This window comes from Manacus candei, unplaced genomic scaffold, assembly GCF_025592945.1.
Source record: "Manacus candei isolate 608988 ecotype Guabito, Panama unplaced genomic scaffold, ASM2559294v1 h1tg000025l, whole genome shotgun sequence".
In the NCBI taxonomy this organism is placed as follows: Eukaryota; Metazoa; Chordata; class Aves; order Passeriformes; family Pipridae; genus Manacus; species Manacus candei.
Window position 1 is genome coordinate 1472582 of NW_026138073.1, and position 491178 is coordinate 1963759.

Below are 491178 nucleotides of genomic sequence, written 5' to 3' on the forward strand. Positions count from 1 at the left end.
GCCAGGGGAGACAGTGCCTCTGTCAAACACCCCCCACCATGGGGTCTGTGGTCCTGCAGTGTGTGGGTCGGTGTGGGATGTATCCAGCCAGGAGCTCCCAGGAGACCTGCTCGTCCCATTTCCCGTAGTGTCCAAGGCAGGCTCAGGGTGTCCCGCCCCCCTCAGCCGAAGGCTGGGTCCCAAGGGACATGTGGGACCTCACCGTGCAGAGTCTGAGGAGCAGCTTGACGCCCAGCAGGGCTCTGGTAGCTGCAGAAGTCTGAGTTCAGTGTGAAGCCTGGTGGTTTCAGCTGTGCCTGTGACTCACTGTCGATAGCACAGCTGACCGCGCTCGCTGCAGGATCACCCGCGAGTCGGGAGGGGAGATTTAATATTGCAAATATCTGCACCCATCGCTGCTTAATTACATTGGTTTAGGCTGCCACGGGCTCTGCTTGGATAAAGCACTGGGAAAACCCAGCGAGAGCTGTTGTCTCTGTGCCCTCCCTCCGGCACGACCCTGGAGCACTGCCGGGCACGTGAGAGCTGCGGGAATGACGCTGGCATCGCTCAGCGAAACTCGCCTGAGGACTATTCAAATGAAAGCCATTCCCCTCTTTGAGAAGGGATGTTTGCCAGCACCCAGTGCAGCAGTGGGAGGAATATGTAGGTGGAAACTATTTGGAAGTGGCAAAATTTGTGGACATTAATAAGAGACTTTAGCCCACTTTGATACTGTGTTTAATAAAACATGCCGGCTTCCTGGTGACATCCTGCCCTGCCAAGCCCGGGCAGCGGGGAGCTCACGCTGTTTAACCAGTTCCCTGCTGGCTGGTTGCACCATCTCGTGAGAAAGAACCCCGGGCGAGCACACCCGGCACACCCCGGGGCTGCGCCCGCACCGAGCACGGCCCAGCCTCCGTCTGCCTGGACAGGGAACAGGGAATGGGGGGCTGGAAGGGACCTGAAAGGTTATCCAGCTCCAACCCCCTGCCATGGGCAGGGACACCTTCCACCAGCCCAGGTTGCTCCAAGCCCCGTCCAACCTGGCCTTGGACACTCCCAGGGATGGGGAGTCCACAACCTAAGAGCCATTTCAGAGGTGACATCCGGGTGCTGCGCTGGCTGGGTGGTCTCTGCAGAGCTCAGGAGGAGCAGGGGATGGTGAGGGCTGATCCACTGTTTGAGGGGCTGGGAGGAGCAGGAGTCTCTTTGCCCGGTGACGCGTTGTCTGGTGGCTGCTCTGCACAGAGGGATCTGATCACATCTCTCCTCCTGCCTCACATCAAACAGTGAGTCAGCGCTGGAGCCCCATCAGATGTCTCTGCTTCGCCTTTCATATCTGGAAAGCAGAGAGGATGATGCTCTGAGTATGCAAAGCAAGGAAAGCAGGGTGCTTTCAGATCTGCCCCGTGGAAAATACCATGGTATTTATTCTGCACTGGCACCCACGTACCCCGGCAGGAATCAGCACCACCGGGGCTCAGAGTCTGGGGAGATGTTGATCTTTCTGGGGGATGCAGGTAACAACAGCCACGGGGCCAAACTGCATCACCTCTGAGTCAAATATTAACATAGAAAATACTCTGAACTTGCTAACTGGGTTAAAAAAATTAACACACACCCCTAAAAATAATAATAATAAAATAAAGGAGAAGAGCCTGAGAGTGTATTCTTCCTGCAGTTCATGTCAGGACATGGATGAGTCCTCTCGCCTTGACCTCTGAACCCCAAGGCTTTGGGACAAGGTCTGTGTGACCTGCGTGCTCACAGGGTGTGAGGTGCCCAAGGATTGGGCTGGGGGGCTTTGGTTCCAGCTGTAAATGCCATTGGCACAGTGGCAGAGCTTGAGCTGCTCACCAGGGCACGGGCAGAGGTGGAGAATGGGGCAGGTCCACGTGGGGACAGAGCCTGGCAGCAGCTGAAGCACTGCCCAGGGAGGTGGTGGAGTGACCACCTCTGGAGGTGGTCAAGAGGCATCTGGATGTGGCACTTGGGGACATGGTTTAGGGCTGGCTATGGTGGTTCTGAGTTGATGGTTGGACTGGATGATCTTGAAGGTCTCTTCCAGCCTTGATGATTCTGTGGTTCTGTGTGGTTTTGGGAGGGGGCACATGGGGAGCCCAGCTGGACTTCTGCCAGGATGCCACTGACTCCTGTGGCTGGAGATAAGAGAGAACAAGCCTGAGTGCTGCACGTGGACTTGCTCATCCCAGCCTGGTGTTTCTGTGATCCTATGGGATCAAGTACCTGCTTGCAAGTGTGTAGGATGCCCCATGGCTGGCCAGGGGCTGCAGTTGTCTGCGTTAACCAGGGTCTGCTTAAGGCAGGTGGACGTCTGGGTGGGAGAGGAAAAGGGATCATTGGCACTCCAACTCATCAGGACTTAATGAACATTTGGCCCCTTCCAATAAATGAGATGCAAAGAAAATGAAGTCAGAAGGGGAAGTGCAGGTGCACAAGCTCATTCGCACCAGGCCAGACAAATCATACACATTGTTTCCTAGTCAGGCAGACTTAAAAAACCCTTGGACAGGAATATCATTCAGCTCTGGGGCAGTCTGGAGCAGCCGTGGGAGAATGCAACCCGTCATTTTCTAAATAAGAAGCCAAACCTCTGAATCCAGATCCTCCTCCTCCCAAAGTCCCGGTCTGATCCCATGTGCATCACGAGCCAGATGTGGCTTGGGCATTACTGCTGCTGCAAATTCAGCTGAAATAAGCACAAACAGGAATTAAATGGAATAGGAAATATTCACGGTGGATTTGTGCCTAATCAAGATTACACACAGCTCTGCTGACTGTGCTCCTCTGGCAGGGAGCCGGACCCCTCCTGGATCCCTCCAGGATCCCTCCGTGACACACAGAGCCACCTAAACTGCACCTCGGGTGGAACATGCCCGTATTTGGGGAGAAAATACAGCCCACTAGGACAGAGAGAAAGGCAAAGGACACCCAAGGCATCCCTACGAGCAGTAGTAGTTGACAGGAATGTCTCTCATAGTGCCCTTCCCTCTGTATCAGCAGGGATCTGGCTGAGAAGTCCTGGAGCAAACCACAACTGAGGGTGTTGCTGTCTTCCCCAAATACTTTCTCTAATGAGGTTTTTAAATAGTTTTGCCCCGCCTACACTGGCAGCCAGAGCACTTTCATCTCCAGGTGAATGGGAACCGAGGTGGGACTCAGCTGTCTGCCGGGAGGATCATTTCCATATTGCAGGAGGCGGGAGGAGAACCCGCGCAGGGGCAGGGAACGCTCCGGCTCCTCTCGGAGCTCATCCCGGCACAAATATACCCCTCGTGCACCGCTGTTTGAAATGCAAAGAGCTCCCCGGCAGTGTGGGCCGGCGGGACAGGGGGTGCCTCTCGGTTACACCCTCCCGCCGATGAGAACGGCCAGGAGCCAGCAGGTACCCGCTGGAAAAATGAGGGTTGTGAGCAGGACTCAATTTGTTCCAACCTGCTCCGAGTAACCACACACCTTTCGTTCTTAGGTGGCAAAGATCACGTCTATCCCAGAGGGTTCGTGGTGGGTGTGGAAGTACTTTCCAGAGAAGCGCCTCTCGCCCCCTCCCCAGCGCTGGCTGCCGGCGGAGCGGCGCTGACGTCGCTGGAGAGAGTGCTCGCCCACCCGCTCTCACCAGCCGGGAGAGCCCGAGGCTCACAGATCCCACAATCACCGAGCCTGGAAAAGACCTTCAAGATAATTAAGATCACCCTGTGCCCGGTCTCCACCTTGTGCCCCAGCCCAGAGCACTGAGTGCCACCTCCAGTCCTTCCTTTGGCACCTCCAGAGGTGGGCACTCCAAACCTCCCTGGGCAGCCCCTTCCACTGCCTGACAGCCTTTTCCAGGAAGAAATTCCTCCTGATGTCCAGCCTGACCCTCCCCTGGCACAGCTTGAGGCCACGTCCTCTCATCCTGTTACTAGTTCCTGGGAAAACAGGCGGACGCCCCCCTGGCTCCACCCTCCTGTCAGGGAGTTACTGAGAATGAGAAGGTCCCCCCTGAGCCTCCTTCTCTCCAAACTTGCCTCCACAGACTTGTCTCCCATGGGGATCATGAAACTATAGAATAGCCTGAGTTGGAAGGGACCCACAAGTATCATCCAGTCCAGCTCCTGGCCCTGCACAGGAGGACACCCCAAGAATCCCACCAGAGTAGGCACCCTGTTGGCCTCACACAGCTGCTCTGCAGGGCTGAGTGTGGGGTCTGACAGGTCAGACGGGGCTCTGAGCACTTCTTCTAAGGGAAAAGGAATAATTTCATCCCAAAATATCCATGTGGGCTATATCTCAATCATCTGGGGAAATAGAAACGGCCACACAAGCTCATTACAACTGTCCCTTCTCATTTTATAAACTGCATGTCCGTGGGATGGAAATAAAGTCCCAGCCCTGGAAAGCTGTGAACATCTGCAGCTGCTGCCCAGATGTGGTTGCCTGGAGCCTGTGCAGAGGTTTCAGGGGAAAACCCCCATCTGCCTCTCACAGAACACCAAAACAGAGGACAGAGGTTTCGCTTCATAAACCTCGACCAAGGAGACATTAAGTGCCTTTGATCTCCAGATAGAAAAATGATCTTTTGATTTCAGATTATGAAAAGGAATAACCATCTGCTAAGGAACAGCTCCGGACCCACGTTTTATTGAGGCCAGATGGTGTCCAGGGTTCCTACGTATGAATTCAATTAGCTGCTTGTGTCTGCGTCAGTGAGTCTGTATCCACCCAGTCATGTTTTTGGAACAAATATTGTAATATTCCCATGGATCCTCCAGACAGTGGGAGGTGTTTCCTTCACTGTGAAGGTTTTGGGAAGTGATGACTTTGTCTCATTTTCATCTTGCCCTGTTCTGCATTTCTAGTCCCTTGGTTCTCAAGGCTCAGGGCTTTCCCTGGATCTCTGAGCCAGCTGTGCTGAGTAAAGACATCCCTGATTCCAGTTTGCCCATCAGGGCTGACATTTCAGCCCCAGGGAACCTCTACCATGCACCTCTCCTACCCTGGGACTGAGTTTACAGGGTTATTTGGAATATAATCCATTTCTAACCTAAGACGGACCTGCTCCAACCTCCTTTCCACAGTGCTTACCAGGGGTTTACTCAGGGCTTAGCTCTGCTGAGGGTAAGGTACCTCTTGCCACCACCTTGCAATCTGGAAGGGTGGCACGATGGGAAGGCCTTTCCCAGGATGCAGAGGGTGGGAATGACCAGTTGCCTGACCAGCCACCACCCCCGGCATGGACAGACTTCCTGCCCGGACAGCCTGGCTCTGCAGAACCCAATTAGCTCCTCTCATCTTTCCAATCTAATAATCTGGAACTCCCTGTTGTTTTTTTTATAAAGGTGTGGCTCAGCACCACATGATACACTCAACAAGCTGCATATTTGCACTGATTTCCCTCTTTAGTGTTGGAAGTGGGAGAACTCTGTTGTGGGAATGGGCTGAGCAGCAGCCCCAAGAGCAGCAGGTTGTGATTCATGGCTGGAAGGGCTTCACTCACAACTCACACCTTCCTCTGCATCCTGGGAACTCACCTGCACAAGAGACAGCCTTGCAAAAGGCCCCTGAGCAGGAAGTATCCTCAGCAAAGGGACCTCGCAACTTGTTGCTTTTTCTTGACTTTCTGGGGAGGGAAGGGGCTGTGAAGCTAAATTGTCATTTATAGACACATTTCTCCCAAGGTTTCCTTTTCCCCTCCTCTTTCTGTGCACACACAAGTGCACACAGACGCTGCAGGCCTCACCACCCCCAGGCCTGGCACAGGGTCTGGAGTCAGGGTCTGCCACTGCCCACAGTCTTTGTTTCAGGGTTTCTCACCCGTGACCTGTGTTTGACTCTGGTTTCACATCAGGGGGAATGCTGGAAGGTCCATCCGCTCCCTGCCTTTCCAGCCATGGAATCCATGGTCCACCTGGGCACGCTCTGGCTGCTGTGCCTGGGAATCCCCGAGGGGCACCTTTCCGGGCTGGCCCTGCTGCTCCCGCTGCACGGCTGTGATTAGAGCCTTATTACCAATTACAGGATTATAAGCATAATAACGCACAGAGAAACTACTCATGTCCAATGATTTCTCCTGTTAAAAATGAAATACAAGCCCTTTAGCAGATGGGTTCCTAAAGAAGAGCTCTGAAGGAGCAGCCGTGAGGGAAGAGCCGCAGAGAGGAGGGATGAGAAAATAGAGCAGGTTCTCATTAGGGTGCAGTGTGTGTGATAATTACTTGAGGAAGCATGAGGGAAGGCAGGGCTCATTTCATCCTGGATCCCACAGTGACTGCAGGCTCCCTGTGTGCAGCTGCTGCAAACCTGGAACACGATTTTGCAGCTCTGCCCAACCCAAGTATCCCTGGCTCCTTCCTTCCCAGGAACCCTTATCTGATCCAACATGCCACTCGGGGATTTTCCTTCCCCTTGATGCTGAACTGCTCGATAAAGCAGTTATTGCTCCAAAACAGGATTCCAGGCAGCTGGAATCATAAGTCATAAACACAGATTACTAAACTTCACACTGTACTCGTCACCTTCCATTGAAAAACTCCTGCTCATCCCACCATGCCATTCCCACAGATCCTGGATTTCCATCCTCACACTGTGTCTTATTCAAGAGACCCACCAAAGCTCCTTGGATCTGCTGGCAGGTCCTTTGGGATTCCCTTACCACAGCAGGTGGCAGCTTTTGGGCTCCCAAACCTCGAAGCAGAACCTTCCAGAAACGCTAAATCCACCCACCCCTCCCCTCTGCCATCACACGTTACCAACGTCACCCATTTCAAACCATTTTGAGGAAGGTTAAGAGTTGGCTGGTTGTAGCCAAAGCTGTGACTAATATTTTTGGGGGAAAGTACTTTATGTCAAAACAAGTGAGTAGTGAAGTGGAGACATGTGGTGCAGAGATGTGGGAAGGAGGGAGGGGCTTTTTGGTGCCAAATTTCCCTATTGCCTAAAGGGAGAACCCAAGTTGCCTTATTTCTTCATGTAGAATGAGACAGAGAAGGAAAACTTCCTGCTTGATTTCTTTTAGAACCTCATATTTCTAGAAAGCTGCTGAATCACCCCCTTATGATACGTCGTCATGGAAAAGGGTCCCTCGGCTTGCACTGGTGGCCTGGGCCAACCCCCCCTGTGGGTTCCAGAGCTGTTGGAGCCATCGGGGCCCAGCCCAGTGCAGGCTGGAGCTGCCACTGCCCCAGAACAATCCCTTTTCCTCATGGCTCCTTCCCACAGCCAGAGGCTGCAGCTTTCAGGCTTTCCAAGCCTTTTTCCCAGCCACAGCAAGGTGTGCAGGCACCTGGAAAAGCAGTCAGTGGGCTCCATCCCCAGGGAGAGCCGATGCATCCAGGCTCATTCCTTACAAGCCGGAGTCAGGTGTGTTCTACGGAAACATGTGGGCTCTGTGACTTTGTCAGTGAAATATAACCAATTAGTTTTAGTCATTTAGAGCAGGCAAAGGACTCAGCCCACAAAACTGCTTTGCTTCCCGAAGTTATTCAAGCCCTATGGAACCACATACATTTGCTTATTAACGAAGTGACTGTGCTGGCCGAGCCTCCTCCCGCCCTCCGGAGCAGAGTGTGGTGTGGGAAGAGGCAGAGCCCTTCATGTCCCGATGCCTGCGGAGGCTCAGCTGCAGAGCTCATTTCCTATTTACATCCCCAAAAAGCCCAGTTCAGCACAGGCTGCTGCCTCTGCAGCCAGCGAGGTGCGTTCTGCAGGTGTGGGTGGGTGATTCACCCACAGGTTATCTGCGTCCTCCGGCTCCCGGTGCTTCCCCAGCCCAGGCAATTCCAAGCACACCCAAATAAAGTCCCAAATCAGTCCTGTCTGGCCTCACCCTCTTTCTCAGCAGAGGGTTTGGATGGTTTCCACGTCTCATTTTGCCTTCCTCCCAGAGGAAGTCTGCCCTACAAGCAACTCCCTGTGAAGGCCTGAGCCAGAAGGTCAGACCTCGCCTGCTGTCCTGCTCTCCTGATTTCTCCTGATGAGAGTAACAACCTCCAAGTCTCTCCTACATCCCAGATGGGTTTTCCTCTTCCCCATACACAGCATTCCCTTCCCGGAGCAGCCCAGTTACCTCCTCCTGCCCCCATTAACCCCTCTCAGCCCCAACACTCCCTGCTCTCAGTGGCACAGCCTGGATGGTGGGAGTCCCAGGTGAGCTCTGGAGCTGGGGGGCTCACTGGGGGGCTGATACCTGTCCCCACTGGTAACTACAGTGAGACAGCAGGGAATGAGGAACTGCACGTGGAAGTGAAACATCCCATGGCATCCCCCTTTTAGCAGGGCCTGTTGTGACATGACAAGGGGGAATGGCTTCCCACTGTCAGAGGGCAGGGTTAGATGGGATACTGGGAAGGAATTCCTCCCTGTGAGGGTGGGGAGGCCCTGGCACAAGGTGCCCAGAGAAGCTGTGGCTGCCCCTGGATCCCTGGAAGTGTCCCAGGCCAGGTTGGACGGGGCTTGGGGCAACCTGGGACAGTGGAAGGTGTCCCTGCTCGTGGCAAGAGGTTGGAGCGAGATGATCTTTAAGGCCCCTTCCAACCCAAACTATTCCATGATTCTATAAACAGCTGCCTGAAGCCTGTCAATTTTGGCTACTCTTTCAAAACTCATCGGAAATACTAAAATACACTGATTTTGGTTTGCCATCCCTGGGGAACAGTGGTATTGTTCCCAGCCAGCAGTGAGGAGCTGTCAGGATGCCCAGACCATGACATGACTGGCTCAACGCCTCTGACAACCCCAGTTTCACTGGAAATGACAGGGCTGGGCTGGACATCCCGGTGCTGTGGCTTTGCCAGGCTCCAGCCCTCTCAGTGCAAATGTGCAGCAAAAGGCACTTCCTGGAGACGGATATTTTACAAAATGAACGTTATCACTGCCAGCTGACCACGACCAGGACTCATTCCAGATAATCTCCACAGAGAGGTACAGGGACCTCAGGAACAACCCACCTGAGCAGAGGTTGCTCCATTAATCACTTTGGCTACAACCCCGCGTCACCAAACCGAGCGAGGTTTGAGGTTCACTTCTCCATCTGAGACTCCGTGTCACAACTGTGACTGAATACTGTGCTGAAATGCAGCTGCCGGAATTATGGAGGTGGAAGACCTTTATTTAGCCCAATCTTCCATCGTGAAACCTCCCCCAGACTTCCAGCAACCCCCCTGCCAGAGCGCTGAGTAACAGGACCGGCGCAGCTGCCTGCCGTGACCTCCCCCGAGCCGCTGAGCCGTCTGCATTTTGGAGACCAAACTATTTCCATCAGAAAGTAACTTCCTCAGAAACTTAGTAGGAGATCTTTGGTTTAGTTTTCTTAGAGTTTTTTTTTTTTTTTTTTTTAATGCAGATAAATTCTGTTTGTTTGCACAGAAAACTCCGAAAACCTCCTTTATCCATAAAACAATCTGGAAGCACGTCCTGCCCTCGCTCCAGCGCTCCCGGCTCTCCCTGGGCCAGCCATGGCTGGCGTTTTAGGCATCACTTAGCAACGCCCATGAGCAAGAGCTTGTGCTGTGCCGGGGTCACCACACCCACCACCACATCACACATCCACACAGCCAACTTTCCAGAGAAATTAAATAAAAAAAAAAAAAAAAGAAAAAAAAAATCAACTCTTTTGGCGTCTCATTCCCACTACTCAAACGGTACCGATCTGGGGTGGAAATTCCCTGGCAGGAGCTTCTATTTCCATTCTGTGTGTTGTTGAGAAACGTGGTGAGGAGGGTTTTGGGAGATGAGCTGGGGTGTGCCAGAGCTGCAGCCTCACCCTGGACTCACTCAGGCTCTCAAACACAACCCCAGCACGCTGGGCACTGACGGGACCCTGGTGAGGTGCCCGTTGTTGCTGAGCTGCAGGTAATGGTGATCCCTGCTCTCCTGGACAGGGATGCCACGGAGCTGTGCTGGTGCCACCAGGGCTGGCAGGAGGTGACAGACGGGTCACATCCCCAGTGGGACACTGGTGACCCACCATCCCTTGCCACCCCTGTCCTGTCTTGTTTCTTTCCAATTGCAAGACACGGAAAACCCCTGGAGCCTGACCCGGCAATGTAGTGAGGACAGCTGGGGAGGAGAGCAGTGACTCAGAGGAGGGGGGTTCCAGGTCAGCACCCCTGTTCCCGGGGGAAGTGGGATGGGGAAGCGGAGTGAGTGGGCACCGTGTCCAGTGGGCACACAGAGGCACTGCTGGGATGGCTTCCAGAGGAGATTTGGAAAGAAATGCTCATCCTCGTGTCTCTCACGAGGGCGTGTGACGTGGGTGTGTACATATGTACGTCTGTCCAGCTGCCCCCTCCCTCAGCATTCAGAATATAAAGGTTTTCCTTACTTTTATTGCCGGTACTATCCCTCAATCGTCGTATTTTAGCTCCATGGACAATTTCTGTATCAAATTCTCTGCTCTGGGACTTTTTAGGATGAAAAGTCTGTGTAAGTTTAAAACTATCTCTCAGTGCCATTAAAATTATGTATAAATAATATAACCCCTTCAATTCTGGAAACTCATCTTGATGCAGGACTTAATCTTTACCTGTCCCTGGCCAAGCACAGTCTCATGCTCCACCAGGATGTCTGAGCACCTGCACTGAAGTGACACCACACCACAGTTCTGCTGTTGGGCTGATGATTGATGGGTTTTCACTGCTTGGGTAAATTAAGGAAAGGAGTGAAATAGTGAAATGAATAGAAGCAAACCCACAGCTTCGTCAGAACTGCATTACCCCCCTTCCATCAAAACTGTGATTTCTGCAGCCTGGATGGCAATGCCTCGTCACTTCAGTGTCACATTATGGCCCACGACACCCAGAAAACCACAGCAGTACAAATCCTGTGCTGTTCCCTGCCTCCCTTCCCCAAGGCAAAGAATTAGGAACAGCGAAAACAAAATCATGGGACTGAAATAATAAGAATTAAAAAAGAAAAGAAAGCAATCACAAGACCGGTGGTTTGGAGCCGGGTGGTGTAGGGGGGGAGCCCACAGCCACTGCCCCATGGACAGCACACACACCCCTCTGCCACACTGGCACCTCTGCTCAGGCTCCCACCACCTTGACACACCACACAGAACCTCCTCAGCTGGGATTTCTCCCTCCTTTCTGCCCTTTTCCAGCTCCTCAAGTCTGCTACGGAAAAGAAGGCACAGAGAAGCCAATCTGATTTACTGAATTTTATCCTTTCTTTGACCCTATAAGGAAACATCCTTTCCCCCCCCTGAACGTTTCAAACCCTGCACATTTTGGGAATGAAAGCTCCTCTGTGTGTCTACAGCTACAGAGAGACTTCGAGTCCCCACCTGCCACTCTGGGACTGCTGCAGGCAGGAGAGCGAGCGAGCCGACTCCTATTTCCCAGGAGACGGTTCAGCCAGATTTAGGAAAAGCTGAGCAGTCTCCTGTGCCAGGCCCCATGGCAGATGCTGGGGGAAGGCAGGGATGGAGCTCAGAGCCTGTGCTGAGGCTCGTTGCCAGCGATGCAGCACAGAGCCCATGCTCGGCAGCGCGCGCAGACACCGCGCTCGGCTCTCCCGGGGACCCAAACCCTCCGGGTCTGCACCCAAATGTGTGAGCTGGGGTCCCCTCACCCTGGTCTGTGTGGGGAAGAGAGACCTTGCCTGGAAGTCCTGTCACTCCCCAGTGACTATGGAGGGACCTCCATCAACCTTTCCCTTGCCCCGTGGCCTCTACGTCAGAGGACAAGCTTGGCCAGGTGTGTTGTCCACTTCATCACCACGGCCGGAGTCAGGGAAAGGGACGGGGTGACACCTCAGCCCAAACACACCTCACCTCTAGGGCAGGGTTTTAAGGTGAGACAAGCACTGGCCTTGCTTGGGATGCACGTGGAGACTGACTGTTCATACCTACTTCACCTCCCTCCCTTTGTTGCCCCTTATCCGTTGGTCCTGAGGGCCATTTTCCAAAACTGCAGGCTAAGGCCACTAAATGCTCCTTGGTTCCATCACAGCAGAGTTCATCACAGGCAAATTATTTTGCTAAGTGCCTTGAGCAGTTATTCCCTCCACAAGAACAGCACAAAGAACCCCAAATACTCTGCAGTAGAAGGAACCTGCACTTTCCCGGAGCGCCTCTGCCTCCAGAGGTGTCAGGACTCTTCACTCACATTGGCAAATCAAAGTCTGCAGTAACCCAGATCTCCTGACTCCTGGTCTTGTGCCTTGATCACAAGATGATCTTTCCCTCTGCAAGAGCACCGGGAGCGAGGGATGAAACACCACTTGTGTTGCCCAACACCTCCCCCACGGACATGCTCCACTTAGACCTTGGTAGGTGGAGAAGAGCCAAAACCCAGGGCAACAACGCACACGCTGCCCGGGCAGCCCGTGTGGGGCTCTGCCATGAGCTCCATCACCAGCTCGGAGCCACCAAGGGTTCTCACTCCCATCCCGGTAATCCCTGATATTTGCAGCACAGATTTGGGACTGAGGTGAAGCTCAGGCAGGCGAGTCTGCACAGTGAGCAATACCAGCTTTGGCCTTGGGAAGTCTTATTTTAGGGGAAAAAACCAAGATAACATCCTAGAAACTAAACACAACCTTCTGTGTTCCCTATTTTATTTCCTCTGAGGCCCGCGAGGCCTTTCTGCATTCTTGAACAAATGCAGTGCCCCAAATTAATTTATATGGAAACTGACCCCAGCCTACGGTCAGGATTCAGTATCAGGATAAGTTGCACTCAGCGGAGCATCTTTATAAAATGAAACCTGGTGGATTTGTCTCTTCAGGATATTCCTGTTTCCTGTCCTGCCCCAGAGCCCACTCGGAGGCTTTTCACTGGTTGCAGTGGACTTTGGATCAGATCAGCCAAACAGGGTGGTGATTCAAACTGCAAACTGCAGCAGACCTGTCAGCCCCAGGTCCTTAGGGGTCCTTAGGCACTAAACTGGGGCCAAACTGGTGAGAACTGGGGAGCCCAGCCCCGCTGTCCCTCCTCTGTGGATCCCAGCCCTGGTGCTGCACAGGCACGAGCTCTGCTCCTCAGGGACTAGAGATGCTCAGGCTCTCTGAGTGCCACTGACACACCTGCTCCTTCTTTGGTTTTAAGTTCTAAACTGTCCCAACATAAAATAAAGATCTATGGGGGCAGAAGCAAAGGCAAGGAATGTGTTGTTGGTAGGGATGCTCCGGGTCAGGTGCTCACTTTGGCTGTATTTACACGCTTTGGGGAGTTATTCCCTGCCTTGCAGAACTGCTTCCATGCAGTGTTAATATTTCCCAAGCATCCTGGAGCTCACTCCACATTCTTTCTCATTAGTGAAGTGACTTTTTCTTTCTGCAATCAATAATGACCCTCATTATCTAGATCATCCAGAACTAGATAATTTGATATATAATAAAATTTGATCATTTCAAAATATAAATGTTTTGTTGATCGCATTTTTACTGATCCAAACTGAACTGTCTCCTTAGGAGACAGACACCACAGCCTTGCATTACCCTGCTCTCTCCCCCTCGGCTTGACCCATTTTTCCCTCTCTTTTCAGTGGAATCAAACCCTGCAACTAACCTTTAAGGGTTCCTTAGTCTTTATTTTGTTCCTATTAACCTTCTGTTTCTCTGGATAATTCTGCAGCCAAGAGTAGGTGTGACTCCCACGGCACAAGTCTCGCTGTGCTGTTGACTCATGTGCTGTGCTCGCTCAGCCAGCTCCTGTGATGGGGAGGCTTATGCAACGTAGCGAGGTCTCCCAGAGCATATGCTCTTACTCGAGCTGTGAGATCTCGGCGTGTTCTCTCTGCTGGATGAGCCCCACGGCGCAGGCGGGACGTGCCGCGGGCACACGCGGTGCCACGAGCCCTCCCCGTGCCCTGAGCACGCACACGAGTCACCAGGGCCCCACAGAGCCCACGGGAGAGGTGCTTCGGACACATCCCCCCTCCCCTCTAGACCTGAAAAGCACAGAGGTGCTGCTTGGCTCTGCTTGGTGGTCCTGCAGGACACTGCCCTGCCAGGCTCCGGCAGCTCCCAGCGAGGAGCCCTCCCTGGTTTGTTAAAGGCCACTCGGTTCCCTACTGAGATTATATAAAGTGAACTTAACAGACGGTCAGATTTGGCCTGTCATGTTGGGAGGGCTCTCACACAGATTTTTTTTAGGAGGGAAACTAGCAAGACATGTGGTGAAAAACACCCTATAGCTTGTAACTCCTGTCTCTGAGATCCAGCCATCTGTTCCCATGAACTTCAAGTGAGAAGCAGCCACCATTTTGAAGAGAGACACTTAAAAAAGTGAGAGGATCCAGCCCTTGATTCCTTGGGCAGAAACCGGCCCTCTGCCCATCTGAAAGGCCAGTGCAGGAACTGCAAACCTCTCTGGGCAAGATCATATCCCTGCAGGGGTGAGCGACAGCTGGGCTGATGGCTACGAAATTAATAGAGCCACAGGATGGTTTGGGTTGGAAGGGACATTAAAGTTCATCCAGTGCCACCCCCTGCCATGGGCAGGGACACCTTCCACTAGCCCAGGTTGCTCCAAGCCCTGTCCAATCTGTCCTTGGACATTTCCAGGAATGGGGCAGCCACAGCTTCTCTGGGCAACCTGTGCCAGGGCCTCACCATCCTCACCTCCCTCAGGGAAGGATTTCTCCCTGATATCTAATGTAATCCCTGCTTGTCCTATCACCACCTGCCCGTGTAAATTCCTGATGCTTTGACCTCCGTGCAGGAGGGAGCGAACCGGGGTGGATGTGGGGGACACCAAGCCCCCGAGTGGGGCCCCGGGACCGGCAGCAGGCAGGACACACCGGGATCCCTGGCAGGCAGCTGGGGCCGAGCGAGCCAGGGCTGTGCAGGTCGGAGCAGCCTCTGCTATTTCCTGCACAACTCGCTGCCACCCAGCCCATAAACTCACAGGATTCATAAATACAGAAATAAAACCTCCTTGAAAGCCCCACTACAGAAAGGAAAAACCCCTCTCCTGCTGCCCAGCCCGCTTGGTTTTGGAGCGAGGTGTTCCCACAGCAAGGTTGAAACACCAGGTTTGGGGCGAGGTGTCACCACGTCACCGCGGCCCTTCCCTGGAACTGCTGTGAAAGGCGGCTGAAACATTAACCTGGGCTCGCCGTGGCACCTTTCCCACCAGGAGATGAAAGCCAGCAGCTGCTGATATGGAAACCAACTGTTGGAGCCGCCGAGCACTGACACATGCGAGCGCGGAGCCACCGGCTCCTGCAAACGTGCTGCAGGAAATGACTAAACATTTAGTGCTTGTTATTGAGCAGGATTCCTGGAGACACGTAGGTGGTGTGGACAGCGTGGTATGTGCATTAAAGTGCAATTTAGGTCAATGATTCTTTGAAAGGACCATTCTTCCTTTCTCCCCCCCCCCTTTCTCCCTTCAGGGACGTTCACTATTCAAAGATTAACTTTTCCAGTTCTCTTTTCCAAACAGTTCCCATCAGCACAAAATAAAATTAAAAAAGGGGGAAAAGACAGTAGGAATTACCCTGCTTTAATATTGAAATCTCTCTGCAGTTTTTTCCCATTTTATCTATTTTCAATGGTAAAAAAGAATTCCGAAGAAGCTTTAGAAGTAAGAGTGCGTGTTCAGACAAAACCAATCGTATTTCACGGGGTGTCTGAGACTCACTTTTTAACAGGTGAACCCAAAATGAGAGCCAACCCCGGGGAGACTGGCCAGATCCAGGCTGTGGGAAGTGTCAGCACAGCTCCAGCTCATGCTGTAGCGTGCCAGGGCTGCGATCCACCTTTTCCATGGACCCTCCGGTGCCCAGCGGTTCCTGAAGCACCTCCAAGAATGTGAGGCGGTGCCTCCAGCACTGCCCCAGCACACAGGGACCTCATCAGCAAACACAAATATTCTCCAAAAGCTGCTGAAAGCTCTGCTGCATAAATTCAGCATTATCTCATCGATCATATTCACGTTACTGCAAGAGGAACTGGTGCATCCACTACACTCATGGAGCCAGAGGCTCCCTGCCCTCCTGGGAGACACGGAGACCCAGGGGAATGCCACAGGGCTGCCATGGAAAACCACTGCATCTCCTGCACTGGGAGCAGAGCCATGAGACCCCCAGATAGCTCCTCACCATGGAGGGACCCTGAGACTGTTTTCAGTGGGAGCCAGAGAAATCCAACCTGGAATTGGTGGCAAATCTGCAGCAGGGCTGGGGAAGAGAGCTGGGTTTGCCAGAGGACAGGCCTCTAATGCCAAGGAAAAGGTCTCTTTGCTAAAGAAAGATGAATAAATTATTGATGGTGATGCAATTTCCTGCAGTGAGAAATTCCGAAGACCCTTTCCAAGCAGGAATGAGAGCAGGCAGAACACTGGTCTTCTCAGGACACCTACTTTTTTTCCTCCATCCAAGGACCAGCTAAACAAATCCCAAGAAAGCTCATTTGTATCCATTTAATTATTTAATCAATAGCTCTGCTTTCAAAGCTCCTCCTCACACTCGCTCCAGCAAAGCCTGGTGTCCCGCAGATCCTGGGATATCCAGGGGACAGCAAAGCTTGTTAGGTGGGGATTGTTATGGGAGGAAACCTAAATAAAATTCAGTTTAAAAGGCACTAAATTAAATAGTCAGAGCAAGGGGAAACAACAGCTGGAAGGCTTTCTGAGGCTGACCCGTGTGTTTGGGTACAACAGCTGGCTTTGAGGAGGGCAAGTGCGCTGCTGGGATGGACAGGTTATCCCAATGTCCTTCCCAAAGCTCCAAGGGTCCTGCAGCTGCCAAGCGGGCAGTGAGCAGGGCAGGCAGGAGGGGGCTGGGTGGATCATCTCCTGGCCAGGACATCACCTCCAGCAGCCTCGTGCCCCGGGCATGAACTCGCCCCCTCCTGACCCCGCAGATCCCAACACCAGTTGAGTCATCCTGACATTTAACGGCGCAGACTGGCCGGCTGCTCCTGGCTGTTGTTGAACCAGGAGAGGGATCACAACAAAACATAAATCCCAATAATTTTTAAAAGCTTTTTACTTTCTTTTGCAAGTCTCTTCCCCAAGTGTTTCCCACATTTGGAGTGAGGGAATGGCTGTGGCTGACTCTGAGGTGCTGCCAATGGTGACCAGGCAGTGCTTGTGTATCAGGGAATGTTTTCTGGGAATAATCTTTCAAATCATTGGAAAATCTCAGCTGAACTTGAGATGTGTCTCTGGAGGCTCCCATCAGCTGGGATGCACATTCCCTTGGTTAGGAGGCCCATAAGAGACTGTGAGAGGGAATTTGGACAAGGGCCTGGAGTGACTGGACAAGGAGGAATGGCTTCCCACTGCCAGATGGCAGGGATAGATGGGATACTGGGAAGGAATTCTTCCCTGAGAGGGTGGTGAGGCCCTGGCAGAAGTTGCCCAGAGAAGCTGTGGCTGCCCCATCCCTGGAAGTGTCCAAGGTCAGGTTGGACAGGGTTTGGAGCAACCTGGGATAGGGGAAGGTGTCCCTGCCCATGGCAGGGGTGGAATGGGATGGGCTTTGAAGTCCCTCCCAACCCAAACCATTTTGTGATTCTGTGGAGTCAGGATGGGTCAGACCTATGGTAAAGGGATTGTGCATGAACCACAGTTTCAATGGCAATGGACTACAGGGACACATTGGGTGTGAATCTCACAGGAGAGTCAAGGGGCATGAAAACCCACAGTAAAATGCAAAAGCCCTCAAAACAAGCCCTTTGATGATGCAAAACATAACACACAACTGTCATTAGTTTTCTCATGTCTGATATTTCCTTCCCCACCTCTCCCTTGCTCCCTAGTTTTGGTTTGCTCCTGATTCATATTGCTCCTGAGGTTGGGAACAGACAGTGGCACCACCAACCTCTCAACAGCAAGCTTTTCCTTGGCCAATTTTCCAGCACTAACTGCCTCCCAAGGCCATTTGTTCTGAGGCATAAAGCCTTTTTTTTCTCTGGGAATTGATCTGGCAATGCTTTCAGGACTGCTGCCAGGGAAAGAGTGTCCCTATTGCTCCTTCATTACCATCACAGCTACCAGGACCTTTGCTGCCTGTCTCAGGATCTTGGCTGCAGTTCCCGAGCCTGAACAGTCTTTCCAAATGCAGGGAATTCCCTTTGTATAAAGGGAGAGGGACATTCACAGGAAAGCTCTGACTGCCATTCCTCAAATGTATTCCTTCATGTCCCTCCAGGCAGCCACAAACACCACCAAAGCCAGTCAGCACCTCTGTGCTGGCTCCATCAGGCTTCAAGCTTGCCCAGGATATGAAGGTCAATAAAACCCCCAGTTTTACAAGTGCAGATGCAGAAATCACCTTGCACCAAAATCAAAGGAGATCTTCACTTTTTTTTCCTCTTAACCCACTTAAAGGCCTTATACAGAGAAAAAAGCATTACTGGAGAGAAAAAAAGATGTGCAAATACTGAGTATCATCAAAATAGGAGCAGCTCACACAAACGTGGTAAGGAAAAGGAGCTCCTCCATTACTCCTCCCAGGACAGGAGAAGCAGTGGGGATCACTGCAGAGTTTCTGCTCCTGGCAGCTCCTCACCCTGGTGTCTGGATCAGAGGAGCAGCAGCTCTCTCTCATCTGCTCTGTCACCACCCTGACCTTTCCCAACCACCGCTCAGTACCTTGCCTGTCACTGCCATGTACTTTTCACTCCAGACACTCTCTCTGGAGCAGTTATTACTCAGAGACATAATTGCTTAGTGCTCCCTCAAGTCACAGACGCAAGACATCAGAAGACATCTAAGACTCCTGCTTCCCTGAGACCCCAAAGCATGAAGACAAAGAATGCCTTTTCCTAGGAAAACTTAAAGAAAAACCATAGCTGTGCTACTTGATTAAATCACAAAACCGTCTCGATTCCATATTTTAAACAAGGATGACTTTGCAATAACAATTATGTTGCCCTTTTGCAATGCATCAGCTAAACACCTCGAGTTTGGGGTTCACAGAATCATCTAGGTTGGGAAAGACTTCCAAGATCATCGAGTCCAACCTTTAAGCCTTGGTTTGGGCCCAGGGATGGTGTGGAGCTCACGTGCTTCCCGGTAACTGTGCTTGACCACATGACTCAGCAGCACGGATCCCACGCTTCCCAGCCCCGCTCAGCACTCCACACACAGATCTTTGCTTTCATCTAAGAAACATAACATGGGTGGGATCTGTTTACACTGGGTGGAAGGATGTACTAGAGCCAAGCCAGGGACCGCAAGTGTTAGAAATTGGCAGAAAGGGCAGCAGCTGTTATGATGCAAAAGTACATATTTGCCTGAAGACTCTGGCTAGAAAACCATCAGAGAAATCCAGACTGATTCATGCTCTGCACCCTTCCCAGATGACTTCCGCCGGCCACGCCAGCTCCTGCAGCAGCCGGAGCCCAGCCGGAGCCCCGGGCCAGCTGTGCCACGCGGGCCATCGGCCACACCACGGCTGGGACAGGCACTGCCTCCCGTGCCAGTTAAACACGGGCCGCTGGGCCAGAGAGATTTCTCTGTAATCACAGTACAGCAGTGAAGTCAGATATTAAACGATGGTTTAACTACAGCATCAACAGCTGAATCACAGCGGCTGAGCAAGCAACCAGTGCCAGACAGTCCCTGCTCCCCTGGTGCCTGGGGAGCCCCAGGGGAGCAGGTGAAACCAGGCAGGAAGGCTCAGGGCTCCAGCACCTGCACTGCCAAACCCACCCAGAGACAGTCCCGTGGCAGGGCCAGGAGAGAAATGCCCACGTACTCCCTATTTGCAAGTGGGAGTAAAACACTCTAAGCCTCATCTCTGTGACTTGATGCAGAACAAACCTCCTCGTTCGAGGGACAAAAGTCAGGGGAGTGGGAGAAGTTGCCCTTCAAGATGTGAAGTCTTGGAAATGTGGGCTGAAGTTTGAGCTCATCAGGAGACTCCACAAGTTAATTTACAATCTCTAAGCACGCCCCTCCCTCACCCTTCCGAGGATGAGGAAAAGACAGAGAAACACTTCCCTGGGGTTTCTTTGAGCTTCCACTTCAGGTTTCTCTGTTTGCATGTGATATTAAATGAACATAAAATAGTGCCTGAAGAAGCTTTCACCATCATCTGTCCTGGTTTTGGCTGAGGCAGAGTTAATTTTCTTCCCAGTCACTGGTACAGGGCTGTGCTTTGGATTTAGGATGAGAATAATGCTGATAACACACTGATGGTTTAGCTGTTGCTGAGCAGTGCTTACATTAAGTCAATGACTTTTCAGCTTCTCACCCCAAAATAATTTCCCCTAAAATGTTCATAAATATGACAGTTAGCATGGATTGATGGGGTTTCCCAAGATTTGCAATTGTGGCTGCCACATCTCAACTCTCAGTGAAAGGTGTTTTTTTCCCCCCACTATCCATACATTCCAGTATTTCTTTGCTAGCAGCAACACTTTTGGGGGGCTTCCAATTCTACCCAGCAGTATTCTCAGAATCAAGCACCAGTCCTAGATATATCAGTATTGACCAGCAGTTCTTGTAGAGAAATAGCAGCAACCCTCTTGGAATGTCCTGGCTCTACAGAAACGAATGGGAAAGTCTCCTTGGGAATATTTGGTTTGAGTAAAACCTGCCCTAGGGTGACTTGCTCTGTTCTGTTGGTGGCAGAACGACCTGTGTGTGACAGAAGCAGGTTGAGCAAGACCACCCTGGCACGAGGGGTGAATTTTATGCCCATGTTGTGTTCCCAAGGTATCCTCATTCCCTTCAAGTCAGGAGCAGAGTTTGGGGGAACTGGCTGCTATTTTCTGGGGGGTGGCAGCCTATTTTTTCCCACAGTGCTCACAACAAGGCCTCTACTCACAGTAACGTCAGCAAACTCACCCAGCCAGGACTGAACGCCTGAGCATGTTGCTCAACCACACCACAGGCAACAAAGCCATCAGCTGACAAACCCTCCAGCACAGCCCTCTGAGCAGGATGGGAGAGGGCCAAACACCAGTGCCATCAGCAGCTGAACCGCTTGGCAGCTGCTCTGCCTTCCCTATCTGATGGGGTTTGCCTGCACAGACCTCCCCAGACCACCCGTGTGTGGAGAACCACCTCACCCCTGTGAGGGCTCCAGCACCAGCACTGGGGCTGAAAAGCTCTGGTTCTAGGCTTAGTTCTGTGGAGGGACATGCTGCCAGCAGGGCAGGGGACCCCTGGCACAGCTGCCCTGGTCTCCTCCACCAGTGAGGAGCTCCGTGCCCCACAGCCACCACATCCCCCAGCACGAGGCTGCCTGACTGCAGAAAGCAAGTGCTTGAGAATCAAATCACTGAGGGTACCACGTGCACATTCCCACATAACCATGGCCCTTTGGGTTGTGCCCTATGGAATTTGGATGAATTGCAATAAGGAGTCCAATGCACAATAAAGAAATGCAAGAATTTCCCTGCTTTTGTCTCCCTCCTCCTTTTCAGTTTTGCATCAGCTTTTTCCCCCTCTCCTGCATTAACTTCAAACTCCCTCCCTTTCCCTGCAATTACAGCGCAGAACCTCCCAGCAATGCAGTGATTTCTTTGGGCTCTCCAGCCTGAGTTTACTGCCCACACTGGATTTATGCTGTGTTTGTTTATTTGATGGCCCAGTTAGGAAACTTGGAGTGGGAACTGTGCACGGGATACACATGGATCACAGCAAGACCTGGCAAAAGCACCTGGGAACTCTCTGGCCTCCAACCAGTGCAGCGTCAGGCCATGCTGCATTCACAAGGAAAACAGGACAATATCGCTGCCATTCTCTGTGGGAAAAATCACCCATTTCAACAAGACTACAGACAGAGCTGGGTGACCAGCACCCAGCCTCAGGCCACTGACAGCCACAAGGTTCCCAGCCCTGGTTTCTCCATGGGCTGCAGCCCTCAGCACCAAACTTCACTTTCTTCATTTCTGTCTCATTGCCGTGAAAACTGCAGCAGAGAATCAGAGAATCCTAAAATAGTTTGGGTTGGAAGGGATATTAATGCTCATCCAATCTCAGCCCCTGCCATGGGCAGGGACACCTTCCACCAGCCCAGGTTGCTCCAAGCCCCGTCCAACCTGGCCTGGGACACTTCCAGGGATCCAGGGGCAGCCACAGCTTCTCTGGGCAACCTGGGCCAGGGCCTCCCCACCCTCTGAGTAAAGAATTTCTTCCAAACATCTAATCTAAACCATCAAGGATGCTGGTTCCATGTCTCCAACCTTTGTAACTAGTCAGTAGTTAATCACATCCACCTCACAGGCTTTGCTAGTGCTGACAGTCCTGCTCCTCCACTTTCTGTCCCTTCTGTCACAACAAACTGTTTGGATGCTGTAGGAAGCATCAAGGACATTTCTCTTAGTTTTATATAAACAGAAACTCCTGTGGGACTCTCTGCCTGGTTTAGTTTTGTTTTACATGACACAGAGCAGCACAACCAACAGAGAAGAACACAGAATCTGGCCCACAGGTATGAAAATCTGCCATGAAGGAGAGTCTCCATCAACCCTCCCTGCTCTGAGTTCAGGTGGTGGCCAGGCAGGCACAAGAAGAGGTTTCTCCTCTGGCCACCAGCCAGCATTAAAGAAAAGCCAAACTCAAGCACCTGGTTCCTACCACACTCGTACCATTTCTGCTCCCACCTCCAAGGCCCACGACTTACTTTGATGCTATTCCGAAATCTCCTTCTCCCAGCTCCAAACCAAGACTTGAAATTATTAGAGGGAGTAATGCCTCTCAGGGCAGAATGCAAATTTAAAACACTTGTCCCAAATAACAGGAGGTAGTAATTAGGCTCCTGCACTTCCCAAGCAGCATCCCTGAGCTACACCCTTTCCTGCTCTGCTCCACTGATGAAGGACATGTGCTATGCCATGCTGTTAAAACACAGACTGGTTTTCCTTATCTGTGTCATAAATCAGCTGCTCTCTTTTAATTTTCCTCCTTCCCTCTGTCCTGTGGTCTCTGAGCTTTGCTCTCTGCATGTTTCACCCTTTTGCTTCTTGTTGCTGTCCTTTATCCTGGTCCTACTTTTTTTTTCCTTTTCCCCTCAAGGTGCCTGCTTCCTTAAATAGTTCTCTCTCTCTTACTCCTTCCTCCCTTTCCTTATCATCTTCTCTTTCTCACAGTTACCCACTGTCTCCTTCCTCTTCCCCGGGCTTTCCTGCAAGGCCAATTTGCATTCTTTCTCAATCACATCAAACAGGAGATTTCAATTTAGCAGCAATCAGGGAAACACCTCAGACATCCACATGGCATCAAAGCCTTCTGCCACCTCCGTTTCCAAAATCCCACTGAACTCTTGGTTTGTGAAGCAGAAGCTTGGATTGACCTTACAAGGAGGTGATGCTGCCATCACCCCCTGGCACTGAGCCATTCCCAAAGCCACCCCTCTGCTCCGGGTGACTGTGTCTCGTCTGACCATACACACATCATCCCACATCTCTTCAGGCCAGGAAGGGCAGCTCTGCTGCTCTTGCCATGCAAAAAAAACGAAGTGAAAGATGCTGATGGCCAGAGGATGAGGCTGAGCTTGTGGCTGCAGCAGGACCAGATGCCTGAGGCAAAATAACAGGGACACTGGTTCCTTGCCCAGCTCATGCCTGTGCCCTCAGGAAGGACAGAAAGCTAAAGAAGACAAGTCTTTGCGTGGCTTTTTGGGAGTAAATATGTTCATTATAATCTGGTTACAATTCCTTACAAATACACATTCAGGTTAGCTCTGGAATCAGGGAATGGTCATGGATCTCCTCAAGCACAGGATTTGTGTTTAAGAAACTCCATTGTTACAGTAAATCTACAAAGAAAGTGTCCAGCTGGGGTAGTGCTGCTACAAGAGCCTCCAGTTCACATTGTTCATCCCCACTGCCACGTTAAAGACCAGCTGAAACTGAAATTCCAGGTAAAATATGTCAACCTAGAAACAGATGTTTTCAAAAAGGCAGATGGTTCTACATATCACTTTTTCACTCTCAAATTCTTTAAGGTAGAATTTACAGGGAAAACCATCTCCAGACCCTCTAAATAAGTCTCAGCCAAGGGTCCATGTACTGAGAAAGCAGAGGGGAAGCAGCCTGGTGCCAATTAAACCCACCCAAAGGTCCAGAACTTGTTCTGTAGGCCGGCCAGAAAATTCGCTGGAATGATGTATCAGTTGCTATGGTTTTTTTAAGTTTTCTAATTAATCTGTACATTTACTTGGTCTGACTTTTGAGATGCTCGCCTGCACTTTGATCCTTCTGCAGCCACCAGGACAGCTGGAAAACGGCTTTGTTTTAAGCTGAAAGCAGAGCTTTTGGGTCCTCACCCATCAAGTGTAGGGGCTCTGGACGTGCCATGGGAAGATCCATGTGCCAAGCATGTGCCATCACTGCCGGTACTGGGGGCAATGAGCTGTGTCATCCTTGTCCTGTGCTGGATGGAAGGGTAATGGTGGAGAGGGCTGCTCTGCACCCTGGAGTGAGGAGGAGGCATGGGGACACATGGGGCAGCACTCCAGTCTCAGCTGCAGCTGCAGGGGGGGTCTGAGGGACGCTTGTTCCAAGAGTCCCTGCCACATGCCTACTCCAGGACCGGCAACCTCCTCCCACCCAGCCCAGGGCTGATTTCACATCCTTCCAGCCCGGCATCCCTTCCCAAAGCTGCGGGAAGTGCTGTAACGCAGCTGCTACAGCGGTGCTTCCCGACATGCGGCCAGCCCGCTGCCCAGTCCCTCCTGGTGGCTCCCCGTGTGGAATCGTGGCCAGAGGCCCGTGTCCGCTGTGCCCCCGGGCCCCCCGGCGGCCCCGAGCCCCAGCTGGACAGCGAGCGCACGGGAGCAGCGCCGGCACCCCCGGCAGGAAACACAGCGCAGAACGCGCTCTATTTTAGTCCCGTCAAGGGTCTTCTTGGAAGCGAGGCAGAGCCCGGCTGCGCAGAGTTAAGAATGAATCCCTATTTTTAGCCTGTCCTGGGTGAGGTAAGTGCGCGTGAGTCAGACGCCGGCGTGGGATGTTGCATAAGCCGGGCCTGCGCCGCAGCTCCCGGCGCACGGGGGTGCGAGGAGGAGGATGGAGGGAGCCTTCCCTCGCCGCTTCCTGGCATTGTCGTTTCAAGACAGACCCTTCACGGTATTTAAATGCAGGGTTCTTTCTTCCCTTCCCCCCCCCCCCCCCCCGAAAAATTTAATTAGAAACAGCAGTAGGCTGGTTATGTAATGTGATTAATTGCAGCATTAGACTGAAAAAATATAGGGCATACAGGTCTTAAAGATTCACATGCAAAGTCATGTGTGGGAGTGAGAGAGACAAGGGTGAAACGCAAGACTTATCTGTTTGATTAGGTGCTTTTCACGGGGCAGTGATTTATTCCCCGAGTGATTTCGTCAGAGGAATCTGCAGATAGCTAAAGCAAAAAAAAAAAAAAAGAAAAAAAGGAGCAAATAAACATCCAGGAGACAAGGGACCAAAAGTGCTTTCACAGCACCTCTAAAGGTTAGTGCTGTACCTGTGAGCAGGATGTTCCCTCAGCTGCAGACCTGCCCCTTAATAGTGCTCACTCACACCAATAAAAAGGAGGTTTTCCACTGAGTCACGATGAAGAGCTGCAGACGCATGCAGACACTGCAGCGAACTTTCACTATGCTGGAACTTTATCCGACGCAATATGCGAAGCTTCAGGATGAGGTTTTTTTCCCCTGCCTTTTGTGAGCCTCTCTGCAGGGAAGCCCCGGAGCCCAGGCTGGCATTCCCTCCCCCCGGTGACCTCCAAACCGCCGGCGCTGGCGGGCGCAGCGCTGCAAATGGTGCTGCTGTTGATTAAATCCAACCCAGTTCAATAGTGGCAAGAAGTCACCAGGGTGTTTGATTGCTCAAGTGTCCTATATGTCCATGTCTCCGTTGCAAAACAACGGCTGTCTGGGTCTGACTGAGCAGCCCCACCACAAAAAGGAGCCTGGCGAGGCTGAGTGAGTGCTGCTGTGACTCGAGGAGGCATATCTGGCTGGATTTTAGCATTGCAGTTTTTCAGAGTGAAAGAACTGCTGTTAATATTCATGGAAGGGAAGATGAAAAGGCACCGGAGAAGGGAGCTCGTGGCAGGGTACCAAGGATGTCTCAGCAGGTTTTATCCTGTGCTCTTGCTGGGAAGAGGAAGGTTCACAGCCTAAGTGCGGCTGTTCTTACACTATAGATATTCTCCGGGATTGCCAGCTACCCCTAAACTCAAATCAGAGGCTCTGGTGAATGAAGTATTAATTTAAGGCAGCCTGAGCTCCCTCTGAAGTGAAGGCTCTCCCCTTGGTGAGCTCAGTCTAGTTCTACAAACCTTAATTCCTGGTAGCCTTAGCTGTAAAGCCACGGTTGGAAACACAGAAACCTCTAGACTTGATCTCTCCTGAATAAAACTTCATTTGCTATAGCCGTGCAATGATTTCAGAGGCTTTGGATTTGTCAAGCCGCAAAATGCCAACATTAATTTAAAAACAGCTTTAAAATTACCTCAGGTTTGTGTCTTGTTTCTTGCTTTACTAATAAGAAAAACACTAAATGATTCATATTAGAAAATAGATTTCAACAGTCTTCTCAGGCAGGCCCGGTGCTCACTCTGAGTCGAGGCACCCTGAGTGATAAACGCAGAAATTCCCTCCCACAAGGCTTCCAGTCTTACTGGAGCCATAATCTAGGGTGAGTGAACTGGCCAAGAAGTCCCAAGCCACGAGCTGGGTTGTGCAGCTACATGGCATTGCAATATTCCTCAGCTGCTCTCCTGCACTGCTAAAGCCTTCCTCCCCCTGCATAGGGTAGCCAAGCACAGAACACATCTGTGGAGTCAGCATTTGACTTCATCTGTCCCAGTGCACGTGTTAGGTATCACTTGAGCACATTTCCTTCTGCAGGACCTGTTTGTACAAAATTGTCAGGCCAGATCCTGAAGATGCTGCTCGCTGAAACTTTCCCTGGAACCATTTTCCAGTGGAAAGTTTTTCGTCTCTTAGAAACTGGACAAAGCAAAACTGTTCAGGTCTGTCAGTGCTATCTCAGTGCACAGTAAAATATCTCTTGAAGAAATCAAGATCAAAGCTCGTACAATTAGAGACAAACCAAAAGCAAGGGCACCTTTACTGAAGCTCATTAAAAACATCCTTTGTACTGTTCTCCTGCGTGGCACCCAAAGTCTCACGAATGTGGTCTAATGAGAATGCAGTGAGGGTTTTTTTCCTTCAGTATTTTCCTTTTCCATAGTTAGCAAATGTCATAGTTTAATTAAGGGATGTCAAAGGCACAGAGCGCTGCCCCGAGATAATCGTACCCTGCTGCTAAATAAATGCTGAGGTGAAGACAAGCAGGAACAGCCACCGTGCAAACGTGAAATCATCAAGAGAGGACAGAGTCCAAAAATGGAACTGACAACCCTTCACTTAGAGAGGTGGGAGATGCTTTTGCCACCTTTGGAACAGGCCCCTCCGCCCGCATCCCCACCACAGCCGACTCCTCTCCTGCCTGTTCTTGCTCCCACACTGTCCCTTGCAGGAAGGTTCACTCCCCAGTGTCTCCCAGGTGTCTCCAGCACCAGGTACACGCTGCTGCCACAGCCCTGTTGGAGCAGCCAGGGACAGGCAGGAACACTGGCTCCCGGCTGCCAGCGCTGCCACCCCTCTGCTGGGAGCCCTTTGCCAAACCCGTGCTGAAGTCTTGACCTCCAGCCTTTCAAATCACCACGAAGGCTCCTGCTGGCTCCCTTCAGGCCTTACCAACAGCCTTTAATTTAGTCTTTAAAAGCATGCAGGTCTTGATTTATCAATATTTACCAAAGCCCTTCCAGTCTTTGGCTCTTTGATTTTACAACCTTTTATGATTCTGGCTAGATAAAGTTTTCTTTTCCTGAAAAACAACCTAACCAACTGTCTGCTCCTCTCTCTTGCTGTGTGAGCTTGCTCTCATGGGACGGTTGTCTCCCTCTCCTTTCCCTTTTCCACTATTGATCTGATCCTTCCAGCAGCAGTTTTGAGCTAACAGCTGTCTCTGTGCTGTGCCCTCCGATGAATCCATGACCTGCAAACCATCCTTATTTCTTGCTTGTCGTCCTTGTCTGGGTTCATTCATGGGTGACTTCATAGAACATTTTTTTTAGAAGGGTGGTCTATGCATTATTTCACCAATTAATCCCATTTCTCAGCTTCTATGGGGAGAAGATGGTACAATATCTTATGGATTCCCTGTCTCTTCAAAATTATCTCAAAATTAATATACAGTTACTGTATTTCCAGCAAGTATTTTCTTTTAATAGAAAACGTGCCCTAAAAATAGCACTCTGTAGAAGTTCATCAACACAAAGTGCTCCGAAGATGGCTGGGCAGGGCTCAGGTCACTATTAGGTCTCAATCTCTATTCCTGATGAGGAGATCATCAGCCATGCAGAAATAAAAGAAAACATCTTTGTGGAATCACAACACCTCCTACAACTCCCTCTCAGCACTCCAGACAATGCCAGCATAGGGCTACAGCATTTCCAGACTCCACAGGGCAAGCAAGATGGATAATTTTTCTTGGATCCTGACTGTTTTCTCGCTGCATTATTAACAAACAGATGTATTATGTAAACTTTATTTGACCCACTGGTGAGGTTCTTCAAGTGGGACCACCCCACAGAGGTCCCTGGGCGAGGGGTTCATTAAGCGATTGTGCACAACAAAGAGGAGCCAAATTAATTCCTTCACACTGAAAACCAGCATGTCTTCTGAGCCAGGAAACAAAAGGATTTCCATGGCATTCCTCGACAAAACTATCAATCATTTCATTTCCGTGAAACCAGCTTCATAAAATATTCTGTGGTTTTACCAATAAACTGTGATAAAACCAAGCCCCCATACTGCTTAATTGCACTTATTAGCAAGCCAATTGTCTGTCAGATTTATTTTGTTATGTGAGCCACGCTCATCAGAAAGAGCATGAGATTTTTAATCAAATCTGTGATACTCGCCACAAGACAGACTTCTGAAGGGCACAACTTTACCCAAACAAGAACATTCATCATTTCTGGGCACAGAGGAGAGATGGCTGTATCTTGGTATATATCTGGTTGTATAAAGATTTATCTCCTCCATCATGCTCTGACTATAATGTATCTGCAGACCTGCTTGATGGACCTTCAGGTGAGCCCGAGGCTGACCTGAAGCAGCATCTCAGGTTCCTGCCCGGGTGGGGGGAGTCACAACACACAGCAAACCCCAGCACATAAATCCTTGACAGAAATGCAGATTTACAGCCACAACAAGTAGGACTTTTAGCAGAGTGCTGGGAATACTCAACCCAAGACTTAATGTGGGGAGTATCTCAGTAAGAACGGCTTCCCTGACACACCAACTGCTTCCACGGAGGACGTGCCACGGCAGGCAGCTTTCCGAAGGCACCCATCCCTTCTGTGATGCTCCACAGGGCTCTGTGGGCACCTCATCTCCCAGGGAGACATTGAATGTGCCTGCTGTTACCATGGCTTTGTGAGACCTTAGGCAACCACAGTGTGCTCACCAGGAAATGGTGCCATCGGTGCAGGCACTGCTCGGTGCTGAGCCCAGCCCGACGTGGCAGGACCACTGCTCTGTGCAGCCTCCACACCCCGCCACGGCACATCCCAGCACGGCCTCTCTCCATGTCCTCCCTTAATCATATGCACTTCAGTATCACTCTGCCTCCATGGGTCTTTCCCTCCCTCCCTGGTGTGAACACGCCCATGCCCAAAGACTGTCACTGTGCTTCTTTCCCAGCTGGGACAGCTGGATGGCTCACTACCTGTTCCACCAAAATTCGGCTCCACAGCTTGGTCTGCTCTGTGAAATGTGCCTGGTCCAGCACAGAGGTGCTTGGTGAGCTCACGGACACGGGCAGAGGTCACAGCAGCATTGGCTCCCTGGCAGACGTGTTCTCTGTTGGACTCTGGCCTCGCTCCCCGCTGGCACACAACCCCTGTCACTGTTGGATGGTGCCTGTCATTAAGATTTCTTAGGTCACAAAAACGCCATGATTGAACTTTCCTTCCAGACATTTATCTTAATATCCCACATGCATGTTTAGCATGCCACCCTGTTCTTATTGCTTCCACGAATGTTCCAGACAGGACTGGTACACTGATCACAAAGGTTGTCCAGCACTTTCCACCATAAACTCCCTGTTTTAAGTTGATTATAACTTTGAAAAGCTTCACTGGTTCTCTCAATTAAAGAAACAGGCGGGCAGGGATATTTTATCCATGCTAAAACAATTCTACAGTTGTTTTTTGTGGAAAAGTCGGATGCCAACATGCCTTGCACCCAAAGCCTGGCAGTGGAGGGATGGGTGAGCTCTGCCATTTTAACAACGCAGTCTGCCTGATGAGCTGATAACTGCTAAGCTTCTGAGAAGCTGCAGCTTGCTCACTTCTCAGCAGAGGTTTGCTAGATGCTCCCAGCTAAATTCTCCAAGGATTTCATCCATGTGAGGGCCAGCAGGCTCTACTCTGCAACTGCAGAGGGGCTGGGCTCAGTCCAGGCACTTGGACTAAAGATGGGACATTTAAACTCCTTGTGTTCCCGGGGACCCTTGGGGGTGGAACCTTCCCCAGCTGAGCAGCAGGAGGACCAAAATCTCCACTTGCATTTGAGAAACTGCCATTCGTTTTACCATAAACTCATTTTTTTCAGAAACTGGTAGAGAATGGTAGGGCTAGAAGGGAGACTGGGAGCCAGGCAAGGATGTAAGAACAAGCAGCCATGAGAGGCGAAGGCAGAGGAACAGTCTGAAGGACAGAGTCCTGATGTCCCCCAGACCAGTGCCTGGCAGTTTCCTTTTAGAGCTTGGATCAGGTCCTAAGACTTCCAACTCTCACTGCTCCTCCACCATCTGCAAGTGTCCATGAGACCTCCTGGCACAGTGCAGAAGGCCATGAGCATGGCAAAATGTGCCCCAGAGCTGGGCTGGGGGCATGTGGGGCTTTTACAGCCTCAGGCCACACTAAATAGCAAAGGTAAAGCAGAACACTGATCCTTATTCATTAAGGAGCACCATCCACTCTGCTCGTTGGCGAGACAGGGCTCTGTGCAAAAAGCGGGAGATGAATATCTAATAAGATTTCTAATCCATGCCCAGAGATAAGCCAAATTAATTTTGCACAGGCATCTCTTTTCAGTCCTGGATTTGGCAGCCACAGAATTGGCCTTTGAGGAGTGTTTCGTGTCTGTACATTAATCATCTGGGGCTTCACAGCGCCAGCTGTGGTACAGGTGGGGACAATAATGACCAAGGAGCCATTTGTGTGTGGAAAAAAACAAATGGTGGAGACAGCAGGACAGCGAGGTACCACAGGTGGGTGAAGGAGGGTCACCAATCACACCTGGAGGTAATTTGAAGGTTGTGTGGAGATCTCCAATATTGGAACCTCCCAATATCTGAAGGGAGCCTACAAGGAAGCTGGAGAGAGACTCTTCATCAGGAACTGTAGTGATAGGGCAAGGAGTAATGGGTAAAAATTGAGGGAGGGGAAATTTAGGTTAGATATTAGGAAGAAATTCTTCCCTGTGAGGTTGTGTGGGTGCAAAGAAGGAAATTTTACATCCATTTTACGCCATTTCTCGGAATTTCCAGAGCAGGACGCTCTTACATCAGCAGGAATGCTGCCCGTGCCAAACATCCACCATGTGTCCCTCAGGTGAGGAATTCACACAATTTCTGTGGAAAGCTGAGGGGGAGGGTGGTGAGATGAGGGAGCTGAAGGGTCCGTGAGGGTTTACACAGTGTGTGAGATGAGGGATCCCCTCCCGCGGGTCTGTGAGGGATCGCACGGTGTGTGAGGGATGGTTTTCCCTCCCGCGGGTCCGGCAGGGATCGCACGGTGTGTGAGGGATGGTTTTCCCTCCCGCGGGTCCGTGAAGGATCGCACGGTGTGTGAGGGATGGTTTTCCCTCCCGCGGGTCCGTGAAGGATCGCACGGTGTGTGAGGGATGGTTTTCCCTCCCGCGGGTCCGGCGGGGATCGCACGGTGTGTGCCAGCCCCAGCCGCCCCTGAGGCGGCCCCGCGGGCGGCGGTGCCGGCGCTGAGGGCGGGCCGGAGCCCCGAGCGTGCCGGGCCATGCGGAGCGGAACGTGACGGGGCCGGCCCGCGGGGGGAGCGGGGGAAGCGCCGCCTCCCCGCCCGTCCCGATCCCTGTCCCCGCACGGGGCCGGGCAGGCGGCCAAGGCGTGTCGCTGGCGGGCGGGCGGCCAGCGCTCCCTCCCTCCCTCCGTCCGTCCCCCGCGGGCACGGCCCGTGTCCGCCCGCCTTCCTGCCGCCCCCGCCGCCGCCTGGCAGCCGCCCCGCGGGGGTTTCCAGCCCCGCCGCCTCTCCCAGCCCGGGGGCAAAAAGAGGAGAACCCCCCCAAACAACGAGCTGGGTCCGCCCCGGGGTCCCAAAGGGCTTTGGGCTGACCCCCGTTCGACGGGGTGGGGAAGGGGGTGCAGCCCCCCAGCAGCCGGGCAGGGACCAGCTGCTTCTCATCGCCGCCCGTCCCTCGGGCCCGCTGCGAGCTGGGCTGTTCTCACCCGGTTTAGGATAAAATATAAACACAGCACTGCCAGGTTTTATAAGTCGAACCCCAGGACTGTCTCAGGGGCAGCGGGCAGAGGAGAAATGTCCCCCCGCGTCCCCGTGCGGAGCCCGGGCTCCCCGCACGGCCGCGAACGTGCCCGCTGTGCTGAGCCTGGCACGGCGCTGAGCTTCGAGTACAGTCGTGCCGAGTGTGTTATTTTGGAAATGTTGAGCTCACCTTTTGCTAAGCACATTCCCCAGAGACTTCGGGAGGTGCAGCAGGCATTTAAAATAGAAGAACATGTGAGACCTTGTTCTCTCCAAAAGGCCTAAGCGTGCGCTTGCATAATATTCAAGTGTTATCCCTGTAATTACATTAGATTTTACTTTTCACAATAATAATAAAAAAGTTCAGCTAGAACTTCAGTTTGCAGAAACTAATACTGCTTTTTAACATTTTATAGATAATCTGCTTTAAAAAAAAATAGCTTATTCATGAAAAGCTCTGTTTCTCAGGCTGTTACCTTGCAGTTTATTATTTATCAGTGCAGAACTGCAGAGGTGAGGTTACTTGAGATCTGACTGATCTACTTGATTTGGGCTTGCAAAGATGATGTGATTTTCCAGACTTTTTGTGGTGGGACTTATATATCTGGAAGCCAGTGGGAGATTTATGGCTGTAACATCACGTCTGATGTGTCAGTGCCATTAGTGGCATTCCAGGCTGGTCTTAGAGGCAGCTTCTGCCACAGTTGATGCATTATCGTGGTTCAGCAGGAATTGGTAATTTAGCACAATCGATGTCTTGCTTCCTTGAAGAAAGAAACCTTTCATGGTTTTTAATTCAGTGCCTCCTAATCTGCTGCAGGTGTTGTATTTCCCCAATGTAAGCCTGCAAGTTGTTCCATCTCTTAAATAAAATATTCTTAATATATAAGTGATGCCTTATGTAAACCTCCTTGAGCCCTGTCAGTGCATAGCAAAAGTGTCTGACACGGTCTCTCTTAAAAACAGTATGAAATGTAGTTCAAATTTGTTCATGTTTGTTCCAGTAATGAGGGAAAAGCAATGATGGTTAACAAGAACCAAGAGAAAAATCCCCAGCACAGTCATTTTTTAAATCAAACAGAGAGCTTGTGCCAAGCCAAGAGGGAAAAGATATTCTGCCGTATTTTCACATGACTCTGGGATATCGAGGGGGTTGAAGGAACTGCTGCTGCCCTTCCTTGCACCAGAACCATCAGTGGGTTAAACGTGGGCATACCTGGGCAGGTGTCCTGGCTGGATGCATGAAGGGGTCTGTGCTGGGAGCTGCTCCTGCATCCCGGTGTCCCCTCTGTGCAGTCAAACCTCCAGGGGGCTGGCCAGTGCCTGGATGTGCTACACAGGGGGATTACATCCATAATTATATCCATAAATACATCCATAGCTATTAATAACTGATTCTGTAAGAAAATAGAGCTGGTGGAGATGAGTTTATATCAATTCTTCTCCCTAGCAGCAATTAAAACTTCCATGGAGGCAAGCAGAGGTTTGGGAAGATATTTATATATATTTAAATATATATATTATATTCAATTATATAATGAAAATTATATAGTATATATAACTGTTATATATTAATATACTTATAGAAATATAAAACATGATAAAGGAAGTTTCGTGCAACGTGGGGCTTCTTACTTCAAGAGAAAATGTTGAAGTGTTATCAGCAAATGGTTACTGCAAGTAGCAGCGACTTTGCCAAAAGTGTTTTGGTAACTGTACCAGCTTTTCTACTTGATGGCCGCTTTTTATAATACATGTGTTTTCTGGAAGCAAAGCTGGCTGCTCCTGCAGTAGAGGACACAGGAGGCAGCGAGGCAGAACTGGCAGCGCTGTGCTCACCCTCACCCTGACCTTCGCTCTGCGGTACCCGGCGCCTTCCAGCCAACAACGTGACTAATAGTGAGCAATCCTACACGGCCAGAACAAACCAGGCTGGGGATGTACAAAGGATCCGAAACTCCTGCTCTAGAGCTGCTGGCAGCTAGAGAAAACAACCTATTAGAATCTACTAATTGCCCAGACAGTGGATCAGTGCTGCGTCTTCGTAATGAACTTGAAGCTTTTTCCGTAGTACAGGAGAAGGGAAACCCAAATCCCAGCAGTGCTGGTGCAGAGGTGATAGTAATATGGAGAAACCTGGTAAAAGTCTCTTAACATCCTATGCCAGGAATCTCCCTTCCCATCAAAACATGTGGAAAAGAAATTGGTAGTACAGGAGTGGAGAAGGACAAAAAAGGTCTATGAAATAATTGGCCATTTCATATTTAAATCACTTCTCTGCAGCTTCTGTGCAAAGTGTGAGCCAGATGCGAATCAACACTGCTGAGTCATGGCCAGTGTGGGGGGAAAAAAAGGTAATTTAAAATGGGACCCAAAAACTAATGTGAGGGAGAGAAAAAAAATCATCCTGAGCTTTTGAGTTTGGAATTTGAATCATTCCTTTGCAACAGTCCCAGGGTACAGTTAGGGGATGTCAATATATATATAGGGGACATCTTGATATATAGCATATCAAGATAAGAAATGCTTAAACAATTTAAACACTTAAAAAGCAAAAATTATTGTAAATATCAGAAAAGAAATAGTAAAAATATTTTTCATCTCAGCATCTTAGAAGAGCTTACAAAAAAAGTCTCCAACTTCTTAAAATCAAAACTACAGCAGAGTAGATGAGAAAATCTGAATAGTAGTGAAACCAGCTATCAGCTCTGGGGATGTTTTATATAAAATAAGAATGTTTCAATGAAAAGGATATGATTATCTAAGCCATTCTGGGTTCCTTTCTCTAAATATTTTGGGGTTCATCCTGCAGAGGTTCTGGTTTAAGATTAAGACAGACATAGACTGCAAGGTTTATCTTCTCCCTGTTTTTTCCCAGTACTGAGGACACAGGATGGTGTTTGTGGCTCCAGGGAGAAAATCTGCTTTGCTACTCCAGAAAAACAACACTTAGCTTTCCATGCGATTCCCCCTGCCCATCTCTGGGCACTTTCCGAGGTGGGGAGGCTGGGGCTGGCTCAGCCAAGGGCTTTGGTGCAGGGATGGATTGGGAGTGAGGGTTATCACTGCCCTGTGTGGCTCTGTCTCTCAGGAGGGGGACAAAGTCCTCCTCGTCACTCAGGCGTCACTCCACACTTATCTTCAAAGGCCGGTGGTTACGGAGCTGTAACAGGGCAGAGGGAGAGAGGTGGGAAGGAGGACTTTGGGCTGAACCATGGCCACACTGGCCAGCGTTGAACTTGGGGTGCTCAGGGAGCCTTGGCCAGCTCCCTTGAACTTGGGGTGCTCAGGGAGCCTTGGCCAGCTCCCTTGAACTGGCATGAACATTCTGGCTGTTGGTCCCTGGCACAGCTCTTCACTTGAATTCCCGTCCTGGTTGTTCTGGTGGCTGGGGTTTAGAAATCTGATTGAAGACAATCTTTATCTGGGTTGTTTCTTGCCAATCACATCCTTCCACTCGGGCATTTTCCCACCTTCCCCTCTTAGTTTCGGCGAGGCCACCTGAGGAGAAGCATCCCTGGCCAGGTTTGGGCAATGACTGACTCTGAGTGGGTGTCAGGAGAAAAACCCCTGAGCATTCAAGTGAAGGGCAGGAGCGCCAGCTGTAGTAGGGTTTATATTCTACCAATCATGGGACTTTGGGTCGTTTCCTATCTGTTTTTCAGTAACATGTCTGGTGGTTATAAAATGAGCAGTATTTATCTGACCCGGGAGGCAGAGACATTACCTCATTGTCACGGGGTCAGTGGCAATTAGACTGCAAAGCCCAGCCAAGCAGTGCCTCTGGGTACAATAGTCTGTGGCAGCTTAACCTTTACGGTCAGCGCTGCTGCGTGGGGACAGCCCGCTGAGCCAGGCTGCCACTGGAATGGCCACAGCAGAGAAGGCCCTTTCCTCCCCAAACCCCTCCCAGGCCGCTGACACACACTTACCTGCGTGTATGGCAAAAGACTGCAATATATTCATTTAGGCAGGATGGACGGGTTAGTGGCTTGTATCGACTCAGCCTCGATTTTGAGTTAAAAATTAAGTTCATCCCCAAGAAGGTGTAAGTAAGGACTGAGTGTAACGCAAGTACAGTAACTTATGGACGTCACTCATCCCATATTTACCGTAAACACGGTGTCCAAAGGTGAGGAGCCAGGTCAGCAGCTGTGCACAGCGTCACCAGCTCGAGGGGAGAGGCAGCCGAATTTAACCTGCCCCTGGAGAAGGTGACAGTGACAGTGGGGAGCAGTGAAGGGGCTGGACCTGCTCCTGCTGTGCCCTCCAGGGCATTTAGGACTGAAACCAGGTGCTTTTGCTTTCTGGAGGTGGCAACCTTACGTTTCCGGTCTGTTAACATGAGTTATTTGTCACACACAGTTCCTGTTCGTGGGCGACACGCTTGAATCACAAGCCAAAACCCAACTCTGAATTTAAGGGCCATTCCCTTTCAGGTAGCAGCACATTTAATAGTCACCCCAAAGGAGCCACCGGCTGGAGGATGCTGGTCACCAGCTTCCCACCGTTAGTCATTAGTGCCTGAGGGGGTTTGTCGGGCCGGGCGGGCAGGATGCTGTGGGAACGCACGGGAATGCACGCCAGGATGCTGCGGGAATGCACGCAGGAGGAGCTGTGCCTCAGCCTGGCTGCCTGCCACGAGGGCTTTCCTCCTCCACGGTGTCACCGGGCCCTCTGATTCATGCTGTCTGCCCAGCCTGTTCTTGCACAAGTTCAAGCACCACCTCTGGGGTTTTTTTTTTTGGTTCAGGAAAATGTAACATTCTGCCTCTTCATTTTTCCACTGTATAAAATCTGGGGTTTGGCACAGGCTGAGGTAACCCTGCTCTTCCAAAGAGAGAAGCTGGCAGAGAGGGGAGGGGGTAGCACTGTAGGTATTTTACAAGCATGTAATCATCCCTTTTGCTTTACAATTCCAGTTGCTCAGAATTAGGGTGAGGATGTGAGTAAGGAGCAAGGCTTTCCCCTCCTGCCCTGTCAGGCTGAGTGCTATACCCACAGAAAGACCAGGAACTAGGCCCACAAAAGCTCTGAAAACCAACAGTCTGAGTGTTTCAGTTCTTACCTTGTAGGCAGCAACTCAGGCCCCGAGTTTGGGGTCTTGGTTCCTAGACAGGCAATGGAGTGGTTCTGTTTGGGAGGCAGGAGAGCCTCTGGCAGAGGGATGCAGCCTCTGGTCAGCATGGAACACACTTCCAACTGCTTTTGTCCATGCTGGAATGAAAACTGGGAGCTCTGCCCAGGGATGAGGTGGAAAGCAAACCGCAGCACACGCTGGGCAGCAGCGTGGAGGAGCCACACAGCACTCCCAAAATGGGAACCAGGAGCAATGCCCTCTCTTGCCCAGGGAAGATTTTAATCTAGTTCTTCCAGGGAAAAGCTCTAACTAGCAAGATATCCCTGAGATAGGAGCTCCTTCATTCCTCCTTGGCTGTGCCCTCCTCTGAACCCTGTGACACTGCCCTGCTCCCCAGGTGAGCCTTGCTGTCTGAGCCTGCTGCAGGCAACAGCCGAGGGCTTTCATTCAGTATTCCCTGAAACAGCAACTGCACACAGGTCTGCTCCCTGGAGTGCTACCACAGCACTCATTGCCCTCTTCAGTCCAGTAAATGCTACCAGATGCAAAGCAGAACAGTTTCAGGAGAAGGTGGTGGCATCTTGTGGAAATGACTGAGGTTTCATAGAATCATGGAATCACAGAATTGTTTGGGTCATTGAGTCCAACCATTACTAAGCAAACCCACCACTAACCCATGTCCCCAAGTGCCTCATCTACACATCTGTTAAGTCCCTCCAGGGATGGTGACTCCACCACTGCCCTGGGCAGCCTGTTCCAGTGTTGAGGACTAGCAGCTGGTAGAGCATTCCCTTAGTAAATGGATAGTTTTATCTGGGATGGTGCAAGCCAGGCCCCCTCCTTCAGGGCCATCCATCCATCCATCCATTCACCCACCCACCCACTTGTTTTGTGCAGAAAATCTTCACAGGGCCATGAAGAAACTTAGGAGTGGCCGTGACTGCACTGACATCAAAGGACTGTGAAGAACCTGCATTTCTACCTCTCTTCCCAACATTTACATTGAGCAGGTTTTGGAGGCCACCATTTCCTTCTATTCCTCCCACTTCCTAATTTTAGGGAAAAAAACCAGAGCCATCTCTGGTTGCCAACCACAAACACACACCTTTGGGAGAAAGGCTCCTGACGCAGCAGAGCAGGATGTCTGGGAGCACGTTCAGGATGAGCCCATCAGCAGCATTTCCCTGTGGATGACTCATCCTGCCCGGCCAGCCCTGCCTGTTTGAGGTTTTCCGTGGCTCTAATCCTGCCTTCTTCCAGACGTGGAGCAGCTGTAGGTTTGGAGGTGTCTTCAGGGTGAGTCTGGATTTCTAAGCATCTGCATTTTGGGTTTAAATAGCTTAATCTTCTTGTCAGCTCTAAATCTAAGTGGACACAATCCAGGTTGCTCCCTGCAGAAGTCTCCTGACCATCAAGGTGACCTTTCATGCTGGAATGAGATTCAGTGGCAGCAAAAATTCAAATTAAAGGCAATAAGTACATTTATCAGTAAAGCCAGTCAGTCACGGGGACACATTGCAAAGGTCTACACCAAACTTACCATCACGTGGAAATGTTCTTCTTGAAGATGTGGGGCAGTTGTCCCACCAGTTTGGTGTTGGACACTGGGGAGATATTCCATGACTTGGATCCTGCAGGTGATTGTGCTACTGCACAACCTCAAGGTGCACCAGGGGAGGTTTGGATTAGATATCAGGGAAATTTTTTCATGGAAAGGGTTCATGAACAGGCTTCCCAGGGAAGTGAAGGAGTCACCACCCCTGGAAGTGTTCAAAAACACATGTGGATATGGCACTTGGGAACAGGGTTTAGTGGTGAACATGGTGGTGATTCTGGGTCGATGGCTGGACTTGAGGACCTTAAAGGTCTTTTCTGACCTTAACGATTCCATGATTCTACTTGATTATAGTGGTTTATGAATAATGAATCATCCTGCAATTAAACTGATATGAAAACTCCCATGGTGTGCAAACACAGGCAAACTGCAGGTTTTGACTCCTTTCGGGGTTGCCAACACCGAGGGGATGGAATTTTCTTCCTGTCATTTAACTGCACACGATGTTTGCACCCATCATTCATAAGGAAAAGTTCCTTACAGACTTAACAGATTGTGTTTCCATCTCTGTTGCGTAAAAACAGTGTTATGGACACAAGGGAAATGGAAATCATAACACAGCATCTCCACTATTTTAAGAGTCAGATTGGAACACATGGAACAGATATGGAATTCTACTCTGTGCTGCCTTCACATTCAGTGTTCTGTGTATTTACTTAGTGCTAGAAAAGGAAAGTGAAAACAAACCCGTGTCCTCAATAAGGCCAAGGAACAGGCTTTGCTCCTGCCCATCCCCTTGGGATCAGGCGCCATTTCCAGGCAGGGGAAGGGCTCTGGGCAAGCGAGAGCTGCAAAGTCATTGCTGAGATGAGACAACAGAGTGAAAGGGGAGAAAAAGGGCCGAGTGTCAGGGTGAGGAGAGCCAGCTGAGGAGCACTAATGGGAGAGAAAGCTGTGAGACAGGTCTGAGCGATGATAGTGCTTCTGGAGGGAAGGGCTGACTGGAAATGGGTCTGGCTGTTCCTGCTCCGTGGTGCTCCCAGGGAAGCACCTGCCTTGAGGCAATTTATCCACCCATCAGCTTGTTTTCACACAGACTGCAAATGCGTCCTGGCATCATGACTCCAGACAGGCACAGAGGGCTCTTCCCATCTCGTGACATTTCAGGTGAAATTTCAGGCCTTTCTCCTGTGTTGCACTGGCTCAAACTGCTCCCATTTGTCCCACGGAGACCTGAGTGCAGGGAGAAGAGGCTCCAGCTGCCAGAGCTGACCTGCAGCAGGAGCTCCAGGCAGCTGGGGACCATGGAGCACGTGCCATCACTGCATCCTCATCACAATCACAGGATCACAGAACCTTCAGGGTTGGAAGGGACCTCTGGAGATGATCCAGTCCAACCCCCTGGAGCAGGTGACACAGGTTGGTTTGGAATGTCTCCAGAGCAGGAGACTCCCTGGGCAGCTGTTGCAGTGCTCTCCACCCTCCACGGAGAGTTCTTCATGTTGAGGTGGAACTTGTTGTGCTTTAGTTCATGGCCACTGCTCCTTGTCCTGTCACTGGGCACCACCAAAAAGTGTCTGGAGCCATCCTCCTGATACCCCTTGGTGCTATTTGTATGGACTGATGAGATTCCTTCTCAGTCTCCTCTTCAGCAAGTCCTTGTGTAGGTTTGGGCGTTTCCCTACCAGCAGTTAAGCTCTAAATCAAACAGAGTCTCTGGGGTTTGTTTCTGAAAACTTCTCTTTTGTGCATTCCCAGAGTTACTTTGACTCAGTCCTGAGTTACTCTCATTTTTTTCCCCTCTAGCCTTACATAATTTCATTTCCAAGTGTCCCACTCACGCAGGTACTGCATCTCCCGTGTGCACATCAGGATCTGTGTGTGACTAAGCACATTAGCAGTGGTGTTTGATGGCATCTCTAGAGCACTGCTCCAGAGTTCTCTTTCCTTCCTCTGTTTGTCTCTGTTTAGAAGAAAAAAAGGGGTTCAAACACTCTATGCTGACAAGACTTGGCGACTGTGGATGGCAGGAGGGGTACGAGCTCAGCGCAGCCAAGGACTGGAAAGATATTTGTCACTGCAGATTTTGCTTGTCATATGCAGAGATGACATGCAGATCTCCCTCTGACAGATTGATAGTCATTCCGAGATGCATCCACCCACAAAAACCACAGACATGCTTCTTGACTCAAATCTTGACTTTAACCACAACTTTGTGATGCAAAACTGGTGGAGTTTTTGGTACTTTTTGTTAAAAATGAAATCTTTATAGGGGTTTTCCAGCATCCTTGCTAGTTACTAAAAACAAACCAACATCAGCCTACTGGATGGGACAACTCAGTTTACTCGTGGGTGGTTTTGACATTCAGCTCATTAACATGTTTAGTCTGAAAGAAGGTTGGAAAGGTAGTAAATAAAAAATTGGACACAGAAGTACAGCATCTCTCCAGAAGTTACTCCTTATGTCTCAGTTACAATGCCAGTTTCATGTAGACGGAGTCTTTGTCCTGGTTTTACTCCAAATATCAACAGCTCTTCCTGCCCAAGGTCAGACTGGCACCAGGGGTCAGCGTGTTTGTGGCAGCACATGCCCCCTGCTCAGTGTAAAGGTTACACCCTGCGCTCTTCGGGCCAGGAAATTCTCAGCTCAGGACGGAACTTCCACGGCGGCGTGTGAGAACCTGGGCACGCTGGCTCACGGCCAGGCAGTCTCCAGGGAAAACAAGGAGCCACCCCAGTCTGTCAGCAGGAGCTTACGGCCCCTTTGTGTCCATGTGGGAGCAGGTACTTGAGGTGGAACTTGTTCTGGCATGGGTGGGCTCCGCGGACACCCCCGTGGGACCTCGCCCGGGGCAGTCCTGTGTGACGTGCTCTGGGACGAGCAGGGGGGTTGGACCAGGCGACCCAGTGTGACCCCATCCAACCTGACCCGGTCTGTGATCCTGTGCCTGCCTGGAAGACGAGCCCGTGGGTCTGCAGAGCACAGAGAACACACACGGCAGCGTCTTCAGCTGCTTATGTTGGAAACGTGAAAAGGAAAGCACTCCAAATAAGTTTCTCTTGTTCGGAAATACAATGGGCAATTTAAAAACCCCTATTAAGCTTGTGTGTAGGAGCATTTCCCATTCGGGGAGACGACTGGAATTGTTCTACGGAGCTGTATTACGACTCCCCCGAGGTGGATCAATCAGGACCCCATTATGTGCTGAGGTCTCCATCACACGCGCCCCACGGCGCGTCCCCGCCGTGAGCGCGGAGCCTGCAATCCCCGTCCTTTGTCCTGCCCTCCGCCAATTTGCTGCAGAATTGAGGCCGAGGCTGGGATTTGCCATTGTGGCGGTGCCGGGGCGTGCTTTCAGAGCAGTTATTTGCATTGCCTTGATTAGCATGTCACCTGCTTCATTAGCGGAGAAAATGCTCCTCCACGGAGCCAGCCCTTCATGCAAATTGGAGAATGCATGGAGATCCTTCCCCTACAGGACTTTCCATTATTAGCAGAATTGGTAGATTCGGTTTGTTCCTTCCTCTTTGGAAGGTCACTTTCATTTCCACCTCCAAATGAAAGTTCTTATTTAAAAGACAAAGTCGTTGTCTTCCCAAACTTCAACAGTCCTGCTTAATGAAACCTGATGCCAAAGCCAAACTCCAGGTGTGTGCAAGGCAGGTGGAACCTCCCCAGCTTCAATCTAATCCTTACACCAACTGCCACCTGTCACCAAATCAGTAATGACGTCAGGGATGCATTTTTAGAGCCAAAAAGTTCCCTCCTGTGCAGGACCTAAACTTTCAGGGCTCACCTGAGCAGTTCCTTCTCACATCCTCAGCAAACATTGCCTCTGTTCTGAAAGCACATGGGACATGACCTTTTCTTACTCTGTCCCTGTTTTCCAGACTACATAGTCACAGTTCTTCACAAACCACCTTTTCCCAAATCCGGATGCCCTTCCTGCTTTCCCTTGGACATGCACACTCCATTTCACTGAAGGTGGGACCAGGTCTCCAGAAGGGCTTTGGGGGCACAAGCCAGAGCAGAACAGGCACTTTCTCTACTTATCCACACCCTGCCCTACACCCAGGAATGAGCCACCTTCGTCCACAGCAGCTCCCCCTCTCTGGTGTCCCCTGGATCTTCTCTGGGGGTGCTGCCCAACCAGCTCCCCTTGCTCTCCACCGTCACTGGCACCAAGAGGAGCTGGTTCCTCCTGGCCTCCCCAGCATGTGGGCTCTGCCTCGAGAGCACAGCCCGCTCCTGGGCCCTGGCTGTGGTCTGCAAGTGCTGCTTTTGTTCCTCGAAATTGCCTTGTGATATTTGTAGCCATTCCGCCCTGTTAACAGCACACACCGAACTGACACTGCTGGAGGACTCCCCTGTCTGATGTCCCTGACGTGCCACTGCAAACCTCTCTGCAGAGATGGACAGTGAGAACTATGTGCCATATCTTACAGCATCTCCAGAGGTGATGCTCCCTCTCCTGAGCTTAAAGAAACTACAGGTATCATTACAGATGCCTATCTCATGTTTTGGAGGGTTTTTTCACTTAAGAGTCACACGACTGTGAATAAGGCTTTTTGTGATGTCGATACTCAGCTTTTGTGGAAAAGAATACCCCAATGTGGAAATTAAACAGATCCCTCACACAGCTTTTCCTTGAGATCAGGAAGTTGCCATGAGGTGCCAGATCTCCATCCAGAATGGGAAAGTCCTGACACAGCCCTGACCTCGGAAGCTGCAGGGTCAGAACCACCACCAAACCCAGGGGGTTTCTGGCCGTTCCTCACCTCTGCTGCCACGATGGGCAGAGGAGTTCAGCCAGAAAGAAAAGTCCAAGAGAGTACTGAAAACCAGAGTGCAAGAAGAAAGAGGAAAAATGTGATAGTTATGTGTGAAATGTCATCGCAATAAAGACTCTGCAGAAGCAAAGGACCTGTTAGTGGGCAGAGGGGAAGAAGACACAGTCGCCTTCCTCTGCTGAGCAGCTGACACGGCTCTGCTCGGGCCAGGGCTGCAGTGTGACCACAGATACCATCTGTGCCACCCCCCAGAGCCAACCCACCTGCCCTACACGAGTGCATCCCACTGCCAGGGCGGTGGCCGTGCTCTGCTTCACTCACCACTGCAGCTGCACCAGAGGCACAAAACCTCCCTCTTTGCATCTCCCCACCCGTGCAAACACCAGGTTCCACCCCACTGCTTGTCACAGGGATCACTGAGCAGGCCAGGGCTGTGCCTCACTGAGGCACAAGGGGCTTTTGCCTTTTTAAGGTAAAGATGAGGCAATACTGCACATTCCTCTGGGATCCCTCTCGGGCTGTGCACAGCCACCTCCCTCTCACCTGACCGCTGGGCACTGCGGGAACCTGACAAATCTGTGTGTGTCTGCTCATCCCTGGATGGCAGGAAGGGAAGAAGTGAGTCAGATACGTGTCTCTGCTGCTCAGGGAAAATGAAATCTTGTTCCTCCATTGCACAACCACGGTGGCAGCTGCATCCGTCACGCTCCCTCCGCGTACACCTTGCTGCAGAGGGAAGACAGATTTACCAGGAGATATATATGGAAATACATGTGATTAAGAAGGCCCAATCTCTCTGATAAATCTCTGGCTTGGAGACGGCTGGTCAGGTTGCCCTCCTTCCCTTCCCTCCCGCCGCCTCCCGTGCCCTCATCCTGAGCTTTCCTGATGACCCGTGGTAGGGACACGCACCCACCTCAGACAGTTGTGTGCACTTACCAGATTAAAGATGATTAATTGTACCAGGTAGTTCCTGCTACATCTTAATCAAATAGACATAATCAGCAACGCTCCTGTGCACACCGTACTTGGAGCTGGAAGGTTTTTTAACTCTCTCAGACTCCAGCCTGAGGACCACAAGCCTAAACTATCAGTGTGAGGCATCCCCAGCCGGGGTGACCGCAGGTGAGGTTCCCTGGGTGCCAGTGCCCCTCGCTGCTGGAGGAGGAAGCACTCACTCTGGTTTTAAAATAACCAACCTCTGCCCCTGTGGGCTCTGGGAAAAGCCCCGTCCTTACCTGCCAGGCCCCCGCGACGCGTGGGAAGCGCGACAGCCACCGCCACACACCTCGGAGGGACACAAACCACCAGCAGCCTCTGACCGTAGAGTATTTTGCATCATTTATTTAAATACCTATATTTATGCATTTACAAATTTTCATAGCTCTGTCTGTAGCTTTTTTTCTTTCTTTTTTTTTTTTGTAGACAGTATTGCAAGAAGTCAGCTTCTGTAAAATGAGGTCCATGTATAAAACTATGCAACAGATTGGAGGAAAAAAAAACCAAAACAACAACCCGACAAGTTTCCTTTCACACTCTGGAGAATCAGAAACCAAAGTAAGTGACTGAATGGAAAGGGAAAGGGAGAGGAAGGGGTGGGACAGACCAGCCTCAAACCAGTGGCTCTCACACAAGCATTACACACGTCAGTGCTCAGCTACAGGACACGTTTCAGTCGGTGCAATGCCTGTTTGCTAAAGCTTTAGCAGGCACGTAGGTCTCTAATGAAAAAATAGAAGGAAAGGATCCTACACACTGAGAATGCAAAGCCTGGACAGCCTCAGGATCGGTTTTGGGAGACTGCACCGACTTGCCAGCAGTGCATCCTCATCCCAAACTTCATTTTGCATAAAAAGTTCCCTTTAAGAAATCTTAGCATTTAAAAAACCCGGTGTCTGAGCTCTTCTAGCCTCAGTACTCTAAAGAAGTCTCTTGAAAAATACCTCCTCTGCTTTCCTCATTTGGAAGCTTCAAAATAATGTTTTGCTTTACCTGATACCAATTGAACAACTCACGGAGTCCCAGCGTTATCTCTGGGAGGAAGAGGCAACAGATATGGCATTGCAAGATATTTACACACATGGTACAAAAATGTCCAAGGGTATGAAAAATCACCAGTTACACAATTTTGCAGCAGCCTCATTTACACCTGCAATTTTATACCATTTATTACATTGTACTAACACACCAGATCCAAAGATGTGCACTCCCTTTAGGACATTCAGGAGTTCCAAATATATTGTGATTGCATAATTCATATTGCACAATTGTATAAAAACATAAATACTAGCTATTCTATTTTTTCTTTTAAATACAAAATACATGTCACATAGTCAAATAATCTTTTCAAGTGCAATTCAGGTGCTCTCTTTAGTCCTTCCAAGAAAAAGGCAATTTTGATAGTTTTGGCACAAAGTTTAACCTCTGTCCCGTGCCAGCAGTTCTAATTACACTCCGTACGCCCCAAGCTGGATAGAGTAGCAGTCATATACATACAGTATAAAACCAGGGTATTTACAGGATGCACAGAAGGTACAGGGAGCAGCCTCGTGTGGGCCCGGAGCTGGGGGATGCTCTGGGTGTCGGGGAGGGGCCGGGACCCCTGGCCTAGGCCGGCTGCTGCTGCAGGTTCACATTCATGGGCGGGGGGTGGCCGAGGAGGCCGATGCGCTGCTTCTGCTTCCTCTGCTCCGTCATCTGGAAAATTAACAAGTTTGCTCATTAGGCCCCGTGCTTCCTGTGTGTCAGCTCGTCCAAGGGCCGGCCCTGCCTCTCAGGGTTGCACTGCTAAGGGAGCAGGGGCAGCTCCAGCCCTGTGCCCCCTCGGGATGGCCGGGAGCCCAGCCCTGGGCCTGGCTACTGTTCTGCAAGGGAAGGGCCCGGAGCCCGGCAGCCAGCGGGAATTAGAGCGCAGAGCAGAAACCTCCCCCGTTAGAAATTCCTTGTAACCGGTCCAGCAGCCGAGGCAGACGAGACGGGAGAGGGCGGAAAAAAGGGGCGAGCCCTCTAGTCAGGCTGGGAATACCCTTGCCTTTGCTGGAATAGACTCCAGGCTCCCGGTCTCATCCGGAGCGAGCCAACATCCCTCCCTATCTGCCAAAAGCCAAGGCAGGACTTAACCACCTCACTGCCAGGGAGCCCCACCTTCATCACTGCTTCCCAGCAGATAGAACGTTCCTCTGATCAGGGCAACCAGGAATGGAAAATGGTTTAGGTTTGTTATTACTGATCTTGAGAAACGGTCACAATCCAATGCTCCACTCTGGTTTTTTAAAAGCCTGGGAGGTTCCTGACAACTTACATAAGCCGACGGGCCACGTAAGGAACAGCTCCGGAGGGAACAGTTGGATCACTGCACAGCTGGATCACTGCACAGTTGGATCACTGCACAGCTGGATCACTGCACAGCTCCTGCTGTGACCACTGCTTGGCTGCAGCAGGATGGGAGGGGATGCCTTGTCCCTGGACCCCCGAGGGCACAGGGCTCCCCCAGAGCCCTGACACCCGCAGGGCTCAACACCCCACAACACGTGATCCATGGTGGAATGGAGGCAGCGTGCACCAACAGCCACACTCACATCCCACTCCTGCTGCTCCCCCCCTCGGGCTGAGGGTGCCCAGCAATTGCTTCTCCTGCAACATCTACATCCACCATCTAATTTTTCAGTTTTATGATACTTAATGACAAATGTCAGCCCATGTAACTGCTTGTGGCAAAAACAAGGGACATGGTGTGAGCACGTTTGGTTCACCTGTAACACACTTAGAGTCACAAATCTTTAAGGTTGGAAAAGACCTTTGAGACTATTGAGTCCAACCATCAACCCAGCACCACCACCGTGTTTGCCACTGAACCACTTGAGTGTATTTAAAACCCCCACTTTCAGCATTGGTGGATAGTTTCCCACCTGGTGCAGGGTATCCTGGCATACCGGGTGCCTGGTGGCTGACCCTGGGTCTGGAGATCATTGTGAGGAACGGAATTAGTCCAAACAGGCAGTTCTGGGCAACCTCCAAAAGGTCCCTGCGTGTGCCGCAGGCTGGGCAACGCTGTGCACCCCACGGCTCTCACTCCGTGTCCACTGACACTCATTTAACCACCAGGGAAAGGGCAGAAATACCTTAATTCTTCCTAAGACCATAATTAAACTTGACCTCAGCCCAGCACCTTGCTCGCTGCCTGACCCCAGGGGAGGCAGAGCTGGTATTTTCCCTTTCCAGCAGGATGACCGCAGGCTCCCGGGGCCAGGTCGCTCCTGCCGCTCCCCTGCACCACACTTCTGGAGTTCTCTTTCCACAAAAGGCTTCCAAGGCTTCACAGGGAACAGAAACAGGAGGAGAGGGACCTTCCCATTGCTCCCTGGACACACACAAGCTACTCCCTGCTGAACCTTCAACCATTCCTAAGATAACTCACAAGTGGGAATGCAAAGAGGCCACGAGGACTTGGTTCAAAATGCCCATTTACATTAATTAGCTTCACTGAGCAAACCAAGAGTCAGCACTTCACACCACCAATAAAGTAATTCAGAGGACACACGGAATGAAAATGGAAAGAAAAGAGAATAATGAAAAGGGACTGTAGTGGTTATTTTTCATGCTGTGTAGAAAAGGGACAATGCACCCTGATGCAGCTGTTCGTAGATGTGGCTTTAAAAAAAGGGAAGAATAAAGCAACCAAGCATAAATAAGAGGGAGAAATGCAATTGTAGTGTTAATGCAGAACATTATTAATGCTGCACAACACATATGCTTGTGTGGAGGGCACAGGGCAGCGCGAGGGAGCAGCTTACTGCCATCACATTTACCTGGAGAGTGAATCTCTTGCAAAAGCTTTCCAGTGACAGCACACCTGGGCTAACAGGCAATAAAAGCCACACACAGTGTATCTCCAGGGAGCTGCCAGCCCCTGGAATAGTGCTGATGGGATCAAAACACAGCCCCAGGGGCCTGGGGTTCATCTGGGCCGAGCTGGACTCCCCGATAACGCCTGTGACTGCACAGGGGCCACGGCCCCGCTCCAAAGGTCACGGGTGAGCTGGAGCGACCTGCAGGCACAGGGCACAGGTGAGGGGCACGAAAGGATCCCAGCTGGACTCCACGTGCCCACGGTGCTGCTCCAGCCCGAGTCACAGCTGTGCTGCCACAGCTCGGGGCTCCCGGGGGCGGGGGGGCCGTGCCCAGCGAGGTCGGAGTCCAGGAGCGATGCCTCACACCTTCCAACACCGGAGCCGCACCGGGGAGGATTTCTGGGTGATTACATCTAATCCCCTGCTGCTGCAGACAATTCTGGGGTAATCTTTTAGCACAGAATTAAAGCGATCAGGATTTTAATGGCTCTGGGTGCACCCTGGGAGAGCAGGCGGGCTGGAGCTCCGGTTCTGACAATTACAGTCTCCAGGAACCTAACGAGCTTGAAGAACAAATGAATGAGAGGTTTTCCCTTTATTTAATTACAAGAAAATAAATACAAATAAAAGTTCCCTGAGTTAGTTCCTTTTCCTGGAGACAGTTCCTGATCAGGAGGAGGGATATACTGGCTTTGGCACATAATTGGAGCATCCTACTTCTTCAGCAGGGCTCTCAATAATGGTACTTAGGGGAATTCCTAAAAGCTATCACCACATTAATGAAGCTGGTTTCCTCTCTTGCTTTTACAGTCAAATAGCTCTCTAAAAGCTAAACCCTTCATTCTTATTTTCACAAAGAGCGAGAAGGGGTTTTAGTGCTTGGTCAGCCAAGAGGGCTGCAAGCTTCAGAAATAAATGTGTCGTGAGCCAGCGCTGGCTGCGGCCGGTGGAAAGACTCCTGGTGACTGCAGACCACTTTGAGTCAGACCCTTCAGCAGGGAGACACAAGACACATGTTTCAAGATAATTGCTTCCAGGCAAAACAGCAAAACCACTGCCCGGCAAGTACTAAAGCCCAGACAAAAGAGCAACTGCCTCTGCCCTCCATCCTCAGACCAACTGGAGCAAGGGGCTCTGTGGCACAGTGCCTGAGAACTAATTACAGCCCAGAGCAGCGAGGCTGTCTGCTCCCAGCTCCCACATGTTAATCCCTTCCTTGTGCTCCACGGGGTGTTCGGGAAAAGGGCCCAGCTCCGTCCCCACTGCAGAGCGTGATCGGAAGGCAGGGAGCTGGGATCTGTCAGCACTGCCTTCCAGAGACTCATTCTCCCTGAAGATAACTGGCTTATGGAGCACCCCAGCCAGCCCGAGCAGAGATGGAAAGCAGGGGCTGGATCAGCACTGGCAGAGCCGTGCCAGCTGTGCCACAGTAGGCAGGGCACATCTGAGGAGATAATGCCCAAAGCTGCCAGGCCTTTCCTGCCCTGGGCAGCTCCATTGACTGCCCCAGGTGCAAGTCAGCAATTAATCTTATCCAGTGCTGATACCCATATAAATTTAACTAATTGAACCATCTGGCTCAGGTTATTAATGCACAAAGATAAGCAGCCACCACAAACAGCTCCTGCCAGCGCAGGCAACAGAATTTTCCCTGTTCCTCCCCATTAAGCTGCAATCCCTACGGACAACACGAGCTCAAGCCCTGCTGCCTCTGTGGCTCTGACAAAGCCATCGCTGGGCTTGGGCTGGGAACCAGCCCCATGATGCCCTCGAGCCCAGCCAAGCCAGGAGTAAACACAAGTCCTCAAAGCCCTGCTGCAGAAAACCTGCTGCACCAAAAAAACACCCCGAGGTCTGTGGAGCACTCACATGTTACGCAGCAGCAACACATGGTGCAATGCAAAACATCTCGTGGGGATGTCTATGCTGCAGTGTGGCAGCAGCCAAATCACATCTGCAGTGGCAGTGACAGCACAGAGGGACCAGCACCAGTAACCACTCGAGCGCTTCTCCAGTTTCTCGGTGGGTTTTGAGGTCCGTGCAGTGACACAGCCCCTGTCTCGGTATCACACCCTCTGACTGACAGGAGCCTGATAAGTCCTCGGGTTAAAACCCCAAACAACAACAACACACACACAGAGGCTCCCTGCCCCAGCCAGGACTGATTTAAATACATCAGTGCTGATTTTTTCAAGGCAAGTTTTCCCTCTGTGGAGGTGCCCACTTTGGAACACGCTGGTTGGGTCAGCACCAGGCAGGTCAGCTGGGGCAGGGGGCCCTGGAGGGACATTTGGTTTGTTCACTTCTTTCCTAAGTTACTTTAAACAAGTTGTCCCTAGGGTGTGCAGAAGCTGTGGAGCTGTGAAACACCCCTCGGTGTGAGAGGCTGGCAGAGCTGTGTCCTGCCCGCAGGGATGTGAGGCCGCCCATCCGCTCCCTTACCTGATCCTTCAGCTCTGACAGCTGGCCAGAGAGGTTGGTCACAAGCTTCATGGTGGACTCCAACTTCTCCTGCAAGTTCCTCAGCTCGTTCTGCTCCCCTTCTGAGTCACTGCTCACCAGGGACATGGCCCGCATCCGGGGGAACCAGTCCAGGTTTCTCTCCTAGGAATCAACGGCAGGTCACAGTTAGTGTTTGCCAGGTGAAAACCTGCACCCCAGAGAGTGCAGGGCCGAGCACAGACAGAGCTCTAATGACACATGGGGCCATTCCTTGGATACACAGCTCTGCAGTTTCTGAGTTAACTGCATTTGCATCTTACTGGAAAGTCTGCAAAATCACCTGCTCGGGGCAACGAGGCGCTGCAGCCACGACTGCTGGAAATTAGGGCTGCTCAGTGCCAGCCTCTCCTCCCAGCAACTCACCCCCAGCCCTTTCCCCTTCACAGACACTTCAGTATAAATACACTAACTCTGGATATTAAATCAGCCCAGATTTCACGTCTGGACAAGCATTTCCCACTGCTAGAAATCCACTGCCACCTTGTAATCTTTTCATTTGTGTTTGTGGAACATTTTCTGCTAATAAAGCTGGTGCGCTTTTTTGGTCAAGCAAAGCTTGGTTGTGCTTTCTGATGAAAGAAACCTTGTTCTTCCTGGAAATGCTTCCATGTTTGAAATACTTCCCTTTTAATGAAAAAGAAAATCATAATCTGACTGGTTCAGGCTAAAACAGGTACATCACAATGCATCGCTTATAGTAAAGTTTTCATTCATCCATACTAATATTCTAATATTCCACTTTGCAGTTACTGTTGGGAATGTCAGTGGACACACACTCAGTTTGATGGGCATGTACAGAGGCTCACACATGCACTGTGTACATGCCAGAGACGTTAAAAATAAAAGCAGGAGCGGAACAGAAAGCCACAAGAGAGGAGGAGGGGTGCACACCGCGCCTTGACACCTTACAGTTCAACAGCAAACTGGTTTCCCATCTAGTCTGGTTCTCCTCCCACGCTGGAGATATGCTCTGAAATGGAAGCTAAACTGGGGCTGGCTGAGATAAGGCTGTGTGTGGTCTCACAGGTGACACTGCAACAGCTGGTGAGGCTTTAAAGAAAGCAGAGCTGCTGATGGGCGACTGCAGTGACACCATGGGATGCTGGTAACCAAAAATAATCCCCATCGCTGAGTAACGGCGACCAAAGTTCACCCCACTGTGCTGGACAGGCTCTTTGCTGGGCTCAGCTGATTTTTAGGGCATGGCAAACTCTCTGGCTTTTTGCCATTCCCAGCCTAAATCTCCAGCTTGAACCCACTCCCTCCCCTGTGCTCCCCCATTCCCAGGAGCATCCATCCTGCTTAAAAAGCAGGGCTGTGCACCTCTCCACAGAGCTACAGTCACATCCCCTCTGCAATTCAGATGCGATGCCAAGACTCATCAGCTTAAATTAGCTGCTTCTGATGTGCCTGGAGTTTCCTCTTGCTGGGATGAGAAGGCAGAAAGCAGGCCCTTTCCCATGCAGGCACCACAGCAGCCCCACGTGATACAGAACTGCCAGCAAGGCTGTTTGCTCCTGATCTCTGTTTACAGGGCAGATGGTTTCTGCTAATAAAAGAAAAAAAACTATGTACCAAAAAAATATGCCTTTATCAAGACAAGTGCCAAAATATTTTGGACTTTAGGGAATGCCAGTCCCACAATTAAGGTTTAATAGTAGGAACAGGCAACATTTCACTGCTTTCTTCCAGCTGTAGTAAAACCCTCATTAGGGAGGAGAGGGCAGCTCAGCACTCGTGCTCGGGTCCAGCAGCTCCCCACCCAGGGAAAACAAATTAAACCAACTGTTCTCAGCCCTCTGTTCCTCCAGGCTGGAGGTTTTTGAGGACAAAACAAATTAGACTAAAATGCAATTTGTATTTGTAGGTTTGCCTGGACCCTCAGGCCCATGTCCTGAGGTTTCTAGGCAGACATGAGAACCCTGAAGTGCCTTTCTTGCTCCAGAAATATTATTATTCTCTTCCTTCCCAAAAAGGTGAGCTTTCCAAGGCCATCCCCAGAGCACTCCCAGGCCCCATCCTCAAGAATGATGAAGGGGGTGAGGGGAGCATCAACCTTCCCTACCTGCAGTGTGTTGTTAACAAATACCCAAGCACTTTCAGGGTTACTTTGCAATATAAGCGAATGCTGCTGCAGAGGCTGCGACTCGATCGTTCCAGGCCCCGGAGGAGCTGGGCAGTCTCAGCTGGGGAACTCAAACCAGCACCCACAGCTCCTGCAGGCTCCTCACGGGTTTCAGACTCTGGGTTTCTGAAAGCCCCAGCTCTCAAAGTTGGTAAATCTTGGCTTTGATTTGGAAAACCAACAAAGCACCTCTAGTTCTCACGGCAGTGGTCAAAGATTGAAACCAAAACTCCATGTGAACTCCGAGGGCTGAGGAAGGAGAATGCTGATGAAAAGGAGACACAGCCCTCCTGGGCCCCTGCTGAGATGGAGAACAGGGCTCACTGTTCACTTGGAACTGGCAATACCCCTGCTAAGTGCTGATCCACCCGTGGAAGAGTTAATGGGGCACCTGGAAAGTCCCTGTGCAGAGACAGTGACAGGCCTAGGGAAGGACCTGGACATCACTCTGCCCACCCATGTCATTGGGCTGTGTGTGATCTGCTTCCCCATTCCCATTCCATGTAAGTCATCAGCACCACTCAAACCCAGTATTTATCTGGACATGTCCAGCTGCCACCCAGCAAGAAATAAGGGAGTGTCCCCCCACACGGCCTGGGAAAACACCCTGTGTGAGGGGCCATGGGGACAGGGGTGCAGGTAACGCTGGCCCAGTGCTGCTGCCCTTGGCGGTGCCGGGACCCTCCGCAGAGGGCAGCAGGGAAGCTGCCTGCACACAGGGGCACACCTCCTCCTGCACACACTATCCTGCAATCCCTCCTCCATGGGAAACCTTCAGCCTGTTCTTCAGCCTCCCCCAGCCCTGCAGAGAGGAGCTGGATGTGACCAACCTGCTGACACAGAGTGCGGTCTGAACACCCGTCCCTGGCCCTGCTGGGGTACCTGGGGGTGTTTTCTTATGACCAAACAAACACTGATGCCTGAAGCAGAGCTGGTGCAAACAGAACTGGGAGGGAATGCTGGAAGGTCAGGGGCTGTCCATCCCCCAGCACTGCCCCGGACAACGCTGCCATCCAAGGATCAATCAAAGATTTATATCTCACAATCTCGTTTCTGCTGAACTTCAGCTCAACACCCACGGGGCGCCTTTAAAGACACAGCGCCCCGTCCCTCGCGGCAGCTCTGGAAGCGTTTCAGAGGCACCAAGCGAGCCGTGAAGGGAAGGGCTGCCCCGTGATCCCCGAGGGGCTGCTGGCACCCACACAGCGATGCTGTTCTGCACCGTCTGCTGTGCTCCTGCCGGGGCTCCTGGTGTGCCGGGCTCCTGGTGTGCCAGGCTCCCTCTTCCCAGCACCGGCAGCTCCCACTGCAGCAGCCGGAGCGAGCGGAGCCGCTGCCGGAAGCCCCTGACCGCAAGGGCTGGGTTTCGGGTTAGCTCTTTTCTAGGTAAAGTTGGAAAAGTCCCTCTTGTAAAGCAAATATCGCTCAGTCTCAAACACGGGGGTGATGCTGACCGTCCACGCCTGGAAATGTGAAAAAGAGGAAGCGGTGCTGCATGATGCACATGCGAATCATTCTGAGAAGTGCTGGCTCCTCCCGGCTTCTGCCGAAGAGTTGGTTCTAGGAAAGGCTCTGAGGCAAGCTCAGCGTGAGCCGTGCCAGGAGAGCACCAGCCCTGCTCCGGGGCACGGGACGGTGCTCACGGCAGGGATTGGGGCTCACCCCGCTGCCGGCGCCCCGAGGATTAGCTGCTCCTCTCCTGGGTCTCTATTTACCCAGCTATCCCTGTGCATAACAGTTATGGAGTGCTAAGGGCTAACTCAATGCTCTCCAAAATAAATCCCTACAGCTGCCAGCAGAAGGCTGCCCAGCAGCATCATTTACAGAATCACAGGATCATTCAGGGTGGAAAAGACCTCCAAAATCGAGTCCAGCCTATGACCCATCCCCACCTTGTCAACCACACCAGAGCACTGAGTGCCTCATCCAGTTGTTTCTTGAACACAAGCAGGGGAAGGTGAGAGCAGCAAATTTCAGTTTCTGTCATGTGAAGTTAAAAATCAGACTCACACATCTAATAAACAGCTTTGTGAAGCAGTTCGAAAATTAATCTGTTTGTTTGTGGTGAGATGGGAATCCTCCTGGGTCTTTTCTGTCCTTCCTGGAAAAAGCCCCACGTCAGGTTCTTTCTCTGCTGCAAAGGGCTCACCATCACTTCTTCCACACTGAGCTGCACTTCTCCCCTCTGCATAAAAACCAACACTTGACACTGTCCCTCTGTCCCTCCTCCACACTCAGAGCCTTTTCAACTCCTCACACGCTCCGTGTCATTAACCAGGAGGCTGATGACACAGGGTTTATGGTGTACCAACCTCCTCTGCACTGGTGCCACAGGTTAAATACCTAAGTGCCACTTATACTGGTGCAGAGCAGGGAACCTGGAGACAGACACCATTCCCAAGTGGAGGATGACTGTGTCCCTGCACAAAGTGATCCTCCCTGGCCATCCCTGGGAGTTCTGCTGCAGGTGACTCACTCCAGCTGAGCCAAGCACCACCCAGTCTGAGAGGCTGCAGGGCACGGCCCTGCTGGGGATCACTGAAGGCCACATCCTGACTCCTGCTGGAAGGACAAGGCCACCTCTCCACAGCAACCCCCTCTGGGTGGTTGGATCCCCGTTTAGGGTGGGCCATGTTACACCCCCACGTTCCAGGGGCTCACGGCTGCGGCACTGCCGGGAGGGAGGCGGCGGCAGCGGTGACTCAGGACAGCTCAGCCCAGCCCGGGCACACACGGCCCCCCGGGGCTCTCTGGTCCCACCCAGCCCCACAGACCCAGCAGTTCGTGTTCCCCATGTGTCACCCTCGATGGTTTCCCCTCTCCCAGGCAGGTGCTGGCAGAGCTCCAGCAGCGAGGACACGGCACCCACCCTGCCAGCTGTTTGGGACCCACCCAAACCCCAGCACATCATGCAAACATCCCATTCCCCACATCTAGCCCCAAGCTTTCCTCCTGCTTTCATCCATCCAGGCCCTTTTCTTCCACACGTTCAGCCAAAGGGAAACCTTTGCCTGGTCAGTGGGGATGCCCAAGATTCCCAGCATGGATACCGGGTGGCTTATCAGGGAAAACCAAGCACTAGGCTAATGTGAGGTTACTGCCAGCATCCTGCAGCCCACCACAGGGCAGCCAGCTCACACGCCTCCCAAGAATCTCTGGATGGTTTGGGTTGGAAGGGACCTTAAAGATCATCTCATTCCACCCCCTGCCATGGGCAGGGACACCTTCCAGTATCCCAGGTTGCTCCAAGCCCTGTCCAGCCTGGCCTTGGACACTCCCAGGGATGGGGCAGCCACAGCTTCTCTGGGTACCCAGTGCTGGGGAAGATGAGGTTGACCAACCATTTCTCCCTGTGCAGGTCCTGGTTTGCACCTTAACCATGATTCCAAGGGTGGAACAAGTTCTTTCGCTATCTGAACAAGAAGCTCAGCCCGTGCCTATGACACAGTGTTTCCAGCAGCCCAGGGCCTGCTGCCAAACACACCTCTTGGCTCTTCCGTGTCTCTGCCATTATTTGTTGATTAACCCTGTAATTATATTGGCTAATTCTGCCTAGATATCTCAAGATGCAGCTTGTTGGGAGGACACCACCAAGTTCAGCACTGTCAGCTCCAGTTCACATCCTGACCTTCTCAGTCCTCCTCCTCCCCTCCCAGTCTGCACCAGCATCACTGTGACTGGGAGCCCCAAACCCCCAGTTTCCTCATCTATAACAGTTATTTGCACGGGCTGTTCTCTACGGGTTTGCGAAGTATTGATATGACAAATCTTTCCTATTTGACTTTGCCCCCAGGTACAGGATTTCCAGGCACAAATGTCAGATGAACATAACTAAGTTTTAACACTTTCTCGGACTCTAATTTCATGTGTACACATCTGTCACCAGTGCTGCAATCATTAAGCCCCTTTTGAAATGTCTCAGTTGTGAAGCATCATGGCCTGTCCTTGTCATGCCTGCAGGTGCTGCAGTCCAAACCCAGTCCTGGCCACCTCCTGCTGAATTCTATTTCATGGAGAGCCTGGGACAGTCACCCTTCAAAGCCATCATGACCTGAGCCTCCTGCAGGTGCTGAATCCCACACTCTTGCTGGGTTTCAGAGCACAGAGACTGTCAGGGCCAATGATTAACTCCTTAGGAGAGGTTTCAACTCCAACTTGCACTTCTGGAAGGACATATTGACACTGACTGATGGAACCTTGTCTTTGATTACCAGGAAGCTCTGCCTTGGCACAAGTCACACTCAAACCAGGAATCAGAAACACTTTCCATTACAGCACAGACCTCAAGAGACAAGGAAAAAAGCCCAACAATAGAGTTAAATCTCTAGGATTTTACACAGGGGCGAATTAGGGCACAAAAGGAAGTCTGTAGCCTTCATTTCCATTCCAAATTTCTTGAAGGATATCTCTGCCATCACTCCTATTTGTAAATGGTTCATTTTCAAATGACAACACAATCCAGATGGGACTCAGCACCCTCGCTCTGCATCTTGGAACTTGGGCAACCCTCACACCTCTGCCTCATTTTTGTAATAAAGGGTGTTAATGACACAGATCCTGCCTGGATTAAAAACCTGTGGAAACTGCAGGAGCTCGGCAGGAAGCTTTGTGCTGGAAACTTTTCCAAAGCAGCCTTTATTTTTTAATAAGCACATCTGTGTCACAAAGCCCCCGACAGCGGCTCGAACCCACACGGATCAAGGTGCAGCTCAGGGTATGCAAGAGCTGGGCATGCAAATATTTGTCTGTGCTGTGACAGCCCGTGCAGCTGCCTGCAGACAGCTTAGGAATGCACACAAAACCCAAGTGCCTGTGTGGTTTTCTATGTATCGAGCTGCAGAGTGAGAAATTTTACATATTCTAAATGCCTGCACACAGCTGGTTGTGGCAGAGCTCTGCCAAGGCCCTGGTGACAGCTGTGCTGGCCAGGCTGCCACAGCCACTGCAGGCAAAGGCAGAAAACTCCAGGAGGAATTCTCAAGACAGGCTGGGAAGATAAGCCCTTTAAATGAACTAATCTGCAGGGAGTTGCAGCGAGTTCACATTAGTCATCTGGGTGTGGATGTCAATGTCTGGCCAAGGCGATAAGTGGATCCCCCCTCCCACACACAGGGTGTTATTCAGACATCACCTGATCTTCCCTGGTGACTACAAAGCCACAGGAATCGGGGGCCTTTGTTCCTGGGAAACATGGGAGGCACTGGGCTGCCAGCTCTGCAGCACCATCAGCATCCTTCCCACATAAACACCCCTCACAGGACATGGATTCATCCTGATGTCCCACTGCCTGCAGTGCCCATCTGCAGGGATGAAGCCAGGTGGGAAGTTCGGTCAGGAGAGCTTTATAAACACCGGGAATTAAAGAGCATCTCTGCTACCAAGAGATGTTTTCTCACATCCTGCAGCACTGCCTGTGCTATTAAATCCATATTAGGAGGTGGCTTGAGGATGCATTTCAAAGGGGAGCTGCTCCATGCCAAGCTGCTGAAACCCATTTGCCATCTCCTGACATGCACGAGGTTCCAGGGAAGGGAACTGCAGGGCAGGGATGAGTCAGGGCAGCAGCTCGGGTGTGACCACACGCTCAGCTTCCCCAGCAGCCCCCTTCCCCCCTGCACTGCACCAGTGACTCCCAGCAAAGATTCCTAAGATATCCCGAGTTTTACACAGTCTATCACAGCAGGCACATGCTCACCTTGCTGATGAAAGGGAATATTATCCCTATTTACAGGGGGAAAAGCTGGCAGTGAATTCCAGCCTCCGATCACAGCCTGGACGTGCAGCTACAAGCCCAGGGCAGCCCAGCCCACACCCACGGGACCAAAGCAACCATCCCGAGCTCACAGACCCACCAACACACCCACCCTGGCACCAGAACATCCTGGCACTGGGAGTTCCGGGGCTGCAAGGTCACAGCCACAGAGCAGCACTGTCAGTGCAGTGCATCAGATTCTGTTTTACACAATCCCAGAACCCCAGAATGGTTTGGGTTGGAAGGGACCTTAAAGCACATCCAGTCCCACCTCCTGCCACGGGCAGGGACACCTTCCACTAGCCCACGTTGCTCAGGTCAGATCACTGCTTTTTTTTTTCTAGTTTTGATTTTTTGGTCAGTCTCGCAGTGCTCAAAATGCTTCTGAAGATTCAACTCTGTTTTTAAGTGTACCTGTTGACTTCTTTCCACATGCTGTGTTTTAACTTAATGAGCTTCTGTCCATGAAGAAATAAAAAATTCATTAAAGAATTGTAGTTAATCATTGATTTTCAAGGCTACAATTTCTTTTCATGTGTGGTCAGGCTCCTGCACAGTGCAGGGTAAACACTATGGGCCTGATCCAGCTCTGCCATATCCAGTACAGTGGGAATCCTCCAAATTGCCTTTCTACACACATTATTTTTAGTCAAGAAAACATCAAAATTCAAGATCACTCAAAGCTCCTGAATATTCACTAACCTCCATAAATGAAGTTGTCCAGGATTCTTCTGATACCACAATGCTTAAAATATTTTTAAAGCACTGTACAAGCAGCACTGGATGCAACTCACAAACTGATGGTGGATATATTTTTAGTCTCCTAAATTCTTCATTTTTTTTACTCTTCTGTGGTGTTGGAACAACCCACAAATACTAAATGGCAAAGGGAATTTTTTGAATTCTATTTTTAATTTTTTTTCTTTCAATTGTTAAAGGGCATAAATCCAAGAGTTTTCTCAAGATATTTTGTTGGGAGTCGGAGCACAGGTGAAACACTTGAGGTGTGTTGTGCCATCACAGGATATGATCTGGGCATGTGATGTTCCCTACCCTCAACTCCTAAAAATGGGCATAAACTGCAGCTGAGCAATGGTCCCACCTGACAGCCCATGGCAAAGCCATGCCCCATCTTTGTCATTATCCAAGATGTTACAGTGCCACCTTCAGTCTGAAATACAGGAAGAAAATCCCTTTAAAACCCAGCCATGCCCTAAGGAGGCTTTCCAAGAGAATCTGGTGGCTGGGGACATGACCCAACCACAGGTTCCCATTGGATCCCATCACTTCCACAGGTTAACCTCAACCTTGGGAATCACACACATATTTAAGGCTTTTCCTTGGCCTGTCCTTCTGGATTCATGGGACTTTGCCCAGAGAGGCTGAGGTTGTGGACTCCCCATCCCTGCAAGTGTCCAAGGCCAGGTTGGACAGGGCTTGGAGCAACCTGGGCTGGTGGAAGGTGTCCCTGCCCATGGCAGGGGGTGGCACTGGATGATCCTGAGGGTCCCTTCCAACCCAAACCATTCTGGGATTTTATGAAGACAGAAGGCTTGAGTACCATATGGACCAGGCCCCAAGCCACCCCTAAATACATCTTAAACAGAAGAAAACATTTCTGACTCTTACAGGAGGATTTGAAACAGGTCTGGTACAGAAACAGATTCATCATGTTTTACACCCAGATTTTCTAGGGCAGAAAAGGATGTTTTTAATGTTAAAGGATAATGGAAAGAAATTGCTCCCAATTTGCAGAATAAGATTTGCTAAATCACTCCTAAGGAATACAAGGACTGCTGAGAACTCTGGAGTCAGGACACAGCTCCCTGAGCCCTGGACATGCCGGGGCTGTGTCGTGACCAACCACTGAGTTGCAAACCAAATTCCCTGCCTATTCCACACCCCACCCATTCAACAGCACCTGGGGAGACCCTGCTGTCAGTTCTCCACTGAAAACTGGCTCATGAAATGCAAAAACCCCACCAGCTACAGACACACTCCAAACCTCCACCTAGAGCACATGGTTACATCAAACTGCATCTGCATGAGACACTTGGGCTATGCATAATTTATCCCTATTCCCATCCACACAGTAATTAGCCCTTGCTGACACTTAATGAATGGGAACTCTGATAAAAGTTCTCCAGTTTTTGTGTTTCATGCAAACATATTCAATGACTAATTTTTGGCTCTTATCTAATTTGAACTGTATCTGAAGTAATCTGAAATAATAAATTGGTAGTTAATTGAAACTTTTTTTAAAACTAGTTTTAACAGCAGCAAAAACCACAACACAAAATTGTCTTTTCTAAGCAAAAAACCACAACACAAAATTGTTTTTTCTAAGCAAAAACACTTCAGAAGTGCAGTGCTTCCCCCTTGAAGTCATGCATGCTGTGGGGGGAATAAAGAAGGGGAGCAATATAATCAGCCAGGCTGGAAGGCAGCAGTGATGCACTTGGTTATCTCACTGTGCTAATCCTCTATCAGGTGACTGCTCACAAGATTTCTTTAAGCCCTCATTACTGAGGCAGGAATCCAGAACTAGGATGGACACTTTGGTGACCCCAAAATAACATGTTTGACCTGCCCGAGGTCTCGGGGGGATTTACAGCCCGGCCGGGACACGACGGGTCACCCACTCAAAGCCTGCTGGGACCTCTGGCAGGAGAGCTAAAGGCAAGTCAGAAAAGTGTTCTGCTCTTAAAAAAATCACTGCTTGAAATGCTATAAATCAAACAGCTTTTGCTCCCCAGCCAAAAGACACACAAATTAGTGATTGGGGTTTCGGATCTAATTCCACGAGCTCTGAACCCGCAGCTTGGCAGAGACAAGGCTTTTAATTCTCTCATTAAAAGCTCTTCCAATTGTGTAAATATTAATTGTAGTTCTTTCCAATAATAAGCTCAAATCATATGATAATAAATCCTACAAGTCAGTTGGAGGTATTTAAACCAGGATAGGTTATAACCTGTTTGTTGTGCTTCAGACACTTCCATCAGGCTGAAAATACTCTCTCTAAATGTGGATTTAAGACAGAACAGCTTCTCTTCACCCGATTTAAAACCAGGGAGGCTACCTGGCTGTCACTACTCACTGTCGCCTGCTCCAGCACACACAGACTGTTTTGGAGGTTGGGAAGTCACAGGTACAGTGACAAAATAAATCCAACATAGAGCACTACACCTACCAAATATTCCAGCAGATCGGGCTAATCTATTAAAAAACAGCAAAACTCCAAACTCACCTTGATCATTTCTGCCACGTAACTCTCTGGTCCTGTGTATTCTGTGGAATCTTTGACTTTCACTAACACAATAAAGCACAGATAGTGCCACATGTTGTGCTCCTCTTTGATGTGCTCTTCAAACGTGACTGTCTTGTTGTCAAACTTATCTCTCTCCAAACCTACGAGAGGGACACACGTACAACCCTCAGTGTTGCCCAGCTGGGGACCAGCAAAAGGAGCTCTAAAGGACAAAGCTCATTTCTACAGGCTGCTACACTTGTTAAAGTCACAACCATTCTGGAATGGACACTGAATAACAGGGATAAACTCTGACAAATGCCCAGGAAGAGAAGAGGGGAAGGAGAAGAGAAAGGGAAGGAGAAGAGAAAGGGAAGGAGAAGAGAAAGGGAAGGAGAAGAGAAAGGGAAGGAGAAGAGAAAGGGAAGGAGAAGAGAAAGGGAAGGAGAAGAGAAAGGGAAGGAGAAGAGAAAGGGAAGGAGAAGAGAAAGGGAAGGAGAAGAGAAAGGGAAGGAGAAGAGAAAGGGAAGGAGAAGAGAAAGGGAAGGAGAAGAGAAAGGGAAGGAGAAAGAAGGTATAACAAGTAATGCTCATATTTATTATATGTAACAGAAAAATGTTGGTTAAAAAAGGTAGCAGCCCTGTATGCAACCACTTTGTGGTTTTGATAACACATCTCCTATTTTTAGGCAAACTGATAGCAAAAGCAATGTTTGCTTTGCAGCATCTGCCAAAGGTTCCCCCTTGCCAGCTGTGTGTTATGCAACATGGCAGGACCATGTCAGTCAACCACAGCACCTTCATTCCCAATCTCCTGACGGGAAAAACTTTCACAGGCACCACTCAAATCCACCCTGTTCCAATAGGAAACTATTCTTTGAGGCAGAGGATGAACAGAAAGTAAAGATTTGAGGAAAAATGGTATCCTGAGCATTCCTTATCTCTTTCTGCTGCCAAGCTCCAGTGCATGTGGTACCCAAGGACTGGCTGGGAAATGCAAAGAGGAACAGCCAGTAATTCCAGACTTTTTTCCTGTGAGTTTGCAGCTCACACAGAGTAACCCCTTATTCTTAAGTGTGTCTCCACACTTACCACAAATAAAGCAAGTAGTTTTTAAAATTTCTTCCTTCTTCTGTTTTTCACTCCTTAAATCAGCAAAAGTGTCAATGATCACCCCAAAAATCAGGTTGAGGACAATAATGATGACCATGAAGAAGAACAAGAGATCATATATCACTCTAGCAGCAAAGAGAGGTTCCTGCAAGACAGAAACTTTAATTATTACCAACTCAAATAGGTGCCCACCTAACCCCTACCACTGCACTGCCCCACACCCCCTCCCCTCAGAGGCTCCATTGCTGATGCTCTCCAAGGGTAACTTACAACTCAAACCATTAAGTGGAACTAAAATGCAAAACCACTAAAGAAAAACCAAATTAATCAACTACCAGTGTGGGATCTCTACAGAGCTGCTCTTCCTGTGTCCAAGTTTTTGGACTGCTCTCATTTTCACAAGAGGAAAAACTCTTCTCACACACTGAAATTTGTTCTCACCCCTCCCTGAAGCCCATCCAAATTATACCCTTATATTACCTGCTGTATATCAACAGAGCATCAGTGTGGACCAAAATGTATTTTACTGGAATTTAACACCATTCACTGAATTTGCTCAGTCCCTTGTCCTCTCATCCATTCCATTTGACACATGACCTTTCCCTAGGGATGCTCCCACAGAAACTCGTGCCACTGGCACCTAGCAGCTACCACAGCATTTCCATCTGCTGCCTCTCACAAGCTTCTACCTCTTCCTTCAGCTCCTGAACTCCCAAAGCACAGACTGTTGGCTGCCCCATTTCTGTTCTTTTGGGCCCCGCTCTGGACAGCTCACAAGCTAAAGAATCCCTAAAATAGAATGGGCAGAAGCTTGTATGAACTGGCTGCTGTTCCACCTGATCCCACGGAGATGTAACCACGTTACAAAGACGAGCGTGGTCCCTCCTCGTCGCTGTTCCTACATGTGTTTCAAGGCAGTGTACACACATTTTCCCCAGCAGAAGATCCCAGCCCTACATGGTTATCACTCTTCCACCCCCAGCCAGTGCTAATTTACCTCTTTGGAAGGTTTCCTGAGCACATCACCTACTCCACCCCCGCTCCTGAGCCCGTGACTCAGTACAGTAACAATGCACATCAGCAGTGTCTCGCACGTATGCTCCTTGTTCTCTTCCTCCATTTCTTCAGTGAGCACTTCTGTGAGCACAGCAAGCAAAGACACGTTGCAAAGCCCAGATTAGCTCTAAATCATTCTCTCCATTCTTTGCTGGGTATGCTCTCTACCCCCTCAGACTGCCAGCCCCTGTTGCAAACCCCTGAGGTTCCCCCAGAGCATCCCAGAACGGGTGGGGTTGGAAGGGACCTCTGGAGATCATCAGTGCCACCCCCTGCCAAGGCAGGACCACCTGGAGCAGGTGACACAGGTGGGTTTGGAATGTCTCCAGAGGGGGAGACTCCTTGACCTCCCTGGGCAGCTGTTGCAGTGCTCTCCACCCTCCATGGACAGAAGTTCTTCCTCAGGTTGAGGTGGAACCTCTCGTGCTTTAGTTCATGGCCATTGCTCCTTGTCCTGTCACTGGGCACCACAGAAAAGAGTCTGGAGCCATCCTCCTGATACCCCTTGGGGACATTTATATGGGTAGATGAGATCCCCTCTAAGTCTTCTCTAGACTGAACAGGCCCTAAACAGTCTCTCCTCATTAGAGATGCTCCAGACCCCTCGTCATCTTTGTGGCCTCTGCTAGACCCTCTCCAGAGCCACCATGGGAGCAGATCTCATCCCTGCCCTCCTCTCCCCACCACTAGTTTTCTTTTGTGCTTGAACTGCTGCCTGTGACTTGGTTAAATCTCTCTTCCCATCCCTGTTCTCATGCACAGCTCAGATCACCAGATGCCTGTTTATACAGAATCCAAGCTTTTTGACAGCTCAGAGGACAAAGTGTTGCCTCTTCCACTCTCCCTTGGTGCCTGACAGATTGCACAGCCTTTGGGCTGCACTCAAAATGGCAACTTCCACTCAGAGCTTTCAAATGGCTAAAATATCACTGCTTGTGGAAACAGCATTTTGCTAGAAAAGCAACACACTTTTTTTGACCTTCTCTTCACTTGGCTGAAGGCTCCAACTTCACAGTTTCACTTGCAGAACTGCTAGAATTAAAATTCCCCAACCTCATATACTCTCCCTGTACCCATTAAAAGCCTCATGACCTTCATTTCATCACAGAAATGCTCAGGGAGCAGATCCCACCTTCCCACAGCCAGCCTTGGAAAGGCCCAAACCCCTGTGCAATCCTGAAAGAGCCAAAACCCAAGAGCAGTGGCCAAAGATGGGGCATCATGAACATCCCTGGCCACACAAGACTCTGGTACCAGGTTGATTATTTGTGATATAAAAACATCTCTGGAGCTTTCCTTCCTGCAGCCAGAGTATAGGAGATGAATAAAGCAGCTTTTCTTGTATCCAGGCTGAATTTTAGTTTCTCAAAGAGGACAGTGGAGCAAAGCAGAGCCCTCTCCTCCTGTGAGCAGGGGCTCGTGGCCATGGCTGACCTTCGATGGCCATGCAGGAGCTCCACTTCTGACAGAAACAGCTGTGCCCTGTCTGCCCCTCCCAGCCAGCACTGTAAATCTCCAACAAGGAAATAACATTTTCTAGGAAATAAAACTGAAATATTTCAATACCCAAGTAATATCTCACTTTTTTGATCTCCAAACCCCCCAAACCTATCCTGTCTACTTAATCCATTGAGTACTTCCTGATACGACATTAAAAACAGTTTCCTTAGTTTGCCAGATAGAATAATGCTGCCAATAAACCATATTTCACAGGGCATTATCCTCTGAGATCACATTTAATAGCCTAATGTTTTAAAATAATAAACTTTGCAAAGAGGCAAACTGCATCGCTTCCTTCTCCAATTGATGGAGAAAATTAAAGAGTATGGCAGTGTTTTATAAAGTCTGGTTTGCTCCTAAGTTTCTCTGGTTTAATCACTTCATGTAACAAATGTTGTTTATGCTGTTGGCCTAAATTAATGATATTTCAAGTTCATCTCATGATAGCTTTGTTTCCAAATTTATTACATAGGATTTTGTAAAGAAATTTATTTTTTTTTTTTAAATTGAAGGTGTTTAACTGGAAAAAAAAGTGAAAATTCAGGGTTTGAGTTAGGAATTCCAGAGTGGACACTCACGGTCTGAAGGAATGATGGAAGAGCAGTTTTCACTGCTCCCTGCTTTGCAGACATCTGAATAGAGGAACTCGCCAGTCATGGTCTCACCTGGCTCTGTGCGATCTAAAACCAGAAAATGGGCAATCAAATGGGTGGTTTGACATCTTGACTTCTCAGATACCAAGGTACCTCTTCATATTCAGTGTGTAATTACGAGGCATTTAGAGCAGTGTATTGTCCTTGAGTTTAGAAGGGCACAGGACTTTGATTTACACATTCAATGCTTTTAAATTCAACCATAAAAGCATTTTTATTTCACAGAATCCCACAATCACTGAGGTTGGAAAAGACCTTCAAGATCACCGAGCCCACCCTGTGCCTGATCCCCACCTTGTCCCCAGCCCAGAGCACGGAGTGCCACGTCCAGTCCTTCCTTGGGCACCTCCAGGGGTGGGGACTCCAAACCTCCCTGGGCAGCCCCTGCCAGTGCCTGACCACCCTTTCCAGGGAGAAATTCCTCCTGATGTCCAACCTGACCCTCCCCTGGCACAGCTGGAGGCCGTTTCCCCTTGTCCCATCAATGCCCCAGAAACAACAGCCCGTTACTTTCTCCAACATAACCCATGGAAACGAGCCACTGGCACCGACCTGGCAGCAAGGTTTCGTTAGGGAGCTTGTCCACTTCCAGGATGAAGTCATCTTTGAAGAAGAGGTACCCCACGATGGAGAACAGGTAGACCAGGATGAGGGCCAGCACGGCAGTGAGGATGATGGAGCGCCCGTTGCGGGTGACGCTCTTGATGACGTTGAGCAAAGTCTCTTCCCGGTACACCAGGTCAAAGAGCTGGGGGCAACCAACAACAGCACAGGTAGCACCAACACCACTGCTGGCACCATGTGTTGGCATTTCTTGTGCTGTGTGCACTTTGAAAAACGAGGGGTGGAGGCAGCTGTGCCTCCTCTTCATCAGCACTGCGTGGGCTCCAGGCCTGAGCAGCAGCTTGGGAAGAAGCCCCTGCCTGCTGAGGGCAGGTGTTTCTGCTTCAGTGCTAAACACACAAAGCTGCCAACACAGGCTGTTATTACCTTTTTTATAGATACCTGCCTCATCACAGTCTCAAACCAGCTCATTTCAAATTGCCATTAGTTTTAATTTATTGAGCGTATAATTGCATAATATCTTTCCCCCAAATTCTGTATTTAAATTTCTCTGCTGACATGTCCTTAATTTTTCACTGCTCTGGGTCGGGGACAACTCACAGCAGAGCCCAGGCAGGTTGTGGCTAAGCTGGTTGACAATGACAGAACAGGTATTTGTTAAACTGAACATGAACACAGAAAATACCCATTTTCAGGTACCAGAGGATGTGGCAAACACCCAACAAAGAGCCAAAAATAGCGTGTTCTGAATGGGATTTAAGGTTTGCCTCAACAATGACACATTTTCTCCACCAACACTAGATCTACTCCTTCAGTGCTTATTCTTAGCAGCATTGTGCTGTGCAGGATGAATTCCACTCCAAACAGGAGAAATCTCTGCCAGGATCCCTGTCCGTACTGTCAGGGCTGGAGGCTGGATACAACCTAAGTTATCCAGCTGCTCAAAAAGCAGGGATGCTGCTACAGTTATTGCTAATAACACAGTAAAGCATCTTAAAGACTCTGTGTCTCTTCCTCATAGCATGGTAACTTCAAGAGTGCCTCCTGTTCCACTAAAATTTCTATTTTCCTCTTGAGAAGAACTAAAAGGTCTTTGTTTGCCGGTACAAATCACAGAATGGTTGGGCTGGAAGGGACCTCAGAGCCCATCCAGTCCCACCCTCTGCCATGGGCAGGGACACCTCCCACTAGCCCAGGTTGCTCCAAGCCCCGTCCACCCTGGCCTTGGACACTTCCAGGGATGGGGCAGCCACAGTTTCTCAGGGTAACCTGTGCCAGGGCCTCACCACTGTCACAGGGAGGAATTTCTTCAATATATCTAAGCTCAATCTCTCCTTTCTTAGTTTAAAACCATCCCCCTTGTCCTGTCAGTATGTGTTCCTGCAAAAAGTCACACACCAGGAAGAAGGAATGTGGCAGGAATCCCAGAGTCTCCCACCATAACTTCTCCCTAGGAAAACCTCCCGTGTATGGCTCTTCCCAGTGCCTGCACAGCAGCTTCCCAGCAGCAAAGCAGAAAGTTTTTATGTGACATATCTGGATGTGCCAGAGATGGGACTTCACAAACACACAGACAGGAACACATTCCCAGGGCCAAGTGAACACCTACCAGGAGGCTGTAAAAGAACTCGTGCACGAAGAGCCCCAGGGCACAGATCAGCAGGTACAGCAGGTGATAGAGGAACTCCACATCCATGATCATAGCCTTGTATCCTCGAGTGAAGGTCCCACAGTTACCCACAAAACTCATCAGAAAAATGATTTTATTACAAACCTAAGGAAGAACAAACCGTAAATTAGTTACACCATGTGGCTTTTTGGGAAAAATATGCAGTTTTTCCAGGCTGGAGATAACTCCAGGATGGTACCAACAAACAGTGTTTCCCACATCAGTATAACCTGCTCCCTGTGGTGTTTTCTGCCCAGCTGAGACCAAGCCCAAACTCAAACTGCACATGTCCAGTACAAACTGGCTGCTCTCCCCAGCTTGGTGTCAAAGGGCATCAAGACTTAAGACAAAGAAGAAAGTAAAAGGTTCTAAGGACTGGAGCAGGTGCTCCAGATTCCCTCAGCAACTCCCTCTGGGATAACACACCCAGAAGTCCTCCTGTGTGCCATCAACACCAAGAAACGCTGCCTTAACTTACTGGGAACCTGCTAAATGCCACAATTACCAGTAACCACCCCCATCCCCCTCACACACATCCCCGACTGGGAGGGACCTGGCACTCGGGGACGTGTTGGAAGACAAGAAATGCTACTAAAAGATGTACTGAAAGCTGGGCAGTTGGTTAATAAAAACAAGGGCTTTGAAAAGATGCATCTTTGCAGAGTTGCTGCTGACTCAGCCAGAGAAACCCCTTCAGGCTTCCTCGCCACGAGAGACCACAAGTATCTGGGTTTGGGCACTCATGAAGCTGTGGTGGCTCAGCTCACACAGGACTGCAGCAGAACTGCTGCGTGGCAGGTCCTGCTGGCACATGGGCTGGAGCCAGGCCTTGGGCACATCACCCAATTGTTTAGGTTGGAAAAGACCTCCAAGCATCGAGCCCACCCTGTGCCCCATCGCCACCTTGTTCCCCAGCCCAGAGCACTGAGTGCCATGGCCAGGCCTTCCTTGGGTACCTCCAGGGTGGGGACTCCAAACCTCCCTGGGCAGTCCCTTCCAGTGCCTGACAGCCCTTTCTAGGAAGAAATTCCTCCTGATGTCCAACCTGAGCCTCCTCTGGCACAGCCTGAGGCCGTGCCCTCTCCTCCTGTCCCTTGTTCCCTGGGAGCAGAGCCCGACCCCCCCCCGGCTCTCCCCTCCTGTCAGGGGGTTGCAGAGCCAGAAGGCTCCCCCTGAGCCTCCTTTGCTCCAGGCTGAGCCCCCCCAGCTCTCTCAGCCACTCCTATGAGATACAATGCATCATTTAGTGAATCTCACACAACCCCATAAACTCTGCAGCTCAGTCCATGAACAGATTCAAGCTTGGGTGAATAACTGTGTGCTTTAGCTCACAGACTCCCTGTTTCTGGCTGGGGTGAGAGCTGTTTCTAGACTGAGCAAAACCTTAGAGCTCTGCCTCCATCCTGGGGAACCAGCATTAAATGAACAACAGCAAAGCACTTCTGGTAGGAAGAGCCCGAAGAGGGAATTACTCCTCCCACCAGTCCCAGCACAATGTCCCAGGCTATTTTTGCCACGCGCAGGTAAGGAACCCTTACGTAAGGTGCAAGAGAACATCAACAAAGCCCACTCAGTTCTTACGTTGAATGCACCCAGAAGAAATAAAGTAGGTTGTAAACCAACTGAAAATATCAGCCGCAATATGGTGGAGGCGATGAGGGCGCGGATGCCGTGGGGCTTGGGGAGGGCGATGACGATGGCCAGGGAGATCAGCATGGCTGTCCACAGCAGCCCGGACAGGTGGGGCTCCAGGGTGCCTGGGGGGGGGAAACAAACCCATTTCAACACCTCTATAACCAAACTAACCAAATAAGTGCCACTTATGTCATCTTTGGTGGGGCATCCTCCAGCCTCGTGTGCAGCCATCGCTGATTCCAAACTAGCAAGCGGAACATCTGAGCCCAATGCCTGCAGCAGCTTTTAATTACAAACTTGTTACTAAGTTATTATGTAAATGATATGTATTATAGGATTCTTCATTCTTGTGTTCATCACTGGTACACCTGAATACTGAGAGACCTTTTGCAGACGTGTTCTGCAGAGGTCCTGCCTGGGCAGGTGAGGATGGAGCCGACACTCCTCCGGGTCTGGAGCCACAGAAGAGTCTCCTGAAATCCTTTTGGTCAAACCCTCGTACTAGTTTTTGTCATCTCTTGCTATTCCTGGTTCTATTTCGACTGTCCCATGAGACTGGCTGCTTACATAACATCGAGCCCGTGTTCTAAAAATACACTTCCCTGAAAGAGCCGTAAAAAATGTTCAGCCAAAAATACCATTTACCCTGGGTTTATGCAGAATAAGACACTTCTTTCTTAAAACTGACATAATTTTTGTCTTCAAGCAACCTGTTCCTCAACAGACAGAAAGGCCAGACCCCCCAAATTTCACAGCACCCTGCAGCCCTTCTGCAAACATGTACTCAGAGAACTTATGTCTTACTGGCAGGATCCTCACTAAGGGCTTTATCCTCCCCCTCCCAAATTCAGGCAGCTTAGGAAATATTACTCTCATCTGACTACCACGAGCAGCCATTTAATTTTGTTCCAAATCACTGTAGATTAATAAAGACAGCAGAGGATAGATGGAAATTAAAACTTAATAAGCGTAAAGTTGAGCAGCTGTTTCTGCTGCCTGAAGGGAGCCTGGGATCCCGGAGCAGCGCTGCCGCCGGAGCTGTCACACAGCACAGGGTGCAGAGCCTGGCATGGACTCACCCGAGCGGGAACAGCCACAGCATGGAGAGGGGAGAGAGGAAAACGGGAGGCAGCTCGGTTAGGAATGACTTAGGAATTGCCAGGAGGGGCAGATCCTGAAGGATCCCACATGCACAGGTGTCTGAGCATCCCAGCTATTACACAGCTTGGGAATATATTTGCTCTCACGAGTTGCAGCAGTTCCCAGCAGGCCTGAAGAAATGCCTGGAGCTCATGAAGTCCTCAGGTGTTGCCTGAACACCCACCCAGGGCTGGCCTGGAACTCCAGGCTGTCCAGCAAGGACAATGCCAGGACTTCAGCAGGACCCAGGTCACTTCCAGGACAGAGCAGGGCTCAGGGCACAGGCTCCTCTCTCCTTCCCAGGGGCGGAGAGAGGCTGGGAACAGACTGGGAGCAATGTCCTTGCCCTTGGCACCTGAAGCCAAGGGCTGGTCACTCACCAACTGTCTGCACCCAACCCGACACCAAAGCCTTGCTGGGAGCACGGGGGGTCATGACACGACTGCAGGCAGGAGGAACGTGCAGCCAGTAGGAAGTTCTCCCTGTCTCTGGAATTCTCACCATTCCAGTACCGAATTCCAGGCATCCAGTTTTGTTTCTGCTCCTCAAGTCAGAAGTTTTACAGCTTCTGCTACTGTCAGATGCTCATCAGCTGCTCAGTTCACCGTGTCTGAGCAACTCAAGACACTGACAACTTCCCCCAAACAGTCTGTTTGGAAGAGTCTTTTTTTTTTTTAACCTAAATATAAGATACACATGTATTTATTTCACTTTTTTAATTCTAACTAGTAGAGGAAGAGATTTTATCATAATGTTGCCTGACAAAGAATTTCAAAAATGTAGGGAAGGGCTCCTTCAAAATGCCAAATGATCCCCCCAAGTCTTGCAATTTGTAATCTCAACAAACTCATTTAACCAGCAGCTTTCTCGGCAGCCATGAATAAAGACCTTTTAACCTGTGATCTTCGAAAGCAGAGAGAGAAAATTCAGTTGCTCTTTGGGCTTGTTGAAACCTTCCAGGCAGAAGGGATCTGGGCATCCCCACTGCTGATGGTAGCACAGCCTGGTGGCACTGATGGTAGAAGGTAAAACTATTCTCTTCCCCCTCTCAAGAACACGGGACTTTGGTCTAAAAGATCCTTCTGACAGGCTTTATCAGGATGCAAACCCTCTCAACACAAGGAAAAAGCTCCCACCTGGACATTCCCCTTACAACAATACACACGATAGATTCACTACAATATTTGAGTATTTCTCCAGATTTCCCAATTCCTGATGACACAACTCCAGCCCTCGACCTGCCCTGGGGTGCAGCTGCTGGGAGAGGCTGGATCTCATCAGGATTTACTGTGCTGGCTCCAAGAGCCACCAGTGTCACACAGACCCCCGGGCTGGATCAGAGGCAACTTCCATGGGACCTGTTACAGCGGGACTGTGAAATCCCACAGGAGCCACACGTGTTATCTCATAACTTGTGTCAGCAATGCTGGCAAGCTCTGCTGCTGCCTACTCATGGCAAGGGAGCTCAGAGCAGCAGGCTGGTCCTGAGCCAGGGGACATGGAGGCTCCTCATTCCCTATGGGAAACCTCTGCCCTCCATGCTCCTGGGGGTGAGGAAATCCTGGAGTTGGGCTCTTTTTCCACATGCTGCATCGATTTCTAATGGCACAAGGCAGGTCACTCCACCCCTGTACACCTCCCCTGCCAACACAGGGTAATGTCACCCAGCACTCAGAGGCCTCAGAGAACCAGGAAAACTGTGTGGAAAATGTCATTAATGAACTGCAAGCTCAAGGAAAACAACAAATATAACATTTTGCCTATTTTTAGTTCAATACTTAATTGCAGAACTTTAAACCAAAGTAGAACATTCAAGTAATTAAAGGTGGATGTTTGTCTTGGATAATTTTTTCCCCTAGGAAAAAGCACGGTTCTGTATTTTCCCTACAAATGCCTCAAGAAAGAGTAACAACAGCACAATTTAAATTGAGGCAATTAAAAAAGCCAATTTCTGTTCCCCTATTCCCACTGAAGCAAACAGTGATGCACAGAGTTTGGCTCATTGTACCTTCTCTGTTCACGTATTTTTGTATGTTAAATATTGGTACCTCCTCGAATTCCTTTGAAGGGATAGAAAAATGCCACGAGCAGGTTCATGAGGACAGCCAGGTTAAAGGAAATGCTGCTCCAGAAGGACATGTTCCGAGCACACCAGTACAGGAAAGGCTGAGCTGCAAAAGAGAAAAACAATTCTTTTAAATGGAGGGTTAAAAAAAAAAAGTCTATATAGAAAATTATCTCCACCAAAACTTAAGTTTCAGTTTGCCCAAAAGCACAGCATCAATAGTAATAAACTTCAGAACAAGCCATGAATATTACTTGATTATTCTTCATCTTGGGGGGAACTTCAAGTTTCCTAGATGGTGTTTTAAGGCAAAGGATTCATGGTTTAGCAGTGGCCAGAGAATAAGTTCAGAAATTGCAGAGACCAAGGACTTCAGGCTTCCCCTAATAATATACTTTGTACTCAGTCATCCCAAGAATAATTAGGAGGAGGAAAATGAAGGGTGAGGTTCAGCCCCATCCCTCTGTGTTCTGCTGCTGCCAGCAGCTCACCTGCATGAGACACTGCCCTCCTAAAAATGTATTTTTTGCTGGTAACAGCCCAGGATAGCCCCAGAATGATCACAGGTTGGAGCTCTCTGACCCTCCCTCTGCCCGGGGGCAAAGGACCCAGCACATCTGCAGAGAGCTCCATGTACAGTCCAACAGCTGCACACTGAAATTCTTCATGTTACACAGACATACTTTTCAAAAAAACCTCCTGATTTGAATAATCCCTGCACATCCAAGAGGCAGAAAGCAAAAAGATTCCTTGTCTGAAGTGGTCGTGGACTGTAAGTTGACAAGGAAGGGAAGAAGCTGCCTTGCAGTAATTCCCTCTGCATCCAGGCAAAATCCCCCTGATTACTGCACAGCAAATTGTGTCCTCCTGAAATCTAGAGCAGTGGAAAAAATCTATTAAAAATGCTCTCAAAGAAGAGATAGAGCTGTTTTCCCTCCTTGGAAGAAGGCAGAGTGTTTAGGTATCAGAGAGCAAAGAAAAAGCTCACAGCAGAATTCAGAAACAAGCTGAAATAAAAATCTAACAGAATACATGGATGATGCTGAAGTTGCCAATTTGTTTAGGATGGCATATATTCCCCTATTTCTTGCAGACCTCTTAGGTGATTTTAGGCAGCACTCCCACATGTGCCCTAGGAGGAGATTCCAGACCAGTCTGTGCTCTTAGACTAAAACCTGGAGTTGAGCTGATGCACAGGAGGGGAACAGCAGTGGTATCAGATGAGAGGGGCTGACTGGAGCAGGAAGTTACTCCTTATCTCTCACATTTCAGAGGGTCACTGCTGGCAAATTCTGACCACTCACCACTGCCCACTGAGGCTGAGCCTCAGATGCAACATTTGGCCCTCAGTAAAACAAGAAATCAGCTTTTAAAAAGAAAAAAAACCCAAAGCAAATGAGTTAGAAAGTTTATGGGGGACGTGGTGGTAGTGCATGAATTAAAATATCATTAAAAAGGATTTCCTAGCTGTCAATGGGAATCTCAGAGGGAAATCAGTGCTTGAAAATGCTTGCTTTCAGATATTTTATCATCACAGGGCTGGGAGTGACTTATTAACCTGTCAGTCAATTCCTTGCCCAAAGAAAGAACCAGTTCTACTTCACTGTCACTGGGAAATGCATGTTTAACCCGTTCTTAAACAGCTCCATTGCTGGAGATGCCAAAGTCCATAGAATCATTAAGGCTGGAAAAGACCTTTAAGATCATCGACTCCAACTTTGCTGCATCACCCATCCTCACCCCTCCCTGGAACACGTGGGAATTCAGCACAGGGAAGGAGAACGGGCCACTGCTCCCTTCAGCTGTGTCCTCTCCCTTTCTCCCTGCCACATTCTCATTTAAGCAAAGCCTCCACAGATTTGTTCCTTCCCACTGGATCTTAAAAAAGACGACCTGTGCTCCTTCCTCCTGCTCTCCCCTGGATCCCCTCCAGAGGGTCCATATTGCTCCAGCATTCATTGCCTGCATCACAGCATCTTGCCATCACGCAGAGGAGCAGCTCTTACAAACAATTATCGAGGTTGGTGCCACACTGGGAACCATCTGTTACCCAGCCAACGTTTCCGACCCCCAAACCCCGACCCCAGAGTTCCGCTGGCACCGCTCCCCGCGACCGCGCCGGCGACACCGACCCACCTCGCAGCTTCTTCTGCCAGTTCATCTCGTTGAAGAGGTCCTCTGATTTTAGGAAGAAGTCATTGATCTTGCTGCCCTGCTCGTCCCTCTCTGTGGTGTAGTAAATCCGCAGCTTGGACTCCTTGGTGAGGAACTCACAGATGCTGGGCACGGGGAAGACGATCTGCTCCATGGTACGGTCCGACCTGACAATCTGAACAGCAGCCCCATGAGTCCTGCCTTGCTCTTAAATGCTTGTATCTCTTGAGTTTCTGCCTTTTTTTCTCCCCTTTAAAACATGCAGAAACTTGGACAAATTTCTGTACAACAGCAGCCTGATAGAGGTTTCATTTAATTTACCTTTCAGAGCAGGTCTACATTTAGCCCCAAGGCTAATTTCTATGCCATGGTCTAATCCCAGCAGTACTGGTCTGAGCTGGGATTTCCAAGGGGCCCAGTGGATCCTGCACCAAAGCTGGGATGGATTTCAGAGCAATGTGGTTGCCCAGTTCAAGAATGTTGGTAAATTTTAGCCACAAGGAAGTATGAGGATTAACAGTTATATCTGTATTGTTTACTAGAGAGTTTAGTGAAGTCATATAAGCACAGAATGGTTTGGGTTGGATGGACCTTAAAGCCCATCCAGTGCCACCCCCTGCCATGGGCAGGGACACCTTCCACTAGCCCAGGTTGCTCCAAGTCCTGTCCAACCTGGCCTTGGACACTTCCAGGGATGGGGCAGCCACAGCTTCTCTGGGAAATCTCCCTGTTCATGAGAATTTTACTTTTACAAAGCTCTTAAATGGTACATGAGGCCAAATTGCCATCAGAATCCAGAAAGAGTGGCAAAAGCTCTGACAAACTTCATGGATTCAGCAACAGCACCGGCCAAATTGTAACAGAAGTGAAGCCACACTTGTGCTGCCAAGAGAGCTCTGCTCAGCTCCATCCCAGAGCCCACACACGACAGCTCAGGAACAGCTCCCCCCGCCGCTGCCAGAACACCAAGGGAAGAACTAAATGCAGGGATATTCTGTGTCAGGGATGGCAGTCCACACACAGGTACCAGTGCAGCCACACTGCCACGTGTGATGTCCAAGGGTTAACTGCACTGGTTCTCTCCCCAGGGGCTCATCCCACTCCCGGCAGGCTCCGGGTTCCCGTACCTCGATCTGTGCCGTGTGCTTGGCGTAGAACTCCAGAGCCTCATCCCCCTCGATCTGACCTCCCGGCTTCAGCATGTTCTGCAGCTCTTTGTTGTGACGAGCCAACTAAAATAAAGGAATGCACAGGGAGTGGGAGACACCAGATGTCTCTCTGTGATATTAAATTTCTGATTTTTGGCATAAAAAAAGAAATAGTACACAGTCAGCTGCTAGGAAAGGGCAAAGTTGACAGAAGGCTTGTTCTGTTCCAACCAGACACCCTGCAGCTCTATTTTGGGAGCAAGTCAGAATGATTCAAATATGTATTTTTTTAATACCAGTGTTGTATTCCTCTTTTCCCCACCCTCTCCTACCCTTTGCCTGGCTTGGGAATCTTTCTGAGCGTTCACATTCGGTCTGTCCTTCTCCACCCACCCTAACCCAAAGGGGTGCTCATCACCCAAAGATCCAGGCAGGGACAAAGAGAAAATCTGCATCAACTGAACAGCAGATGCACAGAGAAGTGCTCCAAAAATGCTGCTGGATGCTCCAAATCCATCCTGCAGCACAGTGATGGGCTGTCTGCTCAGATGCCACAGGAACGAGAAGTCTCTAATGCAGTAATAGATGCAGCATCAATGTATTAAGTAGATTTAGATATGTTTTTCTCCCCTTTGGTTTTTTACCTTTCAAACACACATTTTCTCAACACAACGGCCCTGCTTGGCTCCAGCAGAGTGTGGCAAGGACCGAGATTTCTGCTCACACTTTAATTGATCAGTGAGGAGAATTTCTTTGGGAGTATAAAGTAACCTTTGATACAGCTGAAAAATAATACATTGCTGCTCAGTGCTGCCAAGAATTAGTCACATGTCTTCAGAAACTCAGTCCAGAGCCTGCCTGCTCCCCATTATAAAAGAAAATTCCCCAAATTTTCTTGTATTATAGAATTTTTGTTTCTGATTAAGGATTGGGCTTTGCTCTGATAAGAAGGGAACGTGCAGTGAGTTTGTCCCAGAGATGAGCCATGAAAACAGTTCCAGGGAAAAGCAGACTCTGGCTATTCCCAGTTTGTGACTCATGGTGCTACAAAACCTGCAGGTGAAACTCTACCTGATGAGCCAAGATATAAATGTTGTGTCCCACGTTCCTTGGAGATGCTGCAACATCTTCCCCATTCTCTCCATCTTCAAATTCCACTTCTCCCTGCAGATAAGCCTTCTTGATCACTTCCACCTAGAAAAGGACACAGAGGCCACTGAAGAGGAGGCTCAGGTGAAGGGTGGAAGAGGGTCAAGGGGAGCAGAGCATGGACATGTCTCTCAACATCCAAGATAAACAGGCCTGACCAGCTTCAGCCCAGCTCATTGACACAAGAAACTAAGCTTTTGGTTCCCCCTGTTCTGGGCCACCCTCTCCTTGAGCTTTGTCACCTCCTGACCTCTGGTCACAGCTCCGAGCTCTGACACACATCAGCAGTGCTCCAGCTGTACTTGGCACCTCCTGGTTGTGTTTGCACCAGGTAATACATTACCCAGCCCCAAACCCTACCACGGTCTACTGGACAGCTCTAAGGGCACAAGAAATTTTCATTTCTCTGTCCCCTGTGCAAATAACTTCCACGTGTGGATACCTGCTCTAGTGGAAGGTGTCCCTGCCCATGGCAGGGGGTGGAACAAGGTGAGCTTTAAAGTCCTTTCCAGCCCAAACCATTCTGTGATGATTCTATGATTCCAAAGTGTCAGATGATGCTCCTTCCCTGCCTTACACAGGATGCTGAATCTCTCCTCCACAGCACTTGCCTAATCACTTGTGATACCTGGGAACTGGGCTGAGCCATTCCCTGTGGATACTGTGCTCGTGCAACCAGTCCCTTGAAAGGCTTTCCAGTTGCCAGTGAGCTCCTGCAGCGTCTCTGGGGTGGACATGGCCATCCCAGTGTCCCCAGTGCTGGAGCACCTGGCTTGAATGGAGTCAGGAGCTTGGGAGTGACCCAGGGACTCACCAGCTCCTTGGGCCTCATGTTGTAGAGGATCCTCTCGGCGTTCTCGCTGTCGTGCCTGCTCTCCATGATGGCCAAGAGCAGCTTCGAAGCATTGTTCTGAGGGAAAGACAACAATCACTGCCAGGAGCCAAAAAATGAGGGTACCCAGCTGGAGTGCCACCACACCCAGTGCCAAGAAGGGCTTCAGAACTTGGGTGCTACCTGGGTGAGTCACAGGAAAGTAAAACTGTCCCAGCCAGCCACCACAAGGCTCCTACAGCCTCACCTTGCCAACCTCCCTCTCCTCTAATTATTGCCCTATGCAACTTAATAGGATTTTTTACCAGTTTATTTCCAAAATCCTACTTATCGAGAGACACCAAATTAACCAAGACAAGGTTTAAGATTTCTAAAATGCTGCTGTTTCAAGCTCGTGTTACTTTGTTTTGTTTTAAGGATGCTGCAGCATCACCACAAGCTCTGAGCTCCCAAGTGGTGCAGCACAGCTTTGCTGAAGATGCTGCTGATTAAATCAAGGGGCAGGCAGGGCTGAAGTCACAGACATGCTGTGCTGCTTTTAACTGAGCTCACTCTGCAGCCTCCTCACGCCAAGAAAACACAGGGAGGAAATGGGAAACTACCACAAGGCACCAGACTACTTTAATACGAACAATTAAGATTAAAATCCATCATGCCTGACAATAAAACCCAATAAAAGTATTTAATTTTGAAGTATAATGCTAATTGAGTCTAAAAGCATTTTTTATTTACAATAATAAAAACCCCACATTACCCATAATAATGGTGTGAGTCGGCAACGGAAAACAAGGAGACATTGCAGTGTAAGGCAGGGCAATAAGTCAGAAAGGAAACATTTCTCAAGCATAGGCTGAAGCAAGAGTGCTCTGGGACTGCTGTTGCTAGAAGGGAACCTGCTCCTCTATTTTGAAACCAGCACCAGGGCTAATTATTTCAGCATTAACATGAACAGCCCTAAAGAACTGTTGATGATTTAACATCAACTGATTAAACAACAACAATAAAGTATTAGCAAACTAGTTGTTACACGAGAAATTTCACTTCCACTGTGTATGTAGAAGCTCAGCAACAACAGAAAAGTTTTCATCAGCTTTAAATTTTTAACAGGAAATTATTTTAGGATTCCTCAGCATATCTTGACTGCCTGCATCCCCCACGTGAGAACTGGTGGCTCCATGTCATCATTTAAAAGATGAAATACCTGTGACAAACAATCTTTGGGCACTGCCTCCAGCTCTTTGAAGTATATAGGTTTTTGGCACTTAGGAATATTGGGATATAATAAACACCCACATAATTCCAACAATAAAATTATGTTTCATCTTACTGTGAACGTGAATTGCACAAAACATTCACTTGCCTTCAGTTCCAACACGAGGTCCATCCTCTTCTTTCCCAGAGGGTTGATGTCATTGAGAATTAAAGCTGTGATGATGTCAATGCCGTTGGACTCGTGAGTAGCAATGCAGTTCTGGCCAAAGAAAATTCATCAGACTTCACTAATTGTCTACACCACAAACACAGCCCGGGCTGGTGACCCCGCCAGAACAGCAGAGTCCCCTCTGTCATCACCTCCAGATGGATAAACTGGACAGAAAGCTCCAGGCAGTGGAACAACAAAAGATTAAGGTATTTTCTTTCAAGCTTTTCCTCTCCTCAGCCATGGTCCTGCTGGAACCCCTCGACCTCAGGAAGCCCCACAGCTGATAAACGAGGCATTTCCATCCCAGAGTGCCAGGCTGGATGTGCAGCTACGGAAGAATCTGTTTTACTGAGATTAGGGAGAGCTTGCTTTATTTGAGGTGTGCCAATCAACACCTACTTCAGCCCTGTCTACCCAAAGAATGGGAATTTCCGGAACCTTCTGCTTACCCTTGAACCCTGCTTGTGGAATGATCTGGAACGAAAATGTTCCAACAACAGCAGCTTGCTGGCCTCAAAATCCAGAGCCCTGCTCTGTCATCGAGCTCCACACCTAGATCTAAAGGGTTTTAGTCCACCTGGTTGACATAAAGGACACTCTCATGACCTGGCATGCACAGCCTCATGTGTTCTCTCACAGAGATGTGATTTCATCTGACCATTGCCACCTCCACTCTGTGTCTGGCTTTGTTCTAAACTCCTTTGGAGCACTCAAAGAAAAGGCATTTCTAAGGACTGATATACTCAAAGACTTTTTGAAAAGTCATATCCAGTCTTTATGGATAATACTGTGGTTCAAATAGCATGGAAATGGAGAAAACAAGCAGAAAGTGGCACAGGTTGCCCAGAGAAGCTGTGGCTGCCCCAGCCCTGGGAGTGTCCAAGGCCAGGGTGGGGTGTGGAGCAACCTGGGATAGTGGAAAGTGTCTCTGCCCATGGCAGAGCTTGGAACTAGATGGTCTTTAAAGTCCCTTCAACCCAAAGAATTCTGTGAGATTCTATGAAATACAAAAATTCCCCACTTTCCTTGTCTGTCAAATCTAATAGAACAGCTTAAATTCCAGCAAAGCAGAAATATCTCTACTGATTTGAGAGGTTTGACTCCTCAGAGGAGGTCCTGAGAAAGGGAAGTTGATTATGATGGGTTTATAAAGAAAAAAAAATCCCCCAACCTGTAGGGCAAGTCAAGTGGGCAGCATTACAAGATAACACCAGTCTGGCAGACAGAGCCAAGCCCAGCAGAGCTGGGGTTCAGGGGGGAAGGGAGATGCTTTTCCCAGCTCTGGATGTGTTACCTGGTTCTCATGGCAGGGCCCCTGGCAGTACTCAGTCAAACTCTCCAGGGTCTGGTTGATGAGGGCCACGTTCTTCTCATTGATGTACAGCCCCAGCAGCCCAAGCCCCCCAGTTGTGCTCCCACAGATACAGTCCAGGAACTGCAGTGTCTCACACACCAGGTTGTAGTTTGTCTTGTTGTTCTGGCAGCGTAGGAAGTTCTGTGGGGAGAGTGACAAAGCCATAAGGGAAGGGGGGGAAAAAAGCATCCAAACTGCTGTTTGGTTGATAGTGTTTATTAAGTTCATCCATCCCTAACTGCACTGCATGGTGGATTGCTCTAGGTTCACTGTACAAGCAGTTTAAGCCTCTTCCAGGGCTTATTTTCAGTGTGCTGCTCTCTTGAGCAGCTTTTTGGCTTCACATTGTACAGAAGCCAAGTAGCAATAAAGTGAGTGCATCCAATAAACAGTGCATCCATTAGAGGCTGAAACCCAACACGGAGCAGGCCCTTCACTGCGGGTCACAAAGCTCTCCTGAGCCTGGAAGGTTCCCTCTGCCTGCTCCATTTCACTGCCAACCATCACTCAAGGCCCTCTCCTCCCCAGACCTTTTTCCAGGGGGGGAGCAGAAATCCCTGGCTGTGGCCTCCCAGCAGCTCCACCTGTTCAAAAGGCACCTGACTGCACACCTTGAAGGAAGGAGCCTTGAAACACCATCCTCTCCACTGCATTTCTTCCCACATAATCACTGTAATTCCTGCTTGAAGCTGCTGATTAGGAGCAGCTCCTCTAATGAAATGCCAGATGTATCGGTGTGGATTTAACAGGTTTCTGCCCTCCTGTATTCCAAAAGAAAAAACCCAACCAAATCCAACCAAAACCAAAGGACACTTAATGAACACCAGTTTCCCAGTGACTTGGATGTTGTCATTGCATTGCCAGCAGTGCTGCAAAGATGGACAGCCACTACCACTTTCTTTTCCTTGATGTTTCAGCAGGAAAACTCTTATTCTAGCAGGTAATTCTCTTAATTCTAGCAGGTAACAACACTTCCAAGGTGAAAAACCCCTCAGAGGAACAAGAGACGTGGGACTATGGAACCAGCAGGGTCTTTTCTGCCAGCTCAGAGAAGCCCTGGTCCCTGCCTGCCTCTGGTGTGTGCGTCAGACTAGTCAGTCTTTTAAGGCAAACAGAGGGAGAAACTGCAGATTCAATGGAAGGCAAAGCTAAAAAAGGAAAATGCTGTCTATGAATGCAGACTAAAGGTGACAGTGATTCAGCACATTTCAGCTGATTGCTCATTTAGTATCCTGACTTCTGATTAACTTGTCAGAATGTAGAAAGGTTGATGCTACAGAAATCAGAGTTCGTGTCTTCCCTCCAGGAAAAATAAAAGATAATACTGAAAGCGATGAAATAAAATGTTCCCTGGCTGCAGCACAGCATTTGCTCTGCTTACAGCTGGGTTTGTACCTTAGCTGCTTGATCCACAGTCAGTAAACACAAAGGAGGGAGGAGGAATGAGGCACAAGAGCAGGAGGACACTGTTAGATGGGCTAAAACAAGGAGAAAGAAAAAACCAGAAAACAAGACCCTGCTGCACTGTGAGAAATTGCCCCAGGGAGTGTCTGCTGCTGTCCCAGCCAGTAGAGAGAGAGCTCTTCATTTTCTGTCCTCCAGAGCATCTCACAGGCTACAGAGTGGGAACACAGAGTACTGAACGGGCCATCCCACTGCTGTCCATGGGAATGATCCTGAGGGATCTGAAAGACCCTGCACTCAGAATGAGGAGCCACAGAGATGCAGGTTCGGCTGGAACGTGTGGAAAATATGCATCACCTCATTCCTCCCAGTCCTTGCATTCATCTGAAGAAGGTATTGCAGCTCCTCCAGCCCCATGGAGAGAGCTGGAGGGAACAGCACCCTGTCTGGAGCTGTGTGTGGGAAGGGAAGCAGTGAGGGACACAGCAGGCACAGCACTGCAGCTGCTGGAGCACCTCAGATCCCTCCTCCTCCAAACACAGCAGCTCTCACGACCTGCCTTCCCCTGGGTTTGCACAGCAGCTCCTCACAGCTGCCAACAGCCTGGAAAGGCTTGGGGTGCCCGGCCCACACTGGCACCAGGCAGGTGATCCCAATTCACTGCCCATTCCAATGTAACCTGGCCAATTCTGGGAGAAGCACAGCTTCCAGAAGAGTCTTTCCTTATTCCTTCAGGCAAGGAGTCCTTTAGTATTATTGTAAGGAGCTCAGCTACATACAGTAGCTGCAGACACCAAGATTTTGGAGGATCAGACATCCTGCTTCTCCTTTGGGGCTGAAGGAGAAGGACAAGCCTCAAAGCAGTTAGAGGATTAGACTGGAAAAACTGTTCCACCTTTCCTTTAAAAAAAAATAAAAAAATCCTTTTTTCTCCCCAAGCTGACTACAACTACCTGCTGCTTGGGAAAGCTGATTGTTCAGGAGGGGGGAGAGCTCAGGCCAAGTTTCTGCACTGGCTTGACTTCAGCTCTACTCCTATAGCTGTGGGGCCTCGCCAAGGGCAGCACAGATCCTGTACATGTGGTTTGGAGCTGTGCCACAGGAACTGCTGCCTCCGACATCCCAACGGCACCAAAACCTCTGACAACACACACATCAAACAGCTTTTCTTCTTCAAAATGAGAGACACGCTGCTGTGTGTAACTTGGGCACTGACAAATGCTCTGGAGCAGCAGGCTGGGAGCACAGGGACGCCTCCCGGCTGGGATCCCACATGCTCCGGCAGCAGGGCATTCCCGAATAGAGGAAGCCACTTGGCAGGGCTGCAGAGCTCTCACACAGGGTCCCCACTGCTGCCGGGTGGGGAACAATGTGCAATCAAGGCAATTATTCCTCTTTATGAGGGCATTTAGCACATTGCACGGCGCCTCATCAGCTCCTCGGTTCCAGCCCAGCAGCAGTGGCTGCGCTGAACAAAAATCATCTTAATTGCAGCCCCTCTGTGGGCAGAAATCTGCTCTCATGTGGAGGCACGTGCTGGGGTACAGGGCCTGGGCTCACTGCTTAAAATTGTGCAAACACACCCCAGGGTATCACAGCTGAGGCTGCCAGGACCTTTGGAGACTGCCTATTCCAATGCCACTCACGGGGCAGCTGGAGCAGAGCCTGGCCCTGTCCTCTCCACATCCCATGTCAGGTATTTGTACACACAGTGAGACATCCCAAGTCCTCTTCCTCTCTAGCAGAAGCCCTGGCACAGGGTGCCCAGAAAAGCTGTGGCTGCCCCATCCCTGAAGTGCTCAAGGCCAGGTTGGATGGGGCTTGGAGCAACCTGGGCTAGTGGAAGGTGTCCCTGGCCATCAGATGCTCTAGTCCCTTGGTCATCTCTGAGCCTCCCTGCTGGACTCGGGAGCGCAGGACCGAACCCAGCATTCCACATGGAGCCTGGGGCATCCAGCTTGTTTAGATGCATGTCCAGATTGTTTAGATGTTTCCTATCCCAATTCTCCTACACCAAGGGGGATTCTTCCTTGCTCCACACCTCACCACTGGTCTTGGGCACATAGGGCTGCTGAAGGTCAGCCTTACCTGTAAATAGCAGGATGTAGGTGGCACTGAGTACCCTGACCTTCTCCCTGTCCTTCGTCACCAGGGTCTCTGCCCATTTCCAGCAGATCCATGCTCTCCCCCTGCTCTGAACACAACCTAGAAACCCTTCTCATTGCCCTTCCTGTCCCTCAGCAGATTAAACTCCAGCTGAGGCTTTCCTGACATCATCCCCATGTGTCCAACTCTAGACATGTGAACAGACCCATGAAAACCCAGGAGAACCTGTTCACTGGAAAGAAGCATATACTCAAGGGCTGCTTTATTTTCCTACATGACTTTGTTTTTTCTTTCCTTCCTCTCTCAAAAGCAGATCAGTAGCTTTACAGCAGGAGACCTGCTTGTTATAAGCACATACTTTAAAAAAAAAACCCCACGAGTGTTGGTCCCATCACCTAATTATAGACACTGAAAAGACCAGTGAGCCCTGGATAACTGAACTTCCTCGTATCAGTCCAGCAAGGTATAAATACTTTTTTTGGGATTAACTTCAAGGCCAAAGAAAATAGTTGGTCACATTTAAAAAGGCACAGGATTAGGGAGAGAAATGGGACCTGAGCACACCTGCCCAGGCGCCAGGCGGTACCTGCAGATCCCGGTTGTGGTTTTCACAGAGCAGCTGCAGGAACCGCAGGATGGGCTGCATGATGGAGATGACAGCACTCATCTCCAGGTCATCCTTGCTCTTGTCTGCTGCAGCCTGGGCCCCCTCCCCAGCAGAGTAGTGCTCCTCGGGGTCGGCCTCCCTGCGGTACGTGTTGTACGCCTTGCGCGTGGCCGCAGACGCCTCCAGCAGCTGATCCCGGACCTCCTCCGTGATCTGGGTCATGGGCTCCCTCACTACAACACACAAGAGCAGACCTTCCTTATGGAAACTGAATCAAGGGGACCACAGCATCTCTGCACACGTTCCCACTACAGCTTCACAGGCAGGCCAGCTCTTCACCAGCAGCCCTTTGGTGAGTACGTTTAGTGTGCTGTGAGGGTCTCGTGTCACACTCTGCACCTTGTATGCCAACCACAGAAATGTTATAAATTGGGTATTAATTGGTTAGGGCACACACAGTCTAGCTCTACTAGGAGTTACAATAAGAGGACCTGCTTTAGAAGAAAATTAGGATTTCTCCAGGTATTGTCAGAGAAGGCACTGACCACAACCCACAGTCCAGGGTTGTTACTAGGGATCAGATTTGGGCAGCTTGTCACGAGAGACAAGGCAGCAGAGTCTCATCTCAAACATTTTCATCGTTTCAATAGCACAACCTCCCAAATGGATGAAGAGGGGATGAAGCTCTTGAAATCCCAAGCCAGGGCACCACTGATCTCTGAACTTTGCTCTGTGGGATCAGAGATCAGAGTATTATTGCATCAGCTGAAACGAGTTCAAAACACACTTCACTCCCTTGTCACTTCAGAAAGGGAACGACTGGGGATTACCTCTTTTCCTGTTGGGTAGATCTCTGTCTGAGTCTTCATCTTTCTTTTTGTTTCCTAAGTCACTGGTGTTGACTGTGACAGTTGCCTTGATTTCTTGCTGTGCCACTTTCATGCGATCATAAAAAACCTTAAAGAACTTCTCGGATTTCTTGTCTTCCGTCAGTCGGCAGAAGAAGGAATGCTACGAGAGAAAATGAACAGGATCTGCAGCTGAATCCAGATTATCCCACCTTTCAGCACTGACTGGCATCCTGGAGGAACTGGAGGTTAATTAGTTGTCAGTAAACTGAAACCCAGAGCAATGGAAACTCGTACTTTATTGTTAAGGAAGCCCCAGTGTCTCAGCTTTGTTAACTCCCTTATTAACAACTTCAAATACATTATTAAAGAGAAGTGAGGGCAATAAATCACACCAGCCCTGACACATTTGGGCAGCACACCTCTCTCAACAAGGGAACTAAGGTAAGTACCATGAATGAAGGTAAGGAAGGTGGAATTTCCTATAATTTGATTCTCAGTTCAGAAATAAAAGGGTATGAGCAAAATACAGAGGAAAAAGAACTGTCTTGCCTTCCCACCCTCGAATCCAAGGGACTGTGAGTCATAACACGCCACAGCCAATGTTAATCACAGTCCAAAAATGTACAAACAGGGCGATGGCGTGAGGGACATCTCGTGCTGAGCTTCCACTGCCCTGCCTGCAGCAGGCTCCTTAAAACTCCTTTTAATTCCCACTCTAATATATCATAAGTGACAGAAAAACTCCAAGCACTGACTACTTTTAAGAAGGTTTATTACTCTTCTCCTTCCCATATGTGCACAGAGACAGAAAGTTCTTCCTAAAATCGAGGGGAATACAAATCATGTACAGGTCAAGCAGGAGCCAACACAGTGAGTGATCAGACAACTCTTGATGAAACCAATATGGTGTTACATAAATCAGGACCAGAGCTTAGACACGACTGAAGGATGAACTTGTAAGTGGGTCACCTTATGCAGAGCATTATGAAATTAGTTAGCATTCTGCAGCGGCTCGCCATCCAACAGCTTTACACGATGAATAGGAATGAAGCCTGATTTATTGAGAAAACAAATTAAAATGGGAATGGCAGTATCTCCTGCCTGCTCTGCTCCGAGCAGAGCACACGAGGCCGGGGCTGCCTTTGATCACTCCCCAGCAGCTGCACGGGAACACACCGAGTGACTTTGAACGCTCCGAGCTGTGTCTTTGATTACAGGCAGAGGAGGGGTGGGGCTATTTAAAGAACTTGGTCAATACCCACAACACCCCTCCCACCACTGTGACATCTTCCCCCTGCCCACAACAGCTCAGGTGAACTCCTGGTTGTTCTCACTTCTAGTGATTATCAGAGGAGGGAAAGGAGCAGAACCCAGCACAGGCCTCCCACATCCACTAAAACCAGTCACACCAGTACCCCCCTCCTGACACCCATTCAAAGAGCCCAGTAAAACAGAGCTCCCAGAGACCTGCAGGACTTGCCCTTTGCCCAAACAGTGCTGGGCCTGTGACATGCCAGAAGATGATCTGGGTGCCCGATCCATTTAATAGCATTTGTACAACTATTCTCTAATCCAAGACTTCATATCAGAAATTTTAATGTTTTCTCATCATGTTTGCTCATGGTTTTAAACTAAAAAAAAGGTCAAACTAGATTAGATATACTGAAGGAATTCTTCCCTCTGAGGGTGGGGAGGCCCTGGCACAGGTTGCCCAGAGAAGCTGTGGTTGCCCCTGGATCCCTGGAAGTGTCCAAGGTCAGGTTGGACAGGGCTTGGAGCAACCTGGGCTGGTGGAAGGTGTCCCTGGTGGAACTGGATGAACTTTAAGATCCCTTCCAACCCAAACCAATCTGGGATTCTGTGATCCTATAAAATACACCCAAATAAAAAACATCCTTGGCCTGAATAAGTTCACTTATCCATATTTTTTATTTTTCATTCTAAACTAGTTTTTAGACCTGACCAGACCCAATGAACAGAAGATTGTCAAACTACAATCAGAACTAAGAGATGCATTAACTGGTTTCCCTGTGCTGCTGACCAGTAACCAAACCCCCAGATAACTGCCAAGCCTAAACTAAGTCTGTTACTTGGTGGCTACAAGGACAGACAGAGGAAGACTTTGCACCTAAGGTGCATCTTAGAAATTTTACTCTACCAGTATTAAACATAATACTACTACTTTACAGACAGACCAGCATAGACCATGGGCTCTGGAAAGGGCAATCACTCTAAAACATCCCGTTATTTGCTCATCAGGCAGTGCTGAGGGTCACCTGCTGTCACCTGGCTGCACATCCCCACAGCCCAGACAGGAGGAGTTACCCTGTGATGAAGCTGTGGTGAAGGAAAAGCTTTTTTTAATGAACCACACTAAGGAAATACCTTGTATGAGAGTAATTATTGCTGACAGACTCAATTTTTGTCATCCTTTCAAGCTTCTTAACTGACTTTTCACTGCGCTTCAGAGAAAAAACCCAAATGAAAGGAGCATTTCCAGTAAAGCTTTTAGTGCATGCTGTGCATACACTCAAGGGGTGTCACAAAATGATTGTTTCAGTTTAGGTCAGGATGCCTAACACCTTCACACATATGAATCAACCACATGCCAGCTATCAAAGATACTGTATTTTAAGAGGTGTGATCTCACAAGTTGCGCTTGAGCAGGTAACGGGTGGTGATAATTATGACAGAAATCCTAAAATTTTATTTACAGATATAGCCTCAAAGCAAAAAGTGGAAAAGTCTCCCTTTTTAAAATGGAAATGGAGTGGCCATTTTAGAGCACCGTCTGCTGGGGTCCTGCTTGCACACAGACACCCTGCAACCACAGCAAGGCTGCTGAAAGAGCAAGTGTGGAGGAACAGCAACCTCCACACTCGTACGGGTGTTTGAAGAACAGAGCTCCCAACGTGCCCCTGACATCAGCCATCCCTGAGCAGTCAGTCACCACCAGGCTGGGGCTTGGGATCTCCTAAAAACCTACTGCAGGGCAGGGAATTGTGATCCCTAACATCCACATGGGGCTGTGTCTGGCTGGCCCAGTACAAGGTACCAGAGGAGAAGCTGCCTGAAAGGTAAGTGGAGATAAAAGCTCCATCTCATACCTGAGACACTGGCAGCAAAAGCTGGACACAGATTTGTGACAAGGGTCTAGGGGGACAGGACAAGGGGGAATAGCTTCCCACTGCCAGAGGGCAGGGATAGATGGGGTATTGAGAGGGAATTCTTCCCTGTGAGGGTGGGGAGGCCCTGGCACAGGGTGCCCAGAGAAGCTGTGCCTGCCCCTGGATCCCTGGAAGTGTCCAAGGCCAGGTTGGATGAGGCTTGGAGTAACCTGGGCTAGTGGAAGATGTCCCTGCCCATGGTAGTTGGGTGGAAATAGGTCCCTCCCAACCCAAACCAATCTGGGATTCCTGGAGTGCTAAAATCATGTAATATGAAACCACTTTACTTCAACCTTGTTTTGTTAATGACTGTGACAAGTCACTTCCATTGAACAAGTGCCATGACACAGCAGCCCGTGAGGTCTTCCCCAGGAACTCCAGGTTCAGCAGACAGCTTTACAAGTCCACAAACCTCAACAAAACACAACAGATCTCTAGTGCACATCGACCAGCCAAGTGCATAAACCACAACTGCTCGGAGGTGACAATATCTGAGATAATGTGATGGTCACTAATTACACAGCCACCAAACTAAACTGAAAACCACCTGCATGTGACACGCACAAGGGTCTAACAGGACAGCTGGGCTCACCATGGGCAAGGACATCACCACAGAGCTCTCCATCACCTTCAAAGATGGAGCAACCACCACCTGCACAAACTCACTCATTGTTTCAAGGGGATGGAAGAAGAACCAGCACAGCATCATGTCTGCAAAGCCAGTCACACCATTCCTCCTCCTGACATCAAAAGTGATCTAAAATAAACTGAAGGCCAAGTTTAAATTGCAGCACACTGACCAGCCACAGCCTGGTCCACCCTGGAGCACCAGCAGCCCCTCACTCTCCCTCATCAACTCAGCCAAAGCTGTGCTTAAGTCATGTGTTTTTTTGAGAAAAGCATCTGGTCTTTCTTTAGAAGGCAAAGATGATGAACTATGTCTGACTATAGGCTATTCCAGTGGTAAATAACTGTTAGAAACATGTGATTAGGCTCCTTTTTATGTCACTAACTTCCAGTCATTGGTATTTTTTTGTGTCTCTTCTGTCGTTATTCCCAGGAATTCGGTCTCCGATCCCCTTCTAACTATTTACATACTCTGTGAAGTGTTTACCTAATGTTTCTTGCTAAACTGAAAACACTATTTTTGCTTGCTGGCTTTTCATTTCAGCTTTAATATCATTTTCTGTGGTGGTTATTTTTTGGCATGTTCTTAAATATTGCAGATCATTAACAAGCTGGATTGCAGAAGCACATTTAAAAAAAAATAAATCAGCAAAGAACTGGCACGTTTCCTAGCATTAGCATTTCATTCCAAGACCTTTGACATATGTAATATACATAATTTCCAGTGATGAGTGAAAGAGAAGCTCAGCTCACTCCCCAGCGGTTCAGGGGAGGGGGATTACAGAGGCAGGATAACCAAGGGCAGGGACAAATGCTCCTTACTGTGATTCCTGTACCAGCAATCGGTAAAAAAATGGATTTTAACCAGCAGAACTGGCATCTGTCCTCAGGAGAACAAAGCCATAAACCCCAGCAGCCCGGTACCTTTGTGTAAGGTGCACAGAGTACAGACTCAGGTGACCAATCCACTATAAATATAACTAATCCACAATAAATTCAATGATGAGTGAGTTTGTGCCCAGTGTAGGATTATTAAATGGGAAAAAAACCAGGAACCAGCTAAGGCAGCTTATTTCCAGCTCTTGCCTTTGAAAGCCTGGCCCAGTTTGGCCTGTGTGCTGTGTCACCTTTACTGGGAACACCTTTCCCTGTGCTGTAACCTGGGTCTGCCCCGACGTCACTACTGTTTTGCCGGCCAAGAAAAGGAACAACTGTTGGATTACTTTGTAGGAACAGCTTGACTTTCTGCCCCAGACACTAATTCCAGGCTGGCCTGTCGGAAGGATCATGTGAGAAACAGAACCCAAACCTATCAGCAAGCACTGGGTTTAAGCAGCAGCATCTGCTCAGCTGTGTTTCCTCCCCAGAAGGGGTGGCCTGACTCGAGGCGAGCCCTTGGCTGCCGATCCCACACGGAGAACGCGGAGCACGGAGCGCTTTTGGGACCGCACCCTCTCAAAGCTGTTTCACCACACCACAGCACTAAGCCCTGCCAGACCATCCTACAGATCCCCAAGAATTCCCCAGGAGAACAAATATTTGATTACCAAGGAATAAGGAAAAGCAAAGCCCCAGTGAACACCTCGCCAATTAAAGCAGACTGTTGTCATGTCCTTCCCCATCTCCCTAATGCCAGGGAACAGAAAATACCCCGTGAACTTGGCGAGCCAGGGAGATTTCAGAGAGGAAAGTCCCTCCAGAGAGAGGAGAAAGATCAGTGATCTGGCTTCAACTCAGGACATTTTATTCCAACATTAGAGAGGAATTCTTACAGGGACCTCAGCTCGCTCGGGTTATCCAGCCAGGCTGCTAGCACCAATGCAAAACTTGTGTGCTACTTCATCTCTGCAGGAAGAGTTTGCCACCCCCAGACTAGTTCTTAGAGCTGGACTACTTCAAAAAAGCCACATTTTAAGGGGAACTGCACTAACACAAGCACTGAATTAAACACAAATGCCAACCCTCTACATTCTGCCTAAACATATTGCGAGGGCTTCCACCACAGAAAATTCCAACCTAACTTTGCTTTCTCTCCCTCCTCATTTATTTGTTTAAAATATCACTAATCCCTCTCTCTTGAAATCTCTCATACATCCTGGCTCGCTGAAGATCCATCACTTTGGGTGTGAGTGATGGATATCATTAGTCTTGCATAGCTTAAGGAAATTGCAGCTGAAATACTTCACGCTGAACATACTTCACAGTTTGAAATAAATCCATAAGGAAAATCTGCCAGAACACCTCAATTGCCTGCGTTTTTTTGCAAACTGTAAAATAAACTTCGTCCCGAAAGCAGAAGGAGGACTTCCCAGCTCTGTTTTCCACAAATAAGACAAAACTCTCTCTGCCATGGGCATCCACACACCATCCAGCATGGCTCTGGAGGTTCGGGTCCACCTTATGGGGTGTGTTTTTTTGGTGGGTATGAGGGTACAAAACCTGACCTGTGGAAATGCTCATCTGTCCCCACCAGCTGTAAATGAAGCAGCAGCAGAACTACAGCAGGAAGAGCCTTTATATCCTCTATGTTCTCCTACTGCAACACTCAAACTCTTGATGCAATTTGAAGTCATTTCACAGAGGAAAGCAAGAACAAGCCTCCAGAGAGGTTCCCTCATGCCCTTCCAGAGCCAGTACAACCCCCAGGAGCACAAGGTGACATGGGATGATCCTCAGGACGTGAAGGCACACTGGGGAACCACAGGTACCAGCATGACTGCGGGTTTGGGGTTTGTGCTCACAGATGGCCTCGGAGCGTGGGAGCCTCGGGGCCTGCCCTGCTGTCAGCAGGGAGCCTGATTTGGGTTCCTCTGCCCCCAGTGGGAACAGCTCCGCCGGGTCACTCGGCTCATCCGCGGGGCAGGAGCGCGGATCCCACTTCCCCACCAAACTGGCAAGCACTGTGTAGGTGTGAGAAACAGGGAAGTCTGCAGACTCCCCAAAAGAAAAAAAAAAGTGTAAGATCTTGTTGAGAGACAGAGGAATTAAAGAAAACCATAGCAACAAGTCAGTCCACCTACCCAAACCACCCACCCACCACCAGTTTCATTTGCTGACGCACTTCAAAAACAAGCTGGCTCCAACCCGCTCTGGAAGGTGAGCAAGCCCTGAGAGCTCATTAAATTCCCTTCTCAGCTACTCTTGTGTGCCTGCAGCTAGTGAGCAAGTGGGATATAAATAGAAGTTATATAACAGCGCTTTGTTGATTCCTGTGCTTACCAAAAAAAAAAAAAAAAGGCAGCATGACCTTGTTTTGCTGAATAGCTTTGCCTCTGCCTGCTCAGGGAGGACTTTAATCCTGCTAGGGATCATCTTAAAAGTTTAGGTTGGACCTGGATACCACAGAGAGGAACAGGGAGAATTAGTGATTTGTGTCCCTGCTCCTTGCAGGACCAGGATCATGGTAGAATGCTGAGAGGATTGACACACAGGAGGTGGTACCAACAACCATGAACAACACAAGGGCACCAAGACTGGAGAGCAAGACACGGCTGAACCCTGAGGTAGCACCTCTCCTTTTTTCCACCTACACTGCTCAGTCACACAGATGGGCACCTCAAAATCCAAGCATAAAACCTTCCTTTGGGCAAAAAGACTGGAAGATGCTCTGCTACAGGAATACTGATGGCCCAAATATACTTCAGAAAGCAGCATCAGCCATAGCTCAAGTGGAAAGTCCAGGTGGTACTGTTATCATCTCACCTCTTCCCCCCGGTACTCAATCTCACCTTTGTATCTCCCTGCCCTTACTGACAATGAAATCACCTCTGCAGGAAGGACTCCTCACACTGCATTATTAATGGGCCTTGTTTGTTTTGAACCTGGTGGTATCTAACACCTGTGGGAGATTGAGACTTCCCTGTGCTAACTGTATTAAAATATATGTGAAGGAGATGGAGCTCCCACAGGCTTGGCATCCTGAGTCTCCTCCTGTGGAGCAGCAGAGCATCAGGGCAGAGGTTTCCTCAGCACTGACTTCATGGCTAGTGCAGGTCCTGTGCCTTGTTTGGAAGACAACTGCAGTGTCAAGGACGTCAGGATTTGCAGAAGGTTTCATTACAGAGAGGGCTCTTTCAGCAAAGGACACAGCTGATCTTTATGATGCAGGTCCTTACCAACTCTGGCTTTTTATGTCATGTTCTGAAGTAACACACTCAATGTCAAAATAATTATGATGTACTTTAAATTGAGCAAAACTCATTTAAATGGTGAAAGACACAGGTAATTGCTTAACACGTGCTAAAAGCTTCCTGGTTGGGCAGTAGTTTCCTAAACAGGTATCATTAAAACAATATAAAAAAGATGTCAACTGTATCATCAACTGTATCAAAGAATTCTGGTTGCTATAAATAAACAGAAAATTTAAAATTTGTTTAAAAAAAAAATTTTGTTTTATCAATGACCAAAAGTTCTCAAGTGCTATTTACAGAAGTTTAGTGACCCAAAGATATTCTTGCCTCCGAAGCCTTTACCATCACACACAATTGTCTGTGCTCGCCAATATCTGTCACTGCTGCAAATCTTCCAAGTAATAAATGTGATTTAAAAGGCCCAAGCCACAAAGGCTAAAGCACCATTGTGTCACTAAACCTACATTTCATCCCCCTAATACTTCTGTGACATTTTGCAAAGCTTTACCCCCGTTTTGCAGGGCAATTGCAGCCACGGAGAAAAAGAAACAAAGTGTCTGGGCAACCAAATAGGACATTTTTGTGCTGGTATTTCAGAGCCAACACAACAGTGAGCTCAAGGACACAAACTGGTCTCAAAGTCTTTGCTCCCTCCAACCCAAGGGCTGTAGCTGACCTGTACCACTGGCTGGTACCTCCTCAGCTCACTGGGCTTCCGTGGGGCTCCTAAGTGCCAGAAACACAGACAAGGACCGGACAGCTCTGGATTCCTTTTGTGCAGCAATCCTGTAGTTACTTAATAACTATCCACCATCTCTGGACAGTCTGAGGAACAGAAAAGGAGACCACAGTTCACCATGGTGGCGTTTCCTCACTGGTGGCAATGCACGAGGAGAAACGCTGACTGAGTCCAAGTCTGAGTATGGCACAAGCCAGAGCTGGAGACAGGAGAGCTGTGTTAGTTCAGTGCAGCCTCTCCTCCCAAACCTGACCGATGAAGAGGTGGCTGCTGGGGTTTCTGTACCTTGCTTCTTCCAAGCCCCTCGTGGTACCCGTTTGATGGGCAGCACAGCCCCCAGCCCTGTCAGGCACACAAAACACTCAGCTCGTGGGTGCAGGCTGAACCAAAGAGCTCTGGAAGTTTAAGCAACCTGAAGCCACAAGGCTTTTTGCACAAAAGGAGCCTCACACACTGATGAGCTCCAAGCCACAATTCCACACTACACAGATTCACTGTTGCCATGCTGTGACAGAGACACAACTGCAGTCCACCACCACCAGCTCCTCGTGCTATCTCCACTCAGGGTGGCCCCTGGTCTTCACCCCACACTCAGTTGCTGCGGGACAGAGAGTGCTGTGTGCACTCTCCTCTGTGCAGAAGCTGTGACTTGCTTCAGCAGCAAAAGCCACTTCTTCCCTGAAAAATAATCACCTTTTCCCTTGGGTGCTGAGTGCCATCACCTCATTCCCTGTGTCTGCAGCCCACCTTGGGAAGAACTATGGATAAGGAAAATGAAGGCACCACTGTCCTTGAAGGGGCAGACGTGCCTCGCGCCACTTTGGGGCAGTGCTTAAAAAACGCCTGCAACAAAACTAATGTCACCAACCTCATTTTACCTTCCCTGGCTGAAAATATCAACATGTGCGTGTGGGAAATTTGTCACGCAAGCTGACTTTGGAGAAGATCCCTAATTAAAGGAGCAGGGTCTCCATGGAGAGGTGTTACGTAAGGGACTCCACTTGCCATTAACTTCCACCGACCAAGGAAACCCGAAACCCTGCGGAGGTGAGGCAGAGTAACGGCACATGGAATTTTTATTTAGCAAATGAGAGACAAGTGTTACAGGACAAGTCCTCAGCAATCTCCTCTGCTGTCAGTCATTTGCCAAGGTTGCTTTAGCAGAGCAGAGCTCCCTGTGCTGCCGGGTGTGCAGGGAATGGACCGAGTTTTATCCCTTCCTGAGGAGACGCAGTTCCACAAGCAAGGCACCTGCCATGCCAGCTCGGGTACAGGGAACCCAAACCAGCACCCCAGGGATAGGTGCCTCCCTAGATGCAGGGCATGCTCCCCCTCAGAGGAGAGCATGGGGCATCCTCCCAGGGCTGCTCCGTGCAGAACCGCTGACTGCAGCGCTCCCGAGGTGGATGCTGAGGGTTATATAAATTAATAAAGGGGTTGATGTAATTTGCAGTTCAGTGAGCTGCACTGTTTGTCAGGTTAATTTGTTGGCCGGTGCTGACCCTGAGGTTCCACCTCTGCCTCTGTGTCCATATAAATGAGGGCAGGCTTCCCACCGAGCTCCAGGGCTCCCGCTGAGCCACAAGCTCACGGGACACAGCCACGACAATGCCACCACCAGCCCTGCTACCAAAGAACCTGACAGGGTTTTTAAGTGAATTCCAAGAACTAAAACCCAGAAAGTTTCCATCCAGAGAGGCCTAAGTGGGCAAAGACCTTCCCAGAACAGCTCATTTGCCACATTTACCCCTCTAGTAGAACACAGTGGCGTGGGATTCACTGTGCCACATACCAGCTCAGCCTCCTTCCTAAGGGAAACCAGGAGTATTTTTTTCTTGTCCTGCTTCTCCCCCACATTAATCTTCTTAACAATGCAATAAAAATCCCTCCTGCCAATTAGAATAAGGAACATCTTTAGATTTGCTTTCTTGCAAGAGTTGGCAACCACCTACTTTGCCTACCCTTAATATTGGCCCTACCTCTACCTAATGAAACAGCAACACCTATTCCAGTTATCCCTTCCCAGCATCATGGGGATCTGTTCTCCCACTGAAGCTCATGGGAGTTACCCGGGAACTCCCATTATTAACCATATTACAATCATCATGTGCAAGTTCCTGTGTGTTGGTACAAACCCTCTGCTTCACTTCAGGCCGAATTAATTTCCCGTGTGAAAACCTGGAGTTAAGAAAATGCCATGCAGGGGTGACACATTTCTGGCCTTGCTGCCAAAAAGTCTTTTTTACATAACCTGTCCCTATCCCACCAGCTTCCTATTTTCAAAGGCCTGTAGATAGAAGTAATTGAAGTTCATTAAAAATTATTCAAACTGAGCACAGAATGAACTTGTTCAGAATACTATAAATCAAAAGCCGCTAATAATAGGGAAAAAAAAATCATGAAATGAAGATAAACTGTGTTAGACCTCAAAGAAAAGCTGGTTGGTTTGGCTAGGTCAACTTTCACAATGACAAATGGACGTGATGCAAAAAGAACACAGTTATTAGTCCAAAGACTGAAGATGACTCTTCGCTGGCAGTTACTGGAAACTGCTGAAAAACTTCAGCAAATCTACTCTGCAGGTTGCAGTCTGCCAAGCCCTACCTACCTACTCTGCAGAACTTACCAAAAGAACACAGATTAGAGAAAGATCGGGATAAAAGACACAAAGTATTGGGTTCATTTTTGTAAGTGCATCTAGTTTCCATAAGCAGACAAATGTTGCAGTGTATTTTGTAAAAATGAAATCCTACTAAGTGGGAGACCATCCCTTTGCTGCCCTCAGTAGATCTTGACTGTGCTGTAGCCAAAGGCTGCTGTCTAAAAAACATCAGCTTTGCAGACTAGCAAGTACCCACAGAGCTCTCCTGAGAGCTGGGCTGCACCAGAGCCCTCTGCACTCAGAGTACATCAGCCACTCTCATACGTGGAGACAGCAAAGCTGGATTACCTGAGTTCACTGTCTCAGGATACCAGTCTGACTTGGCCATCACATCATTCAGCAATTACTTGGGAGATACAGACCCAAACTGATGATTTTACTAAAGAGCAAGCCTCCACCTTTTCTTTGATTCCCAGCTGTTCTCCCAGAAGTTAAGCTTTGTGGTTGGTGTTTTTCCCATTGAAGTTCTACTCACTTGGCTCTCATGACTAAAACCCTACTGAGAGATCAGAGTGCTGAGTACAGGCTGTTCCCAACTGCCATTGCCATCATCCCCACAGGCCCTGACTGTGCCGAGGCCACTGCGAGGCACCAGGAAACACTCTCCCCACCACCAGCAGTTTAACCAATGCAGAGGGAAGCCAGGGAAACATGTCTGAGCACCGATAAACCCTCCTTTTTGCCTTTTGCTGTCAAACCCGTGGAGCGTTCCAGCACAGAATATCTGCATCCCAACCGCTCCACGGGATATTTTCAATAACATCTCATGTGTGCTTTGCATGCATGAGTAAGAGCTCCTGGGTGTGTCCAAGCCCTCAGAGCTCCCAGCATTAGCTGTAGGCACCACGAGTCATTTGGTTCCTAAAACATTTTGTACTTAAAAGCAGCCCACACTACACCAGAGCCCCCTCCCAGCCCGTCCTGCCGCGCTGGAGCACGTAGACGCACCGAGTGAGTGCTGGCTGCCCAGAGCACATCCTAAAGACACCTGCCAAGCACTTATTCCTGAGTGGGAAAGCATGGAAAATAGTTCCTCTGGTTTGTGGAAGCACCACATACGTGTACAGGCTGGAGAGCAGCAGAGCCTGGCAGGAGTGTGTGGTGTGGAGGCGTCACACGCTGCTCCGAGCATCCCCTGCCAACGGCTCCTTGCTGACCACAGGGCTATTGTACAGCCTCCCAGCTACGGACAGCAAATGCAAACCAAACCATCTCCCTTTCTGGTGGAAAAGACATCTTTGGAGGCAGACTGCAGGTTTCCCTGTTTGTTCTGACTGGGTGAACTATGGAATCTGCTCCCAACACGGGTTCATGCTCAGTGGGAGGTGACTTTGCTCAGTCCATCCATGCTGGGGTCCAGCACAAGCAAAGGATCTCACCACATCAGGCTGGTGCAGTTTGTTTTTCCTTCCAGCATGACAGTGTGAGGTTACCTGAGGCTCCCTGAGAGCTGGGAATATGAAAGCTCAGCTTCCTTTACATTAGAGAAGAGCAGGAAATTTAAAGGAGTGACTGTCCCCAAGGAATGTTAATCCTGTCCTTGCAGTTTAAGGTGATGTAGGATTTTCAACACTCAATTCCCACTTTGTCTTCTACGAAGAAGTTTCACTTCAGAGCATAGACACAGGGAAAAAAAAAAAGGGGTACTGATTACAGGGACAAGCAAAGGAGCCCAAAGACATTCCCTGTCCTCTCAAGGGAAGTTTGCATGGACACAAGAGGTGCTGCTGTAGGGATCTAGTGTGTGTTTTAACCTCAGTGATCAATTATAACCAGTCAGGATTCAGCCCCACAGACAGTCTGCAAACACAGCACATGCAGAGCCAAAAGAGTAAGATACCACATGTACAATCATCTTTACAAGCATGTTTTTCTGCAATAAGGTTTTACTTTCTCTTTGGAAGAATAATGTACAAGCTTGTTGTTGTGTATTCATTACAATCCACATCAGGTACAATTTTCATTTAGGGAAATCAAATCCTTATTGAGAACACAGAAATGAAGATCAGCAAGACTGCAGGAGAACAGCAGTGGTCTGGAGTTTACCATACACTTATTTCAAATTCCAGTCTGAAATCTAACACCTCGTTGTAAAAGTCTGAGCACACTGCAGTTGCTTAAACTAATTTGTAAGAGCAGTCAATAACTTACCTACAAAGCTGTTTTATTAGACATTCCTCTATACTGCCCTGGGAAACACCTCAGTTACCCAATGCCCATGCAAGCATTTAATAAGTTCACTTTTGCATGGTAGACACTAATATTTCCCAAAATTACAGGTCATAGATCCTTTAGTCATTTCCCCTCCCATCTCCTTAAACTCCTCAAGTTTCCTGGATTCCATAAAAACACTTCCCTTCCCAACACAGTTTGGTCACAAGAAGTTTTTCATTTCCCTACCTGTATCGTGGTGTTCCCACCTTCCAGCAAGGCAATGGCTAACAGGATGCTCTCATGGAAGACTCTGTCACTGGTGGCATTCATGATGAGATCTATGACCAGGTTGGATGCACCTTCTTTGTCCAGATGACACTGGACATCTGCCAAACTCATCTCCCCTCGGCTCATTGAACTCGATCCGGAGCTTCCTCCTATAAAGGTGATCATGAGAAACAGGCTGAGATTGACCCCACGCCGATGGCACCTCTTCAAGGCCAGGCTGGACAGGGCTTGGAACAACTTGGGTCTAGTGGAAGGTGTCCCTGCCATGGCAGGGGGTTGGAACGAGATGGGCGTTAAGGCCTCTTCCAACCCAGACCAGTCTGGGATTCTATGACTATTGATTTTTTGGCAATGGTCTCAAATTAAATAAACTGCACTTTATAACTGACTTCAAACAGAATTTTCCCTCATCCTACCTCCCAGTCTCTCTGGAATACCATGAAATGGTTTTGTTCCAGATACGGTTAATAATCTGACATCCTTATAAGCACATTCCTCATATATTAATTAAATTGATCAGGATTTCTGAGTACATTTATTCAAAGCAACATCACAAACTTTAAGCCAACCCAAGGTAGTCTCTGGAAAGCATAAAAAGCTGTCTGCTTCATTTTGCTGCCTCAAAGGCAGTCATCCATGTGGACGGCTTCCTCGGTTTTGGGAGTTCATAGAGGAGGACAGTGAGGGGGGGGGAAAAATCCCTGTTTCATGTGTAAGGTGCTGATTTGGGGGCAGACACAGCCACAGACCACGGGGCAGGGCAGAGCACAGGCCCCACGAGGAGCAGGAGCAGGTCCTACCTCCCGCCCCGGCCTTGCCGGTGCCGCCAGCGGACAAGGGCCCGTTGCCGAAGGTGGTCAGGCTCTCCCGCCGTCCCGCAGGCCGCACGTTGCCATAGTAACGGTTGACCAACACTTGCCTGAGCGCCTCACCCTTGATTAAAGAGGAGAATGAAATCATGATGTGAGCCTCAGGAACAAACAAACCACTGCTGTTATTGTTTGCCTTCTTGTGGTGAAGGGGGGGGAACCGAAACCCTGGAGATTGGGAAAAATCCACCGAGTAACTCCTGCTGTGCTCGGGCAGGCGGGGACACCGGGGGTCTCATGGGGCTCAAGTAAGATTATGAGTTCCCAGCACAGGGACAGTTCCAGGTCAGGTTTTGTGTAGAGCTCTCTAGACAGATTTTGTTCTCAAAGAGGTTGTTGTTTTTTTTTTAAACTAAGTTCTACTGTCTTGGTCTTAAATGTAAAAAAGTTGCATCTGTACAGCACCAACACAAAATTAAGAGGCGGATCAGCGCAAGAGGAACATTAGAAATGATGCTGTGGGGAGCAATCCCATCTTCCCACACCTATCCCATTTTGCCATTTCACCAGCTTTACAGGGATGTGCTCCTTTCTCCCTCCATCAGCAGCTGCTGAGCGGAAACCCGAGCGATCCCGCTGAATCCCAGCCCTTTGTTCCCTGCTGGCAGCTGCCCCAGCCGCCGCTCACGCCAGCAGTCAGCATCCAAGCACATGAGCCCTGGACTCCACAGGGCACCAGTCCTCAGATAACCCCAAAGCCCGGGAGCGCCCGGAACGTCCCCCCAGCATGAGCCGCTGCGTCAGCCCAGAGCAAACCACCTCCCAGGGCAAACAACCCTGCACTGCTCCCACTCCAGTCCTTACAGGAATTCCCAGGAATTCGGGGAACTGGACAAAGCAACGAGCAGCACACAAACACCACACCGAGATTAACCTGTTTTTATAAGGTCTTTGTGCACAAAGGAAAACTGGGGATTATTGTAACCTGGAGCTACTGCTGATGGCAGCGTGGTCACAGCAGCACCACCCTGGACAGTGCTTGAGAGGGGAGGGAGGGGCTTTTCTGGGGATTCAATACATAAATAATAATTAAAAAAAAAATCTAGCCAAGAATAATTTCATATTAAAAATATGTCAGGAAGAACTAAAGTATCTTATCTTTATCTCCACTTGCAAAACACACGTTCGTCACTGATTTTCAACTGTATTTCAAATGAAATTAGTTGTCTGACTACAGAGTCAAGATGCCATTTAATATATTACCTGACATAAAAATAAAGTCTTACTTTTTAAACTTTCACAAGAGGCCTTTAAAACACAAATAAGTAAATGGAGCAACATAAATGTGCATTAATGGGCTCATACAGAACTCCAGCACTGCTGCAGTCACGCTGCTTTCATGCAAAGCTGGCACTCACGAACGTAACTTCAGGAAATCCTTAAACCACCCCCTCAAAAAAAAGAAAAAGACAAAAACCTGTCTGGAAATTAAGTTCTTTACCAAATTTCAGGTATCGCTTCCAAAGGGAAAAGCCCAACATGTGCCTGGAGCTGGTGAGGGATCACTGCCCTCCCTGCAGGGCTGGGGCTCAAACTGGGGCTCCCACCACCTGCTCCTTGTCACCACAATTCAGCACCTTAAAAATTGTTCCTATGGATTATTAGCATGAACGCTGCAGCATGGGAGCTGCATTTTATGGGATCAGATGGGGAGGGAGCAAGTGCCAGGGAGACAGGTTGTAAAATAAACACGAGGAGAGCATTCCAATCAGCTGCTTCCAAAAGTCCCAAAAAAACAGAAAAAAAAAGGAAAATTCCTGTGGAAGCAACAGTACAAGGAGATGAGCACTCTTCCAAGGGGCATACGCTTCCCATCACCGCTTGGGCCAAAGAGTGAACATGTAGGAGAGGCAAGAGACAGCTCAGGAGCTCCAGCAAATTCCTACCCTGGAGGAGCGCCTGTGACTGACAGTGACATTCGAGTGTTGGGTACACGATGTAGAGCTTTATCCATCCCCCTGCTCCCAGTCTGGCAGGTAAGGAAGGCAACATGACAGAACAAGGCCAAGCCAGACAAAAAAAACCCCTGAACTACACCTTCCCTCTACACATGTCCCGATTAGAAAGGAAACTTGATACCCACATGAGCCCTATGAAAAAATGAAGTTACAAGGGAGTTCTCACATTACCTTCTCCCTCTGCTGTTGAACTAATTGTCAGTCATCATATCAACTGGCATTTAAACCAGTCATTTTTACTACTTACTACAGAGATAACACACATCCATCCACAAGAACGGCTGCTCACTGAACTCCACCTCCTCCTGAATTCAGGGGGGGTAACTAAAGCTCCTGGAGTTGTGTCCAGATTTTCCTTCTGGCCCATTGTGGAGCAGAAGGTGACTTCTATTCCATGATCAAAATAGTTGGGGTGAGTGGAGACACCTGACCAAGAGGACCTCTGGTGTCTGCAGGAGTTGCGTATCCAAAACAAGACAAAAATCACCGGAAAATACAGGTAGGAATAGGTGTCAAGCAGTTGCTTCTAGTCTGAGAATGTGCTCATCCATGGGTTTGGAGGGCTGGCAATACACAGTCACCAGCATCTCAAATTCTATCTGGGAAAAAAAGCTTTGCTTCCTACAGATTTATGCAAACCCACCATGTTAGCTAATGAAATATCAGTGTATGATCAAAGTAGAGGGGAGAAGAAAAAAAAAATCAGTGGTATTTAAGAAATGTTCCAATTAATTCAGCTGCAATGCTTGGCTCCAGAACAGTTCTTTAACCATCCTGTCAGTGCTGTGCACCACTTTGATGCGGGTAACGTGCAAACAAATATCAGATGTTTGGCAATAATCAGAAAAATCAAATATGGTACCTCGAAAAAACCCAACGACATCCAGTTTCATCTGTGTTCACCATCAGGTAAACTAAGTCATATACAAACATTACTGTGCATGTATCAGTAATGGAGATGCAACACACAACTCTAAGTGATATCAGAAACCTGATTAAAACAGAGACTCTTGGATAATATTTAAAAGTGAAGCAGTTATAAGTTGTTGTTGTTGTTCTGTTCCCAGCTACAAGAGCAGAAGAAATGGAAGAAAGGCATTAATGACATGGATTTTGCAGCATGGGTTACAAAGAGGTGGTGTGGCCAAAGCAGCCAACTACACAAGCACTGATTAATGTCACTTCATAACTGAGTGATCACCACCAAAGGGGAGAGTTTTGACAGTGTGAATGGACTGGACCAGGATCTGAGGTTTAACTGGAGTTGCCCCTTCCATGTAACACAAGGGGCACCAGCACCCCCTTCATGAACACAGCTCATCATTTTAGGTTTTCCAAGAGCAGTTAACACACAAGTTTCTTACATAACTTAGGCTTCACTGTTTAAAAGGAAAAGGTTGAGGGTTAGTTCTGAATGTGCTTGACTGCTGTACATACCCTTCTATGATCCTCCAGTTGCCTCTGTGGTAGAGTTTGATCAAGCTCCTGCTGTGCGTGCAGAAATTTCATTTTAAAGCAGAAAAACACTCAAGAGACACCAACATCTTGGCACTCAGGGGGAATACTAAGGGAAGTCACAGTTGAATGCAAGGGGGGAGATGAAGAAGATGGACTGACAAGCTCTCAAAACAGGACATCTGCCCTCAGTTGGCCCTGGCAGCACTTGTCCCCTCAGACACCTTATCACCCCGCAGCCCACCACAGCATGCACATGTGCCAACATTCCCCTGGAGTCAGAGGGAACACAGGGGCTGTCTCGTTGTACAGTCACCAGTAACACACACAAGTCCCCGGGAGCTCAGCCCACACATGCCCATGCACAGACACACAGGTACACCCCACCCCAATGGACACACACCTCTGGGGACGGGAGTGACTTCAACACATCTCCCTGTGGTCAGTGAAGCTCGTTTGAGACTGTGGAGGGCCCCTGGAAAAACCTGGGGGGTTCCCTTCCAACACCAGGGCCTTCAGGGGGTGTCACTGAACAGAGTCCCTCGGCACGTGCCTGTTTCCAAATCAAATCTCTCTTGCTTCAGATATTAATTTTAAGAAATGGAACTTGCAGTTTGCAAACCTGAAGCACATGAAGTTTTTGTTGCTTTAAAGCATCTGAAAATGTGTAGAACAACTGCTCTCTCCAGGGACCCATCTTAAACCAGGAGCCATCTCCAAAATATCTCAAAGGCCTTCGATGACCACTCAGAGTTTTGGTTTACATTTAAACACTATTCCACAAAAATTACAGATACAAAAGTCTGAACCACCACAAACATTTTTTTCCTTCATGATCTCAAAATATATTTACAACCTTCCTGTCTATATAGCTCACAGAATCAACACTGTCCTCGATTAAGATTTTCACGTTGTTTCACTTGAATTTGCACTAATTTGGCACTCAGTTGTACGATTTACCAATGCCATCTCTGGATGTGTCATTAATTTCCAAAGAATTTGAGATTTCATAAATTTTCAAGTCTTTATTTTGAAAAATAATCTGTTTTATGCAAACTGATACCGGGGTATCTCACAAAGGACATGCTCCCACACATCCAATTCCCCCAGAGCCAGGGACCCTGAAGATGTGAAGTGACCATGAGCTGCTCCACTGGGGCATTTTAAATGGGACACCAGTTGCTCTGGGGTTATAAAGCTTCCACTAATAACTTCTGACACCTCCATTTCCTTTACGTTTTTAAGTATGTTAGAAAAAGGGAAAACCAAATTCAGCATTAGGAGCCAGAGAAACAAGATCTCATTTTGCCAATGCAGGGAAATTTGAGAGGAGTCTTCTCACGGTGTCTCCCTTGGAGCATAAGGGAAATGGTTGAAAGGAACAAAGATTTGGGACTAATTTACATAGGTTTTTTATATTTCCAGACTACCACGCTGAGGTTGTACTGGATTAAGCCACTTGAACAAATCTACTTATTTCCACTGTCTAACACCACGCAGCAACACACATTTCACAGGGTTTTCACCAACAAGACACTCCACTAGGACTACTTAAACACCAATATTTGTGTGTTGTACAAATATAGGTGGTGACACACCTCTACAGGGCTCTCCGTTTCGGGAGGTTGCGGCAGCTAGTTGAAAGTAAAATGCAGAAAAATTAGTCATTCTCCCAGAATCTTCCATCCCAACAGCAATCCAGTGGTCAACAGAGAGGGGAAGGGAGCTGGCAAAGCACTTGCCTTCAGCTGAATCATCACAAATGAGTTATAGCCATAATTACTGTTTACACCCTCCCACCCTGCTCCTAAAAGGGCCACATCTGGAAAATTTCGCAGGTATCCTTTGAACATCCCAACCTGCTTTGCATGAACTCTGAGGCACAAGCAAAAAGCTTTAGTTGCAGGTGCCCACAGCACTTTTGGGGACCACACACCTGGGATCTGTGACTTGAAGGAAGCACATCCATCCCAAGGGGGGGAGGAGGAAGCCAGGGCTGCATGTCACAAAAGCAGCAGCCTTATAATTTTAGTTTAAAAAAATTGTTTTCAGTGGATTCTCATCTATAAACATATTTTCCTTGAGATAAAAGATATATGATGCAGAACCAAACAGGAGCAATGAAATAAGGGCCTGTATGGTGACAGCTTTTCAAATTTAAAATGCTGATCATCACACTGAAACAGATGAAGACAAGCAACTTTTATCTAGTCGAGCGTAGACACACAACAGAGACCTGAACATTCAAATGCAGCTGCCTATGGAACCGTGGGGCAACTGAGTTAACTCCTTAGAGCAGACACTCAGAAATCAGATGCTGATGATACAAACACCAAACTGAGTCAGGCCCTCGCTGGCTGTGTCTGCCCAGAGGCCACAGGACAGACAGACAAATGTCCACGGGCTGGGAGAGCACTGTGGAGCTTAACCAAAACCTGCTGGGGAATGCTCCAAGGGAGAGGGAGGCCACCAGATCCAGAGAGATTCCACTTCCCAGGAAAGAGCCAGAGGAGCGAGTGTTTCCCCTGCAGTGCTCCTTGGCCAGGAAAGACCCTTTTCCATTCTCCTCCTAACAGACTTTCCTCCTGGCAGCTCCCATGGCCTCTGGTCGGTGCTTCCTTGCATTGTCACCGCTCCTGGAACCTCAAGCGTGCAAACCACTCCTCTCCTGCTCCAATGGAAGCAGGGAGTATTTAAGCCAGAGGCCCAAGAGAGAACAGGAAGAGCCTCATTTATGCAGAGGAACACACCGTTCCTGCCCTGCTCCCAGGCTGGACACCGGGAACGCCGTCCGGGTCATTAGGGAGTCCAGGCACATTGTTCTGCCTGCACACACCGTCTGCACAACCTGCTCCAGAGCAAGGGAAAATTCCTCCCTTCTCAAGGAGCCAACAGCAGCAAGGAAATTGGGCCTGTTCCACTGCAGGGGAAATGAGGTCCCTTCCTGCCAGGGAAGGGGATGCTGAAGTTGGCAGATCAAGTGGACATGACTGCCACAGGATAACATGCCTGGACTGGGGATCCAAACACAGGTTTCCCTTCTGGGCACTGGAACAGGTTGCCCAGAGAAGCTGTTGATTCTCCATCTCCGGAAATGTCCAAGGCCAGACTGGATGGGGCTTGGAGCAACCTGGGCTAGTGGAAGGTGTCCCTGCCCATGGTAGCGAGGTGGAACAAGATGAGCTTTAAGGTCCCTTCCAATCCAAATCATTCTGGGATTCCTGGGGTTACACTATGACCCCATTTTAACCAAACATGTGTGTAACATTTTGCAGTTGAAAGGCAGCACAGATGAAGAATCATCATGAAATTAGTTTCATCTTTCCCAACTTAACTGGAGAAGGAAAAATTATGAATTGCAGTTCACAAATTCCTGTGCCTTCCCTCTGTGGTACAGAGGGCACGTAAGAGCCAGTCCCATCCACCCACCAGGGAGGAAAAGCCACTGCCCTGAGCAATGCCCAGGTGGATCACTCCAAAGCAGCACAGCCCTCATCAAACTTCCAGTAAGAATATAAACTCCAAATACTGAAATTTCAATTCTTTTAGTCAAAATGGTTTCAAATAGCAAAGAATTATTGACCTTGTGCTGCAAAGTATCAGCTTGTGCTTTACAAGAAGGATTGAACAGGTTGGGTCAGAAGCCTGAGGCAGTAATTTTGCAAGATTTCTCCATATACTTCAGCTCTCCAACCAGAAGAAAGTGATGGTCTGAGGGGCAGGGGCAGGTTTGTGCAATACTAAACAACACCAGGTGAGTACCATGGACACTGTGGTCAGCTTTTAAACTGGAACATAGTGGGTGGCCAGGTCAGAGTACAACATCTGTGCTTTTTATTAGCAGTAGGGAAAGGTCCTTTCAACTTGCTCTGCAAAACCCTCTCTTCCTTAGAAGCTTCCGCTCCCACAAGGCTGACCAATAAACCACTCATCATCAGCCAGAGCAGAAGTACAGCCTCTGACCTGCTGGTGACCCAAATGCTTCCAGCACCCATTTCCCCAACACAGGCCATGTGTGCTTCCCAGAACGGCCTTTATCTGACTCACCAGGGGATGTATGCCCTCAAAAACCATCCGAGCAAGGGACAGCTCCAGTGTGAATTCATGGCATCTCAAAGGATGAGGTGTGGATGAGCTTTCCATCCTTTTCTTTTATGGTTTTGAGGAAGGTATAAAAATTTTCATTTGCTTTCAAAGTAACAATCAAGGTTAAAGTTATCTGTCTTGGACAGAAAATTGAAATAACTACCACTGTGGATAAAGAGTGGAAATGGTTTGAGGAAAAGCAGTAAGATTTTCATTCAGGTTTGAAGCCTCGAGATCGTTTTTCTCTCTATTTTTTTTAAACTCAGCTCTGTAGTAGACATCCAGACCACCAAGCAAAAGGCTTGAAATGCAATTAACCCCAAGCACTTTGAGAAAGCTTAGTCAAACTCAACTGATTTGGCTCTGTGATGAAGCAATGGTGAGGAGGGAGATGCCCTGAGCTGTGCAGGAAGTCGGGTTCAATCACTGACAGGTTCCGTCTGGTCTCAAAATCTGTGAATTCAAGAAGTGACCCAACCCCATGTGTATGGTATGTCATTATTGGGGTGTTAGAAGAAGAGATTTGGCAGAGAGGAGGAAATAAAAATGACAACCATAGAGTCAGCCAAATATCACCCTAAGCTTTAGATAGCCAGCTTGTACATCCAGATGCAAGGAACTAGAGTGGAGATCTCAGATGTATGTTATTCTGAAACCTCTGCCTTGGTTCCTGCATTGCTATCTCCAGTATCAGTTGGAGTTCCAGTGGGAATGGCTGTTCAGAATGAGTCCTGCAAGTCCCTTTCCACTTTTTCCTCCCTTTTCTGAATTTCTCCCCTTTTCTCTTTGAAGCACAGTCAGTACAGCTCTTCCTTGAAAGACACACAGCAAAAGCATCACCTCATCTGATGACAACAGATCAGAGCACAAATTATGCTGCTGTCCTCCATAACCCTTCAAAAACACCACAAAACTCTGTGTAGCTTCCTTGCCAAGTCTCCTTTGTCAGGTCAACACTGTTACCTTGTGGAACTGAGGAAAAATTTGGACAGGAAATTTCTAGCCCCTGCAGATGATCTGTAGGTGTTTGTCAAACAAGTATTTGACTTGCTACGGAGAAGGTTCAGGGCAGAGGGGAATAACTGGGAACCAGGAGCACTGAACTGCTTTGACAAACTTCCCACGTCACATCTCCCCCTGCACAGACCTGAGCCAGTGCTGCACAAATTAAGCAGCAGCAGATGTGGAGCAGCACCTTGTCCTAGCACAGGTCTCTCAGAAGGCATGTGGGATTTCTGGGGGGCACAAGCAGCCCCCCTCCAGCTCCCTCCAGCACCCACCTGCTCCCAGTCCTGGCACACCCAGACTGGAGATGTGTCTGAACATCCTCCCCACTTATCTCAGGAAACTTGCAGAGACTTTGTGCACTGCCAGACAATGAGGTGGGAAATTTGGCATAAAGGCTGTCAGTGCCTGCACTCAAAGGTCACTGGGATCTGCCTACAGGAATGCCTTCCCTCATTTTCCACAGTTTTCAGTGGAGAAAGCACGTTTTACTTGGGCTGGGGCGTTCCAGGAGCCAGAGACCTCAGTCTCTGCCCTTCAGTGTGAGTGCAACCACTTCCTCCTCTCTAAATCCTCAGTCTTGCAGGACTTCTACAGTAACTAAACCTTCACAACACATTTTATAGCAGCAGTTTTAATTAACCAGTAAGATGGCATAACTATTATTGGGTTTTTTGATGACAAATAACTACAAGCAATGTTCCAGTCTCCTTTTCCAAAGAGCTCACCAATTCCAGTTCGTGCAATAAAAACGGTCCAAAGACTGCAGGATTTCTCAAGGGAAAAAAAATATAAGGCAGCCCACAAAAATTTATGAGAGCCTGCATTTCCTCTGCTCGAGACATAACAAGTGAAGCACTGTCTAAGTGCAAAATACACAAGAGAAATGACGGGAGTGAGCTCTCGACAAGGAAAATAATTCCTAAGTGCAGCTCTCCAGCTCTGAAGAGGTTAATGCATTTCCCAATTCCAATCAAAAATGCATAAAATGGCACCAATTTTGCACCTTATTCAGCCACTGGAGTTCTATTTTATCATTGATTAAGAGCACTGTTAAGGTTAATTCAGGCAACCCCTTTGAACCAGCATTTTCAGTTCCCTTTTCACCTACTTGAAACCTCAAGACCAAAGTGAAAAGGTGAAAAAAACACAAACCTAAACTCTATTGAATGGGACTGCAGGTGTATATTGCTGGATAAAGCTGCATCAAAAGTGTCATTACTGAATAAAAACAGGTAAAACCCAAACACAATCCTAAAAAAAAAAAATAACTAATTACATGGGAAACTCCGTGTGCTTATAGAGTTTCGCTGGATTTGGCTGTTTTGGTGGTTGCCGGTCCCTGCCCCATCCCTGAGGGGTGGGGGGAAAGCAGCAGAGCACCCCTTTTTCACCCTGAAAGATGAAACAGAGCTGCAGTGGGGTGGGATCAGCGCCGGGGAGCAGGAGCAGCCCCCGGGCTCGGCCGCTACCGGCCCGGGCAGCGCTCCAGGGCCGCGGTGCCCGTAAACATCCCCAGCGCCTTTATTGGCAATCGCCGCTGAAGGTCACACATCAGCAGCGGGCCCAAATTCCAGGAAAAAAACCCTCTTCTTATGTAACTGCCGCCTGAATGTTGGCAGGTGCCCAGCGGAACAGCTCACTGCAATGTGGCTGGGAGGGGAGAAAGGAGAAGGGAAAAAAAAAAAAAGAAAGAGGCAAAGTAGGCCATGTGGAGGCACATTCGGCATCCTGCGCGTGCCACCTGCAGGTCAGCGCCGAGCGCTCGGCGGGGCAGCAACCAGAGAGCCGGGTCTGCTCCAGCAACCGGCTGGTTTAGTACCCAAGGCTCGCACGGCACGTGGAAACTGGGCCACGGTGTCCCCGGGCACGGAGCTGGGCCGAGAGGGACGGGTGGGAACGGATCCCAAACGCCTCGGCGGGGAGGGAGCACTGCTGCGGAGCTGCCCTGGAGCCCAGGGAGCCCATGGTGGAGCCTGTGGTGGAGCCCAGGGAGCCCGTGGTGGAGCCCATGGTGGAGCCCAGGGAGCCCGTGGTGGAGCCCGTGGTGGAGCCCAGGGAGCCCGTGGTGGAGCCCATGGTGGAGCCCGTGGTGGAGCCCGTGGTGGAGCCCAGGGAGCCCGTGGTGGAGCCCAGGGAGCCCGTGGTGGAGCCCGTGGTGGAGCCCGTGGTGGAGCCCGTGGTGGAGCCCGTGGTGGAGCCCGTGGTGGAGCCTGTGGTGGAGCCCGTGGTGGAGCCCACTGGGGCAGCCCCGGTGGGAAACAGCAGGAAATCTGCATTTGCAATCACGCCTGGACCTTTCAGGAGGCTGAAGGTTGAATTAGAAGTAAATGAAGCTGTTGTGTCTAATCGCAAGCAGGGTTTAGTTATTCCCGGTGTGAGAAGATTCACACTCGAGGGCACTCGGGGAAAAATTTAACTCGGCCCTGAACCCTGTGACACCAGCACAGGAACAGCTCCACCAGGAACAGGATTACAGCAGTTCCAGCCCACTGAGGAGTTCATCAACACAGGCTCAGCCCAAGGGCTTTTAAGGACAACACACTGCCCTGCCCAGGGGGTTTCTACTTTATTATCTGACACCTGCACAGACCCAATGTCAAGCCCAGCTTACGGAGCTCTTCAGCTCCTGATGCCCACCTGATGCTCCAGGAGAGGCAGAGAAGAGCCCAAGTGCACCCCAAAAGCCAAGCTCTGAGCAGACAACCCACCAAGACCAGGACAGAACCAACAGTTTCCAGTTTCCCACGGTTTTGTTCTCTCTCAGAACAAACCATGCTTCTCATCCATCTCTTAGGATACCTTTTCTCCTTTTTATTTTAATACCAGCCTTACACAGCCCCTATCCCAAAGGTCTGCACACCTTGACAAGTTTACAGGAACCTGAAAGTTTGAAAATACTGCAGGATGACTCTCGTTCTTGGTGAATCCTAATTTCTGACCCCAGAAGAAAACCTTTTACGTAAATCCTGCCACAGCAGTGGATGGTGCAGAGTTCAAAACCAAAACACATTAGGAGCTTAAAGATGCTCTTTCTGTATTTCTGCTGGACCAGTTCATGATCCTCAGATACAGCACATGGAACTGCACTACCCTTCCTCTTCCCTTGCACTCCACTCTTCCAGCACCCCAAAACCCCAGAGCTCAGCTCAGGTCACAGCATTCACCATCCTTCCTGCAGGGGATTTCCTCCCATCAGGGTGAATTCCAGCATTATTCACCCACTTCAAAGGGCACTCCCTTCTTCACTCACAGAAATGTTAAGGGGGGCTGGAACACCTATTTTCTATCATGACTTTCACTAACATCTCCTGGAATTTTTAATATCCTTTATTATTTGGACCCACTGCCCACTGGAATGACCTTGCAGTACACAACTAAGACAAATACCCTGCACAAACAACCACATAAGTACCATGAAATTATGTCATAAATAGTTACTTCAATAGAGTCTCCCCAAGGGAATAAGGAGAATTTCAACTGATCAAAACCATTAAGTTGTACATAGTTTGATACAAAAGAAAGTTAATAATTTGACTAATAATGGAGATTTTTGTATCCTTTGCCCTAAATGTTTATATAATTTCCAGGGTTGACAAGGGGGAAAAAATAAAAACACAAAACCCCATGATTTCTTGAGAATTGCCAGTGGTTCAAACTCCAACTGAAACTCTTTCCCTGAGCAGTCAGTGCTCAGTGCTGATGGTTACACACACACCTGCTCCCTCCATGCACTTGCTCCATCAAGAAGCAATAAAATTCCTCCTTTGCAGCCTCCAGACCAAATCCTAAATTGCTCTGCACGCTCTGCCTGATTTATTGCAGGCAAACAGCCCATTACAGCCAGAAACCAAAGGGAAAAGTTTCATATTATGACTTAATTTGCAATTAAACAATTCAAGTTTCTCTCTGAAGTTTCTCCAAGCTAAAATTACATAGAGACATGTTATTCTGGGAAGCTGGAGCAGCACTTCATCCAAGGGGTCTGGCCTGATGGAAACCTATGTGCCACAGGTTAACTTTTCCAAACCAGAGTGAAGATTGGAGACACACCTGAGATGCCTCGTCACAGGTGAGAGGTGATGGCAGGGCAGAAAAGGAACTTGTGCAACAAGAAATTTTGTCTTTCAGGCCAAAATCAGACTCTGCCTGAAACAAGTGATGGGAAACTCATGTCCTCACACACTCACTGGAGCTTCTGCTCCAGCCCAGAGAGGGATGACAGTGAGGGCACAGCAGGGCCTGAGCATCCCAACCAGAGATTCAGTCAAAAACAAACCAAAAAAGCCACAACTCCAGTTTGTTCTTGTGAGGAATTCTGCTCCTCCCCTCCCCTAAAAGCCCTCCTGAACAGAAAAGACCCTCCAGCCCAACCCTGGGCCACGTGGCCACTTTTTTTGTCTAGTCTTGTCACAAATAATTTGGATTTCAAACCCATTTCAACACGCAAGGTCCCAAATATTATTTCATTTTCAGAAGGAAGTTTACCCAGTGAATTCAGGTGGTTAACATCAAAATTAAGTCCTACAGAAAGCAATTTATGGCCTATTTCATTATCTACTCCACTGAATAAAGAGCAGCAGCGTTTTAAACGTTTTAAGTGGTTAAGCTTTGTTCCAAGTAAAAGGTTGGCTTGGGAAAGAATGCAGGAAACAAAGCACAGAGAGGGAAATATTTCTTTTTTCCGTGGTATTTCAGTAAAATAAGGTGCCAGTCAATCACTTTCTCAGTATTATACATTTATGCAAATTCCACGCCCACACGAGGGTTTTTTTGAGCTGATGAGGAAGTTGCAGCAGCAGAGACAGCTCAGCTCCCTCCCTCCACCCCGAGCCCGTGCCCCGAGCAGACACACGGCTTTGCAGAGTCCTTAGAAAGCTGAATTTCAGTTAAAGTTTTCCCTCCAACAGGGCTTTTCTGCCCTTAGAGCAGCTCCATGCAGCACAAACACCGTGGCAGTGGCAGCTGAGGGCCCGGGTTGGATGGCAGGAAGCTTTTCACACAGAAATAGCTCCAGAAGTCACTAATTCCACGGGGTCACAGCACATGGTTTTTACAACCCTCCAACTGTCTGACGTGGCTTCACACACCAAACCCGACTGAGAAGGAACAGGAAGGGCAGTGAAAGGCTTTGGGGAACTGCATGACCTTCACCTTTTGGGTAAAACCACCACCACAGTGTCTGCACAAGGACCTGGCCCTCCCCAGGCCCACCTGCACCCAGGCTCTTCCAGCTTCTACATGGATACCACTGAGCCTCAGTACTTGGTTTTCCAAATGAAAAGAAACATCCTGTTCACAAAGGACAAGGGAATGGGGGCCAAGTGCCAACTGCTGATGTTCAAATGGTGCTCATCCTCCAGATGTGATCCTAAACTTCACGGGACCTACCATGGCACCAGCTGACTGAAGGCTACCAAATATTCTAACTGCATTTGGACTAATATTCCAACTAATGACATATGGAATTAGTTATGGTAACTATTCCCAGTTACCATAACTGGTAGACTGAAAACTACCAGTTTTCACACACGGTAGACTGAAAACTCCACTAATCCACTGACACAGGCACACAAACCAGAACGCTCAGGGCTGCAGACAGGACAGATCACAGGGCTACTGGTAAAACAAACACCATAGAAACAACACCGGAGAAAAGAAATAAAATTAAAACCTCAGCATTATCCAATTCAATGGTAATCTGCCGGGAAAGAAAGAAGGGGAAGAATTGAAAGCAAGGATTAGTAAGAGAAGTTACACATAAATTTCATGTTAGGCTCTTATCAATCATTTAACACTTAAATGCTGCAAGCCAACACTATATTATACAGTGGGCATGAGGAACATCTGCCAGCGCCGGGTTAGGGAACAGACACTGCTGGGAATGCTGTGCCAGGGAGCTTGGGAGGCAGGATGTGCCCTGGCTTTGTTCCTGTGCCAAACCACGCGGGCTGGCTGACAGGGAGCCAAGGATTTCACCCCTGGGCACGGGAGGCATCACAAGCAGAGCTGTGAGAGCAGCAGGAGGGCAGGGGCTGCATCTCCACTTCAGGCAGGAAAAATGGAGCTTTAAAATGTAGCCCTGCAGAGCTGAGGCAAGTCAGCTGGTAGGCACCCGGAGAGACGTGCATGAATGACATGTTTCAGCAAAGTAAAAAACTTGGGTCTAGCCTACACTGTCAGTGTAGTGCAGTTTTGTGCCTATTAAATACTGCACAGTCTGCTCCCCGTCACCAAGCCATCCTGAGCGTGTGCCAAGAGAGGAGTCTTCAGCAATATGTAAAATTTTTAAGCCTTCCCACAGGCTCCTGTACATCTGTGCTCTCCCCACGGGTTTTGCATGCTGCAGAGGAGCCCCAGCTGTGGGAGCAGGGCCCTCAGCACCGGAGTACAGGGCGTGTTCCCAGCGCTCCCTCCACGCCAGGGACACGTGCAGGGGCCAGCAGGGCAAGGCCCTGCTTATCTGGGCTGGGAGATTAGGCAGGGCAGGAGGAGCACTGTCCTTATGTAATCCAGGGTGTTCCAGAGAGCACCACATGGGACTGCAGCAGAATCACAGGCCATGCCAAGACCTGCACAGTGCTCTGCTGCCGAACACACTTTGGGGTGACCACTGTCAGCTCTGGCACACAGCGACAGGACATGGTGGGGGGGGTGGCCTCAAACTCAGAGGGAAGGGGTCAAGGAGATGCTGGGAAGAAATTCTTTACTTAGAGTGTGGTGAGGCCCTGGCACAGGTTGCCCAGAGAAGCTGTGGCTGCCCCAGCCCTGGAAGTGTCCAAGGCCAGGCTGGACGGGGTTTGGAGCAACCTGGGAGAGTGGAAGGTGTCCCTGCCCATGGCTGTCCCTGCATGGGCTTTAAGGTCCCTTCCAACCCAGCCCATTCCATGATTCTGTGCCCAGCTGACCTATAAACTATACTGTTTATGAGATTATTATGCTGGTCACAAGGGTAAGTTTTGTCACCTTTACGTACCGAACCCACCTCCATGGAGGGACTCCAGAATTCAAAGTGGGTGCATTAGGGTTTTTTCCCCTTCCTTTTTTTTTTTTTTTTTTGTTACACTCCAGGATGATTTTAAAAACAAAAGGTATTGCCTTTTAGGTGGTGACTAAATTCAGTTCAGTGAGTCACGAGGGAGAATAAATCCGATTTCACTGCTCACAGCCAGACAGCAAAAGCTGTTCTACTACTACTCCCAGTCTATCCGTGAGCAATCGGCTGCTTTTTCGGACTCGGAAATCCACTTCACAGGCAGCACATTCTGATCCCTTATGTAACTGAGCTACTGCTTCAGGAGTTAATGCATTCGCCACAATTCGAAGATTTTTAGCATTTCTGGGGTTCTCCATGGTCTGAATGGTGCATGTTCTAGAAACCCTGCTTTCCCCAAGTTGGGTGAATAAAGTCTAAGAACTCCTGAAAATTAATTTCCATTTAGGAAAATGTGAGTGGCAGACTGCATTTAAAAGGACAAAGCCCTCAGAGCTCTCATTTGGGTTTCACTGGTGTACAGTGTATATATGCTATACATCACCCACTGTTTTTATGGCTTAGGGTGACCTTGGACAGTGTCTCCTGGCTGTTTTTAACAGGAGAACGTGCACTGATGTGCTAATAAAGTGTAAAACATAGTCTATGGTTACACTTAATCTCTTACCCCCCCCAGCCTTGGGCAAAAGGCACCATCAGCACTCTGCTCTCATCAGAGCATCCCCGAGCCCAGCTCCCCTGCCCAGGAGCACTGACAGCCAGGCAGCCCCTTCCAGCTCAGATGTCTCAGTAAAGGGACCTCGAGGAGAGGACAGAAGGTCCCCACAGGGCTCTACCTCGTGCTGGGATGCCCCAGCACATGATTCTGCCCCTTCAGCAGAGAAGGACAAAGTGCTCAAAGCTGACACCTACAGTTGCTGCCCTTCCTTGCTGACCCTGCTCCCCTCCTCATCCCACATGGATATGCTGCTTTCCTGCAGTTGATCAGGGCATTCCTGCAAATCACTGAATTTATTCCACAACACTGCTACTGCAAAATGAAAAAATCCCCAGGTAGGAGCAGAGCTGAGCAGGATCTGGGCTGGGCTGGGCTCTGGCAGCAGAGGGGCAGCACGTGGGCAGAGCGTTCCTGACAGGGTAGGGAGCACAGCCCGGGCCATCCCAGCCCTTGGGGCATTTTCCTGGGAGTCTCCCGCTCCCTTGGCACTGCCACGTGCTCCCTGGGTGTGCTGGGTACCAGCCCACACACGTGCACGTGCACACCCGCATGTGCCAGGCTCCCTCCCGGGCCCTGGGCTCTGCCTCCCCCTGCTCTGGCACCACAGCACCGTGTTCTGCTCCTGCCTCCTCCTCCCTGCCAGCTGGGCAGGCTCACGTGGGACATCCCAGCTGGCCAGGACGCTGCAGGTTCCTCTGCCTGCAGAGCATCTCCCTCCCTCACGCTGCCACAAACGGTTATTGCTGTTGTGAAACTCTTATCTCTGAAGTTTTCACCCTTTTTTTTTTGCTGTAAATGAAGCACTAGGCAACAACTCCAACCCCAGCTGCACAGCAGAACTGGACATGAACAGCACCTGCTCTGGGTGCAGTGAGTGTCCTCCCACATCGCTGCTTCCCCCACTCCCACTTGCTCCCAGCACCTTCACTGGAGGGTGTATTCCCCTGTACCTACTCTGTGGCATGGGAAGAACCTCAGCTGATTAGAATTCCACGAGATAATCTCCAATTCCCAGTCTCAGCTGACTGTAGCAATGTCTAGATACACAAACATATGGGTGCATACACACTTTTCTGATGTAAATAAAGAACAGGTCTGTGCAAACAGAAGAATGTTCTTCTCAACCAAAGGAGTTGTATGCAGGAAAGGGAAAGAAAAAAAATGGGTGGGTGTACAGATAGTTTCCATCTATAATTCACAACAAGATTACTCAGCTGTTTACAAATTAAAATGAATTACAAAATACCCTCTCTTGTTGTAAGGTTACAGGACCCGGTGAAGAGCCACCTAGACCCAGAAAGCAGATAAAGAGGTCACATCCTTCACAGAAAGGTAACAGAATTGATTTTTTTGATTGCCAGCAACTGCAGGAATTAGACCTAAACTTGCCAGGCTCACGTAGAAAAGCAACAGAAACAAGCTTAACTTCAAATATGATTTGAAAGGTATTAGTTGACTAAAAATGTTTTGTTCCTGCTCCAGCCCAGAAGTGCTTACACTCACAAAACAGCTGAAAAGAGCAGGAATTTTATTTTCCTTTACTGAACAAAGACAGTGTTTAACACAGAGTGATGGACCATAAACACATTACCTTTTCTCCATAGCCTCTATCTTTGGTCATCATTTCCCTGAGCGTCTGTAATACCTTAATACACAGTTTCTCCTCATTCTCCTCCAGTAGCTGTTTTGTGTGCTTAATTAACCTGAAAAAAAGCAGTCAACCACAGCTCAGGTTAGTGCTAATATTCTAAAAGTGGGGTAAGATATGCATGGTTATCTTAACTGGTTTATGCTGCAAACAAGTTTTTTTATCATACCATTACACAACCACTTTGGGAGCATTCTCTCAACACCTGACCAGCTACCAGGGAAGCTGTGAAGGAACCTGCAGTCCCTGGGCAGGAGGAGAGCCAAAAACACCCTGTGACTACAGGCAGCAAGGAATCGGTGGGATTCAGGACCTGATGGTCCTCTAGAACAACCATTTAACAGTAAGAAAACTGTATCACATATAACAGCTTGGATAAAATACATATTGAGTGTCTTGGACAGTGCAACCCAAAATCCATCCCACCCAGCACTTGGGACTTAGTACTTAGTTTCCATAAACTCTGTCTGTGCATAACCCACCCTGCCAGGAGGTGATCAGAGAAGCTGGATCTGCTCAAATTGCCCTCTGAATAACCCTGTAACCTTTTCCTTTCCTTCCCTCTAACTGTGGGTGATGCACATGGTAAGAACTGATCCTGATGTACTCCCCAAGCACCTCACAAACATTACTGGGGTGAGGGCAGGTATCAAATAACTGGGATCAGCTCAAAGCTGAACTCATTTATACCACTGCTCATGGCATTTGTATCCTGCAGTAAACAAGTATTTTTAAGCATTAGCTGTGACAGCACATCAAACAGTCTTCCCCTATTCCCACAGGCAACTTTTTCCCCTCCAAGGACAAACTGCATTTACCACATCACAAAATACTGTGTTTTACAAGTATTTCTAAGCATATCAAGTGTTTACCAAGCTGGACACGAGGGCCCTGTTCCACAGGGTACAGGAAAATTGGGGAAAAGCAAAATACAACAAAAATCCTCCCAACAAGCCAGAGTCCCAAGACAACTTACTTGCAAATGAAACCTCCACTTTCACATTTCCTCCTGGCATCCGTGTTCTCTGGGAAGAGCAGCTCAGGCCTGTGGAGCACATCTACCAGCACTGAGAGCTCTGCCTGCACGAGGGGCCGCAGGCGATCCTCCAGGGCTGACACGATGTCCTGGAACACAACAGACATCACACACACACAGTTACAGGCAAGTTCATCTCACAAACGAGGGAAGGACAAGAATCTTACAAGAAGAGGGACAGGACAATGAGGCCCATCCTGCCTGAATAAATGAAAGGCCTCAGGGTTTGGTCAGATGAGCCTTTCAGTTTTACTGTTTCATGGTTATCCTGAAGGAGGGGCAGTGTTCACCCAGGGGAAGGGCTGTGCCAGCACCTGCAGCCTCTCGATGATGTTGCGGTAGTCCCTGGAGGCAGCGAGCACCGAGTCCCTGCGGGCAGCGTTCCTGGCAGTCATCCTCCAGTTCATGGCAGTCTTCTGCACAATGTTATGGGACTTCAGGAACAGATTGTTCACCTGGCTGTCCAAGTCCACAGGAATTGCAATCGCTCGGCTTTTGGCTGCAACAAGCGAAGTCAGTGAGAACTGAGACCTTCAGCCCGTGAACCAACACGAGAACAAGACAAACCTCTACCTGCAATTCCTTCTACAAACTCCTTCCTTCTACAATCTCTCCTAGACAGGGAGAAAGGAAATGGCCTCAACTTGTACTAGGGGCAGGTTTACATTAGATATCAGGAAAAAGTTTTTCATGGAAAGGGTTGTCAAGCATCGGAACGGGCTGCCCAGGGAGGTGATGGAGTCACCACTCCTGGAAGGGTTCAAAAAACACATGGGTGTGGCACTTGAGGACATGGTTTAGGGTGAACATGGTGGTGGTGCTGGTTGACAGCTGGACTTGGTGATCTCAGAGGTCTTTTCCAAACCTTAATGAACCCATGATTCTCTGAGTGCATTTTAACCAAGGCAGTGCTCGGTCCCTGTGCAGGACTGTGGTTAAAGGCTTTCACACCTCAGAGCTGTTTACTGTCTCTCAAGTGTGGGAGGAGGAATCTGTCCCTACACACACACTCCCAACAGCTCGTGCTGGCACACGTGTACAGCCATCCAACAGAACCTGGCCTCATATCCAGTGCAACTTACTCCTCTTGATACTAAAAGTGGAGCAAATCACGGGGAGGAGCGGCACAAAATTATCTCCCTGCTGCAGAGTTTGGAGGCTGAACAGAGAGAGCACTTCATGTGACAGTCACACCACCTATTGCTCAACCACGACCATTTATCAACATAACCCTGGCTCTGTACACCTGGGCCACGACTTATCCACAGGTGACACCTGGGGGAAGGAAACTGCACTTTCTTCATGGAAGGACGACATGGAAGCAGCAAGTTCTGGATGACCACATCTGAGCAGTTAGTTCTGCTCACATCCACTTCTTACCTACATCTGAGAGGACCCGAATGCAGCTCTCCACAGAGGCCTTCTGGCTGGGCATCAGCCAGTTGCAGTGGTACACCCTGAACACCCCCTGCAGCAGCTGCACGAACACGGGCTGGCGAGTCTGCAACACAAGGGCAGAGAGAGTCAACCCCACCCTGCTGAGATGGGGCAGCACCACCTCGAGGGGACCCCAGTTCCCAGCTCCAGCTGGCACTCTCTGCACACCAGGCACTCCCAACTGGTCTGCAGCCACTTGCTGGGCAGCTCCAGGTTGTAGCCAGGGCAGCTCCAGGTTGTAGCCAGCGACCCTACGACACGATCACAACTGGGTGGGAAGGGTGGGAACCAGTGCTGGAAGGGAAATATGAAACAGGAGCTTCTACAGCATAAAGCCTCGGTAATTGAGGCTTGACTAAGCAAAGGAAATAAGCAGCCACCTTCATCTGTTAAATCAGGGCTATCAGCAACCCTGGCACACAGAGATCCTCGTTTTAGCACTGACCAGCAGCTGACTCAAGAGTCCACAGGGAAATGGGACTTGGCTCCACAACAGCACAGCTCCAGAGTTGAAAACTCATCATTTCAAGCATTATTACCTGGTATCTAATTTACTAAGGAACCAGCTGTGTGTGTGTTATTTGGAACACAGGCAGTAGTTAGTGGCAAATGCTACAGACCAGCCAAAATCGAGGTGTGGTTCTCAGCCCTGAATTTCACCAGGTGATCTCCCACCACACACAGCTGAGTTGCTCCAACACACACATGCCCATGTTCTTTCATCTTTGCACCAGCCCAAAAACAGTGACCAGAATTCCCTCTTTGGTTTTGTACAGTGATTACCTAACAGAACAATTTATTTTAACTGTAGAGGAAAGAGTATTTTAAATATTTCAAACTGAAGGGAATACACCATGTCCCCATGCCTAATAGCTATGGAATGCTTCTATCAGCTAAGGGAACTACACCACAGTGCAAAGACCACAAGACTTAGGAACCAGTGAAAAAATACCTCTTTTATTCTGGCCAACAGTAATTCCTGTTAGTAAGAAAGAAGTGGAGTTAGAGGAAAAAGAGAAATCTATTAGATAATTAAATCCATTAGATCAATTAATCAAACACCATTATGAAAGGTACAAAAGGAGAACAAAAATTCAAACCCCCAAAACTGCTAAGGGGCAAAGACCTATTATCCTTTCTGGAGTTAAGTCAAACACCAAAACCATGGCAGACAGCAGCATTCACCAAGGGCCCTGAAAATACCTGCATGTTTAGATTTAAACCACCCACATACTGCTTTCAGCTCAGGCTTAAAGACTTTTTGGTCTTAAAAAGCCTCCAAGATGTTTCATTTGCCTAAACTAGGCCAATAAATCAAACAGGAAATTTACTCCCCGTTCCTCATGTCTCCAACTCCACTTGGGAAGGAAAGCCTTGGGCAGCAGCAGCCTCAAGAGGCAAACAGGTGAAACAGGGCTTGTTAAAGAGGAGTTTTGGGCAGCTGTTCCCTGAAAAGACATTTCTGTTCTCCTAATTTGATATGCTTTGAACAGCATGACAGATGTACAAGGTGTTCCTTCAACGAGCAAGGCTGGCCCTGGCTCAAGGGAGGTACAATTTCAGTCAAGCCATGACATGAAGGAGCAGGAGACAAGAGGAGGCTTGCACAGGAAAGAACAGGATGACAAGGAGCAGCAGAGAGGACAGGGAGGGACTGGCCCAAAGCAGAGGGGCCACATCCCTCACCTCTGGGGGCACGGCACAGATCGGGCAGAGGGGCTGCAGCACCTCAGGCGGGAGGGAAAATCCCACCTGGAGCAGGGATGGACACCAGCCAGGTGGTCCAACTGTCCACCTCAGGTGTTAGGATCCCTGGGGGTGGGCAAGAGACAGGCAAAAAAGGGAGAGAAACAACTTTTAACTTTGAGATGTAGAAGAAAGATGAATCTAGGACAAGAGACATCTATCAAGTGAGATGGGAAAAGAGGTGAGCTGAGTGACTTCATCCTGCTAGACAGAGGGGGAGATTGAGAAGCTAAGGAAAAACTGCTGATAGAACATTAACAGATGGCTAAAATAGGATGGCAAAAAGAGTATTCAAATGCTGTATGCTCAGAGAAGACAACTCAGAGCAGGACAGCCCAGGTATATGGTACAGAGGGAAGAGAGAAGGGCAGAGCCCCAAGGACAAGGTTAATGATCTTGTTTTCTCATTTCTTTGATGAACTTCCAACAAATGAGGTGATACACAACAGCAGCTGAAATCACACAAGGAGCACATCAGCTGCTGCACTGCTCAGGCTTGGGTGAGGGGAGAGACAGCCCTAAGGAAGCTGCTCAGCCTCAACACTCGGAGGAGAGTTCCCAGGGTGACAAAACACTGGCACAGGTTGCCCAGAGAAGCTGTGGCTGCCCCATCCCTGGAAGTGTCCAAGGTCAGGTTGGAGCAACCTGGTCTAGTGGAAGGTGTCCCTGCCCATGGCAGGGGGTGGGACTGGATGGGCTTTAAGGTCTCTCCCAATCCAAACCATTCCGGGATTCCATAAAACCTGCAGTTTGCACTGCAAACATCTGCCTTTGGCACGACCAGGTTGCACCAAGTTTCAACAACTACCCCTCTCAAACTTGTGCCAGAGCTGCCAGGCACCTGCCCACTCCACCCATACTCCTCCCAGCAAGTTATTTATGAATAAAAGAACGATGTTATCTTTGTGCAAACACAAATATTAAGGCCACGTCCTGACACTGCTGTTGTGCTGTGGAATCTCTGCCTTCTGCCACTGCACAAGAGTTCCAAGCTCCTCCTTCACATTTCCCCAACTTCTGAACAAGGGAAAAAACTACTCAGCTTAGTGAGACAACTAGAGCTTCTGGATCCCTTTTGAATGTTTTTAAGGGAAATTAGCAGATTTTATAGAAATAGTCTTTCTTTAATCAATCATCTTGGCATGTTCCGTAATGCAACACTCCTCCAGACATTTTCCAAAGCCTGGAAAGTTTGCCACCAAAGCTCGGGGCAACCTGGTCCAGTGGAAGGTGTCCCTGCCCACGGCACGGGGTTGGACCTGGATGATCCTGAAGGTCCCTTCCAACCCAAACCATTCTGTGATTCTGTGACACACAAACTCTCTCCAAAAGGCCTGTGTGGTGTTGGTAGCACAGAGCTGAATCCACTGATGAAGCAAAGCAACACTTCAACTTCTCTAGAAGAATTTGTACTCTGATCTACAAATCTTTCCATTTCTCCAGCGAAAGGTCACAAGGAACAGTCAAATACTTGTTCCCCCATCACAACACGTGTTTCTTTTGACCTGGTAAACGGCACCGCAGTGGAATGAACTGAACTGCCTTGGCAGCATGTTTTCCCTTTTCTGTCTCTGCGTTTTCCTACCTGCAGGGTTGTGCTCTGGTCAGAGAAGGGGGAGCTGAAGAAGGTGGTGACAATGCTCATCACGATCTCCGTCACGTACTTCTCCAGGATGGAGTCCGCGTGTTTCCTGTCGCTGGTGTTGTTACAGGCCTGCAGGACAAACCACCCTCAGCTCAGCAGCAGCTCACCAAGGCAGATCAACCACCCTTACAACTGGAATTCCTGGCTTCCCATTATTCCAGTCCCAGCAGTTCCCTGCCACGCTGGTGTTTGTGACACTGGAGCTCTGGACCTCCAGCACCCACAAGGGCAAAGCCAAGGGTGTCCCTGGTACAATGTGCTGGCACAGAGCACCTTTGGGGGGAGGGAGAGAACCACACTGCCTTGGAGGAGAGCAGGGGAAGGGCAGGGAGCACTGAGGTGTAATGCTTTCGTACGGGGAAATACTTGGAATCCCAGGCAAAAAGCCACAGGGCCGAATAAATGCCAGGCTTGGAAAAAATCTGTCCTGACCTGCCAAAAAATGTCACTCAGGAAGGAGCTCAGCGATCCTGGCCAGAATAAGCAAACCAGGTGGCAGGACAGAAAAGGCACTGGACAAAGGAGCAGGGTGTGGGGCTTCACTGAGCTCTGGTTTGGTTGGGTTTTTTCTTTTAAAAAGGAAAATATTAATGTGTTCCATGGAATATGACTAATGGAATCCACAGGCATAAGGCAAAGAAGGCACACATAAATTTACAGGAACACAGAATTCAGGGAGCTTATTGCCTTGGTGCACTGGTATGTTTTATTCTTACTGTTGTATATTAAACAGGCTCTTTTGAGCTTTCTGAATTCAGTTCCTTGGTACAGACACATTACCCGACAGATGTCAACCAGGAAGTTCTCAAACAGCTTCCACATGTGATTACTGGTGTAAATCTCTTTCATTTCTACTTCTGTGTCCACGTAGCAGTGGTTCAAGAAGTTGATGTAGGCTATTTTGACCTAAAAGCAGAGGAAAAAATTAATAAAGCATAAAAAGCTGAATGGTGGTACGGATGAATATAATGTCACATTAAAACTGCTACGTAAATAATCTGGAATTCCACTTCCTTTTATTTAGCCACTGGTGAAATTTAATGCCATGAATAGCAAGACACCATCCAATAAAAAACCTCCAGGATAACTGCAGACCAAACGTCAGCATCATAATAATTTCCAGACCTGCAGAACCATCTGTTCAAGGTTAGCAGCACATCCACAAACCTCTCTGCCTCAAGAACCTTATAAAATAACCAAGTACAGCATCACATTCCTATTTTATGGCTAAGGAGTAAGTATAAAAGGATTTAACTTCACTATCCAGATTGACTGGGGGTGCTGACAGCAGAAGCAGGGAAGGAATCCAGTTTCCCAGCTCACTGCCCACCTGCACCACCCCCTTCCCAGGCCAGACTCAGCAATATCCAACCTCTCTCACCCAAAATCAGCACATTTCAAATAGAAACAGGTCAGTTCTTCTATCAGCCCTCACCTCAGGAATGCAATCCTCGTGGGTCACCACCCTCACAATGTCATCCAGGGGGAGGAGGGAGTTGCACTTGATCTCTGTGTAGACATTTTTGCCCTCAGTGCACACAGCCAGCAGCTCCACCAGGTGGATGTGGTACATCAGGGGGCTGTTCTCGTCCATCCGATCCCTCTCTGACCTCATCATCTGCACCAGGGTCTGGAAGGAGGCTCTGTCGTTGTAGAACACCAGCACATCTTCTCCTGCGTTCACCAGCTGCCAAGGACGGAGAACATTCCATCAGCAGAGCAAAGCCTGGGATCTCCCCACGGCATCCCCCTACTCTGGGGCTGCAAATGCCCATGAGCTGCTCCTCAGACACTCAGAAGGAGCACAGCCCCCAGGTCAGCTGGGCACTGCTCCTGTGCTGCCTTCACGGGAGACAGGACACGAGCAGGACATTTTCTCCTAAAGAATTTACCACTTCTGAACTGCTGGAGAAGTTCAAAGCCAGTCCAGCTGCCTGCTTAGACAGAAGCTGTGCCAACAAACTTCTGACTTTCCATTGTACTTTTTTATTTCATGTCCTGTTGCCTCAGTTGACTTTTTAATGCAGCTGTGGGCAGCTGTGTGCTGGTCAGAGAACTGCCCTGGGGCACAGAGATGGGAGGGCTCAGGGCTCACTTCCTCCACCCTTCTGAGCAAACACCATCCATCTTCCAAGGCACAGTGTGACACCTTAAGTCACACACTGAAGATTTCCATCAGCTTCACATCTGACACCCTGCTGGCCACGATTTCAGAGCAGCTCAGCCCTCCTGGAACTCCAGGAAAGGAAGGAGAATGAGCAAAGTGAGACCTGCCCCAGGCTGGGCACTGCTGAGCAGGAGGGGTCCAGGGCTGTCCTCCCCCAGGGTTTGGGAAAAACAGCAGGATAAAAGGCAGGAGGAAACCTCTCAGGCAGCCCCCTCTGCTCAGCACTGCTGACCACCTCACCAACTCAGCTGTGTGCTGAGAAGCTCACAAAGCTGCTTTCGAGCTGAACAACAAATTCTGGAAGATTTTCCATCAATCTACCAGGACTGATGCACAAAAGCCAGATTTGACAAATCTGATCCTGGGGCTCCCCCTGCTGAGGAGGCCAAATATCCCATCAGATGTGTAAACACACTGTCATGGATCACATCCAATATCCCACTTAGAGGCACTTAGTCACCCTTCTCTTACCTCTCCCTTCTACCCTGCCACTCCAATTTCCCAGTTACCCACACACCTAAGGAACACCCTCATCTTTTCCACCTTCAGCACTTAAACAGCTGAGTAAGTACATCTTGCTAAGACTATTTACAAGGGCCTGGAGTGACAGGACAAGGGGGAATGGCTTCAAACTGAAAGACTGGATATAAGAAAAAGTATGGGTGGGGAGGTCCTGGCACAGGTTGCCCAGAGAAGCTGTGGCTGCCCCATCCCTGGAAGTGTCCAAGGCCAGTTCTGAGCAGCCTGGGATAGTGGAAGGTGTCCTTGCCCATGGCAGAGGGTGGGACTGGATGGGCTTGAAGGTCCCTTCCAGCCCACGCCACTCTGGATGCTATAAAGAATTCCCATCAAAACACTATCATGGTAAAATTCTCTTTCTGCATTAGTGATCTTGAAATTAAACTAATTCTCTTCGAGCCAATTTTGCTAGAGAAAGGCACCCCTGCTTCATAATCCCACCCGTGTGCTGCTGTGCACACGTGCTGGGAAGTAACTTGTGCCATTAATTATCAACCCCTCGTTACACCTATGAGTCAAGAGCTCAGGAAGCTTTTGGTCACAAAAAGCCTGAGTTTTCTGGGAGCTGTTTGCTCTTTTTGCATGGTGAGAGCTCACTGTCAGCTTCTTGGCAGTCCCCGAAGCGAGAGGATCAATTTGTCATGTTCACCAACTGCTATGTGAAAACTTCTGTTCAGACCCTGCAAATCCCTGCAGCTCTCACCTCAGCCATTACCATATCCTGGCATTTCTTAATGAACTTCCCCTCTGCCTTGACGATTGTCTGCAGGAACTTGATGTACTGAACGTTCCTGCCGTGGGTCTCGATGCAGTGGACGAAGTGCTGAACGACGCGCTCGTTGATCTCGCTGCAGAGCTGGAAGTTGTTCATGAAAATGTGCTGCATTGTCACTGCTTCCAGAATCTAAGGGATGAAGGGAAGAAAGCAATCAGAAAATAAACAACCCACTGGGCCCCCCCAGAGGTCAGGGTAAAGCCAACGCTCCTGCAGGGCGCAGGGCTGGAGGAACATTTCTGGACCTCATCTTTCAACACCCCAGCTCCTATCTCAGTCTGTTTTTCACTCCACTTCAGCCTCTTGAACATTCTACACTGAAATGGTCCTAAACAAACATCTTGCCAACCTTTGAGGCTTCAGAATGAAAACAAAATGTGACCTCTTCAACCAATCTTGCATCAGAACAGCCCCCGAGGCTTCACCAAGGACAATCCAGTCCCTTTCCTTGCTAGAACAAAAAATAAATCATGGCCTGAGGTTATTCTTACCCCTGGGTTAAGGAACAGGTTTATGTGCTTGTGCAGCAAGGCCTGATTCTGTTGGTTCCCAGCGCAGAAGTTCTGCAAGAACTCGTGTGCAAGCTTCATTATCTCCTGCATCCTCGTGTCTTCAGCCTGGGGTTGCATGACAAACAAGAGGGAGTTAAAAGGACTCCAAAGGTTCACTTTCAGGTGAGCACTGGACGAGCCACAGCTCCAGCTCTGCAAAGGAACTGTCACGTCCCTCACACCCCGAAGGAAAACAAACCTCCACCCAGCTCACAGACGCTCAGGATGAGTTTGGCCCGTTCCACAGTTCTAAAGAGCATCAGAAATGAAGTCCATAATAGAAATTGCAGTAGTTTATTCCTTAAAACTGCCTACTCCATGGCCAGGCCTGCCAGCAACGTGCTTTAGTCACTTCTACACTTCTGAACATCCCGGCACGTTGGCCAAGCCACACATCATCACCTCGGGGCTGCCCAGGAACTCTGCCACGTTCCACTGCACAGACAGATGGGCAGCTCATGGCAAGGGAGACATGGAAAATTGTCACTGCACCAGTTCAGCCCAATTTATATTTACTGGAACCTGCACACTGCTTGCACACTTCCAAGCACTGCTGAGGAACTGGTGCCTCTCCTCTGACGTCAGTGTGGATCCCCAACCCACCGATGGCAGAAGAGGCAGTTTGGAAAATCAGAGTCTGTTTCTACTTTTAAGGAATTTCATATATTTCCAAGGGTGAAACCCCTTCCACGCTGCCTGTCCAATGCACATTCACATGTACAGGACAGAAAGGAGACAAGATGTTGGAGAGTGTCTTTGCTGCCCATTTTTTAGCAAAGTATGAAGCAAGAAACCATGAGACTTAACATTAATCAAAGCTACTGTCCAGAATTACTGGTTCTCAGAAGCCTGTGGAGTTTGGAACAGAGGACAGCAGAGTGATCAGGAAACTTGTCACCTCTGCACTGATAAGTACCTGTCACCTGTGACTAATGGGCAGTCAACAGGATGAACTTGGGCTGTGCTGCATCAGCACAACGTGGGGCTGTGCAGGCTCCAACCAGACACAACCCAGACCCAGTGGGCTCCAAACCAGTCCCAGTGGGCTCCACACTGCACTGTGATAACATGTGGCATCTGACAGGGCTCATTACTGAGCCATGACCTGGCGGGCCAGTTGGTATTTATTCATTTCTGAGGGGGGAGTTTGGGACTCTGCAACTGAGGGAGTCTGTGTTTAACTACTGGACAGACCTGACAAATCCCATGGGGACCAGGCGCTCTGGTGTTCCCAGGATGGTGGGCATGCAGCTGCCTGGTAGCAACAACTGGGTCTTGCTTCAACAGCTCCACTCCAAGGCAGCACATGCCTCCCATGAAAAGCTCCCAGTTGAGCCTTGGTCTTACTCTGAGCTATGGTAGACAAATACTTCTTCAGGAAATAGTGCATAACTGTATGTTAAAGACTTCAAACAAACAGAGCTTGTCCAAGCTCCCCAAAGTATGGATATTGTACAGACTATGAGACCATATAAACCAGCCCCTGTGGATCCAATACATTCCAATGTATCCAAGATTCAGAGGAGGCATTAAAAGCCTGCCAACGGGACCCAGAGCAAGGAGACAGCAGAGGAGCCCCACCTTCTCGTAGGGGATCTGCAGCAGCTCCAGCACCACGGCGTGGGCTCCCATGTTCCGCAGGAGTCGCTGCTGCTGCTTCCGGCTCTTCCTCACCGAGGCCCCTTCCTGCACACAGAGCTTGCTGAGCCGCAGCAGGATCTGCAGAGAGACTGGCCTTAGAGCCCAGAGCCTGGCTGTTCCTTCACAGAATGCCAGGTCCCAGAGAGCAGCAACGGGGAGAAACTCCTCTGTGTGGAGCAGAGCGGCTCCAGGCAGCTCCTCATGGCCCAGGCTCCATCCATGGCATCTGACTAAGGCTGGTGGACTTGGATGATCCTTGTGGGTCCCTTCCAGCTCTGGATGCTCTGTGATCCTATGCTCCTGCAGAACCCACCGCAGGCTCCACACACAGGCCTGCAGCTCACACCACACACTCTCAGTCTGGTGTTTCCTAAGTTAAATTCCAACAGCACGGCGGGTTTGAGTGCCAGGTACTCAGGACCAGGGCAAACTAAATGGCTTCTCCCCCTGCCTCCTGCCTTTGTAGTCTTTAACAATAAAAATATTGTGTTACCATTGAAACAGCAGCAAAACCTCGCGTTTCTCACTAATCCATCCTCCAGGAAAGAGTACACACGTCGTGCTTATTATATCCTGGCTTCCCATTCAAGCTGGGATATGTTATTACTCAGCAAATAGTTTCCACAATGGCACAGTGACTCAGACTGTCCTGGGTGCCTCCCTCTGCCTGCAGCTCTCCAGAGCTCTGTTACTCATTTACACTGCCAGGGAACTATCAAGAAGCAAAGTTTTACCTCTTTTACTACCCGGTAGTTGTAGCTGCTAGTACTTTCAGGCTTTTGGGACTTGCTGTGACCTTCCTGAGGATAAAATCAGACAATTTATTAGTAGCTTATACTACTGCCTTCACGAAGGCTAAAATTACCGTTCTAGGACAGCGCCCGCTCTCCTCCTGGGAAGGACTGTCATCCTCCAGCTCTGACAGTCTCACAAAAATACATACAATTATCTTGTCAAGTCACACTGACCTCTATAACACAAAATGAGGTGAGGGTGGGATGATTTCAGAGACAGCAACTTCCTGTCCTTTCCTTTGGTTGTCACATTCTGTCTCTAATCAAGTCTCCCCCCCCAAAAAAAGTCCTTACTTCTCTTCCTCTCAACTATTATTAAACTGTCACTGCACACAGACTAAGAAATGCCTCTCAGGACCTGCACAAGAAAAGCAACAAGTAAATTACTTGTCTTTACTTCCAACAATGAATGTTCATAACCGAGGGACTGTTTCTTGGATTCCCTCACCCAGTCTTGTCTATTTGACTGCAAATTATACGGAGGCAAAATGTGTTTAATGAGTTCCAAGTCAGATGTGCATGTCAGGAAAGTCCTGGATTATAGGGCACAGATAAAGCACAGTTCTCTTCTGTAATTTATCAGTGGCATGACTGAAAAGGCATCACCTGAGCAGTTCACAGCTCTGCCCTTACCTTACTTGAGGTGGTTTTAACTGGACAAATCCCATGTGATCGGTCAGTGCTGGAAGGACAGAACTGGGGAGCCAGAGACAACCCAAACCAGCTCTTTTAAGACCCTAAGGGTGACACTTCAGTGGCTGCTAATCCTGAGCAGTCTCCACTTGGTATCAACCAGCTCAAGTTCTCCCCTTGCTCTTGCCTTAACCTAAAAGTACACAGCCAGCCTCACCAGGCTGCTCAGCGTGCTGGGAAGATGGGCTTCTGCCACAGCTCTGAACACAGCCACCCCCTCAAAATACCCACAGGGGAATCTGCACAAACACAGCCTAATTACCTCTTTCTTCTTGTGCTCGTTTTCACCTGGCACACTGTCCATGGCCTCGTCAGGACCTTGGCCTTTGTACACCCACAGCTCCGACTTCTCCACTATTGACCTCAGCTGGTCCAAGTCTTGTTTGATCTGCTTGTAGTTGTCAACATCTTGGCTGGTAACAAGCAGTTGAACCTTACATGAATGCAATCCATTAGTTGCACAAAAAGGGGTTGTTTTTAGCTGCAATACACACATTCGGATGAGGAATAGCTCTTGGAACTCACACATACCTGCTTGAAAGCTTGAAGGACTTCTTGCCTCTGGCTGAAGTGCCTGAAGAGGAGCTGCAGTGCTCCAGACACCAGGGGAGGGTAATCATGCATGGTTAAGTGCAACAGAACTCGGAGAAACGTTCTGCCACCGTGATCATCCAAATCCAGAGGTGTGTTCTCCTCACTGAAAACAGAGTGGAGGAGTTAACTGGCATATTAGATTGAGTGGCCCAGCAGGTTCTTAATCCACTTAGCAGGAGGAAAACCTCTTTTCTTACTTTTAAGTAAGGAGGAAATTTATCAAATCAAATGCTATCTCAAGACAGGGTTTTTGGTGTGCTGTTAAGAGGGAGGCTATTCCAGAATCTCACTGCTCGGGGTCCACTCAGCTTGCATTACCCAATTTACAGTTTTGCCAATCCTTGCCTGCACAAACTCTTCCACCTAAGTAAGATTTTACTGCAGCACTGAGCTTAAGATGCCCTAATCCTCCACCCTGGCTTTTACCCATTAAGTGGAGCCCTCCCACGATGACTCTTCTGGCTGAAGGACCCCTGTATCCCTTATCTGTGGTTTTTAATCCAACTGGACCCTACTTTGAGCTGCATCAAAGTCATTTTAAGAAAATAGAGCCTGAGTAACTTTGGCAGCTGTTTTCAAGCTCTCCCCAGCCACCACCTCCCTCTGGACTGGAATATTCCCATTCCCTGGGAGCCCTGCAGCCTGGGGACTCAGAGCTGCCCCTCGATGAGCACCTGTGAAGAGATACTTTCCTTCCTCCAAAGATCCCCTCAGCTTGTTCCTCGATATGTTCGAAGTCCAGGGCTCCTGAGAACACGAGACAAACGCGTGACGTCAGAGTGACATCAAAGAGGTTTTTTTCAGCCTAAAAACATTTCAAATGGCAAGTGGTGACAGGGGAGTGAACAAGGGGGTCATAACAAGCTGAAAGGGACACCGAGATCACTGAAGCAGCTGCTCAGATAACATAAGACAATAAATTAACCTGCTCCCTGCTCACAAATTAAACTGTGTAATCATTTCAGCGACATCCAGGCTTATTCCTCTCTTGCCTGTTTTTAGATTGCACCAGCATCATTCCAGGATGCTGAATGGGACCTGGTGTCATTCCAAGGGGCCATTCACAGTAAAAGCCAAACTTCACCCTTGAGAAGTTCTAAAGTAATAAATTCAGCCATGACAGCAATAAAAAGGCCTTTGCCTTTCTCAGTGTAAGGTACCTCATCACATGGGCAATGACCAATATTCTGAAATAAAATAATAAAAAAAACCCAACAACATAAAACTGACAAAACAGACTTGGAGTCTCATTATTTCACAAATATTTGCCAAGGGGAACAGAAGGGAGCACAGGGATTTTATATCCTTGCCAAAAACATGTACCCCATTTCTCCCAAAGTTCAGCTGGCAGAAAGAGCTGTGGCTGTGACCCCAGCCCCATTCCAAAGGCTCAGGCAGTCCAGGAAAAGAGTCAGCACATCCCCTTTGAAGTGAGATCGAAAGACAGTCACACTTTGAACACTTCACATCTAAACTACATTTTTCTTATCTTTTTCTTCTGCATCTGCAGATACAGCCCCCAAATTGGGGAATAAAAGCTGTTTGATGACTCCTAAGTTGCACATTTAAAGTTCAGTTATTCCTACATGGCACAGGTCCTTCTACAGGACACTTTTTGCCCTGGAAAGTGATATCCCAACAGACAACCCCCAGTGACCCAGTCCACCATCCTGCTTCCAGTTCAGAAGAACACTGGACATGACAAGCTCCTCCACAGTAGCACTGAGGCCCAGACACCTCCAGAGGTCTTGCCTTCCTACAATACCTTTGGAAAAAAAATTTGGGTGGGTACAGGCATGAGGAAAAGGGGAAGGGATGGAGAAAACCACATTACTATGGCGACCATTTTCCTTCACCCAGAAACATCAACAGAAAAGCTCTGAGGTCGATGACAGGTCACACATGACAGTGTTTATTTCAGGGGGTTTTTTTAAAGGATGTAACTCAGGCTCTTGGTCACACTTAATACATGGAAGCAAGTAGGTGACAGTATTTAGTTGGAAAATGCTGAAAACATGGAAATGATCCTACTCCTTTATTCCACTGTGAGCAAGGCACTCTACACCAGTGGGACCATTTGTGTGCCAAAGCAAGAACCCGAAACAATTACCCACCAGCCCCTCTAAGACTGCAGAGTGTCCCCTAACCCACACCACCTCATTCCTTGCAAAATAACCAACCTGGAACATTAGCTGGCATTTCTTGACTGCTGCTTCCAGAGGGTGACTCGGCCATCTGGGCATTGCTTTCATCAAACTCATGTTTAAATATGCAAAGCAGGCAGGAGATCCTGTAGTCCAGTCGCACGTTCAAAATAAACTGGGGATACAGAAGTAGGAAAAATGTTGAAATAATGTGCCTATTCCCAGCACACCTACAATTTACACACAATGCAGGGCCACCAACATGCAGCATCAACTGAGCAGAGATGTGGATTTCACTTGGAAAAGTTACCCAGGGTGGGGAGGCCCTGGCACAGGTTGCCCAGAGAAGCTGTGGCTGCCCCATCCCTGGGAGTGTCCAAGGCCAGGCTGGATGGAGCTTGGAGCAACCTGGGCTGGTGGAAGGTGTCCCTGCCCATGGCAAAGGGTAGAATGGTCTGGATGATCTTTAAGGTCCCTTCCAAACCAAACCATCCTGGGTTTCTGTGATTCCAAGAGGTATGCAAATGTTGTCTTACAAATCCCCAGGATTCAGTCATTTTCTCAGTGCTTTCCACGAGCATGATACACACACATAATAAAACATGAGTAAGGTGCTTTGGCAGAGCTTTGCTCCCTCATTACTGCCTGATGCTGGCATCCACACCCCATCCCCCAGGGAAGGAAAGCAGCATTTCCATCTCCATTCTGAGCCAGCAGGAATCCCACAGACATGTGCTGCTGTTCTCCCGGGGTGCCGGGGCACAGGAGCAGGACGTGAGCTGCCAGGAGCCAGGTTGCTGCCATACAGCAGCTACACCAGTTCAGGACTAGTTGGTGCCAGAGTAACCTCCACCCTAGCAGAGACCACCTTCTCCATGATCTTCCTCTTGAGGAAGGAGATCCAGTGCCAAGAACACTCACAGTTCTCACAGCTTTGGGGGAAAAGGCTTAATGCCAGTTTGAATAGAGCCTGGTAACTGGGGGGATACTGGCACACTGAACCATCCCTCTGCACATGCTGGGCCACAAGAGAAGCTGTGGCTTTAACTAAAATTAGCACTGGTGAAAGGAAGGATTGAAGCCTCCCTGTGTGCTGCATCTGCTGCTGAGGGAAGGGCAGGACCTCACCCCGCACTCCATGTGCAGCCTCCCACGGGGCACGGGAAGGAACACCAGGGATCTCCTGCTGCCTCACATACTCCTGCCCACGAGGCTCTTGCAGCATCATTCTGATCTCCATGAACTCACTGATGAAGTTACTGAGCAGAAAAAGGACTCCTACAGTCAGAGGGGGAAGCTGGATTTCAGGGCAGGAATTCTGCAGTAACCTCTTGATCGAGGCAGTGCCATGGAAAAGGGAAAAAACTGTGTGTGCCCCAAAGACTCAGGAGTGAGCATGTGAGAAAAGCCAGACAGAGATGGAAGAGACAGCGAGGCAGGCTAATGTGCATGCTGAAAAAACATGGCAGGCTGAGGGCTGTGCCAAGAGGAGTCTCCAGTATCCCCCCCTTCCTTGGGGCACTTGAGATGGCCCTGTAGACTCCAAGAAACTGGTCAGACAGTGGGGTGGAAAATGTCTGCTTCAAGTCAGGTACTTACTGCTAAATCACTGATAAATATGCAGATGTCTGTTGCAAGCTCTTTTCTAATAAATTGTTTCAGTAAAGGCATAATATTGTCACAGGCAAGTTGAGAGCCACGTGCCTGACAAGGTCACCTTCTGTAACGCTTTACCAGTGTAAGAGGCATATACAAGGCAGAAATAAATTAAAAGGCAGCAGGACCCTGTTAATGCTTACAGAGAGCACAGGATGCTGCATTAATGCATGTTGCTGGTACCTGAAGTATTTCAATGATCTTCAGCTTGGTGTCCATGACCAGGATGTCCTCCTTCTCCGGCTCGCTCTGCTTGACGTTCCCCTCGGGAGCAGCAGCGAGCGGAGTCATGGGCAGGAACCCCCCACCTCTGAGCACCACCTGGGTCATCAGCTCTCCCACTCCATGGATTGACCTCATCACATTGCTCCCTTCAGAGAGGCAAACAGGTAAAGTTATGATGGTGTAATGGGGCTGCATTAACAGGGCAAGGACCCTCCACATCCTACGGAGAGAAACTGTCTCAACGTTACACATCCAAATCCTTGGGACAAAGGGAAGCCAATAGAAGCTCTGCAGTACTTGGAGAAACCCCCTGCCCTTTCCCTCTTCCATTACAGGCATTACTCAGCTTTACAGCCAAGCCACGGACAGAAAGGAGGAGATTTCCAAGCACAGCATCACCGTCTGGTCCAGGGAGGAGACTGTCCCGCTCTGCTCTGCCCTGGGGTGGCCTCTCCTCCAGTCCTGGGGGCAGTTTGGGGTATCACAATAAAGGAAACATCTAAAGTTGTTGGAGAGTGTCCAAAGGAGGGACACAGGGGTGGGGAAGGGGCTGAGGGGCCACACAAGGAGCAGCTGAGGGCACTTGGTGTGTCCAGCTGGAGACAAGACTGAGGTCAGAGCCCAGCAGGGTCTGCGGCTCCTCCCGAGGGGCAGCTCCGACCTCTGCTCTGGGTGAGCAGGGACAGGGCCCAGGGAAGGGCTGGAGCTGTGCCAGGGCAGGGTCAGGCTGGATCTCAGGGAAAGGTTCTTCCCCCAGAGGGTGGTTGGCACTGCCCAGGCTCCCCAGGGCAGTGGGCACAGCCCCAAGGCTGCCAGAGCTCCAGGAGGGTTTGGACAACACTCTGAGGGACAGGGTGGGATTGTTGGGGTGTCTGTGCATGGCCAGGGGTTAGACTGGATGGTCCTTGTGGGTCCCTCCCAGCTCAGGATACTCTATGACTCCATGATTCCAAACCACACTGACATTTTGAGACAAACCTGAACCACCCAAGAACTTTCTGCCCATCATTTTCCAGCCTTACCTTTGCTTTCCTCGCCTTTTGCCATCTTGGTAATAGGGAAGATGGTAGTGATGTGCACACAGTCTAATATAGCAAGGAGGATTTTGGTTAGTCTGAGGAGGTCACAGAAGTTGTAGAAACCAAAATATATCAGATTTCTGGCTAAGTTAACAACCTACCAAAATAATAATAAAAAGCCTGATTAATACTAAACATTTTGCTTTCACAATCAAGTTGTTCTTAACACAGTGACAAGATCAAGAACCTGGCTGAGTCATATTTTATCACAATATCTGGGAATTCCACAAGACTGTCTAATTCTACATTACATCAGAAAGTTTTTTGCCTACAAAACTGCAATGCCTGAAATAATATCTGTATCTGCAATTGATATTCTACAGCTACAAAATCAGACCACATTTGTCTCATTACAGAACAGGTAATTTGTCTCATTACAGAACAGGTAAGATGGAGCAAGACTAGAGGAAATGTACAGATTTTTATCATTATCTTACAAAAAAGATATTGTAAAGTTTCCCCACAACTCCTCCCCGTGCACTGCTTCGAGATCCACACAAAAATATCACACACGGGGCAAATATTTAATGTAGCCCTGTTATGTGGAGTATGTTCCCTCAAATATGTTATTTTTTTTTTTAAAGAATATCATGTTTCCTCATATTAATGGTTATTTTGGGAAAGCTATTGCATGGATTTGCTACATCTCCTTCGCACAGACTATTTAATAGGTCAGTAAGTCATTGGACACTCTTGGGGAGCATCACTATGAGCTCTCAAGGCTCTCTGTGTGCAGACACAGTGTTTAGTTTTTGAGACTACTTATTCCAGTAAGGCCTGACTTTGCCATAACACTGAGAGCACAGAAAGTAAACAAGGCTGCTGCAAATCTAAGACAAACTCACATTCATTGATTGCATTTCAAGAACCATCACTGCAAACTCACAAACTTGCACGAGGAGAAAAACTCCAGTGGAAAGGAGGAGCCTGCTGAGGCTCAGCACTCAATCTGTGCTTGCCAAACTATCTGGTGTCGAAAAAAGTACCAACATTCCACCACAAAACAGAAAAGGATAAATCAGAACTGGGTAACTACCTCAAAAGTGAGCTTATTTTTCTCTTTATCAGAGAAAGGGAACCTCTGACACACCACATCTCTTAAATATTCCTCTACAAATTCCATTGTCTGTGCAAATCTCTCCTTAATTTCATCTTTGGAAGTTCCACTGCTATCATAGCTGAAGAGGGAAAAAAAAGAACAAAACAAAAAAGAAAACAAAACACAAAGCTTAGCATGCAAATACACAGGGTTCCTTTCACCAGATACAATTTTTCATTGGCTTGTCAAAATCTAAGAGAAGTTAAAGGCTGGTAAATAATTTATCCAAACGAGGGAGTCAGGACACTGACACCATAATTTCCTGGCTTTTGCTGTTTTATCCCATATGCTCACTTTGTACTATTTTTAAATGTCTGAGGGGAAAAAAAAAAAGAGAATTTTGTCCCAATAAATTAAAAAAGTAACCTTTATCATTAGAGTGGAAACAATGACAAGTGATGTGCAGCACTGAGGAGAAGGGCTGGCCAAGAGATGCTGACTGGGGATGGTATTTTTCCTCCAAATAAAACCCATCTATATGCAAAGCAGATATTAATATTTAACACAAATTCTAGGGTTTTTTTTTCCTCAGTATGTGCAGAGGGACTTTGAACAAGGCAATCCCCACCTTCCCCTAACTCATGTTTCCCTGTTTGATCACTTATCACTGCCAAGCCTCTGCCAGAGCCCAAATCATTTGGGTTTGTGTTTTGGCATTTAAAATTGAGAATTATCTACTGTGTCTCTGTCAGCACAGAAAACCAGGTTAGAAAGGAGGGAAGAAGAAACTACTGAACACCAGCACTAACACACAAGACTTAAATTCCTGGTATGTAACACTGATTTCAGGTGTTCGTTTTCTCCAACTGAAAAAAGCTCTGAACAGCTGAGTGCTATCAATTTTAAATCATTAATTATAAAGAGTTAAAATAAGTGGTCAGGAAACCACATCCCTGGGCAAGCTGTGGTTTTGTGTAGGTTTTTCACCACTGTAACAAGAGGATTTTCCACTGGAGGTTGAGGAAAGGGACTGTCTCCAGCACCCTCCCCTTGTTTTTGCTGCTGATGGTGTGAGCTCCCACAAGGACAGTCTGCTCTGAGGAGTCCACACTCTGAGGACATGAACTCCACTTATCCTGGGGAGGTTTAGATTGGATGTTAGGAAAAATGTCTTCATGGAAAGGGCTGTCAAGCTCTGGAAGGGGCTGCCCAGGGCAGTGGTGAACCCCCATCCCTGGAAATGTTCAGGAAACGTGTGGGTGTGGCACTTGGGGCCGTGGTTTAGTGGAGAACAGGGTGTTAGTGCTGTGTTGACAGCTGGACTTGATCTTAAAGGTCTTCAAACCTTAACAATTCTACGACTGTTCTCTAATCAGACAAGGCAGGAGGAAAGCTGAAACCCTCCTCCCCTGCCTTCCCACCCCAGGGCCAGGTCACACCACCCAAAATCAGACCTGTTCTATAGCCAGCCTTAAAAATAGTGCATCCTGAGCTTCTGGGTGTTTGACTTGTTTTGCAATAGTTGTCTTTAGCCTTTCTGCAAAGTCTAGGAATGGTTCTGTTGGGTTTTGTTGCACTTGTGTATATGAAGGTGTAGGTTCAGCTGCCTCAGCAATGGTTTGAATAGCTTGGAAGGCCAGATTTTGTCAAGTGTCCAACTCATTCATAGGAATCTTGGTTTGGGCCTCATTGGAAATATAGGGTCCCACTCCACAGAGCTTGTCACTGTGACCGCTGGGCGTTCTGGAGACAAACCCCCCCAGCCCCTCAGAGCCGACCCCACACACCCAGGGAGGTTACTGACCTCCCAAGAACATGCTGTGGGCGTTTTTGATTTTTACTTTACTTCTAAACAACGCCAGTGCAAACCATCTATAACAACAACACATAAACAAATACACAACACCGCCCAATTGCGGGTCGCTCCGGTCCCGCTCCCAAACCCGCCAGCGGCGCCCTTTGCTCTCCCACACGTCCCAGCACGGACTCACTCATCGATGGCGATCTCCGAGGGGATCTCGGACCAGAGCCGGGCGTACTTGACGGGGGTCACCTGCTCCTGGGGGTCCCTGTCCACGTGCATGTGCAGCATGAGGCGGCAGAAGGAGGCGCGCAGGTCGTAGGGCAGGTTCTCGTCGGACATGCAGCGCAGGATCAGGTCCACGTCCAGCTGCCCCGAGATCTCGTTGATGGCCAAGTACTGGCGGTCAAGGCACATTCTAGCAAAGAGGTTCAGCTGGTATCTTCAGGGGGGAAAAAAGGAAAAAAAAGAAAAAAAAACCCTTGAAAAAAATACTTGAGTTTCAGTAAGTCTGAAGTTCACACCTTAATTTCCGGTATGCTGTAAAGTACAGGAGAGGGGTGTGGTACTGATACACTCATGGATTAATAGAAATAGTATTATATTTTCCAGTAATACAAATAATGCTTACTGTGGAAAGGATAAAGTGCTTATCAAAGGGTAACAGTGGAAGAACAGAATAAAAGGAGGTATCATTTCCCCTGATGAAGCATCACAGAATCACTGAACCACAGAATGGAAGGGACCCTCAAACCCATCCAGTCCCACCCCCTGCCATGGGCAGGGACATCTTCCACCAGCCTAGATTGTTCCAACCTGGCCTTGGACACTTCCAGGGATGGGGCAGCCACAGTTTCTCTGGGCACCCTGCGCCAGGGCCTCCCCACCCTCACAGTAAATAATAAGCAATGCTCTCTAGGAAAGGTACAACAGAATCCAAACAACACTTTAGGTAACTCAGTTTAAACACTGTATAAGGCCAAACACTTCTTACAGGTGCTGAAGTCACAGTTGGTCACTGAGAAAACAACACAGATGGGTAAAGATTCATTAAAAATCAGATGTTTGATTATACAACTAACTGAGCTCTGCTGCCTTCAGTGAGAGAATTGGTAAGGAAAGACTGAACTTAATTCCTAATCTTTTCAGTCCATGAACTGACCACAAGCAAGTGGCATTTGAGTTATGCACATCCAACAGGCTGACAATTAACCTCTGGCCATAATGTGATGCCCAACACTCCTGAGTGTTCATACAGGCTGCTGGTCAAGAAAGGAATGTTTAACTGGAAGGAGACTCCTTTCACTCTCAGCACTCCCCATGGAATTTGATTAAATCATATTCTAAACCCTTCTTTTAAGCACATTTATGAGGTATAATGTAGACTAAAAATAATGAACACTACCAATTATTATACCAATATATATATACACCAATAATCAACACTACCAATTCTATTTAAAAACAAGTGCAAGGAAAAAGTATTTTGAAAGCCTATATGATTAAAAAAAATTTAACTCAGAGGTCTCCTTTTGAGTTCAAACAGACCCAAATAAAACCATGTATTAGGAATTCTCCTGCAAGAACCATTTCAATGGAAGAGGTAATGCAAAATAAGACAGCTATTAAAAAATAATTTAGTACTTTCGGCATTGCCACAGTTGAGTCAGTCAAACAACTCCCAGGGGTTTCTAACCCAGACACAGGAATTTGGTCTGGGCTGAAACCTGATCTCACACTATGCCAAGAACTCAGTGCCTTGTCAAGTCATCTGGAAACATCACTCCATGTCAGACCCTGCTCAAGGCACGGCCTGGGCTGCACAGAGCAGCTCTGCACATCCACCACACCAACCCTGGGGCACGTCCAGAACTTCAGAGTTGTCCTGTTCAGGACCACAGGACCACTGAAGGCTTGGAGAGAAATGGAGAAGGCAGAGAGAACAGCAGTGACTCCTGAAAACCAAAAGCAAAGCCACGGGCACACCCCAACCCTGTTCTTCCCACAAGTGGCTGTTGACCCCAGCTCCCACCTGAACACAATGGACACCATGCCTGTGCTTTCCTGACTCCCACTGCCAGGAAACCGAGCAGGAACATGGGCACAAAGTGCTGGGCAAATTCAGCACCTGAAGCCTGAACTCTTTTTTAAATCAATTTAAACTTGCTCAAGCTGATAACTGGACTTCCCACCATGAATAACTCCGTGCTTTCAGCTCTCACTTCAAAGTGACTTCATCCTCCCTCTCTAGAGGCCGTTTTGTCTGTGAAACCAGCCCCTTTGTCCCACAGCACACCCTGCAGAGCACAGGGCTCCCCACACAGCCCTGGTGAACTCTGCCAGCCAACTCATGTGTGTTGTCAACCTGTAGTAGCTGAGCACGTCCCGATCCTCCTTCTGCCCTTCCTTGGCATCCTGGGCCAGCTCTCGGATGCTCTTGCTGCGGATCTCCTTGTTGCTGTCTCTCCAGAACAGCCACACTTCTTCCTCGTCTTCTCCAACGTCCAGGGCGTTTTCCCCACTTGACACTTCTTCGAATTCGAAGCGGGAGAGGACCAGCCTGCAGGAGGAGGGGGTCACATCCCACACTGCCAGCACCCAGGCACCCCTTTGCAACATTTCAGACACCTGCTAAAATGTACTGGGGAGCTACAAGGAACTGATTTTATGATCTCACCTGCATTCAAAAACATAGATTTTATTCCTCAACTCTGCCAAGTAAAAGCAGAGTAGTAAAAGCAGAGTAAAAGCAGTTACTCCTGTGGCAGTAGCACTTCACTACATAAAATCACTGGGGCTTATTATTAGCAGTTTTAGGTTAGAGTGAATTTAGATTATAAACATTCCATTCAGTCTTGAAAAGACAAACATTTCAGCTCCTTTCATTTGAAGAAACTAAAGAAACAAGGAAATTAAAGGCACATGTAACTGACTTTCAAAAACACCTTTGCAGATGTGGTTTAAAGATCATTCCATAGTCCAGGAAAAGATCTGGCAAAGAAAAATACCTTTAAAAAAATTATTAGTTCTGTGTCCTGTAAATGCCAATTGGATCAAAACTTTTTTCTGGCTTATGTGGTGGAATAACCAGAATAAATCACCTGCTGATACTAAAAGGGCTTTTGGGGCTTTTAGTTCTTCAGCAAAGAAAAAAATTGCACATCTGAAAAAACTCAAACTAAATATACAAGGATAAGTATGAGTAAGTGATGTAGCAACACTGAGTTCTGGTGGAAATAAATACAGCCTTTATGATTTCATTAAGAGAATCACATGTGCAAGAATACTCTCACCCGTTTTTGTTTTAAATACTACCTGGCTTCCCTTTCACAGCATTTTGATAATGGTTATCTATTCTCTAGTGTATATATATTGAATAAAGACATCTTTATCAAAGACAAGCAGGACCTGGTGCCTGCTATGAGGCCTCAGCAGTGGCAGGGCAGTGCTGAGAGCTGGAGACCAAGACCCAAACCTCAGAGGGAGGAAAGGGTGGCAGGGATGGATCAGGGGCTGCCCCACTGCCAGCTGAGCTCCCTCCTGAGCTGATGGAGGCCAGGCTGGAGCCCAGAGCAGGATCAGGCCCACGGGAGCCTGCAGCCCTTCCTGCAAAGCCTGTCTCCTTTGGATCAACCATGAGACAGCTCCAAGATTTCTGCCTGCAGGGCTGAGAACACCCCTGACAGACGTTTGCTGTCGTCAGTCCCCGGCTCCCCTGTGTTTGAAGAGGACCCCGCACACAATTCCCTGCTTCCTCTAGACGTGCCAGCAGAGTGCTCAGCTTTGAAGCACCTTCCTTCTGTTTCACACCAGGAAAACCAGCTCTGCAGGCATTAACTTACTTGGTTTCAATGAGAATGTCTGCATTGGCTGGATTCAGCACAGCTTTACAAATCAGCTCCTGTGTCACCGGAATAGACTTGTTCATGGAAACGCACAGATCAGAGAGGTAATCCAAAAACCTGGTGGGAAACATGAGCCAAAGGGGTATCAATCACTGGGGAGATCTAGACTGAAGCAATCTCCATTTCAGGAAGAAAACAGTCAGAGCTCCATTTGAACAGTGCAGAGCAGGAGTGCTGCCCGAGGGGAGAAGGAATGGAGTGTCAAAACAGAAGGAACTAGCTGTGCTTCCTTCTGAGCAAGCTGGCAGGTACAGACTTTTCTCAGAAGGAAAAGGGTAATTATATATTCAAAAGTGCAGCTCTCACCTGGGCTCCCTATTTTTCCTCACGAGACTCACGAAGGTGTCAATCTCAGCAGCTGTGATGTGCTTCTCCAGGAGCTTGCGGTTGTTGTGGAGCAGGGCTGTGATGGTGTCCTCGGCCAACACGTCGTAGCCAATCTGCTTCTGCATGAAGCCAAACTGCTTGGCAATGTATTCCTTCAAAACACAGAGGGAAGGAGGAGGGGGTTGTAACTAACCCTCAGAATTTAAAACAATAAGAGAAAACAGTAGGATGTTCATCAATACCAACATCCCAGGGAGCGAATGGATTAGATCCAAACTGTTCTTTTGAAAGAAAGCAAATGACAGACAAATTTAACACCTCCCTCCCTCCCTCCCAGGCTAGATACCAGCAAGGCAGCTATCCTTATCTGAGTTTGTTTTTAATACATGGCAACAAAACTGAGCAGCCTTGATTCACAGGACAACTTTCAGTGGAGTCTGTAGTAAGCGAGGGCGAAGAAAGTCTTGTAATTCACCTGGATGTGACAACTAGAAATCTAGAAATTCTGTTGTTTTCTTAAATCCCAATTGGAACCAGTGCTAATTACATTATAGTCTCTGGGAGAGATGAAAAAATCCAGATAGGATAAAACTGAGCCATCCCAAAACCTCTTGCTGACTGTACAACCAAGCACAGCAGAGCAGGGTTTCATTAACAGGATGCAGCCTTTTTTTTTTTTTTGGAACACATGAACAATGCTGGTGCCATTGAACACGACAGACATATTCCCAACCTGATTCTTCCTGTAGTCCTGCTGGGAGTGCCTGAGCACCCTGTAGCAGAGCCTGCAGATGTGCCTGAAGGGTGCGTGGCGCTGGTCCCCCAGCTCCTCCAGCCGCAGCATCGGCCCATCGCCGCTGTCCGTGAACGGCGCCTGCAGCAGCTTGAAAATCTGGATGGTCATTAAAAACAAAGAACCGCCCCATGAGGCACTGCCTTACCTGGGTAAAAACAGTGCAAAAGCAGTGTCTTTAAATATCTAAAGGTACATGAGAAATCCATGGCAGTCACCAAGCTCCTGGGCCGTGGAACAGCCTGGACAGAAGATGTTGGTCACCTTTATTCAACACCATATACTCTAATTTTTCCTTCTGGCAACAGTGGGCCTACAATCCCACTCCCCAGAGCCTGCTGAAAGCTGGAAACTCAAAAGATCTTTTAGTTCCAATAAATTGGGACCAAAATTTCATAGAACCACAAAGTGGTTTGGGTTGGAAGGGTCCCTAAAGCTCATCTCGTTCCACCCCTGCCACAGGCAGGGACACCTTCCACTAGCCCAGGCTGCTCCAAGCCCCCTCCAACCTGGTCAGGTTCTCTATTAACTAGTTCTCTTTTCCAAAAACCCTTCTTGTAGGCAGAGTTTAGTGACAACCCACCTGCTTCAGAATATTCTGTTCTCTCATCAGCTTTTGCCGTTCTCTATTAGGTTTAGAAAACACCACTTCGAGGACATCTTGTCCAGAATTAGTTCCACCAGTAACAAAGTAGACCAAATCCTCCAGCAGTTTGGTAACAGATCTACAGAAAAGCCAGAAGTTGTTAACACCAGACTGCAAATTCTGTGTGCTAAAAGAACAATGTCAGGGTAAGTTTACACAGCTTTCTAAATGCTAAGTGAAAAATGAGCATCAATTAGAGACTGGATGAAGCTCAGAGGTTTGTACAGAACTTAAAATTAGGAACTAATGCTCCCCCATTGCTACAGCCTCAGGGTCCAACAGCTAAACAAGAGCAGCAGTAAGACAACAATATCACTTCAGGGCAACTCTACTCTTGCCAAGTTCTATTTGGCAGCTCTTTCAATTGTCAGAAACAATAAATCAGGTGATAATCTCTGCCAAGGCCAAGTAAAAGGCCTTGGTTGTAGAAGCACACGGGCCCTGGTCTGACACAGCCACCTCTGTGCTCTTTTTGTGTGGCCACATTTTCACGGACACAGTCAGAGGATTTGCAACAAGTCATATGTTCAGTCTTCACAAGATGGATTAGGAATTCCCACACTCAATTTGCAAAGGTATGCTGGGGATTAGTCCCCCAGGCTCACAGCATTTCTCATGCTCTCACTTCACAGAGGACAGGGAGGGCTGGACAAGACCAGGCCTGAGAAACTCCATTGTCCACACGACAACAATGAAACCACCAATTTTTTAAAATCTCATCAAGGAGGAAACCAAATCCCTGTTCTACTGCATACACAGATAGAATTTTCAAAGGAACAGTTACTGGGTAAAGGAAGCAAACTATGTGAACCCAATTCTGCTTTCCTTACCTTCTTTCATTCTGGGTTATTGTTCCCTTTTCCAACTTGCCAGCAATGGAACCTAAAACCTTACTTGCATCATTTGCAAAATCCAAGTCCCGAACCTCTGCAGGTGACACTGGTACTATAGCAAAAGCTTCTTTGTCCTCCTTCACTGGAGAGGTACCAATCTGAAACCCAGACAAGTTTTATCATCAAACCCCAGGGCAGGAACAAAGCTGTGGTTCACACACCCGGTGATAACGAAACAGGAGGAAAGCCCCACCCTGCTCACACAGCATGGGACTACTGCTGAAGCCAAACTTTGAGAACACTACCCCTCTGTGCAAGCTGAAAGCTGCTCCTAAACCCAGAGAAACAGCAGGTGAGATGGCAAAACGATGTTGTACACAGTGGTAAAAACATCCTCCTGACGATGACTGTTGTGCAGTGGACATTGAACAGCATAACTGGTAAACTACCACAAAACAGCCTTTAAGAGCAAGTGTTTTGCATGGGCACTGGTCACCACTGTTACATGCTTCGTGTGAGACAGACCCAGCATTCCCAGGGACTGGAACTCCTGCCAACATCACCTTTGTGGAAACACAGGACTCAAAGGATGTGCTTACATAAAGTAACAGAACTTACTTTAAGCATCACGGGTTTCTCCTCTTCTTTATCAATAGGGATATTGGTGCTGTGAACCCAGGTGTTGGTGCAAAGGTGCCTGAGCCTGACATAGGAGTTCCTGAAAGAAAGCCAAGAGTTCCAGAGCTGAGTCAGCTCCCCAGCCAGGGAATCTTCACGTTGTTCGGATTGCGAGATGTTGGCAGGAACAAGTGGAAAAGAAGCGTCATCCCCATCCATGCTGCACACCACAACAGGAATAACATTCTTCTTGCCTCAGTTTGTTCTATAAATTCACCTCAGGAAGTCTTCTGTAGCGAAACAGATTCTGCTTTAAAACAGAACCACATCCACATTGTGGTGCTGTAACTCAGCTGCTGCACAGCAACAAATTAAACCTCTTCCCATCCTCACATTTCCACTGATAGGGTGTATCTGAGCTGCCAGCTTCCTCCCTCACCCTTGGAGCTTTCAGCCTAGAACTCCCCGGTATCTTTATTTTGGAGTATCTGATTTAGAGAGCTGCTACAGTAGATGAAACAAATTTGCTGTGCTTTCTCAGTGGGAACAGACAGCAAAGGGACATCATGCAGATCGTGTGTCTTTGAAGGGTTCAGCATCTTATAAGTAGGAAGATGTACCATATGAACAGTAAAGAACATGTAAACAACAGAGAATGAAGTGCTAAATACTTGATATTACATCTTAACTAGCTTAATACAGACAGGTCACAGGAATGGCTTGACAGGACACCCAAGGCTTTTAGTCCCAGGCCATTCCCTGACAAGGAAGTCACTCAGGAAGTCACTTAATCTCAATTTTCCCATCTATAACACGATGTTCTCATCATAACTCATTTGTAAAGTACTCATAACTCAATTTAAAAAAGCTGCAGGCATTTTTTAAGTATCTTTACAATGACCTGAGGAAGAACTCAATTCCGAAGGATAAAAGCAAACAGGGTGAGGCAGCTGTAACTGCCCAGAAGCCCCGAGCTGCAGAGCAGAGCGAGCCGTGCTGTGTGGGCCGTACCTGGGGACGAGGCTGTCTCCCCCGCGCAGGGTGGTGGGGTCCAGCTCGAAGATGGAGGAGATGTCGTTGCCCTCGGGCACGGACACCAGGGAGTAGGCCATCTTCTCCTGGGCGCGCGGGCCCCGCCGCGCCGCGTCCTGCTCGGGGTCCAGCTGGGAACGACACCCCCACCCCGGTCAGGCCCGGCCCCCAGACCCACTGCCCAGCCCCAAACACCTGGGACTGCAGACGTGGCTCTGCACCACCTGCAGAGCTGCAGGACACGGGGCACACGGGCGGCTGCTCCCGCCGAGCACTCTCTGCTTCCCCCGCTGCAACTGGGGAGCATTTCTGGCTCACAACCACGGCAAACCCCACACCACGGACATTGTATCTCACAGTGCCAGAAGGGACAAGAGCCCCCAGCCACTCGCCCCACACACACTGGGAACTCTGACTCTGGTTTCAGGTGACCCACAGCTGCTGAGATCCCCACCCCTGACACCACCAGCTCCTCACACAGATTGCAATTATCCCTCTAACAAAGTAATTAGTGAGCTGCAAATATAAAAAACCCACACACAATGCACCAACAGTCTTGCTGGGAAATAACCACCTTCAGCAGCAAAAATGGGACTGGCATCTATCAATCCCAGGCAAGAGAAACAAAGAGCTAATCAAGGGGTTGGATGTCTTGCTGTTGACTCTACGGCCTGTGGTGCTCTCAAGCACATGTTACAAGGGCCATGGCACCAAAGGGATCTTTATTCCCAAGGTGCTGGCAAATCACCAGCCCCCTTCAACAAAATAAAGATACTGACACCAACTGGACAAATCCCTGGCTTGTCAGATGAAAGGACACGAGGGTAGGAAAAAATGAAGATGGACTGAGAAAAAGGAACAACAACTTTCTCCAAAACCTTCCCTAGGGCACTCCCAGCCATCACCAGTCCATCAGTGTCTGGCACACAGGAGCCAGCTGTGCACAGACAACCATCTCCACCCTGGATGCAATTTTCAAGGTGATTTATCAGTTTCTCTGGGATGGTGGCACCAGTGGAGGGAGGCACCCAAAGCAGTCAGCACTCAGTCTCTGTCTTTCACAGTCCTGGTGGAAGGCACTGCAATCCTTAAACATATGGGAAAGGTATCCAGTGTTGCTTGTGCCTCAGGATACTCTGAAGTTCACATATTTGCAGTCAATGAACTTGGCTGCAAAGCAGTGACATTTCAAGTCTGATTTTGCACATGGGAACAGGCAGCTATCTCTATGGAACAGAAATACACTTTGGGAGTGTGCCTTCGAGGGAAGAAGCAACTCCAGGAGTCCATCTGGAGGCTTCACACCGGGAGAAATTCGCTCACTTGGAACGAATTCTCCGAATTTCAGCTGTCTCCCCATCCCCACAGCAAGGGGATGGAACACAGCAAGGAGCACAGCTGCTCTGCTTTCAGTTTGTACTCCAGGACACAACTGGTCACTTCGTGAAACTGTGGCAAAGTTGAACAGTGAACCAGAGAGTAGGAAATGGGGCAATTTAGGGAGCAGTGAAACTTCAACCCCAAGGCTGTGACAACAGCAGCCCCCTTTGCTGCTCAAAGGTAGAACTGGCACCTCACCCGTGCCCATTTAAACCCCTTCTGGTACAGCTCCCTGAGGGATAAGGAGAAAACAATAAGACACAGAGCTGTGCACAGGAACCCTGCAGACAGCTCACATTTGGAGCAAGCTGGAGTTTGGATAAACTTGGATAAAGCAGCCTACATCTCCTGTCAGTAGTGAATGTTAGAGGATGTGGTGATGTCACGTCAGAACTGAATTATGTGCTCCTGATCCTGTTCTTTCTGGTCTATTTTTGCCACCTAGTGGTAAAGAGACAGAGCAGGGAAAAGTCAGGAGAGCTCTGAGTGCATCAGTGTTATCCTGCACATCAGAGGAGGATGGATGTCTACCTGAAAGACATCAACACTGATTAACTTCCAGAAGTTGAGCCAACAAAATACCTCAATACTGGATCCCACTCCCACCCCCCCAACCAAAAGCTATGGGTGGGTTTTTGTTCATATTTTTAGTATGTTTACTGCAGTTGAGCAGCCAAATGCCACTAATCAGGATAACAGCTCAGTATCTGGGGGCAAGGGAAGCGTTTTAGCGGCCAGGCTCCAATGACAAATCCTTTTAGGAGGAAAAATCCAGCCTGCAGGATTTCAAAGCATCACATTCATCTCAAAGAGGGGAGGAGTAGCTCTTTGTCATCTCCAAATGGAGCAAATCTTCCATAATACAGGATAAGTGACCAAGAAAGCTGCATAAGCCTGTGATCAAACCCAACTAAAGAAACATAATCCACAATGGAAAGTGCTGTTCCAGTTTTCTCTGTTTTCAGTGCTGGTTCCCTTTGACACCAAAGAGAAGCTTCTGTCAATTACAAAGCATCACACACTCCATCTTTGACACAACAACATTTACTGACAACACCACAGACTTGCTTTCACAGGAAAATCAGAGGAATGGCACTCAGATCACCCTCATTCCTGCTCTCTAGACCCGTTATCCTGTTTTCCTGTGACAAGTACAACGAGAGGGAATTTGTTTCTTAAACAAGGAGGTCAGACAAGTGACAGGCACAGCACTGTGGGACATCCCCTCAGGGACACTTCCCACCTGCTGTCAGCTGGAACAACTTGCTTTTCAGACCCACTCAAGACAGTGCTTCAAGGAAACAAAGGTTTAAGAAACAGAAGACAGAAAAAGAGATGCCACAAAGGGGGGAGGTGAGGGGGGGGGTTCAGGTAATGTGTAAATTCAGCTCCAAGTGCATTGCTCTTCTCTAAAGCCTAATCCAGTTAATATCCACTCCTCTGGAGAGGCCTTAAGAGCCTTCAGAGCATCCTCAGGTTTTTAGTTTCTTCACTACCAAGCCTGGCCCAGCTCTGCACTGCCCAGGTAAACCCTGGGCCTGTGCCAAGCCCTCCTCAACCAGGGGCAAGATCATACTCTTGCCTATACTTACTGAGGATTGACACTCCAGGTCATCTTCCTCATAGTCAGGGTTTACCTGATGAAACAGAACCACAGGCACGTCAAAACTCCAGCACAGGTGGAAGTGGGAAACAACCTCAGCACCAGCTAAACTCGTGTTGTTAAAAATCCCTGCGCTGCCACAGCTCCACCAGGCATGCAGGACACACTGCCCAAACCCAGCACAGCTCATCAGGCCCAAAAATTCAGAATTAAATAGTCTGCAAACATGCAGAGAGATTTAGTCGTTCAGGATAATCACTACAGGAGCAAGAGTAGAGAGTTAACAAGTTTATGTTTGGTTTTTTTTTAAATTCCAAGTGGAATTTCCAACTAGAAATTAACTGGTTGGGCAGAAATCTTTTAGAACAAACACTATTCTAACCAGGGATCAGGTGAGCCATTTCCTCTGGTATATTCTTGCATGATGTAAGACCATGTTTTTGGTTTGGCTGATTAGAAACCCCAAGATTTACTGGAAAAGCTCTACACTGGATCACTACTGAAAAGGATTTTCAAGTGTGCATGTGACAAAATGCTGCTGGTTTTCCAATCTGCTTATCAGATGAATATAAAATGGGATATTTTCTTTATCTGCAGTTCTTTCACACTGGTGTGAAGTCTGGCTGTATTTTCATTTTATACTCAGTTCTACAATTCTGCTCAAAAATCAGTGAATCAAGAGAAATTATCAACAGTTGAATTCATTTTCCCCCCAAAGGCTCTCAGCCATTTACCATTTATTCATCTGTTAATAAAGTCATCTTGATTCTACTGCCCACATGACAGGATACTATTTAGTGTCTATTCTCTGCAGGAGAAGTTACTGCCTCTAGAATTCGCACAGGAAGTAAAATCAGCTCCAGACTACCCCAGACCATGGTATTCTTTGAAGTGTCTTTCACCTCATTTCCAGCCTTTAGCATCTACTTTGGCATTGACCCGAACGACCCCAACGCCGCTGTCCCGCTCCCCTCCCCGTGTCTGCTTTTAGGGCAGGAAATGACAGGTTTGCAGAAGGTGTCAGAGGCAGGAAAGGCTGTGTGAGGGAGGGCAGGGCCCCTCGGTCCCCTACCTCTGCTGCCAGGTAGTGCCCTGTCGCCAGGTGCTTGAACCTGAAGAGGCTGTTCCAGTATCCGGCGCCGCCGCGGCAGGGATCGTGCTGCACCACCTGCCAGGGGGAAACCACGGTCAGGGCACGGCACAGAGCCCTCCAACAGCACCCACCTCACTGCACGGGCAGCTGGGAGCAAACAGAGCTCCAGGACAGGCAGACCCACCGTTCCCCCCGGACACACAGAGCAGCCCATGCCCTGAGCCGGCTGCCAGGAGTTCAGTTTGTCCATCGCAGCAGGAAGGTTACAGTGCAGGCTGGCAGAGAAGGAATTCAAGAAGGTGCTTTACATCTACATGTGGTGCCAGGTCTTAAACACTTCCTAAAGCAATGCAACAAATCCTTTACTCTTTCTGGTCTAACTGATTTTTGACCATCTTGAAGTGGGTGAGGGAAGACACGGGGAAATATTTCCAATGCAGCTGAACAAAACAAGAACAGTTCTATTTACTCCCTAACCTCTGGGGCAGGCAGAGCCTCCATCACCTGATGATCTGTTACCTCGTATCAGGTGCCTGTGGATACATCTGCTTCCTTAGGGAGGACCCATCACAGCCCAGCTGTGCCTGGCAGAGCAGGGCTACCTCACCTGTGCCCACATTTGCCACCAGGTGACTGCACACACTGCACAGTCACCACAGACTGATGTGCTGCACCATGTCCAAGTAATGTGCATTAGAGTCAGGCTTTCATTTCAAATACAGGAGAAGCTGAATGTCAAAGCAGATACTTCTGGAAGGAGAATATAAACACCACCTACCCACCATTACAATTAATTTTTTGATTCTTACATGCAGCTCACATTTAAAATCATAAACCAACTCTAATAACACCAATAGATTGAGGATATTTTAAGAAGCCAGAGCTGGCCAAGGTGTTAGTCACTCCGTTTAAAAGCCAAGTAGAGAAAAAAAAAGCCAGTTCAGACAGACCAGCAAAGGGTTGCAGCCTCCTATCAAATGAGGATATGCATAATCACATTATTCCACACCAAAAATAGAGCGTTCAGTACACTCAGCGGGACAGTGGAAATTATAAGCTGGTGTTAAACTTCAGTGACTGGTAAGAAAATGACTTCATAGATGTTCCTCTGTCCCTCTTTTCTGAATTGTCAAGCACCTGAACTTGAGAGCTCTGTGCTGCACCATCAGAGAGCAGAACTCCATTGTGACTGTGCACAGAGACCACAGCCAGCAAAGGAATTTTAATTTAAACTTAGAACACCGGGAAGACTTCTACCTAAAAAAAGAATTCCAGATGCAGTGCTTTTAAAGAGCAGCAGTAATTGTTCCTACACAGCCACCCCCAGCCTGGGTTACAGCCCTCACCTCCACTTCCCACAGGGCCTTGGAGCTGGTGGCAGACGTGGCCGACTGTCTGCCCGTGGTCCTGAGGAACACGTGCTGCTTCTTCCTGTGCTCATCACACGTCAGGAACTTCTCCTGCTCCGCGTGGAACAGCCTCACCACGTCCCCCTGCCAAGGCAGCAGGGTCAGCAGGGGCAGCACCCCCGGGGAGGGGGTTACAGGCAGGCAGGGCCCTGGGTCTCACCCCTTTGAGGATGTCGTCCTTGTTGTCGCTCCATTTCATGAAGAGCACGATCTTCCAGCTGGTGTTGCAGTTCACTGAGTTGACCTAAAGGGAGAACTGAACCCATCAGTCCCACTGTCCTGTGCCTCCACAAGATATGAGCCACTGTCTTACTTTCTAGACCATTTTCACCAGAATCCTGCAGTCCTGGCTGCGTTACTCTAGAGAAGCAAAGCCCTTTCTGTACCTACTCCAGAACAAGGAACTTCAGAGCTGACTTGCTTGCAAGTTGTGGGCTACACATCTGTGCTGGTTTTGGCTGAGGGTGGACTTAATTTTCTTCACAGTGACCAGTATGGGGCACATCACTGTGCCACAACTTTTGATTTTGAAGGAAATCCTTACTTTTAGCCAGTCAGGCAAAAGAGACAAACCTCTGCCAGCACACAACAGATATGACAAAAGTCTGTGAGCTCTGCTAAGTCACTAATCACCAAGATAACCATTCCTAAGCAATGCCACAGGTACCAAACAACTTGCTGGATTTCATAAAACATGTACAAACAGCTCAGCTGAAGCACAGAGAGGTCTGTCCAGCTGCTCCAGCTGTGCCCATGTCCCCTCACCTCATTGCATCCCGGGTTATCCACGAGCTGATGGCTGCTGGCGTGGAGAGGCTGCCCAGCATTGACAGGATTCAGGACCACTTTGTCTCCAATGACCACCTGGAGGGAAGGGCAGCATCAGACAGAAATTTGCACAGTGGGAAAACTCTTTTTCTTCCATTGTTTTAATGGAAGTGACAGGAGGAAATCACCTTGCTGCAGTTAGGAGAGATGCCAGTCTGAGTGTTCTGCCAGGGTTCTGTTTGGTTCAGAATTTACCTCACCAAACTCAGCCACTGAGGCAAAAACCCCAGTGATGCTGGTCTCAGAGCCTTGCAGAAGCAGCAGACTGAGTTCTGGTGCAGAGGGGCTACAGGATAAATTATTGCTACTCGATAAAGCTCACTCTGTTTAGGTGCCAAATATATACCTGGCCTAAACCCCAGAGCACACTGACACTTATTACCTCCTGCTTTTAGGCAAATAATATACCCCAGCGACTCACATTTTGCAAGAAAAAACCCCAAGATTAAGAGATTAAAATGGCAATGCATTTAATCAGCACCATTTTTTCCAGATTTCCCATGAACAGGAACATTTGACTTCCTTATTACCTCATTCCTTATATCCGAAGTGATGATGAGTTTTGATTCTAAACCGAAAACACTGAAAATCAAGATGCTAATTATTTCTTCCAGGCCTCCTGAAGGAACTCAACATTTCCTACCATTTTGAATTGGGCAGGAATTGTGCAAGGCCAGCCTAATTAGGTCCCTTATTCCCTCCAATGTTAGATCATTCCACGTTTCCCAAATACAAGTTACCATAGCGATTTTCCTCCCCCTCATGACAGCATAGGAAAAAGGTTGTTCCTGCATCATCACGCACCGAGAGATCTGTGCATTTCATTAATTGCAGGGCAGGATTCCCAAGCCCAGCCTGGCCAAGCTGTGCCCCAAGGAGCAGGTGAGGACACTGCTCCCAGCACTTACGCTGTCTCCGATGGACCGCAGTTTGTAGAAGGGCTGGATGTAGAACCAGGAACCTTCATTTCCAGCTTCATCCAAGGTCACCCTCATTGCATTCTTCTCTAGCAGAGCTGGCAGCCTCTTATTTACTGTTAAGTATTTGTTACTTTTTAAGTGAAGCAGCTAGAATAAGAATCAGAGTTCCGTTCTAAGAATGCTCATCTTCCTCCCCTCAAGAAACCGAGCGTGCACGAGACAACCACATTTCTATGCAGGAGTTAAAACTAAATTATACACGAATATTGATGGGCTCAGGCACAATTCCACTCACAGATACAGCCCTACAGCACAAAACATCTTCAGTGAATCCAACTGTCCCTTCCCCAGCAAACAACAAACACTCAGACATGTCCTTGTCACTTTATAACAGCCAGCTCGAAAAACCCAGGACCAAAAGCTGTGAAGTGCTGGGGACTAAGTGGCTCTCTCTGTAAGAGGCAAAGCTGCTCCCATCTTGCTTTGCTTGGTCTCATTTAAGAGAAAATGTGACTATTCCTAAGGACTTTCCTTCCCTGTGGCAGTTTGTCATTTGTGGTGTCACCATCTGACAGTGAGAGGTATTTGGTGTTGTGCACGTGCCACCTTCACGTGGTCAACTCTCAGGAAGGCTCCAAGGATTTCTGAAGAAAGCAATCAGTGGTGACACCAAAAATAAACACAATTAGCCCCTAACAAAAAAGTGACCTCATCACAGCTGTACACCCAGGCCCTGCTTCCCAGAATCCCACTGCAGGGCACGGTCAAAGCTGGCAACACCACAGGTCCTGGCCATGAACTCCAGAAATTTAACATCCACTGAAAAGGGAATTTTGACCAAAATCCTCTCCAGTTGGCAAAGATGCTCACAGCCCATGGGGATCCCACTGCCACAGTGGCTCACTGTTCCCACAGCCTACCTGGATCACATTCCCATACTGGATGACTGTTCCCACAGCCTACCTGGATCACATTCCCATACTGGATGACTGTTCCCACAGCCTACCTGGATCACATTCCCATACTGGATGACTGTTCCCACAGCCTACCTGGATCACATTCCCATACTGGATGACTGTTCCCACAGCCTACCTGGATCACATTCCCATACTGGATGACTGTTCCCACAGCCTACCTGGATCACATTCCCATACTGGATGACTGTTCCCAGCAGTTTCCTGTTCTCGGTTTCGTTCTGTTTCTTCTCCAAGTCGGCCGCATGCTGAAATCAAGGGATAATAATTTAATTCCCTGGGTTTTTACAAAAGGGTGGCCAAACACCTGAGGCTCTTGGAGAGTATTTCAAAGAACTGGAACAACAGTGAGCAGCTGAAATAGCCCAATTTCTTTTTTTTCCAGCTTCCAACAGCATAATTTCCAGTTCCCTTTTTCAATTGCTTAGGAAGACAGACACACATCATTTAAGTAATTAGGGTACGATTTGACAAAATTTTGGAATAAAATATGAGATGAAAAGCTCAGACAGAGTAGAAGGCAAGTACCTGTGGGGGGAAAAGATGAAAAGGGATGGGTAACAACTCCAGTCAGGAATTCTATGCTCCTTTCTACTGACTTCTATACAAATGGAAAGAACTGCAACTTTGATTTTTTATTTTCCTCTGCCAATACAGGCTCCAACTCCTCTCCAGCCTGTCTTTTTATAACATCTCCAATCCCCCCACCCTGTGCAGCAGGATCATTGAGAAGATGTGTACAAATGCCCACCTGAATTCCCAACTCCCAGCACCAGAGCTCATCCTTCCCCAGGCTGTTGGATACTCTGTGCTACAGCTGAGCATCCCTGTATCACACCAACAGGGGAATAAAAGGGAAAGCCCCTCCAAAACTGAGTGATTAGAAGAACACATAGTAATAGTTAATAATTTATAACAAACCTCTTGCACTTTTTGCTTTAAAAGTGAGTTATTTTGCCCAGGCTGTTATTAAAACCATTTCATTTGGTTAAGAAATTCTCCCTCACTTTAGATGAAAGATGATTTTAATTAAAAATATAAATCTGTATTTGCTTTAACTGCTATCTGGTGGTAGAGGGTAATTTAAAACTGAACTTGTTAGGAGGCTAAGGATCAAGGTTTATGGTTTGGGTCTCAAGGACTATGGCAGGTCCAGTTCTCTCTTGGAGGAGAAAAGTGCCCACAGTTCCTCACTGTGGTGAGGTGAAGTACCAGTAACACAGGACAAAGCTCAGCTACCTCAAAGGAAGATTTCTCTGTTCACTGTTACAGAATTTCACCATTCCAGCTCACTCAAAATGTGCTATTTTTAGAATCTGTGTTAGGTATCATAACTGGCTCTTGCTCCAGGAGAACCTGAGATACAGCTGCTCACTCAAATTCAAAAGTACATCCAGCAACGCACAATTTTCTCCTTAATACTGAAATATAATTTTTTTTTTCTTGATTTCCAAGTAGTCTGTCAAGAAAGGATTTCTTTAAGACACCAAATCCCTCTCAACTACCAGCAATCACAGACAGGACTTCTCTACCTGCCACATTGATTATCAATACAGAAAATAATGTATTCCGTGAAAACACAATTAGGACTCCGGATGTACTTCCCGAGCACACACCAAACCTGACAATCATCCCAGAAGAAGCACTTCTCTGGCCACTAGATGTCAGCTCCTCAACCAGCACAGAGGTGGGACCAGGGAGAGACAAGTGTCCCAGATTTTAAATCCCTTAAATGGCATTAACTTAAAATAACCTGACCTCAGCACCGAGCGCTCCGTGGCACACAGTAAATTCCACCAGCAGACAAACAGAAGCCAAAAAAGGCAAGTGGTGATGAACCCATCTTGCATCATCGATTGGGCTGGAAATCAAAGGCACTGATAAAGAAACCTCCCCCTGGGCAGAGCTCACACCCCTGAGCACGTGGACAGGGCCCCACACAGACCACACGGGGTTTGGTGCATCCCCCGTGCCGACACATGGAAAAGGTGACACGAGGGCCCAGCGTGACAGGCAGAAAGAGAAGTTTGGAGGTGAGTGAGGTACGTGGCCCCCAATTATTTCCGAGCCCCAGGTCACTGATTCAGCCCGTCAGCCTTTGTGTCAGAGCGATGCAGATGAAACGATCCCCAATAACACTGAGAGCACTCAAACCCTGCCACCAAAACAAGCAGTTCACGGAGGGACATTGCTCTGCAAACATCACTCAGCTGGGGCTAATTCTGGAAAAATCTAATCCTGTATTTCCAGGACACTGGCACAAAAGGGCAAAGTGTCACATGAGCAGGGACAGATCCCAGACACCTGCACTGGGAAGGGAAGACAACTCCCAGTGACACTATAATCCAGGGCAATTCCAAAGCCTTTTTTTTTCCTGCATGATGCAGTATTTATACCATAATTTCTCTTAAAATCCATGAACTCTCCCATTCCCTTATACACCAAAATAACCAACCCAGAATCCCCATCACTTCCAACCTGCTGCCAGTGTCTCCTTCACTTACCAACATGAGAAACACGGCCCAGGTGAGGGACCTCCGTGCTACAGCCAGTACCAAAATAGCTCTGTCCTTGCCAAGTTAATACTTCTAGCTTATAAAATTGTATTTTCAGAAGCAAAATGAGTCCAACAGTGGGTCTTTGTGCAGTGCAAGAGCAAGGCAGCCATATGGCAATCAGCAAGTGACACTCTCCTACGGGGCCATTCCGTATTTCAGGCTACAATGAGCTTAATATAGGCTTAAAGAGACTAAAAATACCCAAATTGTAATTTTGACATGAAGTACTCCAGCTATGTAATTTTAACATAAACACGGAGTTTATTTAACTCTAAAGTCAACAGATGGTATTTAAGTTAAGTTGGCTTTTTTTTATATAGGAGCTCTAAAAACAGCAATCAACTGCCTTACCGAGTTTTCAGCTGCTGAATGTCAACATTTTACCCAGAAGATATTAAATACTGCGAGCTAATATGGAAGGAGAGGCTGGCTGGCCTTCTAATTACTCATAATTACCCATCAACCTTCACGTGTAGCAAGAGCAGCTCTGTTTGTCTGAGGAATCCCAATGGGTTGATCAGACCAGCAGCTCACGCCTTCCCACGTCGAGATGCGATGCCTGACAATTCTGTGCAGTTGTCTCAAGGGTCCCATTTTTACACTGTTCCCACCCAAAATGCCCACTTAGAGCCCCGTGACATTTAGCACAGGTTAATGACAGGAGCCTCAAGGGCCACCACGGCTCCAAAGCAGCACCATGGACACCAGCACTGGGGGACACAGACCTTGAGCAGCATTTTATATAAATGAGAGGATCTGACCACCTCCAAAGGAGTCCTGCACATTGATCTTTATGTACTCTGCTGGCGTCTCCCTGTTCCTGGTGTCCAGTTGACTGGAAATCCTTGTTTGAATCAGGCTGGCTGAGTGCTGCTGGTGAAGAGGGGCCCGAGGGTGAACACTCACGTGCAGTTTATTGAGCAGCACGGCGTCCGTGGTGCTGTTGGCTCCCGGCTTTGCTGCCTTCCAGAACTGCTTCTGAGCAGAGTACCGGTTCATGGGACACAGCTTGAACAGGCAATCTATAAAAACAGGGAATAAACAGAGAGATGGCTTCAGCTATTCAAAATTATCTGGGCTTTTGCTGCTAACGCTGTCCAAATATTCCAGCGGCAAGGAAGGGTTTATAAACAAATTCTGGAAAGCTCTTGATCAGACAAATGCTTTTTTGAGCAACAGGAATGTTGCCCCATGAATGATTAAAAACTAACTGCTGCTGCCAACATCTGATGCAAGACCAGAAAATTTATAACTTGTCCCAGTCGAAAACAGTACCAGACTAAAACGGGAACACGTTCCAGTGCTTTCCCAGGCAAACACATTTGTCTTAGGCACTCTCAGCTTGGAGTTGTTGTCCTTCAGCAGGTACACAATGTCAGGTTGGGGGCTTTGGTTTGGAGGGGGTGTTTGTTGCTGTTGCTGTCTGTTAAGTTTTTAAATCTAATCCCTTCTATTTCTAGGGAACACAGGACAAAAAAAAAACCAGGACAAATTAACCTAATAAAGTGACAGCAGCATAAAACCCTCCCAGAGAAGAGCCTGCACAAGCACAGCCACTCAGGGCACTGCTCGAGGTGACATCAAAGCCCTCGGGGTGTCAGGTTCTATACCCAGTCCATCGACAGTTTATTTAACATTCTGCCTGGCAAAAGCCAGGAATCACAGTCCATTAGTCTTATTAAAAATACATTTCTGTATTAGAGATGCTAACTTATCAGCAATGAACCCAAATGAGCTGCAGTGACTGTTTCTCCTCCTCACTGTCTCCAAGCAACGGAACACGCAGAAAAATAAATTCAGCTATTCAAAGGCAGCGCCGAAAGTAGCAGCTCAGAAGTTCAACCAAAGTGCCAAAAGAGCCAGGAGGCTGTTCCCAGCCTCTCTGGCAATGACATGGATATAACACTTCAGGTCTAATCCACAGGGCCTTCCTCAAGGCTCCTGGTGTATCCCTGCAGACAATTCTGGAAGCAGGAAGGTGAGGAGAGACTGTCTTAGGGGTTTGTCTTCACTGCCTGGAAAGCAGAGCTGCTCATTGGCTGCCTGGTTAATGGACACTCTGGATTCACATCAACCAAAAAGGGAAAAATCCAATACTGAAGACAAGCCATCTCAGCTCTGCCAGAGGTTGAGACAGACCTTGGTAATTTTACCTCAGGACACCATTTGAGATGGACACGTTTACACTTCTAATGCCTTTCCTAAAGAAAAGCCCCATTTGATGCCACCCTGCCTGTCTAATCCATCCCCAAAGGAACACCTTTCACAGGAGGACAAAAAATCATCAAAAAACCAGAAGGTTTGGACTGGGAGAGACCTCAAAGCCCATCCAGTGCCATCCCTGCCATGGGCAGGGACACCTTCCACCAGCCCAGGTTGCTCCAAGCCCCGTCCAGCCTGGCCTTGGACACTCCCAGGGATGGGGCAGCCACAGCTTCTCTGGGCAACCTGTGCCAGGGCCTCCCCACCCTCACAGCAGGATGGTCTTCCAAGTCTGTCCTAAAAATTAAACCCACTCCTAACAGGGTGGATGAAGCAGCGGTGCCAGATCGTTGTTTCATCTCAGTGAGGCATCACTGCCAAGTGGGCTGATCAATCTGTCCCAAACCAGCAGAGGGGTTCCTGCAGCCTGCTTGGCTGGGGACCAGTTTACCTGCCACATACCAATATACCAGCCCAGTATACCCACAGAGGTATGGAAGGACCCAGGTACAGCACTGGTGCCCTTTAACAGTGACATTGGGGACAGACAGAGAGCTGAGGGCTCCTGGAAGGAGGTTTAACTGCAGCTCTCCAGAAACACTCAGCTCCACTTTGCCACCACCACCCCAAAGCTTCTGAGCCATGAGGGAAGCACAAACCACACTTCCCAGGTTTGCTCTCTTCAACGGCTTCTTCCATTTACATAAAGATGATTCACAGAGATTGACAGCACAGAAGAGATTCAAAAAGCCACTGCGGGCTGGTACTTCAAACTAAGACTGCATTGTAAGCAACACACCAGTTATAAAATTTTCTATTTTTGCTGAAACCATCAGTTCACACAATGACAGCAATTAACACACAGAACTGCAGAGAAGAATTAATTGTATGCTAGATTTAGTCACAGTGAACTTCTTTCCATCCTCTTCAGTCAAGGAAGTTGTCAAGTTAGGCTTAACTTCTAAATTGTTAATGCAAGCAGCCCCCTCTCCTCCCTCAGGCACCAGGAGAGGTCTCCAAGGGTTTGACCTTGTCCAATGCAAGAAGGGAAAACATAACGTGGTTTTCTTAGCTTTCCATCCCAGTTACAAAGCTACAGATCTAAAACAAACAAGAAAAAGCACCCAATCTTTTCAGTTCTAGTATTTGTTCTATGAAATCTATTTCTGAAGTGTTTGAGAAGTTCAGCTGTGCCTTACTCACTTTAACAAGGCCACCGAAGGCTGATTGTTACTGAATGTAGTTCACCGTGGGTCGAACTACATCAACTTTAGGGTCAAACTACATCAGCTTTGTGGCCAGAAGACTTTCAGCTCTCCAGGTCTCATGGGCTTCTATGTTTATAACATCAAGGATGTGCTACCTGAGCACCATCACGGTCAGGGATGTGCAACCCACAGTAGTGGTGACTGTGTAAGATGAACCAACTCTTCCCAGACATGATCCTTATGGAATTTAGGTCTAAGATCCCAAATGAAGCCAAAGCAGCCCAAACCACTGGCTCTCTGCTCTGATCAAAGATTCAAGCAGATTTTAGCCACATAGGAAAGGTGATAAATAAAGCAATTACTGCACAGTAACCACATCTTTTTATAGACTGTTTGTTGAATATTAACCAGGAAGGAATGCATTTTCCTTTCAGATCTTCATGATATCCAGTGAAAAATGGCAGAATTGCACAATGAGTAAGTATAAAAATAAAACACCACGTCACTGTTGATGAAATGATGATACATCAAGCCTGAACACCCAACAAAGGTCCCGCAGGAAAAAGGGATTGCATAATCCTACACCACCCCACCAGGATGATGAATGTTACATGGGCATGTATTAAATGTGCATTTCAATGCTCCCAAGCTAAATCCTGCTCTCCTCTCAGCGATTCCTCTGCATGGAATAAAGCAAGAGGGAGCATGACTGTAACTGCGCCCTGTGAGGGATGAATGCTGTCCCTGCAGGACACCGAGATCCCACGGGGGCTCTGCCACCTGCAGCTCCAGGAACTGTCACTTGTCATTGCAAGGCCTGGCTGTCCCCTGCATGCACCACCAGCACAGAGCAATAGTCAAACCCAAGGATACTGGGAATGCCAGAAAACCCCATGTCCTGAAGTATTCTGGGGTTCAAACCTGCCAGCAACAAACCAGCCTGCAATTCCTTCTCCTCCATGTTTTTAATTTTCTCTTCTCCCTTTTACATTCCCTTCTCCTGACTAGACCTTGCTCTTTTCCTACTTGGCACAGTCTCCAAACTTCCAACCTTCCTGCCAGTCCAAGCCCAACCAGTCACATTCCCAATGCCCAATTTTTGCCCTCATAACACAATTAAAAACCTGACCAGACTGACCATTTTCTGTCCTTTTTTTTTTTTTAAGTCACATTTAAGTAGTATATCAAGATTATTACACTTGTCCAAAACTGCAAATACCAGGTTTACAGAGGCTGGAATGATCTGGAGAAGGGAATAAAGTATTTCAGAGCCCACCCAAGACATCATCACCTTCTTTTAGACCAAGTTGCCTAGAAATGCATAACTCAAACACTCCCAGCAATTCCAGCCTTCCCTTCAGAGGGTTTTCCCACATTTTGGGGCACTAAGTGATGTCATTACGTCAATCCTACTGCTGGTACACGAGGACAGCTCAGAAAGCTGCTGCACAGGCCCTGCTGACACCCAAAGCTCTTCATGGTGCCTGTGCTGGTGACAGCTAGACACAGCCACTGTTACAACCTTCCACAGGATCCTGGGATGCTTTGGGCTGGAAGCTCATCCATCCCACCCCCTGCCCTGGGCAGGGACACCTTCCACCAGCCCAGGTTGCTCCAAGCTCCATCCAACCTGGCCTTGGACACTTCCAGGGATGGGGCAGCCACAGCTTCTCTGGGCAACCTGTGCCAGGGCCTCCCCACCCTCCCAGGGAGGAATTCCTTCCCAATATCCCATCTAACCCTGCTCTCTCTCAGTGTGAAGCCATTCCCCTTGTCCTGTCCCTCCAGGCCCTTGTAAACAGTCTCTCTCCATCTCCCTTTCAGGCTCCCCTCAGGTACCATCTCTGCTCCTGTTGGATCAGCTCAGTTTTGGGGCCAGAACACCATTTTCCTCCCTCTGCCATTCCCAAAGTGCCCAATTCTGAATGATCTGGAAGCACTTTCAGCCCCAGCCCAGCTGGTTGTATAACCCAGCACTCATCATTTTTTCCAAATCTCCACTGCCTATTTTAAGCATTTAGTAGAAAGTCTTCCCCAACTTTTCTGCAGTTGGAGGAAGCAAGAATCAAATACTTTGTTGGCAACAAAAAGGTGTGTCGGTATTTCAGTTTTTAAACCCAGACTCTACAAGATGCCAATTGGAGAAAGGTAAGAACCAAGAAAAATTACTCCCCCTCACAAAAATCATACTTTAGGGTGCTCTCAGATGAGGGAAATCTACAAAGATGAAGATCTTTAAATAAGTCACTTACAAATCCACTGAATATTTAACACCAACACAGCTGTTTCTTCGTTACTTGGAAAAAACCAAACTCCTCTTTGCACAGCAATACTAAAATTAAAAGAAAATTAGCAATTCCCTGTTGAAATGTATCGGTTTCTCTTCAGACTTTTCTATACTTAGGTACCTGATATTTCCCCAAGGCCAAAGCCTGCTCATAGGAGAGAAATATGTGGATAGTATCTTTTATTTTAAATATAAAAAAATAGCTGCAATGAGCAAGTAACAGAGCTGGCAATGATAGAAACACTCTGCAAATAGACTTCTTGACTTCATACTTATGAAAGTGCCCAGCTTCAATACACTCACAAGGATGATAACACTTCACAGGATGAAGAGTTTATTTATTTAAAGATAAAATGAAGACCTCTTTTGTACTTAAATGCAATATTTTCATGCAGGAGGCCTAGAGAATAATACAAAATGCCTGTGTTCAATCACAGGCAAGTTTCACCTCCTCAGAAACCCTTGGATTACTCCATCATCTATTTCTATACTTGTTCCTTCTGAGATTTAAAATTAATAGATGACAGCCTAAGAGGTTCAAAGAATAAAGAACAAAAGCAGCTACAGAAATGTGTTGATTATCAATCATTCCTGCATTTCCATGAAGAGGGAGAAAAAAGGAACCTGATCCTCCTGAAAGACCTCTCTTTGTGCTGAGAAGACATCCTTTCATTTTCAATTTGCTGTGATCAGGCTTTGCTGGGAGCACAGCAGCTCATTTCCAGCAGGGATTTTGTGAGGATCCAGCCCTGCTGCCCCAACGGAGCTCCAGCCACGGCTCCATCCCAGCAGGAAAGCAGCCTGAACCCTGCACATCCAGCCTGCTGGGAGAACTCGAGTCAAACCCTGTTACAAACAGCTCAGCCACTCCACAAGAGGGGAAAACTGAAGCACAGATGGAACCCAGAGAAGCTGTGGCTGCCCCAGCCCTGGGAGTGTCCAAGGCCAGGTTGGACGGGGCTTGGAGCAACCTGGGCTAGTGGAAGGTGTCCCTGCCCAGGGCAGGGGGTGGGACTGGATGAGCTTTGAGGGTCCTTCCAACCCAAACCATTGTGGGATTTTATGCCAAGGCCAAAGGTCTCGCAGCAATCCCATCCCTCTGCAGAGCAGCCCAATCCCTCCGGATTCCAACACGGAACTCATTACCCGACACAACCCCTGAGGTTTGTGCCATGCTGACGCCTGTCACCTCCCTGCTGTGCTGCTGCATCCTGGTGTTCCAAGGGCTTTCAGTGCTTTGCTTTTTAAAGCAGAATAAAGGAGGAAAATCACCCTTGCAACCAACATTTAAATACAGAGCCTGCACCATTTGTGATCTAAATACATTTTAATTTTTATGTTAAAATAACCACCCTCAATTCCCATCTGCAAGACACGAGGGTAACCACCCTCCTGTATTATCTTCATTTATGCAAAGTCCCACCAATGGGAATTGCTGCTTCGTTTGTTCAAGCTGTAACAACACAGGAAATAATGTAATTGTTATTAACTTGGGGCTGAGGTACCAAACCAGAGGGAGACAAGTGCAACAATGATTTCAGAGACAGGAAAATTATAGACCTGAGAGGTGGACACTCAATATCAATGCCTGCTAAAGAAACATTAATTAAAAAGCAATGGCTTTTTGGCCACATAATTAATTAGCATACGACTCCACATTACCCTGTTAGTAACTTATAAATAATAAACACAGCATTTTAGATGCATTGAAATTTACTGTGGGAAAAGCCGTCCTTGGAATTATGGAATCACGGGAGGGTTTGGGTTGGAAGGGACCTTCAAGCTCATCTAATTCCATCCCCTGCCATGGACACATGGCTCCAAGGCCCGTCCAAGCTGACCTTTCCTCCAGTGTAAGCTGAGCAGGATAAGCTTATTCCAGCAGGGAAGAGCAAACACCTCGCTCCTCACCTGCAGGGTGAGGCTCTGGACACACTGTCACACCTCAGGGTAAACTCAGAACCAAAGCACAGACAACTCACACCCCCACGACCACAATGCCCAAAAAACCACCCCACACTGACTGGAGAAATTCCCCTTTAAGGGAACACCTTCGGCACCAAAGAGTTCAGGATACGCCACTGTTTGTTTTATTTCTCCACGTAACCTCTTTGGTCTCCTTCAACAAGAAAGCTGCTACTCAAAAAGAGAGAAATATTTAGACACTAGATACACAGGCAGCTCCAAAAGGAAACATTTGCAGGAAAGACCAGCTGCTTTTTTCTATCTCTGGTACTGAGGGAAGATGCTGCGTGAAAACACAGAGCCAGAAGGGAGAGCAACACAAGGAGAAAGGAAAAATCCTAAAAAACACGGATGCATTTCAGTACAATGTGTCCCATTTGACACCCAGGTTAAAGAAAGCAAGGAAACCATCAGCCTCCTTGTCACCACAATGGGTAAAGTTATCCTGGATGGGCAAAACAGGCTACAAGAGAGCTCAGAAGGCAGAAAACAGGGAGCTGCCTCAGAGAAAGCTGTAAAGGACACAGTGAATGCTCCACTTATCCTTGGAAGCTTCAAGGAACAGTCTAATTTATGGACACAATGGATAACTTGGACCAAGAGAAGCTACTTGAGAATAAACTCTCTAGAAATTGCCAAAGCACCATGATAGTTCCTGGTGAGTCACAAATACAAGCCAGAAGAGAAACCTCTCAGTGCTGAGGAGAGGGGGAAGGAGAAGGAAACAACCCTCACAAGAAGAGTTCAGACCTGCACACATCAATCTGGGCTAACCCAGGATCCCAAGAAAGCCACAGGTTCCAGTGAGAGCTTTTAGTCTTAGTTCAGCTCCACCTCTGGTCCAGCACAAAAACAAACCCTGGACTAGAGGCCAACCAGGCCAAGAGGTAAATTTAACAGCCAACTCCTTCTCTCTGCCACAAGCCCTGAAACCCAACTTTTACACACTACAAGGAGAAGGATTTGTACTTTACACAAAGGGAACTCAGCAAACCGGTGTGTGTAAGAGTTGCAGGAGCAGTTTTAAGTAAACTCTTGTGGCTTTCAGCCTTTGTCCCAGGTTTGAGAACTGGATCCTTGATCAGGAAACCATCCTTATCTCACTTTTCATAGTTTCCATGACAAATGTCCCTGCAAGGCACTATAACACGATTCTCAGGACAGGAATCCTGGCACATTCTTCCTCAGAATCTTTGGGTCCTTTCAATCTACACTTTACCCCAGCAGTAAACCAAAGCATATCCATTTTCTGGCCAAATTTCATTTTATTTCAGCTGCTCGCCCCTTAAATTTCTTTTTCACATTTGCTCCTTCACTTATTCTTGCTTTTCTGGATTAAAGTTCCTGCAGAAAATGGGGCAGGAAGTGGGGGTAGGAGGCAGGGAAAACTTGGACAGTCCAAGTACAGGAAGAACAAGGAAGATCAAATTTCAAACCCCTCTGGAAGCATCAGTGTTGACCAGCATGGAAAGAATACAATTGTGCTGTTAGAGCTGACAGGACTGAACAGCATAATAGGAGTTATTTCTATTTAAGAATGTTCTGTGTATATGTTATAAGAAATGAGCCACCACAGCATCACACAAAAGAAAAGGCACATTTTTCAGCTGTTCAACAAAGTTACTCAATTTTCAGCTCTGAAACACATTTGGCTTTAAGAGAAACCAGATTGCCAAAAAAAGATACAGGGCCTTTAAATAAATATTTGATAACGTTATTGAGGTCTAATTTGGAAGAATGGAAGAAATAATAAAACTGAACTCGGTGCTTCCATTTTTCTTGCACTAATGAAGCACTCGGGATCCCTTCCCTGAAAGGATTATTTGTTTCTCTCCTCCTGCACCAGGTGCCATCCTCCTGAACTCCAGGCCCACTGCCTCCTGCAGAACTGCCAAATCCACAGGTTCCCAGGGCTGGCAGCCCCCAAGAAAGCTTCCTGAGCTCACCCCTCCCTCCCCCAGGCAGAATTAGCCATGGCTGCTCCATTCCTGACACAGCTCCTGAACTCCTCTCTTCCAGGGCTCCACTAGTTCTGCATCTAACCTATTTACTTCCACAATGTAACCCCACAACTCCCTTCCCTTTCCACATGGGGATGCAAAGGAGAACTTCTCCCTCTCCCAGCAGCATCTGCAGGCTCCTCTGTCCCACAGCTGCCGAGGTGCCAAACTGCTCAGTGGTGTTCCTGACCATTTCCCTCCCCGTCGGTTCGGATCCCTCGGGAAGCATGAGGTCCTAAATAAAAAACTTCACTTGAGGCTCTGCCAGGAAGTAAAACTGGAAAAAATAATTACTCTGTCTTTTGGCAATGTTTCTTTTTATATATTCCAAGGCAGCAGTTGCACTTTTTGTCACAGCACAGCACTGACGACTCCTACTCCACCCGTGACTCCCACAGTCCCCAACCCTTCCTGTGGCACTGCTGGGTGCCCCTCCTCCTCCTCTCTGGATGCAGCCAGCTAAGAGTGGTCTTGGAGAAGCTCTGAGTGAATTCCCAAGCTGGAAGGGAAGCCCTCCTTCCTCTGGAGGGCTCACAGAGCACAGCCAGCTGTGGGAGATGCCACGAGCAGCCACAGACACCCGGCGCCACGCGGGCAGCACCGTGAGGTGAGAGCTGCCACAGATGCTCACACTTCCACAAACTGCCTTAATAAAGCAAAGACAAATGCAGAAAACCCAGACCTGCCTAATTACAGAAAGAATCATGGTGGAGTTGAACAGAGCAGAGCCCTGCTGCCCAACTGCCCTAGAGTGTCAGGTAAAACACCACTGTCCCCATCTGTCCCAAGTCCAAAAGCTTTATTCCTTGATTTCTGCTCCTAGGCTTGGCTTGAGTCTTCCACCTCACTAAGGCCTCTCCCTCTCTCTACTTTAAACAGTCCCCATCCTCTTGGCAGGGGCCCAGAGATGCTCTTGCTGAGGCCTATCCAGTGATGCTGCTCAATCTGTCCAAGCTCGCTCCGCCGCCACTTCCCTCCCTGGGAACAGAGCATGGAAAACGCCAACAAATCACACAGCTAATTAAAACCTGGCCTCCCTAACGCAGGCCCAGCACAGAGGGCTGCACTCTGCTCAGCACTTTAATGAGCAGATTATGCTGACAAGGTACATACAGACTGTAAACACGAGTTCTGCCATATATTGCCTCTGCAGCAGCAAACCAGCACATTGCAGGAAGGAATAAAACATCCAAGCACTTCCACAGAGCGCAAGATTCCAGCCTGACAGCACCCAGGAGCTAAGCTATGCCAGCAACGCTGCTGGAACACAGTCCGTGGCTTTAGAGATCAAAAATGAAAGTGGAAAACAGTCCCTAAACTAGTAAAACAGCCCCTTCCAGGAACGGCTGGAGGGCTGTGTGTTACCAAATAAGGGAAGTGAGTGCTGGGAGCCAAGGTAGCACAGCCACGCTGGATCCGGAGCGCAGACAGCTGGAGAATGGGAAGGGGAGCAAGCCAGCTTCCCTGGGCTGGACTGCAAAGGGGAAGAACAAATGTTCCAGGGCCATGAGCGGAAGCAGATCCTGCCAGCAGAGGCCTGGAGCTGTTTGTCCCGCAAGCAGCACCTTCTCTCTGGGGTTTGGGGGAGTCATCCCACAGGCAGGACATTCTCTCTGGGGTTTGGGGGAGTCATCCCACAGGCAGGACATTCTCTCTGGGGTTTGGGGGAGTCATCCCACAGGCAGGAAGTTCTCCATGGGCTTGGGGGAGTCATCCAGCAGGCAGCACGTTCTCCCTGGGGTTTGGGGGTTTGCCCCACAGGCAGGACATTCTCTCTGGAGTTTGGGGGGTATTAATGCAATGCTGTCACTGCAAACAGGCACCTCATCCCCAGAGTTGGTATCAAGCACACACTGGTGGGGCACCTGCCATCACCTCCAAGTGCTTGGCACCAGAGCCAAGACAAAGCCCAAATCCTGGGAGTGCACCCTGTATCCCTGAGGGACATATTTCACCTCTGCACAGAACTGCCAACAAGCTGCTACACCAGGACAAGCACAATGAGGAGTTACTAAAGGGAAACTGTTCCTTTTTCAACTTCACAACAAACTGAGTTGTTTTCTCCTTTCTCTCTTTTTTAAAGGCATGGATGTCATTCTGTTTATTTTCTCCTGCTCTACTACTTCACTGTCTTGCAGAAATAAAACGAAGTAGAACACGCTCTCATCCATCTCAGGGATGTTTCATGCAGGCTCCAAGTGTGAGCCTTCTGTAGAATAAACACTCTGTTAACTTGGGGTCTATTTTCCACCAGGAAGAGCAGCTTCTCTGACTCCTCGGTTTATCCCAACTGTTTATACCCCTGGAACATGGACAATAAGAGCCCACAGGGACACCAACACTCCATACACTAAATCATGGATTTAAATCACACCTCTACAGAAAACCATTGGTTTCATTTCTTCAACTCCCTGTCCAATGTGAAGCAAAGAAGTTTAGGTTTAGGTGCTGTAATTGCACATGGCAATGCCTCTCTTATTCCCCTGAAACATTAGAGATGAAAACAACCAAAAGCTCCCTTTATGCTGATACCACAGTGAGAATATGCAAGCAACTGCCCTTGAGGTTTCTCAACCCTCTGTCACAGCAGCTGCAGCAGCCAAAATAAGGGCTCACCTGCCCCCCAGGTGCCCCCTTCTGCAGTGTTTGGTTTCTAACCTGCACTCCCTCCCTGCAGTCACACAGTCACTCCACCCAAGCCATCCAGGGGTACCCAGCTGTGTTCCATCCTGAATTCCCCCTGCTTCCTGACCCAATTCACCTTCAAACCCACAACATTTATCAGTCACTGAATTTCAAAGCCCATTAATTGCTGCCTTCTCAGGGCTGTGTGAACAGACAGTTCCATTCATATCTGTCCCCTCTCCTGCAGCTGCCAGGAGATGAGCAGGTCTGTGCACTCCTGTGGTCTTGCACAGCCACAGCTGGGCAGCCTTCCCAGAGTGCTGAAACTGCTGGAAAACTAGAGGGGAAGAGTGATGATCAAACCTTTCCCATCTCTGCAGCACGGAGCACGTCCTTCCTGAATTGCTCCTTGTGGTGGAAGTGGGATGCAGCCCTTGGAGCACAACACAAATGCACCCAGACTGTCAAAAGGGACAGTGCCCAACTTGCCCTCAAGGCATGACCACTGTCACCTCCACACACCTCCAGACCTGGGTTTGGGTCTGGAAAGTCTACAAAAAAATAAATTCATTCAAACCACTTTGTGCTACAGCCATTTTAAAAAAATTTCCTTTTCTATAAAGAACAATAATTAGGTATTTTTTTCTGTTTTAAGCCATCTTTCAAGCTGCCTTACTGATGCAATAACACATCAATCAGTGAGGGAGAAAGCTGGATTCAGAAGTGATGGATGGGCTGGTGAGAACTATTAAATAACACCAGCTGCATCACTGAACCATCCTACACTCACATCCACCCGGAGTCAGCAAACACAGTTGTCCTGGCTCACAAACATCACCTTTGCCAGCAGCCTCAGAGCAGAAATAACCTTCCAAGTTCAGAAAAATGCACTGAAGTCTTCTTTTAGCATTGTCTGCTCCTGTCCCTTCTCTTCCTCCATTTGTTTCAATCACTGTCTTTATTTCCAATTATTATTTGTATCATAATTGCATTAAAAGTGTTCTCTGGCTGCGTCACTTGGTCCAGCTTCTGCTTCCAGACCTACGTCAGGTTTGTGCCTTGACTTTCAGGATTTCAGGTTTCAGATTAATTTAATCAGGTTTCAGATTGATTTTCCTTTTCTACACAAAATCCTGGCATTCAGAAAGAGTAGAAGCAATTAAAAAAATCCCTAATTCTATCCAACAGATTTGATAATATCCATGTGCAACTGTTGGCCTGCAGAGCAGGATGGAGCCTGGTGGATTGCAAGTGTTCCCAATGTTAGAGAGGGTCAGAAAATAGACCCAGAAATAAAGACTATTTTGGCAAATCCCAACTGAAACCCAGACACAGGCTTCATCATGGAAAGTGCCAATTGTCCTGATTAAATATCTGGACCTCATTCAAACTGGCACAAGCAAAACAAAAACTCCCCTCAAAACAAACACCTGAGGAGACAGATCTTATGTGAAACAAAAACCTATGTGACAAAGAGGAGAAAGGCTGATTATCTGCATTTCTGTGAGCTTTTAGATCTGGATAAGCACTTGGGAGTTTCCTCATGGACTTTCCCCTTTACTAAGTCACTCATGGTGTGAAGAGGAAGCCACTGGAAGCAGTGGGGTAAGTTCTGTCTGCCATGTCTCCTGATTTTTAGAAGGTGAACTTCAAGATACCAACCATGTCTTCTCTTTGCCTAATGAAAATATTCCAGAAATCTGCTACTTTTCCATTCAAATCCATGAACTGCACATTAGGCATTTCCAGAACAAATCCATTCTTTCCTGCTAAAGATCGGAGCACTAACAATACTACACATTAAGTTAAATGAAACACTCTTTTTACAGGATTATGAGACTTCACCAAAAGACACTGCCTGGTACAAACTCAGTGAATTGTATTTCCATGATTTTCAGCTGCAATAGAAACAGAGAACTATTAATGACCTGAAGTGGTCACTGGGATGCCCTGTGGCACTTCCACTGAGCAGTTTTCCCTTCCTGGTCATTCAAAAAGCTTTGAAGGCTTTTACAAGGTGAAGCTGTTGAAGGTGTGGTTAAAAATGTCACAAAAACTCAACGTTTGAAGAGAAAGAGATGAGCTGCTGCAGGACAGGGCACTGCAGAGCAGAGTTTGAGCCAAAATGTTTCTATGACACCTTGAGAATGGCCACATTTCTTCTCCAAGGAAATCCTGAGGCTGGGATTGTGATGGCAGGTCAGAGTACACGTGCTGTGGAGGGAGGGTACAGCAGAGACTTTGCATTCCAGCCCTGAACTTGCACTACTACAAACACTGCCAAACACCCTGATTTCCATGCACATTATCTCCGTTTCTTTGCTATAACATGTCTTTAAAGTTGTCATCAGCCAGCCCACGCTCTCAGACATGGTGTCCCACGTCTGGGGACACAAATGACCGCTAAAATCAGAAAGCTTTCAGCCTTCACTCAACTGACTGACTTCAAAAACTCCAACCTCGCTCCAGAGAACAAGTTTTCCTTGTCAAACACGCCCATGTGGTACTCTTACTAATAAATACACCCAAACAGCTGCTGAGTAGAAGCCTTAAGCCATATGCCTCTCATGTGTACAAATCAACTCTTGTTTTTTACTAAAAATGTTTAAACTGAGACTGCTGATATACCCACTGTGATGTAGCAGATGGATCCTTCAGTTCAGCAACAGAACACCCTTTGCTCTACTCTAATGGAATCTCATGAAGGAACTATCCCTGCAGTCTCCATTTTTAAGGTCTAGTAGATTAATGAGGAAAGTTTTCAGAAATAATTAGAAAAGGGTGACAAAAATGGGTCAAAATTATTGCAAAAAGAGATGCCAGAAAGAATATCATGGAATCACAGAATGGTTTGGGCTGGAATGAATGTTAAAGCCCATCCAGTGCCACCCCCTGCCATGGGCAGGGACACCTTCCACTAGCCCAGGTTGCTCCAAGCCCCATCCAACCTGGCCTTGGACACTTCCAGGGACATATCCTATTACACTCATCCTTGATCTCTTGCTTCCCTGGTTTTCCATTTCCTAATGCATGGGAGTGGTTGAGGAGCACTTCTTTCATCAAACCTTCAGTCACCCCCATGACTGACCACTATGTTATATTTACAACAAGAAGCAAGAAAAGGGGTTGTCCAATTGCCCACTGGTGTCTCGTGTAATTCCACCCCTGCACTGTCAATTTGTTGCTCTGTGGGGATAAGACCAACAGGAAAAAACCTCCCAATCCATGGTAAATGAGCCTCAGTCAGCACACAGTCACCCAACGTGAACTGCAGGAACACTGACCTCACAGGAGGGACAACACACACACACATCCACACACACCCAGCTGGCCAGGCCATCCCTGTACTCCAGGTAAAGCAGTGTTGCTTAATTATCAACAAATCTGTCACGAAAGCTAGACTAAAAATCTGCAGATAACTTTTAAAGAAGTCACAGAGTTCTGCACATCCTTGAAGGCCACACCATCCAAGAGCAGCACTGGTCTGAACGGTGCAGAAATGCACACAGGATGGACAAGGTACTCAGCTAAAACCACAGGCCTGTGAGGGCCACTGTGCCCAGTAGCTCTGTAACTTCTTCCCAAACCATGGGGAGAAAGCAAATTCCCTCACTTCAAAGCTCCACCCTTCCCTATGTGCCACCAGAGCTCTTCCCCAAGGAACACACACGACGCCTGACAGCAAGAAATTCCTTGGATTGCTTGCAGGAGCAGCCTTCATGTGTTATCCTCCCCCATCCCTCCCAGAGTGGCCCTAAAGCAGCTGGTTCCTGCCCACTCCCACCCCACGCTCTCCTCCATGGCAACACTTCCCTGCACCACCAGGGAACACAGAGAGAAAGGAGGACGGGATTGTTCCCGTGTCCTCGGCTCAAGCAGCAGCACCACAGTCCCCAGGAATGGCTGCAGAGCAGGATGGCCACTCCAGCAATTCCCTTCCAGGCAGCATTTCCAGCTGGGAGGTTGCTCTGGCTCCATGGGAGTCTCCAAAGCCCAGCCTGGCAGCTGGCACAGAAAACCCACACCGGGCTCAGCCCCACAAAGCTCAGTCCTGGATTGTTAAAAGTCCTGCAGATCCCTGTGTCTTATGGAAAGGTCATTCCACGGAGCACCTTCCTTTTCTAATCACCACAAACACCCAGTCCTCAGCATCTATTCCTACCACCCTCAGGCTTCTGCCTACTAAATAGGGATAAAGAGATTATTGCAGCCCAACCACACTGAGGAGCAGCCCGAGTTCCTCCCTGTGCAGCCTGCTAGTTCTAGTTTAGGTGTATTTACACAGGTTTGGCTCAAAATTTCCCCCTGATATATTGAAAAGCAGCTCTCACCAGGTCACCTCACAGAAGCTCTGTCCAGAACCAGCTCTTTCCATGCCATCCACACCATTCCCAAGCCAGAAGCCTGAGGCCATAAAACCCAGGCCAAGGCAGGCCCTGCCCTCCAGAACATGCAGTGTTGTAGAGAGTAACACAGACTTCATCTGAAAACAAAAAATCTAGATAAACTCACCTTTGCACTTGCAAAATAATAAATATTTATATACAACTGTTCTCCTTTCTACTCACCAATATTAGGGCACTATGCCTTTACACTTGAAAAATCTAAATATTGAGAGTCTGTTTAAAATTAGGACGGTGCAAAAGGTACTGCCAGTGAATTACCCACCAATAAAAACCATCCTTGGAGGCGGGAGAAACTCTTGGAGCTTCCAACACAGACCACAGAGCAGATATTCAAAGGAGCTGAGTCACTGTGGTTTTCTGAAATGAGCCTTTAACCACGACTTGAAGGATGGAACACTGACAGGCACTTCAAAATCTCTGAGAGATTAAAGTTTTTCTTTTAAAGTTACTGAGTTTTTAAGTCTGAGGCTGCAACTCATTTCCTGACACTTTTTTTCCCCTCTTTTATTTTTGGTTTTTGAATACTTTGATATCTAGCTCCCAACATGATGTTTAACTTCACTCCTGCCTCAGACATCAGAGCAAGGACCAGGCTCACCAGACTTCTAAAAACCCAGAGCAGACAAGCAAATCCAGTAGTTTCTGCATAGAAAAGGTACAAGAAAGAAAACAGAAAATGTAAATATTGGGAATAGCTGAAGGGAACACAAGGTACAGCAAGATGGAATTAACTCAGTGTGGGATGCAGAGAGCTCTGCCCAATCCCTTCCCAGGTTTAGGCAGGAATAAACCCCAGTGAAGCACCACAAAGGTTTAGAGCCATCAGGTAGGAAACTTTAACACAGAAAGCTGAAGGGAAGAAATGCCTGTAAACAGAAACCTCCTGTCCCTGGAAAGTGGCTGAAAACAAGAACCAATCTCTCTGACTTTTTTTTTTCCTCAAGAACTTTTAGTTTTCTCCAAGGTCTTGGTCGGTGCCTCTTTGTTTTTTTCCTGTTGAATCTCAGAAAATGAAAAACTTGAATATATTCACATTCTTTCTCAGTAAGGGATTCTTGGAGAAGTTACAAGAATAAAATATCTTCTCCTGTTTAATTCTGAACATTCAGTTTTACTCATCAGTGTGAAGAAGAAGAGTCCCACATGGACTCCTCAGCTCCTCCAAACCCTGCTGAGGGCTTCCCTCTCTTCCTTATTCCACTTTCTCTCCCCCCATTCCTTCTCCTTCCCTATTTAATGGGTGCTGCCTTGGGGTGCAGAGGGAATTGTGACACTCCTCTGGAAGCACATCCTGAAATGAGCTCAGCCTCAGCTCAGCTGCAGGGTTTCCTCTCAGTCAAACCCTTCATAGAGCAAAAATCTAATTGCATTTGTTCCCTTTATGGCTTTCTCTGCTGCTCATCTGCCTTCAAGGTCCTCACAGCTCAGCATGGGGGGTTGGGAAGATTGAACAGCTATTGTGAAAAAAAAAAGCTCTGATCTTCCAAGGGAACTCCAGTTAAATACTAAAAAATAAATATGGAAACATCCTCTCAATTTTTTCCATCAGATACAAATTAGAAATTAAATGTCAGCCGTAATGTTAAGATTGAAAGAAGTTGATGTGAAATATTAGTGGATATTCCTAACATAAGCTACTACAATTAACTATAAAATAACCTATATATATATAGTGCACTCCTCCTGCAATATTTATTTGTACACATGTAAATATGAAACTGTGAGGAGAATGTAAGACAAATAAGCTGTTAAACTGCAAATTGTTCTCTGCGGGCAAATTCTGATCCCAACACAGAGTTATCATCTGTCAAGTTCCCCAAATCTTCACATAACACAGTAACTTTCAGCACATGACTGACTGCATATGGAAGAAATTATATCTGGAATTAAACCTTGCAGATCAGACTTGAAGGATCTTCTGCTCATTGTCATCCTTCATGACCAAGGCCTGATGAGGAGTGGGAGGATGGAAATTCACCACTTATTTTAAAACTTGTCAATAATAAGCCAGAACATTATCTGTAAAATCTATATTGCCTTCAGATTTCCCTTCCAATCCCTAAGCCATGAGCTCACAGGGTGCTGCCATTCGTGCTGGGAGAGGATGGATTTCCATTCTCCAAACCAAGCACACACAGTCCCATTTCCATTGTCAAATTCTCTTACACCAGCCAGCAATGACACAACTTTGATCTCCCAGAAAAGCCTGGTAATTGAGTCACTCTTACAGGACCTCAAGTTCTGATCAGCTTTTGTGGCAATCACATGAGACAAATTATCTGCTTTTTAGTCAATAAGGAAAAGACACTTTTGAAGGGCAGAACTGAATAAGTCACCACAACCCCCAGCAAAGTCACACGTACGTGTCTGCTCCAAAAAGCAACTTTCAGTACCAATGTTAACACAAGTGAGAAGTCAAAGTCTTGCTTTTGCCAAGAACATCCAACTAAAATACCATAAAAATGCTGTGGCTGAGAGAGGTTCTGCCTGTGCTGAAGTTTTGTGACCAAGAAACATCACAGATCCACCTCCTGGTCCTTCAGCCTTTGTCTGAGGCCTGTGGTGCTGGTAAATCAAAGCTCTGAGCCTGGACTGGTGGAGCACTTGCCAGATCAGCACTGCAATTCCTGCTTTTGGGAGGAGTTTGGGAACACGCTGACGTCAAAGCCAGCTCAGCCCTCCCTGGTCCCTTCATCCTGAGCTCCAACAACTTCCCCTCACATTTGCAGAGAGGGGACTAAACTCCTCCTCTTCCCACAGAGGTACCAGTTACATTCCAGTAATACTGAGATTTATCCCTGTTTCTTTGACAGTAAAATGCAGCTCTATGGCAGCAGGAGCAGCTGTGGACTGGAATCCTTAACCCAAACCAACCCAGAGAGCTCTGGGCCACCACCAGCCCAAACTCTGCCTCCTGGGGCTGCTTAAAGCCAAGTGGTGCTGGGTGGACATCACGTGCTGCTCCAAAGGGGAGGGAAGGGATTTTTGTAGCTCTAGCTCAGATTTTTTCCTTTTCAGGATGGCTGCTCCCTCATCCAGCTCCCTCACTTCCTCATGCCTGCGAGTTCTGTGTTTATTTTTTTCCTTGGATAATTTTTAACCTCGACAAATAGAAGGGTTGACACTCACCGAACGCAAGGTCTAAGTGCCACCAGATTGCTTTTGCACAGCACAGCTCTCCAGAGCCTTAATAAAACCCAGCTCGGGGAGAATTTGTTCTGTCAAAGCAGGGAGGATCCTGCAGCAGCATTTTCAGCAGTGTCACTGTTTCTCTGCTGTCAGCAGAGCTCGGGGTGATTTCTGACTCTGAAAATCTGACTGAGAGCTCCAGAAAGGCTCTGCAACCACCACACAAGGAGTTATGTTTTCACTGAACTCCTGTACATGATGTAATCAGAACAGATGATAATTGCCAACACCCAGAGCTCGGGGCTGACTGTTTTCACAAATTAGGAAGGAAGGAAGTGTTGCCCCTCACACATAAGTCCCTCTCTGACTGAATAGTTGCTCATTAGAATACAATTTTCGAGGCACACTGTGCTCAGAGTCAATCTGTAATGTCTCACTCATGTGAGACATAAGGCTTCTTTTACACATTTCTTAGGGGCCACTCAGTGCTAATCCAGGATTTTTGCAACTCCCTCCCCCCCAACCAGCCAGTTGCCAAGCAAGGGAACAAACAGACATTTCCCAGTTTATTCCCAAAGAACCAGTAAGGTGCTTTCCAAGGCAGACCTCAAAGCAGCAACAAAAAAAAAAAATGCAAAGCAGTTTTTCAGAGACAAGAACCTTCACCAACAGCTCACTTCTCTCCTGGTATTTGGATAAGAAACTTTAAAGTTCTGCAGGAAAGACTGGAGGTTTTTCTACAGACAGGCCCCAAATCACAGGGAGTTTGAGGGATCAGCTGGGGGTGCTCTGAAGGCAGCACTCACTGAAGCAGAGAGCTCACACTCAGGTGTTGACACACTAAGCACTACATCTTGAAAGAGGAATCCAAATCCTGCAAGGGGAAGGACAGGATACTCCATCTCCAGCAGCAGTGTGGGAGGGGAGGAGGATGTGAGTGTCACAGCCTGTTTGCTGAAGACACCTGGCAAGGTCTGGCTCTCCCAACAGCACAGTTTTAAGGCTGGCTGTGCTGGCAGCCTCATTATTTTCCTTCTGACTGCTCTCAAACACAAGTACTTACAGCTTTACTTCCCTGAGACACCACTGCTGCAGTCAGGGCTCTTGCTCAGTGAAGAACAGGCTGCCCAAAAAATGAGAAGTGAAATTATTTAACTTGGGTTCCTCTTTGACTAATGACTTCCATGTGGCACTTGGACACAGTGCCTGGAAGGCCTCCTTTGGTGTGGGTACTTAGCCCTAAGTTGAAAGTATTTTTGAAATGGAACTGCTTTCAAAATATAAAGCCTCATTTTTTAAATAAAATAAATCGAAGGTTTTAGTGTAACTTACTGCTACTGCAAACAGCACAGAACTGCACTCTGCCCTAAAAGCAAGAGATGTGAGATGATACAGAACAGACTCTCTGGGGAGTTTGACACAGATTAGCTCCTCAGGGGTGTCACAGTGCATTCACCTGCTCCCTCTGAAAAATGAAACACCTCCTGAGCACAGCAAGCCAAGGGGTGAGAGGAGATCAAACCTGGACACACAAAAATGCAAAGGGGAAAGAACCTGAGGAGCCTGGTATGATTCCCTAATGCTCACTGGGGAAGGCAGAAAAACAGAAACCCTGAAGCATCAGTGCTGATCTGGGTGTGCAGTGGAAGATCCAAGACTATGGATCACACCTCCCTGTGACTGAGCTGTACCAGGAATCATCAAAGCAGGGAGAGCCAGGAGGATGTGCCTGAGACAGCTCAGCTATGGAACCATCAGCACCTTCCAGGGGAGAAGTGTTTCTGTGAATCAAACTCAGCTGTTTGTCACCCCACACACCCAGGACAGTCCAGAGCTCAGTCCTGGGGAAGGTATTAAGTGAATTACAGTTGATTTTGACTAATTACAGGCACTTTTCACCTTAACTGCAAAGCCCTGCCAGAAGAAGTGACAATTCCTTGGTAACCTGCTCTGGTTCACAGGAACAATGAGAGCCACCACCAAACTGGGGAGCATCACTGAGATGCCCCTTGTCTAAATCTTCCTCCCATGTATTTGGGCCTCTCAAGCACCAAGTGGTAATGGAACACAGCTCCACAGAACCTCAGTTCAAAGAAAAGTGAAGAACAGACAGCTCACTCAGCATATCACATATTTTTTTATATTAATACCCAAATAACCAACTTGCACATAAGAAAACAATAACCCATCAGAGCTCCCATATTGCCAATTATCAGTCTTTGGCTCAAACCACAGTTTGATACAACCTCACTCAAGGCCAGGTCATTGAGCCTTGGGCACAATAAATAACCCTCTCATTCAGGTGTTCTGGACTGGCAGCAGTATTTTACACACCAGACTTTACCAACCAGTGTCTGATTCTCTCCCTTTGATTGATCAGCACTTCTGATAACCAGTGAACAGCTAAAGATGTTCCCAATACCTCGAAGATTGCTGCCCTCACAAACAGCTTTTTTTTTTCCCCCATGAACTTCATGACTTTCTCCATCTGTTTGCATCTTTCTGTATGAGCAAGACTCGTTCCCCTGCAGAGCCCTCAGGCTGTGCCAGCAAACAGCACAGCACCAGCTCTGGAGTTGAGCTGAAGTCCCTCTGGAAGCACCTGGGATTGATGAGACTCGCCAACACTTGGATCTTCCCAGCTCACAGAACACACTCTGAGAGCCTTCAAAAGCAACAGAGCAAAAGAGATGGAGAAGAACCCAACAGTTGAGCCACCCTAAATATTAAGCAAGGCACAAATTTTAATAACTTTGCTGTATTAAAAAATATGCACCAATGTCACCCCACCCCCACAATTCATCAAGGCATTTCACTCCCTTGGGCTCTTGTGACTAAGTATAATATTTCATTAAATATCCTGTTCATACTGGCTTATGTACTAGGGAACACACTAATTTTAGAAAACTGATTAGCTAGTTCTTTCTAACCGAATGTTATTGTAGCTAAGGTCAGATTTTGCTCTGAAACTATGGCAACAAAGCCACAGTACTCCTTTGTCTACAAGGTTGGGGTAGGTTTATTAACAGAACTGCTCTACTTAATAGCTCAGCACTGCTTTTTGGCAATCCCTGCCTTGATCCTACCTGAAATACCCTCAACTTTCCACAGGGGAAAAGCCTCGGAGCTGCAAGAGTTGAGAAGGGATGAAATGTTCAAACCAGCATTTCGCTTATTTCTTCATTTTTGGGACTCGGTCACCACAGTAGCACCTTCCCCCCTTGCCCTGCCCGGAACTACAACCCACATTTTTAGATGGGCAAGCAAGTTCAAGCTTCTCACAGATCAAACTTCTCACTGGAGTCCAAATAAATCCCCCTCCTTCTGCAGTGCCTGAACCAGCAGATCGGTTTTCACGCCACGTTCCCAGTCTGTGTATTAATGGCACCTCTGTCTCAAAGGGGTTCTGCTCTGCCTCCATCTCCAGGCAAAACATCCAAGATGAAAGCACCTGAAAACCAGAAGCTGGCAGCAGCTGTTTGCCCACAGGACTCTGGGCACAGAGCAGCATGAAAACACAACCCAGAACATCTCTACAGCCTGTGCCTTGTGCTCCAACAGACCCAGCTCCTCCTCCTCCTCCTCACTGCCCACAACTTGGTATGACAGAGCTGAACAGACCCTCCTGACCTGTGCCATCAGACCCTTCCCACTGGCCCTGGAACCTCATCACCAGGACACAGAAAAAAAACATGGTAAAACACCTCAGTTAAACCACTGACTATTTAGCCAGTCATGTTTCCACTGTTCCAGCTCAGCACATCAGCACAGAATCCCAGACTGGTTTGGCTTGGAAAAGATCCTTTCCAACCTTTTAAGATCCCAAAGCCCATCCAGTGCCACCTCCTGCCATGGGCAGGGACACCTTCCACTAGCCCAGGTTGCCCCAAGCCCCATCCAACCCAGTCTTGGACACTTCCAGGGTGGGGAATCCACAAGCTCTCTGGGCAACAAAGGATCACTGAGTCAGGATGTCTTTGGGATGTCCTGGTGCTTCATGACAAATATCCACTAACTGCACTAAAACTTGTGTGGCTTCACAGTAAGGAACCACAGTGCAATAAATGTGGGAAATTAAATACAAGCAACTTCCCAATTCACTCTCCATGATAAAAAAAATATCCTTCCCTTTGATTCCTGCATCCCTCCTGACCAGGACTCCTCTCACAGGGTGCCCCGAGCCTTAGCAGATACAAAGCACATTTGTCTGTAGGAAAATGCAACACTTTCAACTTCCCAGCCTTTTTAAAATACCTAAATGCCACAGTGACAATTGTCCCCAACATCTGCCCGTCCGTGGGCTGCAGTGGGCTCAGGACTCACAATTCACAGGCAGGATTCAGGAGTTCTCCATCACATAAAGGGCAGCACATTCAAATGTGTACAAGCAGTTGGCACTTTTCTAGTGCAGTTCTATAAATACTGGGGATGGTACTGAAAGACTCCTCGTCGAGGCAGCAAAATGTATTTTAGATTTTAACAACATCCTAATTCAGCAAGATTGAAGGATTTTTTTCTACTCAAAATGCCCAATGCTTCAATTTCCAATTAAAAAAAAACTACTGGCATACATTAGAGACTGTATTTTCACCATTTTTCTCTTCCATCACACAAACCTAAAAGTTTATTTTGAATTTACACTGAATCATCATATTAGTGCTCTTTTCGAAACAGGGAAAGGGACATAATTCTTTCTTTTTATAGTGATTGGCCATAAAAGAGAGAAGTTAGTTAAGAGGGTATTTACTGTTGTGACTTCATTTCCTACTTTTGGTATTCAGAGTGTGCCTTTTAATGTGTCTTAGATATCCCCAAAGCAAAAAGAAGTCACTTTTCCACTGCAAGTGATGGATTTGATGTATTTTTCTTTAAGATCCTTGTGCTAAGCTTTGGCCTCAGCACTCAAGCAGCCTCAAGTGTTCTGCCTCCTGCATGAAAAATGAATCCTGCTATTTGAGCTGCTAATATCTGGTTATCAGAGTGAAAAAAGGTCATATTTAGACATTACTTTAAATATTCCTTAAAGGAATCCAGGCACCTTAATAATTAATGTACCCAAACATTCCAGCAGCACTAGAAACTCCATGTTCAGGAAAGAAAAGGAGCCCAAAATTGGCTGTGAGCTCAGGTCTATCCCCGTGTTCTCCTCACCACCATCCCAGGAACATGCCCTGAGCAAAACACCCACCCCAGCTCTTCTGAGACATGCAGAGTCCAGCAATTAGGATTATTTCACATCAAAGTTTAAACAGCTGATATAATCACTTTATCCAGAGTAGGTTTGGAAAAGTGAGCATGGAGAGCAACAGGACTCAAGGCCACACTTTTTTGGAAGCTGAACACAGGATACCTGAAGGCTGACACCACAGAAAACCCCTGAGGAACAGGGGATGGCACTGAACCACCTCAGTGCCTACAAAGTGCTCTCTATATGCTGATCATATTTTTCCAAAACTATCAGGCAGCAGAATCTGGTTATTTGTTTTAGTTTGCTTTTCAATTTTCTGAAGTGTTCAGGAAAACTACGTCTGTGACCCTTCAACTGAAAAAATCCCTTAATCTCAGCCCTAATGCCAAAGCACAAACAAGGCTGCATTGACTAAATAAGGGTAAATAATGCATGTATAAGCAACAGAGCTCCAGAGCCCCTATCAGACCTGCATAAATCACATTTCCTTCATATTTTTCCTTCACATGGAGTTCCCTTCATGTAACACAGAGCAGGAGTGCAGGGGCTTCAGACCATCGATGGCCAAGCCAGGAAGGACAAAACATAAACCATTCCTGCTGTGGAGAAGCACTTTGACTTCCATCAACAACAACCACAGGGATAATTTAAGACTTACCCATCAAAACTGTGAGGGTGGGGAGGCCCTGGAACAGATTTGTGGCTGCCCCATCCCTGCAAGTGTCCAAGGTCAGGTTGGACGGGGCTTGGAGTAACCTGGGCTAGTGGGAGGTGTCCCTGCCCATGGCAGGGGTGGCACTGGGTGGGCTTTGAGGTCCCTTCCAACCCAAACCATTCTATGATTCATACTAAATGTATTTTTATGCATATATATTTCTGCATTAAAGCTCTGTAGTGCCCAAGTGATTTCTGCTGCTGAGGATGAACCTGTAGCCCAAGGCTGAGCCCCTCAGTGCTGGCCCCCAACCCCTCCAGGCAGCAGGAGCACAGGGAATGGATTGGGATCAAAAGAACAAACAGAATTTGAACTACTCATCTTCTGCTTCGCCATGAGGGTATTTTAAGTCTAAGATATGGGTTCATTCCTTGAACATCTTGCCAAAAAAAGAGTGTTGCCCAGCAACTACTAAAACAATGTTCTGGAAGGAGGGAGCTGCTGGACAAATTAACCCAGTACATGCCCTTTTCCCTGGAGTTTCGTGCAGCTATTGCAGAGCTGCTGGATGGCTGGCAGGCAGCTCTGCATCCCAAATCCGAGCCATAAGGAATTTCCTGAGCAGGCTGTCAGACAGCTTGTTTTGTTGTTTTGCTGTAGTAGCAGCGTCTTGCATTAAACAAACACGTTGGGCTGAGCTCCAGCACAAAGGAACACAGAGCAACCCTGCAAACACACCCAGGCCAACTGCTGGAGCCCAGAACAGCAGCTGGGGCACAAACCAAACCAACTGATGGAGCACAAACCAACTGCTGGAGCCCAGAACAGCAGCTGGGGCACAAACCAAACCAACTGATGGAGCCCAGCAAGAGCAGCTGGAGCACAAACCCACCCACCCCGGGCCCTGCTGCACTTTCCCCAGGTCACAATTTGATTCTGGAACACGGATCTGTCTCCATGCATTTAGGCAGGAATGATTCCTAGTGAGAAGTGGGGTTTTAGCCGAGCTGAGGGGCAGCTCCAGTTCCCTCTTTCCACACCAATCCATTCCAGTTCAAAGGAAATTCATTTCTAGCCACTCTTCACACACAGTCACACTCCAAGGCAGCAGTCAGAGCAGCGGTTCCAGCTTCATACAAAACATAAAAGGCCTTTTCTGTTCACAGAAGTGCAGATAACTAAGGAACTGTCACACTCTTTCTTTTTTTGGAGGCTTGTACAAGTGGGATTTCTTCCAGGAATCTCATCTGTACACATTTAGAACAGTTAAGGAAAAAAAAAAAAAAACACCTCTTTCGCAAGAGTTTTCACATTAACATTTTTAAAAAGAAACACCCTAATAAAAGTAACTCTCCAGTCTTCACGTTTTGCAAGGCAGTTTTAGAGGGCTTTTGAATCAGCTGGAGCTGAAAGCACGAAGGGCTGGAGAAACACTGCACTTGAAAAATACCAAACACCCCCAAAACACCATTTCTAAAGTGGATTCGGAAAGCCAAAATAAAAAACACCACTGAAATCTCACAGACCATAATTCCCATCCAACCTCAGGTGCTCTGTAATCCTGATTGGGATGGGGTGAAGAAAGAAAAACTCAGCCATCATACCTTCAAGTGGTCAAAGGAATATTTTAAGGACCAAGAGGCACCACAGCATTTAATATAATAATAACTGCAGGTAAACACTCACAGGAACTTGAGGGTTCTGGACCAACACCTTCCTTTGGAGTTCTTTCATCTCCAGCACTTCACTTTTTTCCATCTAATACACTGAATTTTTATTTATTTTTTAACATCTCATCTACACTTTTACTCCAAACCTTACCGACCATTTTCTCTCTTGCACTTCACTCCTTTCAGGGCTCCACCACCACCAGATCCCTCTGTCAGCCTCTTCTGTCAACAAAGCAGGCCCTGGTGTCCTCAGGACGCCTCTGCCTCCCCTCCCAGCAGCCTGGATGTTTCCATCCCTCCCATCCCTGACTCTGTCCGTGCTGCTGCACATCAGCCTGTTCCACCCAGCACTCCCCTCGCTGCATTTTTTCCCAGGACAACTCCAAGCCAACAGTTTTTTAAAGCAGGGACTTACTACAAAAAGCCCTCCTCCGTTTCAGCTGGGAAGTGGCTGCTTTTAGGAACACACTCCCCAGGCAGGGACTGTTTTCACACCCCGAGCAGGTTATCAGTGTTTGGTGACAGAATATACTCATATTTTAGCATTCCTGGCAAACCCTCCTCCCAGGAGAGGCTCTCTCCAGGCAGAGGGATGGTGCACACACCCCACCACTTCATGCACAGCAGCTCTGCTCTCATTCAAGGGTCTAAAGTGGAAAGAAAAACCACCACCCTCTAGACCTGGGCCTTGCTGCTGCCTCGAGATGCAGGTGATTAAGTGTAGCCTAGGCAACATCATTTTTTAAAACCTGAAACACCTATGGCTGAGAAAAAAAGCTGGATGGATTCCTCCTGCCACTGGATAGATAGGTTTGGTTTCACACTGAATTTTCCTGGAGTCATGTCTGCATATCTGAGCAGTCAATCTTCCTCCCAGAGATCTCTCATCGCTTCGATTAAGCATGAAATTTATATTTACAGCTCTTTTACATCTGCCCACAGAAGACAGATCTGCTCTGAGAAGCTCGGGATGACATTTCTTAAAATCACCACACAAGGGAAGATTCCCAAGCCTGGTCAGAGGTCAGATGGGACTGACCTGCACACCCAACAGCACAGCTGCTTTGAAAGGGGAGTCACACAGAGACATAAACCAGGTATAAATTCACAGCAGTGTTTTTCCAGTCCTCTGTGAAGGTATAAGGCAGGTCACTCCCACTTGATTCTTTTTGGTTTTGCTCTAATGAGATTTTTAAACATTCCTTCCAGTTGCAGCAATGCATCAGCAGGGGGGACTTGTATGAGTCCCATGAAGGTTGGTGTTGGAAGGGACCTTAAAGCCCATCCAGCTCCACCCCCTGCCCTGGGCAGGGACACCTTCCACCAGCCCAGGTTGCTCCAAGCCCCATCCAACCTGGCCTTGGACAGTTCCAGGGATGGGGCAGCCACAGCTTCTCTGGGCAACCTGTGCCAGGGCCTCCCCACCCTCACAGGGGAGGATTCCTTCCCAATATCCCACCTAAATCTACCCCTTCCAGACAATATATGAACACCCTTGGGCACCAGGTTAAAGTTTGCAGGACAGAACAACATTTGCCCAGCAGTTCCCAGCCCAGGCTGTCCCACAGGCACCTCATGGCACTGCCCTGCTGTCCCTGTCACAAAACTAAACACTGACACAACTGCATCCCATTTTCCCACTGCTGCTGTATATCCCAGATGTAAATGTTGCTGTTTGGGTAAGTGTCCCTTCAGGGAGGCCTCGAGTTCCATGTGCAAGGGAGGGATTTTTGTGAGGGGTCATAAAAACCCCGACTAAGATTGCAGGAACACGGCTGTGGGTCCTCACCTTGCCAGGAACTCCCAGTGCAACCCCAGACCAGCCTTTGGGGGCCTTTGCTTCACCACAGAAAAGGGGTATTATCCATTTCTGGGGTGATAAACTTCATTATTACCTCTTCTGAACATACTTATCGTAGAAAGCATTTTATCTCAGACTACACTTGCAAAGTGTGTGTATAAATAACAGAAATGCCTCCTAAAATTTTATGACTTTTGTTGCCATTTACCATTAAGCATAAACTTCCCCATGAAAGCTTTACTGAAGTAACTACAAAGGTTGGAAAAGGTTCACACCATTCTTCCTCCCTGTATAAATTATAAGTAATATGAGAACATTTACAATGTCTAACCACAATGTTTTATGTCAGACAAACGTCTCTCTGTACTTGCAGTTCCTAAACTGTGCCTTTTTTCATTCTTTTCTCTCTCCCTCTCTCCCTCCACCTCCATCTACACTCAGCAGTCTCAGTCAAACCTGGTTTTATTCTTTCCTGTGATTTTAACATCAAGAAATGCCTTGAGTCAAGGCTCTGGTTCACATAACAACATTGTTCTCTTTTCTAGAGAGCTTAACACTGAATACTGAAACTTCCCCAGGTTGCCTCTTTAGCATTTGAATTATCAGCTCTTTAGTTTTCCAGGAAAAAGGGAGAAAAAAAAACCAACAAGAACTCACAGACTGCAGCAATATTTTAAAAGAGTTTCACTGTGAGACATCTTCATGTCATGGCAAAAAAAAACAAAACCAAAAGCACTTAAAGAACAGCAAGCAAAACAAGCAGCACAGAAGGTACATGATTTTCAAGGGCAATCACCTGCAGTTCTGGCCACACCTGAACAGAATCCTGGTGATTCTGAGACCCTGGTAAAGGCAAAGCATAACCAAGGGAACAAGATTCATTCAAAGAAACGAGACACACAGTTGCTGCTACATCTGAAACAACAACAAAATCCAGCTCAACATTTCAAACTATTTGGCTCAGTTACCCTTTGGGTAAAAGATGCATCCAAGGGGTGGAAAAAAAAAAAAAAAAGGAAAAAAGAATTCCAAGGTCTCTGCAAACAAAATCCCAGCTAGTGCTTCTCTTCCTGTCTGAGACTTTTCTTAAACAAGTCAGGCCTTGCCAAGCTGTGCAGAGCACCAGGCACTCATTTCTTATCACTGAGCAGAAGTTTCCTGGCAGAGTGAAAGCAAAGCCTAAGGTGGTTAATATCCAGTTAGGTCAGACAACAATAGTTGTTGCAAACATTTGCTCCTTCTTATTTTCCTCTTCTCAGAGACAGGTTTGGTTCTGGGTAATTGAAAAGCACGGGACAGAAGGGAGAAGAAGAAAAGGAAATTTCCAGCGATCCTCTAAGTTTGGACAGATCTGAAAGGCAGCCTTAACTGGCAGCCCCATCTCCATCCCTCACAAAGCCTTCTTTTCACTTCCTGGATATGGCCAGACACCTGCCTGCCCATGGGAAGTGAGGAAAGATTCCCTAGTCTGCTTTGCTTGTGTGTGCAGCTCTTGCTTTACCCATTAAACTGTCTGCACCTCAACCCACGAGTTTCTCACTTTTACTCTCCCATCCCACCGGGGTGGGGCTGAGTTGCCAACTCAGGTTAAACCACAACAGACATTCACACATAGGTATTTTTTTTTCCCCCCATGAGTTGTCCTTCATGGAAGGAGATGACACTAAAATATGCTCTAGAAAGCAGAGAGGTCAGAAATCGTTCCACGTGGCTGCACAAAGTGAAGAATCATTTCTAACCAGCAGGGTAACGAGCTGTCCAGCCGACTTACCTCGGAATTTTTTGGGTGGGTTGTTAAGATCACCTGCCTCTGGCTGCACAACACACCGATCATCCACAAGGCTGCAAAGAAATGAGCAGCAAAGTGAGATTTTATCCCCCTGGCAGTTCCCCACGTCCTCGTTAGCAAAACCAAAGTGGTTCACTTGCAATATTTCATCCGAGTGGCCACTTGAGCAGAAGACATTCCCCAAATGCCATCTTATGCCAGATCTTGGTCAGAAGCATGCAGCTAATTTGTACTGTTGCCCAGAGCTATGCTCCTGGTAGGTGGGACAATAAATAAGTCATTGCTCCTGTGTTCTGCATCATCTTTATGTCCCCTCCTGGAGGTGCAGACAGAACAGCCCATATTCTAGGGAGGTGACAGACACCCTTAGAACAGCCACTGCCTCTTGGACAGATTTGAGTCACGCTCAAAATGTGTTTATATGGGCAGAGAACAGCAAAATATGACAACTATGCAAACTGGACACTGACCCTGTGGTCCCTCAAGTATTAAAAAATGGCAGGAACAGTCACTGCCACGGTAAAAATTGACTCCTGAGAGAAAGGAAGGCACAGACAGACCCTCCTGCTCCCCAGGCAAACACAAGGTGAGCCAAGGGGTTGAGCCAACCTCCTCCTGTTCTACCAGGAAGGAGGGGAGCTGGACAAGTGAGGCCAAGAGATTCCAATAGGGAATGCCAGGATCAAGCTTTGTGTGAACACACACCTGCAAAAACCCCAGAGGGTCAATTAAACCCCACAGAATGAAGGGAATAGTTAAGAGGCACCTGTTCCCACTGCTCTGCCCCCGGCACACTTTGGATCGGGGTGGAATTGCACTTTTAGTGACACCACCTCCAAATTGTGAAATTGCAGCTGTAACCCAACATTTCGTGGTTTGATTTGATCCTCAGTGACTCAATTTGGCCCCCAAAAAACAATCTGTCAAAGAGGCTTCTACACAGAAGTAGAAAGTAAAACTCCAAGGTCAAAGGTTTGAGAGGTCCATTCCCATGCAGAATCAACTTGAGAGAGACTGAGACCTAGAATATGAGAGTTGTTCCTTGCAGGGGCTGGTCACATGCAGGGAGCATCTTGAGACAACAATTACAGAAAACAACCAAGTGCATGAAAATTCAGAGATCAGAGACACTAAGTGGACTCAACAGTTCTATGCATCTAAAATTCGCATATGCAAAACATTCAGAGTAAACTGCTTTTTCCCCATGGATTTTCTCCCTATTCAGGATTATATAGACACAGAGGTGCTCCTGCATGAATGGTATTAATATTAGAGCTGAAGCACCTGCTTCTAGTGAACTAAGGGCCAAAAAGTATCAAATGGGTTACTCTGATCATCCCACACAGAGATCATCTCAGTGCAATATATCCCTCTCATCTGAGATTTAACTGGAAGTGAAGAGGAACTTCCCAAACTACCGAGAGAAAAATTTTCCAGGGTGAGAAGCACAGAAGAAGATATATTGTACCCCAGTAATCATCGTGATGGCAGCACTGAGTTTGGGAAACAGCAAGAGTAAAGTCCTGATTAAGCAACAGTCATGTCATAGGAATATTAATTAGGAACACTCTTCAGAGATTTAGGACAGCATTAGAATGTGTAGTGGTATCTGCTCCTCAACCTTCAGTAACCACATGAACAAGTCATTACACATTGTTATGACATCAGACTGTCAAAACTCCACATGGGCTAAAGGACAATTACACCAAATCTTTCCTTTGCTGCTTTAATTTTCTCCAGGACAAAGACTAAATTAAATATGGGACAAAACTAATTAGATTATGAAGGCTTATTAAGATGATAATGCATTTCATGTTTCACATAGCAATTAGGATTTCTGGCTTAAATTAGGCTCAGAAGATATGTGGCCATTATATAATGCAGTTACCTTAAAACAGCACTAACCAAATCAGAGAGGAGGCTTGGGAACACTGGGGGGTCTTTGGGCCTGCCATGAGAACGCCTCATCAAGCCTAGAAAACACACGTGCTCGGGGCCTGTGATGTCCAAAAGGACCACCCATGGTGAAAAATCTCTGCTCAGCAATGCCATCAAAGCCACAGCCACTGCAAACTGGTCATCATGCACCGGTGGGGTCCGACACAACAGCGCGGCTTTCTACTCGCTCGGGGATTAGTTACTGCCAAACTTCGGGACTGGGGAGAAAGAAAAGAGCCAAATGTCCCACAGAGTTCATGTTGCCAGTGTTCAGCAGATAGTATTTGGCCAGTCACTGATCGAGTACTGCAGAGTGCACGTGGCATATTTGACCAGGGCCTGGGAAATCTGTCAAATACATTTTCGCCAAATACTATTCGACCGACCCTACTTACTACACCCCTTGCTTTTATCATACCTTCTTTCCTTTCTGGCAGCATCCCATATTTTCTTCTCTTTCCTATAATAGATCATGGTGCATCTTCAGTGTCTGCTTCCTTCTCTGCCCCCTTATTTTCCAGAATCCTAATGGCTAGAGGACTAAACCTACAAGTTAGTTCGGAGTCACTCAGGTGAGATTCCAGCCCGTGGTTTCCTGCCGAGACACTTACCAGGATGCTGTCTTTGTACCCTGCTTGGGAGCTCCATTTATCAGATGCATCTGGACAGTAGGCATCAAAAAATTTGCTGTCACTGTACCCACCCTGAGGCCCTTACGGCTACTGGAAATGAGAAAGAGCACGTGGTGTGTGTGCCCACTCCCCACAGCCACCTGCCTGGTGCCTCCTGGCTGCTCCTTCAGCACTGAGGTCCCACAGCCACGTGGCATGCACGCTATTCCCTCCCTCTGATTGCTCCTGGCTTTGGGAGAAGGTGGCAGATGTGCTCCTGGAGCTCCTCACTCGACCCCCTGCAAGGTCTCTGCCTTTGGAGAGGTTTCTCCTCAGCAGGATAGAACAGCTCCTGTTCCTCCTCAGAGCCCCTTCCAGTTCCGTGGCTTTGCTCTGCCAACTCTTCCTTTTCCCACGTGAAAGGCTACTTTTCCAATCACTGGAGGAGCAGGCACCTCCCACTGCTCCAGAGGAACTCTCTCCAGAGCCCCTGCTCAATGTCTGGGAAGGGAGCACGAAGGAGCTCTGTGGGAAGCAGGAGCTGGCACAGCACAGCTCCCACCACAGCTCCAGGGCTCTGCCACTGCCTTGGGCAAACACAAGGCTCAAAACATGTTCTCCTTTCACTGGAGAAGAACAACTTTATTTGTATGAGAAACCTCAAATTAAACCTCAATTTAAGACAAAACTACTCATAGTGATGAGTTAGTGGTATATAAACTATTTGGCTTGGGGGTTCTTTTTTTTTTATATATATATTTATATATTTAAACTACTTACATGGTCTATGCTACAGCCTCTTTTCCAGTCAGCAGATTGCACTGGGGTCTATTCATCCCTGACTGGGGCAAGGGGCAGGGAGGGACAGGACGGGACACACGGATGGACACGGGACAGACAACAACACGAAAGTCATTTCATTGCATCCACTCCCTCTACCCACACCTTCACTTGACAAGGTCCTTCCTCCCCACCAAGGACATCCAAACCACAGCACAGCCATTGATACGCTCTCCAGCCTCCCATCTACCCTGCCACGGTAACTTTAGGCCATCTTTAAATGCAGGGCCAAATCCATACATAAAGCTACTTTGCTTTACCCAGTATTGCCTGGGATCAGGCTCAGGAGAGCTGGCTGAGCTCTGCTAGTCCTTCTTACGGTGCTTTTAGTACAAGAGAACAGCTGTTCTTACCCCAAAGTGCTAATAAATCCATTTGTTGAGCCCTCTGCATAGAGAGAACAAATATCTCCAATATGAAGGAAGCTCGACATCTTGTCAGTCATCTCTGGCTTACTGCCCCTGGAAGGGAGAAGAGAGGATAAAGCACAAGGTTAACGAGGCAGAATTTCTTGGTGGAACCAGAGGTTACAACAACAGGACCCTTCACTTCTGACTGTGCATTTGTTTGAAAAACTGAACAAGTTCTTGCCCTGGAATTTCAGGTATCAAAGAAATCCCAGCACGGCACAGTGCCTGCTTGGAAAAACAAACAAGGGAAAAAAAACCAAGCGGCTACTGGCATCCCATTCCATTTGGGAATGTTTTGCAGGCAGCCATTTCCATCCCAAAGGATGCTCAGTGATTTCAGTCCAGGTGAACCAGTCCATTCCATGCCTCCAGTGGCAGGAAAGGGAGGGAAGAGTGGGATGCCTCTGTTTATTATCTGTATCTAAATCACAACACATTTCTCTGCCAGATCCTTTGTCAGAATCAAAGGCAGGTCCAAGCACATTTTAAAGGCTCTCCCGTGCTGGAATGGTGCTCCTGGGAAAGGGGATGTAAAATATTGATGTGATTCCTGTCGGTATTTTTTGGTCATGTCAATAATTTGTCACAACCAACACCAGCAGCCTCCTGCTCACACCTGCAGGCCCCAAGACAGAATTAGGTGAAGACCCACTGAATAAGCCCGACAACAGATTTCGCATGGAAAAACAGAAAGATTAAGATTTTTCTGAGTCAAATACTCTATTAGGCAGACAAATCCCCGTGAAATCAGCAATACTTCAATCCTGAGTTTAAAATAGCTGGCCTAAATGTAACACTGAGGAGACAGACACTGAGTGTTGTCAACTCCCACTGTATTAAGAAGTTTATTTTCTCTAAAACCCCAAATCCTGATCAGAATGACACAGAACCCACCTGTCATTTCAATAAATATAGCAAAGCAAGTGTGGCTCTGTCACAGCAGGAGAGAGACAAACAACACGAGCCCCAGAGAAAAAACCCAACTGAAGAAACCTTCAAAGACATCTCTTCCAAGCCCAATATTTCTGGTTTCCAGGAGATGCTCCCAAAGCCCTGCTTTTTGATCACCCAGTTCAAAACACCGAAATATCCTGTGTTTGAGGCCTTGAACAGCAGGAGCAACGAGGCTCTTCCAAGCTGCTCCTCCTCGCAGGCTGTGACCTGTTCCACAGCCAAAACTGCCAGATTTAGGGGAAAAATAACTGAAAGCACTTCCACCCTCTCAGACATCACACCTTTAAATGGTCTGTGACCAGGAGAACCAAGCAGCAGGAAGTTCTGCTGATTACAGAGCACAGCCCTGACTTTGTACTGGGAGAAATATTCCCTTTCACTGAGCATTACCTTGCTTACCCAAAGTGTAAGGATCAGTTTGCTAAGCAAGGCTGGAGCTCAGCAAGGACAGATTCAGGGAGATCTAAAAGGTGATGCTGATAATGCAGCTGGGAAAGTGCAACAAAAACCTAAGTTAACAATTTTTCTCTGAAAAGCTCCAACCAGCTCTCCCTCCTCACCCCTAGAGCGTTGGTGCTGGTGGGAGTAACAACCATTTCCATTATTATTAAGTCAAAGCACATTGTAGACATTCCCATGCCTGTAAATCTGTGTCATTTGTACAATTAAAAACAAATTGAGGAAAACCAGGAGATAACAGGTCAAGCTGATATGCAGGTAAAGGGGTCTCAGCCCCTCTGGAATCTGCACACACAAGCAAACATTTGGCTCCAGGTTGCCTGTTTAATGCCAAGTCCTTCAGCCTCTGCATGTCACACAGTCTGTTCCCATTCTATCTTGATAAGTGGACAGAAAAACATCACTACCTATTTTAAGATGTATGCCACAAAACATACACAAATATGCAGAGGGACTGAATTAGCAGCACCAGAAATACAGCTCTGCACTTCCTGACTTGGATGGTAACTACCAACTTCAGACTAAAAAAACTTATTTTCCCTCAAAATTAAGCCCTGAATTAATACAGCCCGAAGCAAAAAGGTGTTAAAGTCAACAAGAAATGCAGATACTTCCAAATGACCCCTTCCTACAAGGGAATTAAGGTCTCCTGCTCAGGGTGTGAGGGGGATGACCCTTCCCTTTCCAAGAGGCAGATGTTCACCCCAGCTGTTCCCAAGGGAATGTGGAGGTCAAAATTATTGACTTCCATTTGAGATTTTTTTCTTGGCAAAAATAAATAATCTCAGCCCATCGACCAAACTCAGGCCCAGGGATGGACAAGCAAATTCCTGCATCACTTTCCAGGATACAGTCTCAATTTCCTTCTATTTTCTTCAGTGAGGAAGATCCCAACACCCCACGATGCTGTACCCTGACAAACCACGACACTGCAAACCCCTAAAATAAGCTCTTCTGCAACTCACTGACATTTCCACTAATAAAATCTTTAGCAGCTTCACCTCTAACCGTCATACAGTTCTGGAGAACAGAAAGGTCGTGTTAAGCCTGGCAGGAGTTCAGATATGACTGAATTTCATCGCTGGGCTCTTCACCAGATCCTTTTCAGAATTTTCTGGGCAAGCTTGCAAAGCCACCCCTCCAGAGCTGGATTCTGCTTCTGAGCACCTCAGGGTGCAAACTGGAAGCCCAGGCCCTCCTGCTCCCAAACAGGACCAGCTTCCTGCTGGTCAGCAGCCTGGCTGGAGTTAAGCCTTACAAAGGGTTGGGCTGGCGACAGTAACCTTATTTTTGGAGGCTTAAGCGTGGATTATTTACCACGTTAAGTCCTCACTCCCACTTTTCTTGTATTTTTGAATCCTGTTCTAACACCCATCAACGTGATGTCATCTCCAGCACACCAGGAGCTGCTCAGATGGAGCTCCACCACCTCGGGAAGCACGAGCCAATTCCCAGTGGGGTGAGCTCTTTATAAAATACTGACTTATCCTAAGGCTTACCCACAGTCAAAACCAGCGCTGTCTATACCTATTCTTTAATAACTGAATGGCAAAAGTCAGTCCCCTCGACATTTATCTCCAAACCTGCTGTTTCTGAGGTTGGCTGGTGCTCAGGAACATGCTGCACTGGCAGATGGAGCGAGGGACTCAGTGACCCAACGGGCCTCCCCACATGCAAGAGCTGCAAGGAAAGAGAATAATTTCTACACTGATTTATCTTCAAAGCTGGTTTTAGCCTCCTCAGAAGGGACTTGTGACACCTAACAAAATCATGCCAGTTATTTGCATTAATCACTACATGATCAGCCACCACAAACTGAGTGTTTTCCACCTTTGACAAGGATAACCAGGAAACGTGAGACAAAGGTTTTCAAGAGCACAATTTCCAAATATCCAGTTTAAAAACCTTTTAAAAGAACAGGCGTATCAACAACAGCAGACCACACTAATCCTGCCCAGATCAGACCTCTGTGGGGTTCATTTCTGATTATTCTCTTCAGCTGGAGAAGCCAGAGGTTGAGGCAGTAAAAATCTGTCAGCCTTGGCACACTCACCCCAGATTCAGAACACGGGGACTGAGGAGAGCAAGTTTCCTCCTGGACAGATCAGCCAGAGCATCCCTGTGTGTCCCCTGGCCACAGAGAGACACTTCCCTCCTCACTGCACCAGCCAGAGATGGGAGATGACCTCAAGCAGCCCCTGGGTACACAGGGCAGGAGGATTCTCAACCCTCCCTGTCCCTGGCTCTCGTGGGTACAGAACAATCACTGCTCATAAAGCAATTGTGCTGCGTAGACAAACACAACCATTACCCCACAGTTTATTTATTTTAGATATGCCCGTGCCAGGAGCAATTGACTGAGACCAGAGGAGGGGACGGCCCTAAAGGAACAGTTGCAGTTATTCCCTGCACAATCCCATTTTTAATGGCATTCTCACACCCCTGCAAGAGGGGAGTCCTGCAAGAAACCCCTCCAGCTCCAGCCCATGGAGCATTGTCCTCCTTTTCTCCTTAACACTGAGGGAAAACAAGATTCCTTCTAGGTAAACTCACTTAAAACAAATCCAAGATGAAGCACTGATAAGCATGGCAATATCTAGTATAAATTAGGTTTTTTAAAGCAGCTGAACTCAGGTGGCAGCAATATCGACAGCAGCCACACTAGTTTTCAAAACAATGTTCTTCTCCCACTGAGCTGGAGGGTCTAATTTTGACAGATAGAAAGACTGACTGAATTTTTCAAAAGAAACCTAAACTAAAAGTGGACTGTACACTGAGAAGTAAACTATAACTACCCATAGACATCAAAAACTACCTGAGAGATAAACACATTCTATAGTATTTTTTTATGCCTTGAACGCCTAAATTTTTATAATTATGCTGGTGATGACTGCCTCATGTATATAAAAAAGGTTAGTGTGTCTTTAGATATGTTTATATCCAGTTTATCTGCACAGGAAAACAAAATGAAGTTTCTGTTTAGGAAGCTACCAAAATAAATAAATAAATACAGCAATCTGGTGAATTTCCTGGGAATTGCAGACGCTGATTTCCGAGTCATTTGGCTCTATGGGACTGGATCTGAAAATGCATTAGTGAAATCCAGGCAGTGAATTAAACCCAGGAAAACCTGCTGTTCACCTCAGGACTTGCCTTTCCCCTCCTGCTCTGGTGAACACAAACCTACATCACAACACCATGAGTTCGATCTTCTGACTGAACACCAAGTGCCACAATTCTGGGGGTCAGTTCTGATTATTTCTCACCATAGATTATCCTGTGTGTGTCCTCAAAGCAAGCTGGTTTCCCTAAGGCAAAAGGGGCTGAAAAGACCCAGTTCTGAAATGCAAACTGGGGATTTGTACAAGCCCTTGACCACCAGCACCTTCCCAACCCAAAGACCCTCCCTCTGGCTCTCAGGACTATTTTGGGACACAAGCAGAGCACAAGCTCAGCCTGATGGCCTTGAACAAGCCAGTATCAGTTTGGTGTAGGGACTGAAATTCAGTCCTTTTTCTCATGCAAACACATTTCACAGTGGCAGTTACAGCAGAATTAGCAGTGAAAACACGGGAAAAATCAAACTGACTGTTAACTATCAAATACCTTAATGAGACAGCTGCTTTCTGAAAACCTCAGAATGGGAAATGCAACTGCTTTGTAAACATTTCACACTAATTTGCCCCATCACTCATCTCGATCCTGACGCTAAATGAGAAAAAACAGGCTCCAGAGTGACACTGGAAGTTTGCTTTCCTTGAAGAGCAGAGTCAAGGCCCCGTTTGAAGTCCCTCCTCACGGGGACTGTTTGTGACAACACTGCTGCACTGCAGTTATTCCTCATCTCAATTGTTTGCTGAAAGGCTTTTCAAAGCACCCAAAGCTATTTTCCCCATTTCACGTCTCACACGCCTGCTTTTGTGTGGGATTTTAATTCTTTACCTTATGACTGCAAATCCTATTTGTAAAATAAACGAGAGCGAATTTGTCTCGGTGCCGATGGTTTGATTTCCAGCAACCGGGATACAAATTACTTAATCTTTTTAAGATGGTTCTAATGATGTTTGTTTGGAGCAGAAAAAGCTCCTTGCTGTGCCTTGCAGTCCCATGATGCACTCGGTTCTCTGCTGGCATATTTTCCCTGTGCTTTAGTGCTCAATTAAATAGAGATTGGCAATTTTAGATGTACAGGGACCGGAGCTACACTTCATCAAAGTCTTTTTCACTATCTTGGTGGTTTAGTTACCAATAAAATCTCTAACTGTACTGAAGTGCTTCAGCTTCATGACTGCAGACAGGAAACTCCACAGTGAAAGTTTAATTTTGCCTCAGTTTTTGACAGAAACAAGAGCAGAGTTTACGGGTAGAGAGACGACAAAGAAGCAAACACAGAGAACTGCTTAATGGCATAAGCATGTGAAGAATCATCCAAAAACTAACAGATCTGAGAACCCCCAAGACCAGGGAAGTCTGTGTTTGAATTAAATGGAATTGGGTCCTTAATATTTGTAAATTAGGCCAAGCAAAATAACATTTTTTAACTGCAACCAAACCCTGACTCCCTGTACTGACCTGAAAGTCCAACACTTATACAGCTTGGTAAACCCACTTTACAGCATTACTTGGCTGAAATTTTGGCCCTACAGCCTCGATCCAACGTTTCCAACTAACATTCCATGGTTTTTTGGATAACACCCACCCAACATTCTGTATCTATTTTCACAGGTGCGGCTAACTTGAAAATCTGAGCGTGGACTTGATATTTCCAGTTCTTATTTCAGTATAAAAAGGAAGGTTTCGTCCCCGAGGGCTGTGAGAAAGATTCCTAAGAATCCCATTAAAACTGCCAAAGCAGGGAGGAAGTGCTTTATTTAAAAGCTCATCCAGTGAACAGTCACCGTGCTGGGGCTGAGGGACGAAGCTCCTCCGTCATCTGCAAAGCTTCTGACTTAGCAAATCTAAAAGGAGCTCTTTGCACACACCAGGAAAGGCAAATCCAAGGGATTTTGGGTACTGGGATGTGGAGCTGAAGGTTGGGATTCTCATCCTGGCTCACCTGCAGCAGGAGGCTGCTCAGGAAGGGTGTTGGATGCCGAGAGGGCTCAGCACGTGTTTTATGCACATGCAGTTACATTTCTGAGATTAAACATTAAAAAAAACACAAACCTATCAGCACAGGACGTTTATCTACCACGGGATCTTGTTTTCCATTTAACTGCAACCTTTCATGCCCAGGAGCTGCTCTCTGCCAACACATGGCACCTGATGAACCGTTAGATTAAAGGGCACAAATGCACCTTCTCAAACCAAGTGTTCTCCTCCTGAGAAGCAGATTTCCCTCCCCTCTCCAGGCTGAGCAAGATGGAGCTGTGGCAGAGGGGAAGGAGGAGCAGTACAGCACTGTGACTTTCTCAAGGACATGCAGCAGGTCAGACTCAGAGCCCAGATCTGAATCCAGGTCTCCTGAATCCCCATCCAGCAGCCCTGGTTCTCCCAGGAGGGAGCTCAGTCTCCCTGCACAGCTAATCAAGCACATGCTTCCCCTTCCTCCAGAAATAAGCTGGAAGAGGCGTGGAAATCCACACAGCAGGATGAGGGCCAAGTTAATTATCTTCTATTCATACTATTTGCCACTTCACAGATAAATAGGTTTTTTTATCACATCAGTGATAAAGTTATTCAGAAGTTACTATTTCATAGGTCCAACAGCAGTTTAAGAAAAAGGGAGAAACAGATAAAGTAACTCATTTTGTTAACTTTAACCTCAATAAATCCTCAACACAGGAAAGCAAACATGCACAATGTCCTTTTCTCCTCAGAAAGAGCACCTGCATCTTTTTATTTGCCCAGTGCAACCAGAAAATTCAGGTCAGAAGCACAGAAGTTACACTGACAGTGGTATCTTACACAGCAGCCCAAGACTGAGATAACAAATACAACTGACAGGTCCTAGTGACAGGCACCTGCAGGGAGCTGGAAAGGGAAAATCCATTAGAGAGGCACTGTCAGGGGGAAAAAAATCAGTTTTTGTTCCAAACCAAGTATGAGCTGACAGCATCTTTTTATTGCCATTAGAAGTAAGGAGCACTTCCTGGAGCTGATGTGGACTGAGGGCTGTCCTTACTGCTCCAACTGTGCTGGGAGGAGGCAGCCCAGACATCAGCCTCTGGACAAGGCCCCCATGAGGGGGCCACAAGGTTTTCCACCACTTTCCTATCAGAAGGAGAGAGCTGGAACACACCAAAAGGACCAGGACGAGAGCAAGCTTGGTCGGTAACACCAGCTGGGGTTTGGCCAAGGAAGAAAGATGGCAAGGGGAGAAGAGGGTACAGAACAGTCTCAAGTTCATTTGGTGTGGTCATGGATCTACTGAGGGTTCACCATGGCAGGGGTGGCTCCTGCAGCCCTGCTCCTCACATCACCCCCCCACACTTCCCTCCTCACCAGGAACAGGCTCCCCATGTCAACTCTCTGCCCTTCCTTCCTCAGACTCTTCAGCAAAGGAAACACTCCCTAAATTTTGCCAAGCAGTTCCCTTGTCTCTCCACCTCGGTAGCCTTCATCCACCTGCATCTCCCTCTGTCCCTGCTGCCCAACACTTCCCCTGTCCCCCAGTCCCACTCCCCCAGCACTGCACCTCGGCGGGGGCTCCCTCTCCTCCATGGCGGCTCCGCTGTCGGAATCCAGGGCTGGGCTCTGCAGGATGTCCCCTGGCACACTTGGGTCCACGCTGGCAGCGAAGTCAGCGCTTCCCTCCCGCTGGCAAGTCTCTCCTGCAGGCTCAGGAGTGTCCCCGGCTCCAGAGGCAGGACCCTCAGGCGGGCGCTCCCGGCTCTCCCCTCCCGGACACCTCCGCAGGCTCCCGGGTCTGGGCTAAAACCTCAGTGCCTGGGACAACCAGCCCAAGAGGAGGAGCCTCTGCCAGCACATGATGGGCACGTGTGGAGAACCACTGGTGGCCTGGGGACCTACTTTGAGCCCTGCTGAGCTAAAAACCCCGATGGGCCAGGCTCCTTCACAGATGAAGGCTCCGGGTCCCAGGAGGACTTGGTCCTGTTGGCCCCCCAACAGTAATTTTCTAGAACTCAAGCACAAGTCACTCTTCTGAGGCAAAGGTTCAAAATACTGAACCATCTTATCTCAAAGAGCATTAGCAGTTGAATCTGCTAAACCCTTACAGAGGAGCAGCCAAGTACCGCAGGATTATTTTAATTAACCCTTCCAATCAAGCATCATCAGCCAGCTCGGGTATGTGTCTGCCTCCACATCCATGTGCCTCAGAGGGGGATGACACAGGACGTACCTGGACTGCAACAAAAGCTTTTTTCCCCTCAGAACTTTGTGGCAGGTTTCTGAATTTCTGAAGAAGGGGAAAGGATAAGCCAAGGTATGAAAGAAATGTTTGTCAAAGTTTCATGTGAAACTGCTACTAAACAATTCCCACAAATTCCCAACAAAAAGCAAGCTCCAGCCTTTGGGCAGCAGCCATTTTTTGGCCTACTGTGATCAGACATTTCTTCCATGTACCTGCACAGAGACTATGATCTTCTGACCACAGACACTGTGCACAGGACAGGACAAGGAAAGAAGGAACTGTTTGTGTGCATCCTGACACTGGGGTCCATCCCCCAAGCTGACAGTTTAGAGCTTAGCACCACCTTGCTCCAAAAGCAGAGGCACTACCCAACATCCTAACCCAGAAATTTGGTTCATCTGACATTCCAATTTCTCAGAGCTCTTCCCCATCCTTTGATCACCTATTAGACAAACACGCACAGAATTCCAGACTGGACTAAGTTGGAAGGGGCTTTAAAAAGCTCATCTCATCCCACCCCCTGCCATGGGCAGGGACACCTTCCACTAGACCAGGTTGTTCCAAGCTCTGTCCAGCCTGGCCTTGGACACTTCCAGGGAAGATATCACTGAGCTGTGAACACTCTTCTTCCCACAGCACTGCTCACACTGGCATCTGGCACGTGAGGGTGCACTGCATTGCCACAAGCCATAAACCACCAAACAACACAGGCTTCCAGGCACATTTCCAACCCATTTTTCCCTCTAGAGGGTTAACTTGCTCAGATATGAAGTGACATTTTATTCCCCATATAACACTTAGGAAGCTCTGATCCAAGTTTTGACAGCCTCAACCAAAACCACAGCTATGAAAACGAAACTCCTCCGAGTTCCGAACCCACAGCTGAACGTCACAGCTTTCCTCGCCTGAGTTACAATTCCTGGAGTTTCCATTTCATCTTCATTTTTTTCATAGAACAGAATCATGGAGTGGTTTGGGTTGGAAGGGACCTTAAAGCTCATCCAGTCCCACCCCCTACCATGGGCAGGGACACCTTCCACTTGGTTGCTCTAAGACCTATCCAACCTGGCCTCGGACACTTCCAGGGATGGGGCAGCCACAGCTTCTCTGGGTGAATTTTTCCCCAAAGGAATTTGATCCCATAAACCACAACTGCTCTGAAGACCTGGAAATGTACATTCTCTATGGGTACAGCCCAAGCAAGAGTAACACACACTGCCCGTGGCTGCCTCTGCCAATCCAAGAGCAGCTGCAGCACCCTGGAAAGAGGGATGTGCCTCCAGCCCCAGGCAATGCACAGAGCCAAGACAGAGAACCAGGCAATAACTGCTGGAGTGCTTTTGGAGTGTCCGTGGGGAACAGAAATCAGAGAGGGATACTGAGCCAGATCAAAGCTCGTGCTGTTCTGGCATCCTGCCTCCCTCAGCAGCCCCTGGGAGATGCCCGGCGGATGAGCACAGGAATCCTTTGGAATAGCTGTGGACACGGACAGGATCCGGCTCCCAGCCCAGGGACACTCTCTGCTGGTTCTTCCAGTCTGGTCCTCACTGCACCCCATGGAGCAGCCCCTGTGCAGTCCCAGCACAGCCCTCTGGATGAAGCTCAGTGGCTTTTGCCTCCCCTTGTGCACTGTCACACACGAGAGGCACAAAACAGGCTCCAGGTACCAAAGCACCTCCAGATTCCTTTGCTATCTCAGCAGAGGAAACCAATCTGGAACATACAGTAACACAGATTTTTAGGGCTCAGGATTTATACCACAGTCTCATCGTGACAGAGACATTTACATAACTCGGCAGCAGCACAGGATTCTCTCCCTCCAAACCCCCCTGGTCTCCACGAGGCTGTGGTGGAGCCGCCTTCCCTCACACGCACCCACGGGCGAGCCAGCAGCTCGTCTACCAGCTACTACAGAGCCACTACCCTCATCCCACCTCCCACGGCATCTGAGCATCCTCCCGGCTCCAAGACACAATCCTACAACTACAACTGCCTTGTATTTATGGGGTAATAATGTCTCCAAGACTCCCAGCACACTCTGCAACCTGACACACCCGATACTCCAGAGGAGTTTGCTCTGCACTGAGGAACCACCACACACGGTACCACGGGGGAACAGCACAGCCAACAACACAACCAGGATCACAGGACCACGAAGGCTGGAGAAGACCTCCAAGATACCAAGTCCAGCCTTTGGCCAATACCACCAGTTTACTCAATTTCTGAACATCTCCAGGCACAGGGACTCCACCACCTCCCTGGGCAGCCCCTTCCAGTGCCTGACCACCCTTTCCAGGGAGAAATTCTTCCTGATGTCCAACCTGACCCTCCCTGGCACAGCTGGAGGCCATTCCCTCTCCTCCTGTCCCTTGTTCCCTGGGAGCAGAGCCTGACCCCCCCCTGGCTCCCCCTCCTGTCAGGGGGTTGCAGAGCCAGAAGGTTCCCCCTGAGCCTCCTTTTCTCCAGGCTGAGCCTCCCCAGCTCCCTCAGCTGCTCCTGCTGCTCCAGCCCCTTCCCCAGCTCTGTTCCCTTCCCTGCACATGCTCCAGCCCCTCAGTGTCTCCCATGCCATGAGGGCCCAGACCTGGACACAGCAGTCAGGTGTCTCACCACTGCCCAGCACAGGGGACTGTCACTGTGGTCCTGTGGCCACACCAGTGCTGGTACAGCCCAGGTGCCACTGGTCTCGTTGCCCATCAGGGCACAAATGAGCCCAAGAGCAGCTACACCTGCTGGAAGGGTTGTCAGGACGAGATACACCTGCTCCCCTGACAACCCCACACGGGGGCAGGCACCTGAGCAGGGCTCAAGATATTCCCAACCTGTTTTAATCCAGCTTCACAGCACTGAAACAGAAGTTCCACCTCAATACTCTCCACTTCAGCTCACCTTACATGAAGCAGCCAGAAGAAGTTTCTGCTTCCAGAAGAGATTTCTAGACCTCACCCACTTGACCAGCCACTGGGACTGTTCCCTTGCACACACACACAGAGCACGGGAGGAGCTGGAACCCTGCTCACAAACTGCACTCCAAACTGCCACCCTTGCAGGTGACCAGCCCTCTTCTCTTGCTATCACTGTGTCATGGTCATTCAGCACTGCCCTTACCACAGCAGTCACTGTAAAATCACACCAAGACCTGCCACCACAACAGCAGGACCTCATGGTTTTGAGCCCTGCTCCAACATACAGTGACACCTGTGAGCTGCCAGCACCCCAGATTAGTTCTTCACTTGAACTTGAATTTTCCACTTCCTAGACTGCCCCACACCAACACAGGTTTGCTGAGGTGACATGAGAGGATTGATGGTGCCATGAATAAGATGACATCACACAGTCATTTAGGTTGGAAAAGCCCTCTCAGACCATCAACCTGTGCCCAATCCCCACCTTGTTCCCCAGCCCAGAGCACTGAGTGCCACGTCCAGGCCTTCCTTGGACACCTCCAGGGCTAGGGACTCCACCACCTCCCTGGGAAGCCCCCTCCCATGCCTGACCTCCTTTCCATGAGGAATTCCTCCTGAAATCACACTTTTCATTTATGAGCAGAGACCACAGCTGCCCTTTACACCCTGTTCATCAGGCCCAGGACACCTCCTCCACCCACCTCTTCTTACCCACAGCTGCAGCTCCAACAACCATCACCAAAGAGACACACCAACTGCTCCCCCCTTCCGTGCTCTTCACCAGAGCCTCTTCCACCCTCCACTGATGGGGTTCAGGATTAGCAAATCTTATAAAGATATACGATTTCCCCCAGTAAAGCTCCACCCATGATTGCAAAGGCAAACCAAAGTTATTCTTGCTGCTTGTTTACTTCCTAATTTATGAACCCCTAAGTAAGAGGAAACTCTATTTTCAAGACTTAATGCTACAAAACAGATGGGGTAAAAAAAATCTCATCCAAGCGAACACTTTAATCTCAGAGGGAAATAAGGCATGTTAAGAGAAAAAACCCTGTTATTGACAAACAAGAGATTAAAGAAAACATTACAAATAATCAGCTCAGGATCAGTTTACTTGACAGCTAGTTCTGAAACACACTGGAACTATGGTTTTACTTCCACAGTGACTCCTTTTCTGGTTTAAACACACTGAGCTCTACACCTTTGCACCAGTTCAAGACACTTGGTTTCCAATGTGGTCAACTTTCACATTTGTGTCATCAAGTTCTTACACCAGAATTTATGGCCTGATCGATGCCACCCCCCTTCTCCATTCACTGAACCACCAGTGCTGAGCAACCAAAGCTCTGCTCCAGCCATGACACCGTGAACCCCGTCATTGTTCCAGGCACTGACCTTACACTGGCAAAACCACCGGGCATTTAGAACCTGGAATATTTGCTGTGCGAGGAAATTGGCTTCAATTAAGGTCCAGAAAATCAACAAACAGAAAACCCAGTGCCTGGTAGCCCATTAACTTGGCCACAGAGAAACCACAGAGAGAAAGGAAGGGCCAGTGGGTTTATATCACATCCCATCACAGAGCTGAGCCCTGCAAGGAGAGCAGCTCCACTGAGGGCCTCTGGTCTGGGCTCAGAGTCAGCCAGGCCTTGGCTCAACAAGTCTGGAAGTCCTGGGATAGCAGGCAAACTTCCGAGTGCAGGAAAAGAAGCTCCAAGGCAAACAAGAAAACGCACATTGACAACACAAAGCACAGGTACCGACCCTCATCAATACATTAAACGAAGGGCTCCCTCACACGCTACTCCACACACGACTGCAGCCACTAAATCTTCATCAGGCAAAGATCTGGATTGCATTAGCCACGTTTTCCCTTCCTGATTTGCGAGCAGCAGGATCGCAGCCCGATCCATCTGTGCTGAGCGGGCACAGAACTGCTGCACGGCACAAACCTGAGTCAAACCTTTCACCTGTTGGAGTGTTTTCCTACAAACTCCGAGCCAGCCTGGCCCCACGCGGGGCAGGGATGGAGAGGCTGAGCGAGCCGAGCTGTGCCCGCTGCGGGCGAGCAGAGCCCCCGGACCCCGCACGGCCCCGGCACGACCCGCAGCACCGACCAGGCGGAGCTGCCAGCACCAGGGCGTAAAGCCGCTCGGGATTATGGCACATCCCACGTCCCTGGATGGGGAATGCACATGTGCCCCCACCCCTTCCCCCGCTCCAGTCCAGTTAGTGTAGTCCAGGAAACAGCCAAATATTTGGGCTGTCGGGCCAGTCCCCGGGACCCTCCGAAACATCCACCCACCGCCGCCCGGCTTTTGACCATTTAAGAGGAAGATCACCCGTAGCCAAGTCCCCATCGGCGCTCGCCGGTGTTTACATAACGCAGAACATCCCTCGCGGCTGAGCCCCGGGTACGGGGGGAAAAACACGGGGAAAGTTGGAGCGGACACGGGGCTGCACCGCCGAGCCCCCGGTGGTCCTGGGGAGGGAACCCCGGCCCGCCACCTCCCGGGACCCGCCGGGAGGGTGGAGGGTCCCTGCCGCGTCCTGCCAGGGCTCCGGCGGCCGGGCATCCCCGCCGAGAACCGGCTGCATCCCGCGGGCATCCCCGCCCAGCACCGGCTGCATCCCCCGGGCTGCGGCTCGAGGCTCTCCCGGCGGTCGCTCGCCGCCCCCTTCCCTTCTTCCCCGGCCGTACCTGGCTGCGGAGGCGGCGGGGCGGGCTATGTGCGGCTGGACAACCCCATCCCGATCCCGATCCCGGTCCCGGTCCCGGTCCCGCTCCCGAGGCTGCGCCCGCACCGCCTCAGCCGCGCGTCCACATGGTCACTGCACCCTGCGCCCCGCGCCGCGCCTTAAGTACCGCGGGGGGCACGCCGGGAAACCGAGTCCCGCCACCGCAGCGCCAACTACGGTGGCGCCCCCCAGGACTACAACTCCCAGCGTGCCCCGCGCCGCACCCCGGGCGGGGGGAGCGGAGCTGCCGGTCCGTGTGCTCGGGGATGGGGATGGAGGGACGGATGGATGGGACGGGATGGGACGGACCCCCCCGTTGGGGTCGGGAGGCTGCGCACAGAGCCCAGAGCGGGCGGCGCGAAGCGCTGCCTGCGCCGGGGAGTCCCGGGGTGCGGCGGTGCGGGGGTACCGGGCACAGGGGCTGCGGGAAAACCGGCCGGGAAGAGTAAACACTGTGTAGACGCTGAGTAAATCTGGTGTCGGCAGCGCGGGATAGCGGGGAGGTGACGCCCAAACCCTAAATATGAGGTCTGAGGCTGCAGCTGCTGGCACAGGTGGTGTCACTTCTACGGGTGCTCAGGTGGGAGCCCTCGGTGAGCAGGGCGGGGGTGGGGAAACACGACTGTCCTGAGAGAAACAGCTCAGAGCTCAGAGAGAGTTTCACCGGGTTTCCTCTGCACTAGAACGGTGTCACAGGTTTGTCCCTAACGTGACAGCCTGTCTGCGTGTGATAGCACAGCTTCAGCCAGGATGAACAGCAGTGATTAAGATTATAGTACTATTCCATTTATTAATTGCATTAAGCAATACTTTGTCCTTAAACGTTAACCAAAGTTACTTTCCACAATCACACCCTGTTTTCCATGCCCTCTGTGGGGTACACGTGGCTGGCTGGCAGCACCAAGAGCCATCTAGAGATGGGTGCAACGTTTGCCAGTGAAACGACTGTATCACCTTTATTGGCAGCAGGTGAAGGAAACACTTCCCTGTGCTCATTTCCACCCACGCACTGTGTGGATAACAGGGAATGGTGTGGAACTCCTGCCAGACTCCTTGCTTGTTGCTCTCCACAGCAGTGGGATGACGCTGGAGAATGGGAACAGGCCTGGATCAGCCAGTGGCTCAACTCAACACACCCTCCCACGGCACTGGTTGTCCATTAAAAACAGCTCCAGAGGAGCTGGAATTGTGGCTCAGGAGCGAGGACGTGCGGGAGCAGAAGGCCGTGACTCAGGAGCTGAAGCCAAGGTCAGTGCACGGTTTTATGGTTCTCCTCCATGGCTGCAATACTACAAGCCATTACTCATCAGGAATTTGGCAGAGTAGAGGTGCCTAATATCATTAGATAATCCTAATGAATTCTTGTGTAAGCAAATCTAATCTCTGGATGGTTCAGCGGGTGAAGGCTGTGAGTGGCTGCAGCCAGGGCAGGCAGTGACATAAGGACTGTCACCAGAGCCAGGGCAAAGCTGTGCCTGCTGCACACCTTGAGCAGCTCTGCAGGCAGCGTGCCTGGAAACAGCTCCAGAGCTGAGGGAGAGACCGAGCGGCAGCAGCGTGGGAGAGCTGGAACAGCCTGCCCAGGGAGGGCGTGGAGCCTCCCTCTCCGGAGACATTCCTCCTCCAAACACCAAAGGCCACATTTTCTCTCACGGACCACGTTTGCTTCTGGGTCTGAGTTCTTCAAAGGCTGAGGAGTTCATAGAATCACAGAATCCTGGAATGGTTTGGGTTGGAAGGGACCTTAAAGCCCACCCAGTGCCACCCCTGCCATGGGCAGGGACACCTTCCACCAGCCCAGGTTGCTCCAAGCCCTGTCCAACCTGGCCTTGGACACTCCCAGGGATGGGGCAGCCACAGCTTCTCTGGGCAACCTGTGCCAGGGCCTCCCCACCCTCACAGGCAAGAATTCCTTCCATAAATCCAATCCAAACCTCCTCTGTCAGTTTGAATCCATGACTTGTCCTGTCACTACGTGCTCTTGCTACTTGGTAGGTATCACTTCAGCCTGTAGAGCTGTAATGTGTGTTTGACCCAAAACCAAATGTGATTTCAGCCACAGGAAAACACCTTACAAGAGATTTTTATTTTTTGCTATTGATGAACTTCGCTCTCTTTCTCCTTTTCCAACCTTATTTTGCTCCACCTCTACCTTATTTTTAGCAATTATTGCAATTCAGTGTTGATGAAAGACATTAAGATGAGATTTGAAGTCTTTTACTTGCTTTTTATTTATATTATCTTGCTTGATTCTGCCAAATTTTCAACTAACCATTGACTTTTTTGGACTGTTTTGGATGGAAAGGGCTCCAGCCTGCAGGGCGGGTTTGCAGAGGTTTTGTCTCTGCTCTTGGTTCAGCTGCACAATGAACAGCCCTGGAAGAAAATGAGAGCAGAGACATTCCAGGACTCTGAGGATCAAACTGTCTCATCCTGCTCATGGTTGGTCTTCACGATGAGGGAGAGGATCACAAAAGCTTCCTGTCTTTAGTGAGGTCCATGCCAGCCCTGGGAGATGAAAAGCACCCCTGACAAATGCTGGGCATTCTGGAAATTCTCTCATTTCCATCATATTTTAATAGCAGTGAAATCAGAAGCGTGGTGCACTCGGTGTGAGCAAAGAGAATAATTCAAGCCTGTGTGGAAGAGATGAGCTGCCTGAGCACAGACATCATCAATAAACGATCAGCAAAAGTTCTCCAGAGTCCTCAGGATCACAAACTGGAAGTTGGATGTTGTTCAGAAGCAAACTGTAATTATTTCATCTCATCTCCAGAGAGAATAAGGAATATAAACCCTCCTGATGGGAGCACACAAATGATGCACAAAAGAATTCTGGGAAAACGAGCCATGAGAACAGCAGAGTTGTCCCAGCTCACTGGGAATCAGCTGATTTTCCAGAATTCCATCATTACACAGCCAGAATCCCATGGCTTTATTAAGGAGAAGTGATCCTGGCAGACTGCTTCCAGTTCTGGAAGTCTGTAGAATTGGGATTCCTACATTTTTGCTGCCATTTCAGTAAATCATGTTGGAAATTTGGAAGGAGAAAATAAGTTGGATTTGATTTTCATTTTCAGAGAGATTCTTTCATTAACACGTGGGGCAAAGATCCCCCTGTCAGCGTAAAAGGAATATTTATATTTTCTGCCCCCGAAGCAGCGAGGGCTGGGTTTATAATTGAGTTTGCATCCACTTGTTTTCCTGCACTCTGATGCTTTTCTAAAGCACGTCACGGGGCAAAAGGGACTAATGATGGATAATTGGAATCCATCCCTGTGAGGCCTCCCAGCACTGCCATTTTACACACAGTAAAATTTCATAGAGCAAACACAGCTGAGTGGAGTTCCTTTGAGTACTAACACAAAGCAAGCAATAAAACCCCTCCTTCACTCTGGTCGTGCTTCTTTCTGCTGCCTGTATACGCAAAAAATATATTGAATATTTCAAATTAATATCCCACAGGATGAGTCAAGATTTCTCTCAGCATAGTGAAGGAGGATCCAGAGGATCCATTGTGTTGAGTCCTGAAGCTCCCACAGAAAGTAAATATTTACATGACAGAGCAGCAAAATCTTCAACAACTACACGGGGAAAAATGTAGGAAAACAAGGGAATTACCAGGTCCCTGAGGCAGCAGATATTGACAGCTCTGGATAGAGGCATTTCCATCCCTGACCTGTTGGCTCACACAGTGGGCTCACCTGGGTACAAACTGCTTCTCGGTGACCTGCACTGAAAACTCCTGTAAAAAAAAAAAAACCAACTGAAAAACCACCCCAAATCTGCATTAACAGCATTTGATTTCACTTGGAAAGAAAAGCAGGTTTCCCTTGTTCCCCTCCAGTGCTATTTCTCCCCTCCATGGTGATGCTTTTGCCACAAAATTGGCTGTGTCATCCTTGGCAAAACATGTTTTTAGGCGTGAAAAATTGAAATCCAGAGTGGTTTGGGTTAGAAGGGACCTCAAAGCTCACCTCATTCCACCCCCTGCCATGAGCAGGGACACCTTCCACTATCCCGGGTTGTTCCAAGCTCCATCCAACCCAGCCTTGGACACTTCCTCTCTTCTACTTAAACATATCTACATGGTTTAAACTTGCCCTTATTTTAAATACTCCTGAATAACATCTTCACTCCAGTCTGGAGCAGGTGACACAGGGATGGCTCCAGGTGGGTTTGGAATGTCTCCAAAGCAGGAGACTCCACATCCCCCCGGGCAGCTGTTCCAGGGCTTTGCCACCTCCGTGGAGAAAAGTTCCTCCTCATGTTGGGGTGGAACTTGTTGTGCTTTAGTTAATGGCCTCTGCTCCTCACCCTGTCACTGGGCACCACTGAAAAGAGTCTGAAGCCATTCTCTTGGCATCCTTCGGAGATATTTCTATGGATCAGTGAGATCCCCTTTCAGGTGAGGTATTTGTGTGGATATTTGAGATATTTCTATGGATCAGTGAGATCCCCTTTCAGGTGAGGTATTTGTGTGGATATTTGAGATATTTCTATGGATCAGTGAGATCCCCTTTCAGGTGAGGTATTTGTGTGGATATTTGAGATACTTACGTGGGTTGATGAGACATTTGTATGGATTGATGAGCTCCCCCCTCAGATGAGAGATTTGTATCGATATTCGAGATCTCTGTATGGATCGATGAGATCCCCTCTGAGATTAGATATTTGTGTGGATATTTGAGATGTTTCTGTGGATGGGTGAAATCCCCTTTCACTTTTCTCTAGACTAAACAGGCCCTAAGCAGCCTCTCCTCCTCAGGGATGCTCCATGTCCCACAGTGAGGGGACAGGAGGGGTCATGGCGGGCCCCCCCCAGTCCCGCCCCCTCAGGGCGCGGCGCGGCCCCTTTAAGGCGCGGGCGGTCACGTGACGGCGGGCGGCACGTGATCCCGGTGCCAACATGGCGGCGCCCGGCGGGGCGTTCCTGCTGCTGGGAATGTGGATGGGAATGGGAATAGCGGGAACAGCGGGGGCTGCCGAGGCCGGGAGCTGCGGGTGCGGCGCCGGCCGAGCCGCCGGGGACGGGCGGGAGCTGGCGGCGCGGCGCTACTCGGCGGCGGCGGCTGCGGGCAGCGGGTGGAGCGGCGGGCACGGGCCGGTGAGCGAGGGTTCCGGCGGGGGTCGGGAGGGTCCCGGCGGGCGGGCGGGGTGGTCCCCGCGGTCTCAGGCGGGGTCCCGGCGCCCTGAGGGGTCGGTCCTGTGGGCAGGGCGCCCGGGGATAACGGAGCAGCCAGAGAACTGCTGTGGAGAAACAGCCGGTTCACGGCTCGCACGAGAAACTGAGCTTGGGGCAGGTGCTTGTGCTGGTCCCAGCTCGCTGTTCTCTCCCGGAGAGCTCCGGCGGCTCCCGCACTCCTGGGGTGCCGCTGAGGATGGGGGCTCCGGGCAGCGGTGCCTGTGCCCTGCCCGGGGTCCCGCTGCTCCTCCCTGGGCTAAACTGGGCTGTGACAGGGCCAGTCCGGCTGTTCCTCCCGTCCCTCTGTTTTGGCAGGGCCGGTTAACCCCGGGAACAGCAGTTCCAGTGCTGTGTTCCTGGGGCTATGTGTTCCGTTCAGGTTCTCCTCAAGTGAAAGTCTCTTTAATTGCTTGTTCCTTCTCTTGCTGCTTTTCTGTGAGACCCACCCAGAGGTGAATGTGGCCCTTGCTGAGGGCAGTGTGTGAAGGTGCTGAGGCACTGCCAGGTGTGAAAGGACACTGAGACCAAATACCTCACTGGATGTTATTAGAAATTAAATTATAAAAAATCAGATTGCTGTTTCTTTTTATGAAGGATGCCAGTAACCTTTGGCATACAAAATTCTATCCCAGCAGATTTGGGTCTTCTTGTGTGGGATGGCTTGGAAACAGTGAGAATGTGAAGGGCTGCTTCTGTGATTGCCTCTTTGTAACACTGGGAAGCTGCATCAGCCAAGGGAAGGAGGCACAGTGGTAACTGTGACCTGGTTATTGCAGGCTGCACTTCAGAAATTGGAGAGTTTTTAAAGAGTATGAGTTAAATAATCCTGACTGTGCTTGGGGTCCATGTTACTGGTACACATTTCATGTAACAAACCTGAGCAGTTCACTGGGGTGTGTAGGATGAAAAAATAATTTGATTTCATGCAGCTGGCAACTGCAGCAGTAGGCAATTAAAGCTAATTGCTGCTGGTTTAAGTTATGCTCAGACCATAACTTGATGATGTTCAGCTGGAAAGCCTCTTTCCGGCAGGGAAGTGAGGGAGAATTGGGCTCTGCCTCACCCACAAGTGGGATTAATTATTCCCACTGGGTTTTAGAACTGAGAGCCAGCAAGAGTTAATTTTTTTGCACATGGGTTTAGACCTGAGCTCTGAACCTGAAGGTTGCTTCAGGGAGTTTTGGCTGCAGTGGGTTGAAGAGAGGTTGGAAGGAAGGAAGTGGTGCAACTTTGCACCACGTTGTCATTTGCTAAGTCCTAAAAAACGTAAGCAAATTTACCCTAAAGCCCCATTATGGGTTCAGTTACAGACAATCTTTAAGGGCTCAGATTCTTCTTAGGGGAGAAAGTTCTGAGGGTGCAGCAGGAGGAGAGATCTGTAGTGGAGAAGAAACAATGAAACTGGGTGTGTAAGGTCATGTCAAATCCTGCAGCTGCCCTGAAGAACAGGGAGAGTTACTGGGTAGGATGTAATGAGCTTATTTACTGCTCTTATTTCAGTAAATGAGCTTATTTACTGCTCCTTTGTGCACTGGCAGGGGTGTAACTGCAGGAACAACAGCAAACTGCAGCATAAAAACCAGTTAACATGTTTCTCCTGGTGGGAGCACTGGCACTGCCCAGACATGGTGTACAAAGAGCTGCAAATGGGGGTTGTTCTCAATTCAAGTTCCACCTGCTCCTTCCCCCAAACAGGGGCTGGTCAAGGAGCTGTTTTGTTGTGCTGTTTGCAAGTGAAACTCTGCTCAGGACAAAAACACCTTGCAGAGAGGAGGAGGAGGGGCAGCAAGACCAGCTGAGGCTTCTCAGTCTTTGATTTCACCCTCTTGGGTGGTGTTTGCCCTGCAGATGGTGGCGATTCCAGGAGGGGTGTTCACCATGGGCACCCAGGAGCCTGCAATCCCACAGGATGGGGAGGGCCCTGCCAGGAGAGTCCACCTGAAGAGCTTCTACATGGATCAGTACGAGGTCAGCAACGAGCAGTTCGAGAGGTTTGTGAACTCCACTGGCCACGTCACTGAGGTGAGGCACGGGGGGCCCCAGGCTCCTGCCATCATCTGCTTTGTGCTCAGAAAGTCCTCGTGAAAAAATCAAGGTTTTCCTTTGAAGGATGTCACAATAATGCTTGGGATTTGTGTACTCAAACATTCCTGGTGTAAGCAGCAGAGACAAGGACTTTTCTTGCCTTGCTGCCCTGGTGTATGTTGTTATCTTTTATAAGTGTCTTGACTCCTGAATTCATGCCTTTCCTGCAGCCTGGCCGATGCCAACGGGTCTCTACAGGGTTTTTGGGTTGGTTTGATTGGGTTTTTTTGACCTCTGAGTCCTAGGGCTGTTTGTACCAGTACAACTGGGTTAGATTTTCCTCATTTTAGAGGGACAGGGAGGAGGGATTTAACAGCCTGTGATGGCCAAGGACCCTGCAGGGTGATTCAGTGCAGCTGAGAGCAGAGAGCCCCGTGCCTGAGGAGGAGAGAACAGCAAGTGTAATGACAGTTTTGTGCATGTTCCTGGGAACAAGGGACTAGGAATATGTTAAGGTTCTTCCCAGAAAGAAGCCACCTGTGCCTGGAGCTCTGATCCCTCCTTACAGTGCCTGTTCCTAAGCAACTTGGAGCAAATCCTGACAGCCCTTTTAGGCAAATAAAGCCTGGCTAATGATCAGGTCTCAGAGGAGGCACTTTGTGACTTCACTTGATAAACTGGTTCTCATTTGGAAGGCAGGATCCTTCTGGTTGGATGAAGGGCTTCTTTTATCTCTATTTCTGTTTCTTAGCTCGAATATTATGAACAAAGGTTGCTTAACTCTTTGGAACAGGGTTTGCTTTTTGCAAACTGGGATGAGCACGTGGGGGGTGGTGTTTAAATGTGGAATCACAGAATATCCTGAGCTGGAAGGACCCACAAAGATCATCAAACCAACTCCTGGCCCTGCACAGACACCTCAACAATCCCACCCTGCCCCTGAGAGTGTTGTCCAAGCACTCCTTGAGCTCTGGCAGGTAGAACTGGAGAGATAAAAGATTATGGTCATGTGCTAAAATTTCTTGTAATTTGGGTGATCTTCTTTCAAACTGTGCTTCTTGAAGAGTTCTGGGTGTGCAGAAACAGCTCATGAGGATCATTCTCATTCTTTAAATACCTCAAATAAGATGAAGAAACTGAGAAGGGCAAATCTGTTCAATTCTAGTAACATGTTTTACTTGCCAGGTGTATCACTTCACTCAGGTTTTTGGTATCATGTACTGTGATTCATTTAAATTATTGGTGGTTTTCATTCTTTTGGCTTTATATGATGCTGGGTATGATGATTGAGTTACTTTTAAATCTTCTATTGCTGTAGCAGCACTTTAAAACATTGATGAAGCAGCAATAACTGACAAGGTTTGTCTTTTATTGGGATTCCCAATGGAAAAAATAAGAGAAATGAAATATGAATTGAACGTTATATTACTGACTGTAGCATTTGAAAGCAGTTGGGACAACTGGAACTGCATTTTTAATTAACAAAAGGAAATACATGTGCAGAAGCTCTGTGAGCTGCCATCTGCCCAGTGGCTGCTGAACAACAACATCCAGGCCTAAAATCCCTTCTCTTCTGTTCCAAAAGAGCTTTCTTGAAAGAGAACTCAACATCACTATTAGAATGTCCTTGTTCTTGATAAACAGAGCTGTAAATGTGAGTGGGGTTTTAAGAATAACCTTCCTTTGATGACATAGTGGCTGAATCCTTTGTTCTTTCCACAGGCGGAGAAATTTGGAGACTCCTTTGTGTTTGAGGGAATGCTGAGTGAAGCAGTGAAGGCTGACATCCACCAAGCAGTGAGTAACACTGCAGGGGAGACTTCCTGAGCCATCCCTGGGCTGGGTGTGTTAGGAATTGTGTGGTGTCCCCAAAGCCAGGGACAGAAAGGGGGTTTTGGAGGGTGTTTGGCCTGGAATCACAGACTGAAGTGGGGAGGAGTTACAGTCTAATCTCTGTCCTTTTTTTTTTTTTTTAACAAACAATTAAAATACCTACTTTTGATTAGCAGAAGTTGGTATGAACCCCTTCTTGTCTCTCTGTGCCCCCCAGGTGAGAGGTTTAGGGCTGTGCTCAGTGGGGCAGGTCCCAGGCTCGTGCTCTGTGTGTGATGTGATGCCTCAGGAGTGGCTGTGCAGGCAAGAACAGGAATCCCTCTGGCTCCAGAGCATGTGACTGGCACACTGAGCCAGTGCCCTCTGAGTCCAAACCAAGTGGGTAAATCCCAGATCCCACAGATTTGGGAAAATGAGGATGCTCTGTGTCTCTGGTCTGATGACCCCTCTTGCACAAGTGCTTTTTCTATGTTAACTACAGGCAAATATTCCAAAGAAATGCCACTCCTGTGCCAGGCCTGAGTCTGTAACACTCCTTATGTTGTGCATGGCTGTAGTTTATGGTGTTCCCTCCACCTCTGCAGCAGATCCCGTGAGCATTCCCTGCTCTTTCAGCTCCCCTCATCCCACTGGGGCAGCACCATGGTCCTGCTGGGGCAGTGCTGCTTTCACTGCAGCTGACCCACTTTTCTTGTTAAATGGAAGAGAATATTGGTTTTAAATAAAAGAAAGTCCCAGAGTAAATCTTCCCTGCCCTCCCTTTCCTCGCTTTCTGTTGTGAATGTGCTGCTGAGCCTTTCTCAGCCTTCATTTACCTCCTCCTGAACACCTCTGCAGCTCCTGGTAATTAAGCAGGTTATGTCTTGTCACCTCCTGGGTGAACTGATGTGCTTAGAGCACAAGTTTGGATAAAATGACCTCCTGAGGTCCCTTCCCACCAGAATTATCCTCAACTCTGATGGAAACAGTTTGGTTTTGGCCTTCAAGGGGCAGACTGGGAGATGGGAGGTTTTAGGGAGCCCTGTGAGCTGTGAGGGACTGGCAGAAATGTGGGGTTTGGGTTCCTCCTGCAAGGAAAGGGAGATTACAAGTGCAATTTGTTATGTTTTAATTCAGGACTAACATTTGTGTACTGCAGAGATAAGAAGAGTAAATTGGAGTTCCCAATCCTGGAGTAACTGATGCTGAAGGTAGAATAAATTCAGATTGGCTCCTCCCATCTTCACATCATCTCCTACACTGATGGAGAAATTCTTTTTTCCTGTGTTGTTGTGTGCTGCAAAAATCCCTAAATTAGGCTCTCTTGTCTTAAAACAAACAAACACACCTCAGGAATGTTTGTGTAAGCTCAGCCTTGGCTATTTGTGTAAACACAGAGTGTTGGGAGCCACTTTCCTGGGTGTGTCAGCCAAATTTCCAAGTGTTGGCTGCAGTGCTCACAGGACAAGGGTTGTGCCAGAGGGCTGGAATGGAGCCCAAACGGGTCTTTATTGCTGCTGCTTTGGGAAGGTTTTCTGTAGTAGTTAGAACTGAACTGCTTAAATCACAACTATCACCATGAAAAGGAGAAATAAGATCTAAATGTTGGTGTGCAGTAACAGCAACACTGAAAATGCTCCACCAGGCTGAAGGGAGGAAGGTTTGTGTTCCTCCTCTGCCTCAGTGGGCTCAGAAGTGTTCTGGTGAGGATTTTCTCCAGCTGGAGCACAGGGATGCAAACTGCAAATGTGAATAGAGGGGAAGAGCAAAGGGAATGTGGGTTTTGGAAGCAGTTTCATAAGCAGTGAAAGAGTTGGGTGAAGGTGGAAGTGAAGATACTGAACTAAATAATTTATAAAGCTCCTATAAATAATGAGCCACGTGTGTCTGTTGGGGTTTTGCTCTGTTTGCCCCCTTTGTCTCCTGCAGTTCTTAAACCAGACAAATTTATCACAGAGCCCCGAGACAGCTGAATTGGAGAGGTGGGGCTGGGAAAGCTGGGCAGGAGCAGCCCAGCTCAGCACGTAGGAGGATTGTTGGAGCTGTGGGTGTGCCTTTCCTGGAGCTGAGGTGGGCTCCCAGATAGCCTCTGACAGGAATGTGGGCTGGCCTAAGCCTCCTCTAGAAGGGAAGCAGTAAAAAGGGGTGTAGCAGCCAATGATGGAGTTGTTGTGGATTTCTGGGAACTCAAGTCTTAGTTTTGGCCCCTTTTTTTGTGGTGGTAACGTGGCAGAGAGGGAGAATTCAGCACTGCAGCAGATGAGGGTGTTACTGATGGAGCTGGCAGGGGCTGGTTTAAATAAAAAGGGGGTTGTAGGGTGAAGGTCCTTCGAAGACAAAATGTTTTGTGTGGGTTTAACAAGTTTTGAGAGCTTCACAGCTTAAATCCTTCACATTCAGCCTGGAGAAGAGAAGGCTCCAGGGAGACCTGAGAGCCCCTTCCAGGGCCTAAAAGGGCTCCAAGAGAGCTGGAGAGGGACTGGGGACAAGGGATGGAGGGACAGGACGAGGGAGAAATGGCCTTAAACTGAAGGAGGGGAGGTTTAGATTAGATTTTAGGAAAAAATTGTTTACTACAAGGGCAGTGGGTCTGGAATGCAAGGGAATTGTTCACTGACAGCTCAAGCAAACACTGTTAAGGAGTTCTGATCAGTCTGGAACCATGGGATGGTATTTCATCCCTGTTTACATGGAAATCTCTGCACTGTCCTTGAGCTGTGCAGTATTTATAGCAGTGCCTGGAACTCCGAGGACAGTCCCACTCTGCAAACAAACTGGAACATTCTGCATTTCAGCTGAGAAATTCTAATTACTGGTGAAACAAATGCTGTTTGCAGGTAGGGCAGTGCCAGTGTGGGCAGGGGCAGCCATTCCTTGCAGCTCCCCCTGCTTCAGATGTTCCCCACAGGGAGCTGGGAGGATGGAGCTGTGGAATTGTTAATCTCTGTTTTCTTACTCCCACTGCTGGGAATAAAGCTCAGCTCTAAAGCAGGGCAGGGCTTGTGCCTCAGGCTGGGGATAAATAAATCCTTGCTCACCTCGTTGTCTGAAAGCTCCTGTTCCCTCGGGTTTGGAAGGAATGAGCAGCTGGAGGGCAGGTTTGGATGTTGGCTGAAAAGCAGACTTCCAGCCGTGGCTGCCTTCACCAGGAATATCAGTTCCTCAAAAGGAGCTGCTTGGGAGTCCAAGAATTGCACTTAATGAATCTTGCTGGATTTTAGCATCGCATATTTTTGGTTATTTTTCTTGGAGGATGGACAGAGCTGTGAAGCTTTACAGGGTCTGAATTGAGGTTCAATGACCTCTCCCTATGCAAAGGAAAAGATCTCTTCATATAAGTAAAGTGCTACTTTCCAATTAAGTCTGAAATTTTTTCTCTAGCTGATGACTTAAAATGTATTTATTTTTTAGTTTGTAAAGCTGTTGCCTCTCCTTGCATGCAATTTCAAACTACTTTAAAATTCTGGGATTTAAGGCAAATAATACCAAATTCAATATGAAACAAAACCCTTTGTTGCTTTTGTTTCTGAGGGGATGAGGGAGGCCAGTAACCTTAGAAAATAAGAGTGAGAACAGATTCTTCTGTAATTAGAGCTTTGGGGGAGCTGGGACTTTTAATTGATAGAATAAATAGCATGGGAATTGCAGCAGCTGGGAAAATGAGGTATTCCCTGAATCCCAGGCTGGTTGGGGTTGGGAGGGACCTCTGGAGATCATCCAGTCCAGCCCTAGTGCAGGTGGGAGTCACCTCCTGGAAAAATACTCTGCTGTCTAATTGAGGCCTGTTTGGGGGGGGGGTGGAGTGACTGATTCCATGCAGGAATTCCCACTCCTGTTGGGTTTATGTCCATGATTACAGAGGTTTGTTCTCTGCAGAGTCTCTGGGAGTACAAATAGGAACTGGAGCTGCATCCTGGTGCAGCTGGGACAGCCTGGGGAGGGGCTGGGAAGGATCTGCTGCTTCCAGAGCTTGGAGCTGGCCCTGCCAGGCCACTCACACTGCAGGGCTGGCTCAGCTGGGCCAGCCTAACCCAGCCTGGTGCTGCAGGGATGAGCTGCTCCATGGCACAGGGCCTGGTGCTGCAGGGATGAGCTGCTCCATAGGACAGGGATGAGCTGCTCCAGGGGGCAGGGATGAGCTGCTCCAGGGGACAGGGATGAGCTGCTCCAGGGGACAGGGATGAGCTGCTCCATGGGGCAGGGATGAGCTGCTCCATGGGGCAGGGATGAGCTGCTCCATGGGGCAGGGATGAGCTGCTCCATGGGGCAGGGATGAGCTGCTCCATGGGGCAGGGATGAGCTGCTCCATGGGGCAGGGATGAGCTGCTCCATGGGGCAGGGATGAGCTGCTCCATGGGGCAGGGTGTGTTCCTGCCTTTGCAGGGTGCTGGGAAAGGAGGAGCAGAGCTGCAGCCTGGGGAGGGGGACCAGGAGCCTGAGTCTGCCCCAGGGGCTTTCCTTGAAAACCCAGTGGGACCATTCCATGGCTCTGGCTCGTGTCCAGCTGCCCCTCGTGGTGTGAAGTGTCCAGAGGTGCCTGGGAGGCTGGATCAGAGCAGGGGCTGTGCCCTCCCTGACCCCGAGGAGGGACCACAGCCACCAAAATCCTGCTGGGAACCTGCCAGCTGCCTAGCAGAGCTGCTGCTCTCTGGGGCTGCTGAATCCCAGAGCTGGGCTGAGCTGTTCATCCCACAGCCCTGCTCTGCAGACAGGGGTGGGTCACCTGGGCCACAGGGAAAGAGGTGCCAGAGGGATCTGTGGAGGGTGCAGAGACATCTCTGCCCTGAATGTTGGTGAGGGAAGAAGTTTTGAGGTTGTTGGGAAGGCCCATTAATGCTACTTAGAAAATAGATGTAAAATTACTTGTCCAGAGCAGCTGGACTTCCATCCCTGGAAGTGTCCAAGGCCAGGTTGGATGGGGCTTGGAGCAACCTGGGCTGGTGGAAGGTGGCCCTGCCCGTGGCAGGGGCTTGAACAAGATGATCCTTAAGGTCCCTTCCAACCCAGACCACTTTGGAATTCTACTCATGACCACCTGCTGTGGTTTCTGAGGGGACAGTGACAGTGGCTCACCCACTGCACAATATTTTTATTTCTTAAACTCCCTGCCCAAGTGAAAATGTTCTATTTTCTGTCAGCTTCTTTCTTCAGTACTTCATTAATCAGCTGCTCAGGGTTTAGGATCTGGCTTAGAGGAGGAAAAACTGACAGAGATTTATGTGCCTTACATGGATAAAATAAAACCTCATCCAAAAGTTATGTTCTTTACTGAATAACTAATTTTTTCTCACATCCTACCAATGACAGCAAGATGCTTCTGGAATTTAAAGATGTGCAGGGCTTAACAGCATCTGAGTCAAAGAGATGTGGTAACTTCTGAACTGAAGGGTGTGTTTCTTTGAGAACCCACTGCTTAATAAATGAGTCTTAAAGTCTCTTCCAGCCTTGGGCTGCTTTTCACTCAAAATCTCTTTTTCGGACAGTTGATTCTGAAATTGCTGAAGTTCTTACTCTGCAGTAACTTTTGCTTCTTCCAGCTGTTTATCTTGACCCAGTGTGAGGCCTCATTACATCCAAATAGCATTAAAATGCTGAAGCACAAAAAAAAAATTATATTTGGTCCTACATGCCTGGACAACAGCAGGAATTTGTCATCATCTCGTGGGCCTGACTTGAGGTTAAAATGTACAGCTTTGTTATTTCAAGGGACTTGCTGCATGTTAGAAATGCTGGAGTTGGAGCCAAGATGGAGCTACTTGGTTGAGTTTATTTTTGGTAGTTTTTCTAATACGTGAATCTGATTTGAATTGGAGATTTGGAGCTCAAGTGGGGGTTGTTTTTCTCAAACGTGGCCAGTGCCGTGTTAGTACAAGACTAATACTTGTTTTTATGGTTATTGGTGGGGGTTGGGTGTTTTTTTAAGGATATTCCCCCCTGCAGTACCAGTAAGGGGGCAATACTGATGATGACACTCCCTTTGTCACGTTTCTTTTCTGCACATATTTAGGAAGGAATTTTCCTCAAGACAATTGTAAAGCAGTTTAAAAAATCTTGAAATCACAAGTTAATGGAGCAATTAAAGTTAGGCTATCCCAGCCTACTTGGAAAAGAAAATGGAATACTTAGAACTTTGGGTTTTATGCAGGTTGCTGGTGGGAGGAGAGGCTTCAGCTCTGCAAATTGCAGAGCTCGTGGGTCGGAATTATCTGCAGATCTTCCCTGTGTTATCCCTGGGTTCTCTTTTCATAGTCTGTGATAAGCAGAACAGTGAGTTCTGAAAGTTTAATCCTGGGGTAGGGAGGTGGATAATCCACGTTTTCCCCTGGGTCAGACCAGAGGAAGCCTTTTTGTGCCTCTGCACTGGGCTTTGCTCCTGGAAACACTCCCTGTGGAGGAGCAGTTGTGTCAGGACTGCAGGGACAGGTGCCAGGCTGTAAGAGATAACCAGAATGAAGGGAATTGCCCTCGAATTGGGGATCTCTGCTGCTGTTTTGCCAGGAGGAATGTGCTGCCAGGGCACAGAACGTGTTTTGGAGGGGAGCAGGAGAACGCGGAGGGTTATGGAAGTAACTAAGCTCATTAGTGGCAGGGGAGGGCTTTGTATTAACTGTGATGTTGTAATATCTCTGCCTAATTACCTCCTCTACTAATTAGATTTAGAGCAATTAAAAGCTTTAAAGACTTGTGAGAAGTTTTGTGAAAGGACTGTAGTTTCAGGTACCCAACTTGTGGAAGGAGCAGCTCGGTGGGTGTTCGCTGGGGCCAGGGGCTGACTAGTCGAAGTTTCCAATTAATTTCTGGAGGTTATCCCTGTCCTGGTCCTGGCTGTGTAACTCCTGGAGGATGTGGGTGTTCTGCAGAGCCTGGCAGCCATTTGGAGCTCAGTTCAGCAGCCCCAGGAGCTGTGCACACACAGTGCTCTCATGTGGAGACGCGACGTTTTCCTCGGTTTAAAATAAACCACTCTGATTGAAAGCATCTGCTTTTGCTTTTGCATCACAAAAATGTTTTCCAAAATTCGAGTCTTCTCGAGTGTAAATCTTTGCAGTCTCCTGCAGAGATGTTTTTATCCAAAAGCCAGCAGTTTAATTTGCAAAAATGTGTTGTGCTTAGAAACTATCAGGATGAAATCTAACTCGTGATCTTTCAGATTTTATCTTTAGCAAATGTTCTGCTGCTCTTTTACTTTCCTTAAGGAGCTTTAAAATGCTAATTTTGGATTTCTGTCCTATCTTGAGTGTAGTTTAAAGGTCAAACCTCAAAATAGGCAAGGAATTGGTTAAATCAGAGTGGTTTTAAACGTGTTGGCTGTAATGTCAGTTTAGCAGCCAGGTTTAGTGCTGGGAGAGTGGAGCAGAGCAGCTGAATGAAGGACCCAGTTTTGGGGTTTGAATGCTCAGTAACAGAGCTGTAGGTCATAGTAAGAGACTAAATATTTCTCATGCTCTTTGCAAAGGGTAGGGACTCTGCTCATGGTGGGAACCAGCCAGAATTGTCCCTGATGTTGTTAATTTAAGTGCTTGTCATGTTGGGGAAGTCAGAAAGGATCTTTAAAAACTGGCATTACTTTGGTTGTTTGCCTGGAGGGTCCCGCTGAGCACATGGACAGACCATCTGGGTCATCAGCAAGCTGAGAGCATCTTTATTTCTGTGGTACTTAACACTGATGTCTCCTCTTCACTCCTTCAGAAGGAGTGATTTACAGGGAGTTTTTCCATACCCAGATGTGCTGCAGGCACAATCCTGTGTGCTGAGGGGAGAGGAGGGAAACTGTGGAGGAGCTGTTACAGCACAGGCTGATCAGATGCTTTAAAAACAGAATAGTTTGTGTTTGTGCATTGGCAGCACCTCTATTGCTTGGGCACTTCTGTTTATTCTCCCACTGAAACATTCAAATGAGGCATTTGATGTTTAATTTGGATCAGTTTTCCTAACAATTTATGTGTGTCATAGACATTTTTCTCTCTCACACATGTGAAGTGCCCTTCACTGTTGAAGGATGCAGGTTCTTCCCCTTGGAAGTTGCTGTTAAAACTGTGTGACCCGAGTGACTCTGGGTCTCCTGGGTGACTCCTCAGCTTGCAGTGACTTTTTGGACTTTTCCGTGAAGGATTTGAGGAGTTGAAGGATAACACTCCTGGCACAATTCCAACCCCTGTGAGTGACACTTGACAAAGTTGGTTTAGCAGCACAATGAGGAGAAATGAATATTTTAGTGCTCCCTTGGCCATGTCTGAGTGGGGGAGGCTGAGGGGCAGCAGAGAGGGCAGAAGGTGCTGGAGGCTGTTGTAGAGCCACTGTTAGAGGAACAGTGGATCTCAACTCTAGGACTAAGCTGCTGGGTTGTTTAACTCCTGAAGCAATCCAGGCTTATTTCCTTTGATTTTTGTTCTTTATAGACTTTATCTTTGCAATAGGAGTATTTTGGAAGTGAGCACTTCTGCTGCTGGAATAAACCCACCGTTGATGGGCAGCATAAGTGTTCTTTTTTTGCCTCAGTGAAAGGCCCCATTATTAAGATAAGTATTTCTAAGTGAATGGGAAGCAGAACAGTTAAGCACTTCTCTGCTTTGAAGTAAGCTTAATAGAAGAAATCCTTAAGGAATGTCTTCCAGGAAAAACTCCTTGCTGTTGAAGAACCATATTTGGGACTTCTGGTTAGAGAGAAGTCCTGCATTGTTACAGAGTGATGAAAACAGAAAAGAGGCTTCATGCTTCACTCCCCTTGTGTGGTTCTTCTGTCTCCACCCTCTGGAAGCTGAGAGCAAATAATTTCAAATCAGCTTTACTGGGTTAATGACCTGGAAAGCAAATGTGTCCCAAGCTGTGAGTTCTGACCCTGGTTAAAGGGCATCGTCAGGGGGTTGGTTCAGCTGTGCCAAAGACTGAGTTCAGGGAGCAAATAACTGGGATGAAAATGTTCTTCAAGCCAGAGTTGTCATTTTTTTTTTAATGGTCTCTGTGGAATGTGTCAGACCTAAGTCAGCCAGGAAATTTGAATCACACAGTCCAGACTGGTTTGGGTTGGAAGGGACCTTAAAACCATCCAGTTCCACTGCCTGCCATGGGCAGGGACACCTTCCACTAGCCCAGGTTGCTCCAAGCCCCGTCCAACCTGGCCTTGGACACTTCCAGGGATGGGGCAGCCACCCCCTCTCCCCATGGCTGGTTTGACACTGTGTTGTTGTTGTGAGAGATCTGAGCCAAGTGTTCAGCTGAGCTCTCCCAACCACCCCAGAGCTTCTGGGCATGTTTTCAAGGGTCAAGAATCCAGAATTTGAGAGGACTCTGGTCCACCACAGGTGATGTGCTGAGGGCTGTGCCTCCAGAGAGAGCAAATATGCCTTGTCTCAGACCTGCAGGTGGGGAAATTCAGGAGGGAAGGAGAGGCAGGCAGAGGGCAGTGATTCGGGGAAGCACAGTCAGCATTTGGTCTCCCTCTTCCTTGTTTTTGGGTGATTTCTTTGTGCTGTTCCATACCTTGGGCTATTCCTTGGCCAGCAGTGATTTAAAGTGCATCAAATGATCATCTTGGTCTCTCAGAGATGATGTGAGTGTTGGAGGAAGGTGTTGTAATTAGGTGATCTTTAAGGTTCCTTCCAAACACAAACCATTGTGTGATTTGGAACTCACAGGCTGCAGGCAGAGCCAGGAGCTGTCACTGAAAGCTCTGAGCCCCTACTGCTTCTCCAGAATATCCTTTAGCTGGGAATTTAAGTCTGCTTCCCTATCCATTCTTGTCCCTTTTCAGGTTGCAGCTGCTCCCTGGTGGTTGCCTGTGAAAGGAGCCAACTGGAAGCATCCTGAGGGTCCTGACTCCAGTATCTCCAGCAGGTAAGCCCAGAACAGCCATTCAGTGCTTGCAGAGACACCTGGAACTCCCACCAGGAATGGGGGTGCAAGAGAGGGATTTTATTTAGTTATCAGTTTGCTGCTGCTTCTGGGACCCTTTTCCCATTTTCTAGGCAATATTCCAGGTCATTTGGGCAGTGATGCAGTAGGATTTCAAGAAGGTCTATAAGGAGTTCGCACCCAAGGGAAAATTTGTGTATCAGCAGTGAAAGAGCAGATCCTTAGAGGTCAGAACCTTCAGTGCAGATGTGGTGTTGGAGAGGAAGAATAACTGCTGGCTGCATGCACGCTCCAGGAGTCCATGTGGGTGTCCTCTTCCATGTGGGATTTGGAGCCTCTTTGTGGCAGCAGAAGACTGAAGAGTTTTGTGCTTTTTACTATACTCTGACTTAATGGGCTAATTGTTGCAGAAAATCAATTGTGACTTTATCCAGAGCCTCTAAATGCTTTGGAAGGCTGTACTTTTCCTTAGCAGTTAGTGCTCTTACAGTCAGGGCCACGCTTTGCCTGCATGAACCCTGGGACTTGCTGCTCCTTGTCTCTGGACATCACTTTCCATTCTGAACTGGAATGAATTTTAGGCCTAGAAAACGAAATTACTGTCTTCATTTGGGACCTCTGACATTGCAACTGCTCCTCTCACTAGGCAGGTGTCAGTGAAGCTGGAACTTCATCAACTAGATAAAGTTTCTAACAGCAGTTTTGAAATGAAATCAGACTCTCTAGCCTAGATCTGGCATGTTTCTGAGTCCTCTAAGGACAGGGCTGTGTTAGTGCACCATCATCTGATGGCTGAACTGCTCAGTAACGAGTCCGGTGTCTGATCTCCAAGGGCAGGGAAAGAATTATCTGAGGCAAAAATAGAGATAATAGCTGGAGGCATTGTTAGGGGGAGCCAGGAATTGAGGTCAGAGCCAGCAGACAGGAGCTGGAAACCTGCCATGGAAATCTAGTCTTGGGCAAGTGTGGTGCAATCCTGGCCTGGCACAGCCCCTGGTGAACTTGCACATGGAAGTGGCCTCATGGATTAACAGGGATACTCTGGCTTCTTAAATGGGGCAGGGAAGAGAAGTTAAAAGCAAGTCCTCTGTCTCCTGGACCAGTACCCTCAGTTCTGGAAGTGTCTTGGGCTATTGGAGGCTTGGATGGGGAGGGTCCTTCTGCAAAAATGCCTAGGCATTTCTCCTGTCTTTTTCTGGAAAATGAGACCAGGATTTTAAGGTCAGTCCTGGAACCAAACCCCAGGAAAGATGGGAGCTTTTGTGTAAACTGTGGACTACTTGAAGCACCCAAAGAAAATCACTTCTGGGATAAATTTCTGCAGCCTCTTTCTTGGACTGGGTGCTGCAAAAGCTAATGCTGCTAAGAGTGGGGACTCTTCCTCATGTCACATCTCCCTCAAAACCCAGCAAGGAAAGAACCCCCAGCAGAGAGAGACAGAGGAGTGAAGAGCAACCACCACTGCATTGCAGTGCACATTTTCCTGTTGAGAATCTTGGCTCCTGGTTCAGCTGCTCCTCGCCAGGCTGGTTTAACAGGAGTGGGCTGCAGGTTTTGGGTGCCTTCCTTTGGGGCTCTGAGCACCCCCACTCCACAGGCACAGGGTGTGCATGGTTCTCTGCTGGCTCCTGAGGTGGGACCATGACAGGGCACAAACCACAGATGTCTTTAACTGCAGAGCCTGATGAGACAAACAGAAGTTTGTTATTTTCTCTTCCTCGTTTTCCTCTGTCTTGCTGCCTCCCCTTAAATAGCCCCTTCCCTGCCAAAGTCCTCTGTCCCTCGTCCAGCTGTCCCTGAGCTGTGCCCTTGTCACCCCTGTGTGCCCACTGAGAGTGTCACACTGTGCTCTGCTGTGCAGCTCTGACTGCCCAGCTCTCCTGAGGAGCCTGTCCTGTTCCTTTTGTCTCCCAGGATGGATCACCCAGTTCTCCACGTGTCCTGGAACGATGCTGTGGCTTTCTGCACGTGGGCAGGGAAGCGGTTGCCGACGGAGGCGGAGTGGGAGTACAGCTGCCGAGGGGGCCTGGAGAGCAGGTACCTGTGACAGTGCGTCCCTGAGCCGGGTCTGCAACTGGGATTTACTGCAGCAGGAGGAGTTCTGTGGGGTTTTATTACCCTCAGTGTCTCCTTCTTGTGCAGTGGTGCACAGCTGTGAGAAACGTGCCAGTCCCGAGTAAGGTTTGGGTGGAGGAAGGACCGAGAGCAGCCCTGGGGAGAAGGAATTTGTGGGTTTGTGGATAAGAAGCTCAATAGGACTCAGCAAAGTGCAGTCACAGCCCCAAACCCCCCCATGTGCTGGTCCCACAGCGAGGGCAGCAGGAGGGGGGGGATTCTGCTCCTCTGTTCAGGTGAGACCCCCCTGCAGTGCTGCCTCCAGCTCTGGGTCCCAGCACAGGGAGTCCAGAGGAGGCTCTGGAGATACTCCCAGGGCTGGAGCCCCTCTGCTCTGGAGCCAGGCTGGGAGAGCTGGGGGGGTCACCTGGAGAAGAGAAGGCTCCAGGGAGAGCTGAGAGCCCCTTCCAGGGCCTAAAGGGGCTCCAGGAGAGCTGGAGAGGGACTGGGAACAAGGGATGGAGGGACAGGACAAGGGGGAATGGCTTCCCACTGCCAGAGGGCAGGGTTGGATGGGATATTGGGAAGGAATTCCTCCCTGTGAGGGTGGGGAGGCCCTGGCACAGGTTGCCCAGAGAAGCTGTGGCTGCCCCATCCCTGGAAGTGTCCAAGGCCAGGTTGGAGCACCCTGGGCTGGTGGGAGGTGTCCCTGCCCATGGCAGGGGGTGGCACTGGATGGGCTTTAAGGTCCCTTCCAACCCAAACCAGTCTGGGATTCTGTGTAACACTGAGTTGTAGTTCAGAGTGTCTGACAGCTGTTCTGTCCTTCCCAGGCTGTTCCCATGGGGTAACAAGCTGCAGCCCAAAGGTCAGCACTACACCAACATCTGGCAGGGGGAGTTCCCAACCAACAACACTGCAGAGGATGGGTACAAGGGGACTGCACCTGTAAGTGTCTCACAGACAGCTCAGCACATGCAAATGAACTCAGTCTTCCCCAGATGAAGGTCTGTGTTCCACAGCACCGTGGCTGTTCCATCCCTGCACTCTTTCACTTCAGACTTCAGGTTACTCTGTATTTCACTGCAGGCTCGAGCATTACCAAGGGACACTTTCACAGACTAATTGAAAAGTAAAGATCACTTTCATTTTAACTTCTAGTTCCTCTCAAACTGACCTCTTTTCCCCCTTTCCACTCAGTTTGTAGGCAGAAGCTGAAATACTTTCTGCCTGAACTTTTGGCATTACAGTTTTGTGAACTCAAAAATCACACAGTAGTTTGAAGGGAATTCAGCTTCCCTTTTTGGGAAAGGTTTAGGCTGTCCAGTGTAACAAACAGAGTGGAATTTTAAAGGCAATCAAGAATGTGAATGAATTATTTAATGGCAGTTAAATAAGTCCAAAAGTTTCATCAGCATAGAAGTGTGCTGATGAAGAGGATGAGTTGGCAGCCACCCAGCTTTTCCTTGGTGGGAAGGGGAGCCTGGAAGCTGGAAGTGGGGGTCAGGTCACTGATGCCATGCCTGGGTCACAGTGCTTCCCTTGAGAGGGTCAGTGTGCAGAACCCCCAGGAGATGCTGTGTGTCCCAGAGGAACAGCAGTGCTGAGGACACAGAGGGTGGGAACAGCTCATTATTCCCTTCTGTGTTATTTAAATGGAATATGTACAAGTGTTATAGTCCTGCACTACTGATTTGGTGCCTGCTTTTGAGGCAGGAGCCCCTCAAAATGCACCTTCAGCAGCCAGGTGTGAGGATTAAAACCCTTATTGCATGTGGAGTGGTTCCAGAACTGCCCCTGTGCTCCCTGTCCTGTGCAGGTCACTGCCTTCCCTCCCAATGGATTTGGGCTGTACAACATGGTGGGCAATGCCTGGGAGTGGACATCTGACTGGTGGGCTGTCCAGCACTCCTCACAGGAACTCCACAACCCTGTAAGTGTTTCATTGGCATCCTGGGAAGTGCAGAATTCCCTCGGGGGACTCTGGTTTGCAGACCTGTTCTTTGTTCCTCTGCTGTGGCTGGGCTGGGCTGTGCTCTGGGGAGTTGGGAAGTGTCACCACAGCTCATCAGCACTGGATTTACAGTGCTCTAGTGCAATGTTTTTGTTTGTTTGGGGAATTCTTTGTTGTTTGCTCACATCTGACCAGCTGTTGAAATGTCCAAACTGGCATGACATTCCATAAATCAGAAATTTATGGAATTACTTCTTTAAAAAAGGGAAGGGTTTTAGTTCATTTATATTGCTACCAGCTGTACTACTTCTACCCTCTCCAGGTAGAGAACAAACCATGAGTTATCTTCATGGCTGAGGTTTGTGGGGAGAAGCTGCTTCCCAGGCTCTGAGTGGGGAGTCTTTGATTTCCTTTGTGGGAGGCACAGAGAGGGCCCTTCAGGCTGAACTTTGGTTTAAATTTGATTTAAACCAGGAAGGACTAGTCTCTAATTGCTGCTGGTCATCAGTCCTAGTGGCTGAAGAGCCTCCTTTTCCTTTGGGACCGTGTGTGCAGAATTCCATCTGTTCCCTGTGACCAATCCCCCCTGAACCCCGAATCTCTCCAGTACTAGAAAGCAGCTTTAAAGATTTTGGGTGTTAAACTAAATATGTTAAAGAACTTTGCCTAAGCTCTGACCCTCTGGAAGAACTCTGAGTCTTTTCAGTGGAGAGAACACATCCTATATTTAGGTTCCACTGCCTTGTGCTCTGCAGAGACTGAAGGGATGGGCTCTGATAGATCTGGTGCTAATCAGTTCGGATGTCTCAGAAGATTCTGCAGCCTGGCTATTTTGGGACACCTTTTCACAGCAGGAGATTCAGTTTTCTTACCCATTTAGTCAGAAAACCCTTTGGAATTCACTTTGAAGTGCTCTGCCTCAGAGACTCGATTTTGACAATTACTTTGCATCTGAAAAAAACCCTGAAAGCATCATTGTTAACACCTAGTTTTTAAATACTTTCTGAAGTGTCTGCACAGTGCTTATGCTGAATTTAAAAACCTGAGCAAACTCAGAGGTGATTAAGCTTAACAGAGCCAGATTCACACAAGACTTGTTGTCCAATTCCACCTTAATCCAGCACCAAAGCACTGCTGCACTGACATTATAAACACTAAAGTGTCTCACTTAAATAAGCACCTCTAATTATGCAATCAGACTAGAATGTGGCCCTTAGAACATTATGCTACAGAATAAACTTGCTAATATATATATTATTTTTAAATCTGGAATCCAAGTCCAGACAGCTCCAACTCTTTACATAGGACAGGAAATGTCCCTCCCCTTCAGTACCAACTGGTGACTTCTCCATGAAACAATATTGTTTGATGGAAGAGTTTTGCTTGTTTTAATCAAACGTGACCTAAATTGCTGTGCTGTGCTGAGTTTGTGTGGGAAAGCACAACCAAAGCAGTTTCCTTCAGCTGTGAGATAATGTGTGTGAGCAAATATTAACCTTGCAAATACTGATGGTGTTGAGTGGTTTTCTGCTCTGCAGAGAACTTTGCCAGTTTTATGATAAACTCTTTACTTTCACTGATTTTAAAGGGTTGTTTATCAAGAGGATAATGTTTTGTAGTAGAATAGATTAATGGAGGGCACTACCTGAGATTTCTGTAGGTGGTGAAGTGTTTCAGTGCTTTAATCCTCCTTCAGAGGCTGAGGGTGTCAACTGAACTTGGGTTTTGTTACCAAATAACCTTTGATGCTCAATTTTTGCCTGGTAGAATATATTTGTAATTATTAAAAAGAGCTTATGCACTTACCGTGGCCTTTGGTTCAGGGGCTGCTTCAGTCCAGGTTATCCCTTGTAATTGCTGGAACATGAGAGACTTGGGGCTGGACAACAAACCTTCTAACCCTAAATAAACATGTTCCTCTTAGTTTGTCACAGTGTCTTTGGAGCCAATAGCAGAGATTGCTGCTCAGGCTGTGCACTGCAGTGGCTGAGGGGAAATCCTGCTCCACAGCCCCATTGTTCTGCTTTGTCTGCTTCTGGGGTCACTTTTTTTTTTCAGTCAGTTTTCTCCTGGCTTCCCTTAAAATGAGATTAGCAGGCTGGGGCATGATTGTGCTTGTCAGTGGCTTATCTCAGAGTGAGGGCTGTGCACCCACATGCAGGAGCTGTGAGGACACTTTCCAGAGGGGCTGGAACAGGAGCAAGGCTGTCCCGAGGAGGAGCACCTGGGCTGGGGACCGAGCGGATGCTGCCTCGGGGTGTGGGTTTCCTTCAGGATTTGTAGGGTATTAAATGTGGTAACAGGCCAATTTATTTTTCACATATGTAAATTTTGGCAGTAAACATGAAGCTGCTGCAGTCTGTGTGGTGAGCTTTCATATGAAGTTATCAAACTCAGCGGGTGCAGGCAGCAGCTTCTGGAGTACCAGCATCAACCTTCAGGGGTTTCTGTCAGTCCCTGTGGCTTTTATTCAGTGTTACAAACACTTCTCTTGTGTAGATTCTTCTAGAAATTCACCTCTGGTAATGCAGACCTGGGAGAGAGACAACTGTACCCCTGAGACAGGGTAGGAACCAGACTGGTCCAAAGTGGTCACTGAGGGAAGCTGGATTTCCTTCCCAGTGAAATCCCCTCTTTAGGACCCTCCTTGTTGTCAGGGGTTTTACAGAACAAGGCACTCATGGGCAGCAACTCCAGCATTCAATATTTGCAGCAGTGGAGGGAGCACAGTTCTGTCCCCTGCACGTCCTGCACAGCAGAATGGCTTCAAGCTTCCAGCTGAAATTTGTTAGCTTGGAATATATATCCTTATCCATGTCCCTGTTCCCAAGCTGTTTACCCTGTGATGAGCAGTTGTTCTTCCTTGAGCACTGACCAGTGTCCTCCCTCCCTCCCCAGCAAGGGCCATCCTCAGGCACGGACAGAGTGAAGAAGGGAGGATCCTACATGTGCCACAAGGTAACGGGGGGTTTGCACTGTGCCCTTTCCTCTGACAGCACCTGAGCATGAAGTGATCCTCTGACAGAGTTCCCTGGCAGCCTGCATGCTTGGGAAGGGGTTTCATGGAATATATGAGGAGCAACACCTGATCTTCCCAAGGACTTCTTTTTGGTTAGCCTGCAATTCAAATAAGTCATTTTACCCAGTATGTTTTTTAGATGCAGAAGTTAAAACTGATGCAGCCTCTAGTGCTGTTCTCCTTACAGAGCTTGAGTGATCCCTGTCAGAGCAGAAAGTATGGATGTGACTTTGTTTTTCAGTTTTACAGTGACTCTTGATCCAGAAAGGACATGGAGCTCTGAGCAACCTGGGCTAGTGGAAGGTGTCCCTGCCCATGGCAGGGGGTGGAACTGGATGGGCTTTAAGGGCCCTTCCAACCCAAACCATTCTATAATTCGATCATTCTCTGATGTCAGGTGCCTGCAGGAAGCTGGCTGGGAGATGAATGTTCCAGCTGAGTTGATGGCACACTTGAAAATCCTTCAGAACACCCTGGATGTCACCCCAGAGCAAAGGCTGTTCGTGACACAGAATCATGTTTTAAACTCTGTTCGTGCAGTGCTTAAAACCCCTCATTGTAGATCTCCTGTTTCATTAAAGCTGTCCTGCTCTTCTTCCCTTGCAAAGCCTGCAGCTGGCAAATCACCCTCATAATTAGATTAAATTTTCTACAGTGAGATCCCATTTTCTACACTGATTTCCTTCTTAGGTGAAATCAATGTCAGATGTTAATTAGCAGTTTTGATTAAATTAACACTGGAATAGGCTCTTTAGTGATGAATAACGTGACCCATTTTTGAGGGTTGTGAGGATTCTGGTCTGCCCTAGTCTTTTTTGTAGGTGATAAAACTAGGCTGTGTTTCAAGACAAAAACCCACTGAATACTGTTAGTACAAGGGCTCTTTATTAGGTGCCTACAATCTATTCAGACTGATCTTTCTGTGCTGTTGCTCTTCTCCCCTCTCAGAGCTGACAGAGGCTAAAATTGCACCTTTTTACATTCCATTCCTGAGTCTGGTTCAGGGCCTGACCCCAAGCAGCTGCACCAGCCTGAATCCAAGTGGTGGCTTTTGGCAGAGGCTTCTGTGGGAGGACAGGGGCAAAAACCTGAGCCAGATCTTCTGAAGTAACAGAAGAATGGGGCAGGATTTGGATGGATTGTTCAAAGTGCTACCCCAGTGCTCAGTTAGTGCCATTACCAGTGTTCTGCCCTTCCTCCCACGCCACAGTGGGGAGCTGCTGCTGGGCAGCCTTGCTGCAGGTAGCCAGCCACTCACACTGCTCATAATTGAATTATCCTGGGGATTATAAATATCCCTAGAGTGCCAGCCATAGGAATACTGGAGTTTACCTCCTGTTACCTGTTTCTCTTTGTTGCATCTCATTCAGGGAAGTGTTTTTAGGGAGGTGCCAGTACCTGTCCATTCCCAGTCAGGTGTCAGTGCATGGGAGCACAGCTCAAGGCACTGAGCTGTCCTCTCCTTCTCTGAGGGGAAGTAGAATGGTTGTTGTAGCATTTTCCCAGACAGGATATATTATTAGTTGACGTTTTATTGGGCACTTTGCCATTCAAACTATTGTTTTGTCTCAGCTGGTCTGTAGGATTCCCTTCCTTCCAAGGCAGCGATTTCCATCCCTATCAGCTCATGGATCTGTCACACAGTGATTGCAATGCTCTGCTGTATTAATCTAACTAATTAATCTGCTAATCCAACAAACCCTTGCCTGAGGAGGCCCCAGCTGTGGTGTGAAGCTCACTCTCTCTTGCCCTGCAGTCCCACTGCTACAGGTACCGCTGTGCCGCTCGCAGCCAGAACACCCCCGACAGCTCCGCGTCCAACCTGGGCTTCCGCTGCGCCTCCGACACCCCACCCGAGCCACAGTGACCTCCTGGCTGCTCCACAGACTCAGGAACAGCTGGACTGCACCCAGGGAACCAGGGATGAGGGCAGTGTCACCTGCTGATGGCTCAGAATTGAAAAATCTACCACTTAAAGTTCCTGCTGGGGCGGAAAAAATCCAACACTAAATGTTGCTTGGAGAAGCTTCATGTTCATGGGGACCTGGCCTGGACTCAAATCCTGACCAAACTTAGCAGTTGGTTTTGGCAAGAGTGTTTTGGGTTCAACTGGAACAAAACTGTTTTCAAAGGCTACTTAATAGAGGCTGGAAAAGACCTCCAAGATCAGAGTCCAACCTGTGACCAATCCCCACCCTGTCACCCAGACCAGCTCCTTTAGCAAAGATCTTTCTTAATTAGTTTTATTTATTTAGAGTTTGAGTTTCTACACTTACATGCAATAAAAACCAAGGACTTTATAAAGTCCTAGGCAGCTTTAAAAGAAATTTGAGGCAGTTCAGAAATTCTAGGCAGCTTTAAAAGCCAATGAAGGAATCAAGAGTGAGGCCTGGGAGATGACACCTCCCCCAGGGGCAGCTCCCACAGCCCTTTGTTACATTCCTGTGCAGTGAAAAATTGATCAGAAATGGGCTTTTCTGGGGAGATTTGCTGCTCTTTAGGAAGTGCCTTCTGCAGCTGGGGGGTGATAATCCTCAGGGCAATGATGATTAGAAATCTTGTACGTGTTTCAATAAAATGTAAAGCATTTGTTTATGCCAAGGACTCTTATTGATGGAAGAGCAGCAATTTCCTTTGAATGTCTTGGACACAGGAAGCTTGTTTTGGGGAGCTGGGAATTGCAAAATTGACCTCATTAGAAACTGAAGCTCACGAATGATTCCACTTGAACAGAAGTCATGAAAGTGAAAAGATGGCAGATGGAACTGTGAGCCCTAAGGCCTCACAGGGTAAATTCTGAAACTGTTTGTTGGGGAAAAAAAAACAAAACAGAAAGACAAAAACAAACAAAAACCCAACCAAAACAAACAAACCCCCAAACAAACAACTAAAACCAAACCAAAACAAAAAACCAACCAAACCACTGAAAAGGAGAGGAATTTCTGCAAAGAATTTTAGCAAGGAATAAAGGAAATGGGAATAATTGAAAGCCACCTCATTTTGGGATCTGAATGTAATGGTGGATTAACAAAAACCTTTGTACTGATGTTGGTCCTTGCCAGCATTGTCTTTTCTGTAGTAAATTTGGTTTGGGTTTAACACAACCTGGGGTCAGTGCAGATCCATCACTTTGTTGAAAGGAAGAGCCAGGAGAGCCTCTGGGGAACCCTTCAAGCAGCACCAGCCTCCAGTGGGTGTCCAGGTAAGTCCAGCAAGCAGAAGAATCTATTCCAGAACACACCATGGCTTGGCACAATATTGAAATATGGATAATCATTACTGCACTCAGAGAGCAGGAAGGAGGATTAGAGGGAGCTCAGAGGCTTTTGAGCTGCTTGGATTCCTTGTGGAAGAGCACAGAGCTGTGAGGGGCAGACTGGGACTGTGCAGCTGAAGGAACCCAAAGGGAAAAGCAAACAGAAATTCGGATACAACATAAGGTCTTAATTTTTTTCTAGTTTCATGTTGGGGAATTTTTTTGGGAGGATTTTGGTCCCCTCCCCAGGCAGCTGCAGTTCTAAGGCATGGCAAGGCATAAATGGGAGAAGGCCAGGATGGTTTAGAACTCAGTAACAACGTATTATTTTGGTTTTGCAAGGCCTTTAGCGTGGCTGTTTTGAACACTACAACACTGTTGTTGTTGTGTGCTGTGGAAGTTTGTTCTAAGCAGATAACTGCTATCAGATCACTCCTAGCAGCTGCATCAGCTGAGGGGGTAGGATTGCAGGGACAGGGCTCAGCTGTGTTCTCTGCTGGAAGGCTGGTGATCAAGGACTAGATATTGCTGAAGGTGGTTTGTTTCTTTTTTAATTTACACTTCCTTAACTACTCAGAATCGTGCCAAGTGCATATTCATAACAGGAAGGTAACAAACCGTGCCGTCAGCCCCAAGACCAGGAATGCAGGTGCTGTAAAACTCATCTTGAAACCCTTCCCAGGAGGGAAGGAGGAAGCAGATTGGATCATCTGCTCCCAGCCCCGTGCTCTCAAAGTGCATGGGTGGCTGGCATGATGCCTTTTGGGGGAGAAAACCAGAGAAGCCTGTAAATAGGACAAGGGGCTGTGTAATGCAGGCTGTGCTCTGGTATCTGGTGCACTCCGAGGTGTGGGATCTGAGGGCTTGTCTCCTGGAGCAGCAGGAACCCTTAGTCAGGGAATGGCCACTCAGCTGGGAAACTGCTTGAGACAAAAGTTTCTGTCCTGATAGAAGTGACACTTAATCATGTGATTCCTCTTAGGGGTAATGATTATCTTAACATAAACCCACATCCACGTGGAAATCCTGGGAGCAGCACGAAGGCTCTGAAGTGGGGAGAAGCTAAGACTGCAGTTTATCAAGGAAACACAGGTAACAGACACCAAGTAAGATTTTGTTTAGCAAATAGCAAAAGAAGAGCAGCAAATTGTCCTTTATCCCTGGCAGTATCAGGTTAAACACAGAATGGTTCAGGATGGAAGGGAACTTAAAGCTCATCTTGTTCCAACCCCCTTTCCCAGGGCAGGAAACCTTCCTCTAGACCAGGATGCTCCAAGCCCTGTCTTTGGACTGATATGATCATATTTCAGTTGGAAAGTAAATCTCCAGATGAATGAATATAGAAATATTGATAATCATTCCTGCACTTTGAAAGGATTACACAGAGCTCCCAGTTCTGAGCTGCTGGACTGGCCTCCTGGTGAAAGCACACACTGAGCTGGGAGCTGCAGCTCAGTCTTTCAGTGGCACCAGTTTTTCAGGTCCAAATCAAAGCTGTCTGAAATTTTAAAAAAAAAAAAAAAAAAGGCTACTGATGGCCTGCAGATGCACTTTTGTATTTTTATTTTCAGTCAATTGTCAGGCTCATCCTGCAGGGTCTGGATTTGCTCCCTGGGTACTGATAGAGCTGGGCAGTAACAGGGCTGTGCTGCTTGCTGTTATTGCAGAGATCTGAGATAGAGGAGCCTCGGGGCTGATGTGATTAAAAAAGATGGGATGTTCTGCTCCTTGGAGCCTGCCCCACTTCACAGGAGCCAAATGGGAATGGAACAGCCAGTCACTCACAATCCAGTGCTGGCATGCAGCTACGTGGGGCTGGAGGGGGGAAAGGGGGACACAAAGCCCTCAAGCTACTCTTATTGTCAATAATAATTATGTATGCTTTGTGCAACAAAAAAATGTATAGCAAGTAATTTCAAAACTATAATTGAATGAGTTTTAAGAAACCTAATGCCTTTATTGCAAATGTCAGGATTCTCTGGTGTCATTTTCTTGTGCAATTTTCAGTGATTTTTCTTGCTCTTATCACACATCCTTTCCACGTACAAGTGTAAAAGGTACAAATTCTTTCTGAAAGAAGGTTTCTCTCAAACTGAGAGCTGCTTTAATAGACACCAATCTGTCAGAAGAAAACAAGACAGAAACACCAGACCTGGCTTAGTAACTGATTTTGGACCATCCTGAAACTCCAATAAATCCCCTGTATCAACTACCTTGAAAAGGCTTCAGGATGTTGCATGAAATTATTCTCAAAGCCTTATCTTTTAGCTGATACTCAAACCCACATGGGCTTCCTTGTTGGAACACAGAGTTTTATTTAACAGCAATTTAACTACTAGAGAAAATCCAATTTTCTAGGTAAGCTTGAGGCTGAAAGGCTATGGAGAACTGTCTGGTGTGGAGAAGAGGGAGCTGTCCCAAGGTAAGAAGGAAGCACACGTGGGGGAACCACAGTAGCAGGGCTTTCTCAGTCTGTTATCCTCCTCCAAAGGTGTGTGTTCTTTGCTGCCTCCTGGTGAATTATGGAACCTCCCAGAATAATCAAAGGACAGCTCCTCTCCAGCAGGAATGTCAGTGGCTGCAAACAGTGCCAGCCTGGGCACCATGGAGTCCACCCGGACGGGCACCATGAACAAGTTTGGCTCACAGGAGTGGTTCAGGAACCTGCCCACGTTCCCCACGCGCGTGGGGTCCACGAAGGTCTGCAGGACCCGCCCGTCGTGCAGGTGCTCCCTCACTGCTATGATGTAGTTGGCATCCTGGGGGCTCTGGGCCTGCATTCTCCTGCGTGCCTCGGCCGTGCCCAGCACCTCCCCGGCGTACTCGCAGACGAAGGTGCCCCGGGGGACGGGCTCCAGCGCGCGGACGCCCCAGCCCTTCCTGGGGGTGCGGAACACCTGGAGCCGCAGCCGCAGCCCCCGCTGCACCAGCCTGTTGGGGCACGACTCGCCGCACTGGCACAGGGCGTTGCACTCGAACACGGGCCTGGCAAAGCCCTCCTGCTCTGCCCCCCGCAGGCACGGCCCGCTGTAGTTGTCACCGCGGCCCAGGCAGGAGCACTCGGGGGCCGCGCAGGAGCTGCTCCGGCAGGAACATCCCGGGAAGGTGATCTCGGTGGGGTCGATCTCCCCGTCCGCCCCGGGCACGCTGTCCGGGCTGTACTGCAGAGAGAGCGACAGTCAGAGCTGGGCATCGCCGGGGCTTCAAACCAGAACCTGAACGAGTTTGTGCCTGGCAACGAGCCAGCTCTGAACTGAAACCACCACCACTTCATTGCCCTGTAAACTTCCGACTCCAAGCCTTAACTTCTCGAAAATGCTTTAAAGGTTGCAAATCACGTATCCCATATGGACTGAAAAAGAATCAATAGTCTGTCAGTGCCTGAATTCTCAAAATAGTCTCTCAGCCTGGAAAAAATGCTTAGTGGAAAAAAATATGTCAGCTAATTACATCTAGTCTACTATATATGATTTTTATGTATAGAAATATCAAATGTGTTTATTTATAAATATATTTATAGATAAAATTTATATGCAATATTTATAGATTTAATTATTTACAGAATTATCGAAGTATCATTAATTTCCTCCCCTTTCAAAACAATGACTACATAGAAGGTTAGTTTATACCTATTCTTAGCCACAGAATTTCAAATAGCCATTTATGTTAAAAAGGAAGATGCTTCCAATTTATCTCTTCAAATTGTTACATTCAAATTTCCTCTTAATTCCGCCAGAAAAGCAGGTTCTGCAGTTACACCAATGCCCCCAGCAGGTGAGTGGTTACAGAACCACCGAGTGCTGTGAAATAAAAGCTGACAGACTTCGCCAAATTTGAAAGCCAAGATATAACGACAGCTACGTGTGTATTCTTATTTCCTTCTCAGCATTCGGCATGCAAAGCTTTATTTAGCAGGCTGGGGGACGTGCTGTCGCTAAATATTACATTTCACAGCAGGTTGTGTTCTGGGTGTTGTGAAACATGGCGGTGATTCCCCAAGTTTCTTTTTTTTTTTTTTCCATAAACATCAGCTTCTCGCTCGCTTGGCTTTACTCACAACTAAGTTTAATAGTCCCTGGCCTGTCATACATTGCGCTGGCAAGGCCTCTCCGAGCGAGGGTTAGGTGACATATTAGGAAGGAATTGTTGGCTGTGAGGGCGGTGAGGCCCTGGCAGGGGTTGCCCAGAGAAGCTGTGGCTGCCCCATCCCCGGCACTGCTCCAGGCCGGGCTGGAGCCCCCCCGGTGTGCGGAGGGTGTCCCTGTGGCCCTCCCCGCTGTGCCCCGGTCGGTACCTGGAAGCTCGGCGGGCTCTCCCCGGGCGGCCACAGCGGCACCGCCACGGGCTCGCTGCCGCCGCTCAGCTCCGCCATGGCCCGCCCCTGCCCCGCGCCCATTGGCTGCGCCCGGCCGCGGCCGCTCGCTGATTGGGCGGCGGGAGTGACTGACAGCGCCGGGGGGGGGCGGGCGGCGGCCGCCATGTTGTGGCGCAGCCCCTCAGAGGGGCGGAGTTGTGAGGGGAGACCCGCCCTGCCCGCCCACGATGGTCCTGAAGAGTGCCGCCTCCTTCCAATGGTCCTAAAGAGTGCCGCCTCCTTCCAATAGTGCCGCACCGTTCTACACAGCCCCCATCACCCCCGCATCGCCCGGGCAAAGCGGCTGCTCTGGGCCAGGGCTGCGGGAAGGTGCTGGTGCAGGACTCTGCCCCTTCAGGCACCGAGGTGGGCTGTGCGTCCTGTGCTTGCACAAGTTGTCCTTTAAACTGCTGAGTTGTTTTAATTCTTCACGTGGCTGTGAAGCCTTGCGTGTTTTGAAGGTATTAGGGGTTGGTGTTGGTTCTTTTATGGGTTCATTTTTAGTAGGTTCATGTGTCCCCCCGCTCTGGGGATGGGACAGCCCCAGCAGGTGCTGTACCTGCAGGAACAGAGCCCAGCCCGACCTTCCCTGGGCTACTTTGGCAGGGCATAATTCCATCAATTTCCTTCCCTGGATAAAGGAAATTGTGCGACCATGGAACCCAATTCTGCCTTGGAATCCCAGACTGGTTTGGGTTGGATGGACGTTAAAGCTCATCCAGTAATGAGTCATGCCCTGGGCAGGGACACCTTCCACCAGCCCAGGTTGCTCCAAGTGCCATCCAACCTGGCCTTGGACACTTCCAGGGCTGGGGCAGCCACAGCTTCTCTGGGAAACCTGTGCCAGGGCCTCCCCACCCTCCCAGGGAAGGATTTCTTCCCAATATCTAACATAAACCAGCTCTCTCTGAGCTGCAAACTGAGCTGTGTCTTGGAAAAACAAAGCCATACCTGCATTCTTCACGTGCTGGTGGTTCCATTAGCTTTTGTATTTACCCCCGGGTCAGTTGTTTTGGAGGTTGAGGAAGCTCTTACCATCATTTCACCTCCTTTTGTCCTTTGTGTGAACCAGGTGTTTTCTGTTTGAAATCAATTACCACACCCACAAATAAGCTCCTCAGACTTGGGAGACAGAAGTCCCTCCAACAAGGTGTTACTCGTGTTTCCTTTTCCCTGTGGTGGTTACTGATGTGACTTTTCTGATCCCTCTTTCTGCAGCATCCAGGGAATGGAAAGAGTCATCACCTGTTGTGTGCTCTTCCTTCTGCCTGGGAAGAGGAGCTGAGCAGCACCAGGAGAGCTGCAGGTGAGATGAGTGAAATCTGTGTTTCTAGGTGGCAACAGGGATAGCAGAGTTGGTGGGAAGATAATGGATGGGTTATTTATTGCACTCAGGCTTTAAGGAAAGAGAAGAGGCACCTCTGGAGGTATCAGTCCTCCCAGTATCTGGTCAGTATAATTTTGGGGAAGACTTTAATCAATTTAAACCTCAGATTAGTGCATGCTCCTGTGTACCCAGAGCATCAGTGCTTCAGAACTGAACGAGATGCACCTGGTGGAAGGGTTTAAATACACACAGCTGTGTCCTGCTCCCCATGGTGCCTCCAAGCCCTGCCTGTTTGGGGTTGGTGCTCTCATCCTGTGAGCACTTCCTAGTGTGGGGAAGGTGGCAGAGCAACTTTGAGAGATGCTGAAATGGTGAGTGATTGGAGATATTAAAATGCATTTTAGTTTAGGGCTTTCTGTTATTACCAAGTCAACCTTTAGATCAAGACCTGTGTAATTTGGCTGCTAATCCATAATGCCAGATGGAATTCTCTTCCATTTTGAAATGATTGAAGTAATGAGTCATTGCTCTGTAGTAAAAGAAAACAGATTGCTTTTATGTACAGGAGATGGGGTTTGGAAATCTGCAAAAGGTCATGGAGAATCCTGTGTTTTCCTCCTCCTTATCCCACCCAGGGCTTCTATTATGTTGAATTACAAATAGGCTAAACTGTTGAGATGTCCATGTTGGGTGAAAAATGGATGAAAGCTTATTTTCATTTGTATGTAAAATTGTGGAAGGAAAGCTTAAAATGGAGCTGAAAGAGTCAACTGGAGGTGAACTTTGTGATGCTGAGCTGAGGCACCTGATGCAGCTGGAATTTCTTGTGCACCACATTTTGCTGTCTGGGATGAGACTACGAATCATTTTTGTTACCTTGCAGGCATTGGGCTGTTGGATTTTCTGCCTATATAAATAATTATAATGATTTTTGTGACCCTTCTCTGCACTTTTTGGATTTCCTTATATCCATCTGCTAATTGAAATGTGGAAGGTTAAGTGTGCCTGAACTGGGAGTTCTGTCTTCCTCTCCCTTCCCTGAGTTTTGGTGGCTGAGGCAGTGTGCTGTAACGAGGTGGTGGAGCTCAGGGGGCTTTGGAACACTCTCAGGGCCTGAGATTCCACAGCCTTTTAGGACTGTACCAACCTCCCAGGGAGAGTGATCAGAAGCCTTTTGCCAAAACAGCCTGTTTGAGGGATCCCTTTGGCTTTCTGGTTTCCTGGGGAACCAATCCCTGAAAGAATAAAGTGTTCCTTTTAGGTATTTTATATTATGTCACACGTGGATTCTGTCTGACTTTGTTCTGAACAGCCTATTCAGATAGTTTTTAGATGTTTAGACTTGCTGTTTTACATTAAAAGGAAGCACATCTCCTGTGTGAGATACTGGAGATACCTCCTGAAGTGCTTCTTAAATTGTGGCATTGAGTGCAGGTATTCCAAAGGGACTTTAGGCTGTCATTCCCTGGTTGAGAGTTTTAGCTGCCTTATCCATGCCCTCTTTAGGTTGTGTCTGTAGTTAATCTTAGAGACTTTTTTTTAACTCCCTTATTTAAAGACTCCTCACTTTGTGCTGTTCCTCTGCTCGTGTCAGTTTGTCCTAGTTCTGGCTGGACACAGGTTTGAATTTTCCTTTGATTTGACCTTCAGTTTTGGATAATCATCCCCATCAGGTTGGTGGCAGGTCCTCTGTGTCCTTCTGCCTGTCTGTTGTGCGTCAATTAGAATATTGATTTGGGGGAGTGAAGAGTAAAAAGCCACTATCCCATGAAGTGGAGCAGAGTGACAATGCTCTAAGGCTGGCCAAGTGCAGATTGGTGTTTGCATACCAGGGGTGTGCTGGCTGGGGAAGGTAAAACCTCTGCATTTGTTCACTTGTGTTCGTGGCTGGGAGAGTCACTGCAAACAGCCACAGTTGGCAAAGTGTGATGCAAAAACGTGCCTTGGTTTATTAAGACACTTGCAGTTTATTGGTTTTTAGTAGTAAAGCAGTAAGATATCAGTGTTCTACGCTGTATTTAGGCAAGATGTACGGACACAAGCAATCTGACACTGCAGAGCAGAGTCTGCTCAGAGAATTGTGGCAAGACCAGGTGTGAAGGTTTTGTTCCTGGTTTTGTCAGTTTGAGGTGCCTGCCACACACAGGTGGTGCCTCAGCACTCTGCCATGAAATGGGGAGCCAAAACACAGATATTTCCATTTCCCACTTTGGAACCATTCTCAGAGCAGTCTGAGGTTATTTTACCATGTGCTTCAGTGCTAGTCACAAACACCTGATGACCACAGGTACGACTCCTCCATGTGCATCTGATTAAAATGTAATAAATACATTAATACTCTCTAGTATTTGCTTAGCCAGGAAACTGGGGTTTGGCCATCTCCAGCTCAATTCAGTTGTGCTTTCCAGCCTGTGAAGTCCATTAAAGAGCTGTCTGGGCTGAGGGTTTGGAGTGATGAGTCCCTGCAGCCTGTACAGGGGCTTTGGCTGGCACTGCCCACTCACTTCCAGGCCCTCTGGCCCTCCCTGGGATTGGGAGCAAGACCTGGAGGGTCATTTCCCAGCCCCACTCCTGCCTGCTGGAGCTGTCTCCTGCTGTGTGCTAATGAGCCGGCTAAATCTTCTATAAGGAAGTAGATGCTGGAGTGAGAGCTCTGGTAATGATGTTTGTAAATCCAGAGAAGTTGAGGATCAGTCTATTTAAGCAGTGTCTGAGCTGTGCAGAGAGAGCTGACCTTGGAAAATGCTGTGTTTGAATAACACAGTTTATCAAAATATCTCCAAGTGCTTTGCAGAGAGAGAGATGAACTTTGTTTCCTTTCTTGTACAGATAAGAGAACTGACGCAGGAGCACATGGGAGAAGTTAAGCAGTGGTTGAGCTCCTGGTTATCCCAGGGCTCTGCATTTCATCCCTCCCCGAGTGCTGCTCTTGCAGCATCGATTGGGTGACACGAACCATAAATCTCTCTGCCAATACAGGAGCACTCACAGAGTCTTGGCTTTCAGATGAGTAAAGTTTCATAAGATTTTGTCACATCACTGGAGATAAACAAAACAAGTGTAGAACAATGGGAACAACTCAGCTCTCGCCATGCAAATTGCTTCCTGATTAATAGCAGCATAGTTCACTGAAAATTAGTCTCAGGATGTATTTCAGTTAATTAAATTGACATCCACGAAGTATTTTGGCCTGACAGCAGCAGGTGAGCCACTTGCAAAGACTAGATGGACCACCCATCTCCTGGCTAAAACCGTGATGGTGTTTTGCAGGGAGTCTTTCCCGAGTGTATTCTCTTTTTTGTTAGCAGAGGATGCCCTGTAACAACATTCCAGTTAAATAGACTTCTGTGTAACAGTATTTCTTCAAAAGAAACTCATTACTAAGCCACACACAGAACTGCCTTGCAGACTGGACAAATTTCTTCCCTTTGAAGTGCACATCAACTTCCTCCTGTGCTCCCTGTCTGCCTTGTCTGAGCAAACTTCATTTGACACCGGTGACCCCTGGCATTTCCCTCGGGCTGAGGGAGCTGGATTTGCTCACCACTCAGGTCTTTTATGAACTACATGTGCAGTGGGCAGTTCCAGGGGATGGAGCCAGTGTTCCAGTGGTTGTATTAGCACTACATTAGCACGACATCAGCACTGCAGCAGGCTCAGCAAACTCCTGCAAAACGGGCTTTGTGCTTTCGCTTAATGCCAGAGACACAACTGCCCGGTGCTGGTGGGAAAGGGGGAGAGGAAGCAGAGAGAGGATCCCTGGGGGGTTGCTGGGCTGCCTGTCCCCAAAAGGTGCTGTGCAGTTCCTTTGGCCTGGGCAGGGTGGTTGGTTCATGGATATTGTGCCTCAGTGGCTTTTGCATTTTCACAAGGCTGTGCCTCCAGTGTCTGCAGCACCAGATCTGTTTGTCAGGCAAATGCTGGGTCAGGCATGATGGATCAGGGAACAGCTCCTTCCTGTTCTCATCACACATAGCATCTTGTTCTGAGCCTTTCCTTTATTAAATGATTTGACAGTAATAAAAATAGGTTAGTTCTCTTTTTTTCCACAAGCAATATTTGCTTAATATATTACAAATCTTTCAATGTGATGATTCTGTGCTATTTATGCTTTCAGAAAGATTTTGTTTTGCTTTTTTTTTTCTATTTGCATTGTTGAAAAAGATGTGTCTGGAGAATAAAGAAGTCCCTTATCTTGCCTTGCTGCTCTATAACTGTACTTTGGTTTAGATTAAATCCATAATTTTTCCTTGTTGGTATGACAACAGAAAACATAAATGTGAAATTAGAATAAGAATATAGATTAATGGTAACTGTGTGTACTGTGGTTAAATAAATCACTTAATGATTACAGAACAATAATTCAGCATGGCCTGCAGTCAGATGCTTTCAAGGGGGGAGGAGCAGTATAAAGAAAGAATTATGAGTGTTTAATGTAGTATTTCACTGTGATAGTAAATCAATTCCCCTCATCAAATTATACAAACAAATTTATGACTGTGTGTGTATCCAGGGCAATTAATAAACCATCTTCTATGGCACTAAGATACGTAGTTTTGCACTGTAACCTTTAAATACAATTTATCTCAAAGACATAATGCTTAAATGTTAAATGTTCCTTCTCACAGAACATTTAGGAAGGAAAAAAGAAATGATGCCTTACTAAAAAAAAGAGTTGGTTTCCAAGAAACTGAAATTCTACATAAACTAATTACCCTTCAAAGTTATTAATTTTGATGTAATCTCTCAATTTTTATCTGAATGTTGTCTGCAACACTGTTTTTGGGTGGCTTTAAACCAACAGAGAGTAGGTTAAAATTGGATATAAGGAAGAAGTTCTTCCCTTGACGGCCCTGGCACGTGGGAGGGGATCAGCACCTGAGAGGGATCTCTGCTCATACCTGGCCCACCTGGTTTGGAGAAACCCTTCAGTAGAGGTTAAAAGCACAAACAGGCTCTGGCATCCACGGGTCAAGAGCTCCCTGGGGGTGTTTTCCAGCTCTAGGAAGGATCTCACAGCAGGTGTTTGCAAACATACAAATCAGATGTAAAACCACAGATGTGAAGATCCCAGGATTACCGTGGGGAATCTCCAAGTGAACTCTTTTGGAGTTTATCCCTGAGATCATTAGTCCTGCTCTGACACTGACCTCCAGAAGCATGTCCTGTGTACACAGCCCACATCCCAAAGTGCTGAGCAGGCAAAGGGGAAGGAGTGAACACTGCTCCTGTTTGGAAAGCCTTCCAAACCTGTTTGGTAAACTATTTCCAGCACTGTGGAAATAGTCTGCTCTGATTGTAGGTGAGCATTAATTGAGTTTAAAGACTCTACCATAGCAAGGTCTTCAGTTCCTCTCCCTATTACCAGGGTGAAAGCACTGACAGAACTGTTGTAATACAGATGAGCAGAACACTTGGTTGTGCCAGCAGTCTATCTGGTTGTTTTTACATCCTTGCTGGTAATTTTGGTGTGTCTGAGGAGGTGATGAGCACTGCAGGGAAGGCTGAGCTGCCCTCCTGGCCAAACAGGCTTTGTTGTGGACTAGTCAGCTCTGATGACATTATGTGAAAGGTGGAAAAAGTGAAAAGCAATCTTGCTTTCAAAGGCTTGTTGGTGACCTTTAAATTAGGGCTGGGAGTCTCATCATAAACTGCCAGTGCAGGATTCATGACTTGCTCCCCTTTCCTTTGGAACCGAAAGGTTGTTTTCACTGGAATTACCACTTATTACAGAAAGGTCAAACCCACAGGGCTGTATCTCAACAAGTGCAGTGACCTCGTGTTTGCAACTTCATAATTCTAGGTTTGTTTTTTGTACAGATCATGCTGTTGTCATTCTTTTATAACATTGCAAAGAGCCCCATTTGATGGACTCGATGCTGAACTGCTGCAAATTGTTTCTGTTCACTGAGCTGGAATAACGGGCAGTGACCCCAGTGCAGGGTTTGGTGCTTTGGAAGAGCTGTTGCTGTTCAGCTGCTCTTTGCTGTCTCCCTAAAAACCAGTGCTTGGGGACTGGTTCAGGGGTGCTGCCCTGTTGGGCCTGCCAAGACTTTGTCTTTTACTGCACAGGATATTTATTAAGCTTGTGTTGTATATTGTAGTTGATGACTTGCACATAGTTACAGAAATTATAGATAATGTTTATAGGAGTCCCTGAGGATTCCAGCATGACTAAATTCCCAAATTGTTTTAGGGACTTGCTCTTAGATTAGATTTTACAACTCTGAGTTGGATAAAGAGCTTGATAAAGAGAATTAGAAGCCCAGTTCTCTGCTATCTATGATTATTTATGATTTTCTATACTTTACCAAGAACTTTAGGCCATGTTTTTGCCCACAGTTCTGCTGGCAATTTGATACTGTTTTGATCAAGTGAATAAAATCTTGGATTCAGGATAGTAGTTGTGTGCTATTATATAAACTGGCTTTAAAAATCAGTTATTCTCTTCTGGACAAAAAATTTTTTAAAAGGGGGTTTTTAGACCATATTTAAACTCTTAACACTTGCTTTTTCAGGTGTGCCTTACATTACATACAAATCTCGAGAGTCAGGGAAATAAACTGGATATAGACCAGACTCCTCACCTAGACTTCAATGTTTTTGTTTGGCTAGTATATTTATATATATATATATATATATATATATGAAAATATATATGTTTATCTTCTAAAGTCTTGTTGATGTCAGTTTTTTTCCTGTACTTGCTACACTGTTATCTCAATATCTGCCAAGAGATGGCGGTGCAATGCTGCTCCACGGGCTGGGTGAGCCTGTGGGAAGGTCTAGGATTTGGGAAAATGCAGAGGCTCCTTCCCGGGGTTTTCGGTGGCCTCTCCTAGAACAGACCCACACATTTAACAGCTCAATTCGTACCTGCCGTGGGTTGAGAAAATAAACAAAATTCAAACCATTGTCTGCTTTGCAGTGCTCTGCCAGCTCAGGAAAAGTTTCTCTTCCACCTTGCAAGCAGGGTACATGTTTTAACCTGTACCGTGGCTTGTCCTGCCCTGGGCTGGGGTAATTTAATTTCTATGTTAGTAGTGGTGTTGTCCTTCTCTCCAAGACAAATCCAAGGGCAGCTCTTGGGCTGGCATCACTTCCATCCCAGCTGATGTGATCCCCTGGCAATAGTGGTGCAATTCTGATTTCTGTTAGCCAGGGAGTATTTAAAAGATAACCCTCACTCCCCAAATATGAATCACCTTGTATTCCTTCTGGGTTCTGGATGGATTTAAGTGAAGCAAGGCTTGCAGGGAGAGGTAATCTCTCCAATTTGTCAGAGTTCAAGCTTTCTGGTTTGAAAGCCCTTTTCCAAATCTCTGTTGTGCAGTCAGACATTCCAGGTGCACCAGAGCACAGAGCTGTTAATGCTGAAAAACTTCCTCTGTGTCTTCTGAATACCAAAGTGTTTCTTGGAGAAGGTGGGTGGGAGATCAGAGGGATGGAGCTGCAGTGCCCTGTTTCCCTGTTAGATGGCTGTGATGTCTGAGGGAGGCTTTGTTCAGTGCTGGGGGCTGTGTCTGTGTGACTGGGGGGGGTGAGGTCAGTGATGGTTTGTCAGTGCTGGGACCTTCCTGTCCCTCCCAGTGGGATTTAGTCCCTGCTGTCAGTCAGGGCAGGCTGCAGGTTATAATTGTTGGATGGTGTGTTGGTGGAGCTGTCATGGGGAGAGAAGTCCCCAGGAAGTAGCTTTTTTTGGTTTTTAATAAGCCCTTAATTTACTACCAGTCCAGTTGCCAGCAGGGTTCCTCAGCTTTCTGCTCAAGAACACCCTTCTAACCCCAAACATTCTCATGCATTTTCCTTTTCCTTGTTTCCTGCTGTTGCACATGAATGACCTGAAAGTTCATCAGTGATGAGGACAGGCAGAACAGTCTGGTAGTGAGCTTCATTTCCTTCCTCTCCAGCCATGGTGTACCCAGAGCTGTGCTCCTGGCTCACCTTGGTGGAAAGAGGTCATCACCTGCCCCACTTGGGCCTCTAACTTGTAGTGTAGTGACTTTTTCCAGGCCTTTAAGACTGATGATAATGAACTCAAGGCTGAAACAAAACATCCTGGTGCCTGTGATGAGATGTCAGGAAAAGGACCTGAGGTCTGGGCCTATTTTCAGTCCAAAATTGGTTTTCACTGTCAGTTGAAGAGGCTCCCTCCATTCACATGGGATGTTATTTCCTTAATCAACAGCACTTTGTCAGGATGATTTTTCTACTACTCAGTCTGAATTTTCTGTGTCTTAATACAATCTAGTGTCTCCCTTACTATAATAAATATTTTATACTCTTATTCCAATTTTACAGCTTTTCATAATTTGTGCTTCTCAGTGAATGTGAAGTTTCTTACCCAGTGCACATCCTGACTTATTTTTTCACGTAGCCTTGAATTTCATTGTTCTTAAAGCTTTAATAAATACTCCAGTCATTCTAAAGACGTTCTTCACTTGAGGAAAATGAAGGGATAACCTGTGTAATGAGTGGGAAAAATTTATAGCATTTGAAAAGTAAACCTAAGCCATGGTGTCTGTTCTAAAGCCAGGACTGGAATCAGGCTCTCAGTGGTTTCGTGTCTCAGTTCAGCTCCAGGGCAGATGGCTGGCAGGGACACCAGAAGTTGGTCCTTGGCCAGCAAGACATAGAAGTGGGAAGCTGAACTCTGAACACGAGTCCAGAGAGGCCTGAGCCTTGATCCTTGTCAGCAGAGGCTGGTGGAGCTTCACTCTGCTGTGCTCTTGATTTTTTTAACCACATCAGGAGAACTTCAGAACAGAGACAAGTGAAGGACAGGGGAAGTGAGGGCTGGAGGACAAATGACTCATCAAAGATTCCCCAGCAGGATGTGGCTGAGACTTGGGTCTTCTGAGTCCGTGCTGATCTCCTTGCCAACATGCCAGAGCTGGAGCAGGGCACTCAGACCTGCTGCTGCCCTGGGTCTCCTCACCCGGGCTCCAGCAAGGCTCTGCTTTCCCTCTGTTCCAGCCAGACACTGCTGAGGGCAGGGGAGCCCTTCCTTGGCATCAGCAGGCTTTGGGTTAGGCTGGTTCTGCAGAGGAGGGAACATCAGCTTGAAACATCTCTGCAATTTTTGTGGTGTTGAGGGGGTTTTAGATCAAACAGTGACTAAATCCCTGCTGCTTGGGAACGCTGGGGTGTGTTGTGCCAGACAGCATGCCAGGCTGGGGACATGGACACTGGGGACAATGGGCAGGCTGTGCTCCCTCAGCCCAGATAAACTGTGCTCAGCACTGGGAATCATCCCTGCCTGGATTATCTGCACATATGCCAGGGTGGCAGCCTTTGAATGGTGTGGGTGTGCAGGGGGAGCAGAGACAGAAGAGCCTTTTGGTGGTGGTGTCTCTGCAGGCTCTGCTGCGAGGGGGGGATTATTTAGTGGTGACTACATTTTGTACACGTGCCTGGACAACCCTTGGGTTCCTCCCAAGTTTTTAGGTGCTCTGTTCACAAACCTGTGGTCCTGGAATGCTAATGAATAAAGTGTGTTGGTACTGCCCTCACAAATTTATTTTGATAGCAGAGTATTGAGAAACTTTTAAGATTAAGGGCGGAAAGCAATTCCTATTGATAAGAAATCTGAATGCAATTACCAGGGCTTTTGCAATCTGTCAGCATTGTATAAATACATATATATATTCCACCAACTCTGCAGTCCTTTTGCAAATCACTTTGCATTTTATCCCCATCCATATATTCTCATGGAGTGCCCTGTTCTTTACCTTGGTTAAATTTTATGCTGAAACCTGATTTGTTTACACTGATGGAATTACCTTTGTGTCTTTGCTGCACTCTCTGGTTTAAAGGGCTTCCAACATGAGTGTATTCGTCCGTGGCTTTATCTTTCATGTCTGCTCAGAATATTTTGGGGAATTCTTAGGATCCATCCTTCTCACTTCAGAACTTTTTACTGTAGGCAGTAGTTAAAGGGCAAAGAAAAAAAAAATGCCTTGACCTAGTTCTGGAACTAAAGCCCGCAAAATATGCCCTGGTGGGGAGTCTCCTTGCTGGAGCTGTGCATTTTGATTCCTGCCTGGCTTTGTCTTTCCATCTGTTCCTCTCATCTGCAGCTCCTGCGCCGTCTCTCAGCGAAGCTGTGATTGCTGGTGTGTTTTATTGTGTGCCAGACTGTTTGGGGACTGGCTGCTGACTTCTTTCTGCTGTGCTGATCTGCTTTTGTTCCCCTGACTCAGATCTGCCTCTCAGCTCCTCTTGCTCTCTCTGACAGACACTTTCCTTCCAGGGAAAACATTCTGACAAGATTTCTATGGAAAGGAACAAAGCCAGAATCCTTTTTTTTTTTTTTTTTTTTTTTTGCATGGGATCTACTTCTTCCTGTGGCCTTTTATCTGCCTTTGCTCTTGTCTTCTACCTTCACTATGTCATTGCCAAACTTTGTGTTTCCTGTAGTTGTCCCATAATCCGAATGTAATTTAGGATGTTTTCTGTTAGGCTTGAAATAGCTTTTATTTCATTGCTGTGAATAAGGAGTCAGTTTGAGCTGTGTGTTGGATTTATTCCCCCCACTTTCACCCTCCAGCAGGTTTCTTCCCTCCTCTTTATTTTGGAAGTGGACTTGACTGAGTTTGCTGCTGTATAAATGCAGAGCAGCCAGCCTGGTTTCTGCTGGGTTACAGCAGAGATCTGGCATCACAAACTTCACAGAGAAAATCAGTAGTTTTGTTTGCCCAATGCTTTATGATTTTAGCTTTTGAGTGAAGATGCTGCTGCTCAGGCTTGGTTTATGCTGAGGAGACCAGGAAATGCTCTTGGTTTTGGTTTTTCATTCCAGTCTCCTGAGAGGGATGCACACTGTGGTAAAGGAATTTGACTGAGAGTTGACGTCCAAGATTGACATTTAAAAAAAAAAAAATGGAAAAGAGCTTTAAACTTCATACTGACAATGTTTCCTTTTGTCTTATCATGCACCCACTTTCCATTGTTTCCACCAGGGGCTTTGGAAACTTAATTAAATTCTAAGTAAATTTTTCTATCACAATTGGCACACAGTGCTATTGACAATATAAACAAAGCACACAAATTGTTTAATGCAGGAGGAGGAGATAACAAAAAGGGGGAACTGAAGCCTGGCTTGCTCCCAGTGGTGCACCAGGACTTTTCCAAACCGTGGAGCTCTGCTGTTCCTCCAGTCCAGGCACAGTGTTGCTTCAAAGCCTTCCTCTGATACTTTGCCTCTCTTATGCCTTTAAGAGGAGAGGGAAACTCAGCAGCTGAAAAGCTGCTGAGCAGGACATTCTCTAAATTGCCATTCCGGAGGCTATAAAGGAAAAAAGGACCCTGAGGTGACCTACCAGTGTTTGGTTCCTGCTTGTACAACTTACTGAGCGTGTCAGGTGTTGGTGGAGCAGTAACAGCAGCGTCCTGTGCTGTTCCTGGAAAAGTGGAGTAAGAACAAGACAGGGAGTATTTAACAGTGAAGTCAAAATGTGACCCGGGCTGGTTGGGAAAAATTCCAGTGGAGTTCAAATCTAAAGATGTTTCCTGACAAGCTGTGCAGGTGTATTCTGGGTACAGATGTTTGCATAGGTGTCAGTTACTAAAACAACTGAAAACTGTTAAAAGCAAACTTGATAGTTTGAGGAATATATTAAAAAGAAACCTAGACCTGAGGGGGGGAAAAATATAACCGTGGCATTGACTGTCTTTGTGATAAGGTCTGAGATTTTTCTCAAATAATTAGCAGGATATAAATATATCAGTTCAAAGAAATGTGCAAATCTCTTCTGACAAACATTATTATCTAGAGGCATCCTTTTTATCTGCAGGCATTGTTTCTTGTGCATCCATGGTTACTTATTCTCCCAGAAGGGGGGGAAAAAAAAAAGAATTATCTGTTCCTAGGTATTGTGTTTTAGCTCTGGCTAAAGCTGTGCTATGGGTGAAAGTTTTTCTGCATAATCTATCCTGGGAAATGGTCAATAACTAAAGCAGAGTAAAAGTTAATTACCAGCCAGTTGGTGAGGCCATTAAAGCCATGCCCAGGGGGAAGAAGAGGCACCAGAGACTGGAAGGAGGGAAGAAGTGAACACTTCCCAGCAGGGCTGTGTGTGTGAGAAAGGGAAGGCAGTAGTTCCTGTACATGAAATAAAAGAAGGCAGAAGTTTGTGACTCGGTGATTCAATCTGATACACTGAAGGCCTTTTAGTTTTAAAAAAATAATGATTTTATTTCAGACAATCATAGGGTGGTTTGAGTTGGAGGAGACCTTAAAGCCCATCCAGTCTCCCCCCCTGCCATGGGCAACTTCCACTGTCTGCCAGCTGAGCTCTGTGGGTGTTGTTATTTGGGCTGTTTGGCAGCAGAAACAGCAAAAGGTGACCAGGCTGGCAAAAACTGGTCTCTGAGATACTTGGCTTAATTTTAGTGCTTTGCTAATGTAAGAGTTTGATTTAACTGCTTGAGAAGGATGCCTGGATCTTGTTCAGCCTAGGTAAGAACTAGCCCCATTCTGTCAGATAGTCTGTATTTTAATAAGCCTTGTGTGAGGAGTCTGTGTGTTCCACAGCAGAGGTGACCTAAGAGTCTTGTGGGTAATAATTTATATTCTGTAATAATGAGTTTTCTCTAATTCTCCTTCCTGCTTTCCACCTGCCTTAGGTTGTTCACTAAGTAAAAATTAAGGATTTTATAGATCAGAATTCAGATTCTGCTTGGTGTCATAAAGGCCAAACATTTGCTGTGGGATGAGACACAAGATGTGCTGTCTTGCTGAAGGTGTCCATGATGCTGCTGCTGCCCTTTGCAGGGAATGCCAGGGAACTGGGGCCCTCCTGGATGTGAGCAGAAGTACTGGATTTAATCCTAAATTAAGATTGGTAGGTCCTGTTTAGGTAGGTCCTGATGAGTCCACGGGCTCAGTAGCTTGATGATCTTGGAGCTCTTTTCCAGCCTTAATAATTCTATGATTTAATTATTTTGTAAAAGTCACATTTAGATCAGCTGGCTGATAATTTGGACCCGAGCTTTCTACATGTGACAAAAAGAAAAATTGAATCTCAAAGGCAACAAGAGCTTTGCCATAAAGGATATTTCCCTAAACCAAGGTACAAGTGGAGCTGAGATATGGCATTAGGGAACACAGATAACCTTTTTAAGCCTTCAATAAAGCATTCTCTAATACAAATTAGTCAAAAGAAGTCATTTAGTTACAAGAGCCTAATTAAACTCTCTGATATGAACAGAAATGGACCCCACAGAGCAGTAAATGAACCATTATGGGCCCAAGAAGTACATTTTCCAGGGAGAGCAGAGTCGGTGACAGTGGGTGCAGAGCCCTGTCCCAGAGTGCTGTCACCTTGGATGTGTCACTGCCTTGGACCTCCCTTCATCCTGGGTTGTAGCAGTGCTCAAATCCTGATGATGAACTTTGTGAAAGGCAGAGTTTGATTTGTTGAGGACTGTATAAAAATTATTTTGAAGTAACACTGTCAGCAAGGATAAGAATAACCAAGCAGCTTTTGGGTGTGCAGGTACAGCTTTGGGGGTTACTTCAGAGTTATATGATCCCCCCTCAGTTTTATCAGTTGATTTTATTAAATGGCAGTTCAGAGACCATAACAGATGGGAGATTGTGGAAAAAGGTTATAACATTAACACTGGATATAACATGGAATCTGGAAACCATTTGCCTCTGCTTGCCCTTGGTGCCACTGGCTGCACTGAGGGATTGGAGCTGGGGGAATGTCACCTGGAATTTGGGTGGCTGTCCATGGAAAGGTGGTCCTTTGGGATTGAAGGTGTGTTTTTCCTTGTGATCCATTGCTGTTATGTCAGTGTTTGAGTTGAAAAGCCTCTTCTTTAATGGAAAAATCAACTTTTCTCCTTTGCCCTTGAAGATTGTAGCAGGTTTGAGGGTCAGGAGCTGAGCAGAGCTCACGTGCTGTGGAGGAGGGTGAACCTGCCCAGCTGGACTGGCAGCACCTCCAGCCCAGGATGTTCTGAGGGGTTGGATTTGAGCTGCCTGTTTACCTCAGGGTTTTTCTGACACACACAGAGTAGATGTAAGCATTTCAGACAACAGATTGTTGGGCTCTTGGTGGGGAACAGCGAGTGGGAGTCAGCAAATTCATTACTGAGAGAATCAGTTTGCCTGCTGTGATGATGGGTAGGGCCTGTTGTGGCTTTAGGAGCTAAAACACATCATCTCAAGAGTCTTTGTCATGTTCTTTTGGGGGTTCTGGAGTCCCTTTCCACGTTGCATTATTTTGGTAAGGCTTCAGTCTGAGCTTTGGGCCATGTTTCATCCTCTCCTCCCTGGGGAGGCAAAGCACAAGACACAACTTTCCAGTCATTGTTCCCTATCCTTATGTTTTCTGTCTCATATGGAAACTCATGTCCTGGAATATGCAGCAAACACAGATTTCATTTCTAATAACACATGCCCAGCACTCCAAATCCCAAGGGAGGGATTATTAAGCTTGCACTTCTTAGTTGTTAATGGTTCTCAAAAGGTGATGAGATTAGTTATCTTAGGAGCATGAGGTAACTGTTGTTTTTATTAGTTGCTGGCAGATGGTGGCTGGGTAATGAATGTGGAGGGAGTGACAAGCACAATCCTAGGAGTTCAAGAGAGAATTTTTACTCTCCAGAGAGTGGAAATGGGTCTGTTCAGCATCTGTGAGAGAAGTTCCTGCTGTCCATAGGAAATCCTTTTGTCCAGGAAACCACCGAGTGATGAAAATTATGACTTTATTCTGCTGTTTTATTCTGCCTTTCTCTTTCTGACTTCTCTGAGCTTCACAGAAATTACAATTTCTTTTCTGAGAAGGGAAAATTTTATTTCTCAAATACCAAGATCAGTCTTCTTTAGATTTATACCAGAGGAGCTGCTCTGGACAGCAGCTGAGTGATAAACAACAAGTGTTTTTTCTCAGTTTAATACTGACTTGCAGAAACTCTTCCACATATGTCCTGGGAGACAAATATTTGTACTCATTCTCTCTAAATAGGGGGAAATCATTTACCTTTTCCCTTCCTCAGCCTATATGAGTGTGTTTCCCAGGTGGAGTCACAAAAAACCCTGTGTGATTTTCAATGTGCTGCTCCAAATGAGCTCCACTGCTTTGGAACCTTCCTCCTCCATCCATTGAATCCTGTGGCTTTCCCCTGGGCTAAGGACACTCTCCACACTTCCCAGGAATTGCAGGCATACAGCTTTGTTCAATCCCTTGCTGTAATTAAGGGAGGACTGTCCATTTCCTTGGAGAATGGGAGGCTCAAATCCATTTTAAAACGTGTTTTTCTGTGTTTCTCACCATTGTTTTTGGGGCAGCATTCTGGTTTGGGAGAGTTTGTGGTCGCTGGATGCCAGTTCCACTTGTTCCAGGGATTTTCTCTGTGTTGCTGGACAGGTCACTGTAGATCGTGTCTGTATTATAAAAAGATGATGCAGATTTGCATTTTTTAGAGTGCAGTGAGGCCCTTTCAGAAGAGCAATGATTAAAGAAGAAAGATGTAGATTGCGAGAAGAGGATTTTTTGCTTAGTCTGGTGGCTCCATTAGTTTAAAGACCACTTCCATGTACCCAGCAAAGATTATGCCCTCAGAGCAGATGTAGAGTTTGGAGTCCTGCTGAGGTGAATCATCTCTGCAGAGCTTGGCTTTGCTGGCAACAAAAAGAAGGAAACAGCTGGAGAAAGCTCTGAGAGGCTGCTGGGGGGAGGCTTCCTATAGATTATTCTCCTAATTGCTCCAGCTGAGCACACAAGAAGAAAGGCAGAGCCAGGGGAGAGGGATTTATGGAAAACTTGTCCTTTCTGGGAGCTGATTGCTGGCCTTCTCACAGTGTGCTGGGGGGAGCTGGGCTGCTGAATCTTATCATGTAACAACTAAAAACATGCATTCTTAGCAGCAATCTCTCCTGGCCACAGTTCACTTTCTCAAGGTATATGGTGTCCTAGTTGCTATGAGGTAAGGAAAAAGAATAAATCCAAACCCAAACTATAAGAGACTTGTTAAAGATTTGCAATTTCCCACCTCTTTGAGTTGGACTTGGCAGGAAGTTTTTTTGTCAAGTAGGCAAGAGAGCCCTAATTTTGACTAGTTTGTGCTTGGTGTCCAAAGGAAGGAGCTGTGGCTCATTATCACTGAATGTGTGGGAAATAAAGACAGAGATTCTCTGGCTGGAGTTTTTAAGGTACTTGTTGCAAATAACAGCACATAACAATAATTCTTGTGTGATTTATTACTGTTGGTTTCTGTCTCATACAAAGCTGCTGCTCCAGGCTCAGCTCCATTTTGTGGTTGCTGCTTCCTTGGTTTTAAAGTCCTCTAGATAATCAACTAATTGCTTTCCAGCCAGGGTTACCATGGGAAAGGATACTCTTGATAGAGGTTATATATCAAGATACAGGAAAATAGTTGCCGGTGAAATCATGAGCATCTGCACCTGACTGCTGTGCCAGCAGTTCAGAGAACAGAGCCAGGGAGTGGTTTGGGTGGGAAGGGACATTAAGGATCATCCCATCCCACCCCTGCCATGGGCAGGGACACCTCCCACTGTCCCAGGTTGCTCCAAGCCCTGTCCGACCTGGCCTTGGACACTCCCAGGGATGGGGCAGCCACAGCTTCTCTGGGCAACCTGTGCCAGGGCCTCCTCACCCTCACAGGGAAGAATTCCTTCCCAATATCCCATCTAAACCTGCTCCCTTCCAGTTTGAAGCCATTCCCCCTTGTCCTGCCCCTCCAGGCCCTTGTGGATAGTGGGGCAGTAGGGAATGTGTAAGTGAACTCTCATTTCCAGCCTCACACTGGCCCAACCCTTTCCACGGGGGCAGAATTGTCCACAGGGACAGTATGAAGGTGCTGAGTGCCTGAGTGAGATTTAGGATCCTGGGATCCCCCAGCCATCCCCTGTGGGTCATGACAGATGCCAAGGCACAGAAATGCAGGTGGGAGGAGAGACCTGTGTCCATGTAGAGCCACCAGCCAGGACCCTCCCCTGTGGAGCTCCCCTGCCTCTCCTGCCCTGCTGAGGTTGTCCCAACATTTCTCCTGGCTCCCTCCCACTGAGGTGCTGCCTGCTGGAAATCAGAAAAGAGGGAGAAAACAAAGGACTTGCACAGCATCATTGTTTTGGTGATCTTTTCATTTAACTGTAGGAAAAGGGAGCAAGTTGGAATAAACACCAGTGGCTGTTAGCTTTGTTCCTTGATGCAGATGAACCAAGTCCATGTGTTTTTTAGCACTGGTTCAGTGTGTTTCCACTAATAAATTCAGCCTCCTCAAGAGGCACTTCAGTGAAGATCTAATACAGGCTTCTGGAAATTGTTATTGCCCTCAGATGGAGGGAAAGTTTGGGGCTGTAACAAGAAGAGCAATTAGAAATCTGAGCACATCTGGGGTGGGTTTTCCCCCTCTCTCTCTGCTTTTAAATCATGAAATCATCTAAATGGCTTTATGCATTTTTAGCATAAGAGCTACCTAAACCACTGCAAAAATGAGTAGCATTTTGGGAACCTCTTAGTATTATCTGCTCCACTTTTTACCACTTATTGAAATTGTAATGCCAGAATGGCCTGAAGAACATGATCACCTGTTTTTTGATGTGTTCTGGAAAAGGTATTTCACACATATTCCAGTGCTGCTGTCTTTACAGGGAACTTGCCTTTAATTCTTTCTCCTCCCTGAGAAAAGACTTCCCTTTCCATTAAAGCAGTTGTTGCACTTTGATATCCCAGATGTAGAGTTGTTTTGGGGCTTATTTTTGAAGGCAGAGCTGAAACCCTTCTGATGACAGGTCTCAGGAGGTCCTGAAGCCCTGGCTGAGACTCAGCTGCACGTGTGCCCTGCCCACTAATGTCACTTTGCTGGTGCCCGGACATGCTGCTGCTGGCAGGGAATTGCTGCCATCTCCCCTCTGCTTCCCTGCTGGCTGCACTAGCTTTGTAACGGCATTTTCTTCAGCCCCATGGTTTGTGTCTCCCTGCTTTTATGTTAATACTCGAGCTCAGTTCATTTAAAAAACTGATAAGGAACTGGGTTTCACGTTTTTGCAATGGTGGAGGTATTCAAAGAGCTTTTTATGCTCATAAGAGAGTTAAAACCATGTCTAGTTGGGAGAATGTGTGAAAAACAAAGACCTTTACACACATCTCTCCTGCATATGCTGCAGTTAAATGGCAGCACTGTTACATGTTGGGAGAGGCCACTAAACATGGCCCTTGGCCAGGTTAGAAGCACAGTATCCCAAAGAGGACTTGGAAGCTTTTTTGGCTGGGACTGTGGATCAAAAGGGGAGGCCTAAGATGGCAGAAGGGAATTGCAGGTTGGTCTATATATTGAATTAATTTTTCTGAGAAACTCGTAGGGGAAAAAAAATAAATGTATCTATCTGTTAAAATATCAAAACAGTGAAATGGAGGGAATACATAAATCTCCAAGACAGTTTGGTGGGTGATGGTGGTGATAGGTGCAGTGTCCTGGGAAATTCCTAATGATTTTAGGGGTGTGGGTTGTTCAGTGATGTACTGTTTGCCTGGATATTATTATAATACTTAATATTTCCCTTTTAGATGATTGAAATACATTGAGGGAGCTTTGATAGCAGCTTTAATTGCCTCCAGTGATCGAGAGAAGCTCCCAAAGAAGTATGTGTGTAGGGAGTTGGGGCTGAAGCTCAGTGAGCTCCTTCCCTACAGGCAGTGCCCCAGAGCTGAGATGCCTTTCCCAGCCTTGTTGTTGTTTCTCAGGGCAAGTCAGGGACCTTGGGCTCTGGATTTGAAGATGCCTCTCTGCCTGGATTTAATAATGTGGGGAGGGGGACAGCCTCCTGTGCAGGTCTGTCTCGTGAGCATGGTCAGATTTCTGGGAAAATCTGTTTTGGAGAACAGGACATCAGTGATAGGTTTTTGTATGTAGCTGTTCTGGCTACAAATCCCTCTCTTCCCCCGCTCTTCATGGTGCATTTGCTGTGTATCTTTGGGACTGCTTTGTACAAATAGTTTACTCAGTGCTAAGAGTCCTGTATACACATCATTAATTTCTTGTAGTATGGGATTTGTGCTCAATTCTTTATTTTCACGTAATAGCCAATAAATATTCTAAGCACTGTGTTAAAGAGTATTCTACAGAGTGAATTCTCAACCTTTTCTACTGAAGTTGTTCTACTTATTAGGGAAAACTCAGTCTTTGAGAGGGAAGTGATGGAAAAGAGTGATTATAGCCAGTGGGGTAGAGGACCCCTGGGATGGCCAAAGTGAGGCAGAGAGAGCCTGGATTCTAATTCTGTGTCTCCTGAATATTTATTTATGCAAAAAAGAACAGGTTCAGTAGGAGGAACAGAACAAGGTCTCCCTGGCAAGTGTTCTGGGGTTCAGCTTTGATGGGAGGCAGCCGAGTGATCGCAGGGGAGGAGGAACCAGCAAAGCAGAACGAGCGCTGTCCCAACAGCAACTGTAGTTGGACACAAATTGCTTTTTTTTTTTTCCTTTTTTTTTTTTTCCCTCTTCTGTCATTTATTTGATTTAGATTTTAAAGCATTGGGCAAACCAAAATAACCTTGTTCTCCATCTGCCCTCTGCTCAGAGGTTGCATTCCTAAAGGAACAGGGTGCCCCAGAGTGTTTCTCTGGATGTCCTGTGTGCCCTTGGAAGCTGTTTGTGTGCAGGACCCAGTGGTCAGAACTGTGGGTGCCGTAAATCGACTGCCTCGGGGAGGTGTGGGGGGTCTGTGTGAGCACAGAGCATGTCTGTGCATTTCTGTGTGAGACAGAAATATGGCAGCCTGAGGTAGAGCAACAACAGTTTTTTAAATCCCAGACCTTATTTAGAAGAGCCTGTAAGTGTTCTCAGTTTGTCTGAAACCCTAAATCTGTCCCTCATTTAGCCCCAGCCCCAGTGGGGGAATGGAGATGAGTTTATGTAAGCTTTTGTCACAGCAAAGTTAGATTTATGCAGTGTAGTTAAGTCAGATTTACAGGACACTGTTAACTCCGAGAGAATGACCCAGAGGATATAAAGAAACTTCAGCTGAGGAAATGTTTTATTTTAGTGTCTGGAGGAGTTTTACACCAGACAGACACTTGCACCCTCACGCTGCTGAGAGTTACACCAGCGTATTTCTGGCTGCACAGCTAATGAGGTTGCTGGAGTGCAGTTGAAATTCTGGGAGTGTAATTGGCTGAAAGTTGGCTGCAAACACCCAGGTTAACACTTCCCCACTGGAGCTGGGGCTCTGGAGCTGGCAGGGCTCGTTCCCTGGGCTGGGAAGGCTGCTGTGCCTGGTGTCTGCTCTGGGCAGGTGGCCGGGCGCCTTCACAGGCGGAATTTCACAACAGCAGCTTGGTTTTAAAAAGGAGGGGTTATGATTTACAGATCCCAAATAGCTTCAGAATGTCTGTGCTCCTCATACTGCTGTGTGTAATCAGGGGAACTCGGTCTGATTTAACGAGCTGCAAGGGAGGAAGAGGCCCTTGCCTGATTTCCTGGTCCTTGTGCCACCATAAAACAGGAGCTTCCTTTGCAGGGCTGGATCCCGTCCTCTTCCCTTCTCCTCCCAGCACCTGAAGCTGGGGGGCTTGATGGAAACTGTGATTATTTGAAAAAATATATCAAGAAAGGGCCTTTCTTATCCCTTTCTCTTCTGTGGACCAGAGGGATGCCAGCTATTCCCCTGGGACACCCACTCTGGGAACTGCCCATGGGGGGTGTGAGTGGAATACTCTGATCTCAGGGGTTTTCAGGGCTGAAGTGTTGTGTGCATGATAACTCTGAATTACAATAGAGCATATCATGCAAGTCCCTGCTAGGGCAAGCATCATATACTGCTATTTATTCTCCAAATCAAAAGGGAAGTTAGTTAGAAAGGTGGTCTTTTTCCAGGGTAAAAATTATACAGGATTGGTTTAGCAGGACATACTATGGGGAATTGTGCTATATATATATATATTCATTCAAGACAGTTTCAAGTCAAATACAAATTATTAAAGTGCATTAAAAGGAGCTGTGAAATTCTATGAATAAAAAAATGGGTCGAAAGATTATAATTTTGAGACAATGACAGAAACTATTGTCATGATACACTGATACTGTCCATGGAAGGCTCAGAGAGATCAGAAAAGCTGCCAAAGCAGAAATTAAGTTGCAATTATGGGTGTATGGGCTGGGTTTGGGGCTGAAGATAAGATTTAAAATCTTACAAACCTCTGGTATTTGCAGCAAAATAAATAACCTCATCTGAAAAGGCAAAGCAGATCTTGATTAATCCTGCATAGGAGACGGGGCACAATTCAAGATATTGCCATGAGGTTTGTCATCATTTTATTCAAATTCGACCTCCTGGGAGAAGCAATAAATTCAGCACAGCAGAGCATTTAACTTCAAAACCCACCTATTTAGGAGCCTGCTTAAACAGAATTTTAAAGGAACAGCTGAGAGTATAATGCTTTGAGGCACAATGACTCGGAAAGGCCACCAAAAACATCACTAGAAAATGAAGTAAAAGATGTGATAGTAATGGAAGGAAAAGTTAATAAAACATGCATTTTGATTAATCTAAATGCAAAACCACAAGAAAAGCTAAAAAGATTGAGGTATTGACAGTCATAATTTAAAAAAGTAAAGCGAACACTCTGCAAACAAGGCTGTGCCAGCCTGGCACTGCTGGGTTTGAGTTCATGGGTAATCGATGGTAAAGGAATAAACAATAGCACAAGTCACATTCAGGGGCAGGAATGTGATAGTGGAAGAGGAAATGCAGGATTTGCCTTGGCACACAGGGGAGGGAAGGTTGGGAGGCTCCTGTTCCTGTGGGAAGAGTCTCAGGAACTGTCACAAATGGATGTGTCAGGAAAAGATGGTCAAAACAGTCCATAAAGGAACACAATGACAGGAACAGATGGCAGCATCCTTGGTGAGAAAGGAACTTAAACGTGGGCTATTAACTGTCACTTAAATCAACCTCAGTGTTAGGAGACAAAAAGGGCATTCTTTATGTGGAGGAGGAGGAGAGGTGACGTGGGAACCACAGGTGTGCCTTCTGTACCTGGATAATAAAGGTTATCAGACACATATATGAACATGATATAGTAGGAAAATAAAACTTTTCAAGGGATTCATGCCTGACACATCAGTCAGATTTGTCTGAAGGAGTTAATGGCTGTGTGGATTTGGGTGCTCCACTCAATACATTGTGTACATGAATTTTTTCAGAGCGCTTTGAGCAACGTCCCTTGAAAAGAACAACACATTTTATTTATGGTATAAAATGGATTAGTAACTTGCTGGTAGACGGGAAACAGAAGGGAAGAAGAAAGGTCTTCATCGAGGGAGGTTTCCAAGAGTCAAACAGATCGATTTTTGGATTTGTGCTGGTCACTGGATTTGTAACCTTTTCCCCCACCTGCTGTGGCAGTTCCCACTTCCAGACCTGGGGATGATATTTGGAAAATGTCTTTGGGCAGGATGATGTTAATTTTGAAGCGTATTTTCTCTTAGAAAGAGCTGGCAACCTGAAGCTGTTTTTAAATTATCTCTTTGTTTGTGGGCAGAGGGTGAACTGCTTCCCACCATTTCGGGGAATGAGCAGCTCTGAATTCCTGGGGTGGATGCTCTTGTCCTGCACTCATCCAGTGTGTTTCTGTGCCAGGGACAGACACAGTCATGCTTCCTGCAGTGCCATTGACCCACAGAGATCTCCAGAAAGCTTTCCTTAGTGGAGCAGCCAAACTTCCAGGCCTGGTAGGGTGTGAGGGGGCAGAGCTGGGCAGTCCAACATGGCATACAAGCTCCTTACCTGCAGAATCAGCAGTGTCACTGTCTGCTGTCACCTCCTGGCACTGGAAATGGGAATGTTGGTGACAAACTCTGTGTTAACGCGTGAAAAACTATTTTTAGCTTTCCACCTGCAATAAAACATCGAGTTTGAGGCTGGTGGGTTGAATGTTTCCTGACACATTAATGAACAGCCTCGTTGACAGAAGGGTTGTGTTGCTATTAATAGATCTGTACCTCTGTCTCAGGAAGTTTTAGGCACCTTTGTGGTCTCCTCTGAGAGGAAGACTTGAACACACAGACATGTTTTCTGGCTTTCAGTGTTTGTCCTTGAGTTTTCAGCAGCGTGTTGAACAGGACTGTAAGGGCTCTTGGTTATCAGCAGTGTCTTCTTTATACTGGTTTCTTTTCCTAATATTCGTTACTAAAATATGCTTTGATTTAGAATTTAAAAAAAAAAAATAATCTTTTAGCATTCATTCTTGACCACTTCAGCCACTGAATCCTACAGTCCAGTTCTGCTTTATTGCCATAACACACTCTGTCACCTTTTCTTTTTCACTCCTTTTCACCTTTAAAAAAAATCAGAAAATAGAAAGGATTTGATTTTTAGGTGAAGATGTGTCCGGTGTTTGAAAGTTATCTAGTGTAGTAGATTCCCAGGAAGAAGTCCTGGAAAAAGATGTTTTTGCTGTGTTGAATTCTGGGCAATATAAATCCATTGTCCTGGGGACTGTGGCCAGTTTTAATGACAAATTCTGTCAGACTTTCTCCCTGTGTGACTTGCTGTTTACTTGCCAGGCTCATCCCAGCCTTTCTCCCTTTCCATGCTGTGGCTGCCTCATTCCATCCCTCTCTGCACAGGGAGGGAAAATAAACCAGGCACAAACATTCTTCTTCCTGGAGGTGTTATTGCCCATAACTCACACAAAACCACCTCCAGCTTTTGATAGTCTGAACCTGCAAGGAAATGACTGACCTTGGAGAACGATTCCTAACAATGCCCTTGTGGGAATTTTTCTGTGTTCAGAGCCACTTGATTTTTTTCTCTATTAAAAGGTTACCAGTTAATCCTGTAACATTTCCTGCTCACCTGGCTCCCTGCTGTGAAGCAGTGTGGCTGGACATAGAGAGAATTAAATTTGGGATTGGGGAAGCTGGGTGTTAAGTGAGGGAGACTCCAGCAGTGTCAAACCAAAGGAAGTGTTCTCTGGAGTGACAAATGTGTACAACCACTGTGGGTGAGCTGTTGCATTTTGTATTCCAGTTCCTTGTTAGAATTGTTTCCCTTGCTTGCTGAGGGCTCAATTCACTGGCCCCCCTTCATGGTGATGTGCTCCCAGTGCTGGTTAAGCAGGGGAAAAAACCTGATGGTACATGCTGAAATTTTGCTATTAAACCATATGACTAATTTTAGTTTTGATATATTCTTTTTTTTCCTCTTTTGTAGCATAAGAGGCTTATTTTACCTGACTTCAGGCTTCCCACACAAAGCTAAGTGAGCACAGTGTGGAACAGCTTATTTTAAGGTGGAAAAAGTCATTAGCTGTCTCCTGCTGAGATCTTGTATTGAGAAAACCAAATTATAACCCACTGAAGTTTAGCATGAAGGAGAGGTAAATTATTGTTTATGATTTTACAGTTTCCTGCTTGGAGCTCTCAGGCTTGTTAGCTGAGCAAGGTACATGACCTTTTGGGGTGGTCAGGGCTGGGGCAGGAGCTGAACTGGAAGAAGGAACTTGTTAGAACACTTAAATTAAGCAGTGGTTTGTCATTTCCTTGCAGCAACTGAACATCCTTAGCAAAAATACCTTGCAGGCAGTTTTAGACCGAGAACACAAAATGCCAAGTGTTTCAGGGTCTCTGGAAAGATCTGTGCCTGCCTGAGCAAATGAGATGTTCTGTGGGGCCTGAGGAAATAGCTCAGGATGCAGTTTGGAGGATGATATCCCACTACAAGTAATGGCTCTTCATTGTTTTTTACAAGCTCTCTCTAGTTATAAATGTTTCAGGCCTTCGGGGAATATTTCCTAGGAGTAGTTTCTGCAGATTTTATTAGGTTAAATGTATATTTGTCCAGCACAGCAGAGGTGGGTAGATAGAAAAGGATGTTCAAAAAAAGGACTTGTGGCTCTTGAAAAGTTTTTACCTAAGAGGGAGGGTTTTTATTCATCATTTCCAAGTCAGGCTGGAACCATGAATTGCTCCCCTGTCCCTCGGTCCATTGATAGTTCTGTGGTGAGTGAGGGTTCCTCACTCCTCTCATGGCTGAGCTCAGAGTCCGGTGATTTGCCTTCCAGAGCCTCTGCTTTTCTTCCCATGATGTTGCAGGGGGAGGGTGCAAGTCCTGTGTGGCTTTTCCAGACCTGCCTGTCTGTCCTGGTGCAGAGGAGGGGATGATCCCTCTTGGATGGGGCTGGAAAGGGGTGGTGTAGGATGATGGATCTGTAAAGAGAATTAGAGGATGAGTTGGAAGGACCTTATAGCCCATCCAGTGCCACCCCATGCCATGGGCAGGGACACCTTCCACTAGCCCAGGTTGTTCCAAGCCCTGTCCAACCTGGCCCTGAAGCAACATGAGGGAATTTTGGAACCTGTTTCCTGTTGGCAGCTGTTGGAAATGAAGATTCCAACACAGACAGATCTGCAGTTGAAACTCTATTTTTAAAATGACATTAAATTCATCTCTGTGTGTTTAGTGGTGGGAAGATGGGGCAGGTATTTCATTTGTTAAAGACAGGTAGATGCATCTCAAGTTGGAAAAACAGCAAAGCATCACTTTCTGTTGGATCACCCTCATTATTTAAATGGAAAACATCAACTTGTGTTAACAAGGGGTTTGGCCAAGACTTTGTGCCTTGGACAGCAGTGAGAGACTATAACCAGGAAACTGTAATACACAACAGATATATTTTCATAAACTAAATTCTTGGCTTCTTTAACTGTAACCTGAATATGTACAGTCTATAATTACAATGCCTTCTAAGCATTTCTTAACAAGCCATTTTTTTGAGCAGTCACTAGAGCAGCAATTGGTGATAAAAACGAGGGCATTAGCACTCAGACCACAGGAACAGCATCATTAAAATGCAACTTCTGAGGTGCACTACTTTAAATTTGCCTCATTATGTGTGCAATTAGGGAACAAACAATAAAATGACCATCATTTTTCTGCAATTTCTTATCCTAACTGCCTTTTTCAAAGCTTAATTAATGTTAAAAAAAGGAAAGGAGAAGGTGGTGGGCTGAGCCCGAGCTTAACAAGCAGAACCATTCTGTAGAGTGATGGATGAGCTCTGCCTGTGCTCAGCCCTGCGAGTCCCTGGCTGTGGCAGGAAAAAATGGGGTCCTGCGTTTTGGAATGGGCTGGTGCAGGAAAGAGGGAGTGATGCTGCCCCCACTGAAGGAAAGAGCAGCATTCCCACTCCTCCAGGGAAGCGGGAGCAGACCTCTGGAGTTAGCATTTCATTCTGCTCAGAGGAGATGTTAATTAAGATAGTGATGAGGCTGTAATGTGTATACACTGCTGTGGGTGTCTCCATCCCTAATCCATCATTTGGGGCCATCCAGACACATCCATCACCTGTGGGCTTGGCTCTAACAAAAACCAGCAGGGAGGGGCCTTCTGGAGCCAGAGCTGTTCCTGCAGCAATAAATGGTGAAAGTGTCTGTCTTTTCATCCATATCTGCTAATCCTCTCCAATATTCATTTGGAATACCATTGTAGATGTTCCATTATAGATATTTTGATGTTATTTATTGCTGGTAATTCTCATTTCAATAGATATTGGATATTACATGGAGAGCTTTCCTTCCCAGTTGAAAGAATTGACCTGTTGTCTCACTGGTGGGAGAGGTAGAAGGGGCCAATTTGGGGAATAAGAGATGAACTTCCACAAAATCCTGGCTGTCCTTCTGATGTACTGAGATTTTCTTTCCTTAGATGCAGTAATTCCAAACTTCCAGTGTGGTTCTCCTCACTGAGTGGAGTCTGTTCAGGTGCACAGAGCTGACCTGTCACTGGACAAAACTGGGTTACCTGGAGCATCCTGGGGATCTCACAAGGAGAAATCCCCTGGGAGGTGGGACATTATTTCAGAGCTTTACCAGGAAATCCTAAACTGTGAAGATCAATGAGGAATGGCATGAAAGAAGATCGTGTTTAACACTGGTTTTAGCTAAGCAGTTGTCACTGAAATTTTGGGATGGGCTTAGAGATTTCAGAAATACTGAGGCTCAACCTTACAGGTCACATCTAAGAACGTTCTGCCAGTCTGCAGGAAAGCCAGACCTTCCAGGACCCTGTTACCTGAGGGGATGCCACTGCAGAGGCTCTGCCCACCTGTGTCCGGTGGTGCTGCGGCTCAGGGTGGCTCAGGAAATCCTGTGGAATGGTTTGGGAAAGGAAGCAAATGGTACTGAGTTAACTGGAACCACAGAAAGAATTGGAAGTAGAGGACAAATAATTACGCAAGGTAAAATTGGGCCCTAAGATGGTCTGATGGAAAAGGCCTGAGCAAGACTGTGGAGCTGGAAATACTTGAGAAATGCTCTCTGTGTAATTCAAGAGGTGACTGAGGGACATTATTTTGGAGTGATGGAGAAACTGAGGTGATTCCTTTGCAGATAAGGAGGTAAATTTGTTTTTGCAGCTAGTCATGTTTCTGGGAGATCTTTATCTATAATTGTGTTTGTCTGCAGTGTGCAGATGGATGGGAACTGATCCTGCTGCACTGGGAGAAGGGATGACTGACACACCAAGTTTTCAGGTGTTACCTTCAGGAATCCCCCTCCCCAGAGCAAATAAGAAATAAGAGATATTAAACAGATAGGTGAGTTTGCAAATGCAGCATAAAGGGCAGCTTGGGAGTATCAAGCAGCCGTGCAGTGGGGATATTGTGACATATTTTCTGTACCTTGGTTAGATATCCAGATATATCTAAATCTATAGGAATAACTGTCTTAAGGCTCCTTTGTAACCCCTAAAGTGCAGAATGAGGACAGTGAAGAAGGAGCCATTAAAATTGCAGACGAAAATCCCTGCTTGTCATGGAAAGGGTTCGATAATTTTGCTTGTTTGCTAAAGGGAAAAAAGCCCCAACAAACGGATGTAGGCTCAGGTACTGACTTTAAATTAGCTCAACTTGCTGATGCCTTAAGACTGGGGATTAGTGAATTTAATTATGGGGAGCCAGGAAGCACATTAAGATAACACTGGGCCTTAAACGAAAACCCACAAAGCAATGAAATTACAGTGGGTGGTTTGTGTTCCATCTTCACAATGTCCTTTTCTTCCTGCTCTGTGTCACAGGAGGCCACTCCTGCACCTCAGTATAAGCTTTTGGGTCCCTTGTTTTTAATGACTGAGTGACCTTTATGAGCTTTCCCGTTGCTCTCCTTGCCTGTCCCAGTGTCCAGGGCTCAGCTCTGCTTTGCCCAGTAACGATGCAGCTGCTGTGGTCAGGCAGGGCAGGTCAGCTGGTCATCACAGTCCAGGTCACAGCCCTGACCTCAGTGCTTTTGTGAGGGCTCCAGCAAAGAGTATTTGGCTTTTCTGGTGGAGACAGGTAGTTAGTGTAATGCTGACAGAGTGTCTGAGGAAAATCTGATTTTATTCCTGCTTTGCTTCTACCTTCCTGTTCAGCCTGGTCTGCTGCTCATTACTGGGGTTTGTGTCTGGACTTTGTATTTACTTTATATTTTTTAAGAGAGACACTCAAGATTAAACCACTTTAAGACCACTTGTACAAAAAGTTCTAATTCTGAGTCTGTTTGCTGATGAATTATGCAATATTGACCTTTCTCTGTCACAGGATGATGATTTTTTTCTTTCACTTGCTGGTATGGAAGTCACAGACCCCTTATCGCACATTTAGAGGCTTCTAAGTCTTACAAGGCTTTTGATTGAGTTGTGACATGAGAAATTAGAGACTGAGGTTGAAACTTGGGACTGTCCCACCTTCTGGTAACACAGGAAATGGTACATTACTCTGATATATCTGGCTTCTGAGTTATTCCAGAACCTCATAAATATGTTCAGAGACAACATTAATCCTTTAGTCTTCCAAAGAGAAATCATTTTAAAACCTCCTATCCCCACGTTGGTTGCTAAAGTTGCCTCTTTATTCTCTGCTTAGCATCCATCTGTTCTTGTATGTGTCCATTTTGAAGAACTTGTCAGTCCAATAAACAGTTTATTCCCTTTCTGGTTGATGTCTTTTCAAGGACCTCATGGTCACTACACGATATGCAACTTTCTTCTCTTAGTATGCAAATTTATTCTCTGTTTTCACAGAGTATTTCAGGGAAATTCACTTGATTTTTGTTTTATTTTGTTCCAGATAATTAAAAAGTGTGGAATGGTTTAGTAGTTAAGGTGGATGTGACAAAAACACTTGGGTCATTCAAAAAACTAATTAGTGAGCCTGGCAGGGAGTGCAGGAGAGAGAGAGAGAGGATCATCCCATACTGAGCCAAATGGCTTTGATCCATCCTGGAATCACTGCTGATCCTCACCCTCAGTACTGAACAGGGCAGTCACAGACTGAGCTTGCTGTGCTAAAGGCTTGGTTTGAGATGCTCAGAGTCCAGGACAGTGGAATTTTGACACTACAGACACCCCCCTGCACTGTGCTGGTGGCTGTTTCAGGATTTGGTTTGAGCTGTAAGCCTTGGAATTCTGCTAGTGAAAAGCCTGGCAAATGAATCCTAGAGTCCCAGAATGGTTTGGGCTGGAAGGGACCTTGAAGCTCATCTCATTCCATCCCCTGCTATGGGCAGGGACACCTTCCACCAGGCCAGGTTGCTCCGAGTCCGTTTTCCTGCTTCTCTGTGGGTTTGTTGGGGATCATCCCATGCACCAGAAATCCTTCCAAGCTGCTTCCCTAAATTAGTCTTCCCATACATGTCTCTTCTAATATGGCCCATTCTAGAGCAGATCTTCCAGCTTTCCTTTTCCTGTGTGAATTCTGGGGTGGGAAGCTGTTGATGTTTTTGCCTCATCTGTGAAGCCCAAGGCTGACTTGGGACAGCCTTGTCCCGGTTGTTTATCCCATCCTGCTCAGTGCCCTTCCGTGCTTCCCTGCCTGTTGGGGGCTGGATGGAGGTGGGAGATCCCCCGTTGATGTCTCAGCACAGCAACAGCTCCCACAGAGGGTGCCTGAGGAATTCAGGACAGGGCAGCACCTCTGGCTGTGTCTCCAAACACCTTCCCAGCATCCAGCAGCCTGGAGCTTCCCTCCTTCCCACCATGGATGCATTCCTGGGAGCCAGGGTGGGGACCTGCCTGTCACCTCCTGTGGCAGCAAAGGCAGCTGCTCCTCCCGGGTGTGCAAACCCCCCATCTCCCAGTGCCCCCAGTGCAGTGCCTCTGCTGTCCTTCCCTGGCTGCAGGGGCCTGAGAACCCCCTGCTCAGCCTCCTGGCTTCACTTTGAGGGGGTTATTTATTGATCTGCTTTTGGCACTTGGGAAAATGCCAGTTTTCAGCATTAGCTGCTGGCCTCGTTTTATTGCAGCCTTATAAAACTTTTATTGTCCCTCTTCAGTGCTGAGGATCTGTAAATGTTTCTCCTAGAATGGTTTGGATGTTCTGATATTTTCTGCCTTTAACCCTTAAAACTCTCAATTTGAGAGATTCCCTCTCTCATCCTTCTTGCAGCATTTGAAAAGGGAATCTTTTCAAGCCTGTCTGGAACAGTGGGATGGAGGGCAGGAGAGGCAAGAGGACATTCAGAATTCCTGAACTGTTAATAAGTTAATAATAAACAAATAACAGCTGCCCAAAAATTCTTAGCTAACTCTTGTTTTGTAAACTATTGCAACACAACATGTTTTAGAAAGTAAAGTTTTTTTCCTATGAATATATAGATGCTAATTAACCTTGTAGTGAGGAGAGAAAGGTGCAGGAGAACATCTGGCCTGGGAATTGTTTTCCTGCCACAGAAGTGTTGGAGAGCACTCCAGGGTTTCTTGTGCCACCTGGAGAACGGGAGGCAGATGTGGGGAGAGTGGCAGAGCCTGTTCCCAGTCAGTCTTGCTGGGATGTTGCTGTGCCACTGCCTCGTGCAGGGGCTGGGGATTGATAAAGGGAATCTGCACAGAATGGTTTCATAAGCTCTGCTGACCCTTATTGCTGGAAACAGGTTTGTTCTTAAGGAATCTTGGAAGAATTTCAGCAGGGCCGGGACACCACTCAACAGTTTAGAGGAGAACTGTGAGCAGATTTGTGATTAGTTCAATACCTTGTCATTATGTAGTCCAGCTATTCTGTATCTGGCTTTTTATTGTTTAGTCCTCATTATCTTTATAATGAAATCACCATTTACATTTTTGTTGTGTCCTTGTTACCCAGTTATATTGATTAATCCCTATTCCAGTGAAACCCTCCCAGCAGAGCTGTGTAGAATTTCTGCTGCTGTAGTCTGGTCATACTGCTACCAGCTTCTCTGTGTTTGGCCTGACCTGTTCCTTGATGAAACTAAACACTGATAATTTTAAGCCCAGACAAAGCTGTGGTGGTAATGGTGTGTGACCTTAGTGTCACAAAAGCCTTTGCCTTTTGCTGGGTAAAATAATTTCCTGTTGGAAAACTGCCACATTGTATGGATCAAAAATTACCAGTAAAGAAATAGAAAATCAAGGGCTTGAAAGCACCTATTTAGGTAATGTAAGCTGTTATTCATCATTTAACTTTGGACTTGAGTTTCCTCTCATTATATATGGAATAGCTGACTTTCATAATCTCAAGTGGAGTAATAAAAGAATAATCAGTTGGCAAGAGCATAAACCATGGGAGACAGAAGTAGGTTGTGACAATGTTGAGAGGAAATGTTAATTTATTTCTGATAGTGACTGACAACTGTTTGTACCCAGTTACAAGGCTCTGGTGCCAGTTTAAGTTGCAGAGTTTGGTTTAGCTCCATGTAGGTAACAGAGACACCTGGCTGCAATATCCAGGAATTCTGTATCATGTGGCTCATCCCAAAGAGTCAAAGAAATTAATAAATACCCTCACCCACATCTTCTGTGCACTTGTACTGGAGACAATATGAATTACTTTCCCTTTAATAAGTGATGTAACTATTATTTGTGGTGAGTTGTGTCTGCTATTAAAATCCCAACTAATTCAGTGTAATAGCAGGGAGCAGAGTGAGCCAGCAGACTCTGTGCCCATTCCTCTGTCTTGTGATGCTTCCTATTTCTCCTGGAGAGAAATGGGAATTAACTGTGGGTTTCATCTGGTTTTTGCTGCTCAAGGACAGAGCAGCCCCAGCAGCACTTTGGGAGAGCAGGGTTTGGGCTTGATTTTTGTTTTAGGCATTTCCCTTATCTCCAACCCCTGCAGTCCTGCAGAAATGGCTCTGGAGTGCTTTGTGTAGGAAATCCTGGCACCAGATCTGACATCAGCCTGTTCATTACTCACCTTCATGGCAGTGATCAGGGAGCCCCGGAGCAGAGGGGTTTGTGTGATGCACAGCAGCACATTCCAGCTGGGTCCAAGCAGAAGGGAGCAGCAAACAATGAGCAGGGACAAGGATTGCATGTCCTGTGTTCCTTGTGATCCATCTGAGTGCTGAGTTGCTGTGTGTGTGTACAGAATCAGTCCTCATCTCGTTTTAGGAGCACAGTTTGTTTTATGTTTGGTGTCTCTGCAGCCTTTGGCTTGTCCCCTGTGGCAGGAGGAATATAATGATTTTTTTTATAGAGCTCTGTTTGCTTTTGTGTATTTCTTTGCAGCAATTAAGTGCTTTAATTTCTTATCTGCTAAGTAGTTGTTTCTGGTCTTAGTTCTTCCTGTCTAATCCAAGCTGCTTTGCTGCAAATGTTATCTCTGCTATTCATAGGCAAGAAAAGGGTTTCACTGGCACCGTGATAAAGGGCCAAAGATCAAACTACTTAATTCAGTCTTGCATCTTGTTACACCAGGATCAGGTAAAACGCAGTTATCATGGCCAGTGCTGCTGGGTGTCCAGGAGTCACTGCCCTAAAGTTTGGGTTGATTCTCACACAGGGACTCCAAAATTCTTGTGGCTTCCAGAGCTGCTTGTTAGAGGTTGAACAATTGAAGTTCACTGGTGCTAATCAAGGTCAAGAGAAAAGAATTCTCACTCTGTGGATTGAAAGCAGCAAAATGTTAGAGTTAGAAAGAAAAGTCATGGCCAGAGAAGAACCCAAAACCCAACATGAATTAGAGGTAGTGTCTATTAGCAACTGCACTGAGTGGGCAGGCACTGGAATGAGGTGCCCAGGGAGGTACTGGAGTCCCTGGAAGTGTTCAAGGGGTGTCTGGACATGGCACTTGGGGCCATGGTTAGGGGTGATGATGGTGCTGCTGGTTTGATGCTTGGTCTCAATAATCTTGAAGGTCTCTTCCAACCCTGAGGATTCTGTGATAATGATACAAAAGCTCTATTTGCCCAAATCCATTCAACTGGACAAAGCAGCTCCCCTGAGCTGTGCCCACCAGGGCTGGTGGGGGCTGTGCTGATGGCACTCCTCTGGACATGTCCCTTCTCTGACTGCCATGAAAGCCCTTGGGGGGGTTGGAAAGCCAGGGATGGACACCATGGACTGAGGCACGTTCAGGGCTCTGGGTCAGCCCTTGCCCTGTGACAAAGGCAGGGGCCTGAGGTGACAATGTCACCCAGGAATTGTGACTGTCCGAGGGTGTGCTCTGCTCTGTGCAGAGTGCAGGGCATGGCTGTGCCACAGGAATCCAGGTGATAAATGAGCACGAGTTATTCAGAATCTGTTAATTCTCCATTTTGGTGGTACAAAATGAAGAATGTTGCACAACGTGACCAAATATTCATACAGATAAGATCTTAAATTGTTTTTCTCCTTATGCCACCTGTTCTAGCAGCTAAACTAATACAGAATTTGATCTTGTATGATTACTTGGAAATGGAAACAAATGAAACAGCTGTGGAGCAGCATTTTCAGTCTGTGCCACCCCTTCCTGTCAGGTCTCTGTTAGCCCTGAGCAGTGGCACTGCAAGCAGGGCTGCTGCTCCTCGTGTCTGTGGGTAAATGTGTGCCTTGGAGCTCATTGATCCTGGGAAATGGTAATAGAAGTGAAACTGTGCCTATTCCTGGGACTATTTACTTGCCTTGAGTTTGCAGAGGCTGATGGAGCCCACGGATAAACAGTGTAATATTTCCAGCACAAGTATTGGATGCTTAAATCTTGTGTTCTTTACTCTCTGAGATGTTCATATTCTGTAAAGAAAAGATGGTAGATGGGGTAACCAACACGTGGAACAACCTGTTCAATCAGTTCCACTGATTTTCCTGGGATGGAATTACCCTTTCTCCCAGCACTGTGTGAGCCTCCCCTGTGTGTGACTCCCACGTACCAACCTGGGGTTATCACATTAAGGTGCAGAATTACTGTCAGAATAATTTCATTTTGAAATAAGACATGGTCACTTAGAAAAATCAAGACAGTTCCTTGCACCGAGGGGTTCCTGCAGGTTTCAGTGTGGATTTAATTGCCAGTATGACAATTCTCATGTCACTTGTTGACTTGCTGTTCTGTTCCTGACTCAGCACGTTGGCAGCTGCTGCCTGTTCCACTGGGTGCAAAGTTATTGAAAGGTTGATGTTGGAAAACCACCCCAAACGTACAACTGTGTGTGACTGCTGAGCACTGAAGTGTAGCATTTATCCCCCATTAGATTATATGAAATTTTCTGGCTGTGTTGCCTGAGCATTCAGGTGCTGAATGTGCTTGGCTGTGTGCTGGGCACACAGAGGCACATCCCTGCTGCTGCTGTGGCCCACACAGCAGTGAGGGATAAGAAGATCCCTTTAGGATGTGGAGTTTTCCAGCTATAATACAGATGATCTGGACTCATTTCATGGAATGAACCATTCTGACTCATCTGCATCTCTGGTTTTAACATTTTTTTTTCCCCTGCCAGTGCACTAACAATGAGAAAATGTCTTTCTCATTTTCCCTTTTTTTTTGTGACAGGGGTTCTATTTAATATTCCTCTTATAAATGATTTAATGGAGAAAGTCATCTCACTGCAGAGAAAGATGATCTTCCCATAACTTCATTGAATAAAGGTCAGGGATTGGTGTTGTTAATGGAAAAGAGAAAGGAATTGTAAAATCGAGAAAGGAACTGTAAAATCCTTTTCCAAAAGGAAAGGTTTAATCTACTTATTATCATTTGCAGGTATTTGGAAGAGCTTTCCTTCATTTGTCTGTCTCTGATTCTGTTCTTTTCCTATTTATTTATGTGCGGGGCTGTGTCCCTGACCCCTTGTCCATGTTAAACTTCCCTGAGTCCTCCAACTCCTGCGATGGCAGTGGTTTGTATCCTGGGAAAAGGACTCCAATGCCATCTAGAACTGCTCACAGACCTTGTTAGAATGTGCCCAATTTTTATCTGCCTCAGGACGTTACAGGAACAGTGGTTTTTAAGTGCTAACGGGAATCATTTGAATTCCAGTGGGCACAGCAGAGACATTTTTCAAAGAGTGGGATGTTCAGGGCTGGCTGAGGTGTGGGCTGAGCTCAGCAGGACGTGGGGAAGGCTCAGGTGTCAAAGAGCTGCAGAACAGAAGCCCTTGGACAAGGGCAGCAGCCTTTAATCTCCTTTTCATCTCCTGCAAATTTGGACTGTTCTATTCCACTGCCATCCCGTGTTCCCTGGAGCGTTGGGATAGTCCATGGGCTGTCCATGGTGCTGCAGAGCTCGTGTTCCTGCACCTTTGGGGCCTGTCCCAGCACAGCCCTTCAGCCCAAATCCTGGAATTAATCCCCATTTACCATATAAGCACTTAATATACTATTGCTACTGCAATTAATGTGAAAAGTAATTTCTTAGAACAATTTTTTAATGATCTTTAGGACAAGATACTGGATGATTACAGGTGATTATTTTTATTGAACAGTATTAAATTGTGGAAATACTGATCCTGTTCTACCTGTTCACCAGTCTGTGCACCTTGTTATGGACCAGCTCAATGAGAAGGGGAAAAGTAGGATGTGTTTAAGGGATTTTGGGCACTGCATGTTTAATATGAAGAATATACCTAAGGAAAACCTTAGTTCAGTTATTAATTTCAACTTAGAATCCAAGCCAGTAATCCAGCAGAACTACAAATACTGGATTTGGAAGTAAAAGTTTCCTTAATCAATATTCTTGATCAACCTATTTCTTAGAAAATCATCTAATTTTAAGAGCAAAATGACATTAAAAAGCCTCATTTCACTGCCAGTTTTCCTTTGCTGCCTCACTCATAGTGTGCTGTTGCTTTCCAACAGAAAATTGTTTTGACAGTGTCAAATACCGAGGCTGGTGCTGGAGTTAAATCGGATTTTAATTCCTCCCTGTGCTGAAAGCGAGCAGATCTGTTTGTTCACCAGCCACTTAGCAAATGACCTTGAGCAAGGCAGCAGCGAGGGCTGCACTTCCTCGGGAGTTGGCTCTAATTAGGAGGATTTTATTCTGCGCCGCGTTGCCTTGCGGGGCCTTGAAGCAGGAGGCTGGAAAAACTCACTGCTTGGGCTCTGTGTGTGTGAGGAACACCAGGATCTCAGGGATAAAGGAGCTCTCCCCGTGCTCCTTGAACAGAAGCACAAAGACAGTTTTCAGCAGATGAACTCCTGCCATAGGTTACATCCCAGAGTTCCCACAGAGCTGGGAGAGGGGTGGGAACATCTCCAGGTAGCTGTGGGGCTGGTGGGGATGTCTCCACGTGGGAACCAAGGCAAACACCTGTGGTGGGCTCATTCCCAAGGTTTGTTGGTGCTCCACAGCTCCTGGTTTTCTCTTTCCCCACCCAACAGACCTCAGAGGCTGGTGATCGTGCTCCAGAGGAACTCATGGCACACGTGGGCTGAGGAGAGATCCATCCCCAGTGTAACCCTGGAGGAGACCAGCGATGTCACAAACACACTGATGGTGTGAGGGTCAGGCAGTTTTGGGGAAGTAGGTGAAGGAGGCCCTGAGCTGATCCTGCCAGTGTTCAGTTCTTTGGAAGCAAAGCCAGAGCACACTGGGCTTGCCTGTGTTAAACCACGGGATTTAATGGAGCCTGCAGGACTTGGCTTGTGGTGCCTGGAATGTCTGCACAGCAATGGGGCTTGACTGCACCAAGTTACAGAAATGTCCTAGAATTCCAAGGAGCATTGGTGGGGCGTCACTTTGGTAATCTTAGGAATATTCTGAGCCATGGTGTGTGAGACTGTTTCAGAGGCTGGGAGTCCAGGACCAGATTATTGGCTGCTTGCAGCAGTGAGGGCACAGTCCAGTCATCTGTCCTTAATGCAGGGACTTAATCCGGATTTATGGACACCCTGTGCTGGATCGAGGCCAACATACCCTACTCTTTGTTAATTAATTCCCCAGGTTTGTATTCCATGGAAATGTAATCCATTCCCAGTAAGGACAGTCAGTTTTTTTTTACCATCACTGGCCGGTCCAACCTCTCCTCTCTCTTCTCTTAAGCACCAAACATGAAGATATGGGCAAAAAGTACTGAAATAGGTGAGAGGCTTAGTCTGGTCTTAATGTACAGTAACATGTGTCTCAGTTTTTGTGCTTTATAAACCAAGAGATTTGCCAGAAACTGGTTAGATCCTCTGCAGGTACCAAGCTGGGAGGGACTTCTGTCCAAATTTGTCATGTTTTCTGAACACTAAAGGATAAAAATGGCAAATCTGATGAGGCAAGGAAAAATTCAGCAAGATAAACCCAAGAGAATACCCCTCACACTTGTATTACTTCCCTGACTATTTAAAACCTTCAGCACCAAGACTTGCATGCATTCCCTGCGTGTCTCAGGGATGACCTGTCACTAATGTTTAAAGCTTGTAATCCATGTTTTTGCTGAGCAATGAAAAGGGTTATATTTTGTTATTTTTTTGCACATTTCCCAAAGGCAGCAATTCATTCGAGGTGCTAATTGCTCCAATAACCTCACCTCCCTGGTTTCCAGCAAAGCCATGGATTGACACTTCAACAAATTGGAAGTTCAGTGTGGAATAAAAGCTGATGACAAACCCAGCCTGCCTCGTGTGGGGATGTGAGATTCGTGGTCCCCATCACTGAGCTGCTGTGCTTCTGCTCTGGGAGAACCAGAGCCCAAAATATCCCCTGTCAGAGCTGGATTTGCCCCCTCTCCCCCCACCTGGAACCACTTCCAGTTCAGTCTCTTGGTTTTTCCTTTCCCTGGCCATGGTTTGCCCCTGTGGGGGTTTGTTTGGAGATGCTGTGCCTGAGGCATCAGGAACTGGGCCTCAGTTCCTAGTTCTTTGAATCCACACTGGGGGGGATTCAAACTGCAAGGGGGTAGATTTAGGTGGGATATTGGGAAGGGATTCTTGGCTGTGAGGGTGAGGAGGCCCTGGCACAGGTTGCCCATCCCTGGAAGTGTCCAAGGCCAGGTTGGAACAACCTGGGCTAGTGGAAGGTGTCCCTGCCTGTGGCTGGGCTTTAAGGTCCCTTCCCACCCAAACCATTCCATGATTACACACACATGGATTGGGGTTGTTGTGGGAACCTGCTGCCCAGTGGGTCTCCTTATTTTTATGCAGCTGTTTGTGAATAACCTTTTAAAAACTCCAAGAGGTGACTGGGGCTGCAAAATCGATAGCAGAGCTTTGTAAGGACATAATAGAACCTGGCACAGAAGAGAGACCTTCCTCCAGGGCTTCCCAACCTCATTATGGAGCAAATATGTAACTGTATCAGAGCCTGTTGTTGAGCTGTTAAAAATTCTATAGAAAACTTAATATTTTCTGTTCAATTAAGAGCAGATTTGGGGGTTTGTGTGGCTGCCAGTTTTATTGGCAGGTTTATTAACTTCCTTCCTACCATAGTTATGGCTTAGTAGACCTTATTTTTTTTCCCTCTTTAATGTGATTTTTGTTATTGTTGGGGTTTTTTTAACCAGCTTTCCTTAGTCACAACTATAACACCTCAGAATCCTGATGGGGCCAGCACCCAGTTACACCGAGGGCTGTGCTTTAAAGGAATGATGTGTAATGTAGTTAAGTAAAACTTCCTTTAGGCACCCATAGAACTGAAACTTTTGGGTTCAGGTTCAGTCTGCACGTGTGTTTTGCAGTGAGGAAATATCAGATCTGACTCATTAAAGTAGTTACAGACCAACTTAATTGTAAGTAGGTGAGAAATCCCAGTGATTTGGGGTAGACAAGTGCTGATGTACAATCCCTGAAGTACAAAGCACACATATACTGGTTTGGCAGGTGAATCTAAAGAGAATCATACACTTGGGATACATAACCTGGAAAAATTATTGCTTAATTATGACTTATCCATACCTCCAGCAAAATCTCATGTACCCAGTGATACCAGTGGTGTGGTTTGGGATTTTCAGTGCAGGTTGAACAGTCCTTCCCTGCTCACAGACAACAGGAACAGTGGGTGCCTGATACATCTAAAAGCTAATAATAAAGTTATTGTGTCCTGAGGAATTAGTTGTGGTTTCACCTGATAAAAGTTTAGCCCATTATTAGGAGATAAAAACGGTTTCAGTACCCAAAGAAAGAAATGTTTACTTACACAGTGTCCAACCTTCCATGGGAAAGAGGGTGGATTTTCGTTCCCCTTGTTTTTAGCTTCTCTAGAACCTTTGTTCTTTGTAGAAAGAGGAGAAAAGGAGCAGGGTTGTAGCAGGAATAGAGAGAGGAGGCTCCTGCCTGCAGATGGGCAGGATTTTGGACAGGCAGTGATTGGACCAGCTGGAATACTTGCTGTCTGCTTCCCAGAGTTTGGAAGCTGGACTGGAGCAGTGTTACAGAGAGACTGCTTGTGTGTGCAAACACTGCTGAAGTTAATAATGATTTCTGGGATCAGTTACCACTGCAGTCAGTAGTAGCTAATTCTTTCCTTCTGAGAAGGATGTCCAATCTTTTGTTGCTGTATTATGTGATTGGAACATGGCAATTCATCTTTTGACAAGCACAACACTGCTTGGAAATATTGCTTGTGTGAGTGTTTGTACATGTGTTTGTTTTGCATTATTAGTACACGGGCTTTCTTCAGCAGCTTTTGGTGAATTACTCAGTTGTGGCAGCAATAATAATATTTACTTGGCATATCTGTCTCTTTTAAAAAACCCTGCTGTGTCCTTCAGAGTTTGAGCTCTCATCTCTTAGATAAGCCTTCCCAGAGTGTTACTAGAAAGATGAGGATAAATGTACTAATAAAATGACTAATTTCATTTTCTCACAGTAACTCCGAGTTCACACTAAATAAATGAGTCTGTGCTTTTTGAATGATTTTAATGATTAACACATGACCAAATCAAGACAATCAATAATTAGATGTTTGCATAAAGGCAGGATATTTTTAACTAGTGGATTGTTGGGAATGGTCCAGGCATCAGTGCTGCTGGGCAAGAGCTCCCCGAGCTGTTCCTCCGTGCCCAGGGGCCAGGCCTGGGGAGCCAGAGCCCCGAGTGCCTCTCCTGGAGGGCACAGGGATGAAACCCTCCCTTCCCTTTGGCTCTGCTGAAGGGCACAGGGATAAAAGCCTCCCTTCCTTTGGCTCTTTCCCCGTTGGAGCCTGAGGGCTGTCGGGTGCTCAGCTGGGCACAGAGGGAGCATTGAGAGCCGTGCCAGCCCTGGCTCCCAGCGCCGCAGTCCCTGGAGCCGGGAGGGAGGGGAGGAGGGAGGGAGCCCAGAGGATTGCTGCGAGCAGGAGGGGCTGGCACAGCATCCCGGCGCTCTCCAGCTGGAGCGTGGAAAACTTGTTAACTCCCTGATGGAGACGGTGCAGCCACATGGCAGGAGAGGGGGCAGAATCCCCCTTAAAATCCTCACAGGCACATCTGGCAGCTTAGATGGAATGCTTTGTTATCCTGGTGTGATGCAGTTCAGTTCTTTCTTCTTTCAAATCTGTAGAAATTGTTGTCCTCAGATATCTTGCAGTTTAGAGCCTTCCTTTTGGCTGGCTTTGGGAAGTTGTGATAACTTAATTCTTGCTGATGCAACAGGACCCTCTTGGCTTTGTGGGTCTGGTGAGTGTGAAGGTACTTGAGAGATTCCTCTTCTCCCACTTAGGAGAGCTGAAATCCCCGAAAAAAGTCAAGCTCATCCAGGCCCTCTCTTCAGGGAATTGTTCAATAATTCCAGCACAGTTCAGGTAAAATCCTGAGTAAAGCAAAGCAAAGTCCTTGCCTTGCCCAGCCAAAGCCACAGGCACTTTGTTCTGCCTCCCTCCATCCCAGGCACAGGACCCACCACTCTCCTCTGCCCCATCTTCCCAGTTTTGCCAGAGGAATCTTGGATCCTTTCCTTTAAAATATGATTTTCTTGACTTTCAAATCTCAGACTCTCATCTTTGCCATTTAAGTACGTTTTTCACTGTGTTTATGGAAAAGTTTTTAGGTCAGGTGAGGTAAAATATCCACTGACAGGGAATCACTTGGGAAACTTTCCCATTTGGGAGGGGGGCGAATTCATACTTTTCTGTGTAGAACATGGTCATAATCCATAGGTCATAGTGTAGAATGTGATCATAACCTCATTGTGGTGAGTTTTTGAATTCTGATGGTCATTATTGTCAGGGCTTTTTGACAAATGTAATTTTCAAAGCACTTCTGGAAGTTTTGCTCCTGTATTTTTGTTTCTGTTGAGTTTTGACAGTTGATAAACACCACAGAGGAAGATCCAGCAAAGAGACAGATGCTGACTTAGTGGGTTACACAGTTTGAATGACAAAGCCAGATCAACAGATCATTATTTTTCACAGCAAGCACAGAGAAATGGCTGATTTCAGTGCCAACCTGTGTGACAGCAGCTCTTGTGCTCCAGAATGCAGCACAACAGGAGCAGCTCTTGCACTGTTCCCAGGTTTGCTCTGTTTGATTGCAATTATACCTCTGATATTCTGGCCATTACCAGTTTGCTCCAAGTGCTGCCACTGCAAAAGGAGGCTGATGACCTCACCTGCTCTCATTCCAGTGAGGGAGAATATGTTGTTTAATTTTCTGCATTTCTACTAATTTCTGGGCTTTATTCCCAAGTTCATCAATTGATGCTTAGAGTAGGTTAATTAAGCATAGGCAACATGGTCTTTTATTCTCTTTTGATATCTCTTATTATGGAACTAACAGCTCTAGACTAAATCTCGATGTAATTCAAAGTACTCTGCTGCAGTTGCACATTATCTGATGTCTTCAGAAATCTCACTGTGTCCTCAGCTTCTAAAGGAAAAAAGTATTTTTTTCCTTAAGAATATGTTATTCAGGACAAATTCAGAACTAATGGAGAGCAGCTTTGGAGACTTTTCCCAACATTCCAGTGGCTTGAGGTTGTACCAGATGTTTTCTATTCACCACCTTGTTCTATCTATGGATAACAGTGTAGCTTGTGATGATGAGATGGGTTAAAATAGCATGTGGAAATGCCAGACAATTTTTATTTTGCACTGTTATGTTTGACTTGTGAGGATGAAGTGGTGGTTGGCTAAAGGAAATCCTTATTTCTGTTCCATTAATCCCATGTTCATCATCATCAGGACATTCATCTGGGTTTTTCACATCTCTCTGCCCTCCCTGGCAGCTGATGAAATGCACTCACTGGCTCAGTTTTAGAAGCGCTTTTTGACTTGATGCTCCCAGACAGGAGCTGAGGAGTTTGCTCTGAGCAGCTGCTCTGGTGGGAGCTCTTGGAAAGCACAGTCCCAACCCGCCAGAAACTCACAGCTCAGAGAGCTGGGGCTGCTGGAAATCTCCAGGACCCACTTCCCTGCTCTCCTGGAGAGCAAGGGCTGTTCTACCTGACTGCACTCGTGTTCTCTCATACACACTCAGCACTTGGCACTGGTGAGGTTTGGGACATTGGGATCAGGTGGCACTGCCTAAACTCTGCACATTTTTCTGGCCCTGCTGCTCTGCTGCCCAGCCCGTTATCCCCCGGGGCCCTTCCTGGCCTGGGAGGGTTTCTCTGTGAGCGACGTGACCAGGTAACAAAACGTTAACGTGTCACTGGAGCCAGCCTGGGCTGTCAGGCCATTGGAAGTGCCCCAGCACACGTTCCCAAACGCTGTGAACAGAGGGACTGTGCTGCCCTGACAGCCATCACTGAAGTCAGTTATTTATGGGGAGTGAAGGGACTGAGAGCCATGTGGTACTCCAGAGTCCTGGTGTTCAGGTACAGGCAAGAAACTGTATTGGCAGGTGAGGGATTTGGGCCCACAGATCACCATGTGGGGCCATCACATGGCCACTGGATCAGTTAAATGGCAAGATAAACCTGGGTGGTGGAGTGTGAAGGCTCTGCCTGGCAGACAGAGCTCCTGACACCTCTGGAACACTCATCCCTCACATGAGTGGCTGTGTGCTGGTGGAGGCTGGATCCGTGTGAATCCAACTGATGCTGCAAAAGGTCGTGGTTTTTCCTCAGTCTTCTCTTGCTTTTATTCTTTGTGAAAAAATGACAATTTAAGCAACCTTAATATCCGGAATTAACCAGTAATTGCATGAGCTATTAGGTGTGAGTGTTTAGCACCAATCTCACCTACAGTGGAGGAGCAGTCACTCACCCCCTGTCTGTGACTTTATGCCATTGCTCTTAGAAGAAAATTTCTTCTAATAAATGACTTTGAGGCAGAAAAACGTGTTTATTATGGTGTTGGTAGTGTATGTGGCCAGGGGTGTGCAGGAGGACCCTGAATCACTGCAGCCATTTTCAGAATGCTCAATTAAAACCCAGGGAAATGGATGGCAAAATTAATTTCCCGTTGTAGTTTAGATGACAGATTATTGAAGATGTTTTGAAGAAGCCATAAATCTGGTGCTGGTAATTAAACCTTTGAACCAGAGGGTTGGGTTCCATCAATATTGATCAATGGCCAGCTGGATAAACCATAAACATCAGGAGCCTCAGAAATGGGAGGTGAAAGTTCTGAGCAACTCCTGAACTGGGTGTGCTGAGGAGACAGCTCTTGTCTGCTTGGACCTCTTTGTGAACCTTCACAGGGCATTTTCATGATACATTTGACAACTTGTGAAACCAGGACATGGGTACCAAATCATGCTGGTGACCTTCGTGCACCTTCCCCACTCCCTGCTGCTCAGAGTCCAGTGTGGATGTAGCCAGCAGTGCTTCCAGAGGCTGCTGGGGCTGGAAGTGACCTTCTGCAAGTAAGCAGCTCAAAAAGTGCATGATGTTTTAAGAGAGAACAGATTTTTTTTTTTAATAATCAATACTTGTAAGATAATACAGTATTTAAAAACTGCTTTGTCACCCCTGAAATAGTGCCACAAGTGGCCCAGTGACCTTCTAGTGGAAGGTTCTCTGCCCATGGCAGGGGGTGGAATGAGGTGAGTGTTAATGTCCCTTCCAACTCAGGGCATTTATGATTTCATGAAATACTACAAAGATAACGAAGAAAACAGACCCTGGCTTTTGGACTAAATTTTATTCAATGTTGAGTGTTTCAAGATCAGGAGAGTCCTAATGCGAAATGAAGAGATGACTTCAAAAGGTGTAGTAGGAAGGAGGTGTTTTGTAGCCTTTTGATTGTGGTGCTGATGTGAATAGAAACACCCAGATGTATTTTGACGTGCTGGTTGGAAACAAAGCTAACTCAGTTTCCAGAGGTGTCAATCATACCCGAGGTAAATTTATTTCCCTCTGTCATAAAATGATACCACCCACTGAAATTAAACCCCTTTTTCCTTTGGTGTGCTGCTGTGCCAGGTAGAAGCACACCTTGAGCTGCATTCCAAGCAATCCTTGTCCCTTTCAGTATTCAGCTTGGATTTGGGGGGTATTAAGATGCACTGGGAGTTGTGCAGTGACTCCTCATTATCCGTGTGTGCTCAGAGCCCCAGCGTGCACAGTGAGGGTTGGTACTCACGGAGAATATTTGTTTTCTGGTTTTTAACCTGCTCAGATTCAAATGTGACTCTGTTCTTCTCGCTGTTTAACTTGATTTCAAACAGTCTGAGCAATTGAAGGCTCCTGTTGCAGCACAGAGTGCAAACCACGCCTGGAATTTGTTAGAGGAGAGCCCCGCTCGGTGCCTGCCCTTTAAAAGCAAAATAAGCACTTTTAAAAGTTTGCAAAAGTTTGCTTTGATCTCAGGTTACAGAATCCCAGAATCACTGAGGTTGGAAAAGCCCTCCCAGCCCATGGTTTCCTCCTGTGCCTGATGCCCCCCTTGTCCCCCAGCCCAGAGCACTGAGTGCCACGACCAGGCCTTCCTTGGGCACCTCCAGGGTTCGGGACTCCTTCCAATGCCTGACAGCCCTTTCCAGAAGGAAATTCCTCCTGATGTCCAACCTGACCCTCCCCTGGCACAGCTGGAGGCCGTTCCCTCTCCTTCTGTCCCTTGTTCCCTGGGAGCAGAGCCCGACCCCCCCCGGCTCCCCCCTCCTGTCAGGGGGTTGCAGAGCCAGAAGGTCCCCCCTGAGCCTCCTTTTCTCTAGGCTGAGCCCCCCCAGCTCCCTCAGCTGCTCCTGCTGCTCCAGCCCCTTCCCAGCTCCGTTCCCTTCCCTGGACACGCTCCAGCCCCTCAGTGTGTTGTGAGGGGCCCAGAACTGGAGACAGCCCTTGAGATGTGACCTCAGCCCTACCAGCCCAGGGGGGTGGGCAGTGCCCTGGTTAGGGTTAAATAGAAGTAATTCTGAACCAAGCTGCAGCCTGGGGAAGGATTCCCTTTGGAAAGGATGATGGACATGTTGGTGTTTCTCAGCCTTCCATATATACCTTCTTGTAGCAAAATATTCCACTGTAATTTTTTACTACTTGTTCTGCTTCCCTAATTGCTTTAAATATAGTTTTTATGCATTTGTAAATAAACCCATTTTCTCCTGCAAGATGTTCCCATTTCTGCTCAAATGTCTCCATATCACTTTGTGTGTGTGCTGCACTCAACTCAAAAAGCATCACAGCTATTTTTCTCTCCCAGGAATTACCAAACGTTACTCATAGAGCAAAGGCATTATTTAGTGGAATAGTTTGGAGCCACTCAAGGGAAGGGGCACTTGTTGCTTTTGGGATTGTCTGCTGCTGCCTTTGCCTGCAGCCAGAGAAGGGATGGTTTTATTTCCCTGGCAGAAGGGTGCTCTCCTCAGCTGTGCCCACGTTGCTGTTGACATTGTACCTTTGTGTTGTGCTGAGTTCAAGGCTCATAAACCTCTGCAGGTCCATTACTCACCAGTTAATCTCAGCTGGATCTCACTGTCTGATCGAGTCACTTTGTTTCTGTCTTGTAAGACTTCCCCAACCTTGGCACTGGTGCTGTGAGCCCTCAGCTCGGGGGGAGTGTGGTGGCATTTTGAAATGTCACCGATGACACAGTTGTTGCAGCCTGGCCTGGCTGTGTCTGTGCTGTCCCAGTTGCACACCAGTCCTGGGCAAGGTGATGCACATGTTATGGGACAATAACATTCCGTGCTGTCAGTCAGGAACTTCTGTTGGTACCAAAGAAAGGAAGGAAAAAACCCCAAGTTGTTCCCTAATTAATGAGCTCAGGAAATTCTGGAGCATGCTGGGTTCCTCTGTGGAAGATCCAGGTAACAGCAATAGAACTGCAAATATTTATTATTGTAAAGAGGAGGATATTTTAACTGCAACTTCAGCACTAACAGGTGAACAGCAACTGTTGGAGTTCAGCCAAAATCAGCCTCATTTACGGGGCTCTGGTTCCTGGTGCTTCCTGCAAACTGCTCTGGGAAGTTCACTGCAATTGGAAATCAAGGAGGATTATCCTTTCCATAATGAAAAATAAATTAACTTGTGTTTCCATCTTCATTTAACTTCTCAATTTCTCTTCAATTAGTGTCCTTAATTGCGCTGTCGTTTTGTCCTTGTCAGTGAGACACCTTTCTGAGTTCTGTTTAACAACCAGTACGACAGGAAATCTTTTTCCTTCACATCTGACACTTACTGGGGGGAACTTTAAAAACTTTTGCCTCCTTCCCTGCAGGTCTGAACGAATCCTAACCCTTCATTAAATCCAGCTGCACATTGCAGTTCTGAGGGCGATGGGAATACTGCAATCCTTCTTTTCCTCAGAACAAACCTCCTTTGACTGTGCTGAGCAGAGCTCTCTGTGGCTGGTTGCCTGCCAGTCGCATGTGCCAGCAGATATTTTGCATGGAGTTATTCCATGGCTGGCTTTGGGTTTGGCACCTGCCACGTTTTGGCCGTGTGCTCCTCCCTGTGCTGGTGCCCCTGGAATTCCCACCCTTTCTGCCAGGATGCCTCAGAGAGGACCAGAGTCAAGATAACCTTGGGATGACTGTCAGAAATGGGCTGTTCCAGCTCGGAATTTCCCAAGGGTTGGTGAGCTCCATGCACATGCTCAGCTGCACCAGGCACCCGGGAAGGACACGGAGCCTCTCCAGGCAAGGCAAGGATATGCAGGAGAGTCTGGAACTGCCACCAGGCTACATCCACTTGGGAGTTAGAGCCTCAGCCTGAGCCTGCCTGTAGTGCAAGGCCTGCTCTGGGCGGGCTTGTGAGCCCTGAGATCCCAGCTTTTGGAATCATTTAAAAGGCAGCTCATCTGTTTGTTCAGAGAGCCCGGCACTGGGTTCTCACTTGCTTCTACAGAAACATTTGGGTGGCTTCCTGAGTTATCGATGTCCTGATTTTCTTTTGAAGGTTATCAATACAATGGATACTGCTTGGCTTGGGAGCTGTGACAAGGCAAGAGCCTAAAATACGTCCAGAAATGACAAATTCCATTTTCACATGTTACTGTCTTGAAAATATATTCAGAATTAGATTAAAAAAGAGAAATAGTGATTTACTACCTGGCAACATGTGGTTTCAGAAAGAATTCCTGGGATTACATTATTCCAGTGTGTCCCCACTGTGAGCAACTCTATTGCAGCTGCACACTTATTGTTGTGAAGACATCATGCCCTTAGTAAAAAATCAGATTAAGGGAATAATGCTGTCTGAGTTTTTCCCTCAAATCACAGAATCCCAGAATGGTTTGGGTTGGGAGGGACCTCAGAGCTCACGTAGTTCCCACCCTATGCCATGGACAAGGACACTTTCCATGCCTCAAACCAGGTGCGCTCCCTTTGAACTGTTTGGACTTTGATTTGCTGTTCAGTGAGAGCTGGAGGGTCTCAGGTCCCTGCTCAGCTCAGGTTTCAGCTCCAGAGCCGGGTGTTAAGCCCTGACAGTGCAGAGAATGTTGGCCATCAGTGGCTCAGTTGTGCATGAAGGAGGATTTCATCGGTGAGCGGAGCGCGGGAATGTGCTGGGAGAGAAATCAGCCTCCTTGGTGTGTCTGCTCTGCGTGTCAGGCTAATGGAATAAGGGGAGATGGCAGCAAAATAATTGCATTCTCCTTGTAATGAAAGAGCCCTTCAAGTTGCTGATGGTTTTCCTGCCTTAATTACTTTGCAATGGCAATATTGAGTGCCTTTGATTTGGGTTTTGTAATAGCAGTTACATACACTTATTAGTTCCTGGTGAACCAGGCGATTCTTCATGCAATTACATTGGAAATTTGTTTAAGTACATAAGGAAAAGGAGAGAGAAAAGAGGGAGGTGAAGTAATTAGTGAGCAGGAGGGGTGTGCTGGGGGGAGGTCCCAGAGGAGGCCAGGGCTGGGTTTGCAGCTCTCGCTTGTTCCTCTCGTGGGTTCAGTCCCATAGTGGGTTCAGCCCCATAGTGGGTTCAGCACACTGAGGTCTTCTGAAGACACATCAATTTATTTAGCATTAACTTTTATGTAGAAATAAAGTCCCATGGGACGAATGGAAGAAAATGAATGGGGGGAGGGGAAAGAAACATTTTTAAACTGTGTTGTTTCAACCCCCTTCTCTTAGTTTGTGAAATGTGGCTGTGGAACTCCTGCTCTTGTGTCATCACTGAATTCAGTACTAAACCCAAAGTGTATGTTCAGCTTGACAAACTGTGCAGTGTGTCTCATGGGCTGTACCTTCCTGCCTTGTCCAGCTTGCAATTCCATATTCCTCCCGAGCCTGTCTTCCCCTAATCAGGAAGGCTTTTGTTCCACTGGGGTTTGTTAAACTCTGTGCAGAGCCCAGAGCCAGGCCTGGGCTGTGCATTCCCCTTGTTCCTGTCCCTCTCTCTGAGTCTCAGGCCTGTTTGGGATTGGTGGGGTGGGGTGGGATGGTGCCAGTAGTGAACTGCTGGGTTCAAAACCAGAGGCAGGCACTCCACCACAGGGTTATTTTTAGATCCTCCCTTTCTCCCTCTTGGAAGCCATTTCCCTCTGCTCTCCTTCTTGCCAAGCCGTGCGAGGCAGCTTCAAACTGACATCCAACCACAGCTTGAAATGTGCCTTGAAATCTGTTTTAATTAGATATGAGCCATAATAATTTAATCACGGATCCACCCACTAAATTGTCTGTTTTGAATTGGAGCAGCCACTTTGCGTACAGAAACAGCAATGTTTGGAGTCGGTACCTCACTGGTTTCTAGCAAGGGCACTCAAACTTGGAATGAAGTCCTGGAGTTCTGTGGCTGTTTAACCTCCAGCTTGCTAATCACCCACAGTACTTGTAAAATCTGCCACATTTATCTAATATAACTCAGTCTGACTGAACTGTTTGCTCCTGGGGGGATGTCTGGGACAGCTTGAGCTGAGGATGCTCCTGAGTGAAGGGTCACAGTGGTGAGGAGCACAGGAGCTTGAGAAATGTCTGCTTGCTTTGAGGACACACCTTTCAAAGAAGTATTTACCATTAATTTGAATTAAATTCTCTACCTAAGAGGGGATTGCACCCTTCAGTGCAGATACACAGAGCCAGCTGTCCATGAGGAGTCACTGCTGGTGCTCAGTCCCCTGGTGAGGAGGATGAGTTACTGCCAAACACTGACAGAGGAATTACTACATCTGTGTCCAAATTAAACATGTAGAGTAGGCTAAATCCCTTGGGAAGCTGGGATCATCAGTGCTGTGTGCTGTATCCAGAGGCTGTGTCTGAAAAACGAGGGACGAGCAGACAGGTCGGTTAATGGAAACTTCTTGTGTGATTCTGTTGCAAAACACCCCTTAGAACCCTCAGAGTGATTGGATCAATCAGTCAATGAGTGTCTCTGTCTGCCACAGATACAAACAGGGGCTGTTGGAGTTGGAGACAGCAGTGGGATGGCCTTGGGGAAAATACTGGGAATAGGCCAAAGCTACTGCATGAACACACCTAAAACATACGGTGCTGGTCAGACTGGGAAGATACATTTTATTCCTTCTGGTTTATCAAAAATAACACTTTAAGTGCATTCTGGGAGGGATGTGTATGTTGTAACTGCTACTGCAGAAAATACTGTGGTTGACAGCACAAATTTTCTTTACTTGTCCTGGCTCCTGCCCCTCTTCTCATCAGCACCACGGTATGGTTTCCTTCCACTTTAAAGGTAAAAGATTAAAGGTAATCTTTAGGTTTGGAATGTTTTTTTATCTTCATATTCACACGTTAATAGTTTTTAGTTTGGTGATTCTTACTTCTGTCCTAATCCTTGGGATGATTCATGGCTATTTTTACCAAAGTTATTGGACTGTTACTCTGGTGAAATCCTGTTAGTGGAATTTCTTAGGGTTTAGACTTAAAGAGGGAAAGCTGTAAAATCTAAAAACCATCTCTGTCAGAGCAGCTCCAGAGGGAGATCATAGAACCACAGAGTGGGTTGGGTTGGGAGGGACCTCAAAGCTCATCCAGTGCCACCCCTGCCATGGGCAGGGACTCCTTCCCCTATCCCAGGTTGCTCCAACCTGGCTTTGGGCACTCCCAGGGTTGGGGCAGCCACAGCTTCTCTGGGCAGGATGTTTTCTGTTGCTTCCAGTGGTGGCTAGAAAGAAATAATTTGGCATTTTCATCATTATTTTGATGAACAATTCTCATTAAAAGCTCCCTGCAAGTCAGCACCGGGGTGATGAGGGGCCCAGTGGTTTCACAATTAATTTGGCCTTCAGCTTTTGCAGGATTGGCCCCAACTGCTCTGATGTGCTGCCTCTGGAGGAGGAGGCTGGGGGATAACACCTGTCAGGTGCTGCTGTTTCCTTGGCTACCAGATCATTTCAGTGCCTTCCATTTTATTGGCATTAATGAAAATCTGCTGGGAAACACATCTTTGCATGATCTGCACTGATTCCTTTGCCATCATGTGCTGTGTTCAACATTAGCTGGAGAGATTGGGGTATTTTGGGGACCAATTTATCACCTCTCCAATAGGAATAAATGCTTTAGGAAGGCAGAGAGATTAATAATATGCATTTCTCTCTATTAATAATCCCCTAATGACACATTTTATTGTTTGAATCTTTCCTTCCATGACACTAATGTGGCATCAAGAAATTTTTCCCCTGAAAACTCAAGTGTGTGTTTCTTAGCAAACACCTATAATTAGGTCAGAATTTTAGAAAAGGCTTTCTATTTGCATAGAATAGCATTAATTTTGCATTCCTCTATCAGATGAAACACGAAGAAGGAACAAATAATTTATTCATGCAAAACCAACCCCCATGAATCATTTATTTACCTCTTCTGGTGATTTCACAAGCTCACTTTTTATGCATCAAGCTGCAAATTAATCAAAATTTTCTAGGAGTTGATTTTGTCCAGAAAAAAAAAAAGTAATAATGATATAGATATTTTCTCCAGTACAAAAAATCATCATGTAAATTTGGGCAAAAAGTCTGTGCAGTTGGTTTGGGCTTCTTTGGGTGGTGTTTTGTTTGTGTTTTGGGATTTCCTGTGGTGTCTTTTTGTTTCTCTGTGGATTTTTTTTTTTTTTTTTTTAAATTAAGTAACTATCTGAAAGAGCAGCTCTAAGGGATACAGTTAAGGGTGATTTGACTGGAAACAAAAGCACTTTAAAGTTTATTGGCTCTTCACAAGGCCCAGTTTCAAGGGTAATTAAACATCTCATTATATCTGGTAATGTTAATTGCATTTTTAATTTTATTTGCACGCTGACATTTGCTTTGGGTAAAAATTGTGAATGGGAACAAAAGGGGGAACTGGAGTGAGATATTTATGAGGTGGTGAATTATAGGGGAGGGCAGAGTGTGGAGATACCTGTGACAGAAACAAAGCTGCCTGTCCTGAGGGGCCAAAGTGTTGCTTGTTAAAAAAAGGGCATTTTAAAGAGTAATTAAAGTGATCCGAGCCACACTGTGGTTATTTGTATTTAAACGTGGCTAACACCTTCTTTGTGTAGATTTAAACCCACCATACCTAAATACCATCTTTAAATCCATCACCTTGCCTTAACTGACATCAGCAGGCACCTCCTCCTCCTCTGGAAAGGTGTTGTTTGTGTCGTTGAAGCTTGAAGGTTTTAGGTTTTACAAATAGGACTCAAATCTTGCAGATCTCACAGGTGAGAAAAGGGTTTCTGTTCCCATCCTGTGCTTACACAGAAGGCAAAAAACCCAATCTGAATTACCAGTGCTTAGGAGACTTGACTTTAAAAGGGAAAAATGTTCATGTGTATTTAAAAGCCATGAGGACAACATGAAACAGAGGAAAATGCATGTTTGAAAATAATTTATTTGCTCTCTGAATAATTAAAAAGTCACTGTGAGGTACATGATAATGCCTGTCAGTGCTCAGCTTGTTGGCTCTGCTAATTTATTCAGGATATTACAGTTGGCAATTAATGTTCCTCTCCTACAATGTGCCAGTTAGACATTCTTGCATTTCGTTGGGAATTTCTCTTAGTCAGTTCTTCCGGAGATAAACATGACAGAGCAGTTTTCCCACGTTCCCAGGTAATCCTCCTGAGGTTCATCTGTGAGCAGTTTGTTCCTGGGATGGGGCTGCCCCATCCCTGGGAGTGTCCAAGGCCAGGGTGGAGCACCCTGGGCCAGTGGAAGGTATCTCTGCCCATGGCAGGGGTGGCACTGGATGGGCTTTGAGGTCCTTCCAACCCAAACCACTCTGGGATTCTGTGGCTGGTGAAAACAGCTTTGGAAAGGTGAATCCTGATAATTCCCAGGGGAAACTTAACCTGGCCATGACATCACCCTGTGTGTCTATTCACAAACCTGTGAGTGACCTCCCTGCCGTGGATGTGACACGGCTGCTGGTCCCTTCATTCAACATCTGTGTTTTCCCAGTGACTCTGTTCTTGCTTTTGGAGACCTTATCCCAACTTTTCCCATATCCAGGTACGTGACTTTATCCACTGGCACAGCTATTTCTCCTCAGATGTGTTTTGTAGATCAGCATTAGGCTCTGCTGGTGTCTGGGGGCAAATTAAACCTCTGGTAGGTGGGAAATTTCTTGTCTCCAGAGGCCCCCCCAGGAATTGGCAGAGGAGACCTGAGGGTTTCATGAGGCTTCCTTGCAGGAACAGCACAGGGGGTTTGATGAGGGCTTTGCTGCCTTCACTTGCAAAATGATTCAGCAACTGCCAGCAATATTCCTGAAGATGTTCCTGTTGGAATAAGGGTGTCTCAGCATGTCCCTGAGCCTCCCTCTCTCAGCCAGTGCAGTTGTGCCTCCCGTGGTGCCCATGGGTGTGTCCAGGAGCAGAGCAGGGGGAATGTGGAGCAGTTCAGGCCCCAGTTTAGGGCTTTATCTCAGCAGCATCTCGAGGGTTTCATGACAAATGGCTTTGCTCAGGGTGCTGGTTGCTGGCTTTGCAGTTTGCTTTGGAAGCTCTGCAGAGTGTAAGAGACTTTTCTCTCTGGATAAATGTAAAGCCGGGTCGTTCTTTTCTGGGAAATGGAATTGGGTGGCTTTGGGCTGGTGTCCCCTCTTCTGAAGTGATGGAGTGAGAGCTGGTTTCATGAGAGCAGGGGAATTATCTTAATTGACATAAATCATTTGCAGCACTGTCAACAGAATATTGCTCCTAATCTGCTCTTTCTGTTTCCTTTAGGGATTTCTATTTCTTTCTAAGGATTAATGCAAATCACACATAATTACAGATTGTGGAGGTGGAGGCAAGTCCTTTTGATACATTAAGCAGTGTCAGATTTAGTTTTTGACATAATCCTTGGGCTCCCATCTATGGGGCTGTGTGAGACACTCAGGGAACACGTTCAAAAATGGGTTTCAAAGTTCTTGCTCAACCACTTTCTCCACTCAGTGTATTCCCATTGTAACTGAGAGCGTGGCTCTCAATGGTAAGACCCACTAATCCCCTTAAATAACCTAATGCTTAATATGATTGTGTTAAAGAAATCCAGGGAAGTGATCAGCAATTAAAGCTGAAATACATAAAATGAGCTTTGTCCACAGAAGGCAATTAAAATGTCACCAGGAGAAAGAAAAATGCCCGGCTGGAAGATTTATGATCCCAGCAAATCTGTATGAACCAGGAGCAGTTGATCTGCTCTCAAACATGGCCAAAGTGACAGCTAAAATGATTGAAATACAGCTGAGTTAAGTAAGTTTTAGACTCCTAATTAACTGCAACCTCCTAACACAAAACCTAAATGATGGAGCTCGTCAAGGCAGTGACAAGGCAGCTCTCCCAGGGTGTGTGGGGTCAGGACAGATTGTGAGGAACATCTACTAAAATTGGGGCATCTTAGATGTTCAGCAATTTACAATCTTGTGTAGAGGATAAACTGCACCCTGGAATAGCTCCTGGCTATGTCTGTCTCCAGCACTCCTATTTATAGCTCCAACTTTGAAGCTGATTTTTAAAAAAAATAATAATAATTTTTAAAAAAAGCTTTTTCACTGATTCAGAAAACTGCATTAATATTAAACAGCAATTAAAAAAATCTTTGTCTGGATGCAGAGGAACACCGTGCAGACGTTTAAAGAACAAAACCCATCATCCAGGAGGGGATAGTGCTCAGTTAAGGAATGGGATGTGCTGGCTTGGTGCCAAGGCAGACAGCAGCTTTTAGTGCAGAAATTCAGCCCCAAACCCAAAAAGTGTGTCTTGGGCCTTGAGATTCACAGCAACAGCAGTGCTTTTTAAACTGCTTTTCTTTTCCTGATGGGGAACAAGCTGTCTGCTAACAAGATCCTTCAGTATTTCTCTCCTTTCATTACACAAGGAGGGAGCACATGATGCACATTCCTTAAGAGATGTTCCCTACCCCCGTGCTGGAACTTTAGAATGTATTCAGTAAATAAATAGTTAGCATAGCACTTAGGGCTTTGATCTCCCAGCCAATTCATGGGGAAACAGTGGAGGGGTGGAACCAAAGGGCTGATGGTTTTAATGCTCTGCAGCAGAGATGCCTGGAGCTGGAGTCAGGGAATTCTGTCTCCCTCCAGTGTGAGAACTGCAGGAGTCACAGGAGCTGCTTCCTTGCTGTTAGAGCAGCAAATCCTGCTTTCACTTCAACACACCTGAGTGTGTTACTGGGGTCTAAAGTTATACCAGAAGTGTGAATTGTGCCTCAAACCTGTGTGTGGTCAGACTTCTGGCACCAAATTTATTGCCTGTGATACCTAAAAAAAGAGAAAAGGTTTGCATGGGATATTGGGGATAAATTGTTCCCTGTGAGGGTGGGAAGGCCCTGGCACAGGTTGCCCAGAGAAGCTGTGGCTGCCCCTGGATCCCTGGGAGTGTCCAAGGTCAGATTGGACAGGACTTGGAGCAACCTGGGCTAGAGGAAGGTGTCCCTGCCCATGGCAGGGGTGGCACTGGGTGGGCTTTAAGGTCCCTGCCAACCCAGGCTATTCTGGAATTCTTGGATTTTTGAGGAAATGTGCTCCCTTGGTAAAATTCCTTGAGCCACAGTGTGGAGCTGTGTGAGTGTGAGGATAAAACGTGGGCAAGAACAACTAAGTGCTCTGTAAAACTCAAGTTAAGACTAATTTCTTACTCTGAACTGGAACAATGTACTTAATACTATATAAATATAACTAAATGAAAGATTTTATAGAGCATTAAAAATTTATAGCACATCAGCTGCCTTAAAAATGCATTTCCTTTCTCTTCCTGTGCCTTTTAGCCACCTTGTCATTGCCTGTGACTGGTTTATTGTGGGCTCTGATTTCTGAGCAGGCATTACAGATGCCCTTAAGTTTAAGTGAATGCATTTGTGGTGGTTGCTGTGTGATGACTGTTTTACTCTGTAAATAGGCTATAAATTATGTATGGAGAATTTATGAATTAATCTATAGTATATATCTTGCACTCATAAATATTGTAGAGCACCTCGCAGCCTCTTTAGAGCTCGCTGGTGGAGCTCTTTAAGTGCAGGGTTTTCATGCTGTTCTCTTGTATCAGAAATAAGTAGTTTTGATTTTCTGCAGGACTATTTTCGTTCATCTTTCAGTTCTGCACTTTGCCACGAGCAGAGCAAAATTGTCCAAGGGTATAATGGAGCAAGGGACGTGCCTTGCTTCACCTTGGGTGTTGAAAGGGAGATAAATCAGGAGTTTGGTGCCTCTGGAGCTATTTTTCCTTGCGCCTTGGTCCTCTGAATAATAACATGTTTTCCCCAGGCAGCTAATTATGGGGTGAGATTAATATGGCAGCAGATTGTAACCACAACTGAGGAGCTCAGGAACTATTAAAACACTTCATGTCTGTCGAGTGCAACACTAAAACCTTCTGTTCATTGGAAATAAGTCTTAGATGAGGTGGTGTGTGAAGGAGTATCACAGGAAGGCTGGGGATGCTTCAGAAACCCCACTAACCACGGGTCAGCTGGCTCTGTGTCACTTAATTGTCTCTTCAGTTCATTTGTCTGAGGCAAGTGGAGACTGTAACCTTTCAGGGAGAAGTCAGTGATCTCCAGGCTGAGTTTCCATCCCCATTCCCTGCAGGACCTGCTGTGGTGCCACCCTGGGTCAGGCCCAGCTGGGCTGTGTTTATGGTCAGTGCTGAGGTGCAGGGTCGTACCTGGGCTGGAAACTTATTCAAATGCCCTGAAAGGAAACAGCCAGAGCAGCTTTCCCTGGGAATTCTCAGGTTTGTGGGATGTGCTGCTGGTCCTGCCACCTCCTCCACCCCACAGCTCTGCCCACAGTGCTGCTGCAGCAGGCTAGGGCTCAGCTGGGCAAGGGGGTGTCCCCTTCCCTCACAGGGGAGAAACTGGAGCAGAAGAATGGAAAGAGCTTTGGGAAGACTTCTCAAAGAGCCAAGAATATAATTTTAGTTTCTTGCCACCAAGCCCCGTGCTAAAAGGGGAAGGTTCCCCTCCCAGTATTGCAATAACTTGCACCAGTGAGTTCTCTTAGTTAGGCTTCCTTATCACACACCTTTGATGAGGCTGTTTTAGCTAGAGGGAAATATTTAACAGATATTAGGAAACATTTCTGCACTGAAAGAGTGGTTAAACATATTGCAGTCACAATTTGGGGAGCGTGGAACCAGCAAATAAAGCCAGAAGGAACACGAGGTGCTCTCTGTACCTACCCCTTGTTAAGGCTCCTTCAGCTGAGCTGCCAAGGTGGAAACCAGGACCAGGAATGTGGCTCTTCAGGAACATTTTGCTTTGTTGGTATTTTCTGTGATTCATCTCATACTGGCACAAACATGAGTGATTTGGTGACATCCCAGGATGGAGGGTTAATGCTCATTGGATGCATTTCTCTCACTCCATCTCTTCCAACAACCCGTGTTTTCCTCTCTGTTGTCAGCTCTGGGACTTTCCTAATGCTTCAAACTCCAGAATTTGTCACCAGGCTGACGGTGCTTTGTTAGAAGATGTTTCCTTTATCCCATACCTGTGCAGGGACCCTGCTGTGCCAGTCATTCCATGGAATGGGAGCCCTGCAGGGAGGCTGCTGGGGAGCAGGACGGGGCATCCCAGATCCAGCAAGAGCAGGAGCTTCCCTGGGCTCAGCACAAGGACTGAGAGGGCAGGAGGGGTTTTGAGGGGGGCTGTGTACAGGAAAACCATGGCATGGATGTCACTGTGCTCTTCCCATCATCCCAACAGTGATGGACAGAATCCCTCCAGAGATGTCAGTCTGTTGATCCCTGCTGGGCTGTAAATTCAGGGGGATCACGGGAAGGATTTATCAAACCCTTGACTTACCAAGGCAGTTGGAAATGGAGCAAGGCAAGTATGAGCAATACCATGGATTATTATTTTATGTGTTGTAGTTTTAGATGATTTATATTGGAACAATACACCTTGGAACAATAATCAGATTCCAGATGGATTTACCTTGTCATATTGCCAGGAAAAGGAGATATATTTGATTTATCTGTAGTGCTTGATGAGCATAGAAGAAGGTGCAAAATGAGATTCTAGGTCCAGATTTCCTCGGAAAATGAGGGATTGGAAGGTATCTGGAGCCAGGCAGGTGCCAGCAGAGGGGAAAACCAAACCCAGCAGCCAACAGGGTTCTCTCTGTTCCTTTCCTGCCTTTCCAGTTGTCCCCAGGAGCCCGTGGTGGTTTTAATGGGTGTATTTTGTGCAGCACTGGGAGCTGAGCCTCTCCCAGGGCTGTGGTGAGGGGTGGGGTGAGCAAGGTCTGTGCACTCAAGTCCATGGAGTGCCTGAACATCCTGAACTGGGGGTTTCTTTGGGTAATTCTCATAATCCTTTGAATTTGGGGATTCACTCTATCCAGCTCCTCGTTCTGCAGAAATGCCTTGAATACAGGGATTGTTCTTCATCCTTCTTTCAACTCCAACTGTAAAACTGATCTTTCAGTGGCATTTTTCTGAGTGTGGGGAATTTACCACTAGTGCTTAATGGAGGAAAATGCTTCTTGAAATACAGAGGGGTGGTTTTTTTGGCCATTAAACAAGAAATAATGTGCAAAAGGAAATTTTTGTGCCTTGGGGCTGGATCTTCACTTGTGCTCAAGAAGATGGGTTTTGGTGGGACCCCAGCCCCTGTTCTCCCGGCTGTGCAGTGAAAGGTGATGTTCCTGTGTGGGATTCACAGAGGGCTCAGGTGAACCTTCACAGGCACCCAACTGAGGCAACTTTGTCTATTTTGCTTTCAGTTTACTAAACAAACCCTCTGTTGTTTGCACAAAGCAGTTATTTTGCTTCCAGCATGTCTGGTTACTAAGGAATAACAAACATTCCTGAGGAGGTTTATCTTGCCACACAATTCTGCAGGTGCCTTTTTTTCATATATTTTGGATCTTCTCACATCATTACTTAATTTCTAAACTCTTTTTATGCATCTGGAAAATAAATACCTGTCTACAGGTTCTTCACAGAACAAATGAGACCAGCAGAGAGTGACAGAGAGGGGTGAGGGTCCATTTCAGGTCTGTGCCTTCAAAATTTGAGCAAGAGATGGCTGGATAAATGCAGAACCTCAAGCTAAACCATGGTTTTCCATTAATTCCTTCAGTCGAGCTCTGAAGCACATTTCCAACCTCCAAGACAAAATTCATTTCATCTTCTTTAAAAAAACTTTAAGTAAATACTCTAAAAATTGAGTGTCTCCTTAGACACCAGTGGAGAATAAAAATCAGCAGCTCATTTCCAAACAATGGGTTCAGCTCTGGTTTCAAATCCTGACTGATTCCAGTTGAACTGGAGCTGTTTTCCAGAGTCCAGGTCAAAACAGAGCCCTCAGCTCTGTGTATTGATATCAGAGGGAGGTTAAAAAGGCAGAGGAGAAGGCAGGGATTAGCTGGAGAGCACGAACCTGGATTTCTGCCTTGAGCCCAGGAATTCTCAGGAAAGAGCTGGGGGATAGAGAGAGTCCATACATACTGCATGAGGATTTATCCACTGGGATTAAGGCACGTAGCTCTGGACAGCAGCCAGGATCGTGTCCGTGGAAATGGGTCTGTTATTGGTCCCTGAGAAAAATGATTGCCCAGCCCTGAAACAATGTTTGATCAGTCTTGGAGCTTGTTGAATAAAGCAAGTTTAAAATAGCAAAAAACCATCATTAGTGTAGTAGTGATGAAATACTGCATTTTCTAGTCTGCTTTTCCCTTTAAACTTACAGTAATCACAGAACCACAGGATGGGACCACAGTGGCTCAGCTGGTCCCACCTCCCTGCTCCAGCAGGGCCATCCCAGAGCACATGGTGCAGGATTGTGTCCAGATGGCTCTGGAATATCCTCAGGGAGCAGACTCCACACCCTCTCAGGTCTCTGGTCAGTGCCTGCTCCCTGCACAGGGAAGTTCTTCCTCATGTCCAAGTGGAACTTCTTGAGGTGCCCTCTCAGTGTCTCCTCTGGAGGCTCCCTCAGCCTTTCCTGCTCCCAGGGATGCTCCAGTCCCTCCATCATCTCTGCAGCCTCTGCTGGACCCTCCCCAGGAGCTCCCTGTCCCCCCTGTCCTGGGATGGTCCAGATCCATGGGCTGTGCTCGAGGACCACCATGGTTGGGTGTCAGAGCCCCCTCCACGGCACAGACACAGATTTTAGCTCTGCCCTTTCCATCGTGGGTTTTTGGCACCTTCAGCAGCAAATTTTGGAGGACAAACTTTTCAAGGAATTGCTCTCATTCCCTGCTCCATCCACCTCCTTGTGCCCTGCAGCTGGAGGGAGCTTGAAGGGTGGAATTAAAAACCAGGTGCACATTGAGGGAATGCAGCTTGGGAAAATAGCAAATAGGATGCTCTCAGGGTCTTTCTTGACCCCAGACTGAAGCAAAAGCTGCAATAAACCACAATTAAATTAGGTATTGATTTGTGTATCAGACAGGAGTTTTCTCCTGAGCTCCAGGCTTGATTTCAGGCTCATTTCTCTGGTAACTCAGCAGGGCTAAAGGAGGCAGGTGTTTTACAAACCATGGCATTCTGCTTTCACTGCAATCAGACCTTAAAAATGTTATTTCATTAGATGGCACTTTGATTTTTGATGATAATAATGTTATGAATAATTTAAAAAGAGAGTCTTTCTCATTTTCAGGGGATATGAAGGAGAAGCTATTCATATCCCAGGCTGGGGGAATTACTTGTGTGGATGACAAATTCCAGAAAGCCCGGAAGGCTGAGGGTTCCTCTGTATTTATAGAACAAATGCATCAGTGCAGAGGGGTTCAGGATTCCCCACAGGTCCCAGGAGAGTTCCCAAGGGTGTCCTGAAAGGACAGGAGCAGAGGACCCCTCCTGTGCTGGGAGCCCTGGAGCTGGGGGTGGAGCTGCCCATTCCCAGTGAGTCCTGACACAAACCAATGTGGTGCTTCAGCTCCTTCCCTGGCCACTTAACTCATCCATCACCCAGTCCTTGCTCTCCACAGCAGTGGTGGCTGATCCACTGCCAAACAACCTGGAACTGCCTGAGCTGCAGGAACTATTTCTGGAGGTGCAACCTGGACCAAACTCCAGCCAATTCCAGGGATGGAGTCAACAGCCTTGTGGCCTCAGTGCCTTTGGGCCAGATGTTACAGAAGGAGCACCATGAGTGGAGGGTTCCTGGGTGGGACTGATGCTGGTGGTGGCTGCAGACCTGGGACACCAGCCCGAGCTGGGGCAGAGATTGACCCTCCAGGGAATGGGAGTTACTGGCCAGGCTCACCCTCTGTCCTGGGGCAAGGTGGGGCAGTGCCAGTGCAGGGATCCCCAGTCCTGCACACACACAGCTGCCATGATGGGGCTGTGGTGTAGGACAGGCATCCCCTAATCTGTGCTTCCAGAGGCAGATAAGGTTATAAGAGAGCTGCACACGAGGTGACTCCTTTTTCTGCTGATAAAGCTTTTGAGAGAAGTTATCTTTGTGTGGAGAGATTTCTGTGTTGCTGAGAGAGGCAGTGCTAAGTGCAGTTGTGTTTTCCCAGTTACACAGAAATTTAAACTGCCTGATCTGTCCTTGCTGCAGGACCCTGGTGGAGCTGGTGCTGCTCTGGGGACTGTCCCTGAGCCGTGGTCACCTGTTCTGAAGGCAGTGATGTATCTAAACCTCCCTTCCTTCAGTTGAAGGCCATTTCTCCTTGTCCTGTCCCTCCATGCCTTGTCCCCAGTCCCTCTCCAGCTCTCCTGGAGCCCCTTTAGGCCCTGGAAGGGGCCCTCAGGTCTCCCTGGAGCCTTCTCTTCTCCAGGTGACCCCCCCCAGCTCTCCCAGCCTGGCTCCAGCCCTCGGAGATCTCCGTGGCCTCCTCTGGACTCACTCCAGCAGATCAACATCTTTCTTGTGTTGGGGTTCCCCAGAGCTTTTTGTTTTGTCCCCTGGTGCCCTGCCATGTGTCCTAGGGAGGGATCTGAGGAGAGATGTGGAGAGTGATGGGCTTTCCAGTGCTGCAGATGAATTACTTCAAACTCAGTGTCATTGTTTGGGAACACACCTGCTTTGCTCCTGATGTGGTTCATTTAATGAAGCCAACACACTGCCTTCTATTTTTGAACTCAAGAGTTTGGACAAATTCAGCCTATTCCACCTTCAGCATTAGAGGATGAGCTCCCAGGTGATAAAGTTTCCCATAACCCCCCCAGCCCTGTGCTGCCACGGAAAGCAGAGTATCAGTAATGAGTGTGTATTTTTCAGCCTGCATTTAGAGCTCTTTTGCTTTGAAGGACATCAGTGTAATGAGGCTTAATGTGTTCCCCCTGTGAGGGGAGGGTTTGGTTTACAGGCTGTAAAACGAAGGCTCTTTGAGGTGTGCTTTTAATCCAGCATCACTCTGCTCCAGGGAGAGAATTCTGACATGGTTTTACCACCACGCTTCTTGCTAGTTAGCATGTTATTTTCTGCAGCTCAGAGAGTGAAATCTGAAGGTGGCAGACAGAGAGGTTGAAGCATATGGTATCCAAATAAAATACTATTTACGTGGAGTGTGAAACAGATAGGACAGACAGCTGTCCTGGGATTCTAGCACTTCCCTGGGCTGGAAATTCTGTAAAAACCTTCCCTTTTGGAGGAATATAAAATACAAGCTGATGACATGGGAATTTCTTTGTGTATTTTTATATACAATTTATACATGTGAATGACTTGTTGAATATAAAAATGTGGATTGGTAGGGTGTTCTCATGTCTTAACCCAGCATTGGCCAGGCAGTGCTGGTACACTGCACTGGTCCAAAAAGGTACATTGGTGGAATGGAAACACTCCTTGAAAACTTTAGTCAGTTTATAATGGCACATTAAGCTCTGTCCATACTTATGTTTCTGGTAATTCTTAATGAAACTTGACAAGTTCTCCACTGCAGTGCTGTGGAATGGATTAAAAAGGAACCCACTGGTTCTTTCCTTACTGAGCTCTGCCAGGTTATTCTTGCTGCAGGTGCTGCTGGTTTGGGCTTCTGCAACCTCTGCTTCAGCCTCTGACATTTCTTAGCTGATAAATAAAGGATTAATGGTTAGATTGAGTGGGGTCAGTGAGAGGAGTCCCACACAGATGCCCCCACCTGGCCCTGAGCTGAGCCCTGGTGCTGCTGCGCAGACAACAAGTGTTTATTAATGTGCTGGGAAATGATTCCAGGGGCCCCCAGGGAGCACCAGAGAGGGGCTGAGTGGCTGCTGGTGCAGATAATCCTGGAATTATGGAAGTGTGAAACGCCTGTGATAAGATCTTGGTGCCTTCTCTGGGAGATAAAAGCAGCCACTGCAGCACTGAGCCTGTGCAGCCTCTCCAGCACCCACTGTTACCGTCACAGGGAGAGGCAACGGGAGAACTCCCATCCCACCTGTGGGCATTTACAAATGGCACACTGTTGGACCCTTTCCTTCTAACAGTTTCTGTCTGCTTATTCAAGAGCTCTTTTTCTCTGATCTCAGTTGCCTTCTGTCTCTCAGCTTTGTTAACTGTGTTTCACTCGGGATCTTATCACGAGAAATGATTCTTTTGCTTTACGTTTCAGCTTCTTTCTTTATAAATTAACTGTACTGTGAGAATCTAAAACACTTGCAGGTTTCTCTGTGTGGAAGATGCCACTCAAAACAACTGTATTTCCAGCCTGGTTCATCTGCCCTTTCTTAGGGTGATGCTGAAGCTTGATTCCAGGCCAGGTTGGATAGGGCTTGGAGCAACCTGGGGTAGTGGAAGGTATCTCTCCCTAACAGGGAGTGGGACTGGATGGGCTTTAAGGCCCCTTCCAACCCAACCACCCTGGAATTCTGGGATTTACTGGCTGCTCAGGGGACCTTTCCCTTCCAGCAGCACAGGAGCCCAGCTCTGGTTGTTGGCTCCTCTCTGCACACACCAGTTCACACGGCACAGTCTGGCTTTTTCCAAAGTAACTGATTTTGCTTCATCTCATTGGTTTAACCCATTGCAAAACAGTCTGATCTCTGAAGCATCATAATTAACTGGAATCTCCAAAGTCTTCGATCCAGATCTCAATCTATTTTAATTTGCAAGAATATTTTTGATGCCAAATTCTTTTTTTGTCCCCTTTTTGATTAAATATACCTGTTTTCCTTTCTTTTTTGCTGCTCTGCTTAAGCCTCCAGTCTCCATCCTGACATTTAACCTTTACTTATCTCCTGCTAATTTTATCAGCTTTAACAAAATTGTCTTATTTTCCCCCATGCTGATAGACAGTGGAGGTCCTTCAAATTATTCAAAAAAGGGGGGTGGATAGAAAAAACTGATGCCCTTCAATTAACTTTCTTTTAAATGTTACATTGAAATGATTCATGTGGAAACTGGTCAGTGGTAAATGTATTTCTACATCATCAAACAAAGCAACTTAAATAGATAAAATAGAACTGAGATTTGAGGTGGGTCCCAAGGATGTTGTAATGAAAATGTGTTGTATTCTCTGGTTTATTTTCTGTATGTGTAAACACAGTGAGTATTACAAAGTATATTTATAACTCCTGTTATAAATATGCATTATTAAAAGATAGAAATGTTGGTGTTGGACCCAGCAGAGGAATGGTAAATGAGTGAGTGTTTTGTGTAGAATCAGAGAGGATGGAAGAGCAACCAAGAGCTAAAAAGTGGAGAGGATGCATTTTATCAGTGGATTTGGTTGCTGTGTTGAGATGGGAGGAGATCAGCAGGGAATTCAGAGCTTTGTCCACAGGGCTGGTGTGCAGGATCCAGGGGTAATATTGTGCACCATTAACTTGAGCAAAGAAACAACTTCTCTAAAAACCTTGGGTTTTGTTAATTAACTGCTCTGCACCCCAGGAATGGTGAGTCATTAGCTGCTCACATTCCCCCAAGGAGCTGTTAGTAGTCCCTGGGGGATGCTGGGCATCAAGAGCTGTTTGTTTGCCAGGGTTGGATTCATCCCCTTGTTTCAAGGAAAAGTAAAAAGATGAAAAAAATCCTGAACGAGCTCTGAAGTCAAAAGACAAAACTGAAGCCGTTGTGTGGTCTGGGGTATCCCTGTCGTAATGAGTGGGATTAAATCTCCACAGCCCCTTCTCTGGGCTTTCATTTTAATGATGGCCAGATGTTCCCAGTGTTAAAGCTTCATTACAGCCAGCAGAGTGCAAACCCTGCCATGTGAACTGCTGGGAATGCTGGACCTGGGCGTGATGATTGACTTTCTGCCATTCCTGGGTTTGCTCATGGGCAAGGCAGAAAACCTGAGAGCACAAAGCATGGCAGTGGTAAACATTTCACTGCTTAGTTTCACACTCCACTGAGCTCAGGCTGCTTGTTTCCATCTGCCTTTTCTTTTATTCTGTGTTTGCTGGGTATTGGGAGTGACTTTGGTATCGACTGCAGCAGATCAGCTGAAATTCTTACTTTAAATTCCAACTAAAAGTCTAGGATGAGTCCAGTGTTTTAATGGGATTCTTGTCAATTATACTGAATTATTTGTAGAAGGGTTCAGACTAAAATAATTCCCTGTGGGAATTTCTAGTGTTTTCAGCAGATTTCCAATCAGTTGTTTCCTTAAGGCTCAGATCCAGTGGACAAACCAAAGGCTGCTGCTCCTTCGTTAGGAGGCCCCGTGGTTAATGAAGGTGGTTTTGCTAAGGCCCAAACCCCAGAAGTCAGTGAGTGAACACCAAATTTTGTGCCTTCTTTTTCCTGTACGCCTTTAATCACTAAAAGTCAAGTGATTTGAGTATAATTCTCCCTTGATCTCACTTGATCTGCAAGCAGATGTCTCCAAGTCCCGATCCTGCAAGGTTGTGAGCTAAAGAGGAGTCATAAATCTATTGTAAAAATACCTGAATTGTGCCACATCTTCCAGAGGTGTCCCTGGCACTGAGAACTGGGTCAGCACTCACTGGTGTCACACCCACTCCCAGCTCTTACTGGGAATCATAGAATGGAATCCCAGGATCACTGAGGTTGGAAAAGCCCTCCCCGCCCATGGATTCCCCCTGTTCCCCATCCCCACCTTGTCCCCCAGCCCAGAGCACTGAGTGCCACGGCCAGGCCTTCCTGGGACACCTCCAGGGCTGGGCACTCCAAACCTCCCTGGGCAGCCCCTTCCCATGCCTGACCACCCTTTCCAGGGAGAAATTCCTCCTGATGTCCAACCTGACCCTCCCCTGGCACAGCCTGAGGCCGTTCCCTCTCCTCCTGTCCCTTGTTCCCTGGGAGCAGAGCCCGACCCCCCCCGGCTCCCCCCTCCTGTCAGGGGGTTGCAGAGCCAGAAGGTCCCCCCTGAGCCTCCTTTTCTCCAGGCTGAGCCCCCCCAGCTCCCTCAGCTGCTCCTCACAGGACTGACAAGTGTTATTTCCAAGCCTGTTCCACGTGTGTTCCCGAGCTCACACATTCCTTGGCTGCAGGAACAATGCTGTGACATGATCAGGACGTGCAAATGGAGCGATGAAAGCAAACATGAGGGACGTGACAGCACTGTGGGGCAAGGTCGTGTCTCTGGGGGGTGAGACAGTGGGGAAGGATCTGAAATACTGAAGAATTTGGAGGCTGAAGGAGAGGGGAATTATCAGCCTTTGCCAATGGGCAGATGGGAGCAGGGGGACAGAGGGGGTGTTGGATGTATCCGTAACCTGGAGATGCTTTATTCTGGATTCCAGCAGAGTCACAAAACCAGCCGTCCAGCATCTCTCCAAACCAAAGCACGGGTTCTATACAGGGCTAGAGCATTAAACACTTGAGAAAATGGTGGCCTGGCATCTGCCAGGGTTCCTGCTCAGCCTGGCTGAAGGATCATTCCTGGCCACAGCATTATACCTCCCTTTCAGTGATTTTCAGGAACGGGTGGGCTTGATTTATCCCACCCTGGGCTTTTCTGAACTCTTCTTACTCTTTGTGCAACTTCTATAAATTCCTAATCGTGTTTTCTTTAGCACAGGAATGTCAGTGAACTAATTATTCAAAAGAACGTCTTTAGGAATAGTTGTATTTTTTTTCCCACAAAATACAGCCTGCAAGAAATATCATGTCTCAGTGTGGCTCCACAGAACGGATGAATAGCCAGAATTTGTTATTAATTTGAATGTTAAATGTTGCAGGAATCTGACACAGCAGTGAAGCTGTGCATTGTGATAATCAAAAATGGGAGGGGGGTGTATTGTGACTTCTAGAAATTTTACTAAAAATATATCTAGGCTGTATCTTTGAAATAAATAAGTGAAATATTAAATGCTCAAGCATTTGGGGTTTATTTTCCCGTGTCCCACACTGTGAGCTCTAAAACCTGTGTTCTGGCAGCTGTTTCTGTAGGTTGTGAGCTGTAAAACCTGTGTTTTCCTTCCACAGCAGGTGAGATGTGGGAAGATTTCCCTCTTCTTCAGGTCAAGGAAAAGCACCAAGCTCCAAACTGTGACCCTTCATCCCGTGGTAGATCCAGGTCCTTCAGGAATGGTATGTAATAGTGTGTATTTATGAATATATTTATTAAGCCCCCAGTTCCAAAGGGCTGTTTGTCTCCTGGGACAGGTCTGGATGACTTCTGAGAGATTACTCCTGGCTTTAAAATGTCTGGAAAAATTGAGGCCAACATATGATGGGATTTGCACAATTTTTCCTGCTTGGATTATTGCTTCTCTAAGGAAATAATATCTATAAATCCTTTTGTTTCATGAAGAGCAATGTACAGAATAACTGGTGCAGATGAGGAAAGTGAAATATTGAAATCCTGATAGATTTTCCTGTTATATTTATCTTTTTTTTTATCTTTTTTTTTTTTAAAGAATTTACAAAAAATCCCATTTTTCAAAGATTGATCATCACTCCTTCTAAAACCAGGCTTGAAAAGGAGATAATCCTGTTCTAGTCCCAAGACAATAATACAGTGGACCTTAAAATACAGAGTGTGTGGGTTGTCCTGCTCCCTTAAACACTTGGATCATCCCTGTAGGAGTCATACAGGCTCTGGAATCCTGGCCCATAAACCAGCATCTCTTGGCCAAAATCTTGCTACTCTGTTATGAAGTTTGTGTTAAATTTTTTTTAATTTTTATTTTGGGTTTTTTTGTTGGTTGGTTTTTGGTTTGGTGTTTTGTTTTTTTTTTTTTTTTTTTTTTTTTTACTTTTTATTTTTTATTATTTATTTTCACTTACCTTGAACCTACAGAGACTCATTAAATGCACAATAACCTTTAGAGGCAGCAAGGGAGTCTATCAGGATACAAAAACTCTACAGTTGGAGGCTAAATTTTCCAAATGATTACAATCCATGCCAGTCACTTTTATTCCCAATTACTGCCAAAAAAAAAAATCTATTTATGGGGTGGTTGCTCCCAGTCAAGGGAAGAGATGAAACGTCAGGGAATGTAAAGAGTGGAGGAGGACAGTGAGACACTGATAATTAGTGCCTGGAGGGAGAGAATTCCCTGGGCCTGCTGCTCCTCCAGTCAACTGCATTTCCACAAATCCAGCAACTGCGTGTTCCCTGCACTCAGAGCAGCTCCAAAGCAGCAGCAAATGGCATTTGGCTGTGCTGTTTTCAAAGCAGGCTGGGACAAAGGTTGTCCCACTGAGGGTCAGGCTGTGACTACCATCCATGTCTTGTGGAAGTGCCCAGAGAGGTTGCTTGTTCTCCTCCTGTCTGGTTGCAGTTACTGAATTAGGAGTTATTTGTCATCTGATACATGTTTAATTCACTTTCTTGTAGCATTAATAATTGTAGCAGCCAAAGGCAGGATGATTTTTCCCTTGTCAATGAGAAGAGAATGTAAGGAGGCGCCACAGAAGGGGATGCTGTGGGAATGAGAGTGGAGGAGATCCGAGTGGATCTGCTCCAACACATTGGATACAGTCCTTTGCTTTGCTTTGGCTGCAGATCTGGGGACAACTGGAGGGTGGAAGTGGAACCTTTTAGTGGAAGGTGGAAGTGGAACCTTCTAGTGGAAGGTGTCCCTGCCCGTGGCAGGGGTGGGACTGGGTGATCTTTAAGGTCCCTTCCAGCCCAAACCCTTCTGGGATTCTGTGTTCTCTGAAATGCCATTCCAGGCAGTGCTGGCTGTGCTGGCACTAACCCAGCCTCGAGGGAATGTTTTTTCTGCATCTCCAGAATGACATTTCCTTGGAAATGGCAGGGGCTGATCCGTGCCGGATGTGGCTGTGACAGCCACCAGCTCCACACGTCACAGCTCCGGCTCCTTAGGCACGGGGTGCCCTTGGATCAGGGCTGGGATTTTGGGAGCCAGGCAGCTGAGTGTTTGGCTGACTTCCATAAGCCCAAGAAATCCAGCAGATTGCAAATCTGCTGAGGAAATTCTCCTTGGAGATCCATCACAGCCACGGTGTCCTGTGTCATACCTGAACAACCCTGCAGGCAGAGCGTGTCCATAAAGCCCAATTGAGGCTGTTCCCAGCACTGTGCAGCTCTGCCAAGCCCTGTCTGTAAGCGTGAGATTCCCAATGCCAGTCCCAGCAGGAATTTTTGTACGTTTTTTATTAATCTCCAGGGTTTTTTTACTTATCCGTGTATGGACATATAAATATTTTCTATTTATGTATAGTTAAATGTCTTGTAAGTGGTTTAAGGGAACTCTCTAGCTCATTCCAGCCAAGGGTTTACTGGTTCTTTGTCCCCAGGAAATGTTAATTGTGATGGGATTTCCAGTTAAGTGAGATCCTGTCTATGTGTCCCCCTTCCAGCATTGGCTCCTTTTTATTCCCTATTTTCTTGTGTAATCGCAATGGATTTTTTTTCCCCAAAAAAGTCATTTTGTACCTGGGGCACTGAAGCTTGATGATATTTATACATTCCAGCTCTTTTTTAAAATGCCAACTCAATATATAATGCTTAGTTCTTTTTCTGATTTTGAGATGTTACATAATAGAAAGTCTGACAAAAATATTGAGCAGGAAGATTGCAGCAATATATTTGTGAGTTCTGGAGTGTTTGATGATGTATGTTCTAGGTGTAGTGCAATTATACAGTGTGTGTATACAGTGCTGAGATATAGCTGTGTATAAATGTATAAAAAATCCAGGTGTGTATCATCCCTATTCCTGCGTCCTGCTCTTTGTGTCCCATAAACTTCAGGCATGTCCTGCTCCTCCTCACTCTTCCCAGATATGCAGGTAATAGTGCTCTGAGCAGGAATCTGCCTCAGCCTCCTCAAACCTGCAGGGAATACGATCACATGGGACAAAACCAGGCAGTGGACTGGAGACAACAACCAGGATTGTATCCAGGGGGAGAGGGGCTTTCCTCCTGCATGGATTTAGCTGGGAGTAGAGACCTTTGTAGCTGAGAAAAAGGCTGTGACAAAGGTCATTTTTTATCCTCTGGAGAGACATTTAAAAGGAAAGAAATGTTATGGAAGATATGTGGGTAATGTCAGTGGATGTCTTCCTAAAATGTTATGGAGCCCCTGGAAATAGTTCTGTCAGGGCTTCCCAGACAAATGCAGTGCTCTGCATTTCCAAAACACTTCAGAGATGATGGGAACAAATGGTTTGCTGTGGGAGAGCTGGCTCCTGATCCATCCAGCATCCTGTCTGTTCTAGTGGTCAGCGAGAGTTTTGGGAACGGAGGGGTTTGGGCAGCACGTGGAGGGCAGGAATTCCATGAGCCCTTGGGAGTGACTGGTGACAGCAGTTGGGCTCCTTCTGCTTCTCTGATGTCATTAGTATTGCCTCCTCCTTCGCATTTGTATGTTCTAATATCCATTCCAGGACCATGGGATGAGTACACACGGTTTTGGTAACTCCGGAGCTTTTTGGGGTTCTATTTGTCTCCCCAGCCCTGCCTGTGCCAGGCCAAGCCAGCAGTGCAAGTGCTCTTTGTCCTCCCTCAGTCACAGCAAGGTGCCTTCCTGCCCTCGTGCTCTGCCTAAAGACTGGAGCCAGTGGCAGTGTTCAGTTCTCCTTGTGATCCCATCTCTAAGGGATGTGGCATTTACTGGATTGTGGGAGAATTGTGCTGTTTGCAGACACAGTTTCTGCTCTTCCAGCACGAGCTACAGGAAACTCTTTTGTCTCACTGGGACCCACATTGCTCCTGAATGGCCAGTGGTTCAGGCAGAAACAGCCTCCTGGTTGGATATTCACTGGCAGATAAACAAGGAGATTGTTTTCCTTGAGTATTGACCAGTTTGGGATCATCACCCAACCTGGGGCAGTATTGATTGGTTCTGCTGCAGAGCATGGCCCAGAGCATGGCCTTGCTGTATTTAATCCAAATTAAATTGGATTCAGCTGTCACTTTTTTCCTAAGAAGATGCAGCTTTGCTCCCTCGTGGCAGTTTGACTCCTCTTTTCCTCCCCACTGAGCTCTTGTGTTGGAAGGCTCTGGATGAAGAGGGAGCTCTTCAGCAGAACTTGGGATCATCAATAACATCAGCTCCTGCCCCCCATCCATCAGTCAGATACCTTCTCAAATAAAATGATAAGAAATCTGTTTAGCTCAGAGTAGTTGGAGTAAATCAGGGCCGTGGATGTGCTGACTGAGAGGCTGGAGCTTTTCCAGACTTCATCTCTAGGTTAGACTAGGGAGGATTTATTTGCCCTTTCATTCCTTGACAGCAGTTTCTTCCCTTCATGGCAGAGGTTAGAACAATCACAGGCTATTGGGGAGATATTAAGATTAATGATTTTATGTGTAAACTGGTTTTCCTCAGTCAGAACATTAAGGGATAACAAAATGAAGAAGCTCTTTGAGGAGATGAGGCCTCAGAGGTCTTGCCTGTCTCTCTGCAGAAGAGGAATGGAAATGGTTTCCAGGAGGACTGAGGGTCTGAAGCAACTTGTGCTGAGAGGGTTGTAAATGGTTGTGGTTTAGGAGCTTCAGAAGGACAAGGCCTTTGGGGTCCTGGAAGAGTAAATGCAGCAGAAGGAGGTTCTGGCTGAAAGGTGTCAGAGAACATTAGGGCTCTTCAGATGAGGAGACCTGAAATATTGGTAAACCTTTAATGCAATTTATTCAGTGGATTCTGCCACCCAGCGCTGATGGTTTCTATGCAGACTTCCCTTAGAGATAAGAAAACTTGATATTAAATACTAGAGCAGTCTTGTTTTGCATATTATTTGAATTATTAAAGAGCTTTTTAATGATTTGCTGTAGGCAAAATAGTCGAAGTATCTATTTTATCTGTGCTGATCGTCTGACCTTGTGCTATCAGGCTTGTGTTTGCTGACTGGATAAATGTGAGGGTGGAATCCAGTGAGAGATTGGTGAGGCTGCTCAGTTTGCAGTGTGAGAGGAGGAAAAGGCTCCTTGGCTGTGTTGACACAGGTCCTGTCCCTTCCACTGGAGAACTGGAGTGTTTGTCTTGCTGTGGATCTTTAACAGAGACAGGTCCCACCCTTCTCACCTCAGCAGAGCAAGGGAGGGCAGAGCTGTGCACGGAATTTCTTTGCTCAGAGTGTGAGGTTTTAGTGTAATTACCTTAAAAAAACAGGCTATAGGTATGAATAGGTTATGGATAATGTTTGGATTTAGCTTTTTGGTTCTGCCTGGTAGCCAAAGACCAGCTGAGGTCTTGACAGAACAAAACACTGTCAAGGGCTCATCCCGGGAAAAATAAAGTAAATAAAGTTGTGTTAAAAATGTGAAAAGAGGAGAAAGGAAGAGGAAAGGACTAGAAAGAAATAACATACCCTCGTTCATGGTTCGTAACATCTTTTTTGGTCTATTTTCTGCTGCTTTTTTCCTTGTCTCTGTCTATCAAGGCACTCTCCTAAATAAACTCTCCGGGGCAGTTCAGGAAGGCTGTGGAAATGAACTGTTACTTCCAGCAGGAGCACAGCTCTGATTGACTTTGGGAAGATAAGGATCAGAGCCCCTGTGTGAGTTCAATTCATGCAATTATGTGAAGGAGAATGAATCACGGGGGAAAGCAAACTAACTGAGAGCTCTTCTGAGCTGGGGTTTTCAGCCTGGGCCAGAGGAAATGAGGTGTCCAGACTCCATTAAAATATAACCGAAGCTGCAGCATAACTCTCCCAATCTTTTCTGATAAACAGCTCAGGAAAAGCTCCCTGTGGTTGATAACCTTGAACATTCACAGCTTCAGCCTTGACATGCCAGGACGTGGAAGCCCCAGAAACCACTTGTGTGCCATTGGTCCCCTGGGATGTGTGACAGCCAAACTACTCCCAGGGGGAGGCTGGGGAGCAGTGCAGGAACTGCTAAAGGCAGCATTCTCCACAAAACCCATTGGAATCTGCTGCTTAGGGACCTGCAAATGGCCTCAAATAGCTGCTGCCATTGCAGGAGCTCCCTGAGCGCTCTTCAGTGGAGCACTTAAACATCTGCACCTTCCTTTGCTCGTTCTCCAGGACACATTGGGGTCACTCCTGAGGAGCTGCCGTGTCTGATGGTTGTGCTTCCCCTCGGCAGCACAGGAGGAGGGGCAGGAGCAGCCAGATGCTCTCTGGGCTGTGCTCTCACACTAAGCCTTGCTCCATAATTGCTCACATTTGAGCCTGTGCAGATGCTCCTGCCGTGATTTCCCTCCTCCTTTGTGTATTTAGATCAGCAGAATAGCAGGCCATGGTTTACTCTGCAGTTTGTGTAGGTTATGGCACAGTCTCCTGGAGCAGCACTGGGGTTCAACTCTGCTCCCTAAAAAACTGGCAGAGGTTTTGCTAAATTCTGTGAGTCCAACCAGGGCAGTGGTACTGTCAGTACCAGATTTATTGATGCCTTTGTCTCCAGAGCCATGTCCAAATAGCCATGGGTTTGTATCACCAAAGGGGAGAGGGGCAGTAAAATCTGTTATCAAGGAACTGTGGAATGAGTTGGGTTGGACGGGGCTTGGAGCAACCTGGGCTGCTGGAAGGTGTCCCTGCCCATGGCACGGGGTGGACCTGGATGGGCTTTAAAGTCCCTTCCAACACAAACTACTCTGGGATTCCAGGATTCTGGGATTCCATGATTCTGTTTGTCAGCACAAGGGTGATGTCCATCCATGATCCATTCCTGGTTGGCACTGTGACTCTGGGTGGGTGTCCTGGCCTCAGGACATGGGAGTGACAGGTCACTATTTAAAGCTCAAACGTGTGGATTGGGGTTGTTTCTTCCCAGTCTGGCTGCAAACACTCCTGCCAGGCTGCAGCAGCTGCTGGGCACCTGCATCCTGAGTGTGCTTTGATTTGCAGGGAAACACAAACATGTCACTGAGTCGAGGGTGTAGAACTCTTTTTTAAAAATATTATTATAGAGAACTCTTCAACTGGAATATGAAGGATAAAAGGGTAATTTCATACCTGGAACAAAACAATTAAGGAACACTTTCTCTTGTTGATGTTCAGAGCAGTGGGTTTGTGAGTGACCTGCACTGGGAGATCACACAGCCCTTCCACACTGCACAGGGAAATGATCCTGTTCCAGCTGAAAGCAGGCAATCCTCAGGGATCTTTCTTTGTTGTTCCCCACCCTGAGCTTTTCTGATACATCCATTAATTTTTGGAATGCAGTCCAGCAGAATATGCCCCAGTAGGAAAAGCTCCCATTTAAAAAACCTGCCAGGAACTTTTATTCCAGTTGTGAGCAGCAACCTAGGAGGATCTTCTCCTGCAGGGATACAGGGCTGTGCTTTAGCACAGGCTGGGTAACCAGCCCAGCTCAGGCACTCTGGGTTCTCCTGAGGGCAGAAGTCCCCTGGCAGCACGTTCCCTTGCCCCTCAGCTGTGGGGATCTGCAGCTGAGGGCACTGGGCTGCAGTCCTTGTGCTCAGCACGGGGAGCGGGAGGAGGCCAATTCCAGCTGCAGCAGAGATCCATGGCATTCCCTGTGGTGAAACAGGAGCCCAGGGTAACAAACAGCCACCCCTGGAGCGTTGGGCAGGTTGGGAAAGGGCTCCTTCCAGCTCCAGTCCCACATCCCTGGGTGCTTTCCCACCAGGATGTGCCTGTTGTGCACATCCATTGCGATGCTTTGTAGGATGGTGAGATGGTCACAGAGATGTGCCCAAGTGACTCCTCCTGTTCCCACCAGGGTCCATCAGCTGTGTGGAGATGTTGCAGAACTAGCCCTCAGCTGCTTATCCCAGTAATTTCAAGAATTTCCCTGTGCTTTGTCCTCAGTCTTGTTTTCAAGGTTGCAGCACAAAGCAAAAGGAGTTGCCTGATTTGAACTCAAAAAAGATGCTCCTTTATCACTGATGTCCCAGATTGTCAGTGGCAATAGGGTGAGTTTATGCCCTTCTCTCTGGTCCCAGATTCCCTGACCTACTTCCAGTTTTAACCCTTTCAGGAAACCAGTGGCCCAAACTGTTGGTCTTTTCTCTTCACAACCTTCCTTCAGGAACTCAGGGAGTCCTCCTGGGGCAGGGCTGGAGGGCAAGTTGTGAGTCTGTGCTCTTCATCCCACCACCACGTCCAGTGTTGGTTCGTGGGTGAAAATACCCTCAAATCCAATAGAATATTCTGATTTAGGTGAGGAATGAAAAGTGGATTTAGCAGGAATGCTGCATCCCACAGTTGAGTGAGTTATTTACTCTTCAGGGGACTGAAATATTTTACTGTTGGGCAGCCAAGGGGAAGTAACAGTGCAGAAGTTTAGTTGGGTATGAAATGTCTCCTCTTACACAGCATTGTTGAACTGTTACCCAAATGAAAGCTAACAATGGCCTTCCCCTACTGTTTTCCAAGTGGCCAGTCTCAATCCCTGATTCTGAGCAAATTGGGGGTGTTTTTTGTTTTCAGTGAGTAGATGCAAATATGTTTTGAAGGCAATTAGAGTGTTTTTATTTTTGCTCACAATAAACTGCAAGCACAATAGAATTGCTGGCACGAGGTTGAAGGTTATTTACTAAGATTATATGCCACATGTGATTAATCTCTTCCCCACATTTTAGTCTTTTATTGGCAAAATTTTAAATATCCAGGGGATCTCTACAGAATTCTGTGGGGTCAGATCAAAAGGCTGAAAACGCTGCTCATGGGTGGCTGTGTGTGCAGAACACACTGCCTTAACTAGGTGCTTCTGGCTGCTCTCAGGTAACTGCATCTCCCTCCAGGATTCCCAGCAACAGCAACTTCCCTGGAATCCTGCAGGTCAGCACATCCCAGGGAAGAGTGCGGCTGTTTAAAGCCATTTTCCCCTGCAGTTCTCTGGCAGCACCACTCTAGAAAGATAACAAATGACAGCAAAGTGCCAAACAGGGCTGCAGGGAACACAAGGCCCATTATTCCCCGGTGGAAAGGAACATGTTAAACGTGGCTTTCCTTCCCCTGCAAGCTGCTGGAGTGCTGCTCTGTCCTCCTCCATGGCCACGTGTCCCCAGCACAGTCCTGTTTGCCAGGCACTGCTTCTGCAGCTGCCCAGATGTGCAGAAGAGCCGGGTGAGAACTCCCAGGGCAGAACTGGTGTGGGCTGGCTGAGAGTCCCCCAGGGCAGAGCTGGTGTGGGCTGGCTGAGAGTCCCCCAGGGCAGAGCTGGTGTGGGCTGGCTGAGAGTCCCCCAGGGCAGAGCTGGTGTGGGCTGGCTGAGAATCCCCCAGGGCAGAGCTGGTGTGGGCTGTGCCCACCAGCAGGGACAGGTCCTGTGAGGGTGCTCTGAGGGCAGGTGGATCCCCACGTGGTTTGGAGCCAAGGATGGGTGGGGGGGACAGGGACTGGAAGAGCAGGGTGGCTGTTCTGGGGGCAGCCCCGTGTGTAGGTCAGCTCAGGGTCACTGAGGAACCAACCCCTTGGACCCCAAAACTCAGCAGGATCCAGGCAGAGCCGTGGGCTCTGTGTGATCCTGTGCAAGTGCTGCAGGAAGCTGAGGAGAGGATGGAAGAGGGGCCTTGCTCTGCACCTTCTGACACCTGTTCAGTGGTTGTTTTCCAAAGACAACGTTACAAGCTGGAAGCCAACATTTTATGGCCAACCTTGCCCTCAGTGTCCTTTTCTCTGGCAAAAGTAGAGTGAATCTTTACTGCAACAGAGATGAATTCCCCGTGCCTGCAGTTTTCAGGTTAGAACAACGCACAGACAAGATGGTAATTATTGCTCTGCTGGAGAAAATGCCAGGAGGAAATTTCCCATTAACATTACAAACAAATACAGGAGGAGGTGATGAATAAATCCTTCCACCCTGTGACTTCTCCGTGATCAAAAGACACTTGTCTGATCCCAACATCTAATTGTCACATGATTAAAAATGTATGAGATCTCATGAACATAGAAAGGACTGTGTAGAGCAGCACAAGGAGTTGATTTAAATGCAGGATTAGCAGCTTCACGTTGAAACACAGGATCAGCAAGGCAGGGGGCCAAGGGATGGACTCGAGTTTTTGCACCAAAGCAACTTATTAGTGAAACTCTGCTGATAATTTTTCACTTTTAGACAAGGGAGAAGAAGTTTGAACTTTTCTGTAAATTTTTTGGGGGGGTCTTGGATATATCTGAGAAGCCAGTGAGTTAAAAACTTCAAAGAGTCCCAAACCCCAGACACATCCACGGTTTGAACAATTAACTTTGACTTACCAGGAATGTATTTGGTCTGTAAAACATGTAAAAACTGCACACTGACAGTGGTCATAAAGTGTAAAAAATACTGTGCTTGTGGCTCAGGGGCCTGGTGTGAGTGTCACCACGTGTTCACCAGCTCCCACCCTGCCGTGACCTGCGTGCAGTCCCTGTGCAGAACTTCCCTGGAGTCAGAAAAGACAACGGACAACAATTCCGTGGGTTCAGCTGTAAATGATGCCTTTATGTTGTACCCAGTGCACACATCACACCCCTGCTCTCTGAGGTTTGCACTTTTACCACAGGAATTCAGTCAGGTACTCAGAATACTGGTTAATTTTCAGCCTGTAAAAAATACAGTTCAGTGCTGGACCCAAATATAACTTTCCTGTTAGTTTTCATCTTAACTTCTGCTTTTAAAGGAATATGAATCCAATTAACTTTTTTTTTTTTGAAGTATATGCCAACTGGTTTGTTTCCATTTGGTAGCACTGAGTTGTTTTTTTGTCCTAACTGATGGTAATGACAGCTAAATGTCAGCTTCATTTTGATCTTAGCTCAGAATATAAACAGAAAAGTAGAAAAAAAGGAAAAGGGCCTGGTACACACTCTTCTCAATTATTTTTGCTGTGTTCCTGATGCCAAACAGTTTGGATTCTGCATGTGACTCTCAGTCCAAAAGCCATACCGAGACATTGCTCTCATTAAATTACTTTCAGTATTTTGCATCTAACGCAGAGAAAACACTGCTGTAACATAAATGCATAAAAAAACCAAAACCTGGAACTTTGCTGAAATGTAATTCCATCAAGAAAAACCCCCACAATATTTTTATATAACATTTTGGATATATTTTATGTCAAAACATGATCACCAGTCAAACTAGTGACAGCTAAACCCAATACATTATTGTGACTTCTAAAATAAAAAGAAATCAGAACCAAACTAAATTTATTATAGCTCTGCCTTCATTAAACACCGTGTGTTGGTGATTTAAACACAACAAAACTCTAGTAATTCTTCAAAAGTGTCTACTAAATAGAATAAAAAGAAGAAGAGAACAAATACCATTTAGTCTGTTACATTAGAAAATCGGATGTACATATTCCTATTGCCTGTTAGCTTTGCCTAAGCCTTCAACTACTACAAAAATAATAATAATAATAATAATAATGATAAAAAAGGGAACTCATTGTTCAAAGTCAAAAACATTCAAATCAGTTGATACAACATTACAGTACAGTCAACTAACATCCTTCAGGGTCTCCTTCTCTCAGGGTCCGAGTCCTCAGACCGGGCTCACAATCCCAGTTCACCGCAGGTCCCAAACTGGGGTTGGCTCGGGAGCTCCTGCACCTCGGGATGGCTCCAGGACAGCCTCTCGTTCCTCTGTCAGCACTGGAGTTAGAACAGCAGTAAGTCGAGCACAAGAACTAAAAAAAAAAAAAAAAAAAAAAAAAAAAAGAAAATAATATAAAATACCGGAGAATTGGAAGGCGGGTGAAGCTGCCATTTGGGTCCGACCGCTGCGATACGCTGTACGAAAAACTCCTGAAATATCCACCTGTCCCTCCGCTCTGCCACGCACCAGCAAAGGCAAAAATACAAAAGTCTTCAACTCGTCGTTTTTGCAGAATAAAGCAAAAAAGTCTTTGTGCTCCTTACTACCAGAAGCAAAATATCCTCTGAGTTACCACATGTAATAGCTTCTGGATGTGTCCACTTGGGTCGGCTTGGTCTCCGCAGAGCCGTCCTTGTCCTTTTCGCTGTCCCCTTCCCAGAGGTTAATAAGGGGAGGGTAGAGCTCGTTCAGGGGGATTGAGGAGGTCTTTTGCATATATTTTTTCAGTGAGTGGTGGTAGTTTTTTCTCTTGAACCTTTTTGCAACATAAACGGAGACGGAGGCGAGGCTGATGACGGCGAACATGGAGCCCATGACGGCCGCCAGGGCCGTGCTGGTCTCCTGGTCGGAGATGTCCAGCGCGAAGGCCGCGTTCTTCGTCGTGACGTTGACGCAGGATCTCTGTGTCTGCTGGTGGATGTTGGACACGGTCAGACACACCTCGTAGTCCGTGGAGGGCTGCAGATGTGTGAGGTTGTACTCGTGGACGTCCACCGGCACCCTGGCGGTGTACGTGATGTGGGGGTTGTCAATCTTCATCGTGGCCGACGACCATTTCAAATTGGAAGTCATGACGTTGGAATTGACCTTCCAGGAGACCAGGATGGAATGTGACTCGGCTTGTTTGACGTAGATTTTCAGGACCTGGGTCCCATCCAGGAGCGTCCCGTTCACCCGGATGGTGGCGACCCTCGTGTCAGCCCCTTCTATGTTCTGAGCAACACAGGTGTATCTCCCGGAGTCTTCCACCTGGATGTTGGAGATTTCCAAGGTGCCCTCGCTGCTCAGCTTGTATTTGTCAGAGAGGCTTTCCACGGTGACTTTATTGCCCAGAGGAGTGACCCAGTAAATTTCTGGCTCCGGTTCTGCCATGGCCCGACAATCCAAGAACACCGTCATGCCGATGTCCAGGTTGAGGTGATTGGGGAAGGTCTCGTGGGAGATCATTGGAAGACACTGTTCGGTGGAATCCTGTATTAGCACTTCCTTCACCTGCTGGCCCCGGTATTCCGGAGGCATGGCACAGAACATGGAGAGGGGCTCCATGAAGCGGATGTTGGTTTTGTTGGAGTTGATCCAGTGGATGACGCAGTCGCACCGGAGGGGGTTGCTGTGGATGCTGATCTCGCGCAGGTTTGGGAGGGACTCCACGGTCTTTTGGTAGACTGCATTCAAGGCATTGTTGTTGAGCATGAGGCTCTCCAGGGCGGGCACGTTGCGGAATGCCGAGCGGTGGATGTAGGACAGCTTGGGGTTGTTGGTGGCCTCCAGCTTTGTGAGCTCGGGCAGGTTGTCCAGCGCGTACCTGTCGACGGAAACCAGTTCTCCCATGTTGTTGATCCCAAGCTCTTTCAATCTGAGCATGTTTTTAAAATCCCCTTCTTGAATTTTATGAATCGGGTTTTTGTTGAGGTCCAGGAATTTTAAATTTGGAACTTTCTCAAGTGCAAGCTGAGGAACTTTTACCAGTTTGTTGTCATAGAAGGAAAGACTTTCAAGACTATCCAAACCTACCAAGGCATTGCCAGGAATGTCTGTGAGGTACATCCCTGCCAGAACCAGACTCCTTAAATTTGAGAGCGGCTTGAAATTCATATCCAGTATTCCAATCACTGGGTTTTCTCCAATCATGAGAATCTCTAGGTTGGGAGTCGAATCAAACCAACGGCTGTCAATGACCTTTAATTTGTTGGAGTTGAGGTGTAATCTCAGCAGATTCTTCAGGCCAGAGAATGCATTTGCAGAGATGCTGCTGATCTGGTTGTGATTTATGTAGAGCTCCTGGAGGTTGCAGAGGTCCTGCAGGCAGTAGTCGGTCATCTCCGTGATCTGGTTCTCCTCCAGGTGCAAAGTGGTGAGCTGGGTGAGATTTGAGAGTCCCACGTCTTTGATGCTTGTGAAGTTGTTTTGTGAAAAATCCAACTCTGTTAAATTAAAGAGCTGCTGGAGCTCGTCTGTGGTCTTTGCAATGTTGTTGCTCTGTAGCAGCAGGACTTGGGTGTCGCTGGAGAGGTTGCTGGGGATCTTTGTCAGTCGGAGGTCGTTGCAGTCGACTGTCGTGGCTTCCCTGTACGTGGACTGTGGTGTGAACCAGGGCCTGATTTCACAGACACAGAGCTGGGGACATTCACTGCTCTGCATGGAAGACTCAGTCAATGAATTCAGTAACAATTCTAGCACCAAGTGGCACACAGTTAAAAGGGCTCTAACCTTTGCCATGCTGGCCAGAGAGGGAGTTCAGCTCCCCAGCTCCCTAAAATCCCAACGGGGGAGAGGCTGATCCCTTATCAGGCAGAAAATGTAAAGCTTGAAGTTTAAGGTGAAAGGCTTGGACATCCAGAAGGTTAAAGATGACTTGCTGAGTTTAGAGAAGAGGAGAAACACACTGAAGACCCTCAGCTGCTCCTCTGTGCTCCACAATCTTCTGCAAATCAGTGTCTGAAGATGTTCCTGAAAACAGATTAGGGTATATGTTATGCTCAGCTCACACACAGTTCATCTATTATTTAGTTTCTTCAAACTTTGAAGAAAAATACCTGAAAACAATCATTATTTCAACACTTTAATCTCTTACACAAATCCCAGTTTGGTATCAGTAAGTTATGCAGGGTTTGGAACTCCCTCCTACTTGGTGTTGTGTGAGAAATATCTCAGTGAATTATCTAAACCTAAAACTCTGGGATACCTTCCTGTTTTACTCTGCATCAGTTGTTTGAGTGGCTTGGGAAGTGCTGAGGGAGGAGGGTGTGCTGGGTCTGAAGGAGTGCTGGAGCACAATCCCATGGGAGTCAGTGCCAGGGCCGGCCCTGAGCTCGGATTTCAGGAATTGAGGCTCAGGAAGCTGTTGGTTTATAAGTTTGAAGCTAAATGCATATGAACTTTGCCAAAATTCATCCCAGTTAATCAAATCAGTTCCAGATAACAGCTTAGATTTAATCCAGCTCAGCACCAAACAATAACAGTAAATTTGATTAAATGAATGTAGTGCCCTTCTTTGAGCTGTTTGTACTGCATTGGGATCATATGGACTGTTCACCACAATTCCTGATTGCTGTGTAAACCACACTTTAATATCTGCTTAGCCTGAGGTTCTTCATGCAAGAGTCCATTTCAATTAACCCACCAGTGCCCAGGTACCTCAGAACATCTGGGGTGTCGAGGGGCTTTAAACACATATTCCAGGAAAATCTCTCAGTAAAATCTTCCTCAATCTCACTTTACTGGGAAATTGCTCTGGTGGTTGCAATTGAGGCTTCTCAAAATAAAGTTTTGTCTTTTTATATAGATAAGACAAACAGGCTGTGCTACAGGAAGTGTCCAAGGCCAGGCTGCACAGGGCTCAGAGCAACCTGGTCTCCTGGAAGGTATCCCTGCCCATGGGGGTGAAACAAGATGATCCTGCAGGTCCCTTCCAACCCAAAGCACTCTGTGATTCTGGGATACCTGAGAGAACACAACAGTGAGAAACAGTAAAGGCAGAAAGCAGGAAAATGCATCTTTGTCAATTAAAATGCAGTGAAGCCTCAACTGAGTCACAGCCCACAAAAAGCAGTACTATAAAAAATAATAAAACTAAATACAGCTTTTAAAAATAGGTTTAAAATAGTCATTTGGATAGAGGTGACAGGAATGCCATTTATACTACACTCTTCCACATCTGATCTGCATATTAAATAATGAAATGAGTGTTTTATTTCAGATTATGATACAGTGCTGTAGGTAGAACACACCAAACAGCATCTGCACATTTATTTTTGTGCTGTTATTCTGTGGTTGGGCTTTGGGGGAAGAGAGAGAGGAATGGGAGGCAATGACCCTGTGGAATCAGCTTTTCTGAGACCTGAATGAGAGCTGAGAGGGCTTTGCTGGAGAGGGGAAAACAAGTTATAGAACCAACATTCCTTCTCTAGTAACTTCTAACTGATGTAAGAATTGACTGAGACATTGACTGCATTAAAAAATCAAATCCTAATGGGGTGGGAACAGTAGGGATTGTGTTACCAGGGGGTGGTGGAGCCTGGAATCAACCGAGCTGTGCTGACTCTGAGGGATGTTTCCCTCGACAGCAACACATTTGTAGCTGACCTGACCCAGGCAGTTCTAGGAAAAATTGATGAAATCTGGAGTTTAACTGATTTAATTGCAAGACTTTTCAAATGGCAGCATTTGCCAGTTAATAATGCAGAGCTTTCACCCCGGGAGGATCTTGAGCAGGTCCAGGAGGTGCCTCCAGAGTCTCTCCCGGACCTGGTTTCTCAGTGGGTGACGAGAGGGAAGTCTGTGCCTTACACAGCTGAGGGCCCTAATGATGCTTTCCTACTGATTTAGCCCTGCTGTGTCTATATGAATCATATAATACTCTAAAAATCAAACTGCCTGAAAAAGACTTCAAAGGTTCTTTTAAAATATGTCAGAGCATGTCTAGATGGTACAAAAAAAAAAATCAAATTCGATCCTTTCTTTGTTGAATATTTATATCCTTTTACTTGCACGTTGCAGTTATTGTTCATCCTTGGTAAGAAGGCATTTCTGGGTTTACTGAACAGAGGTCTGGGTTTATGACCACTGCAAATATATGATTTTACAAGTTATAGCAACTCTCTCTCTTCTCCAGCTATTTTCTCCTGCAAATGGATTTAATTTTCTTTAACTGCAAATGTTGTTCAGAATGACCTGCATGTTGTTGTCTCCAGCCTCCCCCAGCCCAGGGCAGCTGGGACGAGCCTATAAATGAAAATCCAGGGTAATGACAGAGTAAATTCCAACCAGCTCCATCAGTGCTGTGCTGGTGTGAGGGGCAGCCCAGGGACCACAGCAGGAGGGACAACCCCAGTCCTGGACCTTTGCTTTAGCTCCTTCTGATGTGTAAAAACCTCATCCCCCACTCTGATCAGAGCTAAAGAGGCAGCAGAGAGGTCACCAAAAGCTGTCCCTCTGCCCCTGGATTGTCAGCTTTCCAGTCTTGCCAGCACTGGCAGAACTGGTCCCAGACACCTCTGCGTGTTTGATGTCTGAGGGAATAAAACAGCACAAGGTTTTTTGCTGGAAGACTGTGGTGCTGGAATGTTGGACTCCTCTCAGGTTCTGAAGTCCTGTCTGGAATTATAATGATGACAGGAAACAGCCTCAGGTTGTGCCAGGGGAGGGTTAGATTGGATATCAGGAAAATTTCTTCACTGAAAACGTTGTCCAGCCCTGGCACAGCTGCCCAGGGAGGTGGTGGAGTCACTAAAACACATGGGGATGTGGCACTGGAGGACAGGGGTTAGTGGAGAGCAGGGTGGTGCTGGTTGATTTGGACTGGGTGATCTGAGAGGTCTTTTCCAACCTTACTGATTCCATGATAATCACATCTTTTCAAACAAAACCCAGACAAGTTACATCTGTAGGAATATTTTTTGTGTGTGTGGATAAGCTGGAGGACAACCAGGCTTTGAAAACAACATCTGACAGTGAGCAGTTCCAAACAGGCACCAGGGAATAATCACCAGCCCATCTGGATAAACCAGGGATGGCTCCTGGGAAAATGCCCGGCTCCCACTGGAATTGGTGAGGGTGACTGGAGAACAACAGGAACGTTGAAGGCCAGAGAATGTTTCCTAAAGAAACACCAGAAGGGGCAGAGCAGCAGCTCTGGGCTTTCTGGATTAAAGGCAAATATCTGTCCTCTAAATGTCCTCCCTCAGCACAGTCCTAGCACACATCTGGTTGGGTTTTTTTCTGAAAATGGTATTTAATATTAACACGTGGCTGATGGCACTTTTAATTCTGTCTTAAAAATGTCTTTTAAAAACGGTGGGTGAGGAAACTTCCCCTCAACAGGAAGGGGGTGTTAGAGCTCCTTTCAGGAGAGACTGAGTGTGTGAAGGAAATGTTTTAGCATTCTCTGCCTTCCCTCTCATTTGTTAAATTCCTATTTTCTAGTGTTCCAACCCACAACAGCAGTTGTAACAGCTGGTAACTTGATAGCAACAGAAATAATGGCTAATTTTATGTGAGAGATACAGAGGAAATTATTTTACTCAGAGCTCAATAAATGCATTTTCCATGGCACCTCCCAGGACCCAGGGCAGTCAGAAACCACATTTCTGTCACCAGCAAACCCACAGCAGCTGACTGGGATATTGGCTTGTCCCTGTTCCTTGGGGACAGAAATGAGCACCATCCCTGTCTCCCATCCTGGAAATGCCATGGGAGGTTTGTCCAAGCATTCCCTTTCCAGCAAGGTTCTGAACACTGGTTGAGAATTTGCTTGGCCCAAGATTATGAGGGCGGGTGTCTGGTGATGGAGGAGAAGGTCCTTCCTTGCAGCTTCCCTTGCTGGTGGCTCTGGGAGGGTTTGTCTGGTTGGGTGGGTGATCCAAAGAAAAAGTACATTCCCAAGCCCCCAGAGCAGTGAGAGGACAATATGAAGGGACAAGCATGAAACAAACTGTTCATTAGAAGTGTTCAGAGTTAACCTGCCAACTAAAAAGAACAGATAAGAAGCATTTTTGCTTGGTAATAGGAAGACAAAGTGTTGTCACTTCCCTGACAAGTGGATATTAATGGTCACTACTAAACATCGCTGAAAAGAGAAACAATATTGTTTGCACTTGGATATCTGGGTGTCTGCTCTGGAACAGTGATGCTGCCACAGAAACCTTCCCTCTCCTCCCTGAAATGGTTCATTCTTGCAAGATTTCTTTTCTGTTGCAGCAGTGTCACCCAGGTTTTGGTCGGGAGCCATCTGAACTGGATGTGCTGAGGGAAAAGTTGGAGGGATCAGATCCACAAAGAAAATTACCTCGGGCTAAGACAAGCAATTTATTCTGCAGTTGCTGTGAGCCAGGAGCACACACTGATCCCAGTTCCTCCCATCTCTCTACAGAAACATTTTCCCAGATTGAGCCTCCATTGGAGCTAGTCTGTTGGAAAATTGTCTGTGCTAATGTTCTGCTAATGACTCGTGCAGGCTGTGCATTCCCATCCCCAGCCTTTGGGAACTGCTGCCATACCAACACTCCTATCCATCAGCTTGGGAAAACCTGGGCTGCTGCAGCCTGGATCTTTGGGGGAATGCAGGTTAGACAGCCCAGCAGCACCCAGGGCTTGTGCCAGGGGTGAGAACTGGTGGAGCTTCAGGGAGAACCAGGAAAACTGAATTCAGACTGGGATCAACACAAGGTGCTGTTCCAGGCTCTGCTCGGGGGGGCCCAGCAATGGTTCAGGAGGCCACGGGCACAAAGTGATGCCCAGGAAGTTCCACCTGAACATGAGGAAGAACTTCTTTGCTGTGCAGGAACAGGTTGCCCAGAGTGTCTGGAGTCTCCTCACTGGGGATATTCCAGAACTATCTGGACACAATCTGGAGCTGTGTGCTCTGGGATGGCCCTGCTGGAGCAGGGAGGTGGGACCAGGTGGAACACTGTGATCCCTTCCAGCCCAACCCATCCTGTGGTTCTGTGGAACGAAGGGCCTGTTAGAGAGGGGACACCAGGAGAGGCTGGGAAGGATCTGGGCTGAAGGTCTGACTACACTGGGAGCAACTCTGGAGATGGACTGGGCCATCAGGAGCCCAGGCTGGGACACTGCAGGCAGGGAAAGGCAGCTGGACAATCTCAAGGCCAGGATGCTGTGTGTATGTTGTGGTAAAACAAGACCTGCTTTGCTTTGAGCTTCAGTAGAGGCTTTAGTTCTAGTATACAGAATAACTAGTATTTAGAATAACTAGTATTTAGTTCTGGTCTATAGTTCTGTATCCCCCCATTTTGTGTGGAGAAAACAGGGATTGGTGCCGTGCTCCAGGTGAGCAAATCACCTTTGGGGCTTTAGGAGGGAGAGGCACTGGAACAGGGGCACCACCAAATCACACGGGTGAGCACAACACTAAACCTGGTGTAAAATGCTGTGCTCTAAAATCAGCCTCACTCCAAGAGCAGCAGTGACCTTGGACATCCTAGAGAAAGGGGACTTGGAGTTTAAAACCCAGGATATTTACAGCTAACCTATGGAATGGGCTCCTTTCCCAGGGATTAAATTTCCAAGTGCAATCCTGTCTATTTAGACAAATATTGTGGAATTGTGCTTGATAGGAAGCCTTTTCTACTGAGGTTTTTAAAGCCTCCGATGTCATCAGGAAATAAGCTATTTCCAGGTCTGAATTGTGTAAAATACAGACAAATCAAGCTGCAAATGATGTCAGTTGAAAGAGCTTCCAAAATCTGGATGTGGGAGTTTGGTATTAAAAGGAAATACAAAAACAAGGGCCTGTAGGACATGTAATAATGGTATAAAGCCTCAAAATACATCCTCAGGGATTTATAATATTTAAGGTTTGGGGTTTTTTTACCTGCAAATAATGCCTCCTTTTTCTTCTTGTCTGTACACATATTCCATCAAAATAAAGTCAGTGTTTAATTTTAGGGAAAGCTCTGGTGAGAAGGTGATTTGCTGTATCCCAAGACAACCTTAGACTGCTTTATCTGTGTTCTTTTGAAAAATACTACTCTTATCTCCCCCAAAGAACTGCAAAGAGCATCCTATTCATAATGCCTGCCCCGCAGACACAGCATATTAAATCCTGAAAATGTGTAATTTATTGGGCTTTATTCTTCAGACTTGCATCTGATACAATGTTTTTCATTAAAATACTGAAGTAAATTTGCAGGAGAGGGAAGAAAAGGTTTTCATTCACAGAGTGCTGTGGAGCATGAGGGGCTGGATCCCCTGCAGGGGGATTGATGGCCCGTCAGATCCCCCTCAGAACTGCAAGCCAGCTTCTGTCCTCTGCCTGAAAATCTGCCTGATTGCCATTAACCAGTCACACAGAAACCTCAGGGATAAGAGGTGCCTGCCAACCTGGGGGCTGTCAAATTAGAGAGGCTGCTTGGTTCTTGCTTTAGGAGAGAAAAAAACTCCTAAAGCCGTTTCAAAGCCCTGAGAACCTGAAAGGAGAGAAGTGTTTGTACAGTAGGAATATTCTGGCATTAGGAACCCAACTCATTATCCACTTCCTTCCTATGTTTATCCTCATAAAGTAGTTTAATTTGGGGAATATCTGGGCTGTTCTGTTGCCTGTGGCTTGTTTCACGTCCTGCTCTGAGGGGCTGCCCTGTTCAATATTAGGGCAGCAGCAAAGCTTTGATTTCATTCATGGAGAAGAATCCAATCTGTGATTATTGTCCTCATTCCATGGAATTACCAGGTCAAATTGTTTGACTGAAGCACCATTCCTGAGTCAAACCAATTCCACTGCCAGGTTAAAACCCAGCTTCCTGAGACCTTCCCAGCAGCTCTTCCCTTCTGCTCTGACCCGCAGGGGATGGAGAAGTTCCCTTCCTTCCCACCTGTCTGTGCTCTGACCCATCCACAGCCTTCTGTGGATTTTAAATGAGAGAATTTAAACTCAGTGGGTTTTAACTTGGACAGTATCTAAAATCTACAGAGTATAACTAGTTTTGGAAGACCTATTCCAACTATTGTTTTGCATTTAGTATCTGCAGGTTGAAGAATGAAAGAGAACCCAGACTAGGAAATACTGCTTCAGCTTCTGATCATATAATCAATATATTTCTAAAATAATAATCACATAATCAAGTAGTGGAATGAAATCTTGGCATGCTTGAGATGTCATAACCACATGGAAGGGTCTTGAACATCCTGAGGGCACCAACCTCCCGAGAATTCCATACAGAACAGCTCAATCTCTGCTTCCTAACACCTATCAAAATCAGCACCATTCAAAGAAAATTAAAAAAAAAAAAAAAGAGTGAAACAGCTCTGAAAGAGGAACAAAGGCATGAAGAGATTAGGCTGGACTTTGGAGTAGAATTCCCTTTTTGGATTTTGAGAGCCAGGGAGCTTGGCCAGTGGAAGGGAAGTGTTAATGATAAGGAAATAAGGAGCACACGAGGAATATTTTTAAGCAGGAGGAAGAGGGATGCCAGAACTCCCCAGGATTTTCATGAAGTTACAGAAAATCCTCTTCCTCCCTTTTTTGCTGACTGGCTTCTGGCAGCGTGTGATTATTTTGCTTCCCACACAGTTCTAGATCAAACTCCAGTTTTCTGAGTCACTCAGGATCCCCCACAGTTGGGAAAGACCCCGTGTGTACAGAGCTGTTACTACCACAAAGGATGCCAAAAACCCTCTGCTAGAAACTGGAGCTGAGAAATCAAACCCAGAGTGAGTCAGGATCTCAGTGGGTATTTATAAAATCAACTTAATACTGGTGGCTGTAGGGAATGCATAAGGCCTGTTATTAAAAATTAGATGTGCACAGAGCTTCAATTGCTTATCTTCAATCAAGAAAAAGTTCTTTTTCTGGGCCTTGTTACACTCTGTTTTGATAATTCTGTTTCCTGTGGCTGTGTTAACTTTTCAATTATTAGTGATTAAGTATTAAACTGTATTTTACTATTAGCCCAGATCTATATCTACATGTAGTGTGCTGACAGACTTCAGCCCTCAGAATAAAACAGGCTTTTATTGATTTTTTTTTCTAAAATCAAATTCTCTATTTTTGAGCTATATTTATATACAAATGTTAATAACCCCATATATTGAGTTGAAAGACCTGATATGAAAGACTGTGAACATACCACTAACCAAGTAAATGGATTTAGCAGTGGAGGTGCTGAGATCTGATGTAAAGGCTGTCAGCACCAAGAAAAAGATCTGGAACTCAACCAAGTTGAGAAGGGAGAGAATTAATTCCATTAGGAGGCCACAGGTTTGGGGTTGGACCTTCTCTGAACTCAGGCTTTACTCTGGCCTAAGGAAAAAGTTGGTTCTCTCCACTCAGACAGATGAACACATGACCCTTTCCCACAAGTCTTTCTGCACTTTTGAACAGGCTTCTACCCAAAATATGTGTTTTCCATCACTGTTTCATTCCAAATCATCTGAGTGGCATTGCCATGTCATCAGGAGAGGAGAGCTCAGTCAGCTGGAATGGTGGGAATGCTCCCAGCCCTGGTTTAGTTATTTCTCTTTACCTCAGTTCTCACTGAAATTTCCATACTAATTTTGTTTCACGCAGAAAACAGATGTCGGTCTTGCTTTGGGAAGTTCATGAGATTAAGAAAGAGGGAAAATACCTCATATTTAATGTACTGGATGTTTAGATCAGCCCTCTAAACTGTGCCTTCAGCTTTAGCCCTCAGTCTCCTCATTGCCATGGGTGGGTTATTCCATCAGTGCTCCAAACTGCTGCCTGCTGCAGGAAACACAGGAGAGGTTTTTCCTCATAAAAGTTCAAGTTATTGATGCTTTATAGATGAAATCTTTACCTAATTACAGCGATTCTTTTGGGCACAGAAGGAGAAAGGAAAACTTATTTGCCAATGAACTTACAAAGAATCCCAGGATGGTTTGGGTTGGAAGGGACCTTAAAGCTCATCCAGTTCCACCCCTGCCATGGGCAAGGACACCTCTCACTAGCCCAGGTTGCTGACCTGGTTTTACTCAGTGCTTAAAAACTATCATGAAACCATTTTAAAGACCTATTTTCAAGCAGCAATTTAAAAAACTTTTCTTTTTTGCAACTGGTTGTTCCCCTGTGGGTGAAATAAGTTATTTTTCAATGCATTTACAAGGCACTGCAATGCCCATTAGAGTGGTGGAGCTCTGGAATTATCAATATTTACTCTGTTTCTGTTACAATGATGGATCATTTGTAATTTAAAAATGTAGCAAGGCCAATCAGTGGCTCATCTGCATCCCAGTAATTATATACAGCACATTAGCAAGGTATGAATTTACTTGGTACTTCTGGACTTGCTTAATCAAATAAATGATGCGATGCATGAAATAACAGAAAATGTAGGATCCATTATGTCAATGATAAACATTTTCAAATTACAAAAAAGACAATCCAAGCTTTGATTGGTATTTTATTAAAAAAATGTAAAATGTGATTCTACCAAATTTTGGACAAGCTCAGGAGTTCTCTCTGAATAACTTTTACATGCTGCTTAGTCTGATTCTTCCCTGTGTTGCTGCCCAACCCCTGAGAACTCCAGAAAAGCTGGGCTTGCTCCAGGTGCACCAAGTCTTTGGGATGTGTGGGAATGCTGGAGCTGCTCCCAGACATCCAAAGCCCAGGAGCTGGGCTGGCATCACGGGGCACGTCCTGGATGCAGCTGTGTGGATCCAAGTCTGGCACAGACAGATCCAAGTGTGGCATTTTGCTTGATGAATTAAGTTCCAGGGACTGTACAAAAGTAGGTATAAATCAAATAAAAGTAGGCATTGAGGAGTGTCCTCCAGGAGTGTCCTCCAGGCTCCAGCGTGGAGGAGGAGCCCAGGGAGCATCTCCCATGGACTCAAGCAGCCCCATGGCTTCTCCAGGCCAGGAATATTGTGTTCCAAAGCTCCCCAGGCACTGGTGGGGACAGTCTCCCCAGCGCTGGCTCACGCTGGACTAACCACCAGGCAAACCTTGCCAGGGACCTGGAGGGGGCTTGGCTTCCAAAAGCACTCGGTTCTCCTGCTCTAATCAAAGCTGACAGATGCATAAATTGCTGGAATCACCAGAGTTAGTTAAATTAAATACCTGGAAATGAGTTGCTGACTGACAACCTCTAAAATTTCCAACTAAAACCCCAAAGTAAGCTTTGCCTCTGTGTTAAATCACTTCAGGTTGAGGAGTGGCCAGGAAAATACTGCCCTGGGTGAGCTCTGGGGACTAAAGGGCAGCACCTCAGGACAGAGAATTATGGAGCAAGGCTGTTGTGCCCAATAAAATAAGGGAAAGAGCTGTTTCTCCCTGGCACTTTTATAACTCGTGTGCATTCTCAGTACTGCACCCTGTTAAATTTTTCAAGCCCATTACTTGCAACTGCTTTGCCTTGTTCTGTTAGTTAAAAAGAAAAGAAAAAGGTAACACTCCACTGCAAATACTTGATCTTTAGAAACTGTGCTCCAGGTAGAAACCAGGGCCTGTTCTGTTAATAATTCAGCCAGATGGAACATCGAGAAAACGCTGGCTTGGATCACCAAATTAAGGTCTTATGAATAGAGGGTGAAGCTATAAAAACATTTTGCAGTAGAATTTAAGGGCAGAGACTAATTTTGTTCCCACTGATGCCACAGACTCGTCCTGCCTTCCTCAGGAGGAGAATTAGGCCAAACCAAAATAGGCCAGTCCAGTATTTTCCTCCGGTGCCATATGTAGAAATATGAAATAGGACATCTAAAGAGCCAAACCAAATTTGAATAAAGTTGCAGGGTTTGAAGCAGCAAAGAAGAGGAGAATGGGGTTCAGGACTTTCACGTGGGGACCTCTCAGCCCTGCATGGAGGAGTGTTCCACTCTGACCTTATGGAGCCCATTAGTGAGGGACTTAATTACTCAGCTACAGGAAAAGAGCGAGCCTGGGCAGGTCTTTGAATAACTCAGCACATCTGCAGGGACTGGTTCTTAGCAAAGCTGTCCCGTGGTGTCTCTGTGCAGAATTTATGCCCTCCCAGCCTCAGGGAAGCACCATTAGTTCCACCAATAAAACCATTCCTAAGCCAACTCCTTGATTTCCTTTACTTTTGCCCATCTTTCTTCCCGTGGTGGGCACATGTTAATTGTAGAGACAGAACAGAGTATGGGTGTTTTTGCAGTGGCCTTGCTTGGATTTCTGTCCTGGCAGAGCAGATGTGGGGTCTGGCTCCTTTCCTTCCCACCTCTCTGCTCCCCCAGGAGCCCCACAGATACTGCCAGCTCCTGTAACACAGGAAAACTATCCCAGCTCCAAAGTTCCCTTTTGTGGAGAGCTCACAACTTATTTTTAAGAAAGATGAGTTTAAGGCACGACCCTGCTAATGACTTAACTGCTCTCACAATTCCTGGGAGCATCCTGCATCTCCACAATGGCAATTCCAGCTGGGAGAAGATGCAGGAACCAGGCGTGGAGGCAGCAGAAAGGCAGGTTCCCTGCCCATCAGCCTTATGCCAGCAGAGAGGAGGAGGGAGGGATTTCTGCGCTTCCAAAAACTTTACATAGATTTTCTTCAGTTCCGTGTCTACAAAATGTCTGCCAGGAAAAAAATCTGGAGCTTGGCAGGATGAAGCCTCACACGTGTATTGTTCGTGTAACTATGGTAACCTACAAATGCCACCAGTGTTTCCATTTCATACACAAATGAGGGGACAGCTGTGGGGACCACATGTCTGCCAATGGAATAATATATGTGAACTAGGATGGCTTGGTCACAAAATTACAACTCATCTATATTAATCAGGGCTTCAAAGAACAGGCACCTCCAAGGCGACAAAGTGCCCTGGGAGAGAGGGGGGGGTTTATTTCTGGAAATCTTTGGCTCCTCCATAAATATTTTCAGCATCTTGCTACTTTGCTGGTTGAAAAAATAAAGTCAAATAAATGCTGTTAACAACCAGCACTCTTCTGCAAACGTCACTTAACTCTTTTCCTTTGGTTTTGTCTCTTTCTGGTGCCTGAGCCTGGTCTGAGCCTGACACAAAGCCCAGCCTGGGACCAGGCATGTGCTCCAAGGCCAGGGGAAGGAGCAGCTCCTGAAGAGGCAGAACTAACGTGGCACAGAGCTCTGCAAACAAAACCTCTCTTTTCACTCATTGATATCATTAGCAGAAATAAGAGCTTCAAAATAATTCATAAAAAAAACTAAAAAAAAAATCTTAAAATATTGTTTAAATGAACTTGGGGAGTTTATATCATCCCTGACAACAACAGAAAGAAACCTGCAGGCTCAGTGATGCAAATAAATCCCCTTTCCAGCAAATACGAAGCCGTGGGAGCTGCAGCAGCAGCAACACTTGACCCGGGTTATGATTCATCCAAGGTGCTTTAAGTGTCCCTACAAATGAAATCATGGAGAGGGAATTTGCTGCCTGCCTTGGCAGCAGCAGCCAGCCGGGAGCAGCAGGAATACAGCAGGAACACAGGAAAAGTTTTCCCTGGTTTCTGCAGTGCCCCGACACTGTATCACGGGAAACAAAGGGCTGCGGCATCCCCTGGGCGTGGGCTGTGCCTCCTGCACCCCCGGGCACAGGCTCAGCCCTGGGATGATGGCAGAGCTTCACACGGGGCTTACTTAAAGGACCCCGTTTGCTCCACGAGCTGGAACCAAATGCACAGACAGAACCATGGCATCACAGAATGGTTGGGCTGGAAGGGACATTAAAGCCCACCCAGTGCCACCCCCTGCCATGGTCAGGGACACCTTCCACCAGCCCAGGTTGCTCCAACCCCCGTCCAACCTGGCCTTGGACATTTCCAGGGATCCGGGGGCAGCCACAGCTGCTTTGGGCAACTGGTTTTAAGCCCGGGCTCTGTCGCCTCCCGGCTCTGTCACCTCCAAGGTTGTCTGAGCCCTGGTCAGACCCCTCAAACTTCAAAAGAAGTTTCTTTCTGCAGCCCAAGTTTGGATATGCTCAGCATTATTTATGGCAGTAAAAGTTGGTTATCCTTTTATAACTGTACAACTTGATGCAAAATCCTCCTTCCTTCAATAACCAGCACTGTTATTTGTGTCTGTTCCAGGTGAATGGAAACGACTTTATAGTCCTCCCAGCAACTGGTCTGTTCAAGTCCAAAATTCCTCCTGGGAGAGATCATTTTGCAGGGACTACATCAAATGTTGTGCAGGTAACTTTTAGCTGTCGAGGCAGAAGTTAAAGTGGAGCTTTTGTCGTGGGGCAGTGACACGCGTGGCTGCAGAGCAGAGGGACAGGGGGCACTGGGGCACCAGCTGTGCCCTGCCCAGGGGGTGAGAGCCATGGGCTGAGGGACAGAACAGTCCTGCCCTCTTCACTCCTCCCATCTGGGAAGCTCCGGGCATTGGTTTGTCTCCCTTTCGGAGTGTCTGTCTTTTAAATTACTGTAAATTCCAACTTGCAAGACTTTGGGACATACTTGGGTAGGATCCTTTGGACAACACTGGGACTGCTGCCCTGTGTGACTTGGGTCATTGGAAGCCTCTGGGAGCTCCCGTGGGTACATCTGAGCTGTTCACCTTCAGAAAAGGTTTATGATTTCCTTCAGAAAGATCATGTTCCTTTTATAGCGACCCTTTGAGTCCGTAAGGAAAAGACTTAAAGGTTCACAAATTAGTTTTTATTGAAGGGCTATCATGCTCTTCATTACCAGGGAGCTATCACGCAGCTCCAGGACAAAAATAGAAGCTCCCTGTGCGTGATCTCTCACCTCTGGACAACATTATTGTCTACTTTGAGTTTAATTCTGTTACTTTGCCTTTCATCGCCTGGTGGGAAAGGCGCCCCGAGCAACTTGGGGGAGAGCTAAAATCGCAGGCCAACATCTGTCGTGCGGCCCCGGTGATGCTGAGCCCGCGGCACAAAGCGCCTCGTCCTCTCCCTCCTCCTGCAGGGGAGAGGGGCCGGCCCCGCGCTCAAAGGGCCCTTTGACAGGGGCGACAAAGGGGCGGCAGCGGGGTCGGTCCCTTTGTCCGCCCGCGGCTGCGCGGGGAGGGAGCGGGGGCGAGAGACCCCCAACCCCGGGGCCGAGGGGACCGCCAGACCCCGAGCTAGAGACCCCCAAACTCGCAGGGAGAGGGACAGCCAGCCCCGGGGGCAGGGGACCACCAGAGCAGGGGTGACGATCCGCGGCCGCCGGGCCGCTGCCCCGCGCTTCTCCCCGCACCTTTCCGGTACCCGACTCCCCAGATCCCCCCAGCCCGCAGGTGCGGTGCGGCCGGGCCCCGCTGGAGCATCTCTGCCGTGCCCCGCGCCCTCCGCTCCCGGTCCCGCAGCCCCAGGTGCGGGGCGGCCGCTCCGCCCGCAGCGCCCCGCGCACAAAGCCGCGGCCGCGGGAGGAGGCGGCGGAGCCGCGGCCGCGCTCACACTGCGCCTTTATGCCGCTTTCTGAAGGGCCATTGTCACACTGAAGGCTCCTTGTCTGCTCGCATTCCTGCGGGTGAATGGATGAGGCAGGACATCTGCCGGGATCCGCTCCCATTCGCATGCAAATAGGGACGCGGGCAGCGCTGCCGCACCGCCAGCCCCGCGCCCACCGCCGGCACCCGGGCACCGATCCGCCCCCAAAACCCGCGATCCACCGCCAGACCGGCCCGGGGGACAGCGGAGCGCCCGCGGGGAGGAGGCGGGCGATGCTGCAGCCGAACCCCGCAGCCCCGGCGGTGCGGGGCGGCCGCAGCCCCGGGGCGGTCCCGGCGCGGTGCCGAGCGACCGAAACCCCGCAGCCCGCGGGGACTCCCCCGGCAGCCCCGGGGGGCGCCGGGGGGCGCGTCCGCCGCAGCAAACTTTGCTCCCTCCGTGGGATCTCCCCGGGCGATGTGCACTGCACATCCCCGCATCCCAGCGCGCATCCCCGCATCCCAGCGCGCATCCCCGCATCCCAGCGCGCATCCCCGCATCCCAGCGGAGCGCCCGCACCCGCGCAGCTCTCGGGGGTCCCGCTCCCTGCCCCGAGCCGCTCCGCACTCACCGCCGGCCGGGCGCTCCCGCGGGGCTTCCCCGGGGCTGTACATCCGCCGCTGCCGCCGCGCTCCCGCCGCGCCGGGATGCGGAGAGGGGCGGCGGGCTGGGTGGGTGTGTGGATGGATGGATGGATGGGTGAGTGAGTGACTGAGTGGGTGGGCGGCCGGCCGGTTCCCGTCCCGCGCCCCGTCCCCCGCCCCGCCCGGCCGGAGCTCTCCCGTCCCCGGTCCCGCCCGCTCTGGAGCCGCTGCCGCGCGCACCTGGGAAGGCGCCGCGGGTCACGTGACAGGCCGCGCTCCCATTGGCTGTGCCGCGCGCCGCCACCGGCTGCGAGGGCGGAGCTAGGTGTGGCCCCGCCCAAAACCACGCCCATAGGACATAGCCCCGCCCCTCTTCGGGCCGGCGGGTGATCCTGCGGTGCCCAAATCTCCGGTTGTCCGTCACTGGGTTCGGGGGAACAGCCCCTGGGGTGCCCGCATCTCCAGTTGTCCGTCACTGGGTTCAGAGTTCACAGCCCCTGCCAGTGCCTGGGCAGTGTCAGTGGTGCCCTGCAGAACGTGCCCTGTCACTGACACACTGTGCAGTTGTTTGGGATGACCTGACCATGACAATGTCACCATCACGAACCCCAACCTGTGTCTGAGGCAGAGCGTGGACCTGCCAGGGGTCTTTCCACCTGCCCTTTGGACCCTGCTTCTAAATTTTTTCAGACTTCATTAGAAGTGACACAGAGGGGTAGTGACAAAGTGCTGTGGCTTACCAGGATTCCAACATTGGGGTTTCTGTGCTGTGTAGAGAGGAAAACCTCTAGCCATGGAGACGGGAACTCGCTGTGCCCCATGACTGAGACTGCATCTGTGTGTCCTCCAGGGCTGCTCAGTGAGGGATTGATGAGTTAACCAGGAGAAAAATAGGCTACAATGTCCACCTGGTTTCAGCCTGGAGAAGAGGAGACTGAGGGGAGATCTCACAGCTCTTTACAGCTTCTCCCGAGGGGCAGCGGAGGGGCAGGTCTGATCTCTGCTCTGGGTGAGCAGGGACAGGACCTGGGAACGGCTGGAGCTGTGCCAGGGCAGGGTCAGGCTGGATCTCAGGAAAAGGTTCTTCCCCCAGAGGGTGGTTGGCACTGACCAGGCTCCCCAGGGCAGTGGGCACAGCCCCAAGGCTGCCAGAGCTCTAGGAGGGTTTGAACAACACTCTCAGGGTGGGATTTGGGGTGTCCTGGGCAAGGCCAGGAGTTGGACTTTGATGATCCCTGTGGGTCCCTCCCAGCTCAGGATATTCCATAACTCTGATTCTGTGAACCGTGGGCGTCATTTGAGCCTGAAATTCATGGATTTAGACCTGTCTGGGTAAGCCCTTGGATATGTTCCACTGCCCGTTCCCTCCTGGTTTGCTGACTCTGTTTTCACTTACCTTAGTTCGGAGTTATTGACTTGCACATTTCTGCACCTTTTCTTGTCCTGACCTCGCTCCTCACCCACTTCTCTGGTCAAACTCCCTGGGTGCACTGGCTGGAGCCTCACGTTGGACCTTAAGAACAATTAGTCTGTGTTAGACAAGGAGTTTCTGGCTGAAGTTTTGGCACTGATATAAAAATCAGCTTTTCTTCATACCTTAAAACCTTTATTTCCTGCTTTTTTTTATTACTCACTTAACCAACAGAAGGCAAAGCTCTGCTGGATGGTGCTGTGCTGCCTCATCCCTCATGCCCTCTATTAAGATAATGGGAATTCTGTGTTCCTCAACAGGCACTGGTGCTTTTATTGACAGGTAATTGTTGGGGATATTGTTCACCCTCCAGCCCTGCACAAAGTGTTGCAATCACCTGAGCACAGCCTGGATGAAAAGGTGCTGATTCCTCATCAGGCTGAGCTCAGCACCTCCTCCAGGCATGGCCCAGAGTGGTACCTTCCCAGGAAATGATTTTAAAGACTGGTTAAACGGTTTTTAATATGAGTTAACAATAAGTTAAACACGTGGAAAATACAGTCTGCACTTAATGCTTCAGATTTCCTCCCAAGGCAATGAATTTTTTTCTGGGAGCCCAAAAGGTCATTTGAGTAACAGTAAAAGTGAAGTTTTTCATACATAAGGAAATTGAATTTTCAGAAGGAACTCATCAATGTCCAAAAGGCCGCTTTTCCTTCCACAGGGCCCGTTCTCATCCATCTGGATGTTCCCTTCTCTTCTGTCACTTATTCCTGATGTGGAAGTAATTCAATAGAGGATGCATCTTGGAAAACCCAGTGTTTTGAATGGCTTCAGTTCTTTGTTTCAGGGCAGGGAATTTATTTTCACTTTCTCAGCAGAGTAGCCCCATCCTTTCACACGGTTCCAGTTCCATGGGGTCCTCCTGCAGCTCTCTGCACAATTCCTCTAACCCCAGGGAGAGCAGTGGGACCTGCAGCCCCCACAACCGTGTCCTCCTTGTCTCCTGATGGGCACTGGGGTTTGAAGGAACTGTCAGAGCCTTGTTTCTCACACACACTGATGATGGTGTTGGTGTGAGGCTGCTTTGGTTCCTCAGGAGGCTCCCGGGCCCGTCCTGTGTCTGTACAGCCCAGAGGAGACCCGGGGTCTGGAACTTCCCAGGGGACAGTGTTCTCTGTCTTTAATTTTCATGAGCAGCTGAACACTTGTCTGTCATTGCAGCGGTGCTGTCTCCCCTCCAGGCTTTCCCTGTTTTAAACTACACACACAACAGTCCCCTCCCCTTCCAAGATCCATGAGGAGCTTTGCAACGATCACAAATAAGGTTCCAAAGCAGAGCTCACACCTCCAAACCCCAAAGCCCCCAAGCTCTCCAAACTCCTCAGGACCACAGAATGGAAACCTTCCTTCATGGGACAGGAGATTAGGGGTGTCCCTGCTGAGCCATTGGGTGCAGAGCCCTGAGTGCCACAACCAGTCATTCCTGAACACCTCCAGGGATGGGGACTCCACCACCTCCCTGGGCAGCCCCTGCCAATGCTGGAGAAAAATCCTGCAAGGCACAAATCTGGTGGACCTAAAACCTACCTGCAAACAAAGAGGAGGACAAATACAGTGAGCATTAAAATTTTACAGTCTTGAGCTGGTGTCTTCGTTTCTAGGCAGTTTTCACAACATTGAAACACTGGGAATGAGAATAATGTTGAGATGGAAATTAAAAAGTCTTTCATTCCTACAGGATGCAAATGAGTATTTTTGTGCAGTAAAGAGCAGTGGAAGTTGTTTCTCTCCCAGGCTGTGAGGTATCAACAGCTCAGGAGTAGCTGCTGCAGGACGTCTTGGACTAAGGGGAAGGTTTGCACTCAGGGAGAAAGGCAGTGAATTTTCCTCTCCATGTTACCTCCCATGAGCTGATCGAGGTACAATCTCCAAAAATGTTTTCCTGTCATCAGTATCAGTCAGAACTAAGTGCTCTCCCACACACTCCTGCTCAAGGGGTCTTGAAAAAGAAGGTCCCAGGAAAATATGAGATTTATGACTATTTGGGCTGCACATTGCCCTTTTTGATTTATGACTATTTGGGCAGCACATTGCCCTTTTTGATTGCCTCTTTGTTTTCATCTTCTCTCCTTCTGTACCCTCTGACTTCATCCCCTTATTCCTCCATTGTCTTTGCATTCAGCTGCTTTCCTGGTTCATCTTCACCCCTGAAAGTGCTGTGCAGGGAGTGTGACATTTGCTGTGTCCACTCCATCCCCATGTCCACTCCTCCTTCCCACCCCAAACCTGTTTGCAGCTCCAGGACAGAGACCTGTCTGCTGGTTTGTGTCTTCACAGTGCCTGGCATTTTGGGGAACAGGGCTTTAAAGCTTTGGAAGGGTCTAAACAATGTAGGCTGGATAATAATAAAACAATGGAGCTCTGGGTGACCTGTCACGCACGTCGCTGCCTTTTCTCTCTGAGCAGACATCCTGCCATTAAGCTGCTTAACGTCCCAGTGTGTGCATAATCCATCCCCTGAACTGTGCCACGGGATCCTAAAGTGCCTTTTTGGACTGAAATATCAACTGGGAAGAGGGAGCCAGTGGGACTGACAGGTAGAAGAGGCACCGCCAAAAATAAAAATAAAAGAGAAATAAATAAATAAAATTAAAAATAATTAAAATATTAAAAATAATTAAAATATAAAAAATAATAAATATAAATAAAAACAAAAAAAACCCCCAAAAAACCCAAACAAAATAACCCCCCAAAAACAAAAACAAACCAAACCAAAACAAAACAAAAAAAAGACTTGCTACTGAGCATGTGAGAATCTTGCTGTGTCCCAACAGCAGCAGCTCCTGAGGGATGGGAGACGGAAACAAGTCTGTGAGCACAGTTTACAACAGGCAGGTGGAATTTTTGGAGAAGTATTCTTGCTGAAGACTTGTTTGTGGGTTAAGCAGAGAAAGAGATATTACAGTTTGAGTGTTGTTACAGGTTTCTTAGTGTGGGTGACACTTTTTGTGAACCCAGCAAGGTTTTCTCTTCACCCAGGGTTTGGATGTGGACGTTTATTTTCAGAATTGCCTGAGTGTGCTGGATTTATTCAGAAAGGTACCAGCACAGCACATGCAAATCACCCACCAGTAACTGTGTAAGCCAATGACCAATTACCTCAATAACTGGTGATTTGCATAATGCATTCCCAATTATGCATGCAGATATAATAATTGCATGCACAAATGGGGTGAGAGATTGCAGGTGCAGAGTGGGGATATGATCCCGTGTGCTGGGCCCAGAGAGAGCACCTGGGTGGGAGCAGCAGTGCACCAGCACCAGGGGATGCTGCACACCCAGTTTGGTCCTGGGAAGATCCTTCTGCCTGGATCACTCCCTGGAATTGCATGTTTTTTCCAGGAGAAGTGAAGCAGCTCTCCAGCAGCAGGGTTGTCGTGGTCCCCGTCCTGGCAGCGGCAGTAGGAGGCAGGTGGGAACAGCTGGATGGGTTTATGTGGGGAATTCTGCAAGAAGGAGCTAAGATGACACCCAGCAGTGCTTTTAAAGCAGGTCATTCCTTTCACATGCTATTCCATCTCACTTCTCTTATGTTTTATTAATTGGGAAGCTTTTTCTTTTGGTTGATGTTTCTTTCCCCAGATGATCTGTCATGTGAATGTTTCATGAGGAGGGACTCTAATCTCATTTCATCACTTTGCAAGGAACCCCCCAAAGCTTCTTAGAAAGCCAAAGCTCCTTAAAGACAATTGAGGAGCTTCACTGCAAGCACGTCTTTTGTATTTACTCCAAGAGTAAGACTGAGAACACACGGGGCACGAAGCTCCTGTCCGCTCGATTCCTGTCATGTGCTAATGGATGAACAGCTGTGGAAACATTCCCTTGCATCTCCTGATACAAGAAGTGATGCCCTGGGTCCAACCAGTCAAAAACCTGCTGTTCTCAACCATCCTGCAGCACAGGTTGTGCACAGACAGGGCTGAGTGTGCAGCTCTCAGAGAGCTGGGCTTAACTCAGGTCTTAAGAGCTGAATTTGCAATTCCTTATGAGCAGGATGTGAAGGAGCTTCTCTGGGCAGAGTTATTCCAGCTCAAAAACCATCTCCTGCCCCCCTTTCCTCCCCCCTACTTCTCTACCATGAATATTTTGGCCGTGTCAAAGAATTCAATATTTCTTTTTCAGGGTATTTTTTTTTCCTGTGTCTTGCTTGTTGAAACCTTCTTGGTGTGAAATTAACTTCGGGGCTCCTGGACCTGAGGAGGAATTGAGTTGACATCTGTAGCTCTACAGACCTGCTCTGTTGGAGAGGAATCCCCAGTGGGATGTTCCTTGCTCAGACTAAGATCTTTTTACTCAATAATTCTGTGTATTAGAATAGAGCATCTCAAGGATTGCAGTTTGAGGATTTTTTTCCCTGATTCTGTATGAAATAAATGAAATTACTGTGCAGCATGTAAACTTACGTATTTAAAATGTTGGCTGTATGTTTGCTGCGTAGTGGCATTTTTAACAAAAACAACAAACACACCAAACCCATCCTTTATTGCTTTCATTCTGCCTCTGAGACAAAGGTTTGTGTCCAGGAAAGAACAGCATGAAGGTCAAAGGTTTGTGTTCAGGGAAAAGCAGCATGAAGGTAAAGCTTCATGTGGGGAAGGATCTGAGGCTGCTGGAAATCCATTTTACTCCAGGAATCAGCGATCCACAACAAAAGTCCTGTGCTCAGGGTCAATGGATACAGTGGGAATTTGGGGAACTCTACACTGTATTAATGAATATATTGTGTGTGCACGTGCTGGGGGCTGGGCAGCATTGTTTTGTAGCAGTACAGGGACAGTTCTATTTTTAATGGAAATAATGTTCATTTTAAGCTTCTCCCGTGCGTGTAGGGATGGGTGGCAGTTCTGGACTTCCTGGGATCACACACCTGGCTGCCCCCCGTGCCAGGCAAAGCAGTGTCTGGGGTCCTGTGCTCCTGGAACGGGCACCTGGGCCAAGGCTGAGCATAGGGAGCTGTACCAGGAGTCACCTGGGGTTTTTCTCTGCAGTTGTGATTCAGGGGTGTTGGTTCAGTCCCTGGCTCTGTTACAGACACAGGCATGGCCTTGGCTGAGCTGCTGAACTGCTCCTCCTCTGTAAACGAGGGCTCACAGCCTTTGAACTTCCCTCCCCTACCTGTTGTGGTTGCAGACCCTCAGTGCCCTCAGTGCCCTCATCCCTGCTCTCTTCCTCCCTGGGAGGAAGCAGAGACCGCTCTGAGAACTGGGTTCCTCGTGGCTTTAGCCTGAACTGTAGCTCTATTAATACAAAGATAAACAGAATTTAAATTCAATTTGACCTTAAGTGGCAGCTGTGACAAAGCATGGCATGTTTGAAGTCTGGATACAATTATTTGGAATTGCTAAACACTGCACTCCAATCCTGACCTTTCACTGGCACCGGAGCCAGAGGAGGGCCCTGACTTTAACTTCTGAACTGCAAATCACCCCGTTGGAAAGAGCCTTCAGAAGCCATTATAATCACAGGGAATGTTGGAAAGTGTGTAGAAGCTATAAGCAAAATATTTATTTTACACACTCATCTGCATTTAATCCATAAATCTGTCTACTACGAGAGTGTTTTACTGGTGTAGAGGAGACAAGTAAGCTGAGATCATAGCAGACATGTCCTATAAGGCTTTACTGGAAATCATTGCTTTTTAATCCCTTTATCCCTGTTATTTCCTACCACTGTGAAAATCCAGTGGCAGGGAAAGCTGGCACAGTGTAGGACAGATGCATAATGTGTAATGCTAAGCAGGCAAGAATCCTTCTGTTTGTGTAATGCTCCAAACACATTAGAAATGTCAGTGTTAGTGCCGTGTCCTACATAAATAAAAATAAATTATCAATACTCAGCTCCGTGTTCCACACCTTTGGGATGACCTTGTGGCATGTGCTGCCTTGATATCAGTGACTAATCTTCTAAGCAGTGTAGTTGAAGATGTCCCTGCTCCTGGCAGGGAGGTTGGGATGAAGTGGTCTTTAAGGTCCTTTCCAACCCCCCCCATTCTCCCTGATAATTGGAGCTAGCCAGGAAAGTTGAGCTGGACTAGTTGATATGAAGAGCAGGTACCACCCAAGTGGGCTGTAAAAACTGAGTTGTGTGCTTCATGGAGTATAACACCCGATCCCACACCTTTAATTTTTAATTTCCTTTGCATTATTTCTTCCCTGCATAAACACTGCAAACACGCTTAGGCAGTGGGATTGAGCTGGAATGTCCGGAGGGCATCTAGAAATATCCAGGTGCGTGATTGCTTCCCTGATCTTCCCATTAAAGCCTCCTCCAGGCTGCAGTACAAATTTAATCAGCTGAGCTGCCTCCTGGAGCCCTGGGACGTGGCTGGTCAGGGCGCAGTTGGAGGTGTCTGTACCAGGGTGACAGTGGCTGCAGTGCTCGAGGAGGGCTCGGGGCAGTGCTGGGGACAGTGGGACACCCTCATGTGCCAGGGGTTTGGGAAGGGGGCGGTTCATGGGAATTTCTTTTCCTTACATGTGTGTTTTGCAAGGGAATGTTTGAGGATGCACGTGGCTGTGAGGACAGAGCTGTGTGTGAGGGATTTACGTGAGCAGCAGCAGCAACAGTTCCCTCCCAAAGGGAATCCCAGCGATTCCAGGTCATCCTGCCCCGCTGGTGCCGAGCGAGGACAGAGCCTCTGCCCAACACCAAACTGGTCTTTGCTTCAGGGTGGCATCAGGGGCACCCCCAATCCTTTGGGTTAGAAAGTGTGCAATCAAAAAGATCAAAAATCGTGTTTCTCTCTTGTTACCCAGAGAAGCTGTGGCTGCCCCATCCCTGCAAGTGTCCAAGGCCAGGTTGGAGCAACCTGGGAGAGTGGAAGGTCTCCCTGCCCATGGCAGGGGGTGGCACTGGATGGGCTTTGAGGTCCCTTCAGTTGTGGGATTTTATGATTCCATGATTCTCCTGCTCTCCAGGGAGGAGATTGGACTGATGGCTCTTCCGACATGTTGAGTGGAACACAATTCTTGTTGGAATCAGAAGTTTCATTGTCCTGGAAACAGAAGTGCAACGAGGCCTGATCTTTGCTCACCCTGGTGCCTCCTGGCCCAGCAGTGGGACAGCCTGTCCTTGCACACCCCCCCAGCATTCCCCGTGTCCATCCTGTCCATGCAGGACCCTGGCACAGAGTGACCCCATCCCTGCTGCCCCCACCTCCTCCTGCAGCAGCCAAGGGGTTGGTTGCTGTTTCTGCAGTTCAGGGCTGCAGGTTGGAGCCAATTAATGTGAGCACAGCCTCCTCCCCGAGTCATTAACCACGAGGACAAAGCCTCAGAGTCCCCTCTTCCTCTCTCACCCTGTTTATGCTCCCTGTGATTTCCTGGCAGCTCTGCCAGAGTTCCCAGGCTGGAGCCCAGCTCTTCCAAAGGGGCAGCTGTGGGGGCACAACCCCACCTGGATAAATTAGAATTTATCTGATCTGTTAATCTGGGGCAAGAGAACACATGGAGCATCGGGGCAGAGCCAGTTCAGGATTTTGACAACAAAAATACGGGTTCTTTCAGCCAGAATAATTTAAAACAATGGCTCATTTCTGTGCTGTTCCTGACATTCAGGAGAAATTGTGGGAGAGTGACAGGTTCTCAGGCTGTTCTATCTGACTTTAAAACATGGGCCTTAGGAAATGACTTTGTACCTAAACAACGAGCAGTTTTCCAATTATTTTACTAAACAAATACGAGTATTCTGTAGAAACAGCTGCGACTCTCGGAAGGTATTTTTCCATAAGGTAAATTCAATCAAAGGGAATGTGCTGCTTTTAGATAATGTTCCAGGAGTGAATGCAGAGAGCAGAGCTGAGGAGCTGAGATACTGAATCCCAGGGCAGAGGAGCCCCTGAGCCCCCACTGCTGCCATGGCCCCGGATCTCCCTCTGCCCCCTCCCAGCCATGACTCCTGGATTTCCTACAGCCCCTCCAGCTCCTGCACTGCTGGGAGTTTGATGCAAAGGGATGCAGACAGTTTGCACTCCATGTTGCATTTCAGCATCCCATTGTGCACATCACTGGCAGAGGTTGGGATATTGGATCACAGGATGGTTTGGGTTGGAAGGGACCTTAAAGCCCATCCAGCCCCACCCCCTGCCATGGGCAGGGACACCTCCCACTAGCCCAGGTTGCTCCAAGCCCTGTCCAACCTGGCCTTGGACACTTGCAGGGATGGGGCAGCCACAGCTTCCCCAGACAACCTCCATGGAGAACAAACCCCTCTGGAGCTGAGCTGTGTTTGTCCACCTTCAGATAAGAACTTTGTGGCAGGGCTGAGAGCTGAACCCAAAGGTTTTGAGTCACCAGTTCAGGACTGGTTGATCACCCAGGCCTGTTAATCTTCCCAATACATTTAGAGATTTGTAGGTCCGAGCTGGTTCTGTGGAAACCTGCTGGTGGTGCTCTTGGGGATGGATGAGCAGAGCTGCCTCCTGCTGCACTGGCTTTGCCTTCCTCACGGGAACCTTCCAACCCCAGAGGAGAGGCTGCTGGGCAAGGCCACCTCTGTATTTATGTGCTGTGCTGTGGGGGAATGTGCATCATCCCAGGAGGACCACTGAGTACCAGGTACTTGGGTCAAATTCCAGCTGAGTCCTACACCCAAACTCTTTGATCTGGGAATCCACACAAGGACACCAGTGGCCTCCTGGACACCTGGTTGCCTGTGAGGAATGTCAGAGCACAGGCTGAGGGTAAACCCAGCAGAAGAGGAAAATATCAGTGAAAAATCTGAGCTTCCTGTGCATTTTTAAAGCATTTACTAGAACGTAAGAGAGCATTATCTCCCTTGCTAAGCAGTGATCAGATGCCTGCAAGAGCACCTTCTATAGATCCTGCTCCTATAAAATCTAATTGGTTTCATATCTTTTAAATTCTAAAGGCCTTTCTTTAGAGTTGTGGTTTGTTGGTTTTCTTTTTAAAAATCAAGGAATAGATTTATTCTTGATGTTTTGAGCACATTATTGCAGTAACCTCATCCTTGGACCACAGCTTTGGCAGAACACACACATCCATAATGAGGGACTGCGTGTTCTGGGGAGGTTTTATTACAAAAGAAGTGAACAAGTATATTAGGAAGAAAGGGGGAAAACAGAGAAGACTATTTTTTTGGCCAAGCTTTGTATTACAGATCTCATTTCTCTGGTTGCAGCTGCCTTGAGGCTCCCATTCCAGCAAGCTGCTCTGTTCTGCTGAGCTGGAGATACTTCCCAAATTTGCTCTTTGGTGAAACAGCCACTTGTGCAGGTTCCCCATAAAAATGACTGATTTGGGTTTTACCAAGAGCTCTGGAACTGCTCCAGTACAAGAAAGAATTACATTTATAGAGAGGTTTATCAAGATGGGAATAGTGGCACAAACATTTGAAATGGCCGGTGTAATCCTCTGTCTTCCCCCAAACAAGCCTCCCTGGGCAGGGTTTGCAGCTGTTCTGGAATGAAAGCTTCCTGAAAGGAATCTATTTCCCTGTGGGACTGCCCAGCTTTCAGCCCTGCTTCTGGGGGAAGGTAAGAGAGCTCTGTTTTCATTTACTATTTATGAGATGTGCATTCAGATTGCCTAGTGACCACAGGACTCGGTGCTTTTAAGAATCTGCAAATGAGATGAAGCTCATTATTTTTTAATGTGAAAGGGATTATTGCAATGTGAGTGCAGGGATATGTAACCTCAGAGCTGGGGCTTGCTGGGGGATGGATTTGGAGGCTTTTGCTTTAGGAAGCCAATAAAGAGCACACAGGATTTCCCAGTCATTCTGCTCAGCATCTAAAAGCAGTGTTAATTAGAAATAACACTAAAGGGGATTTTTTGTTTAATTGCAGACCACCACTTGTAGGAAATTGCCCTCCTTGTGTGTGCATTTCACTGTACAGTGTTGAGAGAAATGCAGGAGCACGTTACCAAAATAAATCTTTTTCTTAATAAGCAAAAATTCCTGGTTGTCCCCTCCTGCCCCCACGCACCAGAGCCGGGCTTGGGGTCCCAAGGGAAAGCAAAGACTGAAAGCACAAATCCAACTTGCTCCCGTGATTTCTGGATGCCAGGGAGGCTCTGGTCACACACAAGGTTTGTGCACAACTGGAATATTTTTCAGGCCTGTGTGTCTGAGCCAGAGCTGTCAACAGGTGGCAAAGGCACCTGCAGGAGAAGGCTCTGAGTTATCAACGTGTGTCAGTGACAGTTGGAGCTGTTACAGAAAACAGTGAATTGAGGGGAAGCAGCAGAGCTTTGCTGTGTGGGGGAAGGATGGAGGGGCATCGAGCAATTGAGCAGCTGCCAGGACTTCACAGAGCCCTGGGAATGACATCCCTGCTCCCAGCAGCAGCCTGGGATCTGCAGGGAAGAGGCACAGGACATGGAGATGCCCCTGCACACCACGGCTGCCTCCTCTCCAGGGCAGTAAGGCAGCATTTATCCAAATGTCCTCAGGGAACTGGTGACCAGCTGCCAGGGAACAGGCACTTACAGTCCTGAGGTGCTTTTTAAGACCCCAGACTAATTTCCTTGCCTGTGTTCCTGCTCTCCTGAGCTCATGCTCCACAAATGCAGTAATTGCAGGCATTTGTTTCGAGCCGCACGAGCCTGAGCTCCGGAGCAAGTTTTATTTACTGCAATTATATCTGGCAGGTAATTTCTAGTAAAGCCAGGGAAATGATAAACCTCTCACTAAATCCATGAACAGAAAAATAGGGTAAATTGATCAAATAAAAGCTGTTTCCTACCTAATAAAAAAATTATTACGTGCATAACATCCTGGAACAGAAATAGCTCTGATGAAACCATGAAGCCAAGCAGGAACCTGCTAGAGGCATCTGTGCAGGGTTTTTAAATTTGGGTCCACTCCTAGCAAAGAGACTTAGAATCTGCTTTTGTCCTAACAATGAATTATTATTATTTTACCCTTTGATGGTGGTGGAGCTGCTCCAACTCTGCCTTGTGTCACTGATGAGTGATTTAGGTCCCTTAAAGAATCCCTGACAAAGGTATTGGCAAAAGGGGATTTAATTTGAGTTTGTAAAGTGTGATTTAACAAAGTTTGATGGCAAGTTTTAGTCTATCATTTACTGCATGGATGAAACCTGCAAAGGGAAATGGAATTAGAATTGATTTAGAATGATTTACACAGAGACTGAAGAGCCAGAAGGGTCAGGGAAACCCTCCTGTTGAGTCTCAAGGTGCAGGGTAGAATTTCTTTCTCATTTGTGTTTGGATAAGGGGAAAAGACAGCCTGGGACATGAGAGCATCCATTTGGACAGGTTAATGAAAGCTTAAAGCAGAACTGGACCCTTTTGATTTCCACAGCAATATCTCTGCATTCTCCCCTCATGGGGTGTGTTAAAAGCATTCCCAGGGCAGTGGTTGCAGGAGCTGCCCCAGGGTTAGGGAGGCCACAGACAGTAATATACAGCATTCCCATTTTCCAACGTAAAGCATCCTTGTGTGTGACTCCATGTCACTTCATGCCTCATTATCCATCACCCTCTGTGGGCTGAGGGAAGCTCTGTCCAAGCCTGGGTTGGGAAGCAAGGCAGAAATGGGACATGAGGAAGGGCTGCTTATCACCCATGGAAAGGCTCTTCTCTGGCTCCTCCCTGGTGCTCCCCAGACTCCACACTCTGTGAGCCCAGACAGAGAACAGTGTCACTCAGAGGCCCATATATTCCTTCTCCTTTGCAGTGATGGGAACCTGGAGTGACAGGCTGAGAGCTGGGAATTACCCATCATGTGGCACCTCCATCCTCCTCCCAGTGCCCTGCTGGCCAGTCTGGGCACGATGTGATTCCAGCTGGTCTCTGCTTGCACTGAGATGGGAAACCAGGAGATATGTCACTTTGGGAAGGGCTCTGCCCATTCTCTGGGACTGCTGGGTTTGCCCTGCCCAGCTGGCATCAGCCCTGGCAGGTCCCTGGTGGGAAGGTAGTACTAAGCCTGGCTTTGCCAGGCTGGCCTTGTGCAGGTTTGAGGATTCGTTGTCCTTCTTATCATCTCCTGGGCACGGGGCCCTCCCTGAGCTTGAGTGGTGGTTGATCCCTGTGAGGTTCCCGAACAAAGAGGAGCAGTGAGGTCTGGGATAACACCCTGGGCAGCCCGGCTGTGCACATCAGGATATCCCTCTATCCCAGCTGTGCACATCAGGATAACCCTCAATCCCAGCTGTGCACATCAGGATAGCCCTCTATCCCAGCTGTGCACATCAGGATAACCCTCTATCCCAGCTGTGCACATCAGGATAACCCTCTATCCCAGCTCATCCCTGCCTGGCTCAGCCTCCTCCGGCTGCACAGGGGCTGCTCCTGCTGGGATGGAGGGGTGGGACAGGGGAGCAGGGAAGGGGTGGCCGATGTGCTGAGGGAGACAAGGGAGCACGGGGAGGGAGGGCTGGTCCCTCCCCTGCACACGATGGGGAGGGAGGGCTGGTCCCTCCCCTGCACACGATGGGGAGGGAGGGCTGGTCCCTCCCCTGCACACGATGGGGAGGGAGGGCTGGTCCCTCCCCTGCACACGATGGGGAGGGAGGGCTGGTCCCTCCCCTGCACACGATGTGCTCCCGTGGGGTGAGCAGGGACAGCCCGAGGGAGCTCTGCTCTCTGAGCACTGTCCAGCTTCACACTGAACCAGCCTAATCCAACAACACTTGGGGACGTGGTTTAGTGGGCATGGGGGTACTCAGGTGAAGGTTGGACTTGAGGATCTCAAAGGTCTTTTCCAACCTTGATGATGCTGGGATTCTATGGAATCAGCAGGCATGACTGGCTGGAAGAAAAATATCTGCAGTATCTTGTTAGAAATGCTGCTCTCTGGCCCTGCAGGAAGGTTTGGAAGGCATTGTGTGTTTGTTTAACTCACATATAATACTTCATAGTCCTGACATTCCTTGGGAAGGACATCTTAGGCACCTTACCTATTCCCCTGTTATATTCCTGCTGTTATATGTATCTCTTCCATCTCTTCCAGGCTCCAGCCTTTTGAATGCTTGACCAAATTCATGATGAAATAAATTCTGTGTATATTGCTAAAGTTTATTGTGCTGTGAAACATTGCACAGAAATCCTTTGTCTGTCCCGAAACTTCAAACAAATCTTTGCTCCTTTTAAAATAACCTTTGAAATGTTTTTCATCACAATGAGTGAAACAGCAAGAATAATAGATGTTGTAGGATTTGTAGCCACGATAGTTTCCTGCTTCTCCAAATGCTTTTGGAAATGCTGATTGATTTGTAACAAAGCTTGAAATGTCACCAGGAGGAATGAATGAAAAATGCACTGCTCTAATGTATGTTGAAGTTGAAATTGGCTCAAAGTTTTAACCTTTAGAGTTGCCTTTTTTTTTTCCCTTTTTTTACCTTTTCACAGCAGTCAAATAGTCGGAAGATAACTGGGAACAAAATGCACATAGAGAAAATGAATAAATTATGCCCTTATTTTTGTCACATTTACAAGAGAGACATTTTAAAACTCCACTTCAATGACAAAAGAAAGGATTGCTCTACTTAGAGTAAAGCCTGCTCACTTTGGAACAGAGGGATGTGTGGTCTGAGGGATCCATGGCCTGGCTGAATTCTGCAGGTGGTTTTCTTGAGAGGTGGAAACCCCCCTGACTGTGCCCACGAGCACCCTCTGAGCCTGTGGAGATGGCTCTGCTGGGACTGGTCCAGGCAGGATGGGCAGGATGGGACCATTTGTGTCCTGGTCAGTGGTGGAAACGTGGCTGGGAGGGTGAGAGCCACGTCCTGGCAGTGTTTCCTCCCCAGCTGGTTCTGTTGGTCCAACTGGCAGCCAGTTGATCAGGAGCTGGGGGGTGTTTGGGCAGGAATAATAACAAAGCTTTGCCTGCTCTAGAATTTGCAGTAATGGGAACTGTAAACATGGTTTGAAACCCAGCCAGTGTCTGATCCAGCAGGATGACCCTTCAGGGACTCTGAGGCTGCTGCAGGGCCACCAGCTCCTCTGTGCTTTGTCCCTGGGCCCTTTTCTCACTGCTCGTGTTCCAGTTCTCACAGAGCTCAATGCATTGCCCTCCTCAGCTTAGAAATGGCTGGTGCTTTCTAGGACTTGCTGCTTTTTTTTTTCCTGATGAATTTACTCACTGGAGTATAAAACATAATAACAAAAGCCTGGGGACCTGTCTCTGAAATCAGTCTGTGGTTGCTGCTGGTGGGGGAAGATGTGCAGCAGCTGGAGCTGCAGTGCTGGGACATGGCACTGCTTGGGCCTCACTCTCTCCTTCTTCTTCCTCAGTAGCTGCTGCTCTTTGGGCAGTTTTAAACCCAAATGGGTGCCAAGCAGTGAGGGGGACCGAGTGCATTTTGTTGTCACTGAGAACCAGCTCTGCTCACCCTCCCAGAGGTGTCTCCTCCTCCCTCCTCAGCAGAGCCCGTGAGGTTCCATCGCTCGGCACGTCCTCGGTGCTGCAGCAGGACTGGGTAAAACTGCTGCCAAACGTGGTGTTACAGCTTTTGCCCAGGATTTTGGGGCTGGAAACCAGGGCCTGTTCCTTCATGCAGCTCCCACTGTCCCAAGAGCTGTTCCCTGTGCCACGGTGACGGTGTGATGGTGAGGAGAGGCGGGAAGCAAGAGGTGCTGAGTGCAACCACGTCCTCACGTGCTCGTGGTGGCTCACAGGGAACACCAGGAAGGAAGAAGGCAGGTTCTCAGGTTCCAGTTTGTGCTGGGGCTGAAACTTGCTGCCCCATCAGAGATGGAGCAACGAAAGCCCATCCCCGGGGTGTCTGTGAACGCTGATGTTGAGGGAAGGTCAGGAGGGAGCTGCATTGCAAATGAATGAAATGAATCCCGGAGCAGTAATTACAGGGCTCTCTCACCTTGTTCCTAGACATTTTTTTTAGCAGAAAAAGGCTCAAAATGAATCCACCTATCTCATTTCAGCCTCATGATGTGTTTGTTCAACATAAAAAATCGATGTTGAACTAGAATTTTGTGGGGAAGGAGAAGGTCCATGGGGATTACATTCCTGTTCAGTGCAATTTCATGTTTTAGTGCTGCATAGACTGCCTGGTTAATAAGGTCTCCTTGAACAGGAGCTGTGTATTGCAGTTATTGCTGTGCTGGTGTGTAAAAATCAATCCTTGTAATTTTTATTGGTGGCCACGTGCTGTCTTTGGTGTCATTATAATTGGGGCTGTCGTTGACTGACAGCAGCCAGTAATCAAAAGCAGGTTTGTAGTTCTGATCCCATCAAACCCCAAGGACAGGGAGTGTCCTTGTGCTTCACGCTCCTCCCTGGCACTTGGGCCATTCCTCAGAATGCCAGTTTGCTGGGATGAGGAAAGCTGGGACTGGGGGGAAGAGCTGGGATGGCAATGGAAGGGCTGCACCTTTGGCCAAGACACCACCAATGCAACCAAAATTCATCCCTTTGGTTGAATGAATCCTTTCTCCCTGGGTTCCAACATGAGCACATTGAAGCACCTGGCAGTAATTCTCTCCCTGAATTTCTGTTGGGATAATGGGCAATTAATAGTTTGCACTTGTCTGGGGAAGGGTGAGGAGGAGAGGAAAGATTGCATCCTTTGGAAGCAGCACATCCATTCCCTGGATCGCTGTCTGGGCTGCTTATCTGATCTGGGGAATGAACAGGAGATGAGTGCAGGGAAATCTGAGTGTGATAATCTCCTTGGAAATCACAGTGAGGCAGAAGCAGCCGTCTGGAAGTCTGGAAGGGGATCAGTCCTGGCCTTCCTGGATGTGTTGGCTGAGAGATTTCCAGCTCAGCCAGGGGAACTCCTCCGAGAGGCACCAGCTTGGCTGCAGGTGCTCCATCCTTCATGGTTTCACATCCCTCTGAGTCAACTCAGTTATGACACTTGATTACCTATTTAGCTCTCAGCATCTGATTAAAAAGGTTTGGTTACTGAATTTGAACTCAGATTACTTTGGTTAAGGCACCAAATGGCATTTACGTGAATTAGCTTTAAATGTCAAAATCTATGCATGACATAGAACCTCCAACATGCCTGTAATGAGAAATACCTGCTATAGATCAGACCTGTAGGAACTCAGTTTAGCCTGTGGTGCTCATGAAAAACAAATCTGCCTTTACCTGCACACGTTACATTTCTCTTCCCTTGGCTGACAATCCCCTGTGTGTTGGCATCTGACTGCTCGGAAGATTTTGGAATTAACGTTGAAATTATTCATTTGGGTGGCAGAAGCATCTGTTCCAACGTTACATCCTTGTCTGGTACTCCTTCATTCCACATGGGATGATGCACTAGAAAGGCACTCGAGAGGCAGGTTATAAAAATACCACAAAAGCATTTGTTGAAGAGTCATCTGTGATTCCATGCATTTCATTCTGGAGAGATCCCGTGTGGATGGGTGATGTTCACTGTGCTTCCTTCCAGGGCCACAGGGATACATTTGGGAGTTTCTGCAAGGGGTGGTTCCCATGTGGGGCACCCTTGTTCTGGGGGTGGCTGTGGGGGATGATGTGCTCAGCACAGCTCCAGGCTCGGGCAGCAGTTCCATGGAACCTTCAGTTAAGATTAAATCTCTTCAAAGACAAAAGGCTTGCACTGAGTGTTATGTGAGCTGTAAATCACCGGGCTCTCCTTGGGGCTGAGGTGAGCTTTTGGGTCAGGGTTCAGACTAACATCCTCAGGAACCCATTTTACTCTTGATCTTCTAAATGCCTACTGGGATAAAAGGCTTATCATCAGTTATCAAATGATAGCCATGGCTCCCTGGGCTGTTTTTAAGCCCAGGTTTGGTGCAGATATTACATGAATTTTCAGAGGAACAAAGTGCTCAAGAACTTGATTCATGGGTAGAGTTTGGCCCATGTTTTATAGGTCTTCAAGGAACCACCAGAAAACCATTTTTCCCAGCTCTTTGTTTTGAAGTTTAACCCTCTGGTACAAGAACTGTTGGCAGAAACTCAACACAGAAGAAAATATGAGCCATTTGTCAAGGAAAGGAGCAGCACATATTTTAGCCCTACAGCCCTGCAGGCTTTCAGATATTACCCAATAAAACCCAATAAACCAGCTCGTCCACTCTTTCTTCTTGAAGCCCCAAACCCAATTTTAAGTCTGTTTTCTCCTTAGAGTTCACCCCCTACCTTTTCTGCTTCTGGAGGCTGGGTGGTAACAAAGGCTGGAAGGAATTTCAGGGTGTTCTCATCTTTCCCAACCTCCAGGTCTCCTCAAGGATGCAAAATGCACAGCTGAGAGCCACTGATCTGCACAGCCTGAGGTTTTCTTGGCTTGAAATTCTGATCTGGGCCAAATTCCAAGCATTTACTCATTTAGATGAGTAAATCTAAGAGAAATTAAAGATGAAGATGTATTATCAGAGCCTTAACTTCCGTGTAATATTGGTGCATGCCTATGATTTTGTCATTACATCAGTTCTTGAGATGTAGAAATTGCTTTCAGTAATTTAATTCTCACTCTATTTTATTGCATTTTTGTGTTGCTTCCTTGACCCCGGGTCTCTTTGCTGAGTTATAAGTTGTTGTTACAATTTTTCCTTGAGTATCTGTGTCTTCAGGAATATCAAATATGGCATATCCATTCCCTTTCACTGGGAACCAACCATGAAAACCCATGACAGGGACAGTGCCTGGGGTGAGGCACAGCCAGGGTGGCTGGGGGGGGTCATGCTTTGAAAGCATCTTTTCAAGTAAATGGGATTTTTTACCCAGCAAGCTCTAAATTCCATTCATTTGGTTTATCCCAAGTTTGGTTTGATTCAAAGCAAAATACTCTTGGGGGCTTGGGGGCTTGTTGATTTAATGATCTGGAGAGTTGGTTTGTGTGTCAGGAGGTGGTGGAGTCCCCCTTCCTGGGGGTGCTTAAAGCACGTGTGGATGTGGCACTTGGGGACAGGGGTCAGTGCTGGGCTTGGCTGTGCCGGGGGAACACCAGGATTTGATGGAATTGCTCAAGGAATTGCTTCCTACCTCGGTAATTCCATGAGTCTCTCATAAAGGGCCTGGTTCACGTGCTGCCCTAAAACAGCCTCTCCTGTCACCACTGTCAAAGGCAGGACAATGTGCTGGGAGGGCCACTGGAATGATCCAGCAGAACGTTTCTTTTGTCCTTATTTTAGGATGTAAAACTTGTGTTCTCATAAAATTCCAGTGACTCCTCAGGCAGTCCTGTGGCTCCCTCCATGACAGCCTGTCCCAGCTTCCCAAGGACCAGGACATTTGCTCAAGGTTGCTTTGCAGGCTCCTTTCATCAAGCACAACGTGGCACTGGGCTTAATTAAAATATACACTCCACTGGCAGGGCTGGAACAGAGCTGAGTTCATCTCCTGAGTTCTGCTCCAGAGGAAAACATCGTGGGCAATCATGGATTTTATATCACTGTCCTTTATGGGGTGGTTAATAACCGTGATTATTGGAGAGCTGCAAAATATCTCTCATATTCTGTCCTTTAAACAAAAGGCTTGAAAGATTACCAGCCCATTAACCTCCCCCCTCCCTTTTAGGGAATAAATAAAGCCTCACAGCTCTTGCTGTGCAGCTCAGAATGGGCTATTTGATGCTTCAGAGTTTTCCAAGAAATGATTCTGTGACGGGTCATTAAACACTTCCCCATCATGAGCAAGAGCATCACTGATGTGGATGTTATCCAGGCTCACCTTGCCATCCCCACGGACACACTGCCACACCTGCACACATCCAGTGCCTATGGTGACGGGGTGGAATGCCCTGTGCACGTGCCAGGGTGTTCTTTTAGCATGGAATTAAGTGCCAGCAGTCTGTTGGAAGCCTGGCCCAGCTCGTGCTCTCCAGCCCAGGCAGTGTCCATGTTCCTGAGGAACCAGCCCCACCTCCTGCCCCAATGTCCCCTCGGGCTGAGGGGCACTGAGGGTGTCCCTGTGCTGGACAGGTGAGGTGCCCCATGGTCAGTGACACTGCCCATGTCTGTGTTTGTCCCCAGACACCCCCTGGGCAATGTCCCAGCTGGCACTGGCACTGCCCCAGTCCGTAGCAAAAGGGATTATGGATTTAGTTCTGAGACGTGTCTGAGCCTCTGCGAGGCAGCTCTGCAGGGGGAGTGTCCACCAGCCCAGCCAGGGGCATCCCCTGCTGCCCTGGCACTGCCTCTCCTGGGATGCTCCTGGGAACAGCCCAGGAGCAGCAAGGACGTGGCAGTGCCTGCCTGGGAATGCAGGGCCATCCCTGAGGGAGTCAGACGTGCAGGACTCTCAGGCAGTTTCAATGGCCGTGTGTCTTGTGAAAATCAACTTATTTCTGACTGTTTCCAAGTGACTTTTAGATTCTAATAAGCCCACGTGTGTTTAAATGCAATTTAAACCTGGTCCTGCTGGCACCTGCTTTGCTGCTGCCTCGGAGGTTCCTCAGGTGCTCCAATTACAGTCCAGGGGCTTTTTTAGCCTGAAACCCCAAAGGATCTGAGGGCTGGGTTGATTCTTTATTTCTCCCACCCGTCTGGCATTAAGCAAACCCCCACTCCCCCACTGCCTGGAAGAGCAGAGCCCAGCTGGGGGACGTTATAACCCCTGAAAGTTCTTCAGCAGCAGCTTCAGCGGGGCCTGGAGGGGCTTGGCTTAAATATCTGCTGAGAGACACCTTGAGCCCTTTAGTCCTTGCCCTGGTGTGCTCTGTGCTGGACCTTCAGGAGCTGCTGCTGCAGTTCAGGTAAGGCTTGGAGCAGCTGAAGGTCACTGTGATTCCACTGTGTGATCCTGCTGATAATAAGCAAACCGAGTTTGTCTTTTTGCTGGCAGTGAAGGGGATGCCTGGAAAGACATTAAAAATAGCTGCAGGGAATCTGCTGTGCTCCTTGCAGCTTCTCAATTGTTGTGCTATTAATAACGTGCTCCAGACATCCCCAGAGCTCCCACCCCTCCCTCCAGAGGATGTCAAGGAGCCACAGATAGCCCAGTGTTATCAAATTTGTGCTGCCGTGCAGAACCTTGTAGGGACCTGTGCTTTGCTAGGCTGGAAGATAAGTACATTATTACCAAGGGTTTCATGCAAATGAAGGGTTATTCTGCTGTAACATTGTCAGATCATTACAATTTTCTGCTTTAATAACTCCTCGAAGGGGTTTTAAGATCCCAGGTTGAGTTTTAGGGGAAAGCTCTGTGTTGCAGGTGCCTGTCCCTTGGTCTGGGTGTCCCCCCTGGGCAGCACAGTGCCCTGGGGAGCAGTGGGGTCGTGTCCTGCCAGGCTGGGCTCTGCCCACCCATGGGATCTCCCTGTGCAGCACCTTCCATGCTCTGTGTGTACACAATCACTTGGGTTAAGAGGAGAAAGTGATATTCTATTCATTTAAATGTTGTAACATCTGACACAGCTCTGATATTAATGGCCCACTTGGGGCCAATCCTTCTCCTTGAAGGGCTTTTTGGTTACAAATTCATCACACAGGCATCAGGCAAAGAGCTATCACTCACTTTTTTTTTTGGGGGGGGGGGGGAAGGACAGATATTGATATTCTCCCAAGATGTGAAAATAGATCCCCTTCTCAGCAGTGCTGAGTGTGCAGGAGGAATTCCCTGGGACTGAGAGGCCCCTGCGGCTCAGGGAGCACTCAGGGAGTGCTCAGGTATTGCAGCTTCAGCCTAAAAACCTGGGGTTTTTTTGTTGAGTTTTGTGCTCTTCCTTCCAGTTTGGTTTAGGTAGAGTGAGCTCACTTTGATTGTGATTGGAGACAAGGACAGATAACTTTTATTATTTTGAGTTGCTGAGAGGAAGGAGCAGAAATAAAATGCAACCCCAGCCTATTCTGTAACCCGGTGGAGGGTTTCTGTGCTCAGACTGGTGGGTTTGGTTACAGTTTTGCAAACCTGCTTGTTGGGGGTGGTTACCTCCAGAAATAGTACAGAAAAGCAGTGTTGCTTTTAAGGAATGGGATTTCCCTGTGGCAGCTGCTCTGGGATTGGTGCCTCAGGCTGAGGGAGCAGGGAGGGGGATGTTCTGTTCTTGCCTTCAGAAGTTGTTGCAATGTGTCAAAAAGTGCTATTTTTCGCCACACAGGGAGCGGTGCTGCCTTTGGAACGTGACCTATATAAAGATATGGTCCAAGTTATTATTTTTACATGCTGGAGGTTTAGTGTTTCTAGGCTTAGTCAGGACAAAAAAAATCCCATTTTTTAATAGACAATGAGCCTGGAGTGCAGAATCCAGCCCAGCAGCCTTCCTGCCTCTTTGAGGGTGCAGATCAGCTCCTCTGGGTGATGCCCTGCAAATGCATGTCTGTGCCATGCCAACTCTAAGAGCTGGGCTGACTTTTCTCACAGCAAAAATAATGATAATTTTCAAAAAGACTGAGAAAAAGAAAAATAGTAGCTGTTAAAATCCTGGCATTGCTGTTTGTTTGTTGCCTCTGAGCTGTCTCCACAACCCATCTCTCCTATTTTTCCATCCTGGATAGAGCTGCAGGACCCAATTTATAAACCACAAGTCCATAGTGAGTGTCTTGGGTGATCATGTCATGCCCAGGCAGCTGAAAGCTGCTGATGGTTCAAAACTCCTGGAGTCCAGATCTGAGGCCTCCAACAGCACAAGGATGTGGAGCTGCTGGAGGAGGCCATGGAGATGCTCCCAGGGCTGGAGCCAGGCTGGGAGAGCTGGGGGGGTTCCCCTGGAGAAGAGAAGGCTCCAGGGAGAGCTGAGAGCCCCTTCCAGGGCCTAAAGGGGCTCCAGGAGAGCTGGAGAGGGACTGGGGACAAGGGATGGAGGGACAGAGGGCAGGGTTATATGGGATATTGGGAAGGAATCCTTCCCTGTGAGGGTGGGGAGGCCCTGGCACAGGTTGCCCAGAGAAGCTGTGGCTGCCCCATCCCTGGGAGTGTCCAAGGCTGACTTGGAGCAGCCTGGTGAAGGTGTCCCTGCAGGTTTATCCCAGCATATGGTCACGTGGAAGCAGCTTTGTGACCCCGAGTCTGTCCCACTGCAGGCTCAGGGTGTCCCTTAATTTGCAGTTTGCAGCTTTGAAATGCAATATATTTATTAGCACAGGGCTCTTCTCCTGGCAGTGTAATGGTGCTGATTCAGCTCTTTAGTCTGGAGAAAACTGTCTTCTCTGTCTAGAGCAGCTCTGCTCATCAGGATATGGGGAAGTTGTTGAGGGACAAAGGCTGTTTCTGGTCAGGAATGGATTCCCAGAGACCTTTGCCAGCCCTGCCAAACCCCTGGGAGCTGCTCTGAAAACATAAAGGGTATTTCCTCACACTCATTTCTGTGTGTTCAAAGGGAGGGGAAATCATTAGAAACCCCAAAGTGAGTATGTTTCCTTGCCACCCATGGAATTACTCATTAATCTTAGTTTATTGTGTAAATTATGAGCACCAGGGGTGACTGAGGAACCTGCAGTGAACCTCCCTCATGAGGCTTTGAGCTGCCCTTAAATCTCTTGAATTGTTCTCTCCAAACTTGTGATGTATTTAGAGCCCCTTGAGCAAATAACAGATTTACATTAATTCCCTATAATTTTCTTTATAAGCACACGGTTGTTGATTCTGTTTCATTACAAAAACTCGTTTATTAGATATATAATTAAATGGTACTAATGAACCTCCATTCTGCTCGTGTTTCTGGGTGGATCTGATTTCACTTGCACTGAGAAATCCTACCCTTCCTTTCCCACTCCTGATTCTCCTGTGATATTTCCATTTAACAACAGGAATAGAGTTCACACTAAATTTGTTACCATCCCTCTGCCTTAACACCTTCACTTCCATTGTGGTTCCTGTGACAGTTTTGGAAGCACTTTGGAATTTGTCCTGGCACGGCATATTCCTACAGAGCCCTGACATTCTTTCAGCTCTTCTGTTCTCTCTACATAATTAAAGAAGTTGAAATGTGCAGAGATGGACACTGAATCAACCCAGAGAGATAAAGATGTCTACTTGTATTTATTTCTCCTGCGAGATATATTCTTTATAAATCCTTCATGGCACATTAAATATTGACTCTTCCTTTTCTCAGCGAACAAAATAATTGTGCATCACCCAGTTCCTCCTTCGAAAGCACAGGATGGATTGCTGGGGCACTTTACTCAATATTTAATTAAATCCAGTTAAAAAGACCAGAGAAAAACTCCCAGTGATGTATGAGGGACAAGGAACTTCAAAGTGCAGCTGGTTAAGCAGCAGCAGAGCAGTTTGCTCAAGGATGCTCTGTGGATTTGGATAACACAGGCTGGTAGGGAAGGTAGTCAGGGAATGCGTCAATATTTGGGAACTGTGACTGAAGGATCTTAATTTTCTTAAAAAAAATCCTTCCTCTATTCTGTGAAATTGTGTTGTTTAAGTGCCCAAGCCTGGATGTGACCTTGCTCTGGTGGCAAGTGCTCGTTATCCCTGCACAGCCCCAGGTCCGGGGCTGGCATTTGGCACTCGAGGGATGAGTCATTCCTGCCTCTGGGAATTCCCTTGGATGGCTGGGAGGCACCAGCCTCTCTCAGCAGGATATTTGCTGAACACAGAGTCTTTCAGAAGGAAGGAAAAGGTGATTTGTCTTGTTTGAAGGGAAATCTGAAAGCATAACTCACGCTGGAGCTGGGAGTCACCTTAAGTTTTCCTTTAGTTTTTTTGGAGAGGAGGTTGAAGAAGGGCTGGTCTGGAGGGAATGCAGAATTCCAATGAATCTTCAGCAAGTGCACTGTATTGAGGGGAAAATTAAATAATGGGATGTGCACTCCTGCCAGGAAGTTTGGCACTTGCCACCCTTTCCTTTGGCCTGTGTGTGTAGGGTGTTGTACCGGGGTCCATGGGGACACTGTTCCCACATGTGCCTTCTTCCCAGGGCCATCCTTGGAGAGGAGAAGCCAAGAGCCCCATACATGTAGGAGAAACGTTCCTGTTTGCAGCAGGATCTGACTCTGGAGATCACTGTCTCCACCAGAGCTTTGTCCTCAGAAGCAGAGCTTGTATTCCAGAGGGACAGATGGGATGGTCATTTGGTGTCTGCCCATGGCAGGGGATGGAATGAGATGGTCTTCAAGGTCCCTCCAACCCAAACCACCCCCTGGGTCTGTAAGGGAACACCAACCAAGACAATTCCCACACAGAGCAGAAGGCAGCACCAAGGTGGAACACTCGGTGTCTCCCAATGGATGATCCCACTGACACTCTGGGAATGCTGGGAGGGGCTGTGGAGAGGGAAAGAGCAGCTGTAAAAGGCTTGGAATAAATGCAGGCTGAGCTTCACCTCAAATAAATAAGGTCAGTCTTTTTGTGGTGGAGTGAACACAAGATTGAAAAAGAAGTGAAATGTCAGTTTTATCAGATCACAACATATTTCTGGGAGTGTTTAAACAGTGATATATATAATGAGGTATAATATTGAATGAAAGTGGGTGGTTTCTCTTTCTCATTCTTCTTTTCAAGTGAAAGTAATGAATTAAAATAGAATTAATAAAAAAAGGAAGAAATATTCCCGGTGTTGAGTCCTTTGAAAATCGTGTTGGGACTTAACAAAACACTGGATTAACTTAAGTCTCAATATTTTAGAATTTAATTAAATTTTGTTTCAGGAAACGGTGGGAACAGCCTCTGGGGTATTCCCAAGTAGTGCTTTGAAACTTTCTTTCTTCCACTGCAGAAAGCTTTAAATGGTTGTTTTTTATAGAATTCCCAAATGGTTTCCTGGGAGGGACTTCAAAGCCCATCCAGTGCCACCCCCTGCCATGGCAGGGACACCTTCCACCAGCCCAGGTTGCTCCAAGCCCCGTCCAACCTGGCCTTGGACACTCCCAGGGATGCTCAGTTTTAGGACGACTCTGTGCCTGAATAAACCCTGTTCCTGGCCCTGTGGTACCATCATGGTTCCATCTCTGTTTATGGAGAACAGGCAGTGCCATTCTTAATAAATAATCAGCCTTCCCTAATGTGCTAAATCATTAAATGAATTGACCCAACTTTCTGCAGAGAGTGTTTGCAAACACATTCCTGTGATCCTGGCGTGTGCTGGAATCTGTGGGGAGGAGCTCAAGGAAACACTGCCAGCCTGGGATTTATTATTTATGTCAGTTTTTGAAGGTTTTCATCTTCCTGGGGCCCGTAAGCAGATGGGCTTCTAACATTTCATTTCCCTGGGTCCTAATTAAAGCTAGAAACATTGAAGTTATGGAATTAAGTGACCATTACTTAATATTTCTCCTGTTAAGATTTTTTTTTTATGATTTTTTCACTCTCTCCAAGGCTGTGCTGAGTTGTTTAAATTCCCAATGTCTTGATCATATTTTCTACATCTTTTTCCTGCTTTCTGCTGCTTTGGAACCACTCAAATCCCACCAGCAGCTCCCAGTGCTTCCAGGGCAGGCCTGCTGCCCTTTGATACCAGCTCTCCAAATAAGACCTGATGTCAATACTCATGGAGATCTGCATTTCAGGCACAAGGAATTCAGCTGAAATATTTAGAAGTGAAGAAATTGAAATTAAAAATAAAAAAAAACACCTCTTCCCTGTGCTTAGCCTGGCTGTTTAGCTTTGGATGCCCAGTACAGCCCTGGGTGTTGTTTTTCAGGTGGAGTATTGGAGGCTGAGGATGAATAGTCAGCAGTTTGTGGATGTGCACTCAGTTCTCAGCTGTGGGAATGGGGAGAATGGCAATTCTTTAGTCTGTGCAAGCAGAGGGGCTGGGACCAGTGTGAGCATCCCCTTGAGATGTGGGTGCTGATATTCCCATCCCTTGGCATTTCTAGTTCTGTAAAAACACAGGCCCTGCAGGGAGAGGGGAAGGGCCTGGAATGGGAACCATTTGATGTGCTAAGAATGAGCCCAGTCTGGTTCCTTTGCAAACAGCCAGAGAAATGAAGAAGCCAGTACCAGTACCCTGGCAGGCCTGGTGCTGCTGGCATGGATTTTTCCCTGGACACCAGATGATTTCCCCAATTAACCCAGGACTGTGGGCCTGTCCTGCCCCATTCCAGGTGCTGGATGGGCTCCCCAGCATTGGCTGCTTCCAAGTGAACTTCCCATCAGGATCCCACCCCATGGAGATGTCACAGTGCTGCAGCTCTGGGGCTGAGACCAGCTCAGTTTAACTTGGTGCCAATAACACCAAGGGCACAGTTCAGCCCCCTGTGTGGGCCATTCACTGAAGGGTTGGACTGATCCTTGTGGGTCCTTCCAGCTCAGGCTATTCCCTGATTGTCCTGCCTGTGCCTGTGGCTCCTGAGCCATCTGCAGCAGATTAACTCCTCTAAATCCCTCCTTCCTGTGATCCCCCAGCAGCACTTCCAACCCCCCAATTTGTGCCCCCCAGGTTGCCCTCTAAGCCTGCCTTACCTTAGCTGACCTGACCCATGCCTCTGGTCCAGGCTTTGCCGGGTTTTACCGGCTGAATTCCCACCATATGGTGCTTCCTCCACAGCCACGTCCTCGAGAAACTGCTTAAAGGTGCAGGGATCTCACTCTGGGGCTTTTGCCAGCGTTGTTTTGACTCCAGGGAATATTTTTATTGACTGTTTCTCTCTTTTCTCTGCTGTTGTGCTGACTTCCACTTTTTTTTTTTCATAGCTGAACACTCAGACTTGCCTTAGTAACACAGAAAATCGAATAATGGCTCAGGTCAGAAATATTCCATTTTATGACCTTTGCAAATCCTCTTTGCTCGTGGGTTTTATGTGATAAGTTAATGCTTCAGTGAGAAATGGTCTCAAAGTAGGCACATTAAATAGCACTTGTTTTTGACCTGTGGCATCGTTAAGTCAAGAGTTTTCCAGATTTTCCTGCACACATGTCTGGTTGTTCACTGGGGTTGCAGCTGATATGGTTCTATTCATTTGGCTCTGTCAGGGAAGCAGCTCAAGGACTCTCAAGTGTGAAATTCAGCCTCTGCTTTGTTTTTCCAAGTACAGATGATTTGCAGTGTGGGATCAATGGGAACAGGGGACCAGCAGATTCCATCTGTGGCTGGTGGGTGCAGCAAGTGGAAGCTCCTGCTGTCCCTGCAGTTGTGGGGTGGGTTCCCCCCTGTTACTTGGTGTCTGGATGTTTGTGTTCCCTTTCTTCCCCACACATGTGTTTGCACCTGAATTTAAAGCCAAGTGAGACTGTTGTGCAATATTAATGGCTGTCCTGTCTCTATATCATAGAATGATGGAATGCTTTGGGTTGGGAGGGACCTTAAAGATCATTTCATGTCCCGTGGGCAGGGACACCTTCCACTAGCCCAGTGTTCATCCTTGGACACTTCCAGGGATGGGGCAGCCACAGCTTCTCTGGGCAACCTGTGCCAGGGCCTCCCCACCCTCACAGGGAAGCATTTCTTCCCAATATCCCATCTAACCCTGCCCTCTGGCACTGGGAAGCCATTCCTTGTGTCCTGTCCCTCCATGCCTTGTCCCAAATCCCTCTCCAGCTCTCCTGGAGTCCCTTTAGGCCCTGGAAGGGGCTCTCAGGTCTCCCTGGAGCCTTCTCTTCTCCAGGTGAACAATCCCAATCTTTCCTTATCTGTGCTCCTCCATGGGGAGTGAGGACACTGTCTGAGCTCCTTAAGGAGGATGAAGCTGTGCATGAGGAGGATGATCAGCTGCTCCATGGAAATGAGCACAGGGCTGTGGGAATTAGGACACCCAAGGCAGGAGAAGGGCCTTAATAGGCCACTTTATGTTTGCCCAGACAATCCTACTGTGGATTATTGAAAGTTGTCCCATGAATTTTTAAGTGCAATTCCAGGGATTGTTAATGAACCCACATCTGTTGGAGGTGCTGCCCTGTAACTGGAGACTGACACAGGGAATACTTCCCTCTTAGAAAGAGGAAAGAGGCAGCTGCAGGTCAGGGCTCTGCCAAGTGTTGGAGAGGAAGGAGAGAGGTCAGAGGCAAATGGACAGTGAAATATGTTATTGCTGCTATTGCACTGCAATTGGAATAATAATCACTCATAATTTGAGGGGGTTTACAATAAAAGCTTTTTTCTTTAAGACTAGGATAACTTGGTTGCTAAGCCATTCAAGGAGGAAAGCAGAGCACACCTCCTGTGCAGTCATGGCATGAGCTCTGTTACCATCTCATCTTTGTGGGATCTGGGTCTGTTCATCTCTCTGCCAGTTCCTCATCACTTTTCATCCTCCATCCCCACTGGATTTATTCTTGCAGCCCTTTCTCTGCCCCTTGCCTTTCTGCAAAGCATAGTAGAAATGTTTTAGTCTCAAGCTGGAGCTTTAGAAACCAAGCATTTGGTAAATGTGCAGTTAAAACAGAATTAATTAATTTTACCATAAATGTTAGATTAAGGTTTCATTTATGTATTATAGCAAATAGACTCAGAGCAGAGATTTATTTTTGTCTTGCAAGACCATTTTGATACAGTTTATTGACATAAACTGGAATCATTAGAGATGCCTCTCTTAACTTGTGGCTTGAAATGCAAATGAAATGATCAGTGCAGTGGCCAATTAAGGGAGGACATTTGCAGTTGAAGTTTGCTGTGTGGCTCCAAGTCACAGGGTAGCAATGATAGTTAAAACAATATTATGAGAAATGGACACTTCCATTCTGGTGATGAAATTGTGAAATGAATCCACCAATTTGAGGTTTAACAGTGTTGTCAAGGACTGAGATGGTCTCCCCTGGCCATGGAGTGCTGTCCAAGGGAAGCTGCTTTGACAGGAGCTCATTTGGGCTTTTATTCAGCAATTCAGTTGAAAGGGGCTATTATCTGATATCACTTCAACCTGAAATGAGTGCCAGCTCAACTAGCAGGGAGTGAATTAAATTTGATTGCAATAATGCACATAAAAAGCCCCCATAAACCTGAAAGTTAAGTGCCCTTTTATTGGGGTGAGGGCTGTTAGTTCTGTGGAGAGAATTGTGACATCCTGCAGGAAAGCAGGTGCAGGTTCCCTCCAGCCAGTCCCTGGGGGTGCCCCAGGGGTGTCCAAGAGTCAAATAACTATAAAGGAAATAAGGAAATCACAGTTTGTTTATAAATTGTTTGTAATTAGCTTGTGAGCATAAAAAAAAGGTTCCGTTTCTTGACTGAATTATTCACAAAGAGTTATTTACTCAGTCCTAGTTAGGAACAGATTTACAATAACATCTTCTCTTTTTCTGTGTTCCTCTAATCAGCCTGATAGTTGCTTCCTCTGTGGTTATTAAAGTCTGCAAGTACAGTAAACACAATTCCTTATTGCAGACATTTATCTATAAGGCAGAAATAAAAATTTAAAAAAATTAGAGGAAAGAAAAAGGCACTGTGAAGGTTGATTTCTTTTATATTTATAGAGTTAAAACTTGCAGATGTGAACAGAAACAGGGTCTCATTTATCATCACACTTGGTTGCATCTTTAAATAACCCCCTTTTTATCAAAATATGTTCACAACATAATTCATGAAAGCAGCAATTTGGCAGGTTGAACTATATTTTTCTGAATTGAATCTCTGTTCTCTCTGGTTTAATATTTAATAACTAAAGTATATCTGCTCGTGAACTAGATAGAAATGACAACTCTTCCATGTGGGCTGATTAGGGGAAGAAAATCCTGCAGGCAAGTAATAGCTCAGCTTTCAAAGGATGCTCTTAAACTATTCAATTCTTATTCCTCTTTGAAATTTTTATAATAATTTGAACAACTTTGAATTAACAAATGTAAATGAGTGTTTTAAATCACACTTCTTAAATACTTACCTAGATAACTTCAGAGAAGTGAGTTCTGACTTCTTGCAATTAGATATTTCTAGAGAAGATCCACAACTTCAGGATCTTTTTAGCATTGCAGGAAATGCATAAAATCTTTTGTTTGAAATAAAATAGAGTGGTTTGGGTTGGGAGGGACCTCAAAGCCCATCCAGTGCCACCCCCTGCCATGGGCAGGGACACCTTCCACTAGCCCAGGGTGTTCCAAGCCCCATCCAACCTGGCCTTGGACACTCCCAGGGATGGGGCAGCCACAGCTTCTCTGGGCAACCTGTGCCAGGGCCTCCCCACCCTCACTGGGAAGAATTCCTTCCTGGTATCTGAGCTAAAACTCTGCTGGTTTAGTTTAAAATGAAGGGAACAAACCAGAAGAATTTCCCGCCAGCTTGGGCCCAGTTCAAAGTGAGAGATTAAATGTGCTTACTGATGGAATTACACAGCATTTCAAAATACAGCAACAGCCATAGCAGTGTTAAAGAGCAAAGAGCCCTTTGGCTTTTCCATTAAGCTCCCAAAAAATAACAGATTCCAATTTGCTTAATGCACAGTTCCCCCCTGCCCGGGGCTGGCGCTCCCCGGCCGGGCAGGATCTGGTGACAAACAGCTTCCTCTTCCCTCCTGTTGTTACTCCATTGGCAGCTGCCAGCTTTGGCATGAACACTTGAATGCAATTAGAATAAAGCAATATTAAATTGTTGTAGTGGGAAACCAAAATCCTCCACTTGAGGGGGAGCAGCTCCTCTCACCCTCATGTGCCAGCCTGGACGTGAGGTGTCCCCTGCCAGGGAGCAAGGAACAGCTCAGAAGTCTTGTTGAGGATTTCCCCCCCCCCCCCCTTAATTGTGCTTATTCTGGTCTTCCTTCAGCATGTAATTGATTACTGCATCTTGCAACAACATCTTCCAGGCCTGAAGGGCACCAGGGTGGTGTCTTGCCCTCTTCCATTGCCTGGTCAAGCCCTGCTAGGGTTTCCACAGTGGCAGAGTTGTGACTTGATAAATGCAAAGAACAATTAACTGGCAGTTTCTAAGATGTTAGTTAAATGTAGGGATCATTTCCCACCAGTGCAATCTGCAGTCATACCTGTGTGCTGTGGTGGGCAGGGATTGGTGGTCCCTGTGGAGGGTCCACAGCCCATTCCTGGGGAATGAGGTCACTGAGATGTCTCATTTTAAAGAGCAATGGTGAGATTGGGGCTGGTGAGACATGGGGGGTCCCCCTGTGCTGGGCACTGGTGGGGCCTCCCCTTCAATCCTGGGGTCAGGGCTGGGCCCCTCATGACAAGAAGGACATGGAGAGGCTGGAGCATGTCCAGGGAAGGGAACGGAGCTGGGAAGGGGCTGGAGCAGCAGGAGGGGCTGAGGGAGCTGGGGGGGCTCAGCCTGGAGCAAAGGAGGCTCAGGGGGGACCTTCTGGCTCTGCAGCCCCCTGACAGGAGGGGGAAGCCGGGGGGGGGTCGGGCTCTGCTGCCAGGGAACAAGGGACAGGAGGAGAGGGAACGGCCTCAGGCTGTGCCAGGGGAGGTCAAGTTGGATATTGGGAAAATTCCTTCATGGAAAGGGCTGTCCAGCCCTGGCACAGCTGCCCAGGGCAGGGGTGGAGTCCCCATCCCTGGAGGGGTTTAAGACCCACGTGGATGTGGCACTTGGGGACACGGGGCAGTGGTGGCCTCGTGGCACAGTTGTGCTTGTGCTGGTCAGTGCTGGGAGTCCTGCAGACAGAAACACAATTCCTGCTGCTGGAATCCTGAAATCAGTGTCAATAAAGCAAGGCCATGGAAGGAGCAGACTTATATATGGCATAAACATATATATGACCACATATATATATCTCAGACCTATATACATGGCATAAACAGGGTGGTCTCCCTGTCTGCAGACTACCAGAGCTGCTCTGGCAGAGCCATCATCCCACAGCCTATTTTTTGCATCCCCAGGCATGTGCTCTCTCTTAAAAAACCCTGAGAAAATAAAAAATAGCTCTTCCCAGTAATCCTGGGACAGGGGAACAATCTAATCCCCAGCCCAAATGTCCAACAGGGATGTCTGGGCAGAGAAAGCTGGAAATAAAGCTGTTGCTGGGGAGAAATGAAAGGTCTGGGTTGGGAAGTGGAACAAGACTTGTAATATGTAATGAAAATCAAATTTAGCAAGGCCAGCACTCATTTCATGGGGTTTGGAGGTTTTTTTTTCCAAACTCCCAGAACCATGAAGTTCTTTGAGAACTTCAGTGATCAATAACCCATTACAACAGTGACACCAGCTTGGAACCTAATTACTAGTGCAGCAGAGCTTCCCTAATGAGTTGCAGGAGTTACTGGAATGGGCAAAAGTGAGCGTGGGGGGATTTAATATCCTTTTTTTAATATACATTTTTTGCTATGTACCTTGATCTCTTGAGCACAACAGAATTCAGGCTAAAAAGGAGGATAATTAGACTTTTATCAAACCTCAGACTGCAAGTGCAGCACCTATTTCTCTCTGCTTGGCTAAAATTCTGATTTTCTGGAATACAAGAACCCCCATGTTTTACTTGCACAGCTCTTAAACCTTCACTGCATTTTCTTCTATGTAAAGCATACAGATGTTGATTTTTATTTTTAATTCTCCTTCCTATATATTATATTGTGTGTCTATACAATATTATGTTGTATACTATATGTGTATAATCACCTATTGTCCAACCTGGCCTTGGGCACTTCCAGGTATCCTTGATGATACTTAGAGATGCACCCATAAATTATCCAGACACCTCCTACACCTGAGGCCCATGAACATGTAACTGCCCAAAAATGCTAAGCCAGGAAAAGTTCTGGAGTTCAGCCCTTTTTTCTCAGGAAGCTGTGAGCTTTGTATTTGTAAAAAGGCAAAAAATTCCCCCCCCAATTCCAGCTATCAAAGCTGAATTTGGCTTCTAAGGTTCATTTAATCACTCCAATGGCTTAGTTAGAGAGAACGCTGCAGAGGGGTAATTTATCTTTATTTGTCAGCTCCCCAGGGCTGAGTTCTTTTGAAGGGCAAAAGTGAATAGGAGGTGAGGATAAATTGTAAGCTGTCTAAGTTCTGACCTGTGATTTCTTTCACACATTATGTTCAGGGAGTTTTTGAACAGTGGTGCCAGGAGACCATCAGTGAACTCACAGGGTGTTGCCAGCCTGGGGTTTGGCTGAGCCTGGGAAGCGTTTTACACATTTTAACCCAGGAAAATGGATTTAAAGAGGACAGGAAGGAGTGGAGTTCTCTGCAGATCTTCCCTTGTGGTGTGTTAAGTTAATTTAAGCACTATGAATTGGCTCCATGAAGCTCCCTTTGCCCTGGGTTTTGGTGTGGCAGCAGCACCAACCTCATCCCACGCCCCCCAAAGTCAATGCAAGGGCTCCTATTGATTTCCAGAACGCTGGAATCTTATTTAATGAAAACTTTGCTGAAGACAACTCGCCCATGGCCTGACTGATGCTGTTCTAGGGGAAACTGCTTCCTGCTGTGCATTTAAAAATGGCTCTGCTCTGTGATTAATGCTGATTCCCAGGAAAGCTCTCCTTGCACGAGGTCACCCGTACGTGTGGCAGAGCACCTCAGCTCCAGGGGTGGCCAAACCCTCTGTCCATCTGACACCTGAACCCCCCCTAATCAGTCATGTGGTTGCAAAAACAAAATGAGATTTGGGATTGTAGTGTAAACGTTTCTGGCAGTAACTTTGCTCACTTGTGCTGTGCTCCAGGGTTGGGTGGTGGTTGCCTTGTCCTGCTCTGGTGCCTCTTTGCAGGTTCTGCTCCAAGCACTTCACTCAGAACCTTTTTGCTGTTTGGCTTTTAGATTGAAACTTCTGAATCCCAAGTTTCACAAGTGCCATTTCCAGTCCCATTGCAGGCAAAGCTGAAACCTTAACAGGCTGATGGTGGAGATCTTCCAAGAAGGGTCATTCTCTGTAGGTCTTGTCTGCCAAAAATGAACATTAACACTTGGGCTACAAACTGGTTTGGTGGAGCTGATAATCAGGCAGGTTTTCCCCTTGTGGCTGATGAAATCCTGCCTGTTCCCAGGATGACACTGCCATGATTCAGCCACCACCAAAGCTGCTGGATGTCATGTCCCAGCCAGATTTGTCCATGAGATGGTTAATGCACTTTATCTGTCTCGCCCTGAAACTTCCTGCCTTTACTCACAGTGAAGCCAGACAGCTCTGAATTTCTCACATGAACTCAAATGCCACCTAATTCCTGTCTCCTGCAGGAATTGGAGTCTCCTTAGAGGATTAACTAGACTTGCATATAAAACCTATAAATTGCTGTCAGAGCTCTGTGTTTTGGGGAGCTCATTTCTGACTCTGTTTCATTATAAAATGAGGCCAACAATAAATATTTCTTTGATTCCCTGTGAAGTGCATCTAGATATGTGTGGGGAAACTTTATTTTAAAATTCACCTTTATTGTGACTTGACAAAATGCAGTGAACTAATACTTACCAGGGACATGATTTTAAGTACAAACTCCTAAATTTAAGCTTATTTTTGGTAAATATTGATCACATCTGGCATTTCTTTGATTGCCCCTCCCAGAAATGGTTAAGAGTGTATAAGCAAAAATTGTTTTTCCAAGACAGCAGGAGGAATTTAGCTGAACTAATAATAGTTTGAATTAGAATATTAGGCTTTGATTAGAGGCAGTACTTTGCAGTAAGGACTCACAGGGTCTGCTCTACCACATCATGGCATTTATTTTACACATTCTCTCCTTGCTCTTTGAGTTTGGTTAATGGGATTTAAGAGGTAAAAGTCATCTTGACTGTTTCCTTGAAGAGGAATATTCAGGAGGTAAATCTGATTCTTTAGGTGTTAAATTGTGGATTCTTTAGTTCCTCCTTCACTTTTCTCTCTGTTTCATACTCTTGCCTACATTAATTTTTTATCAGGGACATACCAGAACCTGAACAAGTTCACCCCATTATGTGGTGAGGATTCAAACAGAAAAGGTGAGCAGTGTGTGGCACTGTTTGTTTCTAGCACATAATCAACAACAAATTGCTGGTGGATGCTTGGTTTTACAGTGCCTGTTAAAGCAGTTTTATCCCTGATGCTGAGCAGGCAGCACACCCAAATCTCCAGGTTAAAGAGGTTCATCTTCATTCCCTTTAATGGGAATTCTCAGTTCTTTCTGCTCCATCCTAGAGGTGTCCAGGAGCTCCTGCAGCAGCAGGGAGCTGGGAGGGATGAGATGAGAAAAGCAAGAGGCTGAGAGCCCTTTGGGAAGCTGGGACAGTAATTAAAGGTGGCAGTAATTAGCTGAGGCAAGAGGAGATCCAGTGCCATCAGCAGAGCTCTGGGCTGTCCCCCCTGGTGGGTGGGGTGGGACCTGGGGGGAGCTGGTTCCTGCCTTGGTGCAGTCATGGAACTGCCCTTCTGCCTCAGAGCACTCAGCAGTCACACCTCTCAGTTGCTTTTGTCCTGGCTGTGTTTGGTTTTCATCCAGGAGTTGGGATATGAAGCAGGAGGTCCCCCAAAATCCTGCCCCTGGCAGCCTCAGGTGGGGCTGGGGGCTCCTCCACCTCCGGGTGCTCAGCAGGGTCTTCTGCTCTGTCCTTGGCACTGCCACGAGAGCAGAGGGCTGGGGAGGCTGCAGGATGTTCTGGGGAGGCAGAGCAGCTGCTGGGACCTGTGTGTCTGTAATGGGGTTGTGTCTGAGGTGAGCTGCTCTCTGAGCAGACTGGTGTGAACTGGCTGAAACAGGCACAACATAATGCCAAGGGTCATCTCTTCATTACAATTATCTTCTTGTCCTTCCTGCTCGGTGACATAAAGTTGAGGATGTTCAGGTGAGGGTAAAAAGCTGCAGCCAGTGACAGCCCTGGGAGAGGAGCAGCAGCAGGAGGGGCTGTGCCTGTGCCCTCCCAAACACCCAGCCCTGCTCAGCCACCGCTGGTAAATGGCTCCAGAAATAAAGATCTTTGTTCCAAAGCTCCTTCCAGGTTGCTAAGTGACAGCACCGGGCTTGCCTTGTGCATTCCTTACCTCACCCAGCTCCAAGAGCAAGGCGGGAGATTGTTAAAGGCAGGATAACGTTCAGGGGGGCAGGAATTAAACACATTGTTCTTGTGGGAAATAAATGCATGTTTTGGCTCATGTAAAGAACAGGGAGCACTGAGGGAGGAAGGGGAGGTGGAGCCCTTCCAATGGGGGATGTTCCAGAGAGGAGAGCTGGGACATCCCACTTTTATCACTCTGTGCCCTTCTGTTCCCTCTGGATGTGCAGCTTGTGGTGGAAGTTGCTCCAAGATACTTTTCTGTGTCCTACTGTTGGCTTCTACTTTTGCTTTGCTCCCAGAAATCCCAGGTATCCCTAGAAATGAAGGCATTTTAAAATGCTGCACTTATTCCTCCCTCCAAAGTGTCTCAAACACCAAAATTTGGGTAGGTTTCATCTCCTTTCTCTAGTGTGATTTTCCTTAGGGGTAGAAAGATATCAGTGCACATTTAAAACATATAATAATTGAAAAGAAACTTATCTAAAAGCAGGTTTCCAATTAGACCCTTGTTCAAACCATTTGGCATCATTCCTGTGCTCCTTAGCAAGGAGAGGAGGAATTCAGGGCTGAAAAACCTGAGCTAGTGGAAGGCGACCCTGCCAAAGGATGAGCTTTAAGGTCCCTTCCAACCCAAACTCTTCTGGGATTCTCTGATTTTATTTTGCCTTTCTAACATCCTGGGGGTAAAAAAGGAAATCCAGGGGATGATGCCTCAGCTCCTGCCTTGGATTTGGTTCCGTGATTTAATTATCTTGGTGTATAAAGGAAAATAAAATGTGCCAGATAAACATCTTGGACTCCCCACGGCCTCTCTGGAGGAAGGGACTGGAGTGAGAGGGACTAAAATAGGATTTCTTAATAAAAGCTCATTAACAGAGCCTGTGTGGCTGCCTTAACTATGACAAATATGTATATTTGATGATCACAGGAGAGTGCTCTTCAAATCTAAATAATTCCTGCTGTACAGCTTGCCCAGGAAAAAAATTGTCAGATATTTTCAGTCAACAGCAGTTGGCTTTGCCAGGCTCCTCGTCAGCTGTGATGAGCTATTAGGGGAATGTTTATGGACACAGCAAAAATAAACTCCGAAAAGCATCCATCATCTTTACTGCCCCTTTCCAAAGTGAATGGGCCTATTTTGTCGCTGGAAGAGTTTGCAAAGGTCTGATAGAAGCTGGGAAGATGGAGGTAATTGAGGGGGTTTAGTGCTTTTCCACCCATGGCATCAGGGTTTCAGAGATGGAAGGGGAGATAACTCATCTTCCTGTGGCACTGGCAATGCCCTGCAAAGGCTCCAAAGCACAGAACTGCAGCAATCATCTGGTCCTTTGTTATTTTGGTTCAATATAGATCTTAAAACCTCACTTATCCCCCAAAAAGCTAAATTTTAGCACCCCTCAGGTCACTGTCCCTCAGAACTGTTGGCAAAGGGAAGGGGCTTTGTCATTCCTGTGGTGGTTTGGGGTGTCCTGGGTTGGGTTCCAGAAGTTTCCAGGGCCTGTGTGTTCCTAAGGACAGAAATGCTCTGTGGTGTGGGAGGGCTGTGCCTCTCCCCTCACTCTGAGCTGTCGAGGTGTGCCCAGGTTAATTGGATTTTAATTTAACTAATCTCATTTTAATTTAATCTAATTTTATTAGAATTAGTTCTCTTTAAAAGGCTGAAGTTGATAAAAATTTCAGTTGGTGTGGAGTGGAGAGAGAGAAGAAGGTAACAAAAATCCCACTCTGTCCCACTCAGGGGCTTGGACCACAGTAAAAATCCTTGTTCCCAGGCAGGAGGGAGGTGCTTAAAAGCCACAAAAATTGAAATGAAGCTTTAAAATAATGATTATATTGGAGGCTTGTGCTGCCATCCATTGTGCTTTACCTGATGGGATAATTACCACTGTTACAGAACATTTTAATTACAACACTGAGTCAAACTTGTGCAGCTCCTGAAAGCACCTGACTGCAGAAACTATATTATATATGCAAGATACACTTTTTCTACTCATATTTTCCTTCCTTTATATTTTGCTGTTAACAGAGACCAGTTGCTGCTGTCACATCTCCTGCCTGTTTACAAGTTTCAAGGTTTTTCCAGCGTTGTGTGGGAAAAAGAAATGTTTTCTTTATAGACCTATTAGATTATCAGGGGACTCTGATTTTTATAAACGTGCTTTTTAAATCCATGTGGGCAGAGAAACTCTTTGATAAGGTGACGCTGCAAACTGAGAGTGAGAAAACTGCAGATCGGGGTCATTTAGCAGATTTATGAAGGTTTTCTCAGGGTGAGATTAGAAATGATGCTGGGCTGCAAAGGCAGCTTGGAGAGCAGGACTGGGAGCAGCTTTTCAGAGCTGGAGCAGTGGAGTTTGGAACGAAGTGATACCCCCCTGCTCTGCAGTTGGCTCTGGAAACAACCGTGGAGAGGATAAATCCAAATTCGTTCTGTGTGCCCTGGGCAAGCCTGGCTGGGAAGGTGTGCAAAGCCTGGTGCTCTTTCAGGTTTTCTTTTTGCTGAGAAATGAAGTGGAATTTGCCATTTTTGATAATTGTCCTTTTGGTTTCAGCCTGGGTTACTGATCATTTTTCCTGTGAGTACCTTGCTTTGGCTTCCAGCCTTCCCCTGCCTCTGCCCCACACGCCCAGAGCTGCCTTTGCAAACCCAGCACTGCCTCAAACCACATTTACAGCACAGCCTGGGCACAGAGAGAGCCCTGGGGTGGGACAGGAGCTGGATGCTGAACAGCAGGTGAAACCCAAGGTGGGATAGTCCAAACCTCCATGGGGCTGCAGGGGGAGCAGAGCAGGGCTCGGGTGAACTCTCAGTGTACAATATTTATCCTGAATATTTATAAATCGGTATTCATGAGCGCATGCCTGTTCTAGGAGAATATCATATACCCACAGGTACTTCCCTTTGATGTTTCTTTAGTCTTCAAGATCAAAATCAACCTCGTGGCAAAAAAAAAAACCCATTCTTTGCAAAAAGTCCTTGGCCATTTGTGAGGAACAGTTGGGTTTTCTAACCTGGTGGTGGGTGCTCAGCACCCCTCCCTGCTCCAAACTGCCCAGCAAGGAGGGGATGGATATACCTGGTTTGCATCCTAAAAAGCTGATTTTTGGCCTGAAAACCAAGGAACTGGTGCTCCATTTGCCTCCTTGGTGTGCAGGTGGTTGGGTGGGTCCATGGTGGAGATGAAGGAGCCCAGAGAAGGGTGTGTTGTGTCAGCTGGGGGTGTTTGGGAGCCCTCAGCAGGAACTCCTGAGTGGTGGTGGTGGTGATGATGATGATGATGATGATGATGATGATGAAGAAGAAGCAGCCTGTGGGCCTGGGCAGGGTGTGCTGCAGAGATGGAATGAGGGGACACCATTTTCAGGAAGCAGGAGATGAAAGGAGAGGGAGGTGTTTGCATTTATAGAGCCCCAGAGTGGTTCCTCTTGGGAGGGACCTCAAAGGTCAGCAGGTCTCCCAGGGAACAAGGGACAGGAGGAGAGGGAACGGCCTCAGGCTGTGCCAGGGGAGGGTCAGGTTGGACATCAGGAGGAATTTCTCCCTGGAAAGGGTGGTCAGGCACTGGAAGGGGCTGCCCAGGGAGGTTTGGAGTGCCCAGCCCTGGAGGTGCCCAAGGAAGGCCTGGCTGTGACACTCAGTGCTCTGGGCTGGGGACAAGGTGGAGATGGGGCACAGGGGGTATCCATGGGCTGGGGTTCTATGGACTGGGAGGGCTTTTCCAACCTCGGTGATCCTGGGATTCTTGTTCCAATCCCTTGCCCTGGGCAAGGAAGGAGTAACACACTGACCCTCACACACAGGCAGGACAGTAATTCCAGCAGATTCCCTAAAAGCAGGGACACCTCTGGCCGTTGTGTGTTATTATTTATTTATGACTTGCTGCTTTATTGACACAGAAAACTGTTTTGGAGAGCAGCTGACACAGGTTTTGCAGTTGAATTTTTAGCTGCATGGGGTTGGTGTGTGATGAGAATCTCACCTGATGGGCTGGAAAAGATGCCTCTAATATTCTGTTCTTTGTTACTTCTCTGGAAGGTTCAAATTGTGCTTGGGAAAATGAAGAACAAAAATATGCACAATGACTCCATTAACTCCCTGGCAATTACACTCCAGCTCTTTTCAGGATCACTAAGGAAAATTAGCTCCTTAAAACCTGCCTTAAACCCAGCAAGTTCTTTCCTAAGAAATTAAGGAAGAGGTTGGCAAAAAGGAATTGTTAAATGCATCCTGTTATTAAATCCATCACGCCACCATGAAATAAAGATTTATAGTCGTGCAGTTTGTCATGGGAACGTAATTCTGTGTTTCATGGCTTTACCAGGGAAGGGGTTGTGTTCCAAAATCCAAAATCCATAGATTTTTTTTTTTTTTTTTTAGGGACATGGATAGTGGACCTGTTTCTGGTGGAAATTAGCTGTTGGTTTGAAAGCTGCCCAATTCCATTAAGTCTCATGGAAACTTTGATGGCAAAACAGCAAATAATTATTTTGGTTTGGGTTTCACATTTCTTTGTACCAGCACAAAGTAAAGGGTTTGGGGTCTTTGAAGGGGAAACTTTAGTGCAATCTGCTTCTCATTCATTCTCTGGATCCTTTGACTTCTTTTGCCTGGGGTTTTCCAAGCTGTGTAAGGAGTTTGTCCCGTTCCAAGCATCCCCATGGCCTGGGTGCCTGTGGCAATTCCATAGTGAAAAACTAAGGAGGATATTTCTGGGACACGGGAAAAAGGGAGAGTGAATGGCTCTATATTTTAGAGTCTCCATTATTGTAATCTCTTCCCACTGTGAAAATCTCACTTAAAGTTCCATGGGAACATCTTTTCCTTAAACACAAGTTCCTCACTTTAGCTTTTACTGGGGGGTATTAAAATTACGTGCAGGAAAAGATAACACTTTGTGGCTGTGTAGTAGCTGTTAAGCAGAAAAATCTGGATGTGGATGTTGATGGTTTGCAGATACAGAAATTGTACCACCTGCTGCTGGAAAACATGGAGAGTCCATGAATATTATGGGAACTGCTCTGACAGCTGCTGGAAGGGGAGGGCTGGGAGCAGCTGCCAGCCAAGCAGAGCACTGAGAATATCAGGGAGGCATCGAAGCTCTCTAGGAAACAGGAGCTCAGCTTTGCACCTTGATAGAAATATGTCCAAAATCATGCTAAAAAAGGCAGAAAATGAATTTTAACTGCCTGTTTTCTATGCACAGGAGCTTGCTGAGCTCACCTACACACTGCTGCTGCAAGCACTTGGTTTTATCTCACTTTTCTTCAACTAACACCTTTCTCAGAGGTTTCTGCACCTTTGCAGTGTCCACACAGTGTGTGCCTGTTGTGCCAAATAGGAATTCCCAGGATGGTTACCCCTGGGTGCTCCCTTGGCCTCACCCCTTGCTCTTTGAGCTGCTGATTGTCTCCTGCTCCAGCCCTGACCTGCAGCACCTCAGGGTGCTCAGGGGTTGTCAGGTGAGCTGGTCCTTAGAGCCCTTTAATGCCTTTCAAATAATCCCCTGCTAATGAACACCTAAACTGCTTCCACTGTTAATAAGATAAATCGGTGTTTTCTTGATTCTTATGCACAGTTTATGGTGATTTTAAGCCCTGCAGAAAGTGGCTCTTTCCACGAACAAATCAGGATAATTAGCCGTAGATAGTTATTATGCAAATTTAGCAATCTGCACCTTTGAATGGGAGTGGAGGAGCAGGTTGAGCATAATGCCCGAATTTGGGATGCAAAGGGAGAAGCCGTTCTGGTGTAACCTGTCCAGGTTGTCCTGGCTCGGGATCAGCTGCAGGAATGAATTTGGGAAATGAGCCCCAGCCGTGAGCTCAGCCCGTTCTCCATCCCCAGGTGGGAGCGTGGCTGGGTCGGGTGTCCCTGGATGATTCCAGCCAGCACTTCCCATGGCAGCTGTGAATGGAACAGCCCCAATTCCAGAGGGGAGCGGCTGGGCAGTGTCACAGTGCTGGTAATTAGGGAGAGGAGCTCTAACGAGCTGTGCTGCACAGCTCCGCTCCTGCTTTTCCATTTCCCAGCATGGATGGGGCAATAAAAGGATCGGGGGCTCGTTCTGAGCCTCAGCTAATTAGTGACTGCAGCCGGGGGCTGAGGGATCTGGGGGTTCCCTGCTGGGCTGCCCTGATTTTGGGGCCCCAGCTGGGCTTTGTCAGAGGCTCTTTGTGCTTTGAGCAGAGCAGTGACAGCGCTGGGGGGCTGCAGGAAGAGTTTGGGCTCACACAGAGGCCGTGCCTGAAATAACTGTGTGGTGTTTCAAAGAGTGTCTCCCATCCCTGTCACTCTTCCTGCCCTGGTGGGGCATTTTTTTTTTGACCAAAACCTCATGTCAGTGACATTGCAGAGTTTGGGCAAGTATTGATCTTCCAAGGTTTGTTTAGAAAAATCCTGACTGTGTGGACAATATTCAGTTTTAATGCTTTTACTCCCGTATCTTTTCGTTTAGGTTTCTTTTGAGATGTTTTTTAAAACAGACATAAATACCATCAACGTGGTATTTATGAAACAGAGAGGAATGTTTTGGCTTGCGATACTGCAACATTCAAGCCCCAAATTGATTTATTTTTCCTTGTGTTTTTGCAGAGTTCATCACAGGACACCTCCTGTATCTGCTCTGGTTTGAAACCAAACATACTGAGAAATGTTGAGAAACCCAGGTCCAAGCCATCACCCACTGCTGGAGCCTGTGGGGCTGAGCTGGACCCCCGGGAGGAGCACTCTGTACCACTGCCCTGCCCTGTGAGTATGTTCTTACACTCATTTCTTTGATGTCAGAATTTCATCCATCTGGGCTGTCTCAGTTTTGTTGCTCCGAGTAACCAAGAGCTGACTATTAATTAACACTGAGCACAGTAATTGAGAGCAACCTGCTTGAGATGGTTCCTGTGAGGGGCCTCAGTTCTGCTCCTGCTGCCACACAGTTTGTGACTTCCAGAATCCCAGGCTGGTTGGGGTTGGAAGGGAACCTCTGGAGAACACGTGATCCAACGCCCTGCCCGAGCAGGGTCACCCTGAGCAGGGCACAGGGTCACATCAGGTGGGTTTGAATATCTCATGGGAAGGAGACTCCACAACCTCTCTGGGCACCTGTTCCAGGGCTCTGTCACCCTCACAGTAAAGAAGTTTTCCCTCATATTCCGATGGAACTTTGGCATTCAGTGTGTGCCCTTACCCCTCATCCTGTCCCTGGGCACACACAGAGTGTGGCCCCGTCCTCCTGGTACCTGCCCTGAGACCCTTGTGTGTTGGTGTCTTTTCTCCAGGGGATCATTTGCAGTGGTTTGGGTTTTAATTCCCCCAGCTTGGCTCCTGGCTCCCAAAAGCCCTCTCAGAGTGCACCAGTGGGGGCTGAGCTGCCCTGCCTGGCTCAGGCTCAGCTTCCCCGCAGTGACCTGAGAGCTCAGCTTATCCCAGCCCGGCATCCCCTCGGCCTTCCTGGCAAACTTCAGGAGCAGCTGGGCCTGGGGAGCTCCTGGGTCATTCCCACCTCCCCCCAGGGATGGGAGCAGCAGCTCCTCCACCCGTTCCCTGTTCCCCCCTGCACATCAGGGGCCACACTAACACCAGCTTCATGAATGCAGAATAAAAATGCCTTATGATGTTTTCCCTCAAAACAGAAGGGAAGTCAGATGGATGTAGGATACAAATGAGGGCAGGACATCACAGGCTCTTGTTTCTCTGAGGAGGACAGAGCAAGTTATATTTACATTATGTGCCACGTGCCCCGACTGTCAATATTTTGAAGCTTCTCCACAGACACGCTGAAATCTCCACCTGAACTTTGTCAAACTGTATTATCAGTCAATCTTTTGATTATCATTTGGGGGGAAAAAACCTGCATTTCCATAACAATGGCACTTAAAGACCGGAGATGGTGAACATTCGAGGTCTAATTTTATCCCTGGAAATAAAGATGCGACTTCTCAGGCGAAATATTCGAAACTTGTTTTAAGCAAAGATGTTGGTGGCGAACAGATGGCCCTGTCCCTCCATCCATATTCATGAGTGCATTGATTTCATTATGTCTTCCCCTAGGAAACTCAGCATTTCAGCTTTTATAAGTCTGCCTGGCCATCAAATTGAGCAGTCAGGAGCCCTCTGTCACAGCTCTGTTGCTGTAGAAATTGGGGAAAGTATGTGAGAGGCTTTAGCACTTTTGTCTTGACTTTTATCACCGAGACACCTGTTGTTTTGGGGTGGAAAGCCGAGATTTTTATCATGTGTAACATATGTTGGCTTTGGGTGGATAAAGTGCCACGTTCATTTTAACTGAATTGCTTTAATTTGGTGACGTCCTTGTGCTCTTTAATAACTTTTAGAGGGTTCAAACCTACGAGCGTGAAGCTCCCAGTGCAACCCAGAGCTGCCAAAACCTCTTTGGGGAAATCAGTGGTGGGATTCTCTGCTTGATATATTAATTGCCCAGGATAAATCTCACAAAGCAGCGCTCCCTCAGCTCACAAAGGGAAATAAAACATACAGACAGCACTGCAAATCCAATTTGAAGGGTCTTTTCACACAGGGAGACGTGGTGTTAAGCACTAGTGAAAGCCGAAAATGTTTGGAGGATTTTTTTTTTTAAATCAATTTAGGCTTCTGTGTGGAATTTTTGATTTTTTTTTTTTTCAAAGTTTTGTCCAAAGAGAGAAAAAAAATTCCCCCCGTTTTGTCCCTTTCCCAGTACCATCTAATTGCACAGGTGAGGATACCCAGTGCTGGCTCTAAATACTGCCCTGTGGCTTTTTTGCTGCGGTATTTGGGCAGCCCTGCCCATGTTTGCTGCAGAGCATCCTCTGGGGGGGCTGAGCCTCCTTCCCCAGGGTGAAGCCCAAGAGGGCTGGGAGGTTCAGAGTGGGAGCCCATCCGTGGTGTCCTGGGTGGGTCCGGGGCTGGGGAGAGCCTGGGTGGGAGCAGGAGGAGCCGAGGGGCTGCTGGATGGATGGCAGCAGCAGTGTCCCTGCACTCAGCCCTGCATTCAGCACCCACCTCTTTTTTAAGGCAAGTTCAGCAGCTGCTCCTTTGATTTGCAAAATGAGGTTTAGTTCCAAAGAATAGGCCAAGGCTGAGGGGATTCTGTAGGTTTGGGACTTGGGATTGCTTTTATCTTCCTCTTTTTGTCACTTCTCCCCTTTCTTTCGGCCCAGAAGTATTTCTGTGAGCTCTTCAAAAGCCGGGCTGCTGTTGTACCCGGGCTCCAAAGAGCCTTAAAAGTGCCATTTAAATTCAGATCTTTTGCAAGGCTTAAAGGGAGAAAAGTTTTTAAGACGTTTCCTGCTCGGACATAATCGATCAGCAGCAGGGGGGGGGGATCCCAGAAATGCTCTTCTGGGGACATTTGGTGAAGCCAAATGAAATTCCAGCAGCCTAAGGTGACAGTTTAAGCTGTCAAGTGAACACAGACAGCATTTGACCATGACAATAGAGTCTCCATTTTGCTATTTTACTGCTTTTCTCAAATTAAAAAGAGGTTTAATATTCTCCTGTTTGGTTTCTGTGATCAAAGGTACAGTTTAATTAATCAAATCAGCACAACTACCATATTTTTTTTGCATTTTGGAACTGTCAGTTTAGTGTTCAGCTCCCAAAGGGTACTCGAAGGATCATTTAATTTTAAAATGATTGTAGCTTGAAATAACTTAAAAGGCACTAATATATTTAATCAAGGGAGGTAACTGGTAATAGAGAAATAAATCATTCATGCATATAAATAGCAGGGCTCCCACGAGTGTGGGAAGCCAACAGGGAAAATATTTAGGGCTCAGTTGTTTCCTCTGCCCCCTTTGTGCCCGTGTCAGTGGAGCTGAAAGCCCTGGGATGTTTTGTCAAAGGGCAAAATTAGGGTTTTTCTGTACCCAGTGTACCAGGATGTCCTGTCAGGTATCTATGGCCAGCCTGGGCATGTTTTATCCACACTGAGGATCCAGTGTGTTCTGATGTGAGCAGTTCACTGCCTCTCCAAATGTCAGTGTTGCCTGAACAGCCCTAATTTCCCTCTCTCTTCTCCTTCACTGAGTGAGAACAGACAAAAAGAGCCTCCTGTGGCCCTGCAGTTCCAGCACCTTTGCTGAGCCCAAGTGGGAAAAGCTGATTTACATCAGGTACCACTGAATTTACTTGACTTTGCTGTGCCAATAAATCTCTCCAGCAGTGCTTTGCTGGGGTGGTTGGTTAGAAAAGGCTCAGGAAAGCTCAGTTTAGCAGGTGGAACAGCAGGGGTGGGCTTAGATTGTGCCCTGAGAGAGCTACCACTGAGCCCTAAGGATGGCATCACCTTTATAATGTCACCTTCCTAATGATGGCACCTCAGTGTTCCCAAAAGTCCCAGGGGAGGCCTTGGCCAGGCCAATCTCCTTGGACCTGATTCCTGGTAGTTTCTGAAATCCACATTTCTCTTGGTTCTTAGTTGTTGCTTTATTTTGTGCTTGTTTTATTTTTGACAGATTTAATTATTATTTTATATCTGTATATATTATCATATATTATTTAGATGCATTTATATATTCTATATATTATATATATCTCATATATTATTTAGATGGGTTTTGCTGTATTGATTGTTATGTAGAACATTATGCATATGATGATACAATACAAGAGTATTGTACTATCTGCTGCACTCCCAGCAGTCTGTCTCAAAAAATTAGGGCTCACTCTCTCCTCCCAACTATTCCAAGACAAGTCAGGTCCCCATGAGGTGGCCCTTATTTTATATTTATCTATACTGTGTTAATTACTTTCTATAATATGATGTTTTACAGCCCAAGAGGGTTTTTCCCAGCAGTTTGCCACAACCAACTGGGGCTCTCTCTCTGCTCCCAGCTATTCCAAGGCAATTCAATTCCCATCAAGAGCACTTCCCCTGCACTTGAACACCTGAGACACTCCAAACCTGTGAATCTTTTGACAAAACACCCACCACAAACTTTGTGTGTGTGTGTGCTCTGCAGGAGTGTTTTCATCTGTAATTTGCAAATCTCTTGGGGGGCAGAAGCAGCAGGTCCCAGTTCCTGGGATTGTCCCCTTTTCCTGTCCCACTTTCCCTGTGACCCCATTAATTAACACTCGTGGTTATGAACTATGTGCAGGAATTCACCACAGAAAATGAGGCAGGGGGGTGATGCTCCCTATAAAAGGGACCAGAGACAAGGAAAACTGATTTAACCAGAAGGGATAATCCCACACCTTTTATCCAATATCCAGAGGGTCAACTTGCTGATTAATCAAGCACAAAGAGTTTTCTTAAAAACTGCCTATTCTGGGTTATCTTTCCCCCTTGAATGAAGTTATTAAGTTAATTCAAAGATTTTTCAAAGTGGTTTGATGAAAAATTAATTTCTAGGAAAAAAAAAAGAAAAGAGAGATGGCAGGTCATAAATATAAGAGAGCTCCCATCTGTTCGTGGCCCATGACTCAGGGCTGTGTGCACACACCTGGAGGAAAGATGAATAACCTGAAAATCCTGCCAGAAGAGCTTTTCAGAACGTTGGGATCAGGCAGGAGCCTGATCAAGGTCATTTAGGATTCCCATAAAATACCAGCTTGTTAGGAGTGACATTTTGGTGGTGTCAGTGCCTCCCTGGGAGCATTAATGGGAAGGAGTGGGACTGCAGTGGTCTGAAATCAGAGGGGTTTGGGGTTTATTGGGGCTGGAATCTGGATTTAATGTGCTGGAAGTGTCCCATCCTTGGAAGTGTCCAAGGCCAGGCTGGACAGGGCTTGGAGCAACCTGGGCTAGTGGGAGGTGTCCCTGCCCATGGCAGGGGGTGGCACTGGATGGGCTTTAAGGTCCCTTCCAACCCAAACCAGTCTGTGGCTCCATGATAATAATAATAATAAGGGGATTTGTGCATGGAAATGTTGAAGATGTCCAAAACAGGGACAGGCAACACAGGCTGAGGGTTCCAGGGTTTCAGTTCCTCTTCTCTGGTGAAGCTCTGCAATCTCTCTGTGTTTTCTGATTTGTGTTGACCCTCCTTTGGAGGGAAGGTCCAGTTCTCTACTCCCTTAGTTTTAAATGCACACAAACTGCTTTCATGAGACAGGGATTTCATGGGTAGAACTCAAGTAATTCCATAGAAGAGCTGGAGAAACTCGTTTCCTGGGTATCCCTCACGTTTCTTAAAGTAGCATCCCCAAATCTGGGCGTGTTCCATGGAATCCCAAGGCTGTGGCTGCCATTCCACCCGGGCTGAGGGATCAGCCCCTTTCCTGGGCTCTCCAGCCCACAAAGCATTTTTACCTGCAGCAAACAAGGCCAAGGCAAAACTGTCTGACAAACCCTTGCTAGACTTTATCCCTGTGTGTGGAGGGGAGTGTGGCAGGTCCTGTGCTGTGTCCCTCCAGAGGGTGGGAGGGTGTTATTCTCACTGGCATATTGTGCGTGGGAGAGTGGGGAAAAAAAACCAGCCACCAAACTGAAATGGCATTTCAAGTTAACCAGCCTTTCCAAAGGCATCTCTGATTAAACAGATGTGGGTTAAATAATTTAAATTCTCTGCACCCTTCAGCGTAGAAATGGTAAAAATGTGGAAGTACCTTCAGCTTGCTGAAAGTCTGGAGGAAAGAGACTCTGAGGTGACTTTGGTTTGGTGTATCCTGGAATAGAATCATGGACTATCCAGGGTTTGAAGGGACTCACCAGGATCATCAAGTCCAATAACAACAGAAGTGGTGCTGGCTGTGCTGTCAGGCCTGAAAAGTAATGATTGATGTGTGAAAAAAAAGTCTGCTGTATAAACTTTAAGGGTTTTTAATTTAGTTTTGTTGGTTTGGCTCTCTCATTCCTCTCTTTGGAGACAAAAAAAGAAAAGCACGTGGAGGGGAGTGACCTTTTCCATGAGGGGGAATTGAACTGGAAGAGGTTTTATCCATCTTTGTTAATTTTTGGGATGTCAGAGCATTATGTTAATGTTTCTTGCAAGGTAAAAGATGATCAAAATCCTGTTAGCCCTGGAATGCTCCACCCTGGGCAAGTCTTGAGTGATGTCCAGGTCTTTGTGGGCTCAGGAGGAGGTTTGGGAGGTAAAGTTTTCGGTGAGGAAAGCTTTTAAAGAGGCTCTGTGAAGTGTTTCTACGTGGAAATCAAGGAAGGGTGAGTGCATTGCTGGTGGCTTTATTCCTGTTCAGCTCTATCCCAGCAAAAATAAAAGCAGCTTTTGGTATTGCATCCTCATTTACAGGGCAATAAAATTCCAGGGAAAAGCAGCAATGCTTCATAAAAGTACAAACAAAGCAAATGCCTCTCCTGGGATGTGTCCAGCCAGCAGAGACTGTTTGGAAGGAGAAGTGTTTGGCTCGGGTGGGAAGTGCAGGATGGTGACGTTACAAAAATCAGTGGACATGAAATGAGTTAATAGAGGTGGAAGTTTTCCCCTCTGGGCACTGCCAAAGGGTTTCAGGGGCAGAATTTTCCCAGGAAACTTTTCATCTGATGCTGCTGATGGTTTTTATCTTGATATTAATTGAGATTTTGGTAACATCGAGGTGACATCTCCGATGTGCTGTGGCCACACAGGGTCCTGCCTGTCAGGGGGTGGGTGCTGACAGGGGAGTAGGGTTTGGGTGTAGTTTGGCTGTGCCTCCAAGCCCAGGGAGACCATGATCCGTGATGATTCCAGGCTGGAGCTGACTCTGGGAGTGTGCTCCCTTAGGTGGATAAACCTTGGATCCATCCATCCATCCATCCATCCATCCATCCATTCATCCCCATGATTCATTGTGTGTTCCCAGCACGTGGTGCAGTGTTTTGTGTTGGAGCTGTTCTTCCAGCACACACTGGTGTTCATCTGGGGAGTGTTTGCAAATGATTGAACATTTTAATCTCTTTCCTGCCTTCCCTCTCGTGGATTCCAGTGATGTGCATCCAGCAGCAGCCGCAGGGCTCTTACCCCAGAGGGATTTATGGGCTGTGGAATGAGGCATTCCCACTGTAATTTCTTTTTCATCTTTATCTTCTCCCACTATATCCTCATCTCTGGGCTGCTCTGAGACAGCATTTCCAGCACTTCTGCTCCCGGAGGCTCCTTCTCCAGCCCAGCCCTGGTCTTTGGCAGGAGCTTCCCAAGAGCCAGTGCTGTTAATGCAAAGTGTGAATCCTTCCCTGGGGGTTGTCAGCACCTCTGGGTGAGTGTGTGATGCTGTGTGAGTGAGTGCAGAGGGACCAACACAATGTTCCCCTCCCAGCCATGCTTTAAACTGTGTTCTCTCACCTGGGCAGCCTCGTGCTCAGCAGTGATGCACTCGTGGTAGAGCTGCTGGGGAGAAATCCCTGCTGGGAATGGGGGAATGGTGGAATGTTTGAATTTAATCTGAGTTAAATTATTAACCTGCCCACGGAATGGTGGCCAAACGGCCACAACCATTGGGATAAAACTTTTGTTCCTCTACCCTGCCCTCTGTGGCCCCAGTGCCAGCAGGGGTGTGATTCCAGAGAAGTGCTGCTTTGGGCAAAAGGCTCATTGTCCTGAAGACTGAGTCTGTGTGTGGTGAAGTGGGATCACTCCTGGACTGTCCCTCACTGCACAGCCCTGGGTGTGGCTGTGCTGACACTGCTCAGCTCCCTTCGGCCCCACAAGGGCTGGGTTTGCTGGGTTGGCCCACTCTGGCCATCACATGTGAGGCAGTCACCTCCCATGTTCTGTGGATCACTCACTTTCCACTCTAAACCAGTTTTCTCAGCAGTTTTTCTTCCCCAGTGGTGCCAGTTTTAGCTCTGTATCATTTTCTCCTGCAGACACCAGTCCTGAGCCTCCTTCGTGCAGGTGTGCGTGTCTAGAAAATGCATTTAATGCTTCAGAATGTTCCACCTCCCTCCAGCCGGGCTCAGAGCCCACCTGATCCCCAGCACTGGGTCTGATATTCTAATTTCTGGTTTCTTGTTCCCCAAAGCCTGCAGTCACAGTGTCTGTTCACAGAGGCTCAGGCTGCTGCCTCTCAGGGGGCTTTGCTTTAGTTTGGGGTTTTTTTGAGGCAGTTGGCAAGAACAGCTGGTTCTAAAAGCTAAACAAATTTCCTTCCTAACCTGTGGCTCTACCACCTTCCCCCCAGTGTGTGTCTGAGCCAGGAATGCTGCTCATCTGCAGGGCCTTTCCTTGGAGACCTGGCTGATGCCCCTCCAGCTCCTGCTGTGGGAATGAGGTTGGGTTTGTGCTTGGTTTTACCTCCGTTTGCAGGGCTGGGAACAATGACCTGTGGCTCCCTTCCCAAATGCAAACCAGCAAACTCCCTCCAGCCCACCAACACGATTCCCTGTCCTGCCTGCATGGAATAATTGCAGCCTTTCCTCCACTCTCCCATCTTGGTATTGTTCTCCTGAATATCACCTGGGACGTCTTTACTGTCATGACACTTTTTCTTAGTGCACAATTAGAATTATAACACCTTTTGCATTATCCTCTGAAAAGCATTTGATATAATTAAAGGGCCGGACTTGCTCTGAAATAACAAAATTTTGGCAAGGAACAGTGTTCCAGATGAATTGTTTTTAAGGCAGATTATGCTAGCAGGTGGGGTTGTACCTCAGGCTGGAGAAGTAGGACACATTCCTTATTTGCTGTCAGCTTTCCTTTTGTGCCTCATGCAGATTTGTCTGATTCCAGCACTGGAGAGGGAAGCCTTGATTTAGGAATCTGTGTCTCAGTAAAATGACAAATGTTGGTGGGAGGCTCTCACCTTTCTCCTCCAGTGACTCTGCTGCCTTTGCTGTGATTTGAGGCAGAGAAATGGATTAATTATTGGGAAGGGTGACAAATGCACCCTATGCAATCCCACCCTGTCCCATGGAGCCAGCTGGTTCCTGCTGGGATGCTGGGCTGGAATAAAGGAAACCAGCCAGGTCTCAAAGCCCAGCATTATCCCTGACCTGCCAGAGTTGAAAGGTGTTGTCATAGCCCTGTAAAATGTGATGTCATACAGGTGTTCCAGCTTCCACTTAGAGAGAAAATCAAGCTCCTGTTGAGGGGGGAATAAAAGGTGCCTCAGAATCCCAATTGTAAAGACAATATAACTAATTAAAAAAGAATAAAAACATCCTGTGGTGATTAAGGCAATCTTAAAATTTGCAAGGGCTGGGAGGAGAGCAGCCTTGGGCCTGGTTTTTGGCTGCCTGGGGCTGGCAGCTGGTTTTGGGAATGCCTTGGGTATCATTTTTCACCTTCTGTTTGTATGTCCAAGTCTTAGTGAAATGAGTTTTAGGTCCAATTTGAAGTCCTGAAAATCTTTGTCACGAATAAGGCAGCGTTTATTAGGTGGTTCCACACTAATTGGGATTTTTCTGTTTCTACCCTACTTTTACAGCCCTTAAAAATCTTTCCCTTTTCTTCAAACTGCACCGAGTTATCTCCATACTGTAAAACACCAGGGGGAAATTGTGCTGTGCTTCTCCTGGTGACCTGGATAACACCTCTTACGAGGTGCAGGCTCAGAAAACATGAAAAGGAGTTCAAGGGAACCCGGGAAACTTCCCTCAAGGTTGTGGTGAAGAACAGCTGCTTTGGCAGAGCTGCTGGATCCTGGGGTGCAACCAGAGCAGCACGTGGGGCTGAGCTGCTCCTGTGCAGCCTCAGTGCAGACAATGAACTGGGGACCTTCAGGGAGTGCTGGAAGGCTGGGACAGGCATTCCCTGTTGTGTGGAGCATGGGAAGTGTTGGATGGATGTTCACATTCCTTGTTCCTCCCTGGAGTGCTGCAGTTTGGCTTTCCAGGGGTTGGAGGTGGGAATGGCTGTATTGAGTGTCCCTGGAATCCATTCAGGGTGATCAGGTTATATCAGATTATATCCATCCGATCTGGGGATCAAAACAAAGAAAAAGAGAATTGAGGCACTGTCCAGCTTCTGGATTTTCTTAATTTTTTCTTTCATAGAAGGAATCAAATCCCATCTCACCATCCTGGCAGAATGGATTAAAATGAACCACAGTGTGTTTGTGCTCAGAAACCTGCCCTGGTGTCCTTTGGCTGCTGGAGGTACTTCCATTTTCTCTGAGGGTGGAGCTGATGAGGTGTATTTTGCTGCAGTATCAGCTACCTGATAATTTAACTTCCCTTATCCCATTATGGTGCTAAGCAACATTTGAAGGGATCATGAGTTTCCTTTTTGCTATGGGTGCCTGGAGAGCATGTACAGTCTTTATAATAAGCTTTAAATCTAAATAAAAAGTTAAGTATATAGCACTCTAAGTCTTCCCAGCACTTTAATAGATTTATTTAATCATCCTTTATGAGCCAGGCCAGCAGTTACAACCTCCCTGGTCCCGAGGGGTGATGATGGATCAGCAGAGGGAGGGATTGCTTTGCTCAGGAGAAATGGCACTGGAGCAGGAGGGCAGTGGGAGAATCTCCCACTTAATGACCCTGGTTTGATATCAGTCCCCAGCCCTGGTTTGGGGCAGGTGTTGCCCCTCCTGGGGGTCAGGCAGAGAGGGAATGTAGATCACACCAGGACCACAGGGAAAAGCAGCCTCACAGGCCCCTGCTGGTTTTCCTCAGAGCCAGGATCTGGCTCATGGTTTGCAAGCTCTGCCAGGCTAAATTAGCTGCTGATTTGTCATCTAGGCAGGAGAGCCCCAAAAACGTTTGGAAATGCAGTTCCCACCCTACATATTTCCCATCTGATTCCCACAAAATCCACAGCACACCAACCATGGTGAGTACCTGGACAGGGTTATTTAATCACCTCATAAAAAAATGGAAACAGATACTTAATGAATCAAAGTACACTCAGATTAAATGATCAGAAATTCCTAGTTAATCACCAGAAAGGAAACTAATTAAATTACCATTCAGCTTTTATGGGGGCCTTGGGATGGTGAGCTGAAATAAGTCCCTTCAATCACTTTTTTCATTAGATGGGACAGGCATATTCAAGGTTAGTGAAGATAAATGGGATGTTCTTTGCTTGCTCTTGAAATTATAGTATTTAAATAGCATTTTATGCTTCACCACTTAATGCTAAACCTGAGGTAGCTGCAAGGAGAAGCTGTGGCAGAGGAGGCTTAGCAGGGAGACACGGGAGGAAGGTGAGAATTGTGGGATATGTGAATCGAGATTTACGAGGCTTTCATTTAATTACTATTTAAATTTCTAATTGGATTTTGCCTTCAGAAACGAGGTAGATCAGTGATACTGGAAGGGAATGAGACAACTCCTGTGTTGACTCAGGCCCTTGGGAAGCACTGAAGGGTTAAGGTGGTGTGTGGTGTCCCGCTGACTCCGATGGCATCCAACCCTTCCCACATCAAAGAGGGAAAGACTGTGATGGTGTATTTTGTTCAAAGTGTGGGATTTTAGTAGCAAGAGAGCAAATTCCTATTTTTGGGGGCAGCTCTGTGTCCTTAGGAGCCACCAGTGTGGCTTTGTGGTGATGGAACCTCAGCGGGTGGGTCAGGTTCTCCTCCAGCAGGTCCTGCCTGCCTTTGGGTTTGTCCTTGGCTTTTTATCCCTGTCATTTGTTCTGATGTTGAAGGGAATGTTCTGTCAGGGTTCTAAATGGAATATCTGTGGTGTCAGTGGCAGCAGCTCCTGCTGAGCCCTGGGAAGGCAGAGGGGATGCTCCATCCTTCCTCCCTGCCCGTGTCCCCTCCTGTCCCCACAGCCCTGCTGGGTCCCTGCTGGGATGGTGCTGTTGTGCTGTTCCAGCACACAGGAATTTTCCTGTCCCTGGACTTCATCCCTGTGAGATTTCTGAGGGGCAGAGCTGCTGTTTCAGGGCTGGGGAACAAAGCTGCTGCAGCCCCAGGAGGTGCTCCCTGAGTGGAAGGGAAATCTCCCAGCGCTTCAGAGCTGGAGGTAAAACACTCCTGGAACATGTAAGGGCTCCTACAGAGAGCAAAGAGGAGGAAATCTTACTTTAAGCATGAGTCTGCATATTTTGGTGTTCTTTTGGTTGGGTTTTTTTAAAAGGCAAACCTTTACAGGCTCACAAAAGTAACAAAAGATCCAGTGATATCCCTTCAGCTCCCTGAAAAGGAGGATTTTCAGCAGAAAGTGAAATCAGTGAAATCCTTTCACTTTCTTTCTTAGGTTTTTAACAACCATACCCGAGGTTTCTGACACCCAGAAAAGTTAAGAAAAGAAAACTCAGCTGCAGGGTTTCATGGGTTTCAAAGCAGGGCACAATCAAGTCAAAATAATCTAACTTTAAAATCTGGGGGCTTTTCATTCCCACTGAGCTTTTCTCGCTGAGGGAGATGCTGGAGAGACACCAGGTCACTGAGATTCCTTGTTAAATGGGTGCAGTTTTACTTACAAGAACAATAAACAGCCTTTTGTGGGGAATGATCGACTGTGACAATATTTGCTATCTGAAGCCCACAGAGCCTTGGAGTGCTGCTGATTTTGTTTTCTATTAATATGGGTAATTATGTTTACTCTGCCACTTGGGATCGTATCATCATGGAAATAATTAGTACATTTCCAGATACTTTGATAGATCTCAAAATTTCCTCTAAAAGACTCAGAATACAAACACTGAAGACAAGAAAGGCGCTTAATAATATTATTGTTCGATTTAAATATATTTAGATCAGTATCAGCGTTGGGAGGGAGGTGGCTCATGGCTTTGAAGCAGAGCTGAATATTCCTTCCTGAGTTAGAGAAAAACACTGTCTCATGTTCTTCTAGCAGGGATAAAAGACCTGGAGAGAAACTCTGGAGCAGGACTGTCAGCTGGAGCCTTCCTCACCTCCAACACCTCCTTCCCAGCCCTTCCTGTAGGTTTAGGTGCAGGGAATGGCTCCAGGTGTTCATCCAGGTGCTGGCTCAGCCCTTTCACACCCTATTCCTTGGGAGGTGTCTTTTGGGTGGGGAGGATCCAGGAGTTGCATCCTGGCTCACTGTTTCCTTGGGAGAGAATTTCTCTTTTTGTCTGCCTAGGAGGGATTTGGGAGGTTTTTTTTCCCCATCTGTTCTTTTGCTTTGTAACCAGAGCAAAGGAATTCCCGAAGAGTTTGGGTGAACCCATCATGTTGGTGACCGAGAACTGAAGATATTTTGGGGGGATGAGGGATTAGCCATGATAATCCATTAGGCAAACTTCCCACGTGCTTCTTGCAGTGAGGAAAAACTCTTTTTGGATGTCTTTTCAAACAGCTGGTTATAAAACAGGATTTGTGTAGCCTGGTTTCCACAACCTCTTGCTTTAATGATGTGGTTTATGTCTCCATAGCTTTCATCCATCTTCAGTGGTAATGAGCAGGGAGCAATTAGCAATTAGTTAGCTCAGCAGTTTCTGGGAGAAGGGCCTCCTGCCCCCCCACCCCGGGGGGATGTTGTGGCCTTTCTTCAGCAGACTGTGCTTTGAAGCTCCCAAGGACACTGTGGCTTTTGGGATCTGGAGAGAGGACACTGTCCTGGGAGCTGCAGAGCATCTGCTGCCCCAGCTACTCCAGCTGCTCACCCCCATCCCTCCAGGGATTTGGGCCCCACAAATGTCCCCTGTGCCTGGCTGGAGCTGCAGGGGGGTGGCTGGACCCTCACTGGGGTAGGAGACAGGGTGGGGAGCTCTGGGAACCCCTCCTGGGCAGCCTGGGGTGAAGGGTCCTGGTGGCTCCACTGATCCCCCTCCTGAGCTGGCTTCCATATCCACAGGGTCTCTGAGGCTGGAAAAGACCTCCAGGAACACTGAGCCCAACCTTTGGCTGATCCCCACCTGCAGCTTTCGTGTTCCAAGGCACCAACACAGGCTTTAGGAAAAAATAACCCTGCAAAAATGAGGCGTTAGAACATGGTCTGTGGGTGCATTTTGTCTGTAGGTGCCACATTCTGTTAATCACTGTTAATGATACAGATGTAGGTGAGCACATCTGCACATTTTACACAGATATATTGTGCTGTTGCTCTGTCCTCCTGCTCTGCAAGTAAAGTTTTAGTGAGGGCAAAAAGCAAAGAAGAGACTGGAAGAAAGAATTAAAAAAAATAAATTCAAACATCCACTAAATAAATTTCAATAGCAAGGCATTTTGAAGAAATAAAAATGTTGCTCTTTAAAACCTGGAGACTGGAAGTAACCCAGAAACACACATTTTGAGCAGAAATGCCTCGGGTTTTTCCCAAGCATGGGGATGCTCCAAGCAGTTAAGGGTTGCAGGATGCTCTTTGGAAAGGCAGGTTTTTCCCTTGGGTTGCAGCTTCCAGCCAGGAATAAGAAAAAGAGGTGATTTTAAACAGTTATGTGCTAGAAGTGCCTCATTTTATTTTATCTACCATTCAGAAAAAGAGACTTGCAGGGGACTAAAACTGTTTAGAGTGCAATTCTCCTGGACAGAAGCAGCTGGAATCTTTGTGTTAACTCTGAGGAATGGAAGCCCCAAGGCACACAGTTCTTGCTTTATTAACTGGGGACGTAGTTTAAAGCAAAATTTCACCTTTCCCATCATTAAGGTAAGCTGGAAAAAGCCTTTCCTTTGCACATACAGTGTTAAATTGTCCACAGGCCTGGTGCCACGGGGCTGGTTTGTGTTTAGGTTGTTTCTAAAGCCAGACTTTTTATGCAGGTTTAGGTGCTCACTGATGTCACCCAGCAGCAGATATATTTTTTTTTTTTTGTTCCACTGAAAATTTTCCTGTAACACAGAACACTTTCTGATATAAGGAAAGTTTTGAAGATGCCATCTGTGTGTAAAATACACTTAAAATACAACTGCCTTGTCTGGCTCCTGGTGCTGCACAAATGTCCCCTCCCTGGTGGTGACACCACTGCATGGTGTGTCTGCCTAGCTTTCCTGGCTCCATCTCTGCTTGTTTTCTGGGATCTCAGTGGACTCTCCAGGCTGTCCCTGTGCCATGGGAGCAGCAGGAGGCTTTAGGCAAAAAGGGGGAACGTCCCTGCTGTGATGGAGGCTGAGGCAGCTTCCCCAGGGCAGGGAAAAGAGCTCATTCCTTATGGTTTAGTGATATTTAAATAACTCTGACAGCTTTGGTGAGGGAATGCATTGCAGAGCCAATGTCTGAGGGGTTGCAGTAAAGCATAATGGAGTTATTAAGTTAATAGTTTCATAAATGTCACCTTGTTGTGAGCAGCACAGGTAGGGGTGGTTTCACAGGGGGCCACATTAGCTGGGCTGTGCTGAGCTCTGTGTTTGGGAGCACCAAGTTTAACCCAAAGTGCTGCACATCCAACAGCTGCCCAGCATTCCCTTCCCTCTGCTGCATCCCACAGGTGTCCAAGGGCCACAAAACCCTGGCCTGGCTTCCCCCTGTCCCTCTGAAGAGGCTGGAGGTGCTGCAGAGAGCCTGGGCTTGTGCAAATCCCAGCTCTTCTCCTCGCCCTCCCTCCAGCTCTGCCCAGGAGAGGAGCACTTGAAACATCACAAGTCATTACATTAATTAGCTAATGCCTAAAAAGTGCTTTGAAGAGGAAAAGCATTAAATAAATAGGCAGTAGTGATAATATTATTTTTAATAAATAGGAGAGCACATTCCATAAGGGAGGCTCGTGTGGTGAGTGCCTTTCACTGTGTAATATTAGCAACTGAAGAATTAAGAATCTTTTCTCATGATAAAAGTCTTTCTCATGATTTCAAGATTAGTCTTTAGGCACTGTAGAGAGGTCAGGCTTTTATTTTACTCAAAAATAGGTTAAAAATTGAAGCATTTTTCTATTTTATGCTTCAGGAAGATGAAGGAGGGCAGCATGACAATGGTCTGCACCACATGCCCCCTGCTTAGACACATAATGGAGCTGGGGAGGCTTTTCTGTGGAAACACTCTGGTCCTGGATTGAAATCCTGCCCAGCTCCCTTGGAATGAGATACAAAGGTGGATAAAGAAATCTGGATCACAGTGATAAGCTCCTGAAGGGAGGACCAGGCCCAGCAGCGTGAAAAGCAGTGGTGTTATGTAAGTACATTTTTTGGGAACTGTTGTGGGTTGTAAGGGGATACAAAAATGGAGGGCTTGCCATCCTCTCCCTGTGGAGACTGGATTGTCTCACTGGAGCCAACAGGGCTTAAATTAGACTTTGGATTTCATGCCTTAGCTCCGAGCCTGGGGATCTGAGCAGGGGCTGCTCTTCCTTCCTTGGCCCTCTCTGGCTCAGTGCCCTCCTTAACTCCTGCTCAGCACATTTTTGGAAGGGGAATTGCAGACAGGAGGTAGCTCAGTCTTTGGAGAGAACCACTTGAGTGGAAGACCTTCCAAAAAGCTCCTTTGCTGGTGCTAAGAGGCTTCTGAAGGGCCACTGGGCCTTCCTGGGAGCGCTCGTGTCCCCCATGGACGTGGCTGGAAGGAGGAACTGCTCTTCTTCCAAAGCACAGAAGGAACCACAGCCTGGTCTGACTCCTAAAAATGTCCCTTATGGGTTTAGCATTTTCCTGGCAGCAAAACATGGAGCCCTTTCTGTAGCATGTGCCTGGAATTGTTTTGTTCAGGGAAATGTGTTGGGAGAAGATCCACTGTGTGTGTGTGTGTGTGTGTAAATAAGGCAGCAAGAGAGAAGAGGGTTTGTGTTTGATTTTAGTCACTGGAATGATTTTTCCAAGGCAACTATCAAGAAAACCTCAGGGGGAGGTCACCCTTCCCAAACCAGGCTCCTCAGGTATCTCCCTGTCCATCCCTACGTGTGTCCTGAAGGATCCAGTCCCTGGCTTAGACTGTCCCAGGCAGCCCCAAAGACTGCAGTTGTTTCAAGTAATGCTAATTGTGCCCCATAAATCCAGTAAGGTGACCCAGGAGTGTTCATTAGGATTTATTTGAGCCGCACTTATTGTCACTTAACAGCCTAAACAAGAGGTGCTGGTTCCTGGAGCAGTAACAGTAAATTAGAGTTATGGAGAACACAAATGCCTCATTACATCCAGTCAGGCTCTATTTCCCCTTTACAGCCACAACTGCAGGAAACATTGATTTTAATTTATGGATAAGGGTGCCCAGGAATCTTCACTTCCCTATTTACATAAACACCATAGACAATTAATCTTCTGCAAAGTAACCAGAGTGGTGATTGAAGTGTAGAGGCTCCTTCCAGAGCTCATTCCAGAATGCCCATGGGCACATCCCTATGGGATATCCCCGTTTTAATGATCATCTGTACATAGATAAGTACAAACAGCAGGAAAATAGCCAATTTATTTCCTTTTTCAAGTGCAATTTTATGCTGTGTGAGCCATTCAGTCAAAACTGATGTGAGGATTTTTATTTGCTGAAAGATTGGGGTGAAAGTTCTGGCAGAGCAACAGGAACAGCCAAGGTAGGAAAATATGATGAATTTTTATTGCAGTGTTATTTGTCTCATCTTCCCCCTGGGAAATGTTGTGTGATTTCCAAAAAAACCCCTTAGACTAATGTTGCAGCATCAATAAAACTCAGCTTGAGTGTGGGATTAATCCTGCTTGATAAGCATCTTTGGGGTTTAATAGTTTACTGTGCTCTTGATGTATTACCCACCTATACTCTGCTTTAACAGCCTTATGACCTACACGGGGTTTTTGTGCATTGTAGGAAAAGGGGAGGGAGGTGCAGCCTGGATGGGGAGAGGAAAAATGCAGAGAACTCAACAAAACCCCTTTTTATGTTTTATTCTTCTCAAAAAGGCTGATTGGGCTCTTCAGATACTTAATTAATTTTCACAAGTGAGCAAAAACGCAGGTCAGCACAGAAAAGGAGCAAATTAAAGAGTATTTAGAGCCTGGAAATATTCACAGATCAGGAGCTGTTTTATAAATTTTTGCAGAAATGGGCGACTTTGACCAAAAATTTTCTTTCTCAAGCTGTTGCACAAGCAGAAAGGAAATGAAGGTGGTTTTCAGAGCTCATAGCAAGGCTTTTGTGTTCCTGAGCAGGCAGGGAGAGGATATTTACCTGTACACTGAATAAACTTCACCTCAATATCCTCGAGTAATAACAGAAACAACTCCAAGATGCTCAACCAGAACCTCATATTTGCACACCCCGACTGTGTTTCAAGAAGAAACCAAGTTTGGCAATAATTCCCTTTTTCTTCTGCTCTCCCCTAAAGGTTTGTATTTCTCAGCTCAGACCTTTCTCTCAATCCCATCCACATTCCAGGCTCTTTTATTGTTGCTGCAAGAGATAAATTTTGGATATTGCTCACATGAAAGTGCTGCTGCTATTTTTTGATCCCTTGGATGTGGCCCAGTTGTTCTTTGCCCTCTCCAGGACTTTCAAGCTCAGGAATTCAATGTATCTTTGAGGGCACAGCTCATTTTTTAAGATGAATTTTCCCATAAAATGTTTTGGCACTAAAAAAGTTCGGAGTTCTTGTCACCCCTTTGGAGAATCAGAGAGAAAAAATGACTTTGGGAGTTTTGTGGTTCCAGTTTTAATGTGGGGTTTTACCAATTTGATTCTGTGTTTGCCTGGAGCAATGGAATCAGTGGAGAGGAGCCTGTGGATTCTATTTGGAAACCAAATTCATATTTTTTTATCTCAGGAGTTCTCCAAATTGTTGTTATTTTAGAACTTTTTTTGAGAATTTTACAGGTTTGCTGATTTTCTTCCAGACAATCACTTACATTGGTGCCACGAAAATGTCTTGCTAATTCTTTTGGGCAACTGAAAAGTTTAAAAAAGGTCCTTTTCCCAGAGAAATAGTGTTGTAAAAAGGCATTTCCTATTTGTCCAACCCCTTTCTGGTGGTATTCCCAAAAATCTTCAATCCTGTCCCGTTCCAGCTCAGTCAGTTGCAGCTCCTCTGTGCACATATGGATGAATTTATTAAAGCTTTCATATGATTTACCAAATAAACACGTTGAAACTGAGCTAAGAAAATGTTAAATTTCTTTAACTGTTATCAATTAAAGACAAAAATCAATAGCAGGGAAAAAAAGTGAGAAAATCCATGGAAATGCTTTAATTTCCTTGTTCTTGCAGGTTCCAGGAGTGTCATGTGCAGTCGTGCAAGGTACAAAATTAACCTGCAAATGTCATTTTGTCCTGACAACGGTGCCTGGAATTGAGATGTTCCCTGATGAGAAAACATTCAGTGCCTGAGCACTGAAGTTCTTGAGGGAAGACTCACAAAATACTCTTTAAATACCAAAAGACCCCAACTTTTGGTCCTTTTTTTTTTTTTTTGAGTTGCTGTGTTTGCATCCTGGTTGGAGCGAATCCAAATGATTCTTTTGCTTTTGTTAATTGCTGCAAATAATTCCAATTCCTTCAGGTGATCATAAATCCCCTGCTCCCAGCAGAGCCTTGGACGTGGCAGGATGGATTACAGGCAGAGCTTTCCCCCTCCTATTGATTGATTCTTTGCAGTGGACCTTAAAAATCCATTAAGGAAGGAGTTAGATGATGGGCATTAATTCCAAATCCTTTGTTGGTATGTGCAGCTGAAAAAAAGCCTTTTCAAAACCATTAATCATAACTCAAACCAGACTCACTTTAAAATAAACTTTACAGTAAATTGGAGGACAAAGCCAAGGAAGGTGTTTAAATTCCCTGTCCCAACGTGCACTGAGGATTTTTCTCAAGTGTTTCACTGGATTTATTTTCAATATTTTTCAGTTTACCTTGTTCTGATAAGAAGATGTTGATGTGCAGCCACCTGTGCCAATAATGAAGAAGATGTTTGCTGTTTAACAGATAAGAGATGTCACCACTTTGGAGGCATCTGAGGAATAAAATAAATAAAACTTGCCATCTCCTCCCAGGGAACATCGTTAATCAGGCAAAACTTTGTGTAGAATAAAAAAAAACAACCTTCCTTCTGAAATCTGCAACCATTATTAATTGTTAACTTTAATTTATACTGAATGGTTTGTGCATCCCTTGCTCCCACCATCTCAAATCTTAGCAAGTTTGGTTGGACTTGATGATCTTCCAAGGCTTTTTCCAAGGCCTTTTCCAACCTAAACATTTCTATGATTCACAAAGCTGTGGATCCCCATGGTATATTTCTCCTAAAATTCTAAATTCTATCCAAGTGAGGAGAATCAGGAACTGCAGTTTCCAAAGCTTGAAGGTGAATTTGAAAAAAAAACAAACCAAAAAACCCACCCTTGTTTCCCAAAGGTCCCATATCCAGCAGTAAATCACCAGTGGAATTGGAGCTGGTGAGTTGTGTAATAAAGATTAATCCTCCCCCACTCCAAGAACACTCCTGGGAGAACCTGAGACAACCCCTTCATTGCCAGGTGGTTACTAAAATTCATGAGTGCTTTGTGGCAGCTGGAGAATGAATTTCCACGTTGTTGGATGTATTGTAAGATGTGAAGAGCTGTGGAGCAGTGGCACAGCAAAAATAAGTATTCCTGGCAGGGTGGGACAGCTCAGGAGCTTCTGCCCCTGCAGAAGTTTTATATAATCTGATAGGAGTCCACGGTTTTATTCCCCTAATGGTGTTCCACACTGATCATTAATTAGAATTATTTTTATATATATGTATATTTTTTTTAAATTTCATTCTGTGAATTGCCTCAAAATCTGAATTTTCTATTAGTGATTTTTTTTTCCAAGTCCTTGCTTTGGAAAACATGCAACAATCTTTGAAGGACACCATCCAGCACCAATTATAAAGGAGCATCCACAGCAGCTACACAGGGAAAGGGATAGGACTGTTAAGCCAGAGTTTATTATTTCTGCAGAGATTTGCTGTCCTTAATTTGCATAGAACTGTCTTTGATTAAAAATTGCCTGTCACAGAAGCACCTCGGTGATTTTTTTTCTGGAGCAGTCATCTCTTCTCCTAATGAGGATATATTTTATGCAAGGGTATGTTTTTATTTCTTCTAAATGTTCTCTTTATTTTATTGATTGCTTGCATCTCGGAGTCTTCAATTAGAAAACTGTACATCCTGCTGTGCTGTAACTGTTGGTAATTGAGCTGCTCTGCTGCATTTCTGTAGTGCAGGGCTGGGTAGGGAAGGCAAATGTGGATTCTTTTATCTGCAGCGATTTGGTGCAGCTGGAATAAGTTTTGCTCCACAGAAGCTGAAGTTTCAAGTCTTGGAGGTGTTGCAATCAAAGGACAGCTTTGCTATCAGTGGGCAGAGCTGGGAAGAGACATTTCTGCAGTGGTTGGGTGAGCTCTGAATTTCCATATTTCCTCCTATCAACTGCTGTCCAGAGCATTCATTGCTAACAACAATTAAATGGGTGAATTAAAGGGAGGCTGTGGGAGGAGTCAACCAGAACACTGGGAAATTCAGGAGCCTGACCCTGCTCCTTCACACACCCTGTTCTTCTCTAGGTTTTCTAATTCTCTTAGTAAATAAACGAAAAGTTATATAGTTATAGCAAAGGTCACCTTCTATTCACAGGTGTTTTTTGGCCTCCTGACCTGCCTGGAGTCCCTGAGCACCTCAGACAGTGGGAAACCCCACGGGCTGGTTTGAGCCACATCACAAGGAACCGTCGGCACCTTCCCCGTGACTGAGGTTGCATTGCCACTGCTCTGGGCCAGGGTAAGGTACAAATGTATTCCTGAGGGGCAGGAACAGCCCCCCAGACCTCTCCATCTGTCCACCCTGTGGGGTGTAGTGGAGCTTCCAGCCCCTCCTGGCCAGGGCTGTGGGTTGGGGGCTGTGGCCACACCACCACTGACCTTCCTGAGAACAGGGAGTGAGGAGGTGATTTGTGGAACGTAATGAATTTGACAAATGCCACCTTTCTATCTTTGACATTTGAAGCTTCTACTTCCCAGAGGGTTCTCTAGGAGTGGGAGCTGTTGATCTGGGAATCCCAGAATGGTTTGGGTTGGAAAGGACCTTAAAGCCCATCCAGTGCCACCCCTGCCATGGGCAGGGACACCTCCCACCAGCCCAGGTTGCTCCAAACCCCATCCAGCTTGTCCTTGGACACTTCCAGGGATGGGGCAGCCACAGCTTCTCTGGACAACCTGTGCCAGGGCCTCCCCACCCTCATTCTGAAAATGTCCCACACAGCACCAGCCCCCTGACCAGCCCTGAGCCGGGGTCATCCCTCAGAGCATTCATTTTACTGGTGCTTTTTGGGGGTTTTATTTAGTGTTTGACCAGCCAAAGGCCAAAAGGCAGTGACTGCTCCCCTTGGGTCGGATCACTGAGCCTTCCTGCAGGCTGGCAATCCTGCAGGAGTGGTGGGACACCTCCCTGGCTGTGGGCACTGCCTTCCTCCCACGGCTCTGCCTCCCTGAGCAGTGTGAGGAGCTGGTGCCCAGCTCCAGGGGGAGGTGGTTACACAAGAGCTGCATTGCAGTGCTGCACCAGCCCAGCCCTGCCAGCAGCCCCTGGGGCTCAGCACCTCCTCCATCACCCGCAGAAGGTGCTCCCTGTGGTGCCCATTGCAACAGGTCCTGAACACCAGCGGGGGTTTGTGGTGCTTTATTTTAACTTGGCTATAAATACTCTGATGAATTTTTAATGCAAATGCAGAATTTAAAGCAGCAGCCAGTGGATTTGCTCTCCAAGTTCTGTGAGTTCTCTGATGGGTTTCTCAGCACACCCACCACTAATGATTCCTTCAACTCCTTTTGCAGCACACAGGGCCTGGTTTTGTGGCTGGTGATGGGTATTGACCACTTCCCTCACTTCTGTGTTTATTGGCTTCCACTCCTAAAATCTGTCCAGACAGTTGCTCACAACTTGACCTTTCCAAGCTCATCCCAGTGCTCTGCCCAGTGTCCTAGAAAACTGTCCCCACTGAAGCTCTGGAGTTGTTATTTAAACTGAGCTGTTTATAGACTTGCAATGTAATCTGCATTTCCCAGTGCTGAATGCATTTCAGACATGTTCTGTGCTGAGCAAATTGCCTTTGTCTGGGAGCTCAGGGAGCTGCTTCCTCAAGCCTCACAAAGCCCAGCAAGGTGCTCTGTCTGTATTCCCAGCAGAGCTCAGCGGATCAGGCTGGATTCCTGGATTCCTGCAGGACACAGCTGGGCCACTCACAGCTGGCCAGATGTTCCCAGAGGAGAGGTGCCACCAACTGGTGCTGGGAACACTCCCAGGGTGAGCTTTACCCACCAGCTCAGTGCCAGCAACAACCTCCACAGCAAACACCTCATGAGCTCCTCCCCTGAGAGCCCTAAGCCCAGTCAGCACCTTGCTCAGGGAACTCAGAGCTCTGGCATTTCCTAGTTTTTCCTTAAAATGTGCTTTTTGAAGGCTAAAATGAAAGTTTATAGTTACAATTGCTTCATGGCTAAAAAAAATACATTTTAGTGCAATTTTCCCCACTAAAATCTTAAATTTCTTATAAAAGAGAAAAAGGCAGTGGAATGGAGCAAAGCAGCTTGATTATTGGTATTCTGAGACATGTCAGTTTGAAGCCTTTTCAAACAGATTTTTTTGGTAGTTCTCCAAGTGCAGTCACACCAGTGTTTCTTAAATGTCCACAAATACAAAACAGGAGCCCAAAGAGCAAAATAAACCCGTTGCAGGGTTTAACCTCTCAGTCCCACCTTTCTTCTGAGAAACATGGGAAGTGCAGAGGAAAATGTTTTGAGTGGTATTGGCAAAATATAAATAATCCCAAGACACAGAGAGATCTGAAAGAAGTCATTTGCATGATTTTCTGTCAAGTTTTGAAGGTTATTGTGACAAATTGGGAGTGTTCTTTGGACACTTGCATCGATCAGGAGGAGATTTTGGAATGCAGATGGCAACGTGAATATGGGATGTATTTTAATCTCACTGCTCTGACAGCTGAAGTAACATGTGGAAGTCAGAAAAAAACCCAGGATGAATATTTGCAAGGCCAAATTTCCACTTAGTTTGGAGTTTGGATTGTTGCTTCCATGGTTTTGTTATCCTGTGTGCTGGGAGAGAAGTTCATCATTTCTTCTCAGTTCTCCTGTTTTCCACCAATCATGAATCAATCAAGAGGGGAAATCAGCAGTGAGAAATGATGGGAAACTGGGGACACCAGCCAGGAAAATCACCAGGTTTCAGGCATAGCAGGGATTGTTGGTGCCACGTGGTGGGCTGCATTTTTACTCCCTTGGATCTCTCTCTCCAAGTTGTCACAGAGTCATTGAATCCTGAAGGTTGGAAAAGTGCTCCAAAATCACCAACCACGTCAACTAACCCGTGTCACCAAGTGCCACCTCTGCTTGTTTGCTGAACACCTCCAGGGATGGGGACCCCAGCACCTCCCTGGCAGCCTGTGCCAATGCTGCACCACTCCTGCAGGGAAGAAATTTTTCCTGATATCCAGCCTGGCCCTCCCCTGGCCCAACTTGAGGCCGTTTCCCCTTGTCAGGTGTTGGATGAACCAGAAGGCCCCGTTTTTCTGCACGTGGTCAGCAGCAAATGTGCCTCCTGCCCATCCACCCCCTGTTCTTAGAGCGAGAGACTTCCACGGGTCGATCTGTAAGTGTTTCTGAACCTAAATTATGGTTTTGTTCCCCTGGGCCCCCCATGGCCCCCCAGCCTTTGGTTATTCCAGTTTGTGCCTTACATAAAAGAGCAGCCAAGTGGTTCCCCTGCCCACGTCCTGCTGGAGGCACATCCTGAGCGGGGCTTTCTTCTCCGTGCTGCTTCCCGGGATACAAAGCTTTGCTGGGAATTAGTCAAACCTCTGACTCAGAGCAGTAATGAGTGGTTCTCAGCAGCATTAAAAGGCAGAGAGGGCCCAGGGTTACTCTGAAGTGGATTTGCCTTTCTCCAGGCTGGTCTGTCACTCAGACACGGCGTCTTCCAAATGGAAGGGATTTCACTCAGAAGTACTTGTACTTCCCAGGTCTGTAATTGCTCCTGCATTAAAGCAGTACTCCAGCAGCCAGCTGGTTTAACCAACCCCTTCTACTCATGGGTATCTTCAAAACTCAACCTTTGACTCCATCCCACTTGCAATCCTCCTCTTATCATCCGAGGGGACCCCGGCTGGGATTATGGTGTTCCCTCCTCTGCCTGACACTGGACTCGCCTCCAAATCCCTCTGTGATACTTCAGAGCTCCCAGGCAGAGCTGGCTGGAAGGGTGACAGCCCTTCATCTGCTCTTAGAAGGAGGTCAGTTGAGTAATTTGCACAAAATCTCCCAAACGACGGCGTGGGTGTTTCTGCCTCCCTTTGTCAACTGGAAACTAAGGACTAAGGCTTAACTTTTATGTTTAATCCATAATGAGGTATTGATCTCGTGCCAGGAGTCGCTCCCTGGGTGTTGCCCCTGAAGTTTTTATATCTTTATAGGCGACAATCGGATACAAAATAATTCACATCTGCTAAAAAAGCAGAATTGTCTCCAGGAAGGCAACAGACCTCTCTCTTCCTTGAGATTAAGGACATGGAGATTTAACTGCAGTAAAATTGACTTGGATTTTTTTCTTTTTTTTTTTTTTTTGGTGGCTTCTGGAGAACTAAGCACAGATGATATTTAAATGATCTTAAAAATAGGATTATTTCTATAAAAAAATTCAAAAGCAGAACAAAATGAGCTGCCTTCCCTCTGAAGGCTCTGTCAGCAAAGGTCCCCAAAACTGTGCCAGCCCACGTTGCTGAAAGCTCACGGTGAACTTCAGCTATTTATAGCTGAGAAATTGTAACTGGACTTTTGCTGGATGAACCCCTTTAGGACTGGGATATTTTATGGCTTTTCTTTGGGCTGTGCAAAGCCTTGGGGCAGGATGAGCTGGAAGTGGTTTGGAGGGGCTCAGACCACATCCCTCTGCTCTCCTGCTCCTGCCAGGGGGGTCTGATGTGACCTTGGAGTTGTCTGTGTACCACCAAAAGAGCCCAGTGACTCCAGGAGCCATTCCTGCTTCCCTGTGTCTTTCTGCATTGTCCAATGCCATGGGCCATGTTTAATAACCCAGAAAAAAATTAGAAATATCTGAATGGTTCTTTATTTTTCTCCTTCCAACAAGAAGTCTGTGGCAGTGCTTGGGAAGGTCAGGGCTGTTTGACACTGCCAGGATCCTGATATTCTTGGAACAACCATCTGTTCAGAGTACAGTGAAAAATTGGTTTGTGACTGCCCAAAGTCACTTCAACTCATGAATAAAATTAAAAAGAAGAGAAAGCCCAGCAGAGTTGTACCAGTAACAACAGGGAAATGACCATTTGGAGAAATCAGTGTTTGTGTCCATGGCTCCAGGAGGGACAGTCTGTTCCTGAGCGGGGTCAGGGATTCTTGGCCAAAGGGAGGATGTGGAAAATGTCCCCTGTGTGACCAGGAGGATCTTGAGGAACAGCTCAGCTGTAATGAATGTCCCAGGAGCGCTGGGGAGGGAGGGCAGGACGTGCCATGGTGGGCACATCAACCACCAGGGCTTGAAATCAGAAATAAAATCAGAAATAAATAACCTGTGTGTTCCTCTCCCAGCCCTGCCTGGGAGGTTATTCTCCCTTCCTCTCTGCTACACTTGTACATTTTTATGAAATTGTGAAAACTTTGCTTTACTGAGAGTCTTTTTTCCATGTCTTTGTTCCTTTCTTTTTTTCTGCTGGCAACTTCAGTGTTTCCTCATCTCTGTCTTATTCCTTTTTATGATTTTTACCAGCTGCCGCATTCTCAGCTCTTGTTCTGCTCTTCTTCCCTCAGGGCATGAGCCAAAAATACGATCCAGTGACTTCTGCAGGTTTTGTACTTTGCTGATTGGCCCCAGAATGTGCCATGTTTGCATCATTATGTTTTACAAAGCAAATTGGAGGGGGCAGTCAGGTGGGGGTCGGTCTCTTCTCCCAGGTAACAAGTGAAAATGGGCTCAAGTTATACCAGGGGAGGTTTTGATGGGATATTAGGGAAAATTCCTTCACTGAAAGGGTGATCAGGCTTTGGAACAGGCTGCCCAGGGCAGTGGTGGAGTCACCATCCCTGGAAGTGTTCAAAACACATGTAGATGTGGTTCTTAGGGCCATTATTAGTAGTGGCCTTGGCAGTGTTGGATTAATGGTCTTAGAGGGCTTTTCCAACCTAAATAATTCCATGATTCTACTCACAGAGCAGCCATTCTCTGTTTCTTCTTTGCTGATTTGAGATTTTATTGCTGCCTAATTAGTGGAAATACTTTTCCCTTGATTATTGTGTTAATGAATGTCTGTGTGTTCCAGGGATGCTGTGACTTCCCTGGCCCTGCCCTGCTCGTCACTGGGATACTCAGCACTGCTCTTGGGGATGGAAATGGTGATACAGTGAGTAGAAAATCCCAGGTAAAATACTGGAGCCTTTGTATAGTGATAGAAGTGCTTGGAATGTCCAAGGCCAGGTTGGACAGGGCTTGGAGCAACCTGGGATAGTGGAAGGTGTCCCTGCCCAAGGTGAGAAATTGGACATGGCAGGAGGCTGGAAATTATTAACATCACAGAAAAGCTTCCTGGTGTGGAAAGTTTCATTAAAAGTTACAGCTCTGGGTTCAGTCCCAGTTTAATAAGAGATAACGTCTCCAGCTTCTTAAAATTTAATTTGATAGTTTATGAAGGAAATAATTAAAGCATATTGTGGCATCAGTCACTTTTTATTTCGTAGAAAGCCTGTATATAAAAGTCCCATTCATAGAGCAGCCAGAGTTTATATTGGCCTGCAGTTTCATTTGTCCTTATTGACAGAACATCCACTAATCCTAAATAAATGGAAAGGAAATGATGGAAAAAATGATAAAGGGTAATCTTGACCTTGAGGCTCCGGAAAGTGAAAGTTGGTGGAAAGTTTGGAAAAGTTGCAGCTCTGTGGGGAAGGAGGATGTTTCTGGTACCCAATAGCAAACTGGTTCTGCCTGTCACTGGCAGATAAAGAGATCAACCAAGAGTTGCTTGGCACACTCCTGTTGCCTTTGTGCACTGACTTTCCCAGCACGGTTTTGCTTTGGGAATCCAAAACTAAAACACCTTTTATTTGACATAAAACTCATTTTCCCAGGTCTCTGCCTCCTGCTCTGACCATAAAAAGTTCAAGTGTCTCTCCTGCAGGCCATAGCAATATGTTTCAGAGAGTCTCCCGAAGGTTGGATTTGCCTCTGGAATAGTTTTAATCAAAGTCTTTTTTTCTGTCACTTTTTGGACACTTTACAGTTTTCGGTGAGTGCCTTGAATCAGGGCCATAAGTACGGCTGACAAGCCAAAAATAGATTAATCTCCAGCCTCTGTTACAATTACCACTCTGGATTTCTGTATCACTCACTACTTAAGTGGTTTACAAGCAATTACAGCCTAAGCCTTCCAGAGCCTCTTGGAAGGAGCATTTCCCATTGTGCTTTGGAGAGGGAGAGACGAGCGTTGGAGATGATCAATCCCGGTTGGAAACGTGCTGAGTCAGCACCCACCCCCCTGAAGGGCAGAGGGGAGGTTGCTCTGCTGGTAATCCAGCTTTAGGAGACTTGCCCAAGGTAATGTGGGAAGACAAGGAGAGTCCAGGCTCCTGGAGTGGCTCAGATTTAGCCAGGCTGACACCCCGCTGCTGCCAGGCCTGTTTGTGTTCTGGCTGCTGCTGGAAGGGGGAGAAGCCTTTAAACCAGGTGGATGGAAGGACAAAGAGGTGTTCAAGTCACTGCTCAGGCAAAGGCAGCATCTGATGAGAAAGATTTAGAGTGTGTTGGGCTAAGTCCCAGTTAATCCCTCCTGGTGGCTCCGTTGTACTGAGAGGACTCCTTGGGAGTCACAGAACCTGGTGCTGTTACATCCATGGCCTTTCCTATGGTATTACCTGGAGGAGCTGATAATGTGAACATGAAATTTAGAATTACCTGAGGATTGTGTTTAATAAAGCAGCTGGGAGTGTGCCAGCAGTCAGGAAGAGAGATCGAGGTCTTTGCATCCATGTTTTCATAACCATTTTTTTTTTTGATTTAAATAGATATTTGGGTTAGATCCATGGAAATTAATTCAGTGGCTAATCTCCCGTTATGTCAGGATTCCTTTAGAACTGGAGGATGGATGGGGGTGTCAGGTCTGCTCTGGTTATTTTGGCTGGATGCAGGAAGGGCAGTGGTGTGGCCATGCCTTGGTTCCATGGCACCGGGAGAAGAGCAGGACAACTGGAATGTTGTGTTCCCTGAGCCCTGTCACCACATGGGAGCTGGCAGCAGGGGGGAAGAAGGGCTGAACAACTTCCCACCAGGGCTCTGCCTCTGGCTTAATTCCCTGTGCCACTTCCACTGGTGTTCCTGGTTTGATTAAATAAGACCTGGGGACACGGGGAGCCCTGGCCTTGTATCCATATGAGTGGGGTTGGAATGGTGGAGAAGCAGGACCAGGCAGAGGAGCCTGTGGAAGTACACAGAGTGGGAATGGGAGTGTGTGCCAGAGTGTCCAGCCTGTGGATAACCCTTGTTAGGGGTGGAGAGCTGGAAACCAGCCCTGCAGTGCTGCCTGTGGCTGTTGGGTGAAAATTGGACAGCATTCCTTTAAACCCTCTTAACATTAGTGATTTTTAAAATGCAGGATTTGGTTTACTCGCTAAGATTAAATTGAAACATGGCACGAACATCTCTGCTTCCAACCCTCAGTGCCAAAAGGAGTGTCAGGAGGACCTGAAAACCTTGGTTCCTCCTGGAGCAGGAACTCCAGGGGGTGTTTGCTGAGCTGTGATGCCACGTGGGGCAAGGACTGAGGGCAGGAGGGATGGCAGCAAGGATGTTCTGAGCATACATATGTATATATTACCTGATATTCAGAGCAAATCTTCAATAGCAAAGTCTCAGTTCTTCTGTTTCAGGACTCCCTTTCCCACCAGTGATGCTCCAAACGTGCCATTTCATAACTGAGCAGGGTTACACCATTATTCTGCCTTTTCTTCCCACAAAATTACAACATGCAGCACTAGAAACCTGAATAATCCAAGTACTGTTGGAAAGACATCTTATTTTTCCTCTTAGGTTGCTTAATTAATTTCTTTTGACTTTTTTTGTACTGTTTGATGAATGTTATTTCAAACTACTGTCAAAGGGAATGTGAGGAGGGAAAAATGAGCCACCTACACACGGCTTCTGATACAACTGTATCACTCTTGGAAAACAGGGAATTCATAAAATAGGTGTTAGCCCATGTGCTTGACAGAGAACATTTAGAATTGGCAGGCTTGTTTCTGGTCTAATTATCCTTGTTGGGCCGTTTTGTAAACTGAAAAATTCTGTAAGTTAAATAAAATTCAGAGCCAGGCCGAGATATTTAAAGCTCCCCTTTCAAACCAGCAAACCAGAAATTGTTCTTGTTTGGGTTGTTGCCTCCCACCCAAAGACCTTTCGTGGCTTTTCATGTTCCCATGTGGGATAACTTGGAGAGGTTTTCATGCTCTTTTATTGTGATGATTAAACTGAAGGGGCAGTTATGGGATATTGCTGATGCTTCAGGTTCTGTTGGTGTTTGGAAGTGTCTTCTCAGAGGCACTGACAGAACAACATCCTCTGCAGTGGTCACAGTGTGGTTATGGAAGGAAAAGGGGTGATTCTGTCTGGTTTTAGGGTGAAGAACGTGGCTCCCTCAGTCAGAGGCAGGACTGGGGGTGGTTGGATCGTGGTGACACCACCATGGCAGGGGGGGTCTCTGTGCACACCCCAACAGCAGCTCAGGCTGTGCACAGATAAAAAATCAGGTTATTAGAAATTAATTAGGAAGATTCTTGGGCTTTAGAGCTTTCAGGCATGTTCAGCTGCTGGTTGCAGGCAGTGAACACACTGTGGCTGCTGCTCCCAGCTTGGCTCCAGGTGCCATTTCCCCCCCTCACAATTCTAAGGGAATAATTCATGGGCGAAGCTTGTCTTTTTCTCACGTTTATTCAGAAATCTGTGCTGAAAAATTTATCCCAATAAGACTGTTTCTTTAGTTCTTTTCTAAGGAGACCATAGGAAAAGCTTCTGCTGCCTAATTGGAGGTTCCCAGAATCATCTTTCTCCTGTGAATACACAAAATATTCATGTTGTGAATATTTGCTGTAGCTTGAGTGGGTTCCTTCTTCAAAACTTGCTGTGCTGATGAACGTTTCTCCCAGGAGAGTTCCCCTTTCAATATTTGTGGAAAAAGCACAAAGGACAAGGACACAGTTGAAGTCTCTTAATTTGCAAATGTATCTGAATATTCATGATGCCTATTTTAATATTCACCCATTTTTCTCCTCTCGTTAATGCAGTGTGTCTGTTTTAAGGTAGAATGCATCTGTGGCACTTTGTTTTTTGATCAGAAACATTAATATTGGGAAAAACTAGCACAAGTTTTATCATAGGGCGGGTTGGGCTGGAAGGGACCTTAAAGACCATCTTGTTCCAGCCTCAATTTGCCAGCAGAAATCCTGCTGTCTGCCTTAAATAAGCTCCTAATTGGTGGAGGTTTATTCCCTCTCCACGTGAAGGGCACAAATGATGAGTGTTGTGGCCAAGCACATGGGGTGTGAGTGTTGGGAGGGTCGCAGTGACCCCAACACTGCTCAGGAGCTGGGGCTGCCAGGGCTCTGTTGGGAAAGGTCCCTCCTTTCTTTCCTCAGTCACTTCTCATCCCACACTGCACTCAGCAGAATTAAATCACGACATGTTTCCAGGAAGGACAGGATGAAAAGCACTTTGGATCCCATCAGAAAAAAAAATTAATTTTCCACTTGAAACCATTCCCTGCACAGTGTCCAGTGTCCTCTCCATCCATCCGCTGCCTGTCGACAGCTCCTCAGCTTGGCTGATGGGGAAATTTCCTCCTACATGTTATTGGAACAGGTTTTTTTCCTCTACCCTGAGGAATGTTGTTGCCAGCAAAGATTATTTCTCTTCGGTGCTGGCAAACACTGTTTCTTACCTGGTGGCTGATTGGGAATACGAGAGGAGAAAGCATGATAACACTTTACAAACAGCAGGATGGAATAAAGGGAGGAGGGAGACGTTTTATCTCCTCCCCAGTAGCTGCAGAGAGAGCTCCCACTCTGGTTATCTGCAGTGTGCAGTTTTCAGTGGACCTGCTGCTTGGGTGTTGAGCTGACAAGCCCAGAGTGTCACCGGCCATTGGCTTCCCAAGGTCGTGGTGGTGGCACAGGGAGGTCCTCGCTGTCCCCTCGTGCCTGGCACGGGCTGTCCCCTCTGCTGTGGTGTGGTGGGGAGCCCAGCATCTCAGATTTTGTTATTTCCACGTGCCACATACTTGGTTCCTGTATTTTCTCCTTGAAGGCACAGGTGTTCTTCCCCCTGAGGTGTCCCCACGGCTCCTCCGTGCGCTTTGGGGTTGGGTGCCCCCGAGGATGGTTTGGTGCAGCAGCTGGAAGAGCTGCTGTGGTAGGTACAGGAGGGCATTTTGCCCACCTGGGAGCCTTGTGGGTCCTCTCTAGAGCTGAGCTTATTTGGCATTGAGTTTGTTTGAGAATAACGAGAATAATCTCTGTTAAATCACTGCTGCCTTGTAGGTGCTCTTGGTCTCCAAGATGTTGAGCACAGGGGGGAACACCCACAGCAAAAGGGGGTTGCTCAAACCAATAGAAATTTTTCAATTTATAGAATCATGGAATGGTTTGGGTTGGAGGGATCTTAAAGCCCATCCAGTCCCACCCCCTACCATGGGCAGGGACACCTTCCCCTATTCCAGGTTGCTCCAAACCCCGTCCAACCTGACCTTGGACACTTCCAGGGATGGGGCAGCCACAGCTTCTCTGGGAATTCCAGCCCCTCACCACCCTCACAGGGAAGAATTTCTTCTAATATGTAATTAAACCTGCTCTCTGTCAGTTTGAAGCTGTTCCCCCTTATCCTGTCTCTGCAGTTCCTGTTTATTCCAGTTACTCTGTGTTTGGGGGTGGGGGTGGTGTGGCACTTGTTTTAGCTGGTACAAAGTCATCACTACTGGAAGTTAAGCAATTTTTCTACATGCTTTGTCTTCTAATCAGATTTTAAAAATTATTTAAATAGCTCTAATGTCCTGTACATGCAGGAAGTTCTCAGAGATACCTACTCTGATCTTTTTCTGGAGATGTTGTATACACCCTCCAAAAAGAACCTGTTTTCAGCTGCAGATAATTCATCCACTGTTTCAAAGTATAATCTCAAAACTTCAATACCTTGTTTTATTTCTTACTCAATTATATCAATAATCCCTTAATCTACCCCTTACTTGCCTATTCATGTATTCATTAAACTGCACTGGGAAAAATACCTTGTCGAAGAAGTTATTTTATTAGGAAATACCTTTTAGAAGTAGTTATTTTGTTCCTCAGTATAATTACATGATAGCAGATGCATACTGGAGGAGGGAGAAGGAAAAGTTACTTGTGAAGGTTATTTGAAGTCAGCATAAAGCACCCATAAATATTTGATTTCCAGAGCCAAACAAGTGCCTCTCCCCCAGTCTACCCAGTCGAAGAAGCAGCCGATGACTGGAAATCGTGGCCAGAGGATCACTGAGAGGTGAGGGGATGTTCTGGCTGCAAACAAGCACAGGAGGGGAGATGTGCAATATCAACTTGGTCCTGGGTGAGTAAAATGAATAGAGAACTGTTCCCTGGTTTCCATGTTGGGTCCTTGGCAGGGGAATGAGGAGGAGAACAGCTGTGCACTGAACTGACTTCTGCCAGCTCAGCACATTTACCTTGGACACCATCCTGACTTTCCAAATGGCAGGGGAGAGCGATCAGTGCTGACAACTTAGACTTTTAGGCTGTGTTTATTCTCCCTCTCTCCTATTTCACTTCCCTAAACGTTTCCATAATTCAGGCATTGATTTCAGCAGCACAGCTACAGACCACACGCCGCATTCCCTTTGCTGCTCAGCACATCACTAACAAAGCAACCACTTCTTTATTGCAGGATAAAAGCACGTCTCACAGCTCTGCTGTCAGTGGTGGCAGGAGGAATGGGGCACTCTGCACCGTTTCTGGGCATTAATACTTCCATTTATTCCCAACTGCTTTGCAGAGCAGTTGGTACCCAGTGTATGGACCGTGAGCCATTAAATCACGTTGAACACATCTGAAAGAGTTTAGGGAGTTACTGGGCCATCCAAACCCTGCACTGGCACTGCAAGGCAAAAGAAGAAACATCCACTATTAACATTTTTCTTCCAGGAGCAGCTCAGTGGCCTGTGCCCTGTTTGCTGGGCACCTGCCCTGCAGAGGCCTGGCTGTTCTCCCCAACACCGAGGCACGTCCTTAACTCCCACTGAAATATGGGAGAGGACAGGGATTACAAGTCCTCCCTGAGCAGCCAGAACAGAAGCCATTAAGGTATTGCAAGCCACGCAATTCAATGGCCCTGAGAGTATAATTTGATTGTAATTCAGGAGGTTACTAAAAGGAAATCCATACCAGGCTGGAAGATAAGCGAAGGCGAGGAGTGTATTTACTGCGAGTGGTGAAATGTGAGGTGTGTGAGTCCCTTATCTCCTCTGTCTGCACTTTATCACCACTGAAGGCAAGTAAAAGGGGAATAATATCTAGTTCACAAGAGAAGATTGGATTAAGTTTTCCCAAAGGTCTTGTGGGAGTTATTTCCATTTCACTCTTGTCTGGATTAGCCTAATTCCTTCAGGCTGTTTCCAGATCTCTACAGGAGTAGGTCCTGGCTAATGGGAGGGAGGGGAAGATGGTTGGGGCATTGTTTCTTCATGGAGAAATTTGCCTTTGACCTCTGTAAAGGACTTAGGAAACCTACAACATCCTACCTGAGGGCAGGACTTTTTTAATATGGAAGTTTCTTTTTCAGATCTCTTTTTGTTATGGAAATTATTGCTTGGTAATAAGTGTCTCTTAGAGGTGTTCCTTAAAATCATTATTTATGAGAAAAAACTGGGTGTGCTGATGTCTTGCTGCTGTTCCTCTCACTGCCCTTGTCTCCAGCTCCAGCCCCTTCCTGCAGAGCTCTGATTGACTTGGGAACAGCCCCAGGGGTTTTATCTTGATATTTGATCTCTAAGGAAGGACTTGGTCCTGCTCCAGACACTCAAAGGATGCTGCTGCTTCTGCTCAGGTAGGATCTGGTCTCCATCAGTGCCTCCATCACCTGTATTGTACCAGTTTTAGTGGCAATGCTGCAGTCTGGGTGCAAGGTGGTTCTCAGCCAGGATGGGCTGTCCAAGCAAAGGCTGATTATGCCCAGGAGGTGATTTTTTGTGGTTCATAAGCATTTACTGTCCAGATATTCCAATTTTTTCCTAACCTTTCTCAAATAGATTATAATTTGCTGTACCTGCATGGGGGTGAAAAGGAGAATGGACTTATGGACTATTATGTTTTGCTGTTGCAGGGATGGTTTAACTCAGAAGAATTGATCCTAAACAGGCACTCATCACTTCCAGCTAATTCCACACTGTTTGCAAATGGAACAGAACATCTCTGCAGCTCAGAGGCTCTGACAGGTACCTGCCAGGAAGTGTATAACAGCTCTTGGAGTAAAAAGAAGGGCTGCTTTCCCTGCTTTTTCATTTGGAGGAGGCAGAATGTGATTCTTTGCCCACTAATGGCCAGTTCTGATCAGCACAGCATCTCCCACTCCTGTCAGAGCTTTGATTTCCAAGGACCACATGTTTCTTTTTCTAACACTTTTCTCATTTCTCTCTGGTTACTCTTGTAACTGCTGCATCTTCTTGGAGCTCCTGGGCACTATGAGACATCTAGATGTGGAATCTTGTCATTTTTGATAAATCTCTGTGAACCACAGAGCTCAGCTGAAACTGCAGCTCAGCATCCTGAAGTGTCAGTTTAATCTATTTCTAGCACTGAGAAAAAAAAAAAACGGGGGAGCAAAAAACCTCCCAGCTTTATACCAGTAATAATGATGGGAACGAGTTGGCTTTCAGAAAATAATTTAATCCCTGGAGTATTGGAGGTGGGTTTTGAGTGTCGTGTGTAACAGAGCCTAAGGAAGGGCAAATGTCCTGTTATTGTGGCTTGTATTAAAAAAAAAAAATAACAACCAACCTTTTTCCTCTGAAAGTTTATTAAAGTGCAGTTTTATTTTATTATTTTCCAGGCTGAAAGCACAAGTGGAACAGGCTTCTCCTGGAAATCCTGAGGATTGCTTTTGGCTTAGCACTGTCAGAGCACTTGGGTAGGTGCCCTTCATATTGTTTTATCTCAGCTTGTGATGTGGAGGGATTAATTGTGCTGGTGGAGAGGCCACTGGCAGTGCCTTTAGGAGATGATTGATCTCTCACCAGGAGAGCTGGAGAGAGCTTTTCAAGGCAGAAATGGGTGCTGGCTCCTACCTGCCAGTGGAAAGCCCACAAAATCAGGTCTCCACGTCTTAGACTTTGAAATTTCCCTGTGGATTCATCAGGGTAAGAGGACAAATCTCACTCCTGTTTCCATAATCCCTCCTGGGTTACACAGCCCTTCACAGCAGTCGCCTTCAAATTAAATGTCACCGAATGCCACAGCAGAGGAGAATTAAAATGTGGCTGCTGTGTGTGCCTGGAGCTCAGGATCAGGGGTGACTCCCTCACAGATGCTGATCAGCAGCTCTGCTGGCCCTGCCTGGGCTCCAGCTCTCCACGAGGCCGTGGCTGAGGGTCGGCAGGTGACAGTCTGTGGGGTGAGACAGTCAAACCTATCCTTCTGCTCCAGCCTCTCCCTCTCAGGCCAGCAAATTTCATACTTAATATACTCTGTTTGAGCTGGGTTAGGACAAGCCCCTTCTTGTCACGTGGTGTCACTTGTGGATTCCATCTCTTTTTTTGTGTGTTTGGGGGTCACTGGTTCAAATTCAACTATTGACTGTGGTGTTTTGTCATGTTCGTACCATTCAAAACATCAGCCCTGTTTTACTCTTTGAGTCACTTTAAGTTTCTTTCCAAATACCATGAGCTATCAAGAAAATCTGCAAGTATATCTATAATTATATAGAATATAGAGAGGTACAGGTAAACATATCTATAAGTGCATTTAGAGCAGGAATTAGGAATAAACAGGATGACCCCCTGTTTAGCATTCAACTTCATCCATCCTAACTCCCATTTTCATTTGTACTCTGCTTGTGGCACACAAATCAATGCCCCCAAAATGAAATTGCTTTGTCTAATAATCCTTTGTGCCAGGGTTATCAATAGTTCATTAGGCTTGCTTTGCATCTGTCAATAAAAGGTGAAATAGAGAAAGAGAGAGCTCCAGGGAAGCAGTGAGTGTGTTCTCTGTGGGAGATGTCCTCCACTTTGGCCACCCTTGGTGGGGGTGTGCTGTGCTTGCAATGCACACACAGGTTTTAGTCACCTGAGCCTCTTCAGAACCTGCACAAGGTTTCATTTGTCCCTGAAGAGCCCAGGAGGGCTCTCGAGTCTCTGAGCGATTCACGCCGTGAAAACCCACGTGTGAGACTCTTCCCTGACAGCAGCAGGAATGGTTTGAGCTGTCACTGGGTTTTGTCACTCCTACAAAGGCAGGCTGGCCCTTCCTGGCTGGGAGTCAGAGTGTCCCTGCCCAGGATGGCTCCGTGCTCACTAACGAGCTCTAACGAGGTGCTGCTCCCTCCTCACCCTGCTTTGTGAGGCTTGACAGGAGGCCTTGGATGTTAACCCTGACGTGAGGATTGGATGTTATCCCTGACATGAGGATTGGATGTAATCCCAGCAAGGTGGCAAAGCTTCAGGCCAGGATGTTTCACTCACATCGCCCTGCCAAGTTCATCTGAGCAGCACTTTGTGTTCTGGGCTGTGCCACCGAGCTCACAAGGTGCCAGAGTCAGTGTAGGCACCACCTTGGGTCAAAGTTGACCAAACCCTCTTAGACCCTTGGTAATTTCAGTTTTTTATTAATTAGTTTGAGCTCTGCATAGTTTGACAAGGAGGTCAACAAGCAAATTGTGTCATTCATTAGATACCAAATAATTAGTGATGGCTCCTGTGATACCCCTTGAGTTCTTTCGCCACGATTTTTACCTGACTATTTTTTCTCTGACTATCAGCACACAACAGTTTCACAGCTCATCAAGTCAGAAGCAAAACCTCTGCACCACCAAGGTTTGGAAGGCCCAGTGTGTGGACAGGGCAGGAGCCCGGGCTGGGTGTCCCTGGGTGGGTTCAGAGGTGATTTCTGGTCACAGAGGGACTTCCCAAGGTGGAGCTGTGGGGTGTGGGAGCACCACTGTGCCTGTGCTCCTCCAGCTGAGGAGCCTCTGGGTCAGCACATCCAGGAGAGGCAGAGTTTTCTGCAGCTCCATGAAGTGACTGCAGAGACCTCAAAGGATATGTAGAGTCTGCTCTGAAATTAAAAAAGCAGCTAAATGAAACAAACCCCTCTGGCCTTCTGGTACTCCAGAAACAAGATCCTGAACACACACGTGCCGTGTTAAGTAGGCCCAGGGAAAAGTTTTGACTGAAAAACTATTTTGTCAGCATATTGTTCCAATGAATGTTTCATGAAAGCCTTTGATTTCTTCTGGTTTTCCTGTTTGAAGAACATTGATCATGGCTTTGGGTAACTCTGGTGCGAGAAATTTCTTCCTCCAATTTGTTTTATGTCCTTTTCCTTTTTTTTGCCACAGGATAAAGAAGATTGAAAAGTTATAATGTCTTCAGAATAATAAGAAGATATTCCTGCACCTTTTGTTTCATGAGGTACTGCTGAAAATGACAAGTGGGGAAGAAATTTTAAAGACCTCAAACTGAAAAAAATAATTTATTTTGAAATTTTTCACAAGATATATTTGCCTATTTGGAAAAGTTAGAAAACTGACCTGGCACCACCAGACCACAGTTGAAAAAAGAGATTTGTGTATAAAAAACAGAGTGGTTTTAAACTTGTCCTCGTGTTCCAGAGTCTTCTATCAATAGTTCATCACAGAAGTTGGTGTGGTGGCTTTGAGCTGCTCTCTGTTCAAGTGCCATTCTGGCTGGTTTTCCCTGCTGATAAAAGTGAGCAAGGAGAGTGAAAGGGGCCAAATGCTCACAGCTCTCCAGAAAAGCATGAATGAGAGAACTGGAGTTCCTTTTGAAACAACATCTCCCCCCTTCTCTGCTTGAGTTGTGTCCCCCACGACTGATGCACCGACCGACGCCACGAAGCTTCTCCGTGGGCAAATATTGCCTGGGACCATCTTCTCCTGGGCTTGCCAGCTGGAATGTGGCAGGGAGAGAAGCAGTGCCATGAGCAGGTGATGCTCTGGGCTCACGAGGAATGCTTGGAAATCTGTGTCCGTGGGAATCAGGGATGGAAGTTCTGATGGTTCCTCTGCTCCAGGCTGAGTGCAGCTGTGATTCAGAAAGGTTATCCAGTGAGTCAGCTTAAACTGAGCTTTCCTCAACTCTCCTGGATTTTTTTTGAATAAAACCCCTCCAGGCCAATGACTGAAGTGGTCCCTGGGGCTGCAGTGGTGCCACTTGGTTGGCTGACAGCGACTGCAACAGGCAGGGCTGAGCAGTGGGAAAACAGGACAGTGAGAAGGTCAGAGGATATTTGGCACATTTATCACTGTCTGCTCCTTGCCAGGCTCTTCCAAATCCTGACTGTAGCTCTGACTGTCACACTGTGTTTGAAGGCAGATCCAAGAAATGACTCAGGGCCCATCTGTGTTGCCAAATAACTTCACTGTGTTGTTTGCTGTCCGTGCTGGATGCTGGTGTGAAGTGAGCCAGCTCCTTCCTTCCAGGAGGGAATTCTCCAGGGCTGCTGTCCCAGATGCACTGTGTACTCTCATCATCATCCTGCTGTGTCACAGCTCTGAGCTGGGGAACATCTCTGGGACCATCTCACCATCCTGCAGTGGGGGTGAGGCATCTCCTCCAGGAGGGAACTGCTCCTGAGCCATGGCCTCAAATCCTGGGGGCCAGAGAGGGAGGAAATGTTCAGGGTTGGACTGCTGAGAGAACAGCAGGGAGGTCTGTGCCCATGTGGCATGTTACAAGGGCCTGGAGTGACAGGACAGGGGAGTGGCTTTAAGCTGGAGGAGGGTGGATTGAGATGGGATATTGGGAAGGAATTCCTCCCTGTGAGGGTGGGGAGGCCCTGGCACAGGTTGCCCAGAGGAGCTGTGGCTGTCCCATCCCTGGAAGTGTCCAAGGTCAGGTTGGACGGGGCTTGGAGCAACCTGGGCTGGTGGGAGGTGTCCCTGCCCAGGGCAGGGGTGGCACTGGATGGGCTTTAAGGTCCTTTTCATCCCAACCCATTCTGGGATTGCTGGAGTTGCCTTAGTTCTGAGTTACAGAGTTTGAGTAATAATTTAAAGTTTATAGCACACTGTGAAGGTAACTTTGGATGGGAACCCACAGCTATATTACCTTTTTTTCCAGTTTTATCAACAAATAGAGCCTTTCCCAACAGCCCTTCCACCCTTTTCCCTCACAATTTATTTTCAAATGTGCTATAAATAGCCAATGCTCTGGATCAGGTCAGCTCCTCAGGGAAATAAGTGCATCCCACTTATATATTAGAGGTTAAATTCTTCCATCCTCACACTCTCTGAGTAGAGCATTAGGGGAGATGTAAGGCAGGAAAGAACTTGATACTGTGTACAGAGAATAATTTAATGAACTACACCAATTGCGTTTTCAGAAACCTCATTATAAGGTCAATTTATTTTGTCAAGTGACCAGTAATTAATTTTACAGAAGATGTTAAAGAGAATAAACTCCAAAACCTCTGCTCTGACTTGGACCTCGACATTGAAATAGAAGACTTGAGTGAACTGGGCTTTCAGAGATGCTCTTGGTGTTGGCTGAGTGATGTGAGGAGATGTCAGGGCAGGGGGGGAGCTCTGAGTGTCCTTTGAACAGCCAGGGCTGGGCCAGCACAGGCTGATCTCCCCCTCCAGAGGCTGCACAGTGCAGTTGGCTGCTGTGGCACCTTCCTTTTTGTGCCTCTAGTTCTCCAGAGGTAAGGGAGAGGGATTCTTCATGCAGGGAGAGACACAGTGTGAGGGATGCATGGAATTATAGGGGTGTTGTTCCCAGAAATGCTGACAGCTCCTCATCCAGCACGACCCTCTGGTGCTGCTTCATCTCTGCCATGATTTCCCTCTTCCCCACCTCTCATGATGGAAGGATTGTGTTTTTCCCCATCCTGCTGAACTTCCAGGACAGAAGAGGAGATTGAGGGGAGACCTCACTGCAGTTACAACTTCTTGTGAGGAGCAGAGGAGGGGCAGGGACTGAGCTCTGCTCTGGGGGGACCAGGGACAGCACCCAGGGAAGGGCTGGAGCTGTGCCAGGGCAGGGTCAGGTTGGATCTCAGGAGAAGGTTCTTCCCCCAGAGGGTGGTTGGCACTGCCCAGGCTCCCCAGGGCAGTGGGCACAGCCCCAAGGCTGCCAGAGCTCCAGGAGGGTTTGGATGATCCTCTGGGGCACAGGGTGGGACTCTTGGGGATGGGCCTGTGCAGGGCTGAGGGTTGGACTGGATGGGCCTTGGGGGTCCCTTCAGGAGGCTGCTGAGAAGGTGCCCTGGAGCAGGAGGGTGTGGGGTGTCAGCGCTGACCTCCTGCAGCTCCCCACCCTCTCACCCTTTGCTTTGGCTCCTCACTCAGAAATCTCCCTTGATTCTAATAAAGAAACCAAAGCAAAGTGAGGTTTGAAGGAAGTGTCATCAGTCCCATGTACTGGTGAGACAAAATCCCTCTGCCCACTGGCTGGGGGAGCTGGACTCCAAAATTCACAGCAGTACATTCTTTCATACTGCTGATGTGTGTCATGTAATTTACTCCTTTTCCATAATGAAAAGTGTTTAAATACAGGTGAAAAACCTCACTTTGGGGCTTGGTTGGACACTTTTAAAAGTCTCTTCCAAGCCAAACTATTCTATGACACTGCAGAAGGTGAAAAGAAAAGCCTGGCAGATGTAACTTTTTGAAGGATGCTTTTCATACTCTGGTTTAACAATGCAGCAAAGAGGAAAACAGCGTGAGTGGAGCCAGGGAGAGGAGTGTGGAGAGTGAATAATGGAGCAGAATGAGCAGCACAGCACAGTCTGCTCCTGCACCTGCCCTGAGAGCCTGGGGCCAGCAGGGATGTGGCACTGGGCTGGCATGGGGAGCACCATATGCACTGACAGGCTGAGAACAGCATTTGGCACTGCCCTGAAGAGGGGGGAAATATCCCTGTCCTTGAGGAAGGTCACAGGCAGGAATTGTTGAACAGTTCCAGAGTGCAGGATGCTTCTGTTTAAGCCCCAGTGTGTTGGTGCTGAGGAGGCACTGAGGGTGTGCCCAGGTGGGCTCTGGTACAGCTGGGGGGTGTTTCTTTAGAGGGGAAATGAGGGCTGAGGTGCCTGCATCAAGTTTGCAGTAAAAAACAACCCAGCAAATTAACCCCTTCAAATGCAAATTTTGGACAGCTTCTGTTCTCCTTGTTCACTACACTCGTGTTTGATGCAGGAATTGTTTAAAGCAGGGATGTGATTGAATCACAACTCAAAATGGCCTCTGCTCCCATTCTTTTTCTACTAAATGTATTTTCTGCCTAATTTTGAATTTCCCTAATTGGCTGAGTCTATTCCACTTGGGATAAAATAGAAGCAAATGTATTCTGTGAAATCAAACCTGATTGTTAAATCCATGCCATGAGATGCAGGGGTGAGATCCCTTCTCCAAATCAGGCAGACAGGACATTATTGTCTTTTCTGGATTTTTTTCCCCTACTTTTTGTTTTAAATGAATAGCACTGAGCCATGGAGGATGGGCCACTTCTGTGACTTGCTTTCACACCTCAGTCAGGGAGAGAATTCGTGGGAATTAATGAGGATTCAGAGGGTCATGGAGATATTGGAGAGATAACCTGGTCAGAGCTGGCAGCTTCCCAGGATTTTGGGCTGGTGAACCTGCTTCCTCCTTCAGGTCTCTGCCTTTAATAAGGACATAAAATGAGGTTTTTTGAGTGACCCAAGTGTTTGACTTCTATTTTTGCTTGGTCAGTATATTGGAAGTGTCCAAGGCCAGGTTGGATGGGGCTTGGAGCACCCTGGGCTAGTGGAAGGTGTCCCTGCCCATGGCAGGGGTGGAATGGGATGAGCTTTTAAGGTCCTTCCAACCCAAACCAGTCTGGAATTGTAGGATTATGTTGTGAAAAGTCATCAGGAGTTTGCTGTTGGCTGTAGTGGGAGTGGGAAGCAGCCACACACCCCTGACATCAAGGACATCCCGGAGCCAGGCAGGGCTGGAAAAGCTCTCCCAGAATCCCACAGCTTTGCAATCCATTTAGTGGCGACTGCAAAATGTTTTGCATAGATTCCTTTTCTTCTTCACTCAGTGTGAGCACATCCAGATCAATCACCAGAGCTTGAAACCCATCCTGGCTCTTTTGTGAACATCCTGCTTTGTTATTCCTTTCATTTGTCTTGCACAGAACGAGGAAATAACTTATTGTGGCTGATCAGAAAGACCTTTTTCCCTCGTTTTTCAAAAGGCACTGCACATAAATCGAATGTTGTGTGTACACAGAGCTGCTGTTTTCCATATATAAGCAAGGTGTCACCCAGCTCATTATTTCAGCATGTTCAGGAAAAAAAAAAAATCAGTGTCAACAACCAAGGCTCGTGACTGTCAATGGGTTTACTGAAAGCAAAAATGTTTGATCCTTTAGAGAATGGAAAGAAATCAGCTCCTGTGTGTTTATCTTTTTTTCTTCCTCCATTTGGTCTTCTCTAAAAGCATGGAAAAAGTGAGAAATCCACAGTGACATTCCACGTTCTCCTGGCCCCTAATAGCCAGTCACTCCACCAATTTCTCCAGGTTTATCTTCAATCTACTCCTCCCAAACTAATTAGGGCCTGAATGTCTTTGGACTGATTTTCATTTTGTCTTGAGCTGTTGTGACATCTTTACTACAAATTCTTTTTCGGTCTAATTAAATTCCTGCAGCAGAAATGTCATTATTCATATCATCACCTTTGGTAGCCTGACTCTGCCTCGCTCTCCTGATGACTGTGCATTGTAGACTAACTCCCTTCCCTCCTGCTTAATGTTTGAAAAGTTTGGCTTGAAGTAAGAACATCTCAAGGCTCAGCAGAGACAGCAAATCCATTAATATCTAGTAATTCAAATTGATGGGTTTTTATTAAAAAAATCCCAGAGTTATGCTATTATATTAGTTTTCAGAAGAATATTTCAAAACTCATTTAAAACTTCTCTTTTTATCTTCAAAAATCATTCCTGGCTGCGAAGAATTGTAATAATGTGAGGATTAGAAATAATCCCCATTTATATGGCAAATTTTTCCAATCAAGTCGTTAATGCAGGTGAAAAGGAGACTCACTCAAAGAGTGTGTGTGGGACAGCAAAGGGCTGCCAAAAACGAGTGTTCCTGACCTTAAATCCAAGAGGATCCTCCGTGGGCAGAACCCCATCCCAGGAATGGTGGGAGCTCAACAAAGGACCAGTAGGTGAGTCCTTCTATAATCTAAAAAATAATTACCATGAAAAAATGAATTATGTGAAAATTTCATGGTCTATCCATTAGCTCTACATTATCTGGATAACCTTTTGTTAATCATGGCTTTAATAATGAACTTCTTAGCTCCAAATCCACCAATCAGAGATTTTCTGAAGGGTGCAGGTAACAGTGAATTACTTTTGGTGGGAGGTCTATTAGGAGTAAATCAACAAATTGATTCCTGGTCTAGAAAAATGGATTAATTTATTAAAATGAAAAAGCTCTTTGATCTCTGAAGGTTTTGATGAGCATCAGTAGTGTGAGATTGCAGGTCCAGACATCCAGAGCAACCTATTATGTAAATAGGCAGGAAGAGTTGGAGGTTGATTGTTATAATCACAGCATGAAAGATGAAATTTGGGGCTTAGGTTCAGATAACTGGGCCACATTCTGGCCCAACTGCAGAGAACTGGGGACAAAAATTCTGCACTTAAATCCTGATGAACTAAAAGGGGGAATAAAAAACTATTCAAAAAGGGTGAGAGTTATAATTTGGCTCTAATAAAATAGTCCTAAGTTCTTCCCAAGCCCACGTGAGTTTATCAAGCCTAACTAAGTACAGGAAGGCTCTTAACTTGGTGTTGGATCTCAAGCTTAACCTCCACCAGCCCCTGGAGAAGCCACAGGAGCCTCATGGGCTGTAGTTAATTGTCTGTAATCTCCAAATCAGTGGTGCCACTGCTGGGAAATCCCTCTTCCCAAATCCTGCCAACCCAGGGGATGCTCCAGGGGTCTGCTGGGGTGGCAGCAGCTCCAGAGGCTGTTCCTGCTGGAGCACCCCAGGACATGGCCAAGAGCTCTCCAGGGGCTCGTTCCATCACCAAGTTAAGTGTTGAAGGAAGTGCATTTCAATAATTAAATTGCTCTGAGGCAGCTGCCACATTCCACGTTTTTTCCTTGTGCTCTTGCTCATGGTTTGACCATCCTTGGAGAAGTCCCACTTCCCTGGTGCTCCCTGGATTTTGTAGCTGAGCCCTGGATGTCATTCCTTCCCCCCAAAGGCAGAGGGTCTGTCGTGCTCTCGGCTCCCCTGAGCTGGCCAGGCAGACAATCCCAGCACACCCACTCAGCCCAGAAATCCTCTGCTCTGCTTTGAAACATGGGGCAGGGGCTTATCTGCTAAATAAAATCTAAATGAGAAATGTTGATGCTTAATGAAATATAAGTTTGGGGGATTTCACAGAAGAAATCTGCTGTCACTGCTTTAATTTATTAGGGGAGAGTTATGTGCAGATGGTATATACGGAGTTATTTCCTGCCTGTACTCCAAAGTAAGTTGATTTGTGGTTTAATGACTTTTATCAAAATGAAATAAGCGTTTGATCTTTGGATTTGATCTGGCTGTATCTGCAGCTGCTCCACCACTACAGCAATTACTTCCAAACTGGGCTTTTTGCCCAGGCAAATGGAGTTCGTCCTTGTTTCATGTCTCATTGACTGTCCTGATAATACACACAGTGGTACTGGAGGTTTTTTTCTTCCTCTAAATTTGATAGGTGTGAAAGTAACAGAGTAATTCCCTTTTTATTTTAGTAGCAGTGTTGTTTTATTATAATCCATTTGCTACTCCGGTTAATTTTGTCTCGAAGCTGCCCCTAAGTAGAATTCAATACAAGAATGTGGAATTTTCTCCACGTAATCCTGCTGTGCCCTTCTACAGAGAAACAAGAAATTCATTTATGAATTGTAAATCCCAGACCCCTCGTGGTAATTTCCCATCTGTGTGGTTTAGGGATGAAATTGTAGTGATATGTTGTGTACCCACCCTGGATAAACCCATTCCTAATGGATTTCAGCGGAAGGCAAGAGCTACATTCTTGGAATAAATGCACCCCTGTGTATCCATCTCTGAACAGTGGGGGTTTTGCTGTTGGCTAATTAATCCCTTTCAGATTGAAGCTGTCAAGGTTGGCAATTCCTTTTCCAGGGTGATACTTCCACTCTTTATTTACCATTCAGGACAAGATTCATCCAAGTTCAGCCTGGAGAGCTCCTGGTGGGAGATGGTCCAGATTTCCAGTTCTCAGGGCTCAGTGCTGCCAGCTGGGACTTCCTGAGGAGCTCCAGCTGCATTTGGGAGGGGAGAGCAGGAGCAGGAGCCGAGGGGGGGCTGGCAGCCAGCTCACCTGGCTGAGCACAGCAGGAGGAAGCTGCAGCTCTGTGGAACACGGTGTATTCTCTGCATAAGGCAGTGCTGGATGAAGATGCTCTGGGAGCACCTTGGTTCAGAGCCAGCAGGTCTGAAATCTGCCAGCTCACCACGGCGAGGAGGTGCAGTCAGAAAGAACTGCGAATAAATTAAAGATTTTTGTTCTACCCTTTTTTTTTTGTTTTTTGTGTTTTTTTTTACAGTCACTTCACGCTTCGAGGGGTTGGAAGGTAGATTTTAAATTGTCTTTTTTTGTTGTTTTTTTTTTTTGGCAGGATATTTCTTCGAGATAAGTGATAAAAATGGCAAGAACTGGGAATTGGCTGGTGAATGAGCTGCCTGGAGATGTGCAGCACTCCCAGAAGCTCTGGGAGAAGGCGGTTCATCCTCGGAGCTCTGGAAGGTTTTCCTGTGCCAGGGTTGCTGCTGCATCTTTAGCAAATCAAACTACTTGCATGGTACTTGCTTCTTAATCCAGGGAAATTAAACCCACCAGTGAGAGCTGCATTGTCCAGCCATCTGCTCTCCCAGGTGCTCCCACGCCTGCTCGGAGACGAGGAGATGTGACCCAGAATCCTTCTGCAGAGCTGGGATCACTCCCAGCACAGTCCAGGCTTCAATCTTCTGCGTGACATCAGCTCAAGTAAACATCAAGATTTGATGGGAGAGCATATGTCCATTGCATAATTCATTAAGAGTTCTCAGCAACTATTTTTAGGTATTTTTCAATCGGAATTAGGGGGTGAGGATTATTTGGGAAAAGAAAAAGAGAAGGAACTTGTGGGGGCTTAGGAACATGTCCAGGTGTTTCTCCTGGGCTGGGGCAGATTTGGCCACTGAGCTGTGTGTTTGTATTTTGAGGAGTTGTTTCTGGCTTGGGCAGTCCCACAGTCCCTGAGAGCTGGGCTGGGAGATGGTGCAAATCCAGCAGCACAACAGGAATCCTGCTCCCTTCTTCCTGCTGCCAAACCCCCTGCCAGGTCAGACACCACAGCTCTTCCCTCACACCCATTTCAGACTGTATTAGTCCATCACCTTGACTGGGGATATTCCCAGTTTCCAAACACAGGACACCTTCCAAACCCTTTCCCTTCTCTTCTGCAGCGTGTCTCCTGAACGTTGGTGGGACAGAGCAGGAGCGTCGGGGCTTTCCCTGCTCGGGTTGTGCAAAATGCCCCCTAACTACAGATCACCCCAGCACTCCCAGCTCCTACTCCTGTGTCAGCAAGATGGGAAATGCACTCAGGCTGGGAGGACACCTGGGATGTTCCTCTGTGCTGGAATTAAGGCTGCACATGCAGCCTTTGCTGCCTCATTTCACCTGACACATGCAGCATGAGCTGGTTTGCTGTGAGAAAGCGAAAAAAACCTATCAAAACCCCCAAAACTATGTTGTACAGCGTGAGTCAGTGAGAAGAGATGGAAGGAGGAGCTCTTTGGAGGGCTTTTACATCTTCCTTATTGCTAGGAGACAGCTTAGGGCGTGTGGAGCTCTCCAGGCTCCCACAGTTGCCTCTGTGCAGAGATTCACGGAGCAGCTTGGGCTGAGAAGGAGAAGGAAATTTGGATGGGAGCTTATTTTAATTTTTCAGTCATTCTGAGATAAATGCAAGAGTGTGGTGGAAGAAACAGCAGGTGCAAGGAGGGCCTTGTGCCTGAAATCAGGGATCAGGGATCTCGGCTGACCTTGGAATGTCACTCAGATTTGAGGACAACCATGGCTTGCTCTCTGCAAAAAGTGGTGTCATTATGTAGTTATACCTCATTTGGGCTGAATTCACAGTGCTGGGAAAGCCACTGGAGCAAAAATGTGGAACTGCCAGCCAAGGAGCCAAGTCCTGGCTGGTTCTTGATGTCAGTGTAGTTCCACCATCACCTACCAGCACCTGAGTCCCACCAAGGGCAGATGCTCCAGGCAGCCCTCAGAGAATGAATGACAGGTCTCAAAAGGCACCTGAAGTAAGAGCTGCTTGAGGCTGGGGCTGTAAATGGCCAAAACTCCTGGGGTTGTAGTCATGGGTGGGAAAAGCCTGGAAAAAACCAAATCTATCAGGAGAATGTGTGAATTTGTCATCACTGAGACAACTGTGTAATATCTCTCACTGTGCTTCTCACACTAATGCCAGATGGCCAGGAATGGGATCCCCCACGTTCTCCTGCGAGTCTGAGGAGACAAGAAAATAAACATGGAAAATGTCTGTGGTGATGGAATCGGATCAGCTCTGCCTCATGAGGTGAGTCAGTGCTTCTGGTTGCTGAAATAATTAAGGTTTCTTTCTAATTTGATTCCTCTGTTAACCCTTCAAGCCCCACAGATCTCAACCATCCTTTTAGTTCCTGCCTCTCCCCTGTTCTCCCTGTTTGTGACTAGTATTGAGTTTGGGGGCAGTGGCCACACATCAGGACCTGCCAAAGGACTGACAGAGCCCAGCAGATGTAAAGAGGTGAGAAAAGTTTTATTCACCCAAAATTCCTACTTAGAGGAACCATCTCCAGAGGGTCCCAAAGGCAGCCAGGTGGTCCCCATTGGCACTGGAGCCCCAGGGACTCCCCCTTGGTGTCTTCACACGGGTGTGGTGGGTGCTCTGTGCTCCTGGAGGCTTCCCTTTTTAATTGCAGCTGGAAATTTAATTGTGGGAAACTGGGGCTGTTTGGAGGGCTGCCTCCTGTGAGTATCCATGGAGTTGTGGCCTTTCCTCCTCTTCCTCCACCACGACCAGGAGTGAGCAGTCCCTTGGCTTTGGTCTCTTGCTGTGCCAGCAAAGCTGTCACACCCTGGCACTCTGATCAGGGCTTAAACCACATGGGTTTGCCCTCACAGTTTTGATCAGGGGCAGGGCCCTGTCACTGCCTCGTGGCTGGATGGGCTTTGAAAGCACCTTTGATCTATCAGTGCCAATGAAATGGAGCTGTTCAAAGTCTTTGATCCTTTCTGGGCAAACTGTGCCCAGAAACCTGATGGCCTTGGGATATTTCTGCGGATTTCTGGCATTTCAGGGGGTTTAGATTGGATATCAGGAAGAAATTTTTCCCTGTGAGGGTGGGGAGGCCCTGGCACAGGTTGCCCAGAGAAGCTGTGGCTACCCCATCCCTGGAAGTGTCCAAGGCCAGGTTGGACGGGGCTTGGAGCACCTTGGGCTGGTGGAAGGTGTCCCTGCCCAGGGCAGGGGTTTGGAGCCAGATGAAGTACTAATATTCCGTGACTCTGTGATCTTTAAGGTCCTTTCCAGCCCAAACCATTCTGGGATTCTGTGAAAAACAAGCTTTGGCAGCAATTCCAGTTGGTGTGTTTGTGTCGCCTGGGCAGGGCCAGACAAGGGCATTTTACCCCAGTGGGGCTGTTGGTGTGGAAACCCATCCCTGAGCTGCTCCCTCACCTCCAGGACCATCCTGGGAGTGATCACGGCTCAGAGACCTCCCAGCTACAGGAAAAGACTGTGAGGAATTACAGGTAAAGGAACACAGGGCAGAAATACTTGGGTGTGGAAACATGTGGGTGTGGGTGCTCTGCACTCAGGTTTATTTTGGAGGTGCTTGACACACCATACAACCCATGCTCCACAAGATCCCTGGGCTCATGCCACTGCAAGTCCTGTGCATTAAATACATTTATTTTTAAACTAAATGCCACATTTCCTACCTGGCTGCTGTTCCAATGAAATTTTCTTCCATAGCAAATAAAGGAAATAGCTGGGTAAGTAGAAATGTGTTTCTTAACAGCCTTGTTTTGTGACAAAACTGCCACTAAATCTTCCCAGGACATTGGGCTGTGAGTATTGGAGTCACACTTGGGCAGCAGAGCCCACTGCACACAGCTTTCATTACAGTGTTTCCCTCAGACACAGCCTGTCTCTCATGTTTTTCTGATCATTGTTTAAAGAACTGATGAAAGGGCTGAAAACTTTTCAAACTTTCCTTTTCTTGGGTCTCTCCAGCTCAGTCTTTCATCACTAAACAGTGGAGAAGGAACGTCTCTTCTGAACTGCAGTGGGAGCAAGGAGGAAGAGGGGAAGTTAATGATATCACCAAACTGAAACTCTTTCAAGTTCCCTCTAATTGCAGAGGGCACAGGGAGCTCAGTCAGCTTTAATTCTCTGATCTCTTGCTCTCCCCAAGGGATGAGTTTTCCTCTCCTCCCACGTCGCACGCGATTCTCCCGGGGTGTTGAGCCTGGCAGAGGGAAATGAGGTGGATTCCTGGCTCCTGCTCGGGGCTCCTCTGCTGTGCAGAGCCATTCCTGGTGGGATTTGGGCTGTGGAACAGCAGCCAGAGCTGCCCACAGTCCAGGGAGGGCAGGGCCAGGTCAGCAGAGCTCTGGGTATTCTTCCCCCTCTGTGGTCCCACCTTCATCACCTGAGCTTTGCCTGTTCTTAATAATGTAGCAGCAGGATCAGACATCCTCCAAACAAAGCTCTTCCCACCAGATTGGCAGTGGTGGGACCTTCCATGGCTGAGCTGGGACCAGACCCCTCTGGGCAGTTGGGGTGCCCTGGCCCCACACTGCTGGTTGTGCTGGGCTGGGGCATGCAAGCCCCAGCATGGGATGCTTCCTGCTCATTTAGGCACCTGGTGAGCTGTTCTCCCTGTATTTTTATCTTTCAGGCAAAAAGAGAAAGGTTTTAGGGCAGGATGCAGAGGATGTGAGAGGGCACATTGCATGGTTAAGCTGCATAACAAAGTGTGCACACAGAGGCATTTTGGCATTATTTTAGGAGTCTCCTTGGAGCAGTTGCTTTCCTTAGATAGAAATTCTGACACTTTTTTAAACTTTGTGAAATACTGTATTTGTTGGAAATGTGCATCTTTCCATCCTGCCAGCCCTGGTGCCCATTTGGTGCCTCACCTGCCCATCTGTGCACTGGTGGTCCCAGAATCCCAGACTGGTTTGGGTTGGCAGGGACCTTAAGGACCATCCAGTGCCACTCCCTGCCATGGTCAGGGACACCTTCCACTAGCCCAGGCTGCTCCAACCTGGCCTTGGACACTTCCAGGGATGGGGCAGCCACAGCTCCTCTGGCCAAGTGTTACATATCCAAGTAGTCCAAAGTTAAAAGAGAAATAATAAAACCCCCAAGACTCCCCAAAAATTCCCACTGCTCACCGAGGAGCTTCAGCTGAGCTCACCAAGTGTTCCCTGCCCCTCTTTGTCTCCTGGGAAGTATCAGAGCAACTGGCTGAAAACTGCTCAAAGAGCCATTCCCACCGTGGAAAAGCCTGGGGATTATCATCACAACAGGTCCCTGGGCAGAAACATGAAGCATAAAGCTTTAAATTCAAGTCACACTGATAAGAATAACAAATAAAGAGACCAAATTCCCTTAAAAAATGGGATTACAGAGGCCGTGGGGAAGAAATATTTTGAAGGAAGTTAAAGAGAAGTTAATCTGCTTTTATGTAATTTGTTTCCCTATTCTTCCTGAACTGGCTTGCTTTGGAGACAGCTGCTTTCAAGGTTTACAGCCATGCATATGGTTTAGGAGGGCTGGAATTGGCAGCCCATGGCCTGACTGAATACTGGCTGCCTGGAAAAGTGGCTGGGGGGATAATTTCCTAATGATCCAACCACATCAAGCCCAGTGGAACCCAACCCAGTGGTTTTTCCAGCCTCCAGATTGCTGTCTGGGGGAATCTGTTCCTCCTCATGTCGTGGGGCTGATCCCCCCTCCCATCACTCCCACGGAGACAAACAGCCCCTGGTTTCCAAATTTCCAAATTGTCCAGGTTTAAACCCAGAAGGTGAAGCAACCACAAAACCAGTGAGAAAACTGGTGAAGACATAGAGCTTTGTCACAGCAACAGTCCTGAACCTTCTGCAGACACTCTTGTCTTCCCTGTTGGGAAACTGTCTGGAAAAAGTTCCCTTTCCAAAACTGAGTGCACTGTGATTTTGAATCTGGGCAGAACTCCCTCTTTGTGAGGTTTTTTCTCCCTTGGTTTTTCTCAGTGGGGGAAATGACAGGAAAAAGGGTGAGAGAGTGGGAACCATGGAAAGCAGACATGGAATCTGGAAAAAAAAAAGGGCTTTTTCTAAAAAGTGGAAATATTTCACCTCCAAGTAGATGGCTTTCTGTACAAATATCCATTTCTTGTGAACAAACCAGTTCTTATTTTCTCACTGGAAAAAAAAAGGGGGTTTTGATAAGCCTTCTGTGATTCTCTCAGAAAACAGAGCTGTGGCAAAACCCAAGGACACTGAGGTGATTCCTGCTGTGGCACACACTGTTCACTCCTGGCATTACAGAGGAGGCTCCTTTCCTCCAAAATGCCCCCGTTACCCCTGAGATGAGCTGTAAAATCCATCCTAACCTGTGTGTGGAGCAGTGTCCATGTTTGAGAGACAAATTCCAGCCTTAACCAGGCTGGGCTCCCTCGTGTCCTGCCCTGGGGGGAGGATTTGCTGAGGCTCAGCCCCCCCAGCTCCTCCTGAGTTCCCTCTGCTTGTTCTCTCTCCCTCAGCCCATGGCAGGGGTGGCACTGGATGGGCTTTGAGGTCCCTTCCAACCCAAACCATCCTGGGATCCTGTGATCCCACTCTGAGGTCTGTGTGTGCCAGAGGGAGGTGAGGGCACAGAACAGGGATGCTCTGCCACCCTCAGCCTCTCCTTGATCCTCCTCAGTTCTGGTGAGCTCAGCCCCACTGCCAGGAGCCTGCCATGGCTCAGAGTTTATATTCTCTTTGCACCTCTCAGAAGGAGTTCTCTGAATCAGAGAATATGGCCTGTGAAGGGAAAGCAGCTCTTCAGCGCCAGCTTTGAGCAAGTCCATCAGTTTTCATTATATAAAAATAAAAAAAGACAACAGTGGTGTTTCAAAATGAAATAGGAATATGCTTAATGCTTCTCTGAGCTGGCCCCAGGTGTCTGAGCTCCAGTCAGTGGAAATTCCTTAGGATGGATCAAGACAACACTGTGGCCTACCCAGAGCTCACATCCTTCAGACCAGGAGTGGGGTTCAGAGAGAAACAAAGCCAGGCTGCTCTGCCCCAACAAAAGCAAATTTTGATTTTCAGTTGCTTTTTTTCTGGCGTGGTTTCATTGTACAGGGGTGGAATGAACATTTAGAAATATGTTGTTGTAATGAGTGACTTCCAGCCCCATCAGCTGGGTGAGGAAACCACTGCCCAGCTGTGTGGGAATCAGTGGATATTGGAGCCATGGATTACTGCAGGGGTGAGTTATTTGTGTGGAGACAGGTGAGTGCTGGGTACAGACTTGAGACAAGTTTTGTGCCACTCTGACTTCAGTGGAAGGAAATTATTTTGTAGCAGAGAGTGAAAATTCTGGTGGGAAAAGCTGTAGATGATGTCCCTAGAGCTTGGTGTCCATTCTCTGTGCCACTGATGTGTAGGACCATGGTTTTGAGTTCCACTTCTCTCTGTTTGATCTGTTTAAACTGCTGGGAACAAGGATTAGTTTTTACTTGGTGATTTTAGTACTCAGAGACAGATTAAGACACCACCATCCTGATGTTATATGGCCATTAAATACTAAATGCTGTTGAAGTCTCCAGTAGCATCAAATCAAACCATAAATCCCAGAAGATTTACATTTTCTCCCCAGTAATTAAACAGAACCACCCTTGAAGCCGTGTTGTTCTTTGTTCAGCACTAAAAGAGCAATTCCTGGATACACCAGCTGGAGAAGTCCATGGGTTAGTCCTGGCTCTGCCTTGGCCAAGCCATAAGTGACAGGCAGGTTCTCGTGGCTGAATTACAGAGGCACTAAACAGAATGGAAATGTTGATGTTCATCATTGATTTTCTCCTTTGCTGCCCTGGAATGGTGCTAGTGGGAGCTGTTGGAATCAGATTACCTTAAAACTTACTTACAGAATGAAGTGCTTAATTTATCCCCCCTTTTTCCCTTCCCAAAGTGATACCACAGGAAGGGAGCAGCTGTGCTCCTTCCAGAGCAGCCCTTCTCCTCTTGCTTTTCTCACTGTGCTTGTGAAATTCATTTCTTATCACTCCCTACGATCTTTTTTTAAATCCTTTTGCGTGTGTTATATCTGCTGAAGTAATCACCCATATTGGTTATGGAATAGAATAGACAGTGATTGTTGGAGATATAACTGCAAAATGTTTCCAATTTCTGGAAATATCTATTGAAAACCACATTTGCTAAACATTCATCTCCAGCTCCCCGTGCTGTCAGGTCACAGCTACGTGCCTGCACAGCCTGAAAGGCTTTGGGATTCAAGTCAGACAGGCTGATTCCAGTTTGACTGAGGATCTGGGAAGTGCTGTATTTTGAGTGATATATCGTCTCATAATCTGGGAGGTTAAATGGTTTTTCTGATTTGATTCTTTACTGCCTTCCCTGTTTCACACCCGATCCAATCGGCTGTGAAATGACAGCAAATCCAGAGGCACATTTGTCTGCCCGGTGGAGGTGCTGGGAGGGATTGCAGAGCACAGAGAGACACTAATTGGGCTTTAATTGCCCCTGATGAGTCCTAGGGGAGGCAAGATGTTCGTGGCAGTTTCAATGGCCAAGTGTGGGAGGAATCCAGGCCCTGTCCTTATCCAGAGGTGTCGGGGGGCTGGGAGTGACTCTGGTGCAGGTCACCAAACTGCCCATTGCCTTCCAGTTCCAGGGTGAAGCAGCTCAGCAGGGACTTGGAAAAATGGACCCTGGAGGTTTTGCACTGGAGGAATCCCTTGGATGGGCTCAGGGAGGACTGATGAGAGTGATCCCAGAATCCCAGAATGGTTTGGGATGGGAGGGACCTTGAAGACCATCTTGTTCCACCCCCTGTCATGAGCAGGGACACCTTCCTCTGTCCCAGGTTGCTCCAAGCCCCATCCAACCTGGCCTTGGACACTTTCAGGGATGGGGCAGCCACAGCTTCAGGGCCTCATCACCCTCAGAGGGAACAATTCCTTCCCAATATCCCATCTATCCCTGCCCTCTATCAGTGGGAAGCCATTCCTTGTGTCCTGTCCCTCCAGGCCCTTGTCCAAAGTCCCTCTCCAGCTCTCCTGGAGCCCCTTTAGGCACTGGAAGGGACTCTGAGGTCTCCTCAGAGCCTTTTCTTCTCCAGGCTGAACAACCTTTTTCTTGTGGTGCTCAGAGTTCAAACTGATGTCAAATCTGGTCCATGGTGGGAACCCCGAGGGAAGCCAAGTGCTCAGGCCAGCCCATCTCCTTGCAAAACAACAGAATCATGGAATTGTTTAGGTTGGAAAAGACTTTTAGGATCCTTGAGTCCAACCATTAACCAGCACTGGTACAACTGGCATATTATCCAGGGATGACCAGACTGGAACCCTACCACTCCAGGGGAACTTACCTTTCAAAGGAATAAACCTTTTCATCTCTGGATTTACCAAATTTAACCCTCCCCTTGCTGTGTCCTGGCTGCATTCCCTGCCACTGCATCACAGTGAGTGCCTCTGATCTCAGCTCTTCCCATCATTTTCCCCCTGACCTCCCACCTTTGGAAGGAGGAAGGAGGTTTTTCTGGCTTAGCTGGATGGCAGCAAATCTTGACACTTGCATTTCACAGCCCAGCTCAGGGGCTTACAGTGATGTATTTACTCCAGCACCTGGAGTAAATGAATTATATCCAACCCCTGCAAATGGTCATAAATATGATGGGGTGTGTGAACTGAGGTAATTGCCTGCTTTATATATGTGTTTATCTTGCCTGCATTGCATACACAATGTGCATTATGTCAGGCAGATGATAAAGAGCAGCCATAATGCTCCTCAAGTGCATATTTCTTCTGACTTTATGACTGAGGCTCAGAGTTATCTTATGCAGAGTTGGCTGCAGTGGGTTTAATATAAATTAACATACTTATAAAATGTCAAGGAGCATTAATTGACAATTTCAGAGGCCTACCTTGCAAAATACCAGTTCAGTTCTGAAACCTGTCTCTGCAAGCTTAATATATGGCAAATAATGCTTATTCATGACTGGCTTATGTAAGTTGGCATTAATTACGTGGCAGCTCCGAGCTGGCTGCCACAGATGGGCTTGCTGGAAAACCAGGTGCCAAAAATAAAGTTCCCAGCCCCACGACAGAACTGCTGGGCTGGGTATTCAGCACTTTGGAAAACCAGGGCACGTCATCTTGTGTGTAAATATCGACTTACTAACCTAATTCTGGACCCACTTTTGGAAGAGAACTGGCCTATATAAAAATATTTCACATCAGCAGCTTCTCCTGCACCTCCAGCGAGTCTGGCAGAGGGCTTGTGCCAGGAACCCAGTGCACCCCCAGCCCACCCACTCCCCAGCATTTCCTGCCTGGAAAACAGGGATGGCACTGAATATTCCAGCTGGAAAAGGTGAAACAAGCTGAGGTTTTCGATCTGAACCATCAGGACAGTGTTGGTGGGTCCTTTGCCTGCCCTGAGCAGCATGGGCTGGTTTGGAGCTGCTCAGCTGAGTGCTAATTGTTGAGTGCTAATTATTGTTATAAAAAGCCCAGCTTGGATTTGGTGTTTTTCCCCAGGCACGGGGAAGGTGCTGATGTCTCTCCAAGAAGGTTCCTGCTCCTCACTCCAGCCTGTGCCCCTTCCAGCTCCAAGAATGCTCAGCACCATGCCACGCTGTGCCTGATTTTGGAGCTCCTGGGAGCTTTCCTGCCTGCCTAAACAAAGTTAAGGAAGGCTGAAAGATGAGATTTTAAAGCATTTATTGACTTTGCTTTAATATTCTGTTATTTTTTTCCCATCAGTAGACTATTTACTTTATGCAGTGCACTGTGGTGTAAGTACATTCCCAGAAATGATGCACATAATGGGATTTCATATATGAGCATACAGATATCAAATGAAAAATCAGCTGTAAATCACTTAAAATCAGGAATAGAAACAGCCCCCAGGAGCTGCACTCTGCAGATATCTGTGCTCTGGAGCCAGAGTGGCCAGGGTGGACCTTCCTGAGCAGGGAGGGATGGGTTTCCTTGGCATCAGTGGATGCTGCAGCCTTTGGGGCCCCAGAGCTGTACAGGGCTGGGTTTCTATGGCAACTGGCTGGTAAAGCCAGGGATGGGGGACCTGCCCTGTTCCCCCAGATTTTACCTGGTTTTTATTACCAAATAGACCCTTCTTTCATGTTTTCCCTCGTTTTTGCCTTGCTGCTGTTGAAATGGTTCCTGTGGTCCCTGAACTGAGCCCTCCCCTGGGATCAGGGCACAAATGAGCCTGGAAACACCCTCCCAGCTGACAGCAAGTGTTTATTCCCTGGCCCACCCTGCTTTTCCATCCCCTCCTTATCCCATCCAGCCATCCCAGTGAGGACCCAAGCTCTCCTTCCAATCCCGGAGTGGTTTGGGTTGGAAGGGACCTTAAAGCTCATCTCCTTCCACTCTCCCAGGTCCAGCCTGGCCTTGGACACTTCCAGGGCTGGTGACTCCACCCCTTCCCTGGGGAGAGCCAGCCTGACCACCCTTTGTGATCTCCCAGGTTACACCATAACAAGGTCTCATTTTAAATACAAATTATTTTGTCTCCTCCTGCTTAAAATGTCAAAAAAAAAAAAAAAAAAGCTTTAACCCATCAGCAAAGCCACTGCCTCAAATTAAATTCTGTGATAAAAGCAAATGAAGTGTAATTGAGAAGAGACAAGAGGAATTTTCCCTGGGAACAGGGTGATAAGGAATTCCCTGGGATGGTGGTGCCATGTGAGCTGTTCCTCTGTGTCCCCACAGATGTCCCCACTGGCACTGGGGCACTTTGCTGCTGTTCTTGTGGATCTTTCAAAGGTGTCTTTCCCCTTCCATGTGAGACCTTTACTCATGGGAATGAAAGAGTTAGGCTGAGCCACCAGGAATTAAGGAAAACTGTCCCGACACGTATTCCCAGAGATGCTGCTGATGGAAAATGTCTCTTGTGGAGCTGCTCTGCTGCAGACATGAATATTGCAGAGCACACAGCCTGTCTCTGGTAGTTCCTTGACCATGAAATTGCCCATGAAATAGGAATCTATTGTTTATCATGCTAATTAGGAACCCAAAAGTTTATTTAAAGGTCACTGGAAAGCCGTGAGAAATATCCTGGTATGGGAAAGAAAGGAAATTCAAGAAGCCACAGGGGGGTTGGGTTATTTAGCAGAATGTTATTCTTAATATTTAAGATGCTTTCTGAGCTGTGCATTAAATTAATAAGGGAGATGAAGGAGTGTTTTAATGTAACTTAGTTTGAAAGTAGGCTTCAGAATTTATTTTATTCATAGATTTTTGCATCAAAGGTCCTATAATGATTAATTTTCAAACTTACAGGTTTTAATAGCAAAATAAGAAATAATAGCACCAAAGTTCCTTTGAAATACTTAATAAAATGCTGTTCTTTAAGGCACTAAATGGCTTCCTAATGCCACCAGTACTTCAAAGAGCAGCATTCTTTGCAATATTTCTATTCAGTTTTCTACACCGTGCAAGGCTGACTCACTGTGTGTAACACAGAAATATTTTCAGATGGGCAAAATCAAGGTATTGTTGTATTCCAGCAAAACCCTGGAAAACTGCACTGAGGGCTTGGCAGGGCACAAGTTTAACTGCAGGTTAATTTGAGGGTCCAGAAGGTTCCTCGGCCTTCCAGAATCCGGGACAAACTCAGACTACAACAGCAGGTAAGAGAGGTCATTGTTCTCAGGGTGCCTGATGTGGGGCTGATGCAGATGCACAGAGGGACTGACAGAGCCCCAAATCCAAATGTTTTTTTTTAGGAAAAGGTGTGTCTTTCCCTCATGGACAAGAAGCCTCTTCCTGTCAAACCCAAGGTGTGTAAAAGCAGGGGTTCCATCCTGGTGAGTGCTCAAGTGCCCCCTCAGTGGGCACTGGAGAGAGAGAAGTTCCTCCTGGGATGCTCTAAAATAAAGGGGCTTTGCCTTCCTGGGTGCTGGAAGGGGCTGGATTTGGCCCCTTCCAGCACCCAGGAAGGCAAAGGGCAGCTGGAATCCCATCCCAGGAGGGCCACTAATTGTAAATTGGAGCAAGCAGAGGATTAATTGCCAGCAGGTGTCAACGATGAGAAATTCCTCTCTGATCTGGGCAGGGGGTCACTCTGAGTGTTTCCCTGCATTGTTCTGTTCTTGCCGTTGTTCAGGAGAGCAGAAAGCAAAAATCTACGTGAGGAAATGGGATAAACAACTTTGCTGCTGTCAGAAAAGAAAAAAAGCAGTGCAAGCCTTCAAAGGGCAGAGACTGTTAATTAGGGAATTACTGCATGAAAAAAAAATAATTAGGGAGGCCAGACAGTGGTGAGAAGCCAACCTGTAGTTTTACAACCTGCCCCGAGCCAAGGGTTAGACACAACCTGCTCCAGCAATTTACTGGGGTTCCTTCCTCCCTGTGTCGTGGGAAAATGAGTGCATTTAGCAATTAGCAGAGCTGGTGATGGACTCCTGGTCATCCCCAGGATGACCCTTTGGCTGGTGGCTGCCCTTGTCTCTCCATGCCCGGGCACAGGGCTCAGCCTGGGAGGTCCCTGTGGATTGGGCAGGGCAGGGGGTGCTGCCACCCCCAGCTCTGCTCCTCAGGGGGAGGGGAGGAGATGCAGGGCCTGACCCAGCCCTTTAATCAGGGGGCTGGTGCCTGTGGAGAGCAAAAGGAGAAGGGTTCTCTCTAGAAGGTGATTCCCAATTCCAGGCTGCCTGGTTTGTTGTCTGCAGGCTGTGGGGACAGGGATTTCTGGGAGGGGTTGGTACGAGCAGGGCATCAACCTGGGCACATGGGGAGTGACCTTGCCATCCTTGGGGTGCTCTGGGAGAATCCATGAAGGAATTGCTGCTGAGAAACAGCACCCTGCAAATTCCTGCCTTGGTCTGCTCTCCATCCACACAAACAAACCCTGGGAAGGTCACTCCTGAGGGAGCCCTGTGTGTGGAGCTGTGCCAGGGCAGGGTTGGGTTGGGCATCAGGGAAAGGTTCTTCCCCCAGAGGGTGGTTGGCACTACCCAGGCTCCCCAGGGCAGTGGGCACAACCCCAAGGCTGCCAGAGCTCCAGGAGGGTTTGGATAATGCTCTCAGGGACAGGGTGGAGTTGTTGGGGTGTCTGTGCAGGACCAGGGGTTGGACTGGATGATCCTTGTGGGTCCCTCCCAGCTCAGGATATTCTGTGATTCTATGAAGAGGCTCATCAGAGCAGTCTGGTACTGGTTTGGAGTATAAACCCAGCAGCACAACAGGAACAGCCAAGTTAGAGAGAAATGGTTTGCTTTGGGAGGGACCTTAAAGATCATCCAGTTCCAACCCCTTCCCTTGGCTCTTACAGATTCTTAGGACACATAAAAACTACATATTGGCATGGTGATTGATGGGGCTGTTCCAAGGGATGTGGCTTCTTTGTGGGGGTGTCTGATGCAATAGATGATGCCACAAGATGTGGAGGAAAAACTGTTGGTACTTGGAGTCATTACCCAACGTGGCTTTAAGAGTTTTGCCATCACCCTCAACAGGAGCTGAGGCCCAGTCACTGACTGGGATCCTCTCTACAGCATTTACATGCATGCAAATGGACAATGGGCCTTTGGGATTTATTTTTAAAAAAGGAAAAAAGCCTTGCTGGAGCCTGGGGTTCTCTGTGAGCATAAGGCTGCCAGCCCACACACCCCGTCACAAAGGCAGAGCTTTGGTTTAAATTAGCACCTGAGCCTTTGCCAATGGAAACAGAAGGAGCAAAGCAGCCATCTGAGTTTGTGTGGCTCTGATCTCCCCACAGGCCCCTGGGGCTGGGGACCAGAAGCAAAATCCTGCAGGGAAGGACATTTATTCAGGGCAGGAGACACGCACGACTCGCAGCATCTGTGAGTGTGGAGTGTGGATGAGCCAGGCAAGGGATGGGATCCCTCTGCTGCTCACACACCTTCTGTCACAGCAGGGCTGGCCACCCTGGGTGGGTTTGGAAAACAGAAACAGTGCTGAAATACCATCTCCTGTTTTCCTTCTTTCTGTAAATATCATTGTCAGCCCTCCTGAATTCCAGTTTGACATCTCAAGTTGGACACCACTGTTTACTCTTTTATGTCCTACGTTGAGTCACTTCTGGTTAGAAGAGTTTTAACTGTTTAAGTCAACTTGCTTTGCAAGCAGAATAAAACCAGAGCACTTTTAATTTCCAAAGGTTAATTGGTTCCAAAAGCAGAACCAATTATAGTTAAAAAATAGAAATGTAAGGATTTGTAAGAAATTTTTCTTATATATAAGAAAAAAGGGTCATTGAAGTCAATGTCCAGATGCTTCCAGGTGGTCAAATGTCACTGTCCTGGCTCCTTTTGGAAAACAACTTAAATGTTCATGTAATTGCAGTTTTCTGTGGTAGGTTCTCTGTGAGCTCCCCCTGTACAGCTGTACAGTATCAGAAGTTAAAGAGAAAAGTCACTGGCAGTGAGTCCACTGGGTCCAAGACATTCAGGGCAGTTTTTCATTCTTTTCCCTGAACTAAAACAGTTTCTTAAGGACAAGATGGAAATCTTTACATTTTGATTTAAATCCTAAAGTAATTAAGGAAAAATTGTATATTGATGCAATGAAGTTTTTTCTTTACTTGTTTGTTCACTCTCTAGACAAAGGGTGCTTTGAGGAGTCACTCTCCTGAATGTGTGTTGAGCAAGGTCTAAATCTCCTGATATAGCAGAAGCTTGCCAGTGGTCTCTGCTCAGTCTCTACATCAGGTTTGGACCATGTTGGTGCATGTCAACAAAGTGAAATAAAAGCAGATGTGGTTGACTGAAGGGTAGAGGGAGCTGTGATGGGCATTTCTGATTTTCACAGCTGTCCTTGGCACATAGGACGAGGAGTAAAGGCTCTAAACTGCCAGAGGGCAGGGTTAGATTAGAGATCAGGAAGGAATCCTTCCCTGGGAGGGTGAGGAGGCCCTGGCACAGGTTGCCCAGGGAAGCTGTGGCTGCCCCTGGATCCCTGGAAGTGTCCAAGGCCAGGTTGGATGGGGCTTGGAGCAACCGGGGCTGGTGGAAGGTGTCCCTGCCCGTGGCAGGGAGTGGGACTGGATGGGCTTTAAGGTCCTTCCCCAAGCCCAACCAAGTATGTCCTGTAGTGCAAAGCTTGTAGAATCCATTTTCCCAGCAGCAGAAGGGGCAGATTTCCATCTGTGTTGGTTTCTTTTCCTTTATTGCTGTAAAAGGAACGTGCACTCAAGTGGAATTTGAAGTCACTGGCAGAAAATAAGGCAGCAAGAGCACATGAAGGGACTGTAAAGGTGTAAGTGAGGGATGGAATAGTAATGAGGGAGTTAGATAAAAGACAGGGAATATGTAGCACTTTGAAGAGTAAAAGATAAGCAAAGGAAAACATCCAGCAATGACAGTATCCCAGCAACAATAAATTCTGCCTGTGATAGGGCAGGCTGGGACAGAGCTGGGACTGACAGCTTTCTAATCAGCCAAAAAAACCCCTGGTCACTGGTTCCACTGGATAATGCTGAGGGGAGGGTGTGAAACTCGTCCAGGTACAGATGGGTTTGTGCAGCAGCTGCTGCCAAGAACGTTGTTCAGGGGACAGGAGGTGACAGGGATGGGAGTTGGAGCCCTTTGATGATGGACCTGTTGGAATCAAGGATTAATTTGACTCCTGGTTCAGGTGGAAGGTGCTGACAAAGGAGTCCCTGCTGGATGGGCAATTTGGGGGTTATATTTTCTGCCCAGAAGTGATGAAGTCCTCTTGGCTTGTCTGCTCCCAAAGAAAAGGAATGGGATGGCTGGTTTCTGCATGGATCAGTTTATCAAGGGAACAGACTGAAATAAATGGGAATTTCCTGTGGATGAGCATCTGAGTGGCAGTAAATGGTATCAAATAGAAGATCTGCACATTTTTTTGAGGAAGAGGAGACATGAGGCTCGTGCAGGTGTACTTGGGCATGCTGCCAGTGCCGGGAAAGAAAGTGATAAATAGATGTCTTGGAAAAACCTGAATGCAGGAATAATAGCTACCAACAGTGCAAGACACTGAATTAGATGGATTCCACTTCCAGAAGCTTCCTGTGTTTATTATTGATGGCACTGCAAGTTTTATTCCTTTGCTTTCCATACTCCTTCAGTACAATCTGGTCAGAGTTTCCACATGCAAAGGCAGGTGATGGAAGGACTCTGGAAGGAAAGTGAAAAATGACATAAATGAACTGCAACAACAGCTGTGCCCTGGCAAGGAGTACAAAGAACTGGAGATAATCCTAAATGACAAAGGCTTTGTTTTCCCATTTATCCCTAAAACATGGTGGAAAGAGTCTCAGGACATGGCAAGTCTCTCTTTCCACAGGATTTCTGAATAGCTGACTCTTTTTTTCCCCCTTCTTTAATATCTCAGACCTGATTTTAAAGGTACTTGAACACCAAGAGGTTTGTATTAGCATATAAAAAATTCACTGTTCCCCTCTTCAAGCTCTTCAGTCTCTTCAAACTCTTGCAAATGTGTCAAATTGGAAAATTGTGCCCTGCATCCTCCTTTGAGGGATGTTAAAATGGACGCAGTGGGCTCTCACAGGGAGAGGGAGCAACATGCATGTGAGTAAAGGTGAATTTTTCAGGAAATTATTGGGGTTTGAACTTTCTAGAGGTCAGTTGAAGCTGCCCTGAAGTTTTACAGTTGTCTCTGTGAGATAAAAGGGAAGAACTATTAGTGCAGAGGACTGTCAGTGAGGTGAGATGCCCTGAGAGTCTCCCTGGCAGGTCCTGCCCCTGCAGTGACAGCTTTTGGGAAGAGCCCTGTCAGCAGAGCTGCCTTCCCTGGTGGGGCTGAAGTGGAAATTCCATCTCTCCCTCTTGCAGAGCATTTAAAGGGAAGTTCACTGCCCTGATGGGCACCTGGATTTTATAGCTGACCTCTGAGAAGTTACTAAGCCAACCTTCTGCCTCCACGGCTATAAATTAAAGCTCAAAGTCGGGTTGTCTGGACTGGCTGAAGGCAGAAGTGGAAAAGACCAGCTGAGACCTGCCCCTGTTCTTCCAGGAGCTTCTTAGGGGCAGCTCTGGATGATTTTGAAGTGGCTCAGGAGCTGATGAGGCACTGTGGTGCTGATATTTCTGTCCTTGGGTGTCTGACACTCTGCAGGTCTCGTGTTTTGAGTCCCCACGGTCCCACAGGAGGAGCAGGTGGAGACTCCCATGATGGAGAAGCCTCCAGCTCCATAAGGAATCTGCTCCACCTGCAGATTTGCAGCTCAGGGATAGTCAGTGCCCTCATGGCACTGCCAGTCCAACGTGGCAGAGCCCGAGCCCTGCAGCACCAGGAGAGAACACGGACACAGCACAGAGCACTGCACGGAAAGGGATGTAAAGTACAGTGTATTTATCAAAAAAAGTGGAATTTAAAGCAGCAGAATATTGTTTTCCTTTGTTAGAATAATTGCAGTTCCAGGTATGTGGATTTTTTCCTGATTCTCCTCCAAATCTGCACTCAGTGATTGCCAGAAATGAGGGATGGATTGGTTCTCCATGGTGCTGTGCCCCAGGTCAGCTTGATAACATGGGAAATGGCAGGTTAATGGCAGTTTAACACCAATTAACGGGCCACTTTATAATAGATTAGCATTCCGAGCCTGTTCAATTGGTAATTACAATAATTAACTCTCGAGCTTGCCTGCACTTGTGAACAGAAATGTGGCACCTCTGTTTACCCAGAGAAGGGAATGCACGGAGCAGACATGGATCATTTGGAGTGCTGGAGCCAGGCAGGATGGGAAGTGCACTAAATCTGGGCTTGCTCTTGAAATGTGCTTGCAGGTGACATCCCCGGGTGGAGGTGAGTCTATAAGTGACTATTTCAGTCTCAGCTGAGCGCAGCTGAGATTTAATGTGGTTCACAGGAGCTGGGAAAGGCATCTGTGCTGAGCACAGCCCTCTGCATCCTTCCCCAGCATCCCTGGCCTCAGACAGATGGATTTCCCACTCCTTAGGACGGCTATTTTCAGCATTTAGTGAAGTCAGGCTCCCAGATAAGTCCCTTCCTCTTGGGAACACTGATAGTGAGAAGTGTTTTGGCTCAAAGGAGCTCAACATCCAGCGAGGCAGTGCCCTGAATTCTTTGGGAAAGCTCCACTTGGTCGTGAGTCCTTCAGGAAATGCAAGTGCTGCTGCCATAGAGATCCCTGTAACTGGTCTGTGGACGCAATGACATTGGTTATCCATGGACTGGGATCAGGGCATGGGGAAGTCATAGGATGGACCTGCTGGCTCTGGGGATCTGTAGCCAGGGCTCTGCTCCCGTTGTCCCTGGGTTAATGGCTGCCAGGTGACAATCCTGACACCCAAAGATGTCACAGAACTCGGTCATTAAGTGATTGAAGTGAAAAACAGATGGTGTGTCTATAAGGTGCCTTAAAAGAGCCTGTTTCGTAAGGCTGAAAGCAATTTTTGGAAATAGAATTCAGCAGAAAAATGGGAATAATTATGAAAGCTGAAGTGGGGTTCAGAATTCCTTAATCAGGAGGATAGCTGCTGCTTCGAGAACCCTCTGCCTTGTTCAGAAAATTGGAAATTTATTTCTCTTCAACGTTAATAAATGACTTTTTTTTCCTTCTCCTGCCTGTTCCAGCACCTTCAGCTTCATCTCTTGCTGCTCAACAGAAGGGGAACCCTCTGCAGAGCCACTTCAAATCCAAGTAAGTCATGCAAGGCACTCTGGGGGGTTTGGAGCAGCTGTTGGAGAGCACAGCTGCTCAGCATCCTCATTGTTAGTCAGTCCTGGTGTTTTAGACACTGATGTCTCTCTGGGTTGTCTTAAAGAACATTTTCTATCCCCGAGGTGCCTTGGATGAGCTCTGCAGCCCAGGGTGTCCCCTGCCCTGGGGACAAATTGCTCCCTGTGATGCTGAGGGGCCTCTCTGGTGGAGGAGGGGGGTTGATGGGCTGGAAAAGGGGCCAGTTTGGGCTGTTTCCAGCACAAAAATGCCTCACTGGAGTGATAAAAGTTAATAAACAGTGAGATCTTCAGGGATGCATCAACTCTGCCCTCCCCAGAGTGATGGGCCTTGATGCAGGTGAGCAGAGGCTGCAGAGGTGTGCCAGGTCAGGTTTGCCAGGCATTAACCCCTGCAAATAATTCATTGGCTGCTGCCTGGGCCGTGTATCAAATCTCACAGTTGCTGGGAGGTCGTGCCCTGGTGAGTGTAAAAAGACAGATTTTGGACCTCTTGAGTCCTTGCTGTGATGGAAAACCTGCACTCAAGGCTTTCTAACAAACATCTTCATAACACTTAACATTCAGTGGAGTAAAAGGAGGGTAATGAGCACTGCAGCCATCCCAGGTCAGTAATTACCACCGTCATTATTAATTTTCCAGAGCAATCTCGTCAAATGAGTCATTATTATCTCAATTCCTTAGCCAGGACTGATTGATTCTTTCTCCCTGTTGTGACTAATTCCATATAATGTCAGAGTACAATATAGAACTATAGAGCCAGTGTAATTCCACTGCACAATAATTCCAAATAACCAAATCTCTTGCCTACAGCTCTGTTTAGATCTGGTGCTTTATAGTGCTTAATTGAAATAAATACCCCGATCCTGTCACTCCCCACTCTCCACAGTCACTGGAATTGCACTGGAGACAGGGATTCACATCAGCCTGGGATCTGCCCTGTGTTCTTGGCACCAACCAGGAGCTTCCCAGCTCCTTGAGGAGCAGCGTGGCGTGGGCTGGGGTAAGTGTTGATAATCTTCAACACTTCATAATGTTAATTTTGACCATTTTTAAGGGTGTTTGTCAGTCTGGCTGTGTGTGGGTTTTTTTGGAGGAGAGGCTAAAGGTGATGGTTTTCCAGCTCTGTTCCATTCTCTCTGTTCCCAGTCCCGTGTCAGCAGAGCTGAGCATGAAGGAGTTCAGGGCGAGGAGAAGGGTCTCCCTGGGGTGGGAATGTGTTTCATTCCTCTCTGGAAATGGTGAGGTAGATGAGGCAGAACAATTACCTCTCCTTGAAAGGAATTGGAAACCCACTGCTGGCATTTCCCTTGAGCTGGAGGGAAGGAAAGGAGAGGGAGACAGCAGTTATTTTACAGCTCTGACCTTTCTGTCTCCCAGACTTCAAATGATCAGAGTGGAGAGGGAAGAGAGGAGGCTGGAAAGCCAGGAGGAGCAAGAGGGACCCTTGGCAGTGGAGCTGGTTTTTAGACCATGTGATGGTCTAATTCTGAACTGTGAGGAGGGATGAGATGTTCCATGTCTCCAGTCTCAGCTTTGCCTCCCTAAATCCAGCCCTTCCCTGGCAGCAGTCGTGTCCTCGTGCCAGGTGGGAATTTAAGGGTCACTCTGGATTGGATTGGGGGAATTAAAAATATTGAAATGAGCAGTAAATAAACAGGCAGAGGTCTTGTGCCATTGCAGCCTCTTGGCCTTCCAGCACTCCTGTACTTCTGCTGGTTTATTGAGGCAGTTCCTCGTTAGTCCCTTAATGCTGAACTGAAAATACTCTGACACAGCCCCTGAAAGCAGAATTTGGCTGACAGCCTCTTCCCTCGTGGGTTCCAGTCTTTAAATCCAATGGGATTGTTTGTTACACCAGGGACTGGTGTCCACAGGATTCATCCAGGGGAACTGTCTTGCCCCGGGTCCAGCCAGCCCTGCATTGTCTCCTCCCCTCCAGGGGTGGATCCTGCCCTGTTCCTCAGGGTGTGTTGCACAGGAGCTGTAAAATACACGTTAAAATTTCAGGATTTCCAGATTTTAATAGGAATACTCCATATTTGTGTGCCACCCTCTTGGAGCCACGTCTCTGCTGTGAATCCCTGCTTTTTCTGGCGTTCTTACCTTGCGTTCAGCAAGAAGAAACTGAGGTGAAAATTTTATAAACTGTTTCCTTATTTACAGGAAATAATAATACTCTGTTTATAGTCATTTTTGTAGGTTGGAGATGCTGAAATTAAAGCAAAGCAAACCTTGAACTAATAGGAGGGGTTTTTTGGGCACGTGGAGCCCAGTGCTGGAGTCAGAGGTGGCACCTCCTGTTTGCCAAAGCCCAGAGCTGGTGACACAGTTGTTGCCCCAGAGCAGGAGCTGACCTATGTCTAAACCTTTCCTGCATCCACGTGTTTGAATAGTTTGGCTGGAATCTGTGTAAAGAAAGTCTGCTTAAAGGATGTATTTATAGGAACAAGAGGCTGAGGTTTGTAGTTAAAAAAAAAAATCCACAAACCCCCCCAGTTCTGGTGTTACAATTTGAGTATCAGTTGGAGTAAATGCAACTTCTTACATACAAGCAAACTGGGAGATAAATCTGCAGGTTTTTATAATAAATGTTGCTTTGTGGCAATCACCATATGCTACCTCCAGTCCTGTTTGGAGTGTAAATCATAACAAGTGTGGATCCTAAAATGCTTTATTGTCTTTTTATGGCCACATGTGGCTGCTGTTCCTTCCACTTGTGATTAATTTTTGTAACGGTTCCCCCTGGAACCTAAAAAAAAAATAATTAGAACTAATGAACACTGTGCAGTGAGAGCAAAGGAAGGAGCAGACTGCACCTCCTCTCACTGCCCAGCTCTGAGCAGAAGCAGGAGTGGGGCTGGGAAGTTGTGCCCCAGACACTCCGTGTGGAGCTGCCGACCCCCCCTCCTGGGCTGAGCAGGAATCAGAGTGTGCATCATTTCCCAGGAACAGTGCTGAGAGCGGGGAATTGAAAGCAGTGGAAGCCACAGTGCTGATTTCTTAGACTTCTGTAAAGAAATCAGCCCATGGGAAAGATTTGGAGGCAGTTTTCCCCTCTGTCCTTGCCCCTGGAGCAAGGAGTGAGATATTCTGGGGACCAGCACTGGCCAAAACTCTGGTTTCAACCAAACCTTGGGGAGAGCACGACCCCTTTTCAGCTCAAAACCTGCAAGCCACAGGTCTGTTGGTCCATCCAGGTTGGAGTAACTTGTTCAGGGACCTGCAGCTCCTGAAATTCGTGGGGAAGCAGCTCCTACCCCCACACCTGCCCTGTCAGAGCATCCCCAGTGCTGCCATTAGTGTGTCCTGGACTCCAAATCCAGAGCTGGGACTAAAGCAAGAATGCTGCCTTCCAGACTGGGTTTTATCTGCCCTCCAGAAACATGTAGGTTTGATTTTATTATTTTTTTTCCCCCCAGTGCACTTGGGTTTTGAGGGTCTGTTTGTGTTTGGCAAGGCAGCACAGCCAGCTTTGAGGGTTGCTTAAAAGCCTTGGAAATTCCCTTCTCAAAATTAATATTTCTCTGTAAAGGCTGTAATTAAAGTGTCTGGGGGGGGTGTTGCTGTGCAGGGATCTGCCACTCTCTGGGCTTCCTGCAGCTCACAGTGGCTTTGAAATGAGGCTTAAGGGGAATAATTGACAACAAAGTGCTGGAGAGGGGTTAAAGTGTCAGTGCTGCAGGAGGAAACCTCAAAGGTCCCTTCCCTGGGGGACTGGCCAGGGCTGCAGCCGTGGGGAGGGATGAAAAACAAACTCCCCAGGCAGCTCTTGGCACGGTGTCACCTCCTCCTGCCTCCATGTGTGTGCACATGAGCATTTGGTTTGAAGTCACTGTGAATTTTCCATGGCTGTTTTTCAGGCCATGAGCGACTCTGGCTCCTCCTTTTCCTCCCTCCTTCTCCTCCTTCCTTTTCCTTCCTTCTCCTCCCTTCCAGCTTTAACCTTTGTCCCCACCAGACTTCATGGCCAGTGACCAGTTACATCCATAAATACTGTTCTACTAGAACAGGTTTAATTACAAAACTAAGCAAATAATGGATAATAAGGAATGATCATCATCTGCATGACTGGTGGGGGAATAAGTTGCCCTGCATTAAGTCACTGGTAGAGCCATAAAATTGAATCCCACCTTCTGAATTCCATTTTGACATCTCAAGTTGGACACCATTGTTTACCTTTTCATGTCTTGTGTTGAGTCACTTCTGGTTAGAAGAGTTTTAACTGTTTAAGTCGACTTGCTTTGCAAGCAGAATAAAACCAGAGCACTTTTTAATTTCCAAAGGTTAATTGATTCCAAAAGCAGAACCGATTATGGTTAAAAAATAGAAATGCAAAGATTTATAAGTTTTTCTTATAGATATAAGGAAATTTCTTACAAGAAGTATTTCTTATATATAAGAAAAAAGGGTCATTGAAGTCCATGTCCAGATGCTGCCAGGTGGTCAAATGTCACTGTCCTGGCTCCTTTTGGAAAACAACTTTGATGTTCACATAATTGCAGTTTTCTGTGGTAGGTTCTCTGTGAGCTCCCCCTGTACAGCTGTACAGTATCAGGAGTTAGAGTGAACCAAATTAAACTGTTGTGGCACATAAAACCAGCCAACAAAGGCAGGCAGCTTTTTTCCCTAAACCCCTGAGATTTATTCTGACAGTTTGCAACCAGATGAAATGGATAATGGAAGTCCCTTGTCACAATAACTCAGTTTAAAAGTGTTGTTGGATTAATAGACTCAGTTATCCACTCTTCCAAGGAGAAAAATGACTTGTGGTTTCCAACCAGGCCCTCACTCGTGGCATCCCATCAAATTAACCAAACAGGCCAAATTCAGACTCCTGGCAGGAGCCAGGGATTTTATGAGTTGTGTCATAAAAATGAGTTTATTTATTTTTAATGGTTTCAGATTGCCATGGCAACATCTGTGGGTGATGGTGTGGCTGATCAGGGACATGAATCCTGGGATTGGCACTGTCCAGGTGGCCCTGCTGGCTCGAGATTGGGAGATGGTGCCAAGGGGTGATCCCATCCCTGTCCCCTGCCTGGGCGGGTTGGTCCTGGCTGGTCTCAGAGCTCAGGTGAGGGCAGGTCAGGGAGCTCATCCAGTTGCTAAAGAACACTTGTAAAAAGGCTGCAGGGCTGTATTTCCTCTGCCTTGGATACAGAGCAGTGGTAATTTACAGCTGGTGTGACCTTGACTTGCTGACTTTCCTCAGAGCTTGAGAAGCATTTTGTGATTTCCCACATCCATTCCTGCAGAAGGCTCTCCCTGTGCTCTGCTGCCAGGGAGAAAGCACACTGGCCATGTCTCTTCACCCCTCTCTTGTCTTTTCACTAAATAGTGTCAGGGGATAATTTCACTCTTTGCAAGGTCAGGAGTTGGTTCAAATTTCCATGAGCCAGACACAAACCCCTCACTGGCACAGGGTGCCTGGAGAAGCTGTGGCTGCTCCATCCTTGGGAGTATCCAAGGCCAGGTTGGACAGGGCTTGGAGCAACCTGGGCTAGTGGAAGGTGTCCCTACCCATGGCAAGGGGGGGAATGGGATGATCTTTAAGGTCCCTCCCAACCCAAACCATTCTGGGATTCTATGATGGGAATTTTTAATTAGCTCAACCTTTGCTGTTGCCGTCTTTCCTTTCCTCTTTCTCTGCCTCCCACAAAACCTCCACCTTCCTTTTTCTTCAGGAACTTAGACACTGTGCCACTAGTTTGGATTTTTTTCCCTGCAGAGTAACCCAGAGATTTGGTCCATGACCTGAATTCCTGAGTGAAATTATACAAATACTGATTTAGGAAAGAACTTGGGGAGCACAGGGCCAACAGCAGGTTTGTGTTGAGTGCTGTCCCACATCAGGCAGAAACATCATCTCCTCTTAAATATGTGGGTGTTGTGTCATTTCTGTAAAACCTCTCCTAGATCTAATTCCCAGGAAGGCCTGAAAGGGTTCTCCACGTGGCTCTGTGGAAATTTAAACCCCAGCACAAATGGAAAGATTGGTGTGACCCTCCCTGGAGCAGCAAAACTGCTGAGCTCAGCAAATCCCTGGAGCACAGGGGACAGCTTTTATTTTAAACTGTTACCATGAAACAGGAAAAAAAGCTTCTGCCTTATTATTTTTGCCCTTACCACATAAAAATAGAAGCACCTGCTGCCTGCTGGGCTCATTAAATATGTCTTTTTATTTTCATAAATCACCGTGGTAGAATTTGAATTATTTACTCAGTAAACTCGCGGCGACACTAATTTACATTCTCCAGTGTTTTTTTATGCATTAGCTTTGGAGCTGTTCCTGCCCACCTTTTGTTCAGTGCCCACCTTGGCTTCCTGAGCAGGATCCCTCCCTTTGGTGACTGCAGGGGTTTGGTGAACTTCAAAAGCAGCCCAAAATGCCAGGCACCCGCAGCTGAATTATGGAGCAGAACACAGCACATCAAACGGCCACAATTATTCACTTGTGGGGCTCTGCTTGGTGGAGCAATGAAAATCTCTGCGTTTCTTCTTTGCTAAGATGTGGGGTGGTTGTTTTACCTGCTCAGAGTAATGTTAGCAGGGCATGGGGGGACGTGTAAGATTTTTTTTTTTAAGTGAAGCACTTCAATCAAAGCTTCGTTCTCCCGCAAACCCAATTAGCTGCAGTCTGCCAAGTCAGCTTGGCTGTCTGCAGGGATGTGTGTAAGGCTGGGAATAATTGCTCAGCTCCTTCTCCCTAAGAAATGCCACGAGGCTTTTGTTACCACGGACGAGCCCCTGCACTTGTCTCTGAGGTTCCAGCTGGAGACAAACGCTCAAACCCCACCAGTGTGTTTGGGTAGGGCTGTGGGTGGAGAGGCTCTGTGAGGATCGAGGAGCAGGAGGTTGCTGAACCCGGATCCTGGGCTCTCCAAACCCTCCTGGGTTGTGCCAGGGGTTGTGGAGGGGGCAGGAGGAGGCAGAACAAGCCCATTGCTGTAGGAGAACAGTCCCTGTGCCACCGGAGAGGGAAGGTCAGGGAATGAAATGCTCCAACAATACCTGTGGAAAATGGGTCACCTGCTCTGGGCAAGGAAGGCACGGGGTGTTCTCACTGTGTTGAACGTGCCAACTGCTGCCTCCTGCCAGTCTGGATGGGGTTTCACCCCTGGGATGGTGCCAGGTGGGAATATGGGGCTGTGCTGGTGCATCAGCCCCCCTGGCTGGGGGGACAGGGCTGTTCAGGGTGTCGGTCTCTTTTCCCATGTAACGAGTGACAGGAGGAGAGGAAACAGCCTCAAGCTGTGCCAGTGGAGGGTTAGATCAGATATCAGGGAAAATTTCTTCATGGGAAGGGTTGCCAAGCTTTGGAACAGGCTGCCCAGGGCAGTGGTGGAGTCTCCATCCTTGGAGGTGTTGAAACATGTGTGGATGTGACCTTTGAGGACATGGTTTAGAGGTGAACATGGTGGTGGTGCTGGTTGATGGTTGGACTTGATGGTCTGAAAGGTCTTTTCCTAATGATGGTACTGGAGGTGTCCATGGGACTCAGCTGCACAACCCACCCAAACCCTACAAACAGGACAGGCCTTCCCCATCTCCAGTGGGTTCCCATGAAATATTTACTTGCCTTTGCACTGTGCATGCAGAATATCCCAAATTTTCCCTTTCCATCTCCAGGCCACCTCAGAAGCTGTCAGGGTGGTGAGTCATCCATCTCACTTAGTCTCAACTCAAGTTTGATGGACTGTGATTTCTGTTGACATCCCTCAAGGATGGCCACATTCCAATAACGTCTTGAAGACTCTCCAACTCTTTTCTTTCCAAAAATGAGGGTTTTAATTTATTTTCCTTGAAGTCTAAGGTCCATAAAGAGATATAACACTCTGTGTGATGGCCATTGGTGAGACGTGTGACAAGATTTTGATGCTTCAGGGAAAAGGTTGGATGTGCTGCAAGACTTTCATAAATTCAGTGTTAAACTGTGTGTTTTTACACTGACACAGAGCTTTTTCCCCCCCCAAATATGGCATTATATAAAGTGTCACAACATTAATCCCTTTGTCTTTTGCAATGTCTGCCAAAAATAATCTGTTTGCACTAAGACTGATAAATGTAGATATGAAAATATTTCTACTACAGGGCTGATTTTGGCTAATTTTATTAAAGCAGGTACACAAGCAGATGCCTGTTTGAACAAGTATGAACTGAGCTGCATGAAGTAGGAGTGACAGTGTGATTCCCAGCAGCAGAAGTCAGTGCCACTCTGGTTTGTCACAGCTCCAGCTCCCTTTTCCTCCAGGAATGATGGTGGTGTCTGTTATCCCCCAGACACAGAGACCTGCCAACAACTCCCTCCTCAGTCACTTCTGGTGTGTGTGAGGGTGGGGTGGAGGAGCAGGTGAGACCTGAGAATAGCTCATTATCAACAGGGAAAGCTTTCACTTCCTTTAAATAGACCCCACGTCTGGAGAGCTGCAGGACTCCCAGACATTGGGGAATCTAGAGGGGAGTTTTAATTTTAGCTCTTGCTGGGGGATAATGTGGAAAACACAAACCTCCCATTTCTTTTGAAAAAATGTCTTGACTGATCATTCCTGCTCCTAAATCTGGGGGTGAACAGCAACCCAGAGCCCAGGAGGAGTGGGTGCTCCTCTGGTGACTCTTCCAAGCAGTGTAAAGCACCACACAGTGTTTAGGAATAGGGGGACAGCCCTCAAAAATAGCTGTGAGAGGAGGATTTGTCCCAGGCAGCTCCTGGGCTTGTTTGTTGCTGTGAGGAAATTAAAACCCCAGGTTAATGTGATGAGCAGCAACTCAGCATCGTGGCTCAGCTGGGTCCTGCCAGGGCTTGAGGACATTTGTGCCATCAGCCACAGGATCAGCAGGGTTGGGAAAGACCTCCAAGATCATGAGGCCCACCCTTGGGTCCTCCCTTCTTGCTGGGCAGACCTTGTTGCTCCATGTTTGCCTGGAGGCTCCTCAGAGCTCCTGCTGTTCATGTTGGTCCTGGTGGCATCCAGGTAGGTGGGATTTACTTGGAAAGAAATAACAGATGTTTTAGGCTTGGCAATTGCCATGTGCTGAGAAATGCCAGTGTTACATGAGGAGTTTTTTTGGTTTTAGCTGAAAGAGGAGGAACCTCAGCCTCCCCTCAGGAGCTCTCAAAAATTGTCAGAGGACTGTGTTGGGGGTAAGAAAACTGGTCAGAAAAATGTTTTCCCCTGTTTTATCAGTAACCATTTGATATCTTCATCACCCAAGGACATGGTCACTGTTTTGTCCTGGCTGATGATGCCTTTGACTAAAACATCAATGATGGTTTCTAAAACAGCTGAGAAATTTGGGATAATTTCAGTAGCTATTAATGAGCTACAGCCTCGCTGAGGATGAAGTCTTCAGAGAAAGGAAAGGCAAAGGTAAAGGGATTTTGTAAAATTACTGGTACTGATTAGGTGCAAGAGAAGTTTTACTCCCATTTGTTTTAATTTCTGGCTGAGTATGGACTCTCTGAGTGCAGACTCCACAAATCTCAGCTGAGATGCTCAGGACACACACCCAGGGAAGCCACAGGAGCCCATCCAGGGCTCCTGTTCAGAGCTATGGCAAGGACTGGACAGAGGTCCTGCTCCTCTGCAAACCCAGCAGTGGGGCTCCAGCTCCTGCAGCATCTTCTTGAGGTCTTTTCCTTGTTTCCTGTTTCCATGGCACTGCTTAGGATGAGTTTTTAGTGCTTTGCAATAAAAGGACACTCAAGTTGGGCTTTGTAGTGGGAAGTGATGGGATGAACATCTAGGCTGAGTTCAGCCTGCTCAGCTCAGGGCTTTGTGACTACAGAGAGCTCTGGAATGGAGGAACATAGGGAAGCTATTTGAGAAGATTTATATCTTTAGAAGATATATATGGTGCTTTAAATGCAATTGGGGGGCTCAGCTAAAGGTTCTGCATTAGCTCATTAAAGGGTGGCAGCTGTAACGAGCTGTTGATGCTAAATGAGGAGAAGCCCCACCACTACCCTGTCCCAGCACTCCAGGATCCCAGGAGAGGGGAACAGACAGGCTACTGCAAGGAATCCCAGGAATTTCCTCAGCTGGATTTAGCAGCCTGATATTTGATATGACCGATATATAGAATATTGTTTGTTGGAACAGAAACAGCCCCTGGGGCAGAGGGAGCACAGCACAGGCAGCCCTGGATTTGGGCAGAGGAATTCTGGCAAATGAGCTCACACACTTGGAGCCAAATGCAGTGTGGTTTTTTCACTTCTTTTGGATGTCCAGGCAGAGCTGGAATTTTGGGGTTCATCAGAGGTGCTGTGGAGGTTCTTCGCAGTGTCAGGACCTCCCTGAGCTGCTCCAGGCTTTGTGTGCAGCACCCCTGGTTCTTTGGGAGGCTGAGCTGCTGTGGCACCACATAAAGGAACACGTGGGGACAATGTGGAGCTCCTGAGCAGCCTTTGGGACTGCAGCAGTGGTGCCAGGATCCCTGAGTCCTGCAGGACCTGAGGATTCTCCAGCCCTGCCACCCCAGGGGGGTCTGGGGGGAACGGACACGCTTTGGCCTCTCGTCCCTTTTAATGGCTCTGCTCAGCTGCAGCTTAGAGCCAATTAATTTTATGAATCCTATTTGTAGCTCATGTTCCTCCTTATATAATCCTCATTTGTTTCAAATGAGCAGAGTGTGCCCCTGAGATTCTAAACATACCTCTTTATTAGAGTTCAAACAGAAACTGTTACCTACAGGAGCTAAACTTAGCACTAATGCATGAAACGAGATGAAGAGATCCTTTTAAACCCCCTCCCAAGTGTTAGATAACATGGACTGCACAGGGAGGGGAGAAGGGACTGCAGAGTGCTGTGAACAGCAGCTTTAATGGTCTATTGTAATTATTTCTCCGGGAAGGAGATTAAAAACCAAAACTGCAGCCACTGGTTGCACAGCAATCGGTCTCTGATCTTCCTGAAGCCGGACAGACCAAGCCTGGCCTCCCCCTGCCCTCAGGACAGGCTTGGGGAAGGTTTGAGAGCAGTTTTATAGCTGAGAACACGTGATTTTAATTGCCTTTATTGCTGCTTTGCCACATGAACACCGTTTCACGTTGCTGAGTGTTCTGGATGCCCCAGTTGGGATATTGGTCTCCCACCTCCACAATTCCCTTCACAACCTGTGGTTCAGCTGCCAAGGATATCCTGTTCAAGTCAAAGCATGAGAGAACCCACATTGTTTCAGATATTGAAGGTTTCAATGAGCTGAAAAATGTCCAGTTTTCTAACAAGCCCAGAGCTGGAGAGCAGGAGGAGAGAGGGAGGCAAGTCCAGGGAACTCTGGCATTATGACCATGGCACAGCTCCAAAATCCAGGCTTGTCAGTCCTGCCAGAGGTGACAGATCTTCTGAGGGCTCAGCAGAATTTGACTTCAAACTGCAAATTGGGTAAAGAGCTCACAAATTCACGAAGGTCTCAATTCAGCCACGATCATTTTCTGTGCCACAAACAGAAGTGAAGAAGAGCAGAGGTTGTCTGTGGGCTCTCCAGTGGCAATTCTGCCCTGGGAGAAGCTGGGCTGGGAAGAACTGGGGGTGTGGGGGAGCTGGGACTGCCCCAGGCACAGGTTTGGGGAAAGGGGCTTTCCTTTCTGGTTTTGTAGTGGATATGTGGAATCAAACAAAGATTTTACACAAGAAACACAATTAGATGTGGCCTTTTAGCTTGGCTTTATAATCTCCCACCAATGCACTGAGGAGCTGCTTTTCCTCCTGCTCCCAAAAATGTGTCTCAGGGTTGGAGCAGAAAGGTGACTGTGGCTGTGGCTTTTTTAAATGAAATCAAAATGTGTCTTTCATCCTCTTGTGTCCCTAAAACAATTTATCCCACTGTAATTATTAGCATTCTCATTAAGAACAGTTTAGCTGAAAACCGAGACACAAAGACAGCAGTGACTTCATCAAATCCAGATAAAGCAGGTTCCTAATTCACTTCTCTGCTTTGAAATAAATCCTCAGAGCATCAATTACTGTATCTGTTGTAAAGCAATTACTATCAGCCTCCATTGCTCCCCTTTACACATTTTAATTTAATCATTATTTTTGCTTTAAAATCCAGGGTAAGGAATTTCACAGTTCCTCAGGAAGAACTAAAGCAGACAACAACAACAACAAAAAAATCCTGTAAGAGCAGAAATTACTTTCTTTTGTAATCAGGTTGATTAGACTCATGTATAATCATACACAGCAGGTGGGAAGATTAACATTTCACTAATTCCTAGTGGTCATTACTGCAAGGAAATTTAATCTGCAGAGTTCACAGGGATTGCAGTTGCATGCTGGTAAAGCTCATTTAAAACACAGAGCAAGACCAACACAACTTTGTATTCTGGAATCCAGTTTTACTCAGAACTATTTTGGCCTGCAGGCAACACACATACACCAGGATCTTCTGCTTAATTGAGGAATAGATTTGTATTGATCAGCCCACTTAACAAGCACATCCAGAGCCCTTCCTGCTCTCCTTGCTCGGTGGGGACGCAGGCAGGCCCTGGTGGGTTAAGCTACCTGATAAAATAGGTATTTTTACAACAAATGCATTCTTCTGTGTGGGGGCTGTGTTAGTGCAGGGCACTGAGAGGGTCAATTCTCATATTCGGATCAATTCAGAGAATTCTGCTGAAGTTGAACAAATCATTAATTTTTTTACCTGGAAACAAAAAGAGACATCATTATTCTGATCAGATTCTGCTTCACTAAACCTGGATTTTTCCCCAAACTAAAGGACCCAGCAGCCTCCAGGGTGAAAGTTCTGCTCATCTGCTCCTCCTGCACCTCTGAGCTCTGCCCTTCTTCCTTCTGGTTCCTCCCAGCAGGAGCCTTTCCATGGACACCCAGGGGTGCAGCTCAGGGTGGTTGGACTGAGCTGGGAATGCCTGAGGGAATCTTGGATGGGTCAGGAGGGGGGAGTGCTCTGCTCTTTTGCTTGGATGGGCTCTGGCTGAGGTTTGGCTGGTTCCTGTCTCTCACAAGCAGAGGAAGGTGAAGGAGCAGAAAGGGGGGTGAGTCTCAAGTGAACAGGTCTCTGGGTGGGAGGGGAAGCAGAGCCCGAGGGCAGCAGGTGGGCACCGTCCTCCTCCTGCTTCTCCTGGGGCTCATCCCCTGGGCTGCACCACCTCGAGACCCCAGTGGCAAAAACCCACCAGGACACTGGGGTAGAACGATGGGGAGGAAGGGTTTAAACTGGGCACGTTGGGCTGGATTGGGCTGGACTGGAATAGGATGTTATTCCAACTCCAAATCCTCCAGGTGCCACTGAGCCTGTGTTTTACTGAACGTCAGAGATTCTTGCTGTGAAAATTGTGCTGATGTTACACTGATGTAATGCTGGGGTCCTTTTACTTTTGCTTGATTTTCAAGGTCTGGGGTGCAGAATAACAGCCACAAAACACGTAGCATGAATCAAGTGAAGTGCAGCTGAACTGGGTTAATAGTGGTGTAGATGATGGTTTAAAAATTGAGAACAGCTAAAAATAGGACTGCACTGATGTTAATGTATTAGCCCGATAAAGGGACTGATTTCAGAAAGAATTTCTTCCTGGAAAGGGTGGTCAGGCACTGGCAGGGGCTGCCCAGGGAGGTTTGGAGTCCCCATCCCTGGAGGTGTCCCAGGAAGGCCTGGCTGTGGCACTCAGTGCTCTGGGCTGGGGGACAAGGTGGGGATGGGGCACAGGGTGGACCCATGGGCTGGGAGGGCTTTTCCAGCCTCAGGGATTCTGGGATTGTGTGATTGTCACTCTTCAGTCAGTGTCTGGCTCAACCCTTCTCTTCAGAAAGAGCTCAGTGTCCTGGTTTGATCGTGGCCAAAATACCAAGTAATCCACTCAAACAACTGGGTGTACACAGAACTTAGTGCTCACTGCATCCAGAATTCAAAGATATTATTGGGATTCAAGCAATGGAGTCACCAAGCAGAGCTGGAGGGTTTGCTGCCATGAGGTGCCAGAGAAACCCTGGGAGGGAATTTCCATCCCACACAAAACCAGAGAGTTCAAATCCATGATGGTGATGGGATGCCCTGAATGGGCAAGGGAAGGGCTCCCTCACTCCTGGCATCCCAACTCCGGGCCTGATGTTTGGCACGGCCCATCTTGGGGTTCCAAGTGAACCATGAGGTGAGTCTGGCCATCTGTATGCAGAGGAATAAATCCCCCTGAACCCCCAGAGATCTGCTCTCTAACGATGCCACGGTACAAACAGGGCCCTGAGCTGCTTCAGACACGTCCACCAAATTTTGGCTGACGTTTATCAGTTTATATGAGGGAAAATTTATGGCTGCAACCGAAATGAAACAGTGCTTTGGACAAGGAGAAATGGATTGCAGGTGCAAACAAGCATGAAATGAAAATCTACTAATGAATTTCCATTAGCAACTAAATACATAATCGAATAATTTTTAGCCAACATAGAGCAATGAGAAAATCAATTTATTCCTCCTAAGTACCACTAAATGGATTGATGCTCTACTAAAGCTAAGGCTGGTTTTGTTTAGTGAAAGCTGAGCTTTGGATTCAACTCACAACAGCAGAAGATGGGTTTGCTTTTGAGTATGAATGGAACATATTTTCCTTGGAAACCCCAAATAACATAAGGTAATATATAGTTATATATATATTAATTAATATGTAGTATTTCCATCTGAAGGCTGGAAGTTAAAATATCTCAGGAAGATGGACCAGCACTGGTACATCTTAATTGACTCAGGAATATCCAATAGTGAACTAAGCCTTGTTCTTCATTGCTCTTGAAGCAACAATGTCCTAAATTTCCTTTCTTCTTCCCTGAAAAACAGCCTCTAACCTGAGTTCTCTTTGCCTAATGTTTCTCACCTTATTCAATTATGGCAAATATTTTCTTTGAGGCCCTGGCACAGGTTGCCCAGAGAAGCTGTGGCTGCCCCTGGATCCCTGGAAGTGTCCAAGGCCAGGTTGGAGCACCCTGGGCTAGTGGAAGGTGTCCCTGCCCATGGCAGGGGGTGGGATGGATGATCTTCAAGGTCCCTCCCAACCCAAACCATCCTGAGATTCTGTGATTTGTGTAAATATAAAAGACACCTGAAAATACCTTGTTTTCATAAGAACCTGTAAGAAAATATCTGTGAACTTTAAACCCAAATGAGATGTGAATTGCCTGGAATTTTAACTTAAAAATTAACTCATTTTGTCTAAGAAAATGCCCATATTTTGGATCCATCTAATGACAATTTCCCATTGACTCCAGCTGGCTTTGCATCAAACCTCAGTGTGCTCTACAACAGGAAAATGAGAGAAATCAGTATTTTTCTGTCTTTCTGCAGAACTGTGAGTGCTGGAGTAACCTGCAGATACCCACGAGGTCTCCCCAGATGCACCTACAGGGATGGGATGAGCAGGAAAGTGGTGACAGGGAAGAAACCAGGAACAAAAGAAAGCCCAAATATGAGTTTCCAAGTAAGTTTTGACAAAGTGTTGGAAAACACACCCTCTCCACAGCCTCTCCAGCTGCACCACTCTGCTCAGTGCAGGGCCATCTGAAGTGTATCTGCCTTCCCATCTTCCTCTAAAACTCTAAATGAGAAACAAATCAGAATTTTATAACCTTCCACAGCCCCTGCCATAACCCTGTGTATCAGCAGCATCCTTTATCTCCCACCGGCTGGAAAGCTCCCATTTTCATTGCCTGAATCACCAGATTCATTCATCAAACATGACAAATGCCTCCAAAACACTAAATCACACCACTCCATCTCAATGGGCTACATAATCGTTGTCAGGCCACCAATAAATCTGAAAATATCTGTGTTCCACACTCAAATCTCTCCAGCTCCTACCAGGGCCGAGAAACTGCAGCAGCAAAGCTGAACCCTAAGTCAAGTTAAATTTAAGAATTTTGCAGGCCCTCAAAAATTTGATCCACTCGTGAATTTGTGTGAGGCTGATTTATTTTTAGGGGAAAAAAAAAAAAGTGTGTTTTTTTTCTACCCACAGGAATGATTAATGGACTAAGAGGCTTTTTTCCCCAAGAATAAGGTTATATCTTAGTAAGTACAAAAATATAGAAGGGAAAAGCAATTTCCTGCTCTCCTGGGGAGCTACCTGGGTGTGGCATCCCAGAGGCATTGGAAGGGGATGGCAATATCCTACAGCTTCCAGAGGGACAGGGATGCAGCAGAGCTCTGTTTGATGGGGCCCTGCCCCCAAAAGGCAGTGCCAGGAGAACACTGAGGCCACTGCAGGTCAAACTTTGGGATGGCCCAAAGAAAGGAGAAGTTGGGCTGTGGACACAGGAGCAAAATGCCCCGAGGGTCCCATCTATGAGCTGAGCAGGGAGAGCCACGTGTGCCCTGCAGGGAAAGCAGCAGTGCAGGGCATTGATACCCTCAGTTAATGAACTCAGCCCTTCTCTCCAGAGCTGCTTGAGGAGAGGCAGGTGGTGCTACCCCAGATGACCTGGGCTCACCCAGGAGCACAGCCTGCAGTGAACTGGTTTTACTTCCATGGAGCTGGTTCTCCGTGGTCAGGGTTTAAACAGAGGGTTAAATCATGGAATTATAGATGGTTTGGGTTGGAAGGGACGTTAAATATCATCTATTTCCATCCTCTTGCCATGGGCAGGGACACCTTCCACTAGCCCAGGTTGCTCCAAGCCCTGTCCAACCTGGCCTTGGACACTTCCAGGGATGGGGCAGCCACAGCTCCTCTGGGCACCCTGTGCCAGGGCCTCCCCACCCTCACAGGGAAGGATTCCTTCACAATATCCCATCTATCCCTGCCCTCTCTTAGTTTAAAGCTGTTACCCCCTGTTCTATCACTCCAGGCCCTTGTCCAAAGTCCCTCTCCAGCTTTCTTTTCTCATTTTAAAAGTTTTGTAGAAGATGCAGGAATATAAACATTTCCTCTTCAATGCTTAGAACCCAAACTGAGAAGCCTTGTGTCTGTGTGTGGGATTGCAACGTGGGCATGCAGGAAATCTTTGTTTTCAGTTCACACATGAACCTTGATTTTTTTAAGAGTGTTTATATGCAGATATTTTCATACACATTGTCCCCAGGCAAGGATCCCCCTCACTGCTCTGCAGCATTTTCTCAGATCTTTGCTGAGTGCTATTTATTGCATTTTTCATTTTAACTAACCCAGGTCAAAAAGGAGACTTGCCTGGGATTTTCACTGTGGTTTTGCCCCCCAGTTCCCACTGAAACTGAGTGTGTGATTTTGCTGTAAAAGAAAAAAAATAATGCTGATTTTGCAAGAATGCAAAACCTGTGCTGACTCCAGTGGGAGTTGTGCATCTGGAGTGATTAAAGACCAGAGCCACTGCATGGGATTAGCCTGGGATCTGGGAATGAGTGTGATTAACAAGGTAACTCTGCCTTCTAAATAAGGGGCATCTTGGGGTGACCAAAACCCCCAGTCCTGCTGCTGTTTGTTCTCTGGACTCCTGAAGTTGCTTCTCCTTCCACATCTCTCCAGGTGAGCTGACTTTCCAGAGAGCCCCCCTGCCAGCAGGGCTGTCTCAGGTACTGTGGGAGGAAGGATCTGTCAAATTGCCATGGCTGTAGATAATTCCACTACTATTTTTCCCCAACCCCATCTGATTTACTCCAGTGATAAATCCAATGTGCTATATAAACATTTATTTCCTTGACAGCCCGGTTTGCTGTTAGAAAAATGCCCGAACCTGGGACCTGTTATGGCAAGTGACAGGTAAAAATTCAGTGTGTGCAGGCTCACTGTGCCCAGGATATACAATTATAGCACTTGAACAGTCAGAAAACACGTGTTACAAACCCACAGCCACCTCATTATACAGGAGGAGCCACCAGGGATGCACCTGGGGACAGGAAAAGCAGTTCTTCTCAGCCCCTTGTCATATTCAGTGTTAACAGGGCTTGAGATTAAACTACCTGAAATATTTTCCAGTGGTAAGAACTCAAAGTAATGATTCTTGCAGCCTAATGGCCCCCCCAGACCAATTTTTTAACCCATTGTTTGATGCAGTTTTACCTGACAAGCTGAAGAGAGATGTCAGGAAGTTAAACCTGGGCATGAGGCTGCTTTGATGTGAAAAGCAGCCAGAGCTGGGCAGGAGGGGATTTCCCCAGCTGAGAATTACAAAAGAACATCGTGTTTCAGAGGCAGATTCCGAGGGAAGGGTGTAAACCAGGCCTTGCACCAGGATCAGCACAAAGGCTGAGCACCCTGAACATCCCAGGGAATGCTGCTCCAGGGGTCTGTTTTTAGACTGGAGCTTTGTTTCACTTCATTGGGTGCTGAGGGTCCCTGGTTGTGCCCACAGAGCTGAGGAACCTCCCCAGGAGCCACGACCTGGAGCTGCGGCTTCAGGAGCTCTGGCAGCACAGGCAGGTTGGCATTCCCAAACTCCCTCTGAGGCTCCTGTTCCACCAGAACACAGGCAGGATGGGTCTGGCAGGCTCTTCCCTCTCTCCTGTTTGCTGGCAGGACCTCAGGAGTAGAAGACGTGGCCCATGTGGGTGTGGGGCTGCTCCAGAGCTGCTGGAACACAAAAATACCCCTGTGGTGCCTCATCAGCTGTTTCCACATAAAGAATACTTCAGAAGGAGCAGAAAAAAAATGCTTTGTGCAATTACAGATATCCAAGAGGACTTGGGACAGTGGAATGTGAAGAACTGAGTGACCAAATCAGCCTTCTCCTCTTGGAAGAGCTCCATGACACGGCTGCTCTTGGCTGTCCTCCCTTCCCTCAGCTGCCTGGGCCTCCTGCTCTGCCCTGACACTGCTGAGCTCCTGCACTGCCACGCTCCATTTATCCAAATAATGGGCTCTTGAAGAAAAATGCCCCTTTCCCAAGGCTGAGAAATGGCTGGATCAGGGGAAGCAGCACTTGGAAGTTTTCCTGGGAGGTCTCTGGCTCCAGGGCTGCTCAGGAGCTCACCCAGCCCAGCCCTGCACGTCCCACCATGGCCTTTCCTTTAAAAACCCCCCAACCAACCTCCCTCAGTGCAGGATGAAATGGGAACCTGGATTTTTTCAGGTTTCCACAAGGAGACTCTTTAACCCCAGGACGCAAAGCTGCTTTCCACAGATGTGATTTCCCAGTGAAATTGTCCCTCATGTCATGGTGCATGGGAATGACAGGTTTGGGAAGCTGTGGGTAACAGAACTGTTGTCACCTAGGTGTGCCCAGAGCACTCAGTCTCTATTCTGGCCCAGAGTGGACATGCTGAGGTCCATGTCAGGTGCTGCACGTGCAAACCTAAACCATTATTTTCATGAAAATCAAATCTAGATTGTAGCAAAGCAGCTTTATTGTTGGCACCTAACTAGTTTTCTAAAAATATATAGAATAATAAAATATATAAAAATATATTATAAAAGATATAAAAAATATATAATATGTATAAAAATATAAAATAAAATATATAATTATTTTAAAAATGAATAATGCTAATAGTCACTTAATGATGTGAAATCACACTTATTGCTCCGACTTTTCCCAGGGGAATGTGCAACTAAAAAGAGGTTGGACTTTTTGATCTTGGAGATCTTTTCCAACCTAAATGTTTCCGTGGGCCCATGGTTCCAGAACCCTTCAGGGTGGTATAACCAGGTGTGGCTCTGCCCTTCACCCAAAGCACCCACGAGGAGCAGCACCGGTGGATTTGGTGCTCAGGGTGTGGTGATGGACAGACCCTGCCTGTCCAACACCAGCACAGGCCCCTGACATCTCCAGAGCACTTCTGGAATTGCCTTCTCGTGCTCTCTGGGGGTTTTGATCCCTTTGGGTATCACAAGGGGTGGGACTGTGTGAGAACAAAATGTACCAGAAATAAATAATGATGCGTGAGCTATGGAGGTGGTTGGGGTGAAGGAGGTAGGATTGGGAGTGGGAGAAAAAAAACTGCAGTTTTTCCAGTCCAGCTCACCAGTCCCCTGTGTGAGGACTAATTTCAGAGATAATTGGTACATGATTTCCTGATTATAATCTATTGTTGTCTGTGCCCTGCCAAATAAAGCCCTGGCTAATTCCAGATAACCACGGGGTGATTCCACAGTTACTCTGCAGTGAGAGTGAGGGCTGGTTAATGATCTCTGAAGATCACATCATTTCATTCTGGGCTGGTGGTAGTTACAGCAAGCTGGGCACAAAGGGGTCACTGTGCAGGCACCAGCCCCAGTTAATTCCAGAGGCAGGGGGAAAGAAAGGTGCTGCTGATCCCACCTCAGTGTGCCAGGGTCAGCCCAGAGCCTGAGGAAAAGCACAGGATAATTTGCTATTTTGGGTGCAAAACTACTCCTCAACCCTCTGAAGGGATCAGAGAGCTCCCTCCCTGAACAGGGAATGTGTGCCAGGAATTACCACCCAGAACAGGCTCATCTTCAACAGGGCCTTGGGAATGTTTGGGAATTGCTGGAGGTAAAATAAAACCACTGTGGAAAAGCACCAACACTCATTGCTAAGGCTGCTATTTGTCCTTTTTCCAGTGTTTTCCTGGCTTCAGGTGTGATTCTCCACTTCAGTGAACCTGCTGGGTTGGGTTATGGAGGGAGAAGGATTGACCACATTCACCTGTGGTTTCCAGAAGAAGAGAAGGGTGCAGCCAGTTCTCCTCTCCAAAAACAGGCCCTGGGAGCTCAATAGATTGGAAATAACTTAATGAAAACCTACAGTTTGTCCAACAAAATCAGGTAAATGATTTTCAGCTTGCTGGAAATGATTATTGGGTTTAGATAAAATTTGTCAAACAGTTGTGAACCAAAAGGAAAGAAAATTATCAGAAAGAAAACCCAACAGCTTTGAGATGTTTCTGACTTTTGTTTGAAAATGGTGCTTTCATTTCACAGGGAGCTAAAAAAAGCCTCTTGGAGGCTTTAAAGGACTGTAAAAACTAACTGGGCTGGATAAAAAATAAGAAGTCACCTTGAAATAAAACTTTTTTTGGAGGGTGGAACAACCCAAAAATATATTTTATTGCCTTTTTCCTTTAATTTCTTTGGCTACAAAATGAAAAGAAAATAATGATTATTTTGCAAAGCCCATGAAACTGGTCCCACCTGCACCAGCAGTTCAGAATTTACTCCCAACTTAACCAGCTCTGTGGTGTTTAGATTCAATAAAAAGGTAAAATTCTCTTATAAGATTTTTTTTTTTTTAAATCCTGCTCCCTCTTTTTTTGAAGGCTGGAAGGCACATAAAATGCAATTCTCAGCAGAAGGATGTAATTGGGAGAAAATGTAATAGATGGTCTGTGTTTCTCTTTGAAGTTGCCATTGATCAGTGCTGCTGAGATGGGTTTTCTAATCCATAACTCAGAAACATGAAGGAATTGTCACTTTATTCTTTGGGTGTATGTGATTCACCTCCTACAAAAACAGACTCAGGACTCCTGAGTGGTTTTATCCAGAGTGGTTTTTATCCAGGTTCTTCTTGTGAGATGGTGTAAAATGGGGAAGAATCAGGCTCCCAGTTGGAGTGTTTTCTGTAATACAGATTTTTCCTCACATTAAGGAAAACAGCAGCAGTTGTGGGACTTCTTTTTTATGTCTGAATTTGGTGTAAGAAAACTGCATCTAATACCTTCTGCTCAAAGAATGTGCTCTCAGCCAGCTGAACAGTAATTAGGAGATGATTCCCCCTCCTCTCGAGGCAGCTTGTGTTGAAAAACCAAACCTTTCACAAAGAGGGGAGAACCATCTGTGTGATCTCTTTGGGAAGGGATGAGTTTTGAGCAGCACCTCCGTGTAATAACTTGTTCCCATAATGAAGGCAGTTAGTGGGATGAATTCCCGTGGCCCTAATTGGCACAAACCTGCCAAAGGAGCTCTGGCCACAGCTGTTGGGAAGATCAGGGAGCCACAGACACTCCACCAGCTCCAGGACATGGAGGCAGAAATCTCTCTGGAATTGGGGATGTGCAGAAGAAATGTCCTGGTGCTTAAAGTGCCACTTGTGCTGACAAAACACCTTCTCTGCACCATCAGGTACTGCCAAGCCTTGATCTCTTTGCACTTCATTATTTCAGCTGAAAACCCACTGTTCCTGGCAGGAGTTTCCAAAGGGAAAACATTGAGGACCTGGAGGATCTCACATAAATCACTGCTGGGCCCAGGTAAGTACCTGATATGGGGGAAACCTGCTCACAGAGAGGGCTCCTGGCTTGGAGGAAACTTCTGGTGGTCAGAAATAAAACTGGATCTGTGACAGGGAAGTTTTCTTGTTCTCCTGCCCTTCCCTTTGTCTCAAACATGGAGCAGAAGGGGCTCCCCATGCCTGCTGCCCAAAGGGGGACCACTCAAACCCTGGGGCAGGCACTTGGCTTCCTGACTCTGTTTTGATAAGAGAGAGAGGGAAAAATTATAGTCCTGAGTGAGGAAATGATGGTGATCCAGAATTCAGAATAACAGTAATTAATAAATAATGAGGAGAGCTGTGAAGAAAATGAATTTTTCAAGGACTCTGAAGAACACGTTTAGAGCTGAGGTCTGGAACCTGCAGGCAGAGAACTACAACCTTCATCTGACTGCTCACACACAGCAGGTTGATCAGAAGTTTGGTAATTAGCTGCTTCTAAATTACCTTTTGCAGCTGGTCTGGTATTGGTGAAGTGGTTTGGAGTGATGCTTTCCACTGGTTTGTGCTGGTTTGAAGAAAGAGAAAGAAAACAGTGATTTGTTCTACCAAACTGTCTTCAAGCAGCAGTTTTTTTTGAGGCCAATGTATTTGGGATGTGTTGTCCTGCTACTTAACCTCTGCTTTTCCATCTCTTTGTGCCAAGCACGCTGGTTCCCACTCAGGGGCTGACTAATAATTCTTCATTAACAGCCTTTCAGGTGTTCTTGGCATCTGTTTTTGCCCAGAATCCTCCTCACCTTCTTCCTTTAGGAATCCTGTCCAGTCCTTCCCCGTGGCCAGAACCTGAGGCAAACAATTAAATATACATGACAGGCAGGTATTTAGATGAGCCTGGATTTGTTAAGGGTTCACTTCCACCTTGGAACTAAACTAAATGTTGCTTTCATCTATTTTTAAAGAAATGCCTGGTTTTGGTTGGGAGCTCTGCTCCATCTGTTCCTTGGATGGTTTTAAATACAGCCCCAGTGGTTGTGTCTGTAGGAAGCACATGTGGGTTTTATGCCACCAGATGAGGATTCACACAAACCAGGTCTCTCTTACCTCCAGGATTCTTTGGAATGTCAACTTTCAAAATCAAATTTAATGATGATTTCTGTTAATTACTTGGTGCTGGCACATCTGCTGCACTTCCAGGTGGATTTTTGGACCTGCTTCTTCCAGTGCCCCTCTGCAGCTTAGGGAGGTGTGGAGGCTGTGAGTGCTGTTTGTTCCAAACCTGTTCCTAGAATCCAAGGACTCAGCCTGTGCCAGGCTGAAATTCCCATATATATGGGTGAAATTCCACCTCCATCCCCATATATATGGCTGAAATTCCGTTCCCATTCCAGTGTATGGGATGATGGGAGCTGGTCATGGGGCTCTTGGCAGTCTCTCCTCTCCCATCTTGGGAGTCTCACTCTCATTGTCTGAAAATGAGGGACTGGGAAAACCACAACAGGCAAAACGAGAATAATAATGAGAGAAAAAAATGACTGTAAAGTGCAGCATGTGAAAGACAGATTTGCATATTCATCCCTCTTTAGGGCAGCCCCAATCATGGTTTAGTCTCCATTGATATACCCGGTGTTAGCATTGGAATTCTGAGGAAGATTTCCTACTTTCTGAGGAAGATTTCCTGGTTTCAGGCCCTTACAGGTGGGATGAGGGTGCAGTGGGGGAGGCAGTGGGGTGCCCAGCTGCCCCTGGGCATTCCTGGCTCCAAAGCCTCTCCAGAGGCAAAGCCTCCTGCTGTAACTCCAGGCTGGGAGCTGGATGTCCACGGGCAGTTTCCCACCAGCCCATATTGATCAGGGCACAGAACAGTTTTGTTCTGTGCTCAACAGCCCAGCGTTGGGAATTGGGAGCTGTGGGGAGCCCAGTGACTTGTGGAGCAGGTTGGAAAGAGCAGGGCTGGAAATTGCCTGGGAATTCCCAGTGTGGTTAACAGGGAACATCAGGAGGAACTGGCTGCTCACAAAGTGCCCTGCCAGGCAAAGCCCAATCGATGTGCTGACAGACATCCTGCTGAATCCCAGGGTCTCACTCAATAGTTCTTAGAATAGGTGAAATTTAGGAGGCAGGGAAGGCATTCCATTGCATCTGAAGTGATTCAGGGATGGGAGTGTTGTTGAACTAATCAGGAGTAGATGGATGAGCTTTGGAGCTGCCTGGCTGGGTTTGTTTTGTATATATGCTGCTAAACTGTGTTCAAATGGTTGTGAGTGAAAAGGGACCTACTTGACATAGAAAACCCCATTTCCCTCCTCCAGAGTGTGTTCTGAAAAGGCAGTACAATATTTTTTCCCAAGTATAAATCCAGGAATTGCCTGGAAACTAGGTTAATATATTCATGCAGGAAAGTAGTAACACCCCTCCAGCAATTTTCCCCTCAAACCCCACGACTCCCCCCGGCCTGGCACAGCATCTCCACCCTTCCACAGCCTCACAGGGCTTTTCTGGAGCACTCACTCTTTGTGCCCTTCAGGGCCAACCACCAAACTCTGCCCGAAGGTCTCTCTCAGCTCCTCAGGTACCTCCAGCCTGTACAGTGTCCTCTGCAGTCATCACCCAGCTCAGCCCCAACCACCACCTGCTCCTCTGTGCTTAAGCAGAAGATGGTGTTTGCAGGAGTGCAAAGGTTCCAAAAGGTGATGGCCAAAGTGTTTTAAGGTCTTATATCTTTGCTGGTTAGTGTTGATCAATTAGAAAAATCAGGAAAAAGGAGGGAACACTCACAGAGATCCTTGGTTTGCAAAAGGAACCTATAAAGGAGGTTGCCCAGAGAAGCTGTGGCAGCCCCTGGATCCCTGGAAGTGTCCAAGGCCAGGTTGGAGGGGGCTTGGAGCAACCTGGGCTAGTGGAAGGTGTCCCTGCCCATGGCAGGGGGTGGCACTGGATGAGCTTTAAGGTCCCTTCCAACCCAAACCATTCTGGGATTCTGTGATTCTCAGTATTTGGACAGTGCCAGTGTTTGTTGGGCTGATGGTTGTTGGAAGCAGTTCTGAGCAAGGAGGAGGGGACATGGCAAAGGAAGAGCAAGGTGGCCCTGGACACTGTGTGTCATTCAGCCATTCAGCACAGCAGCCAGTGTTCCAGCTTTTCCAGAATTGCTGCCTGACAGGAAGCCAAGCACTGGAGCAGCAGCATTGCAGCACCACTAAATTCACAATCCTAATGGGAGAGGGAGCCAAGGGGCTGACACAGATGGATGGAGGGGCCTTTGCAATGCAGGAGATATGATTTCAGGAATTACTTAGATCCCTGTAAAACCTTGTTATCCCAGATTATGCTTCCTGAAATTACAGATCCTCTCTCAAACCAGTGTGGCTGTGTCCCGTTTCAGTCCAAGGGCACTTTGTCCTTTAGGTGGAGGGGACCAGTGAGGGCTCTGAAGCCACAGTTCCCTCTTTTGGTCACTCCAGGAGGGAGCTGGTGCTGCTGGAGGGGGATTCATGCTCACTGTGCTCCCACTGCCACGTGAACTGGGAATTTGGGGGGAGGTTTTAAAGGGAGGATGAAAAACACGAACTGTAAGGAAAAATTTGGACTGACACTTGACAACTTCTCTGCTTTGTAAATTCTAAAGGAATTTGAATTGCATGATGTGTTTTCACTTGCAAATGTTTCAGACTTGTTATTTTTCCCTTTTTTCACATATTTTAAGCTTATAGCATTGCAAAGTATTTTTTTTAACTCTGTCCTTGTGGAGGAACAAGCAGAGAGCAATAGCTCAGGAATAACTCCCTTGCAACAGCAGCCTGCTTTTGCCTGAGGGCAAAATAATCCAAAAAGATGTTAATGGTTTTAATTTCCAGTGGTGTAAGAGCTGGTGCTTCTGGAAAGGTGTGATCTTTAAACCTGTAGTAAACTCAGATGCCTCAAGCAGAGCTCGGTGAGCTCTGGGTTCATTAGAGGAGCAAAATATTGGATTGTTTGGAAATACTTTGTGGAAGAGCAACTGGAGTAAAGTAAGCAGATGTTAAACTGAAAGGACTGCAGTGGGATTTGGTCCTGGGCTGGTTTATGCTAAGGAAGGGCAGGAGAAGCCAAATGTTTGGAAGGGAATATTAGACAATGGCAGGAGATGTTTAGATAAACAAAAACCAACCTGCTGAGGGCAAGGATTAAGGGATCAGTGGGAGAGAGATGTAAAAAGAAATGAAGGGGAGGGGAAAAAAGGTTGTAATAAAATTCTGAGAGGATCTGATCAGTTTGTGCAACTGGATTAACCTCTGTGCCCAGAGATCAGCAGCTCCTGGGACTGTCCCCAGCTCCCAGGGCAGGTGGTGTGCCCGTGGCCAGCAAGAGGCTCCTCCAAACTTCGGGTGGAAAACACAAGGAAAACTGAAGCTTGTAAATGGTATGGTGGGGAGGAGGGGAGAAGGAAAAGGGCTTTTTTTGCTTAGTGCCAGCTGGTGCCTTGTCTTTCATGGAAGAGGAGAAAGAGGAGGGAGGAGGAGGAGGTTGGCTCTTCCATGGGAGAGGAGGAGGATGGGAAGTTGCTGAGGAAACGATTGTATTTCCTGGCATGATGGGATGGGGGAATTTGACCATCTTTTGATAGCAACAAAAATGTCTTTGCAAAAATTCTGTGCTTTCCTGGTGGAAAAAAAACAGGAGAGCTGAGTTCTGTGCCCTTGGAAAGGAACTGGGATAAAACAAGTGTGGCCTTTGAAGGTCCTTTGAGGCAAGACATGGTGAGTGGAGCATCTCAGCTTTGCATCTTCTCTGTAAAGGGGCAACTTTCTGTTGTTCTCTTTTTTCATTCTCTTTTTACTGCAGGAAATACTCCTCAGATACTGAAAATAAACAGCAGCTCTTTTCCTACCATTTTCCAACAATGCTTCCAATTTATGGAAGCCTCTGCCCGTCTCAGTAGTGTGAAGCCCAAGTGATGCCCCCCACACCATCTGCTGCCTGCCTTGCTTTGGCACTTTGGGCTCTTGGCAACCCCCTCAAAAAGCATTTCAGTGGGAAAAGCAACATTTTCCCCTCCTTTCCCCGCCTGGAGCTTTCCTGTTAATGGCCCACATTTCCATTTCCACGTGCAGTATAAATCCTGCTTGAGCTTTGTGAGACATTCATTGGGCTCCGTGGGCTATTGTGGAGTTATTCCACTGCTGCTGAGAGCACTTGGAGCCCTTCCTGTTATTTGTCTTCATTCTAGGGAATAAACATGTGGCATTTTCTGCAGATGTGCCTCTTGTACCGAAAAAATCCCCCCCAGCACCAGCAATTAGTGCAGGCACAACAGGCAGAGGTGGAAACACCCTCTGAAAATGCCACACTGGCTTTTCTGAAACGACAGTGTTGACATTCTGGGTTTACATGATCCAAACCCTTGTGTGAGTGCTCTGGGGAGCAGAGGAAGGGATGGGGAATGCTGGGGGTGCTCCTCAGCTTCCCAGCACTGGCTGTTCTGGGTGTTCATTGTCCAGGAGATACCCCCCAGTTGCCACACTCTCCTCCCTGGTGTTTTATTTAGGAAAGGAAGTTGGTGATGAATGTGATCTGGTCACTGTATTTAACATACCCTTGGATAACATTTAAATATGTAATGGCAGAGCAAGCTGTGCTAAACCTCTCACAGCGAGGCAGAGCAAACTCATTTACAAAAGTACTTCAGCAGGAATTAAAATAAAATTTCCATTTTCCACAGTCCCATTCTGATCCTGGTTGCCATTAACTTACTCCCAACCCCATTTGGTATTTCAAACTTGAGTAAATCATCGTGTCTTCCAATTAACTCCCATATTCCAGACAACATAATGTGACTGGTTTCATTCAACCCTGTTGTTTAATAAACAGCTAAACAATTCTTTCTATCTGAGCCACAAAAGAAATGTGCAGTTATGGTGCATTGTGCAGGCAATAATGGGCAGAAGGAAAATTACTGGAAGGAAATTCATCTTGGTTTTGGTTTCTGAGCTCCCCCTGTGAGGGATGGGCATGGCCAGGGAATGAGCTGCTCTCCTGTCGCACACACAGCAATATTTGCAAGGAGAAAGTATTGCACTCCTGTTCCAAATCCCTGGGATTTTTGGCTGCCTAAGCAAAGGCACTGCAGGGGTCAGTCGGACGCTCAGCAGCCCAGAGGGAGCAGAGGAGGTAGCAGTGACTATGAAATATGATTATTTCCATCAAAGAGACAAGTTTGGGAGCTGGGATGCTGGAACAGTGGTGGGAGACAGGCTGGAGGACTCCCTGTTCTGGAACCAGCCAGCAGGCCCAGCTGAATTTAAGGAATGAGACTTATCAGAGTGATGTGAGCTAAACAATCCTACTGCAGTAACAGAACTAGGATGTTAAGTTATTCAGTGGTTAAAAACAGAGAGAATGTGGCTGTAGGGGCTCTGCTCTGCTCTGGGGGTCCCTGCAGAGGCTGAGCACAGCCCTGGGCTGGCACAGGAAGGGCAGTGCACCCTCACAGAGGGTTCTCACTGATGCTTTCTCACTAAAACGGGCAGGTTTGTTGTTACAAGGTGCTCAGAACCTGTGTGAATGATTCTGGTGCCATTGCAGGGGGCTCTGTGTGGGAATATGGACCCCCATGGCCACTGTGCTCTGCAGCACAGGGCTGAGTGCTGGTAAAGGGAATATCAGCACTGGAGAAATGCCCTTCCTGATTGTTCATTTTGAATATTCTCACCAGGAGAGTTTGAGCAGATGTGTAATCAGGGAGGAGAAAGACTGTGGGGTCACTTATCACGGAATCAAAGAATTATAGATGGTTTGGAAGGGACTGTAAAGAACATCTCATTCCACCCCCTGCCAAGGGCAGGAACACCTTCCACTGGCCCAGGTTGCTCTAAGCCCCATCCAACCTGGCCTTGGACACTTCCAGGGATGGGGCACCTTCTCTGGGCAACCTCTTCCAAGCCTGTTATCAAATGGATCACACTTGAATCTGGAATTTCAGCGTCTGTGGCCTTTCCCAAGAAGAGCCCTTGAGATGAGCTGGGCTAAATCCATTCCAATAATGAGCGTGTTCGAGGAACACAATCTCCTCAAAGGATTCCTGGAGCAAGGAAGAGAAAAGGCTTGATGCTTTGACTTCTTTGCTGATCACAGACCTGAAGCCAGGCTGTGGCACGTGGACTCCAGCCTTTGAGGTGGAGGGTTCTGGTTGGCATCACCCACAGTCAGGAGCATCAGTCTGAGCACCGTGAAAATCCTTCTGCTCCATTTTATGCCTGACAGCAAAAATGGGCATCTATTCCTGAAGTAAGGAGCTCCAGCACTGAGGGAAGGCATCTGCAGAGCCAGAGCTGTGGCAGAATGCAAGCAGGGCCATATTGGCAAAAAATGAGGAGTTAATTTAGTGGTGAATGCGCGGATGTTTTTCCCAGATGTGTTTGCAGAGCCATTAAAAGCTGTGTTTAATCTCAGCTCCTCTTGCAATCTGATCCACATTATGCTGCTTCCACATGGAAAAGAGCAGTTAATGGCACTGGATGGCTCTGCCCTGCTCTTGGAGAGGCTGGATGAGGTCTCATTGTCCAGGGCTGCTCTGCCAGGGCACTGGAGGCAGCTCTGGACCCCAGGCACAGGGCTGAGGGCTGTTAATGTCTGTGTGTGCCACACTTGCATGCCAGCACTTGTGACTGAATGAAAACATCCCTGAATTAGTAATGACATTTTTATTTTTAAGGGACTCGAGCTCAGGCAGCATTTTAAAAAATGAATCATGATTTTAGGTGATTTCTTTCTGCATGGATGGTCAGAGCTGCCTGAAAATCGTCTGTGAAAGCTGCTGCAACTTCTGTCTCTAATGGAGGTGCTCAGGCTCACTAAACTGTTTGGCAAACACTGGCTGTCGTGTCTCATCCTGCTGATTAAATTCCATATTTGCATTTCCTTGGATATACAAAGAAAAAGCAAATCAGCAATGAACAGCGCAGTTAGAGCAGGAATAACCAAAGAGGGAGAGAGGAATAACTGCTGGACTGGAGATGACAAAGTGCAGAGCCAGACACACACCCGGGCCCTGTGCAGCAGAGCATCCTGCATCCCACAGAGCATCCTGCATCCCACACTGTCCCACAGCCCACAGAGCTGCCTGGGCATCCCAAGGCCACTTGGGTGCTGCAGGAGGAGCAGGGTAGCCCTGGACTCATTCCCTTCCAGGTCTCCTTGGGGATGCACTGCTGGACACAAACATTCCAGCTCAGCACAGCTCAGATGTTGTGAGTTTTTTTCTTGGTTTTTTTTATCCTTTTCCTTTATTACATCTAAAGGTTTGATATTTTAACACTTGGCCTAATATTAACTAGGGAAATCCAGCAGATGTACTTCATCTTATTAAAGATATGAGCAATCTCCAGTGCTCTGGTATTAATGGGGGGAGATTGACTGAAAATGTTTTGCTTCAATGGCTCTTAAGGAATTCACAGTTCATTTCCAGTCATTAAAATAATTAGTGCTGTGCTCTGACTCCTCTAAGGGCAGAGCTCTAGGGCCTCTGCCCTCTGTGTGAGGGAGGCTGTGAGCTCCCAGCACGTCCCCTCCTCGCTGGGATGCTCCCAGCTTGTGATGGAGGTGATCCCAAACCCTTCCAGAGGGCTGGGAAGACCCAGGGGAAAGCAGGGCTTAAATAGGACTTGGGGGCTTAAATGGCTTTGAGGAGCCTTTCAAAGAAAACATGAATAACCAACCCATTTGTTTTAATGAGGCTGCTCCTGTAATAAAGATAGTCCCATAAATAAGTGATTATAGGATTGAGCCCAAACCAATCGCTCAGGATTAGATGTAACCCACGGGATCAAGCAAAGTCCTTATTTTACTGGAGGCAAGGGAAAAACAGCCTGTTCTTTGCTGGGTCACATTATGGTTCACCTTCCCTCTATGAAGAGATCTTGGAAAGTGTGACTTTAGGTGATATGAGGATGTCAGGCAGAAGGAGCTCTATAATATCACCTCTCTTTCTATACTATTTCTGCTACTAATGCTTAATCTAAAAGTCTGCAATCTTTTTGGAAAAAGCAAAGAGATGTTCTTGTAATTATGGTAACAAAATCTTGAAGATATTTCTGTAAATATGCTTGGAATGGATAAAATTTGGCTCAGGGGAATTGCTGAGGGTGAGCAAAGCTTTTCTCTGCATCAGCAGTTTGGACTGAGGTGAGGTTTATAGGGGTGGAAGGGCTGGATAGATTTGAACGGGTTAGGAATGGGATATTAGAGACACATCAGGAGAACCACAGTGCAAAGGGGCCTCAGGAGCATCCAAAGGGGCTGGAAACCTCTTGGCTGCTTGGTTTGATCCCAAACCAAACGTGACTCAAGGTGAGAAGCTCTCCAGTTGCTCCATGACAATGCAGGATCTTGGGGGCCAGGATCTAGAGAGGATGAGGGGGAATGGCTTTAAGCTGAAAGAGGGTAGATTTAGACTGGGTATTAGGAAGAAATTCCTCCCTGGGAGGATGGGGAGGCCCTGGCACAGGTTGCCCAGAGAAGCTGTGGCTGTCCCTGGATCCCTGGAAGTGTCCCAGGCCAGGCTGGATGGGGCTTGGAGCAACCTGGGCTGGTGGAAGGTGTCCCTGCCCATGGGTTGGGAGTAGATTATCCACTCACTTTAAAGGGATCAGAGGAGTTCAGATGTTTGGGTAAGTTTTCTTTCACTATTCCCTCATTCAGGTTTGATCAGTACCACTCATTGGAGTTTTAGAAAACCAGACAATGAGTGTGTTAGTGATGGGAAAATAGGCAGCAATAAAAAAGGCTGTTGAGACACTCATACAACGATGAGGGAATTTTCTGAACAGCTGTACTTGAGTAATTATGAACAGAACCCTTGTTTCCACTGAATAAATTTATATTAAATTATTCCCTAATTAGAAAGATTATTTAAAAGACAAAAGCTATGGAATAATATACAGTGGAAGATGTATCTATTTCCAGAGTCCCTGAAACCATCCTTAAATCTTGGGAGTTATAACTCACCTTTTCCAGAGCTCTCATCAGCTGCAGTGTAAGCCCCAGAGCTGACACTTCAGATAAGTACATGATATAGTTCAGCCCTAAAACTCTTTAACAGAAAATACATCAGGACTTACTGTAAAATTTCATGGAGGATTAGAGAAAAATATTAAGTCAATAGTTCTTTAGTTATTAGGGGCTTTTAAGGTAATCAATACTTTGCAGCCATGTTAGTGCCTACAATGATAAAAGATGACATTAATATCCAACCCTTCTCTTTTTGGTATATTTATGTATATCCTTTCTTTAGTCACTCCTGCTGAAATCAATAGTGATACAAAGAATATGGTTATTTTTAAAATGTCATCAATATTGATTTGCCTATAACTGCCAGTTTCAAGTGAAACTTGATTCCATGGAAAAAAACCCTTACTTTTTCGTACAAAAGCATCACCAGCCACCCTAAATCTTTGGAGTACCCCTGCCTTTGCTTATGGTGATTTTCACATTAGCAGTGTGCTAAGGCAGCAAAAACTGTTTTAGGATTAATAAATCCTAAAAATAGGATTAATAGGATTAATTCTAAGAATTCTTTAGAGTTAAATGACGTTTTATGTCCTCAAAGCATGGCACAGATGTTAATTGAATTTAATTGATATCATTCCGTCCCAAATTTATATGCATGCAGTTATTAATGATTTAATTATTTTGTCAATGGAATAGATTCTTTGCCTTTGATTCTGTTTCAGAAGATAGAGTTGTCTTATGTAGAGTCCTTTGGCTGAATCCTTTTTATTCAGGTAATTTGGGAACAGAGTTGGTTCAACGACAGCATTTCCCATCCTTTGGAGCAGCACTGCTCTGGAATGTGCTTCCTTTTGTTTCTCACTAGTAACCCCCTGGGTTTCTTCTGTATGTCTCAGGTAGGGATTTGCTTTAAAAATCTGGTGCTATCTCAGTGTTCTTGTACAGTTTCCTTGTTGGAATGTCACTTTTCCCAGCTGTGAGGAAAGGGCAGGTTTGTTTGCACGTGGTGTTTGCTCCAAGTGCCAGTGGATGAAGAGAGGATACATTTAAATGATCATGGAATGCAGAACTGCATTATTTTGGCTAAATTTAAATAACACTGGACTACCATTTTCATCTTGTTTCCAATCCACTTGTACATTCTGATGGAGCTTGGAACTCAGACTGTTACAGCAGTTGCCAGCTGGAATTTCCCTTGGAAAGTAGCTCCCAGATGCCTTAAGGACAGCAAAGCTGCTTCATGTACAGTTTGTCCCTTTCTGACCCGTTCTAAGAAGATGGAAGGAGGTCTCAGGTTTGGAAATGAAAGGAGCTTGTCCTTAAAAATACCCCTGAATCCGTTGCTTTTAGAAGCTTTATTGAGACATGTTGCAAAACTACTCCCCAAAATAAAACAGTTGGAAAGAGCAAGAGAGTGGATGCACTGGGAAACCACTGATGTTTGTGCTAAAACCAGTTACCCCAGTGGGTTTTAGGGCACGAAGCAAACCAACAGCAGAGCACTCAGAGTGTTTCTGACATGGAAACCTGGGAATTACCAGCAACTTCCTGGACCTGTGTTCCTGGATGCCAGGGTTAAAATCCCACTGTGTCACCAGAATACTTCTGCACAAAGTGCCTTTTCCTTATGAACTACAAACATCTGAAGCGAGGCAGGGCAGGCGTCCCCGGCGCATTATTGATTCTTGTTCCTCTCGCTGGCAGGGCTGAACACAGTTAGATGCTCTCAGGGGACACAAGGCTCCTTTTCTCTAACCCAGCCTTCTTCAGATCCCAATAAATAAGGCATTAAAAGGGAATTATTCCATTTTGCCTTTGATGGCTGGTCTTCTTCCAGTTGAGTGTCAGACCCTAATGATCGAGGCAGTGAAAACACGTCTAGTCAGGCCTCTTTTTATTTCAATCCCTACTTATCTGGGGGAGGAACAAAACAGAAAGAAACCACAGAAAACACAGCATTTAGCTGCCCTCCCTCAATACATCATTTGTAAAGCTTTTGCTCCAGCTTTCCAAAAGGCCATTTAGCTTAATAGCCTCTCCCATTTTTCATTTCCTCATGTTACAGGTGCTAGAGGGATGATTTTTAAAAGAACAATGGAATGACATTTTACCTGACTTTGGAAATTAATTCCCAGCAGTCTCACACCTTTTGTGCCTTAGATTTGCCTTCCATAACATGGAATGGGTGGGGAGATTCTTTAACAAAACAATAGGAAATTTAAAATGAGAGAAGTCATCCAATTTTCCATCCAAAAGCCATTAGTAAATTGTTTGTATGTCCACATTAGTAATATAAGATTAATGGACTAATTGAATTTTCAGAAATTTAGGCAAGGACAAAAGGAATTGGCCTCCATTGTAGTGTAACTAAATGCCAAAAAAATTACACGTACAAAATACATTATTTAAAAAACACTCTGAAGAGAATATGCTGAGCTGTATGTATTATATTTAAACTCAACAATATTTGATTTACATGAAATAGAATGAATAAAAAAGGGGAAAAAATAATTATTTACCTGGCAATTTGAGTTTATAAATCTGTATCTCAATTTGGTTGTTCCTATTCTTATTTGCCATTGACTATGACAGGTCATTAAATGAAGGTCAGTTCCTTGTGGAACGGTTTGTTGGCTCCTTTAGACTCTTAAAACTTGTGAAGCATGAAATCAGTGACAAATTTGGAGTCGGTGTTAGTGTTGTAAAATGTGGAGCTTCCAGTGATTCGGAACATTGGAGGAAATCAACTCTTTGGTGAATGGCCCACAAAATATGATCTATTGCTGAAAATCTCCTTAGACACTCAGCCATTGGAGGAAATTAATCCTAGGTGGGACTCCTGTGCTAGAACTTCTACTTTGATGAATTTGTCATGCTTGGAAGATAGTGATATTCAACTAATAGCATTAATAACCTCACTATTTGCAGGTAATTACCCCTAGGAAGGAGCTGTGATGGTTTGAAAACATCTGTTTCTTTTTGGAATCCGTGTACATCTGCCCTTAAACAAGGTGAAAACTTGGTGTGAAACTCTGAGGACTGAATTTCTGCACTGTGATGTTCTCTGCAATTAGATAACAGCTTAAAATGTGATTAGTGCGTTATTTTTACCTCTCAGAACACACAGACACAACAAAACTCTCCGCTGAGAGCTGATTTGATGCCAGCTAAATATCCAGGTGGTACTCTGAAGGCACTGGTAATCAAATTCCTGAAATATCTTGTGCAGAGTGAGAATTTCCATGTTTCTGAACTTATATTTCCCTCCCATTCCCAGTGGGGCTCTTTGCTGTTGCTTTATCTGAAGTCCTTTAAGCTGTTACTCAGTTCAGTGTTTCCCTGGGAGGTTCTCTCAGGTAGAGGGATCTCCTCAATGTGCTGGTTATGCTGGGAAAGAGAAAATTCTACTCTGTGAGTTGTTTTGTACGTGAGAGAGGTTATCTGACAGAGCTTTCCACACAGCTGGCAGCAAGATCCCTTCTCTCCTTCCAGCAGAGACAAAACTGGCAGCTAAATGGATTTTAAACGTGGGGCACTTGGGGAATCTACAAGGTGTAATGACCCTCGTGAAAGGACTTGGCTGTCCCAAGGGGATGTAGGCTCTGGGAAATGCCTCCAGAACAGGACTGGGATGGTCAGTGATCTGCTTGGCTGAAATGTGGGACATCAAGGCCGGGTTGGATGGGGCCTGGAGCAACCTGGGCTAGTGGAAGGTGTCCCTGCCCATGGCAGGGGGTGGAAATGGATGATTGTTAAGGTTCCTTCCAACTCAAACCATTCCATGATTCAGTGAAAATGAGAACTTTTAAAAGCATAAGAGCATTGCCTGTTCCTCTGCTCTCCCAGGCAGAAACCCAGCAGTTTGGCATTTATGTCCATTATAAGCAGTTTGTGCCCATTACATTGTAGCACATATTTTTTTCACTATCTTTGCAATGATACAACACTCAGTGCCACTGCTGAAAAAGTTGGGGAATGATGTTTCAGCCCAAGAAATGGAGAAAACCTAAGTAAGCAGCCTGCAAAGACAGTGTGCTCAGTCTCTACTGAGGCATGATAAAAAGACAAACCCAAAAAGGTCTTGATTTCCAAGCCTTTGCTGTGCCTCTTTCCCTCTTTCTCAATGTTTAACGCTGGCTCAGTGATAGATTTTCACTGGCATCATCTGCTGAGGTTACTGGCCTTCTTCCCCAAGACAAACTGCAGACAAACTTCCAAGATAAATTCCCCAGGATTAAGGACAACATTGTTGTAAATGTTGCCATATTAACTTCTTTGAAGCTCCCTGAGCTCCGAGTGATTTTCCTGCATGGATAATGGAGGCAGCACGCTCTAAATACACACAGAAAGGAAAACAGGACTTTTAACTCACTCTAAGTACTCTGTATTTTTAACTGAAGTGAGATTTATGAACAAACTACCTCCATCTAAATGTATATAAACCCATTTACATTATTTTACATAATATATGGGAACAATTTGTCTCTGCTGGTTAAAATATACATGTATAAAAGTGACAGTGCTCCCACTGTGAGTAGGGATTGCTGAAGTGAGCTCTATATAAACTCCAGTTCAGACAGGACTAATTGGATCTTCTTGGGTAATAATGTCCAGAAGTATATAGACAATGAGCTATATATACCTTGAACTTGCTGACAGGTCCAGCAGGAACAATGGAGAAAGGAAAAGAAATGTTATAGGTGCTAAGAGTCCATGCAGTCTTAGATCACTGCCATGGTCTAGGTGACAAGGTGGTGTCAAAGGTTGGACTCGATGATCTCAGAGATCTTTTCCAACCTCAGTGATTCTGTGACTGAGTCACTCTTGTTTACGCTGGTTAAAGATCTTGGAACCTCATTAATGCAAAGACAAAAATTTTGTGATGGAAAACAATTAAAGGAAATATCAAACCCTTAGCTCTGATACATCTTTACAGGTTAAACCAGTGGTCTGTGCTAAGCTCCACCTGAAAGCTATGGACACATCCCCAGTGGCCTGGGAGTGTGGCTGGGAACTCTGGATTTACATAGAGGCAATATTCCTAAAGGTTTCAAGGACGTGGGGTCTCTTTGACTCGCTGTACCCTTCCAGCCAGTGTTTGGAGTTTTCCCTCACTCTCTATCCCCTTTGTTGAACCAAATTTGTGTTTACAGCCCTATTTGCTTTCCCTGCCACGCTGCCCATCACTTGTGCTGAATATGGGCTTGGCACATGTGCCAAACAGTTTGTTACTTGGCCGGGGTTCCCTGGCAAGACAATTTGCTTCCTGCACAGTAACGGGCATGTCTGGCTAATGGGCTCTTTGTCTGGGGCCTTCTGCAGATTCAGAGCTGCTCCTTTGTCACCAGCAGATAGCAAAGAATCATAAATATGCCCTGTTCCTACCACAGCACCAACTGAGGCAAGAACGAGCTGGTTTGGGATAAACTGCTCCTCTGCTGCTCTTTAACTCCCCAGCTGTTGTCCAACCACACTTATTCTACAATAGTTCTCTCCATCACTGATTTTTATGCTTTTTGAATCACCTCACGTGGTTTGTGCTCTCTGAGAGTACATTTAATATTGAAATGGACAACTCTGATGGTTTAGTAGCTTTGGGATGGCAAATCTGGTGTAAGCAGAGCTGACAGCTCAGGATCTGGGCTGGTTTTATAGTCAGAAAAAGGAATTTTCCCCTGTTTGCTCGGTGCCTAAACTGACAGGTAACACCTGCATTACCCTAATTTGTGCAACAAAGTGGTTACAGAGGGAGTAATAAGTTCCACTGGTAACTTGAAAATCCAGGAATTTCCTTGGCCATGTGGACATGACACGTGGAGTGTCTTTAGTTTTGGGGCTGCCTAGTTGTTGGTACAAAAATGGTGTCACATATTTTTTGTAATTGGCTTTTTTCACGTCCAAAGTACAGATTTTCTTTTTGTCCTGTAACTGCTTTCTTCCTGTCAGTGTTGAATAGATCTTGTAAAGGTTGGGAGTCACTTTTTATTTTGGAATACTTGGACAAATTGCTTTGTTCTGCCTACAGCAGCGGGTTTGGGTGGATAACAAGCCAATTTATTGGCAGGGGAGAAATCAATGGCACACGTACACAGGACTTTTGCTGGTTTAATTAGACTAAACAGACTACTTTTTAAACAGCCCAGTCAAAGCTGGTTGTTGTAGAAACACACAGACCCCTCATTTAAAAGGAGAAGGTCTGAGATCAAACTTTTCCATCGTTTGCTGTGAATCCCCTATAAATAGAACCCCCAAAGCTCCCAGTGCAGCAGAGCTGAGTAATTCTCCCAGAGAAATCCTGCAAAAGTGAATGTTACAGCACCATCTAGTGCCTCTCCCTCCCGCAAAGGAGGGAATTAATTTAGTTTTCCACTGAATTCCGGTATGTAGGTGGGCATGAGGGAGGGCATTGGCTGCTTATACATTCTGACAACTTTTCTCTCAACTAGTGCCGAGAGAAGAGGGAGCTGAGGGATGTAAAGGAGCTTTGGAATTTTACACGGCAAAGATTTTGTCAGTAGAGCTGCTCTGAGTTCCTCTTTTATCTTTTTACCAGTCCCAAAGTTTTCCTCCTGAGCATAGTGGATGCAGGAGTGGGAATATGGGAGGGAAAGTACTGTGGTTAAATAACAAACTGACCAAATGGTATATTTTGGGGGGGTTGAGCTGTGTTTTTGGTAGAGCATATATCCTGCTTGGAATGACTGACAAGGGGAGGCTGGGGATTGTTTTCAAACACCTTGTGTTGAGAACTGCACCTGTAACTCATGCACAAGGACAGGTAACCAGCACTCAAGTCTTTGCTTTCCCCATCTCGAGTACGACCTGGGATGAAAACTAAATTAACACTAAATTAAATTCTCAGTATCTTTTGCACTGCTGTCCTTTTCTTTGTTCCTTTTTCTTCTGAAAAGGTGATTAATGTCCTCTGCCTCCAAACTACTCAGAGTTTAACCAAGAACCACTTTGCAATCAGCCAGTATTCCCAACCAGCCATGGGAGATGACATGAATTTTGGGATGAACCCCCCCAGGACTGGTGGCATGGTATTTGAAGTACCATTTTATTTTAGGAGTGCTGTTTCCAGAAGCAAAGTTCCCCCCAGCTGTCTGTGTGTATCTGTGAGAAGCAGCTGCTCCAAAGCAAAAAGCCCTTCATCACATTGGAGTGCTCTGACTTCATCTAAATTACAGTAATTTGGGGACCCTCAGACAGATTGGCACTGACCAGATTAACTGAGGGACTCTGGGATATACATAGCCTTGCCCTCGCCAAATTTACTCAAATAACTTGGGATTGACATGTTGCTTTTCAGTCTGCAACCTGCTGCTTTCTGTTTATAACCTGACCTGGAGGAATAGCAAACAACTCCCAGTGATTCCAGTCTCCATTTGGGAACACACCACATGCTGGGAGGGATTAAAGTGTAACCTTAATGACTCTTCAAACTAATGGCAGCTTTTTGTGCTAATAAATATAAATATTGATATGTTAAATGTGTTTCCTAGCAGGTTTAATTTAAAACCCTAAAAATTAATTATACCTTAGTGTATTCAATAAACATCCTGATGGTAACGTGGTACTTGACAGAAGTCACAGATGTCAAGAAAAATCTTCACCAAAAAGTCCTCACAGTGTCTTCAGTGTCTCTTTTCCTGTAGGAAAACCTGGTGAATAGTGATGTCTGTAAATCATAGTCAAAGTCTAAATTATAGCTAATGCCCAGTTTGGAGGTGGATTTAGATTTAAGGCAGTAGCTGGAGTTAATGTGCTCACAGATACAGCTCTTAGCAGGGTTGAGGTCATAAAGAGATGCAATAGCATCCAAAATAAGAGAGAGGGAAATCCTGGGTTTCCACTACTTATCATTTTATTATGATTTTTATTGATTTTAGTGCTTCCTAAAAGAAACCTCAGTTCTTTCAGTCATGGAATTATTGGAGAATCTCATGAGCCACGAAAAAATAAGCTCTGTCCCTCGAGAGTTCAGAAACAAGCTTAAAAGTGTGATTTAAATGTACCCCCAACAATCCAGTAAAAAACCAACATAAATCAAAATAGATTAGCATATTAAGAGAAGTATATGTAGCCTAACTTTTTTAATGAAACCCCAGGGTGTGGAGAAGTGGCTCATATAATTTTTTAATACTTCAGTTGGCCAGGCTGCAAACCAGCCTGACAACAAAAACATTTGATTGTTTTTATTATGGTGTATAAACAGATACAATACCCTGCAATTGGGCATATTACACTGAGATAATGCAGAAAAACTTATGGAATCATAACTTAATCGTTTCAGTGATTATTGTATTCTTATAAATGCTTAATGTATCATCATGGGCATGTTTGTGCTACATTCCTCATTTGGCAAATGTGGTAGTGATTGTTGCTCTAAAGGCACATTCAGGTCAGTATAGATAGTGATTATTTTGGAATTTCCCACCCGTGATGGTAAGGAAATTAGAGTGCTATTTGTCTTTTAAATGTGCTTCTCTAAAACGTTTTAATTCTGATTGAAAAAACTATAAAAATTAGTGTTTTGCTTGCTGGCTAATCATTGGTTTCCTCTGTCACTGGTCCAGGGAGAATATTGTTGCTGAACTGAAATGGGAGATACTCAAGAGAAAAGCAGAAAGTGCAGAATTCTGCCCTGCAAAAAAGGCCTTTTTGGGACAAAACAATCTCAGGGCTGAGATAAAGCAACTGTGAAATGCTCAAGAGCACCGTATGGAATTTAGTGATTTGTAATAAACATTGCCAACAGCAGAAAAAGTAAATGTTGTAATAGAAAGGGAGAAATCCTGGAGTCATTATATGGCAGGTTTGTTTGGGGTTATTCAAAGGGGAAAGCAATGAAATTACACAAGGACTGAGGTCTGTCCCACAAACCACGCGGGTTATCTCAGCCTCCCCTGGTGCCTGTCCAGCTCACATTGCACACCAGCGAGACCTGGTGTCCCTCAGGAATCTCTGCTGGGATCGCAGAAATAGCACAGAGTCAGGCACAGGATGGGGCAGGTTGGAAGGAACCACTGGAGGTGATCTGGTCCCACCTCCCTGCTTCAGCAGGGTCATCCCAGAGCACATGGCACAGGACTGTGCCCAGATGATCCTTGGAATGAGGGGATTCCACACCCTTTCTGGGCAACGTGTTCCGGTGCTCTGTCACTGCACAGAAAACAACTTTTTCCTTATGTTCAGATGGAACTTGGGCATCAGTCTCAGTGTGTTGCCTCTTGTCCTGCTGCTCAGCACCACCGGGAGGAGCCTGGCTCCATCCTCGTGGCACTGGCCCTTAATTAATAATTTTAATAATTAAATAATTAATATTTGCGTGCACTGATAAGATT

At 47.4% G+C, this 491178-nt stretch overlaps 4 protein-coding genes and 7 long non-coding RNA genes across 32 annotated transcripts; 6 read left to right on the top strand and 5 right to left on the bottom strand.

Moving 5' to 3' along the window:
* Window positions 1–709: 709 nt before the first annotated feature.
* Window positions 710–26536, bottom strand: LOC127471617 (uncharacterized). The gene is made up of 5 exons (XR_007904698.1): window positions 25337–26536; window positions 24159–25234; window positions 3460–6052; window positions 2595–2692; window positions 710–1321 (listed from the first exon to the last, which is right to left on the bottom strand). It is a non-coding gene; the product is annotated as an uncharacterized LOC127471617 (long non-coding RNA).
* An 18627-nt stretch (window positions 26537–45163) lies between these two features.
* Window positions 45164–208900, bottom strand: ITPR1 (inositol 1,4,5-trisphosphate receptor type 1). 18 transcript variants are annotated; one of them, XM_051788603.1, is made up of 61 exons: window positions 208759–208900; window positions 194367–194474; window positions 190607–190677; window positions 160606–160721; window positions 157303–157389; window positions 156156–156314; window positions 155185–155283; window positions 154580–154663; window positions 154357–154503; window positions 152990–153085; window positions 151907–151951; window positions 148914–149065; window positions 147903–148002; window positions 147282–147442; window positions 146389–146530; window positions 145746–145904; window positions 144992–145164; window positions 144623–144742; window positions 143146–143340; window positions 140971–141222; window positions 138977–139118; window positions 137884–138037; window positions 136820–137007; window positions 135017–135155; window positions 133511–133583; window positions 132774–132939; window positions 132505–132675; window positions 131490–131555; window positions 130696–130833; window positions 129055–129180; window positions 128492–128692; window positions 126538–126789; window positions 125883–126008; window positions 125043–125171; window positions 121655–121775; window positions 120589–120773; window positions 120215–120363; window positions 119182–119293; window positions 115553–115579; window positions 106386–106421; window positions 104770–104820; window positions 101306–101438; window positions 100464–100654; window positions 86718–86898; window positions 85867–86120; window positions 81711–81911; window positions 80354–80464; window positions 78976–79071; window positions 78084–78206; window positions 76992–77096; window positions 75847–76039; window positions 73694–73816; window positions 70452–70627; window positions 68811–68975; window positions 67190–67385; window positions 66563–66664; window positions 64426–64565; window positions 63408–63573; window positions 62316–62476; window positions 51132–51293; window positions 45164–46536 (listed from the first exon to the last, which is right to left on the bottom strand). In XM_051788603.1, the coding sequence occupies exons 2-61, from the start codon at window positions 194456–194458 to the stop codon at window positions 46447–46449; spliced, it is 8271 nt and encodes a 2756-aa protein (XP_051644563.1). In that variant the 5' UTR covers window positions 194459–194474; window positions 208759–208900; the 3' UTR covers window positions 45164–46446. The 18 variants fall into 18 exon arrangements, with proteins under 18 accessions (XP_051644563.1, XP_051644562.1, XP_051644577.1 ...); XM_051788602.1 differs by lacking the exon at window positions 208759–208900 and adding an exon at window positions 202474–202828 and having other exon boundaries at window positions 133529–133583; XM_051788617.1 differs by lacking the exon at window positions 208759–208900 and adding an exon at window positions 202474–202828 and having other exon boundaries at window positions 104770–104817; window positions 132774–132935; window positions 133525–133583.
* A 2063-nt stretch (window positions 208901–210963) lies between these two features.
* On the bottom strand, window positions 210964–213591 carry LOC127471619 (uncharacterized). 2 transcript variants are annotated; one of them, XR_007904701.1, is made up of 3 exons: window positions 213357–213591; window positions 212418–212531; window positions 210964–211304 (listed from the first exon to the last, which is right to left on the bottom strand). It is a non-coding gene; the product is annotated as an uncharacterized LOC127471619 (long non-coding RNA). The 2 variants fall into 2 exon arrangements; XR_007904700.1 differs by having other exon boundaries at window positions 210983–211172.
* A 120-nt stretch (window positions 213592–213711) lies between these two features.
* SUMF1 (sulfatase modifying factor 1) lies at window positions 213712–237293 on the top strand. The gene is made up of 9 exons (XM_051788711.1): window positions 213712–213903; window positions 215830–216003; window positions 217729–217803; window positions 227570–227652; window positions 229585–229707; window positions 230559–230673; window positions 231545–231658; window positions 234578–234637; window positions 236455–237293. Exons 1-9 carry the CDS (start codon window positions 213742–213744, stop codon window positions 236563–236565), a joined length of 1017 nt encoding a protein of 338 aa, XP_051644671.1. The 5' UTR covers window positions 213712–213741; the 3' UTR covers window positions 236566–237293.
* Window positions 237294–239886: 2593 nt separating this feature from the next.
* On the bottom strand, window positions 239887–242517 carry LOC127471607 (histone-lysine N-methyltransferase SETMAR). Of its 2 annotated transcripts, none has more exons than XM_051788717.1 (2): window positions 242249–242517; window positions 239887–241115 (listed from the first exon to the last, which is right to left on the bottom strand). In XM_051788717.1, the coding sequence occupies exons 1-2, from the start codon at window positions 242432–242434 to the stop codon at window positions 240333–240335; spliced, it is 969 nt and encodes a 322-aa protein (XP_051644677.1). In that variant the 5' UTR covers window positions 242435–242517; the 3' UTR covers window positions 239887–240332. The 2 variants fall into 2 exon arrangements, 1 of the variants encoding a protein (XP_051644677.1); XR_007904693.1 differs by having other exon boundaries at window positions 241009–241306; window positions 242249–242335.
* A 69-nt stretch (window positions 242518–242586) lies between these two features.
* Window positions 242587–310817, top strand: LOC127471632 (uncharacterized). The gene is made up of 3 exons (XR_007904715.1): window positions 242587–242674; window positions 243527–243614; window positions 310735–310817. It is a non-coding gene; the product is annotated as an uncharacterized LOC127471632 (long non-coding RNA).
* Window positions 310818–321040: 10223 nt separating this feature from the next.
* On the bottom strand, window positions 321041–340023 carry LRRN1 (leucine rich repeat neuronal 1). Its single transcript, XM_051788660.1, has 2 exons — window positions 339867–340023; window positions 321041–324898 (listed from the first exon to the last, which is right to left on the bottom strand). Exon 2 carries the CDS (start codon window positions 324665–324667, stop codon window positions 322517–322519), a length of 2151 nt encoding a protein of 716 aa, XP_051644620.1. The 5' UTR covers window positions 324668–324898; window positions 339867–340023; the 3' UTR covers window positions 321041–322516.
* Window positions 337751–394065, top strand: LOC127471628 (uncharacterized). Of its 2 annotated transcripts, none has more exons than XR_007904710.1 (3): window positions 337751–338048; window positions 383542–383697; window positions 393821–394065. It is a non-coding gene; the product is annotated as an uncharacterized LOC127471628 (long non-coding RNA). The 2 variants fall into 2 exon arrangements; XR_007904709.1 differs by lacking the exon at window positions 337751–338048 and adding an exon at window positions 350715–350846.
* A 4104-nt stretch (window positions 394066–398169) lies between these two features.
* Window positions 398170–405308, top strand: LOC127471631 (uncharacterized). 2 transcript variants are annotated; one of them, XR_007904714.1, is made up of 3 exons: window positions 398170–398335; window positions 399569–399793; window positions 405175–405308. It is a non-coding gene; the product is annotated as an uncharacterized LOC127471631 (long non-coding RNA). The 2 variants fall into 2 exon arrangements; XR_007904713.1 differs by lacking the exon at window positions 405175–405308 and adding an exon at window positions 401037–401134.
* Window positions 405309–417037: 11729 nt separating this feature from the next.
* On the top strand, window positions 417038–422296 carry LOC127471626 (uncharacterized). Its single transcript, XR_007904707.1, has 5 exons — window positions 417038–417201; window positions 418563–418692; window positions 418969–419080; window positions 419695–419772; window positions 422200–422296. It is a non-coding gene; the product is annotated as an uncharacterized LOC127471626 (long non-coding RNA).
* Window positions 422297–465116: 42820 nt separating this feature from the next.
* On the top strand, window positions 465117–471887 carry LOC127471629 (uncharacterized). Its single transcript, XR_007904711.1, has 3 exons — window positions 465117–465246; window positions 470260–470463; window positions 471798–471887. It is a non-coding gene; the product is annotated as an uncharacterized LOC127471629 (long non-coding RNA).
* The last annotated feature ends 19291 nt before the right edge of the window (window positions 471888–491178 follow it).

What these genes read in the sequence shown, in the direction of transcription:
- SUMF1 (XM_051788711.1), top strand. Translation starts at nt 213,742, where the DNA reads ATGTGGATGGGAATGGGAATAGCGGGAACAGCGGGGGCTGCCGAGGCC. An exon ending in GACTCCAGTATCTCCAGCAG is followed by an intron (nt 227,653 to 229,584) that starts GTAAGCCCAGAA and finishes TTTGTCTCCCAG; the next exon opens with GATGGATCACCCAGTTCTCC. An exon ending in CGAGGGGGCCTGGAGAGCAG is followed by an intron (nt 229,708 to 230,558) that starts GTACCTGTGACA and finishes TGTCCTTCCCAG; the next exon opens with GCTGTTCCCATGGGGTAACA.
- LRRN1 (XM_051788660.1), bottom strand. Translation starts at nt 324,667, where the DNA reads ATGGCAAAGGTTAGAGCCCTTTTAACTGTGTGCCACTTGGTGCTAGAA.
- ITPR1 (XM_051788599.1), bottom strand. Translation starts at nt 202,499, where the DNA reads ATGGAGGAGAGGGAGCCCCCGCCGAG. An exon ending in TTGAATTGGATAATGCTGAG is followed by an intron (nt 106,422 to 115,552) that starts GTTTTAATTTTA and finishes ACTTTCAACTAG; the next exon opens with CTGCCGCAACCTCCCGAAAC. An exon ending in CTGGCAGAAGAAGCTGCGAG is followed by an intron (nt 73,817 to 75,846) that starts GTGGGTCGGTGT and finishes TCTCTTTTGCAG; the next exon opens with CTCAGCCTTTCCTGTACTGG.
- LOC127471607 (XM_051788717.1), bottom strand. Translation starts at nt 242,434, where the DNA reads ATGGCGGCCGCCGCCCGCCCCCCCCCGGCGCTGTCAGTCACTCCCGCC. An exon ending in AGAGCCCGCCGAGCTTCCAG is followed by an intron (nt 241,116 to 242,248) that starts GTACCGACCGGG and finishes CTCTCTCTGCAG; the next exon opens with TACAGCCCGGACAGCGTGCC.